The sequence below is a fragment of the Ochlerotatus camptorhynchus genome, unplaced genomic scaffold (assembly GCF_037179485.1).
Source record: "Ochlerotatus camptorhynchus isolate MF236.1 unplaced genomic scaffold, CSIRO-AGI_Acam_v1.1 ptg000220l, whole genome shotgun sequence".
Lineage (NCBI taxonomy): Eukaryota > Metazoa > Arthropoda > Insecta > Diptera > Culicidae > Ochlerotatus > Ochlerotatus camptorhynchus.
The window spans coordinates 5322501-5865748 of NW_027040710.1; the positions used below are offsets into that span (position 1 = coordinate 5322501).

A 543248-nucleotide genomic window follows, 5' to 3' on the forward strand; every position below is an offset into this window, starting at 1 on the left:
CCGTACTGAGGACTTCTGTGTGGGTATTACATTATGACTATCATAATATAAATAGTGAAGCAGTAAAAAGTAGACTATGTACGATTAATTGGCAGCATGTAATAAGTATTGAAAGAAATGTCAACACTGAAGTTGACAAATTTAATGCAATTATGAAAAACTTAATTTCTGAAACTGTACCAGTAAAAGAAGAAGAAGGACTCATAGCAGTAAATTACCAGTGTGCTTCAACCCGCAATTGAATCATTTACAGAACAGAAACCAGAAAGCGCATAAATTATACGAAAAGGAAAAAAACATCTGAGAATTTGCAGAACTATCACAACGTATGCAATGAGCTCAAGACAGCCATTACCTCAATACATGAAAAATACAATCGTAAAGTCGAAACTGAAGTCAAATCATGTCCCAAGAACTTCTTCATATACGAAATGGAAAAGTAGCATCTTTCCGTCACGAATGCACTTTGACAGACATGTAGGAAGTAACTCTTTAGAAATCTGCAATCTCTTTGCAAATTTCTTTCAGTAAAGTATACACTGCATTCTCCGAAGAGGACCGCGACCGTGACTACTTTGCATGCATCCCTGAATTTTCAAATGACATATCTGTCAACCAATTATTTCAACAATAAATCTCCAAAGCATTGAAAAACTTGAACGTATCTAAAGGACCAGGACCTGATGGGATAGCACCATTTTAACATGTCTTTGTAAAATTAAATATTTCGGTGTTTATTTTCAAATCTGGCTCAAAATCTGACATCTGAAATTACCGGAGAATTTCCATTATTTCTTTTTTTTTTTCCTTGATTTGTTTTCCGTCGATCTTGTTTTCCATGCTGAGCACCAATGCTACCGACGCCAGGGAGGCAGCTCCCACACCTGGACCCTACCTATCGACCCATCAACTCATGAACCGGGGACCAACAACCGTCTTGAGCCTTCAGGAGCTTTTGGAGACACTCTTCCAAATACACCTGTCCATTCATGGTGCTTACGGTAACGAAAGGTGTTCTCCGCTTTCCGCAAGTACAAATCGCTTGCCAAATTACGAACTTCTTGGCGAACTTCGACATCTTCTGTGTCCGAAGGTTCTCGGGAACATCACACTTATCCTTTGCAGTCACATACAGGTTTCCTGGAATCTGGTTGAAGTCCGCCATGTCTCGTCATCCATTACGCAGCAGTGTGGTTTTGTTAACTTCTGGTCGTACAACTTCCGAGCACGGCTTTTTGCGACCGTATTCTCGTCACAGTTTAGGGACTTCTGAACCTTAAACGTACGTAGTACAGCTCGAGTTTTGGCACTCTGCACGAAAATCTTGCTCACATGCAACATGTGGCTAAACATTTCGAACTGAGGCATTCGGAATTCACGATTCGCAACTTTTTTCCGATGGCACGATGCGCACGCACTGTTCTTTAGTCGCCATTTTGAAAACATTTGCGTGCCTGATGAAATCAACTCACAGAGTGTAAACAATACACATTAAACTATGTCTACGCAAAATATCAATTAATTTTAACCAACGCATCAAAAAATAGAGCAATTGGAGTGTGTGCGGATTTAATTTTTATTTCTAGCATTTCAAAACTTTTAAATCTATTATAAACGACAAAATTTATCAACAACAAGTAAAAAACCAAATAACAAGTCAAAAGCATGGCTTCTTGTAGGGCCGCTGCACTGCTCCTAATCTTCTGGGGTTTGTCTCTTTTATCCTGAATGCCATGGATAATAGTAACCACGTAGAAGCTCTTCACACTGACGTCAGTAAAGCATTTCACAAATCCACCTTGCCCGCTGCGTGCCTCTTCTTCTTGTTCCTGTTGGGTCGCTCTCTAGAACCATTTTCACTGGATCGTCGTGCGGCATTCTTACGACGTGCCCAACCCACCGTAGTCGCCCAATTTTTGCAATGTGGACGATGGATGGTTCTCCCAGCAGCTGGTGCAATTCTTGGTTCATTCTCCTCCTCCAGGTTCCGTCATCCATCTGCACTCCACCGTACATGGTACGCAACACCTTCCGTTCGAAAACACCAAGGGCTCGTTGGTCCTCCACGAGCATAGTGCAGGTCTCGTGGCCGCAGAGGACCACCGGTCTAATCAGCGTCTTGTAGACAGTCAACTTCGTGCGGCGACGAATTTTATTCGACCGGAGCGCCTCCGGAGTCCAAAGTAGGCACGATTCCCTGCCATAATGCGTCTTTGAATTTCTCTGCTGGTATCATTTTCGGCGGTCACCAGTGAGCCCAAATACACGAACTCATCGACCACCTCGATTTCGTCACCGTCAATCTGAGCTCGGGGTGGGAGGCTAACATTGTCGTCCCTAAAACCTCTTCCTTTCATGTATTTTGTCTTTGATGCGTTGATGGCAAGTCCAATCCACCTAGCTTCAGCCTTCAGTCTGATGTACGTTTCCGCCGTTGTCTCAAAGTTCCGTGCTATAATGTCAATGTCATCGGCGAAGCCAAGAAGCTGGATGGACTTCCTGAAGATCGTGTCACTCGTGTCCCAAATCTTCTGATCACACCTTCTAACGCGATGTTGAACAGCAGACACGAAAGTCCATCACCCTGCCGTAACCCCCTTCGAGATTCAAAGGGACTCGAGAGTGTCCCCGATACTCGAACAACGCATATCACTCGATCCATCGTCACCTTGACCAATCACGTCAGTATATCCGGAAATCCGTACTCGTGCATTATCTGCCATAGCTGATCTCGATCGATTGTGTCGTATGCGGATTTGAAATCGATGAACAAATGATGTGTGGGCACGTTGTATTCGCGGCATTTCTCCAGAACCTTCCGAATCGCGAAAATTTGGTCCGTGGTAGCGCGGGCACCCATGAATCCCGCCTGGTATTGCCCCACGAACTCTCTTGCAAATGGTGACAGGCGACGGAATATAATTTGCGAGAGTACCTTGTAGCCGGCGCTCAGCAGTGTGATCGCGCGATAGTTGCAGCAATCCAACTTGTCGCCCTTTTTGAAGATTGGGCCTACGACACCTTCCATCCACTCCTCCGGTAATATCTCCTCCTCCCAAATCTTGGCAATTACCCAGTGCAGCGCTCTAGCCAGTGCTTCACCACCGTATTTTAATAGCTCACTTGGTTGTTGATCTACACCAGTTGCTTTGTTGTTCTTCAACCGACCGATCTCCTCCTCAACTTCTTGAAGATCAGGGGCCGGTAGCTTGTCGTCTTCTGCGCGTGCTCCAAGGCCTGTTGCCGTGCCACCTTCGTTTTCTGCTGCTTCAGCGTTGAGGTGCTCGTCATCGTACTGCTTCCACCTCTCAATCACCTCACACTCGTTCGTGAGAAGGTTACCGTCCAAGTCCTTGCACATATCGGCTTGCGGCACGTAGCCTTTGCGCGAACTATTTAGCTTCTCATAGAACTTCCGTGTGTCGTTTACGCGGTACAGATTTTGCATCGCCTCGCAATCTCGGTATTCCTGCTGACGCTTCTTCCTTCGGAAAACCGAATTTTGTCTGACAGAATCGACATGCCATTATAACTATTCAAAAAATTGTATTATACCGACATACCATTATTACTCTGCAGAAAGTAGAAATGGAAGCCGGACTTTTGAACTGGCGCCAGTCCTATTTAACAATCTGTTCCAGTCTGTTCCAGTCGCTATAAATCGATGGAGACGCATGGTTGTCTAGTTACATAGGAGTATTGAGCGAAAACCCAAAAATTAATAACTTAAAAAACATAACTCAAAAACGAAAGAAAAACATCGCAAAGCCTAAATTTTCAAGGAAAAATATCGAATTTTCATTAACACAAATCTCGGAAATCAGTGCCCAATTTAACCTGAAATTGCTACTTCATGTATGCTGCACTGCACTGCAGCAAACGTGGAGTAACAATTTGAATGTTGCACGTTTCGTAGAAGCTTATATTTGTGCACTTAATGCTTCGAGATGGTTCCAAGAATAAGGATGTCACAACGAATCACCTTAAGAATCGGTAAAATGTATGTATCTAAACAAGAAATAAAATTCATGTGATTTTCATATAAACTTTAATTAGATTGATTTTTGGCATGTAAATATGTACGACGGAAGGGTTTAGAGTTGAGAGAATATCGGAAATGTAGCTTTATTATCGAACTAATTTTTACAACGCGAACACGCGAGGCACTTTGCGTAACGGTTTGGTAAGAACTTAATTTTTCGCAATTTATGCCGAGGGGCTTCTCGATCTTCCCACATGTATATGATATTGTAGTGAAAAATAAAGCTCATACTTATGAGTTTCAAGTCCATTTCGGTTAGTTCTTATAATTTATGACGATCATTTAAAAGTTATCAACTTATCAGCATTGTTAATGTATCAGATATTCATATAGAATTTACCTGGCATATTTGCAATCATGGCGTTTTTATTGGATTTTCTTATAGCGCAATTAGACCTCCGCATCACGAGAATATTTCATATTGGTTCAGTGTAGGCTTGCGATATCGTGAATATCAAAACGTCCCTAGAGGCATATTTTGTTAAAGCTTTACGGATCACTAGTGAAAGCATATCGAAGCACCAAGCGCTCCTTGCATAATTGTTCAACGTACTGTAACTAATTTGCGATGGCATTTATTCTGGAATTGGTTCCATACGACCAACACGCACAGCACCCTAACGTATCAAAATTTATCATATATTCTCCAATCTGAACCCTCGCACACCTACGAACATTTTTCATAAGCTGCTTAGCAGCAATTCTTGAAAATTGACTTCTCAACTAAAAGCTCATCGTGCAACTTACCATGCTCTCTAAGAAAGCACTTCCGCTTCATGAATTCACCGCACTGCTACCGGCTTCACAGTACGAGATAATAGCATCTTGCTCACCTAGGTAGCTGTAAGCAGGATGTAATTCGAAAGTTTACCTTGGTGGATGGTTGGTTGGTTGGTTGTTGTTCATAAAGCAAGCTAGCTGTTGCAACTAAGCAGCATTAATTGAATAAATTTGCTCTGCAAACAAAGCTGCATCTAGCTGCTTTGGGCGTAGGGAGGTAGTAAACTAGTCTCATTGCATTTAATACGTTTGCTGTTCTGTTAAGGAATTTACCCAGCAAGAATGTTGCACAGCCACGGCAACAAACTCACCCAGGCAGAGCCACTGCAAGGCTCTTGGTTGAAGGATTTCCCAAATTTGGTCTTACAATTTGGGTGAACTGCCATAAACACAACCAGTCAGTCATTGCTTAGAACGGTTAAGATTTATTTGCGTTCGTCTTTGATTCCTTTTAGTCATGCAACTCGCAGTGAATGGGGCCACAATCGAAGAAAATCCGGAGAGGTTTATGACAGGATATAAATTTGCTTGCGCTGTAATAAAAATGTGATAAAATGCAGTAAACAATCGATGGCATGCAGAACTTTCTCTCTGAATACTAGGAATAAGCTCGGTTTGGATGCCGTTACGGTTATGAATCACTCGTTTCAGACCTATGATCGACCGAATTAATGATACCCCGCCTAATCAATTCAGGATATTTAATTCACCTAAAACTTCAAGGCAATGAAAAGCGAAAGTCAAGACAATAGCTATACCAAATAAAATATCCTTCGCCGGTGTTTAGTCTCGTTTAAGGTTATTATATCAACTTGCACCTTCACACACTTCTGCGCAATTTTCCACACGATTTGCATATTTTTCCAAATCTCCCACTGACAGAATACTCTCAACCGTCTGATCCCGCGTGTTATTCTTTCGTTTCGTTTCCGTCCTGGAAAATTTCACCTCCGGTTTGAACTTTCCAAGCATACGTTTGAAGTCGACAAGGGCGGGTACGGCGGCGATGTCTGAGATGCAGCCCGAAGAGCAAAAACGCCCGGCGTCTGAACCTCTGAACGAGTACGACACATTTAAAAATCTACCTCGTCTGGTTTGCATAATTTTACATTAGTTTCATTTTCCGCCAGGATATCCACATACGATGCGAAGTGGTGGTGAGGTGGTTTTACTTTTCATGAATCTATTTATTCGTAGGTGTCTTCCGGTTGATTATTTTTTTATACGTGCTTGATTTTAGGAGTATCTCATTTACGCGAAAGGGTTAAAGTGGTGTGAAGGGTCTAATTGGACAGGTTGAATATTGTTCTAAATTCTGCAAATATGAAGTTAATAGAGCGTGGTATCAAATACAAGAGGGAATAGTAAGTTTTCCATTGACTCTGAAATACCTAGCCTGTGCTACTTAGACACATCACCCAGGAATTTTATTGATTTTATTTACTGAGGGAATTCAGGAAAACCTATCTGGAGGAGCCGGTAGAAGCTTCCTAAGCAAGCTGATAGATACTTCAGGAGTAAGTTCCTGTGGAAATCGTAAGACCTTCTGGCAAAGTCGAAAAAACTTCCAGGAGAAGTAGTAAAAGTTTTCCGGGGGTAGTTGGAAGACATTTCCAGAGGAAACCAGCAGGACTCCTGGAAGAATTGCAAAGAAATTTTCAACGATATTTGAAATAAAAATGAAAGATGGAAGAAACTTCCGGAGGGAAATTGAAAGAATCTTCCGGTATAAGTTGGAAAAAATATTCATGTGAAATTTCCGGAGCAAGCGGACAGACATTTCCGTGGGAAGTTGGAAGAAACATTCTGGAAACGTCGTAAGCAATTTCCGGAGGAACTCTACCCGTGTAAACCGGAAGACACTTCCAAAGAATGACATGAGAACATTTAGGGAAGCAACTTCCAGAAGATTTCAGAAGAATCATACGGGGGAAGTTTGAAGGAACTTCCAGAGAAAATAGGAATCAACTACAGTACGAGGAAGCCAGTTTGACTACCTAAGCTAAATTCTCTTAAATACTGTACCCGGGTGAGAGATTCACACCCACCCACCATCACTAATGGTCTTTGCGGAGATAATTGACCCCGGGGAGGTAACAATATTGATAATCTCGCTAATTGATGAGATGTATAAATGTCCAGAAAAAAAAATTACAAATAAGAGTCGACTATCCAAGTTTGAACCTATTTCACGTGTAATAAAAGATGCAAGAACAAACCAGTGTTGTTTCAGACGCCTAATTTAGTGAGATCTATATGATTATAAATTATTTTTTGCTACCACATCCATCCAGCGACGTTCACCAAACGCTTCGTGTAGCTTTACCGTCTCCACTAGCAAGCCCTCAGACTCCTGTAACGTCCCTCTTGCAAAAGCAAACCCGTCGTTGTCGAACGGCAAAAAAGGATTTCGGTGAGAAATTTTTTGATGCGGAATTTCCACTGAAAATCAACCGGAAATGCACGAATTTTACCTCACCCAACTGCGAAACACGTTCAGAAGCACTTTTCGATATCAATTTCGGTCGAAAAAACTTAATTTTTTTTCCAAAAATAGTTGCGAGTGAACCAACATCAACACCGACTGTGTCGAGCTCTTTCACGCACCTTCTTCATGAGCATAATTTTGGTTTTGAACGTAACATCTGCTTTTAAATTTTTGAAATTAATCATATCCCCTTTCTCCTTAATAAAAAATAATGAATTTCAATATAGCCCTATGCTTTGTTATATTTACCGAAGTTTGATTGTACATATTTGCAACCTAATTTTGAATGGGATAGGAGTAGAATTTTTTATATTCCAAATAGAATCTTCGATTAAAAACACTGATTGTCCTAATTTCAAAACTTTCCATATTTACTTGAATGTTTATTTACTTAGCATTTTTTTTGTATTAACTAATAATATTAAACATCTTCTTCTTCTTCTTCTTACATTTGGTTTTATTACGTTCCTACTGAAACTTTGCGCCGGCTCTCAACTTAGTGTTTTTTTCAGCACCTACTCAGTTGTAAATTGAGAGCCTTCTAAACTATGCTATTTTTTGCAATTGTATATATTGTATGGCAAGTACAATCATTCTCTATGCTCAGAGAAGTTTAGAAATTTTCCAACTCGAGAAATTCCTAGACCAGACCGGAAATCAAACCCAGCCGCCTCCAACATGGTCTTGCTTTATAGATGCGCGTTTACCACCTGAGCTAAGGGAGGCCCCCAATAATTTTTTTTTTTGTTTTCCTTTGGTTTGTTTTTTCCGTCGATCTTGTTTTCCGTGCTGAGCACCAATGCTACCGACGTACCAGGAAGGCAGCTCCCACATCTGGACCCTACCTATCGACCCATCAACTCATGAACCGGGGACCAACGGCTTTACTTCCCATCCGAAGGAAGGCGTGATCAGAGATGTTATGCATCAGAACATCCCGGCGGCGCCGACTGGGATTGAACCCAGGCCTGCTGGGGTGAGAGGTAATCACGCTTACCACTACACCACCGGCCCTGTTATCCCCAATAATTTTGTTATTATTAGTGAATTGAGCAACATAAACAAAAACGAGTAGTCCTACGTCAATAATGCGGTCGTGCTTCGGATACAACCCTTAACATTTTTTGCATTTCTAAATTCAGTTGGTAACATATTGACGAACACGAATCGCAAATAAAAAACAGGCATCTTTCAATTAATGACTTCCCAAATTCCTATAACCTGGTGTCCAGCCATTGGTCGTTTGTGATGGATTTATCAATTTAGAAATGATACTAGTTCCTAAATTTAAACATTGTAATCAACAATACATGGAGTTCAGATCTTTTTTTTTTTTCTTTATTAGAGAGACTTTCAGCCAGTGGCTGGTTTGTCCCTTGAGTTCAGATCATTCATTCCACTAGAACAACTAGAAGAACTTGCACGAGGTTTATGTTTGGACATTTCTCTAGACGTGCTCTATCGAGTAGACCATTTTATCTGAACTCTTTGACGATGTTGAGAACCTATCCTAATAGAAATAGAAATAGATCATAAATAACTCTAGAGTCTAGTTTTATTGAACATGATTGGGCATTTGCCATGAGAATGGTCATTGTTCAGGTGTAGCTATTGCGTATGTAGACTTTCTCGATGAAATGTGGACGTTGTAAAAATCTTCTGTGGTTTTTGAAACTCTTAGCATTTCAGCTTTTCCTTGTAGTTTTCGCGCACAAACGAATTTACCAACTGGTTTTGTTATGTAAACTTGATGAGCTCGAAGCTTGAAAACAAAGGAGTCAAAAGTATACATCAGAAGAATTGTCATTGAAATTAAGTGTTGCGAAATCAAAATCGATATCTGAGATTGACGAAATTAAAATCACTTGAGTGTAAATGGTGAAAAATTACGCAATAAATAGTCCCGGATTAATAGAAGGTGGCCTGTGGAGTCCTCGCAGACTACGAGGCTGGTGACGTGTGGCCATGGATCGCATAGAGTGCACACGACTTCTTTAGGCAGCAAAGGACATCAAAAACAGTTTGATGATATTTTGCTTTTGTTGTGTAATTTATGGTAATTAAAAATACTCTAAAACGCTCTTAAGAGACAATCCTGACGTAGTAGTTAGCATCCAACCCTCTCACGCTGAAGGTCACGAGTTGTAATCTCATTCCCAGATTACCTAAGTAATTAATTAATTTATCTTTATTAGGGAGGCTTTCAGCCTGGGGCTGGTTCGCCTCCAAACTTACCCAAGTACCATTGTAAGGTTTGCGAGGTTTTAAAGCATTCTACAAGTCTAAATGATCGTCTACAGAACCCTCATAAAACCAAATATGTTACTCGGGAAGTTACGAATGTCCTAAAATGGGTTCAAGTGACTGTAATACAAAATACAAAATTGGGCTTGATAGCGTCAAATTATAAACAAATCAAAATTAATCTAAATGTGAGTGTTAACCGTATCATAATATTCGCTTTTAAATAAAATAACTTAAACTCAGTTGATGCGGTCCGAAATAACACCCAGCAAATATCCGTTTTACATCAAATTTGAACAGCATCACCGGGTTGGCGTATTGCCTTTAATCATCATCAACATTTCAGCCGTTAATTAAATGAAAACACCGATGTGTATCAACCACAATTTATCCGCAGCCATCATTATCACATCTATAATAATTTCAACCCATTACAAACAATTACAAAGCACAGCCGTATCCAAATGAGGTATCAGGATAATTTGCAGAATAAATGTGTATACACACATTCCATTCATTCGCTCAGAAAACATGCTCCGGTGTCACTCATTAACGACCTGCTATGGGGGCAATAATTAATTGGAGCACATCAAATCATGTAAACTACCACTTTTTTTTCAAAATTACCAATTGGAAGCTGGCAAAACAAGCAACAAATCAAGTCGACCATAATTTTCCACCCATGATAGGGCTTCATTAGCATTTGCGTCGCTATAAGCTTACTTCCCGATGGTCACCGCCGCTAAACCGCTAGTTATGCTCACACAGAAACCCGAATCACAGCTGCTTCGAGCCATTCGAGGTTGTCTCTGGAGGGTAAATAAATGTCCCAACAAAGCAGCGTTTCATTGTGTGTACACTAGGGTGGTTTAAAATGTGGATTATGCTCCACCCCACTCAATCGGTTCTAAATCAGGTCCTGGTAACTCTTGAAAAATATTCCCTCATTTGGTTGCGATCTCATACTGCACTGGCCCTTTGAAGTAACTGATCAGATTTCACATAAGAACAGATAACAAACTTATTCGTAGAGACGGATCAGGACCTGATTTAGAATCGATATTTTGAACCACCCTAGTGTACACGTGTTTAGCTGGTGCTCGCAAAACTAACTCGCGGATGGGTGGTGTGTGTAACAAATCCACGTGGTTGTCCGTGGCCAGCAAATCGTGTAATTATGTATCCACACAATCGAGCATCAACAACAGCGGGCGCATATTTCATGTTGTGACAGAAATCCACGAATGGTGGAGGCGAATAAAAACTGCTGTGAAACAAAACCAAAACCTAACCGCTAATAATTTATGAGCATGCGAGCGCGTGTTCTATTGCATCGCGGCTTGTTTAGAGTTGTTTGATAAAACACTTTGCAATTATTGGAAAGCGTTAAATTGTTTGCAAACATCATTTGTGCTGGCTGGGTGCTGCGGTGGTGGTACAAGTGCCACAGCAAACTAGCAGGATGACTTATGGTGCTTTTGGTGGGATTCAAGTGGCACATCCCTTTCGCTAAACTCGTTAGTGTTTCCACGAAGAGCTTCGAAGTGTTTACCTATCATGGCTTGTTAACTGGATTCTAGTTTACGGTGATGGTACGATTCAATGATATAGTTAACTCTGGCATATTCCTAGCAGCTATACGTCGATATATTACCTTAGTAATTTTTCTTTTCATCTTCTATTTCTTAAAACGACCAATTAATTTAACTTATCAATTCCATTTGAAAAGCTTTGTGGCACCAGGCTTGAACAGTTGTCAGATGTTATGATTTATTGTGATGTACGGAGCTCAGAGGCCTAGTAGTGACCGTTTTGGTTACTGAGCAAAATACCGTGCGTTCAATCTCAGACTCCTTCGTATATAAGTCTGAGCATTGTCGTGATGACAGCTAAATCTGTTGGCTGTCAGAGTTGAGACTTATAATAGATTCTCATTTTTTTTAACTTTAAAAATGTGCCTCGACTTCAAGCATCTTTAAAAAAAACAAGATATTGTTTTCTTGGGAAAATATCAAGGCTTTTGAACATTTTCAGGATCCTTACATTCTGCAGAATATTCGTGAAAATTTTGTTGAGTATCCAAATTGAAGGATAGTAAAATTACCTGACCATACCTGGTATGATGTGTGGTTGGGTGATTTACGATTGTGCTGGTGGTGAAGTACACCACAATGTAAATTCCAAATAATTGCTGTAAACAGCGTACAACTCACACGAACAAAACTGTGACCGGATGGGATTGATCTATGAAACGATGTAAGGATTTATCGGACTTCTAATAGCCAAGACACAGTAAAACATATATTTACAGCAACCACACACTAAACATTGCACTATATTTATTTTTACTTAGACACTACACATAATTTAATATTCTAATTTCTGTGGTCTCGCAGGACCGTTAAATTCCAACCGAGATCTGGTACCTTTCAACTAACACAAAATTCTCTTATACCTAATTACTAGACTCCACTCAACAACCGATCCGAGGTCGGATGAATTTCCCAAACGAAGCTCCCAACTTGTATCTTCATCTCTCGGAGACGACCCCGATCAGTACCTAAACGATAAGGGAAGTCATCCTGAGACACTATCGTATATAAATTTAACCGCTTTGTTGACTATATGCCGGTCGTTAGATAATCAGCACAATAGCCCAACAACTAATCTGCTATGCGACGCCGTTCTGTTGTTGTGTCTGCTGTATCCTACCTATCCCAGCACGGCGATCGCTTGAGAAAAGAATAGTCTGATTCTCCAAAATTCAACTTATAATATTTCCACATAAGCCTAGAGCTTCCTTTTTGAAACCTAGTAGCAGTCACATAGTCACTATGAATGGAGTTCCAATTTCCTGGTCAAACCAAGTGAAATATCTTGGGATAGTACTTGACCAAAAATTACGTTTAAAGATCACATTGCGGGCATTCAAGCCCTCAACCACCCTCCAAAGGAGCGCCCCTTTGACAGTCAAAATTGGATTCCTTAGCAACACAATTAAGGAATGACACCGATATTGACCATGCATCAGAACCCTAGTCTTACCACTTCAAACTAGAGAACAACGAATAGAAGATTAGGAACCACATAGATGAAGACTAACTAACAGACAAAGCCGAGTCTTGTCACTATCACTATATCACTATATCAACAAGGCATAAAAAGTAACAAGTAATAAGATGTGTTCCTTTGATCACTGAAAAATCCTGTTCCCCTAGTTTGAAATAGTCAGGACTAGGAATCGGTGGTAGATCTTACATCCCGTAACGACCACGAAAAGGTGATCTACCCACGTTACGGGGCAATTATCATACTGACATGCAGGATTAAAAACCTACTTATAATTGTGAATTTCCAAGGCAGGAAAAATGTGAAAACACTTAGATATATATCATAACAATTAAGACTGGTAAGTAACTGTAGTAGCTGGAGCACCTAGGTTAAAATGAAATGTAATTTATTTTGAATATGGAACAAATAATGAGTTAAAAAATACTTTGATTCTCGCAGACACCAATGAAATATTGAGGAGCTCTGAAGTGATCCGATTGTGAAAATAACTCCTTGTGGATTATAAGAATAATCACAATTTAGGTTTGAGTACAATTTTGATGTAATTCTGAGGAAAATTCTGTTAGGATTGTAAGGAGAGTTCTAGGTAACTTCCAAAAATAATTCCGATGGAATTCTGTGAAGGATTTTGATCACAATTTCAAGTCGAATTTGAGGTGAGTTCTAAAATAATGTTGAAGAGAATCCCATAATAACTTTGAAGGGTATATCAACAGAATCATGAGGAATATTTCAAGAGAATTTAAATGGGAATCCAAATTAAGCGAGTTCTCACAAGAATTAATAACCGTTTGAAGAGAATTGTAGAAAAAGATCCAATAATTCCAGAGAATTTTTGGGATGGTCCGCAGATAATTCCTTGAATAAGACAGAGAACATTTGAAACAAAACTCAAAGAGAAGGTCAAGATTATTCTACGGAATTCTGAAAATAAGTTTAAGAAAGTTCTTGAACAAACACATACCAACTCTTCTTGTAACTTACAAGTACTAATTATCATTATAACATCTAATGATTTCATAATAACGAAAAAAAAACAATTTGTTTATAGCAAGTGAGTGGAAGCAAACCTGTCCAAGATTTTCCTAAACCTTCTTTTCTGAATTTCCTAGAATAATCTTGAGATTCTCTCTGAGTTTCCTCTCAAATGTTCTCTGTAACATTCTAGAAATTATCTGCAGAAGAACTCGTTTAATTTTTTTTCCCTTTTGAATTCACTTGAACTGTTCATCAGAATTCTGTTTATATATCTTTTGGAATTATTCTGGGATTCTCTCCAAAATTATTTTAGAACTCACCTCAAATTTTCCTCAGAATTCAGATCAATTTTCCCTAGAACTGTTGTGATTCTTCTTACAATTCACGAGGAGTTATTTTTACAATTTCCAAGGAATTTATTTTAGTATTATTTTATGATGTGAGACAAAACACAATCGGATTACTTAACTCCTTAAAATTCCATTGGAATTCTAATCAAAATTTCACGAACAGTCCTGAAAATGTACAAACCCTGTATCTCTAAGGGGAAAGATGAAAGAAATTTTGTCCTAAGTCAATTCAGAAACTGAAAGTCTCATGTCTCCCATATAGTATCTACGTAGTTTATGGATAGCCCCTAATGTGTCCATCGATTTCGTGTGTGATTTTTCACTTTACTCAGAAACGCAATGTAAAAAACAAAAATTTTCGGTGGCAAATCAAGAAATCCACGAAAAGGCTATCTTTTGACAAAGGCGAAAGACGGTTTTGTCAAATCGTTTATCTATTACCGTCATTATTATGGATTAGATACGTTGTGAAAAAAGACTCAACATATCAAATCCAAATGCCATGTACTCGGCCCTTTGCTCATTTTATTTTATTCTTCCAACTATCTATAGTTAGATTGCTATCATTTAAAAATACAATAGCAAAGAATGACACGATTCTAGTTAGAGAAATTCCTTTGCATGACAGAAAAGCAAAGAGAACTTCTATAGAAGTGGATCCCGTCCTCATCTCAGCTTCCACAGCTAGGCATCCGTCCATCTGCTCGGAATAAGATAATTATAACCATTATTCATTTCATTCAATGTCGTGAAATGAAAATATTCGCTCTATTGTTTCAATCCAATCTTGAGCGAACAGCTCCAAATTCAATTTTCTCATTTCTTCACTGAGTCGTCTTTTTATGTTAGCTCTTCTGGCAGCGAACAATTGCCCTTTCTTTGTGAAATTGCTTTCGTACGGTCTCCTTACCAACCTCCTCCGATGGTAATGATTTAATACAATCCATAATCATTATTACGCTCCAACAATGTGTTGATGATGCCCTTCTCTATGAACGACCAGCTTGCTCCCATTTGAGCAGATTTATAACCACAATTAGTATCTAAATTGTGTCTCATTAATTCATTGATAAATATAATCAATTTCGGAACGAATTCAAAAACCATTTCCGTCTCATTCAACCACAACAGCACTCTTGAAGCTCCGAAACAAACCGTAGAGTCCTCTGGGGAGCGCACTCGAAACAATCTGCCACCCTTCAACAATCTTCCACTTTCCGGAATAAGTGGAAATGTAGTTAACAGAAAACTCTCGCGTGCTCTCCCTCTCTGTATCTCGCATTCTGAATGTTTTCGCGTAGAACGAGTTTAAAATAATTTCCATAACCACTACCACCGCACTCCGAACTCCGAACACCGATCCACGCAGGGAAAATATTTTAACATAAGAAAGCAAAACGTTGGACGACGACGTCGACGACGGAGGAAAAAATCAGCCACTCTAAAACAATGTGCCGAGATAAAACTTTAAACCACAATCAAGAGGGCTCCCGCATAAAAAGAAAGGCGTTCGTTGTTTGTGTTTCCATAAATGTTCGCGAAAAGTTGGACGGTTTGTTATTTTTTTTTATCCACGCGAAATTTGCATCCTGAGCAAATTTCTGCGGCAGTGGGGGATGAAAAATGCTGCTTGCATAGGTACCAAGTTACTTATCCGCTCTTCTTCTGTAAGGACAACAGAACCGACCGCGGGGCCAAGCCGATGTCAGCAGCACGGAAATATTTTGTCCCGAATGGCTCTATTCCGACCCAGAGAAGAATTGGTCACGGACCACAACAGTAAACTGGTTGTTGGTGCTATGGTTGGAACAAATTATGATGTCATTTATTATCGCTCGCCTCTCCAGTATGTAGAAGTCGGGGAGAGGGATGTGGGACCTTGAGTGAAGAAAATGGAATTTTTCGAGGATGAAAGTGTCCTTTGTAACCGGGAGGTAACAATGGGATAATGCAAATGCAGTTACAAGAGCAGGTTTTGGGAGTATAGTTTTGAAATATACGTGCTGTTATTTATGATCCAACGATGGCTTTGTATTGTAATAAAAAGAAAATTAGATTTTAGTAGTTTTCTAAAGACTTATTTAAAACGTTGAAAACTGTTGAATCTGTTCGATTTCCAGGCTTGTAATATCTGGAGTTCAAGTTCAAGGTTATTTCGCTCAATTCAACTGTAACATGATATAAAAACGCAATCAATATAATCATCAGTGGAATCCAGACTCTGCTCTGCATACTGAATTCAGATCGCCGAAGTCAATCAATTTTAACCCGGGTTTTAAACAAAAATCTATAAAATTTCAAATCACCTTTACTTGTAAGAAATCAATAAAATTGACAAATTTTACATCTTATCATTAAATGACGTTAACTGAATAATGTCTGTTCAAGTTCGGAATAAATATAGCATTTTGATTTTAAACTGATTTTTAAATGTTTACAGTAGTTCAAAACAACGGAGTTTATAATTCAAATAACCGTTATCCGCGAGGAATCAATTAAATCGACAAATTTTAATTTTTAACATTCAATTGAGTTAACAGAACTTAATCTGTACATGTTCAGGATAAATTTTCAAATTTTTGTTCTTTTCACCGATTTTAAAACTATTACCGAACAGTTCTGTAATTCAAAAATAACTGGGCATCTTAAAGCTGTGTCTTAGCGTGTAAAGTGTGTATGAATTAATAGCGTGTGAAAAAAAACCAGTCCAACGAACAATTTCAGCTGTAGTTCAGCTTATACAGGCAAAAATAAGCTGCATATGGTAATCCTTGGCTGTATAAGCTAGTATACAGCTCAAATTGATAGTTAATAGGTGTCCTGTATCATCTTAGCTCTTTTCTGCCACACCACTACTTTCTCAGTGGTAATGCTGTCAACTCTTACTCTACCAATCATTGGACTTCTCAACATTTTACAACACCTGCAGAAGATACCAGTGCTCAGCAGATACTGCCTTCGACAATGGAGCTCAGTATTTGCACTCAGCCTGATATTTTTCGATATGAACTTCACTTTCTAATTTTTCTATTTTTGATAACAAAACAAATAGGGTAAGTACCTCGATGAACTATATATATTTTTTTTTATTATTATAGTCACTTTAACGCTCTTGGGTCATTCGTGACTTGTCCGGGGGTGAGATTTGAACTCGTGACTTTGGCGTGAGAGGTATGGATGCTAACCATTACGCCGGGGTCGCCCCCTACCCCTAGATGAACTAGCTAACGGCTAAAAATCAAGATAATAAAGCATTATAAAAAAACATGGTTAGTGAGCCAGTTTTGGAATAACTACCAGTAATGAATGACACAATACCATATCCTTAATGGTACCAGTTTTTGGCCCTGTCAGACTACTGAGCGGTTCCATACCAATTCGAAATCAATTTAATTTTTTTGTTTTTTTTTTATTAAGCTGAAAAATTTTTAGAAACTCGCATAGCAGTTCGATGCCAAATTACGAATCGGAAAAACTCGACCTTCTCCGACTTGCCTAATTGTGTGTTATGGGCAATCAGTTACATTTTTACTGAAATTCAGCATTTTGTATGTTTTCCAATATGGCTTCTTTGAATTTTTTTAATAAATTGTAGTACGCAAACATCACATCTGATCGAAATGACATTTGAGACAAAGTTGTAGACAAAAATTAAGCATTTATGGGAAAAACGTACACAGGAAACAATATTTGAAATATTCCTTATCTTTATCTGTGTTAACAAAAAGTTTAAAAATATTACCAAAGTCGATTTTTGTCAATTTTCAAGTGTCCATGGTTTTAAATACTCGAAAAGTTTGCATTTTTCTTGAGCTTTATTTAAAACATAAATTGTAAATATTGAAGATACCAAAAAGCAAGAGGAAAAAGGCCTTACATATGATTTAAAATCAAAGATTGCAGAACACATCTTCACAGAGGACCACCAACTGTCGACGGAGGACATCACGATTTTACGAACCGTATCTACACCATGGAAACTGGATGTTTCAGAGAGCCTCGAGACCAACAAACTTTACTCAACCGGGATCAAGGAAACAGACACACATGGCTTTTCAAGTTACTACCTAGGACACATCAACGAGTAAGCAGCGGAGTACCTGCTCCTACAGGAAATTAAATTTAAGTTCACCTAGCTTTTATGTGAAAATGTACCTGTTTTAATATATATTCGGTAAAATGCGATGTTTTTTTTTTCAGTCGAGTATTAGTAGAAGAGGTCTGCACATTGTAGACGAAATACGCTATCTGTCAAGGATAAGCAAAAAAGGTAGTGGAATTAAATGGAAATTATTAATCTTGCTCTCTCTCTCTTTATTATTGAAGATACACTTTTTGAATTATTACAGGTTTTAACACTTTTTTGAATTCTTACTCAAAATTATTAAAGCACAACTACCTTGTGTATTTTTAGCAGACTTAATATACTTTTCTAATCAATTTTGTCGCAGATTAGTGTTTGCATTCCCGGAAATGATTTCCCAGGAAATGAGATTACTCGGGATTCCCGATACCCGGGAATATGAATTTTGATTCCCGAATTTCCCAGTAAATTTATATAAATTGTAAAATTGCTTTCAATTTGGCTGCAGTTTACGTTCTCTTTTGTCATTCATATTTTATTGTAAATTGTTGTTTTAATTTGATGTTAGATTTGTTCATCTTCAGCAGAGATCTTCAAAAAATTGACTGTGAGTGCAATAAAACGAACTGCTCTATATATCCGCTGACGTCATCAGATAGTATGATTGCACTCACACTTGACTATTCCACCTGAAAGTATACCGTCATGATACGATGATGTTGATTCCTATTTATCAAATGATTCCCACAAGAGGAGGAAAACGACTCCATTTATAACTGGTGAAATGAAAGAATATATCTGAAGTAGGGGAAATGGCTCTAATGTTGGCCTATGGATCTAAGATTGGGCCCATCGCTAAAAATCTGCTATTTATCAATTGTATCTAGATGAACGCGTCATTGGGATGGTACTAATGAATATTTTTGGTTGCTATTGAAAATTTAGTCGATTGCTGAATTTATGTATGGGCCCAAATTAGGGACACTTAGGCCGACATTACATACATTTCCCCTATATTACTTGTTTCCAGTTAGTTTTCGTTCGTCGTGTTTCTTGCAGTTATAACCGAGCGAAACCGAATTACGAAAAACTTCGAAAATGTCAACAATAGTACAATAAATAAAGATGGGAGAATCCTAAAACAACATGAAGTTGTATGTACTGATAGTTGGTGACGAATTGTGGTACAAAAACCACAATCCCCACAATCATACTAGATGGTTAAAGGCAACCTTCTTAAAGAAGTTCTCTAAAAATGTCTTCCAGGTACAAGTTGGAAGCGCAAGAATAATGGCACATAGGAATCAACTACGCATGCTCCAAGACCCTCAGTGGCAACCATATGTCGTCCTGAACCGCTGTAAGGACGACAGCACAGTTACGGATGAAACGGGTGACCCAACGGGGACTTTTCCAAATGACGACTGGGCTAGCATTAAGGAGCAACCGATTGACACATCTAGGAAAAGTAGAAAGCCAAAGCATGACGCAGCCCAAAGGGACGAAGAAGTGGCGATGAAGATACCGAGAAGAGCGTAAAAAAGAAGAAAATTAAGATAGACTATATGTTTATTTACTCTTAACTTAATTTTTTGTATTTTTCCTTTATCGAGGGTTCTCAACTAAATAATGAATTTTACTGTCGGTAAATTCCGAAATAGGAATTAATACATCTCCTGTTATTAATTTCAATTTTCAAGCATCAGCTACCGATATGGCGGATATGTGGCGACATTTAAAAAAAACTTCCCTCTGACGCGGAAAAAGCACAATGTCCTAGGTGTTTGAAAATTCTTAAGTGCAAGGATCTTCAACGAGCGGGCTGCTGCGTCATTTGCAGCAGAAGCCCAACATATCTTACAAGCTTTAGGTTCAAGCATTAGCCGATCAGCAACCTTAACCGTCTTCTACGAAAGCTTCGGTCATTCCATCGCTGATGAACTTTGTGAAACGACGAGAACTGAATGAAGAAGTAGCACGTATGGCGGCGAAAGACGGATTCTCTGTGAATGGCATAACCAACAGTGAATTCATACACCAATCGATTACTGCCCAAGGAATGAAACTGCCAACAAGCAACACATCGATTATGAAGCTGGTTCGTGATTTCTATTGTGAAGCTAAGACAAAAACCATGCAGAAGATTCAAAAACAAGTTGCTGAAGGACAATTACTCTAGACGAATGGACCAACATGAGCAACAAGAGGTACATCCACATTAACACACATTACCCGGATGATCAATCTTGGTTTGGTTTGGCCGCTGGATCGCTTCCTGTCTACAAAATTGTGGAAATCTTCAAAAAGGTTCTGGTGGATTTTGAATTCAAACCGAACGATGTGTTTGGGGCTACAACTGACGCTGCCACCGCCATGGTCAAGTTTGGAAGGATGTTCGGATATTGCCATCAATTTTTTTACAATCACGGTCTCCATTTGGCAGTGTGTGATGTTTTGTACAAGAAATATTTAAATATTTATGTATATTTTGGGGTTACTTTGAAGCAGGTCCCCAAAGGTTATGAAAATAATCGTAAACATCCGGTTGAAAATGCTCTGCTGCAACCAAATCCTTCCAAAAGCCCTTGAACCTCTTGCTGGACGTCAAAACACGCTGGAATAGTTCTTCTTCTTCTTCTTCTTCTTATTCGCATTTCAAGCTTATTGCTTATTGCGTGCTCTCAACTTAGTGTTCTAAATGCACTTCCTCAGTTATTAATTGAGAGCTTTCGATGCCAATTACCAATGCATGAATTTATATATTGTGTGGCAAGCACAATGATACTCAATGCCCAGGGAAGTCGAGAAAATTTCCAACCCGAAAGATTCCCTCGACCGGACCGGGAATCGAACCCGCCGCCTCCGGCTTGGTAATACCGTGCCTTTACTGACTACACAGATAAAAATTCGGAATTTTAATTGTGATGTAAACATTCGTTCACGTAAACTTAAATTTCATTTCACGCAACCGAGCAACTTGTAAACAATGTTGTTTACAAATATGGGCTTTTGTATACAATATTTTTACATTACATGAAATGTGTCAGAACTTTACATGATATCCATTTGACGCTCCATTTATGTGCATCATATTGAACAGAAATTTACACTACTTTTTCGAACTGTGTAGGCTATGAGGCCCCACACGCTGGAATAGTACCGAAGCCATAATCAAACGATTTATTAAGGTATGGGAATGTATCAAAGAAGCGCATACTTATACAAAACTTGTCAAATAATGCGGAATAAGCATGAACATATTTTTGGCCACCTCATGATATGAAGACTCCCCATAGTGCGAAGGTACGTAACCACAGGGAGGTCAAAATAGCACGTAAATGTTGTCATGGTATTTAAGTATAGAATTGATAATCGATTAGTTTATAGTTATATTCAGTATTCAGTATTCACAATTAAGTACAAAATAGTGATGTTCCATAAAAATAATTTCAGAATCAATATATTTTGACACGACCCAGGCCTCACGACCCACGAGCCCTATCAGGTGAAGAATCGTATTACATACCAGTAGACACGTAGGTTCAAATTATTTAATCCTGTTTATCAAATATGTCACCAGCTCATATCTGAGTGCATTGATCTATTTAATAAATGATAGAATAATTACTGAAACACATTTTCAATGTTTTCGCGAAACTGCAATTGAAATTATTCACACCCAATTCTGTCTCACTCCATGCCAGTTCCACCCGCGTCTCACCTCATTCGAAAAATTGGTAAACGATCCACAGCTCACGCCAAATTAAAGCTTCCTAGGGGAGGATACTTTATTGCGAAAATAAAATAAATACACAACATTGAAACAAAACGATTTATCAACTCATAAATATCTGATTATCATTCACGTTTCTGTGTGTGCCTTTATCATACCGTTTGAACTCGCCCCACTTCTTTCCCTCATCCTGCTCACAAGCATTCTTTCCACCCAAACAGCGTGCCTCACGCACTTTGAACGAGCATTGGCCAAATTCCGTCACATACATGTGTGAGCGAGTGCTGAGCACGACTTTTGTACGAATCGAATTGGTAGGTATGCCAAACCAAACCAGAAGCCCGTCAGCGTCAACCCACCAAAAGCACGCGTGAAGCTCGCGTATGTATTATCACATTGTCGAAAATGCGTGCTATGTTGAGAAGCAGCAACAGTCGTCGGCAAGGGGGAAGAGAACAAATTTCGACGGAAAATATGAAATAATTTCGCTTTCCTAGAAAGAATCTCAAATATGCGCCACTGGTAAAGCGAGTAGGTACCTACCTACACCAGATGCCGAGACAAAGCTGAAGCTGTTGGAGTGTGTTGTCGGATTTGTGCGAGCTTCATTCGCATTGTCAACGGAGGGTGTGATGGTTTTCTGGAACGATAGCCGCTCTGTTCCAATGATGCCAATGTTGGTGGGTGGCTTTTGAGTACAGTTACCATAATGCAGTAGTCTTGTCTCGTTTATTATTTTTTTTTCGGGTGAAATACATACTGCCGACATGCGATGATATATCAGCTTAATATCATTTTAATATAAATTGAATTATGCTCCACGTGTGTCCCTTACTTTGTGATTGGAGCATTGGCAAAAAATCTAAATTTCAATTGTGAAGTAAACATTCATTCACGTACACTTGTATTGCAGAAATGTTGTTTACAAAGATGGAACGCCACATATCATATAAGTTTACATTATAAATCGTGTAAATTTCTGAGCCATTTCATGAAATGTTGCAAATGTTGTATACAAAAGGTCATCTTTGTAAACAACATTACTTACAAGTTGCTCGTTTGCGTGAAATTGAATACAAGTTTACATGAACGAATATTTACATTACAAATAAAATTCAGATTTTTTTTGCTGTGTACCTAATATTATTTATAAACACACAGATCGCAAAAGTAATGTAAATTTCTATTCAATATGCTGCACATAACTGGAGCGTCATAGATCATATTAGTTTATAATGCAGATCATGTAAAGTTATGATACATTTCATGAAATATGCCACATATTGTATGCAACCAACTATTTTTATGAACAATATTACTCACAAGGTGTTAGTTTGCGTGATAATAAATATAAGTTTACACGCATCGATGATTACATCACCAGAAATATACAGAATTTTTCTCTGTGATGATAGTATTACACAGCAAAAAATTCTGAATTTTAATTGTGATGTAAACATTTCACGCAAAGGAGTAACTTGTAAGCACACACTTAGAAAAATTCATATACGAGCGTCAATTTTGACATAAATTTGAGTCATAACAGACGCGAAATATAGTTCAATCGAAGAGCACTTAATATTACATGACATGTTTGTTTACGTCTCATCTTTTATGTCAAAGATGGATTCCGTCACGTGTAAAATTAGTTATTTCTAAGTGTGCAATGTTGTTTGCAAAAATTGGCTTTTGTATACAATATTTGCAACCTTTCATGAAATTTCTCAGAACTTTACACGATTTAGAATGTGAACTTATATGATATGGACGCTCCATTTATGTGTATCATATTAAACAAAATTTTACACTACTTGTTTGAACCGTGTGCCGTTGTTCTTGTCAATCAAAGTATTATATTAAACAAGTACAGCACAAGTACCATTATATCTGTCGTAGGAATAAAACCAATAGATCTCTCTGGATCTCTCACTGCACACACAAAATAATGAAAATTTCATGCGAAGTAATCTGTTTCAAACGATAAACAATGGAGCATATAATGAAATTGAACATGTAAACTTACAGCTTTCGGTGTTTAACAGCTTCAAATATTTATATTTAAAAGCTTGTCTTGTAAGTTTACATTGCGAGTCATTTTAGTGATTGTGACTAAAATAAGTCCTATGGCAGTTACCTCAAGCAGCTTGAGACTAGTGTGATACTAGGGATGTGCATCATGTAAAGTTTCACGTTAAATGATGTAGATTTACACGTTTTCCCCTGTAAATTTACATGTTTTACATAAGAAGTAAACAAATGGAGAGTCATATATTATATGAGTTTGCATTCGTGTATAGCTATTAGCAATTTCATGAGATATTAACACTCCGAATACGGTGGGTAAAAAACTTTACGCCGACTACGAAGCCTCCGAAAAACGTGTAACGGCAAGTTTGCAATGTCATAACTTAGCCATTTCTTAATGAATTTCAAAAATTGTGGTACCTTTAGAATTCCTAGGGTTTGTAGATCAGGATTGAGGATTTACTACTTTTACGGATGTTCCGGATCTTTCGTTGGACTGTCCCATGGCCATCTGGGTCCATGACCCAAATTCATTCTTATATCACAGATCCTAATGTTAAAAAACGCAGAGCTCTAGGATCAGTTTAATGGATTGTCCACTTTTACGGATGTTTCGGATCTTCCGGAGGACGGTTCCATGGTCATCCAGGTACATGTTTATGTCACGACCCCAAATATTTTTTTATATCACAGTTCCTAATGTTTTCAAAAAAAAAAAAACACACACAGAACTCTAGGATCAGGTTCATGGATTGACCACTTTTACGGATGTTCCGGATTTTTTGAGGACCGTTCCGTTGTCTCCAGGATCCATATATAGGAACCATGGCTGTTTTCTGACTAATTGTGAACATTTGTGCCCATTAATCTAAATTACCAATCTTGCGCCACTCGCAAAACCCTACAAACACACTTTTCAAAAAAACGTGTAACAACTCTTTTCACTTTTTAAAAAAGTAGACGAATCTATTTTCAATCTTTTTGCAATCAAAATCATCTACAAACCCTAGGAATTCTAAAGGTACCACAATTTTTGAAATTCATTAAGAAATGGCTAAGTTATGCCATTGCAAACTTGCCATTACACATTTTTCGGAGGCATCGTATTCGGAGTGTTAAAAATATTGCATGAAAACGGGAATTTTCGTATGCAACATTTGTTTCAAGTTGCTAGTTTGCCTGAAAAGAATTACAAGTTTACACGCATGGATGTTTCCATCACCAGGACCATTTTGATAACATATGAAAACGACGCATGAAGCAAAAGGATAAAACACGATCTGGTACAACCCTACACAGTTCGAAAAAGTAGTGTAAATTTCTGTTCAAATGATGCACATAAATGGAGCGTCACATATCATATAAGATTGCATTATAAATCGTGTAAATGATACACTGCATGAAGAGTTCCAAATATTGTATACAAAAGTCCATCTTTGTAAACAACATTGCAAATGCAATACAAGTGTACGTGATTGAATGTTTACATCAAAAGTAAAATTCATAATTTTCATCTGTGTATGACGAGCCTAGTATCCAGAAGGTAACCAAATTTAGAAGGGTCATTATTTCATTTATTGTATTTCAGTGTCTATCTTGATTGCAACCTTATTAGGGGCTGTCCATAAACTACGTAGACAGTTTAGGAGGGTGGGGGGTTGACAATTATCCACGGTCCATACAAATTTTAAAAATTTTGTATGGGCGATTGTCTACGCAGGGGGAGGGGGGGTCAAGAATCCCAAAAAACTGTCTACGTAGTTTATGAACAGGCCCTTAGCAATACATCATTCTAGTGCCTAGTTTTTTTGAAACGAAATACAAATGTACAGGCGTGGATGTTTTCATCACCAGTAATATTATATGTCTATTGAAACTTAGAAAACGTACCATCATATATCGGACTATACCTCGAAAGCTACCACAAGGACAATTTACGCCCATACATCATGCTAACATCATCATTGGCTGTTCCAAACAAGACTGAGTACACGCGAGTGTAGAATTTCTCTACCACCCAAAAAAGCTAAAAATCGTAAACTGCAAACTAACAGCTGTGAAAACCGAACCGAAGACAGAGCATAAAGCATAAAGAGTTTCGTCAAGTCCGGAAATGGCTCGTGGTGGCAGTGAACAACGCCGAAACGCACACCGTGTTGCATGGATAATGTTGCGCAACAGTATGAAATAAATGCCTACTACCATGGGCACTAGGAGCAACACGCTTTATGCGTTTATACAAAATATTGGGGGATTTTTTGATAAGAGAGTAGCGGATTCAAAACAAACTGCCATGGCAGCTTACAATCAAACATTGCCAATGCAATCAAGAAAGGCGCTGCTCGATTGACTCTGGCTTTGACAGTTCGTTTGGCTCAAAACCAGCCAGTCCGCTCCTCTCTTATACTAGTATACACCATTAAAAGTTTGGCATAATATACGATGCATAATCGACGTTATGCATAAAATCTCGTGTAAGCATGCGCCTGTTTTTCAAATATTCTTTATGTAACTCTTAACTTGGCTCATAAAATTCGGTATGCTCAGAGCTTAACAGAACCTTCTCTAAGGCCATTATGGTCTGTCCTGTGAGGAGGGTGGTTGACAAATGTCATCAGTTAATGAAGGCGTTATATTGTCAACCAAGCATATTTCGGCCTAGACGTAGTGGCACCAAGAACCTTTTTGTATAGCTTAAACGAGTATAAAAGCTTTCCGAAAAACTCAATAAAGTCAGTCGCTACTCGGTACGTACCAAGTAGTATACAACCAGTTCTTATATTCACTGAGATATCACATCCATGCAAGGTGACATGACTTCTGATTACAACTAAGCTATGTACAGAGAGATTCCACAAGTAAAACATAGAAATCCCAATGTTTGAGATCCCAATATTTGGAATAAAACACATCTACAAAGTTCTCAGAATTAAAATGATGTTCTCTTAACTTTTACGAAGTGCTTCTGACTTCTAAGAAGAATTCCTGGGAAGACTCTGTTTTATAAATCTGAAACATTGAACTTGAACACATTCCCCCGCCGAATTATTTTCAAAGCAGCGGTAACGACATGGGAAGACATCTCGTCGATATCGTTGAAGATTTTTTTCTAAATGCATCTAACATCCCTGGGCTGAACGTCTCCCGCTTTATGTCAGAGTAAACAGGTATAATATTAAGAATTTGTTGAATATCTCTTTCTCGTTGAGACTACCCTTATGGAATATGATGAGGGCAGCGTAAAAGTGAAAGAGCCAAAAGGAGGGGTGCAAAACTGAGAGTTCACCACCTAAACAAAAACCGTGAGTACGGCTCTGATATTGCATCACGTTATTCTACAAGATCATAAATGATTCACTAAGCATAGATTTCCCAAACATTTTGTTTAGTCAAATTCTTCTCAATGTTTGTCAGAATTCAACAATTCTCAAATTTTCGATTCACTTTTAGAAGTTTCATAAACTCGCAACCTACCAAATATTGAAGTCAGATAATGTAAGGCCACATGCCCTTAACCACTCAAATGGCTAAAAATGCTTTAAAAAATCTTCAATGCATAAAATGAACTGAAGTTGTTAGAACGACGATATAACTTAAAATGAAAACTACAAACCAGAACCAAATGAAAGAGGTCCAGAAAGATTAAAACAAAACAACCAGCAATCTCATTTCTATTTTTCTATATATTTCATAGAACTATTATTGCCTAAAATGGGGACTATGGGCCAGTATTACTTGTATACTGAAAAGTGTTCAAGTGATAATTGTAAGTACGATAGTAGAATTGGGTCTGCTGGTCGATTATTTGACGAGTTGTCATTAAGACTGCCTCTCACTCCAAAAGGCCTGGGTTCAATCCCAGTCGGTGCCGCTGGGATTTTCTGAGGCATAAAATCTCTCAGTCCATGAGTTGATGGGACGAAATAAATAAATTGGACATGGCCATTTGCGACGAAAGTATTAAGTGTAGCATTTTGATGTCTTCAAGATTGTTTCTTAATTTTTTGAGTTTTTTATTTGAGCGATGAAAATCTTGCTGGGGGTATACACCAAGATACAAAAAAAGAACTTTTTTATTTCTTTGTTGAAGACGACAATTTTCTATCTCTCAACTGGACGAGGCTATAGGGTGAAAATGGAGTACAGACGGTAGCACCCCCTTAAAAAACGTTATTTACCATAACTTTTTTGTTTGAATCCCCCATTTTTTATTCAAAGATCCACAAAGTTGTTAGCGCTCAAAAATTTCATATTTTTGCTGAATGAAACAAAACGCTATCTCTTCGTTTTAAGGATTTACTTCCATTTTTATAATGTTTTAACACTTTCTTTAAGGAGGTGTATCTTGCAGGTTAGCAGGTATTAGCAGCTAATCTCAACGTTATTTTGTTCAGCAATGTATACCCTAATGAATTTTCTAATAAAGTACCTCAATGTTTTGAAACGTTTTGCTGTTTTCATGACCATTTTTCCACGTATATACATTAGGGTAGGTTTCTTGGTTTCACCACAACTCGGACTTTGATTGAAAATACTATATCAAACTTCTAGTCAAAGCTGCAACCATGCTTGGCATACACAGTTTTGCTCACGAACTGCTCATTTGCTAATAACTTTGCACAGAGTTGACGAAACATAATTCTGTTTGAAGCAGTCGATAGAATAGAGTTTAAACTTCTTATAGATACCTGAAAAAATAATATTTTAACTCTAGTAATAAACTGTATTTGATTTTGCGTTGCAAAAATAAAATGAGAAATGCTCGCTGCACATCTCGGACATTAAGTGTAAAAATTCATTGAAGTTGATTCAAATGATAATATTTACATACTTTTTGCATGTCTACAGTAAACTATGATCCTAATCTATCAATTACTTTAAAGCACACTAAATTTCAACAACTGAGTGAAACGTTATTAACAAATGAGTAGTTGGTGTGTACAGCTGTGCATGCCAAGCATGGCTGCAACCCATTCTAATGTACGTACTATGAAAAATGGTGTAGAAAACAGCAAAACGTAAGAAAACATTGAGCAAATTTATTAGAAAATTCACTAGGCATCCCCTTTGATCCCCCTATGAAATCTATATGTAACAGTAGAGTATAAGTTGCTGAACAAAAAACCGTTGAGTTTAGTTACTAATACCTACTAGCCTGCAAGATACGAAAAATTGTAAATTTTTGACCTAGGCATGACACGTTGACGCTTCTTAAAATTCAATAAATAGGAATAGATAATTTAAATGTCATCATTGTTTCTCATTCTTAACGATGAAAACTATAACATTATTTAATAAAATGACATTAAATCCGCAACAAAGTTTAATTTAATTATGTTATTATATTACTAAATCACTATTTTAAATTGGTGGAGGCGAACCAGCCTAAGGCTGAAAGCCTCCTTAATAAAGCTAAATAATAATAATAATATTTTAAATTGGAAAAAAATGTTTAGACATCTATAACTAAAATGCACCCAATTGCGTCAATATAGGATTTGTACTGTCTTTAAGGGTTTTGATGTCATTCTAAATATCCGTTCCACATTTTGCTCAAGATTGTGCTTCTGTGTTAAAATTGATAATTTTCATGAAGATCGATTTTTTGGATATATTTTGGAGCCACCATAGGATGTTGATTTTGTCTAGATCTATAGCGCTAAACAACGACTCTGAATAATATTCCATTATTGTTTTCAACTTTACATAATATTTGCTTTAAAAATTATAAATAAAAAATTTAGAACCGCTCTAGAATATAAAATTTAAAAATACCTTATTTAGAACGCATCCACATTTTGCGTTAAAGAGCATTAAATTACTCAAAAAGTATGCAGATTACAATTTAAATTAAAAAATGTCATTACAACCGGTTTTTGTATGGATTCGCCCCACTGTGCGTTGGGAGCATTTCAGCTGAACATTGCATTAGGTCCTAAGTAACATTGACAGATTCTCTTCGTCGACTTTCTCTTTGTATTCCCACGGCCATGTAAACATATTCTCAGGTACTTTCGGCACACAGATCGTTAAAAAAAAGCTTTTATCTAGAATCTAATACGACAAACACAACAAGAAATAGTGATGTGCTCAAGTTATTAACGAAAGAGAAAGTCTTCGAAGAGAATCGATCAATGTTACTTAGGACCTAACGCAATGTTCAGTTCGATTTAGTTATGTGATGCACCATTTTTCTCTGACGATTGAGCAATGAGCACTAACTCTGCTTTCTGAAAAGAAAAGAGGGAAAGGAAAACGGAAAAGGATTAAATATATTCTAGAAACAAAAACCTTTGAACAATATTTTAAATGGAATTTTTGAAATTTCAGAATGGTATCACCAATCATTCCAAGCAACACAACATGTTTTAAAGCAGTTTATATAACACTTGTATGACTGTTTTGGTTGTACAGAAGTTAACTCAACATAATTCTATGAATTTGTGTTACTTGGGATGAACATTTTTTATAAACTGTTATAACATTAACTCACATTCCGCAGATATTCTGTAAGATAAGGCTTAAGACACCGTCATTCAATTCGGATTCTTCATCTTTTTGAAACATTCTTCAATTATCAGCATTATTATATGCACATATATTCACATACTAGTCATCAGAAAATTTAAAGCAAGTATTTCCCGATTTTACATAGAAACTTTCCAGGGTAAAAAACTTTCACTGCATTCACTTACTTGTGTTCAAAATTAATTAAAACTGCTGTTCAAATCTCTTGGTAGAAAAGAAAAAAATACCAAGGAAATTACTTTAACTCCACTTATTTTCTAGAGAACGTAAATGAATCATGGAACAAGCCTTGCCAGATGTATTGCCTCCAGCAATGAATGTAAGTTTATTAAAACTAGCATAATAGAAGTTTGACCCATTACACACCGGGCAAACATTTACAAAACCGCGGATAAATTGAATATCTCGGCTGTCAAACGGTTTCAGTCAACATGTTATACATATTCTCAAAGGAAAAACTCTGCTAAATCGATTGATGGTAGTCTTATTGTTCGGAGACTTTTGCGTACCGAAATAGAGGGCCAGGATCAACCCGAATTCCCTGTAAAGTAGGAAATGCCACTATCTATTGACATAATTTTACACTTTACTTAACGTATATTACTAGAAATTGATAGTACTAAGTATATATGGTGTATATACAACATTTTCACCCTCCAGAAAACTCTACTGGCCTAAAGGAAGATCCGAAACAACCGATAAAGTTGCCACATTATAAAAATTGTCCTATAGAACCTTGCGATTTTTTCTATGTTTGTTCAGAATCATGAGATCAAAGCGAATTTAATAAACAATTAAAATTTGGGGGTAAAGTGGCCATATAATGGTTCTCCGGATAATCTAGATTGACCAATAAAGTAGCCACATTATAAAATGGTCCACCACCAATCGATTCAGCAGAGTACTTCCTTTAAGGATATGTATAACATGTTGACTGAAACCGCTTGACAGCCGATATATTCAATTTAGCGGTTTTGTCAATTTTTGCCCACTGTTCATTAACTTAGATGAGTGAAAATTGGGAATAATTATCAAAAACTGCTTAAATAAAACTAAAAGGACATTTCTTGGAAATTAAACGTTCCAATTAAAAAGGTAATTGAATTCACAAACAGGGGAGATGGCAGCAGTGCACGTAGATGGTCATTTGCTTTCCCGCTCAGGAGTATAGACCTTTTTGAAGTTTTATCGTCTTTCTCTATCTAGCACACAGAAGAATGGATGGTTTGTTTTCCCCCTAATCTGTTTCCCTCTTGCACGCACTCCTTGAATTTAAATTATGCATTAGTGTGCGCCGATTAAACGTCAAAAAGCGTCATTCAGCGCGGTCTGTCAATGTTAATTTGTTTTCTCAAATATTCTTATGCACTAGATAGTGTGACGTCACATTTGCTGTTGTATTGAAATGTGAAGGAATAAAAGAGATGGTGAGACTTTGCTCACCTTACAAATTGATATTCATTATGCATGGACGGTTTTGGCACGATGACGCACGCTGCCAATGAACTTTACCAATAGTTTTAGAATATGATGATTTAGGGATACAAGAAAAATAATTAAAAGTAAATCAAGTGATGGATAGTTGCCTTATAAATTGATTATATTATTCAAAAAACTTCTGACCAATTTCTCCCTAAAGTGATATTTTAAATTTTCGAATAAACCATGGCCCACTTAGTAATGGCACAAAATCTTTTGCTTATTATAGCGCTCCTAATGAACGTTTTCGGTAGCTTTTCACGTTTAATTGTTGACAACAACAATAACAATTACAATGATTTTTTTTTTCCAGTTCATAAAACGCTCTTGTTTTGGATACAGTCACCATGCAAAAGGAGCGTAGAAAAAAATCGTGCACAGTCATCTGGAAAAATCCATCGTAGTCCCCGTCCAAGCTGGCTAAAGTATTGAATTTTCTAGAAACAGCATGTAAAGGTCCCCCAAATTGGCGCGTTTTAACGCGGCGGCATAGAATAATTCGCGGCGGAAAATTCGCTCAAATCAACGCGGCAAGTTGATGCTCTTCGCGCGTTTTGGCAGCGTTTCATTTGCGTTCGCTTTCGATTCGCTGTCTGCAGCGTTTTTGCCACCGAAGAAGTGCGGTTTTTGTATCGAAAGTGATTTTCAGGTGATAAAAAAAGACAAAAACGGAAACCTTAATGGAATTGGTTCGAAACTATTTTTTGAAAGATGTCTGAACTTGCAAATATAATTTACTGCTCCCTGAAGTTTGATCAACATCTCAGACTATTATTGGAATTTCTACAATATTTCGATCTACAAAACTCCCTGAATCCACCGAAATTCTTCAAATACTAGCAGAGTTTCTATGTAGTTCCAAGAACATCTACAAAATTCCTTGCTCTACTTGGAATTCGCTCAACGTGTACAAAGATCGGTAAACTGCTATAAACTCACTGCCCTTCAAAGAAGCTTCCGGAGGAGAAATCTAAGGTATTTGTGAGAATAGTCGACCCACGATTTGTACGATTGCATATGCTATGCTAAATCTAAGGAATATGTTAGTAGAAGTACATTTATTTATAAGGAGAATTTAGAAACTGATGTAAGTTGAATTCCAAGGGAAGGAGAAAATCCCAAGCGATTTTAGAAATAAATTCAATTCTTTTAGCCGAACTAAAAAAAAATTCCCGAGATAATTCAACTGAAATATCGGGAGAATACTAAGAGCAAACTCAATAAACTGTCCGAGAGTTCAAAGTTCTTCGAAAAAAAAATTAAAAAGATACCAGCATGCTCAGAAATTATCGTAAACACCCAATACTTCAGTATGATCATTCTTCTGGAAATATTCAACAGCTCAACTAGGTATGAAATTCTTCACATTTCCTTGAAGTTCTACAAAATTTCTTGATATTCCTGAAGTTCTGTGAGCTTCCCTTATGTTTTGCAAATTTCTCTGATGATCTATCAATATTTCTGAAGTTCTGTGAACCTCTTTTAAATTTTGCTAAGTTTTTGATGATCTACGAATTTTCCTGAAGTTCTACAAATTTATCTGAAGATAAACAAACTTTCTTTGAAGTTTACAAATTTCTCTAAAGTTAATTAAACTTTCCTGATGTTCTGTCTAGGAAATTTCCCGAAGATCTGCCAATTTTTCTGATGATATGCATTCCAGGGGAAGAATAATTTTTTCTAAAAATTGACAAACTTTCTTTAAAATTCCATGAATTTCCGTGATCACAAGTGGTGAGAAATCTGTAATATCAAACAATACTGTACACAAATATCACTAAAATGAAGGAAATTTCCAAATACTTCAACGCATTTTCCTTTGCTTGTAAAGAAACTAGCAAAAGCGCCTCTTCTTCATCCGACGACGAATCCATTGCTCATGATCGCTACGACGCTGCGAAAAAACTGCCACTTATGTGTGGGTACCCACGCGAATTTCACTACCGCGATTAACGCGATTTATTCGCTACCGTTGCCGCAGCGTAAAAAATGCGCCAGTTTGGGGGGACCTTTACACGTGCTCAAAACGACGAATCGGTAGCCTCAAAGTAAACGCCGAAGTGGAACTGTCAACCGTCAGCTCCATGGAAAGGTCGTGAGGTCCATCAGAAGCAACCCAGGTATGTCCGATCGCGATTTGAGTTAAAAGTATGATGCCGCCCGTAGTACAGTGCAGCGAATTCGCTACCGCAAAGGCTTACAGGCATACCGCACCAGTAGGCAACCAAATCGGTCACTCAAGCTGAAGAACGTTGCTAGAACCCGTGCTCGAAAGCTGTATGACTGCCCAAGTCCGGCGGGTGCATACTTATGGATGATGAATCCTCTGTAAAGACGGACTTCGGTCAGCTTCCAGGAACAACATTTTAAAAGGTGAAGGCTCAAGGAGGTATTCCTGGCTGATTCAAATTTGTTTTGCGGATAAATTCGCACGCAAATATATGATGTGGCAGGGAATTTGCAGCTTCGGTTAGAAGACAAAGGTTTTCGTCACTGAGAAATAGTGAACTCGGAGGTTTACAAAACCGAATGTCTCCAGAAACGAATTCTAACCTTCATCCAGTCACATGATGGTTTGGTGACATTTTGACCGGATCTTGCGAGTTGTCACTACAGCCAGGAAGTACAACAATGGTCCAATGGCAACGGAGTCTAGTTTTTTTTTTCCGAAAACCCTCAATCCGCCCAATTGTCCCAGTGCAGGCCCATTGAAAACTACTGGGCAATTATGAAGAGGAAACTGAAGGTAAAAGGTACAGTCTTCAAAACGGCAGCTCAGATGAAACATTGCCAAAGCACTTTGAGATTTGGGCGTAATTGCTTATGTAAACAAACACGTCTATCGCCGATTTCTCGCGAATAAAAGAACAATCTCACGAACAAACTATACAAAATGGTAGAGGAACCATTCTTCTACCTGCTAGTGTTGTTAGATTTTTAGATTGAGCTTTAATTCGTGAGAAAACGACAAATGATGTGTTTGTTTACAAAAGCAAATACGCCCTAATCTCGAAGTTCTCCGGATTTGTGTGATGAAATCGCCAAAACAGTGGACGAGACCGTTGTGCGCCACTTGATGGGTCGTATTAAGGAAAAAGTTCAAGAATTCGTTTCGTAATTTTTCTTATTGTTTGACGAAATAGACCCAAATGATGTTGTTCCATTACTTTGGGCCATGTTTTATCAATTAATGATACTAATATGTTTCGTTAATCATTTGATTAAACTTGCTATTAGGTGTTGTTACCTGTGCAGCAGTACCGGTGTTAAAAATAGTAGCGCCGCCAGGATGTTCTAAGGCATAACATCCCTGATCACGCCGGGAAGTAAAACCGTTGGTTCCCGGTTCATGACTTGATGAGTCTATAGGTAGGGTCCAGGTGTGGGAGCTGCCTCCCTGGCGTCGGTAGCATCGGTGCTCAGGACGGAAAACAAATGAAGGAAAAACATTATTCTGAAAATCGTGATTAACTCAGGAGACCATAAGAAACTCATATAAATATGGTAAAATGTTTCTGTCCTTGCAAGACATGTTGCACAGTGTAATTTGTTATCGCGACATCTAAACTTTAACCTTTCAGAGTATTTCTACGTGCAGGGAAGATTATTGGAACATGCGGGCAGTGTTTGTTGCGAGTTTATAGTTCATTCGAATACGTGTATCTCATGCTGTTCCAAATCTCATTTATAAAACAGCTTTTTAAAGGCAAAGGATTTCACAAATTATAGTTTTAATTATAGTACATCACGATTTCACGACACCATCAAGATCCTTTAATTGTCCCGATTCCCTTTCGTCGGAACCTCAAATGCCTCATTCTGTTCACATCCGCCAATTGACGCCTTCTTCTTGCCTAATTGCCCAATCTTTCATAAATTCTTCAAAAAACGAAACAGGCAAGACACACCTTCTGCTTCTCGCCGACTTTTCGAGTCATAAAACATCTCCAAATCCAAAACAGAGAAGCATGTCGCACTCTACTACATGCTGCGCGGTCTCAATTCTACTCTGACCGTTTCCCGGTCGGTCGGTCGGTGGCCCGTTTAGAATTATCAAATTTTCAAATGAATGGAAACATTAACAAAAACGCGCCTCGTCGGTCGGTTCTGCATACCGCGTCAATCCCAGGAGGAAATCGTGCACTGCGACCGAATCCACGGCACAACAACTGAGGACACCGACGCAACAGTGGAAGGATATCGCTTACAAAGAGAGTCGCACAAGAAATCGTCTTCTTTTCATTTTCGGGCCCCGGCTTCTTATGAATGTTGTTTCGTGTTTCCTTTTTTTATTTCTTCATTAATCAAACCCAGACACGCCGCCGCTGATGACGGATGACAGGAGCTGAGTTTGACACGCGAACCATTGGATATGGGCCCTGCCCCCTCCGCACGGGAGCAGGTGGTGAAGAGTTTTGTATTTTTGTTTCCGAGTGATTTATAAATTGATGTTAATGAACGGGACGACCCCGCTGGCCACTGTTCGGGTATGTTTGTATAGAAATTTATAGCAATGATGTATTTAGAAATCATTCATAAGTCAGACATCTGGTTCGTTCCCTGATGATCCAGAGTGATGATTTTATAAAACATTTTGTTCGCTTTTCTTCTAAGATTAAAAACATCTCACATTCATATCTACCATCGCAAGTGTTAATTAATTCGAAATAATTTCACCCTACATGTTATTCGATTCCCCTATTAAGATATGCTGTTTCAAGTAATTAAGGCATGTAGCATAAAAAACAGCTATTCAATGAATTCCGAAACCATAAAGGCTTTATCTGATCTGCTTGAAGATGATGATGATGATGATGCTGATGATGATATTATGATGTTTTGCAACTTATTTCAATAACAAAAGCATGAATTGAATTGTACGAAAATCGAACGAGATGATGGAGAATGCTGATACCAGGCTTCATTTGAGAGGAGGAATACTCTTCTAGAATGATCCAATTTCCTGGCCGTATGTGGTCGAATGTTACACAAAACGACCAAAAACCTCTTCTGGCTGGTTGGTTGGCTGGCCTTGTTCTCGATGCATTTCTGACGGCTGCTGTAAATGCTCTGTGTCCTGACGTTGGAGAATTGAGGTGCTTCAAAAACCCAGTTACAAGAGACCGGACTTGAAATAGTGCGCTTACCCATATGGTTTCAGTTTCCTCGGAAAATAGGTTCCACAATCCATCCTCACTGGGTAGTGGGTTGCATTCATCAGCAGGTACAGCATGGCAATGTTTTCGAATGTGATGATGGATATGTCGACCATGTTTCTTTTGTCTCACTTTACATTCACTTGTCCATTCATGCAGTGTATTCAATCTTTTGTTCATAGTAACACTAATGGTCATTATTCGGACTTAATGTGTCCATATGTGTGTATGTGTGGGTGCGCATCCTACTGGAAAACCACCGCCTATTCAAGTTGAAAAGGAAGCTCTTCAAAATGCTAAGCTTCCCATCATCTGTAGGGGAATGAAATTAATAGATTAAATCCGGTTGTGGGTGTAGTATTTGGTATGGCACCCAGAGGAGATTTCACACACCATTATGCTCGGTAGAGTGAGAGAGAGGGTGAGGCTTTTCCTTTGCCCGATACTTTTGCAATGGAAGGTACTTGTAAAGCTAACAGACCGTACCAAATAGAAGACCGGAGCCATCAGCTTGAACTAGTTTCAATAAATCATGATGTGGCACACGGTCGTCACACACTAAGAAACAGTGTCAATCAATCAGATGGGGCTGGTCGTCGGGGGTTGGGAGAACGTGTTGTTGTCGTCATAGAAGAAAAGGGGAGTTTTTGATTTACTAGAACGAATCATTGAGTTGACGTGTGTGCAGCTTCTGATGGGCATTGTTGAAACGGGAACTTCAAAGGAAAAATGCTTTGTTCGGAAATGGCAAATAGGTGCTGTTATTTTTCATTGAAAACTACGATAAGGCTTGCAAAACGCCTATTCAAGTATTTTGAAATGGTATTCGTCACATTCATTGTCATGCTATTGTAAATCAAAGCTATGGAACAATTACGATAAAAGCACGATATGTTATACTGTAATGGTTTGTTTTCTTATTGCTCTACCACTGAAATAATAAAAAAAAATATGGCTTTTAAATATTCCCATTAGAAAGCCTCCGTTTAATAACAGTAAAATTTCAAAAATTCGATTTTTTGGCGTCTGAGAACTTGACCATTGAAAAAAAATATTTCAGCGTAGTAGTCTTCAAGTTAAGAGCTTATTATTGTTGTATCATCGCCTATGTTTCGATCTAGGGGTTGGTATTTTCATCAGGGCTCGATTTTATCTCGAAGCAAAAAGATGTCTGCGTCAAAGAATCCTCTTCGTTGGCTGTTGGAACCAACGAAGAGGATTCTATTGTGCGGGGCCTGAAATTGGTGGTGTGGATCTATCCGAAATGTAATTGGTTCGAGTTTCGGTGCAGAAAATTCATTTAACTCTATACTTGATAAAGGAGGTCTGAGGAGAAAATAACAACTATCACTGCGCAGAAACTTTCAAATTTTGCGAATGTCGGTGATTGGCACTAGATTGCGGAACAGAGACCGACGTTAAATAAAGGAATGAAGCAAGCGATCAGCTCATGTGGCAAACGGAGTGCCGGGACTGTAAAAGGAGAGATCTACCTCAAGGAGTGTCTACAGAAGCGTCTATGTTAAAGCAACACGGAGGCCTTACGATCTTCTGGCCGGATCTAGCTTCGTGCCACTATTCAAATGTTGTCCTGGAGTGGTACGAAGCCAACGAGGTCACTTTCGTACCCAAGGACAGGACCCCCCCTCCAACTAAGGAACTAAGGCCCAACAAAAAATACTGGACTATTATGAAGCAGGCACTACGGAAGCATCCCAAGGAGGTCAAATCTGAGGAAGACATGACGAAAAAGTGGGTTTCCGTACAAAAGAAGCTGCAGCCAGATGTTGTACAGAACCTAATGAGCTTACTAAAATGCCAAAAGCTTACTAATGGGTTATAAATTCTGGATTGTCTGAAAGTTTGAGAAGGATCGGTCAACTAGGTAATGTTCTACAGTGTTTTTTTTTCTGTGATGCAATTTGATGTGGGACACCCTTTACTGGTACTGGCATGTGAAAATACCGGTGTTTTTGGTACTGGTCATTTAAAAATTCTAAAGCTAATTTAAATTTTTGAAGCTAAGTATAAGTTTAATCCATTTTTTGTAGCACTTCCAACGAGTAATGATTTTGACATAATTTATAAAACGTCTCGAACTACATAGCTTGACATATTTTTAAAAAAACGTCGTGAGTCAACAAGCTGTGCAGAACAGAAGAGAAAGTGCAAAATAATAGACGAATCACAAAGTTAAACAGTAAGCGATGTGCTCAACACTGACTTTCCATAAGCAGTTAGATAAGCTGCCAATGTTACAGACTGCAGACTGCTGAAAAAGCATTATTTCTAGCAGTATTGAACATGCTTCACTTAATATATGAGATCTTTTTCTGTGATGTGAGCTGTCAGCTGATAAAATACACCAAGCAATTGAATACCGTAAAAGTACTGATGATCCTTGAGTCAATTCGTAAGTAATATGCTTGACGGAAATTAAATCATTTGCACTATTTTTTTTAGTCTTGTGTAATCCTCGTTGAATGTAGAAGAAAATGCGTGAAACTCAAATAATTTAGTTCTTGAAATATGCATCTTTGAATGAGTATATAAACAGAAAACATCATCAGTAATAATAATACAACATTTAATTTTTGATGGCTATATTAGAAGTACATTTCATACGTGATGATTTGAGTGCTTTTTCAAACAGGCATAACTGAGATGTTATGCATCAGAACATCCCGGCGGCGCCGACTGGGATTGAACCCAGGCCTGCTGGGGTGAGAGGTAATCACGCTTACCACTACACCACCGGCGCCGTTAGTATGAGTTCGTATCCAAATAATCTCAAATTTTGGGAGAATGATCAGGACCTTGATGGAGAATCGATTGAGCTTGGTGGAGCAAAATCAATATTTTGAACCACCCTAACATTCATTTTGAACTACACTATCGTACCGAATGTATGATTGATTCGTCGAAATTATTGATATATTTGTAGTGATGTCATAATCCTCACTCATTTTTTTTTTCCGATCGCATATTTGAATAAAATATCAAGCATGATATTGATTTTAAGCTTCTTCGCAATTGTGACACTATTCACAACATGTAAAACTGTAGTTACAAGGCGACTCAACACAAAATGATTCCGTTGCACACCGTGTGCTTGGAAAGCGAAAGAATAGTTTGCTATCTCTTTTCACTCTTCACAGATGGCAGACACGAAATAAAGGGTGGAACGGTCAAAAATTTGGCAACTCTAATTTGGTGATTTTTTTATCGCGCATTTAAACAAACTTGAACACCCCTCATTTTAGAGGTCTGTGCGTACGGAATGTTGCCTCTATTTTGCTTTTTCCATTTACCAGTTAGTTGTCAAAATGGCGTCAAAGCAAGAGGAACATTTTTTTCTTGGTTTGTTTTCCGTGCTGAGCACCAATGGTACCGACGCCAGGGAGGCAGCTACCACGCCTGGCTCCTATCTATCGACTCATCAACTCATGAACCGGGGACCAACGGCTTTACTTCCCTTCCCGAAGGAAGGCGTGATCAGAGATGTTATGCCTCAGAACATCCCGGCGGCGCCGACTGGGATTGAACCCAGGCCTGCTGGGGTGAGAGGTAATCACGCTTACCACTACACCACCGGCGCTGCTAAAGCAAGAGGAACAGCGTATCAAAATTTTGCCCGCGCATAAGCGAAATCCAAATTCTTCCCACGCAGATTGATTGCGTTAGAAATTTGGCGGATTTCAAGCAGCTCAAAGGTCAAGAGTTTAGCTACCGGAAACGGAAAGGTTCAAGATAAGTTAAAGCAGAAAAAGCTGTCAAAGTTTTCGAAAAAAAAACTTGGTTTGGTAGGCGATTTGCACCTGTCTGTGGGCTGAAAAGCGAAATTTTCGTGACAACTGACATTGTCAACCAAAATATTTATTACAAGAAATGTTTTCAAAAACGGTTGTTGCCTTTTTTGAAGAAACAAAGTTGTTCCGTGCTGTTTTGGCCAGACCTTGCTTTCTGTCACTACAGGAAAATGGCTCAGGAACGGTATACCGCCAACAATGTGCAAACAAACCCTCCAAACTCACCGGAGCTGCACCGAATTGAAAAATATTGGACAATCGTTAAGCGGGACCTCAAGAAAGCTCAGAAAACAGTTGTAAATGAGAAACAGTTCAAAGCAAATTGACGTTCAGATCAAATAAGGTTGATATAACAGTGGTAAAAAATATGATGGAAGGAGTGAAACGTAAAGCCCGACAGTTCGCATTTGGAAAATTGGAAGCCTAATCAAATAATTTTCCTATATTTTGTAGTCATTGCACTTCAAAAAGAAATAAAGTTTGAACATTTATACAATAACACAATCAGTGTGCACTAAATCATGACTGACCAATTTTTGTCCGTTCCACCCTTTACCTGCTGTCAGCAGTGATGGAAGAGACAAAAGGTCGAATGGATAAATGGTTTAATGATGAAAAGAGGGACAAAAGGTCGAATTATTCAAAAAAAGACCAAATCTCGAATGGACAAAAGGTCGGATGGACAAAAGATCGAATGATTGAAAGAGGGACAAAAGGAGCAGTTCCACGCCAAATGATGAATCGGCAAAACTCACACTTCTCCAATTTGCATGAAGCTTTACATAATTGTTCGTTGTGGGCAACGATTAACATTTTTGCCAAAATTTGGCCAGTTTGGATTTTTGAGTATTTTAAAAATGGCGTCCTTGAAACTTAAAAAAAAATCGCACGGAAACGGCATATCTGATTAAAATGATGTCTGAGACAAAGCTGTAGAGAAAAAATATGTTTTTTTCTGGGAAAAATATACAAAAACATGTTTAAATGTACATAAACATGTAATTTAAAGTAAAAAAATTAGAACAATGTTGAAACTTAAATATCTCGAAATGTTGCCGATTTTGTTTTTTTGTTTCAATTAAAAGTTCATAAAAATGTTTTTCTGAATGTTTAGAATTATGACCACTTAAAAATTTGCATAAATCGTAGAACAAAGCTTTTGGTCAAATTTTTGATATTGCTAAAAAGTTTTTTCATGTAATGTATACTCAGAAAACAATGTTTAAGGCATTTTAAATCATTTTCAGTTACAAAAAATACACAAAAAAGCTTACCAACAAAAAGTTTACACATTTGACCAAAAGTTCTTGTACTGTGATTTTTGTCAGTTTTTAAGTGTCCATCGTACAAAAAATTTGCTTTTTAAATCCATTTTCTTTTAAGGAATTAATTTTCTCTTCAACTTGGTCTAAGACGACATTTCGATCCGAAAGGCCGTGTCCGTGATACAATGTTATACAAAATTTCAAGGACACCATCTTGAAAATTTTACAAGATCAAAAATGGCCAAGTTTTGGGAAAAATGTGGCCTAACAAACACTTATACAAAGTTTCATGCAAATCGGAGAAGGTCGATGAGAAGGGAGACAAAAAAGGTTGAATGGAAAAATTGTCTAATGATTCAAAGAGGAACAAAAGGTCGAATAGTGGCACATTTTTTTGTGAATCCCATTTCGACATGCACGAAATATGTATGTGCCATGGATATCAAAATTAATTAAGTGGAATTGAATGGAAGATAACCTTTTTCGCTGTTTTATTTAAAGCATTCCGCTAACAACCCAATTTCATTACTTCATGATTCCATCACATTCACTATCAGTTCCACCTCAAATTCAAGGAATTCATCACCAGAAAATACAATTCTAAAATTTTAAAGCGCACCTCCAATTTATACGTACTGAAAAATTTACTTCATGGCATCAATCGCAGCGAACATTCCACTTTTCACAAACACCTTTCATTTAACTTTCCAATCCCCGACCGAATCCTTGTTTATGCTTGTTTAAATTTCACCTTGATCGCTTCTGCCGATAGCATAAATATTGGCAAATCCTGGTTTACGATATGGGGTTTCAATCGTCTGGGTGAAAAAAATATAGCGGTACTTGGTAGCATGTGGTTAAAGTTTGTTGGTTCGATTTTGTGTTCACTCTCGGAGAAAAAACACGGTGGAGCATTTAAATTCTTTAATTTTATGCTTTCAATTCGCATAGAATAAACATAATTAGAACGATGCTTATACTTTTATGCCGTTCCTTTTGGTTGCGATTTCCTGGAAGGACTTTCAAAAGGTACATCCTTCTTTGGAATCTTTTCATCTGAATTTGAAATGGGAATCCTTTCATAGCTTATTACCAGAGCAATTAGAGTAATTAAGCTTACGACTCTATTTGACTTGGGTGGGTGGGAGCTGATGAATCCCCCGCTCGGGACCGGCACTGGTCGACACTATTAAGATGTCTAACGATGCTAAACTGCGGCTTGATTTAATTAATATTGCCGGGAGATTTATTACAAACGGAAGCCAGTTTAAATCTGATTGGGGCCCATGTGGGTTCAGGGTGAGTGTATGTGCATGGATGGCCTTTGGTTACCGACCAGCAAGCGATTTGAATGCTAATGGATGGCAATTACAGTGATAATGATTGTAATAAACTGTTTCTAATGTGACCGCTTTTATCAGTTTAAAGCATGACGTGACATGTTCGGTACAGCAGCGTTTTTCAATTGACATAAACATCTCTTTAAAACTGTTACTCCATATGGCATATATTTTCCTCCGGTGGCTAAGCTTAAACCATCCCCCCACCTCCGTCTTTATTCAGCTGATGAACACAATCGCCAGAATTTATTTCCGCCCACAGTGCGACACCGGGCTTCCGGGGATATGGTTCGACTATCTCCTCGTTTTCCTCCCTGGTCCGGTTCAGGATTTGTAGCTTTTGTTGCGTTCCCCTTCATTTCCGGTATGTGCAGCAGCACACGGGAGCGCTTTGTTGCCATTCCGCTGGGGGGTTGTATTGTTTCGGGGACTGTTCTTCTTGTGGGTGTATCTCAAGAACCGGAATCGGAAAGTGCCGGCGGCAAACAGTAACTGCTGTCAATAGAGATACTGAATAAGGGTGAGCAAACAAAGTTACACCGCGCGAGTTAACATTGAGGTCGATGGTGAAGCTTCAGTTCAAGGGGCTAAATTAAATTGAGAATTATTACCGAATGAGATTAAGCTATCCCGATGAAGGAGGCGGGAAGTCGTTTTTCTTCTGAGGGGAAAGCTATTGAATCAGGAATATACTGCGAACCGCTTGACATGAGTGATGGAGTTCCTTGCTAAACCTGTTACGTCAACGGAATAGAAACAAACTGCGTGCATACGAAAAAAAAAAACTCAAGTAATATTAATACGCCAAATTCCATCAAAAGTTTCACACCTCTCAAATCAGAAATCCTTTCTAATGCCACACATCATAAATCATCCTCGATGCCTACCTGCAGAACACCCTCCCTTTTTCAAGGATTCAACTTTTATTGGCATCCTTTCGGAAACCCTTCCAGTATGCTACTGCACTAAATTCCACATTTCCCCGAAGAAACCCAAGGTTTGAGAAAAATCTGGCTTGGGATCAAAATTTGACTAGGCACCGCTACGCCATCTACCGCAATCCAGGCGTTATGAATAATTTATTCCCAGATTGATTGATTGAAACTTTGATCCACCACGTCTTCATCGTCAATCCGTCCGTCGCACCTACCTACAAGGAAGCGGCATCATATGGAACATGGAAGCTCATGGATATTTTCCCCATTCTCGCCCCCATCTGCGAATCATGTACATGCCACTAAAAGATTGTATGCACGATGGAGTGGAAAAGATTGTGCTAAAAGAGCGTCAATCATTCTCACCTTCATACATATACCGGGTCACACTTGCGAGGCCCACCCCGATTACCCCCGTCCCGTGGCCTACTAGGATAGATGTATCAACCCCAAGGAGCCCATAATCGACGTCATTTAGGCGGAAAGTGTTCGGCCCCGCTCACACCTACGTTGTTGCCGGTCGGCTACGTCGAAAGGATTTCATCGCTTTGCATTAACCCTGAACACACCGCACACCCCCACACGGCCGACGATGACGACGGTGGGTAGAGAAAGGTGAAAAATGTGGTTATAAAATTCCCGAAAATCCTTTTCAAGCTGGCGAAACATTATACCGTTGATAATATCGGGAGGGCCATGGGAAACGGTGGTAATGTACGAGATAGATAGACCAAGCGGGTTTTCTGGAGGTATGGTTTATGACGGCTTCGGCAATACCATTGCCTATTATCGTCAGGGGGTAATTCCTTGAACACTCATTTTCGTTTGGGAAAAAATACTACCCAAGGACTTCATTTACCCCCTGACGATAATAGATAAATGTACTTTCGAAGCTGTAATTTACCCTACTGCCGGGAAGTCATTTGTAAAAGTATAGTTGAGTAGAATATAATAAGCTTAAAATTGCATCGCAGATTGGATAATTCAACATATTCATCTCAGCGAATCATTCCAAATAGCAGTAGCTTATTTTAAGTAGGGTAAATGGCGGCTTCGGCAGACAGTGACTGCTTTTGGCAACCAAAATTTAAATGTCAATGTCAATGGATTATTTTACTAAAACACTTCACTGAATTTTTCAGTCTTTCGACTTCAATCTGATTAGATTTTTACGTCTAAGTAAACACGTTTTACGAGTTTTTTCTTTAAACATGTTCCCTTCAAAATGCTGCTGTTTTCATGTTGCCGTTCAACAGATGTTGATGTTCAACAGCTGTCTAACACGCCGAAAAGGTTGCCGACAATACCCAAGTAACCAAAAGTTCCGCATTCAACGATTAAAATCACTTCAAGTTCAAGTAAAGTTCCGACAGAACATTCAAGTTCCATAAGTTCGAATATAGTCTCGACAGAATTATCAAGTTCCATAAAGTTCAAATAAAGTTCCGACAGATCTTTCAAGCCACATGAAGCAATCCGCACATGTCTTTATTAGTATCAAAATTTAATGTGCGTAAATATGAAATGATCAGTGGCCCGAATAAATCATTATTCTTATATTTATGCAGTGCATCAACATTCAATCAAAAAAAAATTGTAGAGTAATTTCTTGGATTCGAACCCGTGTATTCGGCATGCGATCTACGATTGCTAACCACTGCACCACAAGTGTGTTGGAATACCATGCGGGCAAACACCAATTTAAAATTCATCAAGGTGTTGTGTTTCATACTCAAGTCAGTCAGCTGGCACTGAAAACTCCAACAGTAGGCGGGACAACAGCTCACTTTAATATATCTCAGATGACGTAGCAGTTAGTGCTGGGGCTCACGCAGAAGGACTGGGTTTAATTCTTCAAACAGTTCCAATTCTACTACTAATGCTGTAAATCTATACACATACCCACCTGCCTTTAGAAATAACTTTCATAAAAGTGCGAACTGAATATAGAAATGGTGTAGAGGACAAAAACCTTTTTTAATTTATTTTCTAAAAGTTCCGTTCAAATTCCGCCAGAAGCTGCTTAGAATGCTCTTAAATTATGGTACCGGAACTTTCAAGTTCTTATAACGACTCAAAAATGAGGCAGCTTAAAATTCTATATACTACCTTCAACTAAGCTGCTTAAGCCACAAATAGCCTTTTATCAGAACTTTTGGTTACTTGGGTAGTAACACTCAACTGAGAAGTTTGGAGCGTTGTAAATGTATTGTAAAATTTTTTTTTTTTCCTTTGGTTTGTTTTTTCCGTCGATCTTGTTTTCCGTGCTGAGCACCAATGCTACCGACGTGCCAGGAAGGCAGCTCCCACACCTGGACCCTACCTATCGACCCATCAACTCATGAACCGGGGACCAACGGCTTTACTTCCCATCCGAGAATTGTAAAATAGTTTTGGCCAATTATATCAATTGTAAATGGATAGAGCAGCAGGCAGTAAATGAATTTAAACAAACAAACACTGCATGTGTATGCTTTAAAGTGAGAAAAAGCCCAAAGAAGCACGGTCGCTGCTTAGTTTACCGAACGTTCGTAAATACCCGAGACATTCAATGTGAAATTAATTAAATGAATATTCGGAGAGTCTTTCCAAAGGATTTCTTATTGTGGAGAATTTCAAGGTTATTTCGAGGTAAACTAAAAGAAAATTGAATTCGGAGGATAGCTTCATTGAAATTTTGAGGAATATTTCAATGGAAATCTCCGTTGAATATGGAATGGACTATTTTGAGGTCTTCAGAACTACTTGAAAGTTTCCCATTTTTTCCGGAAGTTATTGAAACTGCCTTGAAGTTCTTTTGTAGTTTGATAAACTGGTCTGATGCTTATAATACTTCTCATCAAATTCTAAAATTTCCCCGAACTTTAGAGGATTTCCTAAAGATTTCTCAATTTTTCTAACGATCATGGATCTCCTCTAAAGGTTTAACAATTCGCTGAAGTTCTAAACTTCTTTAAAATTTATATGACTTCTCTAATGTTAACGGAACTGCTCTGAAGTTCTCTGTTCTTTTTTGAAATTCTCAAAACTTCTCTAAAGTGTTTGCAGTTGTCATGAAACTTGTTGTACTGCGCTGAATTTAATTTAACCGTCCTAAAAATGTTTAAGATCCAGAGAACTTTCGAACCTATACGAAGACCTCAATTAACTTTTTAACGTCTCTAATGTTATTGGAAAATCTGGGACCTGCTTAAAATTTCCCACTAATTTTATGAAACTAATGTAACTGACCTCCCCCTGAGATTTCTCCAATTTTTTTAGCTTACTAATCTTCTTTCAAATGTTCCCACATTTTGTTAATGTTCATAAAAATTCCTGAAATTTCTATGAAGTTCTCGAAATGTTTCTGAAGACCACTGTCCTTCTGTGAAGTTTTCGAATTTTTTCTAAATTTCTGGAACTTTTGTGCTCCTGTCATTTTCATGGAATTAGAACAAAATAATTGATATAGTTCTATGGTTTTCATTGGTTCATAAAAATTCCCTTAACTTATTGACACTAATTTAAAACTTCTTCAATAGTCTAGACTTTCCAGGTGTTAATAAAACTTCCAAAACGATCACTGAAGTTCTCTAGACTGTCCTGAATTCATCACTATTTTTCAAGAACTCGCAACTTTACTGAATTTAAATTGATTTGCTTTGAAGTTTCGACAATTTTCCATAAGTATTATAACTATTATAAATTATTATTTTCTGATATATATTTATACTTCCCTGACGCTTCTGACGTTTTCGGATCAATCATAGAATTCTTGGAATACCCTATTATTTCACAGAACTCCCTGTAAGTCGCTGCAGCCCCGTAACGTAGGTAGATCACCTTTTTGTGGTACGTTACGGGATGTAAGATCTACCACCAATTCCTAGTCTTGACTACTTCAAACTAGGGGAACAGGATTTTTCAGTAATCAAAGGAACACATCTTATTACTTGTTACTTTTTATGCCTTATTGATAGTGATAAGTCCTCGGGTTGCCTGGACCGATGATGATCTTGAAACAAGGAAAAAATGAGTTAGTTAATCTTCACTTATGTGATTCCTAATCATTTATTCGTTGTTCCCTAGTTAAAGTGGTTAAGACTAGGGTTTTGATGCATGGTCATTATCGGTGTCATAGCTTGTTTTTGTTGCTAAGGAATCTAATTTTGACTAACAAAAGGGCGCGCCTTTGGAGGGTGTTCCAACTCCGAAGGATATAAATAGCGGGACCTTTAAATTAGAATCGATTCCTTGCGATGAAGGCAAGAATGGCAACTGTATGTGATGGAGACGTATTACGACACGCACTAAACTATACTACAAATTACTGGTTACAGTAGTGTTATGTCTCGAACAGAGGAAAAAAAGTCGCTGAAAATTTGCTTAAATTAATGGGACTATTCTGAAGCTATCTGACCGTCCTCGAAGTACTCGGAACTTCTCTGAATATCATGAAACTATCTAAAAATATCTATCATCTTATCAGAAGTTCTCTGAAAAAGTTCACCCCTCGTCACATACTACTATTCCCTAATAAACCGAACTAACGAGTCGGACGGAGAAATCTTGAGCAACATTTGAAAAGGGACCATGACCAAAATGTAAACAAGTCGTTTTTTGATACCATTCTATAGCACCACTAAATAGCTACCAGTATTTTTTTACGTTCCATTAGGTTCCATTGAAAAGTCTGACGTAAAAAGTGACGTAGAAGGGCCAACGATTGCAAATTTTCAAATCAAAGCTAGATGATTTGTTTTGCATTTATTTGACGTTAAGAAAAGGCTTAGCAAAGGGCCTACCATTTTTGATAACAAGCACAACGGCTTAACAAAAAGGGTCTAACAATTGAAAGATTCACAAAAAGGCTTATTAATTTAGAATTTATAATGTTATCGTTTTTTGCATTTTTGAAAATTTTCGCATATTTGCGTATCACGAGATTTTAAGAAAAAATCATAAACTCTTCAAATATATTTCATATGCATACTTTATTCAAATATCTATTTAAAAAAATCACACACATCACGCAACATTTGAAGTACTCCCATTAGAACTTTCCCCACCCGAAGAATCCAGCAACAAGGTCGAAGAACCTATCAACATCGACTCCATAGTTTCGCAGCTTCTGGAACAGCGACTGAACTTCCTTAGAGTTCTGTAAGTAATAGAATTTGATTAAAATATCCCAAGTTGACTGTTCGAAACTGCTGCACTCTTACGTTGTAGAAATCGACAAATTTGTGGAAATCTGTGTTATGCAGCTTCTCGAAGAATGCCTTGAATTCGGGGCTGGTCTTCAGCTTTTCTTCGAACAGGGCCTGGAATTTGTCCAAAGGCAGCAAAGCCAGAGCTTCATCCACAAATCCGCACAGTCCTCCGGCTTTCACTGAAGCATTTCAAATATGTTCACTTAAGAAATTGAGCAAAGATTCATATCTACTTACGACTCTTGACGGTCGGCTGCACGTGGTGCAGTCCGAGAAAATCGGCAACAAAGTTCAGCGCATCGTACACATCCAGATGGGCGTCTTCCAGGTAGTTCAGAACATCCTTGACTTCCTTCAGCGCGAAGAACTGATCCCAAACGGCGGAGAACTCCTTTCCCTTCAGGTAGGTGAAGAATTCCTTGAACTCCTTATCGGTGGTGAGGTAGCGAATGGCCAGATCGGCGAATTTTTCCACTGGAATAAGATCGACGAAATCCTGGAAGTCTTCCTTCAGTCCACGGGTGTCCGGGATGGACGAAGCGGTAGCGAACACTACCAGAGCGGCTAGAACAAAGATGGTCTTCATGGTTGATTGGCTGAATGCTGCAGTTGAAGTGAAACTGATTACTGAATCGGTGTTGGACATAAGTATTTATAGTTTACGGTGGATACTTCACTGTCAAGTGTTAAGATTATCAGTGGATGAATTCAGTTGCCAGGGAAGGTTCTTGAGATTTACTAAGGGATTAGCGGATAACTTCACTTCATAAATAAATGTAAACAACAAGCAGTCAACCAATTCAAACACATTAAAATATCATTTGGCTATGGATCCATTGAAAACAAACAGCGTAGTTGAAGGTATCGAATGGAACTCCGTTGATGTTGTCTAATCAATTTACAAAAAATTTCGCATTTTCTTAAGTTCTCGAAATCTCCATGATAGAACAACCTTAAAATACTCTCACGTTTTCCGGATGTTCATATAATTTTTATCTCGTTCCAGAAATTCTCTCGGAGGTTTGCTGAAGTTTCCGGAAATTCCATGAGTTTCTTGAAACTTCTTTAAGGTTTCTACAATCTCCTTGAAATTATTTGAACTGCCCTTTGATTCTCTGATCTGTCTTGATGTTCTCGAAGCTTCCCTAAAGCTCTCAATTCTACTGAAGATCTCGGTTCTGCTCGTAGATAAATGAAACTCCCGTAAACACCTTTTAATTTCGGTGAAATTCTCTGGACTTCTGGGAAATTGCTGAAATATTTCTGAAGTTTTCCCTAAGTTCTATGAAGGTCTCTGTACTTCCCTGAAATTCTCGGAACATCTTAAGGGTTCACGATGTTTTTAGCACATCATGGAGCTATCCTGAATTTGCTAAATTTAAGATTATAGGTTTTTAAACTGCTCCAAAAATCTGGACTAGTTACGGGAAATGCTCTTTAGATCTGAAATTCCCCAAAGATCTCTTGATCTAGATTTTCTGAGGTGGTTAGACACCTGTGAAGTTCTCTGACATTCTAGGAACTTTCTAAAAGTTCCTGAAAATGTTCGGATGATAAAAGAACCGCTTTGAGGTTCTTAATACCCCGTTCACATTACAGCCTATATCACGTAATATAGGCTGTCTTGCAATGAGCACTCATACATAGGATTTCCAGTGAAAACTAGATGTATGAGTGCTCATTGCAAGACAGCGTATATCACGTGATATAGGCTGTAATGTGAACGAGGTATAAAGCTTCCAGTAAGTTCCCCATATTTTCAGCATGTTAACTTTCCTTATGTTCCTGCAGTTCATTTATGGAGCTTCACTGAAATTCTCAGCATTTCCTTTCATTCCTCAAAACTTCTCCAAAGTTCCTACAATTGTTGTGAAGTTAATTCTGACACTTTGAAAAGTTTTAATATCTTGAACTTGTACATGGAATACGAAGCTTCAAGACATTGATTATTTTTAGATCTTGGACTTACTCAACTTAAGTATTTTTTTTTTAACTTTAGTAAAGTGAGAAATTAAGTAAGTGTCAAACTTCAACATTCAATGGATTTGATTGTAAAGCTGTTTTGGTTAATTGCTGTTGGTTTTTATCTACAAAAAAAAAACATATTTTACATACATACAAAATAGCTTTCTTATTATAAGCCTGGAATTTATCCGTTAAAGTTCTGGGAAAAAACTGGAAAACTCAGGTAATTCTGTTTAGAAAAATGAGTAGACACCCTCTAGGTAGAATAAGACGATGAAACGTAACAAAGCAAAGAATGATCAATCTTGAAATAAATTCACGGTTAAAAAAAGTTGAAAATAGTGACTGACTACAAGAAAAACTTACTTTAGTTAGTGACTTGGCCTTAAAAATGAGACTTTTTAGTGCCTGGCTTGAAAAAAGTAACCAAGTCACTAAAAAGTGACTCACTACCAGCCCTGAACTTACCCCGATTTCTACTGACTTCCTGCAGGAGTTTCTTCTTACCATCTGCAGAAGTTTCTTTTGATTTCCTTTGAAGGATTCTTCAGGCAACTCCCAGAAGTTTTGTTTTTAATTTCCTCCGGAAGATTCTTCCAACTTATCCTGAAAGTTTATTTTCTGTATTCCCTGTCTTAAGACTACGTCCGGAATTTCATTCTGACTTTACTTGGAATATTTTTCCGCAACTTTCCTTAAGGCCCAAACGCAATGATAACGGAAGCGGAACGGAAACGGAAAGTTTGACAGTTGTCACAAATGACATCAAAATGCCTAACCGAAGTCGATTTGGCTCCAACAAGTTTTCAATCCGACAAGTTGACTTTTCCGCTGCCGTTGCCGTTCCGCTTCCGCTGTCATTGCGCTTGGGCCTTTGGTCTTTCCGCGGAAGTTTGTTCCAGTTGTATTAAGATTATTTTTACGGAGTAGGCTGTTCGTGTGTTCGAACCTGACGTTTGTTTTTTTTTCGTGGACTTTTTTTTATCTATAAGAGCAACCGTACCAATGAGTAAATAAGGCACATTTACCAACCTCTACCATAACGCTACTTGCGTGCCGGGGGTTGCTATTCAGGTGGGGGAAATAGCAATCCGCACCTTGGGAAGTAGTAAGTTCATAAGTTTAGCAACCCGGTAGCAACGCATCAGACGGTTGCTATTTTGAATAAACGCCAAAAGTTTGTTTTGCCGGTGTGGAAAACGGTAACTTAAATTATGACTCTGATAGCAACGCGGTGTGGAGAGGAGTGATTAAGCCATAATGGAAACGCTGTGCGTAAGTAAAATAGTGCCGCAAATGGCAACGACTGGTACGGTTGCTCTAATCGGTTGCTGATCTGGCCATAACCAGGCCCAGGAGACAATTTCTAGTTCCTCATTGTAGGTCCCTATTATTTTCCACTGAGAAGCTGTTCCGAAGCCAAGTAGAACCTCCACGAGGCATTTCATGATTCGTCCCCTCATAAGTTCCATCATTCGTTGAGTCCCAGCGTTGAACCTGATATCAAAAATCGACTACATACATCCGAACATTTGTTTATCTCAAATCGAATGAAGACATTCCGCGCAACTACCATACACCGGACTAGTTCATGTTGATCTTCGTCAAGCTTCGTCTACAATTTGGACTTCTACATCAACACATGTCAGGCGGCCTTCAGGTTCAATTGGCTAAGCTTGGTGAGTTCGTTCTATTTTGTAAATTTCAACCAGTAACGTTGGGAGATCACCTTTTTGTGGTGCGTTACTGGTATAAGATCTACCACCGAACCCTAGTCGTGACAACTTCAAACTAGGGAATCAGGATTTCCAGTAATCAAAGGATCACATTTTAGTGTTGTGTAACCTTAAGGACAAGATTCCGGCGGATGAGCAGTCTGGAATTTACCGAATTCCCTGCCAGGATTGTCCCTCGGTGTACATCGGACAAACTCGTCGCAAAGTAAAAGTTCGCCTTAAAGAACACAAAAATGCTGTCGACAACAATAAATCAAACGATTCAGCTGTGGCGGCGCACACGACGGCCTCCAATCATCAAATTGATTGGAAAAGTGCGAAGCTCATCAAAACAATACGAAAACCCTCACACCTCAATGCATGGGAATCAATGCATATCAACAACACACAGGAACCACTGATGAATGAAGATGATCCTCCCATCACATCATCTTTGTTCAACTTGACGAAGCTGAAAATACAGTAACAACTCTCTTCTCTGGACGTCTACACAACAGCGTAGCAATCCTATTGTAACCAGTCGGACATTGTCCCGTAGATGGGCAGCATCGCGCCCGAAACCGGTCGACAGAAAGGTAATTTTTAATCCGTTTTAAATTTTGTAAGAACGATAAGTGTTGTGTCTTGTCTCGCGTCGCGTGTTATGTGTGTCGTGGAGTTCTTACGTTAGCACAAAAACAACATAAAAAGTCACATTTTAGTCCTTGTTACTTTTTATGATATGATAATAGTGACAAGACTCAGGTAGTGACCACCGCGCCGTTATGCATTTTTTTTATTGTATAGGGGAAATGACGGCTTCGGCATGACCGACTATTTTCGGCAACCCAAATTGAAACGCTATTTTCACTGGATTTTCTTACGAAAACACTTCGCTGAATGCATGCAAACGATTCTTTATGCTTTCAGCTTCAATTTGACTATATTTTTACCACTGAGAAAAAGCAATCTAGCAAGGTTTTCTTGAAATGCAACACACGCACTTCAAATTGTAGCTGATTTCTAGTTGCCGATAATAGAACAGCAGATTAACATGCAGTTCAAATGGAACGGTTGCCGAAGAAAAACTGGTTACCGAAAATACTCGCTCTCACTAGAGAAGATTGGAGCTTTGCAAAAGCGTTTCAAAACAGTTTTTGACAATTCTTTCGACTGAAATTGTTAGAGCAGCTGGCAGCAAAAGATTGTAAACAAACCACTACTGCATATGTGTGCGTTCCTTAGAGAAAAAGGCTATAGAAAGAAGGTCGCTGCTTAGGTTGCCGAGAATATGTAAATTCCCCTATTCCAAATCAAAAATATTGTTTATGTTCATAGATTTCATATAATCCTTTTCCTTTTGTCATTCTCCTTTTCCTTTCCCTTTTCTTTTATCAGAAAGCGAGGAATGGCGCTATAGCCATAAGTCATAAAAGGCTAGGACAAGAGTTAATGCTCATGCCCCAAGCGTCAGAAGAAAATGGAGCATCACTTAAGGGGTTACGTCTACCTGAAAACTTTCAAAAAATCGATTTTTTTTATTGTCCTAATCGAAAGTATATAAAGTCAAGAATATTTCCTCAAAAGATCAAGTTGGTCCGATGAAAATTGTGAAAGTTATGCGACGTACAAAAATATTCACTTATAGTGGACTAAACCCAACTTGAAACTTTAAACGCGATTATCTCGGAATCATATTTTCAAAACCGGTGCCAAAAATTTCTCGAAATGTATACATTCGATTCGTCCGATTCGTTTTGATTTCTGTTCAGTACTATTTTGTGCAGTCCACGATCGTTCGGATTTCGTCTATCATTTAATTTCGATTTTTTACAGCCGATCAAAGACAAATTTTAAGCATCAAAAATCGGCACTTCAACTTTGCAAGGCCGCCATTTTGTTAAAAAAATAAAAAAAAAAACGAACGATTAAGGACTAGTTTAACACATGCTTAACGATTTGGCATGGTTTTTTTATTTCAGATGATTACATCACAAACCACAGTTGGCACCACAAAAAGCGTTTTTTAGAACATCGTCCACGGGGAGCAGCCGTGCGGGGCACCAGGACCTCGTTTTTACAGCATCGACTGATAAATGTACCATTTAATGTGTGTTCAATAAACGGCAGAAAACCGATTTTCAATATGTTGCGTCGTGTCCGAGAAAAAAAATCCAAACTTTCGCTTTTTTTCGGTCTTGCAGGTAGGCGTAACCCCTTAACCTTTCTAGCTTTGATGCTTCCAACGACCAACCAATCATATAATTACCAAAATCGGAACGTACGGTACTCGTTTCATCCATTTATTGGATTCTGAAGCATCGTGTTCAAATCTTCGATTTAAACAGGCCCGATGTTTTCTGAATCATCTTGCCCCTTAAATGCTGCAAAGTAGGCCTGGCCGTTTTGATATGTGTGAAGCATCTTCGATGTGAAACAAATATCAAATAGACAAGAAAAATGATGTGAATGATATCATTTTCCAGGATGCTTTCAAGAACTGGCTGTGTTGGTGTTACACAGTACACGTACAGTTTATTAAGATTATTTTTACAACTTCTCTTGCAAGGAACTTCTGACTTCCACCGGAGGATTCTCACGATCTCTCCTGGAAGCACTATCCAAGTTCCCCAGAAGTTCTTCTGACTTGCCCCGAAAGTGTTTGCTGACTTTCACTAGAAGTTTCGCTACACTTTTCCTGATTTTTTTTTTTCGGCCTATATTTTTTTAGACTTTTCCTGGATTTTTATCACGAATTCAAACCACTTTTTCATGAAATTATTGTAAAATAAATATAAATCATATTTTGTTTAACAATCTTTAAAATCCATTGCCAAGCAAACTTCGAACTAATTAAGAGTGGGGGTATGGTAAGATTGTGTGATAACGTGATGAAATTTTCAAGGGGGTGGTTGATAAATTGAGACAATGTTTGACAGTGTGGGAAGAGGGGGGGCTTAGGTTTGGGATAATTTAGCATGAAATAATTAATGAACGCTTCTTAAGGTACTGAACTCTCCAGTATTACTCATATAAATGAACAGAGAAGAACAAATGAACGCCAATTTCAACAATCGTTATAAAGAAAAACAATGGAAACTCGGTTCTAGAAATGTCAGTTAACTTATCAAAATTAGCTCAATTTTCAAAAACTGTGACTCATTTTTTATTTATTCTAGTCATAAACTTCTTGCCGTAATGAGAGAGAAAAACGAGGCGTTAGTAAATCTAAAAACATACGAATCCTATCATAAATGGATTCACACGAAACCATGCATCACAAAGAAAAAGCCACCAATGTCATCGGATTTTCCGCACCATTAACGTATGCTAAATTAACTGAAGCTGCTCACATCCGAGCACGATAACACCAAAAAACGCGAAGCTAACCGTTCCTGTGCTCATCGCATTAGTCAAACAAAGGAAGTTGAAAGTCAAGCAAAATCAAAAGAAGGGAACATGTGCTATTCATGGCGTTTACCTTCCTACGCCCGGTGCGTGTGACATAGTAGGATTACCTCTTATAAACCGTACCCATATCTATTTCAGGATAATGCTTACCCATGTAGAACCGAATTCGGATCAATTTGAATCGAAATCAAGGTACTGGGAGGCGGGAGGATTCCATTGAATTCAATATCCAACTAGGCATTTAGCAACAATTCCCATCCGTTATTCATAGGCATTTGCGGCCTGGGCAGTTCATTTTGAATTTTGCATTTTCCGGATAATCCCCTTCCGATCTTTTATTGGAATCGAAGTAGAAGTCGTTGTTTTCCATGTGGTACGGGAAAAAGTTTTTTTCCAAAAGGTCAACTTTCTGCTCCCACCCGATCTGACGAAAACCCAGCAGCGAGCACCGAACCAGAAGAAGATGCAGGGACAAATTTATCGCAAACAGATTATTCCATTTATGACTTTGTGTCAAGTTTGCGCAAAATATGTTTCCCTCTCCTTCGGTTTAGGACTTTCGGAAAACTTGTGAGCTTGGCAACGAGCAAGGCTTTTCAATTCCGTCTAACTAGGTTTTCGCCTGGCCTTTCGTCGCTGGGGAAAGGAGGGGGAGCACTTATTCAACAGATGTTTAGTCGTTTGATTTCACATATTTTTTGCTGAAATAACACAACGATAGGGGAACTTAGTGTGACTGTATACCGTGGAGAATCGATCTTTTTTCTTCAGTTGGGTAACATTCTGATGATATTTAGTAGTCAACTGGCCATGAGGTAGAATAGGAACTTCTAGGTAGACTTGGAATGCTTAATCCAAACCGGTGGGCATTAACATTAACAGTCACGCTTTTTGCACTCACTTTTCTCACTGTTTAGCAATAGTTTGTACTCAAACACTCGTTTCACTCTATCAAAAGTACTCAAAATAAAAAAAAATATGAACGATCCAAAACACCATATGTGCAACATTGGATGTCCTTTTTGCAATGGCCCGTTTCCAGATCCTTTTTTCAAGCACTTTTTTCACGAAGGATACTTTTCATGGACGAGCAAACTTTTCAGTTTTCTTTTTATCCACAGTTTCCAGTCCTCTCAAAACTAGACACTCACACAGGAAAGGCAATTCTCATCTATCGCAAACAACTTATTGCATTTACGACTTCCACTACATTTTCGGTCGGATCGGACAGAACGTATCCCAGCTATCTTCCCCATTGCTATAGATTTGTGTAAATGACTTTCAAAACTTTGAAACAGGGATGAAAGGGAAAGAGGCGAGCACAAAGTTAGGGATGAAACGGTTTAAATGATTTCAAATTATTGTCCCCAACCGATGCTCTCGGGCCAAGTGTCAACCAGATGGTCCAGTCGGAGGTATTTTTTTTTGGTGAAAATCACAAAACAATGATACCCTTTTCCTGCGATGGAACAGTCTCATTTCAGCAAATTGTTGTACCTTTTTGCCATGGTCCAGCAGTTGCTCACAGCAGCAAGTGCTGCTTGTTCTCTGTAACTGACTTTTGGTCTTGCTGATACGGGAGGAAATGTCAACCGGAAGTGGGAAATAAATGTTACTGTCTTCCTGAATCCTACGCCGGGTGTTGTCTGGGTTGTTTCCGAGGTTGTTTCATGGGATGGAACGATAATGGGGCCGAAAAGTTCAGATGAATGAATTTTAAAGTGCCTTACATCTTCTAAGATTCTTGCTCTCCCACAGGAACTTAAACCATCTCTCAACTAGGTGTTCTTTTTGAGTTATCAATTAAAAGCATTGAGGGGAAATACAATTTTTCCTTAGGAAAGATACATACCGTATGCGTGATAATGTTTGCACCATCGTACAAATAAGGTTCCCGTTTCACCTGTGCATACAAAGCCTTGGTTTTCTTTGCAAGCTCATACCGTAGTAGGCTGTGTATAAAAGAAAATGATTTACTTAGTTTGACAGTTGCACCATGACGAAGTGGCAGCGTATTCGTGATTTGTTCCACGCGCAAATGTCGCAAAAAGACATTTCAATCGCCGTGGGAGTATCCCGGTGGACCGTCAAAAGGGTTTTAGACCGAGAAAAGAAAGGACAACTATCCGCGAAGGTGGCCACAGGTCGTGCGAGGTCAGCTCGGGTTCCGAGGGTTATCGCTGCTATCAAAAGGAAAGTGAATGAAGTGCGTTCAATAAGGAAAATGGCAAAGGAACACGGGATTAGTGACTTTACGGCACGGAAGATCGTAAAGGAAGATTGCGGGGCGAAGTTGAAGGCACGGAAAAAACTCACATGATTATCAACCGTATCCGGGAGCTACGAGTCGAACGATGCAAGAAAATCTTGAACTTCCTTAAGCGAAAAAATCCGGTAATCCTGTTCACCGACGAGAGCATGTTTACACCGTCGATCCCGTATCAAATTCCAGAACCGACCGCTATATTAGTTCTCTTCCGGTAAAAGACGTGACCGACGAGCACAAGAACGTGTATCTGACCAAGCATCCTGCTCGCGTTATGGTGTTTGGATTGCTGGCTTCCGGTGGCAAAAAAAATGGTCCCGGTGTTCATTCCAGAAGGCGACAAGGCCAACACGGAGGTCTACATTCCGTGGATCAAAGAACAGTACGGTCCGAAGCCAAATGTTGTATTTCAACAAAATGGGGCTCCGTGCCACGCCTCGAACCGCACTCAGAAGTGATTTCAGGAACATCTTTCGTTCTGGGCGAAGGATATGTGGCCGCCATCCAGCCCCGATCTTAACCCGCTGGATTACTCAATATGGCGCGTCATGAAGGCCAAGGCCTGTTCTAAACGCCACCCGAGTACAGCAAGCTTCAGACAAACATTGACCCGTACCTGGAGAGAAATGGATCCAGACTACATTATTAGAACCTGCCGTGCATTCCGGAAGCGTGTGGAGGCCGTAATTACAGCAATTAGAAACTCGATCGATGATTAACATAGTTTAAGACTCTGAGAAACATCCCCCTTTGAATAAATAAAAAAAAAACTCGAAAACGAAATTTTTGGGATTTTTTTTTAAATTTTGGCATTGCTCAATGATGCAAACATTATCACGCATACGGTAAATGACGTAGCGTTTTAGGTAACCAGTCATGTAGAAAAATACGCTTCAAGGGCGGGGGGTCCATAATTGGTGCTTCATCGAACGTAGACAAACATTTAACGTTTGTTTACGTTTCATGAAGCACCTACTCTGTTCTCCCTGCCCCTTGTAGCGTAATTTTCCACATGGCCATAAAAATTACATGAGATTTTCAACATGATTGAAGTGCATCCTCTTGGATGTAACATGAAAATTTATTTTTTGCTGTGTATTAAGACAAAAATAAACAATGACTTCAAGCGCCAATATCTCACAACCCACAAATTCACCCAAATTAAGTACACCATCCGATAAAGTGAACCAGATGCTGCTGGTACTTTGCCTGCTTAATTTTTAATCCATGAGAAATCGTCATTTGAAGTTATTATTGACATTTGGGACATTGGCCCTTTTTACATGCTGGTTGCCCCAGTGATCTTATATTGAGTGTTATCAGAATCGGACATGAATATTTTATCAGAATCCGACATGAAGCAAATATCAATACTATTTAATATTATAAGAGGAAGGCAATTGTCACTGAGAGGTAGATAAATAAGGGTATTCAATTAATTTTTTCCTAGTCAGATAAAATTAGCCTCTATCCGTACTTCCATTTCCGTAAGATAATGTACATCAAAAGTAAAGTTTGCAACAGAAACTGTACGGAACATATTATTTTCTTATTATATTATTTTCACGTACGGGAACAGAATCAATATAAGGGCTTGTGATATGATGCCAAAACAAGATATCTAAAAAAAACATATTTAAAATCAATGATAATTTTCAATTTCACACTTTATTTAAATATTTTTTCCCGTACAAAGCAGCCTCATCACTAAAACTTTCCCCAACCGAAAAATCCAGCAACAAGGTCAAAGAAGTAATCAACATCAACTCCGTAGTTGCGCAGCTTCTGGAACAGCGACTGAACTTCCTTGGAGTTCTGTAAGTAATAGAATTTGATTAAAATATCCCAAGTTGACTGTTTGAAACTGCTGCATTCTTACGTTGTAGAAATCGACAAATTTGTGGAAATCTGTGTTATGCAGCTTCTCGAAGAATGCCTTGAACTCGGGGCTGGTCTTCAGCTTTTCTTCGAACAGAGCCTGGAATTTGCCCAAGGGCAGCAAAGCCAGAGCCTCATCCACAAATCCGCACAATCCTCCGGCTTTCACTGAAACAATTCCAATGTGTTCAAGTAGGAAATTGGGCAAACAGTCTAAACTACTTACGACTCTTGACGGACGGCTGGACGTGGTGCAGTCCGAGGAAATCGGCAACAAAGTTCAGCGCATCGTACACATCCAGATGGGCATCTTCCAGGTAGTTCAGGACATCCTTGACTTCCTTCAGCGCGAAGAACTGATCCCAAACGGCGGAGAACTCCTTTCCCTTCAGGTAGGTGAAGAATTCCTTGAACTCCTTATCGGTGGTGAGGTAGCGAATGGCCAGATCGGCGAATTTTTCCACTGGAACAAGGTCAACGAAATCCTGGAAGTCTTCCTTCAGTCCACGGGTGTCCGGGATGGACGAAGCGGTAGCGAACGCTACCAGAGCGGCTAGAACGAAGATGGTCTTCATGGTTGATTGGCTGAATGCTGCAGTTGAAGTGAAACTGATGACTGAATCGGTGTTGGACATAAGTATTTATAGTTTACGGTGGATACTTCACTGTCAAGTGTTAGGATTATCAGTGGATGAATTCAGTTGCCAGGGAAGGTTCTTGAGATTTACTAGGGGATTAGCGGATAACTTGACTTGATAAATAAATGTAAACAATAAGCAGTAAACCAATTCAAACACATTGAAAATATATCATTTGGCTGTGGATCCATTGAAAACAAACAGCGTAGTTGAAGGTATCGAATCAATAGTAGCAATACCAATAAATATATAGGAGAGGAGGTGTATCAGCTATGACGCTCCTTAAAAATTCTAACAGCTATTTTGAATCGGATTTAAATTGATAGTTTGATTGGAAAGTTACAATTATCATTTAGCAGTTAACCTTGCCCCGTATCGTGGGTAGATCACCTTTTCGTGGTACGTTATGGGATGTAAGATCTGCCACCGATTCCTAGTCCTGAATACTTCAAACTAGGGGAACAGGATGTTTCAGTAATCAAAGGAACACATCATAGTCCTTGTGTTGTTACTTTTTATGCCTTGTTGATAGTGATGAGACTCGGTTTTGAAACAAGGAAAACATGAGTTAGTTAGTCTTCATCTATGTGATTCGTAATCTTCTATTCGTTGTTCCCTAGTTAGAAGTACTTAAAACTAGGGTTCTGATGCATGGTCATTATCGGTGTCATTGCTAAGGGATCCAATTTTGACTGACAAAAGGGCGAGTTTTTTGAGGGTGCTCTCACTCTTCGAAGGGTATAAATAGTGGGACCTTTTATTGCCTTGAAGGCAAGAATAACAACTGTATCAAAACCGAATACTTCATCATTTCTCAATAGTGACGGAGTAATGGGGTGTGGTTGGTGGCTCGCCCGCGCGTTGTGGCGCTGCCATCAGGTAGGGGAAAATTTCTCCTATCTGATGGTGGTGTTGGCATGCGTGGGCGGGATGCTGGTTGCGCCGGATTGGCGATGGGATGCATTGTTTGCGGGAGTGGATGCGTCCCTTCGGGGTAGTATTCGAGATTTATGTATGTTCATCGTTCATCGTTTCATTTGTCAGAGTGATGACCACGGTCGGCTTTTTACGGTTAGGTGTATACGAATAATTCACTATGATTTTATTTCCATCTTGATATAGTTTGAGTTTGAATACATCCTAGGTCCTATTATATTATTATTAAATATTCATTGATAAATATTTATAACAGGGTCAAAACACAACTGGAAGAAGCAACGTAACATCATTTGATTTCCTCTAATGTATGTTTAACGTTTATATGACAGTGAAATTAACCATTTAATTTTTCCTTTCCAGGATAGAAAGTTACATAACTTATTGATATATTTATTTGTATATTTGTAAACACTTATTTAATCAAATTCTGAATATGAGTGATGAGGAAGCTTATTGTGTTCGCGAGCCCTCCGTTTAGGCTGGACGCATTGATTTAAATCTTTAAGTTTATTTTCAGCTCTTCGACATGTTTAGATTAATATTATAATGACTCACTATTTTCAGCCTTCGTTCAGGAAAATACAAAAAACATTGGAATGCATGATTACAATTGCATAAAAACTGTTAACTGTCCAAATAACCTTGATTTTTCTGACTATTGATGCATTATGAAAGTTTACCAATATTTTAAAAAAAGCATTCCATATTGCGTTAAGAAATTCCATGGTGCATAATAAAATATCAGAAGTTGAAATCAGTTGAATGTATTGAGGTTAACTGAAATCGAGCTTATTTGTATTTTGTAATACTTGTTTATTTAACATTATTTTATATATTGCATGACTAGTAAATTAGTTTTATTTCACATTTTTAAAATCTCATTATATCACTATATAACTATCATTATATAACTATAATTTTCATTTCTAGAAAAAACTTGTCCTGTAGATCCTGAAGGACCAGAAGGTGTGTCAAATAGATTATCATTGTTATTTACTTTTTATTTTATTATAATATAATATGAATTTGGCCGGTTGCTTTTGGTGCAGCTCCACTTGGTTATTTGGCTGAGATCATTCCTTTTTATTTATTTATACAGTAACCCCTCCCTATCGTTTAAACATCAATTCAGCTTATCGTTTACCAAAACGAACCTTGCTGCAAACCCTACCCTCTTACCCAAAATCCCAGTGACTCCTCGTGGAAGTGCAGAGGATTTCTCGGCTTCCATCAAAGCGAGTGTCACGTCAACACATTCCTACCCATTCCTTTCTTGACCTGCGTTCAGGCGCGGCTGGCGCTGGTATTGCCTAATTTGAGATCACCAGTTTTTACACATTGAGGATGATTGCTAGTCCCAAGCATCGTCTATTGGTTCTCTGTGTAATTACAGCTGATCTGGCAATAACAAAGTAGCAACCGTGGGCGGTCAATCATGCTCATGCTCATGCTCATGCTCTCAATAGTGACGGAGTAATGCGACATACACTATACTAAGGACACGGCATATACTACAATAGATCAAATTACTGGTCGCAGAGGTTCAATGTCCCGAACAGTAAACAGTTAACCTTTACTGACCCTAATAATTGGCAGATCTTCTTCTACAGAAGCAATCCATCCGAACAATACCCATCAAATGAGACCAATCACTTGCGCATTCTCGTGAGTGAACACCATCTTGAAACTTCCTCTTTTCAGCGTGGAAACGTTCCACCATATCTTTTAACTAATCCAACTAAGTTAGGTACGTGTGATTTCCCTTTCCCGTCATTATCGACTCGCACAATATATAGCGTCATTTCCCACCCCAGGAGAAGTGCGGAAAACCGGAAACAGATTTCTTTCCCGTGTCATTTTTCTTCCTAAGCACACCGTCAAGTGCCTAACGATACTCATTTTTTCTTCCACTGCAGCAGATGGTCGGATCTTGTTGCCATCGTTCGTCAGACGAACTACCTTGTGTAGTACCTACTATTGTGGAGCGTGGGGGTACTTTGGGGTTTTCCTTCTCCATTTTTTTTTTTCTACTACTTCCCCCTCATAGATGTGGTGTTTGGAGATGTGTGTATGCATATCGAAATGCCACGTAACGTGAGTTGAATCTCTAACCTTTCCGTGCAACGAGTGTAACGAGCTTAACGCGTGTTCTCGGAACGCATCGCCGGGCAGGGATCAATAGCGACTATAAGTATGGTGTGGGAATAGTGAGGGAGCATTGCTAGAACACAGATGGGTTCGAATAAGTGAGGACCTATCCCGAAACGTTTGCACTGATTTATTCCTGCGAGTACGTTGGTTTACGCAGTCTGAGTCTGGCATCGTTGGGGAAGACGTGTCGAAAGCTTAACGTGATGTGATGATGCTCCTTAGGGGAGAAAATATTGGGCTTTGGTAGGGGAAATCTTTTTTGAATTTGCAAATTTAGAGCGCAGATACCTTCGCGGTGGAATCGTTGAATCGAGGCAATCAACATTATCGTACTTCTCACATTGAAACCCTACTAGGATATGATTGTCGCACAGCAGGATAACGGTCCATTAGGTGGCTATAAGGGAAGCCAGTATGAGCGTATTAAGGATTCAATAATGATGGGTGTATCAAATCTGATTGGTCTTGAGCAGCTGCTATCGTACTTAGCACGTCGTTCAAGCAAGGTGGAGATGTAATGGCGTTATGATGGGGATTGCGGCATTGTGCATATACATGATTGGGAAAACAATGTGATGATTTTGGTTCAGAACATTACTGGGTGTTTTTCGCCGTCTATCATTATTTAAATTACCGATTAGTAGGTTCTTGATTTAACACAAAATGTTTTATCTTAGTTGAATGAGCAATCTTTTCGAAGTGGTTGTGCTTTGAAAACCTTCAATTAGATAAAAAAAAAAAAGTGTGTGGCTGTTGGACAAACGGTATTGGACAAACGGTACTGTAAATTAAAGAAATGTGTTCATCTTAAGAATGAAAGCTAACAAAGAAGCCTAAGCGAATCTTGAATGTAATGGGGCTTGAGATTAACCCCATGATTTTCTGCTCAGCAAGCAGTAGTTCTTTGGCCACAGAGCCCCACATGTCTCAACACACCACCTTAAGATGGTTCTGTATCCCTCCTTAAAACAAACAATCATGTTTTATGACAGACTTTTGGATGACCGTTATAAAATTTAACGCCCTACAAATGCTTTTTTAAAGCCTCATTACAACCATCATTTCATCCGCTACAAACACAGAATTTTCCTATCATTTGCCTAGAAACAAAGCATTATCCCTTATGTAATCTATCCAAATTCGGTTGAAATCCTATTTAAAATTTGATTCGAAATTTTTTAATCATTTTAATCCGCCTCCTTTCAAAAGTCTCCTTGGATTGTTTCCTGAAGTTTTTTTATATTCTTTATAGAAGTCTCTTAGAATCTTCCTCATGATTCACAAGAAAGTGTTCTCCGTATTAGAATTCACTCGGGCTGCATGAGTATAATAAAGTTTGTGTACAATCTTGTTGCTTCAGGGTATTCCTTTATTTAACGTCGGTCTCTGTTCCGCAATCTAGTGCCAATCACCAACGGACATCGATTGCCATCCATTGCCGACAATCGAATGTGCAGGAAGGCAGCTTCCACACCTGCGTAGGATATGTATATATCGAATAATCAAATATGTATATTTTTTACTAAACCACAGCTCTAAACGCAAATTGAGCTTGAGTAAGTAAACTGATTTCTATATACTTCAACTTAAGTGATAGTTTAATCTTTAAACCATTACTGCTTCTGCAATTCAAAAAGTTTAACGAATAAAAATTATACATAACTGACAGGTTTCCTTATTAGTAGAGATACTTGTAACGGTTTACAAAAGGTGAAATTTAAAAAAATCATCGAATATCATGTCTTCAGTTTTCTGGTATATGTTAGACAATGACATGAGCTAGCAAAAAAGACAAAGTCCAGCTGCCCTTAGCTGCCCTTTCGAGAATCCCACCCACCTAAAATAGAGGCAAAATATCATGTTTTTCGAGAATATTTCACTAAAACCACTATAAATTCCACAAATAGTTCAATGAAAATTCACACCTAGTTTGTTTTCGTTGGAATAAATGCAGAAACCAGAGCAAACATATGAAAATATACAAAAAAATTACAAATAAGAATTTTGGCATCATATTTTTCAATACACCCTATATCTCCGAAACTAAAGGTTATGGAAGTTTTATGTCTTCTGCAACTTTCCTTCATTTTAATAGATAAAAAACTTTGTTGAAAACACCATACGTCTAGGATGCTTTATTCAAAAGTTAGATTCGCGCGCCATCTCTACGACCAAGTTGCGAACTAATTAATTTATTCAAAAGAAGCGCTTAACTAATACAAACAACTTTACCGAAGACAGTATTCTGATTGGATGCTTTGTTCAAAAGTTATAATTTTTTTCCGAGAAAATCACTGATCTGCCCCAGTGTGCAACGGCGCCGGTAGTGTAGGTGTAAGCGTGATTACCTCTCAACCCAGCAGGCCTGGATTCAATCCCAGTCGGCGCCACCGGGATGTTCTGAGGCATAACATCTCTGATCACGCCTTCCTTCGGATGGGAAGTAAAGCCGTTGGTCCCCGGTTCATGAGTTGATGGATCGATAGGTAGGGTCCAGGTGTGGGAGCTGCCTTCCTGGCACGTCGGTAGCATTGGTGCTCAGCACGGAAAACAAGATCGACGGAAAAAACAAACCAAGAGAAAAAAAAATTTTTTTTTGAGGCCTACTATAGACAATAATGAATAGACTTCTGTAATTTGTTTTGTGTGAGTTGCAGCATTATTTAAATTAAGGGAATTAATGGGGTCTGATTAACTGCCTCTTTCTCTTGAGCCCACTCTAGAACCTACACGAAACGAAAATCAATTATTTTATTCATGTGTTTCACTTATATATTTTTGTCAAACCATCAGCCTTATACATTCCATAAGACAAACCACATAGGTCCTATGAGAATGCATAAAAGGTATGTGTGACCGCTTATACATTTCATTTGACACATGAGCCTCATTAACTTTTTGCAAGGCGTCTGCTTATTAGTTGACTTATACATTTTATGAATAATCAGCAATAGCAATTTGCCAAAACGTATAAGGAGATTTCTATCCGTGTACATCCGGAGAACTTCGAGATTAGGGCGTAATTGCTTTTGTAAACAAACACGTCAATTACCGATTTCTCGCTAGTTAAAACTCAATCTCGAAAACTAATAACACAAATAGGTAGAGGAATGAATCCTTTTTCTTTTTCTATAGTTTGTTTGCAAGATTGAGCTTCTCTTCACGAGCAATTGGCGATTGACGTGTTTGTTTACAAAAGCAATTACGCCCAAATCTCAAAGTTCTCTGGACATTTCGTATTTAGATCTATAAGTGAACTGCTGATCTGAGTTCCTCTGGTATATTCAATTAGAGGATGTTCCTGAATATACAATCAAAGAGCACGTAATGTTGTGAACAACTTCAATTACAGTTGTCCAGCAGTGCTCCCATTTTCTTTGCAACAATCCAATGCATACGAGATTGTACCGAAGGAAAGCCGATGGATGTGCCTAAGCTGTGCCGAATCTAATTTCAGCACAATGTGCTGAGTGACTTACCCCTTGGATTGTGACTATCTGAAAGCGATTTTGACAGGTTTTATGTGTCAAACACTTGCCTTTCAACCTCTTCTTGTATCTTACAAGTACAAACTATCATTATAACATCTAATGATTCCAAAATAACGAAAATCATTTTGTTATAGCAAGTGAGTGGAAGCAAGCCTACTTTACATTATGTAGATTTTTAAAAATTGGAGATTAAAGCAGGACCCACAATACTGCGTTCACCATCAGCGTTGACGAAGGGGTTCGTCCGTCAAATGACAAGTCACATTACTTTTCCACCGACATCTCTTTTTGGTGACTTTCACATCGACGCTGTGTCCATCCGTCAATTTTGAACAGATTTAAATTTGACGCCGATTTCTCAGTACAAAATTCACCCTTGAATTATTTATTCCAGTAGCATTTCTGGTCTACAAACAACCGCTTCAACCGAATCAATTTTTATCTTCATCCGATAGGCCGAAGTGAATTCAATGGCGTTTCAATACGTTAGGCCGAGTTTAGGGTGAAGAAGCAATGTTACTTTTTAAACAATATATTTACAATTGGATACTCTTTATCAAATCTTATGGTGCGTACGGAAAGTTAAGTAAGTTTAGAAGCCATCTGCAGTAAAAACATTGCGTTTTGTGAAAAAAATGCGGTCGAAAAAAAGAAGCAGAATAGAAGGTGGGTTGTGCTTAGTAGACTGAAAATGAAATATAAGCCCTATTTTAAATCTCTTTGACAAACTTTCATAAAATTGTATAAATTCCGTAACTAGGATAATTTACTACTCATGGAACTAGAGTTGAACTAGCCTACGGCTAAAAATCTCTATCATAAAGTTAAAAAAAAAATACTCATGGAACTCAATTTTTTTCTGCTTATTGAAAGTTTTCAAAATTCTCCCCGTCCCCCCTCGTCTATCTACGCTCAAGATAGAAGTTCCAGAAATCCTGGGCAATTATCTTCATTCTTGGCATGCATCAGCAAGTCTACTTGCGCTCGATATGTTATAATATTTTTATTTTCCGTTCAACTAACTGGCTCGTGTTGCTCAAGCAAGAAACTCTCGCACCTTCTCATTTTGCAATGTTTTATTCCCAATAAATTTGATTTCCTTTGATGGCCTACACAACAACCGAAATAAAAATCAAACTCTCCCGACCAACCAGCCAACATGCAATATTTGTGTTCGACCAATTTGTTTCCGACAGTTATTTCAACCATTCACATCGAATATTGCTAATCCAATTTATTGAATGTTTTCGAAGCGGACTAAACGCAGTGCACTAAATCTTGCCAAACGTTGGAAGCCAAATTTTTCGCCCAATTTCACACGCGGTGGCTTTCTATATTTGCGTGAAGTAGGGTAGAGAACTACTTCGGCATAAGCACCCATTTACGTCAAATATATCAATGATTGCGACGTGAATGAATTAATCCTACTTTAGATAGATACGATAGTTTAGTTCAAAAGCTACAAAACAAAATCAATAAGAACGTATAATATGAATATGTACATCCATTCTTCTCAGAAATAAAAGAAGCTTTCCTTATGTTTTCTACCTTCATCCGTATGCCAAAGTGAATCCAATGACCTCTCAATTTGTTTGTATGGAATTGAAACTCGTATGATGGAATTAGAATCAAGAAGCAGTGTTAGATGTTTAATAATATCTCAACAATTTGTGATTATTTATCAAATCTAACGGTACGTACGGAAAGGTAAGTAAATTAAGAAGTCGCTTTTTATAGAAACATTCCATTCGATTCGAACTGTTCGAACAATAGTGATAAAGAATGGATTCCCAACTATCAATCTTAGCTGCAGATAAGCTTATACAGACAAAATTTACCTTATGCAGCTAATTTTTGCCTGTATACTGCAACTAAAATTGCTTGTTGGGTTGTGGTTAATATGACGGAAATTAGATCTTAACCCTATTCTGTTTTCATTGGGTTCCAAAGGGTACGGCACTATTCGGCAGCATATGAAAGGGCAATATTCAAGCGCGCGCGCCTATAGACTTTTACGAGTCATCACGCGAGGTTAGTTGTTTTCCGAAGCACTTTTTTAGCGATCATCATCGGTGGGTGGAAAAAAAAGAAATAAAGGAATTCTATGACCCTGGCCGAAAAAACTATGCACATACATCCACGTGGAGACGGTGGCGATGAAGCAGTTTTCTGCTTTTGGAATGTTTATTTTTGCAATTTGCAGTTGACATGAATTGAAGGAATTTAGCGATGTTGTTTGCATTTGAATTAGCTTTATTTTGGGGTCGATTTTGAGTTTGAAAAGTGGTGTTTTATGGGATGTTTAGATATTTGTTGCCATATAGTTGTATGTTTATCCAATTAATAACTGTGGAAATGCTGTAGGCTTCACTTGTAGTAGGAAAGTAATACAACACATAAAAAAGAAGGCAATTATAATTGATGACATTATTTCAAGCACGTATTATATAATCAAACAGCAGATAATTAAAGTGATTGTTGTAAATCCCACCTAAGTACTAGAGTACATTTGATAACAGTCGATTGAACGTCAGTTCAACGAGACGTCTCAAAATAAGCTATAAATACCTCTAGCCGTTAGCAGCAGTTCAAGTACCACTTCCACCAACTAATCAACCATGAAGATAACCTTGGTCCTAGTTACCCTAGTAGCATTCACTGCTGCGGCCTCTATTCCATCAGGCACCAGCACTCTTAAGGAAGACTTGCACGATTTTGTCAAACTGCTTCCGCAGGATGAACTTGCCGAGCTAGCATTCCACTATTTCACCACCGATCAGGAATTCGAGGACGCCTTTATTTACCTAAAGGGTGAGGAATTCTCCGCCGTTTGGGATCAGTTCTTCGCTCTTAACGAGGTAAAGCATGTGCTGAACTATCTTCAGGCTGCTGGTTTGAATGTTTACAAGGCGTTGAATTTTTTGGCGGACTTTCTTGAGAAGAATCACGTTTATCCAGTGCAAGCTGTTCGGAGTTGTGAGTAGGCCTGTTTGGTTGAGAATTTCCGGTAATCGAACTTGAATTTTTTAGTGAAAACTAGAGGAATCAGCAACTTTTTGGATGAGGCTCTAGCACTGCTTCCCGTACAGGAACTAAGGGCCCTGTTTGAAGAAAAACTGCAAACCAGTCCGGAATTCAAGGCTTTCTACGAAAAATTGCACCATGCTGACTTCCATGAATTGGTTGAATTGTATAACGTAAGAGCACTATGATTCATTGGGTAGAAAATAATAATTGAACTTTTGACCATATTTTCAGAATTCCGGGGAAGTTCAAGGATATTTCCAAAAGCTGCGCGATCATGGAATTGAAGTTGATAAATTTATCAAATTCATCGCTGGAGTATTCGGATGGGGAAAACACTAAAGTATAAACTCTTCTTTGTTCCATGGAATATAAATATATGCAGTACATTCAAACTTATGATGGTTCTAAATATTGCATTGAAGCCTTGAGAAGCTCCTAACCCCTTTTCTATTTATTCTGATTTAAGAATCATGAATATTAAAACATTCCAAATAAAATCGTTTCTTTTCCTACCCAGAGGCAAAAGCTCATCGTTATACAAGCTTTCTCCCTCTTCAGGGAGCTTCGCACTCGTCGTGCACAAACACGGGAGAAACCGACCAGTAAGGTGAGTTATTTATTTTGCATTTTGGTCGTAAATAATTTCCAGCACCGTTCGTTCCTGTGTTAGGAGGTGTGCAATGCTTTTAAAAATTCAAAAAATACCTACAACGAGTGAAATGCTAAATCCTGTTACCCAGCGGGTAACTTACTTGAGAGAGAATGTGTGTGTGTGTGTTTTGCAGAGTGCGGAGTGCAATTTCTTCTCATCGTTGGGTCGTAATAAAAAGCGATGCAAAGTAAAATATTGCAGGTAATAATTTCCACTGAATAATGTGTACGGGCGACGTTCGAATGCTCTATTCAAGTGTTTTGAGAGTTAAAATCTTTCTGATGGCATTGATTCGCAGTCGAATTACGCTTTGAAATGATTTTTTCTAGAATTTCACTTTATGAACTCAAAACACACTTACATTGCAAACCAAATCAAGGGCCATTTACGCAAAGTAAATTAAAACTCCCACCGAAAAGTGTCTATCCGGAACGTGCGTCCGGCGCGCTAGGAAATGTAATTTGCTTGTAATCATCACGGTTCGATGACTGTTTAAAATTTTCTTTCCATTTCCCTTTGTGCTCTAGCTGGAGTTTATCGTCTTGCAGGCGCGGCTCGGGATGAGCATCCCCTCTTCTTCTCTCTCTCTGGCCATCCCGTAAGCGGAATATTGGATTATCACCCTTGTTCGTATCCGTAAGAAAAGTGGAAGTACCCACGGACGACGATGGGTCGGCAGGCAATGTCCGGTAGCATAAACTTTCCGCAAACCAATTTTCCTCTTACGCTACACCGCCGCCGGTGATTATAAATGGTCTGCTTTATTTGCCCGAAAGTGGCCCAGTAATTGAACCACTTTTTGGCTATTGAGAAACCTCTAACTCCACCTCCTCCTGGTGGAAGAGCGGTTCATTTACAACAGAGGCAATGTTTTACCTAGCCCCAAATGTTCAATTTCAATGCAAATTAAAGATTTCGGGGAGCTAGGAAGGTTTCGTTTGTTTGAAAGTGCAATCAAATGAATGACTTGCAATTACAAGTAAAGAATACTAATTAAAGGAGGTGCTTTGAATGTAGTATTTTGCATGCAATAGGGTTAATGTCCCTAATGTCGGTCTAAGTGTCTCTAGTATTGAGCACTATGGTGGATCACATTCACAACCCCCTGTTCCACACTGTTAAACTTCCCCAACAACGGTGTCAAATTTGATGAATTTGGTTATGATCTGGATTTGCGGGCGAATTTTAAATTATGTATGGGGAAATGTACGGGAAACGAAACTTACCTATTCATTTGTTTGCCAATAATTTAAATATTGCTTAAATTTCACCAAATCTCGGTAATAGATTGGGAATACTGTGCAAAACAACTTTGTCTAAGACTGCAAATCGATTAGACCTCTGAAAAAAGTTGTTATTATATTAATTTAGAACTATTGCTCTGCGCACAGGCGTACACTTCCGATCATAAGTTTGGGGTCACCCTTTAAAATATGTAAATGCTTTTTGCTCGTATCTCTGCCATTTTACGACTGAATTTCGATCTTTGAGCGGAATTGACTGGAATTTAGTTCGTAGGTAACTGACTTCATATATTTTACAATTTTTGCATGATACATGATAGTGGGCTACCACCCATTGTAACAGGTAAACTAAGTCCGGTAGCAGTGGGCTCTCTTCTCTGTTTGCCTTGATCAAGCTTAATAACCTCTGATTGTCTTCAGCATGTCGCTGTATGAAGGGCCAAAAACGAATTGGGTAGATCGATAGACAAAGTCGCCTATACGCATCTACGGGAAAGTAAAGAATCTCCTTCCAGCAACATGATCGCACAATTGATCAGAAAGACGAGCCCCCGAACAGGAAGATGCCCCAATGAGTGGAGAGAAGAGCCCGCCATTTATCCACGAAATGTTATCAACAGGGAGTTGGCATTTCAACTCTCCTCATCCAAATCGCTTTAATTGGGTGCCTTGATGGTCCTTCCCAAACCCAGCATGGTTTTGTGTTTATATATGAGCAGTAATAAACATTTAAAATTTAAAACGATCTCACCAACTTTCGCCCTTCTGTCTATTTTTTGTGTTCATTTGTGAACTCGTTGTCCTTCTCTGCATCACTGCTAGTCTCCCAAAAATCACCTAGGGGAAAAGTTGCCTTCGCATTACCGTAACCTATTATCGTCAGGGGGGTAAACAAAGTCCTAGAGCACTCAAATTTTGCCAATAGTTGCTCTGAAACACAATTTATCCACATGCCAAAATTGAGCTCTCAAGGACGTTGTTTACCCCCTGACGATAATAGGTTAAGGTATTGCCGAAGCCAACTTTTCCTCTATATCATTTCTGATGTGTTCTACGACATTTCGACGTCCATTATCTTGGAATGATGATCTTTAGTTCCTACCCAACTAACGATTTTCACAATGTAAACGCTTTACTCATTTCATTTATACAGCTTCAAGCTGTATTCAAACGTTTTACGATATGAGGCAACATTTACTCAACCTCTATACATACAAGCAAATTGGATTATATTTTTGGAATGTGATCTGAAAATTCAGTGTAGTGAGTGTATATAACCAAGTCAAAACCCAACCTAAGCAACATTGCAAGTTTTATTAAGGTTTTGAAGCACTCTACAAGTCTAAATCATGGTCTACAGAACCCTCATAAAACCCAAATTGTTACTTGGGAGGAATACGTCGCCGCACTCCACTTCGGTCTGAAGATATTACAAAAAGCTCCTCTTCCTTGTCTCTACTGCTGGTGCTGTATGGGATTAGAAAGGTAGGCAGTGAATTTAGAAGAACTAAAATGCCGGAAATGCAACAGGTGGCACTGACGACATTTAACAATATTTTGCAATAGATTCATATTCTTCTATGAGGCTATCAACATATTTGTGGCTCATTGCTGATTTGTGGAGTAGTCTTAAGCTTAAATTAGTCTTGTTCAGTCTTAAGTTCAGCTAACTTAATGAGGTTGAATTATGACGATACAATTCGCTTAATGCACCACTAATCAACTATATATTCAGCCTGGTATTAATCAGCTTTGCAAACCTTAATGGGGTGTTTACATCTGTGCGGATTTACTCGCGCTAGTGTACTCGCCAACTAGCACGAATTGAAGTTGCTACTGAAACTTCATGCTGGTAGACGCTGATGCCCTGTTTACATTATTCTAGTGAGCTTTTATGCTAGCAGCTAGCTCATTAGCGCTAGTGAAATAGCATAAGTGTAAACACCCCATAAATCAACTAATAATTAGCTTCTGTTCTTACAATTCAGCTTGAATTGTTACTTGGGCAATTCTCTTATCACTCGTCTATCAACGCTTGAAAAACGGATGATGCTGAAGCTATATAGGGGAATTTACTTATTCTCGTCAATCTAAGCAGCGTCTGCACTTCTAAGCAGCGTCTGCACTTCTAGCATTTTCTCAGCGTCACGCACATATATGATGTGTCTGTTTGTTTACATTCATCTGCTGCTTGCTTCTCTATCCATTCCAATCGACAGAATTTTTCAAAACGTTTTGAAAGCGTTTTTACAACGCTCCAAACTTCTCAGGTGAGTGTGACTATTGTCGGCAGTCTCTTTTTCTTCGGCAACCTTCCCATTAGAACTGCGTGTTAACCAGCTGTTCTATTATCGGCAACTCGAAATCAACCTCATTTTGTAGTGCGTATGCTTTATTTGAAGAAAAATGTAGCATTACTGGATTGCTCGATCGTTCAAATATAATCAGATTGAAGCTGAAAGGCTAAACAATCGTTTGGACACATTCAGGGAAGTGCGTTGATGGGAAAACATAGTGAAATTAACGTTTAAATTTTGGTTGCCGAAAACAGTCAATGGGTGCCGAAGCCAACATTTACCCTACATAAGAGCTAGTTGGTTTAAGACGATAATCTTTCATAAGTCGGCCAAAGAAAATTCCTACAAGCAGCAAGCGTGTTTTCCGAAATCGAAAACACTCGGCTCCGGTGTTTACCAGGGCAGCCCTAAGTTTGCACCTTTAGAATTGATAAAACGATCCATAAAATATTGAAAAACGTTCCATTAAAAACATCTAAATGATCCATAAAACATCGGAGAAAATCCCTAAAAAAGTGTGGATAATCCATAAAAAATATCAATATTATCAATATTTTATGTGAAATTTAGCAACACAATTGTAAAAATGTACCACTAAATTTCTAAATAATGAGCATTGGAATTGTACGAATTACCCATAAACATATTGCAATTGATCCATAAAACATTCAGTAATGAACCTTAAACTAAAGAAAGTGATCCGTAAAAAATCAAGTTTGCACACTTAAAAATATAGGCATGATCCATAAATTAGACGTATATTATTCATGTTTAGGACACTATTTTTTAAAATTTCGATCCATAAACCTTGAAAAATTGCTCCACTGCTTATCTACTTAGATTTACTGTCCTGCCCGTGTATTTAAGGTAGATGTGCGAAGCGACGGGCAAGCGTCTAGAATTAGCTTCCAAAAGAAGATTCTATAATAATATTCTTAAGATGTTTCCTATGGAAGCTTCATTTAGAAACTTTTTAAGAAGCTTATTCTAGACGCTCGCCCATCGTTCTGCTCTTCTGACAAAAAAAAAAACACGGGCAGAACAGTAAATCTGAGTAGCTTCGCAGTAATGTAGCAATTTTCCAAGGTTTATTGATCAAATTAAAAAACATATGTATATAGACCGAGATATAGACTATAATTGGAACACAACAAAATAAGCACGTCTATCAACAACTGGAACACCTACCCTAGGTATGATCCATAAAATTAACATTTTTTTTTTTTCATTTTTTCTTAAGAAGATTATTATAGAAGCTTCTTTTGGAAGCTAATTCTAGACGCTTGACCATCGCTCCGCACATCTACCTAAAAACACGGCAGGACAGTAAATCTAAGTAGTTAAGCAGTAATGGAGCAATTTTTAATGGTTTATGGATCAAAATTAATAATACAGTGTCCAAAACGTGAATAATATACGTCTAATTTATGGATCATGGCTGTTCGGAATATCGGGATAACCCTGTACCGCCAAGTCCAGTGACAACCATGTGGGGGATTCAAAGAGCTACGGTAACGGTCGCTGTCAGAAATGACAGACGTCAGGTTTGGTTCAACGGAACTGTGAACTCACAGTTCCGTTGAACCAAACCTTAGATAGGTCGGAGTATAGGTCGGTACCTATCGTTTAATTAAATTGTAGTTATTTGTAGTTAACTAGCTACCAACAATCAATACGAAACTAACGATTTTAAATTGGCTCACTACTTGACTTGCCTATTGGTCCCAAGCAAATCGATTAACGTACCTCATTCTTGTCAAAATTATAGTACTACACAATGTTTGTTTTGATTCGCTATGAAAGTTTGACAGGTAAAATGAGGGGTTCGTGGATTTTCTCGTGTTTTATAGGGGTGTATCGATAAGCTTGGGACCGAAGATAGTACCAGAGCTTAGCCAAAAAGTTGAGCACATTTCTTCGGGACCTTCTGGTCTTAAGTAGCTACTGAAGTAGGTTAGTTGGAGGTAGAATGCTTAATCTAGATACTACAGTTTGATCCTAAAATCTGGTAACCTACAATTTGTTCCTAAACGCTATATACATGATTTACCCTAAGTAACTAGTAAGTAGCTCATTCTACATCGTTTGCGTGCTTAACTAAAATAATAATTGAATCCCTAAATGCTAAATCTAGCCAAATCTTTGTTGAAAGAGTGACGGAAGATAACTCTCGGTTTGAAAATCTCCCGCTCAGCCTCTTATCGCTTTTCATGGAGGAATTTCTCTTCCTCCAGCGCTTTCTTATTTGCGCTTTTCTCCTGCAGCAACTGGTCTAGAGATTCTTCCAGGCTGACCACAACTGGTCTAGGGATTCTTCCAGTACTTCCTTTTCCAGATTCGGTTGCGGCATCACTTCTCACTCTATTATTTCTGCTAGGTGGTTTATTTGAGACAGACTTCTTGGTTCCTTTTGCCACCTTATAAGCATTAAGATTGGTTTTGATTTTATATTAGTGTAATAAAACCTATTTCAGCTTCAAACTGTCCAAAACGAGACTGCTCTGAGGAAGTTGCTTTCATTAATACGAACATGGCTATATTTTTAAGTGCGCAAACATGATTTTCTATGGATCACTTTCTTTAGTTTAAGGTTCACTGCTGAATGTATTATGGATCAATTGCAATATGTTTATGGGTAATTCGTACAATTTCAATGCTCATTCCTTAGAAATTTAGCGGTACATTTTTACAATTGTGTTGCTAAATTTTACATTAAATATGGATCATATTGATATTTTTTATGGATCATTCACACTTTTTTAAGGATTTTCTCCGAAGTTTTATGGAACATTTGGATGTTTTTTATGGAAAGTTTTCCAATATTTTATGGATCATTTATTGGTTTTTATGTTCAAAAGAATGTTTGCCGTTTACCAGCCCAGTTGCAGGCGCGTAGGCAACATGTTATACCGTGACAGCGGGCCCAACAAAACAACAGAATAAATGATTTGAGCCCGGGACCAGGGATGCCAAAAATACAGAATAATCTGTATTTATACAGATTTTTTAGCAGTTTTTAAACCAAGAATCTGTATATACAGATATACAGATTTTTTGATTTCGTAAAAGTATGTACAGATATTTTGAGGTATGTCTTTAATTCAGCTAAATTTTTGCGTTAGTTTTACTTTCATTTTACCGTAACCTTGCATCGAGAGTGTAGAACTCAATGAACTGGATTACCGGGGTGAAGTAATCGGGCACACACAACTGCACTGTACGTACATGCAATTACCTACGTTACAAATTGCATATATGCACGTTGTTTTTTTTTATTACTAATCTAGAATGATCTTATGGTGGTAAGCACCAACTGATATTATCCTCGGTTTAAATCCCGATAACGAATGTTGGGTTGATTTGGTATCGAAGCTGCTATTAACCAATTCAATCTTAAGCAAACATATAGAAGATTTTTCAAACAGGAACGGTATTAAAAGTAAATCCAAGTTGAAGCTACTAACACGATTTGATGCAAAAGCGCACTTTTATCACCGATACCGCACTTTCAACACTTCTTTGTTCATTTTGATACAGATTTTTCGAAGAGGAAATACAGATGAAAATATTTTTATAAGCAAAAATACAGATTTGCTTTTGGCAACCCTGCCCGGGACATGCTGCCTACTGTCAAACGCTGCTGTTGGTATAGGCCTTGTCACTGGCCTGGTGTTTACCGATGCATCATACACTAGTGCAAGAAATATACCCCGGCACCGCCACGTCATGGCTTGCTTCGAGCAAAAAAAAAAAAGAACAAACGCAAAATAGTGAAATTTATGTAAAATATTTCGGGGAATCCGACAATGTTCGATTTTGTACTTTTTCCCCTATAAATTTAAATATTTGAAAATACCGATCTATAACAATCCAAAACTTTGATAAAGAAATTCAAAGGCCATACTACCTTATGTAAAAAAGTTCGAGCAATCGAATATCGGTATCCTCTTCAATGTCAAAGATCGAAAAATGGTCCAAGTTTATATATTTGAAAATATTGGTCTATAACAATCCACAACTTTAGTAAAGACATTCAAAAGCCACGATTGTTTCAGGCGGCTGGTTCGGACTCACGCTGACAGTTCGCTCACCTGAACACGGAACGGAATCTTCGTCACACGCTTGGTCTTGAACTCTTGGACACAGTTTCTTATAAAACTGTGTACAGGAATCAAACACACAGTCAAATTAACGGGGTAACAAATTCTTTATTGATCTTCAATTAACAATGGTTGTTAGGGGAATGAAAATTTTCTCCGATCTCGCTTCATGGCTTACTGATCTACAACAACGATACTTTATGTAAAAAAAAGTCTAATAAATCAAATTCTGGCATCCCCTATAGTGTCAAAGATCACAAATCAAATCAAGTGGTGCCAACCCAAAACATTTTTATGAAAAAAATAAGAAGCATTTTGACTTTGACTTTGCACCTGTGCATAAATATAATTAATATTAATTCTTTTTGATCAAACAGTATCATTCTCATCGCTCTCCTCTTCACTCTCATTTGATCCACCATCGCGCATCGTCTCCTCATCATCACTTTGTACATTGTGTTGTATCGTCTTTATCGTCCTCATCCCTGTCGTCTTGCTTGGAATAGTAAATTCTCGCGTCACTTTTCAAAAGGTCCTAAGTAACAAATGTAAACAAATCGGGTTATTGCTCTTCTATCATTGTATGTGATACAAAAACATCCATCTAAATTTACTTTCATTTATTTAAGATAATCATTGATCAAAAATTGTCCAATGTACAGCTTGAAATGATGGGAACATGATTGTTACTTCGGTCATTCGGATTGCCTAACATGATTGGTGCTCATTTTCCAAAGGCGGGGCCAATCTAAAGTTAGGTATTACACTCTGAATTCTGTGAAAGGGAATCTAGTATCATGTAGACAAAACGTCCAATGTAACACTCATTGATTATGTCATTGAGAAAAATCGTCCAATGTAAAATGTCCAATGTACACTCGACTTGTTAAAACGTCCTATGTGGTTTTTTCTATGTTGTAGCATGAAATTCAAAGTAAAATTGTGATATTACCGTTTCTTCTAAATTTTCAACGTTATTATTCACTAACTACATTAAAAATAGTATTGAAAAATGTATTGTTTTTAAACAGTTAAAATAATAATCTGTACAACTTCAACTTCGATTTTCTCCAAATGGTGGCGCATCATGTCTACCAAGTTGTTCTCTGGTGACGTTTTCCGAGAAAAATGCGTTCGGCCATGGTTATGGTTTTTGAATGTCTTTATCGAAGTTGTGGATCAAGTGGCACCGGTGGTGTAGTGGTAAGCGTGATTGCCTCTCACCCCAGCAGGCCTGGGTTCAATCCCAGTCGGTGCCGCCGGGATATTCTAAGGCATAACATCTCTGATCACGCCTTCCTTCGGAAGGGAAGTAAAGCCGTTGGTGCCCGGTTCATGAGTTGATGGGTCGATAGGTAGGGTCCAGGTGTGGGAGCTGCCTCCCTGGCGTCGGTAGCATTGGTGCTCAGCACAGAAAACAAGATCGACGTAATTTCAATTAAATCAAGCTTCATGTCAACAGGCTTGAACGATCGCTAGTCGTAATGGTTTCATGTGACGTACAGGGCTCGGTGGCCAAATGGCGATCGTTTTTACTTACTGATCAGATGATCATGGGTTTGCTCCCTTGGCTTCTTTACATTATTGAGATGATACCCAAAGATGATTCCAAAGTGAATCAAAACCTAATTTACCCTCTCCAATTCTCCATTAAATTAGACATCCTTCCCGCCGTGAGTATGCATTGGTAAACTTGGCCTCTAGCAATAACAAAAGCAACGAAGGTCAAAGTAACAATCCTTCCGCTCCCCGATAACCGCAATGACGTGGCCGGCTCTGTTAAAAGTACTTTTTCACCGGAGCATGGATTGCGAATCCCAAGTCCAATTCATTTGGTTCTTTATGCAAATTTCACTGGTTCTAATTAATCACGGTCAAACTATTTACGGTACGGTTATCAATCAGTTCATGCTCATGCTCAATTTTCTATTCAAAATAACATTAATATCTTTATACCTATTTATTAAGTTGTCCTAGAAAATCCAGCTTTTACAACAAGAATAAGCAAGGATGCACTGCACATAATGAAATAAATCTTCTAACGTCTTACTAAAAGGCATCCCTAAATCATCCTTGCAATACCAAACACTTCATTCCACAAATCAAATGCAACGTTTAGAATAACGCTGACGGAAATAATCAATCCATCCTTCTTAGCATTCAGGAAAATCCATTCCCACCCGAATTGACATTTATTGATACGCTCATTTTTCACTTTGGCAAATGACTCCCCCAAAATCACACAGTCGTGCACCAAATTGTGACGATACTGACGAAAACCGGCATCCCCTCCGTGGGGAATAGAGTTAACGCCTTTCAACTTCCGCCGCCCTTCCGTCTTGCCTCCCCTACATCCCCCCTGTGTTGCTGCTGCTGCCTCTGCCTGCCAATCAAATCAGTTTCGCCCAAATTAGCTTCCCCAACGTTGCAACCCACCCCCCCACCGTTGTGTCGTGTCCTGCATTGGAAAAAAGAAAAAGGAAAACCTATCAAATGCAATGAGGAAATCCATTTACTTTGCCGTCGTATTCTCACTTCACACTCAGTCCCTCAGTACTGTACTGTACTGAACTGTTACACCCTCTGTTGTTCTCGGGCGGATCCATTCTCCATTCAGTACAATCAGCGGTTAAGAAGAGTAATTGACTTGGAAAGAAAGTCAATTTTGGCGTTGATTTTTCCTCTTTTGTCCACTTTTTTTTCCTTTTTTGGCTTTTCCTTCTCTGCTCGACGGTAGGCAAACTGCAGTCGAAGTGGAACGAATTTCACCCAAATCAGCTCCCCGAAAATCTCAAGTGACTTTTGCAAATGGAAACATTCAACCGAAAAAGCAGAAAAAAAATGTAACCCTGCGCCAGTCGGGTCGGGTAAGAATGATGGCAAGTAAACCTCAAATGACACTTTTTAAAATAGTCACTTCGCTAAGAGGATTTTAAATTATTGCTCGTTCGGTGGAGGTTTGTAGCCATTTTTTTCTGGCCAGTTCCTATGTGGCGCTGCAATCTGTGAGCAACTCATTTTGGGAGGCGAATAATTCAAAATAGCATGTTTGTACACAGTAGTGGGTTGGTAGCTTGCTCTGTATGGCACTTCTTTTTTTTTTTTTTGTCTTCGTCTATTCGATTTGCAAACAGACAAATAAACTTTACGCCAAAGGAAACCATACCTTCAGCTGCACGCGGTCGGAAAAGTGGTTATGCAAACGGAAATGTAGCTAAATAATGTGTGCTCGAGCGCAAAGCGCTGGCAGCTCGCACAGTGAGAAAGACAACAGAAGGTGCTCGATTTTTTACATTAGGATTTAACTTTAACGATGAAATAAGGTAAATGGTTTTGATCAACGTTTGCGAGGAAACGCTTGTCTCATATCACTAGGTTCGCTAGTGTTTGAAAATAGAAGAAAATAGAAGAAATACGACAAAATTAATAGAGAAGGTCAGAAGGTTGAATTAATTATAGTGGGAAAAATAATAGGACTAATCGTTGGAGAACTTCTTCTTCTTCTTCTTCTTCGTTTTCTTCTTCTTCTTCTTATTCTCATTCTTTTCTGAATTTCATTTACTTATAGTATATTAGCTTATTACTTGCCCTCAACTCAGCGTTCTACTAGATGCAGTTCTACAGTTATTAATTTAAAGCTTTCGATGCCATTTTTGCATTAGGGAAGTTGAAAAAATTTCCAAAACGAAAAAATTCCTCGACCGGACCGGGAATCGAACCCAACCACCTCCAGCATGGTCTTGCTTTGTAGCTGTGGTATTACCGGCTGAGCTAAGGGTGACCCAAAAGGTTGAAGGACACAAAGTTTAAATCACAAAAAGTGGAATCATTCAGCCAAGACAAACAAACAAATAAATAAAGTAACTCCAATGATTTATAATGTTCCATGCGTATATTTTATTTTATTATTTTTAAAAATTATCGACAACATGATAAGACGCAAAAAGCAGTCTTATTGGAACTTTCCCCAGCCGAAGAATCCAGCAACTAGGTCGAAGAAGCTATCAACATCGACTCCATAGTTTCGCAGCTTCTGGAACAGCGATTGGACTTCCTTGGAGTTCTGTAAGTAGAATTGATTTTCATTATCACTATTCAATGTTTTAAACTGCTGTATTCTTACGTTGTAGAAATCGACAAATTTGTGGAAATCGATATTGCGCAGCTTCTCGTAGAAAGCCTTGAATTCGGGGCTGGTCTTCAGCTTTTCCTCGAACAGAGTCTGAAATTTGTCCAAGGGCAGCAAAGCCAGAGTCTCATCCACAAATCCACACAGTCCTCCGGCTTTGACTGAAACAATTCCAATGTGTTCAAGTAGGAAATTGAGCAAACATTCTAAACTACTCACGGCTCAGAACGGTTGGCTGGACGTGGTGCAGTCCGAGGAAATCGGCAACAAAGTTCAGAGCATTGTACACATCCAGATGGGCGTCTTCCAGGTAGTTCAGAACATCCTTGACTTCCTTCAGTGCGAAGAACTGATCCCAAACGGCGGAGAATTCCTGTCCCTTTAGGTAGGCGAAGAATTCCTTGAACTCCTTGTCGGTGGTGAGGTAGCGAAGGGCCAGACCGACGAATTTATCCACTGGAACAAGGTCAGCGAAGTCCTGGAAGTCTTCTTTCAGACCACGGGTGTCCGGGGTGGCGGAAGCAGTAGCGAACGCTACAAGAGCGGTTAGAACGAAGATGGTCTTCATGGTTGATTGATTGAATACAGTGGTTGAAGTGAAACTGATGATTGCATTGGCATCGGACGTAAGTATTTATAGTGTATGGTGGACACCAGGCTTTACTGTCAAGTGTCTGGATAATCATAAGTGGATTAATTCAGTTACTAGGTACTCGAGATTAACTAAAATATATAAGTGGAAAATTTCACGTCACAAATAAACGAAAACAAGAAACAGTAAATAAATTCAAACAAATTCAAAAATCAAATCTTGACTGTACATTTTCCTCACCGGAATCCTTTGAAGGCAAACGGCAAAAAGTGAAACCACACTCAGCTCCTCCCATTTGACCAGTCGGCAGACGGGAGGGAAAAGTCGTGGACGAAAAATTTATTTAAAGCCATTTATTTATTTCCCATGGAGCCAATTTCGGCCGGTAATGACTCCATTTAAAATCCTACAGCTGCACCGATGTTGCTACTTTTTGCTCCTCTGTGTGTTGAGCAACACACCAAATAATGCCTTTATTTAAATGCGAAGACGGACGACAAAAAAAAAGCATGTCGGTATTGGGAAAGTAACATGCAAAGACCACCATCAAAATCAATCTTCTCTCCGAGAATGGTTCGAGGCGCGACGTGGTGTAAGGGATCTTTAATTCGGTGTCACTGAATTCCTGAAGGAGCAAAAAGAAAGGTCTTCGTGTGTAAGCTAGACATCAGAGCGTATCGGCAACAAATGTTGTCTCGTTTTGTAGAACATCAATTTATATGCTAATTAGATTGCTTCCAGAAGCCGTCTACAGCAATAGTTGTGTAAGATGCTCGTTATTTGATGTCTCATTTTATTTTCGATCAGCTTACAATAATCGAAAACAAAATAACAAAATGAAGATGCTAGTATGCTATCATCTGTGCTTTAATTTATTTAGAGCTTAAATAGCCACTTACCTCGAAGTATACCATGAACCCATAGCGACCGATTATAAGCCCCGACAATCCAGACACTTGACAAGATTTCTCCTTATCATCTCCACCATAAACTATAAATACTTGCGCCGGATGCGGATTCAATCACCAGTTTTACTTCAACCCGTTAGCCGATACAAACTAGCCAATCAATCAATCAATCAATCAATCATGAAGACCATCTTCGTTCTAACCGCTCTGGTAGCGTTCGCTACCGCTTCGTCTATCCCGGACACCCGTGGACTGAAGGAAGACTTCCAGGACTTCGTCGACCTTGTTCCAGTTGAAAAATTCGCCGATCTAGCCATTCGCTATCTCACTTCCGACAAGGAGTTCAAGGAGTTCTTCGCCTACCTGAAGGGAAAGGAGTTCTCCGCCGTTTGGGATCAGTTCTTCGCACTAAAGGAAGTCAAGGATGTCCTGAACTACCTGGAAGACGCCCATCTGGATGTGTACGATGCTCTGAACTTTGTTGCCGATTTCCTCGGACTGCACCACGTCCAGCCGACCGTCAAGAGTCGTAAGTAGTTTAGAATTTTTGCTCAATTTCGTACATGAATATATTTGAAATGTTTCAGTGAAAACCGGAGGCTTGTGCGGATTTGTGGATGAGGCTCTGGCTCTGCTGCCCTTGGACAAATTTCAGACTCTGTTCGAGGAAAAGCTGAAGACCAGCCCCGAATTCAAGGCTTTCTTCGAGAAGCTGCACAATACTGATTTCCACAAGTTTGTCGACTTCTACAACGTAAGAATACAGCAGTTTAAATGCATACTAGGAAATAATTCTAAACATATGTATTACTTACAGAACTCCAAGGAAGTTCAGTCGCTGTTCCAGAAGCTGCGAAACTATGGAGTCGATGTTGATAGGTTCTTCGACCTTGTTGCTGGATTCTTCGGGTGGGGAAAGTTCTAATGGGAGTACTTCAAATGTTGCGTGATGTGTGTGATTTTTTTAAATAGATATTTGAATAAAGTTTGCCTATGAAATATATTTGAAGAGTTTATCTTTTTTTCATAAAATATCGCCATTCGCAAATATGCGAAAAGTTTTCAAAAATGCAAAAAAAGATAACAATATAAATTCCTAAATTAATAAGCCTTTTTGGGAATCATTCAATGGTTAGGCCATTTTTGTTAAGCCGTTTTGCTTGTTATCAGAAATGGTAGGCCCTTTGCTAAGCCTTTGCTTAACGTCAAATAAATGCAAAACCAAATCATCGACCTCAAGCAGTAGGACCTAGCTTTGATTTGAAAATTTGCAATCGTTAGCCCTTCTACGTCACTTTTTACGTCAGACTTTTCAATGGAACTTAATGGAATGGAAAAGAAATACTGGTAGCTATTTAGCGGTGCTATAGAATGGTATCAAAAAACGATTTGTTTACATTTTGGTCATGGTCCCTTTTCAGATGTTGCACGGGATTTCTCCGTCCGACGCGTTAGTTCGGTTTATTAGGGAATAGTAGTATGTCACGAGGGGTGAACTTTTTCGTAGCTTCATATCTCCGGGATTGAAAGATCGTCGACCACGGCTTATTCTGGTTTAAGGGGCACCACCGTCGGATTTGAAAGATTATATCATTACCTCCATGATAGTGGTATGTTCTGATATGAAGCGCTTGGCTGCCTTAGACAGCCGTTTTTGCTTACTGAGCAGAAAATCATGGGATCAAACCCAGCCCCATCATATTAAAGTATTCATAGTCACCTGGCTTGCTTATCGTGTTTTGTTAAAATTATCGTCGTTTCATCGGTGCCGGGTTTGAATGGCTACTCGGTCATAAGAGGTGTGATGTGATATGAGGGGCTCGGTGGCCTTAGAGTGACCATTTTTGCTTGCTGAGCAGAACAACATGGGTTTAACCTCATGCCCATCCACATTAAAGATTCGTTAGTCGTCTTTTCGAACACTGAAATTCAGTGTACCGTTTGCCAAAACGAGCCTTGCTACATACCCAACCCTTTATCCAACATCCCAGTGTTTTCTCGTGGAAGTGCAGAAGATTTCTCGGCTTCCAAAAAATCACGTCAACACATTCCAACCCAATCCTTTCTTGACCTGCTTTCGGACGCGCCCGGCGTTGGTATTGCCTAATTTAAGATCATCAGTTTTTACACATTGAGGATGATTGCTAGCCCCAAGCATCATCTGTTGGTTCTCTGTGTAATTACAGCGAATCTGGCAATAACGGAGTAGCATCCGCGGACGGTCAATCATGCTCATGCTCATGCTCATGCAAGTCAGAAATTATGTATAACAAATTTTGGCACAAATCACTTCCCAGCTCATTTAATCTTAAGAGGTGTTAAGGTAATCTGCATTGACACTAAAGCTAAAACCTTAAACGGTCATTCTTTATAGGGCGGTCTAAAAATAATGAGATCCATGTGTCGAAACAGTTTTTTTTTTCCTTTGGTTTGTTTTTTCCGTCGATTTTGTTTTCCGTGCTGAGCACCAATGCTACCGACGTGCCAGGAAGGCAGCTCCAACACCTGGACCCTACCTATCGACCCATCAACTCATGAACCGGGGACCAACGGCTTTACTTCCCATCCGAAGGAAGGCGTGATCAGAGATGTTATGCCTCTGAACATCCCGGCGGCGCCGACTGGGATTGAACCCAGGCCTGCTGGGGTGAGAGGTAATCACGCTTACCACTAAACCACCGGCGCCGTTATGTGTCGAAACAGTTATTGACTATTTCCGGAGACATGAAAATGTGTATCTTTTTCTAAATTTGAAAACCCGAACTACGAAGACATATTTTTGTTGGAGGTCGATAAATTGTAATCATAGGAGTTCAGCAATGTTTGGATAGGGATATGTCATGTCACCTAGATGTACTAGAAAAAATCATAACAGCATTAGAAACTGGTTGACCATATGAAACGAATAGTTGCTTCCAATGCATCGTGTATATTTCATTCAAAATAATTCATTCCACCCGAAGAACGCTTTGAACAGATCCAAAAGCTTTTCAATATCAATGCCATGTGGTTTCACCTGCTCTTGTATGGCTTGCACCTCCGGATCGTCCTGCAAACCAGAAACAAATCACAACAATTCTACAAATTTCCCACTTTTCCTACTCACCAAAACTTCTCGGATCAGCCGCCCGAACTCCGGCGCCGTAAGCTTGTCTGTAATACCTTTGTACTGTGGGTTGTTATTCTTGTTCTTCTCGTGAACGCCCATCATATCACTTGAGGAAACAATTTTTATGGCATCATCAACGAAGGCACTCAAACCTCCCTTCCTCAGTTGAATAACTGAAAGTGGAAATGACTGGTGAAAAACGCATGCGAAGCAACCTGCCACATCTTACATCTCTTGACCCTGGACCGGGTTCCAGTAAAGTCGGAAAGCATGTTCAACACTCGGTTAACCGGTAGTCCCGCATCATCGATGTATCGCAGCAGCTCTTTGACTTTCTCTATCTCCATAAATTTGTTCCACGCTTCGGAGAATTCAACACTTCCCATGTACTGGATCGTTCGCCGGAACTGAGGATCGTGCACCAAATATTCAGCCAGCAGTATCCGCAATCGATCGATCGGGAGACTTTGCTGAATTCCAATGAGGTCACCCCGCACTTGCGAATCATCACCGAATGTGATTTTCAAATATAAACCTAGCGAGAAAAGAAACAGCAATCCCTTCATGGTGAAAATCAACTGGTGACTGAACAAAACTCATTCCATTGTAGAACTCGCGTCTCTGCTGACGAACGTGACTCTTGTGATAAACAGACGAAGGCATGTTTAAAAGGTTTATGTGTATATAGATAAACCGTGTGGTGAAAGATGGTAAAATTTAGTCAAAATATTTTAATACTAATGGGCTCGTCGCGGTATGTGTATGCTTGCCGTAAATGTTAAACAGAAAACAGCTACACGACTTATGTCACGTGACTCACTAAGAACTCGCTGTAAACGGATAATATTTTGAAAGTAAGCTTGCATAACGCATGAATTCATAACTGCCCAGAATTTTTCAATTAGGCGAAACTCCGGTGTATTTGGTGGATTCATATATTTTGGCACAAAGTTGACTCCGTTGGCTCGGTACCACTCCAACACGTTTCGAGCGTAGTAGCAGGATGCTAGATCAGGCCAAAACAAAGTTGATCCTTTCTGCTTCCTTACGAATGGCAAGAGACGCTTTTTACCCTTCCGTGTAAATCGTACCGTTGATTGTTCCGGAAGTGATTTCACCACATCCGCAAATTGCCTGCGAGATCAGCAACTTCTTTGCGAATTTCGATAATTTCTTCTTTCGAACATCCTCCGGAACATCGGACTTAGACTTGGCAACGAAATATTGTTCTGGAAAAGATTGGCTGGACCAAAACCGATCGACGAAAAATGATAATAGTATTCATTTGTACGAATTTATAAATATTAATACTAAAAACATGACTATCAGACACATTTTACAAAGCATCGTATATATCTGTTGTTTGAAGATGTACAGCTTTTATGTATTCAGCACCATCTTTACGTTCGTTATTCTATTTTACTGGAACTCAATAACACAATTGTCGACAATCAGCGAACAAGCAAGAAATGTGATTACTTACCGAGCTGGATTAAGTGTATAGTGTACCATTCTATGAAAAAGAACGCCCCACCACAGCTCATCAGATGAGGTCATCTATTTATATGTTCAATGAAAGGTAAGTTTCAAAACGGTCCTTAAAAGTTAGGAAGCAAGGCATTTCCAGCGGTAATTGCCGGCATATTGATGCATGGTTATTCAAGGAAACTGCTTAAGCATTGAATATTTTCTATTCATGACTGCTATCCTACCTCCGTCCGAAGACTCAATCCCCTTGTAAAACTTCTCTACTGGAGGAAAAAAGCGTTCACATGTGTCTCATACCACTTTACTTCGTCACCACCCCCGTCGTTGTAACGGAAGAAAAATGTCGTTTAATCTAACGACAGTCAAAGTTTTTCCTCCATCGAGGACTAGAGCTGGCAGCTAGCAGTGCAGCAAAGTTTTTCCTCCGTTCCACCAAATTTTCCATCTGGATGGGAAAGAATCACACACACACACACACAAAAAAAAACTAAAGCGATCTACGAAAAAATACACGCAGTCATAGATAAGCAATATAACCAGGGACGGAGAAACGGGAAACTTCGGCGGAAGAAAATTCCAAAACACTTCACCCTCAGTTCGGGAAAACGAGAGGAAAAAGCAAGCTTTCCACTCGAGTGGAATACCACAAGAGACCATTATCTCCGTTTGGAGCCAAGTTTGAACAACAACAACAACAACAACAGCAGTAACAACAAAACCATGTAGGTATAGGCCCTATCCTATACACTCGCATGTGCCACTGAAGGGCCGAGGTGATCACTGCAAATGACACGAAACGACGACGGTATCAACGGCCGTCATCATCGTTATATGATCACACACATAAAAGTGCAATCAATGACAGCGGGTGACCACTTGAGCTGGTTTTCTATCGATGATGGCCCAAGAGGGACGACGTGGGTAGGATTTGAGCGACCGAGCCGGAAGAAATCGGAAATGATGCTGAATGCTTGTTGGAAAACTTTGGACCAAGATGCAAGAATGCGGGAAATCGGGAAACAGATGTTGGTCGCTAGCAGCCATAAACGCGACGCGAAACATTCTGGAGGCAATCGATGTGTGTTGAATAGTTGTTTCACTTTGCGAAATGACGCGCATTTAAGGACGTTTCGTGGTGAAAGAACGATTACTGCCAAGAAAGTCACGCTGCTTCAAATGAGTTTTTAGTTCTACAATTAGGTAGGGGTTTGAGGTTTCGAGCCATTTCGTAGTAAAATTTAATGAAAATCGTTTCTTTTCAAATTGAGTGAAGGTAGGTTATTATTAACCCATCAATACCGATCACCACTCACAGTTGAGAAAAATCAATAAATTAAGTGGAAGCATAAAAGTTGAGGCAAGAACAACCATATTTAAATTCTATACACTGAGCGAAATAAATATAAGGACAACCGAAAATTTGCAATTCTTAAAAATTAGTTTTAATTACGCAAAACTTCTGTTTTCCAGTTTTGTGTGTTTAATGTCATCTCACATTTACTACACTGTTTCAGTGTTGACTAGTCTTTATACGCGGGATATCGACTGTTTTCATATGCTTAGAAGGAAATAATTATAATGACAAGCTGACAAGTTTTTGCGTAAGTTTGTAAATCAAATTTGACCATTGTTATAATATAACACTTCCGGAGTGATTTGAGATTTGGCCGTAATTGCATTTGTAAACAAACACGCCAACCGCCGATTTCTCGCGAATAAACGCTTAATCTCGAAAACTTATATCACTATCAGGTAGAGGAATAATTCCTCTATCATTTGGTATATTTTGCTTATGGGATTGAGCTGTTATTCAAGAGAAACTGGCAATTTACGTGTTTGTTTACAAATACAATTACGCCCAAATCTCAAATCACTCCGGACTTATCAAATTAACCTATATTATGACCGAAAATTTTGATTTTAGTATTTATTATGCGACTTTCAGAAAACACTGAAATCGACCACTCTTTCGGAGTGGAGAAATACAGGCCCACGTAAAAATCTACTGACAATCCGTGAGATCGCAAGCAGAATAGGAAGAAATAAAACGATGGTGCATATTTTCGTAAAATTGGGTGAGAAATATGCGACCATCAAGAGAAAAAGGGCGTCCAGCATCGGTATCAGAACGCGCAAAACGAGAAATTAAGCGATTGTATCAGTATCTAAACGTCAAGTATAGCCAATTTTAAACAGCGATAAGAATACCAAATATGGTAAAAGTGTGCCCGTTTCTCGCTTATTGTCTCGACACAAAAAAGCAAGATTAGAATTTGCAAAAAAATACCAGTCCTGGGGAAAAGTGGGAAAATGTGGTGTTCAGCGATGAAAATAAATTCAAAGTAGATGGACCGGATACGAGATGGAAATATGACAGGTGGGCAGGAACTCACGGTCTCCCAGTGTTGGTGTGTTCTTTGCCGTTAATGTTCACGAAAAGTTCACTATTTTGCCATACAGAAATTCAAAACAAAAAATTGTATGGACGGATTTGGATAGTTTATGACCTGTTTCATACGACCGGAAGGTGTATGCTCGACTTTGGAAAGCAACGGTTTCGTGATGAATGTGTGTGTGCTGACCACGTTTTGCGTCCATTGCAGCAATAGAAGCGCTCTGACCCCCGTTGGCGAATCTGCCATACAATTAAACCACTGCAAGCGGCTCCCGTTCTGGTGGAGGAGGTTTATTGGATAGCGGAAGATAAAGTGTTTATTGTGTTGTACCTTTTGACTATAGTTTTAATATGTATTTTATAGTGAACAAGAATCCTCGGCTCTGTAAAGTTAATTCGGTTGTGCCTTATCAAATAAATTAATAAACAAAAAATATGTTATTTCAGCAGGAAAACGCCACTTGCCATTCTGCACGTAACTGTTCTCGAATGGCCAGCAGTTTGAACATGGTGCATGGCCCAGATCTCAATCCATTTGAGAATGTTTGGAGACTACTTTCCCGAAATGTTTTCAAACATGGGCGTATGTTTGACACCGTTCTTCAACTCCAATCTGCTATTGGAAAATAAAAATGGAACAAGTTGGACAATGATGTTCTAAAATCGAACATTACTTCAATGCCGAGACGACTGATGGAGGTCTTTAAAAACAAGGGAGGAGCAACTCATTATTAATCACTGTTTATTTTATGTAATAAACTACGTTTTTGTTGAAATTTTAATGTTGTCCTTATACTTATTTCCAGTGGAAGAGTTTTAATTTATTTTTAATAATTAATCTAGAGTCTGCATCACAAGTATTTTAAGTAGTATTTTAAGTAAATTCTAGAATATTCACCAAAAACTCAGGTTACAGAAACTATAAACGCAATGGAAGCCTTTTGAGTCTTGTCCTTGTATTTATTTCGCTCAGTGTAGTAACGATCATAATATTATGTATGTGCTGGATGCGGGAACTTATCTTATCTTTATCTTTCTTTATTAGATAAGGTTAGATACAGGAACTGGGGCCTCATTGCCTAGTCAGTAAAGACACGGTATTACCAAGCCGGAGGCGACGGGTTCGATTCCCGGTCCGGTCGAGGGAATCTTTCGGGTTGGAAATTTTGTATATTGCCACACAATATACAAATTCATGCATTGGTAATTGCTATCGAAAGCTCTCAATTAATAACTGTGGAAGTGCATTTAGAACACTAAGTTGAGAGCACGCAATAAGCTAATATGCGCTAAGCAATAAGCTTGAAATGCGAATAAGAAGAAGAGATACGGGAACTTTTCTTATGGTCAGGATCAGAACTATATTTTTATTTGTATGAGACACCTACTGAGCTATTTTCACTAATGTTATCATCATCAAAAAGAACTTACAAAGACGGGAATTTTCCATAAGGACTAAATTCATGGGATATGAGACAGAATAATATGTTTGCTCGTTAGCACCACATTTTAAGCCTTTCAATATGTTTACTAGGGTGGTTCAAAATATCAATGTTACTCCACCTTGCTCAATCGATTAATTTGATTGCGATCTCATACTGCACTGGCCCTTTGAAATTTATATGGGAATTACTGTGGGTAAAATGAACTTTTTGTTCTCATCGTCCTAGCTATTTTCCATAATATAAGGGTAAGCTTGTTATATGTTCTTATGTGAAATTATGTCAGCTACAATTTTGCTGAAGATCACTTTCTGAAGGAACTTCAAGATAATTAGTTATCTAATGATCAGGAGTTGATTTTTAATCGATTGAGCGGAGTGGAGCAAAATCTATATATTGAACCACCCTAATGTTTACATACTGGAGCTATCCAATCAGCAAATTAAGAACTACATGATTTTGACAACACACAAATTTGAAATGTCTGAAAGTATTCTAAAATATTTGTTTAATTAATTTTAATTTTAATTATAATCTAGTTTTTCTAAAGGGCAAAAAAACTACTTCAAGAGAGTGCTGCCAATCAGTAGTTGAAACAGGTGACGATTTTTACCACACAGAAAAAAAATAATATTGATATCACATCAAAGTGGATGCACTTCAATCGTATCAAAAATATGGTGTAATATTACTTGCCAAAAAGGATAAAATTATCATTAATACAGTGCATGAACTGACATTACGCTGCTTTTACTGCATTTGTTTATTTTTGTGGCTATAAAAATTACATGAGATTTTTGATATGATTGAAGTGCATCCTCTTGGATGGGACCTCCCTTAGCTCAGTCGGTAAAGGCACAGCTACAAAGCAAGACCATGCTGGAGGTGGCTGGGTTCGATTCCCGTTCCGGTCTAGGAATTTTTCGGGTTGAAAAATATCTCGACTTCCCTGGGCATAGAGTATGATTGTACTTGCCACACAATTATACTAATGCAAAAATGGTACAGGCATCGAAAGCTCTCAATTAATAACTGTGGAAGTGCATCTAGAACACTAAGTTGGGAGCACGCAATAAGCTAATATATGCCATACGTAATAAGCTTGAAATGCGAGGAAGAAGAAAGAAGAAGAAGCATCCTCTTGGATCTAATATTAAAATTTATTTTTTGCTGTGTACACTCGCTTCGTTGTCTTGCGCGACAGTCTGTTTGTATTCGTACGCTCGTGCTCTACCGTCGTCTCGAGCAAAAAGAAAAATATCAAATGACAATAAAAGATAGTGTGTAATTTAGTTCTAGTTCCTCAATGTTGTTTAAATTAAACTATTTCTGAACAGAAATGTAATTACTCACTCACAATATCACTCTGCACACCAATCTTGGGTCAATATTTTTCTCAGTGTGCCGCAAGTGTACCGTTGGTGTGCCGATTATTCCGGCAGTGCCGGGCATAGAGCAAGCCACGATTTTTCAAAAAATACGAATAGTATGGTATATTTAGCAACCCAGTATTTCTGACAGCTTGAATGTTTAGGTTTGCAATCGCAACGGCCCCGGAAATGTCGAATATCGTGCTCAATAAGGATTTCTTCTACCGACGAATAAAACGCCTCTATGCCAGCTGGAAGGAACCAGTGTTTTCCCATGATGATTCGCTGCAGAAGGTGGATTGCATTCTGACGGCGGTCCATACACGAGGAAACCATTTACAGCAAATCAACCTCGCTGAAGACCTGGCTGCTGGGATACGAGCTGATCGATACGATTACGGTGCTGTGCGAAAAGTCAATCTTTTTCCTGACCAGCAAGAAGAAGGTTGATTTCCTGAAGCTGATCGAGAGAGACGGTGAGGAGGGCATTCCGTCGGTGAAGCTGTTGGTTCGGGAAAAGAACGACAACGACAAGGTCAATTTTGGAAAGCTGTGGGAGGCGATTAAGGCATCCAATGATGGCAAAACGTTGGGTGTCTTCTCCAAGAACAACTTCCCGGGTGAATTCTGTGTATCGTGGCGAGCCTTCAGCAAGGACAAGAGCTTCGACACGGTGGGCATCAGCGTTCCGATTGCGTACATCATGCCAAGGAGGACTCCACCATCAGACGATAGACGTATTCTAAAAGTACCTCAAGGATCACATCATGGAGATTATGGATGTTGATAAGAAAGTAAATATGCCAAACTGTCGGAGGGTGTCGAGCAGGCACTGACGGATAAAAGGTACGTCTCCGGTGTGGACACCAACTAGTTGACATGTGCTACCCGGCGATTAGTCGGGTGGCAATTACAGCTTGAAGTTCAGTGCATTCAGCGACAAGAACTATCTGCACTTTGGATCTGTCGTTACAAGTCCTACTACTCCAATGTCGTCCGAACGTTGCTAGTCAGAAGCACTACACCTTACTGCTCAATCTAGAAGAGCTACTGCTGAAGGTGATGATTCCGGGCAAGAAGCTCTCGGAGGTTTTCGACGTCGGAATGGTTTATGCCAAGAAGAAGGATCTCAATCTAAGACGTTCGATTTTACCAGCGGGTTCTAGTTCCGGGAGAATTCGATCGTAGTACCTCAACAAGTGAAATTCAGGTTAAAAATTGTAAGTTGCGTAGAAGCAATAAAAATTCCGTGTGATTGTGCCGTGAAAATTACTTCGGTATTGTTCAAATGAGTTTGGTTTGCTAGACGACCAATTGACCGACTACTTTTCACGGCACAATCACACGAAATATTTAATGCTTCCACTCAACATAATTAACTTTTATTTTTGTTACAAAATCGAAAACCATTTATTTCATCTCGTATAAGATGACGCATATCCGAAAATAAAACTACTCTTTTACTTAATTCAAATTTAAACCGAAATCTCACCTCAAATTTACATACGTCGCATTGGTGGTAAGGCCACAGTTGTTATCCTTCACCGCCATCAAAGCATATCCTTCGTTGCCTCAGTAGTTGGACCAAGAGTTCTTGATTAGCCTTTAATCTTCTCCTTTGAGTTTTTCGTATCCAACCGCCACCATTGCATGATTCAATCCATCCAAATTGCTCTTGCATTTGAACACAAGTGAATTGCTGGTCTGAGTTCCTCTAGTATATTCAATTAGAGTATGTTTCTGAAATACACAGTCAAACAGCACGTAATGTTGTGAACAACTTCAATGACAACTGACCAGCAGTGCTCCTATTTTATTTAATGAACAATCCAATGCCTACGAGATTGTGCCGAAAGTGTGCCGATGGATGTGCCCAAGCTATGTCGAGTCTACTTTCTGCACACTGTGCTGAGTGACTTATCCCTTGTAATTACTAGAACATCGATGCATGCTATTTTCAGAATTCACACAAGCACAACATTAGCAGCTCTTATTATGAGAAAAACTAAAATACATAAATACCTGACGATCTTCGGCGTCTGTGTCGTATGACAGAGATTGTCATATGACATTTTAGATTGGTACTGTTGGAAACTAGTAAGCCATGAGGAAGACTTCAATCAAAAATTTTGATTATCCTAACAACCACTGTAGAAACCAGTTTCCTTTCAAGAACCTTTACAAAGAAGAGTTCCTACGGTAATTTGTGCGAAGAAGTTACAGCCACGACCCCAGGTCAGCGAACTGTCGGTGTGATTCCGAACCAGCCGCCTGAAACATTGGCCCTTCTTCCCGTCCTCAGGTGAGCGAATGATTCCGAACCAGCCGCCTGAAACATTGGTCCTTCTTCTTGTCCTCCGGTAAGCGAACTGTCGGTGTGATTCCGAACCAGCCGCCTGAAACAGGTACTGTACTTTAATAGCTTATTTTGCAAATTTCGAAAGCAAGTACAGTCGACTATCACAGAAAATTCAACGACTACGGTAACCGCGGCTGCCAATAATGATTGCTTTATTAATATTGGACAGTTACGCGATCATAACTAAAATACAAGCATAAATCTATTTAATGTAAGATTATATATTTAATTTTTCCAAAATATTAATATTTTCATCCCTTGTTATTTATTTTCTTATTCTGGTTTTTTTAAATTAAATTCTTAATATTCTTTTTTAAATCGGTCATCTGGTTCCAGAAATGTTGCCGGAACAAGGTCCAAAAAGCACGTACTTTGGGAACTAAGTCTTGTTTCTCGACAACCACTTAACCGAATTGATCTACACTGGTCACATCTGGACATATTCCAGGTACCCTCGGGGCAGTGGCCAGTTTCTGACTTTGAGTCAAAATCCAACATGCGATACATCCAATCACATGAGAATTCAAAAACCAGCTTAATGGAAGTCATTTGGATTGATTACATCCGGATATGTTTTGGATACCACTGAGGAAGTGGTCAGTTTCTGACCAAGGCGCAGTGGTTCCTGGCTGGCCAAAACCTCAAAAATTAAAGTTGATGTTTTTTATTTCAATATTTTGTTATCATTTTTACATGTTAAGAGTATCTTAAATTGTATGATTTGTGCAGTTATGTTGATTGCATTTTTTTATGATTGCTATAATGTAGCGATATCACAAATTTTTGAAAAAATAATCGTAATGTTTCTTGTTACTGTTTTGCTCAAATATAGCAAAAAATAATGTGTTTATCAACTTGGTTGCTTGAGAAGAAATGTTCCTCGGCTTATTTCACGTAAAATGTATAGTAAAAAAGAGTGTCTGCACTGTTTTAAGTGACAATTTCTAATAAAATAATAGCAAACATATACTTTTCCACATTTAGACTAAGCAAAACATATGACGGACACATCTGCCCACTAGTGTTCACTCGGCTGTCGACAAAAGCAGGCCACTCTCGATGTGTGCAACGCGATCATCTGTTTTCTCGGCAGCAACCATTGTGTGGTCCTCCTCATTGTTCTTCATCAGCAGTTCTTTTGATCGATGCGTCGTCGATTTTGGAAAGCAACCATTTAATGATGAGTGTGTGAGTGCTGACCACGTTTTGCGTCCATTGCTGCAATGGAAGCACTCTGACTCCTGTTGGCGTAACTGCCATAAAATGAAACCACTGGACGCGGCTCCAGTTCTGTGGAGGAGGCTTTTTGAATAGCGGAAGATAAATGGTTTATTGTGTTGTAACTGTTGACTATAGTTTTACGATGTTTTGTTTAGTGACCAAGAATCCTCGGCTCTGTAAAGTTAATTCGTTTGAGCCTTGTCAAATAAATTAACAAACAACGCCCACCCACTATCCTTTAGTAACCAAAAAATAACTAGAAAAGTTAGCTTTCAGACAGGCTTTAATGTGTTTTGCGATTTTTTGCGAAAGATGTTGAAATTAGGAATAACAAGTAAAGTGTTCTTTGGAAAATATCCGTTTCTAAGTTATATAATCTGCGGTGTATACTGTAGCAAGCTTTACAATGCCTTTTTTCAAAGCACACCAACCACACACATACACACACGCACCATATATGTATCTCTTATGGTTTATGAGTTATGATTTTTTTTTTAACAAGCAGGTTAGGGTGGCCCCTAGACAATCGGCATTATTTAAATATCTTTTTATACGTTATTACGTTATTTCTCGTGAAATTTTTATACTAGATCCTTTAAGAACTTTTTATGACGCATATTTTTGCTAAAGTTATCTCTTTTACTTGAAAAGTTTTGGCTAGTTTTTGCTGAAAATATTACCTTTTTTTAATTAAATTAAATGCTTTAAACAGAAAAAGCTTTTGCAGTTTTTTACCAAAAATGAAGAAAAAACGATGTTTCCAATGAAATTATGTTTGAATATCGGTTTGCTCCATTTTGAGATATTCACAATTGAAAAGAGCCATTTTTTCGAAGAAAATAGCCTTTAAATTTCTAATCAAAAAGATAGTAACCTAGTTGCTTGAGCAAAAATACGTATCATCAAAAGTTCTAAATGTAATCAGAACAATGTTTTTACGAGAAATTAACGCATGAAAAGTTATTCAAAGAAAACCGATTTTAGTGGCCACCCTAACCTACTTGTTTAAAAGAATCATAACTCATGAACCATAAGAGATAAAAACGTTGTGTCTTCAACAAAGTTGCTTTGAATTGATTATTCTACAACTGTTTAGAACACTGCTTTGGTCTATCTCAAATAATAAAAAAGTTTGTATTTTTAATTCACCAATTTTATGGACCATCCTAATTTTACGAACATAAAAAGATTGAACAAAAAATATGAAGCAACTTTCCCTAAGAAACCATATTACCTAAAACTGACGGTTTGGGCGTAAACATTTTTGTCTTCCTAAATACGGGTTTGGGACACGTGTTTGTTTACAAAAGCAATTACGCTCAAATCTCAAAGTTCTCCGAACGTGTCGTCATCGCCTTCGTCGGTGCCGTGTTTGAATGGTTTGCAAGAGTTTGCATCTTACTACAGCCGCAGCTACTGACACTATTATCTAAGGAGCAGTTCATACACTACGTAAACATACAGTGTATCGCAAAATTGAGCGTACACCCTGAAACGTGGAACATTTTTGAAAACATTCTGAATAGATATATTTTTTTTTAATTTTGACTGGTGGTTAAACATATGTTTATTGATTTATCGTTTTAGTTTTGGACATTATAGGAATAACCTGTATGAAGTTAGATTTACTTTAGTAATTCGCACGATTTTCAACTTTTTACCTAGTGGATGAATTTTAGTAAAATCAGTGGAATATAAATGATCTTTATTATGACTAAAACCGAGCAAATTTTTTTTAAGATTGTTCATTATATTTCAAGATATTTTGGTTTTTCAAGGAACAGGCGTTTTTCTCAAATAGCTCTTACTTTTAATAAACGCATCCAAATAAGCCCAACACTGTACCAATAATTGATAAATTTATGATGATTCAGCAGCCAGAAATTCATAAACGTATCTTTTGAAATTGTGCTTTTAAAGCTGTTTTTTTTTCTACAATTTAAGGTGGTACACTGTATAATGAGGGTGCTTAACAAGTGTCTAAGATACATATAAAACATCAATGTTTTTATGAATAAATGGAAGGAGGTTTAAATCGCTCAAAAAACGTATTCGTAGTTTATGGAAATTCCCTAAGTATGACGATAGAACTGAAATCAACGAAATAATATTTTCAGAAACTTTATGCGAGCAATTTCCCTCACTAACAAAGTCAAAATACATTCCCTTAATTATTTTTTTCAAGAACCGATATCGCACCATAGTCTTCTAATTACCCATTGTTCCATAGTTCATCACGAAAAGCATGCAGGTAATGCATTTTCAAAACTCCACTTCGAGCATATTGGCACCACAATGCAATTGATTAGACTTGCATGTTCAACTTGATATGAATTTGCTTCCACGTGAAAGTAAGTTAATTGCTGCCATCCGAAAAGCGAGCAGGTTCTACAGAGTCTACTCACTTCATATACATAATTGTTTGCACAAGTGTCGCAACATCAAGTAACGCATTCCACAAAATCCGTCCTATTGAGATGCGCTGACGTGGAAATGATGAGCACATGGCGAACACAATCACACTTTTAGCTATCATCACGATCCATATCCTTCGATTCGTTGATACAAAGAATCCGCATAACTCGAGCCAAACGAACAAACTTCATGCGCGCCACTCAATGGGCTTCAGATTCAAGTTTCTGTACGTTGGGCTTAAGTAACTCGGATTCTTCTTAATCTGGCAGGCATTCCAACAGCAAACGCCACACAGATCGATGTCACTTCACAGCATGTCTTCAACCCCACGTGGTTCCGCAAAAACGCGTTCTAAACCACAAAAAAACACCAAATTCAACGGATTCTACTATGTAAACCGAGACACGACTTTTCCGATATTATCCACGTTGAGGCCGACTACTGAATGAAAGTACGAACGAGCGATATTTTAAATTTATACAAACGTGTCGTCTTATCAAACAAATGACTCCGTGAAAGAAGGTGGCACACTGGAACACCTTAGGTACACGATCGTCGTCTTACGTAGCTTACAGGACTGAAGCACGGTAGCATGATTCGTATCAATTTTCCACAAGTTGATGATGCTTCAAGACTCAACGGCGATAGACCCCCAACCACCACGCTAGTCATTGTGTTTTCATCTTATCGAGTATGGAATAGAACACTTGTTTGGTCACCCACACTTCCCGATAATGATGTAATGACATGCACGCTACTCTCCACCACTCGATGTAACGTAAACTATTGGGGCGGCTTGGAACAGCTGGACCTACATGGAATATTTCCCTAGACCAGACCGACCTGCGTGCCTTTCGTATGTTTTGTTTGGAATGCATTAGGCGGAGTTCATCTGTAGCCTCAGAGGCTGCAGCAGTGCACTGTAAATGAATGTAGCCATGGCCATCGTGTTTCAATGTCATATTAAGAACTGCCAAACTCAAAATTCCAGGAAATACCAAATCGTACAATCAAGGACATGACATGAAGCACAATTTTGCAATCATCCGGTTACGTAATAGAAAAAATTGCTTGCTTCTGATGACACTTAACCGATAAAACACGGTGCTGTTCCACGAGTCATGGCAATGAACAAACGAATCTACACGAAATAAAGCGACTCAATATTTGTTCAAGTGCATAGTTTATCATCGGCGCAGGGGATTTCTTGAAGGTTTTCGGTTATTACTTTCGATTGGCGACAACAAGGCGGACAACAATCATCCCCATACTGATGCTGATGAACGAATTTCGGAAAACTTTCAAAAGTAGGGGTTCGGTAGACATTTTACCAAAAATACTAAAGTAGATTATGCAACCTTAGTTGGTTATTGAATAAAATCTCTATTAAGGTCCAAGGAGTACTGTTCTGATTCATATTTCGGACAATTTTTAATTTTATCTTGAAATACCTATCGTTGAGGGGTGATGTAAACCGAAGGGTGATTCTAAAGAAACAAGAGTGTTTTTTAATATTAATATAATTTATGAGATTTTAGGTAAGAATGCCACTAGCCCAGAGTAGGAAATTAGAACATTTTCAATAACACACTTTTTTAACCTTACATTGGGATCTTGGAAACACTGTGTAAATCTTTCCAAATGCATTAAGAAGGTTAAAGAAATGGTGCAGGGATGCCAGAATAAGTCTTCTAACCTGTCGACACCAGAATTTAAAACAGTAAGTGGAGGAGGAGGAGGGTTGAGTTGTCAAGCTACATTTACAAAAAATGTTTTAGTTTTCGGAAATACGTTAACTTAAAAGAATAGCTTTTGAAAATATTTCGATTTTTTTAGACATCACACAGTGGGAATTTTCGAAGTAAAAATGGTTGAATTCAGCTTCCGCTGAAATAATAATCAACGATTTCATTCGGCGCAAGCCTTGGTAGCACTTTTTAAGCCAATATGGCTCCATAACTCAAAAAAAAAGATCTGAAATTGATCCTTTTTCCAAAACAAAAACACACTTCATATTTCGATTCCAGCGGCAGCAAATTGCAAACCCTTTTTCCATCATAAATCCCCATCGTTTTAAACAGCTTCACTTTACGCATACCAAACCTGCTTTCTGACGCATACCCAATAAATTGACAGCTCGGCCCTCACTAATGTACCGCCGGGGAGCTGAGATGGTGATTTCAGCCAATGTAATAATTTAAAATAGTACCAAAATTTACGGAATTTTGAATTTCGCCTCCATTTTATGCAGTTGCAACAACGGATATGCAATTGTGATGTGATGTGATGTGAATAGAACCCACCATCAGTGCAAGGATTACCTATGACTGCAGATACTTCACTGGTTGTAAAGTTCTGCCTGATGGTTTGTTGCAGCAGGGTGAATCAACTTCATTGAAGACCTTTGGAAGACAAACGACAAGATGTACGTCTATCAACACGTGAAAAGGGACTGGCAAATCCACGAACCCTTGTCCAGTCTACAAATCCATTGAAACCCTTAGGCTGCCCCCCCAAACCCAGCATATAATAATGTTTGATTAATGAAACGTATTCAAAAAAGGGATATTTAGAGAGAACAATCTTCAACTGGAACGTACTCACCAAATCAATACAGCACATTCTCGATGCTTAATTTTCTCTAGTCATTTTTACACAATTCCTCCTCCAGCGAATCCAACCACACAATAACTGTTGCAACAACGGATATGCAATTATCTCTTTACTCCTAATGAACCCAATCTACATTATTCTCATAAATAATGTTTTTGAGCTTTTTTTTTATTCTTCGTTAAAAATTAAGACATTTCAATAACTTTGAAAATAAATCAGCATTGCATACAATATCATGGAAATCAGGACATGTCCTGCTAAATTTAGGGATACAATGGTAGCTCAAAATATAATCAATAAAGTGTCCGACGTCCCTCAGGACCTGCATTACTAATATTACGCCAACTAACTCGGTTCATGGCTGCTTGTCTACAGATTCTTGAGCATCCCATACTTCTTAGATCTTGCTCCACCCTTGGTCTTACCACCTAGCTCGCCTAGTGTGGAAAGCATAACCATCAGGCGTGAACCTTTGAAATTCAATAGAGAAAGATAAAGCCTAAATGTATGCTTTCGTAGCACGAAATCAGTATGCGGATTAACAGGAAATTCCAAACTTTGCCGGAGGAATAAACTTCAAATATTAAAAGTTGACGAAAGTGATGCAACCGGAATCTGTGGAAGAGAAAGAGAAGATGAGAAGCACTCCGTTCAAGGAACTAGTCGGTGGTTTGCAGTTTGTGGCGCAGTGCACTCAGCCAGATATCAGCCATGCGGTGAGAGTCGTCAGTAGCTTCAGCCATGAACCTGGAGCAGCCCACTGAACGGCAGCCAAACGAATTCTACGGTACCTGAAAGGTACAAAGGACTACAAGCTGGTGTATCGGGCCAACTGCGAGCAGAACTTCCAAGGATACAGCGATACGGGTTGGGGGAACGACGTCGAAACTCGGCGTTCCATTACCGGCTACGTGTTCCTGCAAAGTGGAGGTGCTATTTCTTGGAGATCGCAGAGGCAGTTCACCGTGGCAGAATATATGGCACTCTCTTCTGCCACCAAGGAAGCGGCATGGCGGAGAGGATTCCTGCAAGAGCTTCACGATGTCGAAATTTCCGTTCCAATCAACTGCGATAACAAGAGCGCAATAAGTCTAAGTCTTGCGGAGAAGGATGTCGGCTACTCTTCAAGAAGCAAGCAGATAGACATAAGGCATCATTATGTACGAGATCAGTTAGATTGTAAAGCTATTACATCGAATTATGTCCCATCTAACCTTCAGGCAGCAGATATATTCACGAAAGCACTAGCGAACACAAAGCTGTTTGAAGATAGAAAAATGTTAGGAATTCAGGATTTCCCGCTGTAAGCGTTAGTTCAATAAAACTTCATTCGTTACTTGCACTCTAAATTGAGTAGACGTTTCTATCAGGGCCTCACTTCTACTCAAAAGTATGGAGAAACTTCTAAAAACTGCAGGAACTCAATGCTGCTATGTTTTTAAAAATTTCTCCATACGAGTGAGTAATAATGACTCGCTCTCTGAGTAAGATTCGCTTTCAGTGCACCCAATTCAGTTGTCATAATGCAAAGCTTATCCAAGTGCTCATATTCACTATAAAAGCTCACGCGAAGTAGTACCAGAATGAAAAAAGCTACTCTATCATAGCAACCCCATAGCAACCATCCTTCTGCAAACATTATCGATAAATCATACTCCGATAGGGTCCGATATCATTCATGGTATCGGTAATAAAAATTAGGAAAATAATATTTAGTGCAATATTTCCAGTATTCAAAACGAAACTCAACATGACAGAAGGCGTGAGAAAAGAGATCGATTTCATTTCCGACATCAACGATCGGTACGCACTGATGGAGTATGAACTAGATGAAAAACTGAAGTTGCTGTGAGTACAAAGTACATACCTACCATCGCTTTGGAATTTCAAACCGGCTTCGATTATAGAACCCATAACGAACAAAATCTGCTCAACTCCGAGGCTAAGGAAGCTAATAAAATTCGGGAAAAGATACGACCGAGCCTATCGCTGGAGTCAGCCAGGCAACGTAACTTCGAGCTTCTCAAATCTCTGGAGGTATCCAAAGCACGCCTGCGATCCCGAGCCACATTCAGTCCTCTGGAAACAATCCTTCAGAAAGCCATAGGAAATTATTTGAAGGAAACCTCTCTGGTACCCTGCACCACCAGAAAAGCGTACGGCCCAACCTACGTGTAGCTTTGGTTTTGTGAATTATCAGTTAATTAAAAAAGATCCATTTTGCCAGAAAATATACCGAATCATATATTTTACATGCTCTGCCATAGTACAGTACAAAAAATTATATCACACCTTGTCATTTGTTTCTAAGGTTTAACCACGTTGAAAGATGTTTATTGCTCATCACCGCATTTAAAATTGGAATAGTCTACGCTTGCTTATAAATAATTCATTTGCTAAGTTATCAAGGAAATTCTTTGAATAGTTTGTACCTTTTCCGGGTAAACCCGATCAACGGAGCAGCACCGTGTACAACAAATATCTATCCTATTTTGGTTTATTATTTTATGTGGTGCACAATTTACACTAATCTCTATCCAGTAAGAAATCCGTCACTTGTTGAGATATTCGTTCCGGGTTCACCAAATGGATGTGGTGTGTCCCGGCAATTTCATGGTATATTACATTACGAGAAGACTTTTTCATAGCATCTATCACACTGGGGTAGTACTCGGCGTTGTCAAAGTGCATCCCCGGAACGGCCCTTATGTTGAGCACCTTACATTTGATCTTCTCAGCGTGGGCAATAACTTGTGGTAGCGAAAGCATCCCCATCAGAGACACCTTCAGTCGCAAATCTCTGGCAAAATAGAATCCTTCCTTGTTGAAACGTCCCGCGGCTGGAGCCATTCCCCGTCGCATGAGCACCTCCACTGATTGCAGATCCACTGAACCATCGTACGCCGCTAGCACCACGTCGATCGCATCATCGTACCCGTAGCAAGGTGTTTTCGATTCCGGAAGCGATTCGTAGCGCAGGAACCTATCAATACTGTCACCCAGATTGGCCGCCTGCTTGTGGTGGTCTCGTGCCGGTGGCCCGGCAATGTCAATACTGATAAATCCTTCGACCTCGTCGGGAAATGCCGCTGCATACATAAAACTCAACGCACCGCCCAGCGAATGCCCCAGTAGGGTGACCTTGTCCCAGCCAAAGTATTTCACGATCCGTCGGATCAGCGCGATTCCGTCCCAAAAGATGTAGTAGTGCATTCCCTTGGGATAGTGAGCAGATTTACCGTGACCGGGAAGATCGATTGCCAGGATGGGAATTTCGTCCGGCAGCAGTGGGCAGAGACGGTCGAACGTTCCGGCGTTGTCCTGCCAGCCGTGTAGGGCTAGAACCGGTTGCTTTAGACGCGAGCCCCACCATTTACCTGTAAAGTTGAAGATATGGTATAGAAAGTTTTAGCATACATGGTGGAAGCTTCCAAAATCCTCACGAAAATACCGTTTTAAAGTTTTATCTATGACAGCTACGCGTGAGAGTCATTATAAATTGTTTTCAGCTGATTCATGATTGTGGACCCACAAGGGTGTACGTACGAGGAGAGTTTAAGAGAGACCACCAGAAATTGAAATGTTTAAACTCGGCAAATAAGGTGGCGGATGTAGTTAAATCAAAGCAGTATCAGCTGACAACTACTTCCGTTACATCCTACACACTCAGAATGGATCGTCGTGTCCGGTATTTTTTTTTTACCGAAATCTCAACAACTTAAGACCTTCATTTGAAAGCCTATTTTGCTCAAACATAGTGTAAAAACACGTTCCTAGTTAATTTTTTATTTTATAACAGTAGCGTAACAACAATTTATTTAATGAAAATGGAAGGTTAACTATCCATTCCATCACAAACTATCAAGAACTCAACTAGCTACAAAAACACGTCTATAGATAGTGATAATCCATACCTGGCAACTACTTTAAAAGTCAACCCACCACATCACCTTATTCACGCGCCACTGTTTAAGTATGGTAGCACTCCATAAACTAAACAATTACGACACAGGCGATTATGGCGATCGCAAAAACGCGTAATCTTATTTCTTGTATACACTGCTTAGCTACTACCTATATGAATAAATAAAGCCACCTTTAACGTATACCAGTTATCACGCTAACACACCATATTGAATTCAATTTCTGCAGTGTTTATGTATCATGATGTCGTCGATTATCAACATCCTCAAACCGGCAAGCACGTGCTCAGAGGACGCTCAAACCACAACCCAACCCAATACCATGAACCCTTCAGTCGATCACTTTGTGCCAATTCATTCCTATAGTATAACAAGCCGCTGATAACGACGATAAGCGACTATGACAACAAAACGACGCTCAGCCAAAATTCATAAAAAAAAGGCATTACTCACCAGCTACGATGCCCCATGGCATTGAAATTTCGATTTCTTCCGTGGATCTCTGTAATGCTCCATTTGATGCTAAAAGAAAAAAAAACGAAAAAGAATGCATTTAGCTTGCAATCAATACCATGTACGAGTGGATGCGTTTTCACATACTAACACACACCTGCCATCGTCGCGGAACTGAAACCATTGATCGCTTGTGCTGATGCAGCTGATGTGGATGTTTGTTCGCTACTCATTTCGTCCCCTGGAATCGATATCACGATTCGTTGCCCCGAAATATACTCCGTCGAAAAGGAATTCTCAAAAATGCTAGGTACTTCAAGCAATTACGCAATTCGGGTTGCAAATTTGCATATAAATTGGTCACCGAAATTGACCTTTCAAAATAGGGACTCCAATCACTGGTGACGTGAAGCGTTTAGACCGTGTATGACTTAAGTTGATATCCTTGAAAGGTTTCAATACGCACGACGATTAGCAGCCCGGAACATTCATATTGCCAAAAAGCATAACACTCTTGCGACTTTAAAAATGATTCCAAAATCCAATATGATGGTTGCAGGCTGCACCAAATAACAACCGCACACGAAATACGTCCACTACAACCGCGACTCGACCAACGAATGACAGCTCTCAAAACAAGCAAGAGAAAGACGAGAGGCGACGGAGGCAACCAGACAGCTAGGGTAAATGCACCTGTACACTGGTCGAGACACCTAGAAATACTCAGAGGGAGAGATAGGCGGAGAAAACAAAATACAATTCGGCCAGAGTGGCCAGATTATTTTTTTCATTATCGGTAGCTTCTCAAAACTTTTATCGGTAGTTATCGGTAGGTTGACTTAAGAACGCTTTCCCGATACTTGAAACTCTTATGAGCGGGGGGGATGACTCTGTGCTCCAGAACAATACACTGTCCTTCAGATCTTCTGCTTTAAACGTGTCGAAATCAATTTTCTAAAAATCTGTGATTCTCGGTAGGAAAAGTGAAAAATCGGTAGTTTTGATCCTTTCGTCTGTGAATCGGTAGGCATCCCAAAAATCGGTAGGTCTGGCCACCCTGAATTCGGCAGCAGGGATTTGTTCCTACGTACGATAAACGTCAGCAATCTCTATTAAGTTCTGCAGCGTGACGTCACAAATGAACTCAGTGTTAATAGGCTGAACCTTTTTGACAGTTCAGTGGTACTGTTTACAAGCACTTAGTCGTTTTTTCGAAAAAATATATTTTAAAATTTCCGAATTTTAACTTGAAAATTGTCGAGGAACAGCGCGGTGAAAGGATGTTGCTCGTGGACAATGCAGAAATGCTGTTTACATCTCACTGCAGTCTGAAAAATTATCGAGAAAATCCACCCAAGAAAAAATCGGCTAAGTCCACGTAAACAGTACCACTAAACTGTCATCAGATTGAGGTTAACCCAGGGTTACATTAGAATCAAACATCATCACGATGTAATTTGTTGCACGCATAAAACATCAGAATACATCCAATGATAACAGAACCTAACGTTACATTAGAATCAAACTTTATCACGATGTAATTTGTTGCACGCATAAAACATCAGAATACATCCAATGACAACAGAACCTAACGTTACATTAGAATCAAACATCATCACGATGTAATTTGTTGCACGCATAAAACATCAGAATACATCCAATGACAACAGAACCAAACGTTACATTAGAATCAAAGTTCATCACGATGTAAATTGTTGTCCCTCGGTCTCTCGCCGCATGCAAAGTTTGTTTTGTCCTGAGTCAGCACTACACGGCGAATGAGAACGACCCAAATTTGAGGTTAGTTCACTCATAAATCGCAAAAAGAGCAGGAACTCAGTTTTGAATTAATTTCCCTCATGTTCCGAATATGAGAAAAGCAAAGATTGGATTCTCTGGATTCTCGTAAATTTTCCTTATTTTAGGGCAGATTTTTGAGGTTTTCCACAGGAAAACATGCGGCAAATTTACTCATCCTGCACTTTTTTCGATATTGAGTACACTCAAATATGCGTGATCTCATTGGCCGTGTACAGTTTTTTTTTTCGCAGTATGGGAAAAGTTTGATTTGTTTACGAATTAGCCCGGGAAAGTGCCAATAATGTGTCCGTCGCAAGTTTTGGTGCATTGCAATGTTTTTCTGGTAAGTAAATGTGAATTTATTAATTTAATGTAATGTAATTATTTTTTTTTTTAGGAAAGTGTACCGGTACCAGTCCCAGCCGAATCCCGGTAGGGAATCCGAAGCTGGATCCCGGGCGGGGAGTTTGCAGCCAGATCTCTTTGCAGGTTAGTCAGTGTATTTTTTTACTAAAAGCTACAAGCCCGATGACGGGTTCCGTAAACGGAGCCCGATGGGGATTCCGTAGACGGATCCCGATGGGGAAACCGAATACGGATCCCGATGGGGAAACCGAATACGGATCCCGATGGGAAAACCGAATACGGATCCCGATGGGGATTCCGTAGACGGATCCCGACGGGGAAACCGAATACGGATCCCGATGGGGAAACCGAATACGGATCCCGATGGGAAAACCGAATACGGGTCCCAATGGGGAAACCGAATACGGATCCCGATGGGGAAACCGAATACGGATCCCGATGGGGATTCCGTAGACGGATCCCGACGGGGAAACCGAATATGGATCCCGATGGGGAAACCGAATACGGATCCCGATGGGAAAACCGAATACGGGTCCCAATGGGGAAACCGAATACGGATCCCGATGGGGAAACCGAATACGGATCCCGATGGGAAAACCGAATACGGATCCCAATGGGAAAACCGAATACGGATCCCGATGGGGATTCCGTAGACGGATCCCGACGGGGAAACCGAATACGGATCCCGATGGGGAAACCGAATACGGATCCCGATGGGAAAACCGAATACGGATCCCAATGGGAAAACCAAATACGGGTCCCAATGGGAAAACCGAATACGGATCCCGATGGGGATTCCGTAGACGGATCCCGACGGGGAAACCGAATACGGATCCCGATGGGGAAACCGAATACGGATCCCGATGGGGATTCCGTAGACGGATCCCGACGGGGAAACCGAATACGGATCCCGATGGGGAAACCGAATACGGATCCCGATGGGGATTCCGTAGACGGATCCCGACGGGGAAACCGAATACGGATCCCGATGGGGAAACCGAATACGGATCCCGATGGGAAAACCGAATACGGGTCCCAATGGGGAAACCGAATACGGATCCCGATGGGAAAACCGAATACGGGTCCCAATGGGGAAACCGAATACGGATCTCGATGGGGATTCCGTAGACGGATCCCGACGGGGAAACCGAATATGGATCCCGATGGGGAAACCGAATACGGATCCCGATGGGAAAACCGAATACGGATCCCAATGGGAAAACCAAATACGGGTCCCAATGGGGAAACCGAATACGGATCCCGATGGGGATTCCGTAGACGGATCCCGACGGGGAAACCGAATACGGATCCCGATGGGGAAACCGAATACGGATCCCGATGGGGATTCCGTAGACGGATCCCGACGGGGAAACCGAATACGGATCCCGATGGGGAAACCAAATACGAATCCCGATGGGAAAACCGAATACGGGTCCCAATGGGGAAACCGAATACGGATCCCGATGGGGATTCCGTAGACAGATCCCGATGGGGAAACCGAATACGGATCCCGATGGGGATTCCGTAGACAGATCCCGATGGGGAAACCGAATACGGATCCCGATGGGAAAACCGAATACGGATCCCGATGGGAAAACCGAATACGGATCCCGATGGGGAAACCGAATACGGATCCCGATGGGAAAACCGAACACGGGTCCCAATGGGGAAACCGAATACGGATCCCGATGGGGATTCCGTAGACGGATCCCGACGGGGAAACCGAATACGGATCCCGATGGGGAAACCCAATACGGGTCCCGATGGGGAAACCGAATACGGGTCCCAATGGGGAAACCGAATACGGATCCCGATGGGGATTCCGTAAACGGATCCCGACGGGGAAACCGAATACGGATCCCGATGGGGATTCCGTAGACGGATCCCGACGGGGAAACCGAATACGGATCCCGATGGGGAAACCAAATACGAATCCCGATGGGAAAACCGAATACGGGTCCCAATGGGGAAACCGAATACGGATCCCGATGGGGATTCCGTAGACAGATCCCGATGGGGAAACCGAATACGGATCCCGATGGGATAACCGAATACGGGTCCCAATGGGGAAACCGAATACGGATCCCGATGGGGAAACCGAATACGGATCCCGATGGGAAAACCGAATACGGATCCCGATGGGGATTCCGTAGACGGATCCCGACGGGGAAACCGAATATGGATCCCGATGGGGAAACCGAATACGGATCCCGATGGGAAAACCGAATACGGATCCCAATGGGAAAACCAAATACGGGTCCCAATGGGAAAACCGAATACGGATCCCGATGGGGATTCCGTAGACGGATCCCGACGGGGAAACCGAATACGGATCCCGATGGGGAAACCGAATACGGATCCCGATGGGGATTCCGTAGACGGATCCCGACGGGGAAACCGAATACGGATCCCGATGGGGAAACCGAATACGGATCCCGATGGGGATTCCGTAGACGGATCCCGACGGGGAAACCGAATACGGATCCCGATGGGGAAACCGAATACGGATCCCGATGGGAAAACCGAATACGGGTCCCAATGGGGAAACCGAATACGGATCCCGATGGGGAAACCGAATACGGATCCCGATGGGAAAACCGAATACGGGTCCCAATGGGGAAACCGAATACGGATCCCGATGGGGATTCCGTAGACGGATCCCGACGGGGAAACCGAATATGGATCCCGATGGGGAAACCGAATACGGATCCCGATGGGAAAACCGAATACGGATCCCAATGGGAAAACCAAATACGGGTCCCAATGGGGAAACCGAATACGGATCCCGATGGGGATTCCGTAGACGGATCCCGACGGGGAAACCGAATACGGATCCCAATGGGGAAACCGAATACGGATCCCGATGGGGATTCCGTAGACGGATCCCGACGGGGAAACCGAATACGGATCCCGATGGGGAAACCAAATACGAATCCCGATGGGAAAACCGAATACGGGTCCCAATGGGGAAACCGAATACGGATCCCGATGGGGATTCCGTAGACAGATCCCGATGGGGAAACCGAATACGGATCCCGATGGGGATTCCGTAGACAGATCCCGATGGGGAAACCGAATACGGATCCCGATGGGAAAACCGAATACGGATCCCGATGGGAAAACCGAATACGGATCCCGATGGGGAAACCGAATACGGATCCCGATGGGAAAACCGAACACGGGTCCCAATGGGGAAACCGAATACGGATCCCGATGGGGATTCCGTAGACGGATCCCGACGGGGAAACCGAATACGGATCCCGATGGGGAAACCGAATACGGGTCCCAATGGGGAAACCGAATACGGATCCCGATGGGGATTCCGTAGACGGATCCCGACGGGGAAACCGAATACGGATCCCGATGGGGAAACCGAATACGGATCCCGATGGGGATTCCGTAGACGGATCCCGATGGGGAAACCGAATACGGATCCCGATGGGGAAACCAAATACGAATCCCGATGGGAAAACCGAATACGGGTCCCAATGGGGAAACCGAATACGGATCCCGATGGGGATTCCGTAGACAGATCCCGATGGGGAAACCGAATACGGATCCCGATGGGGATTCCGTAGACAGATCCCGATGGGGAAACCGAATACGGATCCCGATGGGAAAACCGAATACGGATCCCGATGGGAAAACCGAATACGGATCCCGATGGGGAAACCGAATACGGATCCCGATGGGAAAACCGAACACGGGTCCCAATGGGGAAACCGAATACGGATCCCGATGGGGATTCCGTAGACGGATCCCGACGGGGAAACCGAATACGGATCCCGATGGGGAAACCGAATACGGGTCCCAATGGGGAAACCGAATACGGATCCCGATGGGGATTCCGTAGACGGATCCCGACGGGGAAACCGAATACGGATCCCGATGGGGAAACCGAATACGGATCCCGATGGGGATTCCGTAGACGGATCCCGACGGGGAAACCGAATACGGATCCCGATGGGGAAACCAAATACGAATCCCGATGGGAAAACCGAATACGGGTCCCAATGGGGAAACCGAATACGGATCCCGATGGGGATTCCGTAGACAGATCCCGATGGGGAAACCGAATACGGATCCCGATGGGAAAACCGAATACGGATCCCGATGGTAAAACCGAATACGGATCCCGATGGGAAAACTGAATACGGGTCCCAATGGGGAAACCGAATACGGATCCCGATGGGATAACCGAATACGGGTCCCAATGGGGAAACCGAATACGGATCCCGATGGGGAAACCGAATACGGATCCCGATGGGAAAACCGAATACGGATCCCGACGGGGAAACCGAATACGGATCCCGATGGGGATTCCGTAGACGGATCCCGACGGGGAAACCGAATACGGATCCCGATGGGGAAACCGAATACGGATCCCGATGGGAAAACCGAATACGGATCCCAATGGGAAAACCAAATACGGGTCCCAATGGGGATTCCGTAGACAGATCCCGATGGGGAAACCGAATACGGATCCCGATGGGAAAACCGAATACGGATCCCGATGGGGAAACCGAATACGGATCCCGATGGGGAAACCGAATACGGATCCCGATGGGAAAACCGAATACGGATCCCGATGGGAAAACCAAATACGGGTCCCAATGGGGAAACCGAATACGGATCCCGATGGGGAAACCGAATACGGATCTTTATTTATTTATTTATTTATTTATTTCATCAACCGATGTAGACTAGTACAAATACATATACAAATTTGTTTTTCTTAAGAATATTAAAAAATATATTGTCAGCTATTATATTTTTACTTCCTACGAGTTATGATTCCGTATGGAGTTAAAATATTGTTTTAGTTTATGCCGAGACATTGAAAAGTCAATGGTTTCGCAGTATTGATTGTAAGACGCCATCATGCGATTTAATGGCCCAAATTTTGCATAATTTGTGCGATGATGGGTTACGGAAAATAAATTTCGATTTCTGAGTTGTCGAGTAGGTACATAAAAATTTAATTTTGATAAAAGTTCTGCTGAGTTAATACGCTGCGAAACGATATCGTTTACAAACGAAACCATTGCATATTCACGACGCTCTTTTAATGTTTGTATGTTTATAAGCATGCAGCGTGCTTCATATGATGGAAGAGGAAATGATGTCCAACCTAATTTACGAAGGGCATATAATAGAAATTGCTTTTGTACTGATTCTAATCTTTCTTCGTGCGTGATTGAAAATGGAGACCATACAATGCTGCAATATTCCAGTATTGACCTCACATAGGCAATATATAGTGTTTTAATTGTGTATGGGTCCTGAAAGTTATAGCAAAAGCGCTTGATAAAGCCTAGCATGTTATTTGCCCTGTGAATAATTGTATTGTAATGGTCTATGAAAGTTAGTTTGGAGTCTAAGATAATCCCTAAATCCCTGACTCTTTCACATTTTTCTACATTCTGATTTCCTAATGCAATTGAAATGTTTGATGGTGTTCTTTTTCTGCTAAATGATATTAAGTTGCATTTTTTTACATTCAGTTCTAATAGGCTTTTTTTACACCATGTGTAGAATATGTGTATTTCACTCTGGAATATATTGATGTCTTCATCATTTTTTATTTCCAAAAAGAGCTTCATGTCGTCGGCATAGATTAGCAATTTTATTTTTTTGAGAATGACCCTAATAAAAAATAACCATAAACGAACGATAACCCAAATCATTGAACTATTCCATAAATGGTTTGGATGATACCCAGAACACGTCGTTAAGCAAATTAACCATACAATTTTTATTAGGGGAAGGAAATGTCGTTTACGTACAGAATAAAAAGAAGAGGTCCCAGATGAGAGCCTTGCGGGACTCCTGAGGTGACTTGAATTGGGGTCGATTTCTTTCCGTTGAATTTAATTATTTGTTGGCGGTTAGTTAAATATGATTCAAGCCATTTCAGGAGTCCTGGCTCAATTCCAATTTTTTTCAATTTGAAAAGAAGCATTGGTATGTCAATTCGGTCAAATGCCTTGCTAAAGTCTGTATAGAGAGCTTCTACGTGGTTTCCATTATCCATTGCATTTAATGAATAGTCTATAAATTCAAGTAAATTTGTCGAGGTCGAACGTCCTTTAAAGAAGCCGTGTTGCATGTCAGTAATTCTATTTTTGGTTTGAAGAAATAATTTTTCATTTACAATTGCCTCGAAAAGCTTTGGAATGCAAGAGATAATGGCTATTCCACGATAATTACGTACGTCAGATTTTCGGCCAGATTTAAAAATAGGTACTAAAAATGAGCTTTTCCATATTTTTGGGAAGGTTCCGGATTCCAGTGACATATTAAAAAGCCAAAACAATGGAGCAGTGAGTTCCATTGCTAGACTTTTTAAAAATACTGGAGGAATTCCGTCAGGTCCAGGACCTTTTGAGGCGTCTAAATTCTTTAAAGCCTGCAAAATATCCTGCACTTGAAGTTGATTGACGCCAATGTCCCTTGAAAATTCTGGATGAAATGCAAAATAATCGCGGTCGCGATCTTCATCGGAAAATGTCGTATAGATTTCTTGAAAAAAAATTGCAAAAAGCTTACAATTTTTTTCCGAGCTATCCCCGACACGTTCGTCAAGATGCATTATTGATGGAAAATTGTCAGATTTTAATTTGGTTTTTACGTAATTAAAGAAGTTCTTTGGGCAGGACTTTATTTCAAGTTCAGTTTTTGAATTAAATTCTTCAAATGCATTACTGATGGCTAAATCTAGTTGATCGCATAAGTCCAAATAGATAGCCAAATTTTCACTATTATTGTGTTTTTTGTAATGTTTATGTGCTTTCTGTTTTCGATTTTTTAAGTTTTTTATTTGTCTGTTATACCAGACTGGATTTTTTGTGCTTCTGTAGCGTCTTTTTTTCTTCAAAGGTATTTCTTCCAAAATTATTCCTGATAAAATTTGGTAGAAGATGTCTACAGCAGTTTCGACATTTCCTTCATTCCTTAGAATTATTTGCCAATTGACGCTGTTTAATTTATGTTTGATTTTTTCGTAGTCTGCTAATTTGTATTCAAAGACTTCCTCGTATTCGCAGTCGTTGGGTCTTTGGTATGCGTGTACAAATAAAGAATATTCAATTGCTGTGTGAAACGTTTCGTTTTTCCACAATGGGTTTAATGATTCGGTCACACAGAAATCTTCATAAATATTCGTTAGTAAAAAGTCCAAATAGCAATTTTGTTGATTTTTGATGTGGTTAATTTGGTTCAGTCCTAAATTAGCAGTTTTGTCAAAAATGAACTGCAATGTTTCATTATCCCCAACGACTGGGAGTAAGATACATTCATTTTCAGAGTCCAGAATGAAGTCAGCATGGCGTTGATTAAAGTCTCCATAGATGTGAACTTTAACCTCAGGAGGAAGCTCAGATAGAATTTGTTCAGCACTTTGGAAGAAGGCTTCATAAGTGCTTTTATGAGCATGGTCTGGTGGAAAATACACTGAGGCGAACACGTGCGTTTCGCCGGCAATGTGTGATTTCACCCAAATATGCTCAAATTCTGTAAATTTTGGTGTAAAGATAATTTCTGAGTTAAAATTGGCCGAAAGAGCTATAAGGACTCCACCGCCTGACTTCTTCTGAGTTGCATGAAAATTTCTGTCGTCTCTGAATACATTAAAAGCATTTCCAAAGATTTCTTCACTTTTCACGCTTTCGTCCCAGCTTGTTTCAGTTGCCAGAATGACCGAGAAGGATGAGCATAATAAATTTTGATAGATTTCCTTCATTTTAGCTGGGCTTTTCATGCGATTGAAATTTTGACAGTAAATCAAAATTTCAGTCGCATTCTGTTTATGTGAAGAGATCTTTGGAAGTACGTCGGTTGATAAAATATTTTCATTGGTATTATTATTTACCTCTTTCTCGTCGAAAGGAGTCATTGCTTTCGAAAATTCGGGTTGTGAAATTTGTCGGCGCTTTCCCTTATACGCTGCAGGTGTTGGATCCTCTGGTTGTTAAGATGACGCCGATAGGATTCCAAATCGTCAGATGCCGCCTGTTTTGGTACACCATGTTCTTCATGCACCTCGAAAAAGATTTTCCGAAGTTCCTCCGCTGAAGTCGGTAGTCCTTCGGATGCCAAATTAATTTTGATGCTAGTAGTGGTCATTCCTTCATGGCAAAACGATGGCTCCTTGTCATGCATATATGCCAAATAAAGGCGAACGATGTACATTATTTTTGTGTCCCGTAGTCGTGCTTTCAGGAAACGCCCGTCCCCATCAGCTGATTGCTGCGTCAAGCTTACGATGGGTGGGCGCATAGGGTCGAGTGACCATCCAGATGTTTGATTTGATGTATTTGTATTTGATTGCAATGATGACGGCGTTTCAGTCTTGTTGTTGTGTTGTACCTGCTTTTCTGTCCGGTATTGGTTGATGGTTTCACCCTTCCTGAAGTTGATGAATTTTGGGACCGAGAGGGCTGCAATTGGGTGGTCGGTGGTCAATGGCGGACCAGCAAATTGTACTTTCGCTGTGGCCAGTAGTTGCTTGTCCGATCCCTTGGCGCGGCTGTATTCATTTCCTTGGATGATGTTTTTGGTACTGCTGGTGTGGATTTGTTGTTGTTTTCGTCGTTTTCTGCTGCGTTTGGATTTTTCAGCAGCTTTTTCCTGCAACCTGCGAGTCCGTTGTTTTGCGTCAAATTTAGACCAGTCCTGCTTCCAGTGCCATTTGTTGCCTAAAAACCGCCATCCAGGAGATGAATGGTCAGTTTTTGGAGATATTGTATTTTTGTGTACTGGAGGACTTTCAGCTAACTCTTCCTCCAAGGTCTTCTGATGAGGTTCTGCAGCATTTATCTGAAGACTAGAAACAGCCCCAGATACAAATTTCACTTCCTCAAGAATTTCCAGAAGTTTCGGCTCTGGATGATGATGATGAGGTGATGATTCGGCCCCTTTTATTGAAAGTGCCATGTCATTAGATAAGCTTGATAGCCGTTCGTCAAGTAATTTTGTAATTTTTTGTGACATCAACGAATTTGATTCGTTGATGCCGGTTATTGTCGCGTGCGCTTGTGAATCACACGTTTTCATATGCTGGCCGACCGCGCTGCACATGTTATTATTGTTTTTATTTATTACTGCCAACGTTTCTTTTACGTCATTTAGCAGGTGCTCAATGCTGTCGAATAATTCTGATACTAAGCAGAATTTTTTTAGGTCAGCAGCAATGCGGTGGTTCGCGTCCGTTTGAGAGTGGATTGCTTCCACAAGTTGCTCCTGTTGATGAAGCAGCTTCCTCACGTCGGCTTCCTTCCGTAAAATGTGCTGGCAGTCAGCACACATAGGCACCATGAATGCCGTGATGAAATGCTCCCGTTGTCGCTGTACTCCGACACAGGCAGCATGGTATTTTTTGTTGCAAAATTCGCACTTCCATAGAAAGCGGTCGTCGTTGATGCTGCATGATATTACACCGCACGGCATAACTGCTTATGTTTTAAATATTCGACGCGATACTATAAGGTACAAATGGCCAGCGAGACCCACACGCGTCGTTGTCGAAGTGTAAAAAAAAAATATATATAGGTATATATACAAATTACTTGCGGACCAAAATGCAAATGCGTCCGCGCCCGAAGACAGCTCGTGGCGAAAAAACCGACAACTATACATCCCGATGGGAAAACCGAATACGGATCCCGACGGGGAAACCGAATACGGATCCCGATGGGAAAACCAAATACGGGTCCCAATGGGGAAACCGAATACGGATCCCGATGGGAATTCCGTAGACGGATCCCGACGGGGAAACCGAATACGGATCCCGATGGGGAAACCGAATACGGATCCCGATGGGGAAACCGAATACGGATCCCGATGGGGAAACCGAATACGGATCCCGATGGGAAAACCGAATACGGGTCCCAATGGGGAAACCGAATACGGATCCCGATGGGGATTCCGTAGACGGATCCCGATGGGGAACCCGAATACGGATCCCGATGGGGAAACCGAATACGGATCCCGATGGGGAAACCGAATACGGATCCCGATGGGGAAACCGAATACGGATCCCGATGGGAAAACCGAATACGGGTCCCAATGGGGAAACCGAATACGGATCCCAATGGGAAAACCAAATACGGGTCCCAATGGGGATTCCGTAGACAGATCCCGATGGGGAAACCAAATACGAATCCCGATGGGAAAACCGAATACGGATCCCGATGGGAAAACCAAATACGGGTCCCAATGGGGAAACCGAATACGTATCCCTATGGGGAAACCGAATACGTATCCATTAGTTATCGTTTCGTGTGGAAAACCTGGAATTGGGTTGTATAATTTCGAAAAACAAACAAATTTTTATACATCATCTGAACGAGCTTCGTTTTCTGAGCACAAATATATTTTTATCGTTCCCATAGACATTCATCTCGATTTGTAAACCAAGATTTAAATTGTCGATAAATTGCTTTAGATGACATTAATATCCTTTTGAATGACAGTTCGCTCTATGGCGAGGGCCGCTAAAATGGTGATGTTTGCAAATGTAATAACACTGATTTATCATAGTTCATGTGAACCAAAATTTATGAAATTTTGGATTTAGGTTCCATTTTTAAACCATTTTTTCAACCTATTAATATTGGATTCAGAGAGCCGCAATAATGGCGGTAAGCTCCAACTCGGATTAACTTTTAATACCGTCCCTGTTTGGATGATCTGCGTATTGTTTGCATAGCATCGTGTTGAATAACTCTGATGTCGACATCAAAGCAGCCGGACATTCTTGATCGGGATATAATCCGAGGATAATACCGATTGAAGCTTACAGCCATAAGTGATTTAATGAATAATTCGCTGATTGCGACTCTCTGAAAACTAAATGCACAGGTTTCATACGTCAAACTCATCCTTTGCAACGTCCTCTTGTAACTTAAAAATACAAAATGTCATAATAACGTAGGGTAGAGAACTACTTCGGCCTAATCGCCCGTTTTGGGCCTATCGAGCAGAAAACTTCAATAGAAATCCATTATTTCAGAGTTCGTCAATTCAATTATGCATTTGGTACGATACTTTAGTTAATAAGCTACGGAACGAAGTCAATGAGAACACGTGATATGAAGGTTTGCACCCATTATTCCCAAAAACAAAAGAAGCGCTCCGACTGCCCTATAATGACTTCATAATTCCGAAAAAAACATGTTTCCGGGCGGAATAAGTTTCATCAAGCCTTATGATGGTACACAAGATGGGTCGCAAGTTTATATAAAATTTAAAGTGTGGTTCGCAATCAGGGAAAGACTGAGATTTAAGAATTCTAATGTAAATTTTTCATAAATAATGCCAATTTAGAATTCTGTACTATCTAATAACTATTCTTCGAACTTTTAGGCAGTTTGGATAACAATTTAGCCAACGTATAAGATACTTACCACAGACAAATAGACATAACACATTGAATATTTCTCACTGTAAAACATCGTCGTTAAAACATTACCGCCCTCTGTTGAGTACACTGTGGTGGGTAGTACGCTGAACAGATGGCGGTAGTGTGGAAACGTCAAACGCAAGGGAATTGACTATGCGCGCCACTGGTGGCGGTACTACCAACTAAGATACTTTTAAATTGACCGATAAATGCTTGTTCGATGAACATCTTGCGAGTTTTATGTCTGTTTGTCTGTATACTTACTTTACTTTTGCTGATCCGACATCCCTCGGAACCTAACCTGTATAACAAGTTGCGCCAACTAACTCGGTCCCTGGTTGCTTGTCTCCAATTTCTCGAGCGTCCCACACTTCCTACATCTTACTCCACTTGGACTAACCACATAGCACGCTGTGCTTTTCTGCGTCTTGTACCGGCCGGATTTGAGGAAAACACCATTTTTGCGGGATTGTTGTCCGGCATTCTTACAACGTGTCCCGCCCGTGGAAGGGTACAATCTTCCACTTTTAGCGACTTTCTGGATATTGGGTTCGCCATAAAGTTACGCCAGTTCGTGGTTCATTCCTAAATAGAGCTGGAACTAGGGCGTAACAGCTTTTGTAATCAATGACTTCTCTCGATGATTTCGCGGAAGTCATGGCTCTCCAAGGCGAATCGACATCACCATCGATTAGAGAAAGACTTCTACTACCCGATGGATATATTGGTTTGTGTAGGCGTGTCTTGAATTCCGAGAAATCAACAAGAGAAGTCATTGTTTACAAAGGCTGTTACGCCCTAATTCCAGCTCTATCTTGATTCTTCTACTCCATTCACCATTTTCATATACCCTCTGCCAAAGATGGTCCTAAGCACGCGTCGTTCGAAAACTCCCAGTGCTCCTCGAGCATTGTCCATTGTCATATTTTTCATGCACAATAATTTTGTTTATTATATATTTGCAGTTCGTTTGCAGCAATTTTTGGAGCGATCCGTGAAGGGAAGGCTTGCCACTTGTATATCCGAACAGTGGACCAAACAAGCCAGCAACCCCGTCCAAAGTGTCATGCATTATTGACAAATTGGCACAGGGAGATCTGGAGGCGCAGCGATCACATTGTCATGATTGTCTGGTAGTTCACTCAAAAATGCTATAACAATCGCCAAGCTCGCTGTAATGTCACCAAGTGCCTCGTCACCCACGAATAGGCGTCTATGTCAGTGGTCTAACAACTCTTAGCGCGCTAATGGCATAGTTCCCCTGCCGCATAGAGAGTTGCCACAATGATATTAGGTTAGCTAAGGTCAGTTAACTGACTGGTGGGAAACGGGAGCTTAAGCAATGGCTATTCTTTATGCATTTAAGAGATAGTCTACCAGAATGGATGACTTTTTTTGTACAATTTTATGTTTTCTGATGGTTTCGGTTGTGCAAAACATGAGAATTAACTTTTTCAATACTTTCAATTGTACAAAGCATTAGAGCTAGAAACAAGATCTTGTAAACACTACACACCTTAACTGGTAGTTTGCTAAAAAAAATGCTGCAAAAATCGTCAAGCTCGCTGTAATGTCACCAAGTGCCTCCCCTAATAAAAAATAACCATAAACGAACGATAACCCAAATCATTGAACTATTCCATAAATGGTTTGGATGATACCCAGAACACGTCGTTAAGCAAATTAACCATACAATTTTTATTAGGGTCGTCACCTACAAATTGGCGCCTATGTCAGTGGTCTAACAACTCTTAGCGCGCTAATGGCATAGTTCCCCTGCCGCATAGAGAGTTGCCGCAATGATATTAGGTTAGCTAAGGTCAGTTAACTGACTGGTGGGAAACGGGAGCTTCAGCATTGACTGTTATGCACGCATTTTTATGATGTAATCTAACAACAATCGTGTGTAGTGTTTACACGATCATGTTTCTAGTTCTAATGTGTTGTAAATATAATTGAAAGCATTTGAAAAGTAAGATTCTAGTGTTTTGTATATCTAAAAACATTAGTAAACATCTACATTTGAAAACATTCAAACAGCGTTTACTTTAAACGTTTTGTACATCTGAAAACATCAGAGAACATCAAACACGAAGTACAATTGAAAACATCCGAACAACGTTTAGTTCTAACGTTGTGTACATCCGAAAACATCCAAAAAAAAGTTTGGTTCCAGCATCGGGAGGCATCTACGTTAGAAAACATCAGAATACATTTACATATAAAAACATCCGAACAACGTTTAGTTCTAACGTTTTTTACATCCGAAAACAACCGAAAAACGTTTGATTCTAACATCAGGAAACCTCTACATTAGAAAACATCAGAAAACGTTTACATATAAAAACATCCGAAAAACGTTTAGTTCTAACGTTTTTTACATCTGAAAACATCCAAAAACGTTTGTTTCTAACATCAGGAAACATCTACATTAGAAAACATCAGAAAACGTTTACATTTAAAAACATCCGAACAACGTTTAGTTCTAACGTTTTGTACATCTGAAAACATCCTTAAAACGTTTGGTTCTAATGTCAATAGATTGAAATTTTTGACGTCAGACCGACATTAGAATGGCAAAATTTTGTTCCAAAATTTCTGATGTATACACCATGTTACGTTGCTTAAATACAACTAAATCATAATGTTTCCTAATGTTTGACATCAGGCATACATTTGATTTCGATGCTGATGTAGACATCAAAATCAAACGTTGGGCTAATGTAAATTTCTATTCGGGTCCCCTCGGGTGTTCTTTAAGTAAAATTTAGTTTCATTTGGTGACTCCGCACGCAATAGGTAAGATTGAAGGAATTGTGACATGACTGTGAATAATTGATTTTTTTTTAAGTGCTAACCGTTTTCGACTTTCCGTGTTGATCTTGGTGCAACGATTCATCTTCAGGAGAAGATCGAATATTCCGGCTGGAAAAGTATCACATGCAGGGATTGGATTTCTTCAACATCTGCCGGGTGGAAGAGAGGATGGCGGCCAAAACTAACGATGCTGTTGGCATAACAGTTTCGCAGGAAGAAAAAGATCGTACCGGACGATGGGACCAGAATGCGAGTCAAGATGTTAAATTGAATACGGATGGGAGATCTTTGGACACATCAATGGCAACGGCTCCACTAAGCTCGTGTGAACAAACGGTATGGAAGCATTGAAATTTTTTTATCAGTTGAAGGGATGTTATGACAGAGCAGCAGAATCTGCAGAACAGAATAAAAAAATATAATAATTTGAAAAATAAATAACGGTTATAAAGTAAATAATGAGAGGACTTTAAAATGAAAATGCTTGCATTTAAATTAAAATTTATTGTTCTTTTAAATTCAAAATGACACCTGTCATTTCAACTGTACAACAATTTCAAACCAAAAGTTTGTTTTGAAGCAAAATTAATCCGTTTTTAATTTTAAAATTGTCATGGTTTTCATTTGACAGTAGTACAATTCAATTCGAAAGTTTCAACTTTTAAAAGTAGTGAGGGAGCAACTTTTGATTTGACAGATAACTGACTTTCGGTTTGAAAGCTAACGACTTTCTATCAAAAAGAACCAACGCAAACTTTTAATTATATCAATGGATTTTTTTAATTTTAGCAACGAGTTTTCTTTGTGTGTAACTTTTGTTCCTTACATTTGATTGTAGCTGAGAAAATTAGCTACAATCACTGCTATCATTTTTAAAAGCATAGTAATGTGGTGAATTGTTAGATCGATATGAACAAAAACATGTATGTTTTCCCATAGTAATTTCATATATAAACTTGAAATGGTTTGTGCTAGAAACACTAGAATAAGAGACCAGCGGAGACACTGTTATGATTCCAATCGAACTGTCAAAAGCGGTTCCAATCTGAAATGTTTACAAATGGTTTGTTTCAATTAGGGAGGAGTATTGAAATCGTTTAACAATCACTCATGTACTCGATCGTCGGTGCATTGGCGAAGTCACTCGCAAGCAGTTACAAATGCAAGTGATGCCAGGATTACTTTGATGTTTATCTTGTTGCCAAATTCATGTTTTTTTTCTCCGCTGGTCTCTTATTCCAGTGTTTCTAGTTTGTGCCAAGTCAGTTTCTTACTAAAGTAGTTCAAATTTTGGGAGGCTAAGCAGGACCCAATCTGGAACCGTTTAAGCACTGTGGAGCGAAAATTTTCAAATTTGCATCAGTCTTATGGAGATCTACAATAAAACTATCCAGCTTTCCATGCTCGGTTATGGTGGCCTGTTTGTATGAATAAATGTATCCTTCGCTGTGCTTTTTGAAACTAACTGGACGGCGTATGTTGTTCCATTTTCTTCTGTTCCTGGGAGCTCCATGGAAAGCTGGATAGTTTGATTTACGTTTATCACCTTCATTAGAGTACCTTTTACTTTATTCCGTATAGTTTGGGATATTAACTTCACCAATTTAAAAAAAAATCACTTAAATAGCTGCATATTCCGCAGCTTTTAGCAAAGTAATAAGCTGAAAGTAATTGCGCCATGCACATTACGATTTTTCATCCAAAATGAAGTGCAAACGCAACACTTGATTTTACCCAGTTTCCTGGTGGTCGATGTTAGCCCTTGCCAATGGAAGATGAAGTGTCATATTGGTTAAATGAACTTAAATAAATTCCTTTTCCGTGTTTTTATTCGTAAACGTCTTTCATTCATGCTCGCGCATATTCTTGTAAAACGAGTTTGTTATAAAAAAGAAACGGGTGTTTTGTGAAGCGGATAACAATTTGAAAGCCTTGGGCGTTGAAATCGACAACAAAATTAGATTCATTCCTGTCCAGCTATTTAACTACAATGTGCTGCTTATAGTGCTTCCTTTCATTTTTTTGTTGTATTATCCACTCTTTCGTTATTATTGTGTTGTGATCTCGATGGACAAAATTCCACTTCAGTTCCTAGCCAGCATCGAAAACAACACAGACACCACCACAGCAGCATTCAGGTATAGATCGGAACATTTTTTGTGTGTGCAATTCTGGATAGTTTTTACCAGAAATAAAAAATGTTTTTATATTCTTCAGCTATAACATCGAGAACGATTTACCATTTATAATGTCAGCACTGGAGCAGAATCTAAATTTAAAAGAGGACCAAACCGAAAACGACAACTCGGACGATAAAGACGACGAATCATCTGGATGTAGTTCAACGCCAATAAGTCAAGTCCATCGACGGCGGTCCCCGCGAGCCAAATCCATGGACAGCAAGTTGCACAAAATCAAGCGACGAACCATCGCCAAACCGGTCAAGTTTCAAATCAATCTCAATGCCTCGGAAAACGAAATCCGAAACTACTACATGGTCAACAGCAAGAAAGTCGATGTCAAACCGACCAACTTGGAGACGATTTTCGAGGAAGGTTCCCCAGCGGCTACGAAGGACAAATTTTTTGGCCAACGAAAAGTTCGGCGTAGTTTGAACTGCTCGGATGGATTCAACGTAAACAAGACTACGACCAAAGCACGGAAGAATCGTGTCCGGAAGCTGCTGGGAGGAGCTCCGAAGCACGAGCGAATGACAATGGATACGTTCCTGGAACGGCTGAAGGCCATGCAGAACGAAAGCGATGAAGATGGAGAACGGATCGTCGATCCCAAGCTAAATCAAACGGTATGACTGATGCTTCCGCCGGCCAGAAGTGGAAGAACCGTCTCATCGGATCACTGTCGACTGAAATTATGCGTATTCGTTTGTAGTTTTTAAGGTATATCACTATTGTATATCGTCATCGTCCCCATTCGTGTATTTTTAACACGGTTAATAAATTAGTACAAACAGAAGTTTGATGGATTATTCTTTCGTGGAAAAAGACAATGTTATTTTATTCAAAAGATAGTATATTTATTAACTTAGGAAAATCCAGCGACGTAGCCACCGATATCGTCACAGAGCTGCTTCAGTTCGTCGTTCGATTTTAACTCGACTGCTAGAATGGCGTTCCCCACGGCAATGGTCTCTTTCACGGTTTTTCCCTTGATCCAAATTCTACTATTCATTCCAGCAGCTATCTCAAACGCCATTTCCTTCGCTAGCAGGTCCAAAAAGGGGCATTTCGGGTTCAGAATCTTCCTGACCAGATTAATACTGCAGTTGAACACAAAGCCATCCTGTAATGCTCCCAATTTGCCCTTCTTTCCATGAGAGTCCACGCAGATCAGTTCGGGTTCTAGGTCTCGGTTGGCAATGAGTAACCGTGCGCAAATGGCATCGCCCACGTTGACATCGGGGCGATTCTTTTTGGTAGCCCCTTCGAACGCCAAATAGGACAACGAAGCCGGCTCACTGCCGCCGATATCCACCCGGAAGATGTCCCCGGCTTTCTGCGTAACAATTCCCACTACAATCTCACTACGGTTGGGAACGTAGCGCTTCTGGTAACAGTCGACCCAAAACGTATTGGGAGCTTTCTTTCGCAGCACACCACTTTTACACACCAACACGGCATCGTCCTTGTCCTGACGAAGTCCCGGTCCCAACACAACCTTCTTGTTAGCTTTCGCCATCTCTATAGCTTCTTCCACGCGGAATCCCGGCAAAACTGGTCCATCCACTAGGGCTATCATCTTTGGATCTATAGGATAATTTCACTTATCCGGTTTTTAGGACAAAAATCGCTGTAAACGTTGGAAGGTCCTTTCGCGTGTTCGTTCAATGTTTACACTGGCATGCCGCTTTTGGCTGTGTTTTGACGTTTAGATGATCATTGTCAATCATCAAAGGGAATCAGCCTCATCCGATGCCTCAAACGTGTTATTCAGACGTTTTGACTGATAAGCCAGAACAGCTGTTTGGAAATAAATTTATGTTGTGATTTTTCTTTTCGGTATTAGGCAGATTTTATTTATGCAAAGGCAATGGGTAAGAAATACTACTGCGATTATTGTCAGAAACACATCCAACGAGATCCGGATATCGTGCGGAAACACAATGAAGGAATTCCACACATTCGCAATCGGGCTGCTCATTACGAGCGATGTAAAGGTAAGAACGTCAGTGCAAACCAGGTTGTTAAACTTGTCGACAAATTCACTATTGCAGACGTGAGCGATTAACAATTCTGATGCAAACAACATAGTAGAATAGTAAATAAGTAGTTAATAATTTTACCTGACGCAGTAGAAATGACGTTTACTACCACTCGAACTTCGAAATAAAACAATATTCTGAGATATGTAGCCGGAAAGGCACATTTAACTATAACGTGCTATAACCAAGTTACCTCTATGCTATAACTATCGATTTTTTCACAAATTTCAAAGTGGGTTTTTGAAGAATGAAATTTCACCCAATTGAGTAATGGTTTCCACCATCAAATCGGACAGATGTCCCGCCAGGGGTGGCTAAACTAGTTGATATGGAGATTCCCGAGCAGATGTTCAAGAAGATGAAAAAAATGGAATTAATCCGTACAAAACAGCAATAGAAAAATTGGACGGTCATTTTTCACCAAAACAACACGATTCGTTCGAAAGGAATGAGTTTTGCAAGCTGACACCGGGATGTACATCTGAAGGATTGCGTGAGCCGCTAACGAAATGTTTGATGCGATGTACTGAGCAAGCGAAGAAGTGTAATTTCGGTAAGACTGCAGCTGAAAGCCGAGATTTTCGTATCATTGACAAAATAATGGATTTGAGGGAAAAACTTCTGCATGAGGAGACACTCACGTTACCACAAGTGACCCGGATGGTTCATTCATTCGAGTCTATCAAGCATCAGGTCCAGGTCATCGCTGGGAATGAAAACAGTTCGTCAACTACTTCTTTTGTAGCGAGCTCGAGAGACAACGTGAACCGTGTGATTGGAAGTGGTAAGCCAGCAAACGGTTCTTACTATCGATGTGGACAGAAGACTCATTACGGGAATGATCGACAGTGTCCAGCGCGTAACAAAAAATGTGAGAAGTGTAGCAAGTTTGGTCACTTTGCCCGCGTGTGCCGTTCTGCAACGAAACGTAAATATGGCGAACCTCATTCCTACTCTACGGGCAAGAAGGTGAAACTGAAGATAAAGGCCATGCTGAGTTACAGAGTTTCATTTGTAACATCGGGGACGGTGATGAATTTCTTTGGGTCGAAGTTGGAAATGTACACTCCAAAAAATATGCACGTCCGATTTACGTGAAAATATAGGTAGCTTTCGTCCATATATCTTTTCACGTAAAATTTACGTGAATATCTTGTAGCTGAACATATTTTCGTCTGGTTGTCAACGTGAGTAGTAAGGTAAATGTTACGTGATTTCAAATTTAATCTCAACGGATTTTCACGTAACGTTTACGTGATCCTGGAATGACATTTACTGGAAAATTAATTAAACGTAACGTGCATTTCATTTTGATTGGACCGGATTTTCACGTAATGCTTACCCGTTCTTGTAATAATATTTACTGGAAGTCGTTTGTTTTTTTTCTGAATCATGGTAATTCTGTTCAGCGTGCGATGTGATTGCCTGTTACCATTGAAGCGACAAAAGCCACCTTGTGTGACGTGAAACTCCGCCTGAGATGTATAATGTCTCACGTTACACAACGTGATTTTTGTTCCTTCACTGGCGGCAGAAACTCACATCACTTTACGCCGTGCATAATAACTTTAAGTGTAACTAAACAAGTATATATTTTATTGTTTTATAATATTACATATATTTAATTAAAATATAGTTACATGGCACACATTTCATTGAACCTTTTTCATCTCCTATTAGCTTAACCTTTGCCTAAACTGTTCTTCAGAAACTGTCAAGAGATCAAAACTAGTAATGCTACCCTCTGAAATCAAAATAAATATAATTAGTTTAATATGTTGGACTTCAAATATTGTGAAAAAATCAAAAATACCTTCGATTATTTGCAGCAAAGCGTTTGGAAACTCCAAATCAGAGAGCAACTCTTCCATTAATGTGCTTGATGACGCCATATTGCATTTTTTTTATACCTGCAAATCACGTACATCCATTTCACGTAAGCTCAAACACACTCACACAAACGTACACAAAATATTTATGTGAACAATTCGTCACTTTCATCACCAGCTCTAGTAAACATGACTTGAAATGTCTGTCAGTTTTACTACCATCACGTAATATTGGAAATAGAAGCAATCAAATCAGCTACGTGATTTTTAACGTGAATCGGACGTGCATATTTTTAGGAGTGTACTTATCCAAATGTTAATAGATTCTGGCAGCAGTAAAAATATTATCGATGACACCACTTGGAGAAGCATGCTAGCACAAGGAGTCAAAATCTGGCAACCAAGGAACGTTCCGAATACAGTTTTGCGAGGTTATGATCGAGATGCAAAGCCGTTGGTTGTGTCTCATGTTTTTGAATCTGTAATCGCTGTTGGAAATGGAGGAAATCGGAAGCAAGAAACAGCTATATTCTACGTTGTCGACGGAGGTTCTCAACCGTTGTTGGGAAAAGATACAGCAAAGCTCTTGGAGGTGCTAAAGATTGGACTTCCTACACTGGATTCGGCAGTCAACAGTATCGTGCCCGTAGGAGGAAGGCCTTTTCCGAAAATGAAGAACGTGCAGCTGAGAATCCCAGTGAACATTGACGTGTATCCTGTTGTTCAACGAGTCAGACGTCCTCCAATCGCGCTTCTTAGTCGGATCGAAGAAAAGTTGGAGTCCTCTTCCTTCTGGTGAATACTTATTGGTAGTTATTGACTACTTCAGAAGGTACAAAGAGGTCGAAGTAATGACTCGAATAACTGCTCATGAAACTATTGAACGCCTAAGTAAATTTTTTACCCGTTTAGGGTAGTCTAGAACTATCACACTCGACAACGCCAAGCAGTTCATTGGTAAGGAAATTGAAGATTACAGCAAAATTCACGGCATCGTGCTCAATCATTCTGCACCATACTGGCCACAGGAGAATGGTTTAGTTGAGCGCCAAAATAGATCACTTTTGAAGAGGTTACAAATCAGCCACGGGCTCGGCAGGGACTGGAAGAGTGATTTAAAAGATTACTTGATTATTTACTATACGACTCCGCATTCTACAACTCGAAAGACGCCAACGGAGTTATTCTGTGGAAGGACAATAAGGTCCAAGCTACCAGCTATTGACGATATTGAAACCGTACCTCCAACCTCTGATTATCGTGATCTAGATTTTCTAAACAAACAAAAAGGGAAAGAAAGAGAGGACATCAGACGGCATGCGAAGGAGTCGAACAGTACTCATGGAAAATCTCACTCCAGGGAATAAACTATCGACGACTTTCAAGAGAACAAAATACACTGTTACAAATCGGTCGGGACCCAGAGTTACAATAGAAGATCAAGATTCCGGAAGAACCTACGAAAGGAACGTGGCTCATCTGAAGAAGGTACGAAATGACGTGACATCATCACTGCAGGAAACATTGAACAACTCCGATGAATCTGGTTCTTTAGTAACCAGAAACTATGAAGCTTTAGAAGAAGATTTTGCAGGATTTACAGCTGAGGATTGTGAAGTTCCCATGCCTGGTATTAAGATTTGAGTCATTACAAAATGGACTCAAAGTCTATGAGAAGTGAAGAGATTTTGTTAGCTTAATTGATTGTAATACATCCTAGAAAAAGGGAGATGTGCTATCTATAGTAGTAAGTTAGTAGTAGGCTACGACTTTAGATACGTAAGCTCGGGTAGAATAAATTATACATCTGGAAGAGTAAGACGTGTTTATTTACTACATACTCTGTAAATCCGATTCCGTGAAGTGAATTTAGAAGTTGGTTCCTGTTCCAGAGTACCACACGATTGAAGGCTACTCGCTCTCTGGCGGTGAGTGCTGTAAAAAGCAGCATGAAAACACCTAATTTGCCATCAAAATCTCAAAAATGAAAAATTTCTAGTTGTGACAGTATTGCATGAAACCGACGATATCTAGACAATCCCAAGCTTTCAGTACGTACTCGGATAGCTGTCTAGAATATATATACTCAGGCTGTGGTTGAGGGAACATTCAATAATTATTCATTAACTGGTGAGGGGTTGTTGAGACGCGTGCATGCAAATCGGTCACAACAAACGGCTTTGAGATTGCTTACGTTTTCTTACCTGAGAAAAAAGGGATCTCAGAAAACACATCTCACGTAAGTATGAACGGATCAAACATTTAATGTAGAAAATATAAATATTCGATGCAAGACCTTACTACATATGGCTTACGAATTATTGTGTTCCCCAAGATGAAGATCTACCATCAAGAATTACTTCTTGAATTTATTTTCTTGCTTTGGTTAAGACCATAATAGCAAAGAGACGATACAAACGCCTGCAGTTAAGAACTGTTTGAGAAAGTAATTTCTAGTAAACTTTGAATAACAAGTTACGCTCAAATCGACTTCCAATGCTTAGTTTTTGCATTTAAAACTGGACTCCTCAAAAGTGCGGAATCGCTAATAAAAGTACACTATGGCATTGTATCGTCGTGGTGCCTTTTACGCACTTATTCTTTATCAACTAAGGAATAAGTATGCCGAAAACACACAAAAATTATTGAACGTAAAAACGCACTTTTATTAGCGAAGTGCGGATCTTCTTCTTCTTCGCATTTCAAGCTTATTGCATATCACATATAAGCTTATTGCGTGCTCTCAACTTAGTGTTCTAGATGCACTTCCACAGTTATTAATTGAGAGCTTTCGATGCCTGTACAATTTTTGCATTAGTATAATTAAGTCGCAAGTCCAATCATACTTCTATGCCCAGGGAAGTCGAGAAATTTTCCAACCCGAAAAATTCCTAGACCGGACCGGGAATCGAACCCAGCCACCTCCAGCATGGTCTCGCTTTGTAGCTTCGCCTGTACCGACTGAGCTAAGGGAGTGCGGATCTTAGCGCACGATGGGAAATACATAGGTGCCACAGTCGGAAGAAGTGTTAGTTTGTTTACATAAATGAACCATTCCCATTTTGTTATGGCATGTTTGCTATAAGAAATGCGCCTCGTATTTATTAGCGAATTTCACATCAAAGATTGATTAATTGAGTAGGAAATCAGTTTGGCACGGCATTTGTGACCAGCATACACCTTCCGGTAGTATGAAACTGGTCAAAAACTGTTCAAATCCGCAGATAAAATTTTTTGTTTTGAATTTTTGTATAGCAAAATAGTGAACTTTTCGTGAACATTAACGGCAAAGAACTCACCAACACTGGGAGACTGTGAGTTCCTGCCCACCTGTCATTTACCATCGTGATCTTAGCGTACTTATAATATGCGCAATCAATATCATTTCCTGGCTAACATAACAAACTATTTAAATATTAGGGGAACTGTTTAGTTGGAAGTAGTGTTGGTAAAGTTAGTTAAAACACAAAAACCATATTTTCTATAATTTTTCATTATTTTTCAAACACGCATACTTCCTAGATGTCTCGGAGCTACTAGCGGAAAATTTCGGAAAGAAACCCTGTCGAACATTGATCTCCTTTGACGAGTGCACGTTCGGTGCTTCCTGTCGTTACAGTCACGTCAAACCTAAAGAGCTGAAACGACTTCAGCAAAAAGGTATCTTATGACCAACTCCTACCCATTAGGACATAACAATTGAATTTTATATTAATTTTCCAGTCCAACGCCTCCATTGCCAAAGAACCATGCGGCTCGCCGACACGATCGAGAAACTCAACTCTGCTGAAATGATCACGCAGAAATTTCTCAACAAACGAGCCGAAAAGCATGCCAAGGAGGCTATCGAGTGCAAACAGTTCTGGACCTACGAGACGGAAGATCAACTCGATCTACCTCCATCACTGCAGGAAATCAACCCATCTCGAATAGATTCCAGCAGCCTTGCCGAATGGGGGTGATATATGCATTGAAAGTTACTATTATTTTCTAGTAAAATATATTAGACATCTATAATAATAAGTTCATTATTATCAGTTCCAATCAGTATACCATCTCAAATATATCTATATACTTGTCTTCTGAGAATTCTCGTCTCTCAGATTTGTAGTACGTTGAAATGTAGAGTTACACAGAATGTTTTTTGTTCTGTTCATCACAACTAGAGAATAATAAATTGTATGCAAATAACCTAAATTCTGTTCTCGTTACGCAATAGCATCCCGTCTTGAAGTCCACTCACTTTCTGCCAACGTTGTCTATTTGCTACTTAGTATTTTTGTATGTTTCTAAATTTATCCTAATCCATGAATACGCTATAGAACTAATACCAATCAGACACTTATTAGTTTTAAACCATAAATGTAATAAATAATAAAAATGCACTAGTCTTGGTCTCTAACTCGCTAATAGAGTACTATCCAGGACCATGCGGGTGGTCCTTTCTATAATAGTGCGGCGGAGAACTTACAAAGCTTATTGAGTGAGGTGTATTGCATGTTACTTTCTGAAGGAGATACGAGAGAAACAATAACGATATTCTAGTTCAATGACAATCATATTTTATGTGAGTGTGTGCGCGCAAAAGCAAGATCAAAACAAACAATGTTCGTTAACACAATAAATTGGAAAATTTCGTTAAAAAACAGCGAAGAAACTTGGTTTGTTCGTAACACATGAACTCTGAGCACCTTCTAGCAGAAGACGCGGGTTATAGCAGACATCAAGTCTACAGCGTAGTGGACGTTACGGTGTTGATTCCGTGAACCAATATCGTTGGTGGCAAGTCGTACGTTAGCTCGGTGAGGAGATCCAAATAGTGATGACATTTTTCCTTGTAGTCGATCGTCGATTGCTTGGGGGGTTCCGGAAGGTACATGAACGTAACGGCCGTAGCGTTCGATTTATCTCGGATGATTTGATTGACCCTGCAAAATAGTTCGCCAATGATAATCACAGGTATAGATGTCGATGTCGGAAATTGACCTACCTTTGCATGTACAATTTGGAGCGATTGATGTTCTCTTCCGTCATGACCTGGTTGCTATCGCTCTTGCTGGTGAATTGTTTAAGAATGCTACGATGCCGGGGGAAATCCATATCCTTGCTCCACTCGGGAATCTACAAAAGTTTACACGTTAATCATAATCTTTTTTTCGTTGGAAATAATCGACCATACTGACCTGATGTATCGAAGCGGAAATTCTCAGCGACTTCAGCAACTGGCTCAAACGATGCTCGGCCGGACGCTCGAAAGGAGCACTGTTCATTTGGAAACTACTGTTAGTTAGTTTTTTCACAAAATGTGATCCAGTGCAGTGAATTTGATCCATTTAGAGGACGACATGGTTACAAATACATACATAGCAATAGGAGAACAGAGGCGTTCCAATGCATATACATACAGAAGAGACGTGCGCAGGACAATTTTGGTCAGTTTGTGAACCGAAACAGAAATGAAAATAGATAGAACAATACACCCAATATGAGATCATGTACAATCAACGCGATAGACAGGACATTATGTGTGAGTGGTAAACGATCATTGAAATAGGAAATAGCTCGACGAGACCTACCTAGGTTCCGGTTGCGTTTCAGATTCGCATAGAAATACTCGCAGTTCCAGCTTCTTCCATACCGGCAGCATGTTGATGATGCAGGCCAGCTGCATCATGAACTGCGACACCACATCGAATGGGTCCTCGTTCTTCGGTTCGAAAATATTCACCGGCCACACGTCGATATACCGGATATGGACGCTGCGGGCGATCATTTGCTTGTCCAATCGATGAAAGTGCCGGCAAAGGCAGATATTCTTCTTCATCCGTAGCACATCGTCAATGATCTGGACGTAATCCGTGGGCAGTAGAGTCTTCTGTTCGCCATTGCGCCTGTACGGGAACAGTTTGATTCCGTTGTCGTCGAATTCGGCCGTTTTGTACGGTGAGTTTTCACTGTGAAAAGAAGCAATTTGAATTTTTACCAGTGTTGCGAAAAAGCAGTCAAACTTACTGTTCGAAAAAGTCCTTCGATTGTTCCTCATCGTAGAATCCGAGAATAATCGTGTTGGGCTTCATGGCTCCCATGCCGGAGATACGAATTAGGTGTTGTATTCCTTCCCGAACGCTCTTGGAGAGAGTAAGCTCTACGAAGGCCTTTACTTTCATGTGATCTATCAGCGACAACCACTGGGTGTACTCTTCGATTGTCGGATCGTTGGAGGAGTCATTATCGGAAAATTCTCCCACCTTCACGTGACCCACCACGTATAAACCACCCTTCTTCATGTCGTTGACGAAATGGATCAACGGACAACAGGAACGTGGACTGGACACGAGAAGGAGCATCTGTGGGCGCCAGAATTTGACATGATCCTTACGGGAGTCCAACATGAGGAGATACTTTCGAACTTGGTGGAACATGAGAGCTTGTGAAATGGAACCCCACTGTGCCCCCTGCGATGCTGGTGAGAAAAGATGCAACGCAATGACCAACAGTAGACACAGAATTACACTGGAGGAAGCGTAAATTGGATTGATGACAAACATCATGACACCGGTTCCAATCAAACCAATGAAAGCCGTGTGCCAGGTGAAGTATTTGTACGTTGGCCGGAAGTTGGGAGCTCCCGTAATTTCGATTCCCAAACAAGCCAGATTGGTTGCCAGATAAGACAGCATAAACAGGACGGAATTGATTTGTGCGATCGTATTCAACGATCCGATCAGAAGGATCGCCTCCACCAGCACCCAGCTGCCAATGACGGCCGCAATCGGATTGCTTTTGTACGTTCCACGAACGACAAAGTTCAAAAAGGATCCAAATACTTTATCTTTGGCCAACGCTTCCAATACACGACTGGATCCGATCAGGTTACTCAGCCCCGTCGAGAAGGTTGCCGTGAGAATTCCGATCGTTACAAACGTCGGCCAAAGGTTGATCGGACCCAGGAATAGGAAATTGTTTTGCAGTAAGAACTTGGACGTGGTCGCAGCCATCAGTACGGATAGAGCAATATAGCAAAGGAATGTAAACAAAACGGCAGATAAAGTTCCACCGGGAATGCTCCGGGATGGATTCTTCAGCTCACCAGACATGTTAGCACCAGCCATAATGCCTGTTACACCCGAAAATAGCACACCGAATACCACTGCGAAATTGACTTCGTTTCCATCGGACGTATAATCCTGCCCGTAGTGACTGTAGAGATTTTCCGCCAACGTGGTCATGCTCAGACCAGTGTAGTTAGCCATTACCTTATGGGTCGCATTTTGCACTAAACTGTTTTCCACGGGGATTGCAACCTGCAGCGGCCCCATCGACAGGAAGCTCACGTAGGTCGACATCAGACAAACGACAACCACTCCTAGAATCATCATCGAAGTCTTGGCAAACATTTCCGCACCGATCAACACGACCAGCAGCATGAAAGTATTGATGGAACTGCAGTACAGGAAACGCCACCAGCGACCATCCGGAATCGAACCCACATCGTCGCCATCCGTTGGGCCAAAGTTTTGGATTATGCCTTCGGCGCAACCCGATATCGCCAGACCACACCCGACGACATTGGCCAGGAAGAACAAAGTCCCAATAGATCCTCCAAATTCCGGACCCAGCGTGCGACTGATCATAACTGAAAGAGAGAGAGAGAGAGAGAGAACGGTAATGGTTGAATAATGATAATCAAAAAGAAAAATATATCTGGTTAGATATGTCTACGTCTTGGACACTTCTTCAATCACAATTTAATTATTCCAATAAAAAAAAGTATTACATCGATTGAGGAGTGCCCACCGACACCAAGCAGCGATCCACGCAAATATACTCACAATAGACACCGCCTCCCTCCACGGCTCCGTTGGTCGAGATAGCGCAAACCGATGAAACGGTAAACAACAATATTACATAAGCAATCACGAATTGCAACAGCGTAACATACAGGCCGGCATTTCCAACAATGAATCCTAAGAGCGAAAGCAGTAGAAATACGTAAATTATTGACAATCGCATACCTACGAACAACTGGAACCTGCACTTACCAACTCGAATAAACACCAACGCACTGAACATAGACAGTGCCACCGGGCAAAATACACCGGCAAAGGTTCCCAGCGTCCGGCTGGAGTGTGCCTCCGGGTCGGAGATGCTGCCAAACTCTACATATCCGGCGGGATCGTTGCGCTGCACCGCCGGTTGGAACAAGCTGCCAAACTGGCGCATTATCCGGGAGGAGCCACCATTGGCGGCTCCGGTGATGGGTGCAGATTCTGATGTCTCCACCGGATCATTATTGGTGCTACGAGCATTGTTGGCCGCTATCATTTTCTGAACAATAGCGGCACTTTTTTCAGTACCTTAGACGATGACGTGGACGGGATCCAGAACAATTAACTCTGAAAATAGACAACAAATTTACATTAGCGACCCTGCAGGCAAACGGGCGAAGGGTAGATGGCCTTTATGTCTAGAACAAACAGCTGATGACGTTATGCATGATGATGGGAGGATATTGATAAACGACAAAAGACGCCCTCAAAAATCAAACAGACTATGGAATGACGATCAAGTGACGAACCTTCCAAACTGTTTCCTATATGTATACTACCACTAATGACTCACACGGTCATAAAGCGAGACGATAATATGAGACCGCACCGCCTGCGAATGAAGATGAAAACTAAAGCCCCGTGAACGCGCTTCAACACATTCGCACTCACATTACAGAAGAGCAGAATTCAATGTGAAGCAGAAGCATGAAATAAAAAGAATAAAAGATACAACATGAATGAATGGCTAATTGATTTCATGAATTTTACTACATAGAGTCTATAATCCCCGCTACTTCAAAAATTTCTTCCACCTATTACAGCCATATAAGCTTACATGCACTTACAATATGCATTTAAACAGGCTGCTATGATAATATTATAATATAACATAATATATTATAGTAAGTGTTTGTAAGCTATTATAGTTGGAAGCAATTTGTTATGCAGTGGGAATTATAGGACGTCTATGTAGTAAAATTCATGAAATATTATTATTATTATCATTGTTAGGATATGATGATGCTCCATGTCGCCCCCACATTTGCCTGGACAAGTGGTCGTACAACACCAATCCCCGGACGATATCATTAATACGTTTCACAACGATAAGTTGCAGGACGACCAGCTGTTCCATTGAACTACATTTGCATGCCCGTCTAAAGGAAGTGCACGCAACGAGACTGTTCTTCTACCAGCACAGCATTCTTCAATGCCTCACTCTTATCAGCATCAATCGCCACAATCAACTCAATAAACAAAATCCATCGTTTCCGCAAAATTGTGATGTTTTATTTACTTACTTCTAGCGTTACGCCTCCTTTCTTTGTCGAGTAAAATGTTTTCGATTGCACATCAATTTTCATCCAGCCAGCTGCTTTCCGCTTAGTACATTTTTTGTTCCTCCGCCATCAGCCCGATTTGCAAAACAAAGTAGAAGCACAATTTGAAAAAAAAATAAACGCAAAAAAACAATACTATTGATCTAATTTTTAGGTTTTATTTTTTTAGAACGTTAAAAAAAAACATCGATGACGCACTGATGTCGCGAATTTTTTGACGATTCCACCTCCCACAGAACAGACGAGAAAATCGCAGCCGAAGCCGAACAAAAAGCGAACCACACTTTACGAAGGCCACCGAAGGAATGTCAACAAAAGATCGGTTAGCATCAGCCAAGCTTCGCAAACGTCAGCCGTTGTCAGCATCATCAATGTCGATTGGTGTGAAGCGGTGTGTGAAGACTAGACCTGTGCGCCGCCACGCCGTTGCCGCCGTGATCAATGTTGACGCGTCGCCATTATAATTTTGTATACGTGACAAATTCCCTGGAAAATGGCCAGAGTCTCAAACCAAAACCGATCATGTGACACATCATATTGTTTGTTCAATATCTTCATAAAAACGGTTTTCGTAAAAACCTATTAATGGGTAAAAAACCCATTTTCAAACCATGTATGCAGCTGTCAAAAAATAAGAGAATTTTGAAATCATAAAATGGGTGAAAAAATACGCATTTAAAGAATCAGTTCACGGTTGCATAATAAGTATTTTTTTACCCACTAATGGGTGAAAAAACACTTCGAAATTTGATCGCTTCATTTCCTTCACCGACTCATTGGGAATGCTATGTTACAGTTACTGGCCGCAGCATTTATAGCGAAAATGTACGGTTAGAATCCGAAACGTTAGAGAGGCTTACACGGATAGAAATCTCCTTATACCTTTTGGCAAATTTCTATTGCTGATTATTCATAAAATGTATAAGTCAACTAATGAGCAGACGCTTTGCAAAAAGTTAATGAAGATCATGTGTCAAATGAAATGTATAAGCGGTCACACATACCTTTAATGCATTCTTATAGGACCTATGTCGTTTGTCTTATGAAATGTATAAGGCTGATGTTTTGGCAAAAATGTATAAGTGAAACACATGAATAAAATAATTGATTTTCGTTTCGTGTACGGATTTCATTCGAATAATCGATTAATCGATTAACGAACCGAAAAGTAAAATATTTGTAATCGTTTACATTATGCTGATATAAGCATTAACTTCTCTAGTGGAAAAATGACAGCACAGTGAACAAAAAATAATCGATTAGATGTTAATCGAATAATTTAAAAAATGGAACATCTCTGATTTTGGTGTGATTGCTTTGATAAAAAAATTAAAGGGTTGGGTCCTAGACACGACCGCAGTATGACGTAGAACCACGCAAAATCGATGTTTATTTTTGACTATTATACTTATTATTATGAATGGGGCGGGGAACGTATCTTTTGTGCATAATATGGAAAAACGGATGGAAGAATCCCAAAAAACTGTGTACGTAGTTAATAACAGCCCCTAATTGTGGTTTGCTTAAAATTTATTTCCTGGAAAAAAGTGATCGTCAAAGTCCATGTCTTTTTCGGGTTGTTGTTAAGGGGGGGGGGGGGGGGAGGGGGCTTAACATACATAATTTTCCAAGTCTCATTCCTCATTGTGGTGGTCATGGTTACGCCGTGATCCACCTTTAGCCGCAGTCTTGGTCCTGCTTGCTGTAGGACCTAGTGCCACGCCGTCCGAAGCGGTAATGAGCAGAGGCAGGAAAGCAGCGCTGTTTTATATCTTTTCAGGTTCAAGCAGAATGATGTGCAACAGTGCAACCAAGTGGTATTCGTTTATGATGACTGGGTTTGGGGAAAACGTTTAGTTCATGAAAACAGTGATAAAATTTCATCCGCGCATTTTTCAAAAGTGTTTTGATTAAAAATTGGAAAGTATTTATTTCAGCAGATTCGTTAAGTAATATCAACAATCAATACGAAACTAACGATTTTAAATTGGCTCACCACTTTAGTAGCCTATTGGTCCCAAGCAAACGATTAACGTACCCTATTCTAGTTGAAATTCTATTACTACACTATGTTTGTTTTGATTCGCTATGAAAGTTTGACAGATAATATCAGGGGTGTGTGGATTCATGCAGAACATGCAGGGGTGAGTGAAATAGCTTGGGACTGCTTGGGACCGTTGTTCTGGTACTGAGTGAGCCAAAAATAATAATGATTTTCTTCGGGACCCAGTGGTCTTAGAGTTACCTCTATGGTAATATCCTATCGGTTGGCGTACTTGGATTTTAATTTCATCTATAAATGACAAAGTTACAAGCGTTCAAAACCTAACACTATTTCACTACACATATTTTTGATTGTACCCCTGTATAGTCGACAAAGACGTAGTTCTACGTCAAAACAGCGCAAAATTTCATCTCTACCGAGGGGGCAGCAAAACCACAAAATTACCTTGAATACGGGGGATATTCATTGGATGAAAGGGACCGTGAAAGAGGACACTAAAATAGAAAGTTTTTCTTCCGACTGTTTCATCTTAGTATTCTTCTTTGGTACTACTTCAAAACGCATTAATTACTTTAAGTTTTTTTTTTTTTTTTTTGCTTTATTAGAGAGATTTTCAGCCTTGGGCTGGTTCATCTCTTAAAGACGAGGGGTGGGGACTTCAGACGGGAGTCCCCCTAATTACAGAGCTAATAGGAAGGGGATGTGAGGTTCCAGAGGAGAACCCCGAGGATACGGAGTTAGGAGATGGGTGGGAGCTCCAGAAGGGAGTCTCCATAATAACAGAGTTTTAATATTTCAGAGTTGGAAATTTTCCTTTAATGCTACAGATGTTACTGTCCTTTTGGATTATCGTGGTCAAGTGGTCAAGTTCCGTGTCCTGTTCCTTTGTAGTCGCTGTGTTTGATTTTAGTGCCGTCATTCGTCCATTTCCGTGTCCTTGTACGTGCTTTGCTTGGTTCAATATCTTCGTTCATCCGTGTCCGAGTCAGTATTTGTTGCCGAGGTATAGTTTGGGTCCGAATCATTGTCCGTTGTCGTTGCTTGGGTGTTTAAATTTGGTTAATCAGACCTGCTTCCTGAAGGAAGCAGAATAGTGCAGCGATGCTGGATGGGTCATCCCTCAGGGTATCCCTGATGCTACCTGAGATCCCGTAAAGGGAACGGGGTCGTTGGTACTGGGGGCATTCGCATAAGAAATGCTCCACTGTAAGTGGAACATTGCATGTCTCGCACTGCCGTCTGAATCCGCCTCCGCCTCCCATGTTGTGGGAGACTTTGGTATGTCCGGTTCTCAACCGAGATAGAATGACTTGAAGTCGGTGTTCAGGTGGATCCTCCCATTTCCTGGTATCCCCTTTTACCTTCCGGATAAATAAGTCTCGAGATCTCATCCATTCGTTAGTCCAGCAGTTCCATATAGTGATTGTGATCCACCGCTTTATGTCCTGGGCCGGAACCTTTCTGGTGTAGAAGTTGGACTGTCTTCCGGATGCCGCCAGGTGGTCGGCTTCCTCATTACCTCTGATCCCACAGTGTCCGGGGACCCAGACAAAGGTTGTTTCCTTAGGTGCGAGCTGCTGGATACCCTGGATCCAGGGGTGTTTAGCTGTTTCAGACTGGAGAGCTGCTAAAACACTTGCAGAGTCGGAGAATATGACGATCGGTTTGATTGAGGGTAGGGTGACAGCTACGAGAATGGCGGCTGCTTCAGCAGTGAAAACGCTGCATGGGTCTGGTAGTCGGTGAAAGGTGCACAGCTCCGGATCGGAAATTCCAATACCAACTCTACCGCCACTTCGGGATCCGTCGGTGTATCGTACTTGATGACTGTTGTATTTGGTTCGATGTAATTCGGCTACTGTTCTCACTAGCGCAGGGGAGTTGGTTCCCGCCCGGAAACTGTTCTTTATCGCCGGATCGATGGACAGACCGGGTGAGTTCCAACCTCTGGCTCCACACCAGTGGACCCTGGCTACAGGGGGGAGCTCCAGGTTGGCGGTATTATTCAGGAGATCGTTCGCCTCCATGAGGAGGGACACTCCGTCACTTGTCCCTGTAGTCTTTTCTGCAAAGCCAATCGCTTTCTTGCAAACAGATGCGACAATGTACTTTTCAAAAGGCAGCCTTCCACTCTCCACGCAGGCTGCCAACCTGGGGGTGGATGGGAGGAGACCTGATGTGATCCTAATGGCCTGATAATACACTGGAGCCAGTTTGTAAATCAACCTATCAGCAGCCAGGCAAGTCAGTTCTAAACCGTAGGTTAGTCTGGAATCAACTACCGCTTTCGCTACACGCATACGAATATCACGGTTGTTCATTAAGTGTCTTTTGGCCAGTGTTCGGAGTAAATCAATCCTCGTTTGGCAGTTCTTTTTCACCTCATTAAAGTGGTCGACAAAGTTTAGATGCCTATCGAGTCGTAGGCCGAGGATGCGGATAGACCTCTTGAAGGGCATGATTCTTTCATCAATACTGATTGGTGAGCGGAGTACATGGTGGTTCATCGGACAGATGTGAGTATAAGCGCATTTTTCTACCGAAAGGTGGAATCCAACGGATTTAGTCCACCGTAAGACAGCGTTCGTGGCTGCTTTTAGTTTTCTGCGTATAGCCTTCACGGTGCTGCCAACTACTACCAAGACGATGTCGTCTGCATACACAAAGATGTATATTTCCTTGGGAAGATTGTTGAAAACTCCGTTCATCCGTATTAAAAACAGCGTGACTGCAATCACAGAGCCTTGTGGGACGCCAGTCTCCTCCGGGAAACATCTGGATCTATGGTTGCCCATACATACTTGAAAAGTACGATGTTGGAGAAAATTTTTTAGAAAATGGATAATGTGGCCGGAGAGACCCCATTCCGCAAGTTGGACAAGGATGTCAGGCGTCCATGTCCGATTGTATGCCTTGGCGATGTCTAAAGTTGCTAGCTCCACGTGCTGGTCGGCATCCCTCGCGTCCCGAAGTACCTGATTAAGTGTGGCGAAATAGGTCCCAGTGCCATGTCCGGGACGGAAGGCGTGCTGGCGATGGTCAATGTAGCCGTTACTCTCCAAGTAGAGCACGAGTCTACGATTGACCATCCGCTCCAGCACCTTACTGACACAGCATGTCAAAGAGATTGGTCTGAAGTCCTTTGGCTCGCGACTCGCAGCTCCCTGCTTAGGAATTGGGACAACAAGGCTGTGCCTCCATTCTTCAGGAATAGTATTTCCTAGCCACTCGCTGTTGAGGAGGCTGAGAAGGGTACGTTTGCTTTCCAGTGGCAGATTTTTTAATAGAGGGTATCCTACTTCATCCGGGCCTGCTGATTTGCCGTGAGCCTTGGACAAGGCTAAATCAAGCTCTCTTGGTCCGAAAGGTTGGTTAATTTCCAGTGGTAGATCGTCCTCCGGGATGTGGAAATTATCCAGCGAATGCGTTGTCGCATTTTTTGTGCGACGGAAATGGTCATCATATCCTTCAAGAGCCGAAAGAGTTGCAAAGTACTCCCCCATAGCATGTGCAATTTTGTCGGGGTCTCTGGTTATTAAGCCGTCTATTCGAATAGCCATGCCACGATACTTTCGCTTACCGCTCAACGCGTTGACTTTACCCCATAGGTCAGAGGCCGTCTGTCCAGCGTTAATACCGTCGAGGAAAGTCTCCCAGCTCAAGCTTTTGGCGGTACGTATGGTCTGTCTACACTCGTTCCGTTTAGTTCTGTATGCAGTTTGTGCCGCTTCCTTCAAGGGGTGGTCCGCGGGCAGTCGTTTAGCTGCCCTTAAAGCCTTCCTTCTGGCCTTAACAGCAGCTTTTGTCTCAGGAGACCACCATGGTAACGACCTGGTTCCCGGGTTGGGACTTGTCCGCGGGATTGATGTGGTTGCCACTTGGTAGACAGAGCTGATGAAATCCTGGATATTGTCCGGTGTCGAGTTGGTAAAATTAGCTCTAATAGTCTCCTGGAAAAGTGACCAGTCAGCCAACTCATACCTCCAACGTGGTCTACGTGAGATGTCTTGTGGCTGGTCGTCAAGTCGAATTACCACCGGGTGATGATCACTACCCATGGGATCTTCCTCGGTGCTCCAGAGGAGTCTGCTGATTATGTTGGCGCTAGCAAGGGACACATCTATAGATGTTGCTCTCTGACCACTGGTATATGTGGTGCCTCCATCATTGAGAACGACAAGATCCAGTTTTCTGGCCACTTCCATCAGAGTGGAGCCTCTGGTATTTGCAATTGGGCTGCCCCAAGCGGGATGGTGGCCGTTCATGTCCCCTAGTACCAGGATGGGACCCTCGACGCTCTGGAGTATATTTGATAGTTGGTTTCTAAGATCTGGTATTTTTCCACACGGAAGATACACCGAGACAACGGACATCGGGAATGGATGCTCTATCCTGATCGCCACGATTGGAAGATCTGTGTCTAACTGAATTGATGTGAAAGGTATCGAGGCTAGCACCCCGATTGCCGCAGAGTGGAAAATGTTTTCGTTCCTTCTAAGGATCCATTGATATTGACCCCCCAGAGTACGGTTCATCTTACCGACACTAGCCCGGTGGATCTCCTGGATTGCCAGGATGGTGGGCCTGCTGTCTCGCACAAGAATTTCTAGGTCCGAAAGGTTATTATAGAAGCCATTCATGTTCCATTGGATTGCCAAAGTGGACCCTCTGGGACTTCCGAAAGTTGGGTGTCGCGTGATTGGTGATGAATAATCCGAGGAGTAATCATCTCTTGGCGAAATGTTGGCCGGAGGCGATTGGCTCTGGGCAGTCGACGATTGTGTTGGACAGGGACTGAAATCAACCCGCATACCGGAAGAAGGTATCGAAGAGGAACTCGCATGCAATGGGATAGCCTTCTTGCTTCGTGATCTGGCTGATATTGGTGTCGGTGCTTTCAGCTTGGAAGCGGACCCCAGTAGGGCTCCACCGGCAGAAGCAGTTTATGGTGACCCCGCTGTCGGCAGAGATAGCGAAGCCACTGGGTAATGGGACGGGGCGTGTGAAGGGCCTGCAGATGCTACGGAGAAGTCACTCATACTAGCCCTCCACTGGTCGTATCTTCGTGAGTCCGAGCGGACATCCTGAGGGATGGGATTGTTGCTTGTCAACTGAGTGGATCTTTTCGTAGGATACGTGGTTGTGCGGCAATGGCCTATGGAGTTTGCCAACGAACGCCGGGGGGAAACCACCAGTTCCGGATGGCATGTATCTTCCGCACTGGTGGGGCCCCGACTGCCCGAGGCCTTATCCGGTGCCGGTGTCCTGTGATCCGTCGGGGGGAGTATGAAATTATCGTGCGACCCCTTCTGCTGCGGTACCTTGCCTCCCGCGATGTCCAGGTGGGGGAAAGCGAAGTTATCGCTCGACCCAATATTGTTTCGTTCGCTGATCTTGCATCCCTCGAAGTCCTTCCGGGAGAGAGTGAGGTTATCACGCGACCCGAGTGTAGAAATGGTGGACCCCGGCAATGTCCCACCTGCAGAAGCAGTCAGAGTTGACTCAGCGTTGATGCTCAGCTCGCCAGCCTTGAGTCTCACGTGGTCCTGGTACTTAGCTGAAATCTTGAAGCCCTCGTCGTCCACAGGGGAATGGGAGCATACTCCCTTGTCCGTCCCTCTTCCAGCCGCAGCGGAGAGAAGAGGGTTGTCCACCAGTCCCGGTGAGGCAAAAACGTCCGCACCGGTGGAGCCTCGACTACTCCACTGCTCCACTGGGTAGGTGGGTTGAGTTGTGTTCAAAGTGTGGTCAACGGAGGTTGCCAACAAGCACCGGGGGGAGTCCACCAGTCCCGGTTGGTCGAAAAATTCCACACTGGTGGGGCCCCGGCTGCCCGAGGCCTTATCCGAGTTGCTAGATTGTTCTTGTAGGTATGTCTGTCCTAGGTCATGTTTATTGGTGTCCTGGTTTGGGTGGTCCGTGTTCTCTCTGCTACTCTTATGGTTTGGTGATGTAGCCATGAGTGCGTTGAGAGTGGGTTGCGGTGTTGCAGAGTGCAGGACTATCGGGACATGGACACGTCCTGATCGTTTTGCATATTCTCGTCCGATGAAAAGTCAAGATCCGAAATGACGGATTGGAAGTCAAGCGGGGCTTGCTCTTGAACTTTTACCTCGTCGGAATCGGAAATATACATAATGTTATCCATCTCGTCTTTATCGTTCTTATGTAGATTTTCAGCTTGGGTTTGGTGTGTCAGCTCGTCGGCTTTCGTTCTTTTGGGTACCATCTCCCCGCTATTTTGTTTGGTAACGGTTTTCCGTGATTTCTTCTTGGCACCTGTGTGCTCGGGATGGGCGTTATTTTGTTTTTCGATGGTCATGCTTGTTTCTTGGGCAGGATCGGTATTGATAGCAGTTGCTATTCTAGATGCCTTGTGGTTGGGGGTACAGCTATCCGTGAGGACGGGTTGCATGGGATTTGCTTCCTTGCGTTGAGATTTAAGGGTGGGTTTCCCATCGAGTGCTTGTTTGTATGCCTGGTTAACGGATTTCAGAACGTCGATTTCCTTATCTTTCTTGGATACTTTCGCTTCGAGGGCTGATACTCGGGCGATAAGGTCCTCGATGGTGCCATGTTTCCGTACGAGATCCATCCTGGAATCCTTGTTCGATGAACTTTCCAAGGCTTGGATTCTTTCATCCTTGTTTTTAAGTTCCTTCTGGAGGTTCTCCACAAGATTACGGAGGTGGTTTAGGTCGGAGTTAGTTGTTGTCGTGGGACCTACTGCGATCTGGTTTTCCAGTGCCTGGATCTTAGCATCCTTCTCCTCCATTTTCTTTACCATGATTTCAAATTTCGTGGACAGTTCGTGGATGGTCTGATCTTTGCTATGTACTGTGGTACCAGCGTATGTTTTTTCCCCTTGCATCGCTTCGTAGATCCTCCGAGCTGCTGGGTACTGGATACCTTGATTAACCCGTATGTGCTGGATAGCGTCTTCGGTTTGGTAGACTGGGCACTTCCGACTTCCGATGGCGTGGTCCTTTGTTTGACATCTTGAGCAGAATGTCTGGTTGGAGCAGGGTACGTCCTTGGCGACTTCATGCTGCTGACCGCAGTTTCCGCAGGTGGTGTTCTGCTGTTGACAGCGAGTTCGCGTGTGTCCGAATTTGTAACACTGGTAGCACAGCATAGGTGCGGGGTAGTAGGGACGGGTTCTGTATCGTCGGTAGCCAATGTCGATATGTTCAGGCATCGTCGTGCCGTTTATTGTCAGGATAACTGTGGCCGTGTTTTCCTTTCCATCCCCTACTCTTCTGGTGATTCGACGAATACCGCTGACATTCTGGGATTCCAGGTTCTCGAGTATATCGTCATCTTCGATCTTCGCTAGTTCTCTGCAACTGATGACACACCGCGTAGAGTTTAATCCTGGGTGTTTAGAAATCTTGATCGCCGTTCCGTCCGTGAGTTCCGTCATAGAAAGAAGCCGCTCCATTTGGTGCTGGCTCCTCACTTTTAGGGCGTACGCTTGCCCTTGTGCCTCGGAGAATGCTCCCTCAATCTTGCCACCAACGCGCCTTTCAATAGATGTTCGTAGTGTGAAAGGGTGATCAGGAAGTTTCTTTCCTACCGCAGGTTCCAACTTCAGAATGATAAGCTTGCCGTGATCCCCGTTTGGGTCCATGTAGCTGGGCAGGGTTGCTCCAGCATAAGTACCGTCTATCCTATTTGATGGCCCTCCCCCGGGATCACCGGGGAGTGGGGGAAAGCCCGCGCCCAGCATCGCCGCTGGTGGGGCGGAATTTTTCCAGAAGACACCAGTACCGTGTGATATTACCAAATTCAAAGTGCAAAATGATTTGATTCGGTTTGGATAAACCGTTTGCTAATTAAATTAGCAGTGGAATACGAAGACTCAACGGCGATATGAGAATACCAACCGTAGATTCAAACGGCAGAGAACTTGCTTACAAGAGTGACCGACGGGCTACGACTTGCATACAAGATTCACGGCTCTAAACGTGACCCTGTTGACAGCAATGGATGCTGTTTACTGTGCGCTACAATGCTCACTAAACTTTGTGATTTTTCCACTCACCAGGGGAAAAACTGATGAATCTCCGTGCTATGGCGGCTCCTTGCCGGTCCGCGAAGCAGCTCTACACCTCTAAATGAAAAATTTCACTGTATTTCACTTGCTACGGTGCGAAACGCTGGAGCTCCTTTATTGCACACCCGAACGAAGCGAAACCGAACGTTGCAGTCTGAATTACTTTAAGTACTTTTGATTGCATTTTAACTTATTTTCATTGTGTGTCTCTCGTTGTTTCTTCATAGAGAAGACATGAATCCGATTGACGTTGTTCATTCATAGGTAAGGTCAATTTATGGTTTGTGTTTATGCGGGAACCGTCGACCGGTATCGAGACGGCTAATACATAGGTGTAACAGTCGGAAGAAGTGTTAGTTTGTTTACTTAAATGAACCATGCCCATTTTGTTATGGCATGTTTGCTATAAGAAATGCGCCTCGTGTTTATTAGCGAATTTCACATCAAAGATTGATTAATTGAGTAGGAAATCAGTTTGGCACGGCATTTGTGACCAGCATACACCTTCCGGTAGTATGAAACAGGTCAAAAACTGTTCAAATCCGCAGATAAAATTTTTGTTTTGAATTTCTGTATAGCAAAATAGTGAACTTTTCGTGAACATTAATGGCAAAGAACTCACCAACACTGGGAGACTGTGAGTTCCTGCCCACCTGTCATTTTCCATCGTGGACCGGTATCAAGACGGTTTTATGACAGGTGGGCAGGAACTCACGGTCTCCCAGTGTTGGTGAGTTCTTTGCCGTTAATGTTCACGAAAAGTTCACTATTTTGCTATACAGAAATTCAAAACAAAAAATTTTATCTGCGGATTTGAACAGTTTTTAACCTGTTTCATACTACCGGAACACTGATAAAATTTCAAAGATTATTTTTATGTGTCCCACACATGAATTTTTGCAATGTGATCAACAAATCATATCTATGTGTCGGACACATACTTAATATGTATACACATATAAGCCATGTGTAACCACACATACTATTCATTTGACTCATAATTTTCATGTGTGCTTCTGGGTGGATTCTGTTTATGTGTGGTCACATGAAAATCATGTGGAATTTCACATGGAAATTCGCCAATAAAAATGTGTCGAATTTTATGAGTGAAGGTGTATGCTGGTCACAAATGCCATGCCAAACTGATTTCCTACTCAATTAATCAATCTTTGATGTGAAATTCGCTAATAAACACGAGGCGCATTTCTTATAGCAAACATGCCATAACAAAATGGGCATGGTTCATTTTAGTAAACAAACTAACACTTCTTCCGACTGTGGCACCTATGTATTAGGCGCCGAGGACTGGTACGGTTGCACTGCACCGAAAACAGTTTTCATGTAGCTTCCATTGGAAACGCACATGATTTTCATTCATAATTAAAATTAATGGAATTCATCTGAATTCCACATAACATTTATGCGATCACATTAATTTTATATGATTTTTCATATGAATTTCATGGACCTCATAATATTCATGTGATTTTGTTGTGTGATTTCCCTAATAAAAAATAACCATAAACGAACGATAACCCAAATCATTGAACTATTCCACAAATGGTTTGGATGATACCCAGAACACGTCGTTAAGCAAATTAACCATACAATTTTTATTAGGGTTGCTGCTATGTGATCATAGGAAAGCTATGTGAAAATCACATGGATTTCATCCATTAGATAAGTGATAAATTTTTTGAGTGTGAGCGAACAGTAATCAAGCTGTACATCGCAGTAAGCCCTAAGTAACATTGACAGATTCTCTTCGTCGACTTTCTCTTTGTATTCCCACGGCCATGTAAATATATTCTCAGGTATTTTCGGCACACCGATCGATAAAAGAAGTTTCAATCTAGCTTCTAATAAATATGACAAACAAAACAAGAAACAGTTATGTGCTCAAGTTATTAACGAAAGAGAAAGTCGACGAGGAGAATCGATCAATGTTTTTTAGGACCTAATGCAATGTTCAGCTTGTAATGTTTATTTACTTTGCTCTTTTGGTTCAGCGTTTGACGGTTCGTTTCGTTCTTCTTGCTTGCGTGTTTCGAAGATTTGCTGCACTCTTCTCTCACCCGTAAATTTTGACAGTTTTTAGTGGTTTGTTTTGGCTCCCATTCGTTGCCATCTTTTTTACTCAGAGACAAAAATTTTAATGATTAGAACCAAAAAGTGAGGTTACGGACCGTGAGCTGCTCTATTCAACGTCTCTGGACTCCACTGCAAACTGCAACATTTACATTGCGAATCTAATCAGTTGCTATCTGTTGCTCGATCGACTACTAAAATACCAGGTTTGTTCGCTAGACAACATTATTTTCGTACGGATTTGTAAAGCAATTTCTTCTCCAATACTCCATATTCACTAGCTAGATTACTTCTCGAAAATATCGATTAGAAAAACTGCGACCATGCAATCGCCCAGCACAACCACGTGCATGTTGGACGACTTCCGGTGCCGGCTGTGTTTTACATCATCCGACATCAATCTACAACCGTTATTCCCTCCCGGAGAGGGTTGCTTCGTCAATGATCTGCTTAGTCGAATCTACGATTGTTTGGCCATACACGTGAGTTTTCATTTCCACCAATTCAAATATAGGAACATTCTTTGCATTAATGTGTCCTATTTTTGGTTTTAGGTATCCTTCCTAGAGGATTTTTGCTCGGTAATTTGTTCGGTGTGCCGCGATAAGATCAATTCAATTTACAATTTTAAAAAGCAATGTCAATCGAACGATGGATATCTGCGAGAGAAGCGTTCCCGACAGATGAATGGAGTGGAGTTGGAAAGAATGTCACAAATGAACCGCGATCAACCGGATGACGCTAATGAGAGCCAGTGTAAAGTGGAGGAACTCCAGGAAGAGGATATGCTGCGCCAAGCAAAGAGTATTTTTAACCCCAACCAGGCGACAGAGCCGGAGTCGATGGTGAATATTCCATCAAAAGTGGACGTTGTCGCTCAGATTTCCGGTACAAGCTCTAACGAGTCATTTCGTGGATTTCCGGTAAGTGTTTGAAATGCGAGCTTTTGAGTTTGATGAGTATGCATTGCAGCATTTATTGCAGAATGAATTCATCGAGAACTCTGTCACTGTAGGATATGAAACGATAAGCGAACCTCCGGTTTCCGTGGATGATATTCAGGAGTGCCATGTACCTCTCAAAAAGTTGGACATAAAACCCAGTGTTGATTTTCAGCGGTCGACTATCACCGAAAAAGGCAATTGTCCGACTCCAAGGGGCAAATACAGGAAGCAAATTAAAGATGAACCAATATCGCCGAGATTGCTTCGCAAGAAGGCCGTCTTGTATTTTGATGGGTATGAGTATCGAAAGCCTCGGACATGCCACGGCGGAAGCATACAATGGGAATGCTGCAAAATATCCTGTTCAGCAACTCTGCAACAGAAGCCTGACGGCAAGCTGAAGCTGAACGCCAAACACCAGCAACACCAACAACAGGTGGTCAATGATGGCATGATACTAGATCGAAAGATGCGGAAGCGAGTTCCTTTCCTGATGACGAATAACAATCACAAAAAGAAGTTTATCTACAATGATTCCTTCCGGTTTAACTTTTCGCAGAAGCTTTCCAACGGCCAAATGATTTGGACTTGTGATGATCAACCAAAGGGATGCAAGGCGTACGTTAGGATTACGGGTGACTTTCGCTTAGTTACGCCGATCTTCCAGCACAATCATACTACAGAGGTGGTCGTTCGGAGACGTATTGTGAATTAGTTTTGAAACGTACTTTTAGAGACGGGGCACATGTGTTGGTTGTCCAAAATCTATTATAGAAAGGTAGAAGCAAAATGCCAAGCAACAATTATGTATTTTTTTGTGGAAACTAGGGGCGCGATTATTTCACATCAGGGATGGGATTCCAATATGTCTAGATAGAGCTGGAATTAGGGCGTAACAACTTTTGTAAACAATGACTTCTCTTAATGATTTCTGGCATTCAAGGCTTCCCCTACCCGATGGTGCTGTTGATTTACGTGGGCGTGCCTTGACTTCCTAGAAATCCTAGAGATAATACCCCATATTCTCGTTTTCGTTCGAGCCGTATTTTCCACACAAAAAAAAAGTTTTTTGAAAATACGGTTAGAACGAAAACAAGAATATGGGTGAATACATTGTAAACAAAAGCCGTATTCACTTTTTTTTACAATGTATAGTATTTTACATTTAAAACTGGACCGGAATCGTCAATAAAAGTTCGCTATTACGATGTACTTGGTGTCTTCTGCGCATTTCTTTTTTCCTTATAAACCAAGGAATAAGTTTGCCGAAGACATCAACATTATTCCTCGTAAAAGAGCACTTTTATAAGCGTTTCCGCATTCCTTTTCTAATGTGCGCAATGTGCAATTTGAATTTATTATAATTTTGCTTGCCGCTTTTTGTTAAATATAGTTTTTGCAAATTGACATTTTCCCCAAACGTCTTATTATCGTCTTGTCACAATACCGATTCCAGAATAGCTTTTTGCAGCATCTTCCCCTCCTGTAATACTTATGTTCCCCGTACTTATTACACTAGTACTGACACAAATTCACAGATTACCGATATAGGGAAATACGGCGATGTGAAGCGCGTAGTTCGGGAGAAATTTTCACCTTAGGCCTCGATATGCTTACCGGTGTGCGGGGTAAATAAATGGATGTAAAAAAGGCGATCCTCAACTCGCTGTATTTCCTAAATCGAAAGGGGAACACAAATGTATGTTTCCTTCGTAAGACGGAGGGGCATCGGATAAACTCTTGCCCCAAATGGAAGGATCGGAAGCAGCCAATACAATAACGTACGTTGGTGTAGTGACTGGAGGTGCATCGCCAAACGAGGAAGCGGTTGAGGTCCTGGAAGAAGAGGTAGTGGTGATGGTGAGAAACAGCAGCCGCCTGTTTTCAAGCGCAAAAATGATGCGTATTACTACTACAAATTTGGGATATCTATATCATGAACAATCGAAGCGGCGGGCGCTGCTAAAGGAAAAACAATTGGAAGAAGCAAGGCAGTTGAAGGCACGGATGAAAGCGAAAGCTAAACTCAAGTCACCTCCAAGGAAGAGTAAGAAGAACTCATAAACAATTTCCCTCATTGCTATTTATTGTAATTAATTAATTAATGTTTCTGTGGAGTCTTTTTGGACATTTGCGCCTAACAAATAAACTAATTGGAAAATTGCCGTAATAAACGGAAACCATAAACGAATGATACCACAAATGGTAAAGTTATTCCACAAATAATCTAGATTATATCCCGAACACGCCGTTTAGCGCTTTTTATGATAGTTTTCTATTAGGGAGTGGGGGCATTTTTTTTTCAAATACCTTACTATATTGTCGCACCGTTGCTGTTATTGTGCGGTTTTCTCACTGACAATCGCAAATCTCAAAGTTATCTGTTGATCGATGTATTTATTATTTTCGTGATACCTTAAAACATGGACAAAAATAAGGCTGAGAGTACGACCAGAAGCAGACGTAGTCGATGCCGGTTATGTAGGGAGTTGTGTGAACCAAACAAGCTCTTGTGGGATCGTGATTTTCGTGAAAAATTGCAAGACATCATCTGCCTCTGGGTAAGTATCCAAATTTATTGTATATAATTATACTGCGCAATCCACTGGCGCTACATTTGCAGAATGCAGTAAGTGACCATTGTATCGGGTTCTTTTGTTTCAGATTAAAATATCCCCTGGTGCCGAAAAGTACCACGTTTGCAGTTCGTGCCAAAACCAAGTAGAAGTCTTCTACTCTTTCAAGAGGCGCAGCCGTCAAATACTCCACGGTGAGAAAGCAGGCGTGCTATCAAGCGATGATTATGAAGTTCCCCTTCCATTGGAAACACTTTTGGAGAACTGTACAAACGAAGTCACATTGCCACCGGAAACTTTGGAAGAGCTGGCTCAAACATCTATCGATGCAAAATCTCTAAAGAATGAATACGCGAAAAAGGATCACCCTAAACCAAAGCCACCAAAAGTCAAACCCGTTAAAAAGAAATGCGTCACATTGCCACCAGAAACTTTGTCAGATTTGGCTCCATTTCTCTTGGATGACCACCACCAAGGACAGGATGATTATGATGATAACGCACAACCAGGACCACTGGAGGAGAAACCCGTGAAAATAGAACGCCCCTTCCGGCGTAAGTACAGACGAACCGAGGAGGAGCAAACCATGACGAAGGACGAATACAAAAAGTACTACATCCGACAGTACCTGGATCGATGTAAAAAGATGTGCGACATATGTGGCAAATCAATTGACCCGAAGCGAATGGACAGTCATATGAACCGGCATAACGGCCTACAGCCGTATACCTGCGACGAGTGCGGACTGCAGTTCCACTGCCGCATGAATTTGCGTAAACACATCAACCGGAGTCATGCCAAAGGTAATGAGATGACCTGCGACATATGTGGTAGGGTTTCCAGTAGTAAAATCGCCCACACACAACATCTGAGAGCGGTTCACGAGGAGAAGAAGTTCCAGTGTGCACTGTGTGGGGTTAAAACTCTCACAAAGTAAGAACTCGCGGCATTACATCACGATCCTCTTAAACACTTACTCCGTTTATTTTCAATCAAATTTCAGAAGAGCTCTCGCCAGCCACATGGATATCCACAACCAACGGAGGGACTTTGTGTGTCCCCAGTGCGGTAAGGCTTTCTATAGGAAGTACGTGCTAAGTATCCATCTAAGGACGCACTCCGGTGAGACACCGTACAAGTGCCATGTATGTTCTGAGGCTTTCGTACACCGGCGAATCTACGTGATGCACATGAAGAAGCATCATCCCGATGAACCGCTAATGCGGATCGACGGGGTGAAGGCGCTGAAGGAGGCCCTCATGAAGAAGAATTTTGTGTAAGCTGTGTTATTGAGCTTCAAATATGAAAATATACATCATGGCCAAATCTCTATGTCTGCCCACAAATGAGAATATGGGCTAATATGCCATTTTTTAGTAAAGGGTGAAAATAATATCACATGATAGATAAGACCTCTGCCCCTGACAAAGCCTCGCAAACTTAAATATTCTATGACGGAATAATGAAATCAAATGATGTGATGATCACATATTTTATTTGCAAGTACCCACTGGGACATAACGCCGGCTCGAAACTTAGTATATGAATTTGGTTTATTGAAGATGACAGGCTGTACCGTCGCAAATGGTATCGTCCTTCAAGTTCAAGTCCATGTTCTCAAACATATTGAATCTTCATATGGTTGCGAAGATCTGGGGCCATCAATTCTGGCTATTAACTTGTCCTTTCATATTCATCCAGTATAGTTAAAGAACAACTTTGCTGAAGAAAGAATGTAGCTAACTATCACCTGTGATTTTATACAGCCAATGATGTGAGGTGACATATATGAAAAATCCATCCGAAAATGTATTATGATACATAAGACATTTATGTTTGTCGTAACGAATAAGGTAACAAATCTGTATTTAAAAAAAGTGAGCGGGTGATACAAAGCGGAAATAGTAAAGCTATTGATTAAAAGAATGGATCGAGTTGAAAACAGCTCGAAAGTGAAAATGGGCTTAATCTGATAGAGGTATTAGTTTGCAAAACTATTTCCGGAATAGATGCAAACCAGCCCAAGACTGAAATTCTCAAAAAAAAAACAAATTATTCCTGAAAGCATTGTTCTTCTTGCTATTGGAGATCTTTTTCACTATCGGTCTCAGACATCGTAAAAAGAACTTAGTGTAGTGAAATCTAAATCTGAAAAAAAATTAATGTTCTCCACGAAAATTTTCCCCTTGGAGGAAAAACCATTTGTCTAATGATTTTTTGTTCATGCTTCAATACTTGTAAATGGTAAACATTTCAAGTATAGTATCTAACCGGGTTTGAGTGACGACCCTCTGAAAACATCCTCCATGAAAATTTCTCAAATCCTTCTCTAGATTTCTTCTAGGAGGCTTCTGAATCATCCAATTTTTGGCCGAAACTTATTTGCTGAGGCCTGATGATTTTTCAACCTCTAATGACAATGAAATTCACAATTCAAAATAAAACTCTAAAGCGGCGAATTCTAGAATTAATAGTCACTTTAGACGTGAACAGAATTTGTTTTTGATTTAGGTTCAACCCGAACCTGGTATCAAAATAAACTCTGCTTGTTTGTTGAGTTTGTTTTAGTAATGATAGAGGAAATGTCGGCTTTCGCAATACCTTAACCTTTTATCGTCAGGGGGAAAGTCCTAGAGCACTCAAATTTGGTCAATAGATGCTCTGAAACACAATGTATCTACATGCCAAAATTGAGCTCTCAAGGACGTTGTTTACTCCCTGGCAATAATAGGTTAAGGCGGTTAAGGTATTGCCGAAGCCGTCATTTACCCTACTCGAATCGGGATTTGTAGACATGAACTTATGAGTTCGCACAGAGTGGAACTGGCCGAGTGGACGATTAGTGTAGAATTTCGCAGCATACAAAACTATCCGTGGCCATCGACTTCTTGTCCTCGTTGAGCACTGCAAAATATGAGTTCCCATCCGCTGAAAGTTATACGATGATCATGCATATTGGTTTATCGTATCCCACTTATTACTTATGATCCTTTTTATCGACTATCAAAACAAAATCAATCCAGTTGCACTAGATTTCTTATCCTTGCATGTGTTACAAAATGTTAGGGTTAGGACCAAAGCACTGCAAACCAGTCACTGATATATGGAGACTTGCTTCCCCAATCATACGAAAATGATGCACACCTGCAACTCCGGACCAACCGAAACACTTTCAGGATTCTGTCATCGATCAATTTTACACTTGAACACATCAGCTTTTAAACATATCCTTTTCTCTCTCGTTTCCATCATGTTTTATTCCGCTCCATTTCCTTCCTGCTTGTTATAAGTAGTAATGGAATCATCAAGAAAAACATTTCCAACCCAATCTTGCGCCTTACATCTTCTGTCTCTATGCTATCGAACCAGCGTTGGACGCAATACGGGGCCACAGGTCGGCACATTCCTTCGCCACAGGACCGGTAATAGCGGAGCCCTTCATTTCGCCCTTGTTGTTCACTATGACGCCCGCATTGTCCTCAAAGTAGAGGAAAACACCATCTCGCCTGCGGAAGGGTTTTCGCTGCCGAATGACCACCGCTGGCATAACTTTTTTACGCAGTTCCGGTTTACCCTTCTTGACGGTGGCGACAAACATGTCACCAACACCGGCAGCGGGCAGCCGGTTCAGGCGACCACGGATTCCATGGACGGCGATCACATACAGGTTCTTGGCACCTGAAAGAACGTGAGGAAACAAGGAAATATGTTACAACTTTGAAGGTGATGTTTACCAATGAGGAGCGTTTTCTGGACACTTCACTTGGTTGAGGTTAAGCAACCAAAACAATGCATCCACGGATGCAGTTAAGGTACGGAAGGTTTTCTATCACTTACCTGTGTTATCAGCGCAGTTGATGACGGCGCCAACGGGCAGACCAAGCGAGATGCGGAATTTTCCTCCCGCGGATCCTCCTCGTCCTGTATGGTGGGAAAATCGACAGTAAAAAAAAATTGCATTAGTTTCTCCAAGGCAGTGCCATCACACAGGGTCAACACATTCGACACTCAAACATCCATCTCTCGCGCACTAATTTCACGACAATTCTCGCAAATTTCACATTGCGCACCAATCCGGTACGGTTGGTTCGTTCATCCGTCGCACAAATTCACGAAAAACGACCGAAATTTACCTCTCTTCGACATTGTTTAGCTCGCAGCAAAATTCGGTGTGTGCTCGACACTAGTAAAGATGCCGGAAAAAGAACGAAAGACAGTTGCGTTTGACAGCGACTCGACTTCCGCTTTCAGGTCGAGTTTGAGGCGGTGACGACAGCTGTCAGATAGTTTTGAGAACGTTATATCGTTTCAAGCCAATTCATACCCCAGTGGGGTTGCGTTATTTATATAAAAAATATAAATCAGTGCCAACATATCATTAGGGCGAAACTGCTTTTGTTAACAATAGAGATTAGTGACGTTTAACGCATGTACACTATCGGGCACATCGTCATGTAAACACCGTCGAACCGACGTGGCAGCTCATAGAAACTGCATTCAAATTCTTGCCCAAGACGCTTTATTTAAAACACGTTAAATACGACGGTAGTGCATCTACTCATCCGATCGCGTCATATCGTGAACTCGATCGTGAGCAAGGACACGAACACACGTAAAATTTATATTGTCTTGGTTTGCGTCTTACCTCCTTTTACAGATCTGATTGATCGTTCGACAGATCAAATGCAGGGTGGCCAGACCTACCGATTTATCGATAGTCCTACCGATTTTTTTGATCCCTACCGATTCACAGACGAAAGGTTCCATTTGATGAATTTTCACTTTATCTTTACACTTCGAACATAAATTCAGGGGAAACATGTCAGAAGGGTACACTAATAGAATTCCACACATTTTTATTGACGAATTTCCATGTAAAATTCCACATGATTTTCATGTGACCACACATAAACAGAATCCACCCAGAAGCACACATGAAATTTAAGAGTCAAATGAATGGTATGTGTGGTTACACATGGCTTTTATGTGTACACATATTAAGTATGTGTCCGACACATAGATATCATTTGTTGATCACATTGCAAAAATTCATGTGTGGGACACATAAAAACAATCTTTGAAATTTTATCAGTGTATAACTCGAAACGTAAACAATGACTTTGAACGTCGATTTCTCTTGAATGACCACACACCCACGGAATCTGACTACACCAGCTCATAGAACAAACAGTGTTCTGTCAGATGATTTAGTTAGTTTGAGTGGGTGTATTGTCATTCGTAAGAAACCGACGATCCAAGTTATTGTTTACGTTTCGAGTTAGACCCTTCAGGCATGTTTCCCCTGAATTAGTGATAGTGTTCGGAAATCCCTCTGTTGTTGAAGACTAAACACAGACAAACAGAGATGACTCATTGAATATTTTTTCAAAATAAAACATCGTTGCTAAAACACTTTCACCATCTGTTGAGTATACTGTAATAGGTAGTACGCTGAACAGATGGTGCTAGTGTTTAAACGTTAAACGCAAGGGAATTGACTATGCACGCCACAGGTGTCGGTACTACCAACTACGATCACCGACAAACCGTCATGAAACTTATAATTTAATTCTTGATCGAGAATCCATAACGGCCGATTCAAATGTACAGCGATCCCATCTGTCAAAACCATAGAAATGTTCTATCTAGATAATAATATTTTTTTCCAGAATAGATTAGACACGGACCAACTCATAAAATTTGTACGCGTGTTCGTGGCTAGTATAAAAAATTTCCGCGAACACGGCGGTAGATGACAGTTTTGTGCTATGTTCAGAAATTTCATCATAACCGTCGGGTAGAGGAAGTCAAGCTGAACATTGCATTAGGTCCTAAGTAACATTGATCGATTCTCTACGTCGACTTACTCTTTTGTTAATAACATGAGCACATAACCGTTTCTAGTTCTCGATGAACATTTTAAATGGTCCTATCTGCTTTGATCGATTCTTTTCATCGACTTTCTCTTTTCATAGCCACTGCTATGCAAACAGATTTCGCGCTAATTCTACCACATAGTTTGATAAAGGAGGTTCATATCTAGCGTCCAAAACGTCAAATACAACAGGGAAAGATTTTGCAGCTGAGTTATTGACGAAAGAGAAAGTCGATGAAAAGAATCGATCAATGCAGATAGGACCTTTTGAAATGTGTTTATCTAGAGTTGTGTTTGTCGTATTAGATGCTAGATGATAGCTTCTTTTATCGATATATGTGCTGAAAATACCTGGAAATGAGATGATGATTTTTGCTAAGGTAATCGTACTTATTTAAAATAATTCCAGTGTACCAAAAGTGATGAAATTTTGTATTTCGGTTCCATTTGTAATGCAGATGACAAATATGTCTAGATAGAGCTGGAATTAGGGCGAAACAGCCTTTGTAAACAATGACTTCTCTCATTGATTTCTAGGCATTCAAAGCACGCCTACACAAACCAACATAACCATCGAGTAGGGGAAGTCTTCCCCTACTCGATGGTGATGTCGATTTTCCAAGGAAAGTCATGACTTTCGAGAAATCCTCGAGAGAAGTCATTGTTTACTAAAGCTGTTACGCCCTAATTCCAGCTCTATCTAGATGTATTAACCTCAATACCCCTAAACAGCCCAATTTGACGAAGAAAATCTGACAATGTTATTGTTGGTTGCAACTAAAACTGGACCGCTCCAAAAATGCAAAAAGTTTGATAAAAGTGCACGTTTACGTCAAATCGTTTTGTTGTCTTGGGAGCACTTATTTCTTGCTCCATAAGGAATAAGTGCACCGAAGACAACAAAATGATTTGACATAAACGTGCACTTTTATCATTCTTTTTAATAAGTGAAACGCGCTTATTTGTCCAGTATGGTGAGAAATGCGTAATACATAGGACCTAAAGGCCCAAGCGCAATGACAGCGGAAGCGGAACGGCAACGGCAGTGGAAAGGCCCGATCTGAGTAAGCCAACTTGTCGGATTGAAAACTTGTTGGAACCAAATCGACTTCGGTTAGCCATCTTGATGTCATTTGTGACAACTGTCAAACTTTCCGTTTCCGTTCCGCTTCCGTCCACATTGCGTTTGGGCCTTAATGCATTGTTCAGCTTGAAATTTCAAAAACGCGTTTAGGAGAAATTTTTGGATTCTGCAAATTACCTACCGCCCAGTGGGCTAGCGACTGATCTAGATTACTTGTTTTTCTTTTGGACGACGCGAAGTGACAGATTTCGTTCTACGTGTCAACACACAACAAGGAGGAAAAAATTGGAAAATTTCATCCATTTTCCCTGCGGTAAATGACCGACAATTACTGCAATAACCATCGAATTTGTGCAATTTTAAGAGCAAATTTAAGTCACAAGTGTGCACTAGCAAGTGGTGAATCGATTGTGATAAGAAAAGCTTGACATCGTCGCCGCAGGAATGCTAACTAACTTTGAAACGAAATCCGCCCGGGTGAAGGGCCTCTCGTTCCACCCGAAGCGGCCGTGGATCTTGGCCAGGTAAGCAGTTTATGATAAATTAAATTACGTGATTTTTTTTTTCTAATATTTGTTTGTGGAACAGTTTGCACAGCGGTGTGATCCAGCTGTGGGATTACCGTATCAGTACGCTGATCGAGAAGTTTGACGAACATGACGGACCGGTTCGTGGAATTGCCTTCCACAGCCAGCAGCCGCTGTTTGTTTCTGGAGGTGACGACTTTAAGATTAAAATGTGGAACTACAAGCAGCGGCGGTGCATCTTCTCGCTGCTAGGCCATCTGGACTACGTCCGGACGACGGTGTTCCACCATGAGTATCCATGGATTCTGAGTGCGTCGGATGATCAAACGATCCGGATTTGGAACTGGCAGTCGCGATCATGTATTTGTGTCCTTACCGGACACAATCATTACGTGATGTGTGCTCAGTTCCATCCGTCGGATGACATCATCGTTTCGGCTTCGTTGGATCAGACCGTGCGAATCTGGGACATTTCCGGATTAAGGAAGAAAAATGTAGCGCCAGGCCCGTCCGGATTGGATGACCATTTGAAGAATCCGACTGCAACGGATCTGTTTGGGCAAGCCGATGCCGTTGTAAAGCATGTTCTGGAGGGACACGATCGTGGGGTTAATTGGGCCCATTTCCATCCGACGTTGCCACTCATTGTGTCCGGAGCGGACGATCGGCAGATTAAGCTATGGAGAATGAATGAATACAAGGCTTGGGAAGTCGATACTTGCCGAGGCCATTACAACAATGTGTCCTGCGTGCTCTTCCATCCGAGGGCTGAGCTTATTGTATCCAATAGCGAGGACAAGAGTATTCGAGTTTGGGATATGACCAAGCGGCAGTGTATCCATACCTTCAGAAGGGAACATGAACGCTTCTGGATCTTGGCTGCTCATCCGAATTTGAATCTGTTTGCAGCCGGGCATGACTCGGGCATGATCGTATTCAAGCTGGAACGTGAGCGTCCAGCTTACGCAGTCTACGGAAACTGCTTGTACTACGTGAAGGATCGATTCCTGCGAGAGCTGGACTTCAACACTACAACCGATTCGGTAGTAATGACCATCCGCGGCGGGGGAAAGACCCCGGTCTACAGCATGTCATACAACCCAGCTCTGAATGCGGTTCTTCTTTGTACCAGAACTTCCAACCTGGAGAACAGCACCTATGATCTGTATAGTATCCCCCAGAAGGATAGCAATTCACAGAACAATGAAACCGATAGTAAACGCTCTTCGGGTATGACCGCCGTTTGGGTCGCTCGTAATCGTTTCGCCGTTCTGGACCGCTCCAATCAACTGGTGATCAAAAACTTCAAGAACGAGGTCACCAAGAAGATCCAAACACCCGTTTGCGACGAAATCTTCTACGCTGGAACGGGAATGCTCCTTCTGCGTGAACCGGAGCATGTGACCCTGTTCGACGTTCAGCAGTTGCGCACCCTGGCCCAGGTTAAGATTGCAAAGTGCAAGTACGTTGTCTGGTCGGCCGATATGAGCCACGTCGCCCTGCTGGCCAAGCACACCCTGAACATATGCAACCGTCGGTTGGATCTCTTGTGTTCGATTCATGAAAGCGCCCGCATCAAGAGCGGTGCCTGGGACGAGTCCGGAGTATTCATCTACACCACCTCGAACCACATCAAATACGCTATCATCAACGGAGATCATGGAATCATCCGTACACTGGACCTCCCGATCTACATAACTCGGGTTAAGAACAGCCAGGTGTTCTGCTTGGATCGTGAGTGTCGCACTCGCGTTCTGAACATCGATACCACCGAGTACAAGTTCAAGCTGGCTCTGATCAACCGCAAGTACGAGGAAGTGCTGCACATGGTTCGGAATGCTCGGCTGGTCGGACAAAGTATCATCGCTTATCTGCAGCAGAAGGGCTACCCGGAAGTGGCTCTGCATTTTGTCAAAGACGAGAAGACTCGTTTCGGTTTGGCGCTGGAGTGCGGTAACATCGAAGTTGCACTGGAAGCTGCCAAGGCTTTGGATGATAAGCAATGCTGGGAGCGACTGGCCCAGGTAAGTTCATTTAGTACTTTTGATATGATTGAAATTCAACGTATGATTGTTCTTTTAGACCGCTCTTATGCAGGGTAACCACCAGGTCGTAGAAATGTGCTACCAACGCACCAAAAATTTCGACAAACTATCCTTCCTTTATCTGATTACCGGCAACCTAGAGAAGTTGAAGAAAATGAACAAAATCGCCGAAATTCGCAAGGACGTTTCGGCTCAGTACCAGGGAGCTCTGTTGCTAGGGGACGTTAAGGAGCGCGTGTCGATCCTCAAGAACTGCAATCAGACGTCGCTGGCTTATCTGACCGCCAAGACTCATGGTCTGGAAGAGGATGCTAATCAATTGGCTGAAACAATCACCGCAGCCGAAAAGGACCTGCCGGAGGTAAATCCAAATGCCCAATTCCTGCGGCCACCGGTTCCGATCCAGCAGGCCGAGAGCAATTGGCCTCTGCTAACCGTATCGAAGGGTTTTTTCGAGGGAACGATGATGTCCCGTGGAGCTGCCACCGTTCATCAAGCGCTGGCTGCCACGGAAACCGTCGCAGAGGCAGCGGACGAGGATGGTTGGGGCGTGGATGATGACTTGAGGGACGACGACAAGTTCGAAGACGCGAAGGACGACGATGATATCAAGGTCGAAGGAGGAGAAGGTGCCGGTTGGGATGTTGGCGATGAAGATCTTGAACTTCCGGAAGAACTTATGTCCAAGATTTCCGCTAGTGCAGCTGGAGATAAAGGGTTCTACGCCGTTCCACCGAAGGGACTACCACCGTCCCACTTCTGGACTATCAACTCTCAACTGGCAGCGGATCATGTCCGCGCCGGGTCCTTCGAAACTGCATTCCGCCTGTTGCATGACCAAATTGGAGTTGTCAACTTTGCCCCCTACAAGGACCTCTTCCTGGAATCTCATCTCGGTTCCAAAACCTCCTACACTTGCCTTCCGAACGTGGGTCCGCTAGCAGCGCATCCGAATCGTAACTGGAAGGAACTGAACATCAAAAACTGTCATCCTACCCTAGCATTCAAATTGAACGACCTAGTCCAAAGCCTACAATCCTGCTACCAACTAACCACAACGGGCAAATTCACCGAAGCAGTTGAAAAACTCCAACACATCATCCTCTGCATCCCTCTTCTGGTGGTAGAATCGCGCCAGGAAATCGCCGAAGCTCAGCAACTCTTAACCATCTGTCGCGAATATGTCGTCGGTCTGCAGATGGAAACCATCCGCAAAGGCCTCCCGAAGAACACCCTCGACGAGCAAAAACGAATTTGCGAACTGGCCGCTTACTTCACGCACGTCAACCTTCAACCGGTCCATCAGATTCTCACCCTCCGAACGGCGCTCAATCTATTCTTCAAACTGAAAAACTACAAAACTGCTGCATCCTTTGCGCGTCGCCTGCTAGAGCTCGGCCCACGACCAGAAGTCGCCCAGCAAGCACGAAAAATCCTTCAAGCTTGCGAAATGAACGAAAGCGACGAGCATGCACTGCAGTACGACGAACACAATCCGTTCACCCTGTGTGCCGTGACGTACAAGCCCATCTACCGGGGCAAGCCAGAGGAGAAATGCTCACTATGTTCCGCCTCCTATCTGCCACCCTATAAGGGAGTGACGTGCGTCGTTTGCCGAGTAGCCGAAATAGGTAAAGACGTGATTGGACTGAGGATCAGCGCCTCGCAGTTCAAATAGGGACTGTTTGCTCTTTCCGCGGTACTGAATTGAAAAGAAGGGGCATTTTAGTGTTTTCTATATCAAATACGATAAACGTTTTATTGAATAGTTATTACAATACCCTACAAGCTATAAACACTAACACATAATATTCCATTAAAAATCTACATTTACGTGATTGTATTGTGAAACGTCTCAAGATTGATGCTGTCTGTAAAGGTCAAATCAATAATAAACATTGCTATACTAGTTTGTAGGTGTTGCCACACGTAAGCCAAATGTCCTGTTCCTTTTCGTCATGTAGTGGAATATCACCGTGATGCTTGTCCTGAGTTGATCTAGGCGACTTCGAGCCGCCAGAAGCCGTTGCATCTGGAAGGAAAGGCAAAGAAGAAAAATGGTTGAAGCTTTCATCGAGTCTGCATTATTCTGCAAGGAATTCAGTAAGTTCTTCTTGTTCTTTTGCCTTAGTATAGATAGAGAGACTTTTAGCCCTTAGCTGGTGGCTCGTCTCTTTGAAGAGGAGAGGGTCGTCGAAAAAAAAACTTAGTTTTTTTTACATACTTTAAGGATTTCAGAAATCAGTAAGATTCATTGCTAATTTACTCCGTTGTATTCTTGTGGTTTAACCAGTTGCGTTTCCTTTCAAAACATAAACATTTATCAAAGTATTGCTTGCATTGATAGATATCGAGTAAACTATATATAAAGGGTGTCCACGATGAAATTGCCACACTATGAAATTGCTCTAACTTTTTAACCGTTGGGTAGAATTTAATGAAAATTTGGGTGGATTTAGTTCATAGTGCATTATTTACATCCTGCAAGTTTTAAAGTCCTGTGATCAAAACTCGCGGAAATGGAGTCGAAAGAACAGCTCGTGCGTGATAAAATCTTGCGCATTCATCACGAGAACAAGGATCTCTCGCATCGCTAAAACGTTGGGAATCGCGAATTCCACGGTGTCGCGAGTGATTAAGCGGTTCGAGGAACGGTTGACCACCGATCGGAAGCCCAGAAGTGAAGGAAAAAGTATTCCGTACAACACCAAAAATCACAACCGCGTAGTTGGGGCCTTCAACCGAAATCTGAACGCCTCCGATAGGGATGTGGCTAAGAAGCTGCACCTAAGCCGAAGTTTTGTCCAGAAGGCCAAAACTAAGGCTGGGCTTCGAACGTTCAAGGTACAAAAGACCCCTAATCGCGACGAGAAGCAGAACAAGTCCGCCAAAACCCGTGCCAGGAAGTTGTACCTCAACATGCTGACGAAAGTTGAATGCTGCATCATGGACGACGAAACATATGTGAAGGCGGACTTCAAACAGATCCCCGGCAACCTGTTTTTCACGGCCAAGGATAAGTTCAGCGTTCCGGAGCATGTCCGCACTCAGAAGATGTCCAAATTTGCGAAGAAATTCCTGGTTTGGCAAGCCATCTGCACGTGCGGGAAGCGGAGTGCACCTTTCGTGACCCAGGACACGATGAACGGACAGGTGTACATAAAAGAGTGCCTCTACTCCAAGGACGTGCTGAAGTGGTATGCGGACAATAAGGTCAATTTCGTGCCGAAAATGTTCAACCCTCCCAACACTCCGGAGCTCCGCCCCATCGAGAAGTACTGGGCGATTATGAAACAGCACCTTCTTAAACGACATAAGGTAGTAAAGACAGTCGAGGAACTGAAGAAAGTATGGGTTTACATGCAAAAAACGGTTGATTCACAGGTTGTGCAGAATCTTATGGCCGGGGTTAAGGCCAAGGTGCGGGCATTTGCGTATGGACTGTAAATAAAATACGAGTAAAATGGTAAAATGAAGTTTAATAGTTATTTCTCAATCCCTGATAATTTGATGGCAATCGGATGAAAACTCGAATTTTGCGAATCAATTTTGTGTGTGGCAATTTCATCGTGGACACCCTTTATATACATATATATAGTGGTGGCCTTTAAATTAGCACAATATTCCGATTTTCATACAAACTAGCCAACTTTGGCATGTTGCAACTATGTTTTGTTATGATCAATTGAGCTGAAATTTTGACACAGAATTACAAATATGCTGAATTTTGCGTGTACGTAATATCAAATTATTGGAAGCGCTTGTCGGAAATTGGCAGGCTGGTTGAAAATGGCCAACTAATAGCACATTTATAATTCCAAATTTCCGAGGTCTGTTGTTTCTGAAATTTTAAACCATATCGTAAATAACTTTCTTAAGCACGCCGTCGTTTATTGGCAAGATGGTTGAACATTTTAAAACTATAACACTTCGGAAATTTCGAATAATAAATGTGTTAATTAGTTGACCATTTTCAACAAGCCCATCAATTACCGGCAAGCGCTTCCAATAATTTGATAGGGGAAATGTTGGCTTCGGCAATACCTTAACCTATTATCGTCAGGGGGGTAAACAACGTCCTTGAGAGCTCAATTTTGGCATGTGGATACATGGTGTTTCAGAGCATCTATTGGCCAAATTTGAGTGCTCTAGGACTTTTTTTACCCCCCTGACGATAATAGGTTAAGGTATTGCCGAAGAAAACATTTCCCCTATTACGTACACGTAAAATTCAGCATATGTGTAATTCTGTGTCAAAATTTCAGCTCAATTGATCATAACAAACAAAGCTTTTTTTGTATCTTTATTTAGAAGATTTTCAGCCGCAGGATGGTTCATCTCCAGGAGCCCCAGAAGGGGGCTTTCCTAATTACATAGTTGAGAGTTTGGGGTTCTCCTAGAGGTTGTTGGGGCTCCAGAAGGGAGTCCCCTTAGTACAGAGTATTTTTTTTAACAGAGTTCATTATAGTTCCTGTTTTGGTTCTTAGCGTGGTTGGCAGATCATGGTGTGAATGGCGGTGGTCGTTGTCGAAGGCAGTCAGGTAACCGTCATGTGATATCCAGGCTTATTCCAGTGGTGTCCATGTTCAAGGCGTCGTCATTTTGTATATATTGATTATAATTTATAGAATAATCCAGCATCTGTTAGGAAAACTATTAGGGCTGCTTCCGTGGATGGGTCGCTAACGAGGGCGTTACGTATGCTGGTCGGTATTCCATAGGGGAGCCGTTTGTTATGGAAGCAGGGACAGTTAACAATCAGGTGTTCGACTGTCATAATCGTGTTGCAGGAGTCGCAAAAGTTTCGAAAAGAGGTAGCGCTACCCATGTTGTGGCTCGCTCGGGTGTGTGTCCGCATCGAAGCCGGGATAAGACTTGTTGTTCCCATTGGCTCGTAATGTCATTGCATTTGGAGGTGTCGCCCTTTATTTTTCTCAGGAACGGTCCCCTTTTTACGAACCACTCCCGGGCCCAGGCGTCTCGGAGGGATGCTTTCACCCATTTTTTTTACGTCCGGACTGGGTACAACTGTGGTGGCCATCCGGCCGGAGCGACCTGTGGCAGCAAGATGATTTGCTTCACAGTTGCCCCGGATACCGCAATGGCCGGGTACCCAAACAAATGAGGTGTTCGGCGGCGCGGGCTTTTGGATCCCTTGTATCCAGGGGTGTCTGGATGTTGCTGAATTTAAGGCGTATAAAACGCTGGCGGAGTCTGTTAGGACACATATGGGTTTATTGGCGGGTGTCGGGGTGGCGAAGTGGATGGCCGCAGCCTCCACCGAGAAGACGGAGCACTGATCGGGTAGTCGAAAGAAGTAACTATTGGATACATCCGCTACTCCGAATCCGACCTTCCCCACGGCCTTAGAGCCGTCCGTGTAACGGTGTTGAAAATTTACGTTTTTAGTTCTCAGCAGCTCCGCTACGTGGGCCTGCATGGCACGGAAGTTGTTACCTGCCTTGAAGCGCTTGGCAATTGAAAGGTCAACGCGTATGGTTGGTTCTGTCCATCCTTTGGCTCCGTTCCAGTGTACCCTGGACACTGGTAGGAGTTCCTGATGGACCAAGTTTCCGAAAGCTGTGTTCCCCTCCCTGAAGAGAAAGACCTCGTGGTTTCCGGTGGTCTTTTCCAGGTAGCTGGTCGTTCTGCAGCTCAGCGTTTCGGCGACTTGGTATTGAAACGGTAGTACACCGAGTTCGGCGCATGCCGGTTCAGCCGGTGTTGAAGGCAGAAGTCCTGCGACGATTCTGATTGCCTGGTTATACGTTGGGGCTAGTCGTGTGGTAAGAGAGTCGTTGGAAAGACAGAACAGTTCGATCCCGTGGAAAGACAGAACAGTTCGATCCCGTAGAATAATCTACTGTTTACGGTGGCTTTGGCCACTTTTAGTAGAATCTCTTTGTTATTGCTCCGGTGTGGTTTGGAAAGTTTCCGGAGGAGGTTTAGCCGCGTGCGGCAGTTGGCTTTGATCTCATTGGAATGTACGTCGAACCTCAGCTCCCGGTCCAAGCGTACACCAAGAACCTGGATGGTCTTCTTGTTGGGTATTGGAATATTGTTCGCAACAATGGCTGTTGGTAACGGGCGATGACGGGAGTGGCATAGGTGGGAAACCACGCTCTTTTCTGCGGATAATTAAAAGCCGACCCTACAGGCCCATCTTGTGGTGGCTGATACAGCAGCTTGTAATTTCCTTCGCAAAGCCTTGAGGGTGCGTCCGATAGCCAGCAGGACGATGTCGTCTGCATGTACAAATATGTATATTCCTTTTGGTAGGACCCCAAAGGCTCCATTCATGGCGACCAAGAACATGGTGACCGCTATGACGGATCCCTGTGGGACTCCAGTTTCTTCTGCCCGGGTTGAGGAGCGGTGGTTCCCGATCATCACCTGAAAGCTTCTGCCGCAAAGGTGCCGTGACCGGATCTGAACGCATGCTGTCGGTGGAAGAGATGGTCGTTGTCCTCGAGAAAGCGAATTAGACGGCGATTGACCATCCGTTTCATGACTTTACTAATGCAGCAAGTAAGAGAGATCGGACGGAAGTTTTCCGGAGTAGAGGCCACTTGCCCATGCTTTGGGATGGGGACTACCAGACTGTGGGACCATTCCTTTGGCAGGGTGTTCTCTATCCAGATTTTATTTATTAGGTCTAGCAGTTCGACTTTGGTGCTGGACGGGAGATGTTGCAGCATGGGGTATCCTATATCATCCGGGCCGGCGGATTTCCCTTTGCAAGGGTTAGTGCAAGGGTTAGTTCATCGAATCGAAAGGACGCGTTGATGGGCGTAGGTACAGAATCCTCCGGAATAACAATGTTGCCAAGGCTCTGTGTGGATGCGTGATTTTTTGTATGAAGATCCTGTCATAGCGGTCAGAGGCAGAGAGTCAGCCAATCCGTTGGCGATGGTTAGCGGGTCTCGTGTGAGGTCACTTGGGAGGCCGTGGGCCATCCCCCTGGCCTTTCTTTTTCCGTTGAGGGCGTTGACCCGGCTCCACAACTCGGACGCCGTTTGGTTGGAGTTGTTTCCCTCCAAAAATTCCTCCCAGCTACTTTTCTTGGCATCCCTGATGATTTGCCGGCACTCGTTTCGCTTGGAGTGGTAAAGCTCGGTGGATACAAAACATAGTTGCAACATGCCAAAGTTAACTAGTTTGTATGAAAATCGGCCTATTGTGCTAATTTAAAGGCCACCACAGTATATAAATACTGGGTTTGGGAGGCGGGAGCGTCAGGGTATCATTTGAGCTGGAATTGAACGATGGAGTGGTATGACAACCGGAGTCTAGGAGGGAATAAACACTATCATTTTCTTTATCCTACCGATTCGATTGTGGTGGTGTGAATTCTATCCCAACAGTTTCAGTGAGATTGACGCGCAAGCAAATCATCCGTTAGGAAGCTTAATAAGTAACGCGAATTGCGTTATTCGATTTGTTGGATCGTATCGTTGGAAGGAGATTCTTAAATTCTCGTGGATTTCACGTAAGTGTCTCTGCTTACGGGTCCGCCCTTACGTTTTTGGCCCTTCATACAGCGATATTGTGAATTCAGAACGGTAGCTCAAATTGATCTAGCTATTAAGTGAAGCTGCATACAAGACAAGATCTTTGAAGGGATGGTGGCTACCTTACATACATACATACATTTAGTGTCTACGTGATACCATAAATCCTTGAAATGAGCGGAGAGAATGTTTTGAGCCAAGTGAACTGTCAAAATCTGGGTCAATATAACATTCCCATTAGATTTTTTCGGAGGATTTCTTATTCTTACTAGATCATATTTGAGAATAGTGTAATCAAATAGAAATTCAATCATCAATTTATTTTTCGTGTGCATCTCAAATTCAACTTGTTTTTAGAATCAAAAATAATATTCTATTGATTAATTGATCTTTGTTGGATAATTAATGGCACCAAGAAATGTGCAAACTATTGAGATGCACTCAATTATTATTTTACACGTACATCGAATCGTAAAGAAAAGTCATGTGAAATGCTAGCAGGGTTGCAAGATAATTTACATACAAAACTCTGCTGCCGAATTGTATTTTTTTTTCTCCTTTGATCTCTCCCTTTCGGAGACGAACCAGCCCAATGTGCGGTATAAGAGGTGAGGAGAAAGGAAACTAGTGGACTCTTTCGTTCTCGCGTCTTCTTACGCAGCAACAGACGTGACGTCACGTCTGCTGTTGCATAAGAACACCGTCAGAATGAAAGAGTCCACTAGTTTCCTTTCTCCTCACCTCTTTTACCGCACATCGGAACCAGCCCAGGGCTGAAAGTCTCCTTAATAAAGATATAAAAAAAAATCTCTCCCTTTGAGTATTTCTTCGTGATACCACATATGCATCAACGGAAATTCCCATCACCATGGTTTATCTTTATGGAGTGATGCGGCATCATAAAGGCTCAAAGGTACACGGTTCAAATGAGTTGATTCAACTCACCCGATCTGGAGTTCAAGTGGCTTGAAAGCGAACTGCAAAAGTTCGACATCGACCAGTTTTCTGCTCGTTCGTTTCGTAGTTCAAGTGAGTTGAACGCCGAATTTAACCGTCTAAACTGGGATTCAAGGAGACCAGGAGTGACAGAGTGGGTTTTAGGGGTAGGGATTCCAAAAGTGAAACCCCCAAGTAAGAAGAAAGACGTAACGTGGGTAGATCACCTTACGGGATTTAAGATCTACCACCGGTTCCTAGTCCTGCCCTGACTACTTCAAACTACGGGGAACAGGATTTTTCAGTAATCAAAGGAACACATCTTAGTGCTTAGTTACTTTTTTATGCCTTGTTAATAGTGATAAGTCCTCGGGTTGCCTGGGCCGAGGATGATCTTGAAACAAAGAAAAAATGGGTTAGTCTTCATGTATGTGATTCCTAATCTTCTATTCGTTGTTCCCTAGTTTGAAGTGGTTAAGACTAGGGTTTTTATGGAGTAATACGACATGCACTTTACTTTTGTTTTATGTCCCGAACAGAAAAAGAAACAGAAAGAAGTTACAGGTACGGTAAAGACATCACGAGATCAGCACGGAATATAGCAACGGAATAAATTATTTAAAAGTTGTTTACTAAAGACATTTGAGATGATTTGAACATTATCAAAAATCAAATACATTGAAAAAAAAACAATGTAATAAAACAGCTAATATTGGAAATTAATCGAAATATCCTATCAACACTTTATGTCGTTATGAGTTCCTATAAGAATCAAAGAGAATTCCGTTGGCACCAAAACCACATTCATCCCATTGAATGCAAATGGTACCGGACCTAAATCCTTTCCAGATTCTAGGTACAGGTATCGAACGTAAATCCTTTCCAGATTCTAGGTACAAATAAACCTAGATCGTAAATCCTTTTAACATGATACCTGGCGGGGTACATTAACCGTTCGGCCGTCAATTTGCCATATCAGTTTCGTCACACTTTCGCAGTGAGAAAAGTCCCAACGAATCGCGCCATGTACTATTGGCCAGTGAATATGGAAACGCTGAAACGGACAAGGAAAAAGCCACTCACCACCCTCCGCAGTCTCGTCGAAATGGCCTTGAAAGCATACGTTCTGCATCTTAGTGTTACACGGGAGGAAACCGAAGATTTAGCCGAGGAAATGCAACACCAACCGACTCAGTTTATCATCGACGCCCTGGAAGAGATGTGTGACTACCCGAAATTAATGAAACTGCAACGGCAGCTGTTGATCAACCCATGGATGATAGACAGGATCCTTCGGAGCCGGAGCGACAATAAAGCGAAACTGGTGAAATGCTTTCAATGGTTGGAAGTTTTCGATAGGACACTGGTGAGCGATATGGTCGCCAACTATTGCTACAAGTTCCGAAAGGAATCCATTCGGAACGATTCACACCTGTTGGGGTACGAAGGAAGTTTGAGACTTGGCACGTTCCTGTCGGAAACTGGCTGGCATAATGAGGCCGTCAAGGTACTGAACGTGGCTAGACAGCAAGCTAATCAGCGGCCATTGCAACAGCTCAACGCTATGAGACCGCAGCTAATCTCACAAACCTATGTGTGGCATCCTTCAGCATACGACACTAGTGCGTCCATACAGACGCTCATCGCCAAGAACAACGAGATACCGAAATCGTTCCTAGCGAGTTTGTATTTGGCCATTTCGATCTGTCGCTACGAAAACTACAATTTCACCTTCAGTCACGAATTTGCACTAATGGCGTTGGAGTTGCTAGTTGAGGGAGCATCTTCAAATCGCTTGATCATCGAAGTCCTCTGTCATCTGGCTAAGACATGTGTTTCGCAAAAGCAGCCACGGCAAGCAAAGCTCATGATCACGCAAGCCGTTAGTCGAGCATGGCACAACTACGGTCCATCCAGTGTCATCTACGCGGAGACATTGGAAGATTACGCATTCTATCTGGTGATGATGAACTCTTTGGACGATAGCTATGCCGTGTTCTCGGAAGCCGTTAACGTGCTACTGCAAGTCTATGGTCCGCAGAATCTCCAACGATCGGTAACGAAGGGCAACTTGAGCTTCGATTTCTACTTCAACTGTGCGTACATCTACAGCGATCTGCATATGGCCAAGGACTACGTTCGGACGCAAATCGAGATGAATGCATTCGATCATCGACTGGTGGCGGCTGCCAAGCATGTGTACGTCCTGCTGGAAGCCGACATGGCACGGTTCGGTGCCGTGAGAGATTGCGATCAGATGGATAAGTATCAACCGGTGCAGGAGCAACTGTCGGTTAAGGAGGTAAAGAAGTTGTTCGTCGAGATGAAGGATGAGTTTTGAGTTTTGTAAGATTTGTCACAGTCGAATCATTTAAAAATTAAAACAATTGTATGTAATAACGATGACGATAAAAGTGTGCAATTATATTCTTAAGTCTGTTTAATTATCAAACATTTACTAAATCTCAATTGAGGAGCCAGGAAAATTCCTAACGAGAGTCATCTGTGAAAAGATTCTTATATGATGTTCATTATCTATTAATAAATATTTTCCCAATTAGCAAATAAGATTTGTTTTGATTCAAAAGTGAGGTTATGTTATAGTAGTATAGTTCATTATATACCACGTCATTAGACTTGCGTTCTTATAAAAATCTTAATAATTAAAACCATGTTGACGCTAAATTGTGGAATGTACATTCCTCCGATCGGGTTCGGAACGTACAAAATCAGCGGAAGAGAAGGAGTTGCAACGATTAAGGCGGCCATCGACATCGGATATCGCCTGTTCGATACCGCATTCGTTTATGGCAACGAACAAGTTCTTGGCCAAGCATTTCGCGAACAAATTTCCGAGGGCAAAGTGAAACGGGAAGATCTTTTTGTGGTTTCCAAACTTGGCCCGGCGTACCATCGGCCAGCGCGGGTCGAACAGGGATGTCTGCTCTCCTTGGAACGTCTGGAGTTAGATTATATAGATCTGTACCTGATGCATACACCGGTGGCGATAAAGGATTTGGGTGATGGAAACGACCGTTCGGAGATTGATGACGAAGTGACACCGGTGGAAACCTGGAAGGCGCTCGAAGAGTGCCAACGGAAGGGATTAGTGCGATCGATTGGAGTTTCTAATTTCAACGGGAAACAGTTGAAGGAAATCATTGCAGTGGGGAACATCAGACCTGTGGTCAATCAGGTAGAATATTCGGTTGGATTCCATCAAGCGGAATTGCGGAAGATTTGCGAACAAGAGGAAGTACTGGTTATGGCTTATAGCCCACTGGGTAAACCGAAACCGGGAAAGGAGCACAACTTTTTGGATTCACCTGGTTTGAAAGAGATGACCGTGAAGTACGGAAAGTCTCCGGCGCAAATTTCCCTCAGATATTTGGTATGCAATCGAATTGGATTTTTATGAAGTTTTAAAATTAAACATACATTTTCCTAATTCTATTGCAGATTGAAAGAGGCACCATTCCAATTCCAAAGTCTTCAAATGCGGATCGAATGAAGGAAAATTTAGATGTTCTCAACTTTAGACTCGAAAAATGCCATCTTGAAGTACTGGAATCGCTGGTAAAACAGAGGCGATCAATGCATTTGGATTGGTTGAAAACATCCAAATATTATCCGTATTGAATCATGATAATCTTCTTCAGTCCAAATATTCAAAACTTGTACTACATTTACTTAAAATATAAAAACCCACCGATTGTGCAACGTAAATTATATGTGTAACTCGCTGTATACTGATTCTGTGCTATACTCAACAACAATAAAAACAGTAGTTCATATGCCTCTACCATGGCAGGACGGCCAAACAATCAGTGTTCTTTCATTTCAATTTATCCACACAACGAAAACACAAGGTAAGGGCCGATGATCAGCCACTTTAAATTTGTGTACCACATTCGGGTTGAGAGTAAAGAGAAAAAAACTTCAGTCACTACGATTATTCTGCCCATCGTATATTCATAACAGTGTTGTTAACTTTCCATGGAATACGATCCGTAGATAGGTTATTGTTTAGTTTAGTTAAACTGTGCGGCATACCAATACCACCTTTGCTTGTTTTTCTATTCTAATGGGACTGTAATTTCATCGGCGTTGTCCGCACAGGGCAGTAAATGGAATATTTTCTAAAAAAGCCATTCAAAAAGTTATTTTTTTTAAGTGATGAGCGGGCACTATGGTACTTTAAAAAATCTGGAAAACCCGTAGTCGGTCCGTAGTAGATCTGTAGTAAATCAAAAAATATGTGGATTTTTGGATAAACCCGTAGAATTGACCACACAGATTCATATTTAGCAAAGCCTGTAGTTTTTTCTTATTAAACAAATTTAAAAGATTAATTTTAGTGAAGAAATCTACAATACACACTTACAGGGTGCGTGACGAATTTTTGCAGTAAATTTCAAATAGTAATTTCTCATGCTTGTGCATCATGATTTAGATATATTTGGCAGCACTGGATAGCTTATACTGTTAGGTGCAAGATTTAAACAAACAATGTTGAGTAAACGTAAAGATGTCGAAACAAGAGAGCTATCTGTCAGCCGTTGTCGCTTTGTTGCGCGCCGGAGTATGCATGAAAGAAATAATTCGGTCGGTAAATGTGTCTGAAAGAACAGTGTATAATATTAAAAAGGCTTGGAAAAGTGATAAGACGGAGCACCTGCTCATACTGCTAATAAAGCACAGAAATGGCTTACGGAAAATATTTCGTAAATTTGGGAGGAAGAAATTTGGCCCCCAAGCAGTCCCGATATCAATCCGTTGGATTATTTTGTATAGGGCGTCGTCCAACGGGATACCAATAGAACCCCTCACACCACACTTAAGTCGCTAAAAGCTAAAATCAAGGCAGTGATGACCAGGGGTTGAAACAGTTGACGTTTTTTACTACACTCGCTTCGTTGTCGTGCGCGACAGTCTGTTTGTATTCGAACACTCATGCTCTACCGTCGTCTCTCTCACACATCACGAGCGATAGAATAACATTCGAACTAAAAGAAAATTATCAAAATAGCTATCACACAAGCACATCATCAGCAGCTCCTATTATGAGAAAAACTAAAATACATACATTCGTGACGGTCTTCAGCGACAGTGTCGTATGACAGAGCCTGTCATACGACATTTTAGTTTGGTACTGTACTATGATAGCTTGCTTTGCAAGTGTCGGAGGTAAAGGCAGTCAATTATCACAGAAAATGTGTCGACTACCGTGACCGCTTACAAGACTGGTGATGACATCTATGGATCGAAACATTTTAAAACGTGCATACTGCAGTTTCCGGAAGCGTCTAACTACAGTCGTCGAAAGGGAAGGCAATATTTTTGAATAAATTTACTTACAACTTCCATATGTTGCGAAAGAAAATAAATCGCACAAAATTCATTGCTAGAATAACTAACTGGTGTATTTTTTCTCAAATATGCCATTTACTGCAAAAATTCGTCACGCACAATGTAGATGTAAATTTAGGTGCTATGAGACTGACATATACGAGCGTCAATTTTAACATAAAATTGAGTCATAATAGACGCGAAATTCAGCTCAATCAAACGTACTTTTCGTCGAGTATTGAACTATTCAGTCTCGGAGCACTTAATTTTACATGACATGTTTGTTAACGTCTCATTCTTTATGCCAAAGATGGATTCCGTCACGTGTAAAATTAGGTATTTCTAAGTGTGTAGCTCTCAACAACTAAGGTTGAAGCACTAGTCATGGCTATACGTTCATATTATGTTGTGTTCCAGTTTTGGCCTATGGGAATTCCATAGGTCATAATTCGCAACACGCCATAATAGGAACGTATAGCCATATCTGGTACATCCACCCTGCATAATATAATCTCTATATTTACATGGAAGTTCACGAACTCGGGGTTCCCTTTCTATGGCTTCATTTAAGTCATCACCTTCTTCATCATCAAATCCAGCAACATTCTCTTCTAGTTCTAGTTCGTTGATAAAAGACGATCCTATTTCATTATCGTAGTGTTCTTGAAATAGTTGTAAGTGCTTCAGATCCTGCATTGATGAGGTTATTACAGATAGCAGAACTTTCTCTCTCATATTGTTTCCCTGTTCCTGAATCATCAACTGTTACCTATCAACTGCTGATCACTATATATCTGTTTCAGTCGAACGTTGTTTGCAGTTTGTTGGACTGTATCAAATGCTGCATTAATACTAGGTTGGTATCATGGTTGGTTGAACTTTCCCACATTTACTCGGGTTTTCTGTCAAAACATAGCTTCCAAATCTACCTCGACCAAACATGAGTTTGTTCAACTTGCTTGTCTCAATGCACCCCCATTGGAGCATTAGCATGAGCCTGATTGACCGCCCACGGTTGTTACTCTGTTATTGCCATATCAGCTGTAATTACACAGAGAACCAATAGACGATGCTTGGGACTAGCAATCATCCTCAATGTGTAAAAACTGGTGGTCTCAAGCTAGGTAATACCAGCGCCGGCCGCGCCCGCACACAGGTCAAGACAGGAATGGGTAGCAATATCTTGACGTGACACTCGCTTTGATGGAAGCCGAGAACATCTCTGCACTTCCACGAGGAATCACTGAGATGTTGGGTAAAAGGGTTGGGTTTGCAGCAGGGTTCGTTTTTATTAACGATAAGCTGAATTGATGTATGAACGATCATATAACGCGAACGAGCTTGGGATTGAAACTAACATTTTTCTACTCAGTAAGCAAAAACGTTACCACTAGGCAAACGAGCTCCTTTTAATCATCGAGTTGCTGTTTTCAGGGCTGGTAGTGATGATGCGATATAATAGTAGTGACTTTAGTGACTAAAATTAAGGAAATAGTGACCAAATAGTGACTTCTAAATAATTAATAAGTTACCATATAAACTTAGAAATTAAAATACGGTCTGATATTGAAATAAACTTTTTATGTCTTGGAACTTAAATTCAAATTTCATAAATTCCTCTAATTTATTCGAATCTCACAACGGAATCTCATGTCAAGTGCTTTTGAAGTGATTTGAATAATTTACTTTTGCTTACGTTATACCTGATGCCTAGTAAATAGTAATTCCTATTTTTTGTATGAGCTTGAACTTGATTTTACGTTCGAAATGTTTAAAATTTTGATATATCTAGGTAAATAACTTTGATAATTCGCTAAGAACTTTTCACAGAATTTCTTCAGAATGATCTCAAGAACTTTTTTAGAATAATTTTCCTTCTCTTAAACTTAGAGGCAAATAAGCTTTTACAAAAATAATATTGCATTCTTGAAATTCATTGCAAAACAATCAACAAAATTCTTGGAAAAAGATTATTTCGTAGTTGGAATTGCTTAACATGAAATATCAGAATTAAAGTGGACATTTGATGATGAGGAGATGAAAGTAAAGAGTTGATAGTTCCGTTTTAGTAAGGCAGTGTGAAATTTGTATATTGAAAGTAGAAAGCGAACAAAGGAAAATTTTGAGGAAGGTACGAATCGAGTAGAGCATCTCCTTTACCAAGCTCATCCGGTAATGAGGGATGGTGAGGAGTGTTTCCCCCTGCGTCGCCATCTGACGCAAACAACTACCCGTTTCGTCCATTCCTCAAAATTGTCCTTGCTCGCTGCTCCTTAGAATTAGCACTTAAACTCAGAAATTTAATAAATTTCTGCTTAGAATAACCTTGGAATTCTCCTCGGCATTCATTCTCCTTAGAATTCCCATAGTATTTCCTCAGAATTCTCAAAACAAAAATCCATCACAGAATAACTTTGAAACTCTTCTCGGAATTCCTTTGAGATTGAACCCTTAAAAATTCGATTCCATTGGAATTTTTCTCGGAATTTATTTCGAACTCTTTAGAATTCTACACGCTAAGATGCACATACGTTAAAGTCGGTAAAGATTACCTAGATATCGGTAAAAATTACTGATAATCGAAGAAAGTGCACATACCTAAATTATCGGTAATCATGGATTACCAATAATTAACGTTAAAAATTACCTAAATTATATTAAAAAATAGCCTATTTAAAGTAAAAAGTAACGATTTTTATCGGTAAAAATACCGATAATTTTAGATAATCGTAGCTAAGAGAGTATTGGAAGTATCTTCAGAAATCACCCCAGAATTCATTTAGAATTATCCGTACAGACCATTTTTGGAATTCACGGACTTTTAAAGAAATTTTCATCAAAGCTCCCTTAAGCAAAATACAGAAATAATTTTGAATTCATATTTAAATTCTTATCGGAATCCTCATTCAATCATCATAGAATTCTTCTCAGAACTCTCGTTAAAATCCACCCTCAATTTAATTATTTCCAAAATTGTTTTGGAGCTGAATTTTGCGTCTCTAATAATTTAAATAATAATCCAAAGCGACGCTCGTATGTGTTAAGCCAAGTTTAACTATATAGGAAAATCTGACTTAAGAGTTAAGCGGAGATGAAGAAATCGGTTCTCAGAGCACTAAATTTCACATTAGACTTTCGTCACATAACATATGTGGAAGTCGATAATCAAAAATCGATCCCATTTCAGTGATTTCAAGTGGTATAGAAAGACATCGATCTGTCAAATTGATTATACCAGCTGTAAAATGCGAAATGAAATCAAGGGGGTAGTCATTTCTATTAAAATAATTATTGCGTGGTTTACTTTTGAACTTATGTCTTGGTTTTTCCTTAACTAGGGGAAATGACGGCTTCGGCATGCCAGACTATTTTCGGCAACCCAAATTGAAACACTATTTTCACTGGATTTTCTTACGAAAACACTTCGCTAAATGCATGCAAACGATTCTTTATGCTTTCAGCTTCAATTTGACTATATTTTTACGACTGAGAAAAAGCAATTTAGCAGGGTTTTCTTGAAATGAAACACACGCACTACAAATTGTAGCTGATTTCGAGTTGCCGATAATAGAACAGCAGATTTACATGCAGTTCAAATGGAACGGTTGCCGAAGAAAAACTGGTTGCCGACAATACTCCCTCTCACTAGAGAAGATTGGAGCTTTGTAAAAGCGTTTCAAAACAGTTTTTGACAATTCTATCGACTGAAATTGTTTGAGCAGCTGGCAGCAAAAGATTGTAAACAAACCAATACTGCATATGTGTGCGTTTCTAAGAGAAAAAGGCTATAGAAAGAAGGTTGCTGCTTAGGCTGCCGAGAATACGTAAATTCCCCTATTTACGTCCTTTATTTATAACTAAATAGCTAGCTCCTCACCTCGCGTCACACAGCAAACAAATATATTAACGTTTGCAATCAAAAAAGTATGAAATTTTTTGCCGATTTTGTATGCAATGACGTGCCACCCAACGATTAATCCTGAAATGTTATTGTAAACCATACGTATTGTTTTTCTGTAGTTATGGCAAAAAAGTGGGGAAACTCCACGCCAATTCTTCTTCTAATCTTAAATCTTTTTGTATACTTAGAAGAAAAACAATTTTTTTTCGTTAAACTTTTTTTAAATGTTTGGAGCCAATTGCATCAACCTTTGATTTCATTTTGGATTCGTAGGAGGAAAAATGCGACCCCGCAAATTAGGATATCTGCATACATTTTGAACTCCAAAGAGAAGCAGCATCATTTTGCAACAAGTGTCCCGGTTTATGCGGAAATTATGCAGTGTTTTGAGCTTACCATCGTTCCATTCGCAAGAATTTCGAAAGCAGAACGATAAATCAAATCGAGTGCTTATCGATACCTGTAATACTCAAGGATTCAATCCTCCATATGCTTCTCAGCTGCGGCCTATTGAAAATGTTTTGACCGAAAGATCTAATCCAATGCACTAAAAAGTGGAAATATTGATCGAAAAGGCAAAGGAGGGGCGTTCCTAGCAAACTTTTTTTCGATCACTATGGCTAAGGTCCCAACCTGGGGCTCCCAGTTAGTTATCTCAAAGTTAACAGGAACGGCTATCAGAGATGAACTAGCCTTCAGCTAAAAATCTATCAAATAAAGATTTAAAAAAAGGAACGGCTATATTTTCTAGCAACAATAAGCACTATTTACAAACGAAAGTTATCGTTTGAATCTATTTTACATAGGATAAGTGTACTAGTATTGGCACTAGTGGTCCAGTTTTTGGCCCTAGGGCCATATTTGAAATAAATTTTAATGGTTTTATTTGCGTAGATTTCTGCCAAAACATATGTTCTTACCTTGTATCGAAACAAATTAAGAAAGAATGTTAAAATGTGAAATTTAAGATAAGGTCTGTTCGACGACCACTAGGGCCTAAAACTGGTACACATACCCTAGTTATGTTTCTAGATTTCTTAGAAGTTTTTTAACTTTTTATAAATGTCAACAGAATATTTCATGACACTAATAAGTTGACTTACTAATAGCACAATGAACAATTTTATTCATATAAAATATACAATTACACCTAATAAACGCAAACATAAAATCTTCGAATTGTTTGCATTCAATTTATTATCTTGTCAAGCTTCTGCATTCATGTTCCATCAGATGTCACTGCTGTTGTTTTCGGTGACATCTATCAGAAACTACACACAATATGTTTTACGTTACTTGTTCACAGAGGACACTGCAGTGCAAAACATGTCTGGTACCTCTATATATGCGTTTAGATTATTATTCGAAGTCCTTCCTTTTTTACACATTCACAAAATAGCTCACCCCTCACAGAATTTCCCGCCGAATTTTATGTATGGGGCGAGGCATAAAGTATTTTGTGCGCAGAATATGTAAAAAGGAGGGACTTCAAATGTTAAAGCAAATGTATATATAGAGGTACCAGACATGTTTTGTAGTGTCAGGTACTCTATTTTGTAATATGTGAAATTTTCTCTCCTAAATTTGAATTTTTTTGGCTCTCTGGGAGCTGGTAGTAAATCAAATAAAACTGTATGGGGAAAAATCATTTTTATTTAATTGTAGCTTGTTTAACAATAATTTCCGGGAAAAAATTGAACTACAAAGTCCTTGGAGGCGAACCAGCCTAAGGCTGAAAGCCTCCTAAATAAAGCTAAATAATAATAATAACTACAAAGTCCCTGATTAATTTCTTTAGGTTGTCGTTCACTTTTTTTGACCTGAATATGCACCGAAAGCGAATTATTCCCACTCCTCTCAATTTCTATATGGGGATTTTTATCACTTTCTACCAGTGGAACAGCGCCATCTCTGTGGAAGATGGTCGAACAAAATGATTAATTACATTCAACTATCGCAATTTACGCAATGAATCGAATGAAATTCAATCAGGTCAAAGAGACTTAGAAATATTGCATCTGTAAATATGCAATATTACTGGTTAATAACGCTCTTGATTGGCTTCTTACCGGCTTGAAAATGCTAGTTAAAAAAAACCTTTGATAAGCCCCCTGTAAAGCTGGTCGGAAAAAGAAAGGCCGCATTATCCGATTTTAATCATACAAGGTCTGTAACAGCAGGCAGCTTGCTGGTGTTAGAAGCAGACATGTTGTAAACAATGCTGCGCAAGCGAATTACGACGTTACGTCAGCACAACATTCCATACTGCGTACAGCAGACGTGACATCACAGGTAACAGCTGTTTCGTGTAAAAAGATAAAATCTTAGGTGAAATACGAACACCAAATCCACATTCAACTGTGTAATACCAATAAGTCAGTTTAGCCAGACCTTGTATGATTGACATCGTCCATTACCCTGACAATTTACAATTCGCCTTCACCCTATACCTCTTTACTCTTATGGTAAAATCCCATCCGCAATCATCAGTCTGTGCGAGAAACCTGGTGGACATTTCCTTACCTTGTCACTCCTATGCAAATCGCATAAGATACTATCAAGCTTTGTGTGAAGAGATAGTGGCTCGCTGGTTCTATGGTGGAGTGAAGAGATAAGACAAAGTCCGCTAGATTTCATGCACATATTTTCAGATGCTTATGGGATTTTACCAAAGAGTAAAGAGTTGTCGGGTCGTCGTCAACGTCAATGCTTACTGAGCATGCAAGCATATATCTGATTTTCTTTCATAAGAGCTAATGTCGCAAACGTAAACTTTTTCTGCGAATTTCCCGAGCATTACAAGCCACTCAAGTCAACTAAACGTAAACTGTGTAGAGGGAGACTACCCTATCCGATGGAATTGGTGGCTTACATGGAATGATTTTGAACTTCAAGAAATATACGAAAGAAGCCATTGTTTACGTTTTCGACATTGGTCCTTATGAACGCACAGTGTTGACATCACGACAATTTTGTTTTGACAGATCGATGGCCAACTATACCAGTTATACCACTGAGGCAACACAAAAAAGGGGTCAACTTTTAGAAAGTTGTTTTGCATGCAGTTCCACTTATGTTATGTGCTTTCGTAGTCTGTACTTTCGTATTCTTCTCTGATATATCTTGGTGTCATCCCTAGAATCTTTTAAAATTCTCTTAAAATTTATTTGGGATTTTTTAAAGTTCATAATCATCCTTGAAAGACTTTTGAAAATCTATAACAGATAAATACATTTGTAAAGTTTTCAGGGTTTACAATTTATTTTCTGGGAAGGAGGTATGTTTTCCCCAATTTTTATTCGAAATTGAAGGCATTTCCCAATAGTTTTCCTGGTGCTCTAAAGTTTTGCGGTTCACTGGTCGCCCTAGTTAAAATTTTCAATTTTTTAACAGATATGTATATTTTGTTAAAACTACTGTAGACTTTCTTAGTGCCAAGTACTCAATTTCAACATTTTGTTGATATTTTTAAATTTCACTCTATTTTAATAGTGAAAAAGTAACTTTAGTGACTATTTTTAGGGAAATAGTGACTTCAGGGACTTTTTGGTGTAAAAAGTTACTTTTTAGTGACTGGCTTCAAAATAGTGACCAAGTCACTAAAAAGTGACCTGCTACCAGCCCTGTGTTTTTATCATGTAGTCATATTAACAAATAAAACGATAGGCAAATCTTGAATGTGGATGGGTTTGAGATTAGACTCACGATGTTCTGCTCAGTAAGCAAAAACGGTCGCTGTAAGGCCACCGAGCCCTTCATATCACATCATACCGCTATTCGAGTAGTTGTAACAATTCAAACCTGGCACCAACGACGACGGGAAGTTTGACCATAAATCTCTTGAATATTAATATTCCTGGGACCGTATTTTTCTGCGCAGTAAGCAAGCCACAGCAAGCGATGATCTTTCAAATCCGAAAACTAAAAAGCACTTTGGTCCACTTTCACGTGACGTTATTTTAGATATGAAATACACAATATAAAAAATACCTAACTGGAGCGGTTACTGCCCGAGTTTTGCCACTACTAACAAGGCACACAAAATAACAAGGTCGAACATGCGTTCCTTTACTTACTGAAAACTCCTGTTCAGGGCCCGGTGAAAAATCCTATACTTCTGTAACGCAACACGAAAATTTTATCTACCAGCGATACTGGATTGAAAAGATAAAAATGAATAAAAAGGAACGAACTCACCAAGTTTAGCCAAAGGCAGCTTTAGATATGTTGATAAAGAAGTCCAAATTGTAGACGGTCCGCTTGAAGAAGACCAACATAAACTAGTCCGGTTTGTGGTAGAGCTTCACGGAATGTCTTCCCTCGATTTGAAATAAAAGATGTTCCGATGTAGTCGATTTTTGATGTGGATTGGCAAGCCTTTTCGTTCCCAATAGCCAGGTTCAGCAATGCGACTCAACGATGAGACGAATGATGGGACGTCAAGGTTAGAACATATTATATTTTACCACATATCTACGCGGATAAAACCATGAAAATTTATTTCTAATTTGATGTATGTCCCAGGGTGAAAAACTGGCACACATACAATAGAACTTTCTCTAAAAGTAATATAGAAGAAGGGTAGAAGGCAATGAACAAAAATGTTGCTTTTCCCATAGTAATTCCCATGTCTAGGATAAACGAGTTCAAACTTTGGAAGACTAATCAGGACCCGATTTAGAATCATCAGTTTGCATCAGTCTACTGTCTACAGTGGTTTCAAAACCGACCGTGTACTGTTTTTGTTATTCTTATGCCGCGGATACACTTGCATGACAATCTATGAACATGAGCATTATTTGTAAAATAATTTATGAGCAAATCCAAAAACTATACAAGTGGGACGATGGATGTGCTCAGCCTACCTGGAATCTTGGAACGATCTTGGAATTTGGTGTAGTAGTATGGTGTCCGTATGAAATTGTTTGGATAGCGAGGATCGAGGCTGTTCAGAGGAAATTCGTTCGTTACGCTCTTTGCCACCTTCCTTTGAATGATCCAACGAACCTTCCACCCTACGAAGATCGTTGCCAACTCCTGGGTATTGGAACTCTTGACCGTAGGCGGAAGATTAAACAGACAGTTTTTGCAGCTAAAGTGCTGATAAGCGAAATCGACTCTCCCGGGATGTTGGCTGAATTCGAAATCTATGCACCTGAAAGAGTTCTAAGATTGAGGAGTTTCCTGCATCTCGGACCCCGAGCAGCTTATTACGGATTACATGATCCAATGTGGTTCAGAGGTATACTTTGTCTCTAGTAACAACGGTTGTTGAAATAACAATCCTTTCCCTCCTCGATCACCGTAAGGACGTGGCCGGCGCCGTTATTGCCCTCAAAAATAAGGATTCTCCGGATTTTGTACACTAAGAATGGATTGCTAGTCCCGAGCCCCATTCATATGGTTCTTTGTGCAAATTTCGCTTCAGCAACTACTGAAATGTATGGTCACAGACAAACAGACATAACACTCATAAGTTGTTCATCGAACAAGCATTTAACGGTCAATTTGAAAGTATCTCAGTTGGTAGTACTGCGCATAGTAAATTCCCTTGCGTTTGACGTTTACACACTACCACCATCTGTTCAGCGTATTACCCACCACAGTGTACTCAACAGATGGCGGTAATGTTTTAGCGACGATGTTTTACAATGAGAAATATTCAATGTGTTATGTCTGTTTGTCTGTGGTATGGTCGTCAATGCTCATGAAGACCATATTATTATTATTATTATTATTATTATTATTCGGAGTTTATGTTTATAATTGTTCTGTTGTGTCCTTTTTATATTGTTCCTTGTATTTCGAAAAGATATGGAGTTTTGCCTAATAACATGTTTGGTCGGGCTACAAAATGGTGAATAGACAACCTGGAAGGAGTGGAATACCTAGCTCTGGTCCTCACAAGTTCCTACTTCACGCCACCCCGAGTCATATGATAACAAGAGACTACCAGCTGAAACATGGACACAGCTGGGTGGCGTAGCCTGGGCAATGTTGCCTGTCCGGCAATAGAAAAGTGAAGAGGTCCGACACGAACACTGGCGCTGTAACCATAGTACGGTGTTAGAGGAAATGCTTAATCAAACCCGAGCGTCTGTTCACCAGGGAGGTGCGGCTTAAAACGGCGTCTGTTCTCCATGATAGGAGTGGCTGATCACCGTCCAAGTGCCAGCGTGGGACTCTAAACAGAGCTGTGCACGATGGTCCCCCGGCGAGACAGGGGGTTGGAGCAGACCCAACAAGCCGCCCAGGAAAAAACAATTTTGCAAATACTGAAGAAAGAAACACGGATCGGAACAATCGGCACAGACCTAGACGACTTTTTCGGACAGCAGAGGACAACAAGGCCTTAGCCTGATTGGTAAGGTAAGTAACATGTTTGGCCAGGGGAAAGTCCGTAAAGACAGACACGGCAGTTAAAATGGAAACTTGCTGCTTTAAATAAAAAATCTTTGTAGGATTAATTCAGACCAACAATCTTTTAACATAAGCTAAATGAAGAAGTTTGTTGATTTTATAAGAATGAAGTGCTAAATTTATCCTAAAAAGATTTTTAATTTGGACCAGCAAGTGTCGCATCTTTTTAGCTGAGTTCGTCTTTCCCGAATTTCCCCTACATATAGTAATAATCAATTTCTTAGAGAACATCGAACAATCAATCAAACACAAGAAGCTTTAGGGGAAAGTGGCACAGTTTGGTCCACCAAACCAAACCATTCTAAATTCAGAGAAAAAATCTAATGATTACCAATTAAAACCAAATGGATAGCTTCAAGCCCTACTTACATCATGAATACAAATTGGATATTAATGGTAAACGTTTGAAAAGGTTTTAAAAATGTTCGTTTTGTAACCGAAATAAATCCGTTGGGGCAAAATGAGCACCCTATCGGGGTGGTCTGAGCACCCTAGTAAACAACCGATGAGAATATTCTGTTTTCATGAGTATTTAAGAAGGGTCAACAATGAACGGTTTTAGCATAAAAAGATTTAAAAGAAAAAAAAAACTGTAGGATAAATTTAATTGAAGAAATACTGTCTATTTAAGGCAATATTTTATCAGTTTTGTAAATGGCTGATTTTTTATTTTTGAATAATTTAAGTAGAAAATAGTTGAACAATAAGGGGTGCTCATATTGCCCCGAATATTTTATAAAGTAAAAATTTAATATTTATTGAAAACTAGAAAAAAACATCAGGAAACCCTGATTGATCATTTACATAACTGCTGAAGGAATATTAACGGAAACTTTATAACATTTTGGACATTTCGGGCTAGTCTAACATCTTTTTAAATTTTCGCACTACAGAAAAGCAAAATTTTAGACTAAAATGAAATTGTTAATTCAAGTAGACTTCAAAAATTGAGCCTGCAACAATTGAAATTGAGCCAGTCGATGAATTCTACATTAAGTGTTTTTCATATTGATTCATATTGACAATCACTTGTGTCGTAAGTTGTTGATTTTTTGTTTGGCAATTATTAACTTTCGCACGAGCATTCCTCATTACATGCCTAAGTAACCATCAAGCCCATTAATGCAAAAAGTGTGGTGACTCTCCATTTGATTTGCACGGAGTCACCTCACTCGCGGTAATTTTTGTCACCCCACTAGTGACAGCGAGTCAGTTCACCTCACCTCAATCGCGCCGCAGAATAATATAATAATATAATCCCCCTTATTCTGCGCCGCGATTGAGGTGAGGTGACTCGCTGTCACTAGTGAGGTATGACTCTCCGTGCAAATCGAATGGAGAGTCACCTCACTCGCGGCGCAGAATAGTCCTCAATGCTGATATAAGTCTGGTATAAAATTTAAAAGCAGTATAATATCAGCCTTATATTACAGAAAGGGCCCTTATCGGGTTTTTACCTGGGTTGCTGGTTACTTGAGCAGTTCAGTTATGTTAACTGAAGTGTTTGATACAAAATGGCGGTATTGAGGCAAACACTTTCAAATAGAAGGTTCTGTTAAAATCCAGCAAAAACTTGTTCCGCCATCATGTCCCCTCCCGGCAAATGTGCTATAATATAAAACATCAATTCTCTATTACTTTTTCGAAGAGACGTATCAGCTTTTGTAAACAATGCATTTGATTATTGGTTTGACGTAACTGGTAGCTCGCCCACGCATGCTAACACTACAATTAGATAGGAAAAATTTCTCCCCTACCCGATAGTGGTGTTAGTATGTGTGGACGAGCTACCAGTTACGACAAACCGACGATCAAATGCATTGTTTACAAAAGCTGCTACGTCCCTTGGAAAAATTAATCGAGAATTAGGTTTATTTCCGCATAGTAAAGTAACCACGTGACTTCATAAAAGGTTAACGTTAAAATTGCGCGCAATCGTCTTCCCGCCTCTAGCAATCCATGATCTCAGTTGTTATCCTTCATTCTCAAAGTAGTGAGAGAGAATACATAGAGAAAGAGAGCGCGATGCGGCTCATACGCAACGTTGCCAAAATTTAACGTAAGCTCGTTTTGGCACCGCGCCGTGCAAAGCTGTTTTCTCCATTTTTTCGTGAATAAAGTACGAAAGTCGTCGATCAAGCAAAGTGCACCAAATTATGCATCAGATTAAGTGCACGCTAATACATCGAAAATTTAGTTCAGAGCTGTCCAATACATGCATACATGGGCTGTCTGTAACTAAATGACATTTTCGTGCATTTCGAGAAAAATGCACCCGCTTGGAGAATCTATTATTGGCAAATCAAAGTTGGCACTCGTGGAGAATAGAAGAACTATGAGAGTGATGATGGTTTCAAAATTTTCCACGGGAAGGTATACGAGTACAATCTTAAAATGCTTGTATTTTGCAAATGGAGCATTTTATTTAAATCTGGTTGATGCTACGTTGATGTAGACAACTAAAGGACTACTCAGTAGACATATAATATAGAAAAAATAATTTCTTTTCAGATTGTTAGGTGTATATATAGATTTCAAGTTTTCTACCACAGTAGCAGCAACCAGATTTAAATAAAATGCTCCATTTGCAAAATAAAAGCATTTTAAGATTGCACTCGTATACCTCCCGTGGAAAATTTTGAAACCATCATCACTCTCATAGTTCTTCTATTCTCCACGTAACCTCTTTAACACCCCACTTCGATCATTTCTACGTGGCTCACGTCAATGTCAAATTAAATTTTGATAAAATTTACGTGATTTTCATGTTCGTTGATGCTAAGGGAATTTCACGTAAAAAGTAAGTGATAATCATGCACACTCTACAACATATACACGCCCAATCTACGTGAAAAATCACGTAGCTCATTCGAATGCTTCAAATTTCATGGTAGTAAAATTGATAAACATATCATGTCAGGTTCACTGGAGCTGATGATGAATGTGACAAAATTTTCACATCAAACTTCTATGTGCGGTTGTGTGATTGTGGTGTGCTTACGTAAAATGAGTTTACGTGATTTACATGTATGAAAAAGTGATTCAATATGGCGGCATCGATTTTATTAGTGGAAGAAGTGATTCCTTAACAGCATACTGCAACTATTTGAAGGTATTTTTATATTATTTCGCTTTATTTGAAATCCGTCATGCGTTGTTAATTTCGATTTGAGGGGCTGGATTACAAGATACAATTCATGGGCATTTTCCAAAGGTCAATTTAGCCTGACTCGGCAGTAAACAGTGCAAACGGATATTGCATCTGTATCGAGATATGAATTATCATGATCAATTAAGTGTTGGAAAAGCGAAATGGTTAGTATTAACGTTTCAATGACATAACTTGACGTATTAATAAAAAATGCTAACAATGTATAAATATTCTTTTTTTTTGACAAAATGGAAAACAGTATTTGTTAGATCCGGTAAAGATCACTTCAAATCACGTCAACATTACGTGCAAATCCATTCCAATTATAGTGGAAACCACAGAACGTAAACGTAAGATGAACAGTATTTTCCAGTAAATATCATTTCAAAATCACGTAAACATTACGTGATAACCGCTTCCAACTTAATTGGAAATCACGTTATATTTACCTTACTGTTCACGTTGACCGCTAAATGGGAATATTTTTGGCTACATGGTATTAACGTAAATGTTACGTGAAAAGTAGTATGGACGAAAGCTACCTATGTTTTCACGTAGATCGGACGTGCATATTTTTTGGAGTGTACGTTTCAACGATGCCGTTTGTTCGCAACCATTGCCTTCCCACAAAGCACGGTGAAAGAAGCAAGACTAAGCTATAGATCGGTTCCACGGTGGGGGTACGCGAGTACCAGTTGGGATGCTTGACGATAGACTATCGGTATCGGTAGAAAAATCAACATCTGATAACAACTAACGAATTATGCCATTCTGCTTGTGTTGGGATAGGTGGTTACAGTACACATATGGACGAGACGCCACCCAAAGCCTAAAGTGTACTTACCGGCACTTATCGATCCACCGTTGTTCCCACGCCTTCATGGCGGCCGTCTTGGCCACACTAACTACACTGCTACACGATCCACAGCGGGTGCACCGGCGCAGCGAGGGCGGCTTTCGTCCGAGCTGCAGGTACATCACCGAATCGATAACGTTTTCATTCGAGAGGCCACCCTCAACGATTGGCATCTCTGGGCAGAATTTGAGAAATTCGTTCTCCACTCCATAGTCGCACTGTGGAGGAAGTTATATGTTTAAACTCAACGAAAAACGATAATGAATCATTTATTTGAGAAACCGCATAAAGTTCATGTGATACAAAACAGCAAATAGCCGAACTGAGATCCTACGTGGTTGCTCTACAAATTAATATCTAGGACCCTCATTCAAAATGGTTTCTCTCAATCAAATGTTCTAATATTTGTAGGCGAGGTGTATTTATCTAAGTGGATCCAAAAACTGCTTAAAGATTGTTGCGGTTTCTCAAATAAATTTTTTAAATAAATTCTCACCATGACGGGTAGGATAACATGCGGTAACAAGGGAGACGCAATCATGGTTCTCGATGGGACATACTGCAGCTGTGGAATGAGGACTTGATTCGGAAGGAGGCAACATTCGTCCAGTAGCAGATCGTCTGGCTCGTTTGGATTGAGGGACAGCTTGGTCAGCAGCCTGAACAATGTTCCTAGAATGTCCAAATTGTCCGCCGATCGGGAGAATACGGGTAAGCATTGTGGGTTCAGCAAACCCCAAATGCGGATCATAACCAGCAGTTCGCGGATGCTATTTAGCGCAATGATATCTTTGCTAATGTCGTACTGCAAGATATTTTGAAATGAAGATTACATATCCATTAGTTCATTAATTTGTAATGTAACTTACTCCCTGAGATTTATTTGACATGAAAGATCGGCTCTCCGGTAGCTTGGCTAGAATGTTTAAAGCCAAATCGGCAACCCACTGAATCAGTTGTTGCAAACTCTGAAGTGTTGAGCGTTCCATGGTGAATTCCTTTGCTTCTACGTTGAGCAATACCTTGTCCACGTCTGGAACCGATTCCGAAAGGACCACTAGGCGAAAGAAAACAATTATGACTATTGTTAAAGCCAAAAACTAAATAAGTAAATCAAGCTATTCTCACTGGCTAGATTTTCGGCAGGTCCCTTGTCGTGCGGGGTCAAATCAGAAGGACGCAATAAACTCTTGAACGCTATCAGAATTGAATGTAGAATCAGTAAATTGGACAGATCGTGAGCCTTCTGCTGTCCGGAGATTGACAGCCTGTATAGAGCAATCTTCATCGTAAGGAAGTTTACGTAATAATACTGTTGAACATTGGGCGGTTGCCGGTGGAAGTTCTCCGTAAGTCTTTCGAGAACGTTTTCTAAGATTTGCGTTTTTAGTGTCAGTAGAATATCCAGCGAATCCAGACCAGTGACCAAACAATACTCCAACAGGTTAACATTTTGCACGATCAGTGCTGGTGTCCCAAGCTGATCCTGACACATGAAATTACACCGATAGACGTACAGCTGACCAAAGGTATCTAGTGCTACGAACAAGTGACCCAAGTGGGTCACGTCGATGGCGCCTATTTTGACTCCCAATCTTATCTGCTTGCTGGAGTGATCATTCGGATCACGAATCGACACAATGTTTGCGCAAGTCAATCGTTTAAAGGTGTCTCGCTGCAAGCAGTGGATACTGTTGTCGCTCATCGCCAGATAAACGAACGAACAACTTAAAAAGTTCAGTTTAGTCGTGCAAACTTTCACCACTTTCGTGTTGTACATATACTGGCTTTTGCTAACCCAGAGTAGCGTTTTGAAAGACTCACTCTTGTTGCTCTGGAACAGCTTGTGAATCGGTGTAGCTTCTTCCGTTAATTCCCACTGCTCAACGAAACACCCCCCACCGGTATGATTGGAAGCAACAATCAACGAATCGGCGTCCTCATTGAATACCCACTGGACATGCGCTAGGCGCAGATCCTTCAAGTCTTTACCCAAACCTTCCGCCAGAAAGAAGCTAGGAAGAGCCGAACTGTTAATTTCCAGAGAATCATCACTCTTCTTGACTGCAACCCGGAAGCATTGAATCATGCTTGAGTTGGAGGACTTTGTGTCCCCGTTTCCGACTACTATCATGAAGTTACCACCTGAAAATCAAAACAATTTCAATTATATCCAATTGCACATTCGGTCCTTACAATCACTGACTTTTCCCATAGCAAATATCGGCAGTCGTATAGAAGTTCCTCGTAACCGCCAAGCTTTCCGTGACCGGTACCAGCAAGACTGGTTCTTGCATTTTTTGAATATTGGCATTGGACTCTGATGGAATGACAAAAGCCCCCAGCATGCCAGTGGCCGACACGATTAGCACTCCGTCCACCGGAACCCCTCCGAATTGTCTCACACTGGCCGCAAACTTCATCTTCTGGAACTTTTCCAAATATAAATACTGATCCTTCTTATCCGTTTGAAGGTTTAGTTTCCTGCCGTTGTGGAAGAACGACGCGGCAATAATGTTCTCCCCGGGGAACTTCACATTGTACACGGCTTTCCATTCAGACAGCAAATTGTCCTTCTGAACGAAAATTTGCACATATCCATTACGATCCCCTACCAACAGGTATCTCCCGAGGACGTCCCACTGTAGAACTGAAATGGGATACTTGTTCGAAGTTACCCGGTACGGGAACCATGGGGTATTCAAGTCCACCACGTAAATATGGAAACCCCAACCCTGGATGGGGGATGGTTCCGTTAGCTCGTTGGTCGTAGTGAAGGCAAGCACATTACAGGAAGAGGGGTTGCAGAGAAACTCAAAGTGTTGTCTGGAATTAGTCGATTTCGGTTTAATTTTAATTAGAAGTGAACAACCCTGATAAGTGTTACTTACTGCGCTTCGCTGAAGCTGAAGCTGCCGGTGTTCACTTTACGGTGGGTCGTGTAGAGAAGATCCATTTTCACGCCGGGTGCAAGGAACTCTTTCGGAGGTTACGGTTTGAACAGTTTCCAAGCAACTGATTGAACACTATTTTTGTCAAACGCAGAAAATTAAAAAAGCAGTAGAAAATATCACGAACAATATTTGTTTACGTGACCGAACCATCAACAACGCAAAGCAGCAACTGCTACTGTCAAAAACGATGAAGTAATATTCGCGTGCACGAAGCTTATGTAGCTCTTTACTCCTACGGGGAAATCCTATAAGCAACTGACAGTCCGTGCGTAAATCATAGCGAATTGTTTCTTATGCGGTCACTCCATCGACAAAATCCCATAAGAAACTGTCAATGTGCACCAATCGTGTTCTCAAAATACCTAAAGCATAAACAGCATAAACGAAAAGAACAAACTGATCACACTGGTTCATTTTGTATTTATGTAAACCATATAAACAAACATTCATCCCATTCATCGCGATGTTGATTATGCAAGTCTTTCTCTGACATAAAACGTGAGTGTCAAAGAAGACGAATTTCTGGTAAATTTTAGTAAGTTTAATATAAAATAAATGGTTCAAATTAAGGAATCCATCTTTCCCTCCTCTCAGTAGAGCAATGCGATACGGACGATCCAGATTGCCGGAAATCTTCCTAGTTGTAGTATTCGGCATTGGTGGAGGATTCTACGCGTTTCAGCCGGCATTCAAACAGTACCAGATCGAACAGACGACGCCTGTAGGGACGGGGAAAGTCGAGGGAGGCAAAACTACTGCACCACAAGCAAAGTAGAAGTTTGTAGAGTCAACGTTGGAATAATTCAGGGTAATGCCATTTTTTTAAGGATTCGATTACAGCTAATACAATGTTTGTGCATTTTCAGATGTCCACCTTGGTCAATATGTACCGAGTGTTGCGGGGTTCTCCCGCAGCGCTTCTCGGAGGTGCTATCCTTATCACCGGATCCGTGATGTTTGTCGTCAAAAGAGTGTACGAACCATACGCAGCTCGAAATAGACGAGCCGAAGCGGAATACATAGCGGAGTATCTGTTTCGGAAGGAACAACAATCGCGTGGCGTAGAGTTCCATGATGATAAAGAGACCCTTAAAGAATAGAGTACTGTTTAATTCGCATTAAAATACAAATCAAGAGTATGTAATGAGAAAATGACGTGTGATATTCGAATGAAAACAGGGCCCAGTACAAGATAGTTTGCATCTGTATTAAAAAAAGAGAATTCTAAAAACTAAAATCCAAAACGAACACGAGCAAAATATCATCTTCAGAGCCTTTACGACCTACCTCAACTAGAACCGCCTGACATCTTTGAGAACCCGCACCGAAATGTCGCCCGATGCAAGCGATAAATCAGCCATACTGTCATTCTCGACGCTGTCCTCCGTTAGTAGCGTTTCTCGTTGATACCTCAGTCTTCCTTCGTGCCGAACGACCATTGTGGGGGAGTTGTTGAGCAATTTGTGCATTTTTTCGCCACCCGGAATCCGCACCGGATTGCGTTCATCGAGGACGTGAGCACCGCGGGAACATACCACACCCTTCCGAGGAAGTGACGAACTGTACGTTGTAGAGTCAACTTCCTGCTGCATCAAATTATCCTTGGAACTCATCACGCTGTCCCGGTTGTCGTTCTTGCTATGAAGCACATCGATCAGATTATGGTTGGCGCAGAAGATTCGAGCTTGAAGTGTCGTTTTTGGAGTCTTCTTGATGTATTCGCCGATGGGAGAAACGATGTGATCAAATTTTTTAGCCGATTTAGGCAACGGAAATCGACTGACTGGTTTTTTGAACGTTCCACAACTACTAGGTCCGGCGGAGGGTGCAGCAGTTGGCTTCTTAGCGGAATTAGAATTGCTTGCGCTGTATGAGAAGAGGGTTTGTTTAGCACTGACAGAAGTATGTTGGCTCGCTTTTAGGTACCGATTCGGACTGATGGGGGTTACCGGAGTTGTGTGAGAGGCTACCATAGTTTTCTTCATGCTTCCTGTTGTTTCCTTCGGCTGTTCGGAGATCGATTGTTGCTGTGCTTTCTGCTGTTGGAGAATTTTCATTCCCTGGCGCATCATGAATTCCATCTCCTCCATCGTATCATTAAAATGATCCGGTATGGCATCCAGTAACGGTGATCCAACTTCTTCACGATCAATACTATCTTCCTGACAGAGAGGATCATCTTGCAAGCTATCACTGTTATTGAACAGACTACCAGTATCCATCCTTGCACTGTCAGCCAGTAGATAATCTCCAGAATTGTCTTCATTCTCAGCTTCGCTGTCACTCGAACTCAGCACAATAACATCATCATCGTCTTCTACAACCTGTTCCTCAACATCAATCGACTCATCTCTAGCTTCAATGCTAGTCTTCTCTACTGTTGTAGCATCGAAACCAAAAACCGAATCGGTAGTACTGTTCACGGTCGATTGTTTACTATGGTCATAGGTCCCATCATCTGCCGTACGGTATACCTCGCTTCCGGTCTCAATTGAACAGTCATCGCTCCCGTTCAGGTTTGGCTTCGTAGTGATGTAGCTCTCGAGGGAAGTGTTCTTCGAGTTGGCACTAGCAGTAGTTGTTTCGTTGATAGTGGCTTCTTCAATAATCGTCGATGGACGCAGCATGCGCATACGTTTTACCGGGGAAAGTGCCTTGCCTGGAGCACACTGGACCATCGTATTTTCCCACAAACACGAAGGCTCTTCGACATCGTCCAACTGCGTTATATCTCCCAGTCCCATCGTAACGTCGTTAGAAGCTGAAAATGTAAGGCATTAATTGAATTCTTCTTGGTCAACAACTGTGTACATTGACAGGTACCTTTCTGTACTTCATTCGAATCCACTCCTTTCGGTTTATTCTTTGAACTGCTTTCCAAAATTCTTCGAATAGCTTCTTCGTCTTCATCGCAGCGTTGCGTCGAAATTCCCAACTTGCTAAGATTCATCGAGCAGAGTCGTTCCATTTCTTCAAAACTTTCATCCGTTGTTTTACGCATCGAATCGTGTTCAATAAAGGTGGAATCATTCCCAGGGAACTTGGCACTGCCCGCATCTCCACTTCCAGAGAAACGCGATGATGCAGAAACCTCTTCCGCAGAAACATCTTCAACGAGCCGGGATTCCATCATTTGCTTCCGCTTCTGATCGATCATCGTTTGGAAACTGTCGTCGATTTCGAAAGAGGACTCATCCGAAGTGTCCGGATCAATCTCCTGCTGTTCTAACGGCATTTTCCTGTGGCATTCAAAATAAACAGAAATTCATTAAATCCATTCTCATCGAATCAACAACAATCTCAACTTTCTGAACATTTTCTTGCCAACATATAGACAAAATTTGGAAAACGCCATTTCAATCAAATCATCCATTTACGGAGGAAAATATTTTATAAATTAAATTCCTGACAGAAACTGCTCAACTATAAAAAAAAGGGTTACTTTGACCACATCACAGATACTTACTGCAATCTCCGTAGATACTCCTTTACTTCCTTGATGGTCGGTGTCCCGAAATAGATGGGACATTCATCATCGGATGCGTTGACGTTGCTGTTGTCGTTGGACATTATTATGTTCCCACAAAATTTCAATCACACCTTCAACAGTATCCGAGAATAATGAAACAATCCTACGGGAAGTCCGGATTAGGTTGCAGTTAGAAGAATTAAATGGATTTGCAACTGGACCATGAACCTCAGTCGGCCACTTTCCTAATCAGGTGAACAATAAGACGCACAGAACAAAACGGTTATTTTTGAATCAACTGTCAATGATCGTTTGTTTACGTTCATTGCACGAAAACTGCGCGAAAATGGGCCCCGGCAAACCAATGAGCTGGATTACCGAGGTGAAGCAATCGGTTAAGTTGTGTGTGTGTGTTGCCGGCAAACATCCAGTCCCTCGGCGCCTAATACATAGGTGCCACAGTCGGAAGAAGTGTTAGTTTGTTTACTAAAATGAACCATGCCCATTTTGTTATGGCATGTTTGCTATAAGAAATGCGCCTCGTGTTTATTAGCGAATTTCACATCAAAGATTGATTAATTGAGTAGGAAATCAGTTTGGCACGGCATTTGTGACCAGCATACACCTTCCGGTAGTATGAAACAGGTCAAAAACTGTTCAAATCCGCAGATAAAATTTTTTGTTTTGAATTTCTGTATAGCAAAATAGTGAACTTTTCGTGAACATTAACGGCAAAGAACTCACCAACACTGGGAGACCGTGAGTTCCTGCCCACCTGTCATAAAACTGTCCCAGCCCCCACATAATATTAATTATGTTTGTTATTAGATGAACGCGACGACGTCACAACACTCGAAAGCAACTTTGCGAAATATGCAGTAAAACCACAAGCGAAGTTATAATACCTATGTGAACGCAGTCGGGCGAATAACCGCGGGACGATACAAGTTACCATAAATCAAAAAGGCGCATGCAACATTTTCATATTTTTTCGAGCTGTAAAAAATAATAATAATAATTTTATTTATCTCATAATAATGCTAACTAATAATTTAATAATAACAAATAGTTCAGATTTAGAAATGGGTTTACAGTTTGTATTATATTTAATTATTCTTGTTAAAAACTTCAGATTAATTTTTCTTAGTTAAAGCCCATTGCGACATTGGCCTTTATTCCAGCTCTATCTAGAATAGCTCTTTCTGGCAGAATGGTTGGCATCACTTCAAGAAAACAGCTGATGATCGAACAAGAGGTCGACCGTGCACCGTCTCTGACGTCATCTTTGTTTTGTTTACGCAACTCATTTCTGGACTTTCCTGTCTGGCTTTAGTTCTATTATTTAATAATTCCACATTTTAATATTTTTTTTAAACGCAGCTATGATTTCAATTATTCGTCGCACAGTTAAGCCTATTTTTGTGAGATGTTACACAACTGTAAGCTATTTGTTTCCAATAAAATAATAACCACCGAACAGCTCGTTCGATCATTAATTTCCTCGGTTACAGAATTTTACACAGCCCACCGAGGTTCGCATAGTCGAAGTCGGTCCACGGGATGGTCTTCAGAATGAGCCTACTATCTTACCGGCGGCCACTAAAATCGAACTGATCAATGCCCTCTCGGAGACGGGTCTGCGCTCGATAGAAGTCACTAGCTTCGTCAGTGCTAAGTGGGTTCCACAAATGGGCGATAATACCGAAGTGTTCAAGGGTATCAACAAGCTTCCCGGTATTAGCTACCCTGTGCTCACACCCAATTTGAAGGGTTTCGAAGCTGCGGTTCGTAATTCGAATAGGATCCGTATTTACAAATAACGATTTGAGTATTATCTTTCAGCTTACTGCTGGCGCCGAAGAAGTCGCCGTCTTTGGAGCTGCTTCCGAGAGTTTCACAAAGAAGAATGTAAACTGTACGATCGCTGAGAGTTTGAATCGCTTCCAGGATGTTATGGATGCCGCTAAAAAGGCGCAGGTTAAAGTGCGAGGATACGTATCAACCGTTGTTGGTAAAGGATTTTTTATTAAGTTGTTTAAAATGAGACATGATGATAATTTAAATTGTAGGATGTCCATACGAAGGAAAAATTAAGCCATCTGCTGTGGTTCGTGTAGTCGATAAACTCCTAGAGATGGGATGTTATGAAATTTCACTCGGCGATACCATTGGCGTAGGAACACCAGGCACATTCTCCGAAATGCTCCGTGAAGTCACTAAAATTGCTCCTATCAACATGTTGGCCGTTCATTGTCATGATACTTACGGGCAAGCACTGCCAAACATACTCACTTCGCTGGACTTTGGAATTGCCGTCGTGGATGCGTCGGTGTCCGGCTTGGGTGGATGTCCGTATGCACGAGGTGCATCGGGTAATGCGGCCACGGAGGATGTAGTCTACATGCTGCATGGACTCGGCATCGAAACCGGTATCGATTTGCCAAAGCTAGTCAATGTTGGCAAGTACATTTGCGAGAAGCTTGGACGGCAATCCGAGTCAAAAGTTAATCGTGCTATGAGAAAAACTAATCTCAATGCTCAACTCTAAAATTGGACTGATGTGTTCAATCAATTAGCCATATGCCACTTACGGGTACTGTCAGAAATTTGTGCATTTATTTTATTTAAGAATGTATATCTTCGGTAATCACTATTGTCAAGGTGGCAACTACCTGGGACATATAACATCATCAGGGAATTTATAAAGACCTGAAAAGATCTTGGAATTGACAGGGAGTGTTGCCACCCGTTAGGGAATAATAAAAAAAAAGTTATTTTTAAATTAGTTGAAGATAACAAAGCATTAACGAATTGTTTATAAACCATAATAATTATGATGGGCATCGGGAAGAAAGTTCGAGATTTTATAGATATAATTTTTGGATATTTTTTTAAAGAAAGCGCTATAAATAAACTTTATTTTGACTACTCAACATTTTTCTTGCGTCAAACCAATCCCGCGATACCTAGAGCTGATTTCTTACTTCCGGGTGCTAACTGAAGCAGATTTCAATATCAATATCAATATCATACGGCATTTCAAATCACGTGAGAATTCAAAACCACAACCTTTGGCCCGCATGATGCCCGTAAGAACCACATTGGTCACATCCGGACATATTTCGGGTGCCCTCGAGGAAGCGGACAGAATCTGTCTTGAGTCAAAGCTTATCACCCATATTCTTGTTTTCGTTCGAACCGTATTTTCCATACAAAAAAAAGTTTTTTGTATGGAAAATACGGTTCGAACGAAAACAAGAATATGGGTGTATGATGCAAGTGCTGTTAAAACATTGAATCCTTTTTAAAAAAGCCTAAAAACATAACTGTTTTGTTTTTGGGAATAATGGGTGCAAACCTTCGTATCACGCGTTCTCATTGACTTCGTTCGGTAGCTTATTAACTAAAGTATCGTACCCAACGCATAATTTGAAGTTGTCTGCTCGATAGGCCAAAAATGGGCGATTAGGCCGAAGTAGTTCTCTACCCTAACTGTTTTGTAGTTTATTAAATTATTATTTTTTTAATGGCACTGACTTGCGGTAACTTTTTGCTAGGTGACAATTTGACTTGGTATTGTACTTCACTTTTTTTTAACAAACCACCTTGAATAGCAGAGTTCAAAAAGCACAGAAAAAAAACTGAATAATGATGCTCACTCAAAATTGGTCAAAATACATATGGAACTGGCGCAAATTGGTAAAAATACAAAAACGTTTCCTAATGATAACGCACTCGATTTTGAAGAGATACCTATTTAAAATAAACTTTGTTACACTATCATGCCTTGATGATGCAAGATAGTGGTCTACCACCCATTGTAGCACAGAAACTAAGTCCGACAGCGGTGGGTTCTCTTTTCTGTTTGTCTTGATCAAGCTTAATAACCTCTGATTACCCTCAACATGTCGCTGTATGAAGGGCCAAAAACAGATTGGGTGATATAGGCAAAGTCGCCTATACGCATCTACGGAACAGTAAAGAATCTCCTTGACATGATCGCACAATTTGTCAAAACGACGAGCCCCCAAACAGGAAGGTGTCCCTATGAGTTGGGAGAAGATCCCGCCCTTTATCCACGAAATATTATCAACAGGGAGTTGGCATTCCCACTCTCCCCGTCGCATTCCCATTGCAAGCAGTATTTGAGCGCAGATCACCATGGGTTTACTGTCAGCCGCTCTACAACCACCAATCTGCTGTGTCTCACATCGTATGTAACCGAAAGCATGTCGGATCGGGTTCAAACACCAATCAGCCTCCTTTCAGCGCTGAGCAAATTGTTCGAGAAACTGATTCTCAATCGTTTGCACAAGTTTGTCGAGGAAAACAACATTCTCCTTCCGGAACAGTTTGGATTCAGAAAGGGGCACTCCACCAATCATCAGGTGATGAATAACATCCGAAGTAACAAAGCTGTATCCAAGTCCACAGCCATGGCCTTGTTAGACGTTGAAAAGGCGTTTGACAATGTTTGGCATGATGGACTTGTGTACAAGCTTTGTAACTTCAACTTTCCTTTACATCTGGTTAGAATCACCCGTAACTACCTCCAGCAAAGGTCGTTTAAGGTATCGTTGAATGGTTGTCTTTCAGACACGTTTTCCATCCCAGCAGGTGTCCCGCAAGGCAGTCTGCTGGGCCCCTTGCTTTACAGCATTTATACTTCCGACATTCCTCCCCTCGGTGACAGTTGCGTGTTTTTCCTGTTCGCAGATGATACCGCAATAGCCGTCAAAGGAAGGATGCCTCGCGAAATAACGAACAAACTTCAACGATGCCTTAACGCCTTTGCTGATTATGCCACCACGTGGAAAATCAAAATCAATGCCTCCAAAACACAAGCGATCATGTTCCTCCATCGGCAATCGCCCAAACTGAAACCGGCTCCATCTTGTACTGTAATCATGAATGGCACAAGGGTTGAGTGGTCTGCCGAAGTAACCTATCTCGGGATGTTGTTTGATGAAAAGCTCCTCTTCCGTGCGCATGTAGAGAAAACTGTAGTAAAGTGTTCTGTCTTGGTTAGGTGTCTGTATCCGCTGATTTGCCGCAGATCCCGCCTCTCAAGGGTGTCTACAAACAAATCATAGCACCTGCGATCCTCTATGCAGCTCCGGTGTGGGAATCATGTGCACAGACTCACAGGAACAAAATCCAAATCGCTCAGAATAGAGTGCTGAGGATGGTTCTTGATCGTCCTTTCGACACTAGAATAACAAATTTACATGAAGAGGCAGGCATTGCCAAAATAGATTCCCGAATTAACGAAATTAAGACTAAATTTGCACAAAAATGTATTTTATCAGAACATGCTTTGATAAGCAGTTTGTATATAGTAGATTAGGTGTATATAGTAGTTGTAGGTTAGTTATAGTTGTAAATAGTAGTTATAAGTAGTCTCCATTTTCAAATTTAAAACAAACCAATCCCAGCAAGGTGGTCATTCTTAAAACAGGCCTGATAGGACTAGGAGCTGTAATTAATAATAATTGAAATTTCAAAGGAATTAAAGTTGAAAAGACGCATCTGTGTCACTTGATGTAGAAGCAACTTTTATACAACGTTTATAGATACATATTTAAACTCAAGCTTTATTATTTTGGTGAAAGCTCTTATACAACGTTTGTAGACACTTCTTGACAGCTGCTTTGAAATTTAGTAGAGAGTAAACCTGAGAGGCGTTTGTTGCACTCTTTTTTTTAGATACATATTTAAACTCAAGCTTTATTGTGATCCAATTTGAAATCGTTACCCAACTAACATTTTCAGCTTTCCCAACTAACATTTTCAGTTTTATAAGCCAACTTTCCCAGTGTTGTGCTGTAAAGTACACAGCAAAAAAATAATTTTGATATCACGTCAAAGTGGATGCACTATAGTTTTTAGCAAGTAATATTACACCATATTTTCGACATGATTGTATACAATCATGTCGAAAATATGGTGTAATATTACTTGCTAAAAAGGACAAAATAATCATTAATACAATGCATGAACTGACATTACGCTGCTTTTACTGCATTTGTTTATTCATGTGGTCATAAAAATTACATGAAATTTTCGACATGATTGTAGTGCATCCACTTTGATGTGATATCAAAATTATTTTTTTGCTGTGTATTATATAATTAGCTAGTCGAGAAAAGTGATTCATGTGCACTATTATAAAGCCTCTTCTCAGCGATCTTGTTGTAGAAACGCATGTAAATTTGTTTACGTCAGTTCAAAGTGTTAGCGTAGCGAAGTTGGTAGTGTCAAGGTTTGCCAATACGGTCGTCTCGAGTTTGATTCCAGTTTCCGGTGCAGGGTAATTTGGTGGTGTGCTGATAACTAATTTCGATTAATTTGATTCTCGCAGCAAAATAAACTTAATCAATTCCTCCAACAAAAAAAAAAGAAGCGTAGATAATACCCAACTAACATTTTCAGCTTTGTAAGCCAACTTTTCCAGCGTTGTGCTGTAAAGTAGCTGAAAAGAAGCTGCAGATACAGCTACAAGCAAAAGCTAGCAAAATATTTTTGGAGAGCGTTTACTCAACTTTCTCACAACCATTATTCAATTTGTCAGTCGCACTGAATAACATCAGCCAATAAACGCTAATGTCACTTCTATACACACATTAATCAACTTTCAACTTGTAGCTGCAAAACAAAGCTAACAAAGTGAATATATTACTCATTTGATGGCTTCTACACAACCAACCACTCATGCTGAATAACATAAACATCAAAAGTGCTTTTTCAACAACTAAACAACCTGTACTCAGCTTATAAACTGTGTTAGAGCAACTTCGGAAGCATTTTCACAGTCTACTAGGTTTATTTTTAGACGTGTGCAGTTTTACAGCTTTTAATCTGCTCTTTTATAACTAGTCGAGAAAAGTGAATCATGTGCACTATTATAAAGCCTCTACTTAGTGATTTTGTTGTAGAAGGGAATGTTGATTTGTTTACATAAGTTCAAAGTGTTGGCGTAGCACAGTTGGTAGTGTCAAGGTTTGCCAATGATGTCGTCTCGAATTCGATTCCAGGTTCTGGTGCAGGGTAAATAATTTGGTGATGATTTGTAACTAATTTCGATTAATTTGATTCACAGCAAAATAAACTCAATAAATTCCTTCATAAAAAAGCGTAAACAGTATTTAACCCGGCTTCAAGAGAAAGCTGTGTAGTGATTATTGGATAACCGGGAAAAGGTTGAATAAGCGCCTTTCAAGTTCACACACAACTAAACAGCAGGATAACAGCTGTATAGAAGCGTTAATGGATATGAAATAAAAGCTTCTCCCGACCGTTCCAACAGCCATAAGCAGCTGACTAAGTTCGCCAGATTTGCTTTTATAGAGGTTGAGTAAAGGTTTCCTCATATCGTATAACCACAGACAAACAGACATAACACTCGCAAGTTGTTCATCGAACAAGCATTTAACAGACTATTTAAAAGTATCGTAGTTGGTAGTACCGCCACCTGTGGCGCGCATAATCAATTCACTTGCGTTTGACGTTTACACACTACCGCCATCTGTTCAGCGGTGTGCCCACCACAGTGTACTCAACAGATGGCAGTAATGTTTTAACGACGATGTTTTACAGTGAGAAATATTCAATGTGTTATGTCTGTTTGTCTGTGGTATAACGTTTGAATACAGCTTGAGACTGTATAAATGAAATGAGTAAAGCGTTTACATTGTGAAAATTGTTAGTTGGGTATTTAACTCGACTTCAAGAGAAAGCTGTGTAGTGATTGTTGCATAATCGGGTAAAGGTTAAGTAAGCGCCTTTCAAGTTCACATACAACTAAACTGCAGGATAACAGCTGTATAGAAGCGTAAATAGATATGCAATATTTATGGAGACCATCAACCGTCGGCCTTCGAAAATTGCCGAACCCGTCCCGTCCCCTGGCACTCGAGACCAAAACCCCCCAACGAAGCAAATGACGAACGACAGGACATTCCAGAAGGTTTTACTTTAACTACTACACACGATCAACAGCCAAAAACTGCAACAGGTCAACAACAGTATTCTCACACCACTCTCTCTAATGGACCCATCCTGGGACGCCAGGATGGAGCAATACCCCTTTGATCCAACTCCCGAACCCCACCCGTGACGCAACAGATCAACACCCCAACAACCTCGAGGCAGCTTTCGTTCATATTTTCCGGAGAATATGGACGCACCAATGAAGCAGGAGATCAACCCTGGCCTTTCGGGGCCGGGGTGGACGAAACACTTTCAGGCCAAACTTTTGGAATTCGATCAAAATTTCGCGATCTGAGTGTTCAGCGAAATCATCACATCGCAAGTTCCAAAGAACTACCACGAAATTTCCAGACAGGCACTAGAACCCTTGTTGCGACCAACCCTTCCCCTCCCCTTGTAACGCCCTCTATTTTATATTTTCATAAAATATCCCTATTGTACATCGATCATTGTAGAGTAGAGATACTTTGTAGTAAACTATCTTTTATTTAAAGATTCGTAATTTAAGTATTATTTACTATTTAAATTAGAGGTAAATCTTAAATTATTTTATTTTTGAGCTAGAACGTGTTGCAGCTTCTTCTCTCAGACGACGCGGAGTGCCACTGCTCTGGTGTGGGCCCCTTGTGGCTCCGGGCTTCTTGACTAGGGGGATCCCCCGACGCGCGCCCGGCTGGAGTGCCTTGGACTCCTTGGAGCCAATCATGCAGTGGATCTTTCCACGCTCGCGAAAGAGTGACTGCTTTTGTGACCAAAAACCATCATCCGGGAAGGTCCACCCGCGGATTGTTCCTCGGAAGCCAACCATCCAGCCTCCGTCGCGACGTTGATCCTCGCAAAAGAGCGGTCCGGCTTTTCACACGAACACACATACGGCGATCACCGGAGCAAGCCTCCCACAAGATTAGCTAGCGGAACGTGCGCGTAAAACGTTAGATTAGTGAAAATGAACAACAGCAAACGAACAGCCAAGCCTGCAACCATCCTCGACTGTCATTAATCTCAAATGTTTGTTTGTTATTATTATTTTTATACGAAGCAAAAATTATATATTTATATTTTTTTTTACCTAAGCACCCACACATTCAAGCAAAACTCATGACAACAAAAATCCTTGCTATATACACACACACACACAACAGCAGCAAAACGCTATCAAAGCGGCAAAAACTATATATTTCAGTAGGTGTCAAAAAATAAAAACTTGTGTAAAATGTATTAAGTAAACTAAACTCACTATAAATCAGATAATAATACATAAAGAAAGGCAAAACATTCAAGCACGGAGAAAGTGAATCAAACAAACGAAAAACGTATGTGTCTGCGATATTGTATAAGATTTTAAGAAGAGCGCTTGTTTTTATCCCAACGCGCAAGCAAACAAAACGAATGATGATGCGAAGAATGAATCCGGTTGATGTGCAAAAACACACCGAATTTTAATTGTGAAGAATGAGAATAAGAGCTTGTTCCAACCGTCACAACAGCTAGAAGTAGCTGACTAAGTTCGCCAGATTTGCTTGTATATAGGTTGAGTAAAGGTTTCCTCATATCGTATAACATTTGAACACAGCTTGAGGCTGTATAAATGAAATGAATAAAGCGTTTACATTGCGAAAATTGTTAGTTGGGTAGTTTCGTATTGATTGTTGATTCAACTCCGTAGCATCTATGGGGCCGTTGGTGAGTCGCTGGCCTCCCGTTTAGTAGATGCTACATCAACAATATCCTTCCTTTCCCGTAACGGAGAAGATGGGCGTGGCCGGCAATGGTAATTGTCATGCTTTTCCTGTTCTGAACTTTGATTGGAGAACTATTCACTCCCAAATAGTTTCATAGTTCACTCCCAATCAGAATAAGAACATTAAAGTTGATACATGACAGTTGCCAGTATGCAATCTACGAATTACTCCGTTACACACGCACGCAACGCAACTAGCACTGTGTGGCTAGTCAAATTTATAAATTTAAAACGAGAATGCTATGAAAAAGCGCATCGTGTGTTTTGCCCCGGGGTGCATTTTTGGCTGTTTTCCTCTACTTGCATTTTATTAAGGCACTTTTGAGCAAACTGCAATCACCCTCTCATACTCTAAATTGCCTTGACCAACCTGGCACAACGATGCTATCATCCCTAGAGCACGGAAACTAATACCTTTTTGCGATGGTTACATTAAAAAAATCGAAAATTATTGAGTGCATCGAAATATGGTGCATTTACGGGTGAGTCGCGTGTTTATGAAATTTCTCAGTCGCAATCAAGGGAAACTTGGAGAACTACTGGAGAATATGGAGTACTCTATGAACTATTAACAGTCATACTAGCAAACCTGAAAAATGCGTGTCGGAACAAACTCAAACAAACAAACAAACAACGGGACAGACGTAATATGATACCTACTATTATTATTATTTAGCTTTATTTAGGAGGCTTTCAGCCTTAGGCTGGTTCGCCTCCAACGATACCTACTATGAATATGATAGGTATGAGAGATAATTCACATCCGTTTTGGGGACTTGATCAAGTCGTCTTGTAACGACAGCCCAATTGCTATGTACAGGCGCCTTGCTAATATGAGAGTTATTGAGAGCGGGACGTTATAGCCAAGAATAATAATAAAAAAAGAAGAACTACTGGGCTTCAACAAAGAATATATGGCCTGTAATTTGATGGTTTGATATTACTAATTAGTCTGCTGCAGAGTGCATCAAATTTATACTCGTTCAAAAATCTAACGCCCAGCAGACTAACGCTCTATCACAATATTATGTTCACTAAACTCCCCCCGTTTTCTCACGATGTTTCACGACCTGCCAAAATTCACCAATGCTCAGTGTCAGCACAGCAACGCGGACGGCTTTGTCCATCTGCCAGTTGGTCACTTAATTTTAGTCGAGTTTCGTTCGGTGCCGGATTAGGATCGCATTTAGCCGCGTGCGCACAATCGTCGGTACGGGGACCCCGGGGGCACGTTGTTTCACTCTAGCACACCAACGGAAACACCACGCGCGAAACAAGGAAAGCCGGTTTCAACACCAGTTCCCCAGACCGAAAGGAAAATCAGTAAAAATTGGTGAAAAGTGTGACCTGCACTGCAGCAAGATCAGAGAAAGGAATTTTCATCGGGGAACGATCAGAGCCAAATTTGAAATTCTCGGCACTTTCCAAGCGAAATTTATCGAAATAGTTAATTCAAATCTGTATTTTGTGTAACTGATCTTTAGAGCCAAATTAAGTAACGAAAATCGAATTCGAAGTAGTGCTTTAGTGCAGGGAAGAAGTTGAAAAAAAGGTCTAGAAAAATTCCCAGAAGATGATATTTCAGCATTGGCAACCGGAGCAGCAAAAATAGCTGAAGCTACAAGTATCCTAGAGTGATTCACGTCGCGAAAATTTTCGTCATTTCCCAAAACCTGTAGTAATGTAAGGTGACAAATCACTTTTCCATAAGTGAGGCAAATAAGTAAGTGGTGTCGTGTTACAGGAAAAAAAATAAAACCCAGTTAAATATAATCTCCCCCGACAAGTGAAGTAGGTATTTCACGGTCACTTCACTGCAGTGTAGTCAGTATCGGCAAAATACCAAACAGTGAGAAAAATAGAAAAGCAAATTAAAATTCGTCAAGATCGAAGTTCTGCACTATAGTGAAAGAGCCGTAAAAATTGGTTCGAAAAATTTCCTTCTTTTTCGCAACGATTTTTTACCTTCGAGGGGGCTATTTTTAAATCGAAGCATAGCATCTCTTTACAAGAGTAGCGGCCTACGGACAGTGTCAGAATAGTGCTTTCCCACTCTACATTATTGTTACGCAATTCGGCGAATGGCTCGTAACGTATAATACCGATTCTGCGATTTTCGCGGTCATCATCCGTGGCGAGGTGCCTGTTGGCGAAAGGGAGATAGTGTGAGTGAAAAGCTGTTGTTATTGTTGTTTTTGGAACATCTGAATACGCGTGCTGGCTTGGTGCGAAAGTGAAATCTGAAATTTAATGTTTCAACCCGTGAATGTAGTGAGTGGTTGTTAAGGAAGTTATGAATTATGAACCACCACATCTCCAGTCGTGTGGAAAATGTTTAAGAAGTGTGAAGAAAATATAAACAAAATCCCTGAGTTGTAAACAAGGAACAAGGAAGAACTCAACTGAATAGGGAATTGGAAAATGCGATTCTGGGATTAGTATTTAAACCGATTGGAGATAAAATAGTTTGGGTAAGTATAACTTATAAAATTCAACTTACATATTTAATTAGTTTAAACTCACTCTTTGAATTTCAAACGTACGATCAATAGCCATATTGTCATGGCGAATGTGACTTACTTACCGGTTTTTCTGTTTGACGTAAAATGTAAACGCAAGTTTCGACATGAAAATAATCAAGAATATTTTTGATTAAACATATGGAAAATGCTGGGTTCAGGGGCCTCCCTTAGCTAAGTCGGTAAAGGCGCAGCTACAAAGCAAGACCATGCTGGAGGTGGCTGGGTTCGATTCCCGGTCCGGTCTAGGAATTTTTCGGGTTGGAAAATTTATCGACTTCCCTGGGCATAGAAGTATGATTGGACTTGCCACACAAATATACCAATGCAAAAATGGTACAGGCATCGAAAGCTCTCAATTAATAACTGTGGAAGTGCATCTAGAACACTAAGTTGAGAGCACGCAATAAGCTAATATGCGATATGCAATAAGCTTGAAATGCGAAGAAGAAGAAGAAGAAGAAGAAACGCTGGGTTCGGCAATGTAATGCCATTAACTATTATCGTCAGGGAGTTAATTAAGCCCTTGAGTGCTCAACTTAGGCTAATCGACAAGGGCGTAGCCAGGTTTCGAGCTAAGGAGGGGCGAAAAAAAAATTACTATGGAAAACTTGACCGAATGCCATTTTACCGAACGCCATTCCACCGAAAGCCTTTGTGTTGCTGAGTTTGGGGGGGAACTGCCCCCTCTGGTTACGCCTATGCTAATCGATGCTCTGAAACATTATGAATAGCATGATGCATTAGACCTGTTCATTTTAACAGAAATGTTCGGGCTGCACCGGGTCAACCGTGATTACTTTTCGTCATGTTAATTTGAACTTCTATGCAAATTTTCAGAAAAATCGGTGATGGTTTAGAGGTGCTTCAAGTTAATTTTATGTTTTAAGGTAATTAACGGGTTATAATATTTGTATCTCGAGACTGAAACAACGAAAACTGCTGTAACAACTTTCATAGCAAAGCCTAATGTGTTATCTACCAACTTTGTGACCAAATTGACTATTCAAAGTGATTTTATTGAAGTTTGATTTAGTTTCATGCTCGAAGATATCTTAAAAAGTGAAGAATTTTAAAGTATTTGTTCTACGAATTTTCCAACCATATGATATAAAAATGTGTAGTCTACGGCATAATGTTCCTTATACTGTTCTAGAAATCTCGTTCAAACATAGTTTTCGTGTAGATTCCATAGATTGAGGGATAAAAGTCAGAAAAGAGGCCGTTATAGCTAAAATTCACAAGACAACAAAGCCAATAAAAGTTTCAATTAGATTAACAGATCATAGTAGCATTGCTTTTCAATGACCGCCAATGACTGTTTCATTGATAGATGATATTTTTAGAAATATGAATCCTCGGTAGACGTGTTTTTTTCAAAGGCAAGTGTCACTCGAGCCATCCAAAATGCTCATTATTTTATAAATTGCTGTTATGGCTCGAGTGACAGTTGCCTTTGATAAAAAAAAACACGTCTACCGAGGATTCATATTTCTAAAAATATCATCTATCAATGAAACAGTCATTGTTAGGTCAGTTAGATCTCACCGCTTATGTATTGTGTCCTTGCTGCTGAATCTTTGTGATCTCGATTCTCGTTGAGTCCTGTTGAATAATCGGCATATGTAGTCGAATACTCTTCTCTCTCTTTCTCTATTACTTTTCGATGTTTTTCGTATCTCTTCTCATGATTGACCGCCCACGGTTGCTACTCTGTTATTGCTTGATCAGCCACATTTACACAGAGAACCAACAAATGATGTTTGGAACATTCATTCTCAATGTGTAAAATCTGAAGATTTAATATTTAGCAATATTGTCGTGCTTAGAAGCCAACTATGTAGCTTTTGAAGAAATATTTCCGATTAGTTTTAGGAAACTATTAATAATCCTTATTTTCTGATACAGAAATACTTGTTTTTTTATATTAAGGTGAAAGTGACCTAATGAGTAAATAAAAATTTAAAAAAAATGGTTTTTTTTCTGAGACATCACTTCGGATTGGCAAAAGGTCAACATTTGCATCCTGAAGTAATGTGGCAGAGAAAACAAATTTTTATTTTTTTTATTAACTCACTAGGTAACTTCCACCTTAACAGCTAGTCTAACACTGTTTAAATATTCGCATTAGAGAAAACTAAAGTTTTAAATTAAAATAAAAGGAATAGTTTCAATAAACCTCAAGCATTACGCTTACAAGATATTATCGTAAATTATATACAATTAGTTAAGTTTTAGTAAGGTGGTCATATCAACAATCAATACGAAACTAACGATTTTAAATTGGCTCACCACTTTAGTAGCCTATTGGTCCCAAGCAAACGATTAACGCACCCTATTCTAGTGGAAATTCTATTACTACACTATGTTTGTTTTGATTCGCTATGAAAGTTTGACAGATAACATCAGGGGTGTGTGGATTCATGCAGAACATGCAGGGGTGAGTGAAATAGCTTGGGACTGCTTGGGACCGTTGTTCTGGTACTGAGTGAGCCAAAAATAATAATGATTTTCTTCGGGACCCAGTGGTCTTAGAGTTACCTCTATGGTCATATTGCTCCTATGACGAAAATTTATGCACGGTAACTGAACAAAAATGAAAAGTAACGCTAAAATATGATTGCAGATTTTGTAATAAGAGTTGATGAAGAGTTTTCGATTTGAATAGCTCAAAATGATTTGGTGAGCGACTATGTAGCGTGACGTTATAAACATTTGCATTTCTCAACTACACTACCCAACAAAAACAACTCACCAAAACGATTTGAGCTACTCAAATCGGAAATACTTGATCTATTTATCAAGGGTCTGCATTTCGATTCTGCGGAACATAACGAAATTTGCACTTTAAACATTGCAATTTTTACACGTGTAAATACATATTACACGGATAGAAATCTCCTTATACCTTTTGGCAAATTTCTATTGCTGATTATTCATAAAATGTATAAGTCAACTAATAAGCAGACGCCTTGCAAAAAGTTTATGAAGATCATGTGTCAAATAAAATGTATAAGCGGTCACACATACCTTTTATGCATTCTTTTAGGACCTATATGGTTTGTCTTACGGAATGTATAAGGCTGATGTTTGGCAAAAATGTATAAGTGAAACACATGAATAAAATAATTGATTTTCGTTTCGTGTAGAATCCAAGTAAGCATATATTTTTCGTTGGATTAGTTTTAATTGGTCCAGAATAAAAAAATATTACAGCGATGTTTCGAATTTCGAATTTCATTTAATTTCGCCTAAACCTTATATGAAACGCATGCTCCTACAATTCTTACATGAAATTAAACGCACCTTCCAAATCTGCAATTATACTTAGGGACTATTTTTATTTTTTCCAACTACAGTATAAAAACTGAAAGAAAAAACTCATAAAACGTTGTAACGTCACATAGAATGTGTCTAAGTATTTTGCTTGTATATTTCAACAAAATAGAGACAAAACTATACATGGGGCCTTCCTTAGCTTCCTTAGCGGTTAAGGCGCAACTACAAAGCACCAAGCTGGGTGCAATTCCCGGTCCGGTCTAGGAATTTCACTCATAATTCTAACATAAAGTTAGTGTGAGCTCGGATAAATAATACAGGAGCTGAAACAAAAAAACAAGACGGGTTTGACCTGATTTATACATTCTTTAGAACAGACATGACATAACTAGGGTAGACAATGTTGCAATGTATTAATTTAAATAAAACAAATTTTAATTTAGTTCAAGAATGTTGAGCTACTCTATGGCAAATGAGCAAACAACCTAGCTTCATTCGATTTGGATGAAACTTTTCACATGTCTTCTGTATGAGAGATCATGTATTTCCTACAGGTAAAGAGACCATTTTGACTTGAGACTAAACGTTATAAAGGATGTGTGTAGTCTTCTTCTTCGTCCTCGAATTTCAAGCTTATTGCGTATCGCATATTAGCTTATTGCGTGCTCTCAACTTAGTGTTCTGGATGCACTTCCACAGTTATTAATTGAGAGCTTTCGATGCCAGTACCAATTTTGCATTAGTATAATTGTGTGGCAAGTACAATCATACTCTATGCCCAGGGAAGTCGAGAAATTTTCCAACCCGAAAAATTCCTAGACCGGACCGGGAATCGAACCCAGCCACCTCCAGTATGGTCTTGCTTTGTAGCTTTGCCTTTACCTACTGAGCTAAGGGAGGCCCCAAGATCGCTAAAAGTTGCCAAATCAACCGTTACAAATGTAATTAAAGTGTTTGGGGAACGTTTGTCGACAGCCAGGAAATCTGGATCGGGGGGAAATCGAAAACCGGAAGCCACTGAGACGACAAAGAGAGTTGCCGATAGTTTCAAGCGAAACCCTAACCTCTCTCTCCGAGATGCCGCAAATAAGCTGGGTGTATCGTCTACAACCGTGCATCGAGCCAAAAAACGAGCCGGACTATCGACTTACAAGAAGGTAGTGACTCCAAATCGCGATGATAAACAAAATACGACGGCCAAAGCGCGATCCCGGAGGCTGTACACGACGATGCTGACGAAGTTTGACTGCGTGGTAATGGACGACGAAACCTACGTCAAAGCCGACTACAAGCAGCTTCCGGGACAGGAGTTTTATACGGCAAAAGGAAGGGGAAAGGTAGCAGATGTTTTCAAGCACATGAAACTGTCAAAGTTCGCAAAGAAATATCTGGTTTGGCAAGCCATCTGTACCTGTGGCTTGAAAATCAGCATTTTCATAGCTTCCGGGACTGTCAACCAAGAAATTTACGTGAAAGAGTGTTTGAATAAACGTCTGCTGCCTTTCCTGAAGAAACACGGTTGTTCCGTACTGTTTTGGCCGGATTGGCATCTTGCCATTACGGTAAAAAGGCCATGGAGTGGTACGCCGCCAACAACGTGCAGGTGGTTCCCAAGGACAAGAACCATCCCAACACGCCAGAGCTCCGCCCAATTGAGAAATACTGGGCTATTGTCAAGCGGAACCTAAAGAAGACCAAAAAAACTGCTAAGGGCGAGCAGCAGTTCAAGGCAAACTGGCTTTCTGCGGCGAAGAAGGTGGCTGTACAAAATCTGATGGCAGGGGTCAAGCGTAAGGCCCGGCAATTCGGATTTGGAAAAGCGGAAGCCTAACTGAATATTTTTCCTGAATTTTATACTAATTGAACTTGAAAAAGAAATTTAATTTGATTTTTTAAATAAACGATTTCACCGATTTACACGCGTTTTCCCTTGACCAAATTTTGACCGTATCACACTTTATATGTTAGCCGTGTATCAGCCTTATAATGCAAAAATGCGAATAAGCGGCCTTGTTGGTTATTTGGGACACCGCTATATTTTTATGAACCTTAGCAGCGCCAGAGGTGTAGTGGTAAGCGTGATTGCCTCTCACTACAAAGGGCCTAGGTTCAATCCCAGTCAGCTCCGCTGGGATGTTCTTAGGCATAAAATTCTCTGATCACAACTTCCTTCGGAAGGGAAGTAAAGCCATTGGTCCCCGGTCCATGAGTTGATGGGTTGATGTTGATTGGTAGGGTCCAGGTGTGTGGGAGATGTTTACCTGGCATCGGTACATTGGTACTTAGTACGGAAATCAAAATCGACGGAAAATAAATCAAGGAAAAACAATATTTTTATGAACCATTATTTATTTATTTTTTTCTTCATTTGAGAATATTGTGTGGTTATCAATGTAATGTTACAAAAATCGAACCCATCCCTAATAAAAATGTTATGATTATTTTGCTTGTTCGAGGTATCATACAAACCATTTGTGGAATTATTCCTATTATTTGGGTTATCGTTCGTTTTTGGTTTTTTTTTATAAGGGTTTCAAGCAGCCTTTAGCGAACGCAAAATTTAACATCGATATTTTCAATTGCTATGGACAAAATACCTGCTAACTTCGCTACTATTACCTCATCAGCCGATATTCTACTTTCGTCAGGGACAACTACGGGGGTGGCAGCGACTCTAGACATTGCCTCTGATACTGCAGGCTCGTGGAGACTCACCATGGCGTGGCCAAGGTTATGTGAATTCACAAAGTGTTGCCGAAGAGCATTGGCCTTTTCAACGGGGGTTATTAGCAAAGATGGATCCGAATTTTGGTTAGGAGAGGAAAGGGGAGGAATGGGCCTTGGCTTATTTTTCAAAAACTTTGCCATTTTCCAGAACGGCTTAGCACCATCTGGGAGAGATTGAATTTTGTTTGCAAAGTCCGCATTTCTGACATCCACCATCCTGGCTTGGATGATTTTGTTCAAACGGTTGCAATTGGTCTTCAGGACGAGCTTCAGGATAGGCTGACCAGTACGCTGGTACTGCCTACGAATCGTGTTGCGGAATCTAATGAGGTCTTTAGTGTGCCTGTCAAGGTTCAGAGTATTACGGTATTACTCACCTGTCTGGATACTGGCACATGTAGCTCCCTGGCCCGGGAAATTGCTTCATCGATAGAGCGCAGACACCAGTCAACGTCTTTGAACGATTCCGGTTACAGCGGTGTCGACGCAGTGTTGGAACTGACTCCAGTCGGCACATTGATGTTTGTCATGCATTTTTGACTTTTATACTTATTATTATGAATGGGGCGGGGCAGAACGTATCTTTTGTGTAGAACATGGAAAAAAGGATGGACTTTGGATGTTAATCTAATTGCATATATAGAGGTGTCAGATATGTTTTACAGTCAGTTGTTGGTAATTTACCAATATAATATCATCGGATGTATGTCTCCTCTTAAGCAATTTTTTTGAAAATTTTGGCTTTTGTTTTTACTTATAATTGTAAAAATTTATTCCCGAAAAAAAAAGTGGCAAATCCATGTCTTCTGTGAGTTGACGTTATAGACGGGGGAGGGGGAGAGGGGTATTTTGCATATCCAAGTCTCATTCCTCATTATGTGTTCATAAACTACGTAGACAGAGTTTAGGGGGGGGGGGGGGCTGGCAATTATCAACAGCCCATACAAATTAAAAAAAAAATGTATGGACAATTGTCTACGCATGGGGAGGGGGGGGGGGTCAAGAATCTAAAAAAATACTGTCTACGTAGTTAATGAACAGCCCCTAATTATGGTTGGCTTAAAATTTATTTCCCGGAAAAAAGTGATTGTCAAAGTCCATGTCTTTTTCGGTTGTTGTTAAGGGGGGAGGGGGTTTTACATACATAATTTTCCAAGTCTTATTCCTCATTGTGGTGGTCATGGTCACGTCGTGATCCACCTTTAGCCGCTGTCTTGGTCCTGCTTGCTGCAGGACCTAGTGCCACGCCGTCCGAAGCGGTAATGAGCAAGGGCAGGAAAGCAGCGCTGTTTTACATCTTTTCAGGTTCAAATAGAATGATGTGCAACCAATTGGTACTCGTTTATGATGACTGGGTTTGGGGAAAACGTTTAGTTAGTAAAAACAGTGACAAAATTATCATTTGCTCATTTTTCAAAAGTTTTTTGATTAAAAATTGGAAAAGCATTTATTTCAGCAGATTCGTTAAGTAATATCATAGAGGTAACTCTAATACCCCGTTCACATTACAGCGTATATCACGTAATATAGGCTGTCTTGCAATGAGCACTCATACATAGGATTTCCAGTGAAAACTAGATGTATGAGTGCTCATTGCAAGACAGCGTATATTACGTGATATACGCTGTAATGTGAACGGGGTATAAGACAAGTAGGTCCCGAAGAAATGTGCTCAACTTTTTGGCTCACCTCTGGTACTATCTTCGGTCCCAAGCTAGTCGAATCACCCCTCGAAACATAGGATAAACCAATAACCCCTCATTTTATCTGTCAAACTTTCATAGCGAATCAAAACAAACATTGCGTAGTACTAGAATTTCGACTAGAATAGGGTACGTTAATCGTTTGCTTGGGACCAATAGGCTACTAAAGTGGTGAGCCAATTTAAAATCGTTAGTTTCGTATTGATTGTTGGTAATATCATAGAGGTAACTCTAAGACCACTGGGTCCCGAAGAAAATCATTATTATTTTTGGCTCACTCAGTACCAGAACAACGGTCCCAAGCAGTCCCAAACTATTTCACTCACCCCTGCATGTTCTGCATGAATCCACACACCCCTGATGTTATCTGTCAAACTTTCATAGCGAATCAAAACAAACATAGTGTAGTAATAGAATTTCAACTAGAATAAGGTACGTTAATCGTTTGCTTGGGACCAATAGGCTACTAAAGTGGTGAACCAATTTAAAATTGTTAGTTTCGTATTGATTGTTGGTAATATCCTATCGATTGGCGTATTTGGATTATAATTTCATCTTTAAATATCAAAGTTACAAGCGTTCAAAACCTAACACTATTTCACAACACATATTTTTTTATTTGTACCCCAGTATAGTCGACAAAGACGTACGACCACACCTGGACGTGTTCCGGATACAGTAACCATTCGCTAGTCGGTTTTTTTTTGTTAAGGTGAAAGGGGACGTCATTAATTTCAAAAAAATCAAAATCCGTTTTTTCTTTCCAAATCAAAATTATGTCCATGAAAATGCGTTCATTCTACTTGCCTACTTGAACACAGTGAACACATTTTCATTGACAGAATTTTGGTTTTTTAAACGAAAAAACTGCTTTTGAAAAATTAAAGACGTCCCCTTTCTCTCCTTGAGGCATACTAAACAATTATCTAGTGAACTGTTTTACAACTACAGTTTAACAGGATCAAAACCGACCCTAAGCGTATCTCGATTGGTAACTGTTTTATCAAAATCAGTCAAGAAATGATGAAAAGGGAGGAATATCAATTTTGACGAAAAAAATGGGTAAACGTGGGATAAGAAACTATGCTAGATTAGATGTCTCTATACCGAAAATGCTACAAATGTAGAAACAAACAGTCGTAAGACATTGAAAATTTGTCAATATAAAACATCGTAGCTAAAACACTACCGTCATCTATTGGGTATACTGTGATGGGTAGTACCATAGAGGTAACTCTAAGACCACTGGGTCCCGAAGAAAATCATTATTATTTTTGGCTCACTCAGTACCAGAACAACGGTCCCAAGCAGTCCCAAGCTATTTCACTCACCCCTGCATGTTCTGCATGAATCCACACACCCCTGATGTTATCTGTCAAACTTTCATAGCGAATCAAAACAAACATAGTGTAGTAATAGAATTTCAACTAGAATATGGTACGTTAATCGTTTGCTTGGGACCAATAGGCTACTAAAGTGGTGAGCCAATTTAAAATCGTTAGTTTCGTATTGATTGTTGGTAGTACGCTAAACAGATGGTGGTACCAACAATCAATACGAAACTAACGATTTTAAATTGGCTCACCACTTTAGTAGCCTATTGGTCCCAAGCAAACGATTAACGTACCCTATTCTAGTTGAAATTCTATTACTGCACTATGTTTGTTTTGATTCACTATGAAAGTTTGACAGATAACATCAGGGGTGTGTGGATTCATGCAGAACATGCAGGGGTGAGTGAAATAGTTTGGAACTGCTTGGGACCGTTGTTCTGGTACTGAGTGAGCCAAAAATAATAATGATTTTCTTCGGGACCTACTAGTCTTAGAGTTACCTCTATGGTGGTACTGTCTAAACGTCAAACGCAAGGGTTATTGACTATGCGCGCCACATGGGCGCTACTACCAACAATCAATACGAAACTAACGATTTTAAATTGTCTCACCACTTTAGTAGCCTATTGGTCCCAAGCAAACGATTAACGTACCCTTTCTAGTTGAAATTCTATTACTACACTATGTTTGTTTTGATTCGCTATGAAAGTTTGACAGATAATATCAGGGGTGTGTGGATTCATGCAGAACATGCAGGGGTGAGTGAAATAGCTTGGGACTGCTTGGGACCGTTGTTCTGGTACTGAGTGAGCCAAAAATAATAATGATTTTCTTCGGGACCCAGTAGTCTTAGAGTTACCTCTATGCTACTACCAACTAAAAACATTTGAATTGACCGTTAAATGCGTAATGAGAGAGAGAAGGATTAGTAATTTCCATATAATTCCACTACCTTATTTGCTTATTCTTGACAGATACGTGTATTTCGTCTACAATGTGCAGACTTCTTCAGTGTCTTGTACTAATACTCGACAAGACACTGTAGAAGTCTGCACATTGTAGACGAAATACGCGTATCTGTCAAGGATAAGCAAATAAGGTAGTGGAATTAAATGGAAATTACTAATTCTTCTCTCTCTCATTATACAGGTATTCCACTAAGAGGCCCACATTCATCAGGATTCGTTAAATGCGTGTTCGATGAACAAATTGCCAGAGTTATGCCTGTTTGTCTGTGGTAGAAGGTAGAGGTTGTTTTTTATGTGAATTGAAACAAAATAGTGTTACAATTGTTGGCCCATCAAAGACAAAGAATACTTCAATCAAATCATGTGTAACGTAAAAGCAACGGTGACCGTTCACTGACCGGTTTATTTTGTATTTTTGGCAGCGGTACAACTATTTACGTTTTCGTCACAGAGAACGTGTTTCATCTCATCTTAAAATAAAATGGTATTTTTTTTTTGAGTGTCGTTTTTCCAGACTGTAGACTACTTATAATTCTAGTCGATCAATCAATTATTTTGTGTAAATGTGGCTAATTACACTCAACTCACAACGATGAAAAGAAACATCTTAATTACATTCAAAGTGTTTTTTAGCTAGAGAATGGTATTAAAAGAGGGAAGGTAGATAGTTCCGTTAGAGTACGGCAGTATGAAAATTGAATAGAAGTTGAAAATAAGCGAAGCGCCATAATGCGACAGCATTAGTCAAACGCACACTTCTTTATCTAAGTTATTCATTAATGGATGAGGAGATTTGAAGTATTTCTACAAATCTGCAGGCAAAAAAGTGCGCGTTTGACTTGCTCATATACTGCTTGCGGCTGTGGAATACATCTAGCGACGTTTCATCACTACCTAAAGCCCCACGTTGCCGAAAGCATTTCCAGTCAATGGTGGAATGCCTAAAGCTGCAGCGACTGGCAACGTGGTGCTTTAGGTAGTGATGAAACGTTGCAATTTTCTCTACTGCCCTAGGCATCATTGTGTTTGCCACATAATATACTCATGCATTAATGGTACATGTTTTGAAAGTTCTGATCAACAACTGTGGAACAATATGAGGGTAGGCACGAAGTTCAAGTTGAGACGTAATAGACAGGAAGAAAATAATATCGTAATGAAGAAACCACAATGCACCTCAAGGCCTCATTGACTTCAAATTTAGTATTTACTATCTATTCTGCGCTTCTCATTTTACAACTATAAATCTAATGTAATTTTAAATATACATAGGTATTTGGACACTTCGATCAGAACCGATGTTGCCGGCTTACTCTTACAAGCAGAACGCCATAACTTGTTTCATTCACACACTGGTATCTATCTGTTTCGGTTATTTAGTGTTTTGTGTCCCGTTCCTAACGATGTTTTCCGCGATCATGCGCAGGGCACTAAACATAACCTAGTCCACTAAGACACAAAAGCCGAGATTAGAACGTTTATCTTTAGACCCGGCTTCTCTGCAACTTTGTTGTTATGGTGTTTACATACAATTCACGTCACCCACATGTTGTCGTCAGTGTGGTGATTCGTTGTTGTCTTTTTTTGCGTTTTTTGCACTGCTTTACCCTCACGCGAGTGAAAGTTAACATGGGTTTCGGCTGAGTGGGCGGTCGTTAATTATCGCATGAAATGTGAGAGAAGATTTAGAAGATCGATGTCTCGATCGATGTACAACAGTACACTTTACCATGTTCACAGATTTTAGTGAGATTTGTTTTAAGTGCAGCAACTTTCTACCAGCGATTGAAAAAAAATGCCAAAAAAGATATAAATTTCATTTGACCGTTAATGGCTTATTCGATGAAAAGTATGCGATGTGTTACGTTTATCTGTGGCATAAATAATAACTGCTTTTCTTGTGTTAAAAAAAAAATTGGCTTTTTTGAAATTGTTGTCCAAATCCAACTTTTGTAACCATTTACTTTCTGCAGAGAAGACCCTATAGAAGTTATGATATCTATGATATATGATATGATAGAACCTATGATTGATTTTAAGATGTAATAGATTAACTTCCTCAACTTTTATGCTGGATGCTTTGCAATGGCTGTCAGTGAAGCAAAGAATTGTGTTTTTGACTATGGTGTTCATTTTTAAAGTAGTTAACGGTTTGCTGCATCGATATTTGTGTGATCAAATTGAAAGAGGAAGTGATTTTCATTGATATAACACTAGAAACGCGGATGAAGTAAGAACACCACATCTTTTGAATAATGCTTCACAAAATTCATTATCTTTCAAAGGTATAAATGTTTTCAATTCGATGCCTAGACACATCAAGCGTGCAACTACACTTACAGAATTTAAGAGACGCTGCATTTCACATGTAAAAGCTGTTTATTGAGCAGTTAAATTTTTATGAATGGATAAATCATGTATCTTGACGAAGTTATGTCTGACGGATTATTTTGTATGGAGACTGTCATAAAGACATTTTAGTAATTTGTGTAGCATATTTATACAAAAAACTACATTGTTTGCCTCGATGGTGATGATGGATTTTTAGTTTTTTTGATTTTGTAGTAGTAATAATAAAAATAGCTTTGAGCAGTCTACAATGGTTTGAGTCTCGCGCGCGGAATAAGGTATAAGTGACTAATACGTGGAAATTGTGACAAAAGCCTTGAATTAGTAAAGGGTTGGATGGAAGTCGTTTCCTTAGTCCTGTCCTGGCACTGCGGAAGCTTAAACGTGTAAATCCCAGGTCACGTGTAAATGGAAGTATTGTCGAAGATTATACTTGGACTCTTGATAACTAGTTACACCTTTGAATGTTTTTGGTTGATGGCTATAGCATATTTAACAGGACATTTATATCTGTAATTGTAACCAGCTCGATTTTGTTAGCAAACCTGGTTAAAATGTTTATATTTAATTATCTTAAAGATAACTCGTCCAGCTCCAACCTTTGTAGGGGTAAGAGGTGGGACCATCAACAAAAAAAAATCTATAGTGTAATGGGTGATTTACGACCAATCAAAGTGAAAAATAAGCCAAACCAACACGTATTTTTTGCACAAAGGCAGATAAGGTGTACCCTGACTCTGGCGGAGACGTAGTCTGGAAAATTTAACTCACTTTTTGATTAATTCCACTTTTTCCGAAATTGAGTCGGTCGGAACCAGGGGATGCAAAGCTCAGTATTTCACCGATTTACACGCGTTTTCCCTTGACCAAATTTTGACCGTATCACCCTTTATGCCTATGCCATAGATTCAATATGACGTGCTTCAAACTTAAGGGGGTAGTCCACTCTGGCGGCATGAAAAATAGGTCATTTTCACGAATTTTTTTCGAGGGTAAATAACGATCAATTCAAAAAAAAGAATGCATGGTTTTGTCAATTGAAATGTCCTCTTTAATTGAGATTTTTTTTTGGCGCGATTGGATGTCTCCTGTAGCCGCTGCACCAGGTTCCCCAGGAGACCTCCCGTCTGAGTAGTCGCGGGGTGGGACGTCTGGCGGTCACACCACTGGAGCTGGAACAACGAATTTTTTGTGGTTATTCTCTGATATATGACCCAGTCTTGTACGTAGCCGTTTTTGATTTGGTTGAAAAATAAAAATTTCTCGACGTTTTGAAAACAGTCCGTTTTTGTACTCTAAAATTCGAGATAAAAGCTTGCACCAAAAATCCATTTTTGATTCTTTTGAAAATCGGCTACGTACAAGACTAGAAAAAAAGGTACTTAACTTGAAAATTCAATCGCCGTTTAAATCGAATGAGCCGTTTCTAAAATACAGCGCCCGCCAATTTTGAAAACATCGTTTAGAGAACGACGCGGCAGCAGTTGGAACTACTAAGACACGCCGATTCGCCGGTAACGGGCGGGTACTCCGAGCGCTCACCTGAGCGCCCTTGGAGCGTCTGGACACGAGTCCACTAATGGACCTATAACTTTGGAACGATGTCACTTGCGGACTTGCGGTCAAGTCTATGTCAAAGTAGACACTCCAAAGTATTTTTAAGCAAAAAAAAAGATTTTTTGAAATTTCCAGAGTGGACTACCCCCTTAAGAAGTCTAAGGATGAGATATCAATCAAAAAATCCAGTTCTAGAATCTTTATATCATCAAACCTTGAGTCATATTTTTTCTGTATAAGGGATGTTGAAAATTTCTTTATGCCCAAAATCATAAAATTTCAAAAATCCTGAAAAGAATCGAGAATTCTTCTGATGTTAACGATTCAAGGCTAAATATTTTATTCTTTTTTTTTTCTTTTGATTTGTTTTCCGTTGATCTTGTTTTCCGTGCTGAGCACCAATGCTACCGAAGGCGTGATCAGAGATGTTATGCATCAGAACATCCCGGCGGCACCGACTGGGATTGAACCCAGGCCAGCTGGAGTGAGAGGTAATCACGCTACAACCCCATTCTAATAACAATGGTTTTCGAAATTCTACTTTTTTCTCTGTTAATGTATTAATGATGAAAGTTTGAAGTTGCAGAACATATCAGGAACTATCAGGAACAGTGCTGTAAAATCTCGATAATACACAGTGATATTGACAATTCTGCTTTGTTCACTCATTTGAGCTAACAGTCACAGTCAAGACAAACCATGTCAATTGAGATTTTTTTTTAACTTTCGAAAAGGTTTGCGCCGAAGGGTCTTCGATTTATATGAAACTTTACCCAAAGGTAGAGTTCATAGATATATTAAAAAAAAAATAAATTTAAAAAAAATCAGGATCGCCTCCGAAAAACGTGTAACGGCAAGTTTGCAATGGCATAACTTAGTCAATTCTTAATGAATTTCAAAAATTGGGGTACCTTTAGAATTTCTAGGGTTTGTAGATGATTTTGATTGTAAACATATTGAAAATAGAGTCGTCTACTTTTTTAAAAAGCGAAAAGAGTTGTTACACGATTTTTTTAAAAGGTGTGTTTGTAGGGCTTTGCAAGTGGCGCAAAATCTGTAATTTAGATTAATGGGCACAAATGTTCACAATTATCCAGAATACAGTCATGGTTCCTATATATGAATCCTGGAGACAATGGAACGGTCCTCGAAAAATCCGGAACATCCGTAAAAGTGGTCAATCCATGAAACTGATCCTAGAGCTCCGCGTTTTTTTTAACATCAGGATCTGTTATATAAGAATGAAGTTGGATCATGGACCCAGATGGCCATCGGACCGTCCAGCGGAGGATTCGGAACATCCGTAAAAGTGGTAAATCCACGATCCTGATCCTAGAGCTCCACGTTTTTTTAAAACATTAGGAACTATGATGATAGAAAGAATTTGGGGTTTGTTAGCCGAGCCCTAGTCAAAATTCCCGTTTGTTAACTGAATCTCGGCAAATTTTTCACTGAAATCCATCAAAATAGATTGCTGAGCTCCTCGGTGGTGCCCATCTCGGCAAAAAATCTAAGTGTGTATATGACAGTTCCAAGTGTTTTCGAAAAAACCGTGGAGCTCTAGGATCAGATCCATACATTGACCACTTTTTCGGATTTTTTGGATCTTCCGGAGGACGGTCTGATGGCCATCTGGGTCCATGTTTATGTCACGATCCTAAATTCATTCTAATATCACAGTTCCTAACGTTTTCAAGAAAATTACGGAGCTCTACCCAACAAACAATTTGACTTGATTAACAGCTGAATAAGCAATTTTTTAGCTGAAAAAGCTTATTGTTGCCTGAATAAGCTCTTATTCTACATTCAATGTTTGTTGGGTAGGATCAGTTTTGTGAATTTTTCACTTTCACGGATCTTCCGGATCTTCCAGAGGGCGGTCTCATGGCCATCAAGGTCCATGTTTATGTCACGACCCCAAATTCATTCTATCATCTTAGTTCTTCATTGATGCAGTGACTGAATTTCTCCAGGAAAGTTCATGTGATGTTGCGTTTGGAATGGAACGTCCAAACCCAGCTGTAGAACACTGTATCTAATGGCAGTGTCCCTGCCCAACAACGCGCGTGCTTTGTTGATTACATAAAAAATTTCCATGTAGCAAGGCCGATCATCACTAAGGGTCAGCTCTGCCACAAATGTTGCAACAACGTCAATATGACCTGAAGATGCGTAAGCCTTCAGTGGCTTGTCCGTTCCATGTTTGATGCACAATAACCCAGCTCTGGATTCAGCGTCTTTCAGTAGCATTTCGAATGTATCACCTCCGATCGTGTTTACGTCAGCGCCCGAGTCGATCAAAAAGCTGACTTGGATCCCTGATATTTTGCCAATAATTACTCCATTTTCATTCAATTTCGACGATTCATTCACACCTGAAATGCATGTTTCTGATTCCTGAAAATTTATTTGTATATAAAGTACGAGATTTAGCTAAAGGATAAAATTTATACACACTAACCGTCAGCGTTGTTCCCTTCTCGATTGTGTTTTTATCATTATCAGATGAGCACACGTTAGATGCTGCTCTATCTTGGGAAGAGCATTCTAGCTGTTTGATCTCTCTTTTAGAATCTTTCGTTTTGGACTGGGATACATATTTCTGTTAATCAAAATGGTCATTCTTAGCAACATAATGATAATACGTAATGTACGAGTTCATTGTATATTTATTGATTTAAAAAAAGTAGCTTTAAGTAACAGTAATGAAAACGAGGCCAAAGTTTTTTTTTTAATAGCCCGTAGCTATATCAAAACAATCAAAATAACTTCTATATTGAAATGCAAAAATCAATCCAGTAGCTCGCAAAAGTAACGAATGATAAAGCCAGATCAGTTATGCCGAAGAAGGTGAACTTACACAATCATTGACAGCTTCATCCTCGTCGTGCTTAACAATAGCGACCTTCTTTGACGTAAACGCGACTTCTTTATCATCGGTGCTGATGCGTCGCTTGATCGGTCCCGATGACGGCATTCGACGACAAGCTCGTGCCACATGTCCCATACGTTGGCAATTATGACAAGTCTGCTGAATGGACCAACATTCCGTTGCGTTGTGCCGGTTACTCAAACACCTCCAGCATCTGTTTTGCTGGGAGGTTGCCTCTCTGACGTATCCACGACGAACAAATCCTCTTCCTCTAGTACCTCTCCAGTTACCACCAAATCGTGGTTGGTCATTACGTGGGTATCTCTGGCTGCCAAACCGATTATTGTTGAAAGTCTCGTTCCCTGGTTTACCAGCAGTCACAGCTGCCACCTGTACCTGCTGTAGAGCTTGCTGATGATTTTTCGCATACATCTCTTCGTTTATTTGATCCATCTCCAAAGCTCGAACTTTATCCAGTAACTCTCCGAGCTGTCCACCTTTGCGCAGAAATTTCCTGGCCACTTCACGAACCTTGAGATTTGAAGCATGGGCTTGAATTGAGTCCGATATCTGCTCTACCAAGATAGTTTCGTCGAAGTCGCATAGCTTTGCTACCGCAATCACCCGTTTCACATATTTGGAATCTGTCTCGTCTACTTTCTGTGCCAGTGATCGGAGCTTTTGTCGTTGCATAAACAAATAATCTCGAGAACCAAAAAATGAGCCAAGTCGATGGATTGCGTTTGAATAAGGGGCTGTACGAATATCTGGTGAATTGGAATCTGACACTGTTCCTTCAAGAATGTCCAATAGTTTCAATCCTGCCTTTATTTTGAAAATGTTCATCCTCGTAACTTCATCCGATACTCCTGCCAGCTGCATGGATGCCTCCAGGAGATCCTTCCATTGCTCATACGTTTTGCGATCGATGTCTTCTTCAGCGTCGCTTGGCTTACATTCTGGTACTTGTAGTGATGCAAAAGACAGATTACTCATAGACGTCATCAAAACAGTATTTTGCTCATTGGTCGAATTGTCCTCGTGCATAGTAGAGTGTAATCGTACAAAACTACCTTCTGCGAACGAATGCTCCAGCTGTTTCTTGTCAGATCGCACTTTCTTCAATTTCGATCGCAAGGTAGAGTTTAGCTTCTTTTCCTCCTCAAGTTGTTTTGCCAACATTGTTGCATCCTTGATCGAAGCTCTGGTTATCTTCCTGTTGAAATAATCCATAATGTTTACATTAACATTGTTTAAATTATCATTTTCTATTTCGAGAAATATAGTCATTATTGGCTATCTGTTGTTGTTTATTAATTATTCCAAACAAACTTATATTACTATTAATGTCATGTTAATTTACAGATTCAATAAAATCTTACGATTTTCGCTAAGTACCTGAACAGATCGAATGGAAAGTATCAACTCAGTTGGATTTATTATAATTTGTTCAAGCAGTGACCTTGAAGCTTTGGATAAGACTCAACCGGTTCAAACGGACACTACGGAACGCAACAACCCGTTCGAGGGTTGGATTTCATCCTTGTACCCAACCGGGTCAAACGTCCACTATGGAATGCACCAACCCGCTCAAGGGTTGGATTTTATCCTTGTACCCAACCGGGTCAAACGTCCACTATGGAACGCACCAACCCGTTCGAGGGTTGGATTTTTATCCTTCGACCCAACCGGGTCGAACGTTCACTACGGAACGCACCAACCCGCTCGAGGGTTGGATTTCATCCTTGGACCCAACCGGGTCAAACGTCCACTACGGAACGCACCAACCCGCTCAAGGGTTGGATTTTATCCTTGTACCCAACCGGGTCAAACGTCCACTATGGAACGCACCAACCCGTTCGAGGGTTGGATTTTTATCCTTGGACCCAACCGGGTCGAACGTTCACTACGGAACGCACCAACCCGCTCGAGGGTTGGATTTCATCCTTGGACCCAACCGGGTCGAACGTCCAGTACGGAACGCACCAACCCGCTCAAGGGTTGGATTTTATCCTTGTACCCAACTGGGTCAAACGTCCACTATGGAACGCACCAACCCGTTCGAGGGTTGGATTTTTATCCTTGGACCCAACCGGGTCAAACGTCCACTACGGAACGCACCAACCCGCTCGAGGGTTGGATTTCATCCTTATACCCAACCGGGTCAAACGTCCACTATGGAACGCACCAACCCGTTCGAGGGTTGGATTTTTTTTTATCCTTGGACCCAACCGGGACGAACGTCCACTACGGAACGCACCAACCCGCTCAAGGGTTGAATTTTATCATTGGATCATATTGCCAATAAATAATCACTTTAGGAAGAAGAAGAAAACTAATCGAAGCAACTTCATTTTTTTTTTTATAAACTTTTGCTTTGAGTATTTCCACAAATTTCATCATCATAAAAGTAATTCAATTATCATCTCATATCTTATATGAATTTAAATAAATAGAACCGCTAGTAGCGATTCAAGATATGAATTATTTCAATTAAAATGTCCACGCCATTTTGTATTTAGTAAGAGATTCGTAGCTAGAACACCGTTCTCTTTTCAGAAAAATTTCTGCGTTGCGAAAAATTATACGTATACTTTATTCACTATCTGGCCGAGAATAATTAATCAACTATTACTACTTACTTTCTGATGGGAGCGTTATTGGTGTCCACGACTGCGCCATTGTCGGATTTCCCAGATTTCTCCATCTTTTCAATCTGTAAATTGATGCACACAACTGAACTGAACTGTTCTTGTTCACGTCTGTCTCAAAACTGATCAAGTTATCCTCTCTCAGCTCTCAATTTCCATGGAAGCTTTCCCGTTTGCGATGCTTTAGCTACGTGTTTTCTCAGAGACATACTACAATTACAGCTCTCAATTTCTATGGAAGCTTTCCTGTTTGCGATGCTTTAGCTACATGTTTCTCTCAGAGACGTACTAGAATTACTCTAGCGCTTTTGAGAGATTAGTGCTTTCGCTTTATTTCTCCTTTTCACTCTCACACTCTCGCGTTTCTGAGAGCTAAGTGCTTTTGTTTTATTTATTTTATTCACATTCTGTTTGAGGTAGCAGGCTACTAGGCTACACACGATTTATTATTATCACATGCATTATTATTATTTGAATACACTAGAACTATTATTACTTTTAATTTATTATCAACATATATTATCTACAGAGAAGTCGCCAAATCCTGGATAATGTCGGGTTCTGCCTGATCATTAAAATTTGTCGTTATCCCAACGTAACACAACCGAAAGTAAAATTGTATTTTCGAAACACTCCACCTAGTCTGAACACTTAACGCTAGACTAAGAATAGTGAGAAAATTTCCTTCTACGAAAAGATCCATCGATTGGACCGCGCATCGAACCCTCACTTCGTTGATATTCTCTTTGTTAATGGGGTGTTTACATCTGTGCGGATTTGCTAGCGCTAGTGTATTCGCCAACTAGCACGAATTTCAGTTGCTCCTGAAATCTCATGCTGGTAGATGCTGATGCCCTGTTTACATTACACACTTAAATTGTTTTCGCCGAGATTCCAACAGCCGAGTAGTTCTGCAAATTTATTATGCTGAGATTCAGTAAAACAATTGCCGAGACTCAGCTAACAAATAACTTTTTGCTGAAATATCAGCTAATAAAAATATATTTTGCAGAGATATCAGCAAAAATAAATGCCGAGGTTATCGGCTGTTGGAGATTTTACCGAGCTAGATTAAGTGTGTATGCTAGTGAGCTTTTTTGCTAGCAGCTAGTTCATTAGCGCCAGTGAAATAGCATAAGTGTAAACACCCCATAAGCGAACCAATTATCGAAATTATTCCAATGCCGTATAAGCACAGACAAACAGACATAACAGTCGCAAGCTGTTCATCGAACAAGCATTTAACGGTCAATTTAAAAGTATCGTAGTTGGTAGTACCGCCACCTGTGGCGCGCATAGTCAATTCCCTTGCGTTTGACGTTTACACACTACCGCCATCTGTTCAGCGTACTACCCACCACAGTGTACTCAACAGATGGCGGTAATGTTTTAGCGACGATGTTTTACAGTGAGAAATATTCAATATGTTATGTCTGTTTGTCTGTGGTATAAGGTTTATTTCCTCACAAAAAAAAAGATTCTGGAAGCTTAAATATGTATATTAACTGTCAAATGCAGTATCCGTGTACATTTGGATAAAAATATGCTTTTTTTTTTTTTTTTTTGCTCTCCCTCTAACACGATTATGTTCGGACAACAAGTGGAAATAAATGTTTTAACGGACAATTTATTCTGTTTCCTTCCAGATTCGTGCTGAAAATCCGACAACATGTCGCACCTGTTTCCTAGTGCAAAGGGTGACCAGCTGTGCCCACTCGGATTCCATCCGCAGGTGCGCTGGCCAACACGCTGCAAACGATGCTTCCGTGACTACAAAGAGCACGGTAACAAACGAGGTGGCGAAGATATCACCGCTTCCACACCGGTCCTGCCCGGCTCGTCCCATTCGCGGTAAGTAGAAACGTTATGAGGCTTTGCAAACATTAGTTCCATTATATCGTGGGGGGAGGAGGGTTTGTCGCAAAAAATAAATAACGAAAAAATAATGAATGAATAAACAACTAATAAAATGATAAATTAATAAATTGTAAATGGGGCTGATTTTTAAAGAGGGGGGTGACGTAAAATAAAAAGAAAATTTGCATCAGCAGCACCACTAATAAAAAAATTAATGTTCCAGAAGTCGCGATGGAGGTAGTAGCACAAGTTTGGACAAACCCGTGCGAAGTTGGACATCTACACAGAACTTGTTCGTTTCCAATCACGGAAGCAGTAGTGACAGACCACCGGGGCTTCCACAGCGACCCGCTTCCTGGGCCTCGACGCCCGATCTAGACAACATTCTACAGCAAGTGAAGGCAGACTTTACTGTTAACTTGACGCTTCCACGAAGGAGGCATACTACTACATTCGACAACGTGAGTTGGAATACCTCGTGATTTTTCACGAACTGATCGATAACATTCAAATGATTTTCAGTTTGAAGAACCAGAGACGACAGTTACTATCAAAAGACCACCGCTGCCGCCAATCTTGAAGGTAGAACCTAAGAAGGATGACACCAGGAAAGAACTGGAGAAAGCAGAAGACCAGGGAATAATTATTGAGAAGGGAGACTCACTTGCCGAACGAGTACGCAAGATGAATTTGATCAGACGTCAGGGCAGCGCTGAACGGGACAGTCGAGAGCGATCGGTACCCAACAAGGAGTGAGTATAATAGCTGTTAGTTTATTTTTATTATATTAATAAATTTCAAAATTTAATTCCAAGGGAGGAGGAACCACCAATTCACCATATAAAACCAATTAAAGTCGTCGAGCCGGAGAAAGTAGAACGTAAGCGTCGTATTAGACCCATTCCAGAAACCTCAGCGGAGGAGCAATCTAATAAACCTCAGCTATCGCTAAGCAAAACAACGATCACATCCACAAAACCGCTTGGAAGCACTACTTTAGCACCTGTAAAAGAGAAAGAAACTAAAAAACCCACCAAGCCTGCTACAAACGAACCAGTAAAGGAGTCTACAAAGATAATTCGTCGACGACGCGTTGACGCAGGACCATTTGAGTCTTCTTCGAAACCTTCGGTTGCTCCAACTCCAACTCCGAAACCGATAATAGCTCCAACGCCTAAACCCGATCCGTTAGTGAGCAATAGTAGCGATGATGTCAAATTCCTTATCTCTATCAAAGACAACAAATTGAAATTGGACGAGGATCTTCACTCGATTACTACGGATACTACCGAAACTACGATTGTTGATCATAGCGATAACTATGAGTTGCAGGAAGAAAATGAAAGCTTGAGACGAGAGTTGGAAACCGTGAAAGCGAGGTGTGATAGGGCGGAACGAGAAAAGAGTGACATACTGCTACGTAGACTGGCGTCTATGGATACGGGATCGAACAAGACGGCGGCATCAGAAGCTCTCAAGCTTCAACAAAAAGTAAACGAACAGAAACAGGTGATTGAAGATCTCCAGGATGAGAAGAAGTTCCTATCTACGAAGGTGAAGGAAATCGAATCAGACATCAAAATTCGGGGCGTAAAGAATGTAGAAGAACAACTCAGACAGAAGCTGGAACAAGCGGAGACGCTGTGCGAGGAACTGATGGATGAAAATGAGGAAATCAAACGTGAGCTCAGAAACATGGAGTCCGAGATTGAAGAAATGCATGACAACTTCCGAGAGGAGCAAGCAGATGAATATGCCTCACTGAAAAAGGAGCTCGATCAAACTACCAAGAATTGCCGCATATTGTCGTTTAAATTGAAGAAATCAGATCGTAAGATTGAACAGTTGGAAATCGAGAAGACTACGCTCGGTGCCAATACGGACCTACCTGCGAAGGTCAAACAACTGGAAGATGAGCTGAAGGTCGCGAACGAAGTTGCCCGTCGCCTACAAGGTGAACTGGAACAGATGGAATCAAACCCAACTACTCCAACGAAGAAAACACCCACTTTGGGCAAAATAGGAAAGTCAACATCGGCGGATAACAAGTTCTCTCGAGCATCTTTAACACGAGGAGGATCACAGGAGGATCCAGTCCAGCTGCTTCGCGATTTACAAGATTCTCTGGAACGTGAAGCTGATCTTCGTGAACAGTTGAAGTATGCCGAGGAAGAAGCCGAAAATCTTCGCCGCAAGTCCGGAAGAGTCGAGGATGACAACGAGTCTCTCATGATGCAACTGAAGAAGATGGCTACGAAGGCGAGAAGTACTGATCGTTTTGGAATAAAACTACTAAAACTTACTAATTTGTACGAGTTTTCTTTGTTACTAACATTCTAATGATGTTTTCAAGCACAAAATCGATGGAATCGACTGTGTTGGTTTGCACATCACTGGAAGTGGTTTCAGAGCACGTCTTTGTTCCGTGATAGTTTTTAGTGTTTTACGTGCCAGTAGAGTAGTAACCGGAGCCATGGTTTTGTTTTCTCCTTTATTCGACTGCAACTTCAGCAAAAGGTATTTTCAATACAGGTAGAAAGCTAAGTCCAAGTCCTCCAAACCGTCGCCTAACCCCGGAAGGTCCAATGGATAAGGACGAGGGAATTTCGGATGAAGATGATCCGGCTGAACTTAGGCTGCAGCTTGAATTGAACGAACAAGAAACGGCCGTTTTGCGACGCAAGATCGAAGAGTTGGAAATCGAGAACAAGCGTAGCCGGGAGCATGTCAAGGAACTCCAGGAAAGTTTGATATCCAAGACGAAGGAAATGGATAAACAGAATAAGCTACCGTCGCTGTTGGGATCAAAGAGCGGTGGGGTGAAGGATCCACTGGATGGGAAAAAGATTAAGGTAATGGAGGACGAAATCAGTGAGCTCAGGATGAAGTTAATCGAGAAGGATCGAGAGGTGGAGCGTGTTCAGGCCGAATTGAGTATAAGCAAAACGAAGGGCGGTAAATCGTTGGTTAAATCCAAGTATGTGAAGTTATAACTAGTATACCTACTTCAAAATATAAACATGAATTCTATATTATTTCTATAGATCATTGGACGCCGACCAACAGGTACAGGATCTGAAGCGACAGTTACAGGTTATCGAACAGGAAGCAAATGTACTGCGACAGAAGACTCAAGCACTGGAACAAGAGAACGAAAAGTACACTGCCGAAATCAAGCAGCTTCAACAGACCAAAGCAAAGGATAGCGAAGCCGAGACCAAAAAGCTGAATGGCACCATTCAGGAGTTGCAAAAGGACAAGAGTGAACTGGAGAGCAAGTTGAAACGCATCACGGCGGAATCGTCCACTGGTATGCCATCGAGGATACCAAAGGCGCCGAACGATATGCACACCAAGCTACAGTTGAAGGTGGGTCTTTAAGAATTAACAGTAGTTTGCAATACATAACGTACGTGCATTGCAAAGTTAGTAGTAAAAGTACCTTTCTAGAGTGTAACAAGGGATGGAAAAACAATTCTCGAAAGACTTCCAAACTGCGAACGCACATTTCAAGAAAGGTAACACTTGTGATTAGCATCAGTGTTAGATACATTACACTAATATATAAAGTTCTATTCATGTTGTTATGGGATGAACTAGGAACTTTCTGGGCATAACCTATATGATTATTCAGGAAATGAGGGCAAACAATTTTTAGAAATCTGGACAAAAAAGTTGATAGAAATCTGGAAACATCTTTGAGATATTCAAATCAATCTGGTGTGCAAATGGACGTCATAAAATAACTTCTTTTTAATTCGTTTTTTTTTTAAATTGCCCTAATGCTTAAATAATGGTGGTTTTTTATCTGACTCTTCCCGACTCAATATACCGTGTTGATCTCATAGTACGGGCCCCGTAGCTCTCAATCTCTTCTTCTCCATTCATAGTCTCATCTCTTCATATGTTTATGCTTTTATGCTTTTAAGTCTATGATTCCAAAATTTCGGCTACTTTTTAAGGATTTCTTTCTTTCCATTGTTCTCATTGGTCTCCGGAATCACCACATCTTCCATTTCCTTCATTCCTCTGAAATCTGTGTTAGGAAAATCGCTTTTCGCAGGCAATCGGTGATAATTTAATTATAAAAGCAACAGTTGCACGGTTGCACATTCGTGCAATGTTCAAAAGTGACATCTTGAAAATGATAAAGTCTTAAATTAAGTAGATGCGTAGAAATATATCTGATCGATTGGTGATAAAGTTATTGAAATTGGTCTAGGGGAAGCTGAGTTATTAGCGTTCAAAATCTTTCATAATTTTGTTACATGTTCCATTTTCGGTTTTCACAAAGTGTACCCCCATATATAAATCACAGACGTAGTTATACGTCAAAAACTTATTTTCTTGAAATAAAATGAACATAACTTCTTGAAAGTTTGCTCATTATTGGTCGTAATAAAGATCATTCATCTGCCACTAATTTTACTAAAATTCTTCCACTATGTAAAAAGTTGAAAATCGAGAGTTTTACAAAAAAAAAAATCAATAAACATCTGTTATGAAAATTTTTTTATATTCTATAGTTATAGCCTTGCATTGAAATAAATTTCATAGAGAATGAATAAAATTGAAATTTAAGATAGGGCCAAATAGAGGATCACTAGGGCCAAAAACTGTCACACTTACCCTAATTGATATTTATTTATTTCAAGTACCCATACATTTTTTTTTAATGTTGTGTAGATTCCAGATCATGTTTTTTTTTAAGGTTACTGATAATCTTCAAATTTACCTCCATTACATTTGTTAGTGGATCCTTGAGTAAAGCTAGGAATACAATATGTACAATAATTTCAGAGAATGATCGATGATTGTGAGAATGAAATCAACGAGCTGCGGGCCATTGTGGGTCGATCGGGTGCCATGAACATAACCACGTTGGAGAATGAGAAGAAAAAGCTTCAAGTAGAGCTGACTGAATCGAAGGAACAGCGAACGAAACTGGAAGCGGAAATAAGTGAGTAGAAAAGCTTCCCTTGTTTTAAATATGTATTCAGTTTGTTAAGACATGTTAAGGATTTTATTGAACATTTTTTTTCATTATATTTTAGGAAAGCTAGCTGCACCCAAGGTTTCTGCGGAGCTTCAGGCGATTAAGTTAAGTGAGGCGCAACGTACAGTCCAGAAGTTGGAGGATGAAAATAAGAAGCAAATCGATAAAATCAAAGTTCTGGAAGAAAAAATTAGCAAGATTACTACAAATGTAAGTCTTTACAAGATAGTATGTTCTTACCATTTCACGAACGATCTGGTAATTAATGATTTAATGTTACGCAAAGGTCTTCATTGCTCAGTTGTTACAGTTGAGATTGATTCAACGGACTTAGCATCTCCGCATTTGTCAGAGAAGGCCTTGTCCTCCAGTCTTTCAGATTCCACTTTAATAGTGAGCGCTTGTGCGCGGATTTCCAACTCTTCCGATTCATCTTTCTCAGAGTCTTCTTTATGAACACTTTCCTTAGAACGCCTATTAGTTTGAGACCCTTGACGACTCTTCCGTCCTCTACGCTGGGCAACAAACGGGCTTCCCTTGACGGATTTGAATCCTGGTCCGGTGACTTTGGAAGCGATGATTCCGAATTCCACTTCCTCTCCGTCACCTACTGACTTCGTGGTGTGTCGTCGGTTCGGTTTCAGAATTGAGCTTTTATGAACGAAAATATCCTCTCCTGTATCGTGTCGAGTGATGAAGCCGAAGCCATCTTTGGCGTTAAACCATTTGACTGTTCCCGTAATTCGTTTGCGTGGAGCGCGTGGAGCTGATTCCATTTTCTTCTTTTAGTGTTCTGAATCTGAAAATTGGGAATAGACAACAATAATGATGGGAAATCAATAAAGTATCGGTATGGTTTGGTAACCTTCAACCAGGACTAAACATATTATAATGCAGGCCAAAAACCTACCTTAGATTCCACTTCCGGAGTTCCGGATACAACCGACTATCTACTATAGGCGCTATATTTATAGTATGGCGGATAGAATTTCGATATATCAAAAAGCGGAACCAAGTGTAGACCAACAATTGAAAAGGTACTATCATTGTGTATAAAGAAAACGTTGATTATTCTTTCATCGCCAATCGAACGCAAATTACTTTCCCCAACCCAAAGATGGTGTAAGTTTGCATAGGCGAGCCTTGAGTCACAAGAAAACGGTTTCCGAAGTTATGTTCACAATAGCTGATGTGCTCTTTTCTGTTGTTGGTCGTGATTTGCTATTTGACAGCTCAATTGGTTCCAGAGATTCTATCCGCCAGACTATGAATATAACGACTATACTATCTATATATCTAATATAGCTGAACATTGCATTATGTCCTAAGTAACATTGATCGATTCTCTTCGTCGACTTTCTCTTTCGTTAATAACTTGAGCACAGAACCGTTTCTTTATGTGTTTGTCATAATAGATGCTATATAAAAGCTTTTTTTACCGATCTGTGTGCTGAAAATACCTGGGAATATCTTTACATGGCCGTGGAGAGGCAAAGAGAAAGTCGACGAAGAAAATCTTTTAATGTTACTTAGGACCTAATGCAATGTTCAGCTTAATAAACGGTGTAGGGCCTAGGATTGGGCGATCTTGGATCGATCTTTGAACGAATCGATGTTTTTGATCTCGATTTCCGATTTTTTGGATCGATTCTTTATTTCAAGCTGAACATTGCATTAGGTCCTAAGTGACATTGATCGATGCTCTTCGACTTTCTCTTTCGTTAATAACTTGAGCACATCTGGGACGGGACTTGACAATCGGGTAGCGATTTCGAGCCAATTTACTGTCAAATCCGAGCCAGTTTCTGATTGGTCGATTTGACAGTAGCAATCGTGGAATAAAAATAACAGAGGGATCGCATCAATCTGGCTGGCACTGATGCCGGAATCAATGTTGACGTCGATGGCGTTGTTAATTGTTTATATTTGCGAAAGGAAAGTTGTAAAGTTGAGTGCACTGCGTGTTTTAAGCGATGGATATTTTTGTTTGTGTATCGTTGTTTTTATTGTGTTGAACAAACATTATGTACAAGCTGTTAAACTGCGGTAGTAACTCTAAATAAAATCCAAATTAAAATAGAAAAATAAAATTACATTCCTGGCATCATTGGTCAACTCCGTCAAACACCACGCGCAACTATCCGAAGGGCATTCTACAAAAACACTAAGAATAGGGAGAAGCTCGATTGTCAAGTCCCGTCCCAGGAGCACATAACTGTTTCTTGTTGTATTTGTCGTATTAGATGCTAGATAAAAACTTCTTTTATCGATCTGTGTGGAGAAAGAAACCTGGGAATGTCTTTAATTTAGCTGATTATTTTTGAAAGTGAGGTCGGTTGAGGCCTTATTTCTGATGAATCCTTGCTGCATAAAAAAATTAGGTCCAACAATAACAATATGAAAATGGATCCCAACATATGGAACTGTATTTACAAAGCGTGAAGTTTGTGTAGTTTCCGAGATTATACTCTGAGAAATTTAAATGATAATGCAAGTCCGTCATTATGTCGGCCATATTTGAACTTCACCAAGTAGGGCAAGGTGGGACAAGATAGGTCAGCTAGTACATTTGTTGATTCATTTGAATGTTAAAATCATGGATCCAATGCAACCCTAATGATGGTTGGCTTTTTCAAACCAGCATTGGGCCACATTAAGCCTGTCGATGTTGATACTCAAAAAAATTAATAAATTAGGGAGATGACTTATCTTGCCCCACCTTACCCTATGTTCTCAAATTGGAAAACGCAGATGTTGTATGATGAAAAGTGAACAACTATAAAAAATTCGGCCTAATGACCCATCACCAGACATGGAAAATCATTTGCATTCATTTCATACATTCATTTACATTCATTTCCCGCATAAACGCGAACCATAACTTGACCTTACCGAAAATGGTTAAAAATTGTTTATAATCCCTGCTAAACTTTAACTGAAATCGTCATGGAACTTTACATGAACGTTTGTGTGATAAAGTTTTAACCTTATATATTATGGTTCTTTGGAAGTGAACCTTACAAATAATGGGTTGTTAAGAACCATTACCATTACGCATGATGAGGGATTATAAACAATTTTTAACCATTTTTGGTAAGGTAAAGTAATGGTTTGCATTTATGCGGGTTGCCTCTAACTTTTTTCATCGACAGCATACCGCAAAATGATGTACAGCGCTTTTGTAGGTTTTGTTATTAGCTACAACTCATAACGCAAATCTGTATCTCTTATGTCTCACAAACTAGAGCGGGCAGAACTTGTTACCGCTTTTCAGTGAATGTAAAATACATTCACTGAAAAACAGTAGTGGTTTCTGTTCGCTCTGGTTCGCCTCACATAAGAGATACGGATTTGACTTGTTAACCAAAGTTGTAGCTAACAATACAACCTGAAAAAGCTCTATACATTATTTTGCAGAATGCTGTTGAAGAAAAAAGTTGGAGACAAATGAATGTAAATGAATGCACGAAATGAATGAAAATGATTTTCCATGCCTGCCCATCACGTATGCGATCTGTTGAGTGCTGTTGATATAACCTTGAAGGTGGTTGGTAGCTAGGAATCTGGAAATGTTTGATGATTTTTCGTGTTTTGTCTGTATTATTTAAAAACTGGCCCACGTCCCAGTTCATCTTTTATATTCTGGCAAAAGCGGATAGTTAATCAATTTATTATTAGGGTAGGTGAACCAGTTTGAGGCCTCCCTTAGCTCAGTCAGTAAAGGCGCAGCTACAAAGCAAGACCATGCTGGGTTCGATTCCCGGTCCGGTGGCTGGGTTCGATTCCCGGTCCGGTCTAGGAATTTTTCGGGTTGGAAAATTTCTCGACTTCCCTGGGCTTAGAGTATGATTGTACTTGCCACACAATTATACTAATGCAAAAATGGTACAGGCATCGAAAGCTCTCAATTAATAACTGTGGAAGCATTTAGAACACTAAGTTGAGAGCACGCAATAAGCTAATATGCGATATGCAATAAGCTTTAAATGTGAAGAAGAAGAAGAATAAGAAGAAGAAGAAGAAGAAGAACCAGTTATGGCTATACGTTCCTATTATAGCCTATGGAATTCCTATATGCCATAATTTTAACACATCATGATAGAAACGTAAGGTATTGTTACGTCATTAAACTGAAAAATACCATACAGATTTACAACTTCTTTTTTTTTTAAGAGCGGAAATGATGGAAGAAAATACAGAATACTGAATCAGTAACTTTAAATTACTGCAGATGCGGGAATATATTTAATGAAACCGCCAGTACCCAGATCGTATACTATAATAATATTCAATTTCAGATGAAGGCAACTGAATCGACCAAGACCCAGCTGGAAACGCAGTTAAAGACCGAGATGGATAAGCTTACTTTGGCGGAGAAGGATCTGGAAGGTTTGCGAAAGGAGAAAACTAAAATTGCGGCGAAGATATCAGGTTTGGAGAAGGAGCTGTTGGAGGAGAAACAAAAAACAGACGAAACCAGGGAGGATTTGGAAAAAGAGATAGCCAATTTGAAGAGAAAATCCATGTCAAATGATCCATCCGCTCCCAAGATTTTGGAACTAAGTCAAAAGAACGAAGGTGAGTAACAATTTCTTTCAATAGGTGCATATGTTATGCTAAGGTCATATTTTACAGAATTAATGTCAAAACTGGAGGATGAAACCAGGAAGTACCACCAGCTAGTATCCAAACATGAATCGCTGGAGGAGGATCACGTAATGCTGAAGGCTCAGATGGAATCCGAAAGGCAAAAGTTGCAAGAACTAACCATCTTACGGAATAAACTGGAACAAGCAGATAGCATAGAGGCCATGCTGGTAAAGGAGAACACAAACCTCAGCCGAAAGTGCGTCGAAATGCAGAAGAAGATTGCTGCACTGGAAAGTAGCGCGGATAGTCGCATGGCCGGTTTAGAACTGGAGAACAAACGTCTGAAGAGTTCACTAGAAGATAAACAACATGAATACGAGCACTTGAGCCAGGAGACTGAAATGAATGCATACCAAGTGGCGCAGCTGAGAAAAGACGTAAGTGTACCGGAAATGACTGGATGTACAAAAGGATTTACTTTTGAACTTTACTTTTCAGAACGATGATCTTAGAGGCAAACTAGACGACTACGAGAGAATCAACAAAGCGCAGCGAACTTTGAGCGAGCACAATTCTCATCTGGAACAAGAACTTAAGAAGCTACATGTTCAGTGAGTATTCGGTTTTAGACGGATTACATACCGTGCTTTAATGGACGAGAGATTTTGTTGATGAGGATTGCATAGAACATGGGACTATTATTTACTTATTTGTCGACAGCCTAAGAGAAGGGTGGGGCTACGTACAATATGGCATTTTTTTTTAATTGGCGCATAAACTCAAGCTAATATTGAATCCCGAGCAAGGTCGGGCATAGTCAGCTAGTATAATATAAAATGTATACATAATGTTTACATAATGTTGTTAACAAATGGCTTTTGCGCCGTTTTCAAATGTTAGCACTGATATGACTTGTATGAAAAAGCGCTTATATGAATGATTTATTTTTCACCAAAGCAGCTACTTCTAAACAGTTCTAAACGTGATTTTATTAGATAAAGTTATATTTTTTAGGAACAATGCACAATTGAAAAATTCATGTAGCATTTTTTTTTAAATATGAGGGGTGCTCATATAGCCCCGATTCGACATTCGCTTTTTTTTGAAGATTTTTCAATTTTTTATATGGAAAACCAAAAAACTTCTTATTAAGTGTAAGGGTAAAAACCAGTTATGTAGCTGTTGAAGAAATATTTTCAAATCTTTATAAAAAAAAAAGAAAAAAAAAAAAACTATTTGAAATCCTTATTATCTAATGCAGTAATCTTACAAGACTTTTGATATTTTCAGCAAGTCTAACACTTTTTAAATATTCGCGGTAGAAATAAAATGATTTTTTAGACTAGGTTCAGTTGTAGCCCTCAAGCATTACGCTTGCAAGAGATAATTGTAAAATATAAACCATTTTTAATAGTGTGGCCATGGCAAAACTGTCCCACTTTCCCCTTCTCACCTCTCCAAACCAAATTCCGTATACTTACAGACTTGAAACAGCCGAGATGAACGTCAAGTCCGAGGTGGCCGCCACTCGCCTCCGGTACGAACAGCAAGTAACGAATCTGCACAACGAGCTGACCGGTTTGCAGCGTCAATGCGAGCGCTTCAAGCGTGATCGTGACACATTTAAGCAACTAGTGGAAGCCGCCCAGAAACAAATCGGTGACATGAAAGCCAATCGCCGTAGTTTAGCTTCGGTAACGAGCAGTAGCGGCGACGACGACGACAAGTCCAAGATCATTGGGCTAGAGCAACAGATCGGTTGCCTGGAGGATGAGCTTAGCGAAGCTCGGTTGGAAGCCAGCAAGGTACGAACGGAATTGATTTCCGAGCTGAGTGCTTCCGAGATCAAAATCTCCGAAATGCAATCGAAGATCAATGAACTTGAGGAGGAGAAAATTATCAGCGGAGGCAAGAGCAAGGTACCGGGAACGAAGACAAGATTAGAGCTTTCATGGCAGAAGGAACGCGAGGATCTACAACGATTGGTACAGGAGACTTCGACCTTAGCACGAGATCTCCGGCAGACACTGTTTGAAGTGGAACGGGAACGAGATAAGGAAAAACTGGAATCTAAACGTAAGATAGATCAGAACAAAAAGACAACCGAAGAAGAGATTGAGGAAGGCAGAAGGAAAGTTACCGAGCTGCAGAGTGATTTGCTTGAGCTGCGAGATGCTCATGCCAAACTAAGGACAGCAAACGAGAAGCTGAGACGTGACCGCGAACGATCTGAGCGGGAACGTGAGAGTGCTACCCGACGAAGGCTTGAAATTGAAGGCGACCGGAGAATTGGAGCTTTGCTGCAAACAGTGGATGAACTGGTCAGAATGGCACCGGAACTGCAGAGGTCTTCTGCCAGACACGAACCTACCACTACTACTACAAGCACAGGAAAGGTAAGTAACTAGATTTGTAACTCTTACATTTGGAAAGTTAAAAGTTACTAACTAGTCATTCCTACAGACCATCACAGCAAACGCACCCATTCCAACACCTCCGATGCGTCATAAGAGTCCCTCTCCAGGTCCCGGTGGCGCTACACCACAGTCGCCGACGATAACAGCAGTATTAACCAGACTGGCGGAGGCGTCGGATGATTTGAGACGCTACCAGCGTATGTGCGATGAGGACAAAGACAGGGAACGAATTAGACGTGGTGGAATGAGACGGTAGTGGTTACCTATTTCAATCAAACATGCTAAATTTTTAACTATTTCCTCTAATCTCAGAGCTGCGTCCCAAGAGACCGATTCCATAGAAGGCCATTCGAGCAGACCGGTTATGAGAATCAACCGAAATGGAGGAAGTTTGTACAAGAAGAGCTTGTCACTTGATCAATCTCTGCAGATTGAACAGCAAGGGGTAAGTTATACTGGATCCTAGATTCCTATTCAATACTGAGACTAATAAGCAATCAATTTTCAGCAGCTTATATGGAAGGAAGGCGATGACAGTATGTCTTCGTTGCAATCTCTCGATTCAGAATATGGCGCTAGGTATCAGAGGGATTCCAGCTTGGATTCACGCCTTTCCGGTGGTTCAACTCAAAGTGACATGCCGAGAATGAGAAAGAAGAAACGTGGTCTGATGGGTAAATTGCGCAGTTTGAGTTTGACCAGGGGTAGCAAGGGTAGCGAGAGTGATTTTTCAGTGAGTTTATACTGATTCAAACATCTATTGTTATAACTGTTCTAAATAAGCGGTTCCCACAGATTCAAGGATCCGACTCGGATCTCAGCATGGCGGGTGATATTCGTTCCAGCAAGACCAACCTAAAGGGAAAGCTATCCGGAATGTTCCGAAGGGCGGGATCATCTTCCCGGGCGAACAGTAGCGAAGCCCTTGATCGGGAGTTGCAGCGCCCAGTTGCAATTCAAACTTTAGGTAATGGACCCAATGCGGGAGTGGCGGGACAAGGAATACCGCCACGGCCAGTGTCCGGCAGCACGCCGCATTTAGCAAGAGTAAGTTTTATTGATCAACATTACATCCGCATTTAACCAAAATTTCTACAGCAGACTGGAAAACCTCCCACTCCATCGATGGCTCCCGTGCAAAGAAGAAGGGTGGTCGGATCGTCACAACCCGGAGCACCGAGTTCGGGGACACTTCCAAAGTAACAATTTGCAAAAAGGCACTTTTAGTTGATATTCTAAAATAAAGCTATCTCAGACAGAATTACGCATAAATTATTTCATCCTACTGATAGGTAGACCATCGAGATGCACCAATATTATTCAGTTTTCTAGTTGTTATTGTAAAAAACAATTTGTTGAAATGCAATGAAAATAAATTTATTGGAAAAAAAGTCTCTGATACACTTAGGCTGGGACGGGACTTGACAATCGAGCTTCTCCCTATTCTTAGTGTTTTTGTAGAATGCCCTTCGGATAGTTGCGCGTGGTGTTTGACGGAGTTGACCAATGATGCCAGGAATGTAATTTTATTTTTCTATTTTAATTTGGATTTTATTTAGAGTTACTACCGCAGTTTAACAGCTTGTACATAATGTTTGTTCAACACAATAAAAACAACGATACACAAACAAAAATATCCATCGCTTAAAACACGCAGTGCACTCAACTTTACAACTTTCCTTTCGCAAATATAAACAATTAACAACGCCATCGACGTCAACATTGATTCCGGCATCAGTGCCAGCCAGATTGATGCGATCCCTCTGTTATTTTTATTCCACGATTGCTACTGTCAAATCGACCAATCAGAAACTGGCTCGGATTTGACAGTAAATTGGCTCGAAATCGCTACCCGATTGTCAAGTCCCGTCCCAGCACTTAGGTACCTTTTGATGACTGCTGACAATTGCCGTTCGGACTGCGTTCAGGTTATTGCAAGAAAGTGCACCTGTATTTATATTGAATACTCAGACATTCTTTGAGTACTTCTACAGTTGTAATTGAGAGCTTTCTAAGTCTGTTCCATTTTTGCATTAGTATTAGTTACCTCTATGGTACTATCTTCGGTCCCAAGCTAATCGATGCACCCCTCGAAACATAGGAAAATCCACGATCCCCTCATTTTATCTATCAAACTTTCATAGCGAATCAAGACAACCATAGTGTAGTACTAGAATTTCGACTGAAATTGGGTACGTTAATCGATTTGCTTGGGACCAATAGGCTAGTCAAGTAGTGAGCCAATTAAAATCGTTAGTTTCCACCGGTTGCTATTACTTCGACAACATTGATCTAAGAAGAAACAGTCATGCTCGATTGGCTCCCGCAAGTGACAGGTCAAGCGTTCGTACAAAAAGTCTTTCGTTTCGAGATTCGTAATGCGACCCCAGAAAAATACCATGGCTTTTAAAAACTGCTCGAAAACTGATTAATAAAAAAAGAAATGGCCACTTTGCCGAGCAGTTTTGGCGTGATTTTCTACTACCGATTTCCCAAAATTGGACCAACTAATTTTTATTTTTTTATGAAACGCACATATGATGGCCACTTTTCTCGTGGTTCTAGAAGAAAAAATCTCAAAATAATGTTTTATTTCAAAGTTCGAGTGGTAGCAAACGTCATTTTAACTGCTCGAATGAAGTGATTAATTAATACATCATTCTAGTACTGAGGGAGCAGTTTCGCATGTGCACCCTGTATCGTTTGACAGCTTAATTTTTATGTCGTTCAGTGACGCGAATGTCAAAGAAAGAAAAACAAACAGCGCAAAGCGAAGAAAAAATAAATTATTAGCATCTTCATCGCGGTCGTCGCGAAACGAAATTAGAGTTTTTTCCGTTTTAAATAGCGTCGTGATTGCCAATAAAATAGTGAATCCCAGCTTGGCGTAAAGTGCATCCCGTGGTGTGTGAATGCATTCGCGTACGCGAATTGCAGTGAATCGAAAGGGAGAAGAATCAATATGAGTGCTACTTCGTCGCGAGTGAAATCCCGGAAGGTCCGTTCCGAGCTGAGTGTTTGTTTTGTGATAGCCTGCTCGGTAGCGGTTCTACTGGGGCACAGTGGCTGCAATGGCGAATCTACCGACATTGAGTTGGACGCCAAGGCCAACAAATTACACCAGATCGACAGTCTGAACCTGCTGCTCTATACGTTTCTCCTGACCCTGACGGTTCTGACGATTTGGCTGTTCAAGCATCGACGGGTGTCCTGGTTACATGAAACCGGACTGGCTGTCATCTACGGTGAGTCACAGTGTTACGTTACAGGCTCCTCTTACGTGTTCTTTGTGCCATTGGCTACTGATAACAGGGGCATCCTTTTTTGCGTTTTTTTTCACGTCTCGTATGTTTCATTATTATTGGCAAGGGTATAATCGCTAATGACAAAATCGATTTAATACCAGTATGATGAAGGTCTCGGGTTCATAAATTTGAGCAATAGAAGCTATATCTTTTGATAGTGGTAATAGTAGGAATAGAAACACAGGTTCAGATTAGAGACCATATGGTAAAAATCCTCAAGCGAGACAATTATCAGTTTGCAAGTTTGGATTATATTTCACTCAATGTTTGGATGCTCGTCCCTGTTCATTGAATATGACCCGTCGTTAGGGGTTTTTTTCTTTTTATCAATATTGTGTAGGATAGGAAGCGTGCAGCTGATTGCTGACTAAGGCATTATTATTATGTTCTGTTAAATATCTGTTTACACAATCGTTTCTGCTTGTAATGCATTTGTAGTACCTACATACATACAAAGTGTAAAACAAATAAAGGGTAGGAAATCAATCGCGGTGGTATTTGAAGGATACATCGTTTTGAATGGTTTTGGTAGTCGTGCTCGAATACTTACTGTGATTTTACTTAAAGATCCTGAATTTATTGATATAAATTAATATAAATAAATTCAGGCTTTTTAGTTTTACTAATAACGGAAAATCAATCGTGACGTTAGAAATCCACACTTTCTCTCTCTCTCTCTCCATTGTCACCTGTTAATCGTTTTTTAGCGGAGATATTCGCGGTAACTAACTAGAAGCGTGCCTCGGTGGTTTTGGTATTATCAGATCTTGACACTTGATTTATTACTTTGCGTATTTATTGACCATGAGGGGTTCGGTGTAAGTTAGATTGGATCCTCTAATGTTAAGTGTGTTGAAAACGGTGTCAATTTTTTTTAATTGTCTTTTTAAGTCTTTGAACTATTCTTTGACTGTAGGTAATGGAGTGCAAAAAGATCGTTAGTCGAAGAAATTTACACCAAACCAAATTGTTTGCTTGTTTGTACATAAGGACGATACCTGAATTATCAATTATGTCACCTGAAATTAATTATATATATTACTGAAATGAAACAATCAATTCTAGATTTTTCAAGCATTTTACAAATAAGACCCTATTTTCTCGAGGTTGTAGAAGAACAAATATTAAAATATTGTTCCACGTTAAAGTTCGAGTGGTAGAAAATGTCATTTTAAACTGCTCGAATGATGTGATCCATTGAGAAAAAAATACTATCTGGACCACTTTCGCCACAATGTTTATGCTTGTGTGACAATTTTGCAAAAATTGCAAAAGAGTCGTGTCCTCTGAAAATGAAGCCGATTTATAAAAACATGTCATTGTGCTTAGATAAATCATACTACGAATATTGATATTATACCGTAAAGGCTCGAAATCTGGACACTTTTAGAAGCTGATTATCTCTACCTAATATGCTCAAAATAGTACTTATTTATTATGTTGCTTCATCATTTTAAATAGTAAAATAAATGTCCGGGTTAATAAACCGCACTACCGTAAGCATTAACCACAAATATTATCGATACGCCACGGCTCAATAAGGGACCGCCTTGATCAACTTCGACCAAATTGGGAACCATGCGATAGTCTGTGCCAATGCAGCTCATCTGCCAAGTCCTTTCGGATTCTTTTCCCATATAACTTCAAATGGTTTGTGCCAAGTCAGTTTCTTACCAAATGAGTTTAAATTTTGGGAGGCTAATCAGGCAATTTGGAACCGCACAATGAGCAGCAGTCAGCACGAAACGTTCCGTTATCAACTATCTGCATATTTCCAATCGATCGTACCGGACCGAGTCGTCCAGCCATGTGAGGAAACTCGGTTCCATTTACGCTAGTCTCATTGTAGACGGCCAGGGGGCGACCCCGGCGTAGTGGTTAACCTCTCACGCCAAAGTCACGAGTTCAAATCTCACCCCCGTCACGAATGACCCAAGAGTGTTAAAGTGACTATAATAAAAAAAAAAAGTAGACGGCCATCTGATGTTTGTCTACACTGCGCCGGTGGAATCGAAAATGGCTGTCTTTGTAAAAACAAATCATAATAATTCGTTTCATGTGTCATTTATGAACTTTGGCAAACATCAGCCTTATACTTTTTATATGGAAAACCATATTCATCCTATGTAACCATATAATTTATATGTGCGATGATAATTTTACAAGTATTTAACACGTGTGCTTTTCTGGATAGTTTCTGTTTATGTGTAGACTTATGCATATTTTGTATGTGTAATCCTCAATAAAAGTAGGAATTTCCATACGTGAAGCATTAAAACGGTAAGATAGAAAAACCTCAACATTCAATAAACGTTCAACATGTAGGTATTAATTAAAAAAGGATACAACATGGTATAATTTTATTGATCAAAATCCAAATATCAAATGACCCACCTTGAACGGTAAAACTAGACAATAGTTTCGGTAGTTTTTGAGGAAATCTTAAGACGCTATAAATCAGTAAACTGGTTTCGGTAAAACCGGTTTATCAACCCCACTAGTTAGTCTTCGCTATAAAAATAAGCTCCTAAAACAGTATCAGTAAATTGACGTCACTGATCTTCCTCAACCAGCATTCTGGTTTTGCAGATTCCATTATCTCTTCATTTTAGCTTAGCACAATTCCTACCCTAGCAGCTATATAACTGGTGAGCAGTATTAGAGTAGATTGTCCTGTAGGAGGGCTTTTACAGTTTAGATTTAGAGTTTATGACCGCATCAAGGCGTAACATTTGAAAATGGCACAAAATCTTTTGTAAATAAAATGTTTAAGGGCCTTTACGCGCGAACCGAAGTACGCCCACGCAAACCAATACCACTATCGGAAAGGTGAGAATTTCCCCTACCCGATTATGTTATTGGTTTGCGTGAACTATTTCGGTTTGTGTATTCTGATTTATTTTGATTTTTTTTAATTAACATAAAACATACTCCAAAGGCATTTTGAGGATTCCCCTGTGACTTCTTTCATGAACATTGAGAATTATTCCAAGAGCTGTAAGACTTATGTACGTCCAGGTTAGAGGTTGATGGTTCATATTCAATGTAAACAGGCCTAATGCTAACTTTTAAGCCAAGTTTATTTATTCAACTGATTGATCGTCAACATGTAACAACTCCCTTCTCAACAAAACCGCAAATTGCAGGTTCTACTTCGCGATTCTTGTACCGTGTAATTTCATCGCGTCATTTTATAGCCAGAACACAGAAGTCCCGTTTTCCATCCTTGGTACTGCACGTACTTCCAATATAAAGCGTCTTATTCTCGTAGGTCAATGTCTCTTGATGGGGTTTGGATGTTTCGGTTTTCAGTTTGAATACAAACTGTTCTATCCAGGGGATCAACGGTGCTACATTGGTCGTAATCAGCGGACTGTTCCGTAAGCATTAACCGCAAATATGATCGTTTCGTCATGGCTCAGCAGGGGGCCACCTCGATCAACTTCGACCAGATTGGGAACCAAGCCATAGTCGGTGCCGATGCAGCTCATCGTATTGCCTACACCCAACCGGTGGATGTAAGATTCGCTTACAATTATGTGGGATTCATCATCAGAGGATGTAAGTGGAGACCGCATGAACCGAGGATGCGATATACCTAGCTGCGGTCTTATGCAAGAAAATTGGAGACCGAAAAATGTAGAGTGTATTAGTGAGGTAAATTTATTATGTCGAAAAAAAAATAGGAAAAAGGTTGCCGACTGAACTCGAACCACGAACGTTGCGATTATCAGACCTGTGCTTTCTCCACTGCTCTCTCCATGCTTCTGAATAAGGATAGCCTAAAAGCAAACAAGAAGCATTCCTTTCCTCTCACACTCGACTTCGTATGCTTTTTCTGCTGGAGAGATTCGCGGCTAGGGTGTGCGTCGTTCTACCATGTTATACATAAAAATCAAGGCAAATGCTTACTTGTGTAGGTGAAAGCACAGACAGAACACGAAATAAAAAAGGCAAAAAACCATTACATCGCCTGTAAGGTCAACTTCTAACATTCGCTGCGATGTTCATGAACAGAGGATGATAGGAAATGGAACTAACATTCATTGTAATAGATTTTTGGTTTGCGTGTAGTCCTTGCGGAAATTTAGAAGAATACTCTATGTCGCTGATTATTGCCTGCTCATCACCACGGGACTTCGAAGGAAGGTAGATTTGAATTGTTTGCAGGTATGGTGATTTTGGTGTCCTACAGGAGAATGTCTCCGGTGTTATCTGGTGACCATGTATAGCACTAGGATATCGAAGACATACGAACACAATCCACTCCGCTACGGCTACATACCGATCAAGGCCGAGAAGAGTTATATCCTTGTAGTAAGATCCTTGCTTGGGGATGTATTTCTATATCCACTATTTCTGCCCATCGATCTATGATAGAAATTCTAATAGGCGATTCCCTTTGAGAGTTGGAGGTACATCGTGCCGATGTGATGACAACATTGTAGTCTACAAAAGTGCCTCCACATGCACCATCTATCCTAGAATTCTTCCAATGCAGGTTAACTCTACTAAAGTATGGATCAACCTCTTCTGTTTCACCTGGCATTTGCCGATGCACATTCGGTTGCATTCACTATGGTGAGCCATGCTTTCAGTAAATCTGGACTACTCTGCACAGCATATTCAGTACCTCGAACCAATCGTATGGATTCACTTCTTTCGACCAGTTACATACCGGACATACCCCTGCAGTTAACCTGGATTGATATGACCACTTTAAGGCTTCCGTTCCCACAACAAAACAATCAACAACATACTCAACTTTTTTCTCAACTCCACCAGTGCTAGATCATTGTACTTTTGGCGTGATTTACGATCAGGATGCTTAATTATCCGTTTTATTTTGAACTGTTGTGCGATCGTCAGTAGTCAATTCCAGATGGACGTCTCGCAATCGAACCAAATCCGGAGGGTTTCTAGACAAATAACGCCTCAAAATGTGGTAACAAACGTTTGAACAACTTGTCACACTCCTACCTTTTGTCAATAGATGGGAGCAATGAGCAGCAGTCAGCACGAAACGTTCCGTTATCAACGATCCGCCACACTTATAATCGATCTTACCGGACGGAGTCGTCCAGCCAAGTACAGCCATGTGAGGAAACTCGGTTGGATTTACGCTGGTTCCATTGCAGACGGCCATCTGATGTTTGTCTACGTTGCGCCGGTGAATCTGTCCCGTAACGGGGGTAGATCACCTCTAAGTAAAACATTATCGTTGTACCATCTACCACTGACATTATAGTCCTAATTACTTCAAAATAAGATGGCAGGTTTGTATAGTAATCAAGAAATACACCTTAGTCTTTGTTACGTTTTACGCCTTGTAGATTGTGACAAACCTTGGACCACCAAAGATCTTGAAATTAGGAAAAACTGTATTACCTTCTGTTTAACTATTACCAAATATTAAAAATTAAAAATATGGTCTGCTTCCCGAATTTCCATATGTTTCTGAAAACACGCAACAGTAATTCCGGTGACAAAGGTGACCAAAGCCATTCGCACATTATTTTTTAAGCGTAAAATCAATTAATAAGTTTTGTGAAATAAAAGGTATGGCATACAGTAATAGCTTCCTCGTGCATTCTCACACGGCGAATGAGAACGACCCAAGTTTGCCTCATTTTTTCCTGTCAAAACTCTTTAATCTGTCGGAAAATAAGGAAAATTAACGGAAATTTTACTCAGTCTAGGGGTAGTACCAACAGACTGAGTAAATCCAATCTTTACTTTTCTCATATTCAGGAATTTGTTCCTGGACTAACCTGGAAAAGCCTGAAAAAATATGAGGCAAAATTACTCATTGCGGAGTTCCTGCACTTTATGTGATTTATGAGTAAGCTAAACTCAAATTTGTATTATTTTATATTCAAGGGAAATCGACGTTTAAAGTCATTGTTTACATTTGGCAGATGGTCCTTTTCACATGTTGACCTAGTTACTAGCTTCCTCCATCATACGTAAAAAAAACGATAAAGTTGAGTGCAAATAACAAATAAGACTGCTCTTGCTAGGAGACGGGTTTGCAGCATTAATTCGGAAGACAGAAATACTGGAAGGGCCTTCATTTGACCTGGAACATCCTGAAACTGCGCAAAACGATCGAAGTCTTCTTGTTATTTTGCAGCAGATTGAAAAAAAAGTTTAGATATTTCTCCCAATGCTTCTAAAACTCAACTTATAATATTTCCACATAAGCCCAGTGCTTTCTTTTTCCCTCCTCTTGGCTAGTTTTTTAACCTGGACGTTGGTGGGCGGGCCTAATCTTATGCTTCATAGTGGAGCGTTGGAGACGGTTGGTTTAGATCCAGCATCGTTGGCTCATGCCGTGACAGAATAGCGTCATGAGCATGCGATGAGGACTACTGAGCAGAGTTAATGTACACGTGCATCCATCCCGCGTGACAGAGACACGCTTTCTATCAGATCTTAGGTGCCTGGTACATTTCAAGACGAACTATTTCGCGTCTCTTTTTTGTTCCTACGTGCCTCATTCGTGTCACATGTGCTATGTCTCTTGAGTCAAGCTCAGCGAGCTCCAGGGAGATCGGCAACGTACCTACGTCCTGCGTGCATGCTAAAAGTGGCTGGTTGGTGATAAAGAAAACAACGGAGAACTGTTGATCGAGTAGTCATGTCAAATTCTCGTGTTGCTGGTACAGCTGATTGATTTGAATCAGTTGGTATTCAGTTTTTTGAGCGTTGAAAATTTGCGGTTTTATAGAAGTATTTCAAGCGGAAGATTACGAACCAATTACCGGCGGGGTTATTTGTTACCGATCCATGCGCACGGAATTTTCATCGTTCAAAATATTGATTTTGCTCCACCAAGTTCAAACAAATTCAAATCAGCTCCTGATCATTCTCACAAAATTTAATCTCAGTAGGATGCGAACTCATTCTGCACTTGGCCCTTTGTAGTTTATGTGGGAATTGAAAAATTGAACGTTAGGATAATTAGCTATAATAGGACATAATGGGACAAACAATCCAGGCTATTATGTCATAAGGGCAAGATGCAGTGTTGCCCTGAAAGCAGCCGATCAATCCTACCAGAATGTTATCAACTTGGAAATTAATTAATCACTAATTTTCTTGAAATTCAATTGAAAAGTGGTTTTCAACAAAGTTGTAGCTGGGAAAATTTCACGTAGGGGGAGGAGGCTCCGATGGACAAATTTTCTTATAGTAATTCCCATATAAACTTCAAAGAGCCAGTGCAGAATGAGTTCGCCATCAAATTAGCAATTTGGGTGATTGATCAGCCTGATTTGGAACCGATTGAGCTTGGTGGATCAAATTGAAACCATTATATAATGAAAAGATACTTTGCAGCTGGCAGCGAAACAATAGTTCGGAGGGTCCTTTAAAACAATATCTTCGTTATTGAAATTGATTCGAGTGACTTCATCCAGCAGTATTTTCAGCCTGTCAAGCTGTAGCCGATAACATCACTAGTTAATTCAAACATGTACTTAAATTTGAGAACTGTTCAAATATATTTAGAAAAAAAAAAGTATGCTGTGTTGGTCCAATCTAGTAAAGGGTGTACCGTTTAAAATCCACACACACACTCAAATTGCTCTAACTTTTGATCCTTTTGGTAAAATTAATTGAAATTTTGCGTAGACATAGTTTAATGGGTATGGTAACCTGAAAATATTTTGAGAAATAAGAAAACTAGGTGGTAAGTTTTGGGATGAAGCCAACATATTTGTCACACTCAACAGTCGGTATCTGAATCGAAAACCATGTTTTCCAAAATGTTTATTTAGTAGGCTGAATATCTTTAAAGCTCTGCGGAGCTGAAGGACTAAGCAAATATTGCAATGGAGATCTAAATCGGATTCCTATATTTTTTGCTCGAAACGCATCGAATCTCGAAAGATCCGCAAACCGTTTCTGCCGAGCATGCAGGGCTTCGTTTTTGCATGCTTTATCGGTCTCCTGCAATGCATTTTTTTTTTTTTTTTTTTTTTTTTTTTTTTTTTTTTTTTTTTTACACAGGGTGGAATCTGCTCCCAGACACCTGAGAAGATAACTCAGGGTGTGGGGATGGGAGAAGTAGCTCTCCCGACCCACTAAACCTTACCCTGTGCTCTAGGCCCTTGCCCTCCCCGGAACCGCCCGAAAGCATTACGTCATGGGAGGGGGCCGGTTGCGCTATGGCGCATCACTAGGTGTTGTGTCCGACGTGACACTCGCTACTGCACAGTGAGCAGCTGTGCAGGGCCTTCCTCTTGTTGCTCGCTGTTCGTTGTTCGCCTGAGTTCTAGAGCAGACGTGATAGCCAGCCAACTGTCCAGGGCCCGTACAGGACAGATGTGACCGCTTACCAGCTGCGTGTGCTAAGCACTCTAAGAACCCGGCGTCACTCCTGCCTTTGCACAACGAGGGTTTGTGCAGGGCTTCTCAACCTCCTCTTGTTGTTCGCTGTTCGTTGTTCGCCTCGGTTCTAAGCAGACGTGATAGCCAGCCAACTGTCCAACAGGGTAGCTTAGGACAGATGTGACCGCTTACCAGCTGCTTGTGCTAAGCACTAAGAACCCGGCGTCACTCCTGCCTTTGCACAACGAGGGTTTGTGCAGGGCTTCTCTGCGGTAGTTCGTTTAGCCGCAATATCTCTCCCTTGGGTTCGATAATTAACGTTTCCAGGGCACACCACGAGGAGGCGAACTACTTCATGCCCCTCCTACAATGCATCTACTGGCTTTACAATGCACCTACAGTCACTACACCAGGGTACGAACTGCTATCCTAGTTGCAAGGAATTTTGTAATTATTCAAGAAACTTCTTGGATCTTCAGGGAACTTTTTAAAGATTCAGGAAACTTTCTTGAATTTTAGATTTTTTTTAAGTTCACCTAACTTTGTAGAAGCTAACCGAACTTCAGTGAACTTCGTAGAGTTTCATCGAACTACTTCGGTAACTCTTTTTCTACGCACCTGAAAAAGTTATTTGACAGCTGACATTTCATACACCTTGCAGCTCGTAATTGACAGTATGGGCTGAATGAGGCTATTCATGCTGTCGCTAATGTGATCAATAGCGCTTATGCTTTGTTTGACACTAATGTTCCTCTAACTATTTTCACTGGAACACTGTCCTAATTTTGAATGATTCTTTGGTATTATTATTTAATATTTTGTTTTATGCATTAAGACAAACATATGTCAGATAAATCATGAGCTAAATTTAGTGAAATTATTTGAAGTTCTGAGATCTTGGAAAAATTAATAAAACTTCGTAGAAGTGGATACGTCTATTAACGTCTCTTTAAACTGTTCCCCTACAAGAGGAGAATTTAGTTCATTCGAGACGGTTCGTAGAAGTGGCTACTTTATACAAGCTAAGGGATCTCCGTAGGTTTGATGTCAGGAAACCTCTTTATTATTCAGTGACCTTTTTAATAACTTCAGAGCACTTTGATGAAATCTCATGGACTTGAAATAGTTCAGATAATTCCGCACAAATTCAGGAAATTTCTTAGACTTCATAGGAACTTCAGGGAATTTCGTAGAGATAGACGACTTCAGGGATCTTCGTTTCAGTTTAGGGAACTTCATAGCGATTTGTCAGAAATCTTAAAAAGCTCAATGAACTTCCTGAAGATGCATAAGTAACAAGATATTCTTTCAGATATGCCCCCTAGACAGCCAAGAAGTATTAAAATACCAGCATTGGCTGATGTTCTTCTGATCTGAATTAGAGAGTTGCTAAAAACAAGGATGACCTAAGAATGTGCTGAAGTTTTTGAATATCATATTTTTTTCAAATTGATCGATTAACTTTCAACACGGTATTTTCCAAATGTATGGTTTAATATACTCTGGCAATCCGGCGAGCGGATGCGACAAGATTTTGAATCATATTCCGGTGCTGCGCCGATTCTGGTGGCAACATGTTGATTTGATTGGTTGATCTATTGAAGGTTGTAGCGAAGGTTGTACGACTTTCTGGTCAACCGTTTGTTGTAGCGAGATGGTGGCGCTTGGTGGTTGCTTTGTGGAATTGGTCCCGATACTCACTGTTGGTATATAAAGGCAAGGTCGCCCATTATCGAACCGAAGAGGTTATTTCTTCTTAGCGATTAAGATGCCATCGAAACCCACAGAGCAATGGTCCTTGACGTCCATGTATAGTTGACTCAGAAGCCACATAGATCGTACCGTGCCAACCAGAAAACGATTTGAAGGAACGGAACAAAACGTCGGTAGACTTAATAATTGGAATTGTAAATATATCACTGCACTGGTTTACATGCTCATCTGAGTTAAAGAAAAAAATGTTCTGCATAAAATTCTTCCACCCAGTGACTTACCATAACATTGCTGCATTCGTACCATTCCGATATAATCTATTCAAATTACGTAACATCCCTTCTAACAATGCATACCAGTTGTGTTGCCGATGCATGGTTAAATTACGTTGAACATTTGTGAACGTCTTGCAGCGGTCAAATCCCCGTTCTAAACAATACACTTTTTGTAGAATTTGTGTCCATTACATATTTTGACAATAACGTGACAAAAGATGTTAGTCATGCAAGTGCATTTAAGTGTTGAACCGGAAAAAAATAAACAAAGAATATTCTAATTGACCGACAAATGAATGGCTTTGGCTATTAGAGGATTTCAAGAATAAAAGAACTGCAAACATATCAAGATTAACAATTGAAATGGCCTCAACTCCATTTTGTAAACACACCTTGTAAGGTAATTTTCTCGGAAATCGAAACCTACATTCGCAATCCTAAACCACAATCGGGAAGAGGAGAACCCGACCTGTTCATTCTGTTGTTTTGCATTGGCGGACTTTGGTTCGCGAGAAAATGGCCTTACAAGGTTTGTTTACAAAATGGAGTTGAGGTCTTTTCAATTGTTGGTCTTGATATGCTACCTTTCCTCTAAAATAGGAATGGTTTGTGGTAACGCATATGAAATGTCGGTCAAAGCAACCAAGTTTCAACAGCGTATATTCCGTTTACCTACACCTTCCAGAACTTAGAGCTTTGCTGTTCTAGCATTAATCGTAGCACATGAGATGAGGCACATGAGATCAGCGCGAGCCTCGCGCACACCAGGATTTTTGGGTGTCGCATTTGTTTCTCGCTCGTATCTTATTCTCGCGTGTCTCTTTCTCTCTCGTCACATGTTGTTTTCGTTGCGACGGGAGACGGTTTGTTGAGAGTCTCGGCAGCACATTTTTGCACGCACGATGAAAATGTAACTCTGCTACTGAGCTTCCCCTCTCTGATGAACCATTGCATAAGATAACCAAAGTTCTAGCCTGAAGTGATAGTATCACACTTGTTACTACTTTATTTGAAAGCCGCGTTGTAGTACGCTTACGTATAGGCACTGACGTTGGGTGCGATACTGGCGGGTTTTGCCGCAAATCACTCTTATTTTATTTATTTTTACGCAGATAGATTTATTTGGGTTTGCAAGGGAATTATACTATTAAAATATTTCAGAAAGTGCCCAACAGTGCTCCTTCTACTTGCGTGACAAGCTTTCGTTGTTGTTTTCATTGAGGTGTTACTCAGGGAACAATATCAAACACCATTTTTGTACATGGTATTGCAACTAATCTTATATGTGCTTCATTTTGATTTGGGATAAGTGTTTGAACTATGGCTCGGGATTTCCACTGTGGCGTGCATCTATTGTGACATAACCATACGTATTTTTGTGGTGCGACATAGTCGAAGCGTGTGAGCGTAGTTGAAGCATATACCCTATGTAATTTAAAAATTAGCTAGGAAACTAACTTCAAAGTGAAGCATTTTAGTCACTTGAAGGTGTCACCTGGGACGAACTAATATATATTAAATATAGGTCAAAGTCAGAAACAACATGAAACACGTTAAATTTTAGATTACATTCACAAGTGCAGGTACTTAATAAAGCATGGTAGGTAGATTAGAGATTTCAATTATTTATTAAATTAGACTAGAGATATCATAATCATCAAACGAACTTAAATGAGAAAATTTAGACAGCCTAGTAGCATTAAGTGGATTAACAGAAGAGTTAGGATGCGGAGGGTCCGCTTAGGGAGGCAACTAGCCTTTAAAGCAACTGGCAACTAGACTTTTCATGTATTGTCTGTTTATTTTGATTATGGCTTTAAAATATCAATTTGGTATTTATGTGAAAGGATGAATCAGTGGGAGATGGATTTTTGGTTTCTTTACATTTAGCATCACTATGTGTCATTTCCTCAAAACCCCCCAATAACCGGCCTCTTCAATCCCTTCCTTTTCCCATGGCGTTCAAGTGGTCCGCATAGACTATTCAGCCATTACCCTCCTTTATCCTCGGCTTTGGATTGACTTGCGCTCCCATTGCCCCACCAAACGCTGCAAAATGAAAATGAAAATGAAATAAGCCCAGTGCTTTCTTTTTGAAACCTTGTAGTAGTCACACAGTCCTATGAGCGGCGTTTCAATTATTTGCTCAAGTGAAATACCTTGGACTAAATAGTACTTTATAAAAACTTCACTTTTAAAGATCACATTGAGGGTATCCAAGTCACATTTAACAAATATATACAATGTATGTGTCGTTTTATAAACAGGAACTCCAAACTTTGCCTGACTTCTAATATTTGCACACATTTTTAGGCCGGTCATGCTTTACGTTGGGTCAATATGGTTTAGTTGTTGCACTACCAAGAAAAAATCACTTCAAGGGGTTCAGAACAATATACTGAAGATAATTTTGAAGCTGCCTCCCTGGTACAGTAGTACTGTACATATAATTTCAAATACAGCCGTACATAGAATTTCGAATGTTGATACTTTTGAACAAATGTACAACAACATAATTAATAATTTCAATCAAAAACCGTTGCAATCTTTAATTACAACGATCAATTTTCTTTATAATTATATAAGGCATAGTTGATGTTTTCAGTTTTAAGACGATAAAGACGCAGACAATGTAAACACACTTAAATATATATCATAACAAATAAGGTTGGTAAGCTGCAGCACCTAGTCTAATACATGAATGTAATTTGATTTGAATTTAGAACAAATAAAGATTAAAAAAAAACAAATTTCAGCAGCATTGTTCACGTTTTTTATATTAGACTGTTTTGCTTTTATGGGCAGTATAAACGATCGCACAAAAAAAAATCTTGGGAGTTCCTCTAATAATCAACTATGCCGTTGTTTAGTCACCACTGGATTACACAGAATGGAATTACTTAAACTGGAACATCGGATGAATGTGTGAATCATGTAAGTGGAGCATGGAAAGACCATCATTTGAGAAAATATTGCGTCATCCAGTTTGGGTTGTATGTAATTGCAAAAAGCCATGTCCTTCTAGGTCGCTCATGCGAGGTAATTAATTGGTAAAAGCAGCTCCTAAAATATCAGGTAGCAGGTTATTGAGATGTTTCAGATATCCCCACCCCTCCCCTCGCGTAGGCTGTCGGCCATACAATTTTTAGACTTTGTATGGACCATAGCCACTTCCCCATCTAAAGCGTGGTTTATGGTTTATGAATAGCCCCTTTGGGGATTGTAAACATGAATATAGGATATTCCATTTTGGAAAATACCCTAAAGACATTCTGAGGATTCTCCTATTCCATGACTTCTTTCTAGAACTTATGTAACTCCTAATAGTTATGGTTCATGTTTAAAGTAAACAAACGTAATTCTCACTTTGCGTAGATAAGGAACGTTATATATTAAACTGATTAATCTTATAAATAAAACATTGTTCAGTCACACTCACAGTACATCATCACGGACAACATATAACAACCCTCTCGTTCACAAAACCGCAAATTGCAGGTTCTACTTCACGTTTTTTGTACCGTGTAAGCTCATCGATACAGTTTCTAGTCAGCGCGCAAGATCCCTGTTTTCCATCCTTGGTACTGCACGTACTTCCTATGTAAAGCGTCTTATCGACGTAAATCAGCGTTCCTTCTTGAGGTTTGGATATTTCGACGTTTTGTTTGAATACAAACTGTTCTATCCATGGGATCAACGGTGCTACATTGGTCGTAATCAACGGATTATACGACCCGCAATCCGTCCCGTAAGCATTCACCCCAAATATGATCGTTTCGTCACGGCTCAATAGGGGACCACCTTGATCAACTTCGACCAGATTGGGAACCATGCGATAGTCTGTGCCGATGCAACTCATCGCATTCCCTAGTCCTTGCGGAAATTTGGAAGAATATTCTATGTCGTTGGCTATAGCCTGATCATCGCAACGGGACTTCGAAGGAAGGTAGATTTGCAATTTTTGTGGATATGGTGCCTTTGGGGTTCTACAAGAGAATGTCTCCGGTGCTATTTGGTAGCCTCGCAAAGCGCTAGTATACGGAAGACATACGGGAACAATCCATTCCGCTGGCACTATGTACCGATCAAGGCGGATAAGAGCCACATCGTTATAGTAAGATCCTTGCTGGAATCCGGGATGTCTTTCTATTTCTACTATCTTTGCCCATCGATCTATGATGGAAATTCTAGTTGGTGATTCCTCTCGTGAGTTGAAGGTACAGCGTGCCGATGTTATAACTACATTGTAATCTACAAGAGTGCCTCCACATAGAATATCTGTTTTAGAATCCTTCCAGTGCAGGTAAACTCTACTAAAGTACGGATCAACAACTTCTGTTTCGCCTGGCATTTGCATTGGCTCCACGTAGTCTTTATATTTCTGTATGCATTCTAGAATTCACGAGTATTAAATTAGTATCACATTAGCTGTCTACTATTTGTAACTTACCTAATGGATCTAGTGTATCTCTTACAACAGATCTGATCCAATTGAGATGCGGTTCAATTTTTTGATACACTCCGTAGGATCCATGACCACAGAACCTTCCAAATGAAGTAACACCGATTAAAAAATGGGCAATATGCTGATAACTGTACAATGATGTCTGCAGTGGTCCACCCGAGTCACCCTGACAGGTATCGCTATGAGGACTCGTAGCACACAACTGATCAGCGCGGATTCCATCGGGAAGTCCTCGGTCTGCTGGATAAGCCGACGCACATTCGGTTGTATTTACTAAGGTGAGCCGTGCTTTCAATAGATTAGAACTGCTTGGTACACCATATTCTGTGTACCCGAATCCAGCTACCTCGAACCAATCGTATGGATACACTTCTTTGGACCAGATACATGCCGGACATACCCCGGGAGTAATCCTAGATTGATATGATCATTTCAAGGATTTCCGTTCTCACAGCAAAACAATAAACAACATACTCAACTTTTTCCTCTAATTCCACTAGCGCTAGATCATTGTACTGTTGATTTGGTTTACGATCAGGATGCTTAATTACCCGTTTGACTTTGATCTGCTGTCCGTAGTGATCGTCAATAGTCAACTTCAGATGAACATCACCTAATCGAATCACATCCGGAGCGTTTCTAGAAAAAACACAATCCTAGGACGGTTAAACATTTGTTCGATGACAATTTCGCCGTACTCCTACCTACTACCTCTATCCTGAGAGCAATGGGCAGCAGTCAGTACGAAACGTTCCGTTATCAACGATCCACCACACTTCCATTCGATCGTTCCTGTCGGAGTCGTCCAACCAAGTACAGCCATGTGAGGAAACTCGGTTCCATTTACGCTGGTCCCATTGAAGACGGCCATCTGATGTTTGTCTACGTTGCGCCGATGGAAGCGGGAATGGCAGTCTTTAGATAGAGAAAATCGTAAAACATACTAGTTTTTATTTAGAGCTCCAATGGTTCCAGACGATCAACACTCTATCCAAGATCAATTCTTACCGACTATAGAGGAAAATATCCATTATCTCAGTACCATTATCTTAACCATCAATTAGTTAACTTCTGAAACGAATTTCAGAAATATACTATTTTATTAATCGTTATGTGCGTGACCGTATTTAAATAACACGATATAAAAAAGCAGAACAATGCTCATAATTTATCCGCATTATTCTCTGAAGTCGTTTATTTTAAATTTACAATGTATGGTACAATTGTCTTTTATGAATTCAACATATAAAATTACCCTGCCGATAGTTTTCCACGACGATAATTTGTATGGCAGTTTTCTGTTGTTTATAACCATTTGCTGTCCACATTTCATGTAGACTGTTTTTGAGGGGTTTTAGACCAACCTCCCCTTCGTGCAGCATCATTCAAATACCTTTCAAAAATGTGTATGGATCGTGTACATTTGCCAAACTATCAGTTCCGCTTCCCCTCCCCTAAACTGTCTAAGTGGTGGACAGCCCCTAACTGGTTTCGATAAAACCTGTTTACCAACCCTACTATAGTTTGAATAATTGAATTCCTACGACAGGATATTTGAAATTCAGGTTTACTACTCGCAATTTACGTCACAGATCTTCCTCACTCAGCATTCTGATTTTGCAAATTCATGTTTCATGTTATTTTAGCATACCAATTTACTGCCGCTATTCGTATAGCAGTGCCATGTACATAGGAAAACAACAGGACATGGGGCTAAAATTCAAATCTTTCGCATTAATCTTCAAGATGGATGTTAAAGGTATACTTTGGTACAATAAGACCACTGAGAAAGCGCATGGGCTTCGTAGAAAATTAGAGAAGCCTTTCTAAAACGGAACTAGGAAAAAAATGGGTCTTTGATGTACTTCCTATATTCCCAAACCTGTATGGTAGCGTAGGTGTTCCAGTGATAGAAGTGTTACTATAGTTACGCGGAATGGGATTTTTGGTTCAATCAAGATTAAAAATGATCATTTCGTTTAAAAAAAAAGTTCTTGTAGTCCATTGGAGATCATCCATAAACTATGCTATGTTTCCTCAACTGGAATTTTCATTCGAGATTTCGAAGCTTTACAAAATGCATGGGAGAATTTTACCGTAATGCACGGAATACCAGATGAAGATGATTCTGAACCATAGTTCGAGACCATGATAAAATTTACGTGCTATTTTGAGCATGGTATAGGCATTGATAATCAACATTTCATAGTGCCCAGATTTGTGGACTTAATGTCTGGATGTCGATGCTTTATGGAATCTTGATGGCGAACAGCTTTTTTTAGAAGTGTTAATTTTCTATTTACAATATTATTTAAAATTAATTTTATTCGACAATATTTAAGACATTTTATACTCACCTTGTAAATTCCTTCGTTTGTAATAATCACTTGGTATCGTACTGGTAAACACTTCACCCAACTTATTCTTTATTTCTTGAAGTTCATCTTCAATATGTGGCCTTGCTGGAAAGGTACACAATGGGGAACATAATCTACTAATCCATAAAAGCAATTTTGAGCAAACCTACCACTAGTCAAGTGTGGAACTACCGCCAGTATCGATACTACGATGCTAACAGTTAGGAACCACTTTTTATCTTCGGTGTTTTTCAACATCCTTACTGATTCAAAGCTGAGTCTTGAATGTGACTGAAGAACGTGATTAACACCTTCCAAATGTAGAAATTCAAAGGGGCCAAAGATGAGAATAATTTTGTTGGGATTTTCCTTGTGTGAATTTTATTGTCTCCGTTCTGCTGGATCATATGCGTCTGCGCTTAGCAAACAGGTTAGGCAGGATCAGGGGTGCTATAGGTGAATTTTTACTGCAGAGATGTCATCACTAAATTGAATGGGGGAACTTATGTCACGACACTTTCCCCAATAACATTTTCATGACATTTACCATCTCTGGATGAAATTGTTAGAATTGAAACATCGTGTATGATTGGGTATTCAGGGACAGTTGATTGGTTGATGGCATAACTATTGTAAAATAGATTTTTTGTCACATCCACATTTAATTTACGATATTTTATGCATTTCAGAATATTCTGATTGTCGCGGGAGCTGTCAAATGTTGAAATCTAAACCAAAACAAAATGTAATCTCTCTAACGGTGAAGTAATGTAAATTTCGGTGTGCAATTCCTAAGTTTGCAACAAAACAGTAAAATGCCAACCACATTGTTTACTATCCAGTTGCTAAGTTGACTTCTAGGATGTTTGTTGAAATAAAAAACAAATTATTTTAACCTTTGCTAATATAGGCATTTTTGTAAATAGTTAGACGGTGGGGTAAGACGGATAATGCCAATAATTTATAAGAATAAAACTTTAATGTCCGAATTTACATAATGCTATAGATGCCTAGAATATGAGCAGTTCCAGACAAAATAGCGAAGAAAACAATGGATTTGTTAAACGACCTACTCCAATTTATATGACACTTTGCGTAATTGTTTGTTATTGGTAATGATTTACATTTTTGCTAAAATTCGACCATTTCGGGTCTTGAAAAAAATATCAAAATTGCGTCCTATAAATTTTTGATTTAAATTAAAAATTTTAAAAATCGGGCAAGAACATTTTGAGATATTTAGGTTTTTATGATTTTTCAGGAATGTTTATTTGAAATCGCTAAAAATATTTTTTGTAAATTTTTCCGTAGTGTAATAGCATAGAGGTATCTCTAAGACCAGAAGGTCCCGATGAAACGTGCTCACCTTTTTGACTCAGCTCTGGTACTATCTTCGGTCCCAAGCTAATCGATGCACCCCTCGAAACATAGGAAAATCTACGAACCCCTAATTTTATCTGTCAAACTTTCACAGCTAATCAAAACAAACATAGTGTAGTACTAGAATTTCGACTAGAATGGGGTACGTTAATCGATTTGCTTGGGACCAATAAGCTAGTCAAGTAGTGAGCCAATTTAGAATTGTTAGTTTTCACCGGTTGGTAATAGTACGTTCAAACTGTACTAGAACTTGCAGAATACTGATATTATTAGCAAAATGCTGACGATAAAACATTAACAATCCTTAAGGTGTCCTTCTTACCCCGATTTCCCAAACAATTTAGTTTATCATGACTTTTGATTCATCTGTCAAATATGAATCAAAAGTCATGATAAACTTTCGCCTACTATTAACTTAGTGTCCTTTGAAGCATTTGCACAGTTACGTTGTACGACTGGATTTTTATGTTTGGAAAATATAACCATATTTAACTATATGTGGTTCCTCGAATTAAAGTGTTATTTTTAGTAGGATAAGGTGAGGTAATACGCGCTACGGGTTAATATAGCCAACAGCGTTTCGACGTAGACTACGTCTTACGTAAAAAATCTAAAATGGCGATCGTCACGAAAAGCTTAAGTTTTGAACGCCTATAACTTTGTCATTTATGGATGTAATTAAATTCCAATCATTTTCGCATTGGACAACGTAGTGGACCGATCTCCTGAGCAACTAGCAGCAGCAGTATCTCCAATGGTAGGAGTTGGATTATTCTGAATAGGATCGAACAATCGATCCTTCTTAGGACCACCAATTTTTACAAAAAGAGTTAAATTCCTGGGTTAAATCGGTGGTATTCCAACCGTTTCGTGATGAGTGTGTGACTGATAACCACGCTTTGCGTCCATTGCTGCAATGGATACGCTCTGTCCCCCGTTGGCTATACTGCCATACAATGAAACCACTGGAAGCGGCTCCCGTTGTGATGGAGAAAGCTTATTGGATAGCGAAATATAAAGTGTTTATTGTGTTGTACCTTTTGACTATATTTTTAAGATGTTTTGTATAGTGAACAGGAATTCCGGCTCTGTAAAGTTAATTCGATTGAAATTAATAAACAACCATAATCCTAAAATATGTACAGTCTCGAAATAACAGAAGCTTTTCTTCTGGATAAAAACTTATTAGATTTGTTTTGAATAAGCACTGTTGGTCATATTCCCCTTATGCCGCGTATTACCCTATCTTACCCTATTGTTTTGCTAATGAAAAATGTACGTTTTGTCTCTTTATCTAGTTCGTTTATTTGTAAGGCTCAATCGCGTTTGCTTTATGGAGCCGATAATTCGTTGTTCTTTGTTTGTAACAAAATTCACTTAATTCTATGTCTAGTAGGAGTTGGGCCGGATACTCGCGGCTTACTCGAGGTTAGAGGGGTACATTGTCGAAGGATAGGAAAAGGGGAGGAGCTTGGGAGTAGGGTATCGTTGCCTCATCAGAGCGTTGTCGCCAGTGTGAACGGTAGTGTGGTTCTAGATTCGTCTGGAGTTCGACCGGCTATGGTGACCAGTGGGCGACGATGAGGCTCATCGAGACGGGGGACAAGACAAACAAAAACTAATAACGAGATACAAAAGACAAACGAATTAAATTCTTATACTAGACATTTGCAGAAACACATAAATCGACTGCATATAGCAGAGATCGCGGGTACCCAACACGTCTCTGATAGGGATATAGGGTTGTCTTCCTTGGGCCTCGAGGGTATTCAAAAGTCGCTCTCTGGCGGCGTCATTATCCGTACATTACCAAACTGCGTGATCGATGTCGTCGTAACCGTTTCCACACCGACATATGTTGCTGTCCACGAGGTTTATTCTATTGAGATGCGCATCTAGCGAGTAGTGGTTTGACATAAGTCTACTCATCACGCGAATAAAGTCACGACTTAAGCCCAAGCCTTTAAACCACGCTCTCGAAGAAACATTAGGAATAATTGAATGTAACCACCGTCCAAGATTTCCATTGTCCCAATCGGTTTGCCCACTCGAAAGGGTATTCTGACGCACTAAATGGTAAAATTCATCGTGTGAAATTTGCCTGTCATAAAATTCGCCTTCCTGCGCGCCCACCTTTGCGAGAGAGTCCGCCTTCTCATTGCCTGGGATTCAGCAATGTGAGGGTACCCATACAAAGGTAATCATATATGATCTTTCGACCAGTACACTCATCTGCTCCCTTACCTTTGAAAGGAAATAAGATGAGTGCCTACTTGGTTTCATCGACCGAATAGCCTCAATCGAACTGAGACTATCCGAGAAGATGAAGTAATGGTCTGCGGGCATGTTGGAAATCATCCCCAATGCGAAGTTGATTGCTGCCAGCTCAGCAACAAAAACGGAACAAGGTTCCTGAAGTTTGCGGAAGGCGCTAGAGTTTTCATTGAAGACACCGAAGCCAGTGGATCCATTGAGACGGGACCCGTCTGTAAAATATCTTTTCATGCAATTGACTTGTTGGTACTTTTCAGTAAAAATATGCGGAATAATAATAGGTCGAAGTTGATCGGGAATCCCATGAGTTGCTTGTTTCATGGTCAGATCATATTCAATTGATGAACTGCGATTGGTGAAGTGAACACGGTCTGGAGTATAACAAGGAAGACACATATCTGATGATATGTAGTGGTGGTAGATTCTCATAAATCGAGATTGTGTGTTCAGCCCAAGAATTTCTTCAAAATTAGCAATTATAAGTGTGTTCGTCACTCCGCATTTGATTAGTATTCTGAGAGAGAGCTCCCAGAAACGGTTCTGGAGGGGTGTTACTCCTGCCAGAACCTCGAGACTCATGTTATGCGTTGAGTGCATACAGCCTAGAGCAATACGCAGACAACGATATTGAATTCGTTCCAATTTTATTAGGTGACTTTTTCTTGCCGAGAGAAAGCAGAAAGAGCCGTACTCTAGAACAGAGAGAATAGTTGTTTTATAAAGCGTTATGAGGTCTCCCGGATGAGCACCCCACCATGTGCCGCAAATTGAACGGAGAAAGTTGATCCTCTGCTGACATTTTTGCTTCAAATACGTAATATGGGCATTCCAAGTGCACTTTGAATCAAACCAGACCCCAAGGTACTTGAAAGACAATGATTGGGTAATGTTTCTGCCCAAAAGATTAAGCTGCATTTGGGCTGGGTACCGCTTTCGAGTAAACACTACCAGTTCAGTTTTCTGCGGCGAGAATTCGATCTCTAGATTCATAGCCCAAGAAGACAAGTTATCTAAGGAATTTTGCAATGGTCCTTGCAAGTCCACGGCATGTGGACCTCTTACGGAAACCACACCGTCATCTGCAAGTTGTCTTAGCGTGCATTGTTCTGCCAAACAGTTGTCGATATCTTTGACATAAAAGTTATAAAGAAGAGGGCTGAGACATGAGCCTTGGGGCAGGCCCATGTAGCTAATTCTGAAAGTTGTCAGTTGTCCAAGGGAAAAGTTCATTTGCTTTTCTGACAACAAATTGTACAAGAAATTATTTAAAATTCCGGAAAGTCCACATCTGTGCAGATTGTCTGACAGAATTTCAATCGAAACTGAATCAAAAGCCCCCTTAATGTCCAAGAATACTGAAGCCAATTGCTCCTTGTGCGCAAAGGCCAGCTGAATATCTGTGGAAAGCAGCGCTAAACAATCGTTTGTTCCTTTGCTCTTGCGGAACCCAAACTGTGTATTTGATAGCAAGTTATTTGTTTCGACCCACTGATCGAGTCTCCGAAGGATCATTTTCTCCAACAATTTCCTAATGCACGAAAGTATCGCAATCGGACGGTATGAGTTATGGTCAGACGCTGGTTTGCCAGGTTTTCGAATGGCTATTACTTTAACCTGTCTCCATTCAGGCGGTATAATGTTGTTTTCTAGTAAGGAATTGAATAAGTCTAGCAAGCGTCTTTTAGCGATATCTGGGAGATTTTTCAGAAGATTGAATTTAATCATATCGCTTCCCGGTGAGGAGTTGTTCGATGAAAGAAGAGCCATAGAGAATTCCAGCATTGTGAATGGTATATCCAGTGAGCTGCCGCTCGGAGACGCTTCTCGAAGAATGTGTTGTGCTGGAGCTGAGTCCGGACAGACCTTTTTAGCGAAATCGAATATCCATCGGTAGGAGTATTCTTCACTCTCATTAGAAGATGAGCGGTTACGCATGTTCCGAGACACCCTCCACAAGGTTACGTTTTGTCTCTTGTGAACACTAGGGGTTGTTCATAAACTACGTAAACAAGTTTTTTTGGGATTCTAGACCCCCCCTCCACCTGCGTAGACAATTGTCCATACAATTTTTTTTTAAATTTGTATGGGCCGTGGATAATTGTCACCCCCCCCCCCACCTAAACTGTCTACGTAGTTTATGAACAGCCCCTAAGCATAAATAAAAGAGCGAATTATATTCAAAGCTATATTATCGAAAAACATAAAACATGCCCATCCCTACCACGTCAACGCGAAACTCCCACAGCAGCAAAAACACACGCTAATATTAGATACGCCACACACTTAGAAATACCTAATCTTACACGTGACGGAATCCATCTTTGACATAAAGGATGAGACGTAAACAAACATGTCATGTAAAATTAAGTGCTCCGAGACTGAAAATTTGGAAAGCACGTTTGATTGACCTGAATTTCGCGTCTATTATGACTCAATTTTATGTCAAAATTGACGCTCGTATATATCAGCACCTAAATTTACATCAATTTTTCTAAGTGTGCAGATTGGGCGTGAAGTGGACAAACCCAAATTTGCTTACATTTAAAAGTAATCTGGAACTTGCAGGGACAAAACAAACCCCATCAGCAAGGAGATCCCGGATGAGCTGGCCGAGCACCATGTGTTCCGCGAATGATAAGAAGACCACATGATGAAGCTTTATAAACAACAGTGTCGTTCGGCACTGGAGGAATGGCCCATTGTATCATTTTATGAGTTAACCACGGGTTAAATTTATAAATAAGGATTACTAATTGTGTCTCTTTTATCAAAAATCAATAGATCATACAAACTCTTAAAAATCTTTCTGTTTTAAAAATCGCTAAAAATGTGTACATTGTAACCGTTTTATTTAGCCATTTTTATTTTAAAATGGGTATAAAAGTACCCCATGATTTGAAGTACAAACTATTTACCTATAAATGAGGTATAGACGTTTTACTCATGTAATGAGTTAACTTACTTAACTTCGAAATGGGTAGTTTTTCACCCATTAATGGGTGATTTCCAGTTACAATGTTGACAACCACTAACGAAAGGAAAATGGAAAAATCAGCACAGCAGCGGTCGAAAAGTGGTACACGGCGAATGAGAACGACCAACATTTGAGTTTAGTTTACTCAAAATCGGTAAAAGTACAGGAACTCAGCGATGAGTGAATTTGCCTCATGGTTTATGTAGAAAGCCTTAAAAACCTGCCGGAAAATGAGGAAAAATGACGAATACTTTACTCAGTCTAGGAGTAGTACCAATAGATTGAGTGAATCCAATCTTTAATTTTCTCATGTTCGCGAAGTTTTTCCTGGTCAAACCTGGAAAAACATGAGGCAAATTTACTCATCGCTGAGTTCCTGCACTTTATGTGATTTATGAGTTAACCAAACTAAAATTTGGGTCGTTCTCATTCGCCGTGTACGTGTCGACGATCAAATGCATTGTTTACAAAAGCTGAGCTCTGGGGCACGTCACATATTTGTTGTGGGGACATATTATAGATCGATTAGGCATTTTGCGCGAAGATTTTCGTAGCTTGAAAGCTCGGAGATACCCATCATTTGGAGTCGTTCTAATAGTACGTTCAGACTACAGAGTTATAACATGTTATAGCGCTATCTTGATGGTGGTTTCTGTGTTGCAATTATTTGACAACCGTTATAACATGTTATAACTCTCCAGTCTGGACAGCGTTTAAAACGCAATAAGCTAATATGCGATATACAATAAGCTTGAAATGCGAAGAAGAAGAAGAAGAAGAACTCTCCAGTCTGAACAAGGCATTAGACTACAGAGTTATAACATGTTATACGGTAATGATGCGATTTTGTCAGCCCCCCTTTTAAGTGCGGAACCCATGCGCTTTTTCAGTGGTTTTATTGCACAAAAGTAGGGGAAAAGTTGGCTTCGGCAATACCTTAACCTATTATCGTCAGGGGGTAAACAACGTCCTTGAGAGCTCAATTTTGGCATGTGGATACATTGTGTTTCAGAGCAACTATTGGCCAAATTTTAGTGCTCTAGGACTTTGTTTACCCCCTGACGATAATAGGTTAAGGTATTGCCGAAGCCAACATTTCCCCTATACCTTGAACATCCATCATGAAGATGATTAAGAAAGATTTGGAATTACTGTTATGTGAAATTATAAATGATGAAAGTTCAATGCGCGGAGGGGCTGCCAAAATCGGGTCATTATTGTAATAAATATCGATTAGAAAAATGTCATCTAGATAGGCTTATATTAAACATGTTATAGCTGCTCAGTCTGGCCAGTGTTTTAACGTTTCACAGTCCTCAACATTTCTCCAGTACATACTGTCATCGTCTTTCTCTCGCTAACTGACTTCCCTTCCCCAGTGCCTACTATGATCTTTCCTATCTATCAGTAATATCGAATGAATTCTGAAACATTTGAATTAAGTCAATTGATCATGGGGAAAGTGCCATTTTGAGACGTTGTGAATTGCTATAAGCAAGTCCAAACATATGGATTAAGAAAATTTCTATAGACAGAAATTATATTTTTTTTTTATATTTTTTATATTTTATACAATACTCTAAAAACATTCTGAGGATTGCCCTATTCCATGAATTCTTTCAAAAATATTCAAAACTATTCCGAGACCTGTTGGTACATATTCAATATAAACACTATACATAGAAATAGAGTGTTATTTATCGTTCACTCACACTCAAAACAAAATTAAGAAGGACAACATATAACAACTCTCTCGTTCATAAAACCGCAAATTGCTGGTTCAACTACGCGATTTTTGTACCGTGAGAGCTCCTCGCCACAGTTTATAGTCAGTGCGCAGGACCCCCGTTTGCCATCCTTGGTACTGCATGTACTTCCAATGTAAAGCGTCTTATCGTCGTAAGTCAGCGTTCCTTGTTGGGTTTGGGATATTTCAACGCTTTGTTTGAATACAAATTGTTCTATCCATGGGATTAAGGGTGCTACATTGGTCGTAATCAACGGATTATACGACCCACAATCCGTCCCATAAGCATTTACTCCAAATATGATCGTTTCGTCGCGGCTCAGTAGGGGACCACCTTGATCAACTTCGACCAGATTGGGAACCATGCGATAGTCTGTGCCGATGCAGCTCATCGCATTCCCTAGTCCTTGAGGAAATTTGGAAGAATATTCTATGTCGTTGGCTATAGCCTGATCATCGCAACGGGACTTCGAAGGAAGGTAGATTTGTAATTTTTGTGGATATGGTGCCTTTGGGGTTCTACAAGAGAATGTCTCCGGTGCTATTTGGTAGCCTCGCAAAGCACTAGCATACGGAAGACATACGGGAACAATCCATTCCGCTGCAGCTATATACCGATCAAGACGGAGAAGAGCCACATCGTTATAGTAAGATGCTTGATTGAATAGGGGATGTCTTTCTATTTCTACTATCCCTGCCCATCGATCTATAATGGAAATTTTGGTAGGTGATTCCCCTCGTAAGTTGAAGGTACAGCGTGCCGATGTTATAACTACATTGTAATCTACCAGAGTACCTCCACATACAACATCTGTCCTAGAATCCTTCCAGTGCAGGTAAACTCTACTAAAATATGGATCAACCACTTCTGTTTCGCCTGGCATTTGCGTTGGCTCCACGTAGTCTTTATATTTCTGTATGCATTCTAGAATTTAGGAGTATTAAATTAGTATTACATTAGCTGTCTACTATTTGTAACTTACCTAATGGATCTAGTGTATCTCTTACAACAGATCTAATCCAATTGAGATGCGGTTCAATTTGTTGATACACTCCGTAGGATCCACGACCACAGAACTTTCCAAATGAAGTAACACCGATTAAAAAATGAGCAATATGCTGATAACTGTACAGTGATGTCTGCAGTGGTCCACCCGAGTCACCCTGACAGGTATCTCTATACGGATTCCCCGCACACAACTGATCAGCACGGATTCCATCAGGTAGTCCTCGATCGGCTGGATAAGCCGATGCACATTCGGTTGCATTTATTATGGTGAGCCGTGCTTTCAGTAAATCAGGGCTAGGGTCTCCAGCATATTCTGTGTACCCGAACCCAGCTACCTCGAACCAATCAAATGGGTTGACATTTTTGGACCAGATACAAGCTGGACATACCCCTGGTGTTATCCTACATTAATATGACCACGTTGAGGATTTCCGTTCCGGTATAAAAATTACCATAAACATACTCAACTTTTTTCTCCAACTCCACCAGCGCTAAATCATTGTACTTTCGAGGTGGTTTACGATCAGGATGCGAAATTATCCGTTTGACCTTGAGCTGCTGTGCGTAGCGATCGTCGGTAGTCAATTCCAGATGGATGTCGCCCAATCGAACCACATCCGGAGGTATTCTAGAACAAATAACACGCCAAGTTTCAAAAAATGTTCGATATCGAATTTGCCATACTCTTACCTCGATCTATCCTGTGAGCAATGGGCAGCAGTCAGCACGAAACGTTCCGTTATCAACGATCCGCCACACTTCCAATCGATCGTACCAGCCGGAGTCGTCCAACCCAGCACAGCCATGTGAGGAAACTCGGTTGCATTTACGCTGGTCCCATTGAAGACGGCCATCTGATGTTCGAATACGTTACGCCGGTGGAAGCGGGAGTGGCAGTCTTTGCAGAGAGAAGATCGGTTAGAGCTTCAATGATGCATGTTGATCATACTAAGGTTCTCTTGTTGCCTTATGTTTAGGAAAACGAAAAGCGATCAATCTTCACCATTTAGAATTCCTACATGTCGTGAATCGGCAAATAATTTTAAAAACGTCACAACACATACTGGTGGATGCTAATCCTTGCATCTCACCAAGCATTGGAATTAGCACATAATGTTATTAATTGAGAGCTAAACCTGTATCATTTTTGCATTAGTATAATTTTGTGGCAAGTACAAACATACTCTATGCTCATGGAAGTCGAGAAATGTTCTAACCCGAAAAATTCCTAGACCGGACCGGGAATCGAACCCATTCACCTCCAGCATGGTCTTGCTTTGTAGCTGCGCCTTTACCGACTGGACTAGGGAAGGCCCAAAGTTATCACCCCGGATTTGTCATTTGTTTTGCGTATATTAATAGTGGAGCTTCTATCGTTGCGGTGTAGGGTTTTTGTCCGAATGAATATTGCAAATGCTCATTTCACATAAACAATGTGTGTCGTAGTTCATTGAGTCATCCACAAATTATAAGGGGGGGAGCGAAAGGAGGCAAAAGTTTTTCTTACATTCAAAATATTATGTGTTAACATAAGCAGCTCTGATTTCCTACAGTACGACGAATCGTTTGGAAACGAGAATTAGTGCGAATGAGTGTTAACATACCGGATCTCAAAACAATAATTGGTATTCCACACTTCGAAGCATAGATTAAGAACTGTGCAGATTTTCTAACATCTCAAACATAGAATGTTTTTCGCAATCTTAGACTTGGAAAATTCAAATCTTCAAACTTATTAAAAAAAACTCGGCTGTGGAATTAAAAATTCTGTTTTTTTTATTCGAGATGTTTCTAAGATTTATAACATTCAAAACTGTTTCAGAATCTCAGATATGAATTTCTTTTTAATTAAAACTTAAGGCAGGAAGTGTTGTTGTTTACATTGTCTTACATTTAGTGAACAGTGGTTAATTTGTTAAAAATCCTCAAAAAATAAATGGTGGCCAAATTGTGACCCGTGGGCAGCCTCAGCTGATTTTTTTTCATAAATTACAAATGTTGGCCAAAATGAGTACAACATACACAAAATCGGAGACATCATATCAATTGATTTGCTGTCTTCGACAAAATGCAGCCTTACATATGACCAACAAACAAAGATTCAGCTATAAATAAAAAGGGGTTGACCAGCAATGTCTTTCATGTTGTGATCATTACTTTTACTGTTACAAAAGTTCCAAAAAGAGATTGCAAACTTATAGTTTGTCTTATAAAACTTATCGCAAGGAAACGGTGGGAAAGTAAATAAAAATCGGAAAATTGACATATGTCAACCTAACAATTGGTAACTACCACAGCTATAGAAATATCGTTCAAGTGGACGAGTTTTCCAATCAATTAATTTTTAATTTAATTTAATTTAAATGATACCATTTTCAAATAAAATAAATCCTTGGTCCACAAGGCTCAATAGATTCTAAATCTGTTCCTGATAATTATCCAAACATTTGGGCTCATTTGCTTGTAAACTCATACTGTACTGTCCCTTTGAAGATTATATGGGATTTACCATGGGAAATCAACATTTTTATTCTCCTCGTCCTAGCCTTTTGCCATAATGATTTATGGGTAAGGTGGCTATCTGCACATATGTGAAATGATCTCAGCTACAACTTTGTTGAAGTTGCTGTTGGCTAATGTTTTGCATAAATATTAACAAACGGTATACACGGATTCATACTTACCTTGTAAACTCCTTCGCTCGTAATAATCACTGGGTATCTTACTGGTGAACACTTCGCCCAACTCATTCTTTATTGCTTGAAGTTCATCTTCAATATGCGGTTTTGCTATAAAAGTACACAATTATGGAAATACAGTAAAGACCCGATTTTGTCAGCCTCCTTTTTTGAAAATCTTTTCAAATGTTCTACGAAACCTATGCGCTTTTTCAGTGGTCTTATTGCACTAAAGTATACCTTAAACACCCTTATCTTAAAGATTAATGAGAAAGATTTGGATTTACGGCTATGTGAAATTATTCAAAGATAAAAGTCTGGTGCGCGGAGGGGCTGACAAAATCGGGTTATTGCAGAATGCGGTTTTTACGATCGAAATAAATAAAAACATTTTCAACTTAACCCACCACTAGTTAAGTGTGGAACAACGGCCACTATGGATACTACGAAGCTAACAGTTAGAACCCACTTTTGTTCACATTTTTTCAACATCCTGACTGATTCAGAGCTTGAATGGGACTGAAGAAGATGGTTAAGGTTTTCGAATTGCAATGCACCCGTAAAAGAGAATCGCTTTGAAATTCTTAAAATCTGCCGGGGATTCTCCTTGCGCGAATTTCGTTGTTTCCTTTCTGCTGCATCATGCTATGCTTAGTAAAGCGGTTAGATAGCATGCTGAAGAAGCACTTCTTCTTTACGAGAGAATGGCTGCCAATATCATATAAAAAAGATATGGTGGATGTTTTGCTAAGCCTTTCATGCTAATTTGGCATTGCCTTGGCAATACCTATACGACAGGGGAAAACTTAATCCTTGAGCGCTCATTATATATGAATTTTGATTCAGCATATTTTATTCCATTGTTTGGCCAAAAATAAGCACTCAAGGAATTAATTCATCCCCTGACGTAATAGGGAACGTTATATATTTATTTATTCATTGTTTAATAATTCATCTGACGAAACTGTCTTAATAAAAGTGTGTGATATCTTAAATAAGTTCAATCTTCTTACTCTATTTATAAAATTAAGGCGTGGACATACCAAAATCGAACGTCTTATTTCGAACAATTATACCTAGTATCTCAGTTTCCGGCAGGTGCTTCCAATAATTTGGTATTTTGCAATCGTAAAATTGAACATATTTGTAGTTCTGTGGTTAACGTTTCAGCTCGATTAATCTTAAAATTAAAAATTTTCATTAAGATTTTTGAAGTGCAGAAGTTCAACGCACCCGGAGAAGAGAAACGTTTCGTAACTTTTCAAATTAGCCGGGGATTTCCATGTGCGTATTTTGCTGTTTCTTTTCTGTTGGATCATATATGTCTGCGTTTAGCAAACTGGTTAGACAGGATAACATTGTTAGAATATAACCATCGGGTAGGATTGTGCATACCAATTATACGAAATTTAACCTGTAAAACCTTGATAAAATTAATAAGCAAAGTAATGATAAATTCAACTATTTAAGTTACTTGTACTACAATATCATTTTGGACGCATTTTTCTATTTAAGATGCATGCTGATTGGATATCGTACCTTCTTGATTGGGTTTTCTTGATTTCCAGAATAAATGCCAGTAGCAAAAAAAAAACAACTTCGACCATGGCATGGGCATGGGAGAAGAAACTCCTTTCATACTGAAGAACAGTGTGTACAAAAAGATAAGACGGAAATTTTGATAGACTTTGTATGATTATTTTATGCAGGGTATGCAAATAACGCAGGATTCGTCCGAAAAAAGCTCACATTTTTGGTTGTTTTAAGGATCTGATACAAAATATCTTTTGACACATGAAAACCGGCGTTGGTCAGGTCGCATAATAAGTATTTACAGTGTATCGCTTGGGGTCTCCCTTAGGCGCAGCTATAAAGCAAGACCATGCTGCTGGGTTCGATTCACGGTCCGGTTTAGGAATTTTTCTTTTTGGAAAATGTCTCGACTTCCCTAGGCATAGAGTATGATTGTACCTGTCACCAGGCATGGAAAATCATTTGCATTCATTTCGTGCATTCATTTACATTCATTTGCCTCTTACTTTTTTCTTCAACAGCATTGCTCAAGATTTCCAACAAAACCGATATCATAAAATCAATCATATTGAACCAATATTTTTTAATCGATTATTTTTGAGGTCAGCACAGATGCCATAATGCTTGAAAGTGATAAGCGTGGGGTAAAAGTTTGACAAGATACCCACTAATGACGCAGCGCTAAACAAAACTGTCACCCATTTGTACGTCTATACAAAAATACAAAAAATGCGTATATGCCTAAACGTGAACCTGCGTGCTCTTAGGATCATCTTTGGCGGGGTATATACAGAAGATAGACAAAATGAACGAGACAGGCAAAAATTTGTCAAAATTCAAATGACAATAACTATTCGAAAAATATTCAAATTTTGATGAAACCGGATGAAATTGACGGAAAATTTATAGCAGTCCCCTGTATGTATGAAAATGGCGTATAGAGGAGAAGAATTTATCACGAGCTGGCGCAGCTATATGGAGAGCGCAGTATCCAGAAAATAACCATAGCTTCAAGGGTACAATGGGCGGCACACGTTGTGAGAATGTCGGATAATAATCCCGGAAAAATGGTTCAGGCCGGAACAAGACCCAGAGGAGTGCAGGGAGCTAGGAGCTTAGAACAAGTGGAGCAAAATGTAGGAAGTGTGGAACGCTCAAGAAACTGGAGACAAGCAGCCACGAACCGAGTTAGTTGTCGTAACATTGCGCAGAAGGTGAACTCCAAGAACGTTGGACGAGTCTAAGGAAATTGTAAGGTAGCCCCGTAACGTGGGTAGGTCGTGTTACGTTACAGGATGTAAGATCTACCACCGATTCCTAGTCCTGACTACTTCAAACTACACAGCAAAAAAATAATTTTAATATCACATCAAAGTGGATGCACTTCAATCGTGTCGAAAATATGGTGTAATATTACTTGCCAAAAAGGACAAAATTATCATTAATACAGTGCATGAACTGACATTACGCTGCTTTTACTGCATTTGTGGACTTGGAGACATACTTCAAGTCCCCGCGTACATCGTACGGGTTAGGCAAAAATGTGCGTCTATCTTGAAAAACTGTCGCATTAATGGCCCTTCGCTCATTTTCAACTTCTATTCAATTTTCAAACTGCCGTACTCTAACGGAACTATCCACCTACCCTCTTCTAAAGATCATTCTCTAGCTAATAAATCATCACACTAAAGCTTCATGTTAGCATTTCCAACCAACTCTGCATTTGTTTATTTTTGTGGCCATAAAAAATTACATTAGATTTTCAGCATGATTGAAGTGCATCCTCTTGGATGTAATATTGAAATTAATTTTTTGCTGTGTAGGGGAACAGGATTTTTCAGTAATTAAAGGAAAATATCTTTGTCCTTGCAGGGCTGGTAGCAGGTCACTTTTTAGTGACTTGGTCACTATTTTCAAGTAAGTCACTAAAAAGTCACTTTTTTCATCAAAAAATCACTAAAGTCACTATTCCTTAAAATTTAGTCACTAAAGTCACTTTTTTACGACCAATGTTGAGAGGAAATAATTTGACCTTAAAAACTCAAAGTAAAGTCTGACAAGAAGAGTTGTGAACATATGGAAACGTTTACTGTTCACGAAATCTAATATTTTATTTATTTTTATCTTGAAATTGTCATAAACCTATCATAAATTTTCAGAGATTTCTAAAAAAGCTCTAGACCCAATATTCTGGCTGTTTTACATGGAGATCTTGAAAGTTATTCAAGCATACACTGCAACAAAAAGTTACGTAAAATTCACCTGAATAGGCACGTTTATATTTTCCATCATACTTTTCAAGTGAATATTACGTATTTTGGGGGAGAGATTACATTTGAGTGATTCACATAGAAATCAATTGATTTTCACGAAAATTTTATCGGACTTTCCGATAATCTTCAAATTGGCATCACTCAAAAACTAAGGGAATTAGCAAGTAGATGTTACCTGATTTTGTAGTAATGATAAAGGGAATTGGTGATAGACTATAGATATATATTTATATATATATATTAAATTTAAATTCACTCATTTTCTGCAATTTTATTTTTAATTTATAAATGAGTGTTAATTTATAAAAATATAAAACTTACGCTTGAAAACATGAAGAAGTCTGGGAATTCCAACTCGTCCAACAACGACGAATGCGCACTTTCTTCCATCGCCATTTTTGAATTACGAATACGACGAGAAAATTTTCATACCATGATAATCACGAAATACTTAAGTGAATTTCACTTAGTCTTCACCAGCATGATATGTGGACTGGACCAGTGAATCCAGTGGAATTGATTGCCATGTCATGAAGTCCTATTTTGAAGAGGTTACCTGAATTTTCAGGTAAAAATTACCTTTCTCGTTGGTACAATGTATAACAAGCTCTCAACATTTGATCAAAGGCCAGAAATTTGAATAATCTTCGACCCCCGGTAGCTTTAGTATCCGTCCAAACATTGAGAGAAAAAAATCATGACACAGATCTTTGAGTTCCTTTTTAAGTCCATTAAATTGTATTGTATGTTTTCGATACTAATATTCCGGTAATAAAAAACAAAAACTCCAAGTCCAGGTCTCAGAATTTTTAAAAAAAAACTCTAAAATGTATTCCTAAAACTCTATTTTTTAAGATCGAGATTTTAAGTCCTAGACGCATTCAATTTTCTTTTATGCCCGTGATCATTCCATCTGGGAAAATTTTCCTCATGCCATAATAATGAGATTTTTTCTTAAACTGCGATCTAGAAAAGTTGTCTCAGAGTTATGATTATGAGGTGTTACAGAACTTTCTATTCTTGGGAGGAATGGAGCAAAGTAAAAAGACGACCAGTTCGTTATAGCGACTACAAAGAAGAGAAGAATCTTTTATTAATATACTCATGGCTAACTTAGATCTATGTACATTTAATTCCAGACTGCAGTTCTTCATGTTGCTAAATGCATCGCTTCATATCTATCCAATATCTTCAAAAAATGCTGTCTAAAATCGGTACTTTGAACATTTGTCTCTGTGCCTCTATTTGGCGATCTAATAACAAATTCGTGATCTGCAGAGTGAGGAAATGGAGGTTAGATTTGGAACGTGCTCTTGCTTATTCAATTCATATTTATGTTCCGATATCAAATTTATGTGATCCTTAAATCATTTGTTTTATTTTTAAAAAGCATGGAAAATAGCGGAATAACGGATGATTGGAACCATATCTTTCCGATCAATAAATGTCACTATTGGTCACTTTATTTTTGTTTAAAAGTCACTATTTGGTCACTATTTTCGTAATTTAAGTCACTAAAGTCACTACTATTACATCACATACCCTGATGGATGTTGAACTAAACTTAAACTAAATTAATCCTAAATGAACTGAAATCTACTTAACCTAAATGAACTAACTAAATCCTACAGCTAAACTTATAGTTAAAACTTAATCCTATAAATTGAAAGTGCTCTAAAATCATGTATCAGTACCCCTAATCCTAAGCCAGAGATGAAGAGAGAAATGAGTAGGATGCTGCACGCATGCGCACCACACAATAGCGTCCACTTGTAGTGGTCATTTTGCCATTTGTACATAGATAGGAGATAAAACAAATTGTAAATATAGGATAGTACAAAATATACCGTCGGAAGCGATACATCCCGTTTTTTGCTGTAGTCCGGTCGTAGATTAAAGAGAAAAGTAAACCCAGTCCAGTAGTGCAATTGATTAACATTTTCCTTGAGTGATCCGAAAGTGTTCCTGTGACGACTATTAGTTTAAGTGGTCAAGCAGCATAAAGCAATCTCCGAATCGCGCGTTGTGTGCATAGTGCAAAAGTGCATCAGGAGCAGTTTGTATTACAAAGTGTCCGAGCAAGGTGGAGAAAATTGCAAACACTGGGACTAGTCCCCCCGGTGAATTCATCATCATCTTCTGGGCCGTCGATTGATAGACGGTGGAAAATCCTTCGAAAAGGAACGGGTAAGCCCCATCATTTGGTCCTTCGAGCCGGATCGAAGGTTCCCCCGACCAGAAGGGCAGGTGCGGTGAGTACACCATTTCGTTTCTTCCATGCGCTGGCAATTGTTCGACCTGTAGTTGAGGTCAATAGCTTTGTACGGCTGACCAAAGCCAAGCTATTTGATGCCATTTGAATAGTGCAAATCGAATAAAGGCCTCCACACAGTAGGCAGTTTTTTTTGACCCGTTTGCTTTGGCGAAGCAACGGTGTGCTCGACTGAAGAGATTTAACGGAAAATTAAATGGATTGGAAATCCTAGAACCGCAATTTGATTTGATTTTTCATTTTGCATGTGTGTATTTGATGGTGGTGGGGGGTGGCAAGTTGAGTCGCGTGGGTGGTACGCCCGTGTCGCGAAGGAGTTTTTACGTTCGATTTGCGTACCATCCTCGGGTATTTCGTCCGTGTAGAAAGTGGCACACCGCGACGGGAAGGATTAACACGTACGATTTGTGTCATTTTTCCGATCTCGCGTCGTGTAGAAAACGGTACGACGCGCCGGGAAGGAGTCCGTTAACCGATTTACGTACCGATTTTCCGATTTCGTTTCCGCGTTTTCCGAACTGTGATGGTAGTGAAGTGGGGATTTTGCAGTGAATCAGGATGTCCAGACCAGAGAAGAAGTTGGCCGAATGCCTGATGAAGCGGAAGGCACTACTCGTCGTTCGTGATTCCGTTGAGGCGTTCATCAAGAAGTATGACAACGAGAACGATGTGTACCAGATTCCGATCCGTCTTGAGGCGTTGGACCGTGTCTACAGTGAGTTCCAGGAGCTGCAAGCGGAGATTGAGAAGTACGATGACGCTGAGAAGTTTGAGGAGCATCTGCAAGAGCGAGCAGCGTTCGAAGCGAGATTTTGCACGGCTAAGGGATTTCTGCTGATGAAGCGTTCGACAGATCCCAACCAGACAGTGTTGAATACTTCAGTGACGGCCAATCATCACCCAGTTTCATCCAGTTTCCACCTACGGTTGCTCAAGGTCGATCTCCCTAAATTCGATGGAGACTTTTCCAGATGGCTTTCCTTCCGGGATACGTTCACCTCCATGGTCCATTCCAACGCGGACATTCCGACTATCGCGAAACTGCAGTACCTTCTGCAGTCCCTGGAAAGAGAAGCTCACAAGCCATTCGAGTCGATCGACATAGTTGCGGATAATTATGCGTTAACTTGGGACGCTCTACTGAAACGCTACGATAATAAGCGGTATCTGAAGCGGCAACTGTTCCGAGCCCTGTATGACCTCTCGCCGCTGAAGAAAGAGTCACCCCAAGAGCTGCACGACCTGATTGATGACTACCAACGGCATGTCAAGGCCTTAGCGAAGCTGAACGAACCTGTAGTCCACTGGGACACCCCGTTGATCAACCTGCTATGCTACAAACTGGATCCTACGACCCTCCGAGCCTGGGAGGAGAAGACCAGTAGCAGTGATGATGTCACCTACGGCCAGTTAGTTGATTTCCTGTACCAAAGGGTTCGAATGTTGAAGTCCGTCGTCACCGATCTGCAGCATCGTTCCAATCAACCCGGCCAAGCCAAGGTGGCCGGTTCCAATCCAATCCAGAAGAAGCCATTTAAGATGGTATCCAATTCCGCCACGACCGAATCCAAGAACTCCGCTCCGTACTGTATCGCCTGTCCAGAGAACCACTTCCTATTCCAATGTCCAGCATTTTCCCAGATGTCCGTTCGCCAGCGACGAGAGCTGATATCCCAGAAGCGCCTATGCTGGAATTGCTTCCGCTCTGGACACCAAAGTAGGAATTGTACATCCAAGTACGATTGCCGAACCTGTCACCAGAAACACCATACCCTGCTGCACGAAACTTCAACCACGAAGATACAATCCACTCCAGTAGCTATATCTGGTCAGCCATCCCAACAACCGAATCCATCCACGTCGACTGCCGTCGAAAACCCCGGATCAGTGAATCAGAACCCTCAAGTGAGCTTGTCGGTACAGTCGTACCAATCCACTGTCCTGTTGGAAACGGTTAACCTCCTAGTTGTGGACCAGAATGGGAAGGAGCATTCCGCTCGTGCACTCCTAGATTCAGGATCGATGAGCAGCTTCATCACGAAGAAGCTTGCGAACACACTCAACCTCCGTCGTACGAAAGTAGACATCGCCGTGTCTGGAATCGGTGAAACGTCGAAGCAGATCAAGCGCAAGTTGACTGCTACAATTAGATCCAAGCTACTTTCGTACAGTACTACGCTCGAGTTTCTCATCCTCAAGAAACCCACAGTCTGCCTGCCAACCATGCCGATTGATGTGTCCTCGTGGAAGTTTCCTGATGTCCCGCTAGCTGATCCAAGCTTCCACATTCCAGCCAGCATTGACCTGATTGTCGGTGGAGAAGTGTACCACGAACTGCACACTGGCAGTAAGATTTCTTTCGGTGAAGGGCAGCCTGTATTCGTCGAGACCTCTTTCGGATGGACTGTTTCCGGAAAGGTATCCATCCAATCACCTGAAGTTCCCCGTGTTTGTCACCTCACCACTGTGGACCGTAATCTGGAACAAGCCCTCCAGAAGTTCTGGGAGTTAGAAGCCGTTGAAACCTGTTCCAAGTTTACGGCAGAAGAAAATCTCTGTGAAGAACTGTATGCCACTACCACCACTCGCGATTCGTCGGGTCGTTATATCGTTTCCTTGCCACTCACCCGCGATCCGCTCGTCACTATCGGTGAATCACGTTCTATCGCCGAGCGCCGTTTCCTGAAACTCGAAAAACGACTTAAGCGAGATCCAACCACCAAAGAGGCTTACTGTCGCTTCATGGAAGAATACGAACGCCTGAATCACATGGTGAAACTCCTAGATCCAGTAGACGAAAGCCAGCCACACTGCTACCTTCCACACCATCCGGTATTCAAAGAATCCAGCACCAGCACGAAAGTTCGAGTCGTGTTCGACGCGTCGTGCAAGACGTCATCTGGATTCTCCGTGAACGACCTGCAACTGGTTGGACCCGTCGTTCAGGAAGACCTACTGTCGATCCACATCAGATTCCGCATCCACCAAATCGCATTCGTAGCCGATGTGGAGAAAATGTATTGGCAAATCCTGCTGCATCATCTGTTCCGCCGATACCAACTCATCCTCTGGCGTCCCAGTCCAGACCTACCAATCGCTACGTACGAACTACAAACCGTAACGTATGGTTTTGCATCCTCTCCGTTCCTGGCAACTCGCACCATTCTGCAGATCGCGCAAGACGCAGCCGAGATGTATCCAGCCGCAGCCGCGGTAGCCCAGAAGGATTTTTATGTGGATAATTTCCTGTCTGGTGCCGACGATGTTGAATCCGCTATCCACCTACGCCAAGAAATGTCCGCCATGCTTTCAGCGGCTGGTTTTCCGCTGAAGAAGTGGGCTTCAAACTCGCCTGAAGTTCTAGCCGATATTCCTGAAGCAGATCTAGCATTCGCGCCGTACCATGACCTGCAAGACGACCAATCCGTTTCCACTCTCGGACTCATCTGGGAACCGAGATCCGACATGATGAGCTTCAAGGTTCAGCTGCCATTACCAGCACCCGTTTTGACTAAACGGAAAGTTATGTCCTACGTTGCGCAGATTTTCGACCCACTTGGCCTGGTGGGACCAATAATAGTCATCGCTAAGCTGTTCATGCAGCGCTTATGGGCGCTGAAAACCGAAACAGGAGATTCTTATGAGTGGGATCGTCCTCTTCCTCCACATCTCCAGTCCGAGTGGAAGGAATTCCATGGAACGCTCGATACAATCGCCACACTCCGGATTCCTCGCTGTGTATCGTTGGCCAACACAACATCATTCCAGTTCCACTTCTTCTCCGATGCATCGTTGAAGGCGTATGGATCGTGCTGCTACGTCCGGTCAGAGACTGCCGAAGCCGTTAGAGTCCAGCTATTGACGTCCAAGTCCAAGGTGGCTCCGTTGGCCAAATCGCACACTATCGCACGTTTGGAGTTGTGCGCAGCAGTGTTGTCGTCGAATCTATACGAGAAGGTCGTACATTCCATACAAAGGCCCGCTGAAGTTTTCTTCTGGACTGATTCGTCCACTGTCCTGCATTGGTTGGAGTCATCGCCATCCAGATGGAAAAAGTTCGTCGGAAATCGGGTAGCCAAGATCCAGGAAACCACTGAATCCTGTCACTGGAAACACGTTTCCGGAGTATCCAACCCAGCTGATCCTCTCTCCCGTGGCGTTAATCCAGTTGACATCAAAGACCACTTGCTCTGGTGGAGTGGTCCGGAGTGGTTATCCATGTCTCCATCTGACTGGCCCGTAAGCAATCTGCCCGTCCTTGATCCGCTTTGGATGTCCGAAGCGAGAACCCGAGTAGCCATGATAGCTACTGTTGATGCAAGATTTTCCGATCAACTGTTCAACCGATATTCCAGCTTCAGCAAACTCCGCCGTTCTATCGCATACTGGTTGCGATACTTCCGTGCCTTACAGGCATCCTCGACGAAGACCACCATCGAATCATTCGAAACTATAACCACTGCCGAACTACGAGAAGCAGATCTTGCTTTGTGTCGCCTGGCTCAGCGAGAATCGTTCTCCGAGGAGATATCCAACCTCCTTGCCGGGGAACGAGTACCAACGTCGTCGCCATTGAAATGGCTCAACCCAAGAATAACCAAGGAAGGTGTGATCCGAGTTGGTGGAAGACTCGGCAACGCCGCCGTTTCCGAAGATGCTAAACACCCGATCGTCCTCTCATCAAAGCACCTGCTATCCGATTTGTTGGCCGATCACTACCACAAGACTCTGCTGCACGCTGGTCCCCAGCTGATGCTCGCCACGATTCGCCAGAAGTTCTGGATCATCGGCGGTCGAAACCTTGTTCGCCGTACGTATCACCAGTGCCATACGTGCTTCCGCAGCAGACCCGTCTTGGTACAGCAGAGCATCGCCGATTTGCCCACATCAAGAGTCACTCCGACAAGACCATTCGCCGTATGCGGGATCGACTACAGCGGCCCCGTGTACATCAAGTCGCCGATCCGCAATCGGGCGCCAACGAAGGCATATATCGCCATATTTGTGTGCTTCGCCACTCGTGCCGTTCACATCGAGCTTGTATCCGATCTGTCTACGCCGGCTTTCCTCGCCGCTCTCCGCCGTTTCGTCGCTCGCCGTGGAAGGATGACCGAAATCCACAGCGACAACGGCACCGCTTTCAAGGGTGCAGCTAACAAGCTGCATAGAATCTACGAGATGATGAAGACCAATGAAGCTGATCGGAAGCAAATCCTCGACTGGTGCGCTGAAAATGAGATCGTTTGGCGTTTCATCCCGCCCCGTGCTCCCCACTTTGGCGGTCTGTGGGAGGCAGCCGTCAAATCAGCCAAGAACCACTTGTTGCGTGAAATCGGCACAGTCAACGTCAGCTACGAGGACATGTGCACTCTTCTCATGCAAATTGAGATGTGTTTGAACTCCAGACCACTAGTTTCGATCCCAACTGATCCATCAGACATGGAAGTTCTGACCCCCGGACACTTCTTAATCGGAACCAGCCTCCAAGCCGTCCCTGAACATAATCTGTGCGACGTTCCGGACAATCGTCTAACGCACTGGGAGCTCACACAGAAGCGGTTCCAGAGAATTTGGTCCAGATGGTACCCAGAGTACCTGCAACAGCTCCAGTCACGATCCACGAAGTGCAAGTCAGCAGTCACCATTGAACCTGGACGAGTCGTGGTGATTAAGGACGACAACCTACCACCGATCCAATGGCCGCTCGGGAAGATCATCAAGGTGCATCCGGGCAAAGACGGAGTGGTACGTGTCGTCACCCTGAGGACTGCAAGATCCGAAGCCGTCGTCAGACCAGCCGCCAAGATAGCGCTGTTGCCGATTCCGGAGAACCGAGTTCCAAAATCCTGCGAGTGAGACCTGGTAGAGCACGCCGAAATTTGCTCGAGGCCTTCGTGGGAAACCAGCAGGTAATTGCGGTTCCAATACCCTCTATGTATCTTGTCAAGTCTACCTGGTCTTTTCTATCCCTAGTCGATGACACCAACGAAGAGCAATGGACATTGCTTATCACCAACTCTCTCTGCGTCGAGTTCAGTAACCCCGGTAGCCACAACAAGCCGAACGTTACCGACCACTCACGTCGTCCAAATTTCGCTGTCCAAGCCGAAGCGAAACGATTCGTTGAGCTGTAATTCCGAGAGCAGGAGAGAAATTATTTTTGAATTTGTAAATAGTGTTGAACCAACCTAAAGGGTGATACGGTCAAAATTTGGTCAAGGGAAAACGCGGGTAAATCGGTGAAATCGTTTATTTAAAAAATCAAATTAAATTTCTTTTTCAAGTTCAATTAGTATAAAATTCAGGAAAAATATTCAGTTTGGCTTCCGCTTTTCCAAATCCAAATTGCCGGGCCTTACGCTTGACCCCTGCCATCAGATTTTGTACAGCCACCTTGTCCACCTTCTTCGCCGCAGAAAGCCAGTTTGCCTTGAACTGCTGCTCGCCCTTAGCAGTTTTTTTGGTCTTCTTTAGGTTCCGCTTGACAATAGCCCAGTATTTCTCAATTGGGCGGAGCTCTGGCGTGTTGGGAGGGTTCTTGTCCTTGGGAACCACCTGCACGTTGTTGGCGGCGTACCACTCCATGGCCTTTTTACCGTAATGGCAAGATGCCAAATCCGGCCAAAACAGTACGGAACAACCGTGTTTCTTCAGGAAAGGCAGCAGACGTTTATTCAAACACTATTTCACGTAAATTTCTTGGTTGACAGTCCCGGAAGCTATGAAAATGCTGCTTTTCAAGCCACAGGTACAGATGGCTTGCCAAATCAGATATTTCTTTGCGAACTTTGACAGTTTCATGTGCTTGAAAACATCTGCTACCTTTCCCCTTCCTTTTGCCGTATAAAACTCCTGTCCCGGAAGCTGCTTGTAGTCGGCTTTGACGTAGGTTTCGTCGTCCATTACCACGCAGTCAAACTTCGTCAGCATCGTCGTGTACAGCCTCCGGGATCGCGCTTTGGCCGTCGTATTTTGTTTATCATCGCGATTTGGAGTCACTACCTTCTTGTAAGTCGATAGTCCGGCTCGTTTTTTGGCTCGATGCACGGTTGTAGACGATACACCCAGCTTATTTGCGGCATCTCGGAGAGAGAGGTTAGGGTTTCGCTTGAAACTACCGGCAACTCTCTTTGTCGTCTCAGCGGCTTCCGGTTTTCGATTTCCCCCCGATCCAGACTTCCTGGCTGTCGACAAACGTTCCCCAAACACTTTAATTACATTTGTAACGGTTGATTTGGCAACTTTTAGCGATTTTGCCAACTTTGCGTGCGAGTAGCTCGGATTTTCGCGATGCGCGAGCAAAATTTTGATACGCTGCTCTTCTTGCTTGGACGGCATTTTGACAACTGAAGAGTGAATTCCAAAATCAAAATAGGAGCAACATTCTACACACACACACCTTCAAAATGAGGGGTGTTCAGGTTTTTTAAATGCAAAATTGAAAGAAATACGTCAAGTTGATATTGACCAAATTTTGACCGTATCACCCTTTAGTTAGTTCAAGGTGGCCGGAATGATGGATGTTGAACTAAACTTAAACTAAATTAATCCTAAATGAACTGAAATCTACTTAACCTAAATGAACTAACTAAATCCTACAGCTAAACTTATAGTTAAAACTTAATCCTATAAATTGAAAGTGCTCTAAAATCATGTATCAGTAACCCTAATCCTAAGCCAGAGATGAAGAGAGAAATGAGTAGGATGCTGCACGCATGCGCACCACACAATAGCGTCCACTTGTAGTGGTCATTTTGCCATTTGTACATAGATAGGAGATAAAACAAATTGTAAATATAGGATAGTACAAAATATACCGTCGGAAGCGATACATCCCGTTTTTTGCTGTAGTCCGGTCGTAGATTAAAGAGAAAAGTAAACCCAGTCCAGTAGTGCAATTGATTAACATTTTCCTTGAGTGATCCGAAAGTGTTCCTGTGACGACTATTAGTTTAAGTGGTCAAGCAGCATAAAGCAATCTCCGAATCGCGCGTTGTGTGCATAGTGCAAAAGTGCATCAGGAGCAGTTTGTATTACAAAGTGTCCGAGCAAGGTGGAGAAAATTGCAAACACTGGGACTAGTCCCCCCGGTGAATTCATCATACCAATCTTCTGGGCCGTCGATTGATAGACGGTGGAAAATCCTTCGAAAAGGAACGGGTAAGCCCCATCATACCCACTACCAGCCCTGTCCTTGTTACTTTTTATGCCTTGTTGATAGTGACAAGACTCGGCTTTGTCCACCGTGGATGATGTTGAAGCAAGGAAAAAATGAGTTAGCTAGGCTTCATCTATGTGATTCCTAATCTTCTATTCGTTGTTCTCTAGTTTGAAGTGGTTAAGACTAGGGCTCTGATGTCATTACTTAATTTTGTTGCTAAGGAATCCAATTTTAACTGAAAGGGGGGGGGGGCGCTTTTGGAGAGTGTTTTGCTCACTCTTCGAAGGGTTTAAATTGCGGGACCTTTCAATTACAATCAATTCCTTGCGATGAAGGCAAGAATGACAACTGTATCAAAACCGAATACTTCATCATTTCTCAATAGTGATGGAGTAATACGACATGCACTAAACTAAGGATACGGGATATACTACAATAGATCAAATTACTAGTCGCAGTAGTTTTATGTCCCGAACAGAGAGAAAAAGTAGGTTTCCCATGTAGAGATGGGAATGAATCTTTTATCAGGTGGATTATTCGAGAGGTGATTTTAGGCAAATTTCATTAACATTAGTACCTTTAACTAAAGACATTTGTTCTCACTTTTCATAATAATTAATGATGATAAGGCATCAATGCCTTTCGCGCTGTGTTATAGTCACTATAGTAAAAAAAAACAACAACAAATCAATCATTGTGCAATTAGCTTTATTCAGAATCATAAAATATAAAAATTTAATCAAATGAAAATCATCGTTCATTGAGAGTATTTAATCTTTAACGCTCTGCTCGTAGCTCGCATAAGTTTCTCAAAGTGGTTTGGATGTTTCAGCATTATTTTTTAATACAAATCCTTCAATCCAGGGGATCAACGGCGCTACATTGGTCGTAATCAACGGATTATAAGACCCGCAATCCGTTCCGTAAGCATTAACCCCGAATATGATCTTTTCGTCGCGGCTCAGCAGGGGACCGCCTTGATCAATTTCGACCAAATCAGGAACCAAGCGATAGTCTGTGCCGATGCAGCTCATTGAATCACCTAGTCCTTGTGGGAATTTGGAAGCATATCCTATGTCGTTGGCTATTTCCTGGTCATCACAACCGGGCTTCGAAGGAAGAAAGATTTGCAATTTTTGTGGGTAAGGTGCTTTTGGGGTTCTACATGAAAATGTCTCCGGTACTGTTTGATGGTCACGCAGAGCGCTAGGATACGGAAGACATGCGGGGGCAATCCATTCCGCTGGGACTAAATACCGATCAAGGCGGAGAAGAGCCACATCGTTATAGTAAGATCCTTGCTTGAATTGGGGATGTCTTTCTATTTCTACTATCTCTGCCCACCGATCTATGAAAGAAATTCTGGTAGGTGATTCCCCTTGAGAGTTGGAGGTGCATCGTGCCGATGTGATGACAACATTGTAATCTACAAAAGTGCCTCCACATGCACCATCTGTCCTTGAATTCTTCCAATGCAGGTTAACTCTACTAAAGTATGGATCAACCACTTCTGTTTCGCCTTCCATTTGTTTTGGCTCCATGTAGTCTCTATATTTCTGTATGCATTCTGGAATGTATGATCATTAAATAAGTATTAAAATCTCTGTTTAATATTTGATTACTTACCCAAAGGATCCAGGGAGTCTTTTACAACAGATCTGATCCAATTGAGATGAGGTTCAATTTTTTGATATACTCCGAAAGATCCATCGTCACAGAACTTCCCAAATGACGTAACTCCGATCAAAAAATGAGCAATTTTTTGATAAGTGAACAGCGAGGTCTGTAGTGGTCCTCCTGATTCATCCTGACAGGGATCGCTATGAGGACTTGTAGCACACAACTGATCAGCGCGGATTCCATCGGGAAGTTCTTGATCGGCTGGATAAGCCGAAGCACATGTGTGTGCATCTACTAAGGTGAGCCGTGCTTTCAGTAGATCAGGACTATTCTGTCCAGCATATTCGGTGTAACCAATCCCAGCTACGTCAAACCAGTCATATGGATAAACTTCTTTGGACCAAATACATGCTGGACATACCCCTGGAGTAAGCCTAGATATATATGAACATATTAAGGATTTCTGTTTTCATAGCAAAACATTTAAAAACATACTCAACTTTTTCCTCCAACTCCACCAGCGCTAGATCATTGTACCGTTCGTGTTGTTTACGATCCGGATGCGTAATTACCCGCTTTACTTTGATCTGCTGTGCGTAGTGATCATCGGTAGTCAATTTCAGGTGGATATCACCCAATCGAACCACATCCGGAGGATTGCTAGAAAAAAATTACACAGAAAAACGCTTTAACATATGTTCGATGGTCAATCCGCCGCAGCCGTACCTAATACCACTGGAACTATGCTGAGAGCAATGAGCAGCAGTCAGCACGAAACGTTCCGTTATCAACGATCCACCACACTTCCAGTCGATCGTGCCGGACGGAGTCGTCCAACCTAGCATAGCCATATGAGGAAACTCGGTTGCATTTATGGTAGTGTCAAAGAAATCGGCCATCTGATGTTTGTCTACGATGCGCTGGTGGAAGCGGGAATGGCAGTCTTTGGAGAAAGAAAATCGTAAAACATACAAGGTCTTAGTTACAGCTCCAGTGATGTCTGCTTATCAGGTTAATGTACCCTTAATCCTTGCAAAACGCTATGCAAGTATTAATACCTACCGACTACTATGGTAATAAAAATTGAAATACTTCTCTGTACATTAACAAAACTCTATCATTTTGACAAACATTTACAAGTCGTGAATCAGCATGGTTTAAATTTATTGTGTGTTAATAGTTTTTAATAAACGTTATATGTTGTTGAATGATAAACGTATAGGGTAAACGCACCAATAGTGGAGGTACGTTTACCCTAGGTATTGGTGAGGCATGCATTGGAATCTAATCTGATAATTTACTCGTTGATTGACTGATTGCAACATATAGAATTTATCATCGATTTTTTTCTTTGGGAAAAGCAAACAAGTACCGGTTATGTTTAGCCAATCTTCAAAAGGCAAAAACAGCAAAATTTCGGTAAAACCGGTTTATTATTTCCACTAGTTTTTCTCCACGACACTAAAATGCTTCAGACAGGATTATTTAAATTCAGGTTTGTTCCGAGAACGGCTTGAAAATTGACGTCACTGATCTTCATCTCCTTACACTTTGATTTTGCTATTTGCATTTTAATTTTATTTTAGCATAGCAATACTTTCTACTTTCACAATTAAATAATTTGATCAAATCGACGCCAAATAGCGAAAAAATAAACAAATTCCAGATTTAGCCTCTCAGAATTCCATGAAACTACGCATAGTTGTTCGCTAGGGTCAATGAACCAAGTTTGAGCTGGAATTCGAAAAAGTTAAAAAAAAATACTTAAAGCTGATGTTCTACAATTTTGATCAATTTTAGAGTGTTCATTGTGCTCAATATCAGAAACAATTGTCATTTTTTGATAAGCTTTCAAATAAACATTAGTTTATTGATCTTAAAAATATAGTTTTTTTTTGTGATTGAACTGATAAAAATTTGTTTATTTTCCTTTTTTTGTCGAAAATAAGTGATATTTTTTTCCTGAAAAGACATTCCAGTTTCATAAAACTTTGTCTTAGACGTCATTTAGATTAAATAATCCGTTTTTTGATTTATTGAAAAACTATCGAATACGCCACTTTGAAAAAATGGTATCGAGTTCTAGTACAAACTTGGTGAACAATTATGCGAAGTTTCATGGAATTCGGTAAGGGTAAAATAAATCGATTCGTCAGTTGGCGTCGATTTGCTTGTTTTCTTGTTATAGGGGAGCTCTTAATAAGTTGTGGGATGAAATTGTTGCGCAAGGCTATCTTAAATTCTTAAGCCCCACGCACATTCCATTCGTTAGTGATACGTTGTGGAAAATGTTACTATTAGAAAATAAATTTAGTTGCCTTTTTGCCGCAATGTATCACTAACGGATGCAATCGTTAATGTTAGCCACTTTTCCACACTTCTAAAGATGAGAAAACATATCAGCATTATTTTTTCATCGATATTTCTGCACAAATGCATGGGTTTTGGAAATATTGTAAAATTACAAATTGAAAATAAACAATTTACCCGATATGCATTAATTTTCCAATGAAATAATCCTTTGGACCAATATTTACCCACCCACCATGCAATGCGATGTTTCGATTTATAGTTTATATTTTACAATAATAATACTATGAATAAACGATACATTATTCGAGAATTGATCCATACACTGATTTATTCTCACCTTGCAAATCTCTTCGATTGTAATAATCACTGGGCATCGTACTGGTAAACACTTCATCCAACTTTTCTTTTATCTCGTCAAGTTCATCTTCAATATGGGGACTTGCTGCAAAGGTACACAATGATAGAAATGAACGAATTGTGATCCAACATCTAATTTTAGAGTAACCCACCACTAGTTAAGTGCGGAACTATGGCCAGTATCCACACTAGAATGCTTATAGTTAACAACCACTTTTGTTCACTTTTGTACAACATCCTGACTGGTTCAAAGCTTGGATGCGAATGAAGAATTTGGTTATGTTAATTGTGGTTAAATAGCAACACGTCCGGAAAACGTTTTCGTAATTCTCAAATATAGCCGGGGATTCTCCTTGTGTGAATTTTGTTTATTCCTTTCTGCTGAATCCTATAACGTCTGCGCTTAGCAAACTGGTTAGACATAATGAAATTGCTTGAATGGGAACATCGGGTATGATTTTGAAACTGACAAATTTCACGCCAACTAATTTAAGTTGGCAGCACACTCTCAGATTCCAATGAAACTTTGTGGGTGTACAGATTTTGTCTACTTATGCAACTTTGCATACTTATTTTCCTTAAAACAAATCTAGACTACCATTTGCACAGGGTGGACATTCTTATCAACTATTTCCACAGAAAATTATAACTCAAATATAATAAAAAAATACAAAAATATTGCCAAGAGTGATTTTTAGATAATTATAGGAATTTTCATAAGAAAATGTAAAAACATTTAAATATAATTCCTACACTAAAAACTTATAAAAGCTGTAATTTTTTGAAAATTATTATTTTTTATTTATAAAAAGGACAGCCTACAGGAAAAAATCAATACACTGGGGCATTGTAATACTCTATGCGGTACAGCTTGACCATCCACGAGTATTTGGCTAATGAAAATGTAGCATTCAATCAAACCCGTTTTCCCTACCGCATTTTATTCGCAAGCGTTCGCTAATATACACACTCGTCTCCTCCCAATCATGTGTGTCTGTACCGCTCCAGCTTCTCAGTATCAGTAGATGATGATCAAACACAACAACGATAATTAAGCAAGTTAGGCCTAGTATGCCATGATTATGTTTTTCAGTGTGGGTATGAATTGGAGAGGATATAGTATAAGAAAGGATCGGACTGGCTGGTGTTTTTTTTAATTTTTAACTAGTTCATTTATTTACTAGGCTCAGTCGTGTGTGACATTTTGCGGAGCCAAAATCAGTAATGTTTGATTTACATTTTAAATAGCAGTATTTCTAGGTTAGTATTGGGTACCAATTACTCGTGGCGGGCTCGAGGTTAATGGGTAACAATTTCAATTGGAAGGATCTAGGTAGGAAACTGGTTTCTGAAGCCTCCTTCAGATACTACTCTCGGACGGTTGACCAAATCCTGACTGGGCAGTGGCAAGTAGCACAGGAACAGGAGGATAATAAGACTGGGACACAATGGCGGGAAATTGTTTGGAAAGGAGGGGATAGTCACATCAAACTCTAACATCAGACAAACAAAGGAATTCGTAGATCACTTGCATGTAGGGAAGATCACGTGTTCCCAATACATCTCTTACTTCACGGAAGGGTTGTCTACCTCGGGCCACTAGGGTATCCAATAGTCGTGCTCTGGAGGCGTCATTACCCGGGCAATACCAAACTGCGTGATCGATGTCATCATAACCGGTTCTGCACCTACATATATTGCTGTCAACGAGGTTTATTCTATAGAGATGTGCGTCTAGCGAGTAGTGGTTGGACATAAGTCTTGACATCACTCGAATGAATCCCCGACTTACATCCAGACCTTTGAACCACGCTCTCGAAGAAACATTTTGAATAATGGAATGTAACCACCGCCCAAGAGAATTATTTGTCCAATCGTTTTGCCAACAACAAGAGAACTCTGACGTACTAATGGGAAAAATTCATCATGTGAAATTCTTCTATCATAAATCTCGCCTTGTTGTGCGCCCACCTTTGCGAGAGAGTCTGCCTTCTCATTGCCTGGGATTGAGCAATGTGAGGGGACCCATACAAAGGTAATCATATATGATCTTTCGACCAGCAAACTCATCTGCTCCCTTACCTTTGAAAGGAAATAAGATGAGTGCCTACCTTGTTTCATCGACCGAATAGCCTCAATCGAACTGAGACTATCCGAGAAGATGAAGTAATGGTCTATGGGCATATCGGAAATCATCCCCAATGCGAAGTTGATTGCTGCTAGCTCAGCAACATAAACGGAACAAGGTTCCTGAAGTTTCCGAAAGGCGGTTGAGTATTCATTGAAGACGCCGAAGCCAGTGGATCCATCAATGCGTGATCCATCAGTGAAAAATCTTCTATTGCAATTGACTTGTTGGTACTTTTCAGCAAAAATGCGGGGAATTGAGATAGGTCGAAGTTGATCTGGAACTCCTTGAATAGCCTGTTTCATGGAGAGATCATAGTCAATGGGGGAACTTTTTTTTTTTTTTTTTTTTTTTTTTCTTTATTTTAGAGATTTTTAGCCTGAGGCTAGTTCATCTCTTCAATGGGGGAACTGTAGTTAGTAAAGCATACACGAGAGGGGTTATAGCAAGGAAGGCTAATATCCGATGACATATAATTGAGATAGATTCGCACGAATCTAGACTGGATGCTCAATTCGAGCATTTCTTCGAAGTTTTCAATCACAAGGTTGTTATTGACACTACATTTAATCAATATTCTTAATGAGAGCTCCCACAAACGGTTCTGCAGGGGTTTTACGTTCCAATTTGATTAGGTGGCTTTTTCTTGCCGAGAGGAAGCAAAAAGAGCCATACTCAAGAACTGAAAGAATAGTCGTTTTATATAGTTTAATGAGATCTTCCGGGTGAGCACCCCACCATGTCCCAGAAATTGATCGTAGAAAGTTGATCCTTTGTTGACACTTTTGTTTCAAATACGTAATGTGGGTACCCCAAGTGCATTTTGAATCAAACCAGACTTCAAGGTAGACTGGCTGGTGTTGAGCCAAACGAACTGTCAAAGCTAGAGCCAATCGAGCAGCGCCTATCTTGATTGCATTGGCAGCGTTGCTAGAAACAACCTAGACATAGGTTACAAAGGCAGTTTTTTTTAATCCGCTTCCCTCTTATACTAGACACTCTTTAGTATGAACAATTTATGTAACAATTTATAAATTTCGGAGATATCCGGTGGTTGGCCTAAAGTCTCCTATCCCCGTGATGGGGCTGCCGTCTTAGTTGTAGCTTCCTGGGAAGAGCATTTCTTATTCAGCTACTGGATGCTAGTCAGACGCTGTTTGAGTCGCACCTCCGTTGCATTTCCTCTACCGCCGTGAAATCCAACACGGCTCTCGGGATCGATCGCATATCAGCAGATATGCTCAAAGCTGATGCAATGCTATCCCCACAAATGTTGCATCAACTATTCTGTAATATCTGGAACACCACGACTGCATGAAGGGCGTCTTAGTGAAGGTTACTAAGAAGGGGGATCAGCAGACAGGATTCCGTGCCGGAAGATCTTATGTGAACCATATTGTCACGCTCTGCATCATCCTGGAGCAGGTCAACGATCCCCTCTATTTGGTATTCATTGACTACGAATAAGCTTTAGACCGACTCAATCACGAAAATCTGTGGGGCGCCCTGAAACGCAAAGAAGTCCCGGATAAAATCGTCAACCTCATCGAAGGGCACGTTCTGTTGCCCTATGCGCGTCAATTATAAAATTTCGAGGTATCACTTCTTTGACCATTAACTGTGCATAATTTTCTTATTGGGAATAAGTTTAAGAGTTTCTTACAACATGGAGAAAATTTACATATGACACTAGTAATCTAATTTGATCATAGAAAATACATTGATTTTTGTCAATTTAGTACACGTCATGATAAAAAACATGCCTTTTTATTTTCATTAGTCAAAATTTATTTTTATATTATACGTATTCGTGACACTAAAAATTCTAGAGATAATTTCAACGTTTTTCATACTTTTCTTCTGCCGATAAAAAAAAATCGTTTCTCGATAATATAATTTTCATTTTCTGGCTTAAAACTATGGTATGATTGGATTCCCGGAATTTGTTTTACACGAGTATAACGGGTTTTTATTTTCCAATCCATTGTTTTGTAATCTAGTTCTGAAAAGATCTCTAGTGTAGAGGGAAGTAGTCATCAGTAAGATAGTTTTTGTTCAACAATTTTTCAAATTTGTTCGATGATACCTACAAACAAGCCCTTGACTCCATTTCAATGGTATAGGTCTCTCTTAGCTCAGTCGGTATAGGTGCAGCTATAAAGGTGGCTGGGTTCTATTCCCGGTCCGGTCTAGGATTTTTTCGGGTTAGAAAATGTCTCGACTTCCCTGGGCATAGAGTATGATTGTACTTGCCACACAATTATATTAATGCAAAAATGGTACAGGCATCGAAAGCTTTCAATTATTAACTGTGGAAGTGCATCTACAAAGAATACTAAGTTGAAAGCACGCAAAGGTTAATTTTTGTCTCATTGTTCCTCACTAGGCAGGCCTTGAACATTGAGATACATGTTTAATTATGGTTCAAATCGTTGCTTTTGTAATTGAGTAATTCGTAGGTTGCATACTCGCTACTGAAATGTGCCGAATGAAGTGATCGTCCAGCTTGGAATGCAGGATATTCGGATAGGGTCGATGCTGCAAGTGTAATTGCCCAAGCATCAGGCTCAGCGCTACAACATGCACCTCGACGTGAACTCCAATAACGATGGACATCACGAATCCGATGGAGGTTCCTCCTCTCTTTCGATACGACAACGGCAAGCCGCAGGAACGTAGAGCTTGTATACCTTAGAGGACGGAATACAGCACTTGTAAGAATTTCACTCTCTTGAAGGTTTCAGTCGTTGAATTAGCTTTAGTAATTTTGAAGGGATCAGAAATATATCCGGAGAGCTTTGAGATTAGGGCGTAATTGATTTTGTAAACAAACATTCCAATCGCCGATTTATCGCGAATTAAAACTCAATCTTAAAAACTAATAACACAGACAGGTAGAGGGATGATTCTAATTTGATTTGGTATAGTTTGTTCGCGAGATTGAGCTTTCATTCATGAGAAATCGGTGTTAGACGTGTTTGTTTACAAAAGCAATTGCCAGGGAAGGATACAAGTCGTACAAAGCCAACCGGCACATGATGCAAAATTCCGTGGCCAAAAAGCGTGCAAAACTCTTGTACGACCGTGTTTTGACGAAACAAAAAGGTTGCAGTTTGATCGATGACGAAACATTCGTCAAACTTGATTTTAAGCAGCTTCCCGGACTGGACGTGAGAATGTGCCGGGAAGATTCAAGTTCGTGTTTGCCGACAAGTTCTCGAAGAAGGTCATGATTTGACATGCGATTTGTAGTTGTGGCCTCGAAACATCCTCGACGATGACATCCCAAGTTTACATCGAAGAATGCCTGAAAAAGCGTGTATTGCCGTTCATCCGCAAGCATAGGGGCGAGGTATCTTTTGACCCGATTTGGCCAGCTGCCACTACTCAAAGGTGGTTATGGAGTGGTATGCTGCCAACAAGATCGATTTTGTCCCCAAGCTAAAGAATCCTCCGAATTGCCGGGAATTTCAACCAATCGAAAAATACTGGGAAATTTTTTAGATATGACGACCAGTCATATTATTATTATTATTAATATTTATTAACGACACTTTACCATCATCGTGGCATTCGTGTCGGGACCAGTCATAGGAAAGCGAGAAAGCTATGGAAATTATCGTTTTTTTGTTTGCTTTATGATTTTCTTAGAATTGTACGCATCCGGCCATTTGTTTTTCGGTAAATACTCAAAAACGGTTAGAGATACCACTCTGAAATTTCCACCAGTGAAACAAAATAAATTTTCAAGTTGAATAAATCTAGATAGAGCTGGAATTAGGGCGTAACAGCTTTTGTAAACAATGACTTCTCGCGATGATTTCTAGGAATTCAAGGCACGCCCACGCAAACCAACTAAACCATCGGGTAGGGTAAGTCTTCTCCTATCCGATGAAGATGATGGTTTTGCATGGGCGAGCTGTTACGCCCTATTTCCAGCTCTATCTAGACATGTTGTTGAAATGCTGAACCATTTCCTCTTCTCCAACTCTGAAAATCGTTCTCGTGTAACAAAACACTTTGATTGAATGTAATAACTCAAGGCGGAAGTAACTGATGATTGTGGAAACTAGTTATTAACCTGAGACAGAATAACTCAGCAACCAGCGGCAGTGACACGTGTCATACCTGCCCGGTAGCCTGCAACCGAAAGAGCCATGTTTCAATATGGCTCAAATCATAAAATTATTGTTCGACCACACCTTAAATGATATTTGAGAGGTCGTGTGGTTTATCGAGTATGGAAACGATCATAAATTACGTCATGCTTTTAGAGGCGGGATGTGTGGAAACCGTGACGATCCATACAAAAAACGTCACAAAGGGAGAGGGCTTGAAAATGGGCCTTTTGTGTGACGTAATTAACTGACGTTCCCTACTTTTTATCCTTCTTACAAAAACTGGAGATCCCACAGCACCGAAGATTTCTCAATACCATTATTTCGATGGTTTCATGCGTGTTATTCACTTGCATGTATACTTCTTCGTAATTAATTTTTATACTTCCATCATATTAGTGATTCAAATGTACCGTTGGTATGTTTGATGAAAAATAGTAAAATAGTGGTATCCAACACAATTTAATCTTCATCACTTTTGATTATAAAACCTTATTACTATGCGCTAGTAAGAATTTCATTGCATGTGCGTTTTGTTGTTGAGATTAAATAATATATAATAATAAATAATCTTTTAAATAACAAGAATTTTGAACACTTTTATGATCAAGATATTCCCGTTGACTCACTGGTCCTGCTGTCTTAGTATTGACTACTTTCCCCTGCTTTCGAAACTGGTTTTGGAATAGCCAATGTGTAAAGTTCATTTGCCATTGTTATGAGATGGCTTTGTAAACTTGCTTATGCAGCGCTTCTTTTTAATACTCCTCCCAATGCATCACATGGACCTTTACCAGGGCATGTGACGAAATAATTCCACTCCGCATTAAGACCGAAATCAACCAATGTTTATTGAGCAAGTGCAGATATTTTTGAAAATCATATCGTGATATGAGTTCATTTTTATCTTGAAGGATCTTGAACACCAATTTCACATTTTGATGGTAAATGCACACGCACACGGTATGCGTACCGCTCGTACCTGCCGGACTGCAATGTTTAGGGCGGTTGCTCGCGATCATGGAAAACCTGATTTTCATTGCGGGATATTGCTCTTTAAAAATAGCATATGTTTCTTGTAAATTACACAGCACTAGCCTGCGTTGCAAAAAAAATACCTTCATTCATTATTCGTTAGGGTAGGCTATGGCGTTCTTATCACGGTATGTTTCAATTATGGGCTATGGAATTTCTATAGGCCTAATTGAAACATGCCATAATTGGAACACATCATAATTGTAACATATAGCCATAACTGGTACATATACCCTATTGCATATTCCCTTTTCTAGGACACGCACGACTTATTTCGTCATTATTGTTAAATTTCGAACACGTAAATGAATCTCTTCTTCTAAAGAAGCTCCGCTCAGCTTTCTCCCTGGTGTGCCTTTTTCCACTTGGTGCTCGTTTACTCGGACAGCCAGGTATCGAGAAAATTTGTTTTTTTTAAATAACTTTACAAGTGAGTAAAGTAGTAAGAATCCGAGTTTTCTATAATGTGTCCTTCAGTTGTTGAATGATCTCATCGTCGTTGCTAGAAGGTACATTTTCAATAGTGCTGCCGACTGATTAAAAACTGATTGTTGTTCATATGCTGAATTGTAGGGACCATATGTATGGCAATTTTGGATTGTGAAGTTTTATTTTGAACAGTCGTCTTTCATTGGCTATTTTTGGCAGCAATTCCATTACAAGGAACTGCTGTCATCCAATTTTATTCTTTTCTCCGCTGCACGATTTTGTAGTTCTGGGAAAAGTTTTCTAGCAGACGCACCAGTTATCCACTTGAGGGCAATGCGATAATACGTAAGCACTTAGGAGGGGTGTTAGACGAATCAATTTTTTCTGCCTTCATCCGTAAGCCGAAGTGAATCCAATGACGTTTCAATGTGTGGACGGCATTGAAACTCGTATGGCGGAATAGCCATCAAGAAGTAGTGTTATATTTTCATTTCGTTTTATCAAATTTAACGGTGTACATCGCAATTGAAAGAGGATTTTTGTGAGACCTATTTTAATTGATGAGAGGGCGAGTCTCTGGAATGCGGAACATCCTAATAGAATGAGGCTTCTTGTGAGAAGAGCAATATGTACGATTTACCTATATCGAAAACGAATAACTTAGCGGCACCGGTGGTGTACTGGTAAGCGTGATTGTCTCTCACTACAACGGGCCTGGGTTCAATCCCTATCGGCGCCGTCGTGATTTTCTGAGGCATAAAATCTCTGATGGCGCCCTCCTTCGAAAGGGAAGTAAAGCCGTTGGTCCGCGGTCCATGGGTTGATGGGTTGCTATTCCGGAAGTTTGCCAATACAGTGCTACAAAAGATTGAATTAGCTAGCAAAAGCCACATCAAACAATCCAGTAAAGTTATCAAAAAAGAGAAAAAGGAATCCATTTAGAGAAATAGTAGATTATGAACGGTAGAGTTATTCTTGTTCTCAGTATTCGCTATCAAAGAAATTCCGAAACATGTTGAATCGGTTGAATGAACTGTTAAATGAAGATCGATTTATTTCATTAGTGCAGATGGACAATTAGTAGTGTTATATAGTAGCGCTTATCGAATAGATCCTAACCATTTCGGCGTCTTGGGGATGTGTTCTCAAACCTTCGTGGACAGCAGATTACCATCTTCCGACGGTGATAGCTGCAAATAGTCGGTTTCACCCATCCTTGTTGATAACGTTCAAGCTCCTCTCTGCATTGTAGCGCCGCCCGACAGTGACCCCGTTTATTGTCGAAAGTTACGCAGGCAGAACCTTCTTCACGCACCAAATGTTCTGCTGATTCTGGTTCACCTTGGTTGGGAGCCCAGCTACGATCTAGCACAAACTCTTCGATCCAGCGTATATTGCGGTCTAAATCCAAGGTAATCAGAGGACTGAACGATCCCCCGTCCCGTGCCAGCACATTGATACCATATAGAACCGATTCATCCGCGCTGAGTAGTGGACCTCCGATGTCAGCCTAGAAATAGGGATCTTGAGAGTGTATAATATTATTTTGATTCACGAAAATACCTCTGCCAATCCAGGCACCATGTTATAGTCCGCTTTGTAACAGCTTAAAGATTTCCCCAGGAATTTGGGGAGTTTTTCGGCATATTCTGGCCATTTGATGATTTCGTCGTTTCCGCAGATTGCTTTAGCGGCGAGAAATATTTGAAGCTTCGGTTCGAGTCCTTCCTTCGGTAAGCGAATTGATACTGAATTGTTCGGTGCTACAAAGGCATCTATCGCACTAGTATAGGGTAAACATGGCGGTGCTATGATATCTGAGTCGCGCAGATACTTCTTCAATCTTAATAATGCAATGTCGTTGTAAAATCGACCCTGTTCGAATTTGCGATGCACTTGGATATCTATAATTCGGTTGCGTTGCCCAAGAATCGAAATTGCAATTGGATGCTCTCCTCGAGAGTTGTGAGTACAATGAGCAGATGTTACAACAGTATTGTAGTCTATGAGTGTACCGCCACACTTAGGTTCACCCGAGGGATTTTTCCAGTGAAGGTAGACTCGACTGAAATACGAACCGACAGCTTCGTACTCCTGACCAAGTTGCTCCTGCACCAAGTAGTTCTCGTAGTTTTTAACGCATGCTAAAAAGTAAATATAGTGAATTCTATGGCATTGAATAGTTCTGCATCATTCATACTTAAAGGATCCAAAGATTCCTTGACGACTGATTCAATCCACTTGATATGTGGAGCAACCTTTTGATACACGCCATAAATACCGAGACCACAAGCACTTCCAAACGAGGTAACTCCCACGAGAAAAGCCACCTTCCGATGGTACGTCCGAAGTGTCGTTTGTAACGGACCTCCGGAGTCTCCAGGACAGGTATCACTGTGGGCTCCAACTGCACACAGCTGATCACCGGTAATTCCTTGTGGCAATCTTCTATCGCTGGGATAAGATTTGACACACATTTCATGATCAGCAGGAGAAAGTGTAGCCTTCAATAGATTAGGGCTGGTGTCTTCAGCGAATCCAGTCGCTCCGTACCCTGCAACGTCCAGGTATGCATAAGGAAAGGTTTCCTCATGCCACAAACATGCTGGACAGACTCCCGGCGTTAAACTTAATAAAAGAGAACCAACATGAGGTAATAATATTACACTGACTAACCCATATAGGCCAGCCATTATCACTTACATAACATCTCTGTCTAGCTCAATCAGTGCCAAGTCAAAATACTTTTGTTTGAATGAATGTTGTGGATGACGTATCGTATCTTTCACATTGAACTGTTGAGAATACCGATCATCATCACTCGATGCAAGATCAACGTCTCCTAGTCTGACAACGGTTGGAGTTTGTCTATGACCAAATTTAGAAATCGATTAGTCATACAGTTGTTTACACATGATTACACAACTCGTACTCGTTTTTCTGCATACAATGAGCGGCCGTCAATACAAAACGCTTCGTAATCAATGAACCTCCACATCCCCAATCTATACCTTTGTCCGCGTTGGTCCATCCGACAACGGCCATGTGTGGAAATTCGGTTTCATTGGCCTTGGTTCCACCGAAAACGGCCTTCTGATACATTTCCACTCGCCGGTCATGGAATCGAGAGTGACAATCTACACAGCTCACATAAAAAAGTATTATTAATTCAATTCTGCCACCTGTTATTGTTGCTGCTATGTCTCATGGGGCCTCCCTTAGCTCAGTCGTTAAAGGTGCAGCTATATGTCAAGAGGCCATGCTGGAGGTAACTGGGTTCGACTCCCGGTGCGATCTAAGAATTGTTCGTGTTGGAAAATTTCTCGACTTCCCTGGGCATAGAGTATGATTCTACTTGCCACACAATAATACTAATGAACTGTACAACAAAATGAATGGAAGTTACCCTGCCAGTGGGGATGTAATAAAGCCAAAGAAAACAAAATGTCTCCACATACCTGCCAGATCTAAACGATCGTAGTAATCCCTCGGGATCTTCCTGGTGAAAATCAGGTCACTGATATCCAATTCATCTTCTAAGTGACCTGTATCAACGAATATGCTAATTAGATCAATTTCAATTAAACTATGTAAAGGTTATATCCCTACCGAAAACTGGACACAGCACAAGCACAACCAACCAACAAGAGTTCAACAACATGTCTAATCGACGAAAAGCGGCTAGTTAAGCTACCAAACAGGTTGCTGTTGTTGATTAAGTTGTGCTATGCGAATATTACTTGTGTTGAAAGCTTTCTGATAGGTATTGTACTCCTTCTGAACTATATTCACTTCTCGCGACGGAGGATAATGCGTGGATAGCTCAACAAAACAACTCCGATAGATGATGATTCATCTGATTTAACCCGATCTGTAGGAATGCGTTTTGAATTTTAGCAAATTAAAACAAATAAATCTTTGTATTGTGTGTTCCATTTCATGTACTGTTTGCCAAAAGAATCCTAAGATAAATATATTTCGTTTTACTTTCTTCAATATTGATACGTAGCTCGGTTTTGTTATGTTTGTTGTAAGGTCATGATCATTCGGCCTTAGCATCTTTAATCAAATTCATACCATTTATTTGCTTTGTCTTCGTTCTATGGTTGTGACGAATGTTTTTTTGTTTTCCCGTGTGGAACCAGTCTTCTGCAAAGAGTTGTCTTGAAACTAATACCAAGACTGGTTTCGTTGTTAATTGTTTTTATTATTATTGGGTATATTCATAGGCTGTTAAATCATTCACAGGGTGTCGACTAAAGGGTGTCCACGATGAAATTGCCACACACAAAATTGATTCGCAAAATTCGAGTTTTCATCCGATTGCCATCAAATTTTCAGGGATTGAGAAATAACTATTAAACTTCATTTTACCATTTTACTCGTATTTTATTTACAGTCCATACGCAAATGCCCGCACCTTGGCCTTAACCCCGGCCATAAGATTCTGCACAACCTGTGAATCAACCGTTTTTTGCATGTAAACCCATACTTTCTTCAGTTCCTCGACTGTCTTCACTACCTTAGGTCGTTTAAGAAGGTGCTGCTTCATAATCGCCCAGTACTTCTCGATGGGGCGGAGCTCCGGAATGTTGGGAGGGTTGAACATTTTCGGCACGAAATTGACCTTATTGTCCGCATACCACTTCAGCACGTCCTTGGAGTAGTGGCATGAGGCCAAACCCGGCTAGAAGATTGTTGGGACGTTGTGGGCCTTCAGGAGAGGAAGCAGCCGCTTCTGGAGGCACTCTTTTATGTACACCTGTCCGTTCATCGTGTCCTGGGTCACGAAAGGTGCACTCCGCTTCCCGCACGTGCAGATGGCTTGCCAAACCAGGAATTTCTTCGCAAATTTGGACATCTTCTGAGTGCGGACATGCTCCGGAACGCTGAACTTATCCTTGGTCGTGAAAAACAGGTTGCCGGGGATCTGTTTGAAGTCGGCCTTCACATATGTTTCGTCGTCCATGATGCAGCATTCAACTTTCATCAGCATGTTGAGGTACAACTTCCTGGCACAGGTTTTGGCGGACTTGTTCTGCTTCTCGTCGCAATTAGGGGCCTTTTGTACCTTGAACGTTCGAAGCCCAGCCTTAGTTTTGGCCTTCTGGACAAAACTTCGGCTTAGGTGCAGCTTCTTAGCCACATCCCTAACGGAGGCGTTCGGATTTCGGTTGAAGGCCCCAACTACGTGGTTGTGATTTTTGGTGTTGTACGGAATACTTTTTCCTTCACTTCTGGGCTTCCGATCGGTGGTCAACCGTTCCTCGAACCGCTTAATCACTCGCGACACCGTGGAATTCGCGATTCCCAACGTTTAAGCGATGGAACGATGCGAGAGATCCTTGTTCTCGTGATGAATGCGCAAGATTTTATCACGCACGAGCTGTTCTTTCGACTCCATTTCCGCGAGTTTTGATCACAGGACTTTAAAACTTGCAGGATGTAAATAATGCACTATGAACTAAATCCACCCAAATTTTCATTAAATTCTACCCAACGGTTAAAAAGTTAGAGCAATTTCATAGTGTGGCAATTTCATCGTGGTACCCTTTGCCTGAAAAAACAGGGAATCTTATTATGGGCCTGGAAAATCAGTGAAATAATTCTTAATCGAAAAGTTTAAGTGGGATCCAGAGGGTTTGTAAGAATTCATGTTTTCATAATTCAACATACAAATGGGTCAGTACGTCTCTTAATAGATGCTATACCAAGTTGGGTCTGACAAAATTTATCCTCCGAGTGGATTGGTGCGCCTCTGGGTGAACATTGTATCTAGTTGGGCCCATGAAATCGTAAAGAAAAGAGATGATTTTCCCGAATACTTTTAGTTCTAGTTACTCATTGTTTTCCTGATAAGCTCAAAGAATCAGCTATTCAATGAAAATGTAGGATTGTAGTCTTGATTGGATGAAGTTTTTTAAATTGATTATATTGAATATTGATTTAAAGGGTTCTAAGTGACAAGCAATGCCTTGACGACCTAAAACATGTTCCGTATCGGGTTCAGTGGCGTCGCCCTAACCTCTATATGTTCAACAACTCTCAAAACGTAAACAAACAAAACAATATTGGTTTCAATGGATACAAATAAGTAAAACTAGAAGATCCTATGTCTTTTGAAACTGATTTGAATGTAAACATGACCCTAAATAACGTTTTCAAAGTTGTTGAACAGGTAAAAAGTGAGGTTACGCGACGCCACTGATCGGGTTACATTTTTTTTCTTTGATTTGTTTTCCGTCGATCTTGTTTTCGGTATTGAGTACCAATGCTATCGATCAATAGACTCATGAACCGGGGACCAACGACTTTACTTTCCTTCCAAAGGAAGGCGTGATCAGAGATTTTATGCCTCAGAAAATCCCGGCGGCGCCGACTGCGTTTTAACCCAGGCCCTTTGGAGTCAGAGGCAGTCAAGCTTACCACCAGCACCGCTAGGGTTACGTTTTTGATAGTCGGAATTCTGGACATTGTAAAATTTCTGGCAAATTGTAAAGAGAGTTCTGGGGAAATTTTTAGGTAATTCTGAGGAGGATTCCATGACGATTGCGAGCGAGATTCCTGTTTAAATTTCAATTAGTATTCCAAACAAGTTCTGAGAATAATTTCAAGAGAGTTATGATGCAAATTTCAAGGAAATTCCGAGAAGATCTCCAAGGGTATTGAATTCTGATGATAGGTCCAAAAGAGCGGCGAATTCATGAAAATTATAAGGATACTTAATAGTGAGTTTAAAAGAGAATTCAAAGAAAATCTTGCCAAAAAATATCAATTTTGAGGGTACAATTCTTAAGTGATTCTAATAAAATTTTCAAGGGTATTCTAATGATAATTTTGAGGAAAATTTACGGAAAATACGCAATTTTCAGTAAACTCCATGCGAATTCTGAGAAGAATTCTAAATAAAATTTCAGAAGAATTCAAAGGTTAACTTCAAGACAACCGGAAAAATCACTAATCAACATGCATGTTTTAAACTTATGAATTTAGTAAAATGTAAGTGGTTTCCTATATCTACAGTTTTTAAGAAAATCGACTGGAAAATCAGGAAATATCAGGGAATTTATTTTTCTTCATTACGTCGATACCCATCCGAGGATTTTTTTAAAATATGGACTGACATGCGATTATAGGCAGTGTAAATGTTTGGTAAATAGCCAAATCCAAACTATACATTTTCTGAATATGTTCTTTACAGCATTGGCAGCATTTGCGAATCATATGGATGTTTTTACCTATGCAACTTATCAACTCAATATCTCTTTTCGTTTGTTCCTTGCAGGTCTCATTGTTGGAGCCATCATTCGCTATGCCGGCACAAAGACTCCCATCACCCACATGGTGGCCGAGCCCGAACCGGAAGCCAAATTCAACCAGAGCCTCCCACCGGACAGCCTGTGGTTGGTATTCCCGGGCAAACTGCCGAAGGAGGGGACCACTCCCATACGTGCCAACAAGACCTACTCCTACAGCTTCCGGGGGGAGGTTGCCAAGCTAGAGGAGAACGAAATAGATCTAAAGGCAACCTTTGATCCGGAGATCTTCTTTAATATCATTTTACCACCGATCATTTTCCACGCGGGATACAGTTTGAAGAGGGTAAATACAACTATTTTCTCCGTATTTTCCGATGCATATAAAGTAATGCTGAAAATTATTATTGATAGAAATACTTTTTCCGCAATCTGGGAGCCATTTTAACCTTTGCCATAATCGGTACGACCCTGTCGGCTTTCCTAATCGGGGCATTGATGTACGGGTTTGTGCAAATGATGCCAAAGCTGAGTGAAAGTTTCACCTTTCTGGATACGCTCTATTTTGGGGCGCTGATCTCACCGACTGATCCATTGACAATATTAGCGATATTTAGCGACATTCACGTCGACGTAAATCTATACGCTTTGGTGTTCGGCGAGAGTGTGCTGAACGACGCGGTTTCGCTTGTGCTGAGCGGGTAAGTTCTGAGGAATCTCTGAATCACAGATGGTCAGTTTCCCACTATTTTTTTATCGTTTTCAGTGCTATACAAAACTATGGAGAACACTACTCAAGCACCGGTGGCTTCGAGGGTCACGCCTTCCTACGGTCGCTGGGCGATTTCTTCAGTGTGTTTTTCTTCTCGCTACTGATCGGTGCATCTATGGGCTGCATAACGGCACTGATGACCAAGTTTACCCACATCCGGGACTTCCCTCTCCTGGAGTCGGCTTTGTTCGTACTGATGTCGTACAGTACCTTTCTGATAGCGGAGGCTGCGGAGTTAACTGGTACTGTATCTTTATTGTTTAAACATTTGTATTTTAATAACACAATCATTTGGTTTACAGGTGTCGTCGCTGTGCTATTTTGCGGCATTTGTCAAGCTCACTACACGTACAACAATCTATCAGACGACTCGCGATCCCGAACGAAACAGATATTTGAACTGCTAAACTTCCTGGCAGAGAACTTCATTTTCTCGTACATTGGAGTGTCGATGTTTACCTTCCCGAAGCATCGATTCGATCCGTTGTTCATATTTACAGGATTTGTAAGTTTATTTCTCGCTTTGATACCTATTTCCAACAGTTGTGCTTATGAAACACTCAATGGAATTGTTCTGCAAAGTTTTCAAAGTAATTCCTATTTTAAAATGTCCCTAATACATTTAAGAGTAATTTTACATAATTTATTTTGTAAAAATTCACGAGAACAAAAATTCTAAGAAACTCACAAAGAGAGCTAGTCAAAAAATAAAGGAATTCCTGTGGACAGGCCTACACATAAATTAAATTCCCATTTTGTATTGCAGATTTGTGCAGCTATAGGTCGGGCTGTGAACATCTATCCACTGTCAGCATTGCTGAACATTGCTAGAAAACCAAAGATTTCGTGGAACTTTCAGCATATGCTTTTCTTTGCAGGTCAGTCAAACCAGACAGGTGTTATTGTCTATATAGAAGATAACTGCAATAATTCCATTCTAGGTCTCAGAGGAGCAATGTCGTTTGCTTTGGCGATTAGAAATACCGTATCCGATGCACGGCAAGCAATGCTCACCACCACTTCGCTCATCGTGATCGCTACCGTCATCATCCAGGGAGGTGCTGCGAACTTCCTTCTCAATTGGTTGAAAATTCCGTAAGTATAAAAATGTCAATGTTGTCCAGAAACATTTGCAGGAATGAATCTAATGGCTATACCCTTTGGCAGCGTTGGCGTTGATGACGAAACGGAGGCCCTGCCGTATCAAGGAGTGAGAAGCGTAAGATTTGAACACGATTTTCTTAGATAATCTTTCCTCTGATCACATGCGCACATTAGATTTTTCCACGATTATTATTAACAGCAACTTTTTGTACATACATACATTGTTCTTTTATTCATAACTTTTATTTCTCTCGCTCACACGCAATTCACGTCTTTGATTCTGCAATGTCTGACCTAATTGCATCGACACCCGAAAGGTGTACAATTCCATGGAGAATACAGCCGGGGTACGTTTCAAAATTATCTGTCGACATCAATCTCTCATATTAGGCTTTTTTTTTATCGAAATTCCACTATCCAAAGTAGACTAACAAAGTGTGGCTGTAACTCTGGAGCTTGTTTGCTCTTCTTTATCTCTTTTTCTAACTCTATTTCATTCCAAAACTGCATGCCCTTATTCGCTTCACTGTAATGCTTCTCTATACACGTGCACTGGATGCACATCATTAGATTTGTAATCTTTTCCCAGAACTGAAATGTAATGTCTCTGTTATACATGTGTTATACATTAAAATCCTTTCTGACTTTGTTTTTCTCCTCATACGTGCACGCACCCCTGCTCACAAACGAAAATTCGACTACGGCTCGTGACTACCGCTTCCGAACATTTGTAATGTTTACCTGCGGTTCTGCCAACTGTCCCTTCCTTGTTGCATAATCGAAAAAAAAAAAATTACATAACTACTCAGTCTATCGACGTCGGCTTGAACCTGAGTCAGCTGCAGGTTAATAGAAGGAGTAGCTCATTGGTAAGAAAGACTTATAGGTTTTGTTTTCTTTAATGTTATGTTCGTTAAATTTGTGTTCCTTTGTAGTGGGTAAATTAACTTTCTGGAATCCACGGGAGTCTTGAACTTACATGCACCTGTTAATCCTGGGAATGTCAGGTTTTCTATCAAATTTCATGAAATATTACAAGATATCTTCTATATGGTGTTTTGATCCTATTGGAACTCCCAACCAAATAAAAAATGTTGACTGAATAGTAAATTTGTGAGGGAAACCCCCGACAATCCAGCTTTTATTCAGCCGTTCTGGTACTCCTTGATATAGAGCATATTTTGGCTGCAATTTCGATTCGAACTTCTTAGACCGCAATTTTTCAACTGAAATCCTAAAGTTCTTTATTGTCAGTGTATTAAATTGAGTGTAATTTAGTGCAACCAAACACAAGATTTACTTCATCTAAAGAATATCAAAACTGTAAGCAAAACAGGTTCCTTCGCTAATTTGGAATGCAAAAATGGATTCTTAATAAAAATATATGTATGTACACGGTAACCGCAAAATACTTAGTAATGACTATAAAGTACGCAATAATGAATACAAAGCTTGCATTTTCGAGGGAAAATGGGACTACCCATTAAATGAGTAAAAATTTTACCCATTTATGAGTAACTGTTATTCACAAGTTAAAAGCTTTTACTTATTTCTGTAGTAAGAATTACTCATTTAAGAGTAAAATTTTACTCTTTTAATGGACAGTCCCATTTTCTCTCAAAAATGCATACTTTATAGTCAGTATTGCGGTTACCGTGTACATAAATAAAGTTGATCCATATTCTCACTAATTATGTATCCTGAGACCCACAGGTAGATAGGGCCAACATGAAAGACTTCCATAGTGGGTGAACCCATGAGTCTGCCACCGCCGTGAAACCATTGGTCTGCTTCTGCTGGGATTTCCTGATGCCAGATTCCAAACTAGCGCATGCTCGCAGATTTAGTTTTTGCTCGTTCGTAATGTTTGGCTGATCCACGTTCACTTTCTACACACGTCCATGTTCTGAATTTTTTGTTTATATCATATACTAATGACATCGATGAAAATTGTGAGGTCACCAAGCACAAATTGTAAACCGTTGACGTATGATCTCCTCTGTAACTCCAATTTCGTAAACTCCTACACAGTTCGAAAAAGTAGTGTAAATTTATGTTCAGTATAATGCACATAAATGGAGCGTCACAGATCACATAAGTTTACATTACATATCATGTAAAATTCTGAGGCATTTCATGCAATGTATCAAATATTGTATACAAAAGCCCATTGTTGTAAACAACATTGTTTACAAGTTGCTCGCTTGAGTGAAATGAAATACAAGTTTACGTGAATGAATGTTTACATCACTATTAAAATTCAGAATTTCTATCTGTGTAGGCAGTCTTAGGCCTCCTGATGCATACACCGGTGTCGCTCTCAGTCCCAAGTCTGCACAGATAGAAATTCTGAATTTTAATAGTGATGTAAACATTCATTCACGTAAACTTGTATTTCATTTCACTCAAGCGAGCAACTTGTAAACAATGTTGTTTACAACAATGGGCTTTTGTATACAATATTTGATACATTGCATGAAATGCCTCAGAATTTTACATGATATGTAATGTAAACTTATGTGATCTGTGACGCTCCATTTATGTGCATTATACTGAACATAAATTTACACTACTTTTTCGAACTGTGTGGCTGCAATAATATTGTAAACTTGTTATAAAAAGCTGAAAAGGTTGTTCGTTTTGACAATTAACGATTTGGCCTATAATAATAAAACCACATCATCAACCAACTCGAAGTCGGTGAGATGCGCCATATTTATATATACCTACGGTCTACTGCTCCCACTCTTGATCTCGTCGATTGAGGAACAGATAGATCCGATACTATCCATCCTTCCATCGCATTTAGCAACTATCCGAAAAGAGTCGGACAAGGCTGGGGATCAAAACCGCCACCACCACCGCCACAAGCTTGGTTTTGCTTTGCTTTTCTTCTTGAAGCATTCTATAATTATCCATCCTATTTTTGTCTGAAAATATAGAGTATTTTTTCACAATTTCTGCATTTGAAAATAAGCTTGAGCAAACGCTTCTTAAAAATAATCTGCAATATTACTCCAACTGCTTCAAATAGGCATTGGCTTCCAGTTGCTTAGCATTTTTTCCAGTTGTATTTCTTAAAATTCTACGACGAAATCGTTCTATCGTCAAAAGTTACGGTTATCGTAAGTTTGCCTTAAGCATCTCTACCACTAAAAAGCTGTTCATGATTATTAGTGAGTAGAGTAAAAAAGTACAATCATTAATAACATTTTCTCCTTAAATTGTTTAAATATGCTTTATTTCTCTTAGTTATTCGCTAATTTCTACCACATTTTGAAGCAACTGATTCGAACATAAAAATTGTTCGTATTGTAAATAATAATATTATAATCGTGGCTGGTGATTGAACCGATATTTATTGATTTATTGCTATGATTTTGGTCTTTATTGAAGGAGCCTGTATGAAGTTAGATTTATTTTAGTAAAACGCTCGATTTTCAACTTTTTACCTAGTGAACGAATTTTAGTTAAATTAGTGGGAGATCAATAATCTTTATTCGGACTTAAAATGAGCTAAATTTCTAGTTATGTTTATTTTATTTCAAGAAAATAAGGTTTTTCAAGAAAAAGGCGTTTTCCTTAAATTGTTCTAACTTCTTGTAAACTCAACCAAATATGTCAAATACTGAGCCAATAATTAATAAATGTATGCTGAGTCACTTGTGTGCTTTTAGAGCCGTTTTTCTTAAATTTAAGTACTGCTGTACGATCAATTTTGAGATACGTATAGCAGAATTATACAATCTGGTGCCCTTACACCGCTCACTTTATCAAAATCAAGCGCCCATTGGCGTTGACGGCGACTATGTAGCTCTTTACTCCTATGAGAAAATCCATAAGCAAACGTCAGACTGTGTGTGAAACATGGCGGACTTTGTACTATCCTTTCACTCCACCGAAAATTCCCATAAGAAACTGTCTAAATTTGCTGAGAGAGTAAATTTTTCGACGGTGCCGTCATCGCCAATTGTTAGTAAAATGATTAATATATTGAGCATATTTTTACACTTGATTGCTGAAGGTTATCATCATAAAGGAAAAAAAATGTAAAACATCCAAAACAATGCTGTTAAAATTGATTTCGGGACAGGGGTTCCACTCACCGCTCATGCCGTAAAGGAAATATTTTTCTTTTATTTTCTTTCTTTTCTTGCCATTTATTGTATTATAGGGAAAGGAGGGGCATAGTTAGGGGCTTAGATTTATGGTTGTTCGTTGCGGGTTGCTGGTGGCAGGTTCAATATCTATATGATGTTACCAGTTAAATTGTTTTGAACAGTTGGGGGTTTCAGTTTGAAGTGCGGGATGCTCATAATATTCCACCTGTTCACTATGCTTCTCCTACCCCTATAGCAAGTTTGAAAGTTATTGAGGTATTGAGGTAATGTCTATTTTAAGTTTACTTTTTGAGTGAGCAGTGAAGGGAACCCTTGACCGTTGTTAGATCTCCAATTCACCGCTCATATGAATGTAAACAAATGTTTTTTTTTTTGTTTTTTGACGATGTTCAGTGAAATAATAATTTCAGATGGTTAAATATGATCAACCCTCGTAAACTAGTGAATTAGTTGGTTTTGGTATCTATGACAGATACGTATTTCGACTACAATGTGCGTGTCATTCCTACTAAAGATCTTATCAAAATCTAACCCCCTTAAAGTACTCATCCCCTATGTAAAAATGTCAAGATCACAGGTATAAAAATGAAACTACAATGCGTAGGATCGGAACCTTCCTAACTAAAAAAAACCAAGATTTAAGTAAAGTAAAGGAGAAATTTGTAAGAAAGTTTGAACATAATGATAGGTAAATTAAATTGACTGCAAGTCGCTAAACCGTAAATCGTAAAGGAGAAAAATCTATACCACTCTCTAATATGGAAAAAGTAAGAGGTTGTATCCAAGACACGACCGTAGATTTGACGTAGGATTACGAAAGGTAGTTATGATGTCACAGCAAAAGTATAGTAAATATTAAATTCTTAACTCGTTATTAGTGAAAAATTTCGATTGTTCGAAATTCGGAAGCAATTTGAGTTAGGGAATGCGCTGTTTGCAGGCAATAGGTGATAATTTTGATCACCATTGCAACAGTTGGACATTTGTGTATTTTTCAATAGTGTGTATGTGTGTGTGTTCAATCTAACCCCGACTGGCCGACAGTGGTATTATGGAAGAAATTTGCTTACAAAAATCCTTGATGTAATAATTTAAAGCAAGTTTAGTCCGGGAGTTAGAAAGCGATAGCTCTACTGCAGATTCAGCAACCCATTTCAGAATACCTGGTAATTCACATCCATTCCGAGGTTACTTTCACATACAATAAGCCCCGCATGTAAACACTACCGTTATCATATGAATAATGGTACTGCAAACACACTTCCAGATTTCGAAATGTGATGTTTCGAAATCTGGCGCGTATTTAGTAATATATGGAAACATGCATTTATGATTGATTATAAATCAGAAGTATCTCACCAAATTCTGCCTCCGAAAAAGCACCGGTTTGTTCACTCGCGGTATTCGAAAAAATCTTCCGCGTTGTTTTTACAACCGAACACGACATTTTGAATCACACGCGAAGTTTTTCATTTGCACCGAATTTTTGCCTGACACCTCATTTGCGTGCATCCTCCGGAAGGCAGAACGCCAGCACCAAGAGAAGAAAAAACCCGGTAAAACCAGGGGGAACGACACTCATTCAGATGAATTTTATTCTACCATGCTTGCCTGTAAAAATAATGTAATTGAAGAGAGTTTTTTGAATTTGTCGTCTTGACGAAAATAGAGTAAGGATAAAAAAAATATATGGGATTCCTAATGGGATTGCATTGGATACTAGGGTGCTTTAAATTGTCATGGGGATGCGTGCAACTGAAATGAAACAGTACGAAAGAAAAAAATCGAAGTAGCCATTTTAGTCAATGCTCAGTGAAAAATAATGTTTTTTTGGTGACAGCTGGACTACAAAATCCATCTACTGATAGAATGTATCGATTCCACGACGAAACTGCAAAAACCTTTAATTCTAAACACGCAAACGAAACTTGTGAAAGCCAGCAGAAGCGACAGCAGCTGCAGGAATAGCAGCATCGCGGATTCGTGTAGCCGTTACCGAGGCTGGAAACCTCGGTCCGGTTACGACACTGTGATCTTCACAATCGATTTGCAATTCTGCACAGATTTACTTAAAAATTCTACCCTGAATTTAAACTCACAAAAGTGACTTGGAGTGAAAGTCTGTTAGAGCGCTTTCTAAAACTACCTTTAATATCATCTGAAATAATTTGTTATCCCTGACAAAGTCCCAAAATCTTTTTTTTTTTCTGAAAAATAGATTAGGAATTTTTTTTCCCCGATTTTTCATTGAAATTCCCGGCTATGTCCCAATTTCCCGGTTCACTGGTCATCCTGCTCATCCCACACCTGCCCTATAATATTCTATCGACTCTCCAAAAATGAGAGGGCGAGATATATCGTCGGATTCGTGCAATACTGGCACCACTCAAAATCTGTGAATGTTCACATTCAACGTTTGAAAATTTGGGGTTCAGTATCAATTTTATGATTCTTTTCATTTACATTGGACTGAATCGAGTGTGTTTTATTAATTCTTTCAAATTCAGTTTAAAAAATGAACAATTCAACGATTTTTACTGCTTCTTATTTTAGATGTTCTCATTTGTCATTTTTGTTTATCTCCTCTATGACGCGCTTGATGTATTTGCGCCCGCGACCGATTGTAGACGAGTGGTCCGTCATTTATTTTAATTTAAGCTCCCCCGGGAATCCAATCGAGAAATCACTTCATCCTTGGCCTTCAGCATAGATATAAGTGGTGGTTAGGGCCTGTTCATAAACTACGTAGACAGTTTTTTTTTGGGATTCTTCACCCCCCTCCCCCTGCGTAGACAATTGTCCATACAAAAAAATTAAAATTTGTATGGGCCGTGGATAATTGTCAACCCCCCCCCCCCTAAACTGTCTACGTAGTTTATGCACAGCCCCTTACCTTCGTACTATTCATTCCTTCACGTTTCAACTTTGATCATTTCCACCAGCTTCGCCAGGATAATCGCCACCTTGAACGACTCAACGCGTATAAAATTTTTTTAACACCATGTTTATTATGGAGATCATTGAAAACTGACAGTGCTTCGCGATCGACTTGAAAACTGCATGGCTTGCTTGGTGATTTGTGTGCATGCAGAAGGGATAAGTTGGGAATAGAAAGGATGGGTTGAAATTTTGTGCACGTTGAAAATTTTAGGAGTGATTTGGGTAAAAATGGGATAATCCTGAAGTGTCGTTCCCCCTGGGTAAAACTCTTCTTGGGAGGGAGGCAAAGCACCAAAAAGCAAGCGAAAAGAAAAACCGACCAACGCGACACCACAGCAACACAGCTACTCGAAACAAATTCTTGTCCCAGATTTTTCACGTTAAATACAATATCACTAAACAAACTTCTTAAAACGTCATAGATCTTAATTTACACTTGTCCATACGCGAAAACTAATATTTTTTTTGATTTGGTACAGTTAAAAAATATGCGGAAAACAGATGAAATCAGCGCCAGCGAAAACAAAACCAACCGTTCGCGGGCAGAGCCTACTCGGATCTCTCATTTGTGTATTTTTCAATAGTGACCTAATAACAATTAATAAAATGTTCATTTTAGCAGATTGATAGATAAATTTCCAATCGATTGGCTTGTTTAGAATTAAAATCCATCTGCTATTGACAGAGTTATATGTGGTCAAAACCTGATCTCTTTTCGTAATCCGGCCAGTATGGAGAAGTGATATCCATTAGAAGTGAGGTATGGAAGAGCTATTTCCTTGGCTCCAGGAATGAATAACATGTCGTTAGACAGACATTTATTTATCCTATCCCTACTTTCCGATGTCAATTCAATTGAAATTGTTCTATTCGATGTCAAGGTAATCGAACACTGATTACCAGATCAGGGGTGAATTAAATCAACATTTGACTTGATATCGAATATAGCAAGTCCTACGTCGACCAACTTCTTCTTCTTCTTTTTATTTTTCTTCTTCTTTTGCTTTATTACGGCCCTACTGGGATTTTACGCCGGCCCTCAACTTAAAGTTCTTTGCGCACTTTCATAATTGTTAATTGAGAGATTTATAAGCCTGTACAATCATACTCTATGCCCATGGAAGTCGAGAAATTTTTCAATCCGAAAACTTCCTGTACCGAGAATCGAACCAAGCCGCCTACAGCATGGTCTTGCTTTATAGCTGAAACTGTGTCGACTGAGCTAAGGGAGACCCCATCGACCAACTTACTGGATGTTTATTTCGCAGTTCAACTAAACCGGGTTTTATAAAGAAATTAAAATAAAAGCAAGGAGAAAAGTAATATTACATTTAGCGTCGTGCTCTGAGGTAGTCTGTACTTTTAACCCTGAAATTTTTAATTTTTCGAAACTAATTAATTAGACGTAGGTTCAATATCATATTGATACTGAACCTATTACCAATTAATTTGTTTTGAACAATTATTATAAATCTAAGACCAAAGTACAGGATGCCCATTATGTCCCACTATGCCTCTCCTTCCTCTATATATCATAATTATATTCATTTTAATGAATTGGCTCCGTAGACTTGTTTCTTAAACGTTAAGAGCCTTGCAAATAAACGAACTAAAAAATAGTTTCCCATACCGGATAGTATGATTAGTTTGCGGGCAAATTTGTTATTCGTGAGATATGATGATTTGAGATCATTGTTTACAAAAGTAGTCTCGTCCTTTTGAAATGTTTGTACTTACTACTAAATATTTTTTCCAATCAATTTAACACACATTTTTGTCATTTGTCATTACTTGAATCAAATAATACTTACATTCACATGCGAACTGAATAGTTTTTTCACTTGTATGAATAGAATTTTCGATTTGACATAGTCACGAATTTAAGGCTTTCCTGGGAGTTAAATTTTTAACTAATGGAGGCAGATCATCAAGAACTTAGTGTATACGAAAGCCTCAAAACCGTGGGAGGCGACACATTTAAATCTCCATTCTTGATGCTCGTAAAATCTCACAATATTGAATAAATCTACGAAAATCTTCTTTAATTTCTCGCATCTACTTGCATCCGGCATCATCTTTTTGCAAGGGAACCTTCAGAATTGTCATCAATCTTTTCTGCATCGCTCAAAACCATATATTTTAAAGCCATTTGCTCCGTCATATCGAAAATTCTAAAGCACAACGATCTCGTTTAGAGATTTTCCCGTTTTTTGGTCTTCCCATCCCCCTATTTTATGTTTTGACTTTTAATTAATTCTTTTATTTCCGCAAAGTTGTTCTTAAGACAAGGAGTGTAAACTTGAATGTTCATATTTAATTCCTAAAAAAGAACGCAGTATGCAAACAAGGATGCCTTTCATCTAAGATTTCCCTGGACTTTTCAGATAGCAAAAACTGCATTAACCGAGCAATGTTACCAAACATAGTTTCCACATCAGTTTATCTTAACAAACGACACTTGCTCATGTTCATCCTGTTTTCAGTATCCTTGTTATGTGTATTTATTTGTTGTATAATCGAATCATATGTTACCAACTTCAAGTTCGGTTAGTTCCGTCGGAGTTTTGAACAACTATTTTCCACCATTTAGGATCTCGAAAATCAGGACAGCGAAGGAGCAACGACTCCTGGTGGAACCAGGAGAGGTAACGAGAAAGCTGTTCTAGCCCGTGTTTGGGGCAATTTCGATACAAGGTACCCAGAACTACGGGCTTCCTTATTTCAAACTACCTGCCTTAACAATGTGTTATAACTTTTCCACACAGGTACATGAAACCATTGCTGACACACTCGCGTCCAACGCTATTGGAAACGCTTCCAGTATGCCTCAGCCCACTGGCAAGGTTGCTGACGACTACTGAGCAACTGACGCAGGTTTGTATCCTTAGGAATACTTTTCCGTAATTTCAAGTTTATTAATAAGAATTTATGTTTTCAAAAGGAGGGCCCAACGCGACGTGCCGATTCGGATTCGGACCTGTGCATCGACGATGACGACCGAACTTCTCGGGGTGACAGTAGTATCCGCCGTAACTCGATTAATCGCGTAAGTATACGACTTGTTTCGGATGATCGTACTATTTTTTACAAAAACCGCGACTAAGTGAGTGGGTACGGGGTGTTAACTGCTAAATGCCGAAACAACTACTATTAATATTGCGCTGCTAACCACTGTCTAACATGCACGTGTGTCATCATTGCATTGTTTGAAACACATTTTGAAGGGATAGTGGAATTTAAAGGAACTAGATGGATCTAGTCGATATGAAAATTGGGGAGTAGCTGACCAAAAAATTGTCTTTATATTTTGCAAAATTAGGATAGCATGTAATAACTAACCCTAAAAGGAAATTTGATCTAGTCGGGTAGGGCGCTAAATGATTAGAATGAATAGAATGTAAAATAAGTGGTTTTCCAGCTTGTGATTTCGACATTAGAAAGCAGTCCAAAAGTAAACTAAAACGTTGATACACGTGAAGCTAGCAACTGCTACTACATTCCACTACCAGCAGTGTTTTATTGGTTTTCTTATTTTCTGTTTTCTTACACTAATTAAACGCATGCACGGCCTCTGCCATTCCCGTTAACGAATGACGGTATGGATAAAACAATCTAACAATTATGATTTTTAATACTGTTGATTAATTACGTCAAAATAGGCTGTTGCCGAGGAAGCGAATAGCGCGATTAACCAGATTAATAGTTTAGGCATTGAGTTTATTTAAAAATCTTTCTAATTTTATGTAGTTCCAGTTCTTTGATATTTTTTCGAGGATGCATGGTTTTGTTTGATTATTTTAAGTTTTTATTAAAGATTTATGTTGAGTTGGTTTTTCGTTTTTTTTTTCTCTGTATTTCCCCATTTCAGCCCATATCGAGAAAGCGTTAGAATAGTAGTGTGTTCCTACTTTTGATCTTGTTTGCATCGCAATGAAGAAGAAAGAGACAACGTGACATAAACACCTGGGGATGTGATGGGGAATTGATCAAATCTATTCCACATGCAACCCAGCTAGAATGGTATCTACGATACCTAGTATTTTGTTATTTGCCAAATTTTGTATATTTTGTATGTTCTAAGTTATTGAATTATTTTGGAATACGCTAGCTTTATTATGAACCTATAAATTAGCTATGGGAAATCTTTTGTGGGAAGTAGGTATAAAAGGTATGTATACATTTAGAGAACTGTGTGGGATGTCGGTAGGCTTCAGATGTTCTTAGAGAAAGATGACATATTTTCCTTTGTAGATTTACCTTTGTTCAAGTTTTTTTGATGATCAAATGACCTAAAAAATGCTAAATTAACAATACCACCTAATAAGCAATCAATCTTAAGTCATCAGTCCCTTGAGAGAACTTTTTTCAGTTTTCGAAAGTCTTCTTTACATTTCATTGCTGACTGAGAACTTTCGCATAGATGTCTTCTAAATTCAATGTAAAAGTTATCAATTTCTGTTGAAGATTCTGAACCATCCGTATAGATCAAATGTGTCAACTGAAGTCTCGTGAGGTTTCCTTGGAAAAGAATTTTGAATCCTTTAGAGCAGGTATTTGAATTTTTAATAGATATCAAGTGTATTTTTGGGTTTTAAATTCATTCAGAAGAGTTCGATCTCTGCACTGTAAAAAATGTCCTATAATTCTTTTATTATTCAGCTATTAATCTTCTATTATTAGCTTAAGTGATCTACTTTGAGAGTATGAAGATCAATGTTTTTTCAAAGGCTTATATTATTTCCGGAGTAATCTGAACAATTTTCATGTTTCATTCGAAGTATTCTTTTTTGATCTTCTTGCTTGACCAGTGTTAAAAAATCTGATTTTTTTTTTAGTTTCTATTGAACCTTGAGTTCTGGAGAAGTTTTTTTTTTAAATTCATCTATCGGCAATTTTATGTCGCTTCTTGAAATAATGTTGCTTTCGATAAAAAAAAAATACATTGTAACTCTGACCAACTGGAACACAACAAATAATCGCTTCTGTCACATTTTAGTAAAGTTGTTGAGTTGAATAGATTTCCATCAATCCCCCAAAAAAAACGAGCGATAGCCATCAATGCTACTCGTAAGGCTTGCGTCTGCACACCAGGAAAGAAATCCACGCACACAACCTCAAAGCGGTTGCATGTGCTTGAGTATCGGACACAGTTTCGATTTAATGCCGCCAGGAAGCACACACCATCTAATTAATTGAATTTGCTTCCATGTTAGTCATAACATTTCTAGAGTGAGTTCAAATGATTTCTACGATGTGTTCACTCAAGTACATCGAAGACTGTCAGAGCATCGGATCAATTCAACAAGACATATAATTCTAGCCGACAGTTTTTTTTCTATTGAAAGCATGCTTGAGCAATCATTAAGAAACTTTATATGGTGTATTCATATAATAGGGTAACTCTAGAGCATTGGTGGTCAACCTCAGTTTATCCAGAGCTGTATCTTTTTTTAGTTAGTCATATCTTACGCTTCATCTAGCGTATTTTCCAGACAACCAGAAGTCGTATAAAAATGTACATACAGTATCGTAATTTTAACTATTTGTTTTTATATTACTTCTGCGTGAAGTCAACGATTTACATAGTTGAAGATGCTAATTTCAAATAACAGACTAGAGTGGTAATTTTTATACGATAGATGAGGAGATGAAAGCATAGAGCTGATAGGTCAGTTAGAGTACGGCAGTGGCGGGGGATACCCCTCACCATCCCTCTCCAACGGGGGAGTTTGGTAAAGAGAGATGATCAAACGGATTTGTACTTTCATAAAAGTTGTTCTTGCTCGCTTTCTACTCTCTCTCTAATATATATATACAATTTCACACTGCCGTACTCTAATGGAACTATCAACTCTATACTTTCATTTCCTCATCTATCGTATAAAAATTACCACTCTAGTCTGTTATTTGAAATTAGCATCTTCAACTAAGTATCGTAATGTTTTACAGTTCAAGTCAACATCGCTTATAAGAATGACATACATCGCATTACGTTTAAGTTAAATCGTATAGAATGCAACTTTTTTTATCGTACAGAATCACAAATTAAATCGGATTACATTGAATTTGTTGTTACAGATTGATTAAATCGTATATGATGTAAAATCAACTCCTTTGAATAGAAATCAAAATTTGCTCGTATATGGCCTCCGCTTTTGTACGTATTAGTATTTTTTTTAGCATTCTATATGATTTGTTTGTTTGTATATATGTTAGTATATCACAGATACAATTTTGAATATACGTGCATTCGGGTTGTCTGGGTTTCCAGTCATTTCGGCCATAATGTAAAAATAAAATTCGGGATGAGGCTGTGTCGCATCATAGAGAGAGAATTTTCCTGCTTTACGTATGCTTTTATTGATATATTAATTTTGGATCCGTTTATTTTATGCTCGATGTCATTTTAAATGATTTTGAGTCTAGCGTTTTTCCACAAATATCCTATGTCTTTTCACTAGTAGCACAAAAAGTTGCACCACCAGTCATACATAACAAAAAATAGTTTTATAACAGTTGCCACGGCTGTTGATGTAATAGTAAAACGCAGATACACAAATCCCCCGACGGTGCCCAAGTAGCATTGCAAGTTTTATCGAGGTTTTAAAGCATTCTACAATTCCAAATCATGCTCTACAGAACCCTCATAAAACCAACATTGTTACTTGGGTGTGGTTACGTCAAATGAACCTATGATTTACCCTTATGTAGGTGTAGCAGTTTCGATGGAATATTCAACAACTTTTTTATGGTGTATAATAAGATTTATGCACTACAGTGTGCACCATAAAAAATGCGACAACTTCCATACAAAATGTATTTATGGTACCTTTTGTACATCCATTCATATAAATCTAAGCTCTAAGCGAATCCTTATGATAAGTCTAAGGGCTAAACATTATCCGCTCATTTATGATCAGAAGAACGAAAAGGCATTAGTCCGGAATAAATCACAAGTTTTTCTTTTATCACTCGATGCTCGCACCAGTCGAGGTTATCACTCGGGTTATCAACAACAACACTCGGGTTATCAACAAGACATTTAGCGCATAAGTTTTTGTATCCTTTCAAGGCAGAACATTGGTAATAATGTAGATGAATGTTGAATTCCGGGTAAACCATCAAGCCACCACAACCACAAACGTAATAATTCTTACAAAAACGTTCTGCTTTTGATAGTTCCTCTTTATTCAAATATAACATGGCAGAACAGAAAACCCAAATTGATATGAAAATATCTACTTTGTGAATTTAATTCCAGTTTTCTCAACAAATGCGCGTGTTTTAAAAAATCTGTGATTTAGGATCCAAAATCCAACCCTAATATTCTAAGAAAGGAGCCAAAATCCATCTTGGCTGAAAATCAACCAAATTTAACACAAATACGTACTTTTGTCAATTTAAACATGGCTTTGTGTTTACTTAAAAACAATAATCATCACCACGCATTATTTTCAAAGAACGGTATCAAAATCCAACTTAGCAGAAAAGGAAACCTAATTTTCTAAAAAAAATACTTTTCGAATTAAGCAAGGTCCATTCTATTAAATACAAGCCTATTTTTCAAATATAGGAGCCGAATTCAGTTCGACAGAACGGAAAAATCAAATTTCTAGGACAATACGCATGGATTCAGCAATTTTATAAAATCCTTGACTACTTTCGAAGACTACAAATCAAGAAGACTGGCAACTCTGCCAAAAATCAGGAGACAGTAACGGCAACGCCTCTTCTGAGCAAAAGTGGAACCTTGTATGATGGTGTGTGTTAATTCACGCATGCATTCACACACATAAGTAGAAACAAATAGTTATCAATTATTGGTTTTGTTATGATTGTCGTAAAAAGTGAAACGTTTCTTTCTTTGCTTTATCAAGCTGACAACGAGTAAAATTCCAGCTGAAATTGAACAGATGCGTAAGTAAATTTGTTTTGAAAATCAAAACTATGGCAATGATACCATTCACAATGATGGTGGGACCTTCCTCGATCATTAATTTGCAATCTCAGAAATTCACTTTTCCTAAGCCCTTTAGTGATGCATTTATGGGCATTCGTATGGTGCATTAGTAAAATACATGCCCGTTCCGCTTGGCTTTGGCATCTGGCCACAGTGGGGGGAGTTAAGTTGTGACGCTCGGCAACTTGACACAGTATTCGCTGACCATTTGAAGCTAAAGGCTAAGGCTAAAGAAATGTTTTATTAAGTTATGGAATAATAAGATATTATGATGATATTTTGTATGTGTAAGTTATAAGAAAAGATGGCTGGCCAAACCGACCCTGTAGACTCACTGGTCAAACCAACACTGTTGTTATCATTCTCTGGAAGGTGTCGGTCGATTCCAAGAATTGTTAAAGCATACAGAGGATCACTATCCGGTGGTTTCATGTTCTGACAACATCTAAAATGGAAATATATTATTTATCAATACGTACCGTTTGGGATTATAGTCCTTCAACCTTTCATTTTAACTTTCTCCAACATTAGATCCAGCTACGCCTTACGTTGGATGATGATGTAGGAACCGGATCTTTCTTTTTTTTTTAATCCTTGAATTTTCAGCAGCTTCCGAATGATGGTTGTTCACTCAATGGTAGTAGAAGCTTCCAACAGGCAAAACAATCAATATTTCGGTTCCTCGTTCACAAGTATAAATTACTTTCACTAGGTATCGATCCGAGTTTCAATCCTCTACTTGTTCCACCATGACATGTTTTTCGGTTTGGAGTTGGAAAATCACCGGCTGGGATTAGGATACGAATTGCCGTGAAATTTTGTAGAGCAAAACAAAAACAACAACGAGTACCGTGTTATGATTATTCGATTCGTGGACATCAGGTCACACACACAGTCACTGTTTATGAGCAGTCTCACTAACATTTGTGCTTCAAACTTCCACCTTCAATTGACAGAGGCGCTGTTATCAGTGACGTTTGACATTTGTATGGGAAAAAGGACCAGTTGCCAGTCTTCTTGGTTTGTAGTCTTCGCTATTTTTCAAAGGATGGAGCCAAAATTCAATTTGGCTGAACAGGAAACCCAAATTTCTATGAAAATACGTACATGCTTAAAAAATGCATCATCACGTATGGATTCAGCAAGGTTTATTCTATAAAATCCAAGTCTAGTGGAATCAAAATTCAACTTGGCAGAACAGAAAATCAAAGTTTCTGTGAAAATACGTACTTATGTGAATTCAAACTCGGTTTTCTCAAAAATTGAGAAGTTCAACCCTCATGTATGGATTCAGCAAGTTCCATTCTATGTAATACAAGCCCAATTTTAAAACTTAGGAGCCAACATTCAGTTCGGCAAAACAGAAGAATCAAATTTCTAAATTACTTTTGTGAATATTAACTAGGTTCATCCTTCACGTATGGATTCAGCAAGTTCCATTCTTTAAAATCCAAGCACAAATTCCAAACGATACAACCGAAATCCAACCTGGCTTCAAAAAAAATCTACCATCACGTATGAACTCACAAAGGTCTATTATATACAATCCAAGCCTGTTTTTCAAAGGACGGGGCCAAAATCCAACTTGGCTGGTCAAGAAACCTAAATTTCTGTGCATCTCACAAGAACGAGGAAGGGGTCTAGAGGAGCAGAATCTACGTTAAAAATTAGTTAAATCACTTCAGGAAAGCTGAGACTAACATTAATTATAATTCAATCACTCAACAGAAAAGTTTGAACTCCCCACCCCTGAATCACTTCAGAAAAGGTTGGACTCAGTTTGGAAAATTTAAGCTAAAAAAAGTGTCGGTTCACTTCGGAAAACTTTCTACGTTTTTTGAAAAGCTAGATGACCTAAACAAGATTGTGTCCTTGCCAAATGCCAAGCAGTTAACAAAAATCTGGGGCTCACTTAGGAAAATGTCAAACCCGTTCTGACAAGTTTGGATTCAGTTCGAAAAAGTTGAATCAATGCAGGAAACCTTGGATTAATTTAGGAAAGGGATTAAATCAGCTAATGTGGCCTCACCCCAGAAAATGCGAAACCAATTCTTTAAAGCTCGGGTTCGGGATATGTTGGATCACTTCAGGAAAGCTTTGACAACTTTAAAAGGATTGAATAACATAAAAGAAAAGATTAGGCTCAGTTAGAAAAATGTTGTTGACTTATTCGAAAGTTTAAACTCACTTCAAAAAAGTTCAGACTCAGTTTTGAATCTGCTTTGAAAAGTTTTACCTCAATTAGGAATTTCTTCAAGCCTCACTTCTACAAAATTTAAACGAATTTTGAAAAAAAAAATGGATTTAGCTTGGAAATTGTTGGATCACTGTAGAAAATTAAGTGGCATTGCAGCAGGTTTGTAAGTTACGACATTTATATCGAATGTGAAAATCGGGTGACTACGATGGGATGGGCACATTGTAACAATGTCGAATAACGACCCAATGAAAATGGTCCTTGGTAGCGACCCGAAAAGACGAAAATGTGCGCAGCGAACAAGGGGGATCGATCAGATTGAAGGCGGTTTACCTAGTGAATTGCCATACAAGATTAGAAATGACGTTCGTTTTCAACAACTGTAACCGGCTGATCCGATTTCAAGGACCTGGCATGCCGTTCTGGTCTAGTACCAATGCATGTAAAAATTCTGTAAAATAACAAGGTGATATTCTACAACATAATAAAATCTAAACTTGAGATTTGTTCCGGTCTTATCAGTGCTAAAATAGTCTGAACAATGCTGACAGAAACCAACCGACGTCCCACACACACAAAGATAGTTTACAGAACGATACGTGCCAACATTGAAAATGTGCAAATGAAAGAGAATCAACGAAGCGTTTTAGTCCACGGGCTGTTATCGTTTAAGTTTTAGTCAATTATTATTATAGTTTGGTTTCAATTTGGTTTTACGAGAAAACAGTATAACGCAGGCAGATAGACTTTATCGGATCGGATCCTTTGAAGCTTGGTGCGGGTGTTGGCCGCCTCAATACTGTTGAGGAAAATATATGTATATCGAAATACACACGATATTGGTGAGATCATCTGTGATGAAGCACGATAAATGTTATCATATAATTTACCTTAGCCGTACTTAACTGTTAAGTTTCCTTTTGTGCAAAAAATTTCTCCGAATCACAATTATAAATTGTATCATTTTAATTGGACTTTGTTCTTGATTCATGAAATATGACTTATGTTATTGACTGGGAGGCTAGATTACACCTTTACGATTATACATACATATTTGTTTAGAACACACAAAAGAGGTTAAATGCAGTGATAACACACAAGTTTTATTCAGAGTGAAAGGATAATAAAACGTTATTATGAATAGAATCTACCAAATTTGAAAAAGTGTCGTGTTAAATATATTGTTTTAGAAGAATTATAAACAGATGAATAATGTTTTATCGAGCGTACTATATATGGAAACTGTCGTTTTAGAAAAAAAAAAACACTAAAAACTAACGAATGAATATGTCGCAAATACAGTGTCCTGTCTGAAATGTTTTTTTTTTCTTTCTTTCTTTCCCTTACTCTATTTGTCCTTTCTTTTCTCTTGTTGTCGTTTTCTTTTCCGCTCCAACTCGTGCCGCAATATATCCGAAATGCCACCATTCCAATGCAATGCTATCATCTATGCATCGTTGTCTGTGCGAGATAGTTGGAGATTATGGATGAGGCTGTTTATAGTTCACTCCATTCGGGCAACTTTGCTAGCCGAATCATTCAGCACGGTAAACGAGCCGGAGGCAAAATTTTCCATCTCTAGGTACACTGTACATATTGGTATTAGTTTGGAAAAAATGGAAACCCGCTGAATCATCCGGTTGATCTTTTTGCCATATAGGCACCGTTTTAAATACTCGCTTGATGATTAAGGAACAATCTATTTTAATTATTTGCATGACTGTGATAAAGTATAGCTAGTGTTTGCGTTTCATGATCGGATCTCATGTGAAGAACTATCATTAAATTTAGTATTTTAAGAGTTGTAGCTCCTTTAGCATCTAAGTGTAACATCAATGTATTTGTGTTGAATAAAGAATTGAATTTTGTTCAAACTGAAATGTCGTTTCTATTGATGGGTGTGATACATCTATCAACGAACACTGAATCACCGATGTCAAACAATATAACAAAATGCGTTTTAATCAATCGAATATCCGGCCTTTAGGTAGTACATTCAATCTCTTGCAATATAGCCTCCGAGCCGGGATGCTTTCGCTTTATGTGATTGATTAACAGTCTCCGGTAACTGTAGTCGGCGTTACATTTCGCGCATACATACGGTCGTTCCTTAGTATGCAATCGAATGTGGCTTTCGAGTACTGAATGTTTCACGAAAGTCATCGGACAGTGGGCACATTTGAATTTCTCCTGCGCGTGTGTCTGCATGTGCCTGTTCAGGCCGTGTCTAAAAATATTGAATTTACATGATTAAACACTTAATTTATTTTTCGTCATATTACAACTTACGATGTCCGAAATGTTTTATAACATTCCTGACAGACCTTGTCCCTCAGTTGATGGGATGCGAACGTGTGATGATATAGCGCCAGATTTGAATTGAAGACTTTGTCGCATTTCTTGCAAGGGAAATTCCCATCCGTATGCTTGTATCCTAGATGCCGTTTAAGTTTGTGCTTGCAGTGGAATGTCGACTTGCATCCTTCCTTGGGGCAGACATATGGTTTGATACCTTTGTGCATATTCAAGTGACCCGGGAGTAAAGTCTTGTGAATCATTTTTCCGCAAATTTCACACGTCAACAGAGCCGCTGTGTATTCATTCCTATAACATCGTTTACTCGTGCGTTTCTTATTCTCGATACTAGTCGTCGTCTCTGCAAGCTCCGTTTCAGTCTTGTCGTTTTCTTGTTGTTGGTCTTTATCGTTATTACTATTATTGTTATCGATATTATTATTGCTATCATTGAAAATCTCATTAGCGATATTGGCAAGATCGTTACTGCAACTACTGTTGCAACTGTTTTGTAAGTCACTCAACAAATCGTCCGTCGATATATCACCGAATAGTAAACCGTCGTCGATGAAATCCGAGTACTGTAGGTCATCTCCGAACAAGCTGAAACCCGAACTACTACTTTCGTCCTGCTCGCGCCGATTTTCCTCAATCTCCTGCTGTAGCATCTCCTGTATGGTGTGACAATTTTCCTTAAATTCGGAGAAATCCTTCACCTTGTAGTAGCAATCGTCGCAAATGTCCAACGGGAGCAGTTCGTTCGGAATGTCCAACTGTAAAGTCAGTAATGTTTAGATTGGCACAATAATTGATCAGCTACCAAGTCAGTTACCTTGATTTGAATGCAGTCTTCCACCATTACCTGGACGGTTTCATCAGCCATCGATTGGTTGAGGTTACTGGCCTCCATACAAAGCCGGCAGATGTCCATTTTGATAGGCTAAAAAAGTTTTTTTTTCATTGGTCTTTATAGCTGTTAGGTTAAACAGTAAGTTAAATATTGTGATTTGAGCCGTTTCATTAGTTTTTGATGGTAGCTGGATTTACTATCGTGTCTGTGAAATGTTGCTATCAAATTTATATAAACATTTAGGGGAAATGCAGTAATACCGTCAGGGGGTAAATAAGTTCTGGAGCACTCATTTTTTGCAGGAGGTTACAACATTTTTCAGAGCATCAATTGGCTAAAATTTAGTGCTCAAGGACTTTGTTCTACGGCAGGTGGCATTTACCATTTTCACTTTCGGTCACTTTTTCTGAATTATACATTAACATCATTTTTCCCTCTCGTTCCTGGGGAAGTTTTGAACCACACTTGCTGTATATTTTGCAGCACTTTAAAAATTAAATTGAAACCGTTGGATAGGAAATACAGGGTGCGTGACGAATTTTTGCAGTAAATTTCAAATAGTAATTTCTTATGCTTGTGCATCACGATTTAGATATATTTGGCAGCACTGGATAGCTTATACTGTTAGGTGTAAGATTTAAACAAACAATGTTGAGTAAACGTAAAGATGTCGAAACAAGAGAGCAATCTGTCAGCCGTTGTCGCTTTGTTGCGCGCCGGAGTATGCATGAAAGAAATAATTCGGTCGGTAAATGTGTCTGAAAGAACAGTGTATAATATTAAAAAAGGCTTGGGAAAGTGATAGGACGGAGCACCTGCTCATACTGCTAATAAAGCACAGAAATGGCTTACGGAAAATATTTCGTTAATTTGGGAGAAAGAAATTTGGCCCCCAAGCAGTCCCGATATCAATCCGTTGGATTATTTTGTATAGGGCTTCGTCCAACGGGATACCAATAGAACCCCTCACACCACACTTAAATCGCTAAAAGCTAAAATCAAGGCAGTGATGACATCTATGGATCGAAACATTTTAAAACGTGCATACTGCAGTTTCCGGAAGCGTCTAACTACAGTCGTCGAAAGGGAAGGCAATTTTTTTGAATAAATTTACTTACAACTTCCATATGTTGCGAAAGAAAATAAATCACACAAAATTCATTGCTAGAATAACTAACTGGTGTATTTTTTCTCAAATATGCCATTTACTGCGAAAATTCGTCACGCACCCTGTATGTATGTTGGTCACGGTACGGAGTTTTGTGGTCGCTGCGTTAAATCTGGATTATAATTTTTTAACTGAATATTCTGGAGGCTAGTACCCAAGTAACAATTTTGGTTTTATGAGGGTTCTGTAAACCATGATTTAGACTTGTAGCATGCTTTAAACCACTATAAAACTTACAATGTTACTTGGGTACTCTTCCAGTAGTGCAATTAAAAATTCTATTATGGATAATTCTATCGACTGGCAACTTTGTCAGAGTTTAAGATAGATTAAGAATTTTAGATAATGTAGCACTGCACATGAGCCAAGGTGGAAGTAACGTACCGTAAAACGGGGAAACTTTAAAAGTTTTTCGAAGTATAATCTAATTATTTTTAAGTGCAATTTTACAGTTTTACAATTTGTTTTAAACAAGTACTAAGGATCCTAGAGGCAGTTCGTTAGTAATACGTTTGTCGGAAATTATTTTATTTGCACTATTTTTTAGTCTTGTGACCAAAAAATCAGTATTTTGATTTGGGATTACTTTGAAAATGCTCGATGAATGTAGAAAAACATGCGTGAATCTCTAACAGAAAATATCATAAGCAATAAAAAGACAATATTATAGGGTAAACGCTCCTATAGTAGCGGTACGTTAGAAGCGTTAGGTTCCTATAGTTGTGTATGGAGACTCAATACACAACTATAGGAACCTAACGCTTCTAACGTACCGCAACTATAGGAGCGTTTACGCTATACAATAAAACGGAAATACATTTAATAAGTGCTTGTTTTAGTGCCTTTTCAAGCAGGCGAAAAACAAGAAATTTATTTTTTTTTTATAATGTTTGCAAAATATGTAACACAAACTATGGCTCTTATTACCGATGTCACTTCACGGTGAAGTGACAACTTATCACTCACGGTGAAGTGATTGCCATTTGATTTACACGGCAATCACTTCATCGTGAATGACAAGTGGTCACTTCACTTCATTTTCACCGTGAAGTGAAACCCGTAATAAGGAACTCTATACGATATCAAGGGCAATACTCTAAGCTACAATATAGAACCAATGCTTCCAATTCGGAAAAAGTGCAGAGAGTAACTTTAATTATAATATTCTACTATCAAAGCTACGCGCATTTCCAAAGATATCCCGTTTTACGGTACATAAAAATGGACAAACGCGCAAACCCTCGCGCAAAGCTCTCTCCTGAGGTTAAAATCTTTTTGATGTTGTTATTTTTTCTTCTAAAATTTGGAGAAAATAGCGTCTTATTTATGCTCAGTTTGAAAAATCTGGAATCTATAGTTTTATTTTCATAAAATCGCTGGTAGAAGCTCGTCCCAAAATTGCTCGGCAATATGATGAATTGTTTGTTTCTCTTTGCCCATAGTCATTCCCATACAAACTTCAAACGGCCGGTGAGATCGGTACCAAATGTATGGTGTCCATCCAATCGGGAAAATCTGGAAATCCGGGAAAAACGGGGGATTCGGATTTGCCGGGAAAACCCAAACCGCACCACCCATCCCAAATATTTTTTTTATTTATCATAGTCTTGTAGGCCATAATTTGGTCTTGAAGAATCCTTTAAACCTTTATGAGACTTGCAATGTTACTTGGAAGTAATCAATTTTTGGGCCCAAATCAATTGGGCCCATCGCTAAAAATCTGCTATTTGTCAATTTTATCTAGATGAACAGATGGGACAGTATTAATGGATTTTCTCTCACTCGTAAACTGTTCGCGCGCGGGGCGAACGGCGGTTTTGCCGTTGTTCCCACCACGATAGCTTACAGAGTAAATTAAAAAAAAAGTGTTTGTATTCTTTTGCTACAGTTTTCCGGGTGAAGTAGTTCTAGTCAGGATTGCAATTGCTCATTACAGCTAAAATGCTATTTTTCGTAATTATGAAACAATGATATACTATAATGATAATTTTTATTTGTAAGATGCAAGAAGAGGTGGTAAAGTTTGTGTATGACATATAAAATTTGTCAATTTTGCTTTCAGAATGTCACAACTAGTGATTAGCTGTAAGCGAGCAATCAGCGATCATAAAATCGCTAGTTGTGACCTTCTGAAAGCAAAATTGAAAAATTTTATATGTCATACACAAACTTTACCACCTCTTCTTGCATCTTACAAATAAAAATTATCTTTATAGTCAGGCATGGAAAATCATTTGGATTAATTTCGTGCATTCATTTACATTCATTTGCCCCTAACTTTTTTCAACAACAGAATTCCACAAAATGATGTATGAAGCTTTTGTAGGTTTTGTTATTAGCTACAAGTTTTGTTAACATTTTAAATCCATATATCTTATGCATGACGAACCAGAGTGAACAGAAGCCACTACTGTTTCTCAGTGAATGTATTTTACATTCATTGAAAAACAGTAACAAGTTCTGCCCGCTCTAATTCGTGATGCATAAGAGGTAAAGATTTGAGTTATGAACAAAAGTTGTAGCTAATAACAAAACATACTTAAGCTCTATACATCATTTTGCGAAATGCTGTTGATGAAAAAAGTTAGAGGCAAATGAATGTAAATGAATGCATGAAATGAATGTAAATGATGTTCCATGCCTGATTATAGTATCTCATTGTTTCATACTTACGAAAAATAGCATTTTAGCTGTAATGAGCAATTACAAGCCTGGTTCTAGTATAAAGCCTGAGCGAGAAATATATCCTGTTACGAAGCTACTTGAAGATAGAGAAGAAGATTCATGCATATAAACAATGTCCGATCTCAAACTCCTACAACCCGATCATGCTTGGCATGCAAATGTTCGACACCGGACACAATCAACGAACTAAAAAAAATCATGAGAAGATTGGTCAGTCCGCATAGTGCTCTCTTGCCGTGTGGATCTATTTGCTTTTTGTTGAAGGAAGTGTGCTCAACCTGTAAAATTTCTACCTTTTTTGACTCTTATTCCTCTTCAATCTTTGTTTGGACGCTACCCGAGGTAATCCTGCTTGGATATCGATTTGGAAAATTCCTTTTCGATCCTTCGGATTCTTGTAGTAATCTGTTTGGAAGTCGATTTGGAGAAACTTGATTCTGCCACAATGGCGCCTAAACGGAAAAAGAAAAGGGCAATCGCTTGATCCCCCTTCTGATGAAATTCAATTGAGCAATCAATTTGATATGCTTACGGATGATGAGAATGATCCCTCATCCTGGCAAATTCCATTAAACACTCCCGACTTAATGCCAAAAAGGAAAATATCGCCCACTTCAGATTTCCATGCTCTTCGCTCAAAACTTTTGAACTTCTTTAAATTTAAGTTTGCACTTCAAATTGGCCGTCGTGGTGAATGCCGTGTTTGGCTGAAACCTTGAATGGATTCAAACGTCTTCTCAAGTATCTTACCGAGAAGCAACACACATTTTTTACTTACGACACCAACACTGAACGTCTGATCGAAGGTTGTCTTAAAATGTCTGCCCAGTGGTAAATCCCTGGATCAGATTAAAGATGAATTGACTAAATTACTTGGAGCTTAGCCTGTCCAAGTAATCGAAATGAAAATTAAATCCCTTCCTGACGGTTCCCGTGTTGGGTCACTGAACAAAAAAGCTACATGCCAGCTAAATGCATGAATTGTGGAGATTCTTCTCACGCAAAGGACAATAAAAAATCCTAACAAATTTTAATGTCCAAATTATGGTGAAAACCACAAATCCAATTTATGGAAATGTAAGGCTCGCAAACCGATCCTACAATCTCGTTCTAAGCGACAGACAGAAACACTCCACGTTCCCGACCAGGTACAAATTTGTCTGCTGTTAACAATGGTCAGCGAGGAACAAAGCATTACTGCTACTAAAATGGATTTTTTACAGAAAACATTAATTGACATGATTACTGAAGGTGCAATCAAGGTGTCGAACCGGTACAGTGAACCGAAAACTGAGTCAGAACGTCATGAAGGCTTTCAACTCGTTGTTGGCCTAGTTGATAGCCTTTCATGTGCTGACCAAATTTAACGGATGCATCCTTATGGACGATGAAACGTATGTCACAGCTTCCGGGACAGAAGTTTTATGTTGCCAGGGGTCGCGGAGATGTTCCCAAGAAATATTAATTTGTTTTTGCGGACAAGTTTGCTAGTAAGCTGATAGCAGGGAATCTGTAGCTGTAGCCAGAAGACTCCGATTTTCATCACAACCAACAATATGAACGGACAGTTACACATCAACCAATGCCTGGAAAAACGTGTATTTCCGCTCATTAGATCCCACCGGGGCCCGTCAAGTTTTGACCAGATTTGGTGAGTTGCCACTTGTTTTAATATAATCCACTTCTTATTTTGACCTATGTTACTCTAGAATTTAAAATCATAACTTGTCAAATGCAAAGGGTATGAATGAGATCGCTCGGAATATAGAAGGGCTTAACACACAGTACATATTACAATTGTATTGCTGGATTTTAGAGGCTGTTCTGCTTGGCCCATATGGCAATCTTGCCAATTGTTCCCCTTAGACCTAGAAATATAAAGTATCCTATAGGATATCATGCGAATAGCTTTTTTAGCGCCAAAGCTATCTTCTTTACAAAAGCTACACATTTCGCTAATGTACTTACTCTGAACTTTTGGCTTATTTACAATGTATCGCGAATCTAACAATGCGTCATCTAGACGATGCAAATGAATATTTTTGGTTGCCAGTGAAACATTATAAAACAAAAGCTTTCCATAGGGTCCAATATTAGGGACACTAGGTCGACATTCACCCTAAATGGTAGAAGTGGTTGAAGTATTCGCCTTCGCACTCTCCGAAATCAAAATGAGGTGCAATGAGGATGAATCAGTCAGATAATTGTGATAATTTGTATTCATGCGTAATCATCTCCGGCACGCTGACCTGGTGGACAAGCCTTTCTCGTCGTGATGTTTTGATTGCGGGCTTACACAGTTTGCAACTATGCTTTATGGGATGATTTTAAAACATTCAAAACTAGTGAGAGTTCAATCTCTTTAGTCTAGATGTATGCAGCAGTTAAAATGCAATTCAGCGCATGGAAGCTGATTAATATGTGCGCTGCATAACACTCGTAGAAACTTGCTGCTACTCCGGTTAACATATAAATGTACTTTAATTTGACATTGAATTCTCAACTAATGAGTGGTGGTACGTATAGTAGCACCTTACGACGAGTCCTAACACCAGTGGTACTGGTCGTTAAATTGTCAATCTATCGACGAATAGCCTCAAGTTCTAGGCGCGTGCTGATGTGGTGAAGGATTCGTCACTACGGTTCTAATAATGTATCAATGTTTTCTAAAACAGTGCTCCAGTAAGCTCTATAAATTACTTATCCGTTTGATAGTTGCGAAAGTCGCGATTGAGTCATTCTGAAAATTCCAATTTAAACTATCCTTAAAATCGTTTTTCGATCGCTTAAATTTTTTGCTAGTGGTCCCTCCACGAACAAGTCCAACGCCTACAAACACTAGCTTTTCAGTCCCATGCTAATCGGCACCGAAAGAACGATTTCAAACTTGACACTCTTGCGCAACTAATTAATAATTCACTCGTAAATTTTCCACTGCTCGCAGCCTTAACGTAAATCTTACCCGGGAAAAAGGTGGAAACAAGTGTTACACTACACTCTCGGTTGCCGTTTTCTCGAACTATAAGGTGTCCCCCTCCCTCCCACAAGTGAGTCACAATCACAACAACACTGCCTCACGACTGCGCAAGACGCCTTCGACCATCAACTGGTTCAGAATAGGGTTAAATCAGGTGAAGCGCGACAACTGCAATCACCGATGGTAAAAATAATAATTTTCTTAGATTAATGGACGTCGAATTACACGTTTTTATGGCAGTTGGAATTTTTCCTACACCTTCCGCAGTCCAGAATGTTCTGACGCGCGCGAGATGATTTATCCACGTGAACAATGCCGTCAATGTGGCCGTCCCTATTATCAAGTTACTGAAACTGGCAGCGACGAGATTTTCTTTTTCTTTTCGCAATACCTCAACACGACTGATTGATCATGTTTTAATATATATGGACAGGTACTTTTTTCCACTGTTTGAATCCTTCGGCTTCATTTACATTTATCACTTAAGTAGCAACAAGTCAATTCACGTGTCAGTAGAACGGGATAAAAGTTGAAAACAAAAGCAATATTTTGTTGCACCACATGTTTTTTTATTGTTTCTAAACGGTGAGCCTTCGCGAAGAACGCCAATGTAAGTGAAATGATAACACTGCACGCGCCTTTTGCCAATACACCACGGCATGGACGGGCCTGTAACTGCTCACGGACGGACTGAAGTGTGCGCACGCAACGAAAGGCTTCCTTTTACTGCAAACTAAAACACGCGAGAAGCTTCGTCGTTCAGCGTGCTGCACCGTCGAGTGGAGTAAATCCGGACCCTGCTATTCGCGTTGATTGCACCGTTTGACATCACTGGTTTTCAGGGGGTGTGAGATACCTATTGTTATGCATAAAAAATCCATGGCATCGAATCTAGATAAACAATGCACTATGATGTAATAGAAAGCCAAGAAAATTAACATCAGCTAATCCAGCGATATTCAGGACAAGCCCATTCTGCCCATTCATCCCAAAAAATTTAAATACTACCACTACATTTCAGAACATAAGTAAACTCAGTGCCTGATTATCATCTTCTAAATAATCAGCGAGGTCCGCATTGCATGGATCCAGCGGCGGAAGGAAAGCCTCGGACGGTGATTCAACACAAGTTGACTTGAAGATTCAGCAGTGAAAAGGTTTTTCGTTGAAGAACTTGAGACCCAAGCAGCGGATGCTCCGGGAGGTGTCAGCATAGAAGAGCAGTGGACGGTCGCCATGAATGCCTTTATCGAAACAAGTGACCTGAGTGAGCTGCGCACTCACGATAGAACTTTTGAACCCAAGGATGTTTGAGGAAATTTAGATTTTTTTTGTGTTGCTAGACATTTATCTGTTCCACTGAAAATTGACAACCACAGCTTCCTCTTAACATGTTAGTACATTGTAATTGGGGTCAAGTAGAATTACATCAGGCATAACATTTGATAACGGCACAAAAGGCAAAAAGCTTTCTAAGGCCCTTTACACGCGAACCTAAGTACGCCCACGCAAACCAATACCACTTTCGGAAAGGTGATAGTTGCCCCTATCCGATGATGTTGTTGGTTGGTATCAAATGTTATGCCTGACATATTACGCTATTTTAAAGGGACTTACAAGCTTTTTGTAAACTAACCTTTGTAGGCCCTTTTTTCGTATCATCGGGAGGAATGTTAATGGTTTGACACATGTGGGTGGCGAGAAAAGGGTATGGGAAGGTTTGTTCACAAAAAGCTGGTATGCCATTTTCACATGTTGTTCTTGATTTACTATTTCTACTATTTTCAACTATTAATTCATTTTTTATTCAAGTGGTCATACCAACTATTAAACATAGGTTGTTAATCAAGAAACTCATAAGATCGATATTGTTAAGAATAATAATGTTCAAAAGTAAACTCACTCAGATAATATGTAGCAGAAAAATATCATAGGACTGTAAGTTCTACGAATAGTGAAAGGTGAATGCGAGATTCACTATATAATATCTTGCATTTTTACTAATATCTTGCTTTTCTAAAATTCTTGAAGCTTTGGAATATCCCGAGGTTATCGGAACTTCAGAAACCTAGAAATCGGAAGAATTCAAAGGTATTCGTCATTTTTGGGACTATTTATTGTGTGTAAAATCTCCAGAGATGTTTGCACTAGAGAGAGTCTTGTATAAGATAGGACCAGATTCAAAATAAACTGGCTTGGCAACCTAGGCCTGGGTGGTTTCTAGCAACTCTGCCAATGCAATCAAGATAGGCGCTGCTCGATTGGCTCTGGCTTTGACAGTTCGTTTGACTCAAAATCAGCCAGTCCGCTCCTCTCTTATACTAGACCTAGTTTGTACCACAGTTCAAAAAACCCCACTGTGACAGACCGAGTTTAGTTAAATAGTAATTAGTATTTCTAACTACTTTCTGTCTACCATATCCAATTTCTGGAATCATTCAGAATGTTCCAGAAGTAGCCTGATCTCTGATTTCAAAGTTTTGTTAGCATCCAAGACTCCTCTAGTTCTGGAGCTATCGAAGTTGACGATGCTCTGGAACTTCCTAACAATTGTACTTACACATAAATTTCCGGTTTTATCTTGAAGCATTTCGATGAATTACACAAGCTGGTGTTCCGGAGAATCTGTAAAAATAACCTAGTTATAAAGCTGACCCTAGAGCTCCAAGATTGGTTCGAGAACACTTGTAGTTGTGATATTAGATTTAATGTGGGATTGTGATATGAATATAAAATAAAGGTCTAGATCAACATTAAAAGTGGTCATGGCCCCTAAAGGGCGTCCACGATGAAATTGCCACACTATGAAATTGCTCTAACTTTTTAACCATTGGGTAGAATTTAATGAAAATTTGGGTGGATTTAGTTCATAGTGCATTATTTACATCCTGCAAGTTTTAAAGTCCTGTGATCAAAACTCGCGGAAATGGAGTCGAAAGAACAGCTCGTGCGTGATAAAATCTTGCGCATTCATCACGAGAACAAGGATCTCTCGCATCGTGCCATCGCTAAAACGTTGGGAATCGCGAATTCCACGGTGTCGCGAGTGATTAAGCGGTTCGAGGAACGGTTGACCACCGATCGGAAGCCCAGAAGTGAAGGAAAAAGTATTCCGTACAACACCAAAAATCACAACCGCGTAGTTGGGGCCTTCAACCGAAATCCGAACGCCTCCGTTAGGGATGTGGCTAAGAAGCTGCACCTAAGCCGAAGTTTTGTCCAGAAGGCCAAAACTAAGGCTGGGCTTCGAACGTTCAAGGTACAAAAGGCCCCTAATCGCGACGAGAAGCAGAACAAGTCCGCCAAAACCCGTGCCAGGAAGTTTTACCTCAACATGCTGACGAAAGTTGAATGCTGCATCATGGACGACGAAACATATGTGAAGGCCGACTTCAAACAGATCCCTGGCAACCTGTTTTTCACGGCCAAGGATAAGTTCAGCGTTCCGGAGCATGTCCGCACTCAGAAGATGTCCAAATTTGCGAAGAAATTCCTGGTTTGGCAAGCCATCTGCACGTGCGGGAAGCGGAGTGCACCTTTCGTGACCCAGGACACGATGAACGGACAGGTGTACATAAAAGAGTGCCTCCAGAAGCGGCTGCTTCCTCTCCTGAAGGCCCACAACGTCCCAACAATCTTCTGGCCGGATTTGGCCTCATGTCACTACTCCAAGGACGTGCTGAAGTGGTATGCGGACAATAAGGTCAATTTCGTGCCGAAAATGTTCAACCCTCCCAACACTCCGGAGCTCCGCCCCATCGAGAAGTACTGGGCGATTATGAAGCAGCACCTTCTTAAACGACCTAAGGTAGTGAAGACAGTCGAGGAACTGAAGAAAGTATGCGTTTACATGCAAAAAACGGTTGATTCACAGGTTGTGCAGAATCTTATGGCCGGGGTTAAGGCCAAGGTGCGGGCATTTGCGTATGTATGTATGTATGTATGTAAAGGATACCACTCATTGCTGCAAGGCACAGCCATTAGACAGTGGATCATCCTCCAAGTATGACTTGATCAAGTACGATACCTGGTTGTATTCAATTTACCATTGTAAGAAGGGCCAAAAACGGAGGGGCGGACCCGTAAGCAGATACACTTACGCGCAATCCGCGGGATCAGGAGAATCGCCTTCCAATGATAAAATCCTACAACCCGATGTAGAACAAGCCATCATACGAGGGAACGTCCCAATGAGTGGGGAGAAGAGCCCGCCGTCAATTCACGAAATGTTAATAACAGGGAGTTGGCAATTCCACTCTCCCCATCCAAATCGCTTCAATCCGGTGCCCTGGTGGTCCCATCCCTCCCCTTTGCATTTAATGTGTGTATATATATATATATATATATATATATATATATATATATATATATATATATATATATATATATATTTATATCGGCATTACCCGTTAGATTTTGTCAACACAATTTTGCCTTCTTAGCTTTTCAAAATCATTAATAAATGCAAATCTTATCATCTGACCTATTCCGCGAGTCGTGCGAATCTCCACCACCAATGAGTCAACAAAAGTCACGCACTAGTGGGGTGACTCTCCGTGCAATCAAATGAAGAGTCACCTCACACGAGGCGACCATCGTCACCCTACTAGCGACAGAGAGCCATACTACTCGCAGAACAGGCCTGCAGGTGACGTTTAAAGCTCCACAATTTTACTGAAAATCTAAGAAAATTATTAAACAGAATTTAATAATATAACTGCAGAGCACAAGCAGTTTAAATATACTGAGAACGTGTTGCCAAAATCGAACGGATACTTTATATGTTTATTAATTTATCTTACCTTGATGGACCAACTACTTACCTGTCCTTAATGGCCATAAGCTCCAATCGGTATTTCCCGGTAAATCCGATCACGATCCTTTACAACATTTGGCCGACACCAACGCGCTTCATCGCAACCACTCAGCACTTTCTTCCTCTTCACTAAATTGAAGGGCTTCTAGGGAAACTATTTTCTTGCGGACCGCGTTGCGGTTGGACTTCACTGTTCTTCTCCTTCTTTTTCTCTTTTAACCCCTACTACGAGAAGATGAAACACCTATGTGGCACTCACTCTGCTACTATCGGTTGTCGCTGCATTAAAACCGCTGCCGCTCTCTTTCACCGTTTTCTTTTTGCTTCTCTTTCTACTCTCTTCGTCTCACAGAATTTCACCAACGCTTTACTCTGTATTCTTTTAGGGTGCTCACTCACACACTACTGTTTGCCGCTATATTTTTGGCTTTTTATTTTCCCCGCACTATCAGCTTCTTCTTTTCTTCCCCTTTCCTGCCTTCTCGCACTCGAAATTATCGCTACCGTTCGGCGTGGAATCCACAATTTCCACTCTTAAACGCAACTCCCCTTGCGCTCCCCTCGCACACATATGCACACTGGGCCTCCCCGCATAGACCCTTCGCCCTTTCAGCAGCAATCCTGCCAAAAGCAGTCTCAATCACGCTTTTTCTTTCTTCTATCACCGCCACCGATTGAAACCGTCACGCAAATTATAGCGCATCACCTGCGGATGTTAACCGCCACCTTATCTTCGTATCACTCCACCAATCCGCCTCCTAATCCGTATTATCGGACCAGCCTTCCGTCGAACACTTTCCTCGAACCAGCAACAGCCTGAACGCAGCAGCAAACAGCACACACGTCCAACTCAGTCGGTAGTCACTCACGTATGCGAGTGGTGCGGGCATTTGCGTATGGACTGTAAATAAAATACGAGTAAAATGGTAAAATGAAGTTTAATAGTTATTTCTCAATCCCTGAAAATTTGATGGCAATCGGATGAAAACTCCAATTTTGCGAATCAATTTTGTGTGTGGCAATTTCATCGTGGACACCCTTGATTGTTTTAAGCACTTTTAGTTTTGAATTGTGTGAAGTTTTGATTTAAATATAGACTCTGGAAATTAGCGACTTATGTTCTGTAGAAAACCTGAAATATTCATAGAATAATTTACTCAATCTAAACAGCGGTCACACTTCTATCAGCAATGTCTCGGAGTCACGAACATAAATGACTTGTTTGTTTGTTTATATTTATCTGTTGCTTGCTATTCTATTCATTCCAATCGACAAAATGGTCCAAAACGGTTTGGAATCATGTGAGTTTTTTTTCCGTGCCCTCGACTTCACCCCGCAATCTTCCTTTACGATCTTCCGTGCCGTAAAGTCACTGATCCCGTGTTCCTTTGCCATTTTCCTTATTGAACGCACTGGATTCACCCGAATCTTCCTTTTGATAGCAGCGATAACCCTCGGAACCCGAGCTGACCTCGGACGACCTGTGGCCACCTTCGCGGGTAGTTGTCCTTTCTTTTCTCGGTCTAAAACCCTTTTGACGGTCCACCGGGACACTACCACGGCGATTGAAATGTCTTTTTGCGACATTTGCGCGTGGGACAAATCACGAATACGCTGCCACTTCGTCATGGTGCAACTGTCAAACTAAGTAAATCATTTTCTTTTATACACAGCCTACTACGGTATGAGCTATAGGTTACGTGCATGCAAAGAAAACCAAGGCATTGTATGCACAGGTGAAACGGGAACCATATTTGTACGATGGTGCAAACATTATCACGCATACGGTATAGAACCGTTTCTTGTCGTATTTGTCGTATTATAAGCTAGATAATAGTTTTTTAATCGATCTGTGTGCTGAAAATAGCTGTGAATGTTTTAACATGGACGCGAGGATGATCTGCCAATGTTACTTAGGACCTAAAGCATTGTTCAGCTTGAATTGTTCTGTTGTGTCTTTGGTACAAGCAATGTAAATATTTACCTTATTTGACAAAACCCAGGTAATCATGACGTTTGATTATTGAAAACAATTTCAATAAAGAAAAGAGACCTCCTGCTGTCATGATTACCTGGGTTTTGTAAAATAAGGTAAATATTTACATTGCTTGTACCAAAGAATTACCAACCGGTGGAAACTAACGATTTTGAATTTGCTCACTACTTGACTAGCATATTGGTCCCAAGCAAATCGATTAACGTACCCCATTCCAGTCGAAATTCAAGTACTAGACTATGTTTGTTTTGATTCGCTATGAAAGTTTGACAGTAAAATAAGGGGTTCGTGGATGCTTAACAAATCTCACACTAGCGAATTAATCTTCAAAAAATCTTCTTTCATTTCTCGCATCTACTTGCATCGCGCATCATCTTTTTGCAGGAAATCTTCAGAATCGTCATCAATCTTCTTTCTATCTACTCAGCGTGCACGCAGCTAGCCACAGCAAAACACAATCTTTTCTGCATCGTAGATAAAGTCGTCCCCCTCGGATTTTCCTATGTTTCAAGGGGTGCATCGAATAGCTTGGTACCGAAGAGAGTACCAGAGCCGAGCCAAAAAGTTGAGCACGTTTCTTCGGGACCTTCTGGTCTTAGAGTTACCTCTATGGAATTACTGCCATCAGTGAGCGAAGCAGTGTTGGTGACGAGAATGTGACGAGGGATGTCCATTTATTCCCAACAATCGACAATTCGAAATCAGCCGTATTTTGTAGTGCGTATATTTCATTTGAAGACAAACCTGGCATAACACCCTGGTTTGCTCAATCGTAAAAATGTAATCAGATTGAAGCTGAAAGACTACGGAAACGTTTAAATACATTTATCGAAGTTTTTTGCTAAAAAAAGTACAGCTAAATTAACGTTTAAATTTTGGTTGTTGAAAACGGTCAACGAGTGCCGAAGACATCATTTCAGGCATAACATTTGATAACGGCACAAAAGCATTTGTAAACAAACTTTCTAAGGCCCTTTACACGCGAACCAAAATACGCCCACGCAAACCAACAACATTATCGGATAGGGGCAACTATCACCTTTCCGAAAGTGGTATTGGTTTGCGTGGGCGTACTTTGGTTCGCGTGTAAAGGTCCTTAGAAAGTTGGTTTACAAATGCTTTTGTGCCGTTATCAAATGTTATGCATGACAGTTCTATCTAATTCCTCAATTTCAAAAGATAAACAAAAAGCGTTTTTCTAGGATAGATTTCGATAAAAAATTCCGGAATCACAAGAAATCTTAAAGTTTTGGTTTCTCCTTTCTTCTACCTATTAAGAATGTTAAACTGAGATTTACATAGATTATTTTTTTAAATCTCAGGCTTAGATCATATTTTAAACCATGGCCCACTTTGGGTCTATTTCGGATTTCTTTTCCCTTGATTTGTTTTCCGTCGATCTTGTTTTTCGTGCTGAGCACCAATGCTATCGACGCCAGGGAGGCAGCTCCCACACCTGAATCCTACCTATCGACCCATCAACTCATGAACCGGGGACCAACGGCTTTATTTTCCTTCCGAAGGAAGGCGTGATCAGAGATGTTATGCCTCAGAACATCCCGGCGGCGCCGACTGGGATTGAACCCAGGCCTGCTATGGTGAGAGGTAATCACGCTTACCACTACACCACCGGCGCCGCTATTTCGGATTTCAAAACGGTTTTCACTCAAATGCATACTATTCCTTTTATTTTGAGAAAAAATACGAAACGAATTATTTGTCGTGGTTTCGAATATATTCTCGAACTTTTCCTTTAATACGACCCATCAAGCGGCGCACAACGGTATCGTCCACTGTTTTGGCGATTTTATCCCTCCAATATTTCATCTGAGCTTTTTTTTATATTCATCTGAGCTGCCGTTTTGATGACTGTACCTTTTACCTTCAGTTTCCTCTTCATAATTGCCCAGTAGTTTACAATTTACAGGCTTAAACAGAGACAATTGGGGGATTGAGGGTTTTCGGAACAAACTGGACTCCTTTGTCATTGTACCATTGTTGTACTTCCCGACGGTAGTGACAACTCGCAAGATCCGGCCAAAATGAAGGGCAGAATTCGCTTCTTTGACATTCGGTTTTGTAAACCTCCGAGTTCATCATTTTCTTAGTAACGAAAACCTTTGTCTTCTGGCCGCAGCTGCAAATTCCCTGCCAGATCCGTGCGAATTTATCAGCAAAAACAATTTTGAATCTGCCAGGTACACCTCCTCGCGCCTTCGCCTTGTAAATTGTTGGTCCTGGAAGCTGTCCGAAGTCGGCCTTAACATAGGTTTCATCATCCATAAGTATGCACCCACCGGACTTGGTCGGCAGGTTGTCATACAGCTTTCAAGCACGGGTTCTAGCTATGGTATTCTGCTTGAGTGATCGATTTTGGTTGCCTACTGGCGCGGTATTCCTGTACGGCTTCGCGCTGCACTGTACTACGGATTGGATCATACTTTTTACTCAAACCGCGATCGGACATACCTGGGTTGCTTCACGACCTTTCTATGGAGTTGACGGTTGGCAGTTCCACTCCAGTGTTTACTTTGAGGCTCCTGATTTGTCGGCAAGGCTTCCCTGTACGTTTTGAGCACACGTCATACGGTGTTTCTAGGACTTCAACACTTTAGCCAGCTTGGACGCGGACCGCGATGGATTTTCCAGGTGACCGCACGATTAGTTTCTACGGTCCAAGAGCGTTTTATTAACTGAGTCGTAGATCTTCGAAATGTTAAAAAATTTCTAAATAGGATTCCACAAAAAAATTTTGAATGCGCTTCATGAAGCATTTCCAGAATATGCGTCGTTGCATACTTGTAGGCGTTATCCATAAGGGGATGTTCATAAACTACGTAGACAGTTTAGAAGGAGGGGGAGGTTGGCAATTATCCACGGCCTATACAATTTTTTTTTGTATGGATAATTGTCTACGCAGGGGGGTGGTCAAGAATAAAAAAAACTGTCTACGTAGTTAATGAACAGCCCCTAATTAATAATTCAGGATCAATAGTCTACGAGTCAATTATTGACCATTAATATTTTTCAGTCATTTTTACATGGATAATAGATGTATTGTAATAGATCGTTAGATAAAATAATAACCAACAGTTTCATGTTTGCTTAAGTTAATTGAATTTCAAGCTAGTAATAGCTTAATTTTACAACTGAAGATTATTAGCTGAAAAAAATAAGAGATTGGCTGAACTCATATGTACAATATCAAAAATATTGTATATCAGTGCTAACATTTGAAAACGGCGCAAAAGCCATTTGTAAACAAATGGTTTGTGGGCCCTTTACTCGCTACCCGAAGAACGCCCACGCAAACCAACAGCATCGTCAGGAAGGGGAAAATTTCCCCTACCCGATGTTGCTGTTGTGTCGCGTGGGTGTACTTCAAGTAGTGAGTAAAGGGCCCACAAACCATTTGTTTACAAATGGCTTTTGTGCCGTTTTCAAATGTTAGCACTGATATGTATCACAATATTTCTAATAGAGTAAGAGTTCCAGTTTTTGGCCCAAATGGTTCCCTAATTGGTTCTATCTTAAATTTCAATTTAATTCCTTCTTCACCAAATTTTATTCAACGCCAGGCTTGAACATAGATTTTTCCATATATCTTATGCAAATAAATCCAAGAAAATTTATTATAAATTTGAGATAGTGACTACGGTCAAAAACTGGAGTAATAGTGCCATAACTGGCACACTTGCCCTATACTGAATATAAAAAAACATGTTTTATCATTTAACAATTCATCACTGATTAACAAGATCGGTAAACGTCATGGTAATGGATAAATGCTGTACAGTTATCAATGTGAGCTGTGCAACAATTGGCAAATTACCGTACAGTGTTCCTTCAAACGTACAGTATACTCTCCAGAAATTCATGTGAATATATCTTGCAGTATTTAATATAAAGTTCAAAACAACACAAAGTCACCTCACCAAGCGGTACTAGGCTTAGTAAATATACAGCTCGCATGCTGCCTGACTGGCTGAGCCAACCGCGCTTCGATACCAGTTGAGCCTGGCAGGCTTGACTGACTGGCCTTCGGCTGGCGCGCGCTTCTGCTTATGCTGCCGCAAATCCACTTTTCTGATAGTAACAGCAGCACACAGGAAGCGCACTGCAGCATGAAAAACTTTCACTCTCATCCGGACGAGAGATGCAATTTTGCCAGTTTGTCCAGATTCAACTTTTCACGTGGCCGGACTTGCGTTGGATTGCATTCGTATATAGGTACTTACGTCCGTGCATATTTGCATTGTTTGTGCATGCATCATGAACTTTCAAGATTTGGGTTTTTAAAAAGTCATTGTTCCGTTGTCAGCGTCTTCTTCGGTGCACGCTGTCCAAGGAAACCTGATATTATAGCTTAACTTGTTTACCACGGCTGCAATGGGTATATTTGCAATCATAACGGCCACATATGCAGCGCAATTATCTCCGTTTACGTGTAATTTGCGTGCTCGTTCCCGCCTGTAATGCATATGAGTAGTGCGTACGCAAAAGCACTACTCATGTGTAGCTCGGTTGCGGTGACTTACATTCAAAATTTGTTGGGGTAGGTTAGCAAAAAAACAAGGCTGAATTGGCTGCAATGATGGGAAAACTGGAACTGCGATGCACTCGTCAAAATGCTGTGTAATGGATACGAAAACCTGTTTAGCAAATAACATTACCTCTCTTAAATCGGCATCGTGGCGGGATAGGATCGCAACGTGACTTGTATAGCTTGCCTATATAGGATGGGGAATGCGGTACATATTATCTAATCATCCCGCCAAATGAGATTCTGTTTTTCGATACCAATCACTTGGAAATATTCTTCACAAGATAATAACTCACGAACAAAACCGATCGAAGCGCGATTTCAATTTCCGTTCTCTATAGCACTGTCGGCTCGTCCGTTGACAAGGGCGTTGAAATTTTTCGTTCCTATTCCCGCTGCATGTTCAAGTACATAATATCTACTTACTTGAGAGCCTTTCCCTTTTGGGAAGTGGCAGGTTTTGGACTGATTTACGTCGCAACAGATACATTTTCAGATTTTGTTGATTTAGGGGAATTAACGTATTTGCGTCAATCTAAGCACTTTTACTAGCATTTTTTCAGCGTCACGCACACATATGACATATATTTGTTTACACTTATCTGCTGCTTGCTTCCAATCGACAGAATTGTTTAAAACTGTTTGAAAGCGTTTTTACAAAGCTCCAAACTTCTCAGGTGAGTGTGACTATTGTCGGCAGCCTCTTTTTCTTCGGCAACCTATCCATTTGAACTGCGTGTTAACCAGCTGTTCTATTATTGGCAGCTCGAAATCAGCCACATTTTGTAGTGTGTATATTTCATTTGAAGAAAAATCTAGCTTAACAGGATTGCTCAAGCATAGAAATGTAATCAGATTGAAGCGGAAAGACTAAGGAATCGTGTGAATACATTCAGTGAAATGCTTTGATGGGAAATTACAGTGAAATTGAAGTTTAAATCTTGATTGCCGAAAACAGGCAATGGATGCCGAAACCGACATTTACCCTATGTAAACATCAAACCCCTCGGTATTTTCGTATGCGGTTTGATTAATTTAGACATGAGAACAGTAAAGCTATAGCTTTCATGTAGGAGTGAGCAGCAGCAGTACTGTTAAATGTCATTATGGTCGTCAGACAGTGATTTACAGAGCTTTCGTTTATAGCAATTTTAAATCTGCCAAAAATTCGATGGGTGCAAAACGCGCTATTGAATTAGGCCCCTTTGCATTTTTAGCTTAATTGCCTAAAGTAGTGGTTCTCAAACTTTTGTTGACTGCGACCCACTTTTAAATATTCCATAAACTGGCGACCCACCAATTTTTAAGGAATGATGTTAAACTCGCTTAATTGCCTAAAACTGCCTGGTAAAAAATATTTCAAAATGCATCTGTCAAGGACATCTGGCAACGGAAAAATTGACTTAAAATTACCAAAAAGAAAAAAATTGCAAGACTCTTGAAAACGCAAAAAAAAAAGTGTTTAAAAAACAGCAAAACAGTCTTCAAATCACATTAAAGAGCATTCAAATTCTTGAATTATTATTTTGAAACATTTGCTATTGACAGGAATTAAACAGAAATTGCTCAACCAACACCAAAAGCCCTTTATAAATGATTCGGAAATTCAGAACATTTTTTTTTATTTGGTGTCGTGCGACCCAGCTAAGGGCAGCCCGCGACCCACCGGTGGGTCGATGGCTTAAAGGGAAAAGGTGTAATCTTAGGAGTAAGTGACTGAGAAAATTAAATAAATTAACCCCTAAAATTATGTGCTACGTTGCCACTAGATGTTATCGTTTCATTCAGCCTCTCATGTATTCTGTGCACTTTCAGTGAAAGGCTTCCATTCTGGGCGGCTACTTACTTTGCTTTAATCTGGGCTCAGGACAAATTCTTAACGACTTGCTTGATTTCCTTGTTGAGGCTCCGCCGCCATGAGCCGCTAGGTGTACTTCTGCTACGATATCCTGTCGGGTTTCAATTCAGCGCTTGCATGCAGATTACGTTCCCGTCCCTTCGTAGTGTATAGCCGACCCACCTCCACGTAAGTTCTCCTATTTCTGTTGATATCGGTTTCTGATGACACCGAAAATGTAGTTCAGCATTCGAGATCCAGTTGAGAGGCCAGCCGAATATACCACAGTCAACGTTTGATTAAAATCTGCCGTTGTTGTTGACACGCACCGAGGGTTAGAGTACCGGTATTACCGTTACCGAAAACTGGTAAATCTGTTCCAATCGAGGTCCCAATATACCTCGCAATATACCATACTGAAATAACCGGTTCTACATGGACAAAAAATCGGTAATTCTTGGATTTTGTTTTCGTCATAAAATTGAAAATAACTTCTTCTTCATTTCCTTTATTTAACGTCGGTCTCTGTTCCGCAATCTAGTGCCAATCACCGACGGACATCGATTGCCATCCGTTGACAGCAATCGAATGTGCAGGAAGGCAGCTTCCATACCTGCGTAGGATATCACATCCATTCAACACACATGACACATGGGGCGGGACCAACGGCTAATAGCATAGAGGTAACTCTAAGATTAGTAGGTCCCGAAGAAACGTGCTCAACTTTTTGGCTCAGTTCTGCTACTATCTTCGGTCCCAAGCTAATTCACCCCTCGAAACATAGGAAAATCCAATAACCCCTCATTTTATCTGTGTACTAGAATTTTGACTAGAATGGGGTGCGTAATCGATTTGCTTGGGACCAATAGGCTAGTCAAGTAGTGAGCCAATTTAAAATCGTTAGTTTCGTATTGATTGTTGCTAATAGTGCGAAACCGAACTTTTTGTCAGTGCGAACCTCAGCCTGAGCTGGGTTTTAAAAACAAACGATCAAACTGACGTTTGTCAGAAAACAAGCTGACCCAATCTTGATACCCAATCCAGGTTGGAACTGAATAATATACGAATTCGCTATAAGAAGCCGAAGCAGATAAAGGAAAATATCTCAGCTTGCTACATGGCAGCTGCTAGTAGGGGAAATGGCTCTAATGTTGGTCTATGGATCTTAAATTGGGCCCTAAAATCGATGCAAATAGGGTAGAGAACTACTTCGGCTTAATTGCCCATTTTGGGCCTATCGAGGAGAAAACTTCAAATAAATCCATGATTTCAGAGTGAACAAGTCAATTATGCGTTTGGTACGATACTTTAGTTAGTAAGCTACCGAACGAAGTTAATCAGAACGCGTGATATGAATGTTTGCATCCATTATTCTCAAAAACAAAAGAAGCGCTCCGACCAAACCAATTTTTTATCTTCATCCGATAGGCCAAAGTGAATTTATTGGCGGTTCAATACGTTAGGCCGAGTTTAGAATCCGTAGGCCGAGTTTGACGTCAAGAAGAAGTGTTAGACAATATCTCAACGATTGGTTTCTCTTTATCAAATCTTACGGTACGTATGGAAAGGTAAATGAATTTGGAAGCCATCAGCAGGCTTTCTTCAACTCACTTGCTATAAAAAATATATTTTAAGGACTTTGGAATCATTAGATGTTATAATCATATTTTGTACTTGTTCGATACAAGAAGAGATTGAAAGGCAAGTGTTTGACACATAAAATCTGTCAAATTCGCTTTCAGATAGTCACAATCAGTGTTTTTACGACTCGCGAGTGCTCACTCTGAGTGAACGCTCACGAATCATAAAATCGTTGATTGTGACACTCTGAAAGCAAAATTGACAGGTTTCATGTGTCAATCACATACTTTGCAAACTCTTCTTTAAACTTACAAGTACAAAATATCATAAAAACATCTAACGATTTTATAATTCCGAAAAACATTTTTTTATAGCAAGTGAGAAGAAGCCCTGGCCATCAGTAATAGTAACATTCCGTTTGGTGCTAAACTGCGCTAGATTAAGAAAGACTAAGTGCGGGTTGTGCTTATTAGGCCGGAAATGGGGTAGTTAACCCTATTTACATTATTTGATAAATCTCAGGTAATCATGACAGCAGTAGAGCGGTGCCGGTAGTGTAGTGGTAAGCGTGATTACCTCTTACCCCAGCAGGCCTGGGTTTAATCCCAGTCGGCACCGCCGGGATGTTCTGAGGCATAATATCTCTGATCACGCCTTCCTTCGGAAGGGAAGTAAAGCCGTTGGTCCCCGGTTCATGAGTTTGATGGGTCGATAGGTAGGGTCCAGGTGTGGGAACTGCCTCCCTGGCGTCGGTAGCATTGGAGCTCAGCACGGAAAACAAGATCAACGGAAAACAAATCAAGGAATATGCAATGGGACATCCCATTTGGCTGTTTTTTTTTCCAAACTTTTCCCGAACAAAGTTGTTGAGCTTATCCAGTATTATGAAACTATGGATGATTAGCTAGCACTTCCATTGAACAACAAACTCAGTTTTTACAAAAACGTCTATGGGACCGACTTGCGATGAGCGGCAGTATTGTGCAGTGCTCTCGAAATATGCGACTAATTGTGACCAATCGCTTAAAACAAAGTGTTGGAGCAGATTTTTTCGTCAGTTTATTTTACGTGAATGAGACCGAAAAAATGCATAATCTCGTTGCATAAGTTTTGGATTTGAACGAATATATTACCACAATGATATATGGCATCATGGCATTAGGCATCAATCAATACGATTTTCAACAACAGATCATCGTTTTTATTTAGAAGTAATCAAAGCATCTTTAGCAAACATAAGAAACCATAAATTTTAATTTTTCCAATAACATTCGACAATTTATTTGAACATTTAAAAAATGGCAACATGCGCCAAATTATATCTATCGAAGAATGTTCTAAAGAACAAAATTGCCCTTATGGTGTCGGTTCATGTGCTCACGCAAAAGCCTCTGATAGCCGAACGCTTTGTCGCATGAGGAGCAACTGAATGGTTTCTCCTTCGTATGGCTACGAATGTGCACTTTAAGATTATTGCTCCTGTAGAACTCTTTTGGACAGTGTGGACACTTGAACTCTCTTTGATCCGTGTGGGTCACCTTATGACGATTCAAACGGGCACTGAAATATTGAAAAGAAAGATCTTATTATAATACCAATCCATCAGTAGAAAAGACATATACGTCACATAATATTTATGATAGACACGATTTTAGTACCGCTGTACTTTTTTAATTTAGTACGTCCATTGCGATACTGGATTAAAGGAGTGCAACGCTACTACAATCATGTCTGTCGATAGTATAAGACTCACTTGGATACAAACACCAATCCGCACTCATCACAGGCAAAGTGCTTGTCCGCGTGGCTTTCCTTTTTGTGGTGATAGAGTGCTTTTTTCGAAAAATAAACCTTGTCACAAAGGTCACAATGTAACTCTTCAGTGCCGTGGCGGTTTTTGGTGTGAAGCCTAAGGGAAATTTTACAATGGAAAGCCATACCACAGTTCCCTTCGGTACAAATATACGGTCGCACATCCAGATGTCGATTGAGGTGACCTTCCATCCGATTCCTTTCTACAGATTTTCCGCAGTTCGCACACTTTTGCAGAAGTGATTTATAGATTTCTTTCTCGTCACGCTCAGGTTTTGGGTCATGCGGATGTTTTTTTTTCCTCACCGTGCAGGAGTTTAAACTAGTTTTGCTTACACTTTTCGTTGGTAAAGTTTCCTGAATGTGAACTTCATCATTTTCTTCCACATCCTCTATGAATTGTTCATCGTTATATTCTTCTTCCTCATCTTCGTCCATTAATGTTTCCGAAGGGTTCTGGTCGAAGTTCAATTCGATCATTTGAATTTCGTAATCAATGTCGCGGGCGTCTGTTGTCTGAATATCACTTTCTGGCACATTTTCTGATTCAATAGTTTGCTCCGTCTCGGAAAGTACCTCATCTTGCTCCACTAAGTCTTCAACTAGGTCGTTTTCGTCTGCTATATCTTCCAACTGCTCTATCATCTGATCTGGCTCCTCCAAAGACTCTTCTGCGTCTTGTATTTCGCTCAACCTTTCGTCCTCATCGATTATCACTTCGAACTTCGCAATTTGCAAATGTTCTTCAGGCTTAGTAGACGACTTTTCTTGTTTAACTGTGGCGATCGGTGAGGGTTGCGATACAGATTGGACATTTATGCTGCAAGCGTCCTGTTCCAATAGCTGTTGAACCTTCAAACAATTCTGCCGAAATTCAAAAAAATCTTTGACTTTTAGTGCGCATAGAGCACACAGTTCTAGAGGAAGCAATTTATCCGCTGGATTAATCTGCAATAGGTTTGGAAAAATAAGTGCTGCGTCTATGAAGGTTACAAGTTTGCAAGTAGAGAAACTTACCATAATGCTAACGCAGATGGCAATCTTTTGCAGCAGATTATCGTCTAGCACGGAGTGTATAAGATTGGAACGACCCATACAGAGCCGACATAGCTTTTCCGTGGACATTTTTTAATATTAAATTTTATTTCAACTGGGACCGACGAATGACGCTTACTGAATGCGATACTGTTGGCTTATTTTGACGTTTACACGTAAATAATTCAAATTTATTCAAAACAAACGCCGGTTTGTGCACTTGGGGTTGGACATTTTGGTCGAACAGGTTTTTTGACACGTACCCGAAAAAAATAATTATAATAAAACAACGAAATTACAATGATTTTCACTGTTGAATTTCGATTACACTGAAACAAAGACCATAGTTAGGAATACTATTTTGCAGAAAACATGCTGTTAAATCTACCATGATTTCAGTATAGTTGACTATAAATATAAACAAATTTAATACCATTCTGTCAAAACTGCCATTATTTGTAAGGTTCACCTTAAAAAAACCATAATAAGGTTAAAACTTTATCACACAAACGTTCATGTTCCATAACCATTTCAGCAAAAAATTAGCAGGGATTATAAACAATTTTTAACCATTTTCGGTAAGGTCAGGATATGGTTCCCGTTTACGCGGGTTTACAATTCAGCTGATTCATGAAGTTGATCGCCCCTTGGATAGCCCTAATAAAAGCATAAGAAGGAGCTTAACGACGTGTTCGGGATATAATCCAAACCAATTGTGGGATAGTTCTACCATAGAGGTAACTCTAAGACCAGAAGGTCCTGAAGAAACTTGCTCAACTTTTTGACTCAGCTCTGGTACCATAGAGGTAACTCTAAGACTAGAAGGTCCCGAAATAACGTGTTCAACTTTTTGGCTCAGCTCTGGTACCATAGAGGTAACTCTACACAGCAAAAAAAGTTGTTGAATATTACATCGAAACTGCTGCAACCAGGTCAATCCATCGGTTGTGTAATATCACATTGTACGATGTACATCGATTTTGCGAACAAAATTACATCCATTGATGTAATATTGTATCTGCTTTTTGCTATTACATCATTATTTCAAACATCAGCTTGAATTACGTTGATCGATATTACATTTTTTGTTGCTGTGTATGACTAGAAGGTCCCGAAATAATGTGTTCAACTTTTTGGCTCAGCTCTGGTACTCTCTTCGGTCCCAAGCTAATCGATTCACCCCTCGAAACATAGGAAAAAACCAATAACCCCTCATTTTATCTGTCAAACTATCATAGCGAATCAAAACAAACATTGCGTAGTACTATAATTTCGACTAGAATGGGGTACGTTAATCGTTTGCTTGGGACCAATAGGCTAGTCAAGTAGTGAGCCATTTTAAAATCGTTAGTTTCGTATTGATTGTTGGTTCTACCATCTGGCTTACCCCGGAGGCTTGTCTTTATTAAGGAGATTTTCAGCCAGACGCTGGCAATGACGTTTATATAAGCTCTGGGCCAACAAACAGCTTGCTGGTGTTAGAAGCAAAAATGTTGTAAACATTGCTGAACATCTGCGAACAGATAGAAATACGTCACTGCCAACAGCTGTTTCGTGTTAAAAGATAAACATTGCAATAAAATACGTACACCACTAAACATTTGCACACGTCACTAACACCAATAAGCCCTTTGGCCCAGACCTTATATAAACGTCATTGAGACGCATGTGTTACATAATATTTGAACGGGCCCTTACGGCCAAGCAAATCTCATTATCACCTCTCAATTTCGGTTTTTGTGTCAGATACCATAAGTGAGAGTGACAGTATGTTATTTACAAACAATTTCGAAAAGTTAAAGGAGAATCTCGAGCTCGAGCTGAGAATCTACTCGCTATAGAAATTGCTGACGTTTGTCGTACGTAGTGTGCGTCACGTATACGTATACGCAAAATGTTTTCATCGGGAAAAAAAAACTTCATCGGAAAATTTTCCCGATGAATACAAATCACTTACACAATCATACTTTAGCAATCTCTATTTTCTATTTTTTCATCGTACTTGAGATCGTCAAACAATATTTATAAAAAAAAATGCGCAAATGTCGAATATGCTTGCAAACGTGCATCAGTAACAAACGACTTGTAGATCGTAATTTCCGCGAAAAGGCTCAGGATGTTTTCTGTTTGATGGTAAGCACATAATATGATATGAAATTGACATTATCATTACGAGCCGGAAGTCCAATGATGTTCCTTTATTATAGATCGATGTCTCCAAGCGATATATCTCATTGACAGCTTGCGATTCGTGCCTCAGCAAGATCAACAAGTACTACAATTTGAAGCACACATGCCGCCAGCGGGAGGAACTCCGAAACCCAAAGCAGCGCCCGGTCAGTGTTGGATTTTCGGTTCGAGCAAATCCTCCGGCACCTCCAGCTGGCAGTGCATGGTCGAATGTGCATGAACAGAAAAATGCAGATTACGACGATGATTCCAACATCAAACCGTTGGAATTTGAAGAGGAACCAGTGCCGAAAAAAAAGTATGGAGCACCTCGAAAACGGGAACTAATACGTTTCACAAAAGAGCAGCTTGCGACGCGGTCAAAGAAAGAACTGTACGATGAACGACGGCATGTCATCTGCGAGCACTGTGGCAAAAGAATCCAGGATACTCGTTTGGAGAGCCATTTGAATTCTCACTTGGGTGTGAAGCCCTATGCCTGTGAGAAACCTGGATGTGATATGTCATTTCGATGCGCGAACTCACGCACAATTCACGTCAAACGAACGCATTTTAATGGATGCTTCCCGTGTGAGGAATGTGGGAAGATCTTAGGAAGTATGCTATCTCTAAGGACGCATTCTTATTTGCATCGGGAGAAGCAATTCAAGTGCGAACTCTGCGGGCTGATGGTATTGACGAAGTAACGTTTCAGAAATATGCGTTTGCGAAATAATCTCATACTAACAGATCCATTTATTTGCAGATCTCGGTTGGATATGCACATGCGAGTACACACACAGAAGCGCGACTTCAAATGCCCCCACTGTCCAAAGTCGTTCTATGTCAATACGGTACTAACCCTGCATTTGCGTAGCCATTCGGGTGAAAAACCGTACGTGTGTCACGTTTGCCAGGCTGCCTACTCGCACAGGATACTGTACGTAAAGCATATGAAAAAATATCACCCGTATGAGGAAATTTACAAACTGTCTGATATACAGAAGTTTACCGCGCTTACTGCTGACAATTAGAGAGGGCATCGAATGTAAGTAACGCTGGCTTATCAATAATAACGAAATGTATATGCATAAAAAACCGTGGTCAATCATCCGAAATCCGTCAAGATTTCGGAACTACTTTAATCCTTTTGGAAATATCTTGTTTTTTTTCAACCGCTTATATTATTCTATAACATTCCCCAGAATGCACCATTCCCCAGAATGTACCATTCCCCAAGAAAAGTATGCCATGTATTAGATTGACTATTTTTGTTTATTATAGTCACTCCTGGAATCTTCTTTCGCGTATATAAAAAGAAGGGAAAAATTTCTTAATTGGTCAAGAGGTTTTAGGAGACCTTAATGGATTAAGGGGTTTTCCCTTCTTTGAAAATATAAGAAAAGAAAATAATTAATTCTTTGGATATACGATAAAGAAGGGAATATTCCCATCTTTTAATATTTAAAAGAGAACATAATTAATTTGTTAAATATATGATAAAGAAGGGAATATTCCCTTATTTGAAAATATAACAAAAGGAAATAATTAATTCTTTGGACAAACGATAAAGAAGGGAATTTCCTTTCTTTGAATATAAAAAAGAGCAATTAATTAATTCTTTGGATGTATGTATGAAAAAGATGGTAATATTCCCTTCTTTTAATATAATATATAATCAATAGCTTTTCGCAAGGGATTCGGGGTAATGACCATTTGGGATAATAACGTGTGATAATAATTTTATAAATTTGTAATCGTTAGTTCAACGTTCCATGCACCGATTTTTTAATCCATCACGAGAAATTCTTCAACTCAGGTCGAACAATTCTTCGATAAGGTTTAACAGTTTCCGACTGGTTGAATTGGATTGCATAATAGACCCTTTGACTTTTTAAATGAAAACTCGAAAACTTGAAGGTTGTCATTTTCTAAAGAGCCTTAAAATGGTTTGGAATTGATAAATACATGGTTCCATAAAAGTAAACGTAGCGTATCATCAATAGTAAAGTGAAACTAATCAGAGAGTTTTATCATGAAAAATATATTGAATCAAATGTGTAAAAATTATCGAGAAAATTGGTATTCAGAAGATGTCTTATTCAGTGTGCAAGATACTTGCGGACCTGTTTATTTATGGACGGCTGTTCTGTAATATAAAACTGAAATATAATATCAAATGACAAAAAAAGTGATAAATTACTAATTTCATCGTCTTTTCTGAGGAATGGTACATTCTGGGGAATGCTTTTCTGGGGAATGGTACATTCTGGGGGGAATGCTTTTCTGGAGAATAGTGCATTCTGGGAAATGGTTTTCTGGGGAATTTTATAGAATCGCTAACATTGCTTAACTTAACTTAGAGCCTTTAGCTCCGGTATGGATGTGCGGGTATCATGTGGGCGTGCTACCGCTGCAAGCTCATGTAAATTTTATATAAGCGCCGCCGAATGAAATGCTCAGCGCGTTTATTTGGCGTCAAAATCGTGCAGCAACGCTAACGCGCAATTATCTTGCAAGATACAATACATGTATTAATACATGTATGTAGTTAGTGCGACGAAGTGGCTGACACGTTCGATTATTGCGCCCAAAAGCTCTTAGTCAAATATGACGGGTTCTTTCTTCCGAGTGAAAGTGATCATTGAGCAACTTCGTAGGGTTAACCACCTTTTGGTTTAAATTGCAGCAGCTGGCAAAGGCCCTCCCCATGGACATGGAGGTTGACGGTACTGAAGCAAAGGGTTATGTTTAATTTCTTTATATTTGCAACGATGATGATTTCCCATAGTGACACATATCACCTTCTTAATGCTTCAGTATACCTCAAACGATTAATTCAGTGCCAACATTTCAAAGGGGCGTAATTGCTTTTGTAAACAATGACTTTAGCCGTCAATTTCTCGCGAATGAAATCTTACCTCTCCAAAATTACAACTCGAGCTGGTAGAGGAAACATTCCTCTACCTGCTGGTGTCATTATTTTTCATGAGTGAGCTTTTATTCGCGGGAAATCGACGGCTAAAGCCATTGTTTACAAATGCAATTACGCCCCTTTGAAATGTTGGCACTGAATTCTTGGTTGTTAATAGAACTTCCTTGATGCAATCGGCTGCTTCATGCAGACTGAGCAATTCTGATTATAGTATCAGATTTGTTCTGTATACAGAGGAACTGGGAGGGCTTATTAGAAACTTCTCACCAATAAAGTAATGACCTTCTAGTAAATTTTGCATATCATTTTATTAATATTTTATTTTATTTAAGCATATTATTTTTGTTACAGTCAATTAGCATTAGCATACAATACAAGAGATTTAATATTACTTGCTCGGTTTTGCGTAAAATAATCAATATGTATTTTGCTTGTAATTACCTTTGATTTTTTTTTTTTTTTGTGATTTCAAAATTTTCCTAGTTTGGTTAGAAGTTTCGAAGCTAACACATGTCCACAGGCCTAATAGAAAGATAGACAGACAAAGCGTATCATGAAGAATAGTTGCATGCAGGGTTGCTTCCACTCACTTTCTATAGATGAGTGATTTTCGGAGTTTTGAATTCGTTAGATGTTGTAATGGGGTTTGTGTTGTTGGATGCGGGAGGAGATTAGAGGGCGGGTGTTTGACGCATAGAGCCTGTCAATTTCGCTTTCAGAGTGTCGCAGTCAGCGGTTTTATGATTCGTGAGCGCTCGCGATTCGTAGAATCGTTGATTGTGACTGCCAGTGGATTTGGCGGGTTTTGTGTGTCGGACGCTTGCTTTTTGGCCTTTTCTTGTGTCTAACATGTGCAGAGTATCATTATAGCGTCTGATGGTTTTGAGATTCCTGGTTGCGTGAAATATACTTGTGAGAATATCTGTTTGAGATTTTAGTAGTCACGTTTTGTTTGTAGTTTATATGTTATGTCTTTCATGTAATTATCGTAAATAATAGTTATTCAATAATAGATAATTCATCCATATATTCAATAATAAATTTACGAATGACTATAATTTGGATACCTAACAATTGGACAGAATCACTAGCAAGAATAGGTTGTGTTCGCCTTCGAAAATATCGATTCGTTTTTTCAGGGTTGTAGTTTTGGTTTTCATCAGTGGCCCGGCTCTGATTGTGAACGATTTAGGTAGTATTTTTAGGTAACTATTTAGCTTTTAGCACAACTTTGCTACTACGAATCCACAAAAGACATTAAATTGGAGGCGGATTCTGGTACGGAATTACAGGCTGCTATTCTGAGCAACTTATCTTCATAAAATTAAAAATTACATTTAGGTATTAATTAGCAAATATGAATAGTAGTTAGCTTTAACATAATTTTGATAAAACAATCATTTCATCCAGTTCACTTTAAAACAAACAAGTATGAAAGGAGATTGCTTAGAATAAAGATAAAAGTAATAAGCGCAATATTAAACGACATTAAATTTGAATCTGATACGGTAGGCCATATAACAGAGTCGATAGCCATTGCAAATCAACCATCTCTACCTGCTTATTTTCCTAACTTTCACTATTATTGCTGGTAACGGCGCCGGTGGTGTAGTGGTAAGCGTGATTACCTCTCACCCCAGCAGGCCTGGGTTCAATCCCAGTCGGCGCCGCCGGGATGTTCTGAGGCATAACATCTCTGATCACGCCTTCCTTCGGATGGGAAGTAAAGCCGTTGGTCCCCGGTTCATGAGTTGATGGGTCGATAGGTAGGGTCCAGGTGTGGGAGCTGCCTTCCTGGCACGTCGGTAGCATTGGTGCTCAGCACGGAAAACAAGATCGACGGAAAAAACAAACCGAAGAAAAAAAAAAAAAAAAAAAAAACTATTATTGCTGTTACTCTGACTATCCCCTATGTTCAACAGCTTTCCTTACTATCCGGTATCGTAAACAGGATTCATTTGACTTCTGTGGTTATTATTCTGTGATGCCAAATCTATACCTCTACCCTGGTGCAGTATGGACAGCGATTTTTCACTGGTGACTTGGCCCTATGACCCCCTTCTGTGCTTGAAAATGAAAATGAAAATGAAATGAAATTGCAGCAGCTGGCAAAGGCTTCGAACTGGCGTTAGACAGTTAACAATCGAGCTTGTAACATCATCTGCAGACGATAGTCGTTGGTCTTTGAAGATTAAATTCACGTCATCGAAATAGGGTAAGAAAATCAACGGTCCCAGGTGAGCTCCTTTATATGTTTACTTTAAGAATATTAACATTAGATTGTAAGCTTTATTAACCTTGTGTTTAGTTTGTATTTTGTACGTGTGGGTTTTTTTTTTATGTTTGTTTTCAAGATGAATAGAAATTAGTTCATGTTTTAGGATTAATTAAATATTTGTATCGTAAACCACATTTCAAACCTCCCTCTCCCTTTTCCCATCCAAAAAAAATTGTAAATCCCCACTAACCTCGAGACAACCGCGAGTATCCGGTCCAGCTCCTTTAACTTTAAATATAAGAAATCAATAATGTATAACAAAAATGATAACTCGGCTCTGTAAAGTTTATTCGATTGAGCCTGTACAAATAAAGTAAATAATAAAAAAAAAAAAAAGGTGAGCTCCTTGATGTATTCCTGACGTGGCAAATAAATATAAGACCGGCAATAACCGATGACTGAAGGCCGGCGCACAACGGATAAGTTTTCAGGTTTTTTGACAGTTAGCCCATGCATTATTTGTCAGAAAACCCGGAAACTTATACATTGTGCACCAGCCTTGAAGATGTCGATCAGTGAGATATGCACGTAACCATCGCAAGAAGTTGCCGCTAACCCCAGGTCTATGCTGGTGACAAAAGTCAGTCCCCCTTTATTCTGTGCCGCGAGGAGGTGACTCTCCATTTGATTTGCACGGAGAGTCAACTCACTCGCGGTCGCTGAGTTGTTGTAGTGCCGTGTATACGATGTTACACGGAGAAAAAATACTACCCAAAATTTGAGTTCTTTTGACTTACTTTGAGTTGAGCCTCTCACTTGAAGTCGTTATTGTTGTTAATTTTGGGTAGAATATACTTAATAGTAACTATTTTTTGCAGGTGCTAAATAGAAACTATTATATGCGATTTACTTAAATTTGGGTTATTGGGCTGATCCTGGGAATTGAGGAAAAAGTAATTAATTTTAAGTAGTTTTTCATCTCTGTGTAGACACAGTGCTAAAAAGGCCAGTACACTCAGGTCTTTTTTTACACGGGGGATACGTACCGTGTAAAAAAAACCTACGAGATCTTGATTTTTTGCATGCTTAAATGTTTTTAAAAAATCGGATTTTGATACCATTTGTAATTAAAGCATGATATGGTCCATATAGACATATTTTAAAAATTTCTGTATTTACACCAAAAATTGTGATTTTTTTTAAGTATGCCATTCGGCAGGGTTAACATGGTCAATTTTGCGCACAAATGGGTGATTTGTCAATCACCCCTATTCTGTATTTCGTTTCGAACGAAACTCTCATACAAAAAAATATTTTTTTGTATGAGAATTTCGTTCGAAACGAAATACAGAATAGGGGTGAATAGCTCTGCACTCAATTGACGAATCATGGATTTTCTTGAAGCAACTGATAGAAAAGAGCTTGAGGTTCTTATCATACCTATAATAGATATGTAAAGCACAGTAGATTTGCATTTAGACGAAAAACTATTCTCAAATTAGCGTCATAAAAACGGAAAACCGCTACGCATTTCAGATTTTCAATAGAAAAAATCATTGGTGTGTATTCAAGTGTTGTGATTTAACTACTTTATGCGTGTTTGAAGTTTCATCAACTGGATGAGCAAGTAGTATCGACGGCTAACTCGTTTGAACTCACATTATTGAGCCTAAAGTAATGGTATTTCCAAGATGCACAAATCTTTCAATACTACGCAGCCTAATCAATTTAAAATCTTATCATTATTGTATTCATTACGTTAAATACACTCTCCAATTCTATGAATAATTACAATACTGTCAAAAATTAGTATTTAAAATATATTCAATATCACCCAAAATATTATTAATTACATTAATTATTGCAGAATATTTGTTAATTGTTTTCAATACTGCTTTAAATATTTTGTTTATAATTTCAATACCACTTGAAATATTTTAATTATTAATAAATATTTGAAAAGTATTTTCATTACCATGCACTCAAATCGTTGAGAGCGCGCCCCTTGGGTATTTCAGTGAAAGGCTATGATATTTGATGAACCTCTGGTCGATTTCAACTTTCCCAATTCGCTTGTCTGTCAAGGAAGGTGTTACACTTTTCGGTGAACTCTCTTCAGAACGTGCCTGTCTATGATATATGTTAAGACATTATATTCAAGATGGCACGTCAACGATGCTACCACGCTAAGATGATCAGCCTTCCGGAAATCGGATTACACGGAAGTTAAAATGTCGTCGAACGTGATTATCTTCAACGATAACAGACAATCAAAGAAGGATGATGAGGAACTTGCTTTCCCTAATAATATGTTTATGGTTATTTTGCTTAAGGTGTTTTGCTGTGTGAGATCCTTATTCTCGTAACCACTTCGAAACATTAAGTGCACAAATATCAGCTTCCCCGAAACGTATACCCCATTGAAACTGTTACTTCACGTTTGTTGTACTGCAGCTTACATGAAGTAACAATTTCAGGTGAAATGGGTCATTAATTTCCGATATTTTGTGCAATTGAAAATTCGAAGTGGAAGTGCATGTATATAGCCTACCTGGCGGCCATTTGTGGTCTTTACAAGGAATCACTTTAACGACGTTTTCAGGGTATCATTCAAACCATTTGTGAAATAGTCATCATTTGGGTTATCGTTTGAGTTTGGTATTTTTCATTAGGGTTACTAATAGAAAAGGTAGCATGGAGTTGAATGAAGCAGTGTCCTGTGCGCCTAAGAAACATAGATTTATACGGATTTATGCTACGATTGATGTTGTTGACTGCGTTGATTTGAGATAGCGTTGCTGCACAGTAGCTACCGAGAAGGCTAATTGATCTTGTATGAAATACAGAGCGTCCTATATACCGTATGCGTGATAATGTTTGCACCATCGTACAAATAAGGTTCCCGTTTCACCTGTGCATACAATGCCTTGGTTTTCTTTGCATGCACGTAACCTATAGCTCATACCGTAGTAGCATAGAGGTAACTCTAAGACTAGAAAGTCCCGAAATAATGTGCTCAACTTCTGGGCTCAGCTCTGGTACTCTCTTCGGTTCCAAGCTAATCGATTCACCCCTCGAAACATAGCTTGGGACCGAAGAGAGTACCAGAGCTGAGCCAAAAAGTTGAGCACGTTATTTCGGGACCTTCTAGTCTTAAAGTTACCTCTATGGTAGCATAGTAGCAACAATCAATACGAAACTAACGATTTTAAATTGGCTCTCCACTTTAGTAGCCTATTGGTCCCAAGCAAACGATTAACGTACCCTATTCTAGTTGAAATTCTATTACTACACTATGTTTGTTTTGATTCGCTATGAAAGTTTGACAGATAACATCAGGGGTGTGTGGATTCATGCAGAACATGCAGGGGTGAGTGAAATAGCTTGGGACTGCTTGGGACCGTTGTTCTGGTACTGAGTGAGCCAAAAATAATAATGATTTTCTTCGGGACCCAGTGGTCTTAGAGTTACCTCTATGGTTGCACCATGACGAAGTGGCAGCGTATTCGTGATTTGTTCCATGCGCAAATGTCACAAAAAGACATTTCAATCGCCGTAGGAGTGTCCCGGTGGACCGTCAAAAGGGTTTTAGACCGAGAAAAGAAACGACAACTATCCGCGAAGGTGGCCACAGGTCGTCCGATGTCAGCTCGGGTTCCGAGGGTTATCGCTGCTATCAAAAGGAAGATTCGGGTGAATCCAGTGCGTTCAATAAGGAAAATGGCAAAGGAACAAGGGATCAGTGATTTTACGGCACGGAAGATCGTAAAGGAAGATTGCGGGGCGAAGTCGAGGGCCCGGAAAAAAAACTCACATGATCCCGCATAAACAATAACCATAAGATGCGCCTAACCACCAATTCGGGATATCATCCCAATTTTATGTGGTATGGTCGCACCATCTAAGATATCGTCAGTATATGGTACACGTTTATTAGGGATTACCAACCGCATCCGGGAGCTACGAGTCGAACGATGCAAGAAAATCTTAAACTTCCTTAAGCGAAAAAATCCGGTAATCCTGTTCACTGACGAGAGCATGTTTACCGTCGATCCCGTATCAAATTCTAGAACCGACCGGTATATTAGTTCTCTTCCGGTAAAAGACGTGGCCGACGAGCACAAGAACGTGTATCTGACCAAGCATCCTGCTAGCGTCATGGTGTTTGTATTGGTGGCTTCCAATGGCAATAAAATGGACCCGATGTTCATTCCAGAAGGCGACAAAGTCAACACGGAGGTCTACATCGGGATTTATGTAAGTATGTTCTTCCGTGGATCAAAGAACAGTACGGTCCGAAGCCAAATGTTGTATTTCAACAAGATGGGGCTCCGTGCCAAACCTCTAACCGCACTCAGAAGTGGTTGCAGGAACATCTTCCGTTCTTGGCGAAGGATATGTGACCGCCATCCAGCCCCAATATTAATCCGCTGGATTACTCAATATGGCGCGTCATGAAGGCCAAGGCCTGTTCTAAACGCCACCCGAGTACAGCAAGCCTCAGACAAACATAGACCCGTACGGTACGGGTACGGGCCGTAATTGGAGAGAAATGGATCCAGACTACTACATTATTAGAACCTGCCGTGCATTCCGGAAGCGTGTGGAGGCCGTAATTGCAGCAAGTGGAAACTAGATCGATGATTAACATAGTTTAAGACTCTGAGAAACATCCCCCAATTTTGACATTGCTCAATGGTGCAAACATTATCACACATACGGATTACTAGATAGAGAAAGCCGATTTGACATGATGAACACTACCTCCAGTAGACTCGAGGGTAGACTTTCGTTTCGAATGTTAATCGGATTTCGGTCACAGCGAATGTACTTCTTCGTTCTTCACAAATTTGTCATGTGTCCCTCGGGTTTGGGATAGTAACTTTGGACTTTCGTCTTGTTCTTCAACGACGTTATGCTGTTACTCGGGCTAGACGTCACTATTGAATCTATTGGTTGACTATTGAATCTATTGATCTATTGGTGGCGATAGCTAGGTGCTGCAGCTTTGACAATATATGGACGAGGAGAGCAGGAAAGCGTGTCGAAGAGAAGATTGTAACGTAAAAACACCTAGCTATTATCACCTTGGTAAGCTAAGGGAACATACATAAAGTACGTAGCATTTGATGGAGGAGGGCGGAGGCGGTGGTTTCTCGATGACGTGCTGTTGTTTAAGAAGTTGTGACCGACCATGTACTACCCAACAGATAACTTATGCTGAATAATGTATGAATAAGGGCCCAAGCATTAATTATGTCACGCTAAATCGAGGAGAAATCACCCCCCCCCCTATCGTGACGTTTTTCCTTTACCTAATGCATTGCTTGTCACAAAATCTTAGAAAACCCTCCCCCCCAGAGCGTGACATAATATCCCAGACAACCAGAATGCACATATATTCAAAGTTGTTTTCGTGATATACAAACATATATACAAACAAACAAATCGTATAGAATGCAAAGAAATGGCTTATACGTACAAAAGTGGAGGCCATATACGTGCAAATTTTAATTTAATTTATAACGAGTTGATTTAACATCATATACGATTTAATCTGTAATAACAAATTCACTTTGAAAAGTCTTACGATGTAATCCAATTTGATTTGTGATACAGTACGACGGAAAAATGAATCATCGCATATTGGTCGGAAATTTGCAATCCATAGGATTTAACTTAAACGTAATGCGATGCATGCCATTCTTAAATGCGATTTTGACTTAAACTGTAGCAATTTACGATACTGTCTGCACATTTTTATACGATTTCTGGTTGTCTGGGATATGCATCAACCCGAACCAATTTTTTAGTTGTTGGAACATATTTTTGCTGAATAAGCCCTGTTCTTCTTGTAATGTGTGTTGGGTAGGTATAGCCAAAATACGCTACGAGGGGAGTGCGGGGGGTCTAAAAAAAATATGCTACGTTATTTATGGATGGTCTCTAACGCCCTAACTATATGGTGCTACATTACCTCGAGTGTCACTTCCACGATCGCCATTGTTTCGATTAGCTATTACCCCAACCCGGAGAACTGAGATTAGGGCGTAATTGCTTTTGTAAACAAACACTTCATTTGACGATTTCTCGCGAAATAAAGCTCAATCTCAAAAACTAATAACACAAACAGGTAGATGAATGGTTCCTCTATCATTTAGTATAGTTTATTCACGAGATTGTTCTTTTATTCGCGAGAAATCGGCGATTGGAATGTTTGTTTACCAAAGCAATTACGCCCAAATCTTGTTCATTTCTGGTAATGAAATTCACTTTTTTTTGAACTCGCTTTCGTCGTACTTAAAGAGCCTGAATTTATAAAGAGGCGACATCTTATCCATTTGACAGGTCTTCTGCTCGATTGGAATGACTTTTCCTATGACTTTGACAGATAATCGATTGTTCCAATTTTGACATATCGTCTCTTTATAAATTATTCAGGCTCTTTAGTCGTACTGCGTTATGTTTCGCACTTTTACACCGACGAAGGATGGGTGGTCGATGGAAAAAAAACTAATTTTGTTCTATACATAACTGTTTAATCACAGACAAACAGACAATTTTTTGCTCGTTGATGATAAAGTGCACAGTGATATGCTATGAACTTTGAAGTTCGCACACTACCGCCATCTGTTGAGCGCAGTGTCCTCAACAGTGTGGCAAACGGATGGAAATAGTGTTTTATGGACGATGTTCTATAATCAATGTGAAAATTCAGTGTTATGTATGTTAGTCTGTGGTTTAGTTCTATGTTGGTGACGAGACCATCGTCAGATGAATGAGAACGATAACATAGAAACAGCAAACAACTGCTTCTACGAAATGTAGGGGTTATCGGAAGCTTAATTGTTTAGCTTTCGATAACCCTTCATTTCGTAGAAGCAGTTGTTTGCTCAGAATAAATGAAACTTGAACAGAGAACCACAAAAAAGGAGTTTTAGGTCAGCTAGCCATCTTCAACTATATGCACCTCTTTACGATGAATGTAATTTAAATATTTGGATTGCATCACAACTGGAAGTGGGTGCTTAGCTGCTGACAATCCAAATTATTTGAATCCATTACGATGTGAGTGCGAGGGCCTCTAAGTAGCAACAATAGTTTTTATGTCGTCATACATGTGCTTTCGCTGGACCTAAGGCGCCTAATCAGTTATGAGTACGGTTTAGAAAATCTGTTGTGTTGAAAATTTTCTGGACATCCCTGGACATCGAGTATCATTGTACTTGATTAACACACAGTATACAACTGCATGCATTGGTTGACATAGAAAGCTCTCAATTAATAACTAAGCTTAAAAATCATTAAGTTGAGAGCAGACCAAAGCTCGTAAAAAAGCATCATAGCCAGAAAGAAGAATGCGAGCTATCGATTGCTGTTAATTAACGCATGATGTTCATACGGGGTCGCGTCCAGGCGATGAACCGATAGCAACACAGCCAGTGGCTGATCGCTGTTGTAGTGCGAGTAGTGGTTCTATAGCTATTAATAGAACCTTTTCCTTGGTTGGACAGTGGAAGCAGAGAAAAGAAAGAACAGCTTTCTAGAGCAAGTGCGTGTAATGAGTTTGCCATATGTCGATCGTAGTAATATGATTTTTTCCGGGATCTTCGGATATGTTATTCGTATAAAACAGAACACGCGATCCCCATCTTAGTGGTTTTTCATTCTTTATTTGTATTACCTCATTATCATTACCTTGTTCTCGTATGAATTACAGTAGCAGTAAAATATTAAATTTTATGAAATAGAAGAATATAGGGATTTTGCTTAGTTTAAACATTTTTTCCATGTTTTTTCTTACCATAGCGATTATCAGAACAGAAAAAAGTAGAACCTTAAAATCATTCCATACAGAGCCGTATGTATGCTTACTTTCTGCTGATTGCGTATGATGAATTTATGCACACACGACCTTATAGTACGTTGAAACGAATAAAACGAATTGCTATAGAAAATCTTTTAAACAAAAAACATTAAGTTAGAAAAAGTTTAAAATAACTATACTTTGATTTTGGATTTTCTTTAAATTTACCACTTTCTGCCATAGCTTGTGCCCCGTACGGTAGCCGGATCGTCAACTGTTTTGGCTTGAATCGATAGAGTGAATTGTTTGTTTGTTGGCTTGTTTGCCTACTACTTACTATTTTATTTAACTTGTTTTGTTGTTTGCTTTGTCTAAATTGCAACGAACTAAGCGAGAAGAGCACTCGAAAAATAATAATGGCTCTTTCTAGAGGATTAAGCTTACCTCCAGGATTGAAACGGAAACCGCGTTGTAAAGCAGAAGTTCAATGACTGCTTATTAGTGCTTCATTAAATTAAAAAAAAAAATGGTTTGCGCGGAAAATTATAGAAAATTTATTGGAACACTTTTGAAGGCATTGATAAATAAATAAAAAGTTTTTAGTCGATTAAAAAGATTAAATTTAAGTTCTTCTACAAAGGCTAAATAAAATCCAGTAAAATTTGGTAAAATATTTTAGGATCTTGAAAAAAAAACGAAAATTAATAAAAGTTCAATCGAATTTCGCCTTCGTCTACATTGTTCAGGAAAATGCCATTGATAATTTTCATCCACATATTTTCGTATGTATTGAATCAGCGTGGACAACTTTCCTCACTAGTTTTCATGAAAATGTTGTTAAATACTTATTTTATTCTCCCACAAAGCACATAATACTGTGCTTTTATTGTTTTCCTTCACAAACATAGACAAGTTTCATTTACCATTGGTTTCCATTGGCACTGTGGCCTTGAAACTTCCAAGCAAACCGAGTTCGATTCCTTCACAAGGACTTCCCCCATCGTGACAAATCAACCCACAAAATGTATCGGCCTTACAATCTTTCAGTTCACATGAGTTAATTATAAACTACTAATTTATCGGGCTTTTTTTGCTCAATTACATTTATCTTGTATTTACCATTCTATCTTGCGCGGACATGCTGCTATCTGCTTTAAGATTAAATTCTAATGCCTTCCAGTGAATGTTGGTTTCTTGTTGTTGTAATCAAATTTCCTTTTTTGTTTATTTTGCGGAAATGGTGGAGAATACATTACTTAAACGAATGTTGGTTATTAGAGAAAAGTCTTCGTCCTACCTCAGCTCCTATAGGACCGCTCACCAATCAGCCAATTTACGCCGGAAGCTGTAGCTTTTTACCCTTCAACACCTTGGTGATATAGAGGTAGAAGAAATCGCAGTACAGGATCGTTTGGATAGCTCCGGCGAAAATCGCAATCAGATCATAGTGTCCCTCGGTGTAGTACCGGTAGATCCAGTTGAGAATATACAGTGCACGGTACGAACCCAAAGCGAACAGGTAATGACTGGTAATACTTTCCGCTTCGCCCGTTTTGCTGACGAGGAACAACTGCGGCAAGATGGCCACCGCTTCCAGGTAGATCGAGAATGTCCACAGCACTTCCAGCGGAGTGAAGCTAGCATTGATCAGTAGGGACAGTACGAAGCACGGCAACAGCAGGAACTCAATACGGAATGAATCGTGATTGTGGTCGTAGGTCGCCTTGAACTTGACGTACATCATGTAGAGGGTGGCAAACGATGAGGAGATGAACACCAGCTTCATCATCGTGTTGTACAGGCTAATGTACGTTGTCACTAGATCCAGATAGCGACTGACATAGACCACGGCGAACAGAATCTGCGACTTGCCGGAGATGCCAGCGCACGACCTCGTCTTCCATATTTTTATCAGCAGCAGGATAATAGCTAAAAGATGTGCCAAGTCACCGGCCAATCGGAAAATGTTCATTCTCGCGCTCGATTCACCACAACACCTCCCGAAATTATACTCAAACGACGGCCACCGACCTTAGCTTCCGAGGAAACACACTTGGGAAGTCAAAATTTCCCGAAAAACCGACAGAAAATTGAAAATTTTCCAATTTTCAGCTAAACCGGACCGACTGACGTGTAAACACTCTTCTTCTACCAAGATGGCAATTTTCTTCTTTCTCGTTCTGGCCCGTTTGTTGGATGCTCCTGTCGACGACGGAGTCAAAGCGATGACGAAGAGAGGTGTCATTTTTTGACGTTCAACCGAACGCGAAACGCGTTTACGTGTCAAAACTCGCGGATCCGTTTCATTTCGACTGTCTAGTCAGACAATGCGATCCATTTGCGTTCAGGGTGGTATTTAAAGAGATCGTTAGGTATAGGCTTGCAAAGTTGTTGAATCTGTTGTACCCACACTCAAAAAATTCAATTTATTTTTATTATAAACCCCTAAATTTATTTTCTATTAGATATGATTAACATGAAATCCATATAAAAAAGATATGACATCAATTTCTTTGACATATAGGGGTAAGAGGGACATAGTGAACAGGTGGGGTATAGTGAGCATCCCTCACTTTGGCTCTAGATTTCCAGCTGCATGAAACAAATCAACTGGTAGTAGGTTCAATATCATTATGATATTGATCCTACCACCAACCAATTGGTTCCGAACGGCCGGTGCACAGGATGCTCACTATGCCCCACCTGTTCACTATGCCCCTCTTACCCCTAACTTAAATGTGATACGTTATGAAAGGTATTGCGCATTTCACACCAAAATGGACTAATAAGCGCGTTTTCACTTATTAAAAAGTGTGATAAAACTGCAAGTTTACGTCTAATCGTCTTGGTGTCTTCGGTGCACTTATTCCTTACAATGCAAGCAATAAGTGCTCCGAAGACATCAAAACGATTTGACGGAAACGTGCACTTTTATCACACTTTTTGCATTTTTGGGACAGTCCAGTTTCAGATGCAATCAGCAATATAAGTGGAATGTTTTGGTTCAAAGGTATAGGTAAGTTTCTACACAGCTCGGTATTTTTATTTTGCTGGATCACAGTGAAAAACGCACCGAATGGGATTGAAACCAGGCTTTTTGGGGTGAGATGAAATCACGCATACCATCGCGCTAAAATACGGAATCTAAAAAAAATAATAATAAATTAACAAAAATTAACTACTGTGGTTCGGGGGAAAATTGATCACCGGGGTAAAATTGGTTGGTTGATGATAAATATCGAGAGAAATCTTGATAGTTTTTCATTAAAAGACTTCAATTAGTAGCTTTGACGAGATTATTTTTACAAAAAAGGTCATAAAGCTTCATATATAGATGAATAGCATTCCATTTTCAAACATACGAATCGTTGAGTTGGAACGATTGTTGTCCTTAACTTAAAAGTTTAATTTTTCATTGTGTTTAGTGTTAATCAATTATGTTTTTTAAATATGATAAAATGTTTCCAATATTAGAAATTAATTATTTTCTGTGAAATTACAAGTGACATAAAAAATGCCAACATTAGGTGCAACTCCATTTAAAAAATAAATTTTCCATAATATCTGCTAAAAATATATTTCGTACAAGGATTTAGGGAACCCACATTTAATAAGAATATCCCATAGAAAGTTACTCGAAAGCCATTTGAGGGACTAATCAATGTCACCCAATATTTTTTATGCTCGGTTTTATATGATCAATTTGCCCCCGAATTACGGTATTAAATCTAGAATTGCGTTTATCCTTTATCCTCTTTACTACATAAAAACTAGAAATACTCAGAGGGAGAGATAGGCGGAAAAAACAAAATACTATTCGGCAGCAGGGATTTGTTCCTAAATTATCTGGCAACCCTTGTTAGAAGCTAGCATTTCAAATGACTTTTATTTTTGATTCGATTTACGTGCAAAATAATAATTGATTGCATAGCAATATTTTGCACATTTCTTGGTGCCATTCATTAACCAAAGAAGATCAATTAATCAATAGAGTTAGAATATTGTTTTTGGTTCCAAAATCTAGTTGAATTTGAGAAGCACACAAAACATAAAGGTGATTGAATTTCTGTTCGATTGCAATACTCTCAAATGTATTCTAGTAAGAATAAGAAATCCTCGGAAAAAATCTAATTGGAACACACAGAGAAATGATTTTTATATTCAAATGGATATATTTTTGGCTCAGGGCCTAATATATTTTTGGTATTGATTCAAATATATTATTCGGTTAGTTCAAAGAAAAATATTTTTAAATCAACAAACCGGTTGTAGAGTCAAAAATCTGTTTGTTGATTCCAAAAACCATTTTGTTGATTCAAAAATATGTTTCGTTGAAATAGTGATACAATATGTTTGAATCAATAACAAAATACATTAGGCCCTGAAACAAAAATCCATTTTTCTGCGTGAATGTTATATTGGCTCAGATTTTGACAGTTCATTTGGCTCAAAACATTCTCTCCGCCCATCTCTCCCTCTGAGTATTTCTAATAAAAACAGTACAAATCAGTAAAAAGAAGTGTAAACATCTATTGACGAGTGCACGGATGGATTTGAGTTCACTCACTCGACAAAAAGTGACACAACAGCGGGGCCCTGTTTACTAAAAATGAACACATATGTGTTCATATGTGCCCTGTTTACTAAAAATGAACACATATGTGTTCATTTTTAGTAAACAGGGCCCCGCTGTTGTGTCACTTTTTGTCGAGTGAGTGAACTCAAATCCATCCGTGCACTCGTCAATGAAGCATTGATGCCTGCATTTAGCTTCAATGTATACGTGAATTCTTCAATATCGAACTTCTTAAGAACTTTACTTTGGATGTTCAGCAACCAAAAAGAACTCAGCAATTCTTTAGTTATAGATGTCCTATTAGAAGTGACCTTCATTTGCAATTAATCAAAACTTCGTAACTTGCGTAAAGATCTTTTACCTCAACTCAACAATAATTGGTGACCAACAAACTCAGATACCTATATTGAAATTCTCGAAAAACAAAAACACGAGGAGCATTGTTTATAGCAAAACTTATATAGCGGAAATGGCTCTAATGTTGGCCTATGGATCTAACATTGGGCTCATCGCTAAAAATCTGCTATATATCAATTTTATCTAGACGAAAGCGTTATTGGGACGGTACTAATGAATATTTTTGGTCGCTATTGATAATTTCCAGACCAACAATTGAAATGGCCTTAACTCTATTGTGCCAAATGAAAATTGTAAGCCCGTTTTCTCGCGGACCGAAACCTACATTTGCAAACCTAAACCACAATCGGGTAGAGGAGAATTTCTCCTACCTGTTCATTATGTTGGTTTGTCTTTGCGGACTTCGGTTCGCGAGAAAATGGCCTTACAAGGTTTGTATACAAAATGGAGTTAATACCCTGGACAGACTATGGGTTATATCATGTAATATAGGCTGTCTTGCAATGAGCACTAGACTGATGCAAAATTTGAAATTTTCGCTCCACGGTTCCAAATTGGGTCCTGCTTAGCCTCCCAAAATTTGAACTACTTTAGTAAGAAACTGACTTGGCACAAACCATTTCAAGTTTATATGGGAATTACTATGGGAAAACTTATGTTTTTGTTCATATCTATCTAACAATTCACCACATCACTATGCTTTTGAAAATTACAGCAGTAATTGTAGCAAATTGTCTCAGCTACAACTTTGTTGAAAACCACTTTTCAATCAAATGTAAGGAACAAAAGTTATGAATGATTTAAGTCACTGAAGTCTTATGATTATGCTCATTCAAATGTTCAGCATGAAACGTGTTCAACTTTTTGGCTCAGCTCTGGTACTATCTTCGGTTCCAAGCTAATCGATGCACATAGGAAACACACACATAGGAAAAAATCGTTAGTTTCCACCGGTTGGTAGAAGTGACGCTCGGCTCTCGCTTTGAGTTATTCTCATTGGCCATGTACTCATTGAGTGCTCTGCTATCAGTGACTCGTTTACTTCCCAATAATTCAGAGTCTCACGAGGCAGTGCATGATGAGGCGGGTGGATGTTCATATTCATATGAAAATGACTCATTGAACCTGACTGTTTTGCGCACTGGTACACTACAGGGTGAATGTTAATGGTTCTGGATTTAATATATTTTTAAGGTAGATAGGGCTCCCAAAGAAAAAATCCCCATGAAAAATATGCTCGGAAATGACTGCTAAGTGAGTTATTCAACATTCTATGTTCTATGTTTCTCATAGCAAACTTTGGTTAACTAAATTTTATCAATATTAATGTATTTTTGTGATTTCAACATACCAAATGAAAGATTGAAGTTTTACCTATCAAAGCTCCAAAGGAACTCGATTATAGTAAATTATCATACATAAAAAAGTACAAAAAAAAAAATCAGGTCAAATTACGTACATTTTAGTGTTTTTAAGTTGAAAATTTTCATTACTGTTAATTTATTTGTTACAAAGCATTCTCCATGCAGTTCCCCTCGCAGTTCCCTTGATTTGTGCTTTTGGTAGTAATCTAGTGGGTTTTATAGTTTCTTGGTAATTATTGATTTAAAACACCCATGAAAAGTTGCGACGTTTTCTTGAAACGCCCCATGGGCACCGAGGGGGGCGCCTCTATCTACAATGCAGGAAAAATTGTGTTTTGCTGTGGTTAGCTGCACGCACGCTGAGTAGATAGAAAGAAGATTAATGACGATTCTGAAGATTTACTGCAAAAAGATGATGCGCGATGCAAGTAGATGCGAGAAATGCAAGAAGATTTTTCGAAGATCGATTCGCTAGTGTGAGATTTGTTGAGCATCTAGAGTTGAGATTTAGATGTGTTGCCCCCCTCGATGGGCACCATATTCATTCGTACGTTCGGCTGTTGCAGCCCAATACGCGCTTGGAAATTGGCTAGATTATTATTGTAAGCAGGCTTGCAATTGCTCATTACAGCTAAAATGCTAGTTTTAGTAATTATGAAACTATGGGATACTACACTAATAGAATTCCACACATTTTTATTGACGAATCTCCATGTAAAATTCCACATAATTTTCATGTAACCACAAATAAACAGAATCCACCCAGAAGCACACATGAAAGTTATGATTCAAATGAATAGTAAGTGTGGTTACAAATGGCTTTTATGTGTACACATATGTGTCTGACACATAGATATCATCTGTTGATCACATTGCAAAAATTCATGTGTGGGACACATAAAAACAATCTTTGAAATTTTATCAGTGTATAATGATAATTTTTATTTGTAAGAAGCGAGAAGAGGTGGTAAAGTTTGTGTATGACATATAAAATTTATCAATTTTGCTTTCAGAAGGTTTATGATCGCTGATTGCTCGCTCATCGCGTTGCTCATCGTTACAGCTAATCGCTATTGTGACCCTCTGAAAGCTAAATTGACAGGTTTTATGTGTCATACACACACTTTACCTTCTTTTCTTGCATCTTGTAAATAAGAATTATCATTAAAATATCTCATAGCTTCATAAATCCGAAAAATGCATTTGCAAGCTTGATTGTAAATGCTGAGATACATTCTTAATTTTTGTTTACCGCACATCATCTGCGCCGAAAGAAAATGTTACTGCGGAGATATTTTGCCGTATTGAATATTTCTCAGTTTGAGTAGAACATACAACGAGAGACACCGAATGGGCGAATCCTGAGAGTGGAAGGGAGAGAACCGGGTAGTGGTTATAAGTCGATATCCCTTTTATTTCATTGCACTCGCAGGTCTCGCATAAATCTCTAGAATAATTGCTAATCAATCAGAAGAATTGCCAAAATATCAAGACTTATTACGATATTACCTATTACTCCATCACTATTGAGAATTGATGCAGTATTCGGTTTTGATACAGTAAGGTCCCGCTTTTCCCGAGAGCGCTCTCAAGTGTTCCTTCAGTGAAAACACAAAGTGTGGCTCAGTCGTGCGGAAATTTTAAATTTTGATAGGCAGATTAACTGCACTAAACTATCTTTTTTAAGATGGGTTAACTGAACATTCAATTGGATTTATATTTAACATCCTATATAAAAAATTAATGAAAATGTGCCAAAAGAGCGACCCATCCCTGCTCCAAAGCCGTGCCCCTTTGTCCATCAAAATCGGGTTCCTTATCGACGAAATCAAGCAATGATACCGATATTGATCATTATGGTCGATCAAGTGTGTTTGGCAGATCCCAACCCTCTACTCCCCACTGATCTTTCGATTTGTACTGAAGTCCCGAACAACTATGCCAAATTTGGGCGAATTTGGTTATGATCGGGATTTGCGGGAGATCTTAAAAGACTAATGTTTCAAGATCATCGTCGGTGGTCAACACCTGTTTCCCTTGTTTGAAGTCTTGGAGGTGATCTACCTTCAACGATGGTCTTACCCAATGAGGTATATGCACCTTAGATGTGGAAACCAGCTGGGTACAGAACTGTCAAACTTCATACTTCTGTTTTGACAGTAACCTTGACCTATAAGGAGCATTATTGTTATTATTGTTGTTATTCACATCGTCGTGATTTTGCGCTGCTAAATTTGTCATTTTTTTTATCACACGGGCTATCGTTATTCGTGTTTTTCCGTTCGGTATACTTGTAATATTGTACTGGTTGTTAGTGGAAAGTGTAGTTCGTTACGATAATCGGCCAATTAGAGCATATTTTGTGTTGTGAAAACAGTGAAAACATTATCCAATCGGACATATTGTACACGACTAGCATTGGGCGATCTCGAGAATTCAATTCCTCTTTGCGTATTAGAGCATCTCCACCGCTGTTTCTAAATCACTTTTGGAAACTGAGTCAGCATGACTTCCGCCTGTGACCAATGCGCTAAGCCAGTTAAAGGCGATGAAGAATCCGTCTCCTGCATGGCTTTTTGCGACAGGATGATTCACCTAAAGTGTGGCGGCACAAAGCTGAATAAGGCTTTTCTGAACATTGTCCATACTAGCCCGAACCTGTTTTGGATGTGTAACGAGTGCGCGAAGCTGATGAAATGTGCTCGATTCAAAACTGCCGTTTCGTCGTTTGGCAGTGTGATTAATTCTATCACCGAGAGACAGGAAATCGCACACGCTGAGCTTAGGAAGGAAATGGCTAAGCAAGAACAGCAGATCGCTCAGCTATCAAAACGAATCGCATTGACAACTCCGACAAACTCTGATTTCATGCGTCAACCGCCATTAAAACGGCGCCGCGATGAAGGCTCGCTCACAGGCAAACCACTTGTTGGTGGTTCTAAAGCAGTAACAGGTGACAATGCCTTTACCGAGGTCCTTACTGTCCCTGAACCCACCGAGCTGTTTTGGCTGTACCTTTCTCGTATTCATCCTAGCGTGAAATCGGAATCAATCGAGAAGCTGGTGAAAGGTTGTGTACAGTGCGAAGATCCGATTAAGGTTGTGCCGCTAGTCAAAAAAGGATCCGACATCAGCCGTATGAGCTTCATCTCGTACAAAGTCGGAATGGATCCCAAACTACGCGAAGCTGCTCTTAGATCGGATACATGGCCGAAAGGAATTTTGTTCCGTGAATTTGAAGACGGTTCAAAAAACATGTGGTTGCCTCGTTTGAACACGCCTACCATCACGATCTCTCCTATTACGGGACCTTCCGAGTTCTCAACTCCCATTTCCGGACTAGACCCAGTCTGCTGATTCAGAATTGGATTTTGCGTTGTGAATCGGAGCGCTGTAGACCAGAACGCAATGCCTGTCGCATTATGGGAGACCTCGAACCACTCGATCCAGTCGCGCTAGCTGTTTCCCGCCATCAAAGTCGTTCTATTTCCTGCCATCAGAGTCGTTCTGGCCCTGCGGTCGAGTTCGGTGGTGGGGTCTCCCAAGCATCGTCTTCAGGCAAGTATGCATACATTAGTTACAGTCATTTGCCTGATCAGTTTCCGTGTTCCAGTGCAACGCTTCAAGCACCTGCCGGCTGTTTCCAGTTGAGAAGCACTTCTGATACTGCTCATTCACAACATCCGCTTTACTGTTCGAACAATCCTAATTCATCTCCGGGACGCACAATAGACCGCTCTTTGGAAGCTCCTGGTTACTCCAGCCCAGTCGTGCCGATTCCCGCCAGCGTTCTGCATAGTCGTCCTGGACCTGTGGCTGGATATGAATCAGGAGTCTTCCACCTTGCCTCTACAAGCAAGTACAATCAATATATTAACTATTCACTGCCTGATGCCGATCAAATTTTCAGCAATTCTAACTATGTTAGTCATTGTGTTGATGCCTCTGTAACTCCTAATCCTGGAAACCCGGAACGCGCCGTAGAAAGCCCCATGGAAGCCCCCAATCCCTCCGTCTCAGTCCTGTCATCAGCAGCCTTCGTTCATCATAGTCGTTCCGGACCTGCTGTCGGATGCGGAGAGGGGGTCTTCCAACCCACTCACTATGGCGAGTATCCAATGAGACTTGATGATGGTCAGTTATTGCCTGATGTATCTGTGATTTCCAGGGAGAGCAGTCGTTCGATTCCTTGCCGCAAGCAGGACGTCGTGATCTTCTACCAAAACGCCGGTGGAATGAATTCTGATGTTGAAGAATACCGCCTAGCTGTATCGGATCGTTGCTACGATATTATTGTCCTGTGCGAAACGTGGCTCGATTATCGAACGCTTTCCAGTCAAGTCTTCGGTCCTGACTACGAGGTCTTTCGTTGCGATCGGAATCCTAACAACAGCCATAAATCTACTGGTGGAGGTGTCCTTGTAGCTGTCCGTAGCGGGTTGGAGGTAAAGGCCATCGAGAACGATTCATGGAACAATGTGGAGCAGGTTTGGACAGCCATCAATCTGGGTGATCGCACACTATTTCTATGCGCTCTGTACATTCCACCTGATCGAGTCCGTGACAATGAACTCATCGATACTCACTGTCGGTCAGTTTTCACAGTTGTCGAAAGTTCCACTCCAGTTGATGACATATTCATTTTTGGTGACTTCAATCTGCCAGGCGTTTCGTGGAGTCCATCTCATAGCGGATTCCTGTATCCAGATCCTGATAGCTCTACATTTCACGCAGGAGCTATTAGCCTTCTTGACAACTACAGCGCAGCGACGCTTTCTCAAATTAACCATGTAGTTAATGAAAATGGTCGTAGTTTGGACCTCTGCTTCGTGAGCACACAGGGCAGGGCTCCATCAATTTCCTCGGCTCCTTGTGCACTAACTAAGCTAGTTCCACATCACCCTCCTCTAATTGTCACTGTTGAGGACAAACTCGTGCGTGATTTTGGCGACTATACTGCTACGGTTTCTTATGACTTCCGTAAAGCTGACCACCGTAGCATCATAGATGTATTGTCTAGCATGGTATGGGAGAACATCCTTGATCCAGATGACATTGAGGCTGCAGCGCAAACCTTTTCACATGTCTTGGCATATGTCATTGACAGACACGTCCCGAAAAGAACTCACCACAAAGTGTCTCACCCTCCCTGGCAAACGAGAGAGCTACGTAGGTTGAAGTCAATCAAGAGAGCAGCATTGAGAAGATTTACGAAGTATCGCACGCTTCCTCTGAAACTACATTATGTGAGGCTGAATCACATGTACCAGCGAGTCAGTCGTGAATGCTTTTCAAATTTCCAACGAGGCATCCAGCGCAAACTTAAGCTACACCCGAAATCCTTTTGGAACTACGTGAACGAGCAACGCAGGGAATCCGGCCTCCCATCGTCTATGGAATTCAACGGAGAAGTTGCTGCCACTGTTCAGGATATATGCCACCTTTTTTCCGAAAAGTTTTCCAGTGTATTCACTAATGAGACACTAACTGACGACCATATTAACCTGGCTGCCAGGAACGTTCCAGTAAACGATCAAACGCTGGGTGCAATTGATGTTAATGCAGAAATGATTTCTAAGGCCGCGACTCTGCTTAAGTCATCCTTCAATCCTGGACCTGATGGAGTTCCATCTGTATTTTTGAAGAGACATATTGCTAGCTTGTTAATTCCGCTTCTTCGCCTGTTCCGAATGTCTCTCTCAGGTGGCATATTTCCATCTTGCTGGAAATTTGCGCACATGTTTCCCGTCCACAAAAAAGGAAGGAAACGAGCTGTGGATAACTATCGAGGAATTACATCGTTAAGTGCCGTTTCGAAGCTATTCGAGCTAGTGATTATGGAACCGTTGCTGTCCCATTGCAAGCAGTATTTGAGTGCTGATCAACATGGGTTTACTGTCGGCCGCTCTACAACTACCAATCTGCTGTGTCTCACATCGTATATAACCGAAAGCATGTCGGATCGGGTTCAAACGGACGTTATTTATTCAGACCTATCCGCAGCATTCGACAAGTTGAACCATGCTATTGCGATTGCTAAACTCGGCAGGCTCGGTGTATGCGGTAATCTTCTGAGTTGGTTTCGATCATATCTTACCGGTCGGCAACTAAAAGTTGCCATAGGAGATTGCAGATCAGCTAGCTTCTTCGCCACATCAGGTATACCTCAGGGAAGCCACATGGGACCGTTAATTTTTATACTGTACTTCAACGACGTGCATCTGGTCATCGAAGCTCCTCGGTTATCATATGCAGATGACCTCAAAATCTTCCTACGAATCTGCTCCATTGCTGACTGTCACTTTCTTCAACGTCAACTGAATGTATTCGCTAGTTGGTGCAGGTTAAACAGAATGGTAGTGAACCCAGCCAAATGCTCCGCTATTACGTTCTCACGAAAACAACAACCGATAATATTTAGCTATGACCTGCTTGGCTCGACAATCGAACGCGTGAATCAGGTGAAAGACTTGGGTGTGATCTTGGATTCGCAGCTTTCTTTCAAGCAACACATTGCATATGTTGTTGATAAGGCGTCAAGAACTTTAGGGTTCATTTTTAGGATAGCTAAAAACTTCACTGATATCTACTGTCTAAAATCTCTCTATTGTTCGCTTGTTCGATCGACGCTTGAGTATTGTTCAGCGGTTTGGAACCCAAACTACAACAACGGTGCCGAGAGAATTGAATCTGTTCAACGTCGCTTTCTTCGTTTTGCGTTGCGTAGATTGCCTTGGAACGATCCGTTTCGATTACCAAGCTACGAAAGCCGTTGTCAACTTATCGACCTAGAACTTCTCCGGACTAGAAGAGACACAAACAGAGCCCTTACCGTGGCCGATATCCTACAAGGACGGACAGATTGTGAGGCTATCCTGAGGCAAATTGACCTGAATGTTCAACCCCGACCGCTTCGTAATAACCTTATGCTAAGACTGCCTCTACGTCGCACAAATTATGGAGCGTACGGTGCGATTTGCGGACTGCAGAGAACATTCAACAGAGTTGCATCTGTTTTCGACTTTCATCTCTCCCGTGATGCGCTTCGTCGAAAGTTTTCTTCTGTTTTTCGCCGGCAGGAGTTAAGATATTGACTATAAGATATACGTTTTTTAATGTTTTTTTATGTTATGACCATGCTTGAATGTATTTTTTTTATCATAGTTGATAAGGTTTAAATCATTGGGGCTTCATCCAGCCTGTTGATGTAAATAAATAAATAAATAAATAAATAAATAAAAAGTCAAACATGTTTCAATAAAAAAAAACATTTAAATGTATGTGAAACCGTATATTTTTCAATTCGGAACTTTTCAAGTTGTACCGCGCTCTATCTTGTAGATGTATCAGCAAAAGCGGAACCCATGTTTTATTTTTCAAGATAGGTATAAGCAAGCATTCCTGATTATTAATGATTTACTGGTACTTATAACAGGGAACGACGAGGTGTCTAATGGATTCTAGTTCTAGAAGATTTTAAACGAACAATAAACTGTGAATAATTTGATTGAGAGTGTAGCTTATGGAAACCATATTATTTTAAAATATTTCACAATATATCGACGATTTTTGGCATTACGAGATGCGTGATATTAAAGCTGTTTACGGTACGAAAATTTACTTAATTTGTTTTGATGATAATATGATGATCATAATTAACACCCCGAACACGATGCCTTGGGCAAAATGTGTAACGACAAATTGACAATGCTTGATTCCATACAAATTTTTAAAATATGTTGCTTCACATGGCGCCAATAGATTTTAAATTCGTCAGTAAATGACTTAGCTATGATTTTTCAAACATTGCAAGTTTGCCTTTAAACATTTTACTCGAGGCATCGTGTTTGGAGTCTTAAGTTTGTTAGTTTCCATTATTATTTGGGGAAAACCGCCATAACGCAAATGCAGGAACTCCACTATTACTACAAAGCCCACAATGGCATAGATCTAATGTTTTTCAGCCGATTACCAGCATTTTTGATGCACTATTATACACTATTCTAGATTTTAAATGAGATACATTACAAATAGATTTTCATCTGAACTGCTATTTAACCTACAACGGCGATCATGAGCTTTCTGTCGCGACGCTTCAGTATGTACAAACGTACAAAAACCAGCGCAAACAGCGTAGTCATCAAAAAACTCGTAAATACGTATTTCACTAAGTAGAATCCTTCGTAGTGGTATAGATAGGCCCAGTTCAAGATGTTCTTCACCGGATACAGCCCGAGCAGTACAAGATAACCAATGCTGTAGTTGTCAATGAAGTCAATATTGCAGAGCAGGTCTAGCTGGGGAACGATCGCGACCGCTTCCAAGAAAATCGAGAACGTCCACAGGATTTCTGAGGGAGCGCTCACATCGCTAAGGTATAGAGCTAACACAAAACAAGGAACTACCAGGAATTCGTTGTACATTCCATCGTTTTCTCGGTCGTAGGTTTTTTTCAACGGTCCGTAGATCATGAAGACGAACAGGTAAGTAAGTGCAACATACACACATTTCATCACAATGTAATAGGGAATCGGTGGTGAATAAAAATCCAGATAGCGCATCGTGAACGCGATCGCGAAGAGGATTTGTGTTTTTCCAGAAATGTTTGCGCACGACTTTGTTCGCAGAAACTTCACGATCAGCAATATCATTGCTGAAAGGTGAAGAAAATCTCCCAAAATATTGAATGCGTTAGTCATCTGAAAAGGAACAAAACAGAAAATCATTGTTTGTGTGACCTTCAAATGCAGAAGAAATACCTTGATAAAATGCAAAGAGCACCTGCGTCGGTGCAGTCAGGAGAACTGAACTAACAATAATTCTATTATAGCAAACGTGGTAGAAGTACAGCAGGCACTTATTCACTCACGCTCTATTGGAGACCACTCGCTCTCGCAAATTAAAGCTATTTATTTCTATTCGCTGCATAGCAATGCAATGTTTATAAACTGTATAACTAAGTACCGTAAACCGCCAAAATTCTGCGCACTGCCTCATTCCGCGCATTCGGAATAAAACGAAAGATGATGCCGAATTAAGTCTAATGCGTTACGAGTTGCGTTGTTTATGGTTTCAAAATGAGTGCGGCTTAAATGTAAACAATGATAAATATTTCGTTTTTTGTAGAGAAAAATTATTGCAAATGCGCATTTTTACAGACGCCAGTTTCCTTCTGTGGCCTAGTGATTATACTAAAAATGTGCGTAGTAAACAAAACAGTGTTTTAGTTTGAAGAGCGTGAATATGAACAGGTATATTTAAAGTATTATTTGAACAATTATTTGAATTGAAACATGTATGAATTATAATAGAAAATTTCATGCGTGGAATACGGGCACTGCTTTTTTTTGCTTGGGCCTAATTCCGTGGGTTTGCATTTCAGATTGCCGTCACGGAAAAAAATCATTCCATACTTGCCTGAATAATTGGTAAAAGCGCTTAATTTGCCATTTACCTTTTGGAGAACCCTTGAAGGCCCAACCGCAATGGCAGCGGTAACGGAATAGCCCAATCTGGGGAAGCATATAGGCAAGTATACTTGTCGGATGGAAAACTTCGGTTAGACAACGTTATGTCAAACTAGCCGGTTTTCGTTCCGTTTCCGCCCACATTGCGTTTGAGCCTTAAGCATTGAACCACATTGTGATGTGCCATGCCACACGATTGCTCAATCTTGAACCACTTGTATAAAAAAAGTTAAACTTGGAGGAATGTTTGGTCCCTTACTTTCCCAAACATTACGATCAAATTCTGTTGCATTGTATAAACGATCGAAGTGATACCTTTTCTCCATTCAGTCTTCATTTTTTAATACAAGAGGATCAACATCAACCATTTTTAGAATACTAAGGTGTCCTGTAAGATCACCTTCAAGGAAGAACTTTGTCTGCTGAACCCTTAAAGCGCTCCTTTCAGTTTCTAATTGGATACATTGATACAACGGAAGCAGATTAAGTAGAGCATCTAGTGCCATACTCGGTGTGCTGTTCATTGCAGTTATTGAGAGAGTAGCAAGGCTTTGCAGTCTCCCAAGCTTCTTCTGAGCCGATTTTTCATTAGCACTTGCGGTCACTTAAACCAATGGTACGTACGATATTCTGGGTCTTATATACAATCGTCAAATAAATCCAGTGGATCATTTTAGGTTTTCGGCCCTATTTCCTACCAAAAGCCTTTTTATCTTACCCAAAGAGCATTTGTTGCCTTATTAACAATCTGCTCTAGATGTGAATTCCAGTTGAGTCGGTCAAGTCTGTCAAGAATTACTCCCAGATACTGTGCGTGAAATTTCTAAAGATGTTCCTTTCAATCATCACCACTTAATTGAAATTACGTTTTTCTTAACTGCGCTGAATTATGGCAGTTGGCATATTGTTATGCAGAGAATATGAAAGAATCATCTACACTAGCATCTACATTGATTCATGTGCGAGAAAGGGTTATCAAAAAGATCATTATAAAATTATACTTCTGAATTGTGTTTGCTTTGAGTGCCTCATTGGGTAAAAGACTACCTACGCCAATAAGTACATAGTACTATCAACAATCAATACGAAACTAACGGTTTTAAATTGGCTCACCACTTTAGTAGCCTATTGGTCCCAAGCAAACGATTAACGTACCCTATTCTAGTTGAAATTCTATTACTACACTATGTTTGTTTTGATTCGCTATGAAAGTTTGACAGATAAAATCAGGGGTGTGTGGATTCATGCAGAACATGCAGGGGTGAGTGAAATAGCTTGGGACTGCTTGGGACCGTTGTTCTGGTACTGAGTGAGCCAAAAATAATAATAATTTTCTTCGGGACCCAGTGGTCTTAGAGTTACCTCTATGGTACTATGTCCACATTTATGGTATATTAAATTAAAATTCCTTTTTTGTGGAAAGCATTTTTGATTATAATTTACTACTTTGACTATATGTTTTAGTATTACTTCTACGTGAAGTCAACGATTTACATAGTTGAAGATGCTAATTTCAAATAACAGACTGTAGTGGTAATTTTTATACGAACTCCCCCTTTGGAGAGGGATGGTGGGGGGTGAAATGGGCGAAAATCGTCCCAAACTACGCTACCAACATTTCGAGCCACGAAATTCGAGGAATTGTTCACAAAATAAATGGTTCTGCTCTCCACTGTCGCACTCTTCTCTTTTGCTCTGCATTTTCTGCCATAGGCTCTACTAGAACTTGTGACCGAAAGTGGAATACGAAGGCTTTCGACAAGGATCTGTTCGTTGAGGCACTTCGTGTGGACAGGAGTCCCGCAGATCTAAATGCGGACGAGCTGACAGAAACGTTAGTGAGAGCATGTGACATGACCATGCCGAGGAAACTGGAGCCAAATAACAGACGGCGTCCAGTCTACTGGTGGAACGAGACACTTAGCACTCTCCGCGCTAGTTGTCTCAGAGCCAGAAAACGTGTTCAGAGAGCAAGAACGGAAGCAGACAGAGAGGAACGAAGAAAAGTGTTTCGAGCGGCTAGGGCCACACTTAAACGAGAGATTAAGCAGAGCAAGTCGAACTGTGTCGAGACGCTGATGCCAACCCCTGGGGCGACGCATACCGAGTCGTGATGGCGAAGATCAGAGGTCCAACGATGCCCGCTGAAATGTGCCCAGAGAAGCTGAAAGTCATCGTGGAAGGACTTTCCCAAAGCACGACCCAACAACCTGGCCACCTACACCGTACGGAGAAGGAGAGGGAGATAACGTCGAAGTCACCAACGAGGAACTCGTAGCAGTGGCGAAAGGATTGAAGGTGAACCCGGAAAAAAATAACCATACAATTACCATAAAATAAAATACAATTACAAGCAAATCTATTGCCAATAATCGATCTTATTGTGTGTATATAGTACACGAAATTTTAACAGATTGATATTACAATAGATGTACAATACGTCCCATATAATAAGAGTTTTCACCATTAGAACAAAAATACAATTAATGGTAAACGACTCAAGTTTGTTCGGGAAAAAGTGATTTTTCGTATGGTTAAGATACATAACGACCCCCTTGTTCTATTGTGTATTCCCCCATTTACTATAGATTCTATTGTAGAAACAATACATTCTATTGTAATTTTATCGTTGTGGAGAATACGATTTATTGTAAATACAGTAAACTCTATTGTATGGTTACAATACATTTAATTGTACTTCTACGGTTCTTTTTTTTACGGGAAGAAAGCTCCCGGTCCAGCTGAGCTGGAATCCCCAACGTAGCGTTGAAAGCGGCGATCCAGTCATCCCCGGACATGTTCAGGATGGTGCTGCAGAAATGCCTGAACGAGGGTCACTCCCCTGACTGGTGGAAGATACAGAAGCTAGTGTTGCTGCCGAAACCAGGAAAACCGCCGGGGGATCCAGCATCGTACAGGCCTATATGCCTGCTGGATACTCTCGGAAAACCCTTGGAGAGAATCATCCTAAACAGGCTGACGAAATACACGGAGAGTGAGCACGGATTGTCGGAGAGGCAGTTCGGATTCCGGAAAGGGAGATCGACGGTGGATGCAATTCGGACAGTGGTCGAGAGAGCTGAGAAGGCGTCCAAACAGAAGCGGAGAGGAGATCGATATTGCGCCATGATAACGATGGACGTTAAGAATGCGTTCAACAGCGCCAGCTGGGAGGCCATCGCCGAAACACTGCATAGAATGAGGGTCCCTGACTACCTGTGCAGGATCCTGAGGAGTTATTTCCAGAACCGGGTTCTGGTCTACGAGACAGACATGGGACAGAGATCGATTAGGATCACAGCGGGAGTTCCACAAGGCTCCATCCTTGATCCAACGCTCTGGAATGGGATGTACAACGGTGTGCTAACGCTGAAACTGCCCAAAGGAGTTGAGATCGTTGGCTTTGCGGACGACGTCGTCTTGACGGTAACAGGCGAGACGCTGGAAGAGGTGGAAGTGTTGTCAACCGAGGCAATCGACATGATTGGTAACTGGATGCAAGGAGCGAAGCTGCAGATAGCCCACCACAAAACGGAAGTGTTATTGGTCAGTAACTGTAAAGCGGTACAGCGGGCAGAAGTCACCGTCGGGGAGCACACCATAGCCTCGAAGCGTGTGTTAAAATACCTGGGAGTGATGATCGATGACCGGCTAAACTTCAACAGCCACGTCGAATATGCCTGTGAGAAGGCTTCGAAGGCCATCAACGCGATAGCTAGAATCATGCCGAACAACGCTGGTCCCAGCAGTAGCAAGAGGCGTCTTCTGGCCAGCGTGTCATCATCGATACTGAGATATGGAGGTCCAGCCTGGGTTCCAGCGCTGGAAACGAAGCAGAACCAAAGGAAACTGAGCAGTACGTTCCGGCTCATGGCCATGCGAGTCGTGAGTGCGTACAGAACCATCTCGTCGGAAGCAGTATGCGTTATCGCCGGTATGATCCCAATCGGCATCACCCTGGCGGAGGGCAGCGAGTGCTACAGGCGGAGAGAAGCCGGAAGAGTACGGAAAGTTGTGAGAGTGGAGTCATTGGCTAAGTGGCAACAGGAGTGGAACACGACGGAGAACGGTAGATGGACACAAAGACTAATACCGATTCTTTCGACCTAGGTGAACAGAAAACACGGAGAAGTCAATTTCCACCTAACGCAGTTCCTGTCTGGCCACGGCTGCTTCAGGAAATACCTGCATCGGTTCGGACACGCAGCGTCACCCCTCTGTCCGGAGTGTGGCAACGTCGATGAAACGCCGGAGCATGTGGTCTTCGACTGTCCAAGGTTCGAAGCAGTGCGAACGGAGATGCCCGTCCTTAACGTGGAGAATTTCGTCGTTGAAATGTGTCGAGAGGAGGGCACTTGGAATGCCGTCAGCAGGGCAATCACGCAGATTATGTCGGAGCTGCAGCCTAAATAGAGAGAAGGGCAGCGATCTAGCAACGCCAGCTAGCGCTGAGAGTACGACAAGTGCATGAGCACAGCCACCCCCCGAAGTAGTCGCTTTACAGTGGTCCCGGGGAGATCCAGGCAGAGGAGAGAGTAAGGAATGGGTTTTAGTGGAGCTGTACTAGGCAACTAGTGGATACCACACCGTGCCAACTTCACTACAGGCTAGGCTTCTTGACGCTTTCCTAAACCTTACTATAAAAAAAAGAAAAAAAACACATGCATAACGTACATAATTTTCAACTAGCCCCTCAACCCCCTCCCCCTGCTTTGATCTTGCCACCACTGCACATTTAATCCTCGAAAAATGTCATTATTGAGCTAGACAATCAATAAAATACGAATACGACTGTACAAAACAGTCCACCTCAACCAAAACTAATTGAATCATATAGGCTGACAAAATCGGGTCAAAAAGCTGACAAAATCGGTGGTAGACAAAATCGGGGGTAGACAAAATCGGGGGCTGACAAAATCGGGTCACCACTGTAGAATGATGGAGAATAATTGAAGGGAATTCTAATTTAGTGTAAATTCTAAGAGTTTCATACAGGGAACTCCTAAAGTGATATGAAGAGAAACAGCCATAGATGTGTATGAAAAAAATAACTACACTGTTCAAAAAAATTGTGTAAATTTCTATTCAATACGATGCATAATAAATGGAGCGTCACATATCGTATAAGTTTACATTATAAATCATGTTAATTCTGCGACATTTCATGTAATGTTGTAAACGGGGGGCAAGACAGCTGTACTCAGGGTAAATATATTTGCAGCGAGTAAATTTGAGTTACTTATATTTACTCAAAAAAGATCAAAGTAGTCTAGATTTTCTGATCAAAGAAAATATCGTCTGACAGCATATTTCGTTTGAAGCATCTGTTCACCCATTTGACAGATCGAATCGCTCGTTTAACAAATCGAATTGTGGACAAACGAAATGCTCCTGTGGTGGTTTGACAGCACGACGGTTTTACGGGGCTTGTCGTCGTGTTTGGCTTGAATGTCTTTCAGTGAAGTTTGACTCATTAACATGGATGTATTTAATGGTGAATAAATATCGAAGGATATTTCAAAAAGAAGTAAACAAATTATTTACCCTTTGTGGAATCTTAACATTAATAATCATGCCATGACCAACAACCAAAAAACAGTGTTTATTTCCTCAATTTTGTGCCCAGAACACAACATTTCATGAAATATCAAGCGTCTAATCCCTAAAGAATGATCGAGTAATATTTCGAGTAAGCTTTCGATAAACTTATAGATAGCAAAACATGCAAAAATCATATGTTACAAATAATCGGAAGGCACTGCATTCTTATCCTTTTGAAAATCGTTCAGCCATATATTTGTATAAATTACGTTTTCATTGAGTTTCTGGAAGTTTAAAAAATACATAAACGTGAACTATATTGCTCTAAGAATTGAATTTATTGAATTAATTTAGCCTAATACCTACCTATCAAACCACCCCAAAAGTCCCTACACAGAAATTCCAAGAAAGCACGTCAGCTTACTTTGCTTGACAGCATCGGTTTCAACATTATTTTCAATATAAAAATCAGGTTGCTATGTGTATATAAGATATTGAGCAACGTGTGTTACTCAAAGTTACTCAAAATTAACTCCGGTTTTACTCATGATCGAAAGCTGTCTTGCCCCATATTGGTAAATATTTACAAAAGCCCATTATTGTAAACAGCATTGCTTACAAGTTGCTTTTTTGCGTGAAATGAAACACAAGTTCACGTGAATGAATATCTACATCACAATTAAAATTCATATTTTTTCTGTGTAAGGAATGCCAGAGAGAATCATAAGATTGAAGTAATGAAATTGGGTTGTTAGCGGAATGCTTTAATAAAACAGCAAAAAAAAAGGTTATCTTCCATTTAATTCCACTTAATTAATTTTGGTATCCATGACAGATACGTATTTCGACTACAATGTGCAGTCTTCATCAGTGTCATTCCCACTAAAGAACTTATCAAAATCTAACCCCCTTAAGTACTCATCCCCTAGGTATAAAAGTCAAGATCACAGGTATATAAATGAAACTACAATGTGTTGAATCGGAACCTACCTAACTAATTAAAACCAAAGATTTAAGTAAGCTAAAGGAGAAAAATCTACCTTTTTTTTTGCTGTTTTATCATAAGATTATTTAGTGAAGAGTAATCTTGTGGAAATCTACACAGCAAAAAAATAATTTTGATATCACATCAAAGTGGATGCACTACAATCATGTCGAAAATTTCATGTAATTTTCATGACCACATAAATAAACAAATGCAGTAAAAGCAGCGTAATGTCAGTTCATGCATTGTATTAATGATAATTTTGTCCTTTTTAGCAAGTAATATTACACCATATTTTCGACATGATTGTAGTGCATCCACTTTGACGTGATATCAAAATTATTTTTTTGCTGTGTAGAAATAATCTACATAAGTAATTCTGCACGGTTCAAAAAAGTAGTGTAAATTTCTGTTCTATATGGAGCATCACGTATCATAAAAGTTTGCATTATAAATCGTGTAATGTTCAGAGACATATCATGAAAAGTTGCAAAAATTGTCGCCGATTTTTTATAAAACAACATTGCTTACAAGTTGCTCCTTTGCGTGATATGAAATACAAGTTTACGTGAATGAATGTTTACATAACAATTAAAGTTCAGGTTTTGTTTTGCTGTGCGATTCCATTGAAAAATCGAAAAAAAAACATATAGGGTATACGTCCCTAACCTCGGTCTAATATGCAGCCATCGATTACGTTTTTAATCATAACTCATCAATGAATTTACCTGCAAACGATATTCTACTGCTAAATGGTATGCTTAGATATGCTTATCATGTCGTTTGCTATCAGAAACCACGAAAAGTTGAAAAACTTACTTTTTTTAAGACAATAACTCACGAGGGAAATGTATGTAATATGGGTCTATTGTCCCCAAATTGGGTCTATTTATGGATGCAACTTCGTCCTATCTTGTTTGATCCTCAAAAAAACGCTCTTGGTAACGTTTTCTGATGTATTTTTTTTTATCACTATCACTGTTAACTTAATGCTCTTCATTCCTCAAAACATTTCTTAGAGAAAATTTTACGAAAACTACATTAAATCACTCAATTTAAAAATTAAAAATTAAAAATTTCGCTTATCGTCTTTTGACCGCAGAATATCTAAATCAGAACATTGTGATGTTCATTATACAGGTTTGGCAGAAAAAATCTCCCTTCCTGTTCGTTCCTTATCATCCAAATGCAAAACAACATTGTTGACGTTACTCTTATTGCTATATGCTGTCAAATGAATTTCATGGGCCATAGTTAGGAACATAGAAAAGAAATGTGTCCCTAAAGTTGGGTCCATGTTTTACTTGTGAAAACGTTGTTAAACAATTAAAATAAACATAAAATATTCAAACAGCAACTGTAAGTTTTACGTCTAGTGTGTATTATCAGGTAATTCCAATCAATAAATGCCATAATCAGGCCATTTGATGATCGTCAGTCAACCTTCCCATCTTAACCTTATAAGTCATGGCGGCTAAAAACTCCGAACATTGTGATATTCTCAACCAGTTTTATTACTTACGAGAGCTGAAAATGTATTGAAATGTTGTGATATAAATTGATTTGTGTGTGGTACACATTTATCAACCATCAGTGATCAATATTTTCCTTATTTTTTGTGTAATATTCCTTAATTAATTATTTATTTGCGTGATAGGCCGAATGAAAGGACTAGACCCACATTACATACCGTAACCCTATGTAGAGAAAAAATCGTTTTTGAATTACTCTTGCAAACATTACATAGTTGGCAACACTGCCAAAAGTAGGCAATATTTATTTCTGATTCCTTACAAAATTCCAAGCTGAAAACAGCAACTGACATTTTCTGTAGCTCCATTTGGCACGGAGATATCGACGTTTGAAAATAGCATGTTCTTGACAATTTTTAAATGTTTTGCCGAAAATCAGCTAACAATTGTTTTTTACTGAATACTACTGCAAACATGAGTGATCAGCTGGAAATCAACGAAGAGCTGTCAAAGGGTTAGCTTCACAAGCAATCAAGTAACTTTGCACAAAAGTTAAAATGGGTGTCTAGAGGTCTCCGCGAATTTATATCTCTAATTCTTCGGTGATTTAAGATGGAAAGTTGACCAGTGTTTCATGTATGAATATTGCTAATATACTTTAATGCATGCCAAACTTATGTGTTTACAAGGTTAATCTCAACAAATATCAAGAAACATGCTCCCGGCTGGATTAGAATAATTCTTTCTCAAGGACCTACATAATACCTCGTCTAGTACGATGGAGGTAGAGGTATCAGCCTATATAAATTAAATTGAAGTGAAAACTGACAGCACCAAATTAATTAATCATGGAAAAGTGCATGCTATATTCTTTGCTGAATTTCAGCGATTTAAATTTGGTGTGTATAATCGATACAACGAAACTATCTCGGAAAACGCGTACATGTCTTACTCTTTAATGATCATTGGTGAGCGCCAGAATAGTCGAAGAAAGTAGGGTAAGGTGGGGCAAGATGGGTCATCTACTTGATTTATTTAGATTTTTGTTCGTCAACATCAACGAGCTCAACACACTAATCCAGCATTAAGTTGATCGGTATTTTTTAACTGGACCTGTTGATATTGACGAACAAATAAGTTAATAAATGTTCTAGCTGACCCATCTTGCCCACTTTATGCTATGTATTAATCCATCATCTATGGTTTTACAGCCAATCATAGTAGGTGAGGTTGTTTATTTATTTATGATGATGATGATGATGGTTCCACCTCTTACCCCTACAATGGTTTGAGCTGGACAATTTATCTTTAAGATAATTAAATATGACATTTTAACCAGGTTAGCAAACAAAATCGAACTGGTTACAGTTACAGATATAAATTCTCTCTAGAGTTTACAGTTGCTTCACAGCGATATAAATGTGGAAAAGCTTAGGCATCCACCTCTTAGTTCGCCTTTTTGTCCATCTAAAATATTCATAAGTATTACAAGCAATCAAGAGTTAATGAACAATCAACAAAGCATCCTATTACACTACCAACCCCGGAATCTGATGCTATCATAATTTTCAACAATGTCAGGAATGCTAACGAACCTCCGACGTTCAGCCATAAAACATACTACTAACTCAAGACATCATTCAAATAAGCTTCAAATTTGCATTTTTTTTTATCAAATGTTAAATCCAATCCTCTATATCTATTATACGCGCGCGAGTTTCAAAGCTGTAGACTACTACTACATCACATATAAAAAATCGTGGCGAACAATGTAGGTTTTTGTATATGCTACACAAATTACTAAAATGTCTTTATGACAGCTATCCGTACAAAATAATCCGTTTGAGATAACTTCGTCAAGATACATAATTTGTCAATTCTTAAAAAAAAAATCACTGGATAACTGTTCAAGAGACAGTTTTAACAACGTGTGAAATGCAATGTCAATTAAATTCTGCTAATGTTGTTGCACATTTGCTGTGTCTAGGCATCGAATTGACAACATTAATTCCTTTAAAATACAATAAATTCTGTGAAGCGCATGTCAAGAAATGTGGTGTTCTTATTTCATCCGCGTTTCTATAGTATTATAAAAATACGGACTACATCGTTTTTTGTAATATTAATCGCATAATCGCCCCTAATTATTCGATGTATTTATTTATTATATATTATTCGATAAAAAATTATCATAATTGTTAATAGGGGAAATGCAGGTAATGTCGGCCTAAGTGTCCCTAAATTTTCAATAGCAACCAAAAATATCCATTAGTAACGTCCCAATAACGCGTTCATCTAGATAAAATTGATAAATAGCAGACTTTTAGCGATGGGCCCAAATGCATTTCCCCTATTCGATTATTCAAACTAATCGAACGATTAACCGAAGTCCCTATATCGAACAGTGAACAACAACTACAAAAGCGAAAACTAAAAGTTTAGTTTTGTAAAGTGAAATTGCCGGGTTTTTGCCTCGTCTCCGTGTTTGTCGGAATTCAGTTCGTACAGTGGATGATAAAATTAAGGTCGCGTGCAAGATTAGATAGCTCTGCCACGGCTGGCAGAGACCAATATTTTCTCCTTCTTTCAACTGGTTTTGTCTAGTCATGATAACCGCGATACACAATTGTTGTTGATTCCTGTATTTAACGTCGATCTATGTTCCGCAATCTATAGTACCAATCACCGACGGACATCGATTGCCACCCGTTGACGGAAATCGAATGGCCAGGGAGGCGGCTTCCACAGCTGGGTAGATGTCACACCCATCAACACATGGGCTGGGTGACCGGAGATTTTTTCGCCTCGGTAAAATCCCAACGACCTCGGAATTGAACCCAGACACACTGGGGTTAGAAAGCAGTCACGCTTATTAATACACCACCGGCGCCGTCATATACCGTTGTTCGTATATCTTGCTGTTTATCCAAACATCCTTTTTTCGGAACAGACATTTCGCAAACACATATCATGTTCTTGGATTTGATTTATTTTTAATGAAAATTTATCTAATTGAGTTTAGTTTCATATGAACGAAGAATAATGCTACATTTGTCTATAACTTGGACCTAATGCAATGTTCAGCTTGATTTTTCTTGAAATGAAACCATACGTATCACGGAATACTGCTGATTTCGATTTGCCGATAATATTATAGCTGTTCGACACGCTGTTTATATGGGAAGGCTGTCGACGATAGTTACACTCACCAGGGATATTTAGAGCGCTGTGAAAACGTTTGCAAGCACTTTTGGACAATTCCATCGATTTTAATGGAAAGCAGCAAACAAACTCATTCATGTGTATGCGATACGCAGATATATTCTGCATAGAAATGCGAACGCTGCTTAAATTGACGAAAAAGCGTGAAATTCCCTAAATGTGAGTTATTAATTTGTATACTCTGTAAAAGTATGAGTTAGATTTTTGTCAACAAAAATATTAAACTGTGGCTTGGCACTCTTATGTGAATGAGTCTCCACTTAGATAAATAAAACCCATCATAAATCTGCGCTGCCCGGCGAAGTTTGTATCGTTTGTGATGAATCCCATACGGTGAATTACACTTGCAATTTTTATCTACCGTGGTGCCCGTTTACCGCTTAACCTCCATTCACCGCTCATTTTTTGGAAATTTGCTGAAAGATCACATGTTATCGGCTAATTCACTTATTTTAGATGCCTGCTAATGATTTGCAAGGTTCTACACAGTATTACCAACCTCAATCGAGGTTTCCGTTTACCGTTTACCACTCTGGGAAATAATCATAAAATAGTCATTACGACACAATTCACAAGGAACGCGACTGCGCACTCAATAAGTTACAAATCATATACGTAGCATGTTAAATGGTTAGACAATGTAAAAGGTGAATGGAAACACATTATCTATACACCTATACCAATTATTATACTAACGTTTGAAACATAATTTTGCTCTAAAGTGACCGGTGAACGGGCATCACACGGTACTTCAATGCGTATAATTCGTAGGATAAAAGGTTAACAATCTCGAGGCTTGCGGACAGAACTACGAAAATATTCGGCACACGCGCAGTTCGTTCCCGTTCTTGTTGGGGTAATCCGCGGATAATATCATCGAACAGAATGTAAGTACCTACCAGTAAGTTCCAGCGTCAGATACTTCAATTTCTTCCTAATCTAGGTCTACGAAACTATCATTGGACCAGTTGAATGCCTTGAACGCCACAGAGTTCAGTGCACTCTTCAACAACGTGGTCGAACTGTGGCCTGAGGCAGCCATATTCTGCAGTCACATGCTACCGTTCGCCAGTGTCAATAGACTAGTTCACACGTTTCACCTGTACCTCGGTGACTTGGACCAGGAGTCCAAGATCAGTGTAATGCAAGGCCATCCCGATTTGGCAGGCCGGTTGCTTGCTTCGCATCACCTAACGCAAGAATCCACCTTCGAACAATCTTGTGCCGGACTGGACCAACTGTCGATCGAAAATGGGATTCAGTTGAACGATTTCAACAATAGGTAAGCAAGGGTTAGACACGGATCGGTCGTTAAAGGTGAAAACTAATGGGGTAGTGTTTACAGATATAAGACGAAATTTAACTTTCCATTCGTGATCTGCGTTCGGCAAGCGAGGAAAATTGATGTTATCCTGAGTGCGGTGATGGCGCGGATACACAACAGTTTAGAGGACGAACTGGAAATTGGCATCGAAGAAGTGAAGAAGATCTGCGAACTGCGCATTCTTGAGCTGGTCGATGGACAAAGCGATCTAATTTAGGAAGGGATTGCAAAGTGAATCATTCCAGTGTAGTACTGATATAAGGACTTGCCTAAGAGAGGTGTAACTGTGACTGTAACTGTGTATCTATAAAGCATATTGTTTTGTGTATAATTTTAATGATTAGGAATCAGCTTTTTGACTTTAACTGTTCTTTATTTCTTGTATTTGTGTATTATCTTTATTTCATGTATTACTTATCAAGTGACACAGATGCGTCTTTTCAACTTTAGTTCTTTTGAATTTCAATTATTATTAGTTACAGTTCCTAGTCCTGTCAGGCCTGTTTTAGAGAATGACCACCTTGGTGGGATTGGTTTGTTATTAGCTTATTATAGAAACGTTGATGATGAGTCAAGTTATTACAAAAACGTTCTTTTTAAGTGATTATATATAATTGATGAAGTTGGTCACATGAGGAGTAGTTATGTAAATCAATGTGATGATAAGGTATCGAAAAATTCCAATTTTGTAAACCAGTTTTAGACACCCAAAAACGATGAATATAAAAAACTAGAACTTTTAAAATTCAAGAAAACAAGTAAAAGGCCCGACACGTTTTATCCTGTGTGACCAACGCTCTGAAAGTACGAAATTTTGTGAAAGCTAGAATTTAGGGGACTTCTTTAAAGATGACAGAATATAAATCACAAATAATAAACGATCATTTTTCTTATATCTAGTTACACAGATGCGTAGCTTAACAGAATAATTAGCGATAAAAACTATTGTTCAGAATGATAACGTTTCGACCACCATGGATATATACACCCCTATTCTGTATTTCGTTTCGAACGAAATTCTCATACAAAAAAATATTTTTTTGTATGAGAATTTCGTTCGAAACGAAATACAGAATAGGGGTGATAGACTTCTCAGATGTTTGTGAATTGCACAAGTATTAGTGCAGAAAATTAGGTAAATTGAAACGTTTTCTTGCACCAATACTTATAATTTACCCCGAGTTCTGCACTAATACTTGTGCATTTCACATACGTCTGAATTCTTGGGTCTGAATCTATACATGGTTATGTAACTTTGTCATTACATGGGTGAGGAGATCGCGAGGGGGGGAGGAGGGCGGGTTAAGTGCGGTTTTAGAGCAAAATGTAGACAACTCGATAGCTCGTCCATACAAAAATCAAACATGGCAGAATTGTGAATTTCACACATTAGAACACCAATACATACTCACCTTGGTTTCGATTCCGAGCCGCGAGTCCCTGAGTGAACACCCTGGCTGACGAGGGGAGAAATCTGCAGCAGGCAGGATTCTATACAGATCTTGTGTAGACCATATTGTCACGCCACGTTTCATCCTGGGGCTGGAGCAGGTCAACGAATTCCAAGAGTCTGAATATTTAGTACCACTAAAAATCTCCGGGATGCGGATTAAATCCAAGATAAAATCGAAACTCATCGAAGCGCAGTTCCTCGTCATAATCGAAAATTTTACTAAACAACGTTGACAACGGACAGCATGAATTCAAGAATCAGGAATTAGCAAAATTTTCAAGAATGTGTAACTAGCAGTGCTGAGATTTGTCAATGGCATTGAAAGGCTTTCGCACGATATTGACAAAATTGTTTTGCACATAGTCGCTGATAGACTTGATCCTCAAAAAAAAAATGTGAAGATCTCATAAAGTTTTTTGTTATTAATTTTTTTAAACTTTATTAAGGAGATTTTTAGCCTTTGGCTTGTTCATCTCCATGGATAAAGGGAGGCTTCAGGAGGAGTAACCTCTAAATACAAAGTTTATTTATGCGATTTTGTAAAACACTAACTGCTACTGGCTCTTCATATACTGCCTATAATCGCATATTAGTCCCATATGGATTTCTCGTCAATTTTGAGATAACAACGCTATCCACTATCAATTGGCATGTGCTTTCATGTTATGTGATAAAACTATGGACTTTGATCATGAAAAATGTGAAAACAACATCAGGTCAGTTTGTCCCATCAAGCAAAATAATCGCATATCAGTCCTATCCTGAAATTCAATCGCCCAAAGTTCAAGTTAACGATCTGCTTTTTGAATTGCCATATTTTTCACTGATATAACAAAACATGCATGCTTCATTGCAACAGATTTTAACTTGAAAAAAATATCAATTAATTTACTATTATTTATCAAATATTTGCATCGAAATTACACTTCGTAACTTCGACTTCAATTTTCTCAATGCCTACTTTTTCCATATGGGACTGATATGGGATTATAGGCAGTATACGTAAGCACATAAAAACATGTTAGACCATATTGTCAAATCAAATAGAAAACAAAAAGAAATAGTTACTATAAAACATGCACAGACAAACAGACATAATTCTTAGAAGAAAATTCTTCACAAAATATCGTCAAGTGTATTTTGCATGCACACTAGCACCCTCTATCATGCACATTCCCAGGCATTGTTTTGCAACCGAAGCATCCCTCGTTAATGAAAATTTTACACTAGTTGCTTTTCCCTCGTTCTGTCAACGCGTCAGCTGTTAGTGATGTCCGATTTTCCCAGCTAATCGATTACATTTTTTAATTATTGTAATCGACATTGATTAATCGACATGAAATAATCGATTGATCTAAATAATCGATTAATTTTAATACTCTTTGATAATAAAGAAAACCTACGTCTTTAAGAAAGATGTTGATTATTTATCCTTGGATCATGTGTAATTTATTGTTTTGAGATAGGGGAAATGGCTCTAATGTTGGCCTATGGATCTAAGATTCGGCCCATCACTAAAAATCAGCTATTTAACAATTTTATCTAGATGAACGCGTCATTGGGACGGCACTAATGGATAGTGTTGGTCACTATTGAAAATTTAGACGATTGCTCAATTTATATATTGGCCCAAATTAGGGGCATTTAGGCCTATGTTACATCCATTTCCCCTATAACATTTCAATAAAATACACTTTTACTCTTTAATTCTTATTAAAAAAATTATTAGATTAATAAATGCATCTTTACCGTGCGGGACCGAAATCCGTACACCTAAGCACGAGAGAATCATTAACGGTCAACACTAAATAATGCTATCACATTATGCTCTGTATCACATATTTTTCCTTTACATTTATCTTTATTTTTCCATTATTTGCAAACACCAGATCTTAAAATTACCTTTAATTATTAGAAAAAAGGATTTAAATTGCACATATCTTGAATCAAAATCCGTACAGCGTTCTACGATTGAATCAAAATCCGTACAATTTTGAATCGAAATCCGTACACTGTGTTGAGGATGAATCAAAATCCGTACAGTCATGAATCAAAATCCGTACATGAATGTGCATCGATCCAAACCAATGAAAAAAAAACATGTTGCTATCTTGAATAAAGTATTTTTTTAGAAGTTGCTTTGCTAGGAGTCCAAAACAGCTATACTCGTTGTTCCGTGCGAAACAAGCTATAGTAGCTTCCAAAACACAACGCAAACGATCGTCATTCAAACCACCCATCGTGGCAACAACGCACTCCAGGTAGAATTTTAAGGACACCGAACGAGAAGGGAGAAGCACTATATACTTCTCTTCAACATGCTGCTGCCTGCTGCTCGCCGTAGCGCACGGCAGGCAAGTATATAGGACCAAAAGTAGCAAAATACGATAGGACGACTGCTATAAAAGCGACACAGCCAGCCAGCGTTTTTTTGAGTATTATTCCGACCACCATCCAAGTTACATCCAGTGAAGTAAGAAAGCAATCTGTAGAGAAATAGTGAAGTTAGAATAAAAGTAGTGTTAAGGTGATAATTTGATTAGTGTGTTGAATCTTTCAATCCGAACGAAATACAGTCCACTTCCAACCCACCGGAGTTGGCCACGGTAAACGCGCCAACATAGTGGTCCTTCGAACCGGATCCAGCGCCGCCCGTAGGAAAGGATTCAACACCATCGCCACTCGACCGAGTGTATTCCGACACGCTTCCGTGGTGTGCCAACCACAACGTGTACCGCCAGGAGAGGAATCAATTATTGATCACCGCCGCTTGCGAATCCGATTCGCAAGTTTCAACCCGCCCGCCGAAGGATTTTTCTACAGAACCGCTATTCCGAAACCATACGTGCTCGTGCTGTGTGTAACGTACGACGTGACAACGAGTTCATTATGCCAGTGGATCGAACCCCGAAAGGTAAGCCTGCTGCTAAGGAAGCAGTTGAGGGCACAGGCAAGGAGAAGCAGCACGACGAGTCAGCAATATTCGAAGGATTTGCAGAATGGGAAATCAGTGCTGATTCCGAAACCGTGAAGGAAATAACGTCGCTTTCCCGCCAGCGAGACCAGGTCACCATGAAAGTAGTGCGTGTGCAAATGGCGCTTGTTGCCGTTCGAAACTTGGTGAGCCTCTCACAACTCAGGACGTACATGAAGAATATCGATGTGGCCTACAACGAATACAGCGCAGTGCATAGCAAACTGGTTGCTATCATTCCCCAAGAAAGTTTTCAACAGCAGGAGGAAGTTTATGTCGCATTTGAAGACCGATACAACTTCGTCCGCACGACCATCGATGAGCTAATCATGGCACACGAAAATGCCAGTGTTCGTTCTCAAGCCCCGCAACAACAAATCATCGTCCAACAGCAACCGTTGAAGGCTCCAATTCCAACCTTCGATGGTGATTATGCCAACTGGCCGAAGTTCAAGGCCATATTCCAAGACTTGATGGCCAACTCAGGAGACTCGAACGCGATCAAGCTGTATCATCTGGACAAGGCTCTGGTTGGTGCAGCAACAGGTGCTCTGGATGCCAAAGTAATCAGCGAAGGTAATTACCAGCAAGCGTGGACCATTCTCACCGATCGCTATGAAAACAAAAGGATCATAGTCGAGACGCACGTTCGTGGTCTGTTCAACTTGCAAGGAATGTCATCCGGATCCCACAAGGAGGTGCGACGTCTGCTCGATGAGTGCACCCGCCACGTCGAGAGCCTGAAGTATCTTGAACAGGAATTCCTCGGTATTTCCGATTTGTTTCTGGTTCATATGCTGACGACCGCCATGGACAACACGACCAGGATGGCATGGGAAGGCACACAGAAGAAGGGCGTGCTACCCAAGTATGCGCAAACCATTACGTTCCTGCAATCGAGATGTGAAATGTTGGAGAACTGCGAAACAGCTTTCCAGAAGGTTAATGCGCAGCCCGCTTCCAAATCGACCCCGAAGGTACAAGCATTCCAACCGAAAGCAAGCAACCCGAAGGTCCATGCCGCCGCAACCACACCAATCAGCAAGGAGGTTTGTGATTTCTGCCAAGGTGCACATCGCAACTACCAATGCAATGCGCTTGGTAACATGTCCTTTGACAAACGGATGGAGAAGGTACGCACAACTGGTGTGTGTTTCAACTGTCTGCGCAAGGGGCACAGCTCCAAGGAGTGTTCATCACCGAGGTGCTGCCAAAAGTGTCAGAAACGGCATCATACACAACTCCACAACGACGAGGTAAACCGAGAGCCGAAAGCCAACGTGTCCGTTCCGAAAGAAGAGTCCCGCACAGTTCAACCGAACAGCACGGTAGCAAAACCGCCATCCGGAAGAGATATGCCGAGCACATCCTGCTCGTGTAACTACGCCGATTCCACGAAAACTGTGTTCCTGCTGACAGCGGTTGTCAACGTGCTGGACGAAAACAATCAACTGCATTCATGCCGAGTACTGCTAGATAGCGGCTCTCAGGTAAATTTCGTAACAAACAATTTTGCAAATCTTTTAAGAATTCAGAAGCATCGTGTCAACGTTCCAATCTGTGGCATCAACGACGTCAGGACTGTAGCCCACGACAAGGTGATGGTCAACATCCGATCTCGACTCACCGACTTCCAAGCACACGTGGAGTGTTTGGTTACGCCCAATGTGACAGGTGTCATCCCGCCAACAAGAATCGACGTGTCATCTTGGAACATTCCCTTCGGCGTCCAACTAGCCGATCCGGAATTCTACAAACCGGACAAGATCGATATGCTTCTTGGTGCAGAGTTATTCTTCAAGTTGATGCGACCAGGACATATCAAACTCGACGACAGCCTTCCCGATCTCCGTGAAACCTGCCTTGGATGGGTTTTAGGCGGTGTATTCACTAACACGATCCACGCCAATCAACCACAACATTCGCTCATCGTATCGTTGGATGACATCGAGGAATCCATTCAACGATTTTGGAGGCTCGAAGAGGTGCCAGATTCGAGTCCTCTGACGAAGGAAGAACAGGAGTGTGAAGCCCATTTCGTCGCCACCCACCAGCGTGATGAAAATGGACGATACCAAGTGAGGCTACCGTTCAAGGATAACGTGCACGAGCTTAGTGACTGCCGAGCGGTTGCTTTGAAGCGATTCCAGATGCTGCAGAGGAGGCTGCAGCGGAACCCCGATTTGAAAGAGGAGTATGTTCAGTTCATGCGTGAGTATGAAGAGCTGGGACACTGCCACGAAGTACGAGAAGAAGACGATCCACCGCACCAGCAAAACTACTACCTGCCGCACCATGCGGTACTTCGCCCATCAAGTTCGACCACCAAGTGCAGGGTGGTATTTGATGCCAGCGCCAAACCAACAGTGAACAACCGTTCACTCAATGAGGTTCTACAAGTCGGTGCAGTGGTACAGAAAGAACTCTATGACGTCATACTCAGGTTCTGCAAGTACCCAGTTGCATTCACAGCCGACGTGCCGAAGATGTATCGACAAATCAAGATGCATCCAAGGGACACACACTATCTCCGTGTTTTTTGGTGTGAGCAGCCGTCAGAGCCACTCCGAGTCTTGGAGCTCACGACGGTTACATATGGAACAGCATCGGCTCCGTTCCAAGCTACCAGGTGCTTGCAGCAGCTCGCCGATGATGAATCAACCGATTTTCCGATCGGTGCGCAAATCGCCAAGGAGGATTTTTACGTCGACGATGCACTTTCCGGTGCAAATTCACTTCCGGAGGCCCTAGAAGCAGCAAGGCAGCTGGAAGGCTTACTGAAGAGAGGAGGGTTTTCGCTGCACAAGTGGTGTTCCAACTCAAAAGAGTTTTTGGACCACATTCCAAACGATCGACTGGAACAGCCCGTTCCATTGGGAGAATACGGACCGAATGGAGTCATCAAAGTGCTAGGCTTGCTTTGGGATCTAAAAGCCGATCATTTCCTCATCGCAAGGCCGCCACAATGTGATTTGAATCAACGATCAACGAAGCGTATCATCTACTCCGAGGTGGCCAAGCTCTTTGACCCGTTAGGACTTGTGTCACCAGTGATTGTCGTCGCCAAGCTACTAGTGCAACAGCTGTGGAAGCACAAGATTGGCTGGGATGAGCCCGTCAACGACTCGATACAGGAGCGATGGGTTGAATTTGCAAATACCTTGCCAGCACTCGACAAAATCGCCATACCAAGAAGAGTTACGTTCCACGACGCCGTGTCCTACGAAATCCACGGTTTTGCCGACGCATCATCATTGGCGTATGGTGCATGTGTTTATGTTCGAAGCCTGTTCTCCAACGGTTCCGCCAAGATGAAGTTGCTGAGTAGCAAGTCCAAGGTTGCTCCGCTACATGACCTTTCAACGCCTCGAAAGGAATTGTGTGCCGCATTGCTACTAACTCGACTCATTCAGAGGATTATCCCAGCCATGCAAATGGAATTCCGTGACGTGGTCCTCTGGTCGGACAGTCAAATCGTTCTGGCGTGGATGAAACGATCAGCCGATCGCCTCAAGATTTTTGTCCGAAACCGAATTCATGAAATCAATACCTCCACTGCAGGATATCGCTGGTGCTACATCCGATCTGGTGATAATCCAGCAGACATCGTGTCCAGAAGTCAGCTACCAAACGATTTGCGCAGAAACAATCTTTGGTGGACCGGACCAAGTTTCCTCACGAAACTCGAGTACGACGAAGAGGAGTTAGTCGATATCCCCGACCAACAGCTTCCCGAAATGACAAGCACCGAAATTGTCACTTCGGCTGTGGTGGAACAGTTTCCACTGTTTTCCCGCTTCAGTGACTTCAGGAAGATCGAACGCATCATGGCATTGGTACTTCGATTCATCGCCAACATCCGCACCAAGAACAGGTCACAACGTATCTTCAACCGGTACGTTACTATTTCCGAACTCCGTCGATCGAATTTCACCATTATGAGGATGGTTCAACAGTCAGAGCTAGCTGACGAAATACGTCGTGTCCAAACCAACAAACCGTGCCGCAAGCTAGGAGGCTTGAATCCAGTGTTCGTCGATGGATTGCTTCGAGTTGGTGGTCGCCTGCAACATTCGAATCTACGAGCCGAGACGAAGAATCCGATTATCCTTCCGAACAGACATCCACTTACGAAGCAGCCAATCCGCACAATGCACATCGAGCATTTGCACCTTGGGCAAAATGGCCTGATTGCTGCTATGCGCCAGAGGTATTGGTTGCTGAGCGCCCGTTCAACCATCCGGCAAGTGACCCGCAATTGTGTAAGATGTTTCCGCACAAATCCAAATATGTCAACGCAGCTGATGGGCAATCTTCCTCAACCGAGGATAAATCCAGCACCTCCGTTTGCAGTGACTGGTGTCGACTACGCCGGCCCATTTTGGATCAAGATGGGAAATTACCGATCCAGGCTCATCAAGGCTTACGTGGCAGTATTTGTTTGCATGGTAACAAAAGCAGTGCATCTCGAGGTCGTGTCTGATCTCACATCCGACGCCTTCTTAGCTGCGCTACAACGGTTCATCAGCCGAAGAGGAATGGTGCAACAGTTGCATTCTGACAATGTCACCAACTTCCGAGGAGCACAACACGAGTTGCACCAGCTATATCAACAGTTCCAGGATCAGCAGTTCACAGGACGTATCCAGTCCTTCTGTCAGCCAAAAGAGATCGAGTGGCATTTCATACCGCCGAACGCACCCGAGTTCGGTGGCTTGTGGGAGGCCGCTGTAAAATCGACAAAGAGACATTTGGTCAGAGTGGTTGGCTATTCCAAATTGTCATTTGAAGAGCTAACAACCATACTCACCGAAATCGAAGCAGTTCTCAACTCTAGGCCACTGTTTTCGATTTCTTCCGACCCAGCCGACATAGAGGTAATTACGCCAGCTCATTACTTGATTGGTAGACCACTTACAGCCGTTCCGGAACCATCCCTTGAAGACATCCAAATTAATCGTCTGAAAAGATGGCAACATCTACAGAAGATGCGTGAGGATTTTTGGAAGTCTTGGTCCAGAGATTATTTGTGCAGCCTTCAACCGAGGTCAAAGAATACCAAGACGACATCCAACCTTCGCCCAGGAATGGTAGTTCTACTGGAGGACAAAAATCAACCACCGCTTAACTGGAAGCTAGGCCGCATCATGCAGGTATTCCCAGGGCCAGATGGATTGGTCCGAGCCATCGATGTGTCGTCTAACGGAGTTACCTACCGACGACCGATCAACCGGATCGCAGTTTTGCCGATTGAGGACAACGAGCCACCAACCCTGAGTGATGTTGAATCTACGAGTCAACCGGGCGGAGTATGTTCCGTGCGAAACAAGCTATAGTAGCTTCCAAAACACAACGCAAACGATCGTCATTCAAACCACCCATCGTGGCAACAACGCACTCCAGGTAGAATTTTAAGGACACCGAACGAGAAGGGAGAAGCACTATATACTTCTCTTCAACATGCTGCTGCCTGCTGCTCGCCGTAGCGCACGGCAGGCAAGTATATAGGACCAAAAGTAGCAAAATACGATAGGACGACTGCTATAAAAGCGACACAGCCAGCCAGCGTTTTTTTGAGTATTATTCCGACCACCATCCAAGTTACATCCAGTGAAGTAAGAAAGCAATCTGTAGAGAAATAGTGAAGTTAGAATAAAAGTAGTGTTAAGGTGATAATTTGATTAGTGTGTTGAATCTTTCAATCCGAACGAAATACAGTCCACTTCCAACCCACCGGAGTTGGCCACGGTAAACGCGCCAACACTCGTTCAAATACACTAGTTTACAGCATATTTGAACTTTGTACGCTGATGGTCATTTCCCATGTAAAATCGTGCGCTGAATCCAAAAAAATCTCAGTATGATAGTTGTGGAGATATAGGGGTAAGAGAGGCATAGTGAACAGGTGGGGCATAGTGAGCATCGCGTGCTCCAGCTTGGACTTCCGGCCGTTCAGAACAAATTTGTTGGCTGTAGGATCAATATCATAATGATATTGATCATAATACCAGTTGATTTGTTTCATGCAGTTGGAGATCCAGAGCCAAAGTGCGGGATGCTCACTATGCCCCTCCATCCCCTAGCTAAAAAATGAAATCTTACTTTAAAAAAAAACTAAAACACAAATACCTCTGGCTGCAATGAAGTAATATTAATTATTTTAACGCCAAATTAAACGTGATAAAATTTTATTTCGATCGTTACAACACTATTTTTCCGTGAGAGTAATGATATAACCACTATAAACATTTTATCGATATTGCTTAAAAACTTAGCAGAAATTCAATTTTTCTTAGGAAAACTTAAAAAACAAACTATTAACTAACAACAATACCATCGATCTCACTGACAATTGATGTTCAATTGATCGAACGAAAAAATTTCTTACCTCTAATTTAGCGTTCAAATAATTGATATAATCTCATTACAACCGGAGATATTTGTATTATAATAATCAAACTTGTTTAAAGTGAATTTTCATTTTTAGCTGTGTCTCGAAAACTTTCCTATTGACATTTTTTTCGACTACATTGTTGGATTCAGTGCATGATTTTACATTAGAATCATTCGTCAAAGGTTCAAGTACATTTTTTTTTACTTTTACTTTTTTAACTAGTGATATCAGCGTTAGATTAATTGATGCTCCAATCGATTCAAAGGAGAGGCAACTGATTTCTTTTTATTTAAGAAGGTGACTGTTCTGGATTTTTATGCTAACTAATATCATGTTTAAGGATTCATTTCCTCCAAATTTTATTCTATACCAATGCTTTGGGTTAAATATTCTTACTAGAGTTTTCCTCCGATCACAACTTCGAGGTCTTTGAAATTTGACATGTGATAACGTGCAAGATGCGCCATATTTTGGAACTTGGGGGTACTCCAGCTCAACGCTACAAAACATTATTAACCGGGACTAAACTGGGCGGTGTAGCTTGGACAATGTTGTTGAATCAATATTTAATAGCAAACTGAAGAGAAGACTGCCGAAACATCTTTAATACACCGATAATGGAAACGCTCCACCAACCCACTGGCATCAAGCGATAAATTAACCGGTTCCTAAGATGGCAGCCCTATAATGGCGAATAAGTAAAAAAAATACAACCATCTTAGAAACCAACAAAAAAAGACAATGAACTGACATCAAGGATTAGTTTTTCGTTTTGTGCATGGAAATTAAAATTGGTAACCCGAAAAAAAATAACAACAAAAATACATTAAAAAACAATGTAACAATAAGACGAAAATTATTGTCTTAACAATGATTTATATTGTTACGTCTACAATAAATTTACCTTGATTTATGTTGTACAAAACAATAAATTTCATGGTAAATGGAAAATTTACAATAAAAAAGGGGGGTTGTTAAGTATCTTAACAATGAAATTTTCGTGATTTTCCCATATAATTTTTTTTCAATAACATTATATATTATTGTTATTTTACTGTTGGTTGGCGAATTTATTGATTAAAAAAATAACAGTGTACTTTAGAGTGTATGTGTTGGTTTGACAGATCTACTTTATCGACTTTAAAAATAAATCGAAATAATAAAACATTGCCCCGGGAAGGGAAGGGGGTGGTATGTCTGTTACGGGTGGTCCTTTTTTTACTGGTTATGGATCGAGATTCGATCCGGAACTTGTGAGAAATGCAGGCCAACTTCCCTGCGCTCGATATCCCTAGGTCACGTCTCCTTGGTGGTTGAGCGTCGTTGATAAGTTAATGCATTCGACTGGAGAGAATCGCCCATGAAATATGCTTCCACATGAGAGTTCCTTCTTGACATCTTCAAGTGGTGGAATTTTTTATTATTATTGATGATTATTGACTGCACGGAAAAGGTCTCCATTAAGCTTTAGAGAGGGTCTAGGATAAGATATGAGCGGACGTGGACTGCCTGGTTTTGAGCCAAACGAACTGTCAAAGCCAGAGCCATACGAGCAGCGCCTATCTTAATAGAGCATTTTATGAGACGTTTCTGGTTCAACTCATGAATGAACTGCAGGAGGCGGTTACCTAACGGCTGTGAGAAGCAATATCAATATCATCAAATTCTGGCAGGCAAACCAGCTCCTGTCATTTCATAAAATGGACTATTACATTGGCAGTGTTGCTGACAATCAGATTTATTTTTATTGTTCGTGAAAATGAAAATACACCAATATTTAATGTAACAACAATTTTTATTGTAATAGAGTTGTTCATTATTGTTCATGATCGAATCATGTTAACAATAAAATAAATGAAAAATACGATAAAAATCATTGTAACAACATTTTATTATGTACATTCATTGTACAGCTAGGTAGCAGTTTTGCCGTTTTCGGAAGAGTACAACATTATAACAATCATTTTTATTGTCGACAATAAATATTAATGTTAGAGCATTGTTTCCACTGAAAATTTCACTGTAATTTTTTTTTCGGGAAGTTAACGACTATAACTTAATTTAATTTAAAACGTCAAGAGAGTAATAATCATAAAAATGCAGTTCTTTCATTGCTTCTTTTCCGCAGCTTTCTTCTGCTTGTTCTCCATTATTGCCATTGCTTTTTCAAGTTATAATGCTTTCTAGCTTCCAACATTCTTTTCTCTTCTTTATTTTCTTCCTCCTCTTCCTCTCTCGCTCAATCTTTTTCTTTTATCGTTCCTCAATCCTTTGTTTCTTTGCGTTCTCTTTATCAATTTTCGCCCGCTCTACTTTCATGTGTATTTCCGGTCATTCCTCGCTAGTAGCTACTGCTGGGAATGCTCTCTTGCCCATTTCTGTCTGCTCTCTGTAAGGGAGCTTCCAACAATGACGTAGCATATTTTTGATCAATTTTAGACTCCTCCCCCCCCCCCTCGTAGCGTATTTGGCTATATCCAATACATGGCCGGTCACAAATTCTGAAACACCCACCTCCCCCCTCAAATGCTACGTCATTTTTGCATGTTCCCTTATTTGTATATGCGTGTTGGTGATATCCTGTAGGGGAGCTGCGTTGTTTTACTTTTCGGCTGGTTCTTGACGCTCTTCATTCAAAGATATTAATAATATAAAATTTACAATACGAATAAAATAAGAGAGTAGCGATTCAATACGGCATCTCTTATGGTGGTGAATGGAACGGCAAAATCCCTGGATGCTTCCCGGTAAGATTTTCCCGCACGCATCATTGCCACAGTCTTCTCAAAATCCTCCGGCGTGTATTTAGCTTCCATGATCTGCAAAAACATTGGATAAAGTAGAATCGTCATTGTTAATGCACAAGTGTACGGATTTAGAATCAGCTGTTATATATGGATCGAAATCCGTACAGTACTCATTTTGATAAATAAATACCATATGAATGAACCATTGCTTAGAATTGAGATATAAAACGATAAACACCTACCCTTCCGATCGACCTACAGAAAACTACTTGCAAAAATCACTTAAATACGCTTAACAACTGGAAGTAAATCCGAGAGATTTTCTTAGAAAATCGTTAAGAACGCAACCGATTGACAGAAATGCCAGACACGTGATGAGGTTTTTATTTTTCTTATTTTAATTGCATGACATTCTGCTTAATTGTTGACGTAAACATCAAGCTAATGCATGAATGAACATGAATATGTAGGGTAACCAACTGATTTTGGACCCCTAGAGGAAGTGAGATCACGTTTATGTCAAAATAATATTATTTGTTTATTATTATTATGCAATTTACATGCGGTTGTGTTCGAAAGCTACTTATCTTGGATGTAAAATGTCACTAGATGTTTTATTTATTGATATATACTCGAAAAATAATTCTTTTCACATCATGATATTCACATATTTTGGACCCTTCCACTTGATTTTGGACAGTGTCCATAATATATTTTGGACATGCTGAAGTTCTTTCAACCTATGAGCCTAAAATTAATAACGACGGTCACTTCTTCCTACCTCGCATTTGTTAGGTCCGTCTAGGTGGGAAAATTTTCAAAGAAGATGCCGTAAAACGGGGTGAAATTGATCAGCGGGGTGAATTTGATCGCTGAGTATACCCAATATTGTACTTATGCATAATATTTTTACAATGTATACAAAGATACATTCGTACGCTTAGTAACGAAAAACATGTTACACATGAAAAAATATCACGAGAAATTTCAGCGATCAATTTTGCCCCGCTGATCAATTACACCCTGTTTTACGGTATGCATAAAAGTTAACCCCCCGTTACTCGCGCTGTTGTACTTTGTACAACACATATGAGTTCTCCATTGCCATTTTGTTGCTGCCAATCGGTCTGAAACCAACTTGTATTCCTAAAAAAACTTGTTTTGAACTAAAAAAGCTAAACTTTGATTACAATTAACCCCCAAAATGCGGATAATAGAGAAAATGTAAATGGAAACCGCGTAAACGGTGTCCATACTACGTGGGATTGACTTAATTGGTTACAACATGGAATATCTCGAGATCCTGACCAGATAGAAAGTTACTGTCTTCGGCAAAGTTTTTCAGGAGGTCAAAGCCTATTTCTTAGTGTACAATAGTTCAGAATTATCTCACTTCGTGGTGCTAGTGTACATGTGAAATTCTCGTGTATAAAATATCTCTAGATCCTGACCAGATTTCTATCTGTGTAAATGCCTTCAGCAAAGTTGTTCAGGAAGTCAAGCTCTTTTCGTTGGTGGAGTAGTTCAGAAATTTCACACTACGAGGTGCTAGTATATACGCGTAATTCTCGCATATACAATAGCTCGAGTTCTTGACCAGCTAGAAAGTTACTGTATTGGGCAAACTTGTTCAGGGGGTCAAGACTTTTCGACTGGTAGACAGTAGTTCAGAATTTTCTCACCATGTGGCGTTTGTATACATATACACTTCTCGCATATGATATATCTCGAAATCCTGACCAAATAGAAAGTTACTGTCTTTGAAAAAGTTGTTCAGGAGGTCAAAGCCTATTGCTTGGTGTAGAATGGTTCAGAATTTTCTCACTATGTAGTTCTAGTATACACGTTAAATTCTCTCATATAAAATATCTAGAGAGCATGACAAGATAGATTGTTACTGTCTTGGGCAAAGTTGTTCAGGGGATCAAGGCCTTTTGGCTAGTGGACGGTAGTTCAGAATATTTCACTTCATGGTACTAGTATATACGTGCAATTCTCGCATATGATATATCTCAAGACCTGCTAAAAATGTACTGTAATCGGCAAAGTTGTCCAGGAGGTCAAACACTATCGTTGGTGGAAAGTACATAATTTTCTCACTAGGTGACGTTGAAAGACACGTGAAATCCTTGCATATAAAATATCTCTGAATGACCCGCATACTAGTGCCACGTAAAGGAAAAATTCTGAATTACTGTACACCAACGAAAAGATCCTAACATCCTGAACAACTTTGCCGAAGACAGTAACTTTCTGTCTGGTCAGGATCTAGAGATATTTTATATGCGAGAATTCCTCATGTATACTAGCGTTGCAAAGTGAGAAAACTCTGAACTTAAGTCCACCAGAAAAAAGGCCTTGACTTCCTGAACAACTTTGCCGAAGACAGTAACTTTTTATATGATCGAGATATTTTATATGAGAATTCCACGTATATACTAGCACCATAAAGAGAAAAAATTCTGAACTATAGGCTTTGAACTCCTGAACAACTTTTTTGAAGACAGTAACTTTCTATCTGGTCAGGATTTCGAGATATATCACATGCGAGAACTTCACATGTATACTAGCGCTATGTAGTGAGTAAATTTTGAACTACTGTCCACCAGCAAAAAGGTTATGATCTCTAGAACTACTTTGGCAAAGACAGTAACTTTCTATCTGGTCAGGATCTCGAGATATTCCATGTTGTAACCAATTAAGTCAGAACCCTCGTAGTATGGACACCATTTACGCGGTTTCCATTTACATTTTCTCTATTATCCGCATATTTTGGGGGTTAACTGTAATAAATATTTAGCTTGTTTAGTTAAAAGTAAGTTTTTTGAGGAATACTCGTTGATTTCAGATCGATTGGTAGCTCGGCTGCAAAATGGAAATGGAAAACTCACACTGTTGTACAAAGTACAACGCGTGAGTACTCGTGTTACAAAAGTTGTCGCGAGTAACGGAGGAAATATAATATAACATAAGGAAACAACTGATCATACCATAAAAAAAAACATTCAGAAGTAAATCTTAATACGGAGACCTGACTCTATGCTTGCAGTCCATATTATTTTTTGTATGGGCTGTTCATAAACTACGTAGACGGTTTTTGAGAGATTTCAACCCCCCCCTTCCGTAGAAGACAGTCTCAAACACAAAATTTAAAAAATTGTATGGACCGTAGACATCTGCCAAGCGCTCCCACCCCCCTAAAGCGTCTACGTAGTTTATGAACAGCCCCTTAGTTAAATGCGTTTGGGAGATAGGAAAACTTTTGTGGAAAACTAGGAACTAGGAAAACTAGGAAAACTCAGAGTGGACCACTCTACGTGTTTTGCCGTTTTTCCCATTTTGAATCGCCTGATAAACAAGAAATATATTTAAAAACAATGAATTCATATAATTTTGATTGATTTACTTACCAATTCAATCAGAAATCTGAGATAATAGCACGATCGACCAACCGGAATTTTTTTTTGTCGCTCTTTTGATGATTCTCATTTGATAAGTGTCCAAAATAAGTTGGTAACATTTTTTTACGATCTTTTTTGGACACTTTTTATTTAATACTTTTTAAGTAAAATCTTAAGGTGAAATCTTTATAAACACGTGAAAAACATCTTCCAAAGTCAGATAAACTGATTTGATAAAAAAAAATCATTGAATTGTATATTTTAGACCAAATTTAAAACAAGTACACTAACGCCGATTCCTCTTGACAAACGTCGAAACATGAAACTTTTTCGATAACATTTTCTAAAACTGCATAAATTGAGCAATTGTAAGCAATTTGAGGTGAACTAATGATCTTGAGACATAGCAAGTAATTGAAAGAATGTAATTACAACATCAACCCAGATGAATTTGAAGAAACTAGACAGTAAGCCAGGAAAATATATGAAAAGGGTCCAAAATATATAGGGGTCCAATTCAAGTTGGTTACCCTATTCATGTATAATATTTACATTGTTATGATGCATATAAATAAACAAATTCAACAGGGTGTACGGATTTCGGTGCTGTACGGATTTCGGTCCCGCACGGTATAACGAATTGATTTTGACTTTCGACTTGCAATCTCATTGCCTGAAAAAAAAACACTACTCAAAACAAACAACTTCTCCAATAGTATATCCAGAAATAGTATCATGTTGAGATGAGGACCAGACAAACGGTTTTTCAACATTGTTATTGTCTGACCTGTTTTAGAGAATAGACGTTCTGAACTTAAAGTTGGGATGGAACTTAGTTTAATCGATGCTCTGTTAGCTTGGTGGCAAGTTCTACATACTTGGTTAAAGATGCTAAGCGTCAATTAACAGACTTAAAGTGGTCATTTTTATACAATAGATGACGATGACAGGAGCACGTAAAGTGGTAGAGGCAACAATAGCTGCAATTTTCAAACCTACGACTAGATGCCTCCCTTCAGATAACGACTAGAACTGTCCACACATCGTAGGTACATGAGCAAATCAGCGATCACCTCTTTTTGCCAGTGGTGGCGTGGGGGACATCCCTCTTCAACTGGGGAGTTTGGTAAAGAGAGATGATCAACCCGATTCGTGCCTTCCTCAATGTTGTCTTTGCTCGCTTGCTGCTCTCTATACACAATTTTCACACTGCCGTACTCTAACGGAATTATCAACTCTATACTTCATCTCATCATCTATTGTATAAAAATGACCACTTACTAACAGACTTATTATTTGACGGTTAGTATCTTTAAATATGTAAATAGTTAACTTCACGCATGTAGTAGTACAAACAAAATAGTTAAAGTTTATATACACTATAATAAATTCAACTCCTACTTCCAATACAAATATAAATAATCGTGCATTAATCGAAGCCAATTAATCGATTAGCAGATAATCAATTAGTCAATTAAAAATTAATCGATTATTTTAACAGAACATAGAATTGACCAGTATCAAGCAGTATGAAATTTGAATAGAAGTTGGAAATGAGTGAAGGGGCCTTAATGCGACAGTGCACACTCTTTGCCTGTAGATTTGAAGACATACTTCAAATCTCCGCCTACATCGTACGGGTTAGGCAAAGAGTTTACTTGCACTGTCGCATGAATGGCCATTCGCTCATTTTCAACTTCTATTGAATTTTCATACTGCCGTACTCTCACGGAACTATCTACCTACCCTCTTCCCGAGTAAAGTCGGTTAACAAAATGAAAGCAAATCGATATTAAAGTTTGCAGTTCCTATCCTAATGAAAAATCATTTTGATTTCAATTGTCGCGACAGAAGTCTGATATCATATTGTGCTTTCATTATCTGCCAATAGTCGCAAGTCAGTCCCATCTGTAAAAAACTGGAAATGAGAAAACGGCGATCAAAGATTTTTCAAGTTTTCTGATTTGACACTTATTTTGGAGAAATAAATTTAAAAATAAACGTACAATGTGATAGAATGCATCTATGTTTACCCAAAAATATTGGAAAAATATCGTGAAATTTTTATTTTATGGCCTAAATTTGAGTGGGACTGACTTGCGATTACATTTAACGTCAATGAGAAAAAATAACCGCAAGTCAGTCACAATTCCATGACGATGCTGCTTTAGTTTAGCACAGTATTCAACAGTAGATAGATACTATGGTCCCATCGAACGTTATATAATGTTTCTGGATTTGTTCCGCTGGTTCCAGAGTAATGGCCGGAACATATTCCGGTGAGTATGGGTCTTCATCAGACCAGAGCTTTTGATAAACGTGCCAAACCCACCATGCGATAAATCAATTCTCATGAAAATTCAAAAATAAGATCAATAAGAATCATGATGAGTGACCAGCACCAAGTTTGCCACACCCGGACATGTTCCGGGTATCCCCGAGGAAGTGATAAATCCTGTTTAAATCAAAATCCATCAAGCGATACATCCAATCACATGAGAATGCAAAGCCAAATCCATTGGCGGTCAAACTGAGTTTCGTAAGCACTATATTAGCCACATCCGAACATGTTCCAGATACCCTGGAGGAAGTGGACAAAATCTGTCTTAACACAAATCTTATGATGCGATGTGTTGTCTAACATTTCCAACATATTTTTTCTAATGGGACTGAATTGCGGTTACTTTTCGCTGTGGGACAATTTGACTTGGTATTGTTTTTCATTTTTCTAGAACAAACCACCTTTTGTCAATATTTTTTTTTCCCTTTATTATAGAGATTTTTAGCCATAGGCTAGTTCATCTCTTCCTTTTGTCAATAGCACATCTCAAAAAACATAGAAAGATAAACTGAATAATGATGCTAACTCAAAATTGATAAAAATACAGATTGGACTGACTTGCGATTACCGGCAGTTATGCAGTCAAGACTTTTTAAATTAAAGCAACTAAACTTGAAGTTCTGCAGTTAATTTCTTGTTTACAATTTGATTTAAGTTCATCTGTCGTTAAACTAACGATTATTTGTTTTGTTTAACACATTTTATGTCATTCGTGACTAGCCCGAGCTGACATTTGAGCTCAAATCTTTCAGCGTGAGAAGCATAGATGCTAACCATTTACGACAGGCCCGTATTCAGTCAAACATTATGAATGCAAAATCAGTAATCAAATTGATTTCATTGAAAGCAGAATTAGTTTTCCGTTTGATGCAACAGTGTAAAATGTTGATCTCATTTTTGCTGTGTTAACCGTTAAGTCAACCAAAATGAGATCAAATGGAGTATTCAACATAAGTTACATCATAACAGCAAATTCTGATTTCAATTTGATCTCTTACTTTGCTCGGGTTCTAAGACCATTCTCTAGCTAATAAATTATCACACTAAAAGTTCATGTTAGATAGCATTTCCAACCAACTCTACAAAATCTTGGTATGAGAATAAAGAATCAAGATTCTGGTTCGTTAAAAATTAATTAAAAAAATATTTTATTAGCTAGAGAATGATCTTTAGAAGAGGATAGGTGGATAGTATTAAAATTGAATAGAAGTTGAAAATGAGCGAAGGGCCATTAATGCGACAGTTTTTAAAGTCAGACGCACATCTTTTGCCTAACCCGTACGATGTACGCGGAGACTTGAAGTATGTTGAACAGATTCTGGAACATAGATTTTTTTTTCTTTATTAAAGAGACTTTCAGCCTTGGTCTGGAACATAGATAAATATGAAGATCATATCAATAGATGTTTGTTGTTTTTGATGTCTTGCATATGGGACATTTTTGGTTGAAGAATTTTGCATTGTCGAATGTTAACGAATCCACGGGAATTCCAAGCAGCTTTGCAGAAAAAAAACTTCAAGGAATAGTGAAAATACCTCAAAATTCACAGTTCACTGATTGAATCAAATGAAGTACCTTTTTATTTAAAAAATTAAGCTTTTCAAAATTCCATTTTCGCAAAAATGAATATATCTCGGTTTATTAAGCCAATACCTAGCCAAAATCGTTTTTCAACAAAAGTAATTTACATAACATTTGCTACATAGCTATGCTATTGTCATGAACGGAAAAAATCTATATACCTCATTATTTGAGCATTTATGTTATTTTTACTGTTGCTATTCTTCCATTCTTGTGAGCAAGTCAACTCTTATAATGTTATGTTTGTGGTACTGACAGTAATTAACATATGTAACAGAGTTACAGGAATAGTGTTTTCAAAGCATCATCACTGCATGCCGATGGTAAAGATGATGACTTGCATTTCCCAAATATCGAACTTCGGACGTCTTTCAATTACCTACAGTTCCAATTCTACACAGACATTGAACCCACGGTAGAAGGAATCGGGTTTCGGATATTTCCGCGCACAAAACATCAATCTAATTTTTGACAATCTTCTTTTATTCCTCCTAACTGCCTATTGTGAAGTTACCACTTCTTGCATTGCATTGTGTAGATGTCTGTGTAGTCAATCTGTTTCGTAAGCTCTCTTCCCTCTCTCATTCAAATTCCCTCCAATGGTATCAGTATAGATTTTGACGTCTAATCATTCTGATTAATTTATATTATCAGTTTTTTTACTGTCTTCGCAGCATCTCAATTGAGAAACAATAGAAATCCAAAGCAATGATGTTACAATCTTGTACATCTAGTTTTCCCTCACACGGTTTCTGTTTAGCAAATAAATACGACACACTGACCTACACATTACTGCAACATACACGGGAAAAAGGGCCTAATAATATCCGAAACAGTCGTCATTGTCTGGGCTTTCCTATAAACAACTCAATTGAGATCACACGCTGCGAAAAGAATCAACATTTCAATTTTGAAGCCAGCTACAATTTCCCAAACGCGAAAAACTTAAATCCCTTGCTTTCTGTGACGTCCATCCATTCGTTTCGTATTTCGTTCGCTTGAAGCGGTCATTAGCGATATATCCATCTTATGAAATAAAAGAATTTGAAAAGGCTAACTAAAACTAAAGTCCAAATAGGTATTACAACAGGCGACGGAGCAGAATGCATGTGATCAACCAACAACAAATCTCCATGGGGACTCGTTGGGTTGAAGATAATGGCGCTTCAACTGCTACCCGCCTCGTCGCTCGTCAACAGGATCATTGATCCGTGTTTGTGCAAGGAATAATGCTTCCTCAAGCTAACGTACCTCTTACAAAGCAAACAAAAATAATAGAATCTCGTTCTCTCTCTTTTTCTCCCACTCATCCATGTAAAACATCTCGCATTCAGTTCATCAGTATCACTGCATTCCAGTCCGTTGTCCGTTGGCGTTCGAAGTCATATTCTAGCTTCAAAACGACTGATGTTGTTTGATGCAGTTTTCCCTCCAACCTAGTACTTCCTCTTGGGTTGCTTGGCCAGCATTTGTTTCATGCTGAACGAGGACAGACCGATTCCGAGGGCAGCTAGCAGAGCCGCCGATCGAACCGTGGCACGGTCGGTCGTTTTTGAACCGGCAAATTCATTAACCTGCAAGAAAACAGCAACGAAAGAAAGTTAATGATATTAATGATATGTGTGTTTGCTGTCTTTAAATAAGATCAGCTTATACAGTTAAATATTGCTATATGCAGCTATTTTTTTGACGGTATAAGCTGGCCTGTAGCTAAAAAAAATTTTTGGAGAGGAAAGCGAAATGAAAATAAATTTCACGGTCAGCGAGTGTTCCGAGTGGCGACAGATAATGGGTTTTGTTTCATTCAACTCTCCAACGCCTCGCGAAGACGTAAACGATACGTACATTTGTTTTGCCTCATTCAAGCCAAGCAGAAAAAACGTCATTTGAGAAACGTTTGTATGAATTAAGAACAAACAAACAAACAACGTTTCGTCTCAGCGAAACCAAACAAAGCCGAAACATGAAGTTAGAAGGGTCAAATTGCGAGGAAATAGACATCGTCAATTCGAACGGCTATCCACCGGGCTAAGCAAAAAATGTAATAAGAAATCAAGCTGTTTAATTTACTGACGATTAATAAATTTCTGAGTAGGTAAGTACCTGGTAAGCACAGCCTTTGCATATCCTGCTTATTAAACGGAATTGTACAAAAATACGGATGTTTTCTTCTAATGTTGACTTATAATGGTTTCACCATTTGATTTGATAAAAGTGTTTCAAATTGCTCTTATTTTATGGAAAACTTATCACAGAAACTTTATCTTAATATCGTCATTGAATTACAGCTCTATCCTTCTAACGCATGGTAGAGACATTAGATTTTCTTGTTCGTGTTTCCTGAAATTAGCCCAGTAGGCGAAGAAGCACTCTATCCTACCCTACCAAATGGCATACAGAAAGCACAAGAATACATATACATATGGCTTCGGTCGATGTGATAACGTCAATATTTCTGTGGCATTATGCCCTTGCTCTATATATCGACGATAACACTTCGCTGGTCATTATAAGGTTAAGTAACAACAACCATCTGTTAACAACCTTATGTTATGAATAACAGCATACGGGATCATTGCGGAGGTATTTGCGATAGCCTTGTCGGTAGTATTGCGGCGCCGACACCAAACCAAAGTACACTAGTCTGACTAGCGACTTCCGACGTCAAAGTTAACATTAGCCAGATTGGAAAACCATGATGCCAGCGTGAAGGGTAACTAGGATTTTCAGTCATAAGTACAATAGCTTATTTCCAGGCTCCAGCAACAACCACCTAAGTAACCAAAAGTTCTGATAAAAGGCTATTTGTGGCTTAAGCAGCTTGGTGTAAGGTGGTCTATAGAATTATAAGCAGCCTCATTTTTAAGTCGTTATAAGAACTTTAAAGTTCCGGTACCATAATTGAAGAGCATTCTAAGCAGCTGCTGGCGGAACTTGAACGGAACTTTTAGAAAACAAATTAAAAGGGGGTTTTGTCCTCTACACCAAATCTATATTTAGTTCGCACATTTATGAAAGTTATTTCTAAAGGCAGGTATTATTGTGTATTGATTTATCAGCATTTGAAGTAGAATTGGAGCTGTTTTAAGAATTAAACCCAGTCCTTCTGCGTGAGAGCCCCAGCACGAACCGCTACGTCATCTGAGATATATTAAAGTGAGCTGTTGTCTCGCCTACTGTTGAAGTTTTCAGTGCCAGCTGACTGACTTGAATACGAAACACAACACCTTAATGAATTTTAAATTGGTGTCCGCATGGTATTCCAACACACTTGTGGCGCAGTGGTTAGCAATCGTAGATCGCATGCCGTACTCGGGTTCGAATCCAGGAAATTACTTTTTATTTTTTTTATGTTTGGATAGAATGTTGATGCACTGCATAATTATAAGAATTATGATTTATTCGGGTTACTGATCATTTCATATTTACGTACATTAAATTTTGTTACTAATAAAGACTTGTGCGGATTGCTTCAGGTTGCTTGAAAGTTCTGTCGGAACTTTATTTGAACTTTATGGAACTTGAAAGTTCTGTCAGAACTTTATTCGAACTTTTTGGAACTTGAAAGATCTGTCGGAACTTTATTCGAACTTTATGGAACTTGAAGGTTCGGTCGGAACTTTATTTGAACTTTATGGAACTTGGAAGTGATTTTAATCGTTGAATGTGGAACTTTTGGTCTTCTTGGGCCAGTTTGTTTGAGTACTAGACCCTTAATAGTTACCTAGAATTTGTTTTCGCTTTAGTGGTGGTAAGTACCAACTCTGATTAACTTTTAATCCCGTTCCTTCGGATGATCTGCAAAGTGTTTACTTAGAATCGTGTTTATTAACTCTGATGTCGACATCAAAGCTGCCGGACAGTCTTGATCGGGATTTGATCCGAGGATAATACCAGTTGGAGCTTACCACCATAGTAGCTTTAAAAAATGATCAGGTTCGAAGGTTCGGGATGCCCCTTGCTTTTATTATGTGGGGGGGGGGGGGGGGGGTTGTATTTGCATTGGTTTTCAAGCATGAATTACAGTTGTGGATCACATGTGCTGCCATGGGAAGCAGATTATCTTTCTTTCAGAATAACGTGAATAAATGTGAATTTTTTCCAAGAGTTCATTGAAACTTTATTTATAGCAAGCCAGAAAATTATCCGAATAGAACACCCAAAAATTCATGGAATTCATCGCAGGTTTCTCGAATGATTCTTTCAAGAGTTCACTGAAGCATCCTTCCATAATTATATTTAAATTCATCTTCTTCTCTTCTTCGCTTGAATTCTCCTTAGAATTCTCATGTAATTCACGTTAGAGTTATCTTGGAGTTTTCCTCTAAATTCTTCTGAAAAATTGACATACTTGTTTTTGTCGCAAGACAACCAGCTCTGAATTCAAAAGGGGCGCGCCTTTGAAGGAAAGCTACACTCATAAATTTTCAAGAATCTGGAGTCAAATTCCTTGCACAGTTTTAAGGCTCATGGAATTTTATTATAATTTCTAAGGACCTCATTCCACGGGAGTTCTGGGGGAAAAAAATCTATGAAAAAAACATCAACTGCAATCTGCTTTCATGGTAAATCTGAGGAATTTTAGACTTCATGTGAAGCCTAAGCTTAAGATAGTAAACTCCATCCGAATTTTGATGAGAAATTTTGCGTTGAATATGGAATGGACTAATCTGAGGTCTTCATACTTACTTGAAAGTTCCCAAAATATTCCTGAATATGATTAAACTGCCTTGAAGTTCTTTTGTAGTTTGAGAAACTAGCCTGATGCTCGCAATACTTCTCATATTTTTTTTTTAACTTCTTTAAACTTTTTCGGACTTCCTAATGTTTTCACAATTTTCCTAACGAAAACTTCTCTAAAGTGTTAAAAATTCACTGAATTTCTCAAAACTTTTTTAAAATTTATGTAATTTCCCTGCTCTGAGGATATCCGTTCTTTCTTGAAGTTCTTTTTTTGTTTAGAGCTATATTAGCGAGATCAATATCTTTCTCGAAGTTCTCGAAACTCCTCTAAAGTGTTTGCAGTTCTCATGAAGCTTGTTGTACTACCGTGAATTGAACTGTTCTAAAAATGTTTAAGCTTGCGTGAACTTTTGGACACATGTGAAAACCTCAATAATTTTCTTAACATCTCTAAAGTTCTCTGAAAATCTGAGAACTTCTTGAAATTTGCCGCTTATTTAGTGAAACTAATTGAGCAGAACTCCCCTGAAATTCCCTTTGTTTTTGGAGCTTTACTACGCTTATTTGAGATGCTCCCGAAATGTCCATAAAAGTCCCTGAAGTACTCGGATTTTCCCTTAAGTTCCATAGACTTTTATGAAGTTCTCGAAATGTTTTTGAAGATCACTGAACTTCTGTGAAATTTTCGAAGTTATTCTGAAATTTCAGGAACTTCTGTAGGTTTCCGCTCCGCAGCGAAATAATTAATATGATTTTCACTGATGTTCTCAAGATTTGTCTGAAGTTTAAATTATAGAAACTAATTCATAACTTCTTCAATAATCTAGAGTTTCCTGATGTTTTTAAAACTACCCAAAATATTTCTCTATTTCCTTAAAATTCTCTAGACTGCCCTGTCTTTGTATTTTTTGAAAGAACCCACAATTTTACTGGAATTGATTTAATTGCCTCTGGAATTTCTTATAAATATCGGTGCTTGCTAAAAGTTCTCGCTTTTTTTTAATTAATGGAACTTCGTTGAAGTTCTCTAATCAACTTAGCTAAATTAAAAAAAAAATCTATAGATCTTGAACTTTCCATGATATAACATCCTTGAAATACTCTCACATTTTCCGGATGTTCATATAATTTTTATAGCGTTCCAGAAATTTTCTCTGAGCAAAACGGAAATTCCGGTTTCTGCAATTTCCTTGAAATTTTTTGAACTACCCTTTAATTCTCTGATCTGTCTCTCTCTGATGTTCTCGGAGCTTCCCTAAAACTCGCAACTAATGAATATCTCAGTTCTGCTTTAAAATAAATGGAATTCTCGTAAACACCTTTAAACTTCCCTGGAATTCTCTGGATTTCTGTGAAATTCCTGAAATATTTCTTAAGTTGTCATTAATTTTCTGAAAACCTGAAGGTACTGAATCTCTCGGAACATCTTAAGGGTTCTCGATTTTATTTCAGCACCTCATGGAACTATCCTGAATTTGTCTAAACTCACGCTTAAAAACCTGAAAAACTCAGGGAACTTTTTTTAGCCAAATCAGTTGACTGTAGATATTTATTTTTTTTTATTATAGTCACTTGGGTCATTCGTGACTTGTCCGGGGGTGAGACTTGAACTCGTGACTTTGGAGCGAGAGGTAAAGATGTTAACCACTACGCCGGGGTCGCCCCCACCCTGTAGATAGAGAAGAACGATTAAACGTAAAAAAAAACTCTATACCAGGTCGTCAGCTTCGAATTGTTCAAAAATAGAACAAAATATAGGCCTATCCAGAAGAACGATCAATCTTGAAATACATTCGCGTTTAAAAAAGTGACTTGACCTTAAAAAAAAAGAGACTTTTTAGTGACTGGCTTGAAAAAAGTGACCAAGTCACTAAAAAGTGACTCGCTACCAGCCCTGTTACAAACAGGTACACCTACTGTGTTTAATGTTTCATACGATAAGTAACTACAACAGTTAGTAATCAAATCATGATCAAATCATGTAGTTAGAATAGGTGTTAGTCTATCATCATCTTTCTAACAAAACAGCTAGAAAATCTTCCATTTCTCAGTTGTGAGTAGAGGCTGCCATTAGTCACTGGGAAATCGCACTATAATATTCTTAATATTTAACGATCGAAAGTTCAATTGAATGATTAATAAACAAGAGAACCAACTTTCCGAACTGCTACTCCTCGACCAATGATCCCATCGCATTCCTCGTCTTATTCAACAAAACAAACCGTAAAAGTAATACAAATAAAAAAAAACCCGTAACGTAGGTAAACACACCCGTTGATTTGTGACATTTGCGCACGAGGAAATATTTCCACCAAGCCTGTTAATGCATCGCTACATATATGTATAGTGTTCTATTAATACACGTAAACCAGACGCCTACGACTTGGTGGGAAGAACCCGTTTTGCGTATCAACCATTTCAATCGGTTCTGCCTTCCATATGACTAAAGTGTGTTCATACTGATAAGCCTTTGTAGCATTGCACATTACCGTTCGCCGTAGTAAATGTCTAGCTGGCCTCCTAGTTGAATTCGCATTATCATTTGAAAAAGCTCGACTATCAGTAGTCACTTTCCTATCTGATAGTCGGCGCAGTAGTGCAGCATCATATGACGCCGTTGTTCGTTTTGGTGTTTTAAAATACCACAACGAACGCTAGAGTCTAGTCATCGTGATGGTGCATGGCGCAACTATGCAACCGCACTGCAAGCTTTTTTCCTAAGTTTTCCGGAACAATCCGGATCAGGCGGCTGCGCTTTAAGAGCAATTGAATTGTTTTGCGTCGAAATTTGAACAGTAGATTCTTTACTGAACCTGACTGATGAAGACGTTAATTATTATAACCTTGATGGTGACGAAAGACTATTGGTATAGGTTCGTAGTTTATAAATAAAATGTGCGTAGTTAAGCGGAGTTCAACATACTTTCATTGCTTGAGGGTCAAAGGGTTTATTGAGCGGCACGTGTTTTCTTATTAAGTTAGTGCGATTTATGTACTTTTTTGTACTAATTATTAATCAAACAGATGAGGGAATATGCATCAATGATGTAGCTTTTGATTGGGTTTCAGAATAAGTGCCGACCATGTACATATTAGGTATTACAAAATACGCTACGAGAGGGGAGGGATCTAAAATTGGTCAAAAATAAGCTACGTCATTTATGGATGGTCCCTAATGTAATAAACCAAATCAAGCTGAACAATGCATTAGGTCATAAGTAACATTGACAGATTCTCATCGTCGACTTTCTCTTTGCATCTTCACGACCATCATATGACAAACAAGAAAATAAACGGTTCAATACTCAATCTATTAACGAAAGAGAAAGTCGATGAAAAGAATCGATCAATGTTACTTAGGACTTAATGCATTTTTTCAGCTCTCTTGCAGATAGAGATAGAGTTGATATGCAACAAATTGCCAGATTATCGCAACTTTGTTTATGCTTCTTCTATTACGTCAAATACCCAACAGCTCTATGGTTTCTCTCCTGAATGCATAATGGAAAAGTATAGACAAAAATGTCACTGTCGCTTCGAATGAACTGGGGGAATGATCCCAAAATAGCACACTCGCAGAATGGTGGTGCTGACCAAAATGATTAAGAAGCCAAGCCGCTTCCGAAGCAGGCGTCATTGGTGTTACGAGTTTTGAGTAGTATCTATATAGGTACCTCAATTCAATGTTTGCAATAGAAATTACGAAAATCGATTAGCTTCAATAAACGGCTTGGGTGACCTGAGACGTGTACAGCTAGTTCGGGAATGTTAGAACAGCTGAATGATTTTGTCAGCCTCCTTTTTGAAAGTTTCAGTGGTCTTATTGCACAAAAGTATACCACATCTATCTTGAAGATTAATGAGAAAGATTTCGAATTACCGGTATGTGAAATTATTGAAAGGTAAAAGTCTGATAAAATCGGGTCACAACTGTTATAGTAACTAGTCTATAGAAGCATTATTTCAACCCGAACAATACAAAATCTTCCAAGTTCAGTCTTTTTTTCGAATTCCCAGTAAACATACGGCTTATGACATTTCAGCTGATAATAATTTTGTCGGCTATAGAAATTAAAGATGCAAAATTCTTTGTTATCAGTCAGTTGCTAAAAACAGTACTATCAAAATGCTGATAGCAATTCGGGTTTTAATGAAGCGCTTTTACACGTAGCATTGTGAGCACGTGATACAAGCATTAATAAACAAATTAGCATGTGGATCGTGTCCACTAGTGAGCTGAAACGGAACGGATAATCGATCTGGCGCCACAAATTCGTTATCACTGATTTGCGTTGTAGACAATTATGCCACTTACCTGTCCGTAGTTCAAACGAATGGCGTATCTTGCAATTTGGGAAGTCTTCATTCTCTGCTTGCCGATATGGTTTTCCCTGTTTTTTATTTACTAGAAAAGTACGGCTGTGTTACGAGAACGGAACTAGTTTCGCACTAATTGGAGGGGTTTTCCTGTGAAGTAGAGAATATTCAAGGTCAGCAACTTAGGGGTAGTCTGGAGCACCGTCTGCTGATTCACTGTGGATATCGATTTTCGGCTAGTTGCACTATTTATTTTTACACTACGGTTTGATCTAAATTTGTGTATACACTAGAATGGAATTCATGTTTCGGCACTGCACATAGTTAAAAATAAAAACTATCTCTATAATTATTTATATAATCGTATCAGTACGATTAGCACCAGCAGACATCGGGCATGGGAGAAAGCCATTGATGAATGGGTGAAGATTGAGAAACATTTTACACGTTTAAGCAACAGAAATTTCGGCCGATTTTATCAATAGTCACACATAATCACTAAGATGCAACGATTTAAGACAAGAACAAACGAATTGTCGTTAAAAATACTAACTTTTTATGTAAAAACTGGAAAGGACCACTGTGGATCACGACTGCTAGTGACAGATTGCAGTGTGGAAAAGAAATTTACTCTTCTTTGTGGTATTGCACACTGCGTCTTTTGTCTGCGGCCCAGCTGCGATTTTTTCCCCTCCGTCATATTTGACGTTTCTGATATTTATGGCGTTTTTACCGATTTTACCGAGTCGACGAAATGGGCGATTTTTCGCGGGGTTTCTCGAGGGGTTCTCCCAGCGTTAATTACCGGTCAGTGCCATTCAGATTACCGAAAATTACTCTGATTTCTTTTCAAAAAATTAAAATTACTTTGAAATTACTTTTATTAATCTCGATTACCGAAATTACTACGATTACATGAATAATTTTAGGAATTACTCAATTATTCAATGATTAACAATGTTTCAAACGATGGAGTACAAATATTTATGGAATTACCCGAATTACTGTTTGATTATCTCTGAAATTATAAAATTATTTTTCAAGCAAGAGGAATTACTGAAGTTACCCATAAATTACACACAATTATTTTTATTACATTGAAATAAGTGAGTAATTCAAAATTCACTAATTATTTTAATAATTTGTGGTAATTTTTTATTACCAATCACCGTACAAGCTTCTCTTCGCCGATTGTCTCTTTCCTTTTCTCGTTGAAACCTCGAAAAATAACACCACTCCCAATGGAAATTTGCAAGTTGTGCAATAAAATGTACATTATTTTGAGTTTTGAAAATCGTGATGTAAACAAATGGATTGGATGATATTTCCTCTCAAAATCGGCTAGCGCACTGTACATTGATGGTGCATGAAAAGATCTTGGGATCGTACGTCATTCGTACCACTCGGTCCTTGCCTATATCGCTTAAGTAGTGTCCCAGTTACCCAATCCATTGTGCATACGACTTAAAATCAAAACGAGGTTTCTCGCTGGCATCACTGGAATTTCTATGTTGCTAATGTTAATTTTGGTTGGCGCGCGATAATATTGAATGCTGAAAAAGAAAGAAAAAAAATGGGATGTAATGATAAAACATGATAGCTTTTCAAACAAACTTTGTTGTATTGTACACTACACGGAAACCGCAAAATATGGAACAATTACTGCATTTTATGGGTAGTCTAATAATTTTCATAAAGTTGATGTTTAAATAAAACCAAGAAAGTGTTTAAATGTTTTTGAATGTTAAAAACATCCAAAATCCCTCCGAACGAAGCCAGTAGAAGACACTCATTATAAAGCTTAGGGCAATGTCGCTAGCCACCACTAGAGAACGCGGTCGCAGCTATGGCCATAGGGGTGGCGTAATGGGGGCCATTGCGTGGAGAGTTCAGGGAACGTACGGCGGTTCAATCATAGAGGTAACTCTAAGACCAGAAGGTCCCGAAGAAACGAGCTCAACTTTGTGGCTCAGCTCTGGTACTTTCTTCGGTCCCAAGCTAATCGATTCACCCCTCGAAACATAGGAAAATCCACTAACCCCTCATTTTATCTGTCAAACTTGCATACGAATCAAAACAAACATAGTGTTGTACTGGAATTTATACTAGAATGGGCTACGTTAGTCAATTTGCTTGGGACCAATAGGCTAGTCAAGTAGTGAGCCAATTTAAAATCGTAAGTTTCGTATTGATTGTTGGTTCAATGGCCATTAGTTCGGGGTCAGCGATCACCAAGCGGCACATTCATAAGCCTGGTGATCATTAGAGACTACGGTCACATAGTGAAAGTCAAAGCTAAAGACAATTTGGGTTTGAAAGTAAAAAATTAATCTAAAGTGAGATACGTTGGAAGCGGCAAAGGTGGTGCAGTGGTAAGCGTGATTACCTCTCACCCCAGCAGGCCTGGGTTCAATCCCAGTCGGCGCCGCCGGGATGTTCGGAGGCATAACATCTCTGATCACGCCTTCCTTCGGAGTAAAGCCGTTGGTCCCCGGTTCATGACTTGATGGGTCGATAGGAAGGGTCCAGGCGTGGAAGCTGCCTCTCCCTGGCGTCGGTAGCATTGGAAGAAAAAAAGATGTATGTTGGAAGTTTAAAGGAGTTGGAGAGGAAGTTGTCACGTACCATTCGACATCCAGGTAATGAACATCACCAAAAACCCCGAACCAGATCCGACCGTTGCGTAATGAGATCATGTCAATCTCTAACCGCTATTTTGAATTCCCCGTCGCGCCCACAGGACTCACGGTTTTACCGTAACGTTTACGGTAATAAAGTATTTTTCCGGAGTCGACCACGCCAAACGCCGGTAGTGTGTCTGAATTCCAGTTCGTGAAGCTGATCCCACAGTTAAACAGTGTGCGCCACCAATCCAGGTAAGTCAACTTACGCTTGTGGTTCGTTGAAGCAACCGGTGGAAACTGACGATTTTAAATTGGCTCACAGTGCACTAGCCTATTGTTTCGCTATGAAAGTTTGAAAGATAAAATGAGGGGTTCGTGGATACTCCTATGTTTCGAGGGGTGCATCGATTAGCTTTGAACTGAAAAGAGTCCCAGAGTTGAGCCAAAAAGTTGAACACGTTTCTTTGGGACCTTCTGGTCTTAGAGTTACCTCTATGGTTGAAGCCTCGAGTCCGTCACCATACTCGAGGGGCGCACGGGACAGTTAGAGGCGTCCACCCCTGGCCCAAGAAGGTGGAGGTGATCAAGGGATCCATGGATGCCAAAATGTTGGGCCTCTTCCTAGGGGAAGGACAGCTCCAAGTATCAGCATCAATACCGATGGTGGACATTTTAGATATTTCAATATGTGTGATATTTGGAAATCTTATACTTAGTCTGACAGTTGAATATTTTTGGTTTTAAGTGTACATTTGATATTCATTTAATCAAAAGTGGATTTCACACGAGAGGCAAGTCATTCCTTGATGATCTTGCTGGCCACCGCCACCGAAATCCGCTCGTTGCTCTAATAAATTCCGCATTATATGATAGCAGGGCACATAATCGGACGCACTTCCGTTCCCAGGAAATAGCCATTAATTTCCACGAACCAATGTGCTGTCCTCCAATGGAACGGGAATCAACTGACAACGGCGCCCCTGTAAACGAAGTCCCAGAGTGTAGGTTCCGTGGTCGTATTCCCAACAAACAATTTTAGCTGCAGACTAGCTTATGCAGGCAAATATTAGCTTATAAGCCAATTTTTGGCTGTATAAGCTAATCTGCAGCTAAAATTGTTAGTTGGGTTACACTCGATTCGCGATGAACCTGCAACTTGGAGAGATTTGCTGCTGGGGGAACGACCAGTACCGTTTTAAGCATCAAAAGCCGAAGCCGAAAACGATCAGAGCTATCGAAAACGAAAATCTAGGCAAAATTCTGTTTTGACGTAGAACTAACTACGTCTTTGTCGACTATACTGGGGTGCAAATCAAAAAATATATGTGGTGAAATAGTGTTAGGTTTTAAACGCTTGTAACTTTGTCATATATAGATGAAAATAAAATCCAAATACGCCAATCGATAGGATATAACATTACAAATCTGCTGATTTTTTTTTTTCAATTTTCCGCAAAAAAAAACATTTGAAAAATGTACAAATGGTAATTTTATCTCTGTTTTCATGAAATAAACGGTTAACGGCGCCGGTGGTGTAGTGGTAAGCGTGATTACCTCTCACCCCAGCAGGCCTGGGTTCAATCCCAGTCGGCGCCGCCGGGATGTTCTGAGGCATAACATCTCTGATCACGCCTTCCTTCGGATGGGAAGTAAAGCCGTTGGTCCCCGGTTCATGAGTTGATGGGTCGATAGGTAGGGTCCAGGTGTGGGAGCTGCCTTCCTGGCACGTCGGTAGCATTGGTGCTCAGCACGGATGAAAAAACAAACCAAAGGGAAAAAAAATTAAATAAACGGTTTTCCCTAACCCAGTCGTCATAGTCGAGTACCATTTGGTTGTACAACGTTCTGCTTAAATCTTAAAAGATATAAAACAGCGCTGCTGTATGCCTCTGCTCATTACCGCTTCGGACGGCGTGGCAATTGGTCCTGCAGCAAGCAGGAGCAAGTCAGCGGATTAAGGTGGAGGAAATAAGGAACTTGGAAAAGTTATACATGCAAAATTGTAATACATAATGTATATGTATTGGTAATAATTAATTTACAACAGTGGGGTCGCGTAACCTCACTTTTTACCTGTGCAATCCCGAAAAAAAATAACAACAAAAATACATTAAAAAACAATGTAACAATAGGACGAAAATTATTGTCTTAACAATGATTTATATTGTTACGTCTACAATAAATTTACCTTGATTTATGTTGTACAAAACAGTAAATTTCATGGTAAATGGAAAATTTACAATAAAAAAGGGGGGTTGTTAAGTATCTTAACAATGAAATTTTCGTGATTTTCCCATATAATTTTTTTTCAATAACATTATATATTATTGTTATTTTACTGTTGGTTGGCGAATTTATTGATTAAAAAAAATAACAGTGTACTTTAGAGTGTATGTGTTGGCTTGACAGATCTACTTTATCGACTTTAAAAATAAATCGAAAAAAATAAAACATTGCCCCGGGAAGGGAAAGGGGTGGGGTAGTATCTGTTACGGGTTGTCCTTTTTTTACTGGTTATGGATCGAGATTCGATCCGGAACTTGTGAGAAATGCAGACCAACTCCCCTGCACTCGATCTCCCTAGGTCACGTCTCCTTGGTGATTGAGCGTCGTTGACAAGTTAATGCATTCGACTGGAGAGAATCGCCCATGAAATATGCTTCCACCTGAGAGTTCCTTCCTGACATCTTCAAGTGGTGGAATTTTTTTATTATTATTGTATGATTATTGACTGCACGGAAAAGGTCTGCATTAAGCGGGATTTAGATGAGGCAGGTGAGTTGAATTTAACTCAAACCGATCTGGTCGTAGGCGTTGAACTGACTTGGCAACGAATAGAGCAAGTCCGATATCGGTCAGATTTCTGGACGTTCATTTCGCAGTTCAAGTGAGTTGAACGCTGAATTGAACCATCTTAACCCAGCTTTAGAGAGAGTCTAGGATAAGAGATGAGCGGACGCAAACTGGCTGGAACTGTCAAAGCCAGAGCCATACGAGCATCGCCTATCTTGATTACATTGGCAGTGTTGCTGACCCTCTCATAGTCTGCATGCTTCAATCAGATTTATTTTAATTGTTCGTGAAGTAACCCACAATGAAAACACACCAATATTTAATGTAACAACAATTTTTATTGTAATAGCGTTGTTCATTATTGTTCATGATCGAATCATGTTAACAATTAAATAAAAGAAAAATACGATAAAAATCATTGTAACAACATTTTATTATGTACATTCATTGTACAGCTAGGTAGCAGTTTTGCCGTTTTAGGAAGGATACAACATTATAACAATCATTTTTATTGTCGACAATAAATATTAATGTTAGAGCATTGTTTCCACTGAAAATTTCACTGTAATTTTTTTTTCGGGATAACTTTCAAAACCAGTTGTCCCACAGCTGTCTACAGCAGCAGTCGATTTTTTATTTCGTTGTGAACCACACGATAGCCTGTTTTCGAGACTCGCTATTATATAGTTGCTCTTTGTTCGTTGCCAGCAGTTCGGTGCCTTTTGTTGCTACGGTGCAAGATGTGTGAAGTAAAAAACACCATCAAGTTTAGCTTCAGCCATTGTGATGCCAAACCAAACATCGGAGAGATAGTAAATTTCGCCAAAGCACTCGACGCGGATCCGGCTGAAATGGAAGCTGTTTATCGCATTGGTGAGGAAAGGGGAGTCTTCATAAAGTTCAAATCAGAGGAAGCGATGCTCCATGCTCTGACGTTCAATTCGGAGGATTTAATCTTCCATTATGCGAATGGAACGACGGCAAAGGTACGCATGTCGCATGCTGGTGAATACATTCAATATGTGCGTGTGTATGACTTGCCACCAGAGGTACCCGACAACGAGCTGGATAAAGTGCTGGGGAAATATGGGAAAATTAAACGCATCATCCGGGAGAAATTTCCAACTGATCTGTGTTTTGAGGTATATACAGAGATACGCGGTGTATATATGGATGTGAAGAAGGAAATCCCCACGTCATTACATTTCTTCAATCGCAAAGGAAATATTTTTTATGATGGCAACAAAGATAAATGTTTTCTGTGCAAGGCGGACGGACACCGGAAGCTTTCCTGTCCCAAGCGGAAGGCTTGGAAGGAACCGGAGAAGCAACTGAAGGAAAAAGGAAAGCAAAGTGAAAGAAAACAAAACAGCAGCAGTACGTATGCTGGTGTAGTGGTGGAAGGTACGTCGTTTGTCATTAGCGATCAGGAAACGGACACGGGGTTGGAGATGTTGAATGCAGATAACGAAATGGACGTGGCTACCCCGACGACCGACGAGAGTAGCGGAGAGCATGCAACGGGAAACGATGTCCAGAAACAGCAGCAGCGATCACGATTCTGGTTCAATGAAAATGAGGAACAAATTCGGGAAAGAAAGAAATTGCGTGCACGGGAGAAGATCGCTTTGTCGCCGCTTCGATCGCCACCCAGAAAAATCATATGATAAAATATATTTGTACATATTTTTTTTGTATTTTGAGTACCATAATTGGTATTCTATGTTACTCGGCTCCGCTAAGTTATTTTTATAACATTTGAGCCTGCCAAATAAACGAAATGAAAAAAAAAAAAAAAAAACTTTCAAAACCAGATTTATTGCCATATTCATACTCGAATCGGTTGAAAAATACTCTTAATCTTCTAGTTTACTCAAAATCTATCCATTGGACGCAATATTTTGATAATTGTTTATGTTTTGAGAGTTGGTGCACAGGTAGATTTAGGTTAAGGCGACGCCACTGATTTACAAGCAACCTATTCGCGATATATTCCACATCAAGTTCATCGATGTTACAAACCTTACTGACTACCATAACCATTACCATTAAAGTTATCAAACCTTAATTAAAAAGGTTCTAATATAGTTTTCTTTTCGAAAATGTATGGAGAAAACAAAAATTTGGAATGGTAATGGTTCTTAACAACCCATTATTTGTCAGGTTCACTTCCTAAAAACCATAAAACATAAGGTTAAAACTTTATCACACAAACGTTCATGTAAAGTTCCATAACCATTTCAGTTAAAGTTTAGCAGGGATTATAAATAACTTTAAACCATTTTCGGTAAGGTCAAGTTATGGTTCACGCACAGACAAACAAACATAACACATTGAATATTCATCACTGTAAAACATCGTCGCTAAAACATTACCGCGTAGCGGCGCCGGTGATCGCTAAAAACTTGTTCGATGAACAACTTGCGAGTTCTATATCTGTTTGTCTGTGGTTCGTGTTTATGCGGGCGATTATCAAAAAAAAAAAAAAAAAGTCGATGAAGAAAATCGATCAAAGCAGACAGGAGCTTTTGAAAAAAATATCTAGAAATAAGTTAGACCCTTTACAAAACCATATTATCACTGTCGCGCAGCGTTGCCAGATATACCGATTTATCGGTATTTATACCGATTTCTGAACTAGATACCGATATACAGATAAGATTCCTCAGAATACCGATTTTTGAGATTTTATACCGATTTATACCGATTTATTTTTAAATAATCAAATTTATTATTGACTGCCCACGCATGAATTTCGGAGAAAATGTTTGTTAGAGACTTGTTTCTTTTTTAATAACTTATATTTTTTGAGCCTTTAAATTTCTAAACAATCATCTCTAAAGATGCCTTATGCTTGATACTCTTTCGACTAATGTTTGCATTTCCTCACCGATTTTGGCTACCCATCAATCAAAAAATATTCGATGGCTTTCGATAAATTAAAGAAAGTTTCATTAACTTCTGTTTATATTCGAAACCCCGGAAATTTTAGAAAAGTCCAGTGACCTGCAGGAAGCATCATAAATATGTTGGAAACTTCACAAGTCCAAAGAACTTCAGGGAAATTTAATGGTCTTCATGGACTGTAGTGAAGCTCAGAGAACATAAGGACAGATCAATTAATTTCAATGAAATTGCTGAAATCATAAAGGAGCTCCGAGAAACTCAGGCAATTTCCGAAAACTTCAGCAATGTCCTGAGGGGCTCATGCAAATTAAGGAAACGTAAGGGAAGTTACCTGAACATTAGAAAATTTTGAGAACATTTTATAAAAAGTTCTATGCCTTGTAATGGCAGTGTCGAAAACTTTTAAAAATTAAAAAAATCTGGAAGATCAGAGAACTTTAATGCTTTAAAATTCAAGAAAATTGTGAGAACACTTAGATGATTTCGTAATCTTCAAGAAAGTCCAGAGACCTTCAAAGATGATTAGAGATATTCCGGTAGCCTTATTATAATCAGGGAAGTTCCGAGCGCTTTGAGCATGGCCAGAGAACTCCAAAACAGCCCCTAATTTCAGGACAATTACAAGAACTTTTAAGGAATGTCGAGGAATTTTGGAATATTTCAGGAATGTTCCGAAACCTTCAGAGAAATTGCGGAGTCTTCGAGGATGCTTTATGAATATCAGAAAAATTCTCTGGATCATTAGAACATTCCCCAGAAACATCCAAGGTTTCTTTCGACTGTTCTGTAAGCGCTCTGGCTTCCGACTTTCATCATATGTTTCTTCCAGTCTACCTTAAGAAGTTTCTGTTAGCGTCTCCAGGAAGTTTCTATCGTCTTCTCCAGGAAGTTCAATTAATTCTCCTCGAAATTTCATTCGTCTTCTTCTGGAAGTTTAACCATAAGTCAAAGGTTTTTTTGATCGACTTCTATTGAAAGGTTTTTCCGAGGTTCTTCTGGCTTTCCCTGGATATGGCTAATTCTGGAAATTTACTTCCGGTTTCCGAAACTTTTCAGGCTTCCTTTGGATGTGACATCCGATTTTTTCCTATAGTTTATTTAAAATTTTGCCACAATTGCAATTGTGTGCTCTAGTTTCCCGGATGTTTTTCCAGCTTTTACCGAACTTTATTCAAGGGAGCATCTTTCGTCTTTCTCTGGATGCTTTTTTCAGCTCCATTCAGAAGCTAATTCAAACATTCCCCGGAGTTTCTTCCGGAATTTTCCGATCATAGTTCAAAAATTTTGCTTTGATTAACGGCTTTCTCAGTCTTAAAACACTGCAACGACTACGATGTAATCTGCCGGACATTTCGGCCATGGGTTGTGGCTTTTTTTCAAGGGAAAATATTGTTTGTCGTTGTTGTGGCTGATTTTCCATATTTTGGTTTCATTAAATGATATTTAATTGAAAAAAAAACCCTGCTTGGTCACAATTTTGATCACCACTTGAGGACAACGATAGTTTTAAAAATAAAACTAAAAAAAATATAGTGCCAAACAAAGAAATTCCCCTCAAATTCCAGTCGTCACCATCGTTTAAATTTTCGCTTTCAAAAACGGCAAAATATAAAATTAAATAAATAGAAAAAAACCGATAAATACCGATTTTTTAATACCTTTGATACCGATAAGCTTTAAAACAATCTGGCAACGCTGCTGTCGCGTTACGCCAAGAAAGATTCACTTTCGTTCTCTTGTTCGCTTCTCGTGTTTTGATACAGTTCGACCGCATCGCACGCATTTCGTAGCAGCCGATTTTGGTGCGAAATTCTCCACATTCCCGGCAGAAAATTTCATAAACAATGAATCTATCTCCAGATGCAAAGGATCGCCTGGGAGTGGTGTTTGAGGTCGTCAAAACCGCATTCCACTGGGGTTTCATACCGACCGTGCTTTATCTTGGTATGTAGGGCCAATGCCTTTCGGCATGCATCGTGCAAATGACGTAACAATGTAACATGAAATTTGTTTACATTCGATTTTAGGTTTCCGGAAAGGATCCGAAGCTGGAATGCCGCCACTGACCGTAATGAGTTTATTGTGGCAATAGATGTGTATAAACGGTCATGTAAAATAATAGAATAAAAGAAAAAAGCCACATGCCCTGTCTTTCATTCTAACGCTTGAAAATTTGCCTGTGAACTTACCTTTTGGAAATTTTCCTGCAGCTTCTTGTGCTCGTAAAGCTGCCGCGGTGTGTAGAGTGATTGTTTCATCTTCAGCAGCGGCTCGAACATCTCTTCATATGAATCTTCTTCGCCTTCGCTGTAGGTTATCGTGATGATGTTGCTGGAACAGGAAGAACTCTCGTCGCTGTACGATGTTGAAAGCGAGTGTGCTTCCGACGTTGTTGTGGTACTTTGTAATGATCTCGGAGTTTCACAATTACTATAATTCCTTGATATGAGCATTTTTTTGTCTTCTACTGGCGGAGCAAATTCTTTGATTGTTGTAAACTGCTCATAAAGAGGTAGGCTAGGATCGTACGGTTCATTGTACTCTTCATCCGCAATATCTTCTTCGCAGTTTGTTTTCATTGTGAACAGATCACTGTTCAAGATTATCGGTAAGTTACCATCTATGATAATATCTACTTCCTGCACAACAACTTTCCTCGTTTTTTGGCTGCTCATCGGTCCATCCTGTCCACTGATTCCTAATTGCTTCAGCAATTGAGTTATTTCGTTTATCTCAATGTTCAACATGTCATTGGTCGTTGGCAACTTAATTTTGTTTGTTTATCCGTTGTTTAAGGTATCTGCAAAGAGTTGCGAAAAGGATTTGTGATATCTCCTGAAGACAAAGACAAACATTTATAAAATATTGTATTTAATCCCACGCAATAAAATTTTCGCAAATTATCAATAAGAACAAACTTCTTCTGCAAAATTGAAATATTCACACCTATTTAAAAACAAAAACAGCACTAAAAATGCTAATAGTGAGAAGACCACCCCTTTATTCCCGTGACACCATGCAATTGTCGCGTAGTGAAGAAATTTCTAGTAGTGTTGTCATGCACACCTACGGAATAAACTTCTTCATAGCGACCACGATCCGGTTCGGATGGTTTCAGTTCTTCCGCCGTCATCTTTCGCCATTTTTTCTTCTTTCCTTTTTTCGACTGAATAGAAGAAGTACTGCTGTTTGTCAATGCCGAATCCGCTGATGAATCCACCGATTTGGTTTTCTTGGATTTAGTTTTCTTTGGAATAGTGTTTGCTACGGGAATATCATCTTCTTCTGATACAACCAGCTCTGCAATAGTACTGAACTGCTCATGCAATGGTTGCTCTGGATTGAATGTGTCCGGTTCTCCGATTCCTTCGTCTTCTTCAGCCTCACAATGTCTAAACAAATCTGCATTCAGGATAACAGGAACATTCCCATCCAGGCGAATCTCATCATTGGTCGTGACAGTTTTTCTCGTGGTTTTACTGTGTATTTCATCTTCTCGACTGTTCAGACCCAACTGACGAAGCAGAGGGGTAATTTCATTCTCCGATGTGCCGGCGAGCAGTTCTTTACTCGTTGGAAGATGGCCCATCGGAAAGGAATGGCATTTCAAATCGCTTATTTCGGACGCAAGCCTAACGGAAGCCATGTGGTGTGGATTGATGATGCCTCGACCACGACCACCTACGTTGGGCGGCTGTGGCATACGGTTGTCGGCTGCTTGGACAGATCGTTCATAGTTTGACACCGACGTCGAGAAGCCCCAACTGCCAATTTCATCTTCAATGTCATCAACAGTCGAGTGGTGAGCCATCTTGGAGGAATGTTTCAAACCGCTACATAAACGAGAAGGGATTTGCTTGATGAGGTGGAAATATTTATAGTTACAATTTTCTGATTAGTAGATACCCATGCCTTAATAAATGCAAACGAAATATGTAGGCCTATTCTGCGCGGCGTGTGAGGTGAGGTGACAGTGAAGTGACAATGGATCAATGAAAAAGCAAAGGTTTTGACAGAACTGTGCTGTGGCTACCACAGTATTTAACATTTTATCGTCCATATACAGTAGCGTTAAAAGTATGCTGTGGTGGGTTCAAAACTTGACCATCTAAAATGATCAATTGTCACCTGCCACAGTATTTTACATTTGATCGTCCATATACAGTAGCGCCAAAAGCATGCTGTGGTGGGCTCAAAACTTGACCATCTAAATTGATCAATTATCACCTCGGATGAGGAGAGACTGTGCAAATCAAATTAAGAGTTACCTCACCCGAGGTGACAACTGTCACTTAACCATCTGAATTCCGTGTATTCGGTGGGATTTTTCTGAGGCATAAAAATCTCTGATCACGTCTTCCTTCGAAAGGGAAGTAAAGCCGTTGGTACCGGCCCATGTGTTTCAAATGGGTGCGATATCCTACGCAGGTTGGCATGGAAACTGCTTTCCTGCACATTCGATTGCCATCAATGGATGGCAAGCGATGTTCGTCGGTAATTGGCACTATATTGCGGATCAGAGCACGACGTTAAATAAAGGAATGAATGAATGAAGAAAATCTAAGCAAAGAGAAAACAAACGAAATGAATGTGACCAGCATACACCTTCCGGCCGTATGAAACAGCACTAGCGAACCATGAGTTCCAGCCCACCTTTGATTATCCGCCTTGAACTGGTGTGAACTGAAAGTGTTGGCGATTGTCTACTGTCTACGGCCATACATTTTTTCCAAAAATATGTATGGACGATTGTCTACGCAGGGCGAGTAAGTTTTCAAGAACGGTCTACGTAGCGTATGAACAGCCTCTAGGGACCATGCATTAATTATGTTACGCTAAATCGAGGATAAATTTACCAACCCCCCCCCCCCCCCCTAGAGCGTGGCATAAGAGATACGATACCCTCAGATATTATAAATTCTCAAATAGCTGCTTTTGCAAACATTGATTAATTAATTTTGTCGAAACTCTTAACTCGCCCACTCAAACTATCGGTTTTGTAACACTAGCCCGAAAATAATAATTTTAGGAGAATTTTTCGAGGGGGACGACTCTACCTAGGATGCAGAAAAGATTATGTTTTGGTGTGGCTAGCTGCTCAGTAGATAGAAAGAAGATTGATGACGATTCTGCAGAATTCCTGCAAAAAGATGATGCAGGATGCAAGTAGATGCAAGAAATGAAAGAAGCTTTTCGAAGATTGATTCTTTCTTTTAAACAAGAGCAGTTCTTGCGAGTTGTATGTGTACTACAAATGAAGTTATAATATGTTTATTAAAAATAGACTTTGGAAAACTTTGCAAGTTTTTCATGGTCAACGAGAATAACTCAGAGGGAGAGTCACTTCTACTCAAAGGTATGGAGAAATTTCTATAAACTGCAGAAAATCAGCGCTTTCAGTTTCATGAATTTTATCATACAACTGAGTAGAAGTGACTAATGGCTTGAGTTATTATCATTGGCCATGATGGAATTGAAAGTTTCGACAGTGAGCGATCATAAGGGCCTAATTGCAATGATTCTCTATACGTCGATTTTCTCTTTTGTTAATAACTCGCTTGGATTAACATTTCTCGGTGCGTTTGCTATTGCTTTTAATAGACAATACAACCTGTTACAGCATTGTATTGGACCCATTTCAGGAAATCGCTTCCCTTAGGTGAAGCAACTTGAAGAGAAAATCGATGAAGAGAATCGATCATCGCCGTGAGGCCCTTATGCATGCTTACTGTCGGTCTGATAGATATTAGAATCAAATATTTTAGAGAAGATTTTTTCTTCTTTCGAACATGAGCAGTTCTTTCGAGAACTTTGGAATAGGGTTGCTTTCACTCATTTGCTATAAAAAATGTTTTTCGGAATTCTGAAATAATTATATTTTGTACTTTTAAGGTATAAGAAGAAGTTGTAAAGTATGTGTTTGACTCATAAATCCTGTAAATTTCGCTTTTAGAGCGTCACAATCAACGATTATATCGAATCGTAAATCGCTGATTGTGACGCACTTACAGCGAAATTAACAGGTTTTATGAGTCAAACACATACTTTACAACCTCTAAATGTAACTTTCAAGTACTAATTATCATTATAACATCTATTGATTCCATAATCCTGAAAATCGTTTTTTTTATAGCAAGTGAGTGAAAGAAACCCTGTTCTGGAATATTTCTGAATGCTGTTATTATTACAGTAGTATTAGAATGTTTGATGAGAAATCAAAATCTAACATTGGACTATCAGATATTTAATCATTTCAAAAGTTTTATAAATTTTCTACAAAATTGCAAATAGTGGGTACAAACGATTCGGGCAGCGGCGCCGGTGGTGTAGTGGTAAGCGTGATTATTCTCACCCCAGCTGGTTGGGTTCAATCCTAGTCTGTTCTGAGGCATAACATCTCTGATCATGCTTTCCTTCGGAAGGGAAGTAAAGCCGTTGATCCCCGGTTCAGAGAAAAAAAAAAACAAAAAAGGATTCGGGCTAATGTTATAAAATCGTTTCGACAAGTTAAATAACGCTTGAATCTTTGTTCACAAAAGCAAATACGGCTATTTGAAAATTCACTCTTGATTTTGTTTTGAGATGCGAGACGGGGAATTCGGAAGATGCGTCTATCATCTTTCAAATTAAGAGGCAGTGCATTAACCTACCTACCCAACAAACATGGATGTACTTACTACTTACCTAATCCAAAATTAAAACAATTTAAATGATTGTGAACAAGGCACTGTGACTCTTCGGATTCCGTATTTTTATATTGTTATCTATCGTGCTCTTCTTCTTCTTCTATTCACCCTTTAGTGGCAAGTCCACTGTTGACGGACTACACTGCCAAGTTATGTCAAGTCGTGAAGTTTTTATTGGGCATCATTCGCCTCTTTCTCTGTTTTGACGTAAACGGTTTTGTACCGTTTTTACAGGGTTTATTATGAAATGACAGTGCACCAATCATATGGACTGGTGTTTGTTTATGAATTTAGATTGAAAAAATAAAACCTTTATACGCTGTGTATCAAATTTGAATTCTGTTTATTTTAATGAATTTTGCTATTTCTCGGTATGTATTTGTTCCGGCGTTCTCAAGCAAGTCATCAGTGTTATCGTTAGCAAGCAAGCAGTTGAATTTATATCTATTTTCAATGTATTTAGTGCAAATAAAAAGGACGTGGTTGATATCTTCCTTGACCCCACATTCGTCACAATTTTCATTACTTATGAGTTTCCATTGGTAAAGTTTTTCTTTCGTCATCGTGTGAAATGTCCTTAGTCTTCCTATGTTAATGATTTCGTGTGTTTCCAGGCCTGTGTTGTAAAACCAGGGCTTAAGTGTAGGGATTGGATAAATTTTAAAGTGGCGAAGACCCTTGTCTTTAGACAATTCTGTGTATAGAGAAATCCATTCATTTAGTGATTCTCCTTTAGCTAAGTTAAATGCGTCTGTTAGTGGTATTTTGGAATAAATCGCATTTGTGCTAGTACAGCCTTTTTTCGAAAGTTTATCAGCTTTTTCATTTCCGATTATGCCCTTGTGTCCTGGAACCCATTGGAGGGATATTTGTTTCGTAGAGTTTTTTAGTTTGTTTAAAATTTCTGTAATTAGATAATTGTTTTTAATTTTCTTTGATTTTAACGATATAAGACCTGATTTTGAATCGGAACATATTACAAATAAGGTCTCTGGTTGAACATTAATTATATCAATCGCTATGTTAATTGCTGTAAGTTCCACGTTCATTATTGAGAGTTCACTGTTTACTTTGCAACTAATTGATTCTTTGTTTTCTAGCCATATACCTATACCGCATTTATTTGAAGTTTTCGAGCCATCTGTATAAATTTTTATATGGTTCTCATATGTATTTTGAATGAAATCATTTGTTAAAGATCTAATAGTATATTCATTCATATTTTGCTTTTTTAAATTTGGGATTTCTGTTACTATGGGTAGTTTTTCTATTTCTTCTATACATCTTTTAATTTCGTTTGATATAATTGAGCTACTTGTTTGTATGACTAAATAATTATTCTCAAATGTTATTTTTTCCAAAAAGGTGTATTTTTTAGGTAGATTGTCCATTTCTGTGAATTTGCTTAGGTGATTAATTATAGGTTTGATATGCGCAAAAATTTTAATTATTTCTTTTTTAGCTAACCAACCTGCTCTTTCCTTGATTGGCATTTCTCCTGCTTCTGCATATAGAACATTAATGGGTGTGGATTTAACTAGCCTTAGACTTGTTCTAATCCCTGCATTGTATGTAGAATTGAGCTTTTGCAGATTGGTTTTGGCAACACCACCGTAAATTGTTAGTCCGTAATCTATTTGAGAGCGTATAACTGCTTTATTGATTTTCAAAGCCGTTTGAGGATGTGCACCGTTCTTTTTTTTACATATTATTTTGAGTACATTTAATTTTTGTTTTGCTTTATTATTTATGTAATTTATATGCATTTTATGGGATAATTTTTGATCTATTACGTAGCCTAGATATTTATGTTGATTTACTTGTTTAATGTTATCATCACCTATTTTCACATTTATTATATCATCTTGTCTAGAAGTGAACAGAATTATTGCTGATTTTTCGGCGTTTATTTCTATCTTCAGGTCTTCTAATTTTTCTTTAATTCTTCCCAGTGTTACCTTAGCTGTTAATTGCACCTCTTCTATAGTTTCACCTATTATTGTTATTGCAAAATCATCTGCAAATTGTTCTAGTATAACTTTTTCTGTATTAATTTCGTGTAACAAACTGGTATATAAATTAAAAAGCAGCGGAGATAGAGGGCAACCTTGTGGCAGCCCTCTATTCGTTGGTTTTGTTAATTTTTCCTGAATTGTTTCCAAAATAACATTTCTTTCAGAGAGATATGTTTTAAGCCATTTTAGAATTTTATTTGGTACCGCGAAATTATCAAGTTGCTTAAGTAATATTATTATGTCGACAGAGTCGAATGCTTTAGTAAGGTCTAGAAATATTGTTGATACTACCATTTTATTGCGTTGGGCTTCAACTATTGTTGAAACCAAGTAGTTAATACAATCTATTGTTGACGAATCTTCTTTGAAACCAAATGATAGTGGAGGAATTAAATTGTTCTCTAGGCTGAAAGTGGTCAAGCGTTTTTTGACTTCGCAATTAATAATTTTAAGGTTAATATTAATAAGTGCAATGGGTCGATATGATTTTGGGTTTGATTTATCTTTAGATGGTTTTAATATAGGAACTATTTTAATGTTTAACCATTGTTCTGGTATGTTTCCTTTTTCCCAAATTTCATTAGTTAATTCTAGTATTTTCACAAGCAGTTCGGTTTTAATTCTTTTAAGGAAAAAATACGACAGTCTATTTTGGCCAGCTGCAGAAGTGTCCTTTCTGTTATTAATTGTTTTAATCATTTGCGTTTTGCTAAGTTCCTTACAAAATCTGTTTTCGTCTGCTGTACTATTTTTAAATTCTATTTCCTCGTTAATTTCTTTTTTAAAGTTTAATTCCAAAAAATCTTTTGCTAGTTCGTTGTTTGAAATTATTTCAGAATTATTTTTATTTTTAAAATTACCAGATATGCATTTAACTATTTCCCACATTCTGTTAATATTAGTGTCCTCGTTAATTTCTTCTAGCATGTCTTGTCTGTATTTATTAACTTCTTTTTTCAATTCTGTTATGAACTCTCTCTCTGCCTTTTTGAATTTCTGTTTGTTCTCTAATGTTAAATTTTTCCGGAATTGTATGTGTTTTTTATTTTTCTCTTCGTATAATTTTTTGATATTTTCTGTCCAGTATGGCTTGATCTTTTTCTTGCTATTTGGATGGATTAGGTAAGATGCTTTATCTAGTGCTTTTTCGATTTTTTCCTCTAAACTACTAACATCTGTTATTTCGCTTGGATCTATTTCATTTAGAAATTCTATTGCTTTTTCCTTGCTTATGATTGTACGTGGTAAATTATCAGAGAATTTATTATAATTTTGAATTTTACATTCTATTAGTTTGTGATCTGAACCTAAATTTTCATCACTTGTTTCCCAGCTGACTTTAGATGCCAAATCTACCGTCGTCAGAGTTAAGTCTATTGCTGATGGACTTTGATTGATATCTTCCCATCTAGTTGGAACCCCGGTGTTGTGAAAAATGACGTCATAGTTTTCTAATAGGTCACTCACTAGATCTCCTCTGCGATCAGCTTTTATAGCAATACTATCCCATATCGGGTGATGTGCATTGAGATCACCGCCTAACATTATTGGTATGTTACTATGTTGAATAAACTTGAATAAATTTTCTAGTGGGGTTTTTAAATCTTCTATTGTAGTATCCGGAGGAATGTACATAGAAATAAAAATAGTTGGATTTTTAATATTTTTAATTTTAACTGCTACTAGTTCAAGATCGACATTAGGAATTGTAATTTCTTCTGCTTGTAAAGTCGGATGTGTAAGTATACCTGATCCGCCATAGCCATCAGGTCTACATTTCTTAAAAAAAGAATAGTTTAGGAATTTATATTTTTCTGTTTCTTTAATCCAGATTTCTTGGATTAAAAAAATGTGTATGTTTTTAGTTGTTAAATATGTTTTAAGACTTTCTCGTTTTTGTAATGGTCTAAGACTGTGTATGTTAAGTTGTGAAATATTAAGACTTTCAGTGAAGATGTCCATTATTGTAGAAAAGTTTAACTATTTTTTATGTGGATTTATTGCTTCAATTTTTTCAATTATGTTTTTAATCATTGTGCCAATTTCGATTAAAAGAAGGTCCGAGCTCGGATCCGAGTCGGTTTTACCTTCCACGTTGTGCTGTAGAAGTGTTGTAAAAAAGTTGTGTAGTTGTTTTGACATTGTCTGAATTCGCTCTGCTTCGGATACTGCATGTGGGTTGTTTGTTATTACAGTTACCTGTTCAGGGATGTGTTCCTCTTGAGGGAACATGTTTTTAACAATGGTTGGTTTTGGCTTTGGTTTCATCAGTCTTTCGACTACTTTGCTGTAGTCGATTTTTCCAGTGGTTTCTACATCTTGTCTGAATCCTGAGTTTGGTCTATTTGGACGTTCCAGTCTTGGGAATTCATCGATAGACTCCAGAATAGCATACCTGTTTTGTGTTTTCGGATAGAGCTCTGCTGCCTCTGTGAAAGTCATTTTGTTTAACATCATAGCTGCGTTGATATGTTCTCTTCTCTTACGTTCTGGACAGTCTTTATCGGTGGGTAGATGTTTGTTTCCACAGTTCTTGCATTTCACTGGGTTTCTTTCGTCGCATCCTTGGTGTTCTTCGGAGATATATTTCCCGCATCTTAGGCATGTTTCCTTGCTTTTGCACGCTGCAGCCTTGTGTCCAAGTCTCCAGCACTTGTTACAGATTCTCACAGGGTAGATGTATATTTCCGGTTTACAGTATACTCCGTAGATCTGTACCACTCTCGGTAGTTCCGGGCCTTCTACGGTAATTTTAACCGTCCTTGTGTTGATCAGTTCGTTGTCCTTTTTCCTCTTAATTCGTTCAACACCTGTGATTTTTTTGCTGCAGATTGCATTCAATCGAATTTCTCTTTCGGTGAACGATGGAGGAATGTCTTTGATGACACCTGTCGTTTCGGTTAGCATTTTCGGAATGTACGCCTTGTAGTTGTTGTTTTTCAGGAGTGATGCCGCGTTGAGTATTTTCTCTGTATCCTGTGGTTTTTTGTAGGTCATTTTGTATCGATATTGTCCTGCTCTTTTGAGCTCCGTGAATTGGTCCAATTGTGAATCATGTAGGAATTTTCCTACTTCCATTGGTTCCAGAAGTTTTTGTCCTTCTTTAATCGAAATTGGCTCGATGAAAATAACATTGTATGCGTTGTTTTTGATGTGTATGCTTTTATCATTGTTTTTGTTAGAAGTTCCAGGCTTTGTTTGTGTTAGTATGGTTGGGATTTTTAGTGGTTGTGGTTGTGTTAGTGAGTTTGGTGGTGATGTTGTTAGTGTATTCGTCATTTGAGATACCGATGGTTGTGTTAGTGTGTTTGATGATGATTTTGTTTGTAGTGTAAAAGTGTTAGCTGTAGCTTGTGTGTTAGACTTGTTTGATCTTGTTCGTTTCTTATCGCTTTCTTTTGTGTCTTTTTCTTCTCGTCTTTTCTTGTTCTGTTGAGACTGGTCTATCATGTCATCTTCCGGAAAGCCCCGGAAGTCGTCATCGTTGTCCATGTCTTCATCCGATGTAGGGGGTAATGGATATTCAACCATGTCCTTACCTTTATCTGGCGGCTCAGGCTGCCTGTTACTGTCCGATAGATCCATGCTTGTTAATCAAGCATAGATTACCGCTTACCACTATCTGTACACTTAACCTAACTAAACTTAATATAACCTAAACAAATACACCGATTTTTTCTCTTCACTTAGATAATTAATAAAAGTAAACAAATAAAGGTTCTTTCTCAATCTATTTAAATGAAATCACTGTAATCCACTTAAACACCGTAAAAACTTAAAAATGGCTTCCAATTTCACGCGGTTTTCCGAAGAGAACTTCACTACACTTGACTGGTAGGCAGTTTTGTGTAGAAGCTGAATCTAGCTTGCTATCGTGCTCTCGTCGATGGCGTTGAACACATGATGGTGACAGATGGTGACGATTGACACATCACACAACATACCAACACCACGCCAGCGCATCGGTATACAAACCCTCTTTGGTACAAACCAACACAACGACCGCAAACGTCAAAGCAGGTATTAGCTTATTTTACCGTACGTTCGCACCACTCGTTCGTCGATTATGCGCTTTCATCGATTGTTTTGCGAACAGCTGTAGGAACTGTCAAAATCATGCGTTATGATTTTTCGTCTTGCCGATCCGATCGTGTTTCGTTTAATACATTTTAGTGTTAATTTTAATATCGTGAGTTTTTCTTACTTATTTAAGTGCAAATGTCCACAAACCTAGCGTCACGCTTTCTGGTACTGTCCTCCGTCGGGATAGGGAGTTATTTCGTTGGATCGTTCGTAGAACGGCGAAAAATTACAGACGTGTGTCGTCGACCGTCCGAAAGTGCTGATTACGTAAACGAACGGGCCGGTAGTTTGTTACGGGACATCGTGTCTAAACCGGGCTTGCCTATTTTTGGAACCGTGTCTGCTGCTTCTCCCATTCCGGCAGAACAAAAAGCGGTAGTGCCCAGCAATGTGAGTCGTATCGGGCAGATTATGAAGTATGGCTTTCCGGGGTTGGATAATGTTCGCTCGTACGATGATTATGTGCTATCGTATGACCGAAGGTCACGGGTTGCCCATTGGGTGTTCGAACATCTGACGGCGGAATCGGTGAAGCCCAATGACGCGGTGGATCGATCCAAGTCTGACTTCAAACCGGACGAAAGCATACATCCGTTTTTCCGATCGTTAAATTCGGACTACAAGGGATCCGGGTTCGATCGAGGACATATGGCTGCGGCTGGAAACCATAGGCGTCATCAGCAACACTGCGATCAGACGTTCTATCTGACCAATATGGCACCGCAGGTGAGAAGCTATTTCTTTACTTTTGAACAAATTTCAATTTCACCCAAACTTTTCGTAGGTCGGTGTCGGTTTTAATCGAGACAAATGGAACGACCTGGAGCGCCACGTGCGAAAGCTAACTAAACACTATCCGAATGTATATTGCTGCACAGGGCCGCTATATCTGCCCCGGAAAGAGGCCGATGGCAAACTGTACGTAAAATACCAGGTGCTCGGCTCCAATAACGTGGCAGTTCCAACGCATTTCTATAAAGTGGTGGTGATGGAAACCGCCGATAGTAAACTGGAAATGGAGGCCTACGTACTGCCGAATCAGAAAATTGACAACGAGACTCCTTTGACCATGTTCCAAGTGCCACCAGAGACGGTCGAACGAGCAGCTGGACTGCTCTTTTTTGACAAAATTGCCCGGAGTCAACTGTCTCGGATCAATGGCAAGAAAGTGTGATTCGATTACACTCGTAGTTAGTAATTTGATCTGTCATCGGTCATTTGATATTTTAAATTGTTCCTTGTGGGAATGTTGCAATAAATTAAGACGAAGCGGGGTTTTGATTGCGTACATATCCGATTTCAAAGTCAAAGTAGATTTGTAGTGTGACATTTCAGTATTCAATATACTTTATTCGATAATTCTTAAGCTAAATGTAACATTCAATTTTGTTTTAAGACTACCTTACGAACATAATTTAGATCCTTTTGTTGATGAATTTTGTCACCAGCTTTCTTTATGGTTGTGCTTCAGAATTCCACAAAATTTGATTCTCTGCTCCTTCGCACGATAAAGAAAGTGGTAAGAGCTCACGATGTCCCTAATGATAGTGGCATAAATATATTAACAGAAGAGAAGAAGGGTAAAGATCATTTTGGCAGTATTGTATTATCATCAAATTCGCAGCAATGCAAAAGTCTTGATCGATATCTTGCCATCTTACACGCTATTCAATGGAGGGGAAGGGGGAGAGAGTCTTAACGTCTGCTACTAAATGCTAATCACTATGTCTACTCCTACAACGCACTCTGCTATTCAAAGGTCTATCAAACTTCCATCATCACATTATCACATGTTCGTCTTCTTGATTCTCTAGCACTTGTCCTTCTTGCAATCGATCACGTTGCTGTTGAGTTGGGTCGCATTGATTGCCAGGGGGATTTGTTTCGAAGCGGCCACTGTCATGCCGCTGCCGGGAGGGCCCTTGTCGTAGAGGAACGTCACCGGCCACAGTTCTGCCGGTGCAGTGACGTCGTCCACGTGTCTCAGTCCGCCCGGTTTCGGAGGTGATTGATAGACTTCACCCTTTTTATTCTTGTCTTGATAACGCGTACCATCGGTGAGCCCATTGGGGTGCCCATGGCCATGCTGGTTAGATTTCTTGGGGAAGTACTTATCGCTGCACTTGCGCCACTGGTCGGGAGCGTCTCCCACGAAGCACCTGTTCGAGAAAGGGGGAAGAAGTTGGATTGTCGTGATGGTTTTAGCGGGGGAGGTAGGTTTGCAGTATGCCAGAAAATGTGTGCATGTGAACTCCTCTTTTCATCATAGATATTTACGATTCATGGGTTGTCTAAGACAATAATTGACGACTTTTCAGAAAATGAGAATTTTTTTTTCTTCAATTCGGTTTTCTGCAAAATCAGAAGAGTTTGTTTGATGAAACACAATACAAAAGGCGGAATCTCAAAAGACATAAGCCAGAACAGAACATTAGGCATACACTAAAAAGGCGGAAAGAAACAAAAGATTTCATATATTTTGGACTTGACATGTTTTTGAAAATTTTTGATAATTGAAATAAATATCAAAATTGCACACTCAGGAAAAAAAATGAAAATTTTGGAACTTCAAATTTTTTTCATCATTCTGTGTCTTTAGAATATTTTCAAGATCAAGAATTTACCGAATGTAAATATGTTGTGGTTTTTAAAGTTTATGCCACGATGACTTGTTTGTGACAAATGTTTTTGCACCTGAATTTTTTGTTTTTTGTTTAGAAAAAAAAAAATCTTTTACCAACATTTTCAGAAAAATCAAAAAGTTATATTTTTCGGAGCGGTAAACTTTCCCAGACCAGACAATACAGGTGTCGTATAATGAAAAGTCAGCAGCTATTGGAATTTCGGCTTATGACGTCCGAAACCGTTTGCCACCCTACATTGAAACCATTTCATTTGGCTCCCTCTTTGATATTTTGTTCCGAAGCTGAAGACTCAAATCTTCCATTTTGAATTCCAAAATGATGCCGAGATATTCTCACAAGCACCTTTAATTTGTAGAAAGCCATCATTAAGGTGAATCGCTGTGATAACCTTTTTTTCTGAGTCTGACTGACCTCGAAATTTCAAGTGGACAAATATCAGTTCCCACCAAACATACACGGTTGATGAAAGCAACTCAGATTTGAGTTGCGTACATTTAAATTCACCAAAAACCTAGGTTACTCAGTTAAAATTTTCCTCGATTTTCCAGGAAAAACTATTCGAATATGAAGAAAATGAAGTGAGATTTCACTTCTAGACTGAGTAAAATTTTCGTAAATTTTCCTCAAATTCGAGCAGATTTTTGAGGACGTGAGGAAAATTTTACTCTAATTTTATTTTAGTGACCTTCGATTTTGCGATTTTGAGCGAAAAACCTATCAATTTTGAGTCGATCTCATCGGCCGTGTACAATAACGAAACTGGAACTCCGCGCTTGCTACAGTACAGCAAACAGGGAGTAACAATTGCCTGAGTGATGCCGCAACAGTGCTCTGGAAAACATTACGTGATAGGGCATATGGCCATTTTCGGTCTCCTCAAGGAATCGCCTTAAGTCACATACACACATTGTCTGTTTATCCTACGAGTTTGCCTGCGAGAGACGAATGAAGACTCTAGCTACACATTGAACATATAATACAAAAGATACAATCATTTACTACGATTAGATTCGGCTAATCATTTCTATACAAAAATCAAACACAATCACGAGTCTCATCTTACACACAGAACACTAAAAGGGAGGAGGAGGAGGTGGGTAGCGAAAGTTTAATAACACACACTGGAAACAGGGTCATCTTACCATGGGTACTCGAACCCTTGCGAATAGCCGCAAGGGTGCTCGGGCTTACAGCAATAGTCCCACGCACCAACCTCATCACCATCTATCTCGCACGAGTAAAACCCTGTGATCTTGTTGCGCTCGCACTTGGTTCCGAGCCGGCACGGTTTGCCCGACACGGTGTACTGACGCCAACTTCCGTCACCTGTTTCGGTTGTTGTTGTTGTTGTTGATCATGGTGAAGTATGTTGATTTCAACGGGGGGTTTTTTTTATCAGGTTGGGGAGAGGTTTTTTTTTATTTGGGCAGGAGTTGGACGCGTTGTTACGATCACACATGGGGTTGGGAGGGTACACATAGGGGTAAAAAGAGAGACAAATATATATGTAAAGGATGGTTACTCAAACAGAACGGATGCGATAATGGATGCTAAAGATGAAGCGTTAAGACTTGGCAGTTTTTTTTTGTTCTGTGACGAGTGATGATGACGATCAAATAGAATTTGAACCAGGGTGTAGGTAGAATATAGCGTGTTCTGAATCGAGTTGACTTGGAGAAGCGGTCAGAGAGGTGTGAGAACTTGTGGATGATTTCATTATTTAGGTTTTTATGAATCTGGTGGGTTCGGGTTCAAGGTGACTTTCAGTTCTGATGTGATTGTTCTGTTTTCTGATCGTGATCATGAGCTTGATCTTGCCGTTGTGGTTGAGCTTGAGCGTGCATGTCAGAGTTGCTGCGGTTATCGTGAGGTGAGGTGGGATGCTTCGAGGGATGATGAGTGGTGTTGTTATTGTTATTATTGTTATTATTGTTTGCTTGGTTCGGTAGCAAAATGATAAAATTAGGAGGAGTGTCCTTATCAGAGGAGGTGCTGTTTTTACCCGGCTCCCGGAATATGTCCATCCGGCGGTCGTGGTTCACGCGGTTTCCATTTCCGCTACTGATAGTGGTGATCTTATCTCGACACGTGTAATCGAATGGATTCCACGCAAACAGCCAATAATCTCGATCGTTGGTGTGGGCATAATGAACACCTAGTTTCAGCTCGCTCTGGTCCAGGTCGGACATTTCACAGTTGTATGTCGAAGCTTGCGAGCTGCAATAAGAATCCGTTGAAGTTGATATTTTGTTGGATGTTTTGCTCGTACTTACCCAAAACTGAACGACAAACACTTGAAGGCTGATGATTCCCTTAACCGGACGCACTCGTTCTTGCAGTCAAGTTCTGTATTAACCGATATTACCTTCTTGATAGCCGAAGAAAGTAGTTTTGCCGGTGATCCGTAACCTAGATAGCAGACTAGACAAGACAAAAAAAAACAAATAACATTATCCGCCTTCCACAGCATCACCCAGTTCCTTACATTTCTTCGCATGCTTATCGTCGATGATGGGTTGGATCTCACAGCCCTGGCCGTAGCTTGCTCGCTCGAACACATCGAATCCTTCGTCAAATACCAGGTGGCGATCCTTGTCCATATCGCGTACGGGCCAATCCGACAGCTGGCAGTTGTCGATCACCGAGTTGATCGAATGCGGTCCAAAGCTGTAGGCGAACGCACGGCACGTGAACTTGGAGGCCTTGATGCACTCTAGCTCACATTCACCGACTGATCGCACCGTCAGCGAGTCCCGCACTATCGCCTTGTAGAAGCGCGATGAGTCGACCACTCGGATGAAGCATTCTGAGGAGGGGGTGAAATTCGAAAGTTATTCGGTTAATTCGACGGGTTTCTTTCGGATGGAGCTTGGTAACTGGGCGTCTGATGCCTAGCATACCGAGAGAAACAAAAAAAATTCTTTTAAAAGAAACGTTATCAATGTTTCAATCAGTATTGTAAGCGGTCAAGGTAGTCGACATATTTTCTGTGAAAATCGACTGCCTTTGCCTCCGACATTTGCAAAACAAGCTATCATAGTACAGTACTAAACTAGAATGTCATATGGCAGGCTCTGTCATACGACACTGCCGCCGAAGACCGTCAAAAATGTATGTATTTTAGTTTTTCTCGTAATAAGAGCTGCTGATGTTGTGCTTTTGTGAATTCTGAAAATAGCAAGCAATGATGTCCTAGTAATAACATTTTTGATCATAAATAGTTTAATTTACACCAAATTGAGAAATTAGAACGAAATCACACATGTCATATGATAGTTATTTGATAAATTTCTTTTTGCTCGAATGTTATTCTATCGTTTGTGTTTTGTGAGAGAGACGACGGTAGAGCATGAGTGTACGAATACAAACAGACTTTCGAGCACGACAACGAAGCGAGTGTAGTAAAAACGTCGATTGTTTCAACCCCTGGTTTCAATACCTTGTCAAGTGGATCTAGCGATTTTGAGTTTTCAAAATGGGAGACTTTGGTAGAGAGTCAACTAAACTTCTTAATTTTTCAGGTCTTACTCGGAAGATATTTCGAAGGAGCCTTCTGGATTTTTTTTCTGTGACTATCAGACTTCCCCAGAGTACAGAGACTCTATATTTTTATCTTGAAGTCTTCTGAAATTTACACAGTGGCTACCAGTTGCCATATGAAGAAAAATACGGTGGAATTTTTTCAATATTAATCGACTTTTCCGGATGAGCTCATAAAGGCTTCATTGTAATTGTAATTGTTTAGTGATGATTCCCGTACCTTCGGTTAAGTTGACGTATCTAGGGACCAATCCCCAGGTCTATGCACCACTGCCCTTCCCGTTGCACTTATCAGCTTGTGCGATACTCTAGACTCACATGGGTGGTCTCATCCTCACTGAACGCTGGCGCTGCTTTGACATTGATGGCGCGCCATGCGTGGAAAATTATGAACCTCGTTACAGAAAAATGTTTGTTTCATAGTGTTGATGTCATTGCTCATCTAATCTGTTAATTGTATCGGTATCGGTACAAAATAAATTTACTTACAATGTGAACCTGATTTTGATCTAAAAATGATCAGTGAACGGGTACCACTTGCTACATTCGCTCATTATGAACCTGTCGTTTCTAACTTATCTTAACTATTTAATAAGTGGAAACCATAACATGGGTTACGCTTCCCCTAAGCGGACCCTCCTCATCCTACATCTGTCTTAAACGCTGTCCAGACTGGAGAGTTATAACATGTTATAACGGTTGTCAAATAATTGCAACACAGAAACCACCATCAAGATAGCTCTATAACATGTTATAACTCTGTAGTCTGAACGTACTATTATAGTACGTTCAGACTACAGAGTTATAACATGTTATAGCGCTATCTTGATGGTGGTTTCTGTGTTGCAATTAGTTGACAACCGTTATAACATGTTATAACTCTCCAGTCTGGACAGCGTTTTACCTCAAATACCAAATGGCAATGGTTTGAATTATAGATACTATAGATTCCATAGATAAGCGGAGGCAATGTAGAATGTAGCCAGACACCCTTCACTCTTTGGAATTTATAGAGACAGATAACAGCGCCAATAGAGATTAGTGACGTTTAACGCACACACACTAACGGGAGTCTATCACCGTGTAAAGTTGTTTATTATTTTCCTCTGGCTAACCTAAAAATGTATGAAATCAGATCTGTCAAAATGAGTTTGACTGCGATTTGTTATGTATTTTCCTTGGATTTCCCCTAACACGCTCTCACATATCGCACCAATACAACCGGACGTGAAAATCTCAATAGAGCATTTCAGGCATAACATTTGATAACGGCACAAAAGCATTTGTAAACAAACTTTATAAGGCCCTTTACACGCGAACAAAAGTACGCTCACGCAAACCAACAACATCATCGGCTAGGAGCAACTATCACCTTTCCGAAAGTGGTATTGGTTTGCGTGGGCGCACTTTGGTTCGCGTGTAAAGGGCCTTAGAAAGTTTGTTTACAAATGCTTTTGTGCCGTTATCAAATGTTATGCCTGATTTTATGAGACGTTTCTGGTTCAACTCATGAATGAACTTTGACAGGAGGCGGTTACCTAACGGCTGTGAGAAGCAATATCAATATCATCAAATTCTGGCAGGCAAACCAGCTCCTGTCATTTCATAAAATGGACTATAAGGCATTTTACGAGACGTTTCGAGTCAGCTGTTTTTTTCTGTTTACCTATGTTGACGTTTACCAGCGAGCAGATTTGTTGACATACCACGACCAAAATCAAAACAAAAACATCAGACGTAAACAATAACAATGCCTCGAGCGCGTTCGAGTGGCCCGCCAAGAACTGTCATCAAGACGTCACGTAAAATAGCTTATAGGTCTTTGACGATACAACGTTGAACTGCAGCGTTGGAAGAAAACACGCACACCATCATCTATACATGTACGAACCCACACCACTGAGCAGAGGGTACAGCGCAAATCAAAACACGAAGCGGTGTCATCACTCATCGTCATCACTCAGCTTCGGCAGCTTCCGTTTACGATTTAATTCGCCGTCATTGAAAAATACCTTCTTTATAAAATAGAAAAGTAATCATTATTCCAACGTAATTTTTGAATAGCCAATAGCGTGCAGCGTTGGCCAAGGAAGACGGCATATTTTATTATACGTTTTTTTTTACGTAGGACTACGTCTTTGATTTCTATATGGGGGTACACTTTGTGAAAACCGAGGGGGGCGACACATTTAAATCTCAATTCTAGATGCTCAAAAAATCTCACACTAGCGAATCAATCTTCGAAAAATCATCTTTCATTTCTCGCATCTATTTGCATCGTGCTTCATCTTTTTGCAGGAAATCTTCAAAATCGACATAAATCTTCCTTCTATCTACTCAGCGTGCGTGCAGCTAGCCACAGCAAAACACAATCTTTTCTGCATCGTAGATAGAGTCGCCCCCCTCGGTGAAAACCGAAAATGGAACATGTAACAAATTAAGAATGATTTTGAACGTTAATAATTCAGCTGCCCCTGGTCCAATTTCAATAATCAATCAGAAATATGGCTATGCATCGATAACAATGCTTCCAAATGTTGATTTTCAACAAGAAACTATTGAAAAACTGGTAAATGTCCAGCTTTGTCCAAAAGCGTCGAATTTACTAACAAATCCACCAATTACCTGCATGCATATGCTGCTTCCCCAGCACAGTCGTCAGAGAGCAGTAAGTAGACGAAACAAGTCGAAGTGGCATTCGCCTCCGATCCTCGGGCGCGTGCGAATAAGGAGGATGGAATTGCGTAATATTTTGCCTATTTTGCACACTTATCGCCATATTCAGAACCAAACGCCGTCTGGCTCCCCGTGGTGGTGTCAAACGTATCTCCGGTCTGATCTACGAGGTGTGCTGAAGGTGTTCCTGGAAAATGAGGCCCGTGATGCTGTCACCTACACTAAACACGCCAAGCGTAAGTGGCCATGGATGTCCTCTTCAATAAAACGGCCCTTTTCAGGGCCATCAAGTAAAGAGTTGGAATAGAATTTATCTGTGCCTGTTTGTCCATATTCAGAACCACAAGCCCCCAACGACCACACAAAATGCTCTCCAGAGTTGTAATCTTGGAACCAAACTTGGAAGCAGGGGTGCAAGTGATTTTGATTGATTCTCTTAATCAATTTTCTCTTTGAAAAAAATTACTACAAATTTTGTACGCCTACAATTCGAAAACGGAAAGAGTTGAGATAATAAATAATTGATCAATTAAAAGAACTAAATGCTCTTCACATTTATTCCGTCCACTAGCGGTCCTACGTCAAGCTTCCGTTCGTGCCCCTAGGCACAGACCCTTCTACTTTTTTTAGCAATAATTTCGATACGTTGCGTTTTTTTCCATGTATACTTCTATGCAACTTCTATTATGTTGAGCAACAGCTTCATAAATCATCAATTCTCGATTACTTTTTTGAAGGGTCGTATCTGAATTTATTATTGTTTTCTCAAGTTTTTCTGATGCGTATAACGTGGTAATGATTGAAAATGGATGCAATCATAACGAAGTGAGAATCATGCTATCGCAATATAATGATGATGACATCGATCATCCTCTTCCCTCGGCTGATCATCAACGTCCACGCTGGCATATGTCAGACTGACACCTGTCATTTATTGAGCCCTGGTGGTAAAGTTGGCGGGGGACTCCCAACAGTTTCAATGTGCACTCACGAGATGGCACTGCGATCACATAAGGGTGGTGTATCCATTTCCTTGTTCGAGGAATTGATTTGTGGGATATCTTGTTAATGAAATATCTTTGATGTAGCCGAACAAACTGTCAGTTAGTGTAGCGAAACAAGCAAGTATTTTAATCATGCGATATTTACAGAGATACTTCTGTCCCCATCATCGGATGAGAAAACGGTAATAGAGATTTTCTTCAAAATCTCTTCGAATTTTTTGTGATTACTAGCTCATTTATTGATATTATTCTAACCTGAACCGCGGAAATCTTAAAAAATATATTCTCGCTACCGATTATAGACTGTTGCTTGCCTAAATTCATCTAAATCATTTAGAAACTTTGATGTCAAAATCGCATGAGAATTATTCTCATGAGCGCTTGGTCATTGCAAAATGACAAGAAAGCTCATGATAGGTAGCTTCGTCTCGTGATAGTGAGAGGACCGGTTTTCTCACACTGCAAATGAAATTCACGTAATATTCACCTGAAAAGGTACGTAGATATTTTCCATTTTACTTTTCAGGTGAATATTACGTGTTTTGGGAATGAAATCCCGTTCAAATTATGCATATTAATATCAAGAGATTTTCACGTAAATTTTACCGGGTCTACAGATGATATTCAAATTGGCAACACTTAAAAGTTACGTGAATTTTCAAGTAAGTTTCGCAGGGTTTTACAGTTATGTTTAAGTAAATTTATGGTAAATTTTGATTTATTTTTTCATGAAGTCTATGAAGCCAATTATTTTGGTAACACATTTCATTTGTTTGCTGAGATTCAGCTAAGTATTATCCGAGACTCGGTAATCAAATCAGTGCTAACATTTGAAAACGGCACAAAAGCCATTTGTAAACAAATGGTTTGTGGGCCCTTTACTCGCTACCCGAAGAACGCCCACGCAAACCAACAGCATCGTCAGGAAGGGGAAAATTTCCCCTACCCGATGTTGCTGTTGTGTCACGTGGGTGTACTTCAAGTAGTGAGTAAAGGGCCCACAAACCATTTGTTTACAAATGGCTTTTGTGCCGTTTTCAAATGTTAGCACTGAAATGTCACTTTTGCTGAGATCTCAGTGAAACTTATTTTTACCGAGATTTGCACAGCCGAGCTCGGTAGAAAAAACTAAGTGTGTAGAACTGATTCTAGAAATACTCACATTTTTTACTTTCGGAAAGGGTTTCAATTTCTGGGAGCTCTGTATTTTCATTAAGATCGCTGATTTTTGTAAAAGAGAATAGAAAGCGAAAATTGATCATCGTTCTATTTTTTTTTGGTTCTCATCATTTATGTTAGCCAAGAACTGATGATCTGGAAGCTTTCAGAAATCCCCCGTTTACTGGAATAATCTTGTAGCTCGCAATTTGGAATTATGAATAGCCCAAATAATCTGATCCTGCATTCGCTTTTTCATTTCTGGATTAATAAAACTTCTGATTATTTTCTGGATTCCAATGAATTTTAAAAACTGGACTGTTTGGCAATCCCACATCTTCCAACAATGGGGAATGCCAATACTTTCTACTGTCACCATCTTGAAGGTTACGCACAAAAAATTTTCACACCATGAGATCACGGAAAATTTACGTGAATTTCATATAACCTTCACCAGCATGACACATGGACACGACCAGTAAATCCAGTTAATTTCATTAACATGTCGTTGAATTTTACGTTTAGCATGTAAATTTGATTAGATTCTTGTTTTTAAGAAGTCACCTGAATTTGCAGGTAAAATTTACGTTTGTTATTGGTTCAGTGCATTGTGACATGACGGCCGTGATTTTTACCAGCTCTGATTGTAATATTATGAGCACAAAACGCTTTCCTCACTCCACATTCCGATTTGTTTTGCGAAAAGCGGAAAAAGGAAATATTACGCAAACTAATACTCGATACACTGCTGCAAACATTTGCTTTGTATCTAGGTACCGTAAAACGGGGTATCTTTGATAATGCGGGTAACTTTGATAGTATAATGTAAATATTAAATTTACTCGTTGCGCTTTTTCCAAATTAGAAACATTGGTTCCATATTGTAGCTTAGGGTATTTCCGTTGATATTGTGTATAGCTTTTATTTAGTATGCGTTAGATATTTTACAAACATATTAAAAAAAAAAACAATTTTCGTGTTTTTCGCCTGTTGGAAAAAGCACTCAAACCATCACTTATGAAATGTATTTCCGTAATAGCCATCACAAAGTCAATGTGGTATTCTTATTGCTTATGATGTTTTCTGACTATATACTTATTCAAAGTTTCATATTTAAAGAACTAAATTGTTTGAGTTTCAACCATATTTTTCTACACTCATCGAGCATTATCAAAGTAGCCCCAAATCAAAAAGCTGAAGTTCGGTCATATTACAAATACTTTGATTTCCTTTAAATTTATTACCACAAACGAAGTGACAGACGACTAACTGGCGAAGAAATCAATTAAAATAATGTGGTTTGCTGTAATAGAATTTTCTTAGAAACTTGTGCCATCATATTTGAACATAGTTGATTTTGTGTGCAATATGATCTTTGACAGTGTGCAAAGAGTGTATCATTTTGTCATTTTTTATGCATTTCAATTTAGAGTGGTGTGAAAGAGATAGAACCAAAACATTCTAGTACATTTAGTGTTGCCATGTGGTACAATCCATTAGTAGTGTTGCCATGTGGTACAATCCAGTAGTAGTGGTGTTGCCATGTGGTACACTGAAAAATAGCAATAGCAGGTGCGTCACCAAAGTTTTCGAGCCGCTTCGTCTGTCACTTCGTTTGTGATATTACTGACTAACTGACTTGGATCTTCAGTACTTGTTTTAAAAATATAAAATTTGATAAACATTCATTGCTGTAAATATTATTTAGGATATACACTCCCGAGCATAAGTTTAAGGACACCCCCAAAAAAACATGACAAATTTGTTATGCTCATATCTTTGTCATGTTACTTCCAATTTTCGTTCTCTTTAGATCATTTGAAAGGTATTGAATGGAACTTTCCTCGTAGGCAAATTGTTCAATATAATTTTCAAATTGTGTGTGCTAAAAGTTCACCCAAAGTTACAATAATTTTCAAAATTTACTCTGAAGAATCGTGACTGATTTTCTCAGAATTGGGTTGGCCAAATTTTGAAATTAAAGTAGTAGTAGAACACTTAGGGATCGTCCATTAATTATGTTACACTTTTAGGGGGGAGGGGTTTTTGGAAACTGTGACGAGACTTACGAAAAACAATTAAGGTCCATATAAAAAATGTGGCAAAGGGGGGAGGGGGAGTTGAAAATGGGCCAAATTTGCGTGACATAATTAAAGGGTGATACGGTCAAAATTTGGTCAATATCAACTTGACGTATATCTTTCAATTTTGCATTTAAAAAACCTGAACACCCCTCATTTTGAAGGTGTGTGTGTGTAGAATGTTGCTCCTATTTTGATTTTGGAATTCACTCTTCAGTTGTCAAAATGCCGTCCAAGCAAGAAGAGCAGCGTATCAAAATTTTGCTCGCGCATCGCGAAAATCCGAGCTACTCGCACGCAAAGTTGGCAAAATCGCTAAAAGTTGCCAAATCAACCGTTACAAATGTAATTAAAGTGTTTGGGGAACGTTTGTCGACAGCCAGGAAGTCTGGATCGGGGGGAAATCGAAAACCGGAAGCCGCTGAGACGACAAAGAGAGTTGCCGGTAGTTTCAAGCGAAACCCTAACCTCTCTCTCCGAGATGCCGCAAATAAGCTGGGTGTATCGTCTACAACCGTGCATCGAGCCAAAAAACGAGCCGGACTATCGACTTACAAGAAGGTAGTGACTCCAAATCGCGATGATAAACAAAATACTGTTTACGACGATGCTGACGAAGTTTGACTGCGTGGTAATGGACGACGAAACCTACGTCAAAGCCGACTACAAGCAGCTTCCGGGACAGGAGTTTTATACGGCAAAAGGAAGGGGAAAGGTAGCAGATGTTTCCAAGCACATGAAACTGTCAAAGTTCGCAAAGAAATATCTGGTTTGGCAAGCCATCTGTACCTGTGGCTTGAAAAGCAGCATTTTCATAGCTTCCGGGACTGTCAACCAAGAAATTTACGTGAAAGAGTGTTTGAATAAACGTCTGCTACCTTTCCTGAAGAAACACGGTTGTTCCGTACTGTTTTGGCCGGATTTGGCATCTTGACATTACGGTAAAAAGGCCATGGAGTGGTACGCCGCCAACAACGTGCAGGTGGTTCCCAAGGACAAGAACCCTCCCAACACGCCAGAGCTCCGCCCAATTGAGAAATACTGGGCTATTGTCAAGCGGAACCTAAAGAAGACCAAAAAAACTGCTAAGGGCGAGCAGCAGTTCAAGGCAAACTGGCTTTCTGCGGCGAAGAAGGTGGACAAGGTGGCTGTACAAAATCTGATGGCAGGGGTCAAGTGTAAGGCCCGGCAATTCGGATTTGGAAAAGCGGAAGCCTAGCTGAATATTTTTCCTGAATTTTATACTAATTGAACTTGAAAAAGAAATTTAATTTGATTTTTTAAATAAACGATTTCACCGATTTACACGCGTTTTCCCTTGACCAAATTTTGACCGTATCACCCTTTAATGGACCTTTCCTTATGCTATACCATTCATACCATTTAAATAACCTTTGGAGATCGAAAATTGAACAAAACCTATTTGCATGTTTTTTGGGGTGTACTTAAACTTATCATCGGTAGTGTACTTTAAAAAACTATCAATGTGACCCCGTTTTACGGTACTTCATTTTGAGCTTTTGCGCACAAAACAAAAAAAAAACTGCACAACGAAGAGCATGAACATTTTTCACGAATGTCAGTAAGAATATTTATTTTTCATGGTTGTTTGGGCCTCCGCTTATCTATGGACTCTATAGTATCAATAGTTTGAATGTATCAATATTAGGGTGCCAATGAACGTATGGAGAAAAAATGACCATAAAATTTCAAAAAGATACCCACTGCAAAATGTTTATTGCCTCGAAAAAAGAACCTATGCCAAATTAGAAATTAGATTCGGCACAGCTTGGGCACATCCATCGGCACACCTTCGGCGCAATCTCGTAGGCATTGGATTGTTGTAAATAAAATGGAAGTACTACTGGACATCTGTCATTGAGGTTGTTCACAACATTACGTGTTATTTGACTGTATATTCAGGAACATCCTTATCCACTTATAGATCTAAATACGAAATGTAAGTTCTATAGTGGGGGCCTCCCTTAGCTCAGTCAGGTGCAGCTACAAAGCAAGACCATGCTGGAGGTGGCTGGGTTCAATTCCCGGTCCGGTCTAGGAATTTTTCGGGTTGGAAAATTTCTCGACTTCCCTGGGCATAGGAGTATGATTGGACTTGCCACACAATTATACCAATGCAAAAATGGTACAGGCATCGAAAGCTCTCAATTAATAACTGTGGAAGTGCATCTAGAACACTAAGTTGAGAGCACGCAATAAGCTAATATGCGATATGCAATAAGCTTGATATGCGAAGAAGAAGAAGGTTCTTTAGTGGGCTCAAGAGAAAGAGGCAGTTGATCAAACCCCATTAGTACCCTTAATTCAAATAATGCTGCAACTCACACACTACAGAAGTTTATCCTCTATAGTCGGTTTCCAACAATGTTCCCAACTAGTTCCAACTCTTTCCGGTTGCTTTCGTATCACGAAAGGCTAAGTTTCTGGTCCGCCTTTGAGGGTATTATGAAACCCTAAAATACAGGACTTTTATTACCCTATGAACACAAAACACCATAATTTCGCACACCCGCCACCTCCCGCGTCATCCTCAGTCCGATTTATCCTTGCGGTTTCAAACCAAAACATTCAAGGTGTCAGAAATACCTGGTTGCCGGGATGGGTAATGGGTATTTTACAAACAACCACAGCTTGCTCTATGACCGGCACAATCGGCACACTTGCGGCACACTGACAAAAAAGATGACGCAAGATTGGTGTGCGGAGTGACCTACCCCTTGCCCTAAATATGCTAAATTTGAGCTCAATCGGACTTGATTTGGGGGTAGCGCAAAGCGGTCAAAGTTTGACCTTTTTCACTCTCGAAACATGAAATTATGGAAATCGATTTTTTTTCGATGACCAATTGCCTTTTTTTTTCCTTTGGTTTGTTTTTTTCCGTCGATCTTGTTTTCCGTGCTGAGCACCAATGCTACCGACGTGCCAGGAAGGCAGCTCCCACACCTGGACCCTACCTGCCTTAAAAATGCATGAAACATCGAGATCTGGTGTTATCTCGGAAAATGTTTTGTTGTTGTCAAAAATCGACTTTCTGGGACTTGGATTATTTTTCATGAGTTGTAGGGGAAATAGATGTAATGTCGGCCTAAATGCCCCTAATTTAGGCGCATACATAAATTCAGCAATCGACTGAATTTTCAATAGCGACCAAAAATATCCATTAGTACCGTCTCAATGACGCGTTCATCTAGATAAAATAGATAAATAGCAGATTTTTAGCGATGGGCCCAATCTTAGATCCATAGGCCAACATTGAAGCCATTTACCCTATGAGAGATTTTTAATATTGATGAATTGGCTTCTAAAACTGTTCACAATCGTCTCCAAACTACTTGCATATCGATTTTAACCTCAATTTGATTGGTGTCACGATTGTGACGCTCTGAAAGTGAAATTGACAGGTTTTGTGAGTCAAACGCACAGTTTTCATCCTCTTCTTGTTACTTGCAAGCAGGGTTGCTTCCACTCACTTGCTATAAAAAATTGTTTTTCGAAAAAATGAAATCATTAGATGATATAATGATATTGCGTACTTGCAAGTAACAAGAAGAAGGTGAAAAGTGTGTGTTTGACTCATAAAACCTGTCAATTTCGCTTTCAGAGCGTCACAATCAGCGATCTTATGATTCGTGAGCGTTCACTCAGAGTGAGCGCTCACGAATCGTAAAATCGCTGATTGTGAAGCACTGAAAGCAATATTGACAGGTTTTATGTGTCAAATACATACTTCACGACCCTTTTTTTATCCTTCAAGCAGGGTTGCTTCCACTCACTTGCTATAAAAAAATGATTTTCTAAATTTTGAAATCATTCGACGTTATAATGATATTTTGTACTTGTTAGACACAAGAAGCGGATGAAAGGCAAGTGTTTGACTCATAAAACCTGTCAATTTTGCTACCAGAGTGTTACAATAAGCGATTTTATGATTCGTGAGCGTTCACTCAGAGTGAGCGCTCGCGAGTCGTAAAATCGCTGATTGTGACTATCTGAAAGCGAATTTGACAGGTTTCATGTGTCAAACACTTTCCTTTCAACCTCTTCTTGTATCTAACAAGTACAAAATATTATTATAAGTTCTAATGATTTCAAAATACAGAAAATCATGTTTTTATAGCAAGTGAGTGGAAGCAAGCCTGCCTTCAAGTACTAATAACCATTATAACATCTAATGATTTCATAATTCCGAAAAACAATTTTTTATAGCAAGTGAGTGGAAGCAACCCTGCTTGCAAGTACAACATCTAATGATTTCATTGTTCTGAAAAACAAATTTTTATGGCAAGTGAGTGGAAGCAACCCTGCTTCTAGATAAACATGTTCAACTTGAAGCTACGACGCTGCGATATGTGGCAGTCTGAATGCTAAAGGTACAATTCATATTGTGCGATTTTTTTTCAAATAATTGTTCAGCTTGTTTGGGTAGGTTGTGCTTAGTATGACAGAAATTAGATCTTAATCCTTAACTAAATCTGCACAGAGTTCTTAGAAATTATTTATTTTCGTGAATTTTCTTAATAGTCTCCAAGTAAAAATTCTTGGGATCTCCCACAAGCTCAAACACAAAACAAAAAATCCTTCTAGATCCTGGGAATTATTAAGATTTTTCCCTGGGATCTTATGGACTAGGAGCTTTTTATAGAACCTTTTAGACTTCTAACCTCCTTTCACAAAGATTTCAGTCATTAACTCCCCCTATTTTTTTTAGATCTCTCTAAGGATTGTCTATAATTTTCGCCCTGTATTCTAATTTTTCTGTGCAGCTTTTTTGACTTGCCAGAATATAGTTAGTAGGGGAAACAGCCCTAATTGTTGTGGTACGTTAGCAGCGTTAGAAGCCTAATCTTCTAACGCTGCTAACGTACCGCAACAATAGGGCTGATTCCCCTACTTCCATCTGGGATTGTCTCATTTTCCTCATGACTCACATGGCCACCCAACAACTTCCCATGGAAGCCCTTAATTTTGTCCTTAGTGACCCTAAACTTTCTCCGAAAATATTCAATCGATAATAAAAACCAGCAAACTTACGTGCATTGACATCCCTAATCGGCGGGTGTGACTCCGGGCGGCAAGATCTCCGGTCATCGGTCATCGCGTAGATATCGTAATCCCGGTCCGGTTCGACGTCAGCGTAGAAATCCAACAGCTGATAGGGCCGATCGCAGAGCAAACAGTTTTCCCGGGACACTGTCGAGTATCGGTAGCTGAACGTCAAGCACTGGAAACGTGACTCGGAGTAGCACATCCGTTCGCACTCGATCACCGTTGGAGTGTTCAGGGAGTACTTGACGATTCCCTTGTGTAGCCGGAAGCCTTCGCTCGATTTGACCGAACATTCATCGTGACCCGGCCGTCGCGTCCACTGCGGTCCAAAGTGCGCTATCCGATCGGGTCGATAATCTGGGATGGCGAGCGCATTGGGATCTTCGTAGCCGTACTTACGACCCCCGTAATGCAAGATAGTATTATCCTCCGGGTGGTGTTCATTTTTCAGTTCAAAGTAGTTGAACGTCGGTCCGTCGTAGCGTTTGACTTCATTCCGAAGTCCCCAGTAATCGGAATTGGTTTTGTAGGAATCGGATCCACTGTGGCCGTAGGTTCCACCGTAGGCGCCCCAGTTCTTGGTGGCATCCTTTCCGATGAGGTAAGGGATGAAGGTGTTGGGTTTTTCGGAGTGAGATGGGTATTGTGATGGGGGTGGTAGTGGCGGTGGGGCTGAATCGCGGTCTTCGTAGGGGTGGCGAGGACGATGAATGAAGGGGCGATCTTCTTCGGGATAAGGATAGGATGGACGGAAATAATCATGTCGATCGTACGATCCGCTAACGTATGAGGGACCGTGCTGTGGAGGTTTGTAGTGTTCGTGATCGATTGATCCGTAGCGATCGATATCGCCACCGCTGCCACCATAGTTGGGTTTGAAAGGCGGTGGAGGTGGTGGAGGGTAGTGGCTAGACGCGTACCGATCAAAGTCCGGTCGGGTGAAAGTCGGTGGTCGATATTTGTCAACTGCCGTGCTGGGCTTGTAGCGATTCTCCTCGTAGGGAATGCGGTCGTGAGTAGCGAAAGGTTTGTAGTTTTCTGGGTGCGGACGATAAGTAGTGGGTCTTATGTAATCGATCGGCGGTGGGCGATAGGGTTTCATCCCGCATCCATCCTTGCAGCCATAGCTGGGTCGACACGAAGGTGAAGCACTACGGTCGCGTTCGTAGTAGTCGTAGTCTGGATCACGGATCAGATTCGAGTCACGCTGGTGCGGACTTGAGTAGAGATCGATTTGGGACAGGGGTTGATCGATCAGTTCGCAGTCCCCTTGACCACGGCCGGTGGGATCAATTCTGTTGGTGAGATAAGGCACACACGTTCGAAAAGTGATGTTAATTGAATTTTGACGCACTTACCGATAGTTGAACCCTTCACAAGGGAACCTCCGTTCGTCTCCGCATTCCCGTTGACAGTCTTCTACGCGTTCGCAAATTAGCGTTCGCCGTACCCACTGTGGTCCAACTCGCTTTCCGGCCAGTACCCTTCGGTAGCACGCTAGAGGGTGTGGATGGAAAACAGAAACGAGATAAGCAATGTGGTATGTACATGATTTATAATTGCATTAAACATTGTCTTATTAATCCGACAATGCATGGGAGATATCAACTTCTATATCAGCACCGATCATTGGCGTTGCTAGTGTTTTATTCCATACGGGGGGGGGGGGGGGGGGTCTAAGGTCTGTCCAGGCAACCAATGATCATAATGATAATTTATGTAAGTCAAGTCTATGGCGAAATTGTGAGTGGCTCAATCGCGATATCGAAGAAGAGACAGTGCCCCTACTAGTAACACCGACGTCGCCACTAACCTGCTATAAAGACAACTTCGTTAGTCTCGTATGAAAAAGTGAGTAGGTCAGTACACCGGTGCAATTCACGGCCAAGATCATGGAACTCGACTATATCGCAACTAGTACTAGAGGGTTGGTGTTTCTAGATTAAACGCAAAAAAAATATAGACAGTCAGCTCGCAACACCCATTGTTTCGGGTTGCGAATTTTTCTAGTTGAAGAGATTTCCCCAAAATGATTACGACCCGGTGATGTTTTAAAGCAACTTCACCCAAGCACATGATCATCGTTTGCAGGTAGGTACCTGCTCACTTCGCGCACACAGACTTTGATTTGGTTGGGTGTGCTGAATCTAATTTCAATGTTTTATGAGGTCACCGTGGGCGCGTAGTGTGCGAAACTGACAATCACATTTCCACAGCGGAAATTCAGCTGAGGTGACTTTTTGGGGTTATTTCACCCGTGACGAACCCGGAAAGAAGATGCTGGGGGCATATCTGCCCAATGCGTCCTGCCTTTTTGCAGTGGGTTGCAGATCCATTAAAATGCTAGGTGATCTTTCGAAGTTCCATTAGAACTCCAGGAAACATTAGTCACTGCAGCGGAGTTTTTCGCATGAACTGCCACCATAATTTCAGATTCACGCATCGCTTGGCGCGACAAGCTCGTGAACATTGTTGTATGCACTGACTATTCATCTTATTTTTCTCCCCACCCGCTGAGTGCACCATCTGACTGAGAAGAAAATTCCACCTTGCGCAACATTCTACACTCGTTGCATACGTAATGCACGGCACCCCATTATTCTTTCTGCCGCTGCTGCTGATTCGGTTGGTGATCAAGAATCAGAAAAGCGCTTATTCTCTATATTTTGACAGCACAGTAGAGTTGCATTTCATGGCGGTATAGATTTTGGGCGTTCTGCGCAAAAACACAATGGAAGAATGGATCCGAACTGGATATTACTTGCAAAAAGAATGCAAACGGTTTTCCTATTAAGAACGTTAGCGCGGATTTTCCCAATTGTGCTTCGATGGTTGGTTGGCTTGTGCTTGGCTGACAGTTGCCGTGGGCGGACATGATTGTCAAGATCAAACTGTTTTTTCCATCGTCGTAATACTCGTGTATGGGACATTAGGGTGCTTTTAAATTAAGGGTTGTGTCCCAAGCACGACCGCATTTTTGACGCAGCATTACGAGATTGTTGTTGTTAATTACAAAATTATTGATTTATAAATTTTATTCTAAAATAAATAAGCATTCAATTCAAAAAAAAAAATTAATTAGGGGAAATTCAATATCCTTAATAGAATTGAATTTTCATATTTCAAAATTCAGTTCCTATCAAATTCAAAATTAGGTTCCAAACATGTACAACACGTCAGATCATAACTCGTATCGTCCCATCGCGATGTTATCGTGCATTCGAAAATTGTTGGAGAAAATGATCCTTTTTCGCCTCGACAAATGGGTTGAATCATCGAATATCATGTCTTCAGTTTTCTGGTATATGTTAGACAATGACATGAGCTAGCAAAAGAGACAAAGTCCAGCTGCCCTTAGCTGCCCCTACGAGAATCCCACCCACCTAAAATAGAGGCAAAATATCATGTTTTTCGGGAATATTTCACTAAAACCACTATAAATTCCACAAATAGTGCAATGCAAATTTGCACCTAGTTTGTTTTCGTTGGAATAAATGCAGAAACCAGAGCCAACATATGAAAATATACAAAAAAATTACAAATAAGAATTTTGGCATAATATTTTTGAATACACCCTATATCTCCGAAACTAAAGGTTATGGAAGTTTTATGTCTTCTGCAACTTTCCTTCATTTTGATAGATAAAAAACTTTGTTGAAAACACCATACGTCTATGATGCTTTATTCAAAAGTTAGATTCGCGCGCCATCTCTACGACCAAGTTGCGAACTAATTAATTTATTCAGAAGAAACGCTTAACTAATACAAACAACTTTACCGAAGCCAGTATTCTGATAGGATGCTTTGTTCAAAAGTTATTAATTTTTTCCGAGAAAATCACTGATCTGCCCCAGTGTGCGGCGGCTAAAACTCACATCATCAAACTGGAACGTATCCAGTATCGTTGTCTTCGTATCGCGTTAGGATGCATGCACTCGACTCATACGATGAGTCTCGAAGTGTTGGCGGGCATGTTGCCTCTATCGGATCGGTTTTCGGAATTGTCCCTCAGGCTCCTCACCCGTTATGAAGTAATGAACCCACTGGTAATCGAAATCTTTGAGAAGCTTCTTGAGCTAAACCCTCAAACTCGTTTTATGTCATTGTACTACGTGTACATGACTCAGGATGTCAGCCCTTCACAGCATAATCCCCATCGTGTATGCTTCTCCGACTTCGGCAATTCAGTTAGTTTTGATTTATCTATGACGCGGGAGATTCGTGGAATCCCAGAACATCATCGTTCCATGATTGTTCCGTCAATTTATGCTGCGAAGTTTGCAAGATCGTTCTTCACAGATGGATCACTAATAGAGGCGTCCGCTGGTTTTGGTATTTATAACGAATTTCATAGCGTCTCCCGAATGCTTCATGCTCCTTGTTTCGTATATGTTGCTGAACTGGCGGCAATACACTATACGCTAGAAACGATCGCCTCACTTGCACCAGATCACTATTTTATTTTTACGGATAGTCTCAGTTCTGTCGAGGCTATTCGCTCCATGAGGCCGGTAAAGCACTCCTCGTATTTTCTCATGAAAATACGAGAGCTTCTGAGTGCTTTATCTTTAAGATCTTTTGTCATCACCTTTGCATGGGTCCCATCTCATTGCTCGATTCCGGGCAATGAGAAGGCGGACTCACTTGCTAAGGTGGGCGCTATGCAAGGCGATATTTACGATCAACAAATCGCCTACAATGAATTTTTCTTCATTTATCGTCAACAGTCGCTCGCCAGCTGGCAAAATAAATGGAGTGAAGGGAGTTTGGGACGATGCCTAAGGTGTCGAAGAGTCCTTGGTTCAAGGGGTTGGATGTGGGTCGAGACTTCATTCGTCTGATGTCTCGCCTCATGTCCAATCACTATTCGTTAAACGCTCACTTGTTTCGTGTTGGGCTGGGAGACAGCAATCTCTGTGAATGTGGACAAGGTTACCAAGACGCCGATCACATCCTTTGGTCTTGTGCTGAGCATCGTGGAGTCAGATCTGAGCTATGCGATTCCCTTCGGGCTCGAGGTAGACAACCTAATGTTCCAGTTCGGGATATTTTGGCTAGACGTGATCTGGAGTTTATGAAACTCATATATGTTTACTTTAAGAATACTAACCTTAGATTGTAAGTTTGATTAACCTTGTGTTTAGTTTGTGTATTGTGCGTGTAGTTTTTTTTAATGTTTGTTTTCAAGATGAATAAAAATAAGTTCATGTTTTAGGATTAATTAAATATTTGTATAATAAATCATATTTCAAACCTCCTTCTCCCTTTCCCCATCCAAAAAATTGTAAATCTCCACTAACCTCGAGACGACCGCGAGTAATCGGTTCAATTCCTTTAACTCTAGATTTAAGACATTAATCATGTATAATGCAAATGATAACTCGGCTCTGTAAAGTTTATTCGATTGAGCCTGTACAAATAAATTAATATAAAAAAAAACATGTACAGCCAATTTTCAGGTACCCACTGAATAAAGTTTATTCACAATAACCGGAGTGAAAATTCGCTGTTTAAAATACATTTCATATAAAAAACCGGTTTAAAATACTAATAAATACTTCACACCATATTATTACATTTTAATGTTGGAAAACTATGACAGATAAACTGAATTTCATTTGAGTTTGTCCTTTATCTGTGTTCAAACAAAAATCTATCAGACAGCGAACGTTGTAGTTCAATTAAATTGTTTCATATTATCATATTTTTGAGAGTAGCAATTTCAAATTTGTATGTTTTGTGGAAGCTGACATTTGTGCCTTTGAAGTTTCACGCTAAGGCTTCCTTAGAGTATCACCTTAAATTGATCAACCCTCGTTTACACAAGGCATAGGGCTGTATTTAAATTTGCAAACGTTATGGTACCATTTTGATAAATCTTTGTCCGGCTGCATGTATGCCATGAATGTTGCAAATCGTATACTGATAAATCAATGCGTTACAACCCAATACGTTACATTCGTGTAATCCTCATTTCACAAGTAACAACGGCAGGCCTAAAAACAGGAGATGAAATGAAAGTTGAAGACAAAAGCAAAGCTCTAGCTGGGACGTAATAAATATGAATAATAAAATTTAAAATTTTGATTTAAAGAATTAATATTCCAAAGGCACTTTTCCCAAGTCCTTCCCTTTGGCTAGTTTATGCACCTTGTTGTTGGTGGGCGGGCTTAATTTCATGCTTTATAGTGGAGTGTTGGAGACGGTAGGTTTATGGTCGGCGTTGCTGGCTCATGCAGCGATAGAATGGCACCATGGGCAGTCAATGGGAACTACTAAGCTTCCCCTCTCTGATAAACCACTGCATGAGAGAACCAAAGATCTAGTCTAGCAGTGATAGTATCACACTTGTTACTCCTTTAATTGAGAGCCGCGTCGTAGTACGCTTACGTATAGGCACTGACGTTGGGTGTGATACTGGCGGGTTTTGCCGCAAATCACTCTTATTTTAGTTACTTTTACGCAGATAGATTTATTTGGGTTTGCAAGGGAGTTATACTATTGAAATATTTCAGAAAGTGCCCAACGGTACTCCTTCTATTTGCGTTACAAGCTTTCATTGTTGTTTTAATTGAAGTATTACTCAGGAAACAATGTTAAACATCATTTTTGTACATGGTATTGTAACTAATCTTATATGTGCTTCATTTTGATTTGGGATAAGTGTTTGAACTATGGCTCGGGATTTCCACTGTGGCGTGCTTCTATTGTGACATACCCATATATATTTTTGTGGTGCGACATAGTGGAAGCGTGTGAGCATAGTTGCAGCATATACCCTATATAATTTAAAAATCAGCTAGGAAACTAACTTCAAAATGAAGCATTTTAGTCACATGAAGGTGTTACTTGGGTCGAACTAAGATATAATAAATAGGTATAGGCTTAAATCAGGAAATAAGAAAAGGAAAGGAATGTGACAATTAATAGCTTTTAAACTTTTGGAGGTATTTTATTCCCCTGAGTTTGTTGTACTCGATTACTATATTATCCTCTCAATACGCGAAATCTCTTATATATGCGGTTAAAGCATTTGAGTTAACTTATTTCTTAGTGTTGAACTTACATTTGTAAACAGCAGTCAATGTTAATCTATGAACTAAACCCTACGTGACTGTAAAATTGACCTTTCTTTATGTGGTATTGACGCATCGATGCACGTTTAACTTTTCGCGGCTGTCGGAATCAACGCGCCTACGTCTACGGGCCTTACGCAGAAGTGATTCGCATTTCGGTAGAGCTTGCCAAAAGTGTTTTGAGCTTATGTAGTTTAGAATTTGTTCGGTACGGTCGCGAAATTTTGAAATGATTGATACGTTCTTTAAATTTATTAATTTGAAACAAAGCTCAGTAGTAAATAAGTAGAATATCTAGGGAGGAAACCAAAATTAATCAACTTGCCAACATAGGCTATCACATTTATTTTGGTGGCACTCTTTAAGTGATAATAAGCTGTTTTTTCTCTACCGTTGTCTCGCGTGGCGTTCACAATTTGCACGATTTTCGTATCTTACGTAATTTAGATACTTTGACTATATGTTTTTAGTATTACTTCTACGTGAAGTCAACGATTTACATAGTTGAAGATGCTAATTTCAAATAACAGACTGTAGTGGTAATTTTTATACGATAGATGGAGTAGATGAAAGCATAGAGTTGATAGTTCCGTTAGAGTACGGCAGTGTGAAGATTGTATATAGATATTAGAATAGCGAACTAGGACAACTTTTTAAGGAAGGTACAAATCGGTTTTTTCATCTCTCTTTACCAAACTCCCCCTTTGGAGAGGGATGGTGAGGGGTGTCCCCCCCCCCCGCCACCACTGGCAAAAAGAGATGAAAACCGATCCGTTCAAGTACCAACTGTGTGTTTGAAACAGTTCTACCGATTTTTACCGCACTTCAATTGTTATTTGAAGGAAGGCATCCAGTCGTAGGTTTGGAAATTGCAACTATTGTTTACCCCTACCACGATATGTGCTCCTGTCATCGTCGACTTGACGATCTCGAGGGGACACGGGTGGGGTGTACCTTCCTTAAAAAGTTGTCCTAGTTCGCTATTCTAATATCTATATACAATCTTCACACTGCCGTACTTTAACGGAACTATCAACTCTATGCTTTCATCTACTCCATCTATCGTATAAAAATTACCACTACAGTCTGTTATTTGAAATTAGCATCTTCAACTATGTAAATCGTTGACTTCACGTAGAAGTAATACTAAAAACATATAGTCAAAGTACATAACTCTGGATGGGAGCATACCATCAATTACTGTCAATGGTCGAAAGGTACAGTAGCAACACCTAACCATTTACCATCACACGCAAGGTGTAGCGCTTCAACCCAGTGTCGATGAATTGCGTTTGTTTTGAACATCTTCGTAGTTACGAAACGAGCGAAATGAACAAATGAGTTCATTATACATCAACGAATACGCGTTTGTTGATATTCACTTGTGCTCGATTATCAAACCCAAAATTGTCAAAATCAGAAGTGATCCTCAAAAGCAAAATAATCAACAAAATTTTGGGCAAAATGATTATTTTGAATATTGTCGACCACACTGCCTTAATCATCGATATTATCATCAGTTCAGCTTGAGGCAATAATTTGCCGTCGACTTATGTCTAAAAACCACGTTTTTCAGCGCTATATTTGTTTAAAATGAAAATAATCATTTTGCATTTGATCCTCAATATCATCCCGACCAAGATGAAGACGAATATCAATATTTACAACAACAGAGGCGATAATGAGAACCCAGCCACGGATGAAGAAAAACTAATTTTATTTTTGATACTCAGAGGTTGCCTAGATCAAGGGAATTTGTTTATATCAAAATTCAAATTCATGCAGGTAGTTGGTCTATCTGTTAAGGTTTTCTTCATATTCAGCTAAATTGAGTGTAGAAGAAAGGATTTTTATCAGCACTGCGCAGAAGTGATACGCAATTCGGTAGAGCTTGTCAAACGCTTTTGAGCTTATGTAGTATAGAATTTATTCGGTGTGGTCGCGAAATCTTGAAATGATTGATACGTTCTTTAAATTAACTAATTTGATACAAAGCTCAGTAGTAAATAAGTAGAATATCTAGGGAGGAAACCAAAATTTATCAACTTGCCAACATACCCGAGCAAAGACTGAGATCAAATTGAAATCTAAATTTGATGTTGTGATTTCGCTGATAATGATTGCTCAGGTTGCTGTCGTTTTGGTCGTTTTAACGGTTAAAATATCAAAATTGAGAGCAACGCAATCTTCCTGTGACATCACATTGAAAACTATTTCTGCTATCAGTGAGAGCAAACTGAAAACTCAATTTGATATCAATTTTTCCTGTTGATAACAAAACAAGTATTCAATTTGATGTTATGCTAAGGCAATGAAAACAAATCCGTAACAACATATTTTTAAAGAGCAAATGTACAGCAAAATGAAAACAAAATTTGGTATCAAATTTGTCAATGTGTAAACTAAAAACAAATTATGATTTCAGTTTGATGTTGATATCAAAATTTGATTTCAATTTGCTGTCATTTTGATGCTGGACTTTGCTCGGGTAGGCTATCACATTTATTTTGGTGGCACTCTTTAAATGATAATAAGCCTTTTTTCTTGCTTCGGTTGTCTCGCACGGCTTTCGGAATTCGCGTGGTTTTCGTAACTTACATAATTTAGATATTTCGTTCGAAACGGATTTACTTCTTCAATCAGTTAACTACGCGGATGGATCTACGCGCACACGTCACAGCATTTTTTCTATAACTATCTTGAAACAATACATACGGAATCCAGTGTTCAAGCGGCAAACATAGGCTAGTCCTTCTGCTGTATTGTCAAAGATAGAAGCAAAATTTATTCAAATGGGTCAAGTCTTGAAAACTAAGCTGTCACGCAGCTCCAGCTTGATACCTAATAAAAAAAAATATTCCAAAGGCACTTTTCCCAAGTAGCATTTCTTGTTTTACTGCACTCTATTAGTGGTTTTTGAGATCAATTTTATGAAACCGTCAGTAAAATTATTAGCTCCAGCAAAACCTTTTGATAACCGCTATAAAATCGTCTTCCAGCTTAGTGGACCACTCTTGATAAGGTTTATAAAGCATGCTTGAGCATCACAATAAAGCTGTCTTAAAACCTTTTGCAAGAAAGCCCCATACTCGACAAAAGGTTCTCATAGTCTCTTTAAGAGTAATATTGTATCCAAGCAGTTTTATGACGCTTTGGTAAAAATCAGTTATAAATCCAATTTAATTTTTATTGCATCAAAGCAACCGCCATAACTTAGCTTGTTATTGTTTTGTTCTGCTGAAACTGTTTTTTCCATATGGTAAACTTTAGCTGTAAAAATAGGTTTGAGTGTTGGTGTCAAGATCACCATGCAATCAATTTTGTTTCATGGCGACATTAGTGAAAATCTTAAAGAAGAAGTTCCAAAACATATGCGCTTGAAATTTTATCGTGTATATTGGGATAATATGAGCGTTAAATAAATGTGCCTCAAAAATAATTCAAGTTAACAAAAGAGATTGTTTTAGAAATCAAATTAATTTGATGGAATCATCTTAATTTTAAATAAAATAGATCTCAATAAATAAATTCATACCAATGCACACTGGAAATCAGTTCGGATCTCTAATTTAGCCATTATTTTATTGAAATTTCTTGGATTTTATTCCAAGGCTAATGGGATTTTCATAATGACAATATGCCGACAGAGGACAGCAGGCAAGAAAAACACCAAGCGCAATTTCTTAAAATGTCTAATGCTTACTTTGTTTTTTTTTGCTTTATTAGAGAGATTTTCCCTAATGCTTACATTGGATGGAAGCAGAACAGAAAAGCATAATGCATGATTTGATTTCGAGAACTATTTTCTTTTTACAAGAGCAATTCATTTTTTTTTATTTGAGGGTAAACGTATATTCCTATTCCACGGGTGCAACCGATGAATTTTACAAACATTTGGAAAAGTTTTGAATGGTACATTAAACTTTATGAAAAGTTATGCGTGATGTCAACTTTTTTGTCCTAGAATTGTCATGTATTTCGACCAAGATTGGACAGTGTCACCCCATGAAAAAAAGGAAAGAAAAGTAAAGAAAATTTTCAATGCTGATTGTTGAATTGTTGTGACCATCCACGACTGTAAATCTGATTAGAGACCCAAGTTGGCATAGGTATCATCCTCCGACTCCAGATAATTATTTTTCCTCTTCATGAGTCATTTTTGGTGTAGCAATGTGTCCATTCGAAGTGAAAATGTTTCAGAATGGTGAGGAGGCACACTCTTTACAGCTTCCTTTGTGACATCCACAGAAAATGCAGCGGCATTTTTTTTTCTTGGTTGGAGTTATTGACGAAGGTTTGCGGCTGACTGTAGCAAATAAACGGGCTCAAAATTGTTACTTGGGAGTGGTGTCTAGGAAATTTCTCAACCGCAAATATCATTGGCTGAACTGGATTGCACTAAAGATAGATGTCGAATATTTTATAATATAATATTAATATATAATATTATTATATGTCCATTTCTTGTAGATGGGCTCCGTAGCTTAGAGGTTACCGTTTCTTCTGAATGAGCAGAACGTCGGGAGTTCAATTCCAGACCAGTCCCTTTCCTTGCAATATTTCTATCCCTTTTTCTATTATAAATTTGCCAGCAACGTTTGTTGTCCGGTCGAGAGAATCTTTCGGGTTGAAAATTTTCTCGACATCGCGGGCATAGAGTATCATTGTGATTGCCACACAATATACAGATTCATGCATTGGTATTGGCATCGAAAGCACGCAATAAGCTAATATGCGATAAACAATAAGTTTGAAATGAGAAGAAAAATAAGAAGAACGTTTACCCAACGTATCCTATAGCTTTACCCTCCCCAAAAACAAACATCGAAACTGCTGTGATACTTATGAGAGGTCGTAGAATTTTCTGCACAGCTCTAATCAGTAATTGTTGAACTAACAATCCTACCACTCCCCATCAGTTGCAAGGACGTGGCCACGACAGTTCTCGATTATTGAAGGTAGTGCTACTTCCATCTAAGAGGCCGAGATTCAATCCCATAATCTCGGTCAATGCGGTAACGGACGGAGTTGGCAATACTCTCATACAATGGTCTAGGACTTGTACCTGTACCACCTACGAATTTATGTAACTTGCTTATAAAAAAGAAACTTAAAGTCAACTTCCTGTAAGTCCTTCCTTCAGCATTTTTAATGCTAGATCAAAAACCTTATATTTGTGTTATAAAAATCGAGATCTCATAGTACCGCAAACTGATTTTTGCCTTGCTGGAAAACACTTTTGAATGAAATCATCTTTTAAATGCAGTTGGAATTACACTACCTTTTGCATCCTCCACAATAATAATGGTTGATTGCGCTCCTATTGCCACCAACAGCATTAATTGCACTGATTTTAGCCACATTTTCTCCTAGCACTTTTTTTTTATCACAGCTTCGATGGTGCTCCTTCAATTAAAAATGCTTCAATTACACTATCTAAAGAGGTCTTACACTTCCAGCACTGTCGTACAGTTCGATCCGTTCATTTCAAAGGTTCTTCGCAAGCTAAAATCAGCTACAATTTACCGACAGCATAATGTTACAACTGCAACTAGGCCACTTTGCGAACCTTTGCCCGAGTTAGATCGTCAATACAACTCAGCAGCCGGCAACATGCATACACGAATTGAATTGGTTGCACGCTTATCTACGATCACAAATCATCATCGTCGTCATCATTAAGTTATCAATTGCACAAAAAATGCGATGGCATAATTTCCCGTGACCGCGCACACTAGATCACATTAACCTGTAAAAGCCCACGTGTTTACACGCTTGCTTAGGGGACACTGACGTTCATTGTTCGATTTGATTGATCCGATGATCGTGCTACTTTCGCACTTGTGATCTCGACCGCAGCAGCAGTGTTCCTGCTTACACTAACAAGCCTGTTGGTTCGTCATTTCGTCCCCGGGGGTGGTTTTCCACGTGGATGCCGTCCTGCTCAACCGATCGATCGCGACTGAAAGCTTCGATATGCAAAATGGTAACTTTTATATTCGCGTGTCTGGAGATCTTCTTGCCTGTCGTCTTCTGTGTGCTAGCGGTTTAGGAAATTTTCGCGAACGCTGACCTGTCAGCCACCGACGACGAATGCAAACTGCGTCGACGGTTGTAGGCAGCCCGCGAAAATCATCTCGCGCGCATATAAAGTATGCGAACCCGCGAATCGAAGCCTTTCGTGAGGTGTTCACGGAGGAGTCGCTTGGTGGCTCAAATTTGGGAAGGGGTTTTCGCGGTGAGTGATTTTCCCACCGCAGCACAGCAGCGATGATCTGGTGTGGCTGCAAATTGGGTGGTAGTTGCAGTGGGCGGCTGGAGTTATGTTAGCGTGTGGTTTTATGCACGGTGATGAGTATCCGTTTTGTATTAATTGCTGCCTTTGTTGTGGCGTTTATTGGAAGGTTCCCCGAGGGTTGACTGGTCGGTTTATTTCGGGTGTGATGCTTTGAAGGACAACCATGTGCGTTTGCGAATGAAATTAAGTTATTAACAGCTTGTTAGCGAGTGTTTTTTTTCATGCAAATAACTTCCTATTTTTAGTTTGTTTGTCATTTCGTATAGTTCATAGTTTAGACTCTAGTGTGACTAGTGGTGTTGAAGTAAAATTTTACGCGGAAATTAGTCGTGTACATCGTATCTAGTACAGAAAAAAAGAATTTAGTAGATTGGATCAATAACGTTCATTCGATCGTTATCACAATGTAAATCGTGAATGGTTGAAGCTTTATCATCAACTTCATCGCCAAATTTGATTTTCTCCATTTAATTATCAAAACAGTCCAAATTTCAGTTTGCTCTAAAGTGGTCAGTCTGTTGAAAGCTATGGCTACGTTGTTTTTGGCTATATGGTGTGTGAAATGGGGTAAGATTAACCATCGGGGCCAAATTACTTTTTGACGTTGAAACTACCTTTTTTTTCCTCTTTTTTTGAGGATCTGTTAATGAACATTGCTAGTTCAATGTCTGAACAAGCAATGGTGCATGAAGTTCTATGCAAACGTTACAAACTCATATGAATTCATAGCACTTCCCTTAGAATTTATAAATATATCTTATGCACATTTGTTTGGGGAAACCCAACTTTAACTGTTCCAGAATTTATAAGCACACATTACAATAACCACCATTTCAGACAGGATGAAACATTTGAATGGGGTATTTTTTTTTATTATTTATGACTGTATTATTTCGGTAATAATTCAGAGTTTTTCGATCAATATGCGGTGATACATAAGAGATTTTTATTGCGAAAATTGATCAAACTGAGAGTGTCATCTCTGGATAGGAAGAATAGAGAAGCCTACAAGTGTCGTCCATCGACCTCGGATCGGCATGCAGGGAATATCTCTTTGAGAAACATGGCACGAGCCTGAAGTCATACTGGATGCAGAAAATCCTAAAACAGGGTATCTACTACCTTGAGAAACCTGGACATACCTACCCGGAAATCTTCAAGGAACTTTGAAATTCTCGTATCAAGCATCAATCAATTCATAAACATTAGAATATGATAAATTAAAGTACGCAAAGTAGCCTTCTAATTAAAGTACGCAAAGTAGCCGCAAAGGGGACCTCCCTTAGCTCAGTCGATAAAGGCGCAGCTACAAAGCAAGACCATGCTGGAGGTGGCTGGGTTCAATTCCCGGTCCGGTCTAGGAATTTTTCGGGTTAGAAAATTTCTCGACTTCCCTGGGCATAGAAGTATGATTGGACTTGCCACATAATTATACCAATGCAAAAATGGTACAGGCATCGAAAGCTCTCAATTATTAACTGTTAAGAGCACGCAATAAGCTAATATGCGATATGCAATAAGCTTGAAATGCGAAGAAGAAGAAGAAAGTAGCCTTCTCAAGAATTTCAGAAAATTTTAAAATATAATCAACTTTATCTTCCTCGTTACTCACTTTTACACTTTGAGGGGAGAGGTAGCTCATCGATTCTTCCGGTTCGCTTCCTAGCATCGTGCTATAAGGTACCAGGCGATAACCAGGGTAGTTGATCGATAGCTCGATGACGTCATTTCGTTGACGTCTGCAATGGGAAATTCTCATAGCAGGCGTTGACGATGGGACGTTGTCGAGTTGTTGAATAGCAACTATCGTGGTAACTCACCAATTACCTGTCGATCTGCCAAATTTGGAAAGACGTCTGCATTGAATTGTCTCATATAAAAATATTCCGGCCACTATATCAAAAGAAATTGCGAGTAGCTGAGTGGAATGGAGATAAGTTAAGCATTGGGTACAGGACCAAGTCTCCCCTGGGTGGTGCCAAAAGATGAGCGCAATAGAATCATCAAGTTGCCATAAGGCACGGAATGAGACTATTGCATGGCTGGGTAGTCAAAGTCTTCCATTCGTTAGTCATTTCAGGTGGATTAGAACAGGTTGAGGTGGGCGTTGGCCAGATTTGGATTTTTCAGATGTAATCCTGGATAGGACCCTGTCATTGAACGTCGCGTGAAAGTGGAACTTAATGAAGGCCTGAGTACTTTTTCGTAGTTTTTAGTTTTCGGATTTGAAAGATCGTCGGTTCGCGTGGCCTGCTTACTGAGCAGAAAAACGCTGTCCCAGGTCCTTACATATCAAAGAGATTTATGGTAAAATCGCTTGTGTATCGTTTATTTTGCGAAACTCGTTGTTGTCGTTGGTTCCGGGTTTGAATGGATACACAAATTTGAGCAACGGTATTATGTGATATGAGGGGCTCGGTGGCCTTAGAGCAACCGTTTTTGCTTACTGAGCAGAACATCATGAGTCTAATCTCAGGCCCATCCACATTCAAGATTCGTCAATCGTTTTATTTGTTAATATGACTACATGGTAATAACAGCAACTCGGTGATTAAAAAGGTGCTCGTCTGCCTAGTGGCAAACGTTTTTGCTTACTGAGCAGAAGACCGTGGGTTTAGTCCCAAGCTCCTTCGCGTTATATGATCGTTAGGACATCAATTCAGCTTATCGTTTACCATAACGAACCCTGCTGCAAACCCAACCCAACATCCCAGTGATTCCTCGTGGAAGTGCAGAGGTGTTCTCGGCTTCCATCAAAGCGAGTGTCATGTCAACACAATCCTTCCCATTCCTTTCTTGACCTGTGTTCTGGCGCGGCCGGCGCTGGTATTGCCTAATTTAAGATCACCAGTTTTTACACATTGAGGATGATTGCTAGTCCCAAGCATCGTCTATTGGTTCTCTGTGTAATTACAGCTGATCTGGCAGTAACAGAGTAGCAACCGTGGGCGGTCAATCAAGCTCAAGTTCAAGCTCGTTACTCACTTTTACACTTTGAACATATTAATTCTGAAGTGGATTTATCTTCAGTAGCAACATAAATTCAGAAGCTTGAAATGTTGGTTTAGGATTCTGAATCATGAATAATTTCTATATATTTTAGACTTAGACACATTTTTGAAACGTTGGACAAAAATGGAAAAATGTTCAAGAATCAAAATTGATAATAAATATTAAAGACGTCGGACATTGAATATTTTTCAAGAACCTTGGGCCTTGCTTAAGTTTCTCAACTTATGTGTGTGTATTCACAATCTAACTCCCATTGACTGGCCGTGGCATTATGGATAGAATCTTCCTGCAACCATCTTTTAAATAAACAATTGCAGGAAGCTTAAATCCGGGAGGTAGAAGATGACAGCTCTATCGCAACTCCAAAAGCCCATTTCCAGAACGCAAGCATTCCGAAACTATTTTCGTATACAATAAGCTCCGCTCCAATACATTTCAATGTGGGAATCAGTAATATTGAATGTACTGGGACCTTCAATCAAGCTGTATTGCTTGATTGACGCGTAATTAATGAGTTGGAAATGTTTGTAGTAGTATACTAGTACTAGTACTCGGAAATAAAGTATGAAAATATTATAAAGGACAAAAGGGATCGAACTCATCAAATCTGGCCAAGTTAACCCAACCCAACAACAAGCTGGCCTGATGTATTAAAGGGGAAGTCGCTATTGTAGACGGTTCGCTTCACTGTGTAATCCGGTTTGTTGTAGAGCTTGCACGGAATGTCCCGAATGGGGGGCGACCCCGACGTAGTGGTTAACATCCATACCTCTCACGCCAAAGTCACGAGTTCAAATCTCACACCCGTACAAGTCACGAATGACTTGTAGAGAGTTAAAGTGACTATAATAAAAAAAAAATGTCCCGAATGAAGTCTTGAAACATCTCTTGGCCGTCCGACACAATCCGCACACTGTGGAACTCGATTCAGGAAATTCAAGTATCCGTTCGTCACCATTATCACTTTACTGTTAAAAAAAATCCGGAACAACGCAAAATCCAAAAAATTGATGGATGGAAATTTTTTCACTTCCATCTACAAGCACAGCACTCTTCGATCTCTTCTTGTTTAAGTTTCTCAACTTATGAAGTTTAATGAATGAATTGAGAATTTCTGATGAACTCTAGGGACAATTTCAAGGGGATTCAGAGAAGGATACCAATGGAAGAATTGTTAAATTTAAAGTGAGATATGAGGGTTCCTTTCCAGTTAGTTCGGTTGAACTCCGGATGAAACATGTGATGAAACGTAAGGACAATCTCCATATGACGTTCAATGACGTTGTATATCCCGTGGTCCCACTTGCCCCGGTGCATCTTAGTTTATGTCGGAAGAATCAATGCTGCAAGCATTGACGTATAGCTCAGAAGATTTAATTTTCCATTATGCGGTTGAAAAGGAAGTGCCAGTGGAGGTATGTATATCACCTGCGGAGGACTACTTTCAATATGTGTGAGTATTATCTGCCACCGGAAGTTCCCTACTGCTGGTGCTGGGGAGATGCGGGACAGTTATACTCTGACGTGAAAATGAAGATGTCCCCTCACTTAATTTCCTTAATTGAAAGAAGTAACATGTTACAATTGGATTAAAAATAAATGCTTCACATGCATGTCTTAAGGGCACCGGATGAATTCCTGTCCAAAGCGATTGACACGGGTAAATAAATAACAGAACATCGTTGGACAACAACGACCAGGAAACAGAGCAAGAGGCAGAGGTGGAAATGAACGTGACGACCCCGGAGGCGAAGGAGAACAGCGAACAGGAATCGAGCGTTCCCCAGAATCAGCAGCCATCTGTTCTATTCCCAAGCATCAGTTTATTTTATAAATTCGCGGTTGGTGAAGTAAAATTGAACGGAGAAGTTAATAGAACTGAGGGTGCGGAGGAGATCAGAAGCAAAAGTTAAATTTCCACCCAGGAAAATTTTTTTTTTTTTCAATTTAAAAATATATGTACAATCTGATGTGACTTCGTACAGTTTTTTTTTTACAGCGTTACTAAACTGGAGCTGGATGTTCAGTTTGTCGAAAACATGAATAGTAACATGGCTTAGCGTATCTTTTAAAAAGTTTCAGAAATACATGCATTGAAAAGATTTCGTAGATAAATCGAGAAAATTTCGATATGGGAATGGATAAGTTCAGCAGATTTTCAGAACACCTTCTGCATTTCCAGATAAGTTCAGTAAACCTCAATGATAAGTCATGAGGTCACAATAAGGAGGTATAGAAAGGTCAAAAGAAACATATCCCGATGATCTCCACTTGAAATCTAAAACACCCCATCTCCAGGAATATGGTATCAGGTTCTTATCTGAGCTACAAAGGCAAATTCACAAGAGCAATTCCGTAGCATGTCAATGAAAAGCGTGGACGCTTTTCTTGACAAACCCTGAGGACTTCAAAGGGGCCTAGTATACGTTGAGAAGGCAACTTGATTAGATCCAAACCGTAAATTTAGATCACTTTCAGGACTAGTCAAAAGGTTACGCCCAATGACCTGAAGGCACTCTCAAGTCTCCTAAACTTCAAAAAAAAAACCGACCATACAGTTATCCTCCATCAGGTCTGACTTATCCTTGACTTATATTCAAAGTACACTGGCTTTGTTTACGGCAATCTTTAGACATCAAATGGCAGCGACTGTCTTTTAGAGATGAAATATAAGGTATCTTAGGCTGTGAACCATTTGCCGAGCTAAATTTAACTCGTGGTTAAAAGTGACATTTCGAAAGTTATTCTCTATGTTCGAAAATCCCTGTTTGACCGGTTTTCGAAAACAACTCAGCCACGGATGTCAAAATTTAACTTCTTGTCTGTCAGAAATAGCCACGCTCGGATAGCAGGATTAATTGATTAACTTTTTCGATAATTTTAACCAAAAGTTAAAATATTCCACCAAATGGTTCAGAGCCTTACTAGATCAGTCAACGCACCGGATTTTCAATTGCCTTGGTAGATCAGTGCTATTGTACGCCTACTACTGATATATTTTTAATTTACTACTAATTTATTTTTTTAAAGTTTTCTTTTGAATATTGACAAACATACATGACTTTTGTTTTACAATGGACGCTCTCTAGCTGTCAAATTTTATCCCTTTACAGGGCTGTTAAATTTGAATTTTCTTGTATATTCGCCCTCACTGAGTTAGTTTCATCGGTCTCCAACGACCCGCAGACGCACATACGAGTGGCATGACAAAAAAAAAAAAACGGTCGCTTTAATGAAAATGTGGGAAGATACAGATCATTATCGGAACTAGCGGAGGTTAATTATTTCCCCTCCCCCTCTCTCTCCCACACACTGCCTTGCTTTCCGTGCATAGGTATGATGGCGTTGCCGGACACAGTAGAATTTCCCTCCGACGACCTGTTCAAGGCTCTGTCCCATCAGTCCAACAGTGGCGCGGGTGTTGGCTACGATGGGTATTAGTTTTTTTTTTTTTTGGTTTTTACTGTGTGAGTGCGTCATCATGAGGCATAATTAAATTAGCTTAGCGTTTCTCTGATTCGCAGGTAGACAGCGCAGGCGGCTGGAATGAGTAATGAATGATATTTTTGCGAGTGTTGACAGGGTAATGGGCACACACGGACGGGGATGAGATTGCCTATTTGGAAGGTTTTGAACTTTGAGGTAAGGAAACGGTGTTGGATAGGTCTAATGACCGTTGAAGCTGCCGGTCGGTGGTGGCTTGAAATTGCAAAGTAATGTCAAAAAAGGAATAACGATAATTGTAATCATTGTCTAAACAAAGAAACACTTGCACAGGAAGTTGCGATTTGCTTAGAAACCTCAGCGCAATCATTCGCAATTCGACATGCTATAAGGTTCGTCGCTTGAAACTGTTGGAAGTCTCTTCGGTGAAAACATCGCAGCCATTATTGTATGGTTCTGTGTAGTTGTGCTGAAATGTAAATTTTTCCAAGAGGAAAACTCGGTATTTGATTCATGTAACAAAGCACTTTCCTTCGCTGAGAAGTGTGTACGAAGCCTTTCGCAATCGCTTTTACGTACAGGCCGTTAGATGACCGGTTCTATGCAACACAGGTGATGCGTTTCAGAATGCATCTTCTGCAGCGGTATACAAAGATGAGGCAATTTATGTGCCCTTGCAGGCCATAAATTGTTAGCTTTTACGTGGTGCATTGTATGAAAACACACTGGCTTCGTGTATCAAGTCCTCGTTAGTTTTCTTATTCGGAAAATTTTCAAAAAATGATTTATCCCAATATTACCAACTCATTGAGTAGAACCTTGACTTGGTGGTCCTTTTCGTAAGTCACAAATTTGTGGAAACACAAAGTATGAGCCATGTTTGAAGCAACTGGTATCATTATGATGCATCCATAGGTGGTAGGGTGTTCAAACCACAGCATTCAAATCATCGCACAAAAGCCATCGAATCGAGTGCTAAAGTGTTTCGTTTAGTTGTTTGAAATTAAATGGTTCTATTAGTTGAGCTGAAGTGCATGTACGAATACACGTGAATTGTACTACTCTTATGTTGCGGCGAGGTTCTTGCGCTCTTTGAAGCATAGAATGTCGTTACACGCGCTGATGACACCGCGACCAGAGGTGCAAGACCTACACACCTGTGTATGAAATATCGAACATGTGTAAAACTATGTGTCGGGTTTGGAGCATACGAGCATGATGGAGGAGGGAAACAATTTCATTGCCATTACCCATTATAATTGGTCGCTTTGATGTGATGCATCGTGACGGTACACTAATGACGATGATGGTTCGGTATAACCTTGGCGAAGGCTGTGCTACAGCAGGTGTGAACTTTGTAGCACACGCATCACATAGGCTTTTGTTTCGATTAGGCTAATTTGTATATTTTCGTTACCTACTTAATTTAGGAATTTTCAGTCTCAATTATAGTAATTAACAGGCCTGTCCGATTCATTCTACGAGATATGTCTACTTTGTGCCACCTAAGATCGGCATCTGAACGATGATGCAAATGCGATGTATAGCGATGTTATCGCATCTCATAACCGTCTGCGGTGGGTGGAGCTGCCTTTGGCGGGGTTGTCTGAAATCTTGTTAGCAGATATGTCGAACATTCATATTTCACGTCGTAGGTAAGTGAAATAATGGAATGCTAATAAATTCTTGCTTACACTCTCGTTTATCATTCCGGGTGAGATCGTGGTGGACCAGGGGGTCGGGGATGCCTTGTTTTGTCTTGTTGCTACATCTGATTGACGATGCCTGTAGCTGCAGCTTAGGAAAACGATAGACTAGTGAGGTATCTTATTTCAGGTATCTGGAGAAAAGTTGCTTCAGTTTTAGTTACACTAACATGCATATAGCCTATCGGCGTATGTTTGTTATGCATCAGGGTTGAGAAGCGGACACAGAAGATGAACAGGACATGCAAAAATCTGGCAATATGTGGGATTTGAACTAGCAAAACCCATTCAGTACATAGGCGCATTACCAATCATATACTACGGGTACATACACTCCCATCATAAGTTTGGGGTCAACCTTTGAAGTCATTTGAATGACATTGACTGAAATCTAGTTCGTAGATTACTGGTTTATTATGTTTTACAATTTTTAAATACTTAAATTTCTCCTAAAGTTTCCAAAACTCACGTTGAATATTAATGGCTGATTTTCTCATAATTGGGTTGGCTAAATTTTGAAATTGAAGTGGTAGTTGAACCCTTATTCTATACCCATCGAGATACGTTTGTGAAACTTCGAAAATTTTAGAATATGCTTGAAATCAATAAAATAGTAACTCAAGTCATCAACCAAAAGTTTGGGGTCACCCCACAGTACCCAAATTGTTAATAGGTACAGTAGGGTGTAATCGCTCAAAAGTTTGGGGTCACCCTCAAACAAAACCTGGCAAACGAGTTTTAGTTCACGTTGTAGTATTTGAAAGGCAAATAATGGATCTTATTTCGTTTCTATGCGGCTCATTATATTTTTCCATATATGTATACTTACTCAATGGATGCTACTAAACAAAATAATCTCTAGTGAAAATCCACGCAAAAAAAAAAATAGACGAATTTGTGGTCATCTGAACATAACTTGGACAGCCTCTGGATTTGCCGTGTTGTTATTCGGACTTATAAAGGCTTTTCTTGATACGTTAAGATAGCAGGCTGTGCTTTTGAACAAACGTCACGTTTATTTTTGCTGCTCTGATTTTTGTCCACTACTTGGGTGCTGATTGAGTGCCATCCATTGACGGCAATCGAATGTGCAGGAAGGCAGCTTCCACACCTGCGTAGGATATCACACACATGGGCCGGGACCAACGGCTTTACTTCCCTTCCGAAGAAAAACATGACCAGAGATTTTTATGCCTCAGAAAAATGCCACCGACCTCGGCTGGGATTGAACCCAGACCGATTGGGGTGAGAAAGCAGTCTCGCTTACCACCACCGGCGCCGGCTAAATTGGATGGATCTGCTGTGATGTTTGTCTGAGCTAGTGGCTACTTCTGAGCCCCACGAAACGAGCATTTTTTCAAACGGTTTTGAAACCAATGTGCAGCCTCAAACGAACTCGTGACTTTCCGATAGTGATAATAAGGTGTGTCGAAGCACTGAGTCTATCAAAGGAGGACTCTATTCGGGGAATTTCAGACAGATGAACCGGATCGGTACATGTTGATTCCTCTCAAGAAGTGGATCACCTACAATTGGGATTGCTACGCTTAAAAGTGACATAGCGTCTTGTTGCAGACTTGATGAGATCATTCTTTTTTATCTTTTTGTTTGTCAGTTTGTACTTTGTTTCCGTGAATTCTTGTATGAGGTTGATCTCGTGCCCACGGTTTGAGTTGTGGTTTGTCTTTATTGTGTTTGTCTCTGGATGCTCGAATGTTGGTGCGGTTATATTTCCTGTATTATGCTTGGAGTCACCCACTTGGTTTCGCGCTGGCGATAGAGCGTTCAGAGGCGTTTATATAGTTGTAATAGCTGCAGTGTAATATTGAGATTTTTAACACTTGGATAGTTCATCTCAAAGTGACTTTCAGATGCAGGAATTTATTCTACCGTGTGCAACTATTTCAACTGTTACGAATCTAGAGGCAAAGTGTAGTTCTGTTTACTGGATTGAGCTTTTGTTCGTAGGGTCGTGATAGTAGTTGTTGCATTCCTTGAGACCACCGTCTTGATTAAACTCGCTCTTTATCGTCTTTTTTTTTAATTTAATAAAAGGATCTTGGTTACTTAATTCTTTCCTTATACCTAGTTACGGTAAAGATGAGCGTGGCTGGGAATAGTGACAGTCAATGTTCATCAACTCCCCAGCATTATTCCTGAAAGCAGTGTGACTGAGAATTTCAAAAGACAGCATTTCAAGCTACGAAGTGTAACTAAATCGGATTTGTTTCTTAATATGCGATAAAGTGAAATTCGGTTGGAGCAAATAATATTTGAGTTTAAGGAAAGTCGTGTTGATCGGAAATCTATAACAAATCCTTCTTAAGAGCAGGTGTTATCGTCGTTGGTGAGCTCACCGCCGGGATCGAAAAATAGTAACAGCAAGTTGAGCAGGAGCTTGGCGTAATAGTTTTGTGAAATGAGGAGCTCAGTAGCCTTGTGGCAACCGATTTTGCTTACTGAGCAGAAAATCATGGGTTGAATCCCAAGCTTTTTCACATTTTAAAGTTATACTTTATATCGTTTTTCTTTAATAATGTGATATAAAGTGAATGAAAATCGGTTGAAAGGACGAGTACGTAAAAGAAGTAATATTTGAGTTTTAGAAATCCACATCAAATCCTTTTCAAGAGCAGTTGTTCTCGTCGTCAGTGAGGTCGTTCACCGGGATCAAAATGTAGTAACAAAAAGTCAAACGGTAACTTGACCGAAATTGTTTTGTGATATAAGGAGCTAGGTGGCCAAGTGGCGACCGATTTTGCTGGCTTGGTACAAACCCAAGCTCCTTCACGACATTGAATCGATAGGACATCAATTCAACATATCGTTTACCAAAACGAATCTTGCGGCAATCCCAACCTTTTTATCCAATATCTCAGTGATTTCTCGTGGATGTGCAGAGGTGTTCTCGGTTTTCATTGAAGCGAGTGTTACGTCAACATATTTCTACCCATTCCTTACTTGATCAGCATTTGGACGTGGTTGGCGCTGGTATTGCCTATTTTTAGATCACACACATTGAGGATGATTGCTAGTTCCAAACAGCGTCTATTGGTTCTCTGTGCAATTACAGCAGATCAGGCAATAGCAGAGTTGCATCATCGGGCGGCCAATCATGCTCATGCAAAAGAAACATTTTTCTGGACTAAAAAAATGTGTTATGCATAAAAAATATTATTTGTGAATGAAAACTACAAAATTTATACTAAAATTTATGTTCTACGAATATTGACAATTCAAGTTTTCTACAACTTTGTCCCCGACATCATTTCGATTAGATGAGCCGTTTTCGTGCTATAATTTGTTGAAAAATATCGAATACGTCATTTTAAAAAATTAGATGAGAGTCAATGGATGAATCCCACCACATACTTTATACATTGCTCCTAGTAAACAATAATAACAAAGTTTCATGGAATTCGAAGAAGGTAAAATTAAATCGATTCATCAGTTGGCGTTTGCTTGCTAGCAGTATGAAAACAGAAAATCTAGAAGATTTTATGAGCTTCTAAAGCACGCCGGAAAACTTTTCAGTAATTTTGAAATATTTCATAATACAACCAACTTTATCTTCCTCATTAGTTACTTTTACTCGTTGAACATATTAATTCTGCAGTGGAGTAATCTTCAGTACCAATATAAATTCATGAACTGTATTTTTTAAAGTTCTGGATTTACAGATTTTTTTGAAATCTTGGACCTACTGAAATCAATCTAGGAGAAATTGTCAAGAATTTATTAATGAATACATTTGGTGGGAATTTCCAAGGATCTATAGGAATAATTTCAAGGGAACTCAGAGAATAAATTTTAAGGAAAGTAAAGTCTGATAATTCTTTTCAAATTAGCATCCCGAGGCAATTCCAAAGAGAATTCGTAGAGAGTTCTGAATAAAACTGGAAAGTAATTTTGAGGATAACTGAATGGGAATTCTAAGGAGAACTACAAGGTACTTGTAAGAAGAATCCCAAGAAAGTAAGGGAAATCCAAAGGGACTTCTGAAAATAAAAAAAAAGAACACAAAATTCGAAGACTTCGAAGTTTTTCAAATTTAATATCTTATGCTTTGAAAAGTTCTCTTGATTCTGGATTCAAGATCAGGAGATTTTTTTAGATTATCAGGACTTATACACTGTGAGTTTATCAATATTCCGGACATGGAGAAATTTCAGGATTCTGGAACATAAGAAGATGATTAAAAACTAACACAAATGTGCGAAATGTCTTAATTCGAAATGATTAATATTGCGAAATTAACATAAATCTGGGACTTAATTTCTGTTCAAATTTCTGGCACATTAAAATTCCTAAAGTCGTAAGCCTGGACCAAATTTAAAAATTTTTAGAGTTTGAGAATTTTGTATCTAAGACGTTGTAAAATTTGCGGTAAAACGGACTTAGTTATATAAACTATCGACTCCTAGAGCTAGATTTCCATTGATTTGAAATATTATCAGTTTATTAAAATTTTTGCACCCGCCTATTTTGGAAATTGTGCACGTAAAGTGTTACTATGACCAATAAGTATCACATGAAACACATAATACATTAGTAGATCTTTTGTTGGAAATAATACCCAGAATTTTTGTTAGAAATTAAAGTATTTGAAATTCAATAATAAATTAACAGTCAGAACCTAAAGGGTACATAGTGACACAGCACGCTTGTTCCGTTATCGAGTAGCGTACTTGTACATAAAGTCGCCACACACTTTGTACCCTTGGGGTTCTGACTGTTAACTATCGTTAATTTTAATTATGATTATTAAATTTGTGTGCAATGTACAATTTCATGTTTTCTTTATACATATAGTTTTCTAATAAATCTTGTTTTGTGAAAAGAACTATCCTCACATCAAAGAAAAGGTTTTTTTGATTTTTCTAATAATTTAAAGTATATGCTATTCTTTTACTTAGCGACGCCGGTGGTGTAGTGGTAAGCGTGATATCCAAGTAATCGATAACAAAAATCACAATTTACTACATTCCATATAGTTTCAGAGAAAAGTCATGGCGTACTTTGAAGAAATTTACGTAGCAATCAGTTTTACTTATGTTCTAGATTTTCCAGTGGACCATCCTTGTGACCATTTGGAGCCAATGACCAGCTAATATATCAAAAATCACAACTTTACTACATTCTATATATTATATAGAAATTTACGTAGCAATCAATTTACGGATGTTCTGGATCTTCCGGCAGGCCATATGATGATCTTTTAGATCCAATGATCAGATAATATATCAAAAAAACAACATTTTACAACATTTCATACAGTTGCAGATACAAATCATGACCTACATTAATCAAATTTACGAAGCAATACATTTTACGGATGTTCTGGATCTTTCGGTGGACCATCTGGTGATGATTTGGAATCAATGATATTTATCCACATCGCATATAAATGCAGAGAAAAATCAAGGCCTACTTTGATCAAATTTACGAGGCAATACATTTTACGGATGTTCCAGATCATCCGGTGGGCCATCTGGTGGCCACTTAGAAGCAATGGCTGGCTAATATATCAAAAATCATAATTTTACTACATTGCATATCAAATCAAGGCCCACACCGTTCGAAAAATTCATGTAAATTTCTGCGAGATATAGCGCACATAAAATTAACGCTAGAGTTGGCATACATTTACGCGATATTTCGTGTAAATTTAAGCGCAATATCGCATAAATTAGCAATATTGTATGCAAGCTTGTTTTTTTTTTTCTTTTGGTTTGTTTTTTTCCGTCGATCTTGTTTTCCGTGCTGAGCACCAATGCTACCGACGTGCCAGGAAGGCAGCTCCCACACCTGGACCCTACCTATCGACCCATCAACTCATGAACCGGGGACCAACGGCTTTACTTCCCATCCGAAGGAAGGCGTGATCAGAGATGTTATGCCTCAGAACATCCCGGCGGCGCCGACTGGGATTGAACCCAGGCCTGCTGGGGTGAGAGGTAATCACGCTTACCACTACACCACCGGCGCCGTTATATGCAAGCTTGTAAACGATATCGCTGTTTATGCCAAGCATAGCTCATAGGAGATTTTACGCTATAATTAAAATTCAGAATTTTTTTCTGTGTACTTTGATCAAATGTACATAGCAATCAATTTCACAGATGTGCCGAATCTTCTGGCGGATCATATGGTGATTATTCGGAGCCGTTCACCAGTTAATATATTAAAAAATCACCAGTTTAGTACATTTCATATAGCTTCACAAATCAAGGCTTACTTTGATCAATTTGCACAACAATCAATTTTACGAATGTTCGGAATCTTCCGGCGGACCATCTGGTGAACACTTTGAGCCAATGACCTGCTCAAACACCATTTTCCCACATCGCATATAAATGCAGAGATAAGTCAAGGCCTACTTTGATCTAATTTACGAAGCAATACATTTTAGGGATGTTCCGCATCTTCCGGTGGACCATCTTGTGACTATTTGGAGCCAATGTTCAGCTAATATATAAACAAATCATAATTTAACTACATTTCATATAGTTGCAGCCTTAAAACAAGGCATATTTTGATCAAATTTACAGAGCAATCAATTTTACGGATGTTTCGGATCTACTGGCAGATCATCTGGTAGCTACTGGGTGCCAATGACCAGCTTATATGTCAACAATCACCATTTTACGTCCGACCCTCCGCAAAAGTAAAGCAGGTGGTGTTTATTTGAAACGCTAATAACTTTTCGGGGTTAGCTCGGATTCACATCCGGTCTTCAACCAAAATGTTCCCAATACTCCAAAGGATCTACATTTTGTATACAAAGCAAATTGACTAGCTACAGCGCAACCTATGCGCGTTCCCCATACATTTTGTCGATTTTCCCCATACAAACTTCAAGCCATTTGAGCAACTTCAAATTTTGGCAAGGTGTTTCTGACCCCCCAAACTACCATTCCAGTTTGAAATTCCAGGATTGACCTATTTTGAAACACTCTTATGCACATGCCTGTAGCTTCTTTACTTTAAATCTTTCATGAAATTCATCTTCAAGACAATTTTGAAACTTCTTAAGACGCATGTTTTGAATATAGAACAACTGTCTGTATCTCTTTTCAGGATACGTTATTCCCAATTATATTCTAAAAAATGAATTTCAGTTGTGCCAGCGTTTAAAGCTTGAACATTTGCATTTGCCCTATGCTGAGTAATATATATTTTATAAACGAAATCTCTAATATCATAGGATCTTTAAGAAACAATTATCTTTATTTGATACCAATAGGTATTATAACAAGTCCTAAAAGTTTCTTTATGACGACTTCCAACGCGAAATTTGAAACACAAAGTTTAGAGCTAAACAACTACATTTTCAGGTACACCCTAATTCAATTCTGAAAAACTAATCTAAAATGAGAACGTTAAGAGATAGAGTTTTATTTCATAAATTTGCTTGAAATTAAGTCAGCTACAACTTTGTTCAACATGTGTTTTTATTTTCAAAATTAAAAATGTTATTTTTCTTCTAAATAAATTAAGACGCCAAAGACACCAAACGTCTAAATATTACAGCAAAAGCTATAATACTACTATTCCAACTATATTACTATATTACAAAATCTTAGTAAAAGTATAGATAATATGAGATAAATATATGAAAAATAAAACATCCTACTTGATTTTTTAGGTTTAGAGACATTGTGCACCTGTGGGTCACGATACATAGATTGAGAAACACTGTTCTATTCCAATATGTACTGATCTAGAAGCTTTCTTCTGAGTGGAGAAAATTAACAAATTCAAATGAATTAAAGAAGCATTTTACCAAAAGGGGCTTTAAGCTCTTCTTCTTCTTCGCATTTCAAGCTTATTGCTTATCGCATATTAGCTTATTGCGTGCTCTCAACTTAGTGTGCTAAAGTCTGTTTCAGTTAGTATTTAACCACTTCTTTTTAAATACTGTAGCGCCTGTCGTAGAAAGAAACTATTGACAGCGTTTTGATCCGGAAGGATTGTTTATTTAGCAGTGATAATTTTATCAGGAATCATATACTTGTTCAAAAGTTATCGAAGATGGAACGTGGGCCTCATAGCCTAGTCAGTAAAGGTACGGTATTACCAAGCCGGAGGCGGCGGGTTCGATTCCCGGTCCGGTCGAGGGAATCTTTCGGGTTGGAAATTTTCTCGACTTCCCTGGGCATAGAGTATCATTGTGCTTGCCACACAATATACAAATTCATGCATTGGTATTGGCATCGAAAACTCTCAATTAATAACTGTGGAAGTGCATTTAGAACACTAAGTTGTGAGAGCACGCAATAAGCTAATATGCGCTAAGCAATAAGCTTGAAATGCGAATAAGAAGAAGAAGAACGTGACAGACGTGAAAAAATTCTGCATACTCACATTTTGAAGGACGATGAAACTTACGTAAAAATGGGCTTTGGACAAATCCCGGGCCAAAAATTTTACTTTGCTAAACGTAAGGGGGATGCTCCGGATAAATTCAAATTTGCCTTTGCAGATAAATTCGCTTGAGGATTTGGCAAGGCATCTGCAGTTGCCGAAAAAAAGGTATGGAACGACTATGAATGGACAACATTACAAGGAGGAGTGTTTCCAGAACATAATGTTGTCGTTCATTCAATCACACGAAGGTTCCGTAAAGTTCTGGCCTGACTTAGCCAGCTGCCATTACATCCGCGATGTCATAGATTGGTATAAGCAGAATAATGTAGATTTTATTGAGAAAAGTATAAATGCACCAAATTGTCCAGATTTTCGTCCTATTGAAAAATTTTGGGCAACTATCTAGCGCAAATTGACGAAATGTGGCAAAACAATCAAAACACCGTCTGGTTTGGAGAAGTGGTGGAAAAGGATGGTAGATGAGGTTGACAGTACTACTGTGCAAGACATGATGAGAGGTATTCCGCGAAAAGTTCATTTTTTTTTCCATAAAGCTGATGAATAATTTTTGTTGTATTTTTCACTTAAAGTTAAATAAAAATCCTACAAATTGATACCTTTAGCGTTATTGTACTTTATTTCCTCTGAAGAAATGGCCTATTTTGTGCGGCCAAATTCTAAATGGAACAGACTTTAGATGCACTTCCAGAGTTATTAATTGAGAGCTTTCGATGCCTGTACCATTTTTGCATTAGTATAATTGTGTGGCAAGTACAATTATACTTTAAAGTTACATATCAGCCAATAATCTGAATTTTAACTGCCGCGTAAATTTTGCGCTCGTTTAAATTTGAGCTAAAGTTGACATAAGTTAACATCGAAATACAAGCTTGTATACAATATTGTTGATTAATGCGATATTGCGCTTAAATTTACATGAAATATCGTGTAGAATTACTTCAAATCTAGCGTTAATAACGTGTGCACTATGTATCGCAGAAATTTACATGTTTTTTTTTCATACGGTGTGCAGTGAATAGTGAAGAAGAAATTTTCATCAGCTCAAGTTGATCGTTGATCGTCGTAATGAAATTATATAGCTAGCGCAATCAAACAAAATTGAGATAATTTCTAATCTAATAAGAACCTTGATCGAAAAAGTAGAAGGGTCTGTGCCTAGGGGCACGAACGGAAGCTTGACGTAGGACCGCTAGTGGACGGAATAAATGTGAAGAGCATTTAGTTCTTTTAATAGATCAATTATCTATTATCTCAACTCTTTCCCTTTTCTTAATTGAAGGCGTACCAAATTTGTAGTATTTTTTTCCTAAGAGAAAGTTGATTAAAATAATCAATCAAAATCACTTGCACCCCTGCTTCCAAGTTTGGTTACAAGATTACAACTCTGGAGAGCATTTTGTGTGGTCGTTGGGGGCTTGTGGTTCTGAATATGAACAAACAAGCACCGATAAATTCTATTCCAACTCTTTACTGATGTCAGCTTGATGCCCTGAAAAGGGCCGTTTTATTGAAGAGGACATCCATGGCCACTTACGCTTGGCGTGTTTAGTGTAGGTGACAGCATCACATACCTCATTTTCCAGGAACACTTTCAGCACATCTCGTAGATCAGACCGGAGATACGTTTGACACCACCACGGCGAGCCAGACGACCGATGGCGGTTATCTCGAAGAACTTTGCTGTTCACCACGCCGTCCGAAGCAAAAATGAGCTAATGCTTTTTTTTTTGCCATTTAAATGATCTTTATTTCTTGTGATTGTGTGGTTTACATGTATGAATTTGTTAAGTGACACAGATGCGTCTTTTCAACTTTGGTACATTTGAGATTTTAATTATTATTTACAGTTCCTAGTCCTATCAGGCCTATTTTAAATTATGACCACCTTGGTGGGATTGGTTTGATTTGAATTGGAAAAGGGAGACTACTTATAACTACTATTTACAACTACAACTAACCTACAACTACTATGTACACCTAACCTACTATATACAAATTGCTTATCAAAGCATGTTCTGATAAATGACATTTTTGTGCAAATTTAGTCTTAATTTCGTTAATTCTGGAATCTATTTTGGCAATGCCTGCCTCTTCATGTAAATTTGTTATTCTAGTGTCGAAAGGACGATCAAGAACCATCCTCAGCACTCTATTCTGAGCGACCTGAATTTTGTTCCTGTGAGTCTGTGCACATGATTCCCACACCGGAGCTGCGTAGAGGATCGCAGGTGCTACGATTTGTTTGTAGACGGCCAGTTTGTTCACCCTTGAGAGGCGGGATCTGCGGCAAATCAGCGGATACAGACACCTAACCAAGGCGGAACACTTGACTACGGTTTTCTCTACATGCGAGCGGAATAGAAGCTTTTCGTCAAACAACATCCCGAGATAGGTTACTTCGGCGGACCACTCAACCCTTGTGCCATCCATGATTACAGTACAAGAGGGAGCCGGTTTTAGTTTGGGTGATTGTCGATGGAGGAACATGATTGTTTGTGTTTTGGAAGCATTGATTTTGATTTTCCACGTGGTGGCATAATCAGCAAAGGCGTTAAGGCATCGTTGAAGTTTGTTCGTTATTTCGCGAGGCATCCTTCCTTTGACGGCTATTGCGGTATCATCTGCGAACAGGAAAAACACGCAACCGTCTCCAAGGGGAGGAATGTCGGAAGTGTAAATGCTGTAGAGCAAGGGGCCCAGCAGACTGCCTTGCGGGACTCCTGCAGGGATGGAAAACGTGTCTGAAAGACAACCATTCAACGATACCTTAAACGACCTTTGCTGGAGGTAGCTACGGGTGATTTTAACCAGATGTAATGGAAAGTTGAAGTTACAGAGCTTGTATACAAGCCCATTGTGCCAGACATTATCAAACGCTTTCTCAACGTCTAACAAGGCCATGGCTGTGGACTTGGATACAGCTTTGTTACTTCGGATGTTATTCATCACCCGCACTAGCTGGTGATTGGTGGAGTGCCCCTTTCTGAACCCAAACTGTTCCGGAAGGAGAATGTTATTTTCCTCGACAAACTTGAGCAAACGATTGAGAATGAGTTTCTCGAACAATTTGCTCAGCGCTGAAAGGAGGCTGATTGGTCTGTAGCTTGAAGCTAGCGTTGGGTCCTTCCCGGGTTTGCGGATAGGTATGATTTTCGCTGTCTTCCAGATGCTTGGAAAGTAGTGCAGTTCCAAGCATCTGTTGAAGACAGCAGCCAGCAGAGAGTGAACCTTCATGCTGAGATTTTTCAACACTAGGTTGAATATTCCGTCAAACCCGGGGGCCTTCATGTTTTTGGTGCATTTCAGCGCTGAGCAAATCTGTTCCACTGTGATTCTATCCTCCGGAGGGATGGCACAAGGGGAGGAATCAAAGTTGAGTACGCATTGCTCAACCTGAACTTCGAGCGGACTTTGGATGTTGGAGCCAAGCAAGTGCGATTTGGCAATATGCTCACCAATCGCATTTGCTTTCTCCTGAGGGGTGATTATGAGCCGATCGTCATCATTTTCATCTTTTAGTGGCGGAATGGGTTTAGGGTGCGTCTTTAAGACCTTGGCAACTTTCCAGAATGGTCTGGAGCGGTCGTCCAGATTCTGGACAAGCCGCCCGAAGCTTTCGTTCCGGAGTGAGACCATTCTGGAAGCAATCTCCTTGTTCAGATCGGCCATTTCACGTTTCATCGCTTGATCTCCAGTCCTCTGAAACTGGCGTCTACGAACATTTCTCAGGCGAATTAAGAGTTGGGTGTGGGAATCAATAGCAATAAACTTACCCCTCACAGGAACTCGTCGGACGCACGCCTCGTCAGCCACGGTTATGGCTTGGTGGAGTCCCTCCAACGCTCGGTCGATGTCCTCCACGGTGTCAAGCGGCGGGTTGTCGATGATGTGCCTGTCTACCACGCGTCCAAACTGGGCCCAGTTTACGCGATGATAGTCCTTGCGCAGGCTTGAAGCAGGAGCCACGTTGCAGCCCAGCTCAGACACCACCGGTTGGTGGTCGGAACTGAGTTCGTTCAAGGCTACCGGCTTGGACAAGCCGATATTTGTCAGGAACAGGTCTAGTGTCGATGGGTTGCCCGCCGGTGAGATAAATGTTGGCTCATCCGAAAACCAAACGGAGTACAGCCCATGCTGTGAGTGGTCGAACAGGAGACGACCGTTCTGGTTCTGCTGGTAGTTCCGCCAGGCCTCATGGCGAGCATTCAGATCTCCTCCAACTACGAAGCGGGAACCGGTACGGGTGATGGTGGACAGGTCCTTCTTGAATTTAGCCGCTAGTCCACTGCTGGCGGCACACTGTCGAGGGCAGTAGACGGCGATGAACTGGACGTATCCAGTCGACGACTCCACCTCCACACCAAGGGCCTCGATGATAGTGGTGCGGATATGGGACAGAGTGTGGTATTTTATTCCTTTCTTGACGACGACCGCAACACCACCCCCCCTGGAGCTGGTGCGATCAAGCCGGATAATGTTGTGGTCAGGCAACCAGAAGCTGTCACCGGACTTTAGATGGGTCTCGGTTAGAAGGCCCACGTCGATGCTGTGCTTGCGGAGGAAGTCGGCAAGCTCAATCTCTTTTGCTCTTACAGAGCAAGCATTCCAGGTGACGATACTTAGCGGTTTAGACGCCATACTGGATGATGAACTTACCGAGCACTTGGATCTGTTCGGGCTTATTGCGGCCTTACGAAGAGCACCGGACATGTTGACGAAGATTTCCATCAGTTCATCCGCTGAGAACAGATCGGGGTTGTTGTTTTGCGCTGTTGGTTGTCTCCAGAATCCAGGGGGGGATGGAGAGCTTTGGCCAGCAGAATCACCGGAAGTTGCTTGAGCGGAATGCACCCGTGAATTCACTTGCCTTTGCTGAGGAGCACGAAGGGGCGGGAAATCCTCCGTCCGAAATGCCGGGACTTTGTCCTTCTTGCGTCCTGGTTGGTTGTTAGTTGCCGCCTGTTTTCGGATGCGTTTGAAGTCCTCGCGTTTGGAGCACTGTCTGTCGGAACCTTGATGAGCACCACCACAGTTGGCGCATTTTAACGCCACGGCTCCATCCGCAGGGCAGTTGGAAGTGGCGTGTTCTTGAGCGCAGTTGCTACAGCGTGGCTTGATGTTGCAGTTGCGAGTGCCGTGTCCAAAGTTTAGACATCGTTGGCATTGGGTCACATCGCGATGACCTCCACGGTATGGCTCCCATCGTACGATTATGGAGTAGATTGAGCGGATAGCCTGCAGCGCATTCAGCGTCACCGTTCCCTTCTGGAAGTGCACCAGGAAAAGACAATCCGGGTACGTCTTCACGTTTTCGTCTCGCCTCGTCATCCGAAAGACAGCGATTGGGGCCAGCTTGTACCGGTCCTTGAGTTCTTTTTCGATCGCCTTGGGATCAACATCCGGTAGACCCCTGATGACTACCTTGAAGGGCTTTTCACCGGGGATGTCGTGCGTGAAGTATTCCGCATTGGAATCCTTCAGGAATTTGACTGCGATTTCGTATTCCGCTTTCGTCCGGAGCATCACCTTAGTGCCGATCCTGCTGATCTTGTACTCAGCTGCGATGCCCAGCGATGCGAAATCGTCAATGAGCGTCTTGAGTGGCACTACCTTCACCATAAGTGGAGGAAGCTTGATTTTCGCCGCACTCGGGCCGGCAGAATTCTCGGTTTCGACGGCGTCGCCGAAATCACCGATGTCGCTGGCGTTCGTCGCGGTAACATCGTCGCGTCCGCTCGTACCATCGGACTGACCTTGGTTCTTCTTCCTCTTTTTCGTCCGCTTCACAGGGACTGGGTTGGTATTTCCAAATCGGTGGGCAGAGTAGCGTACCTATTTGAGGTAGGTACCGAGCTACCCTCACCACAGTTCTTCTTCTCCGCTTGTTCACGAAGTCGGCTCCGAGAGCGCTGTCTTCCCATCACGCGATGCGACCGACACTACTGACGACGCGACGTGCAGTATATCTGCAAACGTTTGTAACAAACTATAGATTTATCGAACAACTCGACAAAGCGAGCAAAGACCGAACTATACTGCTTGACGATCAAGCACAATATGTTTGGCCCCATGAGCTAATGCTTTATAGCAGCGCTCTTTTATATCTTTTCATGTTAAAGCAGAATGATGTGCAACCAAGTGGTATAAAAGCTACAAAGACTCCTCCCATTATGAGTAGTTTGCTATCAAGTAGCGACACTGACTCTTTTCCTTTTGCGTACACGGCACATGAGAACGACCCAAATTTGAGTTTAGTTAACTCAAAATCGCCAAAAGTGCAGGAACTCAGCGATGAGTACATTTGTCTCATGGTTTCCTTTGGAAAACCTAAAAAATCTGCCAGAAAATGGGGAAATCGACGAAAATTTTATTCAGTCTCGAAGTAGTACCAATAGACTGAGTGAATCCAATCTTTACTTTTCTGAAATTCGGGAATTTTTCCCTGGAAAATCCTGGAAAAACCTGGGAAAACATGAGGCAAATTTTAATATAAAAAAAAAAAATGAGGCAAATTTACTCATCGCTGAGTTCCTGCACTTTATTTCTTATTTCTGTGATACCTAAACTCAAATTTGGGTCAATCTGATATCACATTGAAAGATATCGGCGCCGGTGGTTAGCGTGATTACCTCTCACCCCAGCAGGCCTGGGTCCAATCTCAGTCGGTGCCACCGGCATGTTCTAAGGCAAAACATCTCTGATCACGCCTTCCTTCGGGAAGTAAAGCCGTTGGTCCCCGGTTGAGTTGATGGGTTGATTGGTAGGGTCCAGGTGTGGGAGCTGCCTCCCTGGCGTCGGTAGCATTGGTGCTCAGCACGGAAAACAAATCTCGCGTCACTTTTCAATAAGTTCTATCTACATTGATCGATTCTCTTCATCGACTCTCACTCTTTCGTTAATAATTTGGCTTCAAAAATGTTTCCTGCCGTCTTCGTCGAATTAGAAGCTTGATTGTTGCTTCTTCCATCGAAAATATCCGGCCGTGGCGATTCAAAGTTGATCAAGGTTGATCAAAATAATTTGTACCCCTGCTTCCAGTTTGATTACATGAGCATTTTGTGTGATCGTTGGTTCTGAATATGGACAAACAGGCAGATGAATTCTATTCCTACTCTTTACTGTAATAAGCTTGGTGGCCCTGAGAAGAGCCCTTTTGTTGCCAAAGTTGGTGATGATTTAACCTCCGAAACCAAACAGAGTGCGTCTCTGTGCGTCTTCAAAACGTAGATGACATCCATGGCAGCTTACGCTTGGCATGTTTAGTGTAGGTGACAGCATCACGGATCCCATTTTTCAGGAACACCTTCAGCACTCTCGTAAATCAGACCGGAGATACGTCAGACACCGCCACGGCGAGTCAGACGACGGATGGTGGTTATCTCGAAGAATTTGCGTTTGGTTCTGAATATGGCGATGAGTGTGCAAAATATTACGCAATTCCATCCTCCCTATTCGCACGCGCCCGAGGATCGGAGGCGAATGCCACTTCGACTTGTTTCGTCTACTTACTACTCTATGACGACTGTGTCGGGGAAGCAGCATATGCATTTAGGTAATTGGTGGATTTGTTAGTTAATTCGACGCTTTTGGACAATGCTGGACATTTACCAGTGTTTCAATAGTTATTTGTTGAAAATCAACATTCGAAAGCATTTTTATCGATGCGTGGCCATATCTCTGATCGATTGGTGATAAAATTATTGAAATTGAACCAGGGGCCGGTGAGTTATTAACGTTCAAAATCTTTCTAAATTTGTTACATGTTCCATTTTCGGTTTTCACAAAGTGTACCCCCATATAGAAATCAAAGACGTAGTCCTACGTCAAAACCGAACTCGTCAACCCCACCCCATCTTCTAGTGCCTTTATAATTGTATCCTATAAATTTGCTAAAATTGTGCTGCATCATAAACAAATCCAGCACCTGCTTAGTGCAAATTAACACCTCGTTTGTAGCAGTAAGCTTCACCATCGTCGCAACCGTTGACGACGGGATCATGACGCAGCGCCAATGACCTGGTCAACAGCCAGAACGGTGTTTTCGAAAATCGAACAGCCACTTGATGGCAACGCTAAACCCCATTCAACCATCTGACATTGAAATTGACAGCTCTGCCAACCGCTAAACAAAGAATGCTCCCTCCACACTGCACTCTATAGAATCTCGATGTGTGTGCATCGATGTTGTGCAGTCAGCAGAAGAATCATTGACCGTTGAGTCGTGTGTGAGGTGTACCTCGCACTATTATTGTCATTCTCGGTAGGGTAGGGTGCGTGTAGTGATCGTAGTTTTCACCGCATGGTTTCAATAGAAAGAATTTAATTACCCACTGGAACAACCGCAATGGAGCAGTGATGCAATAGGCCACACGCTGCTGCCGCGACGCGTATAAATTCGATTATAAACGCACATCATTAGTATTGCCCGTGTGGTCACTCATACGGGATGGGTTTTGATTACGAAATAAGTACTCACGTCGGAACTTGGTCGGATGTAGGTCATGCTCCTCCGTTACTTTGTAACCATCTGATCCGGATGGTCCTACTGGGGGTGGGCGTGTGACAAAGTGTCCCGAAGAGCTGGGTCCGGATCCTGAACCGGATGGTCGAAGAGGGCCTCCTCCGTAGCCGGAGGGTTTATTTTCTACCGGTCGTTGAGGTCCAGTGCCTCCGTAGTTGGAGATGGTGTTATCTACTGGTTTCATGTTTCCCGTCGGGGCAGATGGACCTGATGGCCGATGGCCAAAGTATCCCGCGTATTCCGGTCGAAGGTAGTTGTTATCGAGTGACGGAATGTTCTGTGCGTAGACATCCGGTAGTCGTTCGTTATTGTTGGGCATCGGGTAATTCGTTTCGTAGAGCATTGGATATTGGTAGTTGGGGTAGTTGACCGGTCGGGCAGGACTAGTTCCCGGGTAGCTTTGAGGTCTGAGATCTAGTGGGTACTTTGTGGGTGATTCAGCCGGCATGGTTGACGGTGGTTGGTTCGGTGGCGCCCGATCTCCGCCGGTGGTAATTTGATGCCCCGAAGCAGTACTGGTAGGTGGAGAGTAATGGCCAGTTAAGGTCGACGAAGGTTGCTCGTTTGTTGTGTAGTACTCTTCATCTGGAGCGGTTGTTTCTTGAACCGTTTCACCGGTAGATTGTCCGCCGTAGGTTGTGCCGATGCTGGTTGAGAATGTACCGGGATATTCACTGGTTGGTCGTGCATCCGGGAATCCTCCACCGTTGGTGGTAGAAATTGGATCACCCGTAGCGGTAGTACCGGCAGGGGTGAAGACTGGTGACCCGGGTCGAACGGGCGACCCAGACGGAGGAAACGAAGATGAAGGCCGTTGCGTTCCACCGGGTGGTAGTTCATTCGCTGGGAAACTACCCAGGCCTAAAAGAGAAGTTTTTGATTAACCAGCGGATCTAATACAGACAAAAACACTGAAACTTACCTCCGGGCCGCGGCGGAGGATTCGAAGGCCCACCCGTCTCTAAAAAACAGTTGTACTTTCGTGCATAGAGATCAAAGTCCGGATCGAAAATGGTACCGACTGGTCGAGAGTTGGTTGCATCGATTATATTGGCTGATAGCTGACAGGTTCCATTTCCTCGTCCAGAAATGCTACATTAGAGGAAGAATGTCGATCCAATGTTAATATTAGGAAAGATAGACAAGGAGATTCATTCATACCCAAAAGAGAATGTTTGGCATTCCTTGTCGTTGAGGCAGAGGGTTTCGCAGATTTTCAACGAATTGGTGTCGGAGTTTCGAAACGTTTTCTCAAATGGCAGCATGGCACCTAATGCTATCCGCTCGAAGCAATCTGGAATGTAGAGAGGAGTTTAAATGTTAAAATTTTATAGCATCTATTTTTTTCAGGATTTTAAATTTGTTGTTGGGTTGATAGCATGATAATGAATATTATATGATTTTTCTTTGTTTGAATAAAAGCTGTAAACGTTTATTTTTGAACGATAATCTCATAAAACTGCGACTTTTGCGCGTAGAAATAGGTTTGACTGATAATTAATTTAAATTTCCTCGAATGTTGCGTAAATTATTTCAGGATTTGTGAAGTGGAAAAGCTTCTAATATTTTATGACGGGTTCAGTTGCTTAGTGGTAACCGTTTCTGCTAACGGAGCAGAAGGTCGCGAGTTCAATCCTAGGTTCATCCTCCTTGCAATTATTCACTATGCCTTTGTTCTATCCCCATTGCTATTATAAAATCTGCCAGCAACGTTTACCAAACGTATCCTAGAGCTTTGCCCTCCCCAATAACAAAGGTCTAAGACTTGTACCACTTACGTGCATGTTCTAATATTTAATTTGATTTATTTGCTTCTAAAAGAAGATAAAAAATTGAATTTTTGTGGTTCGGGATCCCGAGAATTTAATTATGGTCAGGATTTAAGTTTAAAGATGGAACATTTATATCAAAATTTATAATCCAATTTATGTTTCTATGTTTCGTAGCTTTTCAATTTATTATCCAATATTGAAATCTTGATAATTTTTCCATTTAAAGACCAACATTTTATAATTCTTGAGATTTTTAAAATTTTCGTGCCACTCGTGTCAAATACAAAACTGATTTTAACGATGTCTCCACAAAAAAAAACCTTTATATGTCAGCAGCTATAAGAGCTAGAAAGTTATAGTATTGAGCAAAGTTGTTCACAGTAACGTTTTCTACAGCTTTGCCCAGCACAATTATTTTGTATCTCATCATATTAAAAAAAATAATTTGCCTCTCACTTTTAAGTGGATTAATCTTTAATTTTTTTTACCATAAGAAGGAGTGTTGTAACCCGAGAAACTTCTTAGAAGACACCTAGTACCTTTACTCAATCATTTCAGCGTAAATAAAAAAGCGCGTGTTTTGATACCCTTGACACCACTGTGCACCGGTGACGGCAAGGGAGGGGGATATAAAACCTCTAAAAATAGGTCTTCGTAGTTTATAAATAGCCCTTATTACAAAGAGAGGAAAATTTTCATCAATTTCTTACAGGAACATTGCATCTTAGTATCATTGTTGAAAGGTACGACTGTGCAGTTTCTAAAAAATTTAAGATTTTCTATGTAAACTTTAAGGGTGTTTCATTTTGAAAAAAGTGATGCATTTCTGATAGGCCAGTCCGATTCACAGTCTCAAAATATGAGCCGGTGAAAAAAAATGGTAATGATTGATGAAGGTTTAGAGATTACGCAAATGATTTGAAATTTTCATCAATAATCGGTGAATTGGGAAATGATTGATTTTCACTCACATTACTCTAACTTTGGTTGAAGTCGTCCAAACATTGTAAAAACAATAGTATGTGGTTGTCATGACAATGATTAACAAGCATGTTGCTGTTGTGATGAAATTGGCGCTTGGCCTTGCACATATTCATCTGTTAATTTACCCTATTTCGTAATTTTTCCGCATTTCTATCTTTCTTGATATGCTGTAAAACTGATCGTTAAAATAAAAGACTTTTTATTCAATGCCATAGGAACAACATATTAAATTTTTCCAACATTTGGGCTTGTAGAAGCAAATTTAGAACGATATAAGTGATGCAAGAATTTTTTCCATAGTAATTCCCATACAAATTTCAAATCATTTACGCGACCTCTAAACCTTAATCAATCTTAACCATTTTTTGCACAGGCTCATATTTTGAGACTATGAATCGAACTAGAGGATGGCCTATCAGAAATTCATCACTTTTTTTTACAAACTCAAGTACCCTAGTGCTCATCTCGCTCCGGGTGGCGATCTTGCCCCGTCTACCCCTACCTTCATGTCTGGTACTGCTGGTGTCCCGGTGACATGGATAGCCGTTAGACAGTGACGCGCGGGGCACCCCCAGAGGTCGCGTGTAAGAATGTGCATATTCTTCTCGCCCTGGGAAATACTATCAGGAACGTACATTTCGTAATACTTCACTTGCACTTGCTGCCGGATCCGGACCTGATGGACAATCGTTCGCGTGTAAGACTTGTGTATACTTTCTTGGTACCCTCGCAGAGTACGCTATAGTACATATTATGCAATAATATCTGCTGCCTGCCATCCACACCGGGTGCTAGAGGAGCTATTAACACAATTGGATCGAACAATTGTTCTGCTGCTGTTAAATCATCTATAATACATCGGCCGAGAGGGGAAAAAAGTGCTAACTAAATATAGCCATAAGCATCGGAACGGATGTTTGCTATTATTTGCATATTGGAGATGACTTCTGTGGGGGTGGGTGGGAATGGAGGTGATCGGCTAGTTTGTTGCGTATCGCTTATTTGCAGCCATTGCAGTATGAGAACCAGGGGGTGGAAGGGCAGGGTTTGTTTGGCTACTGCTGCAGATTTGTAGCTGAACTGTTTGATGCGTGTACCTAAATGCACGTGGATGGCACGGTGGTGGATCAAGAACTCTCCCATTCAGGTTAATGAAACAGAACCGACACAGATTCGAGAGCGAGACGCGACGGGCGTGACATCGAGTGGCGCGAAAGTGAGAGTTTTTTTGTTGGTGCCGAACACTTAATATGGCGATACGTTTTAAACGGGTTCGTCATGTTTTCGTCATGTTTACCTAATTTTAGCGATGATCATCGGGGATAGCAACGATGATTAATGAAGACATGTGGGGCTTTCGTCGAGAAATACGGTGGCGGTGGCGGCTGGTATTTAATCAGATAAAAGTCGACGACAGTATATCTTCGCCAATTTTTGGATGTCGGCTGTGTGTGACGTAAACCATGCGAGAAAGTTGGCAGAAAGAGCTTATAAAAGTTGATTGACCGTGTAAAGCGTTTAGTTTTGAAATTCCACAAAGTTGAATGAATGTTTGTAACGATCTTATCTTCAGGGCCGTTTTAGGAACAGGAAGTTTTTGGCTTTGAGCAGCTGTAAATCATCACATATGTTCCTTGGTTTCATAGTTGACCTAAATTTACTGTAGAGCTGCGTGCGTGTCCTTTAGGCAGGCTTGATAAAATTAATTCCTCCCGAGAACATTCATTCCTCGTCTCCTTGGGAACCACTGTGACGCCATTTTCGCTGTATCACTGTTTGGTGGAATTTGATCAGTGGCAGCTTGCCAAGTTCGACCAGAATAGGCAATCCACCTCATGCTGCTCCAGAAAAGGCAGTAGTCTCTTCCGTAGGCACTCCTCTTGGTAAACTTGCTGGTTCATGATTCCAGAAGTAACGAAAGTTTCGCATTTCAGCCCACAACTACAGACTGCTTGCAAGGAGGAATTTCGACTTATTTTTGATTTTACATCCTTTCGGGCCCAGGAATTAGATAAAACTGCCAGGAGCGGGATTTTCATTTCGAGCGTGCAGGATCGAACCACGACGTGGTTGCTCCGGTGAAGCCATGATGTAAACAAATGAACTTATCCTGACATCCACACCCCTTACTGTGACTCTATACACTCTTAGGTTGATTCAGTGAAATTTGAAAAAAAATGCCGTAAAAGCAGCATTTGTGTCCGGATTGTGTCCAGATATATTCTTATTCAACCTTTATATGTTATTAAACACATAATTTGCAACGTCATATTGCCACTTACAAATACAAAATATCATCATAACATCTGAAGATTTCATATTTCTGAAAAACATGTTTTTCGGGCAGAATGAGCCTGCTTTTAGAAGTGAGCTTTGATATGCTTACGATAAACTCTACCAAAAGTCAGTCTAGCTAGCTAACTGGCATGTATCAGATGAAGAATCTTTATCTGATCATTAACGTTTGAACACTTGAATGTTTCTTCACAAACCTTAGCATTAGAAATCCTCGATCAACAATCTGGGGTCTCTATTTTGAACTACTAGCATCTAAAGTTCATGGGTAACGTCTTGCACAATGAAAGCATACGAAGAAGTTTGACAGCTGTGGTCTGTTAAAACTACTAGAAGAACGCTCTGGTGAAACTATGATCTAGTTAACCTCATGAAACAGTATAGTGTAGAAAGTTTTGAAATTGACGTCGCTTAGAGGATTGGGATTGGTCAGCTCACAAGGTATAAAAAAAGGCACTCCGATCTGCTGAGCAATCCAGCTGGAAAAGTTTTTGCACAAATGTGTCCATTTTGAGTGAGGCTAGTCGATTATACAAGATTCTTGCTAAATCAACAGATTTATAAGCGAACGAAATTCCAAAATTAAATGACGACTACACATCTACTGATGAATAAATGCTGGAACATTTGTTTGAAGCACACTTCCCAAAGCAAATCTAAATTAAATTTTCATATCAACATCATACTGAAATCATACTTTGATTTTAGTCTACGCGATTGACAAATTTGAAAACAAATTTTGTTTTCATTTTTGTCTACATTTGCCCTTCAAAAATTTGTTGTTACAGTATTGTTTTCATTACCTTAGTAGAATATAAAATTGAATACTTGTTTTGTTACTAACAGGAAAAATTAACATCAAATTGAGTTTTCTGTTTGCTCTCACTGATAGCCAAATTAGTTTACAATGTGATATTACAGGAAGCTCCTTTGATATTCCGTTAAAACAACCCAATCGATAGCAACCTTTGTAATCATTATTAGTGACATCACAACACCAAATTTAGTTTTAAATTTATTCTTAGACTGAATTTGACATCATTTGATGAACCAAATGCCAGTTGTAATACATAGGCCCAAGCGCAGCATTGTAACCTTCTATTAAATGGCGCTCAACAGCTTTGCTCCCTACAAATCTCCTGGCACAGATGGTATATATCACATTTTGCACATGGAGGGATTGTGAATTGAGAGTTCAAGAGCCACATGTGAAAAGGGCATACCATCTTTTTGTAAACAAACCTGTGTAGGCCCTTTTCTCGCCAACCGAGGGTCGCCCAAGCAAACCAACAACATTATCGGGAAGGGAAAAGCTTTCCCTACCCGATAATGTTGATGGTTTGCGCTGGTGCGATATGGGTGGCGAGAAAAGGGCATAAGAAGGTTTGTTTACAAAAAGCTTGTATGCCCTTTCACATGTTGTTCTTGAATTGAGTGTATTAAAAAAAACTTATATCCATACCTTAAACATGGCTGGTGACATCTTCTGGATCCGTTTCTCCCTTCTCAAATGCTACGTCAGTGAAATTTATTTCAAAAGGAGGACGATCGTAATATCAAGGAGCCAAGAGCTTCAAACTAATAAGTTTATGCTCTTTTCTTCTCCACTTGTTGGAACGTATTATCGATCATCACATTCGATCATTTAACAAACATACCACTTCATCTTAACCAACTCCTTGGGGACACTGACTCTGCTGCACAAAGTTATGGGAGACGGCCCGGCATAGTGGTTAACATCCGTACCTCTACTGCCACAGCCCCGAGTTCAAATCTCATCTCCGTACAAGTGATGAATGACCCAAGAGCAGAGGTGGTAAATGTCATGAAAATGTTATGGGGAAAAATGTCGTGACAATAGAATATTTCATACAATTTAGCGGTGACATCGCTGCAGTAAAAATGCTCTGCCCAAGAGTGCTAAAGTGACTATTATAATATAAAAAAACACATACAGCTATACCTAGATATAACGTAGCTGTCACTTTTGACTTCCTTCGTTGATATCTCGCAAACGATCATTCAAACAAGCAAAGTAATAACACCATCGAACAGATGAGATAATCCCCCATCTTTTGGTAATATTAATTTGTATGATTCGATTGTTATTAGCGACAGATTGACGATGGAAGTCAAATGTGACAGCTACGTTATATCGAGTATACCTGTAGTTGTATCGAATATTGAAAAAGCATTCGCTCAGACGCAATCTTGCTTGCATATTTTTTTGTAGATAATGCAGTTCCATATCAATTCGCAAAACGATTAATTTTTGTATTTTTTTTTAATTTGACCGAAACGTTTCGTATGGTCAAAAATGCCGTTTTGCATCTTCAGGTTTCCATTTTTTTAATCCAGCCTTATTTTTGAAAAGGGCATAGAAAATGCTAAGTCTATCTTAAAAAACTGTTGATCGAAAACTGTTCGTCCGATCGGTTTGGTGTATTTCTCAATGTTGTAGGTAATGGCTGGAATTATTTTAAGTAAAAATATGCACAGTAAAAATAAATAAATAAATATAATATAAAAACATTTAAAATAGGCAGCCCTACTTTTGCTCAATAAAACAGATGAAATTATCCTTAATAAGTATAAAAATCTCTTTAAAATAGCTCGGGTTGCTCCTTAAATGATTGATCAAAATACGTTAAAAATCTTAAAATGCTCTGTAAATATTTAAAGTACGCTCTCTAAAATAGAAAAAAAAAACTGTACATTAAGCATTTGAAAATGCTCATTAGTATGCACCGCTTTGCACCATTTTGAAGTGTAATTGTACCATATATCATCGGAAAAGCTGCTGTAGAAAGGTTAATAAGTACCATGAAATCAGCTGAAATGTTCAGTTAAAATGCACAAATGCACAAATACACACTTATTAACCTTTCTACAGCAGCTTTTCCGATGATATATGGTACAATTACACTTCAAAATGGTGCAAAGTGCAAATGCTTAATGTACAGTTTTCTTTATTTTAGGGAGCGTACTTTAAATATATACAGCATTTCAGCATCAGCATTTTAAGATTTTTAACGTATTTTGATCAATCATTTAATGAGCAACCCGATCTATTTTAAGGAGATTTTTTTTACTTATTAAGGAACATCGTCATTGTTTAATGATTCATTTACCTTTTTACCTTTAAAATCTGTTTTCTCAAAAACGGTTTATTTATTTCTAATTTTTTATATGGTTTATGAAAAAACCCAAAACTTGGTCTCATTTTTTTCAGCTTGATAGAATGAAAGTACACAAAATATAAAATAAAAATAAAAATTATGTGCATAAAATTTTGCTAAGTTTTCGAGATGTAGCAGTTTGAATTTTAATTTTTTCTAAATAGTGTGGGGCCTCATAGCCTAGTCAGTAAAGGCACGGTATTACCAAGCCGGAGGCGGCGGGTTCGATTCCCGGTCCGGTCGAGTGAATCTTTCGGGTTGGAAATTTTCTCGACTTCCCTGGGCATAGAGTACCATTGTGCTTGCCACACAATATACAAATTCATGCATTGGTATTGGCATCGAAAACTCTCAATTAATAACTGTGGAAGTGCATTTAGAACACTAAGTTGAGAGCACGCAATAAGCTAATATGCTGTGTGTTATCATGGAACACTCTTAAAATTCAGTTTCTTGTTGAAGTTTCATCATAATTCTCTTGGAATGCTCCTTAACACTCCGTATACGATGCCTCCGAAGAATGTGTAACGGCAAGTTTGCAATGGCACAACTTAGCCATTTCTTAATGAATTTCAAAAATTTAGAATTCCTCGGGTTTCTAGATGATTTTGATTGCAAAAAACTTGAAAATAGAGCCATGTACTTTTTTAAAAAGCGAAAAGAGTTGTTACACGTTTTTTTAAAGGTGTGTTTGTAGGGTTTTGCAAGTGGCGCAAGATCTGTAATTTAGATTAATGGGCACAAATGTTCACAATTAGCCAGAATACAGTCATGGTTCCTATAAATGGATCCTGGAGACAACGGAACGGTCCTCGAAAAATCCGGAACATCCGTAAAAATGGTCAATCCATGATCCTGATCCTAGAGCTCTGCGGTTTTTTTGAAAACATTAGGAACAGTGATATAAACAAATATTTGGGGTCGTGACATAAACATGTACCTGGATAGCCATGGGACCGTCCTCCGGAAGATCCGGAACATCCGTAAAAGTGGACCATCCATGAAACTGATACTAGAGCTCCGTGTTTTTTATCATTAGGATCTGTGATATAAGAATGAATTTAGGTCATGGACCCAGATGGCATGGGACCGTCCTCCGGAAGATCCGGAACATCCGTAAAAGTAGTAAATCCACGATCCTGATCCTAGAGCTCCGCGTTTTTTTTTATAAACATTAGGAACTGTGATGATAGAAATAAGTTGGGCTTGTTACATAAACATGAACCTGGATGTCCATAGGACCGTCTTCCGGTTGATCCGGAACATCCGTAAAAGTGATCAATCATTGAAACTGATCCTAGAGCTACGCGTTTTTTTTAACATTATGATCTGTGATATAAGAATTAATTTGGGTCATGGACCAAGATGACTATCGGACCGTCCAGCGGAAGATCCGGAACATCCTTGAAAGTGGTAAATCCACGATCCTGATCCTAGAGCTCTGCGTTTTTTTTATAAACATTAGGAACTGTGATGATAGAAAGAATTTGGGCTTGTGACATAAACATGAACCTGGATGTCCATAAGACCGTCCTGCGGAGGATCCGGAACATCCGTGAAAGTAGTCAATCAATGAAAATGATTCTAGAGCTCCGCAGTTTTTGAAAAAAAACACTAAGAACTGAGATGATAGAATGAATTTGGGGTCGTGACATAAGCATGGACCTTGATGGGTATGGGACCGTCATTCGAAGAATCCGGAACATCCGTGAAAGTGGAAAATTCACGAAACTGATCATAGAGCTCCGTGGTTTTCTTGAAAACGATAGGAACTGCGATATTAGAATGAATTAGGGATCGTGACATAAACATGGACCCAGATGGCCATCGGACCGTCCTCCGCAAGATCCGAAAATTCCGTGCAAATTCGTTATACTTATACTTGATCAGAACTTGCTCGTACAGCTTCCTTGCACGGTTTTTGGCAACCAGGTTTTGTTTCAGCGTCCTCTTGGGATGATTGCTGGCATGGTACGATCGAAAACTTTCTCGCACACAGATTCGCTGAACTGTACTGCTACTTTTCGCCAAATCACGTTCGGAGATCCCAGGATTCTTGGACTGTCCTAATGATCTTCGCTCGTAATTTCCGGTCATATGTTCCACTTCTACGTTTGTTTTGTTTTGTGCGATCCAACGTTAGTTTTTCCCGGTAACGTTTAAGCACGATATTTACAGTCGATTTTGGAAATTTGAGAACCTTTGCGATTCCTCCTGACCACGTTGGGGTTTCAACGTGAGTGCGCAGAATAACTTTTAAACGTGTGTATAAATTCTGATGAAATTTTCACCACTGAATGAATAATCCTTCCGAAACGCTGTCAACAGTTTCTTGCTACGACAACTAGATACGCTACAGTAATTAACCCTTTGTCTGTTATCTTGGGGTGAATACCCGAGCAAAGTTAGAGATCAAATTGAAATCATAATTTGCTGTTATGATGTAACTTATTTTGAATACTCCATTTGATCTCTTTTTGGTTGACTTAACGGTTAACACAGCAAAAATGAGATCAAAATTTTACACTGTTGAATCAAACGGAAAACTAATTCTGCTTTCAATGAAATCAATTTGATTACTGATTTTGCATTCATAATGTTTGACTGAATACGGGCCTGTCGTAAATGGTTAGCATCCATGCTTCTCACGCTAAAAGATTTGAGCTCAAATGTCACCTCGGGCTAGTCACGAATGACCTAACATGTGTTAAACAAAACAAATAAACAATAATCGTTAGTTCAACGACAGATGAACTTAAATCAAATTTTAAACAAGAAATTAACAGCAGAACTTCAAGTTAAGATGCTTTGAATTAAAAAGTCTTGACTGCATAATGAAAGCACAATATGATATCAGACTTCTGTCGCGAAAATTGAAATCAAAATGAGTTTTCATTATGATAGGAACTGCAAACTTTAATATCGATTTGCTTTCATTTTGTTAACTGACCCGACCCCAGACAATTTTTACAATCTTGATTATTCATCAGAACGATTTTTTCTCTGACATTTTTGTATGCTAAAGTCTTCTTGATTTGCCTGTTTCTTAGTTGAGACATATTCCGAATTGTATTACATAACGTTTTGAAGGATTTTTGCAATGAACCGATACTTTAATTGAGTACCGTAATGGTAGCAAATTGATAACTTAAAACGTAAGTATTGAATAATTCTCGCATTAAAAAATTTTCAAACTTATGGTATAAAAACCAATAGGCTATGATGATGCTATCGTACCGCGTGATTATTTATTACAATAAGTGTATTAATTACTGTTTGGATATTTTTGAAATCTCTAATTGGAAAATATAGATATCGGGTGAAATGGCTGTCGAATGACTTTCTATAAGATATTCTAATTAAATTTGGGTCCTCTAAATCCTCGCACAAAATGTATGTTCAACAGATATTATGCAAAAAAAAATATATATTTTTAAATTTTTATCACTGGTTATATCACAGAAAATTATTAATTTTTAACATTGGAAACATTTTACCACATTTAAAAAAAATAGATTCATTGAAAATTAGTTCAACGAAAAATGTAATTTTCATGTTAAGGCAGCGGTAGCGGCGTTGCGGCGCCGATGGTGTAGTGGTAAGCGTGATTACCTCTCACCCCAGCAAGCCTGGGTTCAATCCCAGTCGGCGCCACCGGGATGTTCTGAGTCATTTTTTCATAGCAAGATGGTAGGAAGCCCATTTGAAATAAAATCTTCGAAAGCAGATAATATGGCTGCTAAGGATAGCAGCCCCGGGATCCCAGGATCCTAAATCTGGCACTGATCTTAGGTTATTGTATACTTTCGTCTGGACCTGGGTTCAGGTCAAATTTCGATGCACTAATGCGATTTTGATTTAAGGGGGGAAATACAAGTAAAAAATTTTTTTTTCACGATTTTTTATATTTTACTTTAATTTTTTTTAAATGCTTCGAGCACAAGGAAGGAGTGATTTATGGCCCCGGTATCGCCGATTAACCGTAAGTTCCAGAAATCATGTTTTTACACAACCCAGAGCTTTAAACGCGTTTTTCTCGAAACGGTGTTTTCCATATTGGCGGGACAGTGAACTCAAAAAGTTCTCGTCCAAATGACTTTAAACCTGGCGCATCTTAAAGGAAACAGATTTTTACTCTATGTGAACCACTCATATCATGAAAAAATAACAATAAATAATTTTCAGGTCTGCCTAAAGTGGAAAAAACAGTGAAAAATCAACTTTTTTATTAGATATTTTTTTTCTAAATTTTTAAACCGTTTTTTTGGGTTTTAGAAGTTTACATAGAACACAAATCTTTTATAAATAAGGTCCAATTGATAAAGGTAAGTTTTGTCCATTTTTCAGGTCTCCAAAACGCCCGCTAATTACCAATCTCCACCGGAGGTGACCTCCTTCCGATGTGACCCCAAGGAGCCACAGAGGTCACACACCAATGAAAAAAATCTCTAATTTAGAAGAATATTTAAGCAATTTAATGCAAAAAACCCCAAACGTTTGCGTTGTTTCATTTGCTCACAAAAAAATTCCGAAAATTGTCGAGTTTTTGACGTGTTACTTGTATTTCACCCCTTAAAGTTCGTGTGGATTTGGTGCAGATTTTATTTCAAATTTCGAAAATACCCACATTACAACTCCCTAGTCTGAACATGGAATTATCGTTAAAACTCATTGATGAAGTTGGGAGTCACTGCCAGTGGTGTAAGCGGTTAGTAGACGACGCATGTTCTGTGATAATCGACTGCCTTTGCTTCCGACATTTGCAAAACAAGCTATCAAAGTACAGTACCAAACTGAAATGTCATATGGTCAGGCATGGCAAATCATTTACATTCATTTCGTGCATTCATTTACATTCATTTGCTTCTAACTTTTGCCATCAACAGAATTCCGTAAAATGATGTTTGTAGCTTTTGTAGAGTTTAATATTAACTAAACATTTTGCCAAGAACTCAAATCTGTACCTCTTACGCATGACGAACTAGAGCTGGCGCAACTTGTTACTATTTTTCAGTGAATGTAATTTAGCTGGTTCTATTCGCTCTGGTTCATCATGCATAAGAGATACAGATTTTAGTTTCTGACAAAAGTTGTTGCTAATATCAAAACCTACAAAAGATTTGTACATCATTTTACGAAATTCATTTACGCAAAAAGTTAGAGGCAAATGAATTTAAATGAATGCACGAAATGAATGTAAATGATTTCCCATGCCTGCATATGGGATTCCTTCCATACGACATTGTCGTCGAATACCGTCACGTATTTACGTATTTTAGTTTTTCTCATAATAAGAGCTGCTAATGTTGCACTTGTGTGAATTCTGAAAAAAGCAAGCAGTGATATTCTAATTGTACAATTTCTGATTAGAAATGGTTTAATTTACTTTAAATTGAGGAATTAGAACGAAATAGTGAAACAGTGTCATATGATAGTTATTTGATATTTTTCTTTTTGCTCGAATGTTTTTCTACCGTTGTTTGTGTGAGAAAGACGACGGTAGAGTGAGTGTGTGCATACAAGCAGACTATCACGCATGACAGCAAAGCGAGTGTAGTAAAAAATGTCTACTGTTTCAACCCCTGGTCACTACATTGCATTGTCATTGTATTACATTCTCCTAAATCCATGCTTGGACACACAACTAACTATTTTTGAGAAAAAAATGTCTATGGCTTTTTTTAGTCGCTCCTCCGTGATTGATCAGAACTAATGCACTTGTACAGAGATCCACGTAAATGGTTCATGGGATTAGCTTTCCATATTCAAGGTACAAACACCAGTCTTGTAAGCGGTCACCGTAGTCGACACATTTTCTGTGATAATCGACTGCATTTGCTTCCGACACTTGCAAAACAAGCTATCAAATTACAGTACCAAACTGAAATGTCATATGACAGGCTCTGTCATACGACACTGTCGCGAAGACCGTCACGAATGCATGTATTTTAGTTTTTCTCATAATAAAAGCTGCTGATGTTGTGCTTGTGTGAATTCTGAAAATAGTGAGCAACGATGTCCTAGTAAAACAATTCTGATCAGAAATGGTTTAATTTACACCAAATTGAGGAATTAGCATGTAATAATTTTCTTTTTGCTCGAATATTGTTCTACCGTTTGTGTTGTGTAAGAAAGAAGACGGTAGAGCATGAGAGAACGAATAAAAACAGGCTGTTTCAACCCTGACAAGCACACTAATTCAATCTTTATAATAGATCAATCACAGCGCCATCCACGTCCTCACGGTCTTTTGAGGAGGGAAGGATGATTAGTTCGACGTTCGTTGTTACTAGAGACCTAAATACACCCCTCTGCATTTCCAAGGCTTTCACGGGGAGGATAGTTGTGTTAGTGAGGTGGGTTATTTTTAGATCAGGATTCAACTGTGGTAAGTGATACGATGATGGGTTGGGTAGATTAAAGCAGAATTCGTTTTCATTTTCTAGTGGGGATAGAAATAAGGCAAAGTGAAAAATTGCAAGGAAAGGGGACGGGCCTGGGATTGAACTCGTGACCTTCAGCTCAGTAAGCAGAAACGGGTAACCACAGGACTACCAAGCCTCGTCGTACCCCTGGTCACTACCATTGCATTGTCATTGTATTACATCCTCCTAAATCCATGCTTGAACACTCAACTCACTATGTTTGAGAAAAATGTCTATGGCTTGATTATTTAACTTTAATGGTATTTGTGAATATGACAGTTGGACAATTGGTTGTGGTAAGACATCATTAGCAAATAGGTTGTCAAAAATATTTTAGATGCCAATTATAACATTAATTGCTTTTGACAAACGTTTGATCTATCTTATGTGTTTATGTCAAACTATCGCAAACAAAGTGGGTTATCGTTAACACCAACAGAGAGGGTTTGAATCCTCTAATAATATGTTTATGTAGGTTATGGGCAGCCCCTTAAATACATTTGGAACCTGGCCATTTTTTTAAATCTTTATTATAGAGATTTTTAGCCGAAGGCTAGTTCATCTCTAATCTGGCCATTTTAATAGATCGCATTTACAACTTTCAAAAAAAAAAAAAAACAAGACACATTATTCAATCACTGCGGTATTCGAAAATGTCATTTCTGTTCCTCTGCGTTATTCAACGAATCAACCAGAGGAGATAGGGATTTGCATCATTTAGCTTACATTTGTGTTTTTTTGTTCGCCTTTAACCATATGGACAATATCAAAAAGGAAATGCTTAAAATGCCATCTTCAGTCTGAAACTGTGTCAACTACAATCGGAAATGAAATCGTATTGCTCTTATATAGCTTATGTACCGGTTATTACACAAATGATTACTAATTACAACTTTCTCATGTACTTACCATGCTGCGGTTGAACCAGTCGGTTGTCTATCTGTATGGAGCCACCGATAGTTGAGATCACAAGAAGAACCAAGCCTATGCTAAGCATGTGCCAGCTTCTCCGCCTCGGAATCTCCATTTTCCACTTGTTTTTTTTTTGTGTGTGCAAAAATTTAAAGACAGCCCTCCACTCTCACTGCCGTTTGCTTGTTGATTAAAATTCACTACTTCACAGCGCGGTGATTTTGCGTCTCACTTTGTATGTGTCTTGATTTTCACTCAGTGTTCTCGTTTTCCCTAAATAAAATTCAAAAAAATGTTAATTATTTCCTTTGTCCCGATTTTTTGACCATTTTGTTGTGGTGGCACACTCTGTGGCTGTTTGCGACTGATTTCGCGATCTTGTATCTTTATGTTCCCTTTATTTCGCGCACCCGTGTTCCATCCCGGCAGCTTTTGGGGCGGAATTCCAAGCACTTGAAACCGTTTCACTGCCGTCCGGCCCGGTAGACACAACCTTTCTTTTATCTCACACCGAACCACGCGCGGCGGCGGAAAAGGTCAGGCCCACAAAACACAAAACTTAAAACCATTAACTAGCGACGAATTTCCGAAATTCGCGCCAGCACCGTAATTGGGCACGGAGAGAAAGCGCGACTAGTTTTTGGCGAATTTCTAGCGGTCACTGTTACGTCTTCCCTAGGTCCATTTGTCCCGGGGCCTGGCGTTTTACACCCGTTAGGAGTATTATCACGTTAGATTGGGTGTTATTATCTTCAGTTTTCGCAAGATTGGGTTGATGAACTTGGGCGGTGTAATTAGTTGGGGTAGAAAATTTCACAATCTCCAATCTACCGGTCACACACAACTGTTTTCGAATATGTGGAAGTTTCACAAACAGCACATGATCACCCTTTTGTGGCTTGTGTAGGCAGTTGCGAATCTTCCCACTCCTGAAACTGAAGAACAACCGGGAATGCGTAGTTATTATACCAATCAGCTCCCTACCACGCGACCAAGCGGTGTCATCCTAGGTAAAACGGGAAGTCCAATGGGGTCTGATGTTGCATCGTTGGACGGGTCTGCTGTCATCACAGCAACAGCAATGGTAGTAGATTAATCCGATCATAAATTTGCTTCATTACACTCGCGCATGACGTTGATGGCAATCGACACGCTCGCTCCACACTCTCGGTGGAAGCGATGACAGCCGGAGGTGGGTACCGGATCTAACGGGCGTGGCCTTGTGAGTTTTGTGTGTTGCGATTAGAATCTCAGTCTGGAGGAGTAGAGAAAGGAGCTGTGCTAATTAAGTGGGATCATTTGTTTGGTAGTTAATTAAAATGAATATTTTTACAAAAAAAAAATCATCACAGGAAAATGTAACGGAAGCGTAGCAATCTTATAAACAGAGGAATCTTGATTTGAACTGTGCACTGGGGTAAGTTGGGATCATGTTCTTGAACTCATTTGTTAGCATGTTGCTCACGATTGCGAATGGTTAATTTGGTGTTGTATAACTTATGAGCCTCTAACATGTTTGCATTTGTATGCCAAGCACAAAGATGCTCTATACCCATGAAAGTCGAGCGAATTTCTAATCCTCGACTTTTTGGACTGGATCAGGATTCGAATCTATCTCCTCCAGGATAGTACTGATTTGTATTATATTCTATCCGGAATTAGCATTGACTCGCTAGGGGACGTTTACCCTCTCTATTCATCATGCCATTCATCATAAGTTCATTCATCAAAATTAGCAGCTTTAGTCTTTAAATTTCCGCATTGTCAAAAATTACGTTTTAATCGAGCTTGGCCAATGAATCAGCATTTTACAGCTCAGCATAGCAAACTGCTCCAATCCAACCAGAACAAATGTGCGAGCTTATGAGAGCGGTCTCGATTTCTGAATGAATTGAGCATGAAATGAAGCCCGAATACTCCAAAATCAACAAAAAACAACAACAACACCATCAACGGCATCTTTGTCAAAATACTTGAAACAAAACTCGTCCGATTTGCATGTCAATACAGAGAATTTGACCTCTACTCATTTCCCCATAGCGCTCAACATCGCCGTTCATTGTTCTTTAACGCATTTATGCCCGGTTTACACTAGTGCTGGTTCATGCTGCTGATTAACTCTCAAACCCCCTGGCATCAAATACTGAAAAGTGCTACACTACCCTAATAAATTTGTTATGGTTATTTTGCTTAACGACGTGTTTGGGGTATCATCCAAACCATTTGTGGAAAAGTTCAACTATTTGGGTTATTGTTCGTTTATGGTATTTGTTTATTAGGGTACCACTCATCGCAAGTTGGACCCATTTGCGTTTTTCTCAAAACTGAGTTTTCCAATGAAAATAGTAGCTAATCACCCATATTTTAATAATACTGGATGAACTCAACAACTTGGTTCTGAAAAAGTTTGGATAAACAGCTACACAGGTTGTCCCATCGCATAAGAAGCAATGTTACCAAAAAAATTTAAAATGCGTTTTTCTCGGCTTGCTGGTTTGTGCTATGGGACGGACTTGCCATGAGCAGCAGCAAAACTATCGTAACTCCGTCATTTGTGAATAGATGTTTTTGATGAGCTATAAAAGTTTTTGAAATAATGTTTTGTAAACCGGCCTATTTTGTGCCATAAATTGATTCGTCAATATTAATCAGCTGCGAAAAACTGTTTAGATCATGCTGAACAATACATTAGGTCCAAAGTAACATTGATCGATTCTTTCATCGACTTTCGTTAATAACTAGGGTACTGAACCGTGACTTATCGTATAAAATGCTAGATAATAGCTTGTTTCATCGATATGTATGTTGAACTTAGCTGGGAATATCTTAACACAGCCGTGAGGATGCAAAGAGAAAGTTGACGAAGAGAATCTGTCAATGTTACTTAGGCCTTAATGTATTGTTCAGCTTGAATTTTTGAATCAGCACTAGTGTAAACCGGGCATTAGTGTGCCCTGGGGATGACACCACCGCGCAGAGAGTTCATGCACACCGATGATGATGATGATGTTCGGCATCTTTGTTCTAACCGCGGTGTTTTACTGCACATTCCGAATTCAGTCGTAAAAACGCGACGGTGAGCGACAACAAAAATCGCTTTTATCTACAGGCTGGCTGTGGTGGTAAAACCAGCTCGAATGTGATCAATATCATCTGGCTGCTGTGAGTGGCCGTGCTCTATTGTCTCTGAGATATTGCAGGGCAGGAGGGAGCCGATAATAAAATCCAAACATAATCAACAAGCTAATGTTTGTTTATTGTTTGATAATACGTATAGTTTCAGAAACCTTGCCATCGGTAGCCGGTGACATCGGTAGCCATAAAATGTGCTATCAGATTGTTGTTGACATGAGTCAAGGGTGAAGAAACTAGATCATTTCTATGCATATGAATCATGGCGGTATGTGAGATTTATTGGTGGATGAGGTACTTGGGCTCATTCAGTATTTACGTAATCAGTTTTTTTGGACTTTACAAACCTCTCTCCCCCAATTGCAATTGAGCATTTCCACGCCAAATGACGAATAGATAAAAATTGACCTTATTCGATTTGCTTGAAACTTTGCAAAATTGTTAGTTATGGACAATCATTCACATTTTTGCTAAAAGTCAGCCATTTTGGATCTTGTATTTTTAAATTGCCGCGCGAAAACACCACTTTTTAGCGGAATGACGTCTGACACTAAGTTGTAGAGAAAAATTGAGTGGAAAATATACACGGTTATATTTTTTGTGATTTTGAGCAAAAATAAAAAAAAAAAACGTTTTCAATAATTAAATATCTCAAAATTCCTTTGTTCATTTTTTAAAAGAGCTTATGAAAAATGCAAATTTTTGCAATATTGAAAACTATGGGCTCTTGAAAATTTACAAAAAGCGTAGAACATGAACTTACGGTAATACGCTTTTTAATGTAACACACAGGAATCAATATTTGTCCAAAGTTCAAACATTTTACCGAAAGTTCAACGATTTTTGTCAATTTTCAAATGTCCATGGTTTTCAATATACCAAAAGTTTAGAATTTTTTATGAGCTTCTCCACCTTACGGTTCTCTACCCTACGAAGCCGTTCTTCACACTACGGTTCTGTTGAACTGATTTTGCTATTACGGATAGAATCATATTTGAACACAAAATAAATCTTACAACCAAACTTGTTGATTAATACCTAGTACAGTAGACTGGCCCACATTTATATGGGGAAATTTTTTAATATTTTTTTTCTACGGGTCAACCACTATATTTGTGCCATAAGGTGAGAAAACCACTTAGCTCATTCGGATGTAATAAGAGCTGGCGCTTTAGATTTAAAGTTTATTATTTGGGATATTGGTTGAAATGTATGGAGAAATAATATCCAGTGCTGAGTTGCATCACGGTACTGTAAAGAGATTCCTACGGTTAACAATCAAAGCAACTGAGAACCCTCTCTCCGTAAAACTTCTCACCAGTATGACACAACAACCGTGAGATATCGTTGTTTTGCTTTTCTCACTCATTCGCAATATCACTAACATTTGCCATGTGTTACCATCATATCACCGAGGAAAAATAAATAGACATATAAATTGACCGTCATCTCATTTCGAGCAAAATACGGTTATGACGGTCATTCCCCTTCCAAAATCACGGATGAGGCGATATCTGTGATGTATCAAGGAAAAAGTCTTATCCTGCGTTATACAATCGTATCATAGCCAGTAATTATTATTGTGAGAATTCATATCTGCATGAACACGTACTACATGCAGTCACGAATGCTTATTCATGGATAGAGATGTTGTAGCTATTCATTTTTTCGGATACCGTGACGCTTGAGCTCCAAGAATAAGGATGCTGACCGCATATCGTATCCACATTACCGAAGCCCAAGTATCAAGGGATCCGTAAAAAGCAAAACAAATCCTTGCGTAAATAGGAATTCACCTCTAAATATTGGAATTGTGGCTAGGAATCAAAGCAACCATTGGTATCCAGCAACAAAGAAAACTTCAAATCGTTACTTTGAAGTCCGTAAGGAAACGCAATGTATTTCAATATATCTTCGCTAAAATCAATAGCAAATTCGTTTATTATTCAGTTCCAACCTGGATTGGGTATCAAGATTGGATCTGCTTGTTTTTGGAAAAAAACGTCAGTTTGATCGTTTGCTTTTAAAACCCAGCTCAGGTTGATGTTTACACTTTCAAAAAGTTCGGTTTCGCACTGATTTGTCGAAGTTCCACCTGTTGGTTCCATGATGGTCCTTGCAATTTTTCGGAGCAATTCAAAAATTTAAGATTTTTCGTTTCACTTTTCGCATGAAACGTAATAACGTTGAAAAGATATTTGTTTTGACAGTAAAATTCTCGTAAGCTTGTCAATTGTGACGCGTACGTAAAAGAGAATTGATATTGACGAGGGATCATAAAAAAAAGTGAAAGTGGCTTTAATTTGCATGTTAAGAAATGGAATTTTTGAAGATAAACGGATATTTTTCGACATTGTAACGTAATAGCACCCACATATTTATTTATTGCAAGAAAAATGAAAATCCAACATTTTCTTCAAAATGTTTCGTATGATCTGAACTCAACTACTTTTAGCAAGAACAAGAAAATGAGGGAGCATTATTCTCACTTCCCACTTATAAATGCCCAACAGAGATGATCAGTGAGTGAATGATTTTGCTACTCTCTCCTTGTCATTTAATCTAACTGTCATGGATGGCTTTTACGAAGACGGTCTAGTGAGGTAGAGGTGTTTCCAAGTGATATGCTAGTTGACCGTCATTTCTGAGATGTGACGGTTATGCGATGATGACCGTCAAGGTACAATAACCGTTATGATAATGCACAGCACTGATAATATCCTTTAACTCTTTCGGGCATAGAATTGGTTCAGCAAACTCGAATAATCTCAAAATTTCAGCACACGTAGCTTAAACTATAAGGAACAAATTTGCTCAAGACAGTGTCACAATTCAAGTTAGTATTATAGAGATATTAATTCTGTGCATTCTGCTCGTGTATTGCATCAAAATACAGGCAGCTTATCAACTAGATTACCACTAAAATTAAAAGATCATAGTTTCCACAGGCCAACATCCAGGCTCGTTTTTTTGGTGCGATAACCACTATCTGAATGTTTCAGCTTTTTTTTGACGTAACACGGGCTGGCGCTTTTGGTTTAATGTTCATATAGGAGATTTGGTTGAAATTTTCATATCTAAAATGTTCATATACATTCATAAGCGAATATCTCAATAAAGCTAACTGGATTCATGATGCAATCTTCTGCAAAGTTTTTATTCATTAACTGAACTACAATTTTTGAAAATTTGAATCAAATCGAGAATAAGGAAACTTTTTTATGATCGATAGATTTTATTCAAATTCCCCATACAAAATACAAACTAAAAGCGCCAGCTCATCTTAGAACCAAATAAGGTGAAACTTTCGGATAATGGTTTTCTCACCTAAAGGAAGAAATCAAGGGGTTGGCTGGTGGAAAATTAGAACTTTTATTTTTGTGGGCCAGTATTATGGAGGCAAATTAACAAATTTTGAATGGGATCAAGTTAAGGAGAATATTCTTAGTTAGAAAATCGAGCAACTGAGAGTTGACTGTATATGACATTGGAATGAGTTTCTGTTTGTTCCAAGTAGAATAACAATTGAAATTCATACTCCATCTCCTTTGATAAGCATAAAACTTTGCAAAATTGCTTGTTATGGGCAGGGAAATCATTCACATTTGTACTTAACTCGGTCGTTTTGAATCTAAGACGGGGTGACATTGGACCTAGGTTGTGATATTGGACCAAAATTATCAAATGTTTATTGATGCAAATATCTTGAATATACAGAAAATGATGTCTAGAACATGTTTCTCAACCTCCTGGAGTAAAGTTACATAACATTGACCAGTTGTTTTACTTAAATAGTGCTGTAAAGTTATGTGTCATAAATAGTCACTAAAACACGTTTTAAAAATGACCACAAGCAAACAAAAGTTTGAACACCATACATACGAAGTACATTGTCATCATAACCAAGTGAACTCCTAATAGCTATGTTACATTTACTGCTCTGCTGCTCTGACTGAAAGATATGTGGCCACCATCCAGCCCCGATCTAAACCCCTTGGATTATTCAGTGTGGTGCGTCATGAAGGCCATGTTCTGTGCCAAACGCCACTCCAGTACAGTAAGCCTCAGACAAACATTGACCAGCGCCTGGGGAGATAAGGATCCGGGCTATATTATCAGAAATTGTCGATATTTCTGGAGGCAAACATGCTTTTGATTATAAAAAAAAAAACAATAAATTATCCATAACCAATTTAAAAACGCTCCTTAAAAAACACCCAAATGATCCATAAAACCTCAGTGAAAATCCCTTAAAATTTGTGAATAATCCATAAAAATATGAATATGATCCATATTTTCAGTAAAATTTAGCAATAAAATTGTAAAAATGTACCGCTTAATATCGAATGAATGAGCATTGAAATTGTAAGAATTACCCATACACATATTGCAAATGACCCATAAAACATTCACTAATGGACCTTAAACTAATGAAAGTGATCCATAGAAAATCAAGCTTGCTTTCTTAAAAATATAGGCATGATCCATAAATTAGACATATACTTTTCATGTTTTGGACACTAACTTTTAGTTTTTGTTCCATAAACCTTGAAAAGATGTTCTATTACTACGTAGTTAATTAGATTTACTGACATACCCGTGTTTTTTGAGTTAGAAATGGGCAGCGACGGGTAAGCTTAAAAAAAAGCTTATATAATAATCTTTTTAACACTTTGAACACGATGCCTCGGGTCCAATGTGTAACGGCAAACTTGTAATGTTTGAAAAATTATATCTCAACTATTTATTGACGAATTTCAAATCTATGGGCATCACTTCAAACTAAAGATTTTAAAAATTTATTCGTTATGAATAGCTTTAAAATCTATTGATAAATTGCTGAGAAATGATTTTGCAAACATTACCAATTTTTCGTTACACATTTTACCGGTTGCATCGTGTTCGGAATTTTAAGAAGCATCCTATCACTCTTAGCTACGATTACCTAAAATTATCGGTAAAAAGTTATCGGTATTTTTTACCGATAAAAATCGTTACTTTTTACTTTAAATAGGCTATTTTTTACTATAAATTAGGTTATATTAAACGTTAATTATTGGTAATCCATGATTACCGATAATTTAGGTATGTGCTCTTTCTTCGATTATCGGTAATTTCTACCGATATTAAGGTATTCTTTACCGACTTTAAGGTATGTCCATCTTAGCGTGTAGGGAATATTTTTAGAAGCTTCTTTTAGATGCTTATTCTAGATGCTCGCCCATGGCTCCGCTCTTATGACAAAAAAAAAAAAACGGGCAGAACAGTAAACCAGAATAGCTACGCAGTATGGGGAAATTTTTCAAGGTTGGTGGATAAAGTTAAAAAAAAAAAACAGGGGAAACATGTTAGAAGGGTCTAACTTGAAACGTAAACAATGACGGTTTCTTACGGTTGACAACACACCCACTCAAACTAATTAATTCATCTGACAGAGAAATATTTGTTCTATGAGCTGGTGTAGTCAGATTCCGTGGGTGTGTGGTCATACAAGAGAAATCAACGTTCAAAGTCATTGTTTACATTTCGAGTTATACCCTTCTGACATGTTTCCCCTGAAATAGTGTCCAAAACATGAACAATATATGTTTAATTTATGTATCGTGCCTATATTTTTAAGTGCACAATCTTGATTTTCTATGGATCACTTTCATTAGTTTAAGGTTCATTGCTGAATGTTTTATGGATCATTTGCAATATGTTAATGGATAATTCGTGCAATTTCAATGCTCATTCTTTAGAAATTTAGCGGTACATTTTTACAATTGTGTTGCTAAATTTTACATAAAATATGGATCATATTGATATTTTTAAAGGATCACTCACACTTTTTATGAGATTTCCTGCGGTGTTTTATGGATCATTTGGATGTTTTTTTAAAGAATGTTTTTCAATATTTTATGGATCGTTTTATCAATTCTAAAGGTGTATACTTAGGGCTGCCATTTCTGGATGCGTGTTGAGACAGTTATTGCGGCAGTTCTTACAAACATATCCCTTTTAAATAATTGATTTTTTTCCACTCCGAAAATTTTCAGATTTTTTGTTTGTTTTCACAGTGTTTAATGGTGCAAGCATGATCACGCATATGGTAGGATTTATAAACCCGATCACAAAAAATTACAGATTTAGGGATAAATTTTGGTGTTTTTGGACCATTTTTTTATTCCTGGAACTCTCTAAAGTGCTCCCCACACAAGAGAAAGGTCGACAATATTTCCATCAATATTGTCTTTTCAACATTTTAAATTATATTTTGGGGGCAGTTTTTTTTTATATATCCGTAATTTTTCCATCTGGAAAAAATTTCGACGTTTTAGAGGTTAATGTTGGACCGTGCTCTTGCTTATTCAATTCATACTTATTTTTCGAAAATAAATCTATGGTATCCTCAAAATTTTTGCTATATTTTCAACAAGCATTAACAATGGGCAGCCCTACTTTTGCTCAATAAAACAAATGAAATTATCCTTAATAAGTAAAAAAAATCTCCTTAAAAAAGATCGGGTTGCTCCTTAAATGATTGATCAAAATACGTTAAAAATCTTAAAATGCTCAGTAAATATTTAAAGTACGCTCCCTAAAATAGAGAAAACTGTACATTAAGCATCTGAAAATGCTCCTTAGTATGCACCGCTTTGCACCAATTTTGAAGTGTAATTGTACCATATATCATCGGAAAAGCTGCTGTAGAAAGGTTAATAAGTACCATGAAATCAGTTGAAATGTTCAGTAAATCATTGTGTGCATTTGTGCATTTTTACTGAACATTTCAGCTGATTTCATGGTACTTATTAACCTTTCTACAGCAGCTTTTCCGATGATATATGGTACAATTACATTTCAAAATGGTGCAAAGCGGTGAATGCTAAGGAGCATTTTCAAATACTTAATGTACAGTTTTCTCTATTTTAGGGAGCGTACTTTAAATGTTTACTGAGCATTTTAAGATTTTTAACGTATTTTGATCAATCATTTAAGGAGCAACCCGATCTATTTTAAGGAGATTTTTTTTACTTATTAAGGAACATCGTCATTGTAGTCGAAATACGTATCTGTCATGGATACCAAAATTAATTAAGTGGAATTAAATGGAAGATAACCTTTTTTGCTGTTTTATTTAGCATTCCGCTAACAACCCAATTTCATTACTTCATTATGATGGCTACCAAGCCTTTGGGAATTTTCCTTATTAGAGAGTTGGATAGATTTTTCTCCTTTAGCTTACTTAAATCTTTGGTTTTTATTAGTTAGGTAGGTTCCGATTCAACACATTGTAGTTTCATTTTTATACCTATGATCTTGACTTTTTTACCTAGGGGATGAGTACTTAAGGGGGTTAGATTTTGATAAGTTCTTTAGTGGGAATGACACTGATGAAGACTGCACATTGTAGTCGAAATACGTATCTGTCATGGATACCAAAATTAATTAAGTGGAATTAAATGGAAGATAACCTTTTTTGCTGTTTTATTTAGCATTCCGCTAACAACCCAATTTCATTACTTCATTATGATGGCTACCAAGCCTTTGGGAATTTTCCTTATTAGAGAGTTGGATAGATTTTTCTCCTTTAGCTTACTTAAATCTTTGGTTTTTATTAGTTAGGTAGGTTCCGATTCAACACATTGTAGTTTCATTTTTATACCTATGATCTTGACTTTTTTACCTAGGGGATGAGTACTTAAGGGGGTTAGATTTTGATAAGTTCTTTAGTGGGAATGACACTGATGATGACTGCACATTGTAGTCGAAATACGTATCTGTCATGGATACCAAAATTAATTAAGTGGAATTAAATGGAAGATAACCTTTTTTGCTGTTTTATTTAGCATTCCGCTAACAACCCAATTTCATTACTTCATTACTTCCACAATTACTTAGATAGGACAAACTATGCAGAAGGGCAGAAGTTATTAACCATTGTTATTATCTTTCTGATACCCATACATTTTCCCATAATTACTATAAAATTCACCAAAAAATCCAAATCGCAACCAAATTTGTTCAATTTTAGCAAAATTGTTAGGGATCTCAATTTAAATCTAAAAAGCAGTGGAGAACACCGGTTTATAATTTGCATGACCCAATCTTTAGCTCATAAGAATCACTTAAGCAAAGTTTCAGGAGCTGCTTTTATGAAAATATATTGCCAGCTCTTGTTCTACAAACATCGTAGGATGCTTTTTTAAAAGCAGGCTGTGGTTGTGGATGACTACTTAGAGCACTAAAATAAATAAAAAATATGGGTCATTCCAGCTCAAGTGGGTACACCACCTGTGGTCGAAGACACCGATTTGAGCCAAACTTGGCCAAAACGCTTATTTTAGCATTCTGAACAAACGATTTTCTTATTTTGCTCAAAAGTGCATAGATCCTTCTGGGCTACAACCCTTTATTTTCGAGATTTTTAAAAATTTCAACTTTCAGAAGAGATTAATCCATAACCAAGTAAGCTATTTGTTTTCTTAGATCATCAATTTGAAGGTTTTTTTTTTTAATGTAGATTCTTATAAATGTACAAACATTTTTTTTATTAAAGTAACTAAAGTAAACAGGCTGATTACCGGCAGGTATTAAAATGGTCAAAAAATGGCCTATTTTTACGATGGGCGAGATTTTTTATTTCTTAATATTTTGAGCTCAAGTTTTCACCACACTTTGGAAAACGCTTGTACTTGATATGTTTTCAAGGGCAAATGATTTTGAATAACAGGTTTTGAGATATACCCAGATGAGTGAGAGGTAGTTTTGAGCTTTTATGGTGAAAAATCAATTCTATTTAATATATTTTTATTTTTTCTTGAATTCCTTCACGCTGATGGCACAATAATATTTTTATGATATTTTTCACATGTTATGGGTTGGATTCTCAATATATGAGAAACGTGAAGTACGATGAAATCAGATAGATTAGCAGGTATATAAAATTTCAGTTGTGGGTTTCCTGTGCGTAGCTTCTCATCAGGGTATATCTCAAAAACTATTTGTCCAATTCATTTACCATTAGAAACATCAAGTACAATAGTTTTCCAAATTGTGGTGAAAATTTGAGCCCAAAATATTAAGAAATAATAAATCCCACCCATGGTGAAAATAGGCAATTTTTTGACAATTTTAATACCTGCCGGTAATCAGCCTGTTTACTTTAGTTACTATAATAAAAAAAAATGTTTGTACATTTATAAGAATCTACATTAAAAAAAAAACCTTCAAATTGATGATCTAAGATCACAAATAGCTTATTTGGTTATGGATTAATCTCTTCTGAAAGTTGAAATTTTTAATTTGGACACCTGCCGGTAGTCAGTATGTTTACTGTAGTTACTATAACAAAAACAAAATGTTTGAACATTTATAAGAATCTACTTAAAAAATCTTCAAATTGCCGTACTAAGATCACGAATAGCTTATTTGGTTGTGGAGTAATTGCTTCTGAAAGTTGAAATTTTTAAAAATCTCGAAAATACAGGGTTGTAGCCCAGAAGGATCTATGCACTTTAGAGCAAAATAAAAAAAATCGTTTGTTCAGAATGCCAAAATAAGCGTTTTGGCCAAGTTATGTTCAAATCGGTGACAAAGGCCACAACTTTTTTAAATTTTGTACCCGCTTGAGCTGGAATGACCCATATATTTTTACTTTGGATTCACCATGGCTTTAAGATTATGAAAAACGAAGCCATATTTCCACTGAAAAAAAAAATCGAAAAAATCAAACATTACCTGTGGAAATCCCCAAACTGAGTAAGGCACATGATGGATAGAAAATTAGCTAGGATCCAATCTTCATCATTTCTAACAATGGATCATTTTAGATGGCTGAGTTTTGAACCCACCACAGCTTTCATTTGGCGCTACTGTATACGGACGAACCAATGTAAAATACTGTACGGTACGGTGCTGTCAAAACCTCAGCATCTTCAATGATCCATTGTCAAACTTGTCACATGAATATCATATTTTTTTTATGAAAAAATTTTGTGATGCCCGCATTATACAATCAACTGTCTACAACTGGATATTCAAGTGATCATTGAGTTATGCCGTGTTTGCACTAGAGCCTTTGTAAGATGTTATACAGTCAACTTTTTCTAGCTTGATATCGAGCTACGAAGGTAAATTTTGGAAACTTGTGTGGTAAAAGTGGTCGAAGTTGCCTGGATTTCCACCGAGTTGGGGAAAATATTGAGTTAGGGAGAGATCAAGCAAGGGAGTTTTGTCTCGGAAAACGTCATCAAGATAGCCTTTAATTCATAACAATCATTCATCATTATTCAGACAGCTGTATAACTCCCTAGTTCGAAAATAGCAATTGGGAGGATGTCGAGTCACGGATGTTTATGTAACCTGGATTTCCTTCAAGGTAGAGTTGACTGTATCGCGTGAACAAAATGAAAATCTTATCTTTCTCGATTGTTCAAAATCTTGTAGAATGCGTACCAAAATCTCATCATTTATAACATTTAATGAAATAAAATTAGTTCATCTCGCTAAAAAACACCCACAGCTTTCTATTTTCCAAGGTCTCATTTGTGGACCCCATAAAAATCGACCAAAACAAGATCAAAATCGACCATTTCTCGGTACTTACTTTTAACATTGACCCCGATGATTCTGAACAGAAACGGTTTCTAGGTACAGAAACAACCGAAAATCAGTCAGAGTCAAAACCACTGGCACTGGTGGTCACTGTCAAAATATTACGAAATTTCGCCATAAATTAAGTGCCCACCACTCTCACACCGGTATGTTTTGTACTGCTACCACTACGACAAAAAGATCGCCAAAACACTACAAAAAATTTTGGCGTCTAACAAGCATCCAAACTAGAACTAGAAAAAAGGTAGTCCACTAATTATCATCAGAATTGTGCGCCGTTGGTTAAAACACGCTACTACTGGTTAGAGTGCTCGACATGCCTGGGAGTGCATTTAGCATCATCACCATACCCCAGGCAAGGTCAATAAAACCTCAATCGCACCCACACCTTTGCTAGCGTTCTGAGTTGTGCTCTCTGGAGGTATGGATTCTGCGCTGTATCGCTTTGAGAACAATTCGACAGCATGCTATTTGTCAGTGGCGTGCATCGGCGCCTGGGATGGGCTGCATTGTTCTCTTTCATCTTAATTTGTGTAGCAAATTGTATGGTTACGAATCTTTGCTCGGATTTTGTATAAATTTATGACTGATTTTTAACAACAAGGTTCAGATAGCCTAGTCAGTAAATGCACGGTATAACCAAGCCGGTGGCAGTGGGTTGCATTCCCAGTCTGGTCTAGGAAATCTTGGGGAATGCTTGCCAAACAATATTGCCAATTCAGAGAAAAAATTACATTTGGCGTCAGACTAATTGACAACCGCAGCTTCAATATCATACTGCTGTTGTCAGTTGCGTTGATTTTTTCCCCTGAAATGGGAACATTAGACTGGTACAAAATTTGAAACTTTCGCTCCCCACTGCACAAACGGTTCCAAATCGGGTCCTGATTAGCCTCATAAAATTTTAACTGATTTTGTAAGAAACTAGCTAGGCACAAACCATTTGAAGTTCATATGGTAATTATTATAGGAAAAGCATGCTTTTTGTTCATTGTCTTCTAGCCTTTTCCATATTGTACTGTTAAAAAGTTCTATAGCTATTCCCAACAAACAATTTTAGTTGCAGATTAGCTTATACAGCCAAAAATTGGTTTATACAGCCTTTTTTTCCCCTGTATAAGCTAGTCTGCAGCTAAAATTGTTTGTTGGGTTCTTATGGAAGTTTTTCTCAGCTACAATTGTTTTTCAACACCAATTTAAATAGTTATTAATTGTTTAAGAGATTGATAAACTTATGGCGTGATCAAGCAGCTGTTTTGTAGGCAACACTGTATTCTACAGTGTGACATAGTAGCCATGAGTTGTGTGCTCTATTTTACGCGCCAGACACACCAATGTTGCCTGCTGAACAGTTGATTGAGCATAATCATAAAACATCAGTGACTAGAATCATTAATAACTTTTGATCCTTAACATTGATCGAAAGGTGATCTTCAACAAACTTGTACCTTTTTCTCATAGTAAGTTGAAGGTGGTTTTCTCATAGTAATTTCCATATAAAATTCAAATGGTTTGTGCAAAGTCAGTCTCTTACTAAATGAGTTCAAATTTTGGGAGGATGATAAGGACCCGATTTGGAACCGTTTAAGCACTGTGGAACGAAAATTTCAAATTTTGCATGAACCTAATATACATATCGATTGGCATGCATTGCAAGTCAACGGTCCACCAACGAGGCACAAATAAATTCTACGCCACCGCCACCGCCGATGAAAGAACCTGCGCAAAGGTCATTAACTTAAAGAAAGGGTTGGAGGGAGTATGTTGACGTGATACTCGCTTTGGTGCAAGCCAAAAAATACTCTGCACATCCACTAGAAATCACTGGGATACTGGATAGGGTAGATGTACCAGTTATGGCTATACGTTCCTATTATGGTGTGTACCAATTATAACATACCATAATAGGAACGTATAGCCATAACTGGTACATCTACTCTATAAGGGTTGGCTTTGCAGCAGGGTTTTAAACGATTCGCTGATTCGAAATGATATGCAATGCGACATTAACGACTCTATAATGAGAAGGATCATAGGATCGAATCCATGATTTTCTGCCCAATAAACAAAAAAGGTCGCTCTAAGACCACCAAGCTCCTCATATCACAACCCATCACTTATGATGTGAGAAAAGATGAACCAGCCTAAAAGTCTAATAAATAAAGAAAATCAACCAACCTTATATGATCGTGTGCACAGATAAAAATTCTGAATTTTAATTGTGATGTAAACATTCATTCACGTAAATTTGTATTTCATTTCACGCAACCGAGCAACTGGTAAACAATGTTGTTTACAACAATCGGCTTTTGTATACAATATTTGCTACATTGCATGAAATGTCTCAGAACTTTCAGAACTTCAGAATACATCTGCATCTCCTCCTCCATCATACACAGTTCGAAAAAGTAGTGTATATTTATATTCAATAGGGGAAATGAATCTAATGTCGGTCTAAATGCCCCTAATTTAGCCCCATACAAAAATATCCATTAGTACCGTCCCAATGACGCGTTCATCTAGATAAAATTGATAAATAGCAGATTTTTAGCGATGGGCCCAATCTTAGATCCATAGACCAACATTAGAGCCATTTTCCCTATGATGCACATAAATAGAGCATCATATATCATACAAGGTTACATTATAGATCATGTAAAGCTATGAGACATTGCATGAAATATTACAAATATTGTATGCAACCTTAATTTTTTGTAAGCAATATTTCTTGCAAGCTGTAAGTTTTTGTCATAAGAAATACAAGTTTACACGTAGACTGACGCAAAATTTTAAATTTTCCCTCCACATTGTTCAAATGGTTTCAAATCGGGTCCTGATTAGCCTCCGAAAGTTAAAACTCGTTTGATAAGACACTGACTTGGCACAAACCATTTGAAGTTTATATGGAAATTACTATGGGAAAACAAAACTTTTTGTTCATTGTCTTCTAGCCTTTTTACATATTTTACTACTAACAAATTCTATTGCTATTCTTATGGAAATTTTTATCAGCTACAACTTTGCAGAAAATTGTTTTTCAGCCAAACGTCAAATTAAATAGTTATTAATTGTTTAAGAGATTGATAAGCTTATGGCAAGATCAAGCAACTGTATTGTGGGCAACACTGTATTCTGCAGTATGACATAGTAGCCATGATTTTTGTCCTCTATTCTACGCGCCATAAACACCAATGTTGCCTGCTGAACAGTTGATTGAGCATAATCATAAGACATCAGTGACTTAAATCATTAATAACTTTTGTTCCTTACATTTGATCGAAAACTGGTCTTGTGCAAAGTTATAGCTGAGAAAATTTTCAACAAGCTCAGTTATTATTTTCTAAAGTAGAGTGAACTGGTGAATTTTGATATAGATATGAACCGAAATTATGGTTTCTCCATAGTAATTTCCATATAAACTTCAAATGGTTTGTGCCAAGTCAGTTTCTCACTAAATGAGTTCAAATTTTGGGAGGATAATCAGGGCCCAATTTGGAACCGTTTGAGCACTGTGGAGCGAAAATTTCAAATTTTGCATCAGTCTAGTGATTATATCATTTTATTTTCATCATTACATCAGATTTTTTTTACTGTGTAGGAAGGGTATATATGGTAAAGAAAAAGGTTGAAGGATCAAGATCATGGTTAGTAATGTGATTGTTTGTTTGCATCGCGATTTCGTCAACTCTAAGTACGATATGAAGGAGCTTGGGAATAAACGCATGTTCTTCAGCTCAATATGCTAAAACGGTAGCCACCATGAGCCCCTTATGTTGAGTTCACGATCGAATAGCTCACCGTTCAGTCCCGTCCACGACTGTCATTACAAAATAAAATCTCAGGAGGAAAACGAATGATAGAGGTCATTCCGATTGAATAACATCTTTGGAAGGGTTAAATGTTGTTTTTTACAATCCACTTTCCATTGTAAAGGGAATAACTCTTCTCTAGCGCTCCAGTATTCTACCCACGATCACTAAGTAAGCAAAAACAGGCAGCACTAGGCCACCGAGCCCCTTATATCACAACAGTTGTTGTCAGATGGCCTAGTCAGTAAAACACGGTATTACCAAGCATTACGGTATTACGGTATTACGAGGAAATCTTTCGGATTGGAATTACATTGAAGTTGCCCCACAATATACGAACTCATAATAATTGTGGGAGCACTCCAAACTCTCGCTATAGAAGCGTTAAAACCCTAGAAGAAGATGTTATCTAATTATTCAATCCCGGCGACGACGACGGCAACCGTCACGCAAAGCACAACGAACAAATGATATGACCCTAAAACACAATGTGAAAGAGCCTGGGGATTGAACTCAAAATATAGGCATAAATGGCCACTGTAACCGAGCCCCTCATATTAGAACAAATCATTATAATCCACAAATTCATTGAAAACTATGACAGTTAACCCCAGTGCTGAGTCAATCAGCTTCTAAAACATATTCATCTCTCCTTAACTCGATATTCAAAGGACCATCGACTTAGGAAGGTTTCAATTTACAGAACTTCAGATAAAATCACAATTCATAACTTTCACCACGTAGATCACAAATAGGTAACGTTTTGAATCTCATTAATCAAATTTACTGCTAAAGTTTCGTATAAAATGATCGAAAAAAAAAATCACAGTCAACTCTCCTTAACTTGATATTGAAGGAACCATCCAGTTAGGGTGGATATTGAGTTATGGAGGTACATTTTGGAATTAATATGGGAAAAGTCGAAGTAGCCTGGATTTCCGTCGAGTTAGAGATCGAGTAAGGGAGAGTTTACTGTGTATCTTTTTTTGTGTGGAGAAAATGCTGCAATTTAGACTAATTATTATAGTCATTAAGTGCTTTCGTTCAAAAGAAGTTTCAGGTTTTTGTTTTAGAGTTTCCGAAATGAAACATACACTACCGATCATAAGTTTAAGGACACCCCCAAAAAACCATGCAAATATGTTTTGTTCAATGATCTCTCATTTTACGTTCAATTGTCGATCTCCAAAGGTTATTTGAATGGTATGAATGGTATAGCATAAGTGTTCTACTACTACCTTTATTTCAAAATTTGGCCAACCCAATTCTGAGAAAATCAGTCACGATTCTTCAGAGTAAATTTTGAAAAATATTGTAACTTTGGGTGAACTTTTAGCACACAAAATTTTGAAAATTATATCGAACAATTTGCCTACGAGGAAAGTTCCATTTAATACCTTTCAAATGATCTAAAGAGAACGAAAATTGGACGTAACATGACAGAGATATGAACATAACAAATTTGTCATGTTTTTTTGGGGGTGTCCTTAAACTTATGATCGGGAGTGTACTTGTTTCAAAATTTTTGAAACGGCTATACAATACTCACATGATGTATTCTTGAAAATTTTCTTGTG

The 543248-nt window shown here is 39.7% G+C and overlaps 39 protein-coding genes and 3 long non-coding RNA genes across 61 annotated transcripts; 21 read left to right on the forward strand and 21 right to left on the reverse strand.

Moving 5' to 3' along the window:
- Window positions 1-49335: 49335 nt before the first annotated feature.
- On the reverse strand, window positions 49336-50086 carry LOC135703658 (protein G12-like). The gene is made up of 3 exons (XM_065224937.1): window positions 49738-50086; window positions 49513-49679; window positions 49336-49448 (listed from the first exon to the last, which is right to left on the reverse strand). Exons 1-3 carry the CDS (start codon window positions 50084-50086, stop codon window positions 49341-49343), a joined length of 624 nt encoding a protein of 207 aa, XP_065081009.1. The 3' UTR covers window positions 49336-49340.
- A 10455-nt stretch (window positions 50087-60541) lies between these two features.
- LOC135703659 (protein G12-like) lies at window positions 60542-61333 on the reverse strand. The gene is made up of 3 exons (XM_065224938.1): window positions 60962-61333; window positions 60737-60903; window positions 60542-60672 (listed from the first exon to the last, which is right to left on the reverse strand). Exons 1-3 carry the CDS (start codon window positions 61308-61310, stop codon window positions 60565-60567), a joined length of 624 nt encoding a protein of 207 aa, XP_065081010.1. The 5' UTR covers window positions 61311-61333; the 3' UTR covers window positions 60542-60564.
- Window positions 61334-70572: 9239 nt separating this feature from the next.
- Window positions 70573-71320, forward strand: LOC135703743 (protein G12-like). The gene is made up of 3 exons (XM_065225061.1): window positions 70573-70930; window positions 70985-71151; window positions 71213-71320. Exons 1-3 carry the CDS (start codon window positions 70573-70575, stop codon window positions 71318-71320), a joined length of 633 nt encoding a protein of 210 aa, XP_065081133.1.
- Window positions 71321-83193: 11873 nt separating this feature from the next.
- LOC135703660 (protein G12-like) lies at window positions 83194-83981 on the reverse strand. The gene is made up of 3 exons (XM_065224939.1): window positions 83623-83981; window positions 83398-83564; window positions 83194-83337 (listed from the first exon to the last, which is right to left on the reverse strand). Exons 1-3 carry the CDS (start codon window positions 83969-83971, stop codon window positions 83227-83229), a joined length of 627 nt encoding a protein of 208 aa, XP_065081011.1. The 5' UTR covers window positions 83972-83981; the 3' UTR covers window positions 83194-83226.
- A 1095-nt stretch (window positions 83982-85076) lies between these two features.
- Window positions 85077-85843, forward strand: LOC135703742 (protein G12-like). Its single transcript, XM_065225060.1, has 3 exons — window positions 85077-85432; window positions 85491-85657; window positions 85721-85843. The coding sequence occupies exons 1-3, from the start codon at window positions 85084-85086 to the stop codon at window positions 85826-85828; spliced, it is 624 nt and encodes a 207-aa protein (XP_065081132.1). The 5' UTR covers window positions 85077-85083; the 3' UTR covers window positions 85829-85843.
- A 1977-nt stretch (window positions 85844-87820) lies between these two features.
- On the reverse strand, window positions 87821-88578 carry LOC135703661 (protein G12-like). The gene is made up of 3 exons (XM_065224940.1): window positions 88242-88578; window positions 88010-88185; window positions 87821-87952 (listed from the first exon to the last, which is right to left on the reverse strand). The coding sequence occupies exons 1-3, from the start codon at window positions 88576-88578 to the stop codon at window positions 87842-87844; spliced, it is 624 nt and encodes a 207-aa protein (XP_065081012.1). The 3' UTR covers window positions 87821-87841.
- Window positions 88579-94896: 6318 nt separating this feature from the next.
- On the forward strand, window positions 94897-95895 carry LOC135703690 (FACT complex subunit spt16-like). The gene is made up of 3 exons (XM_065224968.1): window positions 94897-95001; window positions 95069-95403; window positions 95718-95895. Exons 1-3 carry the CDS (start codon window positions 94897-94899, stop codon window positions 95893-95895), a joined length of 618 nt encoding a protein of 205 aa, XP_065081040.1.
- A 9152-nt stretch (window positions 95896-105047) lies between these two features.
- LOC135703663 (uncharacterized) lies at window positions 105048-105529 on the forward strand. Its single transcript, XM_065224943.1, has 2 exons — window positions 105048-105163; window positions 105223-105529. The coding sequence occupies exons 1-2, from the start codon at window positions 105066-105068 to the stop codon at window positions 105491-105493; spliced, it is 369 nt and encodes a 122-aa protein (XP_065081015.1). The 5' UTR covers window positions 105048-105065; the 3' UTR covers window positions 105494-105529.
- A 104-nt stretch (window positions 105530-105633) lies between these two features.
- On the reverse strand, window positions 105634-108284 carry kraken. Of its 2 annotated transcripts, none has more exons than XM_065224941.1 (3): window positions 107849-108284; window positions 107692-107760; window positions 105634-106692 (listed from the first exon to the last, which is right to left on the reverse strand). In XM_065224941.1, the coding sequence occupies exons 1-3, from the start codon at window positions 107922-107924 to the stop codon at window positions 105842-105844; spliced, it is 996 nt and encodes a 331-aa protein (XP_065081013.1). In that variant the 5' UTR covers window positions 107925-108284; the 3' UTR covers window positions 105634-105841. The 2 variants fall into 2 exon arrangements, with proteins under 2 accessions (XP_065081013.1, XP_065081014.1); XM_065224942.1 differs by having other exon boundaries at window positions 107839-108284.
- Window positions 108285-117777: 9493 nt separating this feature from the next.
- Window positions 117778-195937, reverse strand: MED16 (mediator complex subunit 16). Of its 2 annotated transcripts, XM_065225010.1 has the most exons (7): window positions 195733-195936; window positions 195048-195667; window positions 193970-194986; window positions 193711-193898; window positions 193338-193646; window positions 192830-193059; window positions 166441-166749 (listed from the first exon to the last, which is right to left on the reverse strand). In XM_065225010.1, the coding sequence occupies exons 1-7, from the start codon at window positions 195795-195797 to the stop codon at window positions 166716-166718; spliced, it is 2463 nt and encodes an 820-aa protein (XP_065081082.1). In that variant the 5' UTR covers window positions 195798-195936; the 3' UTR covers window positions 166441-166715. The 2 variants fall into 2 exon arrangements, with proteins under 2 accessions (XP_065081083.1, XP_065081082.1); XM_065225011.1 differs by lacking the exons at window positions 166441-166749; window positions 192830-193059 and adding an exon at window positions 117778-118070 and having other exon boundaries at window positions 195733-195937.
- Window positions 125959-127011, forward strand: tant (tantalus). The gene is made up of 2 exons (XM_065225070.1): window positions 125959-126213; window positions 126293-127011. Exons 1-2 carry the CDS (start codon window positions 126143-126145, stop codon window positions 126885-126887), a joined length of 666 nt encoding a protein of 221 aa, XP_065081142.1. The 5' UTR covers window positions 125959-126142; the 3' UTR covers window positions 126888-127011.
- On the reverse strand, window positions 127120-127895 carry Rrp40 (exosome complex component Rrp40). The gene has a single exon (XM_065224983.1). It carries the CDS (start codon window positions 127832-127834, stop codon window positions 127121-127123), a length of 714 nt encoding a protein of 237 aa, XP_065081055.1. The 5' UTR covers window positions 127835-127895; the 3' UTR covers window position 127120.
- Window positions 128052-134105, forward strand: LOC135703702 (zinc finger matrin-type protein 5). Its single transcript, XM_065224984.1, has 3 exons — window positions 128052-128252; window positions 133649-133786; window positions 133850-134105. The coding sequence occupies exons 1-3, from the start codon at window positions 128126-128128 to the stop codon at window positions 134086-134088; spliced, it is 504 nt and encodes a 167-aa protein (XP_065081056.1). The 5' UTR covers window positions 128052-128125; the 3' UTR covers window positions 134089-134105.
- Window positions 134679-139780, reverse strand: LOC135703699 (solute carrier family 12 member 9). Of its 3 annotated transcripts, none has more exons than XM_065224982.1 (8): window positions 139479-139780; window positions 138169-138522; window positions 137959-138093; window positions 136139-137762; window positions 135703-136080; window positions 135310-135388; window positions 135117-135247; window positions 134679-135054 (listed from the first exon to the last, which is right to left on the reverse strand). In XM_065224982.1, the coding sequence occupies exons 2-8, from the start codon at window positions 138449-138451 to the stop codon at window positions 134856-134858; spliced, it is 2829 nt and encodes a 942-aa protein (XP_065081054.1). In that variant the 5' UTR covers window positions 138452-138522; window positions 139479-139780; the 3' UTR covers window positions 134679-134855. The 3 variants fall into 3 exon arrangements, with proteins under 3 accessions (XP_065081054.1, XP_065081052.1, XP_065081051.1); XM_065224980.1 differs by having other exon boundaries at window positions 135310-135403; XM_065224979.1 differs by having other exon boundaries at window positions 135310-135406; window positions 139479-139779.
- Window positions 147524-149718, reverse strand: LOC135703674 (uncharacterized). Its single transcript, XM_065224954.1, has one exon. The coding sequence runs from the start codon at window positions 149249-149251 to the stop codon at window positions 147524-147526; it is 1728 nt and encodes a 575-aa protein (XP_065081026.1). The 5' UTR covers window positions 149252-149718.
- On the forward strand, window positions 151633-153940 carry LOC135703731 (uncharacterized). Of its 3 annotated transcripts, none has more exons than XM_065225043.1 (4): window positions 151633-151872; window positions 151948-152148; window positions 152221-152589; window positions 152639-153940. In XM_065225043.1, the coding sequence occupies exons 2-4, from the start codon at window positions 151990-151992 to the stop codon at window positions 153323-153325; spliced, it is 1215 nt and encodes a 404-aa protein (XP_065081115.1). In that variant the 5' UTR covers window positions 151633-151872; window positions 151948-151989; the 3' UTR covers window positions 153326-153940. The 3 variants fall into 3 exon arrangements, with proteins under 3 accessions (XP_065081115.1, XP_065081117.1, XP_065081116.1); XM_065225045.1 differs by having other exon boundaries at window positions 152651-153940; XM_065225044.1 differs by having other exon boundaries at window positions 151952-152148.
- Window positions 154963-156518, forward strand: LOC135703665 (zinc finger protein 41-like). Of its 2 annotated transcripts, none has more exons than XM_065224944.1 (3): window positions 154963-155171; window positions 155275-156119; window positions 156190-156518. In XM_065224944.1, exons 1-3 carry the CDS (start codon window positions 155034-155036, stop codon window positions 156464-156466), a joined length of 1260 nt encoding a protein of 419 aa, XP_065081016.1. In that variant the 5' UTR covers window positions 154963-155033; the 3' UTR covers window positions 156467-156518. The 2 variants fall into 2 exon arrangements, with proteins under 2 accessions (XP_065081016.1, XP_065081017.1); XM_065224945.1 differs by having other exon boundaries at window positions 156193-156518.
- Window positions 158529-159441, reverse strand: RpL23 (ribosomal protein L23). The gene is made up of 3 exons (XM_065225062.1): window positions 159320-159441; window positions 159024-159107; window positions 158529-158864 (listed from the first exon to the last, which is right to left on the reverse strand). The coding sequence occupies exons 1-3, from the start codon at window positions 159330-159332 to the stop codon at window positions 158539-158541; spliced, it is 423 nt and encodes a 140-aa protein (XP_065081134.1). The 5' UTR covers window positions 159333-159441; the 3' UTR covers window positions 158529-158538.
- Window positions 162395-166656, forward strand: alphaCOP (coatomer subunit alpha). The gene is made up of 3 exons (XM_065224998.1): window positions 162395-162669; window positions 162734-164696; window positions 164755-166656. Exons 1-3 carry the CDS (start codon window positions 162590-162592, stop codon window positions 166393-166395), a joined length of 3684 nt encoding a protein of 1227 aa, XP_065081070.1. The 5' UTR covers window positions 162395-162589; the 3' UTR covers window positions 166396-166656.
- LOC135703676 (uncharacterized) lies at window positions 174153-175505 on the forward strand. The gene has a single exon (XM_065224955.1). The coding sequence runs from the start codon at window positions 174189-174191 to the stop codon at window positions 175503-175505; it is 1317 nt and encodes a 438-aa protein (XP_065081027.1). The 5' UTR covers window positions 174153-174188.
- On the forward strand, window positions 175836-177012 carry LOC135703666 (1,5-anhydro-D-fructose reductase-like). The gene is made up of 2 exons (XM_065224946.1): window positions 175836-176555; window positions 176624-177012. Exons 1-2 carry the CDS (start codon window positions 175836-175838, stop codon window positions 176801-176803), a joined length of 900 nt encoding a protein of 299 aa, XP_065081018.1. The 3' UTR covers window positions 176804-177012.
- A 330-nt stretch (window positions 195938-196267) lies between the features above and the next one.
- Window positions 196268-196887, forward strand: LOC135703705 (uncharacterized). 2 transcript variants are annotated; one of them, XR_010517749.1, is made up of 3 exons: window positions 196268-196330; window positions 196390-196603; window positions 196662-196887. It is a non-coding gene; the product is annotated as an uncharacterized LOC135703705 (long non-coding RNA). The 2 variants fall into 2 exon arrangements; XR_010517750.1 differs by having other exon boundaries at window positions 196298-196320.
- Window positions 196888-197011: 124 nt separating this feature from the next.
- On the reverse strand, window positions 197012-199475 carry sip2 (septin interacting protein 2). Its single transcript, XM_065224985.1, has 3 exons — window positions 199262-199475; window positions 198619-199034; window positions 197012-198556 (listed from the first exon to the last, which is right to left on the reverse strand). Exons 1-3 carry the CDS (start codon window positions 199363-199365, stop codon window positions 197088-197090), a joined length of 1989 nt encoding a protein of 662 aa, XP_065081057.1. The 5' UTR covers window positions 199366-199475; the 3' UTR covers window positions 197012-197087.
- A 1104-nt stretch (window positions 199476-200579) lies between these two features.
- Hmgcl (hydroxymethylglutaryl-CoA lyase) lies at window positions 200580-202135 on the forward strand. Its single transcript, XM_065224987.1, has 4 exons — window positions 200580-200703; window positions 200776-201048; window positions 201107-201275; window positions 201334-202135. Exons 1-4 carry the CDS (start codon window positions 200647-200649, stop codon window positions 201810-201812), a joined length of 978 nt encoding a protein of 325 aa, XP_065081059.1. The 5' UTR covers window positions 200580-200646; the 3' UTR covers window positions 201813-202135.
- Window positions 202136-210161: 8026 nt separating this feature from the next.
- On the forward strand, window positions 210162-246164 carry LOC135703708 (uncharacterized). 4 transcript variants are annotated; one of them, XM_065224991.1, is made up of 19 exons: window positions 210162-210717; window positions 210782-211465; window positions 232600-232804; window positions 233034-233271; window positions 233333-233562; window positions 233626-235076; window positions 235322-235787; window positions 235855-236179; window positions 237611-237770; window positions 237865-238016; window positions 242105-242384; window positions 242442-242833; window positions 242895-243007; window positions 243880-244792; window positions 244860-245065; window positions 245126-245258; window positions 245322-245546; window positions 245609-245860; window positions 245912-246164. In XM_065224991.1, the coding sequence occupies exons 3-19, from the start codon at window positions 232623-232625 to the stop codon at window positions 246014-246016; spliced, it is 5823 nt and encodes a 1940-aa protein (XP_065081063.1). In that variant the 5' UTR covers window positions 210162-210717; window positions 210782-211465; window positions 232600-232622; the 3' UTR covers window positions 246017-246164. The 4 variants fall into 4 exon arrangements, with proteins under 4 accessions (XP_065081063.1, XP_065081062.1, XP_065081064.1 ...); XM_065224990.1 differs by having other exon boundaries at window positions 210162-211465; XM_065224992.1 differs by having other exon boundaries at window positions 210162-211465; window positions 245915-246164.
- Window positions 246165-247580: 1416 nt separating this feature from the next.
- Window positions 247581-331726, forward strand: Nhe3 (Na[+]/H[+] hydrogen exchanger 3). 7 transcript variants are annotated; one of them, XM_065225019.1, is made up of 14 exons: window positions 247581-248058; window positions 310849-311165; window positions 311234-311520; window positions 311586-311833; window positions 311894-312096; window positions 312358-312469; window positions 312533-312686; window positions 312759-312810; window positions 313013-313042; window positions 313505-313564; window positions 322347-322450; window positions 322522-322630; window positions 322698-322802; window positions 331388-331726. In XM_065225019.1, the coding sequence occupies exons 1-14, from the start codon at window positions 247776-247778 to the stop codon at window positions 331493-331495; spliced, it is 2172 nt and encodes a 723-aa protein (XP_065081091.1). In that variant the 5' UTR covers window positions 247581-247775; the 3' UTR covers window positions 331496-331726. The 7 variants fall into 7 exon arrangements, with proteins under 7 accessions (XP_065081091.1, XP_065081097.1, XP_065081094.1 ...); XM_065225025.1 differs by lacking the exon at window positions 331388-331726 and adding an exon at window positions 323416-323893; XM_065225022.1 differs by lacking the exon at window positions 331388-331726 and adding an exon at window positions 323625-323893.
- On the reverse strand, window positions 261854-281526 carry LOC135703677 (uncharacterized). The gene is made up of 4 exons (XM_065224956.1): window positions 281452-281526; window positions 275110-275342; window positions 262891-263318; window positions 261854-262832 (listed from the first exon to the last, which is right to left on the reverse strand). Exons 1-4 carry the CDS (start codon window positions 281524-281526, stop codon window positions 261889-261891), a joined length of 1680 nt encoding a protein of 559 aa, XP_065081028.1. The 3' UTR covers window positions 261854-261888.
- On the reverse strand, window positions 295851-296270 carry LOC135703752 (uncharacterized). The gene is made up of 2 exons (XR_010517752.1): window positions 296006-296270; window positions 295851-295938 (listed from the first exon to the last, which is right to left on the reverse strand). It is a non-coding gene; the product is annotated as an uncharacterized LOC135703752 (long non-coding RNA).
- Window positions 304678-307207, reverse strand: LOC135703678 (serine protease 53-like). The gene is made up of 7 exons (XM_065224957.1): window positions 307173-307207; window positions 307022-307108; window positions 306496-306700; window positions 306267-306431; window positions 305764-306191; window positions 305127-305707; window positions 304678-305073 (listed from the first exon to the last, which is right to left on the reverse strand). The coding sequence occupies exons 3-7, from the start codon at window positions 306663-306665 to the stop codon at window positions 304678-304680; spliced, it is 1740 nt and encodes a 579-aa protein (XP_065081029.1). The 5' UTR covers window positions 306666-306700; window positions 307022-307108; window positions 307173-307207.
- Window positions 328363-330733, forward strand: LOC135703754 (uncharacterized). Its single transcript, XR_010517754.1, has 2 exons — window positions 328363-328400; window positions 328442-330733. It is a non-coding gene; the product is annotated as an uncharacterized LOC135703754 (long non-coding RNA).
- Window positions 331727-331728: 2 nt separating the features above from the next.
- On the reverse strand, window positions 331729-340603 carry LOC135703733 (zinc finger protein 37-like). 2 transcript variants are annotated; one of them, XM_065225048.1, is made up of 4 exons: window positions 340572-340603; window positions 333041-333148; window positions 332203-332981; window positions 331729-332140 (listed from the first exon to the last, which is right to left on the reverse strand). In XM_065225048.1, the coding sequence occupies exons 2-4, from the start codon at window positions 333137-333139 to the stop codon at window positions 331897-331899; spliced, it is 1122 nt and encodes a 373-aa protein (XP_065081120.1). In that variant the 5' UTR covers window positions 333140-333148; window positions 340572-340603; the 3' UTR covers window positions 331729-331896. The 2 variants fall into 2 exon arrangements, with proteins under 2 accessions (XP_065081120.1, XP_065081119.1); XM_065225047.1 differs by lacking the exon at window positions 340572-340603 and adding an exon at window positions 339874-340072 and having other exon boundaries at window positions 331730-332140.
- Window positions 340604-355894: 15291 nt separating this feature from the next.
- Window positions 355895-357623, reverse strand: LOC135703667 (zinc finger protein 33B-like). The gene is made up of 3 exons (XM_065224948.1): window positions 357491-357623; window positions 356415-357421; window positions 355895-356221 (listed from the first exon to the last, which is right to left on the reverse strand). Exons 1-3 carry the CDS (start codon window positions 357596-357598, stop codon window positions 355999-356001), a joined length of 1338 nt encoding a protein of 445 aa, XP_065081020.1. The 5' UTR covers window positions 357599-357623; the 3' UTR covers window positions 355895-355998.
- A 1871-nt stretch (window positions 357624-359494) lies between these two features.
- LOC135703668 (zinc finger protein 675-like) lies at window positions 359495-360777 on the forward strand. Its single transcript, XM_065224949.1, has 3 exons — window positions 359495-359641; window positions 359716-360380; window positions 360444-360777. The coding sequence occupies exons 1-3, from the start codon at window positions 359543-359545 to the stop codon at window positions 360709-360711; spliced, it is 1032 nt and encodes a 343-aa protein (XP_065081021.1). The 5' UTR covers window positions 359495-359542; the 3' UTR covers window positions 360712-360777.
- An 11700-nt stretch (window positions 360778-372477) lies between these two features.
- On the reverse strand, window positions 372478-374817 carry LOC135703706 (ER lumen protein-retaining receptor). The gene has a single exon (XM_065224988.1). It carries the CDS (start codon window positions 374607-374609, stop codon window positions 373971-373973), a length of 639 nt encoding a protein of 212 aa, XP_065081060.1. The 5' UTR covers window positions 374610-374817; the 3' UTR covers window positions 372478-373970.
- An 11404-nt stretch (window positions 374818-386221) lies between these two features.
- LOC135703669 (ER lumen protein-retaining receptor 3-like) lies at window positions 386222-387754 on the reverse strand. The gene is made up of 2 exons (XM_065224950.1): window positions 387694-387754; window positions 386222-387633 (listed from the first exon to the last, which is right to left on the reverse strand). The coding sequence occupies exon 2, from the start codon at window positions 387631-387633 to the stop codon at window positions 386989-386991; it is 645 nt and encodes a 214-aa protein (XP_065081022.1). The 5' UTR covers window positions 387694-387754; the 3' UTR covers window positions 386222-386988.
- Window positions 387755-400401: 12647 nt separating this feature from the next.
- LOC135703750 (2-oxo-4-hydroxy-4-carboxy-5-ureidoimidazoline decarboxylase-like) lies at window positions 400402-401474 on the forward strand. Its single transcript, XM_065225071.1, has 3 exons — window positions 400402-400508; window positions 400565-400903; window positions 400967-401474. Coding segments are annotated over exons 1-3 (537 nt in total). The 5' UTR covers window positions 400402-400506; the 3' UTR covers window positions 401163-401474.
- A 3813-nt stretch (window positions 401475-405287) lies between these two features.
- On the forward strand, window positions 405288-410708 carry LOC135703691 (uncharacterized). Its single transcript, XM_065224969.1, has one exon. The coding sequence runs from the start codon at window positions 405288-405290 to the stop codon at window positions 410706-410708; it is 5421 nt and encodes a 1806-aa protein (XP_065081041.1).
- A 12565-nt stretch (window positions 410709-423273) lies between these two features.
- On the reverse strand, window positions 423274-431469 carry LOC135703751 (uncharacterized). The gene is made up of 3 exons (XM_065225072.1): window positions 431391-431469; window positions 430836-430987; window positions 423274-423411 (listed from the first exon to the last, which is right to left on the reverse strand). Exons 2-3 carry the CDS (start codon window positions 430884-430886, stop codon window positions 423274-423276), a joined length of 189 nt encoding a protein of 62 aa, XP_065081144.1. The 5' UTR covers window positions 430887-430987; window positions 431391-431469.
- Window positions 431470-431940: 471 nt separating this feature from the next.
- On the reverse strand, window positions 431941-445920 carry LOC135703740 (uncharacterized). Of its 2 annotated transcripts, XR_010517751.1 has the most exons (3): window positions 445825-445920; window positions 441351-441961; window positions 431941-432390 (listed from the first exon to the last, which is right to left on the reverse strand). XR_010517751.1 is itself a non-coding variant. In XM_065225055.1 (2 exons), exon 2 carries the CDS (start codon window positions 442970-442972, stop codon window positions 442139-442141), a length of 834 nt encoding a protein of 277 aa, XP_065081127.1. In that variant the 5' UTR covers window positions 442973-442994; window positions 445825-445920; the 3' UTR covers window positions 442045-442138. The 2 variants fall into 2 exon arrangements, 1 of the variants encoding a protein (XP_065081127.1); XM_065225055.1 differs by lacking the exons at window positions 431941-432390; window positions 441351-441961 and adding an exon at window positions 442045-442994.
- Window positions 440891-441293, forward strand: Tom7 (Translocase of outer membrane 7). The gene is made up of 2 exons (XM_065224951.1): window positions 440891-441105; window positions 441189-441293. Exons 1-2 carry the CDS (start codon window positions 441006-441008, stop codon window positions 441251-441253), a joined length of 165 nt encoding a protein of 54 aa, XP_065081023.1. The 5' UTR covers window positions 440891-441005; the 3' UTR covers window positions 441254-441293.
- A 6063-nt stretch (window positions 445921-451983) lies between the features above and the next one.
- EndoG (Endonuclease G) lies at window positions 451984-453208 on the forward strand. Its single transcript, XM_065225051.1, has 2 exons — window positions 451984-452671; window positions 452730-453208. Exons 1-2 carry the CDS (start codon window positions 452081-452083, stop codon window positions 453117-453119), a joined length of 981 nt encoding a protein of 326 aa, XP_065081123.1. The 5' UTR covers window positions 451984-452080; the 3' UTR covers window positions 453120-453208.
- A 101-nt stretch (window positions 453209-453309) lies between these two features.
- Window positions 453310-524263, reverse strand: LOC135703711 (uncharacterized). The gene is made up of 11 exons (XM_065224995.1): window positions 524129-524263; window positions 509726-509858; window positions 509487-509656; window positions 508520-509425; window positions 471475-471613; window positions 470102-471411; window positions 457076-457396; window positions 456864-457011; window positions 456593-456807; window positions 455733-455916; window positions 453310-454104 (listed from the first exon to the last, which is right to left on the reverse strand). The coding sequence occupies exons 1-11, from the start codon at window positions 524244-524246 to the stop codon at window positions 453756-453758; spliced, it is 3993 nt and encodes a 1330-aa protein (XP_065081067.1). The 5' UTR covers window positions 524247-524263; the 3' UTR covers window positions 453310-453755.
- Between the last annotated feature and the right edge of the window lie 18985 nt (window positions 524264-543248).

Bases quoted from the DNA above. Each gene is read 5' to 3' on its own strand.
- LOC135703658 (XM_065224937.1), bottom strand. From the start codon at position 50,086: ATGAAGACCATCTTTGTTCTAGCCGCTCTGGTAGTGTTCGCTACCGCT. The intron at 49,680-49,737 runs GTAAGTAGATAT...GAAATGCTTCAG, and splicing joins GCAGCCGACCGTCAAGAGTC to TGAAAGCCGGAGGACTGTGC. The intron at 49,449-49,512 runs GTAAGAGTGCAG...TATTACTTACAG, and splicing joins AATTTGTCGATTTCTACAAC to AACTCTAAGGAAGTTCAGTC.
- LOC135703659 (XM_065224938.1), bottom strand. From the start codon at position 61,310: ATGAAGACCATCTTCGTTCTAGCCGCTCTGGTAGCGTTCGCTACCGCT. The intron at 60,904-60,961 runs GTAAGTAGTTTA...GAATTGTTTCAG, and splicing joins CCAGCCGTCCGTCAAGAGTC to TGAAAGCCGGAGGATTGTGC. The intron at 60,673-60,736 runs GTAAGAATGCAG...TATTACTTACAG, and splicing joins AATTTGTCGATTTCTACAAC to AACTCCAAGGAAGTTCAGTC.
- LOC135703743 (XM_065225061.1), top strand. From the start codon at position 70,573: ATGAAGATAACCTTGGTCCTAGTTACCCTAGTAGCATTCACTGCTGCG. The intron at 70,931-70,984 runs GTGAGTAGGCCT...TGAATTTTTTAG, and splicing joins AGTGCAAGCTGTTCGGAGTT to TGAAAACTAGAGGAATCAGC. The intron at 71,152-71,212 runs GTAAGAGCACTA...CCATATTTTCAG, and splicing joins AATTGGTTGAATTGTATAAC to AATTCCGGGGAAGTTCAAGG.
- LOC135703660 (XM_065224939.1), bottom strand. From the start codon at position 83,971: ATGAAGACCATCTTCGTTCTAACCGCTCTTGTAGCGTTCGCTACTGCT. The intron at 83,565-83,622 runs GTGAGTAGTTTA...GAATTGTTTCAG, and splicing joins CCAGCCAACCGTTCTGAGCC to TCAAAGCCGGAGGACTGTGT. The intron at 83,338-83,397 runs GTAAGAATACAG...TTCTACTTACAG, and splicing joins AATTTGTCGATTTCTACAAC to AACTCCAAGGAAGTCCAATC.
- LOC135703742 (XM_065225060.1), top strand. From the start codon at position 85,084: ATGAAGACCATCTTCGTTCTAACCGCTCTGGTAGCGTTCGCTACCGCT. The intron at 85,433-85,490 runs GTAAGTAGTTTA...GAAATGTTTCAG, and splicing joins CCAGCCGACCGTCAAGAGTC to TGAAAACCGGAGGCTTGTGC. The intron at 85,658-85,720 runs GTAAGAATACAG...TATTACTTACAG, and splicing joins AGTTTGTCGACTTCTACAAC to AACTCCAAGGAAGTTCAGTC.
- LOC135703661 (XM_065224940.1), bottom strand. From the start codon at position 88,578: ATGAAGGGATTGCTGTTTCTTTTCTCGCTAGGTTTATATTTGAAAATC. The intron at 88,186-88,241 runs GTAAGATGTGGC...TTCCACTTTCAG, and splicing joins CCGGTCCAGGGTCAAGAGAT to TTATTCAACTGAGGAAGGGA. The intron at 87,953-88,009 runs GTGAGTAGGAAA...TCTGGTTTGCAG, and splicing joins GGCTGATCCGAGAAGTTTTG to GACGATCCGGAGGTGCAAGC.
- LOC135703690 (XM_065224968.1), top strand. From the start codon at position 94,897: ATGTCGAATATCGTGCTCAATAAGGATTTCTTCTACCGACGAATAAAA. The intron at 95,002-95,068 runs GTGGATTGCATT...ACCTCGCTGAAG, and splicing joins ATGATGATTCGCTGCAGAAG to ACCTGGCTGCTGGGATACGA. The intron at 95,404-95,717 runs GTACATCATGCC...GAACGTTGCTAG, and splicing joins GGCATCAGCGTTCCGATTGC to TCAGAAGCACTACACCTTAC.
- LOC135703663 (XM_065224943.1), top strand. From the start codon at position 105,066: ATGACAGAAGGCGTGAGAAAAGAGATCGATTTCATTTCCGACATCAAC. The intron at 105,164-105,222 runs GTGAGTACAAAG...CTTCGATTATAG, and splicing joins GATGAAAAACTGAAGTTGCT to AACCCATAACGAACAAAATC.
- kraken (XM_065224941.1), bottom strand. From the start codon at position 107,924: ATGAGTAGCGAACAAACATCCACATCAGCTGCATCAGCACAAGCGATC. The intron at 107,761-107,848 runs GTGTGTGTTAGT...TTTTTCTTTTAG, and splicing joins CAGTTCCGCGACGATGGCAG to CATCAAATGGAGCATTACAG. The intron at 106,693-107,691 runs GTGAGTAATGCC...TCAACTTTACAG, and splicing joins GCCATGGGGCATCGTAGCTG to GTAAATGGTGGGGCTCGCGT.
- tant (XM_065225070.1), top strand. From the start codon at position 126,143: ATGGACAAAATTCCACTTCAGTTCCTAGCCAGCATCGAAAACAACACA. The intron at 126,214-126,292 runs GTATAGATCGGA...TATATTCTTCAG, and splicing joins ACCACCACAGCAGCATTCAG to CTATAACATCGAGAACGATT.
- Rrp40 (XM_065224983.1), bottom strand. From the start codon at position 127,834: ATGATAGCCCTAGTGGATGGACCAGTTTTGCCGGGATTCCGCGTGGAA.
- LOC135703702 (XM_065224984.1), top strand. From the start codon at position 128,126: ATGGGTAAGAAATACTACTGCGATTATTGTCAGAAACACATCCAACGA. The intron at 128,253-133,648 runs GTAAGAACGTCA...CATACTTCCTAG, and splicing joins TCATTACGAGCGATGTAAAG to ATGTCTCGGAGCTACTAGCG. The intron at 133,787-133,849 runs GTATCTTATGAC...TTAATTTTCCAG, and splicing joins GAAACGACTTCAGCAAAAAG to TCCAACGCCTCCATTGCCAA.
- LOC135703699 (XM_065224979.1), bottom strand. From the start codon at position 138,451: ATGATAGCGGCCAACAATGCTCGTAGCACCAATAATGATCCGGTGGAG. The intron at 135,248-135,309 runs GTCAGTATGGTC...AAACTTTTGTAG, and splicing joins TTTCCGCTTCGATACATCAG to ATTCCCGAGTGGAGCAAGGA. The intron at 135,055-135,116 runs GTAGGTCAATTT...ACTATTTTGCAG, and splicing joins TCCAAATTGTACATGCAAAG to GGTCAATCAAATCATCCGAG.
- LOC135703674 (XM_065224954.1), bottom strand. From the start codon at position 149,251: ATGCTGGGCGCGGGCTTTCCCCCACTCCCCGGTGATCCCGGGGGAGGG.
- LOC135703731 (XM_065225043.1), top strand. From the start codon at position 151,990: ATGCAATCGCCCAGCACAACCACGTGCATGTTGGACGACTTCCGGTGC. The intron at 152,149-152,220 runs GTGAGTTTTCAT...TTTTGGTTTTAG, and splicing joins ACGATTGTTTGGCCATACAC to GTATCCTTCCTAGAGGATTT. The intron at 152,590-152,638 runs GTAAGTGTTTGA...TATGCATTGCAG, and splicing joins AGTCATTTCGTGGATTTCCG to CATTTATTGCAGAATGAATT.
- LOC135703665 (XM_065224944.1), top strand. From the start codon at position 155,034: ATGGACAAAAATAAGGCTGAGAGTACGACCAGAAGCAGACGTAGTCGA. The intron at 155,172-155,274 runs GTAAGTATCCAA...CTTTTGTTTCAG, and splicing joins AAGACATCATCTGCCTCTGG to ATTAAAATATCCCCTGGTGC. The intron at 156,120-156,189 runs GTAAGAACTCGC...ATCAAATTTCAG, and splicing joins GGGGTTAAAACTCTCACAAA to AAGAGCTCTCGCCAGCCACA.
- RpL23 (XM_065225062.1), bottom strand. The intron at 158,865-159,023 runs GTAAGTGATAGA...ACGTTCTTTCAG, and splicing joins CAACTGCGCTGATAACACAG to GTGCCAAGAACCTGTATGTG.
- alphaCOP (XM_065224998.1), top strand. From the start codon at position 162,590: ATGCTAACTAACTTTGAAACGAAATCCGCCCGGGTGAAGGGCCTCTCG. The intron at 162,670-162,733 runs GTAAGCAGTTTA...TTTGTGGAACAG, and splicing joins CGGCCGTGGATCTTGGCCAG to TTTGCACAGCGGTGTGATCC. The intron at 164,697-164,754 runs GTAAGTTCATTT...TTGTTCTTTTAG, and splicing joins GCTGGGAGCGACTGGCCCAG to ACCGCTCTTATGCAGGGTAA.
- LOC135703676 (XM_065224955.1), top strand. From the start codon at position 174,189: ATGTACTATTGGCCAGTGAATATGGAAACGCTGAAACGGACAAGGAAA.
- LOC135703666 (XM_065224946.1), top strand. From the start codon at position 175,836: ATGTTGACGCTAAATTGTGGAATGTACATTCCTCCGATCGGGTTCGGA. The intron at 176,556-176,623 runs GTATGCAATCGA...ATTCTATTGCAG, and splicing joins AAATTTCCCTCAGATATTTG to ATTGAAAGAGGCACCATTCC.
- MED16 (XM_065225010.1), bottom strand. From the start codon at position 195,797: ATGGATCTTCTCTACACGACCCACCGTAAAGTGAACACCGGCAGCTTC. The intron at 195,668-195,732 runs GTAAGTAACACT...GACTAATTCCAG, and splicing joins TTCAGCTTCAGCGAAGCGCA to ACAACACTTTGAGTTTCTCT. The intron at 166,750-192,829 runs GTAAGTACACTT...CTTTCCTTCCAG, and splicing joins CGGTGGATCGATAAGTGCCG to ATGCAACGGCTTCTGGCGGC.
- sip2 (XM_065224985.1), bottom strand. From the start codon at position 199,365: ATGTCCAACGACAACAGCAACGTCAACGCATCCGATGATGAATGTCCC. The intron at 199,035-199,261 runs GTAAGTATCTGT...TGAATGCCACAG, and splicing joins GAGTATCTACGGAGATTGCA to GAAAATGCCGTTAGAACAGC. The intron at 198,557-198,618 runs GTACCTGTCAAT...TTACATTTTCAG, and splicing joins TTCGAATGAAGTACAGAAAG to CTTCTAACGACGTTACGATG.
- Hmgcl (XM_065224987.1), top strand. From the start codon at position 200,647: ATGATTTCAATTATTCGTCGCACAGTTAAGCCTATTTTTGTGAGATGT. The intron at 200,704-200,775 runs GTAAGCTATTTG...CCTCGGTTACAG, and splicing joins TTGTGAGATGTTACACAACT to AATTTTACACAGCCCACCGA. The intron at 201,049-201,106 runs GTTCGTAATTCG...ATTATCTTTCAG, and splicing joins TGAAGGGTTTCGAAGCTGCG to CTTACTGCTGGCGCCGAAGA.
- LOC135703708 (XM_065224990.1), top strand. From the start codon at position 232,623: ATGTCGCACCTGTTTCCTAGTGCAAAGGGTGACCAGCTGTGCCCACTC. The intron at 233,563-233,625 runs GTGAGTATAATA...TTTAATTCCAAG, and splicing joins CGATCGGTACCCAACAAGGA to GGAGGAGGAACCACCAATTC. The intron at 242,834-242,894 runs GTAAGTGTACCG...TTTACTTTTCAG, and splicing joins TGGCGCAGCTGAGAAAAGAC to AACGATGATCTTAGAGGCAA.
- Nhe3 (XM_065225019.1), top strand. From the start codon at position 247,776: ATGAGTGCTACTTCGTCGCGAGTGAAATCCCGGAAGGTCCGTTCCGAG. The intron at 311,834-311,893 runs GTACTGTATCTT...TTTGGTTTACAG, and splicing joins GGAGGCTGCGGAGTTAACTG to GTGTCGTCGCTGTGCTATTT. The intron at 313,043-313,504 runs GTACGTTTCAAA...ATAACTACTCAG, and splicing joins CCATGGAGAATACAGCCGGG to TCTATCGACGTCGGCTTGAA.
- LOC135703677 (XM_065224956.1), bottom strand. From the start codon at position 281,526: ATGGCGATGGAAGAAAGTGCGCATTCGTCGTTGTTGGACGAGTTGGAA. The intron at 263,319-275,109 runs GTATGTTTATGG...ATATCAATCTAG, and splicing joins GAGTTGGAGAAAAAAGTTGA to GATTACTCCCGGGGTATGTC. The intron at 262,833-262,890 runs GTAAGTTACAAA...CGTGAATTCTAG, and splicing joins AGATACACTAGATCCATTAG to AATGCATACAGAAATATAAA.
- LOC135703678 (XM_065224957.1), bottom strand. From the start codon at position 306,665: ATGTATCAGAAGGCCGTTTTCGGTGGAACCAAGGCCAATGAAACCGAA. The intron at 306,192-306,266 runs GTAAGTGATAAT...TCTTTTATTAAG, and splicing joins GAGCTAGACAGAGATGTTAT to TTTAACGCCGGGAGTCTGTC. The intron at 305,708-305,763 runs GTATGAATGATG...TTTACTTTTTAG, and splicing joins GGAATCTTTGGATCCTTTAA to CATGCGTTAAAAACTACGAG.
- LOC135703733 (XM_065225048.1), bottom strand. From the start codon at position 333,139: ATGGACATCTGCCGGCTTTGTATGGAGGCCAGTAACCTCAACCAATCG. The intron at 332,982-333,040 runs GTAACTGACTTG...CTGACTTTACAG, and splicing joins AAGACTGCATTCAAATCAAG to TTGGACATTCCGAACGAACT. The intron at 332,141-332,202 runs GTAAGTTGTAAT...CAATATTTTTAG, and splicing joins TATAAAACATTTCGGACATC to ACACGGCCTGAACAGGCACA.
- LOC135703667 (XM_065224948.1), bottom strand. From the start codon at position 357,598: ATGTCCACGGAAAAGCTATGTCGGCTCTGTATGGGTCGTTCCAATCTT. The intron at 357,422-357,490 runs GTAAGTTTCTCT...AACCTATTGCAG, and splicing joins CCATCTGCGTTAGCATTATG to ATTAATCCAGCGGATAAATT. The intron at 356,222-356,414 runs GTGAGTCTTATA...TCAATATTTCAG, and splicing joins GGATTGGTGTTTGTATCCAA to TGCCCGTTTGAATCGTCATA.
- LOC135703668 (XM_065224949.1), top strand. From the start codon at position 359,543: ATGCGCAAATGTCGAATATGCTTGCAAACGTGCATCAGTAACAAACGA. The intron at 359,642-359,715 runs GTAAGCACATAA...CCTTTATTATAG, and splicing joins AGGATGTTTTCTGTTTGATG to ATCGATGTCTCCAAGCGATA. The intron at 360,381-360,443 runs GTAACGTTTCAG...ATTTATTTGCAG, and splicing joins GGGCTGATGGTATTGACGAA to ATCTCGGTTGGATATGCACA.
- LOC135703706 (XM_065224988.1), bottom strand. From the start codon at position 374,609: ATGAACATTTTCCGATTGGCCGGTGACTTGGCACATCTTTTAGCTATT.
- LOC135703669 (XM_065224950.1), bottom strand. From the start codon at position 387,633: ATGACTAACGCATTCAATATTTTGGGAGATTTTCTTCACCTTTCAGCA.
- LOC135703750 (XM_065225071.1), top strand. The intron at 400,904-400,966 runs GTAAGCAAGGGT...TAGTGTTTACAG, and splicing joins TTGAACGATTTCAACAATAG to ATATAAGACGAAATTTAACT.
- LOC135703691 (XM_065224969.1), top strand. From the start codon at position 405,288: ATGCCAGTGGATCGAACCCCGAAAGGTAAGCCTGCTGCTAAGGAAGCA.
- LOC135703751 (XM_065225072.1), bottom strand. From the start codon at position 430,886: ATGAAGACTTCCCAAATTGCAAGATACGCCATTCGTTTGAACTACGGA. The intron at 423,412-430,835 runs GTAAGTGGCATA...GTTTTCTTGCAG, and splicing joins TTCGTTTGAACTACGGACAG to GTTAATGAATTTGCCGGTTC.
- Tom7 (XM_065224951.1), top strand. From the start codon at position 441,006: ATGAATCTATCTCCAGATGCAAAGGATCGCCTGGGAGTGGTGTTTGAG. The intron at 441,106-441,188 runs GTATGTAGGGCC...ATTCGATTTTAG, and splicing joins ACCGACCGTGCTTTATCTTG to GTTTCCGGAAAGGATCCGAA.
- LOC135703740 (XM_065225055.1), bottom strand. From the start codon at position 442,972: ATGGCTCACCACTCGACTGTTGATGACATTGAAGATGAAATTGGCAGT.
- EndoG (XM_065225051.1), top strand. From the start codon at position 452,081: ATGTCCACAAACCTAGCGTCACGCTTTCTGGTACTGTCCTCCGTCGGG. The intron at 452,672-452,729 runs GTGAGAAGCTAT...AACTTTTCGTAG, and splicing joins TGACCAATATGGCACCGCAG to GTCGGTGTCGGTTTTAATCG.
- LOC135703711 (XM_065224995.1), bottom strand. From the start codon at position 524,246: ATGGAGATTCCGAGGCGGAGAAGCTGGCACATGCTTAGCATAGGCTTG. The intron at 471,412-471,474 runs GTAAGTGCGTCA...TCTCACCAACAG, and splicing joins TGTGAAGGGTTCAACTATCG to AATTGATCCCACCGGCCGTG. The intron at 457,397-470,101 runs GTAAGTTTGCTG...CCCCCTCCTCAG, and splicing joins GATTAGGGATGTCAATGCAC to AATGCTTCATCCGAGTGGTC.